We start from the raw sequence: 555,133 nt of genomic DNA, 5'->3' as shown, positions 1-555,133 counted from the left end.
GTAAAACAGTCCTTTGCTTTTTCTACTTGTATTAATTCAGATAGACTGGGTTACATGACATTTATAAATAATCTCCAAATTTCAGTGACTTAAAGTAACAAGGGCTTCCATGATGGCTCAGCGGGTAAAGAATCTGCTTGCAATACAGGAGACATAAGAGTTGCTGGTTTGATCCCTGAGTCAGGAAGATTCCCCGTAGAAGGAAATGGCAGCCCACTCCAGTATTCTTGCCTGGAAAACCCCATGGGCAGAGGAGTCTGGTGGGCTACACACAGTCCATGGGGTCGCAAAGAGTTGGACACAGCTGAGCAACTATGCACGCACATGAAGTAACAAAGGTCTAGTTCTCACACATCAACATCAGCATGTCCATTTGTAGGTTGGCTAGGCAGCTCTGCTCCGTGTCATCCTCAACTGAGGGTCCAAACTGAAGGAACTCTAACCCTCCACTTACAGGAGGGAAAGGGGAGAGGTGGCCACTGTTACACCTAGCAGCTGGAAGTTACTCCTACTCACATTTCATTGGCCAAAATGAGTCTTGCAGCCACACCTACCATAGAATGAGACAGAGAATTTTAGCCCTATAATTTGCTTGGAAGGTCACGGATCATAAATACTTGGGGAAGCTGAATTCTATAACTGCTGTGTAATACGTAATAGTGCACCAAGTCAAGTTTACTAATCATGTTCAAATAATCTACATCCTTACTTCTGTATCTGGTCACTTCTTGTGGTTTTTGTCAATCTTAGCTACATATTTTTTGAAGTTACCTCATAAAATGTATGATGTACAAGTTTTATAATCAAGATTTATAGTCACTATTTTCTTTATGAATTGAACTTTTTATTATTTGCTATATCCTTCTTTAGCTGTAGTAATGCTTTTGGCCTGAAAATATGTTTTGTCTTACATTAATATGTACTATTAATATAATTTTGTTTAATATTTGTACTTTGTCCACCCTTTCAACATTTTTTAAATTAATATTTTAGATGTGTTTCTTATAAACAATATATAGATTTTTAAAATCCAGTTCAGTATTCTTTGGCTTATAATTGAAGTATTTTTTCATTCATATTTAATGTAATTATTGATATATTTGGGTCCATATCTACATCTTGTTAAAGGCTTTCACTTGTCCCACATGCTTTATATTCTTTTTATTCTTCTTTTTTGCCTTTGGAGTGGTTAAATATTATATTTTTCACTCTGTTACCTTGCAAGCTATATACTTTTTTACTATTCTTTTTAAAGTTATCATGGCAATCACAATGTTATCTTGGATTTATCAAAGTCTAATGTTAATTAATGGGGCTTCCCAGGCTCAGTGGTAAAGAATTCACCTGCCAATACAGGAGACAAGTGTTCATTCCTGGGGTCGGGATGACCTCCTGGGAAGGCAATGAATGGCAACCCACTCAAGGATACTTCCCTGGGAAGTCCCATGGACAGGGGAGCTTGGCATGCTGCAGTCCATGGGGTTGTAAAAGAGTCGGATGTGTCTTAGCAACTAACCATCAACAATAACAATGTTAATTAACATTTCAGTCTTCTTCCATAGTAATACAAGGACTTTGGAACATTTTCGTTCCATTTGTCCCTCCCTCCTTACTACGTGTATTTGTTATATATATGTTATATATTTTAACTTTTTAAATCCCCAATGGACATTGCCATGTTGTTTTGTAGAGTCTACTTCATTTGGATTTCCTCAGATTAACCTTTGCATTGTTCTTCATTTCTTCCTGCATCTATATCTATCATATTAAATCATTTTCCTTCTGCTTAAAGATGCTTTAGTATCTGCAGCTATTAAAGAATCCTGAAAATGTCTTAACCTTTCTTATTAGAGGCTACTTTCACTGGGCATGGAATTCTAGGTTGGCATTTATTTTCTTTCAGCACTTGAAGGATACTTAAATTCTGTTAATTTCTAGCTTCCATTGTTTCTGTCAAGAAGTAAGCTAACAGTCTATTCCATTTTCTCAAGTAGTGATAGCTCCTTTTAACATTTTTTTTTTGGTCTTTGGTTTTCATATATTTTACTATGATGTACCTTGGTCGTGTTGTTATTTAATCGCTAAGTTGCGAATGACTTTTTTGTGACCCCATGGACTGTAGCCCACCAGGCTCCTCTGTCCATGGGATTTTCCAGGCAAGAACACTGGAGTGGGTTGCCATTTCCTTCTCCAGGGAATCTTCCTGTACCAGGGATTGAACCCCCATCTCCTGCATTGGCAGGATGCTTAGGTGTAGTTTTCTTTTTATTTGTCCTGCTTGGGGTTCCCAGGGATTCTGGAAACTGTGGCTTGCTTTTAGTCAATTTTGGCAGTTTCTCAAATATCTTCTCTTCAAATTATTGCTATTGCCCTATTCTCTCTCATCTCTTTCTAGAACTTCAGTCTTCACTTTATCTTCCTTATCTGTTATTGTCTCCACAGTATTTTCCATCATTGTGTCTATGTTTCATCCTGATGTTTTCTTCTAACTGACTTCCCAGTTCATCAGTTCCCCCTGTGACTATGCCTAATCTGCTTTGAAGCCATCCACTGAGCTCTTCACTTTTGTTATTATATTTTTCAACTCTAAATTTCTACTTGGTTATTTTTCAAATCAAGATTACCCCCCATGCACACACACCTTTAAGTTTACAGTTCTCTGCTGTATTTTTACATCTCCAAAGTCTGTGTCCAGTAACTCCAAAAGTGGACTTCTCTGGGATTGTTTCTATTGTAGTTGTTTCTGTTGGATCTCATTCATGTTGTCTTCTTTCCTTAGGTATCTGGGTATTTTCATGCTCAAATTATATGTGAAAAATTGCTAGTAGAAGTAACATGTGACATTATGGTGTTATCTTCTTCCAGAGAGTACTTAACATTTGCTTCTGCTAGACACCTGGGGATATTAGCAATTTGGGATAGTCTTAATCCAACTTAAAGAATTAAACTCATTGAAAGCTGGGTTGAGGCTCTACAAAATCTGTGGTTATTTCTGATTTGCCTAGTCTTAAGGTGTAGTTCTTCAGGGTCTTTGCCTAAAATGGGAAGTTACAGTGCCCTCTCTTCTTTGGTGGGCACTGGATTCCACCTTTTGTCCCATTCAACATGCAAAATTGCCTAGGTACTGCTTGACTTTTCAGTTTCTTAGCTATTTCTTCCTGAAGCAGTAAATGTCCCAAGGGGGAAGAACCCCTAGTTTTTGGGCTTGTCTCCTTGAACGGCTGCTGCTGCTGCTGCTAAGTTGCTTCAGTCGTATCCGACTCTGTGCGACCCCATAGACAGCAGCCCACCGGGCTCCCCATCCCTGGGATTCTCCAGGCAAGAACACTGGAGTGGGCTGCCATTTCCTTCTCCTATGCGTGAAAGTGAAAAGGGAAAGTGAAGTTGCTCAGTTGTGTCCGACTCTTAGCGACCCCATGGACTGCAGCCTACCAGGCTCCTCTGTCCATGGGATTTTCCAGACGAGAGTACTGGAGTGGGGTGCCATTGCCTGCTCTGCCTTGAACAGCTATCTTTTCCCAAAACTTGGTTTGGCGATTCTTCATTATCTTATTGTCTTTGATGCCTTCAGGCTGATTTCATTCTTGTTTGGTCCAGACTTTCTAATTGTCCTCAGGAAGAGAGGAGAGCCCAGTGATGTAGTCTTCTGTGATCAGCTGGCAGGAAATGTAGATTCAAGAAGTTGTCTCTGTGTATGTACATGTACGCACACTATGTGAGTGGTGAGCACTAAGGTCAACCAGAGAGCAGGGACCTATTTTTGTTTTAGGGAATGAAAGTCTCATGTTGCCAGATTTTCCAGTTTTTTGCTTTCCAAGAGAAGTAGGAAATGCAGACTTTTTAAATGTGAAATTCCAATTTTCAATGGTGGTTAAAAAATTAACTCTCAATGAGCCAAACAAGACCCATCTGGGGTCCAAACCCAGCCCATAGGACACCAGTTTGAAATAGCTAGACTATAGTCTGTGTTGATGGGAGAAATGGGGTGAAGGGTGGCTCTCCTGCACCATTAAACACTAGCTTCCAGTAGTCCAGGCTGCCTTGGATAAACTTGTGAAAGTCACTCAGTCATGTCCGACTCTTTGTGACCCCATGGACTAGCCAGAATACTGGAGTGGGTAGCCTTTCCTTTCTTCAGGGAATGTTCCCAATACAGGGGTTGAACCCAGGTCTCCGGCATTGCAGGTGGATTCTTTGCCAGCTAAGCCACAAGGGAAGCCCAAGAATACTGGAGTAGGTAGCCTATCCCTTCTTCAGTGAGTTTTTCTGACCCAGGAATCGAACCAGGGTCTCCTGCATTGCAGGCAGATTCTTTAACAACTGAGCTATCAGGGAAGCCCATAAGTTAATCAAAGTGAAAGTTGCTCAGTTGTGTCCAACTCTTGGTGACTCTATGGACTATACAGTCCATGGAATTCTCCAGACCGGAATACTGGAGTGGGGAGCCTTGCCCTTCTCCAGAGGGTTCTTTCTAATCCAGGGATTGAACCCAGGTCTCCCACATTGCAGGCGGATTCTTTACCAGCTGAGCCACGAAGGAAGCCCAGATAAACTTGAGGCCCTCATATAAAAAATAGCTTTAAGACCACTTTATGTCTCTACTGAAATCTCTTAAAAATGCCAAGGGGAGGATGGGTTCCAATCATAATATAAACAACATTTCTGAACAATCTCCCATCTCTCTCCCAAATTCTCCTCATAGCAACCTAGCAGCTACTCCATTTCCCCTTAATTTATCTCTTAATTCCTCCCAATTCAGGCAATTCCTGGCTCCTATCTCTCATCCCCCTTCTCACCTTCTGATCTATTCTGCTTTCTCCAATAGGTGATTTCCTGTCTTTTCTTCATCCAACCCACAGCATCACAAAGTTCAGAACCCCTCCCCTATTTTCCTACAATCTGCACTAGAAAGTCTCCAAAACTTAGCTGGCTAAGACTAAATCCTCCTTCATGGGAAGTGGGGGTGGCAAGAAACGGTGCTGTAAATACTCTAAAATACATATGTTTTGCTATCCCATCAGCTGTGCCATCTGGGCTGGGGTGAATCAAGGACAAGATGTCATTTGCAGAGGAGGCAGAGCCCATATCCTGGATGCTTTGGCAGCAAGGTGACTTTTCAGATGGCTGCCATCTCCTCGTCACTTACCCTCTGTTGAAAGGACAGGGCCCCCACCCAAGCCACCACCCCTCCCATAAATGGGGAGGGAGAAGTTAGAAGGAAGAGAAGTCAAACATGGACTTTTTTCTGATGTGTCTAATAATAGAAAGTTGGCAAAGCATGTCACAGAATACAAAGTATTTGATAAAAATAGCATATGTTGAGCTTGGGACTCAAGCTAGAGATGCATGGAAATGAAATTTGTTCCTTCCTTGAGTGTTCCCATGCCAGTGTAACAATTCTGTCTCTCTCATTAATGAGGGTTCAAATGCTGTTTTCTGTGGCCAAGCAGCTTCCTTTCCCAGGGTCTGATGGTGGAGGAGGTGCTGGCTCGATTAAAGAAAGCATGAGACTGAGAGGGTCACGGGCCATGGGCGTGGCTCCACCACCCGCAGACCCACCTTGACTTTGACATGCAGTGTCAGGTCTACCTTCCACCAGCGTGAGAGTTTTCTAAACAAGCTCGGAGCCTGAACAGTAGTAATCTTACTCCCCTAGAGGAAGGCACTGCCCAGGCGGCCCTCAGTAAAGCCAAGTCCGTAAAGGCTGCTGTTTTCCTTCCCCTCAATCACCTTCTGGAGAAGAAAATGGCAACCCACTCCAGTGTTCTTGCCTGGAGAATTCCAGGGACAGAGGAGCCTGGTGGGCTGCCGTCTACGGGGTTGCACAGAGTCGGACACAACTGAAGCGACTTAGCAGCAGCAGCAGCTTCTCAAGGTGTCTGGGACTCAGATTCCACTCTTGCTCCTGAGGACCCCACAAGGCTATCCCTCTCAGTCAGGTTGGAACTCAAGGCTTGCCCTTTCTCAAAGCACATCCCACAGCCCAGAGAATTACTTCCCCTTGGACTGTTGCCTCTCACCAGCTCTTCCAGATCCATCTCCTCAACATCCTGCTCTTGGCTGAGCTTCCTTTACTGAGAAGCAAAGCTGAGCCAATCTAATAATAAGAACAAGGGATCAAGTGGCCCCTTTTAAATTGCTTTTTTAAATTGTGGGTAAGATACACATGACATAAAACTACCAGCTTATTTGTAAGTGTACAGTTCCATTTACACTGTTGTGCAACCATACCATCATCCGCCTCCAGAACTCTTTTCCTCTTCTCAAACTGAAACTCTGTACCCAGTAGACAACACTGCCACATGTCCCCCTCCCAACCCCAGCCTCTGACAACTGCCGTTCTATTTTCTGTCTCTATGAATTTAACTACTCCAGATACCATTATGGGTGGAATCATACAGTATTCATCCTTTTGTGACTGGCTTATTTCACCTAGCGTAGTGTCCTCAAGGTTCATCCATATTGTGGCATGTGTCAGAATGATGTTCCTTTTTCAAAAGGGCTGAATAGTATTCCATAGCATGAACATACTACCTTCTGTTGATCTGTTCATCCATCGATGGACACTTGGGTTGCTTCCACCTTTTGGCCATTGTGAATAACGCAGCAATGAATGTGGATGCTTTTTTCCTGACTGTTTTGACCCATTTGTTTTTTAACAAGACTTTTTAGGAAAGTTATCCAAATGGTGCATTATTTCAGGACTCTGAGGCTAACCCTTGAGAGCTGTTTTAGACAGACTTGATGTTTCTTGCGGGAAAAAAAAAAACAAAACAACAACTATGTCACATGCATATAAGGCTGCCTGGGGATATGTATTCTGGTTTCATATGTTGTGTGGTTTCCTCACTGATAGGGTTAAGAAATTACGTCCAGTGAGGGGAACATGTTTCTGACTATAGACGCATAACTTCTCAGGCCACTTGGCCCTGGCACTCTTGACAGTGGCTGATTGGCAGACAGTGACGGTGGGAGGTGATAGGGTAATACAGGTGCGAGAAGGCTTTGACATCAGCAAACATGTATCCTGACATGGGCTTCAAACACCTCCCTTGTTCTGACTCTTTCGAGTCCTTGCTGATTCACATCCACCCCCTCCCCAAGCTTTTAATTTTCCACCGTCAGCATTGCAACATGCTCATGTTTAACAAAACTACAAAGCAAATCATCCCTCACCTTGCCCCCACCCTGAGCCCCATCACATTTCCTCTGTCACCCTCTCTCCCTGTCTTCTCCAAGAGACCTGCTTCACTCTCACTTCCACATCCCCACCTCCATCCACTCCTAAACCCATCACACTCTGGTGCCCATACTCTCCTAGCTCTGGGTCCTGATATATGGCCTGCTGGGCCTCCTGGTTTGAACTCCCGATAGACCTGAGTCTCAGCCCCCTGTTCAAGGCGAGAGCACTGCATCTTGAGTGGTCCTGGCATCTTGCTTCAGAGGCAGTCCTTAGAACACCAAGAATTTTGTATTTTATTATTTTTTGAAATTTAAAATCTTTTATACAGTTTTTAAAAGTTACACTCTGTTTACAGCTATTACAAAATATTGACTGTTTGGATAGATCACATCTATGTCCAAATTCTTTCTTTTAAAAAATGGTTTTAAAATTTGTAATGCAATTTGTAAAGGTTATTTCCCATTCACAGTTATTGCAAAATACTGGCTATATATCCCATGTTGTGCAATACCTGCTTGAGCCTATCTTACAGCCTATAGTTTTGTACCACCTATAACTCCACGCTTATACTGCCCCTCTACTCCCCACTGGTAACCACTAGTTTGTTCTCTATACCCCTGAGTCTGCTTCTTTTTGTTATATTCACTAGTTTGTTGTATAGTGATATTATACAGCATCTGTCTTTCTCTGTCTGACTTATTTCACTTAGCATAATGCCCTCCAAGTCCATCCATGTTGCTGCAGATGACAAAATTTCATTTTTATAACTATATATAAAGTATATATTTAATGCTATGTAATAGTATTCCACTGTATATATGAATCACATCTTCTTTATCCATTCATCTGTTTTTTCATTTTTATTAAATGAGTTTATTTATTTACTTGGCTGCACCGGATCTTACTTGCGGCATGTGGGATCTAGTTCCCTGACCAGGGATGGAACCCGAGTCCCCTGCATTGGGAGTTCAGAGTCTTAGCCACTGGACCACCTGAGAAATCCCCCATTCATCTATTGATGGACACTTACATTGCTTCCATATCTTGGCAAATGAAATAATACTGCTATTTATTTCTCTTCCCCATCAAGAGAAGAGCTAAGACATACATAAAATAGATAGCTAGTGGAAAGTTTCTGTATAACACAGGAAGCTCAACCTGGTGTTCTGTGACAAACCAGAAGGGTGGGATGGGGGTGGGGGGTGGGAGGAAGGTGCGAGAGGGAGTGGACATGAGTATACTTACGGCTGATCCACGTTACACAGCAGAAACCAACACTACATTGTAAAGCAGTTATCCTCCAATTTAAAACATTTTAAAAATTGAAAAGAAAAAAGAGAAGAGGTAAGGGATATAATCTAGACCCACACTCTTACAAACTCAGAAATAAAGTCAATACTTGCAAATCACCTTTCAGACAGTGGAGCATGGTGATGAGGAGATCACCTTTATCATCAAACTTTGATACAATTCCCGCCTCTGTCAGTTGCTAGCTGGGACACCTTGGGCAAGCTTCTTATAACCGTCTGTCTCTTCTCCTCATTTCTGGATGGCAATTGTAATTGCACCTACCTTGTAGAACTATTAGGAAAAATAATAAAAGGTGTGTTGAGTGCTGAGCACAGCATATGGCTTGTAGGAAGATATTTCAAAAGGATGAGCTCTTATTACAAATTTTTATTGGTGTAAGTTGATGTTAGTACTTATATCTGTCTTGATATTCATGCCTGTAAAATTTGAATGAACAAATCTGGTAAGACTAAGGGATTTACTGCAGAATTCTCTAGGGAGTGATTTTTTCCAAAGAGATCAGATCAGAAGCATTTACTGAAGACGGCATGAGAACTGCAAGGGGAAGCATTGTCTGGGGGCCACTGAAAGGCACAGTCACTGAGGGAGGGTGAGCATTCCTGGATGTGAGGGGATAAACCAACAGACAGGGAGTGTGAAGAAATGTGTGCCTCACTGATTAGTGACACTTAAGATGGTCTCCGTGATGCAGATACAAACACAGACCGTGGGGAAACAGCCAATGGAAAAGCTGTAGGAACTAAAACTAGATGATAGCTAACAGGCTGGCCACCAGATGAGGAGTCTACTGTTTGATGAATTTCACAAAACTGCAACCCTTGTTTTAAAGTAAGTAGAGATATTTCAAGAAGAGATTGCAGGGTCCATGAATAGGTACACGGGTCTGATAAAATGGCTGAAGCATAGGCCGAAACTAAAAGACATTGAGGTGAAATTGACACATATGTTCCACACGTGGAGGCTGGAGGGTGGCTGTGTGAGGTGCAAGTCTAGTCCAGGGTGATTCTGCACAGCCCTAGAGCACCTGACCTGTGGCTGGTGGGCACTGAGGTGCTATGAGTGTAAAACATGCACAGCTCTCAAGGTGGAATAAAAAAAATGTCAAATATACCAACAATGTAAAAAAAAATATTAGTTGCATGTTAAAATGGTAACAGTTTAGACATAAATGTTGGGCAAAATAGAAGATTGTGTTCAGTCGCCAAGTCATGTCTGACTCTTCACAGCCCCATGGACTGCAGCAGGCCAGGTTTCCCTGTCCCTCACCGTCTCCTGGGGTTTGCCCACATTCATGTCTATTAAATCAGTGATGCCACACAACCATTTCATCCTCTGTTGCCCTCTTCTTCTGCCTTCAATCTTTCCCTGCATCAGGGACTTTTCCAGTGAATCAGCGATTTGCATCAGGTGGCCAAAGTTTTTGAATGTTGAGTTTTAAGCCAGCTTTTTCACTCTCCTCTTTCACTTTCATCAAGAGGCTCTTCAGTTCCTCTTCGCTTTCTGCCATACGAGTGGTGTCATCTGCACGTCTAAGGGTATTGATATTTCTCCTGGAAATTTTGATTCCATCTTGTGCTTCATCCAGCCTGGCATTTTGCTTGATGTACTCTGCATATAAGTTAAATAAGCAGGATGACAGTATACAGCCTTGACATGCTCCTTTCCCAATTTGGAACCAGTCCATTGTTCCATGTCCAGTTCTAACTGTTGCTTCTTGACCTGCATACAGATTTCTCAGGAGGCAGGTAAGATGGTCTGGTATTCCCATCTCTTTAAGAATTTTCCACAGTTTGTTGTGATCCACACAGTCAAAAGCTTTGGTGTAGTCAATAAAGCAGAAATAGATGTTTAAAACTCAACATTCAAAATACTAAGATCATGGCATCTGGTCCCATCACTTCATGGCAAATAGATGGGGAAACAATGGAAACCATGACAGACTTTATTTTCTTGGGCTCCAAAATCACTGCAGACTGTGACTGCAGCCATGAAATTAAAAGACGCTTGCTCCTTGGAAGAAAAGCCATGACCAACCTAGATAGCATATTAAAAAACAGAGACATTACTTTGCCAACAAAGGTCTATCTAGTCAAAGCTATGGTTTTTCCAGTAGTCATGTATGGATGTGAGAGTTGGACCATAAAGAAAGCTGAGTGGCAAAGAATTGATGCTTTTGAACTATAGTATTGGAGTAGACTCTTGAGAGTCCCTTGAACTGCAAGGAAATCAAACTAGTCAATCCTAAAGGAAATAAGTCCTGAATATTCATTGGAAGGACTGATGCTGAAGCTGAAGCTCCAATACTTTGGCCACCTGATGCAAAGAACTGACTCATTAGAAAAGACCATGATGCTGGGAAAGATTGAGGGCAAGAGAAGGAGGGGACAACGGAGGATGAGATGGTTGGATGGCATCACCGACTCAATGGACATGAGTGTGAGCAAGCTCTGGGAGTTAGTGACGGACAGGGAGGCCTGGCATGCTCCAGTCCATGGGGTTGCAAAGAGTCAGACACAACTGAGTGACTGAACTGAATTGGCCAAAGTGTTGGAGCTTCAGCTTCAGCATCAGTCCTTCCAATGAATTTTCAGGGTTAATTTCCTTTAAGATTGACTGGTTTGATCCCTTGCTGTCCAGGGACTCTCAAGAGTCTTCTCCAGCACTACAGTTCAAAAGCATCAGTTCTTTGGCACTCAGCCTTCTTTATCGTCCGATTCTCACATAGAAGATATGAAAATTAGTTTGACTGTTTTTTCTGTTTTAATGTGACTTCTAGAAAATGTAAAATTATATATATGGCTTGTATTTGTGACTTGCTTTATATTGCTATGGGACTGTGCTGGTTGGCTCAGCCCCACACTCCCCTGTCCCAGCCAAATCTAACTGGTATTAACCATGACCTTGGGCAAGTTATTTAATCCATGGAAGCTCCATTTTCCTCATTAGTAAGAAAGTGGTTGTAGGAGTTAAAGAGGGTAATTAAAAAGCATTAGTAGAGTGCCTTGCCTAGAGTAGGTAGTCAACGAATGTAAGCTGTTATTTTTTGTTGTTAGTTAAACCCATCGAACTGAAAATTTACTGTAGGTCAGTAGCATCTTGTATTAAAGGCAACACTATGGGACACTGTCACAGTCTACCAAGTGAGAGAGGAAAATCTACCCACCTTTTAGAGCAGCGGTTCTCAGGTGCTAATGCCTGAGAGGGGTGCTACTGGCATCTAGTCAGTAGAGGACAGGGATGCTGCTAAACATCCTACAACATACGGAATAGCTCCCACCCCCCAAAACACACACACAGAAAACTATCAGGTCAGAATATCAGTAGGGCCCAAGGTGAGAAACCCTAAGTTAGAGGCTTTTGATTGCTTGCAACTTACACTGATTGATGGTCAGATTCTAGCGTATGTATGATGTAAAGAGAAACTACAAATGCCATCCAGTTGCATGCCTCCCAGCCAGCAGCATCTTCGTCATCCAGGAAGTTATTAGAAATGCAGATTCTCAGGCTCCATCTCAGTCCCGTTGAATCAGAATCCCTGGAGGTGGAGCCCAAAAATCTATGGTTTAACAAGCCCTCTAGCAGATGCTAATATACTATAAAGGCTGGGAAGCCTGCTCAGCTGACATTTTCCTGGTTACCATTTCCTGCACATCCCAGGCCTGAGCAGCAGGTGGCAGCAAAGCCTATAAAGATGTTGTAATTCCTGCAAGAAGTTTGTGCTTTTGCCAAATCAGGAGGTAACAGAGTTGGGCGCCAGAGTGTTTTCACACTAGATCACAGTTAATAATGCCAGCTTTCTCATTTCAGGGAAGTCAGAGGGGAAATGGTTCATAGTCATCCTAAGGTCCCTTCTTGGTCACACAGTGTTTCCAGGGCTTTGAAATTGTCCAGTTCTAACGTCTGTTACCGGAGAAGACAATGGCACCCCACTCCAGTACTCTTGCCTGGAAAATTCCATGGATGGAGGAGCCTGGTAGGCTGCAGTCCATGGGGTCACTAAGAGTCGGGCAGGACTGAACAACTTCACTTTCACTTTTCACTTTCATGCATTGGAGAAGGAAATGGCAGCCCACTCCAGTGTTCTTGCCTGGAGAATCCCAGGGATGGGGGAACCTCGTGGGCTGCCGTCTACGGGATCGCACAGAGTCGGACACAACTGAAGCGACTTAGCAGTAGCAGCAGCAACGTCTGTTACAAAGGCATCTTCTCCAACAGAGAATTTAGTGAGTAATCCAGTGTGGACTATTCTCCTAAAATACTTCTCACCCTGTAAAATCCCAAAGCCAAGAGAATAAATCATTTCTGCTGTCCTCAGAAAGGACAAGAATTGTCCTCAGAATGCCAAGTATTCAACTCATCACCCATCTGAATGGACCCTTGGCCCTTCCTCATGGGCCAGATCTAGTGAATGATGAGCATCTCAAGTTTCCAGGGATCTTTTGTCTGGCAGAAAAAAACTAAATTTGTTTAACAAACTTTATTAAGGGTAACAGTGTCAGACTTTATTTTTCTGGGCTCCAAAATCACTGCAGATGGTGATTTCAGCCATGAAATTAAAAGATGCTTACTCCTTGGAAGGAAAGTTATGACCAACCTAGATCGCATATTCAAAAGCAGAGACATTACTTTGCCAACAAAGGTCCGTCTAGTCAAGGCTATGGTTTTTCCAGTGGTCATGTATGGATGTGAGAGTTGGACTGTGAAGAAAGCTGAGTGCCAAAGAATTGATGCTTTTGAACTATGGTGTTGGAGAAGACTCTTGAGAGTCCCTTGGACTGCAAGGAGATCCAACCAGTCCATTCTAAAGGAGATCAGTCCTGGGTGTTCTTTGGAAGGAATGATGCTAAAGCTGAAACTCCAGTACTTTGGCCACCTCATGTGAAGAGTTGACTCATTGGAAAAGACTGATGCTGGGAGGGACTAGGGGCAGGAGGAAAAGGGGATGACAGAGGATGAGATGGCTGGATGGCATCACCGACTCGATGGACGTGAGTTTGAGTGAACTCCAGGAGTTGGTGATGGACAGGGAGGCCTGGCGTGCTGCGATTCATGGGGTCACAAAGAATCAGACATGGCTGAGCGACTGAACTGAACTGAACTGAAAAGTGAGCAGATTTCAGTTCAGGTAATTTTCCATTTGTGCCACAAGGGGGCACCCTCTAATGTCGTAGGCATTTATGGTCTGGTTGAAGGCCCTGAAAACGAAAGGTTGAGTGACCTGCTAGGCAGGGAAGAGTGGAGCAGGGAGCAGTTACTTTTCTTCCATCAAGTAGCTGAATGATGTGGCTTCAGAGTTAGACTTCAGTCCTGGACTCTGGGCTTCCCTGGTGACTCAGACCGTAAAGAATCTGCCTGCAATGCTGGAGACCTGAGTTTGATCCCTGGGCTGGGAAAATGCCCTGGAGAAGGGAATGGCTACCCACTCCAGTACTCTTGCCTGGAGAATTCCATGAACAGAGGAGCCGAGCCGGCTGCAGTTCATGGGGTCGCAAAGAGTCAGATGAGACTTAGCAACTAACACCACACAACCTTGGACTCTAGAGCTAGGTTTCTCAAAAGTGTGATCCCTGGTCCAACTACCTGGGAAGTAGTTGGAAAAACAACTTCTTGGCCCCATCTCAGATAGCTGTATCCGATACCCTGGAGGCGGGGCAGCCATTTCTTTTAATAAGCAGCTCCCACTCTCCCCCAAGGTGATTGCTCTGCAGGCTCTAGCTTGAGCACCACTGCTCGCCAGTCCAAAGCATCTCTCTGGTTATTGGCTGGGAGGCAAAACCACCTTGCTATATGATCTCATCACACTTCTGCCAGGAAGTGAGATCTAAGAGCCCACTTCTTGATGCCTAACATCTTCTTCAGGTCACTTACCTGAGAACACCTGAAGATACTGACGTCTGTCACTCTGCATGAACCTGTGGAATCTCTGGCTCTGGGAGATACAATGGAGTGCTAAGTTGGACGTCTGTCCTCATGGAGCTTCCACTCTTCCTGTAGAAGATAGAATTGCCATAGAAAACCAAAGATGGAGGGAGTCCCGAAGGGTGTGGTTCTGGCTACAGGGGGAAGCAGCATGGAAGTTCCCTGTATGCCAAATTCCCTTCCTGCCCTTGGACTTCCAGTCTTTCCCAATGCTGCTGCAGCCCCTCCCTTTCTCCTTCCTGTGCAACTGACCCCCCTGGGTTAGCCCTGATTGTCTCTTCCTTTTCTCCTAATCTCCCATAGCTCTTGTCTTATTTCTCCCACCCCATTCTGGTTTTGTTTAAAATCACAGAAGTCCAGGGCTAGGTCCAGCAGGGATGGGGACCCCAGAGGGGCAGGGGGAAAGGAGAGAACAGAGTGGACAAAGGCAGGTTTCCTTGTGGGGTAAAGCCCAAGAACCTCTGACTGCACTGGAATCCTGGTTGCTCCTGCCCATCACGCCATGCAAGTCTGGGGGATTGAGAGCACCCCAGGCTGCAGAGAGTGGGAGAAGTGGCTGAACCTGAGCTTAGCTTTGGCAGGTGAGCAAAAGGGAGGGAGGGGCCATGCCAGCCCCATAGCAGGGAGGAGCTGAGGTGTGATGGGGAGTCATGTGAAGTAAGACTGGATGGGTCTCCAGACTGAGAAGATGACAAAGTTTGACTTCAATGATGGAGGTACTAGAGAGCTATACTAGATTTTTGAACAGAGGAGAACTGTGCATAACAATAAACTATATTGGTATTGAGAAGGCGTCATATATAACAGGGGTTGCAAACTCAAATACCTATAATGTGAAGCAGGCCAAGTAAGAAGCAGTGGGCATGGGAGGTGCTGGGGAAGCTAGAGAGCTGATGTCTGCCAAAATGAGCAGTTAGTATACAAATCCAGACAATTACTGCCATGGAGAGGTAGAAGCCCATAGCAGCCAACTCTTCTAGCTTCTCAAGAGAAGTCAGAACTCTGGATTTTTTCCTTAATATGAAGTTTCTTCATTATTAAATATGGCTAATTAAAAATTTAAAAATCTGGACCTCTGGTTGGCCAGTTCTCACATGCATTTTTTTGTCTGACCTGGGGGTTTGTATCATAGTCTCAAAATACTATACTGTTTCTTTCTCCCTCAGTCTTTCATTATCAAATCCATACATTATGAACAAAACATAAATACAACATTCATCTATAAGTGGGATTATCTCATTGATCCTCCCACAATCCTGTAAGATGTGTTAGTCCCACTTGTGGATGGGACTCAGCATCAGAGAGGTACAGTCACTGGCTCTGCATCACATAGTTACCAACTTGGGAGCCAGGATTTCAGGTGGTCAGATTCCTGAGTCATACATTTATCCTATGTGTTATGGCCCTTCCTGTATAGTTCTGTTAGCATATTTGTGTCCTGTTTTTCTCTCTTCCAACCATGAGTGATATTCATGAGGTTATATTTACCATCTTGTATTAAAATGCCAGTTCTGCTTTTTCTATTGCTCATACCCTTGGTATATAAAGCATGTGAGTCAGTTCTGCTCTATTTGACAGACATTTATTGGAAACCAATCATGTGCCATGTAGAGAGGTGGACACCAGTCCAACCTCATGAAGTCATTTTAATAGGGGATTCTGAAAACTAGAAGCGCCACCTGTCATGGGATATCGTGTTGGGATAAAGGCATCTCCAGTATGCAGCAAGATCACACTGTGGAGTTGTGAATATGGGGAAGGGGTGGGTTGGGGGTGTCTTCCTGAGGTAAAGGTTGTAGGGCTGAGTGTCAGAGAACTCTGAACGACACCAGGGTTCAAGAGACCAAACAGTGGGAGAGCCGCAGAGTGGAGGGAAGATCAGGAGAGTGCTGACAAGGCATCAGGGGGAGTGAGGAGAATCTACCTGGGAGGGCTAATAGATGAGAAGGAGGGCCAGTGTCAGAGTGTGTAAGGTGGATAGGTGGAGGGGACACCGCATAAGAATAAAGGTTTGTAGTATGAATAGATCAGTGAATCCATGGAAAGGTATGAAGAGGACATTGCCTCAGCTCAGCCTGACACACAGGAAGGGCTGACTGCCTGGGAGTCTGTTCTGTATCTCCTTTATTAAAAAAAAAATTTATTTACTTATATGTTTATTTGACCATGCCGGGTTTCAGTTGCAACACTCGGAATCTTCGATCTTTGTTTTGGCATGTAGAATCTTTAGTTGCAACATGTGGGATTTAGTTCCCTGACCAGGCCCAGGCCCCCTGCAATGGGGGTTCAGAGTCTAAGCCACTGGACCACCTGGGAAGTCCCTGCTCTATGTCTTATTGTTTGTGGCATCTTAGACAGTCACCTCTTTGATCCTCAATTTCCTCATCTGTAAAATGGGATCTCTCACTCATATGGTTTGATGAGAATTGCATGAGATGGACGTGCCAACCCTAGACCAGTGCCTGGCCCAGGGCAATCACTTAGACAGTGAGTTGTGATCATCATAGTTGGCGCTTGGTAAATGTTGAATGAATGAGAGAGAACAATGGCTTAGGCAGCCCCAGTGATACTCACTAGAGGTGGGAGATTAGGAGAGGAGCTAAGCTTAAGACTAGCCCCATGGTTCCATTGTCTTTGACTGGAAAATGGGAGTTACATTCATTTGAATGAGACTTCAACTTTATCATAAACTACAAATGAAGCCATCTGGTCTCCCTGAGAAGCATCCCACCTGGACAGGCAAGTCTGACCACAAGTTCTGCAGTTGAATTGGGTGCTGAGGCTGCTGATTTTCCCCAGTGCGCTTGTCTGCATGCAGGCGTATCTAGCATTCCTGAAGATTACATCATTCCCTCCAGGTGTGGCTAGCCCTGCTGACAGAGCATGTTCTCCCGGGCAGTTGCAACAACCTGGCACCTGGCATGGAAGAGCCCAACTAGTGCTCATATGCAGCTGTTCAGGATGTGTGCCAGCCTCGTTGACTCCGGATGATGGGTGGATACAGCAATCACCACTGCCTCCCTTGCTCCTGAAAACAGTGGAGCGGCCAGTCTCCCAGTCAGGTGGGTGACTCTAAGTGGCGGCTTTCACCCCGGGGATTTCCACGAGACCCAGGAAAAGAGAGAAAAGCTCTGTAAAATGGTTACACTCGTACTTTCCATTTCTGTAATCATTTTTGTTAAAGATCTCAACGACTGGGGCACATCGGAATTTTTCTTCAGAGAGTCTATGCTGACAAGTATTGTACCGTGATTTTCAGGTGGTTCTGGCCCCAACACCAGAGGACAGGATCTCAAAGATGAAGTCTGTCTGCTTTTTTCTGAACGAAGTACTTCCTGTGGCAGTGGACCCCCAACTTAGAGTGAGCTGGATTCCTCTGTGGAGAAGAACAGACATAGCGCCATAAGTTCTGATTGGTAGGTGAGTAGCCAGATCCAGACACTGGGATCACTAACCAGGTCCTTAGGAGGTGTTTCTCACAGTGTGGTCCATAGGCTGCCTACATTGTCTCCTGGGTACTTGTTGAAGAACCTGTACAGGTTCCTTGTTCCCACCCCAGACTCACTAAATAGACTGGGTATGATGGCTTCCTATGGTTAAAGGTGACTTTAACCACAGATCTCTCAGCAATTTGAACACATTACATTGAAAACTGCTGCATAAAAGATGCTAATGTACCAGGACACTCAGGAAGCCACTGCTTTACAGCAGTTCAGTTTGAATTTCTGTCCAATAGACCCCAATTTTTTTCCTGACTCAACTAGACTTCCCTCAGCAACTGAGGGGAAGTGTTGATCAACAGAGCACAAAGAAGCAGAGAAAGAAAAGTGATATAATCTGAGGCCACATTGAGTCTAAGGCCAAGAAATCACGATGGAAAAACACCACAGCTTCTGGCCTGGCCTGTGACAAAGCTTTGGGGGGCGAAGGGGAGTATGTGAGAACCATCAGAAAACTGTCCACATCACCCAATTCTATTTTTTTTTAAAGAAAGAAGTAGTCTTGTATTTTACTTTATTTTTATTTTTTAATTTTATTGGAGTATAGTTGATTTACAGTGTTGTGTTAGCTTCAGGTGTACAACAAAGTGATTCAGTATACATATATTCGTTCTTTTTTAGATTCTTTTCTCATATAGGTTACCACAGAACACTCAGTAGAGTTCCTTGTGCTATACAGTAGATCCTTGTTGGTGATCTGTCTTATATAAAGTAGAGTGTGTACATTCATCCCAAGTTCCTGATTTATCCCTTACCCCCTCATTTCCCCTTTGGTAACTATATGGTTGTTTTCAATATCTGTTAAATCTGTTTCTGTTTGTAAATAAGTTCATTTGTATCACTTTTAAAAATTAGATTCCACATATGAGTGATATATTTGTCTTCTCTGACTTCACTTAATATGGTAAACTCTAGGTCCATCCATGTTGCTACAAATGGCATTATTTCTTTCTTTTTAATGGCTGAGTAATATTCCAGTGTATATATGTACCACATCATCTTTATCCATTCCTATGTCAGTGAACATTTAGATTGCTTCCATGTCTTGGCTATTGTAAACAGTGCTGCTATGAATGTTGGGGTGCATGTATCTTTGCGGATTATGGCTTTCTCTGGTTATACGCCCAGAAATGGGATTGCTAGACCATCAGATCAGATCAGTCGCTCAGTCGTGTCCGACTCCATGAATCACAGCACGCCAGGCCTCCCTGTCCAACACCAACTCCCAGAGTTCACTGAGACTCACATCCATATGGTAGCCCTATTTTTAGTTTTTTAAGGAACTTCCATACTATTCTCCATAGTGGTTTTACCAATTTACATTCCCACCAACAGTGTAGAAGGGTTCCCTTTTCTCCACACCCTCTCCAGCACTTATCGTTTATGAACTTTTTTGATGATGGCCATTCTAACTGGTGTGAACACCACTCAATTCTTTGATGAAAGGGCTCATGGTAGTTTGCAACCTCCTCTGGGAGAAGAAGCTGCTGCTGCTTTCAGACCTGACTGGCTTTTACCTCTGCCACAGGCTGGGGGCAGGACTGTGTGAACAGAGCAATTGGGAACTTGGATACCAGAGGTCAGAGCACTGTCCCTGGTCTTAGCTTGCAAGATCCAACCCCCAGGGAACAGAGGGGCACAGGCCAAGTGTCTGTGCAGGGGTTGGGGAACCTTTATCCTTTTGTTCCCTGAACCTGTGGTCCGTGTGAGGCCTATGAATGTGACAGCCAGTGCGGGGTGTTCTCTAGGAACCCAGTCGGCCAGACAGTGTTCACTCTGTCCCCATGTTTCCTGGCACCTAGACACTTAACTCAGAAATTGCCCTTGTGCCCTGTGGGGGTGGGCAGATTTAAGGGCTCTCCTTTCAACTTTAGCCTGACATCTCATAAGCTGAAAAGATGCACTTTTCTATCCCAAAGTGCAGTTTTTCTGCACTCTTTGACCATCAGGCCTTCAAAAGAGTCTCTTTTCTTCTGCTGAAGCTGATGGTCCCTGGGAGAATTCACTGAACTTCAGAAGAATTCCCCCAGAAATTCCTGTGACCAGGGAACCCCATGTCCAGCGATTTGGAATGGGACCACTCCAGTGTCCTTTCCCACTCCCAACACAGCCAGAGATCAAACAGCCATCCCAGAAGGCCAGAAACTGGAGAAATATTTTAAATGTGTTCTCAAATTCATTGTGTTACACTCAATGCCATTTCTGAAACTAAGGCAGCTTGCCAATGCACACAGTATATTTCAGTAAAAGAAATAAAAGCAAAGGGAAAACAGGATGGGAAACAGACAAAACCAGGTTCTTGCATATATGCTTGAGTGCGACTTAGCAGCAGCAGCAGCAGCAGCAGCCCTTAGTAAAGACAGCACACAGATGGGTTCTGAGCTTTCTAACAAGAAAAGTGATCAGTCCTAAAGGTTACTCAAATATCCTTAATTCCTTCACCCTTTCTTTTGTTAAAAGATCCCCTGGAGGAGGGCATGGCAACCCACTCCAGTATTCTTGCCTGGAGAATCCCTATGGACCGAGGAGCCTGGCAGGCTACAGTCCATGGATCGCAAAGAGTTGGACACGACTGAGCGACTAAGCACAGCGCACAGCACAGCCTTTACTGAACTTCTCTATGCCGGGCACTGTCGCTGGCACTGAAGATAGAGCCATATGAACAAAATTAAGCCCCAGTCTTCAAGGAGCTTACTTGCCAGTTGAGATAACTAAACAATATCCAAGGAAACAATGAAACATATGATAATATATCAGGTGCTGCTGCTGCTGCTAAGTAGCTTCAGTCGTGTCTGACTCTGTGCGACCCCACAGATGGCAGCCCACCAGGCTCCGCCGTCCCTGGGATTCTCCAGGCAAGGTCCTCTTAAGGAGTGATGTTTGAGGGTAACCTGAAGAGTGAGGAAGAGAGTCACGCAGATGTTGGGGGAGAAGGTCTGGGGCAGAGAGGGCAGTGTATGCAAAGGCCATGGAAGGACACTGGTATGTCTGAGGAACTTCTGAGCCATCAGTGGGGCTGGAGCACAGTGAGGGGGAGGAGCAGGACTTGCAGGACGCCCTGGGGAGTCGTGCGGCCCGGCAGCCCTGGGAGGTGATGAAGGCAGGAGGAGAATGGGACGTTCCAGGCCACGTGAGGACTGAGACTCTTACTCTGAGTGAAGTGGGCAGCAAACGAGAGTGTTGAGCAGAGAACTGATATGATTCTAAAAGATCTCTTGGGCTACTGTATAAAAAATGGGTGGCAGAGGGATGTTTTGCTAGGTGGCTAGCAAATAATAATAAAATACCACATACTAGGTATACTGCCATAATAAAATACCACAGACTAGGTGGCTTAGAAAAGAAATGCAAAAAAGCCAAATGGCTGTCTGGGGAGGCCTTACAAATAGCTGTGAAAAGAAGAGAAGCAAAAAGCAAAGGAGAAAAGGAAAGATACAAGCATCTGAATGCAGAGTTCCAAAGAATAACAAGGAGAAATAAGAAAGCCTTCCTCAGTGATCAATTGAAAGAAATAGAGGAAAACAACAGAATGCGAAAGACTAGAGATCTCCTCAAGAAAATTAGAGATACCAAGGGAACATTTCATGCAAAAATGGGCTCGATAAAGGACAGAAATGGTATAGACCTAACAGAAGCAGAAGATATTAAGAAGAGGTGGCAAGAATACACAGAAGAACTATACAAAAAAGATCTTCATGACCAAGATAATCACGATGGTGTGATCACTTACCTAGAGCCAGACATCCTGGAATGTGAAGTCAAGTGGGCCTTAGAAAGCATCACTGTGAACAAAGCTAGTGGAGGTGATGGAATTCCAGTTGAGCTATTTCAAATCCTGAAAGATGATGCTGTGAAAGTGCTGCACTCAATATGCCAGCAAATTTGGAAAACTCAGCAGCGGCCACAGGACTGGAAAAGGTCAGCTTTCATTCCAATCCCAAAGAAGGGCAATGCCAAAGAATGCTCAAACTACCACACAATTGCACTCATCTTACACGCTAGTAAAGTAATGCTCAAAATTCTCCAAGCCAGGCTTCAGCAATATGTGAACCGTGAACTTCCAGATGTTCAAGCTGGTTTTAGAAAAAGCAGAGGAACCAGAGATCAAATTGCCAACATCCGCTGGATCATGGAAAAAGCAAGAGAGTTCCAGAAAAACATCTATTTCTGCTTTATTGACTGTGCCAAAGCCTTTGACTGTGTGGATCACAATAAACTGTGGAAAATTCTGAAAGAGATGGGAATAGCAGACCACCTGACCTGCCTCTTGAGAAACCTATATGCAGGTCAGGAAGCAACAGTTAGAACTGGACATGGAACAACAGACTGGTTCCAAATAGGAAAAGGAGTACGTCAAGGCTGTATATTGTCACCCTGCTTATTTAACTTATATGCAGAGTACATCATGAGAAATGCTGGGCTGGAGGAAGCACAAGCTGGAATCAAGATTGCTGGGAGAAAAATCAATCACCTCAGATATGTAGATGACAGCACCCTTATGGCAGAAAGTGCAGAGGAACTAAAAAAGGCTCTTGATGAAAGTGAAAGAGGAGAGTGAAAAAGTTGGCTTAAAGCTCAACATTCAGAAAAGTAAGATCATGGCATCTGGTCCCATCACTTTATGGGAAATAGATGGGGAAACAGTGGGAACAGTGTCAGACTTTATTTTTTTGGGCTCCCAAATCACTGCAGATGGTGATTGCAGCCATGAAATTAAAAGATTCTTACTCCTTGGAAGGAAAGTTATAACCAACCTAGATAGCATATTCAAAAGCAGAGACATTACTTTGCCAACAAAGGTCCGTCTAGTCAAGGCTATGGTTTTTCCAGTGGTCATGTATGGATGTGAGAGTTGGACTGTGAAGAAAGCTGAGCGCCGAAGAATTGATGGTTTTGAACTGTGGTGTTGGAGAAGACCCTTGCAAGTCCCTTGGACTGCAAGGAGATCCAACCAGTCCATTCTAAAGGAGATCAGTCCTGGGTGTTCTTTGGAAGGACTGATGCTAAAGCTGAAACTCCAATACTTTGGCCACTTCATGCAAAGAGTTGACTCATTGAAAAAGACTCTGATGCTGGGAGGGATTGGAAGCAGGAGGAGAAGGGGACGACAGAGGATGAGATGACTGGATGGCATCACTGACTCAATGGACGTGAGTTTGAGTGAACTCTGGGAGTTGGTGATGGACAAGGAGGCCTGGTGTGCTGTGATTCATGGGATCACAAAGAGTTGGACACGACTGAGCGACTAAAGTGAACTGAGGTGGCTTAAGCCAGTGGTTCCCCAACTTTTTTGGCATCAGGGACCAGTCTCGTGGAAGACAATTGTTCTGTTGACCAGGATGGGGAAGGGGAGCGGGGAGGGAGGGGAATGGTTAGTCTCGGAATGATTCAAGTGCATCACATTTATTGTGTGCTCTATTTTTATTACATCAGCCCTCACCTGATGGATCATCAGACATTAGATCCTGGAGGTTGGGGACCCCTAACTTAAGCAACAGAAATGTATTTCTCCAGTTCTGGAGGCTGGAAGTCCAAGATCAAGATGTTGGCAGGTGTAATTTCTTCAGAGACCTCCCTCCTTGGGGTGCAGACCGCCTTCTCCATGCATCCTCATGTGATTTTCCTCTGTTCTTGTGTATCCCTGGTGTCTCTCTGTGGGTCCCCATTTCCTTCTCTTGTAAGGACATGGCTCAGATTGGATTAGGGCCCACCCTCATGTACTCATTTGAACTTAATCATCTCTTTCAGGGGCCTATCTCCAAATATATCCCAATTCTGAGGTACTAGGGGGTTAGAGCTTTAACACATGAATTTGGAGGGAACACAGTTCAGCTCATACTGGAACAAGGGTAGAATTGGGAAGACTACTTAAGGGGCTAGCAAGAGATGATGGTACCTTGGACTAGAGTGATAGGTGTGAAAGTGGAGTAGTCAGATTCTACAAGCATCTTAAAGGTAGAATAGGGTTCATTGATGTATTGAATGGAGGGTATAAAGAAGGACAAGAGACAAGAGTCACAGATGGCTCCAAATTTTTTGGCCTGGGCAACTGGAAGCAAGAGGTTGGCATTTACTGAGTTGGAGAAAACTCTAGGAGGCACAGATTTGGGGAGATGCTGAGACTTCAGTTTGGGATATGTTAAGTTTGAGGTTCCTACTAAGTATCCAGGCAGAAATGTCAAGTACTGAGTAGGACACACCAGTCTGGAGTTTAGGGGAGAGGTGAAGGTTTCTCTGGTTTAGGGGAGACACATGAGGTTCTATGGTTTCTTTCTTTTTTATATTAATAACAGCTTTATTGAGAGCTAATTCACATACTGTAAAATTCACCTTTCTAAAGTGTGTGGTTTGGAAGATTTTAATATATTCACATGATTGTGTAACCATCAGCACTATCTAATTTCAGGAAATTTCATCACCCCCAAAAGAAACCCCATACCCATTAGCAGTCACTCCTCTGTCCCCTCGAGCTCTTGGCAATCAGTGATCTACTTCCTCTCTCTAGAGATTTGCCTGTTCTGGACATTTCATAAAAATGGAATCATATAATATGTGGCCTGTTGTTTCTGGCTTCTTTCACTGAATGTAATGTTTTCACAGTACATCCATCAGAGTCAGTACTTGATTATTATGGCTTAATAATATTCTTGTGTATGGATATGCCATAATTTGTTTATCCCTTTATCAATTAATGGATAGTTGGGTTGTTTCCACTTTTTAGCTATTATAAATAATGCTACTATGAGCATTCATGTACAAGTTTTTGTGTGAACACATGTTTTCAGTTCTCTTGAGTATTTACTTAGAAGTAGAATGCCAGGTCATAGGGTAACTCTATGTTTAATTAAAACTGTTTTCTAAAGCAGCTAAACCGTTTAACCATTTTACATTCCTACCAACAATGTATGAGGATTCCCATGTCTCCAGATAGTAACCCTTGTTGTTGTCTGTCTTTTTGATTACAGCCATCCTAGTGGGCATGTAGTGGTATCTCCTTGAGTTTTGATTTGCATTTCCCAGAAGATTAATGATGTTGAGCTTTTGTAATGTGCTTATTGACCACTTGTGTATCATCTTCAAAAAAATATCTATTCAAATTTCCTGCCAATTTTTAACTGGGTTATTTGTCCTTTTATTTTTGGGTTTTGAGAGTTCCTTGTATAATCTGGATAGAACTCTGTCTCTGAAATATGATTTATAAATATTATTCTCTATTCTGTGGGTTGTCTTTTCCTTTCTTGATGGTGTTCTTCGAAGGATAAAGTTTTTACTTTTGATGAACTAGCATATACATTTGAGAGTCATCACCTTATAGTTGCTATTTTAAGCCACAAGACTCCATGATATCCTCCAGAGAGTTAGTTTAATAAGGAATGGAAGTATCCAAGGACTTGCCCATCATTCACAGGTCCAAGATGTGAGAAGACACCAGCAGAGGAGACTAAGAAGGATGCCGCTTCTACTTTCTCTCTTCTCTCAGTTTTGGAGTGTTCATTACTTTCCAAGGTGACAAGAGAAAATTTAGAATCATTGTTCATTAATTGGGCAGTGCCTCAATTCTCGCCTTCAAGGCCATGCAAACCCCAGGGGCCTCTCCCATTCCAATGAGTCTTTTTCATTCATGACACTTATCAGATGATCTGATGGGCTGAGTTGATAAATCTCTATATATCCTTACCTCTTATCACTTTTGCTTTCACACAAAATGGGTGTCCACGTGCATCACTTGCAGCTACACCTATTGAGAAGACTTTCTATCTCCATCTCATCCATTAAAGGCCACCCTTGAATATGGCTGTATTGCAGCCACCATCAGGCAATGGCACCCCACTCCAGTACTCTTGCCTGGAAAATCCCATGGATGCAGGAGCCTGGTAGGCTGCAGTCCATGGGGTTGCTAGGAGTTGGACACGACTGAGCGACTTCACTTTCACTTTTCACTTTTATGCGTTGGAGAAGGACATGGCAACCCACTCCAGTGTTCTTTCCTGGAGAATCCCAGGGACGGGGGCGCCTGGTGGGCTTCCGTCTATGGGGTCGCACAGAGTCGGACACGACTGAAGCGACTTAGTAGCAGCAGCAGCAGCAGCAGCATCCATTTTTGCCTTGCACCTGGCAGCAAGGCCAACTCATCTGTAAAGCCAGCAAGGGCTTCTTCCTCTGCTTATAGCTGGTCTTAAGGACCCCAGCATGGCACTGGTGCAAGCTGGGGAAGGGATGTTTATGCAACTGCAGTAAGTGACCTGGGAGTCTGGACTGTCCATCCATACAACCTGGTCCCACACACACCATTTCCAACTCAACACTGCACTGCTGCTGGGCCCACCCAACTCTGTGACTCGGTGGGTCTGACAGACACCAGCTCATAATAGGCAGTTATAGACTGTCTCTACTGGTACCAAGCAACAGAGCATGAGCTGTTTCTCCAAAGGTGTGTGCTTGTCTGCTATAGATTGCTTGACCCTGCTTTAGGATCCTAGATTCTTGATTCATCATGATTCTTCCACTGGGTCTGTCAGCAATTTTCCTTTTATTTTAGAGGGGATGTTCTGGTATACATCTGACCACTGGACACTTAAACACTTCACAGTGGCTTTGGCTGGTCATTGAATCTTCACGGCATTCATGTCCTACCCTGTGTAGTGTACCTGTCTTACTAAGGTCTCCACTGTTCTGCTCATCCTGCTCTTGCTCTTTTCTGACCAGCCTGATGCCGTCAGTGTAATGGTCCATGGAGTGCCAGGTGGTTCAGATCTCTGTGGACTGTACTATTACAGAAGGGGAGAGAGTTAGAAGAGCAGAGAAACAAAACTAAATAAATGTCCGTTTCACAATAACGTGAACTGTTTCTCATTTTGTTTGCTAACCAAAATAGAAAAGGCATTTACCAAATCAAGAGCCACATACCATGTACTTTAGGCCTTATAAATCTTCCAGATCAAAAACACCCCATCCAGCACAGCAGCTGCAATCAGGGCCACTAATTGATTGAATTGTAATCGTCTTCAGTCCTTCTCCAGAGCCATTTGCTCTCTGCTGGATTCTAACTGACAAATTAAGTGATGATACAAGAGGAACCACCATCCTTGTCCTTTAAGCTTTTCATGGTGATATTAATTTTTTCCATCACTCCAGGATATAGTATTTTTATTTACATTCTTGGCCAGGAAGGAGGGGGCACCTTCCGAGGTTTCCATTTGACCTTCTCCACTACGATAGCGCCTATGCCAAAGGCCAAGGACCCAATGCAGGTATTATACCAACTGCTGAACTTATCAATCCCAATTTTACACTCAGGGATGGTGGAAATGATCACCCGGTGGTTTCACAAGCCACCATGAGCCAGATGTTAGCCATGACTTCATTTATAACCTGATCCCTACAAGCCCCTGCTCCCAGGCGGACCCTGATGCTGATTCGTGTCTAGCTATCAGTGTCACCTCAAATCTGCCCAAGGGTCTCTTCAGTATCGGGACATTCCCATTTTCTTAGTGTTCAGTAACCCGAGTAATGCTCTAGTGCATACTTGCCATGGAGTGGCTGGGTCATTTCTGGTAAGGACCCATCTGCCTCTTAAATCAGCAGATTCTGGATCTGAAAGTGGACTTGATCCAGAAACTGAGTGAGGGGCCACGACTCTTTCTGGGAAGGAATCCTGCTCCACCAGCAGTCTCCACAGCCCCCTGCAGGTCAGTCTCCCTTGGCTGCCCCTCCACACTTGACAGTTGTTACTGTGAAGGCCAGCAGAGCTGGCTTCTGATGATTGACATCTGGCTTATGTTGCTTGAGAATGAGGAGTCATCCCTATGGATACTAGCAAGCCTAGCTCTGTGACCAGCCCTCTGGCCTGCAGAGGAAAGCTGCCACTAAACTTCTTATCAACACGTAAGTTAATAAGGTCCCGATGGTCTTGGTTAATAATATGTCCCCTGGACTCTCTCATGGAACAGGGTCCTGTGATCCCCGGGCCGCATGTAATGGATTTACTCCAGCATTCAGCTTCTTCATTCTTCCCTTGCCTGTCTTTGAGAGAAAATCAGGTATTTCCTCTTTGTCCTTCATGGCTCATCACTGTCTAGGATTCTAAGAGCTATTGGATTTCTTGTCTATTACTATAGAACAAATCCCCTAAAACCTGGTGGTTTCAAGCAACAAACATACATTATTTCACAGCTCTTGTGGGTCAGGTCGGAAGTGGTTTAGCTTAGGGACTGTCATAAGATTGCAGTCAGGGCATCAGCCAGGTACACATCATCTGAAGCCGTGGCTGGACTGGAGGGGTGGCTTCTGAGAAGGCGCGCTCACCTGGCTGGCAGCTGGTCCTGGCTGGGATGCCTTGGTTCTCTTCCGTGTGGCCTTGCATCCTCCAGGACTTCTCTTCTCCATGTGGCTTCTCTAGTCTGGATTTCTTTACATGGTGGCTGGACTGTGAGAGAAAAAGAAAGTGTGCATTCAAAAAAAGAAAAAGAACCCCAGAAACAGAGAGAGAGAACCTGAAGGAGAGAGAGACAGAGCCCAAAACTTAAGCAAGCCTAATCATGGAAGTGCCATCACATCACTTCTGCTGTGTTCTTCTTTGTAGAAGTAAGTCATAAGTCCAGCCTACAGTCAGTGGGAATGGATTACACATGGGCATGAGGACCATCTTGGACACTGCCTACATGACTACCATAGCAGCAAATTGGCCCTGGACCCTGGGATCCTGGACAGGGTATTAACTTCCATGTATCAGGAAAATCCCTCCAAGTCAAAGTGTTTTGAGTAGTGTATTCTTACCCTTTGATCAAGAACCCTCAAAGCGAATCCCTGAGGTCTTCAGCTCCTGCTGATACATGTTTAGCTAATTCTTATAGCTCTCATTGAATGGCCCCTTTCCTCCCTTGTCAGGCCTAGCACATGCTGGAATTTAATCCTCACTAGTGGAAAGTGAGAGCAGTTCTCGAGAGGGCTTGTCAGGGGAGAAACCTGTGCAGGACCATCCTGCAGGGGCAAGTGCTCTTAATAGAAAGAGGTGGGCTACCTCTATGGAGGCATTCCAGGGAAGCAGTGTTGCCATGGATATGAGGAAGCCTGGAGCATCTGTCCAGATGTCCCCATCCCCCATTTCAGGGACGAGATTTTCCAGCCAGGGTTTGACACAGCACAATAGCTGGTCTAGGCTGAGTTTTTTTTTTTTTTAATTTTATTTTATTTTTAAACTTTACAATACTGATTGGTTCTGCCATATATAGAAATGAATCTGCCACAGGCATACACGTGTTCCCCATCCTGAACCCTCCTCCCTCCTCATACCCATACCATCCCTCTGGGTCGTCCCAGTGCACCAGCCCCAAGCATCCAGTATCGTGCATCGAACCTGGACTGGCGACTCGTTTCATATATGATATTATACATATTTCAATGCCATTCTCCCAAATCATCTCACCCTCTCCCTCTCCCACAGAGTCCAAAAGACTGTTCTATACATCAGTGTCTCTTTTGCTGTCTCGTATACAGGGTTATTGTTACCATCTTTCTAAATGCCATATATATGCGTTAGTATACTGTATTGGTGTTTTTCTTTCTGGCTTACTTCTCTCTGTATAATAGGCTCCAGTTTCATCCACCTCATTAGAACTGATTCTAATGTATTCTTTTTAATGGCTGAGTAATACTCCATTGTGTATATGTACCACAGCTTTCTTATCCATTCATCTGCTGATGGACATCTAGGTTGCTTCCATGTCCTGGCTATTATAAACAGTGCTGCGATGAACATTGGGGTACACGTGTCTCAATTCTGGTTTCCTCAGTGTGTATGCCCAGCAGTGGGCTGAGTTTTTTAATGCCTCTGGAACTCTGAAACTCAAACGATCAAGTCCTCTTCAGGTCATCAGCTCTGTTAGCTTTTCTACTGTGGGAAATAAGGGCCTTTTTGTAAACTACCAAATAAACCCTGTAGCTGTCACACTTAGCCTTTTAACTGTTTGTTTAACTATTTGTTAATGACCTTCGGTTCTTCCTCCCTGGCTGGGCTTCAGGACAGCTTAGCAATAACCAGCTAACTCTGAGCTCTTTGTAGACATCATCCCAAACCTGTTCCTCACCCCCAGTATCATTCAAATTCCTCAACCTGACAGGCCACTGGATGCCTCCCCAGGCCACCACCAATGAAACATCAGCCATTAGGCTGCCAGCTCCTGCCAAGGATTCTCTATGCCCCCATTCCACTCAGGATGATGTCCTCAGTCTTCCTGGTGGTAAACAAGGCAGGTCCCAAGCCTCACCTTTCTGCCTGCCTTCTCCAACTGTTCCTGTGCTAGTTTGGATTCTCTGAGAAGCAGATGCCACGATGTGACAAAGTGTGAGAGATTATTTGTGCAAAAGGGAGGGAGCAGGATTGGACAGGGAGAGTCTTCAGACTGTTCTGCTGTTCTGATAGCTGTTTAAGGAAACCTTGGGAAGGATGATTGAGAAAAAGACTCAGACCACAATGTGGTTCAAAGAAAGCTTCAGTCAGACAATGGAGAGTGCTTCAGCTGGAGTTAGAGGAGTCATGCGCTCAGACCTCATCATTCTCAGTCATTGCTGGGAGCAGCTCTGGAAAGTACCTGGGCACCAACCCCAAAGGATTCAGAGGGGCTGTCAGTCAGCTACACACTCCACCCCTTCCCTAGCTTCTGGAAGCAGCAGGAGGACTGAGCAGCCTTGTTTTGCTTGTTTTAATTTTTATTGAAATATAGCTAACTTACAGTGTTTTTTAGTTTCAGGTATACAGCAAAGTGAGTCAATTATATATAAGAAGAGAATTGAAAAGCAAAGGAGAAAAGGAAAGATATAAGCATCTGAATGCAGAATTCCAAAGAATAGCAAGAAGAGATAAGAAAGCCTTCTTCAGCGATCAATGCAAAGAAATAGAGGAAAACAACAGAATGGGAAAGACTAGAGATCTCTTCAAGAAAATTAGAGATACCAAGGAAACATTTCATGCAAAGATGGGCTCGATAAAGGACAGAAATGGTATGGACCTAACAGAAGCAGAAGATATTAAAAAGAGATGGCAAGAATACACAGAAGAACTGTACAAAAAAGATCTTCACCACCCAGATAATCACGATGATGTGATCACTGACCTAGAGCCAGACATCCTGGAATGTGAAGTCAAGTGGGCCTTAGAAAGCATCACTATGAACAAAGCTAGTGGAATTCCAGTTGAGCTATTTCAAATCCTGAAAGATGATGCTGTGAAAGTGCTGCACTCAATATGCCAGCAAATTTGGAAAACTCAGCAGTGGCCACAGGACTGGAAAAGGTCAGTTTTCATTTCAATCCCAAAGAAAGGCAATGCCAAAGAGTGCTGAAACTACCGCACAATTGCATTCATCTCACACGCTAGTAAAGTAATGCTCAAAATTCTCCAAGCCAGGCTTCAGCAATACGTGAACTGTGAACTTCCTGATGTTCAAGCTGGTTTTAGAAAAGGCAGAGGAACCAGAGATCAAATTGCCAACATCCACTGGATCATGGAAAAAGCAAGAGAGTTCCAGAAAAGCATCTATTTCTGCTTTATCGACTATGCCAAAGCCTTTGACTGTGTGGATCACAATAAACTGTGGAAAATTCTGAAAGAGATGGGAATAGCAGACCACCTGACCTGCCTCTTGAGAAACCTATATGCAGGTCAGGAAGCAACAGTTAGAACTGGACATGGAACAACAGACTGGTTCCAAATAGGAAAAGGAGTATGTCAAGGCTGTATATTGTCACCCTGCTTATTTAACTTATATGCAGAGTACATCATGAGAAATGCTGGACTAGAAGAAACACAAGCTGGAATCAAGATTGCCGGGAGAAATATCAATAACCTCAGATATGCAGATGACACCACCCTTATGGCAGAAAGTGAAGAGGAACTCAAAAGCCTCTTGATGAAAGTGAAAGTGGAGAGTGAAAAAGTTGGCTTAAAGCTCAACATTCAGAAAAGTAAGATCATGGCATCTGGTCCCATCACTTCATGGGAAATAGACGGGGAAACAGTGGAAACAGTGTCAGACTTTATTTTTTTGGGCTCCAAAATTACTGCAGCTGGTGACTGCAGCCATGAAATTAAAAGACACTTACTCCTTGGAAGGAAAGTTATGACCAACCTAGATAGCATATTCAAAAGCAGAGACATTACTTTGCCAACAAAGGTCCATCTAGTCAAGGCTGTGGTTTTTCCAGTGGTCATGTATGTATGTGAGAATTGGACCGTGAAGAAGGCTGAGCGCCGAAGAATTGATGCTTTTAAACTGTGGTGTTGGAGAAGACTCTTGAGAGTCCCTTGGACTGCAAGGACATCCAACCAGTCCATTCTGAAGGAGATCAGCCCTGGGATTTCTTTGGAAGGAATGATGCTAAAGCTGAAACTCCAGTACTTTGGCCACCTCATGTGAAGAGTTGACTCATTGGAAAAGATTCTGATGCTGGGAGGGATTGAGGGCAGGAGGAGAAGGGGATGACAGAGGATGAGATGGCTGGATGGCATCACTGACTCGATGGACGTGAGTCTGGATGAACTCTGGGAGTTGGTGATGGACAGGGAGGCCTGGCGTGCTTCGATTCATGGGGTCGCAAAGAGTCAGACACTACTGAGGGACTGAACTGAACTGAACTGAACTGATGTACATATGTACACTTTTTTAGATTCTTTTCTCATATAGGCCATTACTGAGTAGTGAGTAGAGTAGCCTGTGCTGTGCGGTAGGATACTGAACAGACTTTTGATAGCCTCCAGTCTGCAAGTGTGCTGACTATTGAGAACTCCAGTTTACACAGCTTGTTAACTGACCTGGTGAGAAGATGTAATGACCCTGAACCTCTAAGTTTCTGAATTTGAGGCCACTTCTCTTCTAGAAGCGCAGGGCCTCCTGGACTGCCCCCACCTCCCCTCACTGGCCCTGGGAGCATACCTGGTCTCAGGGGTAAAAAGACTGGTTGTGTGTGGAATTGTGGAGAGTCAGGCAGAGGCAGTGGGGCACATTTGGCATCCTTGGAGAGTCTTCTCTAGGATTTACTGGTCAGGACCAGAAAAGCTGGGATAGAGAAGCCATCTCAACAGCCGAGTGGGTTCCTCGGGCTGTAGCCAGAGACTTGCGTTGTGATGTGATGGGTCCCAGCTGTTTGCTGCCCTGCCTTTGTGGCTGAACTTCCACCATTGGAGTCATTCCTTTGTCCAAAACATCATCTTCTCCAGGCTCCTCTTTTTAAATGATATTCTGTATCCTCATCCCCATCCTTCTCTCACTTCCCAAGAAGGAAGTGATTAAGTCTCAAATGCTCCCATATGAACTCATTTTCCTGGGCGTTTCCTCAGTCCAGGAAAAACCCTGGCAGTAGGGCTGCCCTGGAGGTACAGTGAGGGATGTGGTTAGGGCAGCAGATGGGAAGCCCCCCCCCCTTTTTTTCTTTTAAAGACATGCTGCATAATAGATTAGGATCACTTTGCTGATCCTTTCTAGGCAGGTCAAGTGATCATATTTTTTTCTATGTGGTATTTGCCCACTTCACCTATCTGCAAGTATTCTAGGAAGAGATCTTTGTGTTTTTGAGGCAAGAAAACAGCCTTTAATATCATGCAGTGGGCGGGTGAGGAAAAGCTAAGATCAGGCAGTGCTTCTGTTGCCTTGGGTGCCTCCAGCAGGTGGTGAGGGAGAAGAGGACTCAGCTGCCTCACTCCATCTCACAGTGTTTGTGTTGTAGCCTCTGCAGGGTGAACATTATTCCAGCTCAACGCTCTAGAGGAAAGCGATCCCTGCCCCCTTCCCTTACCCCACAGCCATGTGGGACTGAACACCTCGTTCTAGCCTGGAGAGCAGATGCGGGGATTGTTCTCAGCCACAGAAGGGCAGGCAGCCCTTGGTTGCTTCTGTAAGTAAGACAAAGAGCTGATGCGAAAAGGCCTAGCCCAGGGGTTGGCTTTTGGGCAGGTGAAGGTGGTAAGGGGGCTGACCTCAAAGTGGAGCCACGTCTGCATGGCGAGAAGCAGGGAGCCTCATTCTCTGCCGCACACTCCGGAGGGACCTGAAGCTGGCTGCCAAGCAGCTCTTGGCTTCTAAATCTGTTGAATAGATACATAGATAGGTAACCGATTGATAGATACATGATGGATTAAATAGATAATAGAAAATTATAGATAATACTGGTGATAGATAATGATGACTAGATAATGATGGTAGATAAATAGATAAATAATGGATAACATTGGGACATGTTATAATAATGGAGAACATTATTTATCTATTTATCTACCATCATTATCTAGTCATCATTATCTATCACCAGTATTATCCATAAATAATGGATAACACGGAGAAGGCAATGGCACCACTCCAGTACTCTTGCCTGGAAAATCCCATGGACGGAGGAGCCTGGAAGGCTGCGGTCCATGGGGTTGCTGAGGGTTGGACACGACTGAGCGACTTCACTTTCACTTTTCACTTTCATGCATTGGAGAAGGAAATGGCAACCCAGTCCAGTGTTCTTGCCTGGAGAATCCCAGGGACGGGGGAGCCTGGTGGGCTGCTGTCTGCGGGGTCGCACAGAGTCGGACACGACTGAAGTGACTTAGCAATAGCAATAGCAATGGATAACAATAACACCTCTCTCATAGCCTTGTTTTGAGGTTTAAGGGGAGTAAGGGACAAAAAGTGCCCAGGCCAGGCCTGGCATTCTAAAATCTTAATAAATGAAGGTTGCTGTAAATGTGGGTGTTTCATTAGTCAATACTGGAGCAGTGCATGGAGTGTTTTCCAGAACTCAGATGCATCTGAAATGTCCCAATACTTTCTTATTTTTTGAAAAATCAAATGAAGTCCAACTCTAAACCATCAGGTTTTCAGGAAACTCGGTCTCAGTTGTTATTCTGGGTTTCACAGCATGCCCAGACATGGGGGAGATGCCTGTAGGCGGCTAAGGGGACTGATGCACCTGAAGTCTGCTGACCCTGCACTTGTAGGCCTCTAGGGCACAGGATTTCCAAGCCAGGCTCCATGCCTGTCTTCCCGAGCCCCCATGAAGCTTTCCCCCTATGCTATCCTGCAATTCTTAGGTCTCCACGTGACCCCAGGGAATGTCTCCAAGGCTTCATCACTCACCAAGCTGCAGTCCTGCTCCTCCTCTCCCCATCAAAGCCAAGCCCCTTGCCCTCCTGGCCCTCTGAGTCCCCTACTATCTGCTCTTCAATTTAGTAAGATCTTCATAAAAGAGGAGGACAGGATGACTTCAGACAACTTCTGCTTATAACTCCACATCACATATTCCCCGTGGCAGGGAGGTGGGGACGGGGGAGGGTTTAAAAGGGTGAAATGCACATTTACTTAGTTATTCAAGAAATCCTGTCTCTGTCAGGTACCACTCTAGTCCCTGAGACTGATTTATGAACAAGTTCCCTCTCTGCAGAGGCTCACATTCTAGTGTGGGGAGGAGGAGTCTGATGATAAGCACATAAACAAACATAGCTGGTGATTTTGCCTGGTGGTGGTAATCTGCTAGAAAGCAATAGAATAGAGAATTGAGCAGGAGAATTAACATTTGGTTGGGTCATTGTGAAAGGCCTCTCTGGGAAGGTGATTTCTGAACTGAGCCTCACTTGCAAAGATGTGGTAGGAGCGATCCAGACAGAGGGAACAGCGCTGCAGTGGAAACGTGCTTGGCCTGCTCGGGAATCATGAGCAAGATGATGGTGCAGAAACAGTGGGAGGCCAGATGGTGACCTTTCAGGCCATGGCAGGAGAGTGGATTTAATTTGAAGTCCACTGGGAAGCCCTTAGAGCAGATTTGAAGCAGACCAGTAACATAATCTGATTTATGATTTTAAAAGATAACTTTGGCTGCTGGGCAGAGAACAGTTTATATGGGGGTATAAGTGGGAACAGAAATCATAAAGAGACTGCCTCTGTGGTGCTGGGGAGATGAAGACTCCTGCAATAAAGCAGTGCAAACAGCGTTCTCTGGCCACTGGGGTGGCCTCAGTGTTTTGATATTACAGCTGAAGCAGCCTGGCCTTCTTTCCCCCTTCCAATAGACATTTTAATTCTACTTCTTCTTATTTCCCTTTTTATTTAGGAACAAACGCAAACAGTTTCCTACCAAGTTTTTTGTTTTAATTTTTGGCCAAACTGTATAGCATGCAAGATCCTATTTCCTCAACTGGGGATCAAACCCATGTCCCTTGCATTGGAAGGCAGTCTTAACCATTGGACAGCTGGACAAGTTATCCCTCCTGCCAAGTTATTTTAATTTTTAAATTGTAATCTATTTATTTTTGGCTGCTCTCAGTCTTTGTTGCTGCATGTGGGCTTTCTCTAGTTGTGGCGAGTGGGTGCTATTTTGTAGTTGCAGCTGACTGTCTTAGCATGTGGGATCTTGCTGCTAGACCCGGGATCAAACCCGCATCCCCTTTATTGGCAGGCAGATTCTTAACCACTGGACCACCAGGGAAGTCTAAGTTATTTTAAATGTTATCCTCTGTCACAGACAGATAAACTTGTGCTGATGGGTCGGCATGTATTCTTACACTGGGCTCTTTCTCTCCTCCATCTTCTGTTCCTGCTTGGTATTTCAGAGCCTTACTCATTCATTCCCCTCTTCTCTCTTCTTTTATTTTCTTACAAGGTATGGATTTGGTCAAATCTTGCCCCATTTCTGTGTCAATCCTCATTGTACTGTTAAAATATAAATGGAGTCATATTAAAATTTTTAAGTTTATTTGAGCAAAAATTGATGCAGAGCAGGCAGAGCCCATCCAGAAGTGGTTAGGAGTGCTCCTTTGACAGGGAGTAGGGAAAGACTTACATAGAGAAAATGTGGAAGCAAGGAAAAGAAGTTCTTTGATTGGATGTAGCTTAAAGGGTAGTTGACTGTGATTGGTTGTCCTTAGGTTTTGATTTTGTAAGCTTGAGGCACTTTCAGGCTTAGATTTTGGTTTGCATTCATATGCCGCTACATCATGGCATTAGAACCATCTCATTTTAGTGACTTCCTTGTTTAATTAATTTAACAGTATGCTTTGATGTTCTATAGAGGGGCAGGACTTCAAAGGTAGTAATAAAGATCGTTACTACAATAAGAATCAGTCCTACTTAGTTGTAATCATACATTACTTAAGCACTTGCTGTATGTCAGGCTGCGTGCGAGCTAAGTCACTTCAGCTATGTTCTACTCTTTGCGACCCTATGAACTGTAGCCTGTCAGGCTCCTCTGTCCATGGGATTCTCCAGGCAGGAATACTGGAGTGGGTTGCCATGCCCTTCTCCAAGGCATCTTCCTGACCCAAGGATCAAACCTGAGCCTCCTGCACTGCAGGCAGATTCTTTACCATCTGAGTCACCAGAGAAGCCCCGGCAGGTTGCAGTCCATAGGGTAGCACACGTGTGTCAGGCACCAAGCTAAAAATTTATTTCATTTAATTTCTCACGGCAACTTGTGAAGTGGTTGTATTATCCCCATTTTACAGAAAAAGAAAAGCTCTGGAAAGCTAAGCACATTTCCCCAGGTCTCATGCCAGAGTATGTAGCAGGGCCAGCAATCAGACTCAGGCTGTCTGATGCCAAAGTGCCCTCTTGATTAACCCTCTCACTCCTTCCTGCCTCGTGGTTGGTTGTTTTATGCTTGGCTAACGAACCTAGTTTGAAATTAGAAGAATGTGGAGCTATGTGAGCATACACTATAGTTCCTTTCCCTGCACCGAAGTGAAATAAACAACATGCAAATTCAAATTCTAATGCAAATTAGCATCTATTTGGTTTTCAGGTCAACTATTCAAGCATTTTCTGTACCAAGTCAGTGGCTCTCTGGGTCAGACTAGGGCTTGATTGAATGTGATGTTGCTGTCAGTCCAGATTTGTGCTTCCACATGTGTGCAGGTCCCTAGAGGCTGCAGAGCACTTAGATGCAGCCCAGCAGCGGCTCCTGCCCACTCTACCTTCCCCCCAAGAGCATGGAGCTGGTACAGCTGCCGAGCCTGTCCTAGCCTAATGACTGTCTTCATTTTCGTGCCTGGCCATTGTTAATGACATTTGGCCGTGACACACACACGAACACACACTAAATAGAATTAAGATGTACTGGAAAATGTGACTTCTGTATAGGAAGTTAAAAAAATCAAAAACTTGCCATCTGGATTTTGATTTTAAGTCTTCTTACACAGTAAGTCTGCCTCTCAAGATGGCACATTTTGGGGTCTGCTTGGCAGCATCATTGCAGCTTACTTCCCCTCCATCCTTCCTGCTCCCAGCTGCTGAGTCCAGCTCTATAGCTTGTGGGGTAGGAGATAGGTCAGTGTACACAGAATCCAAGGCTGTGCCCTCCTTGTTCTCTGACTGTGACCATGGATGGGCCATGATTCTTCTCTGTCTCTTTGCTCAGGCTTCCATGAAGGCTTCTTTCCTCTTCTTTGAAATCTTAATGAAACCATCCTCTAGCTAAATCTGGCCCTCATTCTCTGCATAGACAGCCCTTTAATTGTTTCATGTGTTTTATGAAGGCTGACACAGCTTCCCCAAGGAAGACGAGTAAGGAGAGGGTAAACATAAATTCTCACTAAAGGCTAACCACTGCTATTACCACTGGTAAAATCCCTGATTCAGTGTCCATGCTTTCTAAGTCTCTTATATTCTAGAAGAATGCTGGATACAGAATAGATATTTATTAAATAGTAACATAGCTGCATGTTTCTGTGCCACTGCCTGTAAAATACTCATCAATGTTTCCCAAAGTTCAGTCATTTACTTATTACTTTTGCATATTTTTGTACCATCTGTATAATTTTTTTTTTTTTTACTATTCTTCTTTAAATCCATGGATCACTTTTGTTTTACCTGATTTAAATTACAATTTATTTATTATATTATCTTCACAAATGGAAAATCAGCATCTTATGCATTAAGTAAAAGAGAACTTTAAACCTAATTTATTACTATTAAAGAAGAAATTTGAACTTCCCTGGTAGTGCAGTAGATAAGAATCCGCCTGCCAGTACAGGGGATATGGATTCCATCCCTGGTCTGGGAGGATTCCACATGCCATGGAGAAGCTAAGCCTGTGTACCACAACTCCTGAGCCTGTGTACTGCAACTACCGAAGCCTGTGAGCTTAGATCCTGTACTCCATAACAGGAGAAACCACTGCAATGGGAAACCCATGCACTGCAATGAAGAGTAGCACCCACTCACGGCAACTAGAGAAAGCCTTACTGCTTTCTTGTTCTCTGCTGCTGCTGCTAAGTCGCTTCAGTCATGCCAAGATCTGCACCTCTATGCTTGAGAGCCCCTCTGTCTCTGCCCTGTTCTGTGGGCTGTCAGGAAATTACATCCCTGAGAGTAGCCTCTACCAGTGACTGAAGGGAATTGGTGTACAACTACCCTAGCTCTTTTCCCCTCTGATGGGATACTTCTGAGGCATGCATTTTGTACTATTTCCCAGAGTTTCTCTGGAGGGTTAAGTTCTAGTCACTTGCTGTAGTTGCTACCCAACACCTCTTGTTGGCTGCCTTCCTTCCCTCTATCACCTTTACCTGCATCTCTGCACCTTCCACATGAGCTGCTGCTGCTAAGTCGCTTCAGTCGTGTCCAACTCTGTGTGACCCCATAGATGGCAGCCCACCAGGCTCCCCATCCCTGGGATTCTCCAGGCAAGAACACTGGAGTGGGTTGCCATTTCCTTCTCCAATGCGTGAAAGTGAAGTTGCGCAGTCGTGTCTGACTCTTCGTGACCCCATGGACTGCAGCTACCAGGCTCCTCCGCCCATGGGATTTTCCAGGCAAGAGTACTGGAGTGGGGTGCCATTGCCTTCTCCCCCACATGAGCTAGTTTCTCTCAAATCCAGGTCTTTTTCTAGGTGGACCCAAACTATGTCAAGGGCTGCTTGCAAATCAGGAGTTGATGGTCAAGTTTGCACTCCCCAGTTGGCATTTGCATGTGTGCTCCGCATGACTATGCACTGTCTACGAAAATTTATTAAATCATGAAAGTGAAGAAGTGTGACCACAACTTTGACAAATATTTATCCAGGTAACATGTTTCTAACCAAAGTAACAATTTGAAAATATTTCCCAGGAAAAGAAGTTTAACTACATCGACCCGTTTGAGAAGACCCTAATTCTGGGAAAGATTGAAGGCAGGAGGTGAAGGGGACGACAGAGGATGAGATGGTTGGATGGCATCACTGACTCAATGGACATGGGTTTGGGTGTACTCCAAGAGTTGGTGATGGACAGGGAGGCCTGGCATGCTGCGGTTCAAGGGGTCGCAAAGAGTCGGACGCAACTGAGTGATTGAACTGAACTGAACACAGTTTCTAATAGCAATGGCACTTTACAATAACACAAGTAAACATGAGACAAAAGTTTTATCTGGATAATGTCCTTCCATGAGGAAAGTCAGTATCTAAATGCCTGGGTGTTATTCAGCAGAGAAATTGGTTATAACTGCAAATAATTACTTAGAGAGAATAGTTGAATGAGGTGTTCATTAAATAGTAGAATCATCACAATAGTGACTATGGTTAATAATTTCAGAACTCTCATAATTTTATCACTTGTGCTTTCTTTTAATGGAACCCTCTATATAAAAGCTGTGCCAATGTATCCTGCAAAAACTTACTCCAGGTGATGAAATAACAAGACATCTTGGAATACAAGGTTATTCTGCTTTGTTGATCTAGATGTTCAGCTGATATTCCACTTTGGTCTTCGGAGATACCAACATTACTGCAACCCCTTTGAAGGACTCCTATGTGCTTTCTTGACATTCAGCTATTGGTGGGGCTGATTAGCAATGGAGTACAATGGTCACCCCCAAATCTAGTTGTCCAGTTTTCTAGGTGCTGAGAATATAGCAGTGAGCAATGCAGAATGAGTCCCGCTCTTCCTGGAGCTTATAGACTATTAATCAAACAAATAATTATAAGGTTTAAGTGCTACGAAGAAAGAGGACAATAGAGAGAAATCAAGGAAGTAGTTATTTACTCCTGTGAGGATTATCAATGGAGGTTGTAGTCACCTAGAAGTAATAGAAGTCAAATGAACAGTAGCTTAAGCAATTTAGGGTTGGCGCCTTCCCTTTGGGGGATGAGAAGTCTGGATGTAAGTAGACAAGGATTGGTATGGCATCTCTTCAGTGTCATCAGGGTGTTGGTGAGAGTTGCTTAGTCATGTCTGACTCTTTGTGACCCCATGGACTATACAGTCCATGGAATTCTCCAGGCCAGAATACTGGAGTAGGTAGCTTTTCCCTTCTCCAAGGGATCTTCCCAGCCCAGGGATCGAACCCAGGTCTCCCTCAGATGTTAGGTTCCTTCTAATTTTCTGCCATCATCAGAGTATGGTCCTTGACCTCATCCCTAATAGAAGGATGCTGGAGTGCCATTCATCATGACAGAGGTCCAGTTGCAGGCAAAGAGGAAGTGTCAAATATAAACAGGGTTAGCTTGCTTGCTGGTTGAATTGGCTTCCCTTTTAGGGAAATCTTCTGAAAGTACAGTCTTAACAGGTTCTGTTCATACCTCATTGGCTTGAACCATGTCATGTGACTACTCTTAGTTGCAAAGGAGGCTGGGAAATGTAGTGTTTTATTGGGAACTTTACCACCAACAAAATCAGAAGGATGCAGTTAAGAAGGAAGAAGGAAGAATGGATCCTGGATAGGCAGCTAGCAATCGCTGCTACAGAATAAAGGTTGGAGTAAGCTCTGTTGAGGAGTTCACTTCAATTCAGTTCACTCACTCAGTTGTGTCTGACTCTTTACCACTCCATGGACTGCAGCATGCCACACCTTCCTGTCCATTGCCAACTCCCAGAGTTTACTCAAACTCATGTCCATTGAGTTGGTGATGCCATCCAACCATCTCATCCTCTGTTGTCCCCTTCTCCTCCTGCCTTCAATCTTTCCCAGCATCAGGGTCTTTTCAAATGAGTCAGTTCTTCCTATCAGGTGGCCAAAGTATTGGAGTTTCAGCTTCAGCATCAGTCCTTCCAATGAACACCCAGGACTGATCTCCTTTAGGATGGACTGGTTTGATCTCCTTGCAGTCCATGGGACTCTCAAGAGTCTTCTCCAACACCACAGATCAAAACCATCAATTCTTTGGCACTCAGTTTTCCTTGTAGTCCAACTCTCACATCCATACATGACCACTGGAAAAACCATAGCTTTGGCTAGATGGACCTTTGTTGGCCAAGTAATGTCTCTGCTTTTGAATATGCTATCTAGGTTGGTCATACCTTTTCTTCCAAGGAGCAAGCGTCTTTTAATTTTATGGCTGCAGTCACCATCTGCAGTGACTTTGGAGTCCCAAAAAATAAAGTCTCACACTATTTCCACTGTTGCCCCATCTATTTGCCATGAAGTGATGGGACCAGATGCCATGATCTTCGTTTTCTGAATGTTGAGTTTCAAGCTAACTTTTTCACTCTCCACTTTCACTTTCATCAAGAGGCTCTTTAGTTCTTCTTCGCTTTCTGCCATAAGGGTGGTGTCATCTGCATATCTGAGGTTATTGATATTTCTCCCAGCAATCTTGATTCCAGCTTGTGCATCATCCAGTCCAGCGTTTCTCATGAGGTATGCTGCATATAAGTTAAATAAGCACAGTGACAGTATACAGCCTTGATGTATTCCTTTCCCTATTTGGAACCAGTCTGTTGTTCCATGTCCAGTTCTAACAGTTGCTTCCTGACCTGCATACAGATTTCTTAAGAGGCAGGTCAGGTGGTCTGGTATTCCCATCTTGTTTTTCCACAGTTTGTTGTGGTCCACACAGTCAATATGATCAACGTAGACAGCATATTAAAAAGCAGAGACATTACTTTGTCAGCAAAGGTCCATCTAGTCAAGGCTATGGTTTTTCCATTGGTCATGTATGTGAGAGTTGGACTATAAGGAAAGCTGAGCACAGAAGAATTGATGCTTTTGAACTGCAGTGTTGGAGAAGACTCTTGAGAGTCCCTTGGACTGTGAGGAGATCAAACCAGTCCACCCTAAAGGAGATCAGTCCTGGGTGTTCATTGGAAGGACTGATGTTGAAGCTGAAACTCCAATACTTTGGGCACCTGATGCGAAGAGCTGACTCATTGGAAAAGACCATGATGCTGGGAAAGATTGAGGGCAGGAGGAGAAGGGGATGATAGAGGATGACATGGTTGGATGGCATCACCAACTCAATGGACATGGGTTTGGTTGGACTCCGGGAGTTGGTGATGGACAGAGAGGCCTGGTATGCTGCAGTTCATGGGGTTGCAAAGAGTCTGACATGACTGAACGACTGAACTGAACTGAACTGAACTGAACACAGTCAAAGGCTTTGGCATAGTCAATAAAGCAGAAGTAGATGTTTTTCTGGAACTCCCTTGCTTTTTTGATGATCCAATGGATGTTGGCAATTTGATCTCTGGTTCCTCTGCCTTTTCTAAATCCAGCTTGAACATCTGGAAGTTCATGGTTCAAGTATTGTTGAAGCCAGGCTTGGAGAATTTTAAGCATTAGTTTACTAGTGTGTGAGATGAGTACAATTGTGTGATAGTTTGAGCATTCTTTGGCATTGCCTTTCTTTGGGATTGAAATGAAAACTGACCTTTTCCAGTCCTGTGGCCACTGCTGAGTTTTCCAAATTTGCTGGCATATTGAGTGCAGCACTTTCACAGCATCATCTTTCAGGATTTGAAATAGCTCAACTGGAATTCCATCACCTCCACTAGCTTTGTTCATAGTGATGCTTTCTAAGGCCCACTTGACTTCACATTCCAGGATGTCTGGCTGTAGGTGAGTGATCACACCATCGTGATTATCTGGGCCGTGAAGATCTTTTTTGTACAGTTCTTCCGTGTATTCTTGCCACCTCTTCTTAATATCTTCTGCTTCTGTTAGGTCCATACCATTTCTGTCCTTTATCGAGCCCATCTTTGCATGAAATATTCCCTTGGTATCTCTAATTTTCTTGAAGAGATCTTTAGACTTTCCCATTTTATTGTTTTCCTCTATTTCTTTGCACTGATCGCCGAGGAAGGCTTTTTTTCACTTCTTTTCACAGCTATTTGTAAGGCCTCCTCAGACAATCATTTTGTCTTTTTGCATTTCTTTTCCTTGGGGATGGTCTTGATCCCTGCCTCCTGTACAGTGTCAGGAACCTCCATTCATAGTTCATCAGGCGCTCTGTCTATCAGATCTAGGCCCTTAAATCTATTTCTCACTTCCACTGTATAATCATAAGGGATTTGATTTAGGTCATACCTGAATGGTCTAGTGGTTTTCCCCACTTTCTTCAATTTAAGTCTGAATTTGCCAATAAGAAGTTCATGGTCTGTGCCACAAGCAGCTCCCGGTCTTGTTTTTGCTGACTGTTGAGGAAGTAACATACTAACAGCAGTGGGAGAGGCATTGCAGGGAGAGAGACCAGTAATATAGGAGAGAGAAAGAAGGGGTGGGGGAAAGAGCGAGCTTTCCAGATTTAGCATCTCATCATGAGCAAGGTGAGAGCATTCCAGCGCTCTTCAGACTTCCCAATGAAAGCCATGAGGAGTGCAGTCAGAATATAAAAGTATGCCGAGCAGGAATATTCAGTGACTGCTCTTCGAAATAGAGTATTATACATCATCACTCCTCCATGACTCATGCCTTCCCAAATAATTTCAATTTTGAGCACTTAGTACTTTTTCCACCAAAAGTATGAAGTGGTGATCTTTCTTCCTGCCAAACTTCTTGTCAGCTTTGTTGTGGACGTAGGAAAAAAAGAAATCCTGTTTCCTGTCCTTTGTTTCCTGGCTGCAGCCTCTGGTTTTGCCCACTTCTTAGTCTCACAGTGTCTATTTCCTCCTCGGGCTCTCAAACAAACTCTTCCACAGTTACTAGTTAGTCACACAGAATTATCAAAGTAGAGAACAACTTCTGTGCCTTTGTGAAGTTTGTTTTCTCTTTTTCCCCTCCCCTTGGATCTTTTTGTTTTGTTTTTTCCTTAGGTTACTTTCCCAGACTCCTCTCTGCAAAGCCAGGAAGAAACCAAGCAGGTGTTGAGGGCCTGGTTCTCCTGGGGAATATACTGGAACAACGTTGATTCCAAACCAGAAATGATGTAATCAAGTCACTGGCAACAAACGAAGACAAGGAAAACTCCAGGGTTTTCTGTTTTGAGTGTGGGAATTGAGATCTAATAGTATGGCCAGGAGTGGGGAGTAAAGGGTTCCTCATCTAAGAGAATAGCTGCTGGGTTTGTGAAGTTCTCCCATTTCTAGGCTGGCTGACTTCCAACCAGTTATTTGATTGCTCTAAAGTTTGTTTTTCTTTTGCATTTGTACAATAGAAAAGGAGATAATAGTTCCTATCTAATCAAGTTGTTGTGAGGATTAAATAGGCAAACGAATGTAAAGTGCTTGTTGAGTGCCACATTGAAAGTAGTCAACAAATGATTATCATTATTAATAGTGAGATTAGGTCATGTGTGTTTTTAAATTAAAATAATAGTATTGATTCCAGCAATGAGAAGAAAATATATGGAAGATTACTGATTCCTTCATGGAGAGGCTGGCTTGGGAATAGATGACATATATAATGTTGGCATCAACCCTCAGCCCTTTCTCTATTATAAACTCCTTGGAGTTATATCCGTGCTGGGCATGGATGATGTATCTGAATGTGTTCCCAGTTTGGGGTCAGTCAGCTACCCAACTTCCCTGAGCAGTGCATATGGATAAGAGAAACAACCTGCTCTGGGTTCTCTCCAGGATGTCAGTGGCCTAGTCTGTATGTAGATGAAATTCCAGCTGGGTATACAGATTTAGGAACTGTGTTTCTTACTCTCATGATGGCACAGAAATCTCTTTGATCACTTTTGGAAAGGTCTCTTTGAATCTTTCCACTAGTCTGTTAAAACTGTTCTGACATTGATTGTGATTTAGAGCTTCATTTCTCCATCCCACCAAACCAGTAGCTTCTGGAAATTAATTATTGACCAAAATGAGAGAATTTAAGCATGGCACCACGACTGTGCCTATGTCACCTGCATTCAGATTTTTGCTGTATCAGTTGGGATAAGCTAGATTATGCTCTAAAATTTAGTGGTCCTAAAATCTTTTTGGCTTAAAACAATAAAAATGTTATTTTATACACACTATACATCCAGAGCAATCTCAGCTGACCCTGGTAGGGAGAAGGGGGACATATAAAATCATGTTCTGGTTCTTAAAGACTACTGCCTACATTTCCATAGCTCAAAAAGCCACAGTCCTTGTAGCCACACCTAACTTCAGCAAAAAAATTCTCTCATCCTTGTATTAGGATTTTCCCCATTTAAATGAGCCTACCTGTAGCCAGTGTGATCTGGTGGGTTTCTTGATCCTTTGAAATCAAGGAAACTGGCTTGAAACTGTCAAGGACTGACTAAAGATCTAATGAAAATGAGACAGGATAGGGGTTTTGAAATGCCTGTTAAGAGTCTCTTCTGAGAAAGTAGTAATGTTTCATCTGCATACTGTGTTCAAAATTAAACCTGTTTCATGCCTCACATCTGAACCTTGAAATAGAAATAGAACGTATGGACCATAAAACAGTCAAGTTTTGTGTAATATCAATAGTTATTTTCCTTGAGAAATGATCAAAACCATCTTTGTAAGAGTAATAGATTTAGTTTATTGAACCTTTTCCAAGGGAGAGTTTAGTAAGAAGTACTATGATAAATAAGTCCATGTAGCTTCATTCCCTTATTTCCAATTAATTCTGCTCATAATTTGGAAGTAGAGAAAGTAATATACATGCTTTAAGGATGACTTCAGATCACACTTGCCACTCAGAACCCTGAGAACACACTGGACTTCTGGACTGTTTTGAATAAAATGTGTAAGTGGAGCCAGCTGAGATATCACTATTCCTAAGTCATCAGTTTACTGCCTACCTGTCACGTGCCTGGCACTGGACTAATTATTCTATACACATTATCATGTTTTGCCATTTTTTCAACAACAGACAAGACTGCTGAAGCTTTGGGAGTTTACACTGTTCTGCCCAAGGTCACTCAGCTGGTACAGGGCCCAGCCAAAGGCCTGAATCCAAAGGCCAAACTGAATTAATAGCAGAGAATGAATGAGACTCTACCGAGGGAACCCTGTAGACTTGGTGTAAAATTTGGTTGCTTATTTATGTCCCTATTTGACTGTTTTCCACATTTGAGGAACTGAGGCACAAAAGGATATACAATAATAGGTCTTATATCAACCAAAGATTAGCTTTAGTTCTGAAAGTAATAATAAAATAACATTATGCTCCCAGTCCTCAACAGAAAGCAAAATAGCTGGATTTGAGGGTTTTGTGAGCTAACCAGCACTGGAAAAAGTATGATTGATACTTCAGCTTTTAGTTTATACTTCCCCTATCAGATTTTTGCCAACTTTCCTGGTGGCTCAGTGGTAAAGAATCTGCCTACCAATGCAGGAGATGGTGGGTTCTGTCCATGGGTCGGGAAGATCTTCTGGAGAAGGAAATGACAACCCGCTCTAGTATTCTTGCCTGGGAAATCCCATGGATATAGGAGCCTGGCAGGCTATAGTCCGTGAGGTCACAAAAGAGTCAGATACAACTTAGCGACTAAACAACAACAGTCAGATTTTTAAAAGCTTCAATTCCTCATAAGCTCAAGCCAAAGCATGACTGTGCATAAAAGATGGAAGGAAAAGAGCTTCCAAATGTCACAAGTTCAGAATCATCTGATGCTGTCTAAAGGCTTAACCAAACTTTCACATTGGCTGAGTTTTCTAGCAAGTGAAAGTGGAAGTAAAGTCATTCAGTCATATCCAATTCTTTACGACCCCGTGGCCTGTAGCCTACTAGGCTTCTCCATCCATGGGATTTTCCAGGCAAGAGTACTAGAGTGGGTTGCCATTTCCTCCTCCAAGGGATCTTCCCAACCCAGGGATCGAACCCAGGTCTCTGGCACTGCAGACAGATGCTTTACCTTCTGAGCCACCAGAGAATTTTCTAGGGGTACTTGAAATTTCTGTTTCCTGAGAAAGGAAACCCTCTGCTGGTCCCTAGGTCTGAGGATCCTACAAAATAGTTTTTAGTTTCCCAAGCATTTTTTGAGCATTTCCTTCATACTAGACATGTATGGTGATGGAAATTTTCCACCGTGGTGGAAAAAACATAATTCATGTTCTCTAGTAATTTATACAGAGAAGGCGATGGCACCCCACTCCAGTACTCTTGCCTGGAAAACCCCATGGATGGAGGAGCCTGGTAGGCTGCAGTCCATGGGGTCGTGAAGAGTTGGACACGACTGAGCGACTTCACTTTCACTTTTCACTTTCATGCATTGGAGAAGGAAATGGCAACCCACTCCAGTGTTCTTGCCTGGAGAATCCCAGGGACGGGGGAGCCTGGTGGGCTGCTGTCTATGGGGTTGCACAGAGTCGGACACGACTGAAGCGACTTAGCAGCAGCAGCAGCAGCAGCAGTAATTTATAATCAGGGAACAGAACATGACATGGACAGTGAGTTCAATTGCCACTCTATCTGAAAGGCTGTGACACACTTAATATTCTTTCCAGTGATACTTTGGACTAAGCAGGCACCTTCCATTTAAGGCAATAGCGCACAGTGGGAGGAAGGGTTGGAGACAGATGGGGACATAGTGATAGTAAATGATTAAGTGATTCTATTGCCCATTAGTCCCATTACTTAACCTCACTAAATTCTGTTTTCCCCTCTGTAAATGGGGATAATAATATGACTTTGAAGGACCATTATAAGGATTAAATAAGGTAATGCATATAAAGCATCCAACATTATGCCTGGTTTACACAATTACTCAATGACTGTTAGCTAGAATCATAATAATGAAGATGTCAGCAAAAGACAAGAGACAGTAGTAATTGTAACAATGAGATGGGGTGGAACGAAAATAGAGGCTAAAGAGAGGAAAGAGTTCAACCACTAAAGCTCTTTCCTCTGCAGTAGTCACGCCTTAAAATGCATATTAGAATGCAATTTCCAACATTCTTTTAAGTAGTTAAAGTATAGGCCTTTTCTTAAATTTGTGTGTAAAGGTTAAGATACAGCTGAAGGGGAAATGATTTAAACTGAAACCAAGATCTTCCTTTTTCCCTTGTCTTTTCCTTCCCTGAGGTCCAGAACAATGAACCTCCTTTAGATAAAAGAGTGTGTACCCAAAGCCTGTTTCCATTTAGGATATTTCAGCAGAACAGTTAATCTTTTATTCTATTGAGGAATTTTCACTGTCTGTTATTATTGGAACAAAGATGTCTTTGTTAAAATAAACTCTTGGCTTCCCAAAGAATTGTCACCTTAGTTAAAAGAGCATTATTTGTGATGGTTTTATAGGAATGGAAGCTATGACATCATCATCATATGGAACACTATCAAAGATCTTGATTCTAAGAAACAGGAGTCCTTGGGGGCAAGCAACAGAACCAATTCTGGCTCATTTAACCCCTCCCATACTTCACCCCCTCCACCCCTCCCCCCAAAAAGAAGACTTCTGCTCATAGATCCCAAGGAAAAGGCAGTAAACCAGATTTTTTCCTCTTTTTTCCATTTATTTATTTAGTTGTGTCAGGTCTTAGTTGCAGCATGTGGGATCTTCATGTGGCATGGGGGATTTTTTTTTTTTTTTCTGTTTTTTGGTTGTGGCATGGGGGATCTAGTTTCCCAACCAGAAATTGAACCCCTGGGCCCCCTGTATTGGGAGTGTGGCGTCTTAACTACTGGACCACCAGAGAAGTCCCCAAACCAGGTTTCTGAAAGCATGGGAACCAAGATAGCTCAGGGAGCAAGGTCCCTGATCACCTGTACCAGATGAATCAACTTCGTTTTTTTCTGTCTCTGCTTCATTTGTCCCACAATTGTATTTCCTGGGAGAGAAAGTCTGGTTGGCCAAACTTGGGTCTTATGCCTACAAGTCCGCAGGGGGGACGTCAGAGCTCCTTGATTGATATTCCTATCAAGCCCACCTGCAGTGGGAGAGTGGGAGAGGAGTCCTGCCACCTCCAGGGGGTGTAGATAATAGAAAGGCAATAAGAATTTCATGATTGAGAGAGCTGCTGGGGAGGAGAAGTAATGGAAGAATCACCACCACGGTACTTTGTGGGGGAAATTGAGTCACTGAATGAAAGCAGTTTTCCTGAGGGTCACAGTGAACAGCAGAAATGAAACGTTCTGACTCCTAAGAGCCAAATGCGGAGTTCTCCCTTATTCTGTCCAGCTTGCTAAAGCAGTGGTAGAGACCTGGCAGTGCATCAGGATTACTTACCTGTGGAACTTGTTAAAAATAGAGGAGCTGGGTTTGGCATGGGGCTGGTACCTCTGTATTTTTAATAAGCTTCTCATCTGATGCTGTTTACAGCTAACTTGGAGGCCCATTACACCAAATCTCCACAGGCTCCAATATAGAAAAAGAACATTATAGAATGAAAAATGAAAGAATGTGATTTTAGGAAAGAGATTCAGGTTTGGTAATAAAGTTTTTGAGGTCCAGTTAGTGTTAGCTATCTCCGTGGTTTGGGGTTTGGAGAAGGTGAGGACAGGGAGAATTCTTCCTTGTTTATGACGAGCCTGGGCCAAGTAGATTAGGAGGTTAGGCCATTGTCCCAGAAAGCACTTGCAATTGAGCACTGTGGAGAGGGGCTGGGGCCCCTCTGGGGCTGTCCTGACCATCTATAGTGTGAAGGGGGAGGATCAGATTATATGGATAGATTACCCAAGGGCTAAGATCTGGAGTGTAGAAAGGGTTGGGCAAAAAGGCCTGAGCTGACACAGAGAGGAAAAGGATCTGTTACCTTTATCTTTCTGTTTCATCACAACTGATGACAGGCCACACCAAGTCTCTTAACCAGCTTGGAGCATGGAGGAGAAGGGGGAATGCTGTTCTTCTGCTGGGAAGCTGCATGCCTCCACTTCTCACCTGGCTACTCCCATCCATCCTTCAGACCCTTGCTTAAATATCATCCTCCTTCCTGGCCCCCAAATCTAACGAGGCCCCCAGCTGTTCTCTCTTGTAGATGCCTGTTCTTTCCCAGGGCCAGTTTCTTGGGCATGCAGCTTGAGCAAATCACAGGGCCCTGTACTTAGGAGGACTAAGCTTGGTTGGTTGGATGCTCTGCTGTTGTCATCTTGCAATTCTTCATAATTTTTGAACAAAGGGCTCTCCATTATCATTTTGACTAAGTTCTGATGATCATATAGCTGGTCCTGTTCGTTCCCTTCCTTAAACTTAGCATCATTTAATTTCAATAGCTCTAGCATCTAATTCTATGCCTATCACTATAGTATAGATTTGATAAACATTAGGTTTAATCATTTGAAATTATTATTTGACTATGTTTGGCTTATTAAAAAACATTCATGTGATTCAACTTAAAATATTCTGAGTGACTGCATAAATGAATGACGGAAAGAAGACAGATGCCTTGAACACAGTGAGTTGCTCACCCAGTATCCGCCTTCTTCCTTCCTACCTACCTTCCACCAGTTTTGATTGTGTCCATCTCCTCCCCAGTGATTCAGAGAAGGAGACTCCATCCCTAATTCCAGGGTAAATCCTGATCAGTCTATGTCTTCTTTCTTCTAAGAATAATCTTTCTTTTTTCTCTGGACATTGTCAGGTTTGGAGGAGACCTGCTGTAGCCATCTGCCAGTCTAACAACAACAACAACAACAACAACTCAAAGCAGAGAGCAGACGTCAAGAGATTTCAGGAAAGCAGTATCAGGATATGTTGTGGATAGCCTGTAATCTACCCCTGAACTTCATATTATGTGAGATAATAAGATTTGTGTGCTGTTCATTTTGATCGTCTATTGTTATGAAACAGTTATCCCAAAATGGAATGGCTTGCAACAGCATCCATTTTATTATATTTCACAATTTTGTGGGCCAGGGAGCCAAGCAGAACTCAACAAGGAGTCACTCAGTGCTGTTCAGCTGACTGATGGCCCGGACTGAAGAGTCCAGGATGGCTTCCTCGTGCTCGGCATCTTGGTGGTGATGGCTTGAAGGCTTTTTGTTCGTTTTTTCATTAATTAGTTCTTGGCTGTGCCGGGCCTTTGCTGCTACATGTGCACTGTCTCTAGTTGCAGTGGGTGGGCTTGCTTTCTGGTTGCATGCGGCGGCTTCTCTCGTTGTAAAGCACCAGCTCTGGGCACATGGGCTTAGTTGTTGTGGCACACGGTAGTTGCTCCTTGGCAGGTGGGATCTTTCTGGACCAGGGATCGAAACTGTATCCCCTGCATTGGCAGGCCAGTTCTTAACCTCTGGATCACCAGGGATGTCCCATGGCTTGAAATTTAAGTTCAACTGACACCTTCAGCCAGAACATGTCCATGTGGGCTCTCCAGCGTGGCCATCCAAGGCAGTCAGGCTTTTCACAAGAAGCACAGGGCTCTCAAAGCGCTGTAAGAGGCAGAAAGCAGGAGATTCCAGTCTCTTTAGGCCCAAGACTGGACTGGCACAGAATCATTTCTATCATGTACTATGGATCAAAGCAGGCACAAAAGCCACCCAGATTCAAATAGAGATGACATAGATTCTATCGCCTGAGGGGAAGAGTCCTGAACATCACATAAATCAACTGAAAACAGGTTTTCTGTTATTTACAGTCAAAGGGGTCAGAAATAATTAAAGAAATTCAAGGTTCTTTCAAGCCTGGGAAGATATTTCTTCCTGTTCCTACGATATAGAGGTCAGTAAACTTTTTTGTTAAGGGCCAGATAGTAAATATTTTTAAGTTTTACTGGTCACACAATCTCTTTTGCAACTATTTGGCTTTGCCAATGACACATGAAACCAGCCATGGGAAATATTTAAACAACTGATATGTGTTCCAAAAATTTTTATTTGTGATCACCAAAATTTGAATTTCATATAATTTTCATGCATCATGAAACATTTTTTCCCAACTATTTAAAAATGTAAAAGCAATTCTTAGCTTTTGGAATGTACAAATAAAGAAGGCAGGGCAGATTTGATCCCCAGACCACATTTTACCTACCCCAGCTGTAATGTAGCAAGCTTGCTCCAGGCTCAGGGCCTTTGCATGTGCTGAATTTCTGTCTGGAATACTCCTCTCCAAGGTCTTCATGTGATTTGTACCTTCACTTCATTTAGGTTTTAACTCAGATATTACCGCCTCAGAACAGCCTTCTCTGATCATTCTATCTGAAATAGTTCCCTAGCTATTTATATTAGCCCCTTATATTTTCTTGATAGCACTTCTCACTGTCTGATAGGCATCAGATAGCACTGTCTGATGTTTTGTTCCTTTATGTCATATGTTTATTTGCTGCCTCTTTTTGACCTTCAACAGAGTAGGAGTTAAATGAAGCCTGTCCTGTTCTCTTTTGTATACACCTTACCTAGTACAGTGCCTGGCACGTAATGGATACTCAATAAATATTCATTGAATTTGTATCGAATGGTTCCAGTGCAGTTCTCTGGGGCTTGACAAGAACATAGATGCCTACTGAATTCATATGTACTGAATGAGAGGAAGATAATTAAAGCAGAAGGAGATCACCTTATCATCTGCGCTCAGAGAAGCATTGGTCCCTCTGTTATTCCCTGTGTTTCAGGAAAATGCCAAAGGAAAAACTCCTATCTTCTTGTATAATTCTGAAATAAATTGTTTTCCTTTCTTGGCAGGTGTTTCCAAATAGATACCTTGCCTGTTTAGAGGCAGGAAAAAAGGAAACCAAACCACCTTATTTGAGGACAGAGAGTGTCATCTTGGTAGTTTTGAAATAGTGTTTGGAAGCTAGATTCTTCTAGACTACTAAGGTATGATTTCCCAGAAATTCCTAAGATCCCTGAAGGAAAATGGCAAAGGTCTTTGACGTCACGACAACAATCGAGATGACCGAGTTGGGAATAACATCAGGGTAAACTTGTCATCTGGAGAGAGAAGGAAAAAAGCAGTAGGTGTAACATTTGGGATAAGAAGATTTGAGCTTGAACAAAGTGTACGGGGTGGTGTTGGGTGGTGGCCAGAGCCCAGCCATTTGGCAGTGGGCTTTGCAAGCCTGGGGACAGAAGTGGCTTCCATCCAGTCCTGCCTTTACTTATTAAAACAAACAATTGCCAGAGTAGAAGGAGCCTGCTGTAGGTGAATACAGAAAACAGGAAGTATCCATGGGAAGCAGTGAGGGCTCCAATCTAGTGGATCTTAGAACTTAGGACTTTCCGAGTTCAGTGAGTTCAGGTGATGAATAGAGCTTTAGGGCACAAAGTAGAAATGGAGAGTGAGGCTGATGCAGAAGGTGACAAGAGGCTGATCTGAGAATGCTGAACACAGTGTGGGCTGTGTTCATAGGATGACTTGCCAAAGGAAGTAACTTTGGCTTTAGGCAGTTGACTCCATTTTCAGGGGATGAAGCAGAAAGAAGAGAGATGTAGACTTTTTGGTTGCAAATGGTGGGAAAGCTAACAAAATGTTGCCAGAGTTTAAAAAGGGAATTTATTGATTCACGTAATTGATAAGTATGGCCTTAGGTATGCCCAGATCTAGGATTTAATTTTTTTAAAAGATTATTTATTTTTGGCTGCATCGGGTCTCTGTTGCTGCACAAGGGCTTTCTATACTTGGAGTGAGCGAGGGCTACTCTTTGCTGTAGTGTGTGGGCTTTTCACAGTGGTGGCTTCTCTTGTTGCAGAGCATGGGCTCTAGGCATGCAGGCTGAAGTAGTTGCAGTGCACGGGCCTAGTTGCCCTATGGCATGTGGAATCTTCTGGAGCAGGAATCAAACCCATGTTCCCTGCATTGGCAGGTAAATTCTTAACCATTGGGCCACCACCAATAATGTCTTTGGTAACTTTTGGTCTTTCTTCATCTCTCAATTCCTCTTTCCTTTGTATTGGCCCTCCCCATGATCAGCTCTTAGTATATACCCATCCAGCTTTAAGTTCAGTAAAGAGTTTATTTGGCCTAATTTTTCTAGCAAGTCCAAGGATCCTATCTCATTGCTTTTGATTGGTCACGTGCCCATCCTTTGAACCCAGGGATTGCAATGTTTTATTGATCAACTCTGGGTTACATTCCCTCTCCTTGAAGTTTGGTGCAGTCAGCTCCAACCAGATTACTTGGACTAGATATGAGGAAGAAGTGGGTTTCCTAAGAAAAACTGAGATACCATCATCATAACTCAGTATGGATGCTGGGTAGGCAAAACAAAATAAAATGAAAATAAAAACCAGATGACAGACATCTGCAACCAATAATCCACACACTCACATAAAATTGAATTGGAAGCTACCATCTATCATCAGCTCATGAATATATTATTAACTAAATGCTATCAGCAGGTCTTAGATATTCAGTTGTTCTCATACTGACAGAATTTTATCCTCTGGTTTAAATCAACATTAGGGAGTTAGACAAAAAAGATCTTCATGACCCACATAATCACGATGGTATGATCACTCACCTAGAGCCAGACATCCTGGAGTGTGAAGTTGAGCATTTCTTAGGAAGCATCACTACAAACAAAGCTAGTGGAGGTGATGGAATTCCAGTTGAGCTATTTCAAATCCTGAAAGATGATGCTGTGAAAGTGCTGCACTCAATATGCCAGCAAATTTGGAAAACTCAGCAGTAGCCACAGGACTGGAAAAGGTCAGTTTTCATTCCAATCTCAAAGAAAGGCAATGCCAAAGAATGCTCAAACTACCGCACAATTGCACTCATCTCACATGCTAGTAAAGTAATGCTCAAAATTCTCCAAGCCAGGCGTCAGCAATATGTGAACTGTAAACTTCCAGATGTTCAAGCTGGATTTAGAAAAGGCAGAGGAACCAGAGATCAGATTGCCAACATCTGCTGGATCATGGAAAAAGCAAAAGAGTTCCAGAAAAACATCTATTTCTGCTTTATTGACTATGCCAAAGCCTTTGACTGTGCGGATCACAACAAACTGTAGAAAATTCTTAAAGAGATGGGAATACCAGACCACCTGATCTGCTTCTTGAGAAATCTGTATGCAGGTCAGGAAGCAACAGTTAGAACTGGACATGGAGCAACAGGCTGGTTCCAAATTGGGAAAGGAGTACATCAAGGCTGTATATTGTCACCCTGCTTATTTAACTTATATGCAGAGTACGTCATGAGAAATGCTGGGCTGGAAGAAGCACAAGCTGGAATCAAGAAATATCAGTCGGGAGAAATATCAGTCACCTCAGATATGCAGATGACACCACCCTTATGGCAGAAAGTGAAAAAGAACTAAAGAGCCTCTTGATGAAAGTGAATGAGGAGAGTGAAAAAGTTGGCTTAAAGCTCAACATTCAGAAAACGAAGATCATGGCATCTGGTCCCATCACTTCATGGAAAATAGATGGGGAAACAGTGGTAACAGTGTCAGACTTTATTTTTTTGGGCTCGCAAATCACTGCAGATGGTTATTGCAGCCATGAAATTAAAAGACGCTTGCTCCTTGGAAGGAAAGTTATGACCAACCTAGACAGTATATAAAAAAGCAGAGACATTACTTTGCCTACAAAGGTCTGCCTAGTCAAAGCTATGGTTTTTCCAGTGGTCATGTATGGATGTGAGAGTTGGACTATAAAGAAAGCTGAGTGCAGAAGAATTGATGCTTTTGAACTGTGGTGTTGGAGAAGACTCTTGAGAGTCCCTTGGACTGCAAGGAGATCCAACCAGTCCATCCTAAAGGAAATCAGTCCTGGGTGTTCATTGGAAGGACTGATGCTGAAGCTGAAACTCCAATACTTTGGTCACTTGATGTGAAGAACTGACTCATTTGAAAAGACCATGATGCTGGGAAAGATTGAAGGCAGGAGAAGGGGACGACAGAGGATGAGATGGTTGGATGGCATCATTGACTCAATGGACATGAGTTTGAGTAAACTCAGGGAGTTGGTGATGGACAAGGAGGGCCTGGCCTGCTGCAGTCCATGGGGTCACAAAGAGTTGGTCACAACTGAGTGACTGAAGGAGTTAACACCAAGGACAGAACTGAGGGAGTTAATACCAAGGACAGAAACTAATCATCATAAATGGAGAAAAACATTATCCAAAGTGATTTAAAGCAAAAGCACAGAATAACATAAACTTGGTAATTAAATTTGGTGATTGGAAATGCAACTACTGCCCAGTAGCCCTTGGATTACAAGGTGACAAAACTCTAGAAGACAAGAAATGCTCATTCTTATTTAGATGTGTCTCAAGACATGTTTCACCTTCAACTTAGAAATAATTAATGAAGTCCTTCTAATACTTGATAAAGTGTGTACTTGGGTCCTATGTCTACCTCACTTTATGTTCATGACACCATACCCTTCTAGTCCTCCACATTTCTGACTTTTCCATTTCTGTATCCTTTATCCAGGCCTGAACCATTGGTATTTTCTAGAGCTTCATCATTGACTCCCAGATCTGCTCTTCTTACAAACTCTTGCAGAGTAGCTCTTCATTCATGCTTTTCAACAGATGCCCAAGGACAGCATCCTTTGCGCCAGGTACAGTACCAACCATCCTTGAAGGTTAACTCCTGATCATCCCACAAGCTATGACACCCAACTCTCCGAAGTCCAGACCTCTCCTTTCAGATTCAAACTTGGACATTCACATGGTAGGTACTTTATAAAGAATTCTTGATCCATGAATAAATGAACGAATGCTTTTCCCTTAATGTTGCAAGTTCAACATACGTCACAATGAAATCTTCTTCCTGCCTGATCCTGTTACTACTTGTACTTGGTAATTCCCTCAGGGATAGAAACCTCAGGTTTATGCTGCCACCTCCTTCTTGGCTCCTTCACACTCAGTTCAGTTCAGTTGCTCAGTTGTGTCCAGCTCTTTGCAACCCCATGAATCGCAGCATGCCAGGTCTCCCTGTCCATCACCAACTCCTGGAGTTCACTCAAACTCATGTCCATTGAGTTGGTGATGCCATCCAACCATTTCATCCTCTGTCGTCCCCTTCTCCTCTTGCCCTCAATCTTTCCCAGCATCATGGTCTTTTCCAATGACTCAGCTCTTCACATCAGGTGGCCAAAGTATTGGAGTTTCAGCTTCAACATCAGTCCTTCCAATGAACACCCAGGACTGATCTCCTTTAGAATGGACTGGTTGGATCTCCTTGCAGTCCAAGGGACTCTCAAGAGTCTTCTCCAATGCCACAGTTCAAAAGCATCAATTCTTCTGCACTCAGCTTTCTTTATAGTCCAACTCTTACATCCATACATGACCACTGGAAAAACCATAGCTTTGACTAGATGGACCTTTGTAGGCAAAGTAATGTCTCTGCTTTTTAATATGCTGTCTAGGTTGGTCATAACTTTCCTGCCAAGGAGTAAGCGTCTTTTAATTTCAAGGCTGCAATCACCATCTGCAGTGATTTTGGACTCTTTGATTTTGGATTCCTTTGCAATAAGTTTTACTAATTTTAACTCAATATTTCTTCTGTTTGTCTCCTTCCCCTTCATCTCCACTCCTCCTGTCCTAATTCAGACTTGTAGCACCTTCTACTTGGATGCTTCCATAGCCTCCCTACTCATCTGTCTGCCTCTAAATGTGTCCATATAGCATCACACTCCCCTCTTCAGCGACTCTCTGTTGCTTATAAACAAAGCTCATACTCCTTAAAATGCCAAATAAAGTTCCCTGTGTCCTGCTCTTTGCCTCTCTTTCCAGTCTTATCTTGAACATGGTTTGGCTCAAATGTTGATTATTTCTTGCACACCAGCACCCAGATTCATGGCGTTGCTCATGCTCTACTTCCTGTCTGGAATATGACCTACCCTGTACTCCCATTTCTGCACATCATTTATGCTTCCAGTGAGATATCATATCCTCTGGAAAACATTGTCAACCCTCTGTAGACGGATCTGGGTGCCCTCTAGCTGGCTTCCATAGCACAGTGGCCATCCCACCATCATTACATGATTAACATCAGATCCTCTTACTTCAACCTGGACTCCTGTGTGAGTTCCTTGAAGATATGGGCATGTCTTGTTCATCCTTGATTCCTCAGTGCCTACCCACTACCTGAAACACAGTGGGATTTCATGTCTGCTGAAGGACTATATTTTAAGTGGAGCAGGTATATTAGCCTTGGTACTTTTATAGTGTGAAAAAAGCACTCCCTAAAATACTAAAAGCTAGAGGATATGCTATCCAAGACCGAGATCAAGGGTTATCAGTAGAAATTTGGAGGTAATCTAATTTGCATTTTCTGGCCCAAAAGATTAACTCCAGGCAAATACTAAAGACCCTAAAATATTAATATTTATGCTGATTTGATACCATGGGATTTGCTGCTGCTGCTAAGTCGCTTCAGTCATGTCTGACTCTGTGTGACCCCACAGATGGCAGCCCACCAGGCTCCCCCGTCCCTGGGATTCTCCAGGCAAGAACACTGGAGTGGGTTGCCATTCCCTTCTCCAATGCATGAAAGTGAAAAGTGAAAGTGAAGTCACTCAGTCGTGTCCGACTCTTAGCGACCCCGTGGATTGCAGCCTACCAGGCTCCTCCATCCATGGGATTTTCCAGGCAAGAGTACTGGAGTGGGGTGCCATCACCTTCTCCGACCATGGGATCAGGGAATGGCAAATTTTAAAAATCAGATATTTCTCTAACTTAAACAGTTTATTTACTTATAGTCAGATATTTTAAACCTTTTCCTGAATTTTCAGACTAATACTTTCTAAATTAATCTGAAATCCATTCAGATTATCAACCAGTTGTAGCAGAGTGAATTGTGGGGAAAAGATGGAAATAAGATGAGAAGAGGTATTCTGGGTCAGATCATGCTTTTGCTTTTACTTTGGTAAGATGGAAAACTGTTGGAGAGTTTTGATTAGAGGAGATTATTGATGAAATTTTATGCTCTGATAGGATCACTCTGGCTGCTTGGAGGAGGCTTTAACTATAAATAGGCAGCATGGGCAAAGCCAAGAGACTAGTTTTAGAACTGTTGTCATTCTAGGCAAAAGATAATGGTGACTTGGAGCAGGGTGGTAGCCAGGAGGCAGAAAAGTAGGCAGATTATAGGTGTATATCAAAGACTCAGCCAAAAGAATTTGCCGGTAATTGGACGTGGATTGTAGAGAGGGGAAAAAATGGGTAATTCCAAGGATTTGGGGTTGAACAACTGCAAGAATGGATTTGCTATTAGGAGGAGCAGGTTTAGGGGAAAAAATCAGTTCAGTTCTGGTCCCTTTTTCTGTTTGTGTCTGTTAGATGTACAAGAGGGGAATACTGAACAGCTGAGTTGTGGGTACCTGTCTGGAGTTCAGAAGGGAGATCAAAGGGAGGATAGATATTTGAAGGTTTTAGCCTACAAATGGTATTTGCAGACATAAGGCAGGTAGGGGTCATCTAGGAAGTGTGTAAGGTATAGAGGTTTGAGGACCAACTTAGAACTGTCTGGTGTTCAGAAGTTGGGAAAATGAGGAGGAATCAGCAAAGGAGGCCAAGGTGGAGAGACCAGTGAGAAAGGAGATCCAAGAGGCAGTGAGTGGGTGGTGACCCAGGGGTCAAGTGAAGAAAGATTATTGTGCCTCAAATAAAAAACAATCTACCAAATTCTAATTTACCCTAAGTCTCAGTGGATAGTGTTTTTCTGTATGTGTACATGTGTGTGTCTGTGTGTGTACGTATAATTTTTTGGCTTGAGGTCACTCAGCTACTATATATTTCCTTTGTTCCCCACCCCCCCAACCCCCCACAGGGATTCTGAGTCCCATGTAGTTCTGGACTTCATTACTGAGTCTATGTGGTCATGAATTTTACTAGTTCTCTTTTCCTCTTGTGGTAATTGCAAGATCAGTTCACCTTCGTTTCTACACTTCTAAGGAAAATCTAAAGCCCTGAGCACCTGCTGGGGCTTCCCATTTATAAAATCATTCATTCATTCACCAAATAGTTACTGGGAATTTACAATGCACAGGCACTGTTCTAGGCCCTGGATTTACACCTGTGAACCACTGAGTCCCAGCACTGTCTATGCCAACAAAGAGCTTACATTCTAGCAGAGGGGGAGGAGTGGAAGAGAGGGAGATGATGTGTGTGGGGTCAACAAATAAACAAAATAGCTCCAAATTGTTATGTCTACACTGAAGGAAACAATCAGGAGTCTGATATGTAGAATAATAGTGCAGACTAAGTTTGGGGACTATTTTCCACTAGGACAGCAGGGAAGCTTCTCTAAACTCGAAGATCCTGATGGTTCCAAAGTAACCAGCAGATCTATTTCTTTTTAGAATCCTGAATTGAACTTGAGGCTCTTGTTAGAACAAGGGAGGAAGTCTACCTCCAGTTCCATCTTCATGCAAGCATCTGCCCTCAACAGTTTACAGGAGTAGGCTGAAAATCAGTTCTTTTACAATTTTATCTAACGTCTGCCAGAAGAAACAGAAGATTATAAAAATGAGACTTACCAAAGTTCATCTTCCAACAAAGAGGTTAGTAATCATTTAATTTTTATTTATTTGTTAATTTTGTTTTCCCCCTCACCATTTAATTTTTAATATTTATCTATTTATTTGGCTATACCAGGTGTTATTTGAGGCATGTGGGATCTAGCGTCCTGATCAGAGATTGAACCCTGGCCTTGGGAGTGCAAAGTCTTAGCCACTGGACCACCAGGGAAGTCCCTGATGCTGCTGCTGCTAAGTTGCTTCAGTCGTGTTCGACTCTGTGCGACCCCAGAGATGGCAGCCCACCAGGCTCCCCCATCCCTGGGATTCTCCAGGCAAGAACACTGGAGTGGGTTGCCATTTCCTTCTCCAACGCATGAAAGTGAAAAGTGAAAGGGAAGTCGCTCAGTCATGTCCGACTCTTAGCAACCCCAGGGACTGCAGCCTACTACGCTGCTCCGTCCATGGGATTTTCGTAGTTACCATTTAATTTAGCTAAAAATTTTTGGGGAACACTTAATACAGTGCAGAAACTGGTCTAAGTAAGCTTTTAATATGCATCCTAACATTTAATCTTCACAAAATTCCTTGAGGTTGATACTATTATTATCCCCATTTTACACTTAAAACTCTTGAGGCTTGGATGAACTACTTCACTGTCTAAGGTCACACAGTCAGCAAGTGACTTCAGTTAAAACCCATGTCTGTCCAGTGTTCAAGGTTTTGCTTTTGGCATAACTTTGAAAAAGATGATTTGAAGACATTCTTAACTAGATTTTAAGTACTACAATCCTTATCTTCATAAAATTTTGTTAGATAAGAAAGAAAATTACACACTTTGAGGTGCTAGGATTTCTCCATAGTGGAATAAACTTTGGGATGTTTCAGTGACCAGCTTGTTTTCAGTGGTGTCAAGCAAATTCCATCCTAAAGTGAAAGTGTGTCAGTTGGTATTTCAAGTTTGAAAAAGCCTGACATTGTCTTTCAGGAATGCTATGAATAGAAATTGAAGGGGACTATCTGAACTAATAAAGATAAAAATATTTTTGGTAGGACATCAAATATTTAGGTCTTATTTCTTACTCAGCTCATTTAAAACCCACAAATTGAGTACTTTTAAGCAGGTATGGTAAATTGTGAGGTTTTTAAAGTTCACATAATAGAAATTCAAGTTATAATTTATTGAGCATTCATTGTGTGCCCCTTCAGTGTGCTTTGTATATTATTTCGTTTGTTCTTAACTCTACTTTTATGAGATGTTAATTATCAGTGCTATTTAAAAGATGAAGACATTGGGTCTCAGTTAAGTAACAGATTCAAATTTATGTGTCAAAGCCAGCATTAAAATCTAGGGATGGAAACCCCATGTTTCTTTTTTGTAAGATCTTATTTCTTATTCAGGTTTCAGAAGGTATCTTTTCTTATTAGGCTATTTTCGTTCTTTAAATAAGTGATCTTTGGGAAGTATCTTTATCCTCTAGTATTCAGTTTCCTTGCCTTTAAAGCAGTGTGATTGCACTGGATGTTTTCCATAATCTCTTTTCGTTCTAAAGCTCCATGGTTCTGTGACTCCATAAATAGCTCAGTTCAAAGATAATTCAATGGTGTTCAATGGGACTTCTGATTTTATTTTTTCAATTAAAAAAAATTGGAAACAGTAGGAAATTAAATCTTTTAAATCAATTTAGTAGATCTGTCTGCTATTTTCTCTTTTATACACATGGATATATTATTTGACCCTTTCATCCTTGTCATTTATAATACTTTATCAGTAACAATAGCCCTAAAAAATAGATTCCAATTGCTTTCGCCAACTTATAGCTAGGGAAACAGGTTATTCCAGTGCTTCAGTTTGGGTTTTCTGAGGTCGTGGTCACTCAGTGATGAGGAAGGATTGGGACCTGCGTCTCTGAAGTTTCTAGCTTTACTCTGTGTTTAGCCACTCATTCTTCCATTTGATTAGTCCAGAGGTCAGTATCCTATGGCTGGTGGGGCATAAGATTTCCAAATTTTAATTTGCCAAAGGATGTTTAAAAAGACTACAGCTACTATCTTTGCTTATCATTTAAAAAAATGAGTATACCAATACCAAATATATGGGAAGGACATATCTCAAAAAGCACTTATTTAAATGGAATACATGTAGCTTCATAAAAAATTCATTACACATTCACTTTTTTTTTTTCATTTCATGACAGAACACAGAAAACTTCTTTCTCGGCAGGCCCAAGTCATCAGGCCAGCTTTGGAAAGCAGAGGGGTTGTTCACACTGTCACTTTTTTAGACAAAACAACCTTTAAAAAATGTCTAGTTTGTACATGGAAAAATGCTAGTATTTTAATTTAAGAGTATTACAGCCACAAGTTTTATAAGTAAAATTTTTCTATACATGAGTTTTGGGTAATAAGAATATAACAATGGGAAATTCTGGAAAAGAAATACAAAGGGAAGTAAGGAAGAATATGAAAGAAATCTGCCATCATCCACTGTTGCAGAAAGAACAGATATTATATACTTTTTGCCCTGTGCTGAGTATTGGTTTTTCCTACTGACTTCTCCGTAGAAAAAAGTGATGGAATAATTTTCTCTCTTGAAATATTGCCCTCCTCTGCCCCAACAGTGCCATCTTCAGTAGACCCAGGAACCCACTAAAAACCACAACATCACCTCAGACCCAGAGTCATCTAACAGAATGTGAATTCCTGTGGAAGAAAAGTCCATCCATTAATAAGGTTTTAAAGTTGGATATAATAGCTTTCTGATTGCTTTAGAAAGTTTATTTGTTCCTCATGACAAAATTTCTATTTTGCAATCACTGAAATGGCAACCAAAAGACCAGCAATTACCCCTTTCTCCTTAGGCTCCTCTTCCGTTGTTTATGATATTGTTCACTTTCTGAATGTATTTCCTAGAGCACTATGTGGGATGTAACACTGGGGGAAAAAAACAGGATTCTGCGTTCCAAGAAATATGGGAAATACTGGGTTAGGCAAAATCTCACAGTATTATTTACTTCAGGGCTTCTCAGGACCTCTAATGTGCTGAGGTCCATTTAAAGTATACACATATGTGGGAAGATACAGAGGCAAGAAGGATAGCAAATGTGTGGGGCTACTTCAGTTTAAGTTATTTTTCATAAGTAAGCTGATTCGTTTTGTCATTTTAGCAGCAACAATGGTAAGAAATAGGCCAATTACTTTTATTGACCCGAAAAACCCTGAGGCTGTAGTGAAATTGTATTTTGACAGTTTTCTGGTATCATCTCAGCTTTTAAATAAGTTTCTTTTTATTAATGGATTATTGTTTTTCTTAAATATTGTTTATTATTTAATATTCAATCCTGCCCTGTAAATCAGATATTATTTTTACCATAAATGCTTAAGAAAACATTCTTGTAAACTTGACCAAAGAGGTGAAATATTTATATTCTCAGACCTATTAAACACTGATAACGGATACAGAAGATGATTCAAAGAAAAGGAAGATATCCCATAGTCTTAGATTAGAGGAATTAACATTGTTAAAATGGTCATACTACCCAAAGCAATCTACAGGTCTAATGTAATCCCTGTACATTTACCCATGACGTTTTACATAGAACTAGAACAAAGAATCCTAAAATTTATATGGAACTGTAAAAGACCCAGAATTGCCTAAGCAATTCTGAAGGAAAAATACCAAGCTGAAGGCATAACACTCTCAGACTTCAGACAATACTATAAAGCTATTGTAATCAAAACCATCTGGTATTGACTCTAAAACAAATACATGAATTAGTGAAACAGAGCAGACAGCCAGAAATAAACCCAACCCACACACCTGGGGTCAGTTAATCTTCAAGAAAGGAGGCAAGAATTTACAGTAGGAAAAAGTCTCTTCAGCAGATGATGTTGGGAAAGCTGGACAGCTGCATGTGAATCAATGAAGTTAGAACATATCTTCATACTATACTCAAAAATAAACTCAAAATGACTTAAAGACTTAAATATAAGACATAATAAAACTCCTGGAAGAGAACATAGGCAAAACATTCTCTGATATAAATTGTACAAGGTCAGTCTTTCAAGGCAATAGAAATAAAAGCAAAAATTAAAATATAATTAAATATATAAGCTTTTGCACAGCAAAGGAAACTATAAACAAAATGAAAATACAACGTATGAGCTAGGAGAAAGCATTTACAAATTATGCAACTGAAAGGGCTTAATTTCTAAAATATACAAACAGCTTATACAACTCAATAATTATAACAACAACAACAAAACAACCCAATCAAAAAAGTGGGTGGGTAGAAGACTTAAATAGACATTTCCCCAAAGAACACATACAGATGGCCAACGGGTACATGAAAAGATGCTCAACATCAGGGATTATTAGAGAAATGCAAATCAAGACTGCAGTGAGGTACCACCTCACATCATTCAGAATGTCCATCATCAAGAAGTCTACAAATAACAAATGCTGGAGATGGTGTGGCAAAAAGGAGCCCTCCTGCATTGTTGGTAGGAATGTAGATTGGTGCAGCTGGTGCAGCAACTATGGAAAACAGTATGAAGGTTCCTCAAAAAATGAAAAATAGAGTTGCTAAATGATCTAGCAATCCTATTCCTGAGCATATATCCAGAAAAATTCTAATTTGAGAAGATATTTGGACTTCAGTGTTTATAGCAGCACTATGAACAGTAGCTAAGACATGGAAGGAACCTGTATGTTTATCAACAGATGAATGAATAAAGAAGATGTATATATACACAATGGAATACTACTTAGCCATAAAAAGAACAAAATAATGCCATTTGCAGGAACATGGATGGATGCAGAATTTATCATACTAAGTGAAGTAAGTCATAAAGAAAAAGACAAATACCATATGATATCACTTATATGTGGAATTTAAAATATGACAGAAATGGGGACTTCCTTGGTCTAGTGGTTGAGAATCTACCTTCCAATGCAGGGGACTTGGGTTCTATCCCAGATCAGGGAACTAAGATCCCTCATGCCATTGGGCAACTAAACCTGCATGCCACAGTGAGGAGCCCACGCATACCACAAGGAAGACCCCGCACAGCCAAAACAGAAACATACTCACAGACACAGAAGTAAACTTACAGTTACCAAAGGAGAAATGGTCTAAGGGGGAATATATTGGGAGTTTGGAATTAGCACATCCAAACTATTCACATAAAATAGTTAAAACAAGAAGGTCCTGATGTATAGCAAAGGGAACTAATATTCAATATTCTGTAATAAAGCATAATGGAAAAGAAAAATTCTTAAAACTAATAATTTTCCTTTTTGGAAGCTACGTAAGAATCATGTATTAATGCAGATGACCAAAATTCAGGCAGAAGTGAAACACAAGGTTTTGTGATTAGTGCATTTTATCAATTAGAGTTGTGTTTGGCTTTGAGTAGCAACAAACCCCATTAACGGGACTTAAACAGGTTATGTCCCAAAAAATGCTCAAACTACTGCACAATTGCACTCATCTCACACGCTAGTAAAGTAATGCTCAAAATTCTCCAAACCAGGCTTCAGCAGTACGTGAACCATGAACTTCCAGATGTTCAAGCTGGATTTAGAAAAGGCAGAGGAACCAGAGATCAAATTGCCAACATCCGCTGGATCATTGAAAAAGCAAGAGAGTTCCAGAAAAACATCTATTTCTGCTTTATTGACTGTGCCCTTTGACTGTGTGGACCACAATAAACTGTGGAAAATTCTGAAAGAGATGGGAATAGCAGACCACCTGACCTGCCTCTTGAGAAACCTATATGCAGGTCAGGAAGCAACAGTTAGAACTGGACATGGAACAACAGACTGGTTCCAAATAGGAAAAGGAGTACGTCAAGGCTGTATATTGTCACCCTGCTTATTTAACTTATATGCAGAGTACATCATGAGAAATGCTGGGCTGGAAGAAGCATAAGCTGGAATCAAGATTGCTAGGAGAAATATCAATAACCTCAGATATGCAGATGACACGTATGGCAGAAAATGAAGAGGAACTAAAAAGCCTCTGGATGAAAGTGAAAGAGTAGAGTGAAAAAATTGGCTTAAAGCTCAACATTCAGAAAACGAAGACCATGGCATCTGGTCCCATCACTTCATGGGAAATAGATGGGGAAACAGTGGAAACAGTGTCAGACTTTATTTTTCTGGGCTCCAAAATCACTGCAGATGGTGACTGCAGCCATGAAATTAAAAGACTCTTACTCCTTGGAAGGAAAGTTATGACCAACCTGGATAGCATATTGAAAAGCAGAGACATTACTTTGCCAACGAAGGTCCGTCTAGTCAAGGCTATGGTTTTTCCAGTGGTCATGTATGGATGTGAGAGTTGGACTGTGAAGAAAGCTGAGCGCCGAAGAATTGATGCTTTTGAACTGTGGTGTTGGAGAAGACTCTTGAGAGTCCCTTGGACTGCAAGGAGATCCAACCAGTCCATTCTAAAGGAGATTAGCCCTGGGTGTTTTTGGAAGGACTGATGCTAAAGCTGAAACTCCAGTACTTTGGCCACCTCATGCGAAGAGTTGACTCATTGGAAAAGACTCTGATGCTGGGAGGGACTGGGGGCAGGAGGAGAAGGGGACAACAGAGGATGAGATGGTTGGATGGCATCACCGACTCGATGGATGTGAGTTTGAGTGAACTCCGGGAGTTGGTGATGGACAGGGAGGCCTGGCATGCTGCGATTCATGGGGTTGCAAAGAGTTGGACATGACTGAGCGACTGAACTGAACTGAAGGTTTGTAAAGATTTCACAGATGAGAAAGCACTTGAATAAAGGCTGAATAATGTGTGGAAATTTGCAAAGATCAGAAAATAGAAGGCATTCCATGTGAGGAATAAAAAGAAATTGATTATACTAAATATTACCTTGGACTGCAAGAGATCCAACGAGTCATTCCTAAAGGAAATCAGCCCTGAATATTCATTGAAAGTACTGATGCTGAAGCTGAAGCTCCAATACTTTGGCCACCTGATGCAAAGAACTGACTCATTGAAAAAGACCCCGTTGCTGACTGAGAAAGACTGGAGGCAGGAGGAGAAGGGGACGATAGAGGATGAGATGGTTGGATTGCATCACCAACTCAATGGACATGAGTTTGAGCAAGCTCCAGGAGCTGGTGATGGACAGAGAAACCTGGAGTGCTGCAGTCCATGGAATCGCAAAAAGTCAGACAAAACTGAGCGACTGAGCTAAACTGAAATATTACCTGTCATAAGGAAAGTGGAAATTAATAATAAAACTACACTGAGATAACACTATATACTTATTAGACCGTCTAAAACTCAAAAATCTGAATCTATAAAATTCTAAAGAGAATGCGGATCCACAGGAACTCTCATTTATAGCTGGTGGGAATGCAAAGTGGTACAGCCACTTTGGGAGAAATTTTGGCAGTTTTTTTACAGAGCAACATATGGTCTTACTATATAATTGTGCTCTTAGGCATTCACTCACCTGATTTGAAAGCCTACGTCCTCACAAAAATCAGCATGAGTGTTTATAGCAGCTTTACTCATAATCTTCCCACACTGGAAGCAATAAAGATGCCCTTCAATAGGTGAATGAATAAAGAAATGTGGTACATTCAGACAATGAATTATTATTGAGCAATAAAAAGCAATGCGCTCTCAAACTACACAAAGACATGGGAATATCTTAAATGCATATTTCTAAATGAAACTATCTAATCTGGAAAAGGCTACATACGACATGATTCTATTCATATGACATTTTGAAAAGGCAAAGCTACTTCATGCAAAGAGTTGACTCATTGGAAAAGACTCTGATGCTGGGAGGGATTGGGGGCAGGAGGAGAAGGGGACGACAGAGGATGAGATGGCTGGATGGCATCACCGAATAGATGGATGTGAATTTGATTGAACTCTGGGAGTTGGTGATGGACAGGTAGGCCTGGCGTGCTGCAATTCATGGGGTCGCAAAGAGTGGGACACGACTGAGTGACTGAACTGAACTGAACTGAACTGAAACAGGTTATTTTTTTTCCCCTTCAAGTGATGAGTAGTTGAGAGGAAGGCACTTTGGGGATAAGAGTTATGGCTCTGTGGCATCTGGCTTTCACTATCTTCCCATCCATCAGTCCCTAGCTTGTGGTATTCCTCTTCATTGTTGCAAGATAGCTGCTCCTCCTTCATGCTTTGTACCCACATTCTAGGCAAAAAGAAGAGGAAGGAAGGTGGGCAAAAGATGTGTGTCAGTTGTTTCCTTATTTTAAAACAAAAACAAAACCCTTTTCCAAACCCTACACAGTAGATTTCTAGTTATATCTCAATGGCCAGTAAAGTGGCCATGGTCATGAGTAGCACTGTGAAAGTCAGAGGAAGTGAAATCTTTAGCTGGGCACTTGAGGTTCTGCTAGTAATATAGCCTAAGATTGGAGCTATACTGCCAGTTAGAATCTCAGCTCTGTAGCTTAGTGCTTGTCTCACAGTAGCTGATTCCTTTTCGGTTTCCTCTTGTATAAAATGGAGATAAGATAATAATCTCATTATTACGAGATTAAGTTTTGTAAAGAGTTTAGAAGAGTATTTGATAAATAGTAAATGTTATATAAGTACTTTTTCATTAAATGAGTCAGGAAGATGGGGGAATGGACTTTGGGTAGAAAAGTAGCAGGCACTGAATAAACAAATTATAAAAAATGGAAATAAAAATATTGCTAACATATATAGCAGACTTATGTAGTACAAGGAATGAGTTTTATTAATTTCTTGCGTGAGAGAATGTTAATTAAGTGCTGTTACCTCCCTTAACAGGGCTTCTCAGCTGGCATAATGGTAACAAATCCATTTGCCAATGCAGGAGATGCAAAAGACAGGAGTTCCATCTCTGGGTTGGGAAGATCCCCAGGAGGAGGAAGTGGCAACTCGCTCCAGTATTCTTGCCTGTAAAATTCCATGGACAGAGGAGCCTGACAGGCTGCAGTCTGTGGGGTCGCAAAGACATAGCTAAGTGCAAGCGCACGCATGCGCACATACAAACACGTGCACACGCACACACACACATGCATACACACATACCACATACTTCCCTTAAAGAACTGCAAGCCAGTGGTTTTATCAAAATATATTACTCTTTTTTTCTTTTGGAGGAAAATGAGAATCTTACGTCTGTTTCAGTCAGTTGCTTCTACACAAATTACAGGGCCTGGGACTTAAAGCCAAAACAAATTAGAGGCTTTTGTATAGTGATTGATGTATCGGGGACATACTAGCAAAGGGAAAACACATAGACTTCAGAATGAGACCTCCTCTTTCATTCATGTGTGATTTTTATTCCATTTTTAGGTATTTGGCTATTATTATTTTGTATGGAGATAGTTGGGCTTCCCTGGTGGCTCAGATGGTAAAGAATCCATCTGCAATGCAGTAAACCCCAGTTCAATCTCTGGTTTGGAAAGATCCCCTGGAGAAGGAAATGGCAACCAGCTCCAGTATTCTTGCCTAGAGAATTTGATGGACAGAGGAGCCTGGCAGGTTACAGTCCATGGAGTCGAAAAGAATCAGACAAAATTGAGTAACTAACACTTTCACTTTTTGTGGAGATAGTTATTGAAGGCAGACAGATTTGAATTATAAGCATTGTTCCATCACTAACTATGTGACCTTAGGCACCTTACATCTTCAAGCTTTAGCTGCCTTATCTATAAAGTAGGGAGGGTTACAGTACCTATTTCCCAGAATTCTACTAAAGGTTAAGTGAAGAAGTACCAAAAAAAAAAAAATTCTTAGCATGAATCCTACTTCTCAACAAAAACAATAAACGTCATTGTTAATGTTACCACCACCATCATCATTTTTTTAAAACTAACTTTGTTGAGGTGTAATTTATATAGACAAAAGTGCACTCATGGATTTTCACAAATGTTAATGCCTTTGTGCCACAGTCGAGAAATAGATTTTCTGTTATCCCCAAATCATTGTTTTAAAATGGGATAACTGATGTCTTATCCAGTAGGAACAAAAGGTGAAGTCATGTGTAAGGAAATATATGGTATCAACTATAAAAAAAACTTGAATGAATGCTAAATAGAATTACAAAACTCAGGGAATGTAGCAGAAGGAGCACTCGCTTTGAGGGGTGGGTGGGGGACTGGTCAGGTGTACTGCATGTTATAGTGTCTGCCTATTCAACAGCAAATCTCTCTTCTGTTAACAGCACTTTGCTTGTCCTTTGGGGGAGCAACTCCTTCCAAGGCTTTATGTGTTGGGAATGGGACTGTTTTACCTCTGGCTTTAGTCTTGTATTTCTGTTAGATTTTTTGGTAAAACAAACAAAACTTTCTTACTGCTAATACTGCTTGACATAAGTTTGGAGAAGTAGAGAGAACCTCTGAAAATGAAGGCATCACAGAGGAAGGTCAGCTGGAGTGATGGAGAGAGAGATCTTATGCCGATATCATCAGCTAAACTGCTAGAAGCTGTCCTGAAGCTGTACTACCCTGGTCCTGTTATGTGAGGACCAGTGAACTTTTATCATAGACCAGCTGTGTTCTCTAGCTTGTGTTCAGGAATCATGGGTGAGTGGCCCTTGCCCACCTCTGATTGTGTGGGCTTGGAGATAACATTTGTGAGAGTGCTTTCCTGTTTTCTACAAAGGGGAAGTAATTGTATTGCAGATTTAAACTTAATTGGACAATTGAAGTCAGAAATTATATGGATTTAAAATATATTGATATCAAAAGTAGAACTGTTTGGACTAACTGGCTAATTTGAAGGAATTCAGATATTCATCTAAAATGTTTAGGCTAGATCATTTTGCCTAAATAATTTCTGTATTTCACCTGAAACTGATTTCTGGGCTTTAACTGTTCTATTTGCATTTATGGCCACAGCCTATGTTGTTACAGGAGTCACTGTTTCTTCCTTATTAAATAAGTGCCTCTCCCATTGGCATTGTTCATCTTTAAAGTGCCCATTGTTCTTCTAGGTGCTGGGGCTGTATAGTGAATAACACAGAAACTGTATTTCATGAAGATTACATTCTAGAAATAGAGAGACAGCTGCATCTTCCAGGGGCCAGTTACTGTACTCAGTACTACTGCATTCTGATTCTCTTCTTCTGATAATATTATCAAAAGTGTGAGAGGTCTTTGTGGAAATTCTGGATAAAATTCATAAGAAATTTACATGCTATCCCTATACTTATACAAATGTATTAAGGTATACATTGTGTATGTGCCAGACACATTTCATAGCTAGGTAACCTGGTTCAAGTTACAACTCCAGGCCTCAATTTCTCACCTGAAAAATGGGGATTATCCTAGTACTAATGTTACCTTGTGGGGACTAAATGCATGTAAATAATTTAGCATAGTGTCAGGCACAAATTAAGAGCTTAACAAATGATAGATAATATTTATTATTGGAAAAGACTCTGAAGCTGGGAGAGATTGGGGGCAGAAGGAGAAGGGGACGACAGAGGATGAGATGGCTGGATGGCATCACTGACTCGATGGACGTGAGTCTCAGTGAACTCTGGGAGTTGGTGAGGGACAGGGAGGCCTGGCGTGCTGTGATTCATGGGGTTGTGAAGGGTCGGACACGACTGAGCGACTCATCTGATCTGATCTGAATACATATATATTGCTTTATACACATTTGCCCAATATTCCTCAAAAGAATAAATAATTGTGCACCTCATTTTGTTTCATTCATTTAACATTTATTGACTCTTTACTACGTGCAAGGCCCACAATGGCAGATTGTTGTTGTTTTTTTTTTTTTCAGAGACAGCTGCATTAGTATCTCCCTTTCTTGTCGATTTCCCATCTGGAGGTACAGTCTAATTGTTGTTGTAGTTTAGTCCCTAACTTGTTGCTGACTCTTTTGTGACCCCATGGTCTGTAGCCCACCAGGCTCCTATCTCCATGGGATTTCCCAGGCAAGAATACTAGAGTGGGTTGCCATTTCCTTCTTCAGAGGATCTTTCCCATCCAGGAATTGAACCCACATCTCCTGCACTGCATTGGAAGAAGTGTTTGACTTCTAAGGCTAGGTCATAAAAGGTGATTCAGCTTTCCTCTTGTAAGCTCGAATGTTGACACTGGGGTCCTCAGGACCCTGTGAGAAAACTCAACCAGATCACATCCAGAGACCACACAGTGACGCCCAAGCCCATCTGAAGATAGGAAGATGCTCCCATTACCATCTCACTGCAAACACATGCAAGACCCCAAGTCAGGATTACCCAGTCAAGTTCAGTTCAGTTCAGTTCAGTTCAGTCACTTAGTCATGTCCGACTCATTGCGACCTCATGGACTGCAGGCAGCATGCCAGGCCTCCCTGTCCACCACCAGCTCCTGGAGTCCACCCAAAGTCATTGAGTTGGTGATGCCATCCAACCATCTTATCCTCTGTTGTCCCCTTCTTCTCCGGCCCTCAATCTTTCTCAGCATCAGGGTCATTTCAAATGAGTCAGCTCTTTGCATCAGGTGGCCAAAGTATTGGAGCTTCAGCTTCAGCATCAGTCCTTCCAATGAACACTCAGGACTGATCTCCTTTAGGATGGACTGGTTGGATCTCCTTGCAGTCCAAGGGACTCTCAAGAGTCTTCTCCAGTACCACAGTTCAAAAGCATCAATTCTTCAGCACTCAGCTTTCTTTATAGTCCAACTCTCATATCCATACACGACTACTGGAAAAACCATAGCCTTGACTAGACAGACCTTTGTTGGCAAAGTAATGTCTCTGCTTTTTAATATGCTTTCTAGGTTGGTCATAACTTTCCTTCCAAGGAGTAAGCGTCTTTTAATTTCATGGCTGCAGTGACCATCTACAGTGATTTTGGAGCCCCCCAAAATAAAGCCTTTCACTGTTTCCACTGTTTCCCCATCTATTTGCCATGACGTGATGTGACTGGATACCATGATCTTAGTTTTCTGAATGTTGAGTTTTAAGCCAACTTTTTCACTTTCCTCTTTCACTTTCATCAAGAGGCTCTTTAGTTCTTCTTCACTTTCTGCAATAAGGGTGGTGTCATCTGCATATCTGAGGTTATTGATATTTCTCCTGGCAATCTTGATTAACCCAGTCAAGCTCTTCCCCAAATTCCTGATCCACAGAGATTAGGAGAGAAAATACAATGATCTTAGTTGCTTTAATCTATTAAGTTTTGGTGTGATTTTTTATGTATTACTCAAGAGCCAGAACACCTACTTTTAAGTGCTCAAGGTATAGCATTAAGCAGTTTTAGTTTCATGGAATTCCATTCCACATCTTTCTCTTTCTTGGCAACTGAGGAACAACTATTTTCAGAGTTTTAATTATCCATCTGATAACTGTTTGGGCCTGCTATCAAGTCTAAATTTGTAGCTACAACTGGCAAACAGATTACATTCATTCATTCATTTATGCATTTAATAAATCAATACCTCCACGTAGATGACTTCTCTAGCTCCTGAGTTAGCATCGCCTTCCCAACGTTCCCAACTTACTATGCAGCATTGCTATTGCTTGTCGCTTTTCTATCCCACTAACCAGTAGCAGACAGGTTCATTCTGTGTTATTCATCCTTGCATCTCTAGTATCTAGTCTAGTGCCTGCGCATAGCAGAGCTATGTAAAAACAAAAACAAAGACAACCAAACAAACAACCTTGGAAGAAAAGTTATGACCAATCTAGACAGCATATTGAAAAGCAGAGACATTACTTTGCCAACAAAGGTCTGTCTAGTTAAGGCTATGGTTTTTCCAGTGGTCATGTATGAATATGAGAGTTGGACTGTGAAGAAAGCTGAGCGCCGAAGAATTGGTGCTTTTGAACTGTGGTGTTGGAGAAGACTCTTGAGAGTCCCTTGGACTGCAAGGACATCCAACCAGTCCATCCTAAAGGAGATCAGCCCTTGGTGTTCTTTGGAAGGAATGATGCTAAAGCTGAAACTCCAGTACTTTGGCCACCTCATGCGAAGAGTTGACTCATTGGAAAAGACTCTGATGCTGGGAGGGACTGGGGGCAGGAGGAGAAGGGGATGACAGAGGATGAGATGGCTGGATGGCATCACCAACCCGATGGACGTGAGTTTGAGTGAACTCCAGGAGATGGTGATGGACAGGGAGGACTGGTGTGCTGCCTGCAGTCCATGGGGTCGCAAAGAGTTGGACACGACTGAGCGACTGAACTGAACTGAACTGAACTGAAACAAACAAAAACAAAAAAAAACCACACACACACACACACACACACACACACACACACACACACAAAATCACCTAACTGGAGAGCTCCTCCTTCCTAGACATACGAATAATTTATTCAAAGACAGTCCCTATCCTCTAGCACTTCACAGTTCAGCACTGGACACTGTGGGATCCAGCCTGACAGGTGCAGTTAGTGAGCTGCCTGGATTGAGTACTGTGGTGGAACCCAAGGGCAATAGGGCAACACATTGCAGGAAAGTGGAGAAGGACACGGGAACGGATCCATTCATTGATTCCACAAATACTTATCAATCGCCGTAGCACATATAGCACAAGGTAAGTGCTCAATATCTCTTACTAGATGCCAGCCGCTGTTCTAGGCGTTAGGGATGCCGCAGCGCACAAGAAAGCGGCGGTGGCTCATTTCCAACTCTTGAAGCTCACAGTGTTGCAGAGGACTACAGGCAGTGGACGTAATTATGTAAAATTGTGTGAGGTGCCCAGCAGGAAAACAGGCGGCTGAAATTCTTGAAAGGATGTTAGATCCTTCTGTTGGGGGCAGCCGTGGGCGGGTTTTGAGCAGGAGTGGCCGTAAGGGGGCCGGACTGTAGGGGGCGGGAAGACTGCAGGCCTGAAGAGCTGGTAATTTTAAGATGTAAGAATGTTTTGCTTGAGTGGAAGAAGGAGCTTGTATCTAGGGGCGACGTGGTCGCTTGGTACGCTCGCGGTTCTCCTGGGGCGTGCGCGAGTGCTAAGTCGCTTCAGTCGTGTCCGACTGGGGAATGCATTTTGAGTGTAAGCACGATTGCCTCAGCCTTAGGGGAACTGCAGCCCTAAATTCCTAGATTTTTCATGTTCGGCACATCTAGGCTCTTCCGCTTCCCAGATATGCAGACGCACCGTCTCCGGCTCGGATCCCGGCCGCTGCGCGGGCCCATGCGGCAGCGATCATCGTTCCCTCCCGGCTCCGACTGTGCGACCCAGAGCAGACGGGAGGGGGCGGAGCTTGTGCTGCGGACCTAGGCGGTGGCGTGGGCCACGCCCCCGACCTAGACCCCGCCTCTGGACCCCGTTGATTGGGTTATGGTCGCGGAAGGGCCGGGCATCCTCGGAAGGCCCGTGGGTAGGGCTGAGGCGGGGTTCTGATTGGCTCGGCTGGGATTAGGTCATTGCTAGCAGGTTCGGCCGGCCCGGACGCCGGCTGGGCGGCCGAGGCTGCTGTGAGAGGGCGCTCGAAGCTGCAGAAGAGCGAACTGGCGAAGGAGGCGGGGAGGCGGCTGCTGCACTCGCTCGACTGCTCGTTCCCTTGCCTTCGCCGCTGTGGGTCCGCCGCTGCTCTTCCTGCTCCGCGGCCTCTCGGTTACACGCCGTTGGAGCAGCCGCTCTTCGTTCGCGTCCAGGCTCTGTTCAGGAGTCGTGCGCGCCCGCGGACACCGCGCTGAGAGCGAGCCGGCGCCACACCTGTGGAGCCGGCGGGCGTCGGGGGTGCCGGCCAGGGTCTCGCCGCGTGCGTGCTCCGGACTGCGGGCCGCCGGAGCCCCGGGGGAGGCGCGCCCCCCGGCTGGGCGCCGCGGACACCATGGGGCTGCCCGCGCTCGAATTCAGTGACTGCTGCCTCGACAGCCCTCACTTCCGAGAGACGCTGAAGTCGCACGAAGCGGAGCTGGACAAGACCAACAAATTCATCAAGGAGCTCATCAAGGACGGGAAGTCACTCATCAGCGCGCTCAAGAGTGAGTGCTCCGGAGCCTGGCGGGGACGGTGCCCGGGGGCGGGAGGGGCCGTCGGGTGGCGTTCAGACCTAGGGGTCCCGCGCCCGGCTGGATTTCTGCCCCCGGGCGCTGAGGGACGGGCGTAGACCCTTGTCGCGAGGCGGAAAGGATACGTAAAACGGGCGAGCTAGCAACAAGACAGTGAAGGAAGAGACCCATCACCCGGCCGTTTGCGTTCCGGGGTGACTGGGAGGTGACCGAGCGAGAGTAGCGCCCTGGGGCGCCGCGGGTGGGTGTGCGCGGCACACACAGGTGTCTCAGGAGTGGGACTGGAGTGCCTGGAGCACCGTAGCATATTGGGAAACCCCTTCGCGTCCACGACTCCGGCTTCCTTGGGGGAGAGTTGCCCACCCCTGAGTGCCCAGCCGTGGGAATGGAGCGTGCCCCGCCAAGGGGGCGCTGCCTCCCCTCAGGAAAAGGCGGGTTGTGTCTGCTTCGCTCCCTTTACGCTGCTCAAGCCTGCTCAGGGCCGCCGGGGTCTCCGAGAGGTCTCCTTCCCTTCCCAGAGAAGGGCTGGGTAGGGTGGTTGGTCAGGTCGCGATTCTTTGGAGTAGTGGCAGCTTGTAACCCACCAGATCTAGAATCAGGGCCACGTACGTGTGCAGGTTCTGATTCTTGTGTTTAGCAGAAGGTGATAGGGGTGGGAGTACAGAATCAGAGTGTTCCTTTACTCTAAACTGTGGGCGAGGGTTTAAAAATAGAACGAACATATCCTCTCCCTCTCCCGCTCCCTCACTCTCCTTTTTTACCTCTACCAATATCCTTGAAAACTCAAAGGTTTGGGAAGGAATGTCCTCGATCTTCGCTCAGAAAGAAGTTTAAACTTATCCTTAGAGATTTTCGAACCTTTTGTAAAACCATTTTTGCAAATTTTCCTTTGGCAGGGGAGAAATGAAATTTACATTCTGTGTATGATTTCCCTTGTCATTTGCAGAGCCAGAGAGTGTCTCCTTCTGGCCAAACGAGTGCTCTAGGGAAGGATGCCTTGGATTGCTGAGCTCCTTTTTTTGGGTGCCTTTTCTGTTTACCCGTTTAAGAATAATTTGGTCCATTTTTATTTTTAAGAATCAGAAATAACATAAAGGCAGATAGTGGAATTGTCTTTCACTTGACTTTTCCTTTCTCTTTGCTGCATTTCTTAATAGGTGATATCTTTCAACTAGGAAAGCTTGTCTTGGCAGAGTGCAGCCGTGGGTCTGAGAATTGTCACCAAGTCTCTTTAAAGGAGACTTAAAGTCAAATGCCTGAGATGTCATTTTGTGAGCCTGTTGCTTCTAAAGATGAAGAAGACAGTGGAGCCCCAGAGCAGCAAGTGGTAGTCTTTTGAGGTGAAATAAAAGTAGAACTTTGGTGTGCTGAGGCTCTTCAGAGGCAGGGTCTCTGTTGGAGGCTGTGACCTGAAGCAAATGAATAGACTCTTCTTTTGTTGATTACCAGGGCCATCCTTTGAATATGTGACCCCTAGTTTGGAGTAAGTTAGGGGCTCACTTACAGGTTGGGCCCACACATTTTGTTTGAATCTCAGACTGGCTTTAATTGGGCCTTTGCTTTATTCAGCAAACATCTGGAGTGCCTGCTGTGTGCTCGATATTACCCTGGGCACTGAGGTTGCATTAGTGACTGTTCTGTTGTCCCTGTGGCTGTGGAGACTTACTGCATACTAGGCACTGCTTCACCCACATATTATCTCACGTATTATAACTCGTCTTACAAATGAAAAAGCAGGCTTGAAAGAATCACTAGCTGAGAGTCTCACTGCTCTAAGAGCAGGGCTGTTTTTGAGCCCCCGCAGGGTCTGAACCAGAGATGAAGTTCCTGTTGATATTGAGCTCTTAATTCTGCCTCATTCCTCTTGCCCAGAATGGAGCCCCTGGTCCAAGAGTGTTGGAATTTGGACTTGAATTTTGTATCTTAGCCTTGAGTCGGAGGAGAATGCCTTTATGTGACTGGCAGTTTATCTGCTTGCCACTATTTTTAAGGTGTGTGTGGGGGGAGGAATTTAAGAATTCTTTGGGTAGGAAGAAACAGTACAGGTGATAAAATTAAAGAGTTTTTTAAATTGTCTAATGAATGGACCAGCTCTATAACTTGGGGGAGAGCTAGGTGTTCTAAACTCTTAATATCCAGCTCTGTTACTAACTATACTCGTCTACTCTTACTAGTGCTTGAACAGGTGCCACATGCCCTCTTAAAGAGGGTGGAGGTGATGATTATTTCCTGAACTTCAGGCATTGTGTTATCATTAGGTCCTTCTTGCATGGTATATTACTATGCTGTTGCTGCTGCTAAGTCGCTTCAGTCGTGTCCGACTCTGTGCGACCCCATAGACGGCAGCCCACCAGGCTCCCCCATCCCTGGGATTCTCCAGGCAAGAACACTGGAGTGGGTTGCCATTTCCTTCTCCAATGCATGAAAGTGAAAAGTGAAAGTGAAGTCACTTAGTCGTGTCTGACTCTTCGCGACCCCATGGACTGCAGCCTACCAGGCTCCTCCGTCCATGGGATTTTCTAGGCAAGAGTACTGGAGTGGGGTGCCATCGCCTTCTCCGATATTACTATGCTAGTATATGTGTATTCATTTTTTGGATCATCTTTATCACTTCTGCAAAATGTAAAGCGTTTTAAATATATATATATGTAAAAATACATAATTGTGTAAGTAACGTTGGTTTAGATGATTTATAGGCTCTTCCATCTCTAAAATTTTATGGCTTTATTTTATAATTAATATGCACAGATCTTTGGGTTTAGATTTCCTTTGTGTGTTAATCTGAGGCAATAATACTGGCCTCCAGGGATTGCTGAAGTTCAGCTAGATCATTGCTCTTTATGAATGAGGAAACTGAAGATCAGAGAGATCAGTAACCTGCCCAAGGCATCACAGCAGTTAAGTGTACTTAAACATAAGTTATCTGATTCCAGAGCCTGTGCACTTAACTATGAAGTAGAAATGTTGTGTAGGTCTGTAGTCTATTGAATAAAGAATCTGGTGAACAAACGAACTCCTAGAAGTCTTTCCCTGGAGCTCAAACCTCTGGGCTGGACACAAGGCAGCTAAGCAATAAAATAATTTGGGGCCTGCATTTCAAAAAGTCCTGCCTTTGGAGAAAGTTCTTGTTTGATGTGGTGACTCCCAGTCAATTTTTTCTGTGCTAATTTGTCTAGACATTTTCTGTGAGCACTCTTTCCTTGACCTGATTAATCTGTCTCAGTCTAGAGGATTCTATATACTTTGGTCCTTTTTTCTTTCTGGAGAGATAATAGAGACTGGCGATGATGTTCAGACACTTGTAGAATTAAGAGTTTTAGGATTTTCTGTGTTTGGTTCTTGACCTCATCACTTATTGGGCAAATCACTAAGCCTGAGCTCCTCCTGTGTAAGATGGGAAGAGCCACGCTGACCTCCTAGGGCTGTTGTGAGCACGAAATGAAACAGTGCATATAAAGAAAGCACTTAGCTTGGGGCCTGGTGTGTAGTGCTGCTTAGTTAATGGTAGCTATTATTATCTTCCAGAATGTCAAGATTCAGAGCAAGAGTCACTAAGAGCAGAATTGTCTACACAAGTGCACTGAACTTCATTTCTGTCTGTCTCTTGTCTCAAACCAAATGTGATTTCATAGAACTGAAAGTGAATTAGGCTTTTGGTTTTGAGAGGTGGTTTTCAGGAACTGTTTTCTTTCCACCTTCAGAGTTGGTTTATGGACTTGTTCCTGGGGATATGCCTCTTTCAATTTGACTTCTTTCTAAGATAGAGTGAATTCTCTTACTTTAATAGTCTTAGGTGGGAGGGGTGGGGCAGGAATTCACATTTTAGAATATCAGCTTTATTGAGATATAATCTGTTCACCCTCTTAAAGCATCTAGTTCAGTGGTTCTTAGTATCCACAGAGCTATGCAGCTGTCACCACGATCAGTCTTAGAATATTTTCATCACCTCCAAAAGAAATTCCATTCCCATAAACAGTCATCCCCCACCATTTTCTCCCAAGTCCTCCCTTCCCATTCTCCTGCCCTCCAGGCCCTTGTCAAGCACTGATGTATTTTTTGTCTCTTGATTTTCCTATTCTGGATATCAGAAGTGTAATTTTAATAGTTTTCGCTTAGATGGTGGTGGGCAACTTGAGCCACTGAGTTCTTGATTGGAATTTCAGGTGGGAAACTTTGAACCATAAGCTGCTCTCCTACAGTGGGGTTTAAGCAGGGGTGAGGTCCCAGAGACTGAACTGTGTCCTAGGGGAAAACCCAGTTTTCTCATGAGATGGAAAGATGGATTCATTCTAGTTCCTGGCACTTTCAAGGATACAGAAAGTGAAAATGTTAGTAGCTCAGTTGTGTCTGACTCTGTGACCCCATGGACTAGCCTACCAGGCTCCTCTGTCCATGGAATTCTCCAGGCAAGAATACTGGAGCTGGTTGCCATTTCCTTCTCCAGGAGGTTGTCCCAATCCAGGGATTGAACCCGAGTCTCCTGCATTGCAGGTGGAGTTTTTATCATCCAAGCCACCAGGGAAGAGACTACCAAAACTAAAACAAGGATCCACCCCCTTCTGTCAGTCAGCTTTCAGTCAAGTTGGGGCAGAGAGTGTGATACTGAATAAAGCCTTTCTCTGGGGTTGGTATCTTGTTGGGTGACACTTTTTTTTTTTTTTTTTAAGTAAAGTGAAATGAGTGTATCTGTGTTTCTCCAGTTCAGCCTGTAGTTTTCGTGAGACTTTTTGGGTATGATATGCCTTTATCACTGCATTCTCAGAGGTTAGTAATTCTGACCTGCATCACGTTTCCAAGGCAATCACAGTGAATTTTAACAGAAATAAATTAATAAGAATGCCAGTAAAAAACACAGCAGTAAATTTTAGCTGCTGTGTATTTGTCTGTCAATATCAAATCTTAAATTCAAGGCACATTTATCTTTTAACAGAAATAAGAGTTGTAGAAATCTGTCATCATAACTGTATATGAACAAAGCAAAATGCTGTATTTTGGACCTTGAACCAAGTGGAGAGATGGATAAAAAGTCTGATATACTTAAGTGAGGTCATACTTAAAAGGTTTTTTGCTAAGGCATGAAGAAAGAACATTTAGATAGTGCATTCAGTTCAGTTCAGTCGTTCAGTTGTGTCCAACTCTTTGTGACCCCATGAATTGCAGCACGCCAGGCCTCCCTGTCTATCACCAACTCCCAGAGTACACTCAAACTCACGTCCATCGAGTCGGTGATGCCATCCAGCCATCCTCTGTAGTCCCCTTCTCCTCCTGCCCCCAATCCCTCCCAGCATCAGAGTCTTTTCCAGTGAGTCAGCTCTTCGCATGAGGTGGCCAAAGTACTGGAGTTTCAGCTTTAGCATCATTCCTTCCAAAGAACACCCAGGACTGATCTCCTTTAGGATGGACTGGTTGGATGTCCTTGCAGTCCAAGGGACTCTCAAGAGTCTTCTCCAACACCACAGTTCAAGAGCATCAATTTGTCCGTGCTCAGCTTTCTTCACAGTCCAACTCTCACATCCATACATGACCACTGGAAAAACCATAGCCTTGACTAGACGGACCTTTGTTGGCAAAGTAATGTCTCTGCTTTTGAATATGCTATCTAGGTTCCAAATAGGAAAAGGAGTACGTCAAGGCTGTATATTGTCACCCTGCTTATTTAACTTATTTGCAGAGTCCATCATGAGAAACTCTGGGCTGGAAGAAGCACAAGCTGGAATCAAGATTGCCGGGAGAAATATCAATAACCTCAGATATGCAGATGGCACCACCCTTATGGCAGAAAGTGAAGAGGAACTAAAAAGCCTCTTGATGAAAGTGAAAGAGTAGAGTGAAAAAGTTGGCTTAAAACTCAACATTCAGAAAACGAAGATCATGGCATCTGGTCCCATCACTTCATGGGAAATAGATGGGGAAACAGTGGAAACAGTGTCAGACTTTATTTTTGGGGGGCTCCAAAATCACTGCAGATGGTGACTGCAGCCATGAAATTAAAAGACGCTTACTCCTTGGAAGAAAAGTTATGACCAACCTAGACAGCATATTAAAAAGCAGAGACATTACTTTGCCAACAAAAAAGATAGTGCATTACTTAAGGGGGTAAAAAAAAGAATGAGATTTAAATAGTTTTGATAATATTAGCTAGAGGGCATTCATGAGGCTTAGTGGGGCCCTGACCTCATATTGTGGGCAGAAAAAAAGTAAAAATTATCTCATATCTACATTCTTAAATAATGCAACCTGTCATTAATTGCCATAGTCTATACTTCCAGTCTGATAGATGTGTTCTAGAAGAAGCATGAAAAGAAAGTGAAAGTGAAAGTTGCTCAGTTGTGTCCAACTCTTTGCGTACTCCAGGCCAGAATACTGGAGTGGGTAGCCATTCCCTTCTCTAGGGGATCTTCCCAGCCCAGGGATTGAATCCAGGTCTCTCGCATTGCAGGTGGATTCTTTACCAGCTAAGCCACAAGAGATGCCCAGAAGAAGCATATATGTCTTCAGTGTATTGAAAATTGTTTCTAATCCTCCGTTGGTAACTGCTCTTCTGCATTTCACAATGATCTGGATTCTGAACATTAGTAATACTAGTGGGCATTCTCTTTATAGAAGTCCTTCCACAGGATGCCTTCAAGAATACATTGGATGGCTCTGGCCCCTTTATGTAGATGGGGAGCATATCTCAGCATTAAGTTCATTTAAGAAGTGAACTCTGCATAATTAACTTGGAACTGGTAATGTGCAGGCTGAGGAGACCCAGACCTGGGGCACATCCAGGCCTCTGTTATCAGGCAGACTTGATGTTCAGTCAAGCTCTAGCACATACACTCTGTTAAGACCTTGGGAGCATTGTCAGTTTTCTCAACAAACAAGCAAACAGAAAACCTGGAACCTTGCCAGCAGCTCTTGTTCTCGAAACACTCACCAAGGGCCCAGCCCTATGCTAAGTGCACACATTGTCTCATGAGTCTGTAACCCTGTCCTGCGAGGTGAGTACCCTTATTCACCTGCATTTTGCAGTTAGGGTAACTTGTCTCAGATTACAGAGCTAGGAAGTCGTGCAGGCAAGTTTTGAACTTGGCAACGGACTGCAGGGCTTCTCTTAAACATGACCCATCAGTGCTTCAGTAAACACTTTGGCAGTGAAGATACAAATTCTTCAGAGAGCTAGACGCTAGACAGGAGAAATGTGCAGCAGGTGTTAGATTAAGTGAGAATATTGGACCCATTGTTTTTTAGCCTCTGAGTCCTGGTTGCAAAGAATAGCCAATATTTGTATTGTGCTGTGAAGTTTTGTGTTCTCATCATCGTAGGATTAAAGAACCATTGTAGGCTAGTGAGGCACAAGTAAGGGTGCCTGACTATTTCTTGGGTTTTTGAAGCAGTAGACTTGCTCTTTGGGGGTAGCACTGATTACCAGTGAGTCTCTTTCTTCTTTTTAATGTTATTTAGAAAATGCATACTTTTCTAACATTTCTTTTTTTCAGTTGAAATATTAAAAAATTGAGATATAATTGACACAGAACATTTTTTAGTGTTAGGTGTACAATGTCATGATTCGCTATTTGTATATATTATGAAATGATCGCCACAATATGTCTAGTTAACATCCATCACCATACATCTATTACGAATTTTTTTTTCTTGTGATGAGAACTTTTAAGACCTATTCTCTTAGCAGCTTTCAAATTATAGTACTATTAACTATAGTCACCATGCTATGCATCACATTCCACAACTTATTTATTTTGTGAATGAAAGTTATTCTCTTTTAACTGGGTAGTAGAGAGTTGAACATGGAGGCCAAAAACCTGTTCCTGGGTCTGATTTGTTAAGATAAATAGTTTGTCCTCTTTGCTCATTAAAACGAGAGTGGAAAAAAATTCATCAAGAGTGGTGTGCTTAAAACACATCACCCTTTTGTACTTCTTTAGGATTTGATGTAGGTTTTTGCAGTAGTGAGATGAGTCCTTCGTTAATAGTATAAACTCCCAAAGGCTCTTCAGTGCCAACCTGCTTTGTTTAGGACTAATATTATTTTTTACTTAACAAATCCTAAAGGATCAAACTCATATGGAGTTAGGTAACAAAAAGTTTTTTTCTCAGCTCTTTTGCTTTGCTTTAGCACCTTTCGAATAAAAGAAGAAAAACCATTTCCTAATTATTTGTAAATGGTGGTAATTTGCAATACTGACATTTGGAATATTACTCATACAAATATAAACATCTGCAAATTATATCCAAACAAGATTTTGTAGTTTTTATATAACACTGGCTTTGAAAAAAGTCCTTCCACTTTAATCCAGTTATTCAGTTCTGGATTGGACTGAATAAATTGCATCTATAATCTGTACAAAATTTCCCACGTGGCCCAGTGTAAAGAATCTGCCTTCAATGCAGGAGACATAGGTTTGATCCCTGGGTCAGGAAGATACTCTGGAGAAGGAAATGGCAACCCACTCCAGTATTCTTGCCTGGGAAATCTCATGGACAGAGGGCTGTATTCACTGGGATCGCAAAAGAGTTAGACACCACTTAACGACTAAACAACAATAATCTATAGCACTCAGCCCACTGATTTGAGGCTTAAGTTCCCCCTTCCCTCCTTTAAAAAAATATGATTAATAGACTTTATTTTTTAGAGCAGTTTCAGGTTTACAGAAATATTGAGTGGAAAGTATAGAAAGTTCCCATATAGCCTCTCACACCCATTTCTCTCAGTACATTTGTTACAATAATGACATAGTGTTATAACTCAAGTCCATAGTTTACATAAGGGTTCATTCTTTGTGTTGTATATTCTGTGGGTTTTGAGAAATGTATTGACCTTAACAGTATCATGCAGAATAGTTTCAGCCTGTGAAATACATGTCTTTGTATGGACATATGTTTTCATTTCTTATTTAATTTCCCACCTAGGAGTAGAATTACTAGGTTGTATAGATAAACTTAAGTTTAATTTTGTAAAAGCCTGCCAAACTCTATTCTGCACCAGAGGCATCCTTTTAAATTCCCCTCGGCATCATCCAAGGGTTCCAGTCTCTCCACATTATCACCAATACCTGCTATTGTCTGTCTTTTTTATTGTAGCCATCCCAGTGGGTGGGAAGTGGTACCTCTTGGTTTTAATTTGCATTTCTGTGATACTTACAATGTCCAGCATCTTTTCATAAGCTCATTGGCCACTGGTGCATTTTCTTTGCTGAAGTGTCTGTTCAGATCTTTTAGATGGGCACTGTTTACATCTCGGATTGTTTTTTAATCCTTTTGTGCATACATGCTCAGTTTCCAAGTTGTATCTGACTGTGACCCTGTGGACCATAGCCCGCCAGGCTCCTCCGTCCATGGGATTTCCTAGGCAAGAATACTGGGGTGAGTTGCCATTTCCTTCTCCAGGGGATCTTCCTGACCCTGGGATCAAACCTGCATCTCCTGCATTGCATTCTTTAACACTGAGGCACCTGGGAAGCCCTTAATTCTTTTACTTTTTCTGTAAAACTTTTGATGAGTAAGTGAACACCATTGGGTTTACTTTATTTGCCCTCATTTGGGGACTTTTTGCTTCTACTTGCTTCAACCTCAGATGTACTTGACTGATCAGTTTCACATCCCAGGGCTTGAAAGGTGATTCTGACAAGGCTATGGTTCAGATTTCTGCTCTAGTTAGGCCAGTCAGCGTCCCTCTGGGGAGAGGCCCCAGGCTGAACTTCCTAATGCTGGCCAATGTAAGCTAATGATCACAAACCCCATGAATTGACAAAATGAGAATGGGTCAGGGAGAAAGTGTAGTCACCATGGAGCTATTGGGGAGAGCAGTTCATGAAGGTGACTTTGTTACCCGGTCTAGGCCATTGCATTTTTAAAAGTTAGCCAAAGGAGAGATGCCAGTATGAAGCTAAGTGTCATACATTTCTGACTGACTCAAGTTTTAATTTTTAAAATTATAACCCAGTATGTTTTAAATTGTATATCTTAGGCCATCAGAGGAAGGCTTTCATTCAACAAACATGGAGTCTTGCTTTGCTCTTACCATGTCATCCAAGCCCTGGCCTCGAGGAAGGGCTTTTAAGGTTGTGGTAACAGATGCAGAAGTTGTGAGGTGAGAGGAATTATGGGGTGTCCCAGGGCTCGCAGGGAGGCCAGTGTAGCTGGAGCAGAGCGATGGCAGATGAACAGGGAGAGAGGCTGGGAGCCAAGTCCTCGAGATTTTGACTCCCAAAGGGACTTTGAGTTTCATTCTGAGTGTGATGGAAAGTCAGGGGAAGGTTGTGACATCATCCTTCTTGTGCTTTAAGAGATTATGGGGACCACTGTGTAGAGAATAATTTAGTGGGGCAAGAATGGAGGCAAGGGGAGCAGTTAGGAGGCTGTATAATAGGTGAAGTAAGAGGCAGTGGCACCTTGGGCTAGGGGGCAGTGTTGGAGATGTAGGTCAGATTCTGGGTGTTTTTGGAAGTCGAGCCCACGAGATCTACTATTTGATCGGATTTAGGCTTTGAGACTAAAAATCAAGAATGATTCAGATGTTTTTAGCTAGAGCAGTTATGTGAATGATGGTGCTATTTTCTGAAATAAGGATCACTTGGGAAGGATTAGATTTGGGGGAAGATGAACAGTGTAAATGGATGACCTAATCTTATAGTGCAAAGACAAAAAATTATACATTTCATGAATGTACTCATAAAAGAACGGCAGAGTGTGGAAGTATACAGAGTAAAGCATTCCCTTGCCTGAGTTAGCCACCGACGTGCTCTTTTACTCGTCCTTTTTCTGTGCGTATTTGTTGTTTATATAAGTGGGGTTATAGGATATGAATTAGTCAGTGTTTTGCTTTTCTGGTTGATATTATGTCTTAGAGGTCTTCCATGTCAGTACACATATACAGTGTATTCTTTTAACACCTGCAGAGAGCACTGCTATGTGGCGACACCATGGCTGATTTACCCCTTCTCCTGTTGAGGGATATTTGGATTGCCTCAGTTTTCACTATCAGAGAAAGTGGTACAGTGATGATTTGCACACTTTCCTTTCTGTGTGGGTCCTAGTAGTTCCATGGGGGTAGATTCCTTAAAGCGGAATTATTGCCAGCTCCCATCTATTTATTTATTTTTTTTACAAGCTCCTTGACATTGACTCTTTAGGTCCTTGGCATCCCTGTCTAGTTGGTATTTGTCTGGCACTGTTTTAAGTGTGTTGTTAGATTGTTTCTGAAGCTTAACATTTTGCTTTAATTGGAAGCGTCCTTAACAGGACAAGCTCTTCTTTTAGGCGCTGGCATGGATTCTGAAGGAACCAGGGACTAGAAAAGAGAGAGAGATTACAATTAATTGGCTGTGTCCTAATTAATGTTGGACCTGTCTGATATCCTTTCTGAGCTCTAAGTTCTTACAGATAAAATGGGACATGGGATGTGGCTTTGCCCATATCTAATAGGCTGTTCCAACCTCAAGTTTCAGGGAAATCACATTTGTTAGGGTGAGGAAAATAGCCTTGGTGGCCAGAGGAATATTTACAAATTACAGTCATTGGAGTTTACACATTTTGTAGAAACGCAGAGTGGAGAAAGAAAGGAAATAGTAGGGAAAACAGCTTGGCAGTGTGGGCCAGAAGCTGTCACGGCATGTTTATATCTGGCTCATTTCACCTTGGTAGGAAGGCACGGAATGCTGCAGGGGGTGAGCCTGGAGGCTTGGGCAGTGTTACTATAGTTAGAAAGTGGAGATTCCTGGGGCTGGAGGGGGCTGTCTCTGTGTGTGTGTGTTTTCTTTGCCAGATGGATAAAGGGTTGAGGGGCTTGGGAATTCTGGATCAAACCTTGCTAACTGGCTGCCTTCCTTTGGCCAAGCCAGTAGCTATGGTTTGATTCCTGCTGCTGCCACACAGGAAAAGCCAAAATAAACTCCATTTTACATGGTTTGTAAAGACACCATGGGTTGATTTCAGAGCTCATCTGATCTTGCTGTCAAATGTGCTTTTAAGTTTATTCTAGGCTGATTTGAACACTTTGAAAAGATGAAGTGGCTTCTCCTGTAAGACTTTAGGTAGGTTTCCAGGTAGATCGAGTTGAACTTGAGGCTGTTTCTGTGCCACAGAGACTGTCAAGCAGATTGAGCCCAAACCATAACAGATTCCTGAGTGTATCTTGTTATTACACTGGTGGGTCAAGTGTACAAGATGATCATCAGTTGAGCAAGTGAGATGAAATTAAAACAGCATTTTTACTTTAATTCATACCTATGTTTCTTTTTAAAAAGTTTATGTCACTAATACCTGTAAATAGTACACAATTTAGAAGGGACAGGAAGGAATGCAAGCATCCTTAAATGCCTCCTGTCTGCAGATTCCTGGTTCTTCTACTGGAGACAGCATTTCACCCATTCTTGAGTATTTTTCAGATATAATTTATGCATGTGCCAGCAAATACATATTTATATATTTCTCCGGTAGCAAGCCATATGCACTGTTTTGCATATATTTGCATTTTGTACTATTTTAATGGATTTTAAATATTATTCAACTTTGGTACATATAGAGCAAATTCATTTTTAGCATTGCATTGTATGGCACTGTATGGACGTAATTTATTAAATTAGGCTTCCTGGGTGGCTCAACTGGTAAAGACTCTGCCTGCAGTGCAGGAGATGTGGGTTCGATTCCCGGGTCAGGAAGTTCCCCTGGAGAAGGAAATGGCAACCCACTCTGGTATTCTTGCCTGGGAAACCCCATGGACAGTGGAGCCTGGTGGGCTCCAGTCCATGGGGTTGCAAGAGTCAGACATGACTTAGTGACTAAACCACCACCAAATAATAGACATTTAGATAATTTCCAACCTTTTGCTACTATAAGCAATGCTGCTGTGAACCTCCTGGTACCACCTGTCAGGGGCAGATGAGTGAGTAGATCTGTAGGGTGAATTCTGGAAATGGAACTGCTGGGCCAGAGGGTACGTACACTTTTCATTTCAATGGGTATCTCATAGGAGTGCTTCTGAAAAGTTCTGAGTGAACTGAATTTTATAAATCACATTTTTGGAGTCGAAAGGGAATTCATCATTTGGTTTATCATAGAGTGACGCCTGCAATAAAGCAATGCTTCGGGTTTTGTCCATTTCCTACTCCTCAGTTTGTGTGTACTTCATTCTGGGATCAGAAGTGACAACAAAATTGTTCCCTAAAATGAGCCAGAGGTGGACTGGTGATGACTTGCGCGTGGGCCCTGGAGAGCTTGTCTGTGCCTCTGGTGAGGGTGCCGTGGACCGCTGTCTTGGTGCAGTGTGTGCTTTACTTTGGAGGTTTGTCAGGTGTGAAGAAGGGCAGGCTCCCACCTCTGTTGACAGAAGACTTTTATTCTGAGCCAGTAGGCACAGCTTGTCTGTCCGTGAAGCTTTTCTGGGAAGTGGCAAGGGAGCTGGGCATTTTCGTCTGACCTCTCTCTGCTGGCTGCCTCTTCAGCAGAGCTTGGCACTTGCCCTGATGGAGGGCACGTATTGTCTGTGGTCTCTAGTTCAGTGCCTGGGACCACTCACACAGGGGTGGAAGGCTCCTGGTAGTGGGGTTCTGGGATGGGGCAAGCATAGTGACTGCTCTGGTTGCTCGGCATCTTCAGGAGGCCAGGGAAGCACAGACCATCCACAGTAAATGACTCCCTGGAAGGTCAAGAGGATCTCTGGGGAGCTAGCAGAGGACTTGGGGAAAGGCCAGTCCAGGGAGGCAGTGTTCCTAACCATCAGTCTTCTAAAATCACCTAGGTCATTTCTGCGCCACCTTACCACAGTTTATTTATTTTGAAAAAGTCTACTCATTAAAAATTACATTTATTTCAAAAGAGAACATTATAGCATCCTGAAATCATGGGTTTGATGTGGTTAGTAATATTTTTTTCCTAGATTATCTTCAAGTGGTCCTTAATTCATAATCATTACATTGAAAAGTATTGGTGGTTGTATGATCTAAAATAGGGCTATATTTTATCAGTGATCTGAGCTTCCCTCTGCTTCACGCTGTCCTGGAGCAGAAGTGTGTCAGAGAACAGACACTATGTGGCCATTGTGCCGGGAGGGAAGGGAAGGGCAGAGATGTGCTTCTCAGACTCATGTGCTGCTGTCGGGGTAGGTGGTGGTGTGCCAGGGAGTATGCAAAGCCAGTGGCAGGGAGTACACTTCTTGAAAATCTGTTTTACTCAGTGGAATCATTATTTGAATATTCAAACAAACACCCATAAATTATAGAAGAGAAATCAAGATACCATGGCACTTTTCACGGAAGACCTGCTAGTGTGACTGAAGAGGAGAACAGAGGAAGAGGGAGCAGGGGTGTCCCTGGCTGAACTGTGCACCCCCAGAGAAGACCTGCAGTGTACGGTGGGGGACACGGGGCTAAGAGTCCTTGCTGAGTTATTTCCATGGGACCTACAGGTGGAGACACCTACCAGGTGGAGGGAAAAACAGGCCAGGGGCCCCAGAGAGAGAGGGGGTACTGCTGTGGGTTTGGGTCTCACCAGGTGTTATTAAAGGCCCACGCAGTCCATTGAAGTTACTGGGAGTCTGGGACTCACCCCAGAGATTCTAATGTAATTTGTCTGGGTTGCAGCTTGTGCCAGGGGAATTTTAAAAACACCCCAGGTACTGCTAATGTGCAGCACAGTTGGAGAACCATTGGCATGGAGTGAGAGGAGAGCACGGGGGCCGAATTTGTGGGCAGCATCAGCATTCGGCAGAAGAGGTGGGTGGAATAGGGATGGAGAGATTTGTTCTGATTAAGTATGAGGTGTGTCTTCCTGGGCAGTGTGGGTGAGGGCTTGCCTAAAGCCTTTGAATTTTGCCCTTTGAAACCAGAGAAAGAAGTTTAAGTACGAGGGTGACACGTATCCACCATCCGATATTATTGTGAGGAGTAAATGAGATTATCATAGGTATCGTGACTAGCAGGGTGAGCAGGCCTGTGGTAAGTCCTCTGCAGTTGGAATATCACTACTGTCGTTTCTAGATTTGTCTCTGGAAGGAGCCGTTAGAGCAGGTCAAAGAATGATGGGGAATTGGCTCCAAAGGGTACAGGTTCTCCCGCTTCAGAACATCTCAGCATGTGGCTCCACGCCTGGGATCCAGTCATCCCATGAGCCTGGGGAGGCCGGGAAGCTCCTGAAGGGAAACTTCCTGCTCACAGTCACAGGGCACACATTTCCCCACAGTGAGTCCTGTCAGGGCTAAAGTCATTTGGGATCAGAGCCTGTGATTACATTGCATGGTTTTTGTTTAAAAACCTAGAAGAAGCATAATGAGCTGACTGAGCAGTTGTTGCACTGCTGGTGGGGGATCCTGTCTCCGGGAGAGCTGCAGAGGGACTGGCGGATGGCTCTGGAGGACGAGCTGTGCACCAAACCCAGAGGGGGCTGGGTGCCTCCAAGGTGCCTTTGGAGAACTCATTTCTGGCAACAGCTCCTCTTTATCTCTCTTCTGATCTCAGTGGGTTCTCAGCCTCCTAGGAAGGACTGGGTGATGGAGCAGATAACAGCTAGTGCTGTTGGGACCCTGGGATGTTGACCCGTGCAGCTTTCCCCTTGTGATTTGCTTCTTAAGAAATTCTGTAGGCTGCTCTTCCAAAGACAGGGAAGGGGGTTTGCATTTGTATCTGACTGGTTCCTTGAGATGTTGACACAAATCCTGCCCTGGGCCGGTACCCAGCAGAGCATCAGCCTCATGACTCTGACTGTGGGAAGCGTGGAGACCAGGCAGGCCCTGGGGATGGGCACCTTGGCATCTGCAGCCTCGTCCAGCCCCAGCCACACCCAGAGGTGTCTGGCCTGCTGGCCAGGTCTTGGAAGCCACAGATGACTTTGCTTGCTGCCCTCTCCCAGCCCTCTGACCGAAGCTGCCCTGAGCTCAGTGTGCAAGGTTAGCAAACCACCATATTGTCAGCTCTGTGTAGAGCAACAAGATGGTTCTCTCTCTGAAAAGAAATTCTGTTTCTCTCTATATAGCCAGCATGCTTGGAATCAGTTCCCCAGCGGGAAGCTCTGCTCCAGTGCTTAGAAAATTGGAGTGGCACTGAGCTTTTGGCCCCCGTATCTTGTGGGTTCTGTCTTTGGCTTGCTTTCCTGTCCCCTGTCTCTTCTGGCTGGCATCACATCATACTGTGATGAAAGCAGAATCCCAGCAGGGCTTGGGATTTTGCACTTGAGGTGCAGAGTTCAAGCGTGAAGATGGTTATCAGCCGACAAGAACCTATATTTGGCTTGTTTTCACAAGTCTTAGTTTTGAATATTGGGGTCTCATATTCTCCACCTCCCCTCTGATCTGGAGAACTGAGCCCCTTAAAAAGAAGGTTGCAATGTTTTTTGGTGGTTATCTTAAATGAGAGACTTGTGAAATGTTACGGAGGAGAAGGATGACTCATGCTTACTGTGACACGTCAGTCAGATCACTGAGCTCCTCAAATGTGTTGGCATGGAGTTAAGCAATGGTGGGCAGAGACCTTGGAGGTCCTGCCGTAGGGTTTTTTAAAGTAACTTAATGAGATGTAATTCACATACCCCACAGTTCACTCATTTATAAGGTACAGTTCATGACTTTAAGTATGTTCACAGAATTTTTCACCTGTCTCCACAAGTAATTTTAGAATATGTTTGGTCATCATCCTCAAAAGAAATCCTGCACTCCTTCGCCAGCATCCCCATCTCCCCAGCTCTAGTCAGCCACTCAAGATTTTCACCCAGGGCCCAAAGTGTGGTGCTCGCCTGTCTGCTTTGTCCTTAGATCGTTTTAAACTATAGATCTGTTTCCTTTAAGGAAATGGCAACGCACTCCACTATTCTTGCCTAGAGAATCCTGTGGACAGAGGAGCCTAGTGGGCTGCTGTCCATAGAGTCACATGGAGTCGGACATGACTGAAGTGACTTAGCATGCACGCATGCATTGGAGAAGGAAATGGCAACCCACTCCAGTATTCTTGCCTGGAGCTTGGTGGGCTGCTGTCTATGGGGTCATGCAGAGTCGGACACGACTGAAGCGACTTAGGAGCAGCAGCTGTTTCCTTTGGTGCATCCAGATAATTTGCACTTTTCCAGAATGCTGCAGTTTCAGTGCCAAGGTGTTTGGATCTGGAACTCAGTTTTTCTGTATTCTGTTCACGCCCTGACAAATGTGCTAGTGTGGCAGGGACTAATTCACACTCATCCCTGGGTGCATGTACGTCTCTCTTTAGGACTTCTTTTATCCTGTCTTTCTCTGTTTTGATCTTGCTTTGGAGAGGGTAATCTGGTGTAAGTGGGGAGGAATACCCAATATCCAGTAGGTAGATGCCTTGTTTTGAGCAGAAGAGAAGAACATTTATTTCTAGAGTGGGAAAAATTTCAGTGATACACTGATTTGGATAGTCACATTCGGAGGGTTTTAGCTTTATTTTAGGAATGTTGGTAAAGAAGTAAGATTCTTGTGCTGAAATGATGGTGTCTAAGGTCTTAACATGAAAGTCTTTCTTCCCTACAAAAGACCTTGCATTGTTCTAGGAAATGCCAGCCCAGATGTAGATAACACATTTTCTACGTCTATTTGTTTTCTCTTTCTCTCATTTGCTTCTGTCTCTTCTTTTTCTTTTGCTTTTGTTTCCCTCTCTCATTCTTTCCCTGTGCCCTTCCCACATCTTGCCTTGCCAGAGGGCAAAAAAAAGTGACTGATCTCTGACCTCTTGATTTTGAAAAGCAAAACCTTTTATAAATGAGAATGACCTGAAATCAATTTCCAGAGTTGCTAGGGTAATACTTAAAAAGACTTTTAGACTTGAGGTGACTATGGTGACTGCCAGGAAGAAATGTGGGCTCTGAGTTGGCACTGTGTTGTAGACAGCACGGTGTGGGGTCCTATTTCCTGTTAAACTTCCTGTGTTAGGTTCCAGAGGTGAAAACTGCTCAGAACCAGTGAGGGTGTAAAATGTTTGGCCCCTGGTTAGCTGTTCTGATGAGGAGCATATTTTTTTCTTCTCCTGATGGGACTTGATGCAAGCCTCATTTTTTTTTGTCATTGAGATGGGGGTGCTGTTAAGATTATCTTCAACAAAAGTAGGTCAGTGATTTGTATTTCATGAAGATAAATTTGGGGACGCTGAATGAGAGCATGTTATTTGGGTTAGTTGAACAGATCCAGATATAATTATGTATATTTATAATGCTGATTAGAGACCTAGAAACCTATTTAGGATAGGTCAGGAAACGGGGTATGACATCTCAGTCTTTACTAGTATAATCTCTGGAAATAATATATTTTGGGCATAATTAAATGGCACCTGGATCAGATGGGTTATATCTCCCTCCCTCCAGCTGAACAACCCACAAAGTTGTTAAATGGCGTGATACTATGAAAATACAGGACGCCTCTTCAGCCTTCTTCTGAGGTGTATCTCTGTCGCCTTTTTCATCACATAAACTAATTCTTAAAAAAAAAAAATTAAACAATCCAAAAACAAACTTGTATTTTTTCCGATTATACCAGTAACATGCCAATTAGATATAACTTAGAAATTACAGATGAATAAAAGGAAAATGCAAATCACACCAATAGTACTGATTAGAGATACTCATTTTGGTTTTATCATCTTTTCTACTCAGGTTATGATCATCTTTCCTTATGATTATACACTCTCTGAGATTGTTTTTAGTGGTTATGTAGTATTACAGGTATGCTCCGTCAAGACTTACTAATGGCCTACTTTTTCATGTTCATTAACCAATCTAGAATGAATGTTCTTACAGCTATGCCATCATTAGCTCCTTAAGAGTATTTACATAGGTTGCCCCGTTTCTTTTCCTGTCTTTAAGATTCGGTTCTCATCTCTCTGCTTGTTCCCTTCTTTTACTACAGGTTGAGCAGAACCTTGGAGACAGAAAGTGGATGTCTTTTTTGAGTGGCACAGAATGAAGAGTCTCATATATTGAATGCATATGATTTCATTCATTTGAACATAATAACTAGTAACATGTTTACCACTACTTAACTGTTTATTAATATGTCAGAACCTTTTATTATGTATTTTATAAACTATTTCATTGCACCTTCACAGTGGTATTATGAGGTATGTAGTAATATCCCAATTTATAGACTAGAAAACGGAGACATAGAAAGCAAAAATAACTCATCCAAATAAAAAGTGTTAGACTCAGGGTTAGAATTTTGAGCCAATGTGGACTCTTTTGTTCTTAACCAGCGGTGGACAGTTGACTATAATCTTAGCCCAATTCCTTAAATCTTCTGTTTCTTCCTTTGAAGTGAAGTTAAGTGAAAGTCGCTCAGTCATGTCCAACTCTTTGTGACCCCATGGACTATTCAGTCCATGGAATTCTCCAGGCCAGAATACTGGAGTGGGTAGCCATTCCATTCTCCAGGGGATCTTCCCAACCCAGGGATTGAACCCAGGTCTCCCATGTTGCAGGCAGATCTTTACCAGCTGAGCCCCGAGGGAAGCCCTTTCTTCCTTTATAAAGTGAGAATAACAGTGCTTGCTTGAGAACATTGTGAGGATTAAATGAGCTAGTTGTGAACAGCATCTGACCCCACATCACTGCAGCTGTTGCTACTGTAATGACTATTTCACCTTTTGTAAGGTAGGAATAATATAGGTACTTTAAAAGTAGTCTTTGTGCAGTGTCTACATTTGAATCTCTGACTTTCTCACTGGAGATGAATCCATGTGTTGGGGATTATCTCTAAAAGTTAAACTGGGCCTTATACTCTAGTCACTAATGTTTTGATGGCTTGGTTTTATACACGTCTGCTCACAAGATTCTGATGCTGACTTGTCAAAAACCACTCTAAAAGTAACACATCCCATGAGCACCGGTCCCATCCCACCCGCAGCCTCACTACACAGAGGTGAACTTTTCTTGGTGCGGGCAACTGAATTCTAACAGGAAATTCTTCCTTGAGTCTAACCTCAAGTATCTGTTGCAGGACTGGACAAAAGTGGTGTTTTAGATAAGTGTTGGTGTTAAGTGCAGGTCGGTGATCTCTGTCCTCTGGTCATGAATCATCTCCATTTCCAACTCCAGTCATTTCGTTGTGCGTGCCCTCCTGTCTCTCCCTCCCCTCCCCCCAGTCACTCCTGCCTCTCAGCAGCCATGAATACTTGGGCAGTTCTAAGGAAAACAGTGCCAGTTCTCACACGGCATTCTGAGAGCATATCTAGGCTGACTTACCTAGGGATCCAGAACAAGGCACTTTCCAGCCATAGGACCTTTCCATTGCTTAGAACGCCTTTGCTACAGCTCTTCATAGGGTTGGCTTCATCTCATCTTTCGGGACTCAGCCGAACGTTCCCTCAAAGAGTTCTCCCCTGACCATCTAACCCCCTCCTTTATGTCATTACCCTGGTTTATAGGTAATGTGCCTATTCCACCCTTTAAACTCCCCAGTGCATTTTTGTTTTTTTAGTTAATTTATTTAATTGAAGGATAATTGCTTTACAGAATTCTGTTGTTTTCTGTCACACCTCAACATGAATCAGCCATAGGTATACATATATCCCCTCCCTTTTGAACCTCCCTCCCATCTCCCTCTCCATTCCACCCCTCTAGGTTGATACAGAGCCTCTGTTTGAGTTTCCTGAGCCATACAGCAAATTCCTGTTGGCTATCTATTTTTCATATGGTAATGTAAGTTTCCATGTTACTCTCAAAATACATCTCACCCTCTCCTCCCCTCTACCCATTCCATAAGTCTGTTCTCTATGTCTGTTTCTCCATTGCTCCCCTATAAGGAAATTCTTTGGTACCATCTTTCTAGATTCTGTATATATGCATTAGTATATGATATTTATCTTTCTGACTTCACTTCACTCTGTATAATAGGCTCTAGGTTCATCCATCTCATTAGAACTGACTCAGATGCATTCCTTTTTATGGCTGAGTAATATTCCATTGTGTATATATACCACAACTTCTTTATCCATTCATCTGTCAATGTTCTAGCTACTCTAAATAGTGCTGCAGTGAACAATGGGATACACGTGTCTTTTTCAGTTTTGGTTTCCTCAGGGTATGTTCCTAGGAGTGGAATTGCTGACGCGCATGTGGTTTTATTTCTAGTTTTTAAGGAATCTCCATACCTTCTTCCATAGTGGCTGTATCAATTTGCATTCCCACCAACAGTGCAAGAGCGTTCCCTTTTCTCCACACCCTCTCCAGCATTTATTGTTTGTAGACTTTTTGATGATGGCCATTCTGACTGGTGTGAGGTGATATCTCATTGTAGTTTTGATTTGCATTTCTTTAACGATGAGCAATGTTGAGCATCTTTTCCTGTGTTTGTTAGCCATCTGTATGTCTTCTTTGGAGAAATGTCTGTTTAGGTCTTTTTCCCGCTTTTTGATTGGGTTGTTTGTTTTTCTGGTATTGAGTTTTGTGAGCTGCTTGTATATTTTGGAAATTAATCCTTTGTCAGTTGTTTCATTATTATTTTCTCCCATTCCAAGGATTGTCTTTTCACCTTGCTTTTGCTGTGCAAAAGCTTTTAAGTTTAATCAGGTCCCACTTGTTTATTTTTGTTTTTATTTCCATTACTCTAGGAGGTGGGCCATAGAGGATCTTATGTCATCCAGTGTTCTGCCTATGTTTTCGTCTGAGTTTTATAGTTTCTGGTCTTACATTTAGGTCTTTAATCCATTTTCAGTTTATCTTTGTGTATGGTGTTAGAAAGTGTTCTAATTTCATTCTTTTACAGGTAGCTGTCCAGTTTTCTCAGCACCATTTATTGAAGAGGCTGTCTTTGCCCCATTGTATATTCTTGCCTCTTTGTCAAAAATAAGGTACCCATAGGAGCATGGGTTTATTTCTGGGCTTTCTTTCTTGTTCCATTGGTCTATATTTCTGTTTTTGTGCCACTACCATACTGTCTTGATGACTGTAGCTTTGTAGTATAATCTTAAGTCAGGTAGGTTGATTCCTCTAGCTCCATTCTTCTTTCTCAAGACTGCTTTGGCTATTTGGGGGTCTTTTGTGTTTCCATATGAATTGTGAAATTTTTTGTTCTAGTTCTGTGAAAAATGCCATTGGTAATTTGATAGAGATCACATTGAATCTGTATATTGCATTTGGTAGTATAGTTATTTTCACAGTATTCATTCTTCCTACCCAGGAACATGGAATATCTCTCCATCTATTTATGTCATCTTTGATTTCTTTCATTAGTTTTTATAATTTTCTGTGTACAGTTCTTTTGTCTCTTAGGTAAGTTTATTCCTATATATTTAACTCTTTTTGTTGCAATGGTGAATGGGATTGACTCCTTAATTTCTATTTCTGATTTTTCATTGTTAGTATATAGAAATGCAAGCGATTTCTGTGTATTGATTTTGTATCCTGCAACTTTGCTGAATTCACTGATTCAGTTCTGTTCAGTTGCTCAGTCTTGTCTGACTCTTTGTGACCCCATGGACTGCAGCACACCAGGCCTCCCTGTCCATCACCAATTCCCAGAGCTTACTGAAACTCATGTCCATCGAGTTAGTGATGCCATCCAGCCATCTCATCCTCTGTCATCTCCTTCTCCTCCTGCCTTCGATCTTTCCCACCATCAGGGTCTTTTCCAGTGAGTCAGTTCTTCCTATCAGGTGGCCAAGGATTGGAGTTTCAGCTTCAGCATCAGTCCTTCCAGTGAATATTCAGGACTGATTTCCTTTAGGATGGACTGGTTGGATCTTCTTGTAGTCCAAGGGACTCTCAAGAGTCTTCTCCAACAACCACAGTTCAAAAGCATCAGTTATTCTGGGCTCAGCTTTCACTGATTACCTGTAGTAATTTTCTGATACTATGTTTAGGGTTTTCTATGTATAGTATCATGTCATCTGCAAATAGAGCTTTACTTCTTCTTTTCTGATCTGGATTCCTTTTATTTCTTTTTCTTCTCTGATTGCTGTAGCTAGGACTTCCAAAACTATGTTGAATAATAGTGGTGAAAGTGGACACCCTGTGTTGTTCCTGATCTTAGGGGGAATGCTTTCAGTTTTTCACCGTTGAGAATAATGTTTGCTGTAGGCTTATCATATATGGCCTTTACTCTGTTGAGTAAAGGTTCATTCTATGCCCATTTTTTGAAGAGTTTTCATCATAAATGGGTGCTGAATTTTGTCAAAGGCTTTTTCTGCATCTATTGAGATTATCATATGGTTTTTATCTTTGAATTTGTCAATGTGGTGTATCACATTGATTGACTTGGTCCCTGGAATAAACCCAACTTGTTCATGGTGTATGAGCTTTTTGATGTGTTGCTGAATTCTGTTTGCCAAAATTTTGTTGAGGATTTTTGCATCTATGGCAATCAGTGATACTGGCCTGTAGTTTTCTTTTTTTGTATTGTCTTTGTCTGGTTTTGTTGTAAGGGTGATGGTGGCCTTGTAGAGTGAGTTTGGAAGTGTTCCTCTGCAATTTTTGGAAAGAATTTTAGAAGGATAGGCATTAGCTCCCCAGTGCATGTTGAATGACTTATGTCAAGTGTCCCTTCAGAGAGCCCAACTCAACCACTTGACTCTGTGTTCTAAAAGTCACTCTTAAGTGCTTATGGCCTCAGGTGTCCCTTGGTTCTCTTTAGATTTTATTTTATTTAAAGATTCTTTCTTGGACAGATTCAATGTTACTGCTCTGATGGGGTGGCAGTCTAGTCTACCTTTGGGGTAGCACAGGAAATGATGATGGTTTAGAAAAGGCAAGAGTCAGATCAAAGAGCCTTCACCAGCTACCTCCTTGCTGCCCATCCCTTTGCTGTGTTTGCCCTCTTTCTCTTAGATCTTTCTCTACCTCTTTATTTTTATGCTTGCCATATCTTATCTTTATTTCATGTTTATCACGCAGAGGAAAGGGAAGAGAAGTCTGATGTTCTAAAATCCATTAAGTAGCACCAAGCTGGAAGCTCAGATACCCATGGCTGGGCCAGTTGATGTGAGTTGACTCCTTTCATAATCTTCACACCTAGAAGAAAGTGACTTACAACTGACTCTTAAATCGATAAGGCTGTTTGCTTACATTTTTTGTTTTTCTTTAAAAAGAGAGATTTGAATATTAGGGTGTTCTCCTCCATACCTCTCATTTAAAGGTGTTAAGTTTTGGATTTCCCTGGTGGCTCAGTGGTAAAGAAGATCCTTCCAGTGCAGGAGACACCAGTTTGATCCCTGGTCCAGGAAGATCCCACGAGCTGCCGAGCAGCTAACGTCTGTGTGCCACAGCTGCTGAGCCCGCACTAGAGCCTCGGAGCTGCGACTGCTGAGCCGTGTGCTTAGCAGTCTGTGCTTAGAGTCTGTGCTCTGCAGCAGGAGAAACCACTGCAATGAGAAGGCTGTGCCCCACAACGAAAGGAGCCCCTGCTTGCTGTAATGAGACAAAGCCTGCACACAGCAACCAAGAGCCAGAGTAGACATCACTAAATAAATGAATCTTAAATAAAACTGTCAAGTTTTAATGATCATTTTAAAGTAACACAAATGGAAAGGGATCCTTGGTAAGCCTCATAATCAATCATAAAAGGCTTATTTTTCATTTTCCTCTAAAAAGATTTAAAAAATATTTATTTTGTTTGTATTGCAGGCTGTATGTTGCTGACAGTGTTTCCAGCTGGAACCACTGTCCCTCCAAAGGATACACAGCACTCCGCCAAGGCATAATGTCTGTACAAATTTTTTTCCTGAAACCTAGTAGTAATTTTTTTTAAACAAGATTTACTATCAGTTCATTTGGGTAGTTTCATGTGGACAAATGGGTGTTAACAGTGATCAGCCAACTAAAGACAGTGCTTCCCATACAGCCCCTTACTTTTTAGGACTTCTGTCTTGCTAAATAGAATTTAAGCACAAGCGTGAGTTCTTGTCCCTGTCTCTCCTGGGCTCTGTCTTTGTTTTGTGTGGAAAGCTGTTGTCCTTGGTTAGATATTTAATTTAGGAGCGGGAAGAGAGAGAGAAGGAGCAGCGTCACGTCTTTGTGGACACAGACGCCCTGCTTGGAGACATCTAAGCACTGGAGACTCACTGACCCACATTCTTTCCCTACCCCCCTGCAGTGTACTGACCGTGCAGGGATCGGCTGCCACAGTTACTTCTAAAATGTGTTGCCAAATGCAGAAATCTCCGTCCCCACTGACTTCTCAGTTGTTGGGAAGGAACTCATGACCTAGAGTCGCATAGCACAGTGGCCGAGCTTTCAGCACCCAGATCCTTGGAGGTATCCTCAGAGTATACAGGGTCAAGGAAGATTCCAGAAAATCCTGAACCTGAAACGCAAACTGGCCCATTTTTTCCTGAGTGTGCACCATGCCCTCTGCTCCCTGCTGGTTTCTACTGTTCTTCATAAATAGTATTAGAGTTCTTTCCATGTCAGAAGCTGTTCTCTGTTCTTCTGACAAGCTGTTTTTGAAGTATTTTTAATCTATTTTGAGGAGACATCCACAGCTTACATTCATTGAAGGCGAAGGTTCGAGGGCAGTGTGGGAGAACCCCTAAAGACAGCAGGTGCTCTGTGGGCTGGATTTGGCCAGTTTTGTAGAACAGCACGAACCCACCCCTGCCCTGGAGTCACGGGGCATAAACAGGACATGCTGCGTGACCTGGAGGTCTGACATTCGTTCTTCTGCTTGTCCACGGGAATGACCAGGCTGAGGCTGGTTGCCAAGCAACCCTGGACATAATAGAAGCAAGAGAATAGAAGCAAGAGAACTCGCCCACTGACTGTTAAATTCCCTTTGGCTTTTTTCTCTGTTTTCCCTTGGAGGCTTGAGGGATACTGGTTTTGGGTGGGAGGAGATCAAGTACACTAATTTGAAAGACTGATTGTGAGAGTCTTACTGTTTTAATCCCACTGGTCTCAGCTCTGGTCAGATAACTGAGCCTTAAATGAGAACGATCATTCTCAGGGATCCCCACATTCCCGGAGCAGTTGGAAGAAGAGAGGTGAGCTTCCCCTCGTGTCTGCATGGACGTGGTTGGTCTGGACCTTTGCTGACTGTGAAGGCAGCTTTTATTATCACTAGCCTCTCAGTCTGTTTTCAGAAAGTACATGGTGGACATGACGATTCCACTCTGACTGTGCCAGACGGGCCACTTTCTGTTGAGAAGGAGTGAAGACACAGTCCAAGCCGCCTACAACAGAGAGTTGATTGTGATGGGGAACTGGAAAGGCCAGAGATGTTCTGAGTTCTCACCGTACTGGCTCCCGTGGCTCACACAGTGTCTGTGGGCCCAGTTTTTGTATCTCTCCATGCCGCTTTCCTGTAGGTTGGTGCCATTTTCAGACAGCCTCTTTCCTTATGTTGGCAAGAGAACCTGTGGCCAGGAGTTTGAACCAAAGCCCTGAGTGTGGTTCTTTTTGCCTTTTTACTGAATCATGTGCACATCCTTGAGATAATCCTTGAAGCTTGCCTGACCTGAGCCCAGAGTGGAGTCAACAGCATATGAAATACATGTTCTGAGTGTCAGGGAGGAATGGTCTCTCAGAGGAATGTTAAGGTGCTATAAATACAGAAGGAGGGGGGATAGCTGCCTAGCAGCCAAGGCAACCAAATTCCTCCACCCTGGCCTGGTTAGATTGAACAGGGTCATTTAGGGAAGAGAAAGGGTTATGCCTCTCAGATACCTCATGGTTCTTGGCCACATTTGGGTGAGTTAATTTGGGTAAGAGACTTATTTTTAAGTGAGGTAACCTGGAGATTCAGATTTGGGGGAAATGAGACAGTTTAGAAGCCCTGGGGACCACTAGGATTGGGCTGATGGTGAGCAACCTGAGAACAGTGTTTAGTAGCCGAGTAAGCTGGGGGTGGGGTGTCTGGTGGGTAGGAGGGTGAGAGGGGACTGTCCCTGTTGGGATAAATTTAAAAAAATACAAAATGCTGTATGAGAATTTTAATGCAGCAGATCCATGACCCCAAACCACCGATTATCTTGCAGCCCAGCCAATATGAGAATGAGTTCTCCATCTTCCAGAGCCTGTTTCCCCTAATGACACTTACATTTTGGAATACATAATACATCCTGTGGTGTTTGAACCTGCTGGTGGCCAGTGTAGTAGGTTAGACTACCAGGGTCAGCAAACTTTTTCTGTAAAGAGCCAGATAATAAATGTTTTAGGTTTCGTGGGCCATGTAGAGTCTCTGTCACATATTCTTTCTTAGGCTTTTTTTTTTTTTAAAGCAGCCATTTAGTAATGTAAAAACCCATCGTAGCCCAAGGACCACAGTTTGCTGAGTCCCAGTATGGGTTGTGGAATCAGGTGGTCCCGGGTTCCTGTTCTGTCTATGTGGGCATTTTAACGTCTCAGAGACTCAGTTGTCCCAGTTTTCTCATATGTAAAAATGAGTCTGGTAAAAGTACCCACCTCATTGGGTTATTGTGGGGATGGCTCAGAAAGTATTGGCTCCTTGGAATCGTAATGTTGACCCCTTAGAGCACTGCACAGTGTATGTACTCTGAGGGGAAGATGGGGTTGAGGTCTAAGAGTTTTTGTAATTTCCATTCTTCTTCCTCTTATTTTATGCTCACTTTTTCTCTGCTCTGGACAGCTCTACCAGCTTTTGGGAACTTGGTGCCAATCTCAGTTTCATTTCTGGTCTGTTCAGGAAGTGACCCACATTTTAATCCATGTTTGGCAGTAACTGAAATAAATTGGCTTGGTTCATTGTCAGAATGTAGAATGTGTACTTGTTTTCCTTCCAGCCTGAAATTCCCTCCTTATCCACTTTTTCACTACATTCCACTTCATCAGCCCATCAGGACCTCTTCTTAAAGCTGGGAGGAGAATTGTTTTTTTCTGTTTTATCAGAGAGAACGTTAGAATTTTGGATTTTGTTTGTTGAACTTGGTGGATGGATGTCAGCCTGTTACCTGCACTTACTTGTACAGGCAAACTGTGATGGAATGGATAGAAATCACATGACTTTCCAAATCCTTAGTATCCTGCAAGCGCTCACCTTCAAGTCTTTGCTCAGTTGACATTCCTCAGTGAGATCTAAGCTGGCCACCCACTCCCATCCTACTTCTTTGTTCTACTTTTTTCTATAGTGCATTTCTCATTCTAACATACTATATAATTTATTTATTATGGTTTCTACAATGCCAAGTATGTTTGTCTTGGTTCACTTCTGTACTCCCAATGCTTTAAATGGCATCCGGTACATAAATATTTGTTGAATGAATGAATGCCTTGATTCCTATATTGGAATGTTTACATCCTGTTCTCTTTTGCCTAGAAATCCATGAGATGGGTTTGAATATTGACCCTACCACAAATTGCCTGTGTCTTTGAGCAAATCGTTTAATCCCTCAGGACTATAGTTTTCTTATCTTTAAAATAAGGGGTTAGAGTAAATGATTGCTAAAGTTCCTACTAGGTCTTTAGTTCTGTGATTATAATCTCTGGTTAAAAGAGATGATGTACTACTATTAAAATTGCCACAGATATTTCCTAAAAACATCTTGAATTTCATTGGTGGGCAAAGTGGATTTAAATAGACTCAGAAAACATTTTTAGAGGTGCCTTCTGCCTTCCCTAAAACAGTTCTCAAGTATTATAGTCTGGTTGCACTCAAGAGCCTTTGCACTAGCCCTTTTAGGAGAAAGCGCGTATGTCTTGATAGTGCTTTCTGAGCCTCCGTACTCCGGCCCCTGCCTGCTCCTCCAGCTTCACATTATCGTCCTGTCTATACTCTGTGTTTTGGTCCACCTGGATTTATTTTGGTTCCTCCAATGGAAGATGGGTTCAGCCCACCGAGTGTTTCTCTTCTTCTACATGATATCCCTGGTGCCTTCCTCATCCCCCTTTGTCTGGTGCCTAAACATACTTTGAGTCTCAACACACAGTTGGTATGGATTTAGGAGGGATTGGCAGTGGGGTTCCAGTTCTACCAGGAACCTCACTAGTTAAAGTGGAGACCAAAAAAGGCCTGAGTTTGCTCAAGAACCATCACTAGCCTGGGTTGGCTGGAGCATCTATGCAATAAGTATGCCAAGGTTCGGAGGATTAGACTGTAGAAGGGTTGGGTGCCACGGTGAAGAGACTGTCTTCATTTAGTGGGTACTGGGAGGCCAGTGTAAGTTTTTGAGTAGCACAGTGACATAATCAAAGCTTTATGAACTGAATAGCACAGATGAACCTCTGAGAGCATTGAAAACACAATTTCCCTAATCCCTAAAGCATACTTGGAGGGATAAATGCTAGGGTTCCTGTTTTGCAATTGGGAAAAAAGCTGGGACATGTAATGATTAAAGGACTTATTTTAGGCGTCACAGAAAAGCAGTGATTGAGCCATCAAGCGTCTTTATAATTAGATAGCATTGTGATCTGCAAGATTGATGAGTGTTGTAAGTGACTTCGTTCATTTTTCAAAGTGGAGAGCACAGTGAATAGTTGTGCGAGTATTAAGATTATCTCTCAAAGGTGACTGACTCATAGATGCTTCTGGAGGCTTTGGCAGAAGCTTGGATTCTGTCTAGGTGTGTTAACCAGATCCTTTGAGGGTGGGTAAAGGATGCTTCTTTGTATCATAGCTATTGTCACCCTATGTGGTTGTTATATGTGCAGATTTAGCAAAGTCAAGGAGCAGAAATGCCAATTTCCTCTCTTGGCTGGTTTAGGAAGAGTTTTTTTCGCAGCAGGTGTTGTCTGTGATTCCATTTTACATAAGATTTAAGGGAGGTATTGGGTTTTTCACCTTCATTACAGACTGTTTAAAGCTGTGTTTAAAAGACTTCAGTGGTATAAATTAATGATCTTCAAAGACCAGTTCCCACTCTGTACTGGAGCAGTGTTTTTTAACCTTTAATGGGCATCTAAGTTGCCTGGGGTCTTGTTGAAATCAGGTTCTAATAGGGGGCTTGGAGCCATGTCTTTCTCACGAGCTCCCAGTTGATTATTGATGCTTTCGAGTTACAAGGAAAAGGCCTGGATCTCCTTTCAGCTGAACTTTCTTCCTTTACTCTGTGGCCTAGTCTTTCTACTTCTTGGTGTCTCAGATACTTGTCTTCCTTCATTGGTGCTTGTATTTGGCACCAAGACTCATTGTTTAGCTTGTAGCCAGAATGATCTTTGCAAAGTGAAAATCTGAGCATGTCAACATACTGTTGAAGTCCCTTTAGTGGTCCCCAGTGCACCTCCGTATCCTAGTCTGGCCCATTTGCCAGTCTGGTTTCATCTTGCATCATCTTTGTATTTTCCAGCTTCGAGGCCTCTCCTCTGCTCTCTTTGATGCTCACATGCCTCCCATCACAGGGCTTCGGCACACATGGTTCCCTCTGATGCTGCACTCCTCTGCCTCCCTTCCCCTAACTACTACTTCACATCTCAGCTCAAGTGCTACTTCCTCTGAAAACTGCCCCAGGCTTCCCTGTTCAGTGTCTTCCGCCTTGGCCTCTTCTGCCATTGCCAGTCCCCTCTGGTCTCTAGCTGGGGTCCAGAAGCAGGGAAGCCGGGGATTTGGCTGGGGGCTTGCTGGATATTATGTTCCACTAATCCACTCAGTTCAAGTGTCGTGCATCATTTTAGGAAGTTATAGATTGCCCAAGAGCTGCCTTTCAAAAGCTCTCTACCTGGAAGGGTGGTGATGGTGAAAGTGGTCTTTGTTGTGTGAAGGAGGAAGAGGAAGGGCAGTTTCCACTCGAAACCAAATCATGTCATCTAAAGTCTGCTTTCAGCACTTTTATTGGTGTCCACGCACTTGGTGAAATGGTCCTGTGTGTCTCTCTTTCTTCCCCACTGCTTCTCCTTTTTCCTGTTGTTCTTAAAATGACAGAAACTATTCCAGAAAGCAGTTGCCTAGCTCAGGCATATAGGATGTGTGGCTGAGCTGAGAGAAGAATCCAGGTGGGGTTGCTGCTGGGCTTCGTCATCTGCCGGGCTGGGCTGCTGTGCATGTGGAGGTTCTCTTTAAAGCCTAGCAGACCTTTGACAGCTTCCTGGGCCTGCACATAGCGCTGTTGAGGTGAGGCTCTTCCTTCCCAATCTGGAACACATTGAAGGGTTGCCCCGAATGTGTGCTGTGGCAAACCTAACAAACCTCAGTAATGTGGTCAACTTTTCTGCTGTATCACAGCTCTTGCAGCAGTGACTGTTACCACGAGTAACAACTGTGATACTGTGTGTGGTGGTATTTTTTTTTTTTTTTTTTTTGAGGTAAGAGCTGTCATTTGTTATCCCATTAAAAATTTTTTTATTTGTATATACTTTTTAAAAGTTTACTTTCCATTTCCATTTACTGCAAAATATTGGTTATATTCCCTGTGTTGTACGATAACATCCTTGAGCCTATCTTACATCTAAGAGTTCGTATCCCCCACCTCCCCCTACCCTGATGTCGCCCTCCCTCCTCCCCACTGGCAGCCAGTGCTTTGTTCTCTATGTCTGTGAGTCGGCTACTTTTTTGTTATGTTCACTAGTTGGTTGTATTTTTTAGATTCCACATATAAGCAATATCATTCAGTATCTTTCTCTGGCTGACGTATTTTGCTTAGGCTATTGCCCTCCAAGTCCATCCATGTTGCTGCACATGGCAGAATTTCATTCTCTGTTACAGCTCAGTAGTACTCCATTGTACATAATGTGCCACATCTTCTTTATCCATTCATTGTTGATGGACAGCAACTATGGGTTTTTTAGAGGCACATTTTAATTTTCTCCTCCTCTCCCTTTGGAGGTGTGTCCTCTGCATGTTGGATCCTTCTCGTAACTCATTATGCTTTAGACTGAAAAGTACACTTAGATTCTAAGCTCCAGGAGGACAGGCTCTGGGGCTGTATCCTTTGTTGTCTGCACAGTGACTGGCATGTAATAGCCGCTCCACAAATGGTCGTAAGGAGGAAATTATTAATTTGCAGTGTGGTGAGACTCCCCAGCCTCATCCTTCCCATACCGATCTGATCTTTCAGCAGCCCTGCCAGTGATGCTGTGAGGCTGGGAGTGTTTATACCTGTGAATTCCTGCAGAGGCTTTGTTCTGCCAGCTATGGGGAATGACACGAGCCGTGTGGTTGTAATTGGCCTCATGGCTGCTCACTGACCTGCTTGACCTGTTGGCCTGATGCAGTGCGATGAACAGTATTAAATGAATGATCCATCGGAACAGATGTACAGGGGGTAGCTCGTTCTCCTGCTGTCCTTGAATGCAAGCTCTGAGAGGAGCCATGCTTACGTTGCTGTTATCTGGAGTGGTTATCCAGAAAGCATTGGCTGTAGAATAAATAACTATAAAAAACGCAGACTAAGTGGATGAATGATGAATATATTTGTCCTGACTCAAATGTTGGGGTACAGAGCTGGGGAGGACCAGAGAGACACATACATTCCTTATGACTCATTGGAATCTCCTTTCCCTGCCTTTATTTTGGGCTTCTCTTCCATTAAACTACCTTTAGAAGGCCAAGCTTTTTTCTTTTTTCTTGTCTAATCCTGTTATTTGCGCTTCATTAATAGGCCTGGTTGTGGTGGTTGTTCAGCGATCCCCCACTTTCTGCAGTCCTCCGTGGGACCCAGCAGCATGTTTCCAGTGTTCCTGTGTGCTTTGAGTCTCCTAGTCATATGGCCTCTGTCTGTAAGCTGGAGGGTCTTGGCATCAAGGTGGGAGGAAAGCAGGAGTAGATTGAAATGATGTTGGGCTCATGTCTTGTTTAAGTTTAAGCAAGTGTCTAGGGAATTCCCTGGTGGTCCAGTGGTTAGGATTCGGTGCTTTCACTGCAGAGACCTGGGTTCAGTCCCTCGTCAGGAAACTGAGATCTCACAGACCACACAGCACAGCCAAAATAAATTTTTTTTTTTTAAATGTAGTGTCCAAACCTCCCCTTCCTGTGAGGAATATAAGGGCTCAGATGGGCTCCAGGCTGAGTGTGTGTGTGTGTGTGTGTGTGTGTGTATACAGTTCAGTTGTCAGCTCACAGTAGGTGCTATTTCCTATGCTAGAGGCACCTTTAATTGTGTGGTTTAGTTGGTTGGGGCACAGGCTGATAGCTTTTTCTTTCTTTTTAAAATTGTTTTCTGGCTTTGGTTCTTTTCTTTGGTCTTGCGTTGGAGAATTTCCATAAGAACCTTTGCCTCGTGTCTTGCACACCATCCAGTTCTATCTCCTGTCTTTCCAAGTTAACCTTTGTGCTACAAGTACTGTGCTGGGCAATAGCGACAGTCATAACTAACATGCATCGATGACGCCCTGTGTGGCAGACCTTTCTGTACATCCTACACACACCCTCAAAACAACCCTAGAAGTTAGTGATATTATCACCCTTGCCACTGTATTTGTGACAAAGCTGTGAGATCCACTTGGAAAGATATTAGATGCCCTCTTTTGATAAAAACAGACAAAACAAACTAAGCATCCCTTTGAGAGAAAGGACTGTGTGTCTTGCCTGAATCACAGGCATATTTTCTAGACTGCCTGCTAAGGTGTAAGATTTAGTAGAGTTTTTTTTTTTTTTTTCTTTTTTCTTTTTTAGAATTGTTACCAAGGAGATATATTGCCTCTGAAAGGCAAACAAGATGACGAATTCCCCCCGCTTTTGGCTACTCCTGTGCTTGAAGATTGTCACCATACCCAACTGTTTTCCTTATGGAGAATAAGGATGAAAAAGCCTTGTTCTGAACTCTGGTGGTTAGAGTAACCCGCATGTCTCAGGAAACACTGTGCTCTTTAAAAATGAATTAAATCCATGCCATTCATGCTCATTTGTAATGCCAGCCCTTGGTTAGAGTATCCATATAAGCAATTGCCTTTAATCTGGTGAGACTAGAGTGGGCGTGGGTCAGATTCAGTAACCTTGGAGAAAGTGGATAAAAACTGGACTGAAAAGAACATCAAAGAGTATCTGTCCCCTCATAAACCCCTGGCAGCTCTAGAGGCTGTCAGCATTGAGATGAGAAAAACTCTTCTGTGGTACCTTCTGTAAGAATAAAGCATTTGTTTATGACAACTGTCCAGAGAATTTTCTTTTTTACAGTAATGGCTACCATTTTCTCATTGTGGCCCAGTTCCATGATCACTGGCGATGAAGGAGATAAATGGATATGATGAGTTGTCACTTTTCAGATTTCATTTTGATTCTAGTCTTATTTTCGGTGTATCTAACAGAGCTATACGCAGTCAAAATGATTTAACTTGTTTAAGTTTTGGTTACCCTTTGTTTTTTCTGTCCTTAATTTTAGTGGAAAAGGCTCATGAGAATTGAAATTGCTGAGGTCTGGTATAGAATGGAAGAGAGGAAGAACAATTATATTTATCAGTTGAAGTGGTTCTAGAGTGTTTTATGGTTTGAAGTTTATCAGTTTTAATTGATGGAGAAGTAGATATTGGAAAGCATTTTTTTTAACAGCCTTATTGAGATATAATTCACTTACCAGAGCATTGGAAATGTGGAGTTAGCTCAGGGGACACCTGAATAGATTGTAGGCTGAGTCTGGGATTCTGGTGAGAGGCCCCAAGAGGAAATAAATTTTAGGTTCAAATCGGGAGGCCCAAACTTGAGTTTGATTCTACCTCTCCTAAGCCTCAGTTTCCTCACCTGCAGTAATTTTGGAGTCCAGAAAAATAAAGTCAGCCACTGTTTCCACTGTTTCCCCATCTATTTCCCATGAAGTGATGGGACCAGATGCCATGATCTTATTTTTCTGAATGTTGAGTTTTAAGCCAACTTTTTCACTCTCCTCATTCACTTTCATCAAGAGGCTCTTTAGTTCTTCACTTTCTGCCATAAGGGTAGTGTCATCTGCATATCTGAGGTTATTGATATTTCTCTCAGCAATCTTGATTCCAGCTTGTGCTTCTTCCAGCTCAGCATTTCTCATGATGTACTCTGCATATAAGTGAAATAATCAGGGTGACAATATACAGCCTTGACGTACTCCTTTCCTGATTTGGAACCAGTCTGTTGTTCCATGTCCAGTTCTAACTGTTACTCCTGACCTGCATACAGGTTTCTCAAGAGGCAGGTCAGGTGGTCTGGTATTCCCATCTCTCAGAATTTTCCACAGTTTATTGTGATCCACACAGTCAAAGGCTTTGGCATAGTCAATAAAGCAGAAATAGATGTTTTTCTGGAACTCTCTTGCTTTTTCAATGATCCAGCAGATGTTGGCAATTTGATTTCTGGCAGAGTACTTCATGCAAAATGCCAGGCTGGATGAATCACAAGCTGGAATCAAGATTGCCAGGAAACATATCAACAATCTCAGATACACAGATGATACCACTCTAATGGCAGAAAGTGAAGAGGAACTGAAGAGCCTCTTGTTGAGGGTGAAAGAGGAGAGTGAAAAGCTGGCTTAAAACTCAACATTCAGAATATTAAGATCATGGCATCAAAAAACTAACTTCATAGCAAATAGATGAGAAGAAGTGGTAACAGTGACAGATTTTATTGGGCCCCAAAATCACTGCTGATGGTAACTGTAGCCATAAAATTAAAAGATGCTTGCTCCTTGGAAGAAAAGCTATAGCAAACCTAGTCTGCATATTAAAAAGCATAGACATTGCTTTGCCCACAAAGGTGCATCTAGTCAAAGCTATGATTCCTCCAGTAGTCATGGATGGATGTGAGAGTTTGACCATAAAAATACTGAGCATTGAACAATTAATGCTTTTGAACTGTGGTGTTGGAGAAGACTCCTGAGAGTCCTTTGGACAGTAAGGAGATCAAATCAGTCAATCCTAAAGGAAATGAGTCCTGAATGTTGATTGGAAGGACTGATGCTGAAGCTCCAATACTTTGGCCACCTGATGTGAAGAGAGGACTCATTAGAAAAGACCCTGATGCTGGGAAAAATTGGAGGCAGGAGGAGAAGGGGACGACAGAGGATGAGATGGTTGGATGGCATCACTGACTTGATGGACATGAGTTTGAGCAAGCTCCAGGAGTTGATGATGGACAGGGAAGCCTGGTGTGCTACAGTACATGGGGTCGCAAAGAGTCAGGCACAACTGAGCAACTGAACTGATTCTGGTACCAATTTAATCTTGGGTTACCAGATAAAGCATAGGATGCCCATTTAAAGTGGTATTTCAGATAAACAATGAAAATTTTGTAGTGTCAATCAGTCCCTAAATATTTGTTGTTTACCTTAGCTTTAACTGGTTGTCTTATATTTTTATTTGTGAAATCTGACCACTCTAATTTAATCCCAGTTCCCCCTGTTTGGAATCATGGGCTAACTTTATGAGTACTAAAAATGAGGAATTTTGAGTAGACTGTAAGGATAGGATTTTATTTGCTTCTCCCCTGCTGCCCCCATCCTTTGTAGTTGCCAGTAGAAACCTGGCCTTTCCCTAACGGCCACAACATCCACTAAAACACTGGTTGCGTAGCAGCCAAACATCTTTGTTGAGAAATAGGCCAGAAGGAACTGTCTCGGACTGCACTTCCTCTGCTGCATGGTATTGCTGAGCTTGTGGTGAGTAGACATTGGGAATGGCATCGTAACAGTCCTGCAGTGATGTTTGTGGTTCATCTTGGAGGAACCTGGGGGTCTGCAGGCGAACACTGCAGTGGCATCCAGGAAACTGTGCTGTCAGGCTGCAGGAGCTGTTTGGAAGCATTCCCTATGCAGGACTCCAACAGTGAGCATCCTTTGTCTGCAGGTCTAGGGAACACATGAATACAAAAGAAAAATCCCTGTCCTTGATAACTGAGGAATGAGCAGTTTCATAGACAGATAGGAGCAGCACGTACCAGTAATTTCTGTCATTTACTGAGCAATTCCTTGGTGACTTTGCCTCAACGCTGGTCGGTGCTTTCCATGCATTGTCCTAGTAATCCTCATAGCAGCCCTAGGAGCTGGATCCTGTGATCATCTCCATTTTCTATCTGAGGAAATTGAAGCTTCCCATACGGGATGGAGCCTGGAGCCACACTCAGGCTGGTCTGACTTAAAAGCCTCTCTGGTCTTGGGACTTAGTTGGTGGTCCAGTGGTTAAGACTCTGTGCTTCCAGTGCAAGGGGCATGGGTTCAACCACTGGTTGGGGAAGTTCCACATGAAAAAGAAGTCTCTGTTTTCTCTTGTCTCCTGCATCAAAAATTTCATGTACAGGTTGAATCATGTGAAATTACCAATGCTGTACCAACCATTTTTGACCTACAGAAATGACAGTTTCATATAGTTCAACCTAATCCAAAGACTTGACGATAAACGTACACACGCACACACACACACATAACACAATTCATTGTTATATAACTAATATACGTAACTTGTTGAGGCTGACAGGAGTGACTGAAGTGTGTAGACCTGGTTCAAGTTACCAGGGAGGCTTCTGGGAAATTAGTTTTCATTCATTCACTCATTCACTCACCCCCTCACTCTGTGGCTCACTTAGCAGATAGAATCTCACTAAAAAATTCTGCCAAGCATCATATTAAGCATAGAATTGAGCAAGTTTTTAAAAATATATATTATGAAAAATTTCCCTCTTGCACATCTGTAGTTAATCCTGCACTCACCCCTAGGCACCCACTCATCTGTTTTTTGTATGCTGGCTGTTTTTGGACATTTCATAAGAATGGAGTCACGCTCATACAGTATGCGGTCTTTGTGGCTGGTTTCTTCCACTCAGCATCCAGTTTTCAGGTTCTTCCTGTGTTGTAGCATGTCTCACTAGCTCATTCCCTTGTACAGATGGACACCATTTTGTTTTTCCATTCACCAGTTCATAGATACGTGGATCATTCCTGTTGTTTGACTGTTAATTTATATTGCTGCTATGAACATTCTCAACTTTGTGTGGCTTTGTTTTCATTTCTTTCAGGTAGGCTGGGTCATATGGTAAATTTCTCCTTAAGGAACAGATTTTTGAGGAAGGAGAGTGAAAAATGGGTTTACATGAAGGCTCAAAAGTGGAAATGAGGTTTGGATTAGACAGCAAGGCAATGATGACCTGGAGTAAAATGTCAGAACCCAGAAAGGTGAGCTGGACATATTTTAAAATAGGAGAGTTAGGAAGGGCAGATGGAGTTGGCTAGAAAGATCCTGGTGTCCATGGAGGCTAATACTGCTTCTCTTTGCACACTTGGCAGAGTGGGCAAAAGCCTTCTCTTGCCCTTGCTGTTTTTGGACATAGATATTGGAATTCATTTTATAATCTTATTGCAGTGATAGTCCTTTATAGGAGAGTAGTGTCTCCTCCTCAAAATCCCAGTCCCACAGTTTTTGCTGAGAAAAATGCAGACTGTATATTGGGTTTTTCCACAAAGCTAAATTATCTTATTCTGAGAGTGTATCTGTATTATTTTGGAATAGTTAAGACTGTTCTTCTTATATTCAGTGATGGTGATAAAAATTTTTTTAATGGTTGTCCTTCAAATAATGTTGCTGCTGCTGCTGCTAAGTTGCTTCAGTTGTGTCCGACTCTGTGCGACCCCATAGACGGCAGCCCACTAGGCTTCCCCATCCCTGGGATTCTCCAGGCAAGAACACTGGAGTGGATTGCCATTTCCTTCTCCAATGCATGAAAGTGAAAAGTCAAAGAGAAGTCGCTCAGTCATGTCCAACTCTTAGCAACCTCATGGACTGCAGCCCACCAGGCTCCTCCGTCCATGGGATTTTCCAGGCAAGAGTACTGGAGTGGGGTGCCATTGCCTTCTCCTCAAATAATGTTACTGGCACCCAAATGTGTGTTTCCTTGCAGTTCTTGTTTAGTTTAAGTTGGTTGCTGAAATCCCCAAATCTGGGAACAACTTTTCCAGAGAAGGTTTTGGGAAGGAGGCTGTTGGCATCCATGGTGGACCTTGTGTTTTGCCTCCTTCCTGATTTTCTTACATAATTGTGGATTGTGGGCATCTGGAGTGATGCCTGGGTGAGACCAAAATAAAAGATTAGTGAAACCAAGAAAGGACTCTCCCAAGCACGTCACCCGCTTCCTTCCTTAGCCATCTGACTCTGTAAATATACGCAATCGCTTTGGTAGGGTAAGGAAGCCAGGCTAAGCTCAGGTTGGATTTCTTAGGCATGTTTGAGGCTACCCGACAGTTGATTCTCTTCAGGGCAAGAGTTGTTTTCTTTGGATCTTCTGCTGAGGCTGGAGGCTCTGCAGAAGCAGTACTGTGGTGAGGACTCTGGGACAGAACAGCAGCCCGGGGTCCTGAGGGTGAGGGGAGCCCCCAGCCTTTCTCTCCAGTGCCTGTTCTCTTGCCTGGGGTTTGGGAGTGGAATTTTTCTGTAACATGATCCTGAAGTACACATTGCCATTTTTCCCAGCTAACCACAACAATAGTGTTGGTGCTTTGCATGAAATTATAAGAATGAAACGCGCTGATCTGGGCACTGTGCTCAGTGCTCTCAGGCATGGTGTAATTTGACTCGAGCAACAATTGTGTTAAAGAAGCGCAGTTATTCCATTTTTGTGTGAAACAACTTCAGGTCAGGAATGTTTAGTAATCTGTTCATTTAACCTGCCACTGAATGAGAGACACAGAGTCAGGAGTCAAACCTAGCATGTTCTCTTAAAAACCCAAGCTGCTCAGTTCACCACTTTCTATTCGAAATCTCATTTGCAGAGACCAGTCTTACTTTGATCCCCCTTCACTGTGGGGGTCTTGTGTGTGAAAAGGTTGCTGAAGATGGCTGCTGTGGGCCGAGCTTAGCAAGTTCTCCCTGGGGCAGCCCACACAGCTCTGGTGTCTCTGATAACACTCTGTTTGCTGCCCCTTTGTCTATAGACAGCTGTATTGATTCAGCCTTGGGAAGTCTTTGCCCTGGCTGCCCTCCTCACCCCTTTTGTTGATACATCCCCAGAACATTCAAGTTCACACCAAAGTTGCAGCCCTGGCTCCTGTGGCTGAGGACAGGATGTGAGCACCTGCCCTGGTGCTCATGGGTGTCTTCTGGGTCACATGCAAGTGGTTTCCCCCTTGCCTGACCTTGGGAACTAGGGACTTCTTATCAACTGTCTTCATGCAGCTCTTTCAGGCCACAGTTTAAATACTTTGCCAATTCCTAGTGAGGAAGAAGGTGGCTAGAAAATGAGAAATTGCAAAGTTCTATCCATTTCTCTTCTATTTTTAAGAGTGTCGTCATTTAGGAGAACACTAGACTGAACAACAGTTGAATCTCTTTTGCTGTTCTACTTTAGCCCTATAGTTTGAGGTGGTGAAATCCCGTCCATCTCAGTGGTATCAGATTTTGCTTAGTGGTTCTTAAATTATTTCTTCCTTCCCTTTCTGCCCCCTTGCAGCTTAACATTTGCCTTAGTTTTTATGCTCAATAGCCTGTGAGATATGACTGATCTTACTAACTTTTGGTAAAATAGACTGACCAAGGCATGCAGTGGTTGAGTTGTACAGGGTCTGGTGGAATCGGACCTCAGAATTAGGTCTTTGATTGCCAGACCAGCTGCTTTCCTGTCACCACTTTGCAGGACAGACGAGCCATTGACAGTGAGTTCCCAGGACCTAACAGAAACAGAGGCACTTAGCTGGTGGTTACAAGCTGCTTAGAGTATGGTCCATCAGTTTGGGACCAGGGGTGAGCTCCAAGATGAACCAGTCAGCTCCATGAAGAAAGGAAAGCTCTTCTGTCCCTGCAGAGGGTACCCTGGCCACTATTAGCTTCTGGAGGTTTCTGCCCGAGAAAAGAGTTGCTGAGCGGCTTTTCTTAGCATGAATGAGTTGGAACATATGTTTTATCCATATATGGCACATTGCTTATTAAGCTTGTGTCCTTGTACTTGTCTCATTCTCTGGCACTTTGCCCATCAGTTAGTTGCCCTATTATAAGATAAGTGCCTGTATGACCGGGTGTTCCGCTTTTAAGTCAAGAACTTTGACTTTAATCAGAAATTTACAATTTGCTTTTCAGAGGACTTAGTTGAGTGTAATTACATGACATAGCAGTGTTAAATTTTGCAGTCTATCAATAGAAACATTAAAATGAAGTCCTGTAAAATATGCATGTTCAGTGTCCTTTTTGAATGGTCTTATTTGTGTGTTTCATCAGCCTGTGTTAGACATTTTTATAACTCAAGTAATCTATGTTCATCGTAAAATGATTAGAAAACTCAGATAAGCAAAGAGAGAAAGAGCAAAAGGAAAGGAGAAACATATATATACTCTAAATAAAAGTCCCTTGAGAGAAACCAGGATGTGAAGGACTTTGAACTTTTTTTTTATTTTTTTTTTTATTTTTAAACTTTACATAACTGTATTAGTTTTTGAACTTTTTAAAAGGAGGAGTCAAGTCCATTGGTGCAAGTCATCATTCTCAGAATCATTCTTCTCTTCCTTGGTCCAGGGAGCAAGACCTGGAGTTGGAGTGTCTGAGCATGCCCTGGAGAAAGTCAAGGTTGCTTTCGATTTGCTGCATTCTGCTATAATTCCAGATAGTTCAGGGATCAAAGGTTCTGCTATTAATTTACCACCTGCTCAAGGTGGCTGTAAAAAGGGAAAAGTATCCTTTTTGGGGTCTCCTATTTATACAGTTGCTAATTCACAAGCAGAAAGGGGAGAAATAATCTTACATTCACACCTCTTCACTTCCTCTTCCCTTCACTGCCGTGGCCATCCATCCATTCATATATTGATTGATACATAGATTGATTGATAGACTTATCTATTTATTTAATACCTGTTTACCATGTATCTCCTGAGCACCAGGCACTGATTGCCCTCGGCTCTAGAGTCAGACAAGCCCCTGCGCTCGTGGAGCTTACGAACTTGTTGGAACACGTTGGCTTGGAGCAGGTTGTGGTACCATTGCTTCCATTTCAGCTTTCACTTGCATGAACTTGAAGGCATTCTTCTCTCCCCAAGAACTGATTGGACTCCTAGGTCTGACCTGGAGCTCAACTTGTCCTCCCACCTACAGCCGGCATGAAACTTGACCATCCCCAACAGGGAAGGTGAGGAGGAGAAGGCTGCATGTGGCTGGCAGAGTTCTGCTTAAAATGGGACTTTACTTTTGTCTGGGAGGAACAGGGGAGCAGATCACAGAGGGAGGGGTTCCTGGCTTTATCAGAGAGAGAAGGCCTCATTGTGTGTTGTTGTTGGAACAGATCCCAGAGACCTCAGTGCAATTCTTTGGACAGGGCTGAGCTCAGCTACCATGCCATAAAATAATAGCCGAAAGAATCGGTGTGGAATTCAGGAGAGTATCAAAGGGAGCTCTGTGCTGCAGCTCTCCCCAGGCAGAGGGCAGGGCTTCAGCTCCAGGTCAAGCCCTGTTGTGAACTTCATAATATCTTAATGAACATGCCTTTTGTGTTTGTGCTTTCTCTCTCGCTTTTTTTTGTCTTTGTCTCTCTCAGTCTCTGTCTCACGTGTAGTCATTTATTAAATAGGGATTTGGATGGAAATGGAAAAATTTCATCTCTGTAGGTTCTCTTCCTTTTGAGCTGTGGCATGTCTGGGTGAATGCATGAGGTGCAGGGACGGGAACATTTGACACAGAGAACTGAGAATGTTCCAGGAAACCACAGTTCCCAAACTTGAATCACTCATGTACTTCCATTAGGATTTTCTGTCATATCAACGCAACCTGTTCTATTGTTTACGTACTGTGTTTATGTAAATGGGAGTTCTTTTTGAAAGGTCACCCTTTGTTTTAAAAGGGTATTTTATAACTTGGCAGTAAATAAAGCACTAGTATACTTTGGTCAAAATAGAAAGTAACCTTAGCAATCGATCCATCAGCTCTAGTGAGTATTTTTGTGCCATGTGAGATGATTTTGTACTCTGCAAAGTTGTGTGCTCACTACGCTTTGGGAAGTTCTGTAGGAGATTGTACTGGCTGTATTCAACTTATTCCTGACGAGTCAGATGAACCAGTCTCCCTGCTTCCAGTTGCTTTCTCTCCAACTACCTGTCCACTCTCAGGTGAGTTCCTGGATACAACACACGTTGCTGTGTGAGGCCTCAGGGAGTGTCACAGGTATGAGGGAACGGCACATTCCTGACTGCCCCTTTTTCCTATCATCTATAGGCCCTGGCCCCTAGTTTCACTTTGCTCTGTACTCTGGATGCAGATAATACCTCCTTGCTGAGGAGCAGGAGGTGCAGACATTGAAAAGTGCAGTGGACCAAGCTGTTGTCACACCAGGCATTTCCCCCAGCTCTTTAACAAGCATCCTCCATCCTGTGTGGCAGAGCAGAAGCTGAGCGTGGCATCTGGTGCCAACAGCACAGGCTCAAATCCCAGGCCGCTCCTTCTGTAGCATTGACATGTAACCCCTGTTTTTGTTTATTCAGCTGGTAAACACGGTGTGCCTACTATATCCCAGCCACTGTTCTAGGCTCTAGGGATAACATAGTGAACAAACCAGGAAAAACACTAAGGCTTTCGCAGAGTTTATATTCTGGCCTTATTGAATTGAAGTTAATAATAGTTCTCCATGCTGTGGTTGTTTGAGGTTTTAGTGAGCCAGTGTGAGTGTGCTTGCACAGTGCCTGGCTCACTGGCTGCCTTGTAAATAGCAGTGGTTTCATTATGATAATTAGGTGCCCAGCAGTATTCTTGCCTGGAGAATCCCAGGGATGGGGGATCCTGGTGGGCTGCCGTCTATGGGGTCGCACAGAGTCGGACACGACTGAAGCGACGCAGCAGCAGCAGCAGCAGCAGCAGCAGCAGCATACCAGGCTTTGAGCCTGTTGAGCTCAAAGCCTGCCTCAGCTTCAGCAGCACCCAACTGAAATACACTCTCCTTATTTTTTGGCCTTTAAGTAATTCTTGAAGCCCCAGAGCCTCTGGGAAAATTGCCTGGTTTGGAGCCTCCTCACCTAATCGTAGGACTTCATGTATCCTGGTCACCCCCTGAAATAAGCTTAGTCATCGCCTCACTGCCGTGAGGAGCTGGCGTTCTCATGCCCCGGATGGCGTTTCTGGGGCGGGCTCTTTTGCCCTTTGTTAACTGAGAAGGGACCCTTCTCTGCTGCTTTTCCCCCCAGAGCCGCCGCCTCTCTTCCTGTGGTAGGAGGGTTATTGAGGCAGAAGTCCTCACCCTGCAGTGTGCTGTAAGCAACCGTTTAATGCAGTTCTTTGTTACTGCGCACGGGAGAAACCTTCCGTAGCATGGTTGGGCTCAAACAGAGGTATCAGAGGTAGGCCTTGGCACGTGCCCGTGAAGGGATTTGACTACCTTTGAATTTCATTCATTTCCAGAATGCTGTTTATCACCTTTGTAATTAAGCACGCAAATATAGTTTTGTCCTGGGTGCCCAGTCGCAATGGCAAAAGTTTCCACTGACTCGAGCACTCAGTGGTCTGATTGTGATTTGTGTGCCCACAGGGACTGCTTCAGAGGAGAAGCCAGTCTGCCTGTGCCCTGTCAAGAGTGGGCGATGGGCAGTGACTTGGAGTCTGGAGCAACATGAATAGTGTGCATATTAGTTGTCAGGGGCTGCCATTACCCAGTATCACAGACTGAGTGGTTTAACCACAGAAATTAATTTTCTCACAGCTGTCTGAGATCCAGGTCTGCAGGGTCAGTTTCTTCTGAGGCCTCTTTTCTTGACTTGTAGATGGCCGTCTTCTTTCTGTGTCTTGACATGGTCTCCCCTCAGTAATTGTCTGAATTCTGGTGTCTTCTCTTTTCTTGGCTGCACTGTGCATCATGTGGGAGTTTAGTTCCCCTGCCAGGGATTGAACCTGTGCCCCCTGCCTTGGAAGCCCAGAGTCTTAACCACTGGACCACCAGGGAAGTCCTCTAATATCTTTCTATAAGCACCCAGTCATATTGGATGAGGGCCACCTGTACGATCTCATTTTTATATTAATCACATCTTTATAGGCCCTATCTCCAGATATAGTCTCATTTTGAGGTACTAGGAGTTAGGACTTAAAACACAGGAATTTTGAGAGGAGACATGGTTCAGCCCATACCACTGTGGTTCAGGAGTACAGTTATAAAAACATCCCTATTTCCTATGCCTTGAGTTGTTCAGATGAGTGTTTGAGGGTGTTAGGGAGGCTCAGCAGGCCAGCCAGCTTTAGAATTGGGCGTTGGCTTTGTGGTGGCCGCTGTTACTGATTTAATGAGATCTTGCTGGTGACTTAGGCCAGCACCCTCCTCAGAGGTCAGCCAGGCCTCAAGTAGGTGGCTAGTTTTATCCATAACAGGTAGGTAAACTTTGAGAGAGAAGAGTAGAAATAGTTTGGGGACGGATTTGTTGACAGAGGAAGCATGATATTGTCCTTCATAGACAAGACTCAGAACTTTGTGAAGAGTTGGGAAAACTGTGGCAGGAGCTTTCCAGTAATCTGAAACCCCCCTCTCCTTCCTGTTAGATGCTCTGTAAACAGCAACTGCCTACAAGAGGGTTTGGAGGCTGTTGACTTTGGCTGCAGTGTGGCCTGAGAAGATTCATCGGTTTCCAATTCCCGTTCTCTCAGGATATTAAGTATTGCAATGAACTGGAAAACTTTTCTTTATTAAAATTGGAGGAAGAGTTGGGGTGTTTTGAGGGAGACCTACAACAGGAAGGGAGCTGACACTAGAAGTTTCATTGCATTCCTTCAGAAATTATTTCATCTTGTTTCCATTGTCTGTGTTTAGCAGCTTACATGTGTGTGTGTAGGGAGGGGTGGTTAAAAATAAACACAACTGCAGAAGTTCTGACAGTACAGCTGGCCTAAGAGGCAGTGTAGTGTGGTGGCTAAGGGTAAAGCTCTGGTGTCCCGTCAATCCTGGCTCTGCTGTTTGTCACCTGAGTGACCATGAGCCAGTTACTAATTTGAGCCTCAGTTTCCTTCTCTGTAAGATGGGAGTGGTACTAGTACCTGCTTCATGGGATGTTGTGAAGATCAAATGAGAGACTGCATGTTAGCCAGTGGTTAGCTTAGTGATTGACAAGCTATTTATTTCCCCAGTCCAGATCAGATCAGATCAGATCAGTCGCTCAGTCGTGTCCAACTCTTTGCGACCCCATGAATCGCAGCATGCCAGGCCTCCCTGTCCATCACCAACTCCCGAGTTCACTGAGACTCACGTCCATTGAGTCAGTGATGCCATCCAACCATCTCATCTTCTGTCGTCCCCTTCTCCTCTTGCCCCCAATCCCTCCCAGCATCAGAGTCTTTTCCAATGAGTCAACTCTTTGCATGAGGTGGCCAAAGTACTGGAGTTTCAGCTTTAGCATCATTCCTTCCAAAGAAATCCCAGGGCTGATCTCCTTCAGAATGAACTGGTTGGATCTCCTTGCAGTCCAAGGGACTCTCGGGAGTCTTCTCCAACAGCACGGTTCAAAAGCATCAATTCTTCAGCGCTCAGCCTTCTTCACAGTCCAACTCTCACATCCATACGTGACCACAGGAAAAACCATAGCCTTGACCAGATGGACTTTTGTTGGCAAAGTAATGTCTCTGCTTTTGAATATGCTATCTAGGTTGGTCATAACTTTTCTTCCAAGGAGTAAGAGTCTTTTAAGTTCATGGCTGCAATCACCATCTGCAGTGATTTTGGAGCCCAAAAAGATAAAGTCTGACACTGTTTCCACTGTTTCCCCATCTATTTCCTATGAAGTGATGGGACCGGATGCCATGATCTTCGTTTTCTGAATGTTGAGCTTTAAGCCAACTTCTTCACTCTCCACTTTCACCTTCATCAAGAGGCTTTTTAGTTCCTCTTCACTTTCTGCCATAAGGGTGGTGTCATCTGCATATCTGAGGTTATTGATATTTCTGCCGGCAATCTTGATTCCAGCTTGTGTTTCTTCCAGTCCAGCGTTTCTCATGGCTAGCTATTAATTATGAAAAAAAGGGCATTATATAACTTAGAGTCATATGTGATTTTTATCAGGTTTCAGCCTTGGTTACGGAGAAGGCAATGGCACCCCACTCCAGCACTCTTGCCTGGAAAATCCCATGGATGGAGGAGCCTCGTAGGCTGCAGTCCATGGGGTCGCTAAGAGTCGGACACGACTGAGTGACTTCACTTTCGCTTTTTGCTTTCATGCATCGGAGAAGGAAATGGCAGCCCACTCCAGTGTTCTTGCCTGGAGAATCCCAGGGACGGGGAACCCTGTGGGCTGCTGTCTATGGGGTCGCACAGAGTCGAACACGACTGAAGCGACTTAGCAGCAGCAGCAGCCTTGTGTACATTTCCATTTTCAGCTAAGAGAACTTACTTTAATCTTTTTCTGAGAACAGCATTCATGCTTAACGAGGAAATTTCTTTCCTATAAAATTAACTTTGGTGTTCTGCTGTAGAGCTAAGGTGTATTGGTCTTATTGACTTAAAAATTGTATGCTAATTAGGTGAAGGTCATATGTGCATATTCACTCCACAGATTTGCTGAGATTCCCCAGTCACAGTGCATCCTTCCCCTTCTTCCTTCACATTCTCTGATCGAGATGCTCTTGCCCACCACAGGGCCTTTGCATATGCCCTTGCCTAACCGTGGAGCACTTTTGCCACTTCCCCTTCTCACCACTCATCCTTCGGACTCGTCCCAGCCTCACTTCTCTAGCTGGCCTTCCTGGCTCCTCTGTGCGTCTGTATGACCCTGGTTCTTGCCTTCTATAGCACAGAGCCGTTTTTGATTGCACACTCAATTAGGTAAGGACTGGTTAAAATTTGTCTTGTCGCTAACTAGGAATCCCGTGAAGGTAGAAACCTTGCCTGTTTTGGCTTACCACTGTATACTGAGCACCCTGTAGCACCTTGGGACATAGAAATACTGGGTAAATAGGTATAGAATGAATGAATGGATATTGTTTTGGTGAGAAGAGCTGTGTTAGATACAATGGAGAGCTGCAGAGATAATCCTATTCAGTCCCTACTCTTAAAACAGTCTCTCAGAGGAGAACTCAGTGGTGCCATCAGGAGTACACCAGTGATGCTTGAGTTCACAGGAGGGCAGAGTCATTCTCCATAGGAGAAGAAGTGTACACATCTTCTAGAAAAAGAAGCCTGCCCTAGGCCTAGGAGAAAGAGGAGTTGAGCATGAAGAAATGGGAGAAAAAGGCACACTGGATGGAGGGACCTGTGTGCCCAGGCTTGGCAGGCACAGCCTGGCTTCTGAGACTGGAGTCACATGGTTTGGCTGGAGCCTCGAAGGCTGGCGGGGAAGCAGTGGGCAGTATGTTGGAGGGTATGTGAGAGCCAGGTTGTGGCAGGCTCCAGGGCCAGGCAAGGCACTTGGGTTGCCATGGAAGAAAAGAGGAGGTGTCCTAGAAGTTATTGATGATGTGGGCACTGTGTCTCAAGAGGATAGTGTCTATGATCTTGTGCCAGGAGGCAAGCCCATGATAGGGAGGACAAATAGGAGACACTGGCAGAGTGGGAGGAAGAAGGCTTAAGGGGGGTTTGGACAGTGAGGTGAGAGATAACATTGACTGGGTGAATCACTGATTAGTGGCCAGAGACCTAGGTGACTATGGGAGGTTGTAATGATTCTTTAAATGCAGGAATGTGGAGAGCTCCCAGCATGGTGCCCAGCAAGTGCTGGAATTTCAGCAAATGCTAATTCTCTTCCCTGTGTGAGAAATAAGAGCTCAGGCAGAGAAACAGGTGAAAGGGGAGCGAGCAAGATGGAGGTGCCAGCCCAAAGCTCAGGTGATGAATCTGGGCAGATGGCTGGAAAAGCAGGAGTGGAGCTGGCCAGGGAGAGAAGCATATGCCACTGTCGTAGAGTTATTGCTGCAGACAACCAAGGGAGAAGGGGTGTCTTAGTGAGTTCTGGCTGTTGTGACGACAGAGATTGATTTCTCACAGTTCTGGAGGCAAGAAGTCCAAGATGAGAGTGCTGGCATGGTCTGTTTCTCGGAAGGGCCCTCTTCTGGGTTGTAGACTATCGACTTCCCTTTGTGTCATTCCCTGGCAGGGAGCAGAGGTAGGGAACAAGCTCTCTTGTGTTTAAGGGCACTAATTCCGTCATGAGTGTTCCACCCTCATAACCTCCTTGTTACCTAATTACCTCCTGAAGGCCTCATTTCCTAAAACCACCATGTTGGAGAGTAGGGTTCCCATGTGTGAATTTTGGCAAGGACGCAAACATTCAGTCTATAGCAAGGGTTTGGGCAGCACTTTGGGTACCATCTCCCTCTGAGGATAAGAGAAGGGAGCCAGGAAGACTCAGAGATACAATAGGTGAAAACCTGAGGGATTGGTGGTTTGAAAGCCTTGGTTTATAAGATGGGTTTTCCTGCTGTCGACATGACGAAGGCCAAGAGGACTTGAGGTGGTCTGTGGGTGGCACGTGGCTACACAGTCCATGAAATGGGTTGGACGCCATTTCAGCCAGCATCTTTGTCACTTTGGTTCCCTGACCATAGGTTGCAACCCCAAATCCTGGCAGCCATCTGGTAAGTGCCTGCTTCTCACGAGGTGGTGAGGACAGCTTGGCATGACTTCAGCCCTTGGCTTGGTGCCTTGCCCAGAACTGGCATTTCATCCAGTCTTGCCGAATCGCACTGCTCACTCCTCTGGCAGGGGTGGTGAGAAGTGAATGTGTCAGTGCTGTTTTCATAGGAAAACTCGGAGCACAAACATTGAGAAGTTCAGGTGCCTTATTTAAGATTCCCGACCAGATTTGGGGTCTTCTTGGAGTTTGGGGAACCAGTGCTTTAGTTGTAATTGATTTGTGGACTGTGGCAGGTTAGTTGTCTGCTCTGGGCTTCAGGTTTTAGAAACGAGAGATGAATAGCAGGGGTATCTATCCAAGCAGGCTCTGGGCGCGTGATTAAGGTTCTGTTTTCTCTCTTTGACCATGTCGTCCAGTCCCAAACCTGGAAATGTGATGTCTGTCCTGGTATTTATTAGGAGTTCTGACAGCATGGCTCTTGGGCAGGTTTGCATAGACCTGTCTGATCTGGGAGTGTCCCCTTTCACTCCGTGTGGGACCACAGAGGAGACACCAGGTGCCAGTTGCCGCTGCTGTTGTTGTTTTATCATTCTACTTTAACCCTGTGTCTGTGATCTGGGTCCAAGCCAGGCTCCAGTGGGTCTTACTTGGGTCAGCCAAACCACACCCCAGACAGGTGGCACCCCTCTCTTGGCTTCTTTTGCACACCCTTATTTTCTTGGTGCTGTGCCCATAGGTGAGCTGTTGCTGGCTGGGGTCAGGGACTGGCACAGGAGAGCTGCTGGAGGGAAGGTCTTCTGGCGGCTGCACCTTCTGCTGTCACCCAGGTACTAGCTCTGCCTGGGGTCCCTGTGTTGTCCTTTAGTATCGTTTCATAAATCAACATAGCATGATGGGTGAGAGCTCAGACTCTAGAGTTTGGATCCTCTCTTAGCTTTATCACCTTGTGAAAGTCACTCAGTCATGTCTGACTCTTTGCAACCCCATGGACTACGCAGTCCATAGGATTCTCCAGGCCAGAATACTGGAGTGGGTACCCTTTCCCTTCTCCAGGGGATCTTCCCAACCCAGGGATAGAACCCAGGTCTCCCACATTGCAGGCGGATTCTTTACCAGCTGAGCCACAAGGGAAGCCCACCTTGGCAAATACTCAACTTTTCTGAGTCTCAGTTTCCTTGTGTATAAAATTTGGAACATAACATCACCACCTTCCTTGGGCTCTCAGGAAGAATAAATGAGATCATAATTGTAAAGAATCTAGCTCATATGCCAACTCTCAGTAAATGTCAGCTGTATTTGTCATCTTTCTTATTCTCTGTCCACCATCAGTGGGGGGAAGAGCTCTGTGTACCCTTGTATGAGCTCTTTTTTGTGAACCTTTCACCTGGAGTGATGTGGAGGGGACCCCCATGAGAACCCCACTTCCATGTCCCTATGATAGGGTTCCAGCTTTACACTTTCTCTGGGTGTGTCTGGAAGGGCGCCCACCCTGGCTCTGGCTCCTGGCGCCTGGCCTTTCTTCCCCTCCACCTGGTCATCTGAGCCAGGGCTGTGCAGCACACGGAGTCTTAATTGAGTGCTTATTGGGTTGCGAGGAGCAGCTGCCTGTTCAATCCAACTGAAGCCAAGGGGAGAAATTTACTGCTGGGATGCTGGGATGTCCCATGGACCCTGAGGGCAGGAAGTGCAGCTGGCTGGGAACCAGGAATGGGGAAGTCTGGAGCCAAGTGGTGTGAACTTTCCCTCTGGGGCTGCTGATGTGTCTTCTCACTTGTCCACAGACCAGCTTTCTCTGTTCAGTGTGCACACAAGGGAGAAGGAGGCTGCCCCAGCCCAGTTCTCAAACGCTCCTCAGTTTGAATGTCAGCATCAAGAACAGGCTCCTCTGTGCCCCAATTACAAATGCCCAGAAGAGAAACAAATTGGCCCAGCTAGCTCATATGCCCACCTTTGTCCCTGTACTGAGGAGGCAGGGCTGTGGCTGGAGTGGGCATGTGTCACCTCATTGATGGGGGCAGGCAGGTCACAGAAAGGGCATATGGACAAGCCAGTCACCTCCGAATGTGTCATATCTGCAGTTCTCCTCTTGGGAAGGGAAGCCCTTTCTCTTCCTTGGCTGGCTCTGCCAGGCATATGCAGACTGAGGTTTTGAGGTTATCTGGGATTTGCCAGAATAGACAGCCCCTCACGTCAAAGAGCATGAGTGCCTCATAAAATCCCCAGTGGGTTCGGATTTCTGAACAACACTAAGTGTTTCATGAAGAGGGGTAATACTTATGTCTCTTAGGTGACACAGGAGATGGCTTCAGGATATGCAGTAACAAACTTTTTTTGTATTGATAATCATATATTTTATTAGGAAAACTTATAGCTAAAGATCAAACCAACAGATTCAAAGGTATTACACATAATATGTAGATGAAAATAAGTTTGTTTAGAAAGTTTAAATAGTATGGATTTGGAAAAAGAAAGTGTGGAGGTCGTATATGAATGACTCAGGTTGGGAAGCAGTGACTGTTGGTTTACAGAGTTTTTACCCTTGAATCCAAGGGAAGACTTCAGGAGGTCTGTAAATCCCATGAAGCTGTAGGCAAAATTTTGAATGCATTTACTTGTTTGTCTTTTTCCCTGGGGCGTTAAGTCTTAGCTCTGTTTAAAATTTAGTGTGTGCTGGAACTTTCTGAAGGTGATTTATTAAAATGTGCGGTTTCCTTCCTCAGAAATTTTGATGTAGTGGGTTTTAATGGAACCCAGGAATGTGTATTTTCACTAGCATTTAGGTGACTAAAGCGGGTGATTCTTGACCTTGCTTTGAGGAACACTGGAACTTAAAGAGCTCCAGGAGGCTCAAAACTTGAGGATCCAATTTTTATTCACCCCAATGTCCTTAGGATTGTTGTTCAAACTGGTATAACTTTCTTGTTAAGAATTTTTGAGGTCTGTGGACAAAGGGTGTTGAATAAATTCACATCACAAATTATTAAGGGTTTGTTAGCATTGTGGCTCTTTTCTCTCTGAACAGCCATTTCCTATTTGGGTTTGGCCTTGTTAGTTCAAGTTGCTAATAAAAACTAAGACTCATATTGAGCGATGCCAGCCTGGAGCTGGAGGCTTTGGATATGATCTTGAACCTAGTAGTAGAGAAACATGTGCCTGGCCACAGTGGTTGTTAAAGGACCGTCACAGTGTATTTTACTACAATAAAAACAGAAACAGAAAAGACAACCACAGGGTTTGTGAGTGGCAGCAGTAGCCACCAGCATGGTTCTCTGACGGTTGTGTGTATGTATGCAGCAGAAGGGTGGTGGGAGCTGGCCTTTGCCCTGGAGATGCAGCATAACATTTAAGCTCTTCCAATTAGAGAAGACGCTTTCTTTGGGAATGGGTCTTGATCTCTGCATGTTCACAAAGGCCATAAGGAAACGTTTTTAAAGCCCTTTCAGTGTTCTAAACACATTTGTATGCATTGTTTTATTTTTCCCCAGCATGCTATGAAGTGGCATTTTACAGATGAGGAAACTAAGACTTCAGGAATAAGTAGGGAGGACAGTCTTCTGCTCCTGGGTCTAGATCAGAAGTCAAAATCATCTGGGAAGGCAGTGTCATATGATGGTGGGATTCAGGTAGTGTCTGCTCTGCTTGGGACAGACAGATTGCCAGAAAGGAGGGCTCCTTGAGGCAAACTCAGGCTGAAGGTGAGTCACTTGTATCTTGGAGGCAGTTTATGGAGTTTCCTGATAGTCTATCTTTATTTCTTACTTATTATCCATCATCTTTATGGCATTTTAATTGTGTTACCTTTGACCGAGGAAAGAGAGCACAAGCTGCTCACACATGGGCCAAAGAGCTCATTGGGATGCATCCCTCTACCCTGCTGCTGCTGCTGCTGCTAAGTCGCGTCAGTCGTGTCCGACTCTGTGCGACCCCATAGACGGCAGCCCACCAGGCTCCGCTGTCCCTGGGATTCTCCAGGCAAGAACACTGGAGTGGGTTGCCATTTCCTTCTCCAGTGCATGAAAGTGAAAAGTGAAAGTACAGTCGCCCAGTCATGTCCGACTCAGCGACCCCATGGACTGCAGCCCACCAGGCTCCTCTGCCCATGGGATTTTCTAAGCCCAGCTTATCTGGTATTGCAACAGTAACAGGCAGACTCCGAAGGCAGAGGTTCTTGTCTTGGGTTCCATGGACCGTCTTACAGAGGTGGGGAGGCTCTTCAGTGGCCTATGGGAGAATTCTGATACTTGTTGTGTGTGTGCCCCTGGTTGCCGTGGTGGCTCAGATGGTGAGGAATCCACCTGCAAGTCTGGTGTGCTTCAGTCCATGGGTTGCAAAGAGCTGGACACGACTTAGTGACTGAAGAACAACAAAAACAGCGTGCCCTGCCTGCAGGTACACACGTGCATTTTTCTAGGTAGTGGAGTCCTTGGCTTCCTCTCTCCTCTCTGAGCCGTCTGTAACCCTGAACAGATGCCTCACTGCAAGGAGAGTGTTCCCTGCTGAACCCTCCCTGCCTCTCCAGGTGTAGTTTGTGGACCCGTAGCATCCATGGCATCTAGGAATTTGTTTACATATGCAGAATCTTGGGTACCTAGAATTGGAATTGGCAGTTTAACAAGAATCCCAGGTGATTTATAGGAACATGAAAATTTGAGAAGCACTGGCCGGGTAACCCTCTCCATCTGGTGAGGTAATTTCTAATGCCAGCTGTGTGCTGAGAGGAATGTTTATTAAAAAGTCATATTTCCTTAAAATCTTTTTTTAGGAAACAATGTTCCTTTATGCATAATATTTCTCATCTTTGTCCTTTGCTTATTGGTGCTCAGCTGATTGTAAATTGAGTTAGATCTAGATAAGGGGATTTTTGACCTGCATTGGTTAATTCATGTGAACTTTTATGTTGGCCATAATGTGGCATCTGACTCAGCTCTTTGAGGCCAATAAATCAGAGGTGATAAACTATTGATTTGCTGAACAAACTCCATTCCCCATTAGGAATTTCTTCAAAGAGTATCATTTTGGGCTTTAAGGAAATAATTGAATTGACTTTTCAGCTGGTCACGGTTATGCTTGCTCATTTTCTTCTAGAGTTGGCTCGTTCGTCATCTTTCCGTTGTACTTTTGGATGGATTGTCAACAATAAGCCCGTTTAGTCTTACATTTGCCTAGCGAGTTGCCTGATGACTCATACTCACAGTTAATAAGTGCAGCCAGCTGGATGTCCATGCGTCTTTAGTCTTGTGATTGTACGTTTTCTGGTGATACACACCCTGGACTCTGTTCATCTCTGAAGGGGGAGGCAATCTTCATTTCGGTGTGTATCCATCTGGCAGCTCCTCCAGTTCCTGCTGAACTTTAACCCACTGTTGAACATTTACTTTCTGTGGGTGTGTTGGCAAAAGCAGTGCTTGGTTGAATCTTAGTGTAGTTCCTTTGTAAGGAACAGATATCATATGGTATCTGATATGTGTATTTTTGACCAGTGTCACAAATAAAATTCTAAATTATGAAGAGGCATTTGAACTGTTTTATTGTGTTTATGCTTTGTTTTACTCTGGAAACTTGGCCACCATATCAGTTATGTGCGCATCTCCCCATCAGACTGGAGTTGTTGAAGTTTGAGCCCCATGCTACTCACTGCTGTATCTCTAACCTCTGGCACTGTGCCTGGCACTTGCGGGAATAGTCAGTAAATATTTGCTAAATGAGCAAGTGGATTAACTACTTTTATTGCTCTAGTTCATGGGTGAGCCCCCATTTATGGGAATACTGATGATACTGACAAGAGCACCTGTCATTTATTGAGTATTCTTGCTGAGACAGGCCCTGTGCTAAGCAATTCCAGTACCTTCTATCATATAATTCTCTCCACAACCTTACAAGGAGGGTGGTATCAGTATGTCCATTTTACAGCTGAGGGAACTTATAAAGTAACTTGGCTGGCATCACGTGGTTGGTGAAGATAGGACAGGGATGGGACCTTGGGCCGTATGACTTTGAAACTTGTGCTAAGTTGTTCACTTACTAAGTCGTGTCCAACTCTTTGCGACCCTATGGACTGTAGCACACCAGCCTTCCCTGTCCTTCACTATCTCTGGGAGTTTGCTCAAACTCACGTCCACTGAGTTGGTGATGCTATCCAACCATCTCGTCCTCTGTTGCACCCTTCTCCTCCTGCCTTCAATCTTTCCCAGCATCAAGGTCTTTTCCAGTGTGTTGGCTCTTACCATCAGATGGCCAAAGTATTGCAGCTTCAGCAATAGTCCTTCCTGTGAACATTCAGGGTTGATTTCTTTTAGGATTGACTGGTTGGAGCTCCTTGCTGTCCAAGGGACTCACAAGAGTCTTCTCCAGCACCACAATTTGAAAACATCAGTTCTTTGGTGCTCAGCCTTCTTTATTGTTCAACTCTCACATCTGTACGCAACTACTGGGAAAACCATTGCTTTGACTATCTGGACCTTTGTTGTCAAAGTGCTGTCTAGGTTTATTATAGCTTTCCTTCCAAGGAACAAGTGTCTCTGAAGTTCATGGCTGTAGTCACCATCTGCAGCGATTTTGGAGCCCAAGAAAACAAAATCTGTCCCTGCTTCCACTTTCCCCCTTCTATTTGCCATGAAATGGTAGAACTGGATCCTATAATCTTAGTTTTTCTAAATGCTGAGTTGAGTTTTAAGTCAAATTTTTCACTCTCCTCTTTCACTTTCATCAAGAGGCTCTTTAGTTCCTGTCCATTTTCTGCTATTAGAATGGTATCATCCGCGTATCTGAGGTTGTTGATATTTGTCCCAGCAATCCTGATTCTGGCTTGTGACTCATCTAGCCTGGCATATAGGATGATGGACTCTGCATATAAATTAAATAGACAGGGTGACCATATACAGCCCTCTTATACTTGTTTCCCAGTTTTGAACCAGTCATTTGTTCCATGTCCGGTTCTAATGGTTGCTTCTTGACCCATAAATGGGTTTCTCAGGAAATAGGTAAAGTGGTCTGGTACTGCCATCTCTTTAAGAATTTTCCACAGTTTATTTTCATCCACACAGTCAAAGGCTTTAGTAGCCAGTCAATGAAGAAGAAATAGATGTTTTTCTGTGATTCCGTTGCTTTCTCCATGATCCAGCGGATGTTGGCAATTTGATCTTTGGTTCCTCTGCCTCTTTGAAACCCAGCTTGTACATCTGAAAGTTCTCTGTTCATGTACTGTTAAAGCCTAAGTTTGTACATAAGCATTTAACTTTTTAGGTAAGGACACTGACCTGCAGAGAACGATGGGGTATGTGGGGTTGTGGCTTCTGCTTGGCTCCTTTAAAATGGTAAACAGTTACAGACAGAAAATGTTGGCTGTGCAGGTGCTTGGTGGACGTCCCCACTCGGCATGCTACTTACCTTCTTCCCTGCGGAAGTAAAGCTGCAGACTGGTCAGTGCGGCCCCTGTTCTCTCACTGTCCAGCCTGAAACCTGGTTGGAGGGCCTCTGTGACCTTAGACACTGCTCTCTTTGTTTTTGGAGTCCATCATGTCACCCTGCCATTGACCTAGTGTTAGTGGCAAACCAATCTTAAAGCACTGGTCGGAAGCAATATTGTGATTTTTTTTTTTTAAGCCTTCTTAAGACATAGCATTGAGAATCTAGTTTGAAACATTTTTTTAAGATTAACCTAAAAATTTGTGCTCTGCTGTCTTTTAACGTGCATGTCATAATGTGCATGTTGACAAGTATTTGACGGCGGTAATTGCTTGTGACAGCTTATAGCTTGCTGATGGTATTTAAAGGCAGTCTCTCCTTAGATTAACTTCCCCCTCCACTGCAGGGAGCAAAGCGATTTGTCCTTTTGTAAGGTCTGTCATGGCACATTTGTCACTTTTAAAAAGTAGGCATCTTATTTGTCACCCTAAAAAGATCTTTTCTTTCAGTGGTTATAGATAAACAGCCAATACAATGAGTGAGTATTGTGAATAGTTTGTGGACCATTTCCCTTATTTTCCTGTGGTCCTGGGCTGAGTATGACTCATACATTTTGGAACAAGCTCTACGGTTAGTTTCACATCACATTTTTTGGTTGGCTGGTTGCAGAACTCTATAGGTTTGTGTGTGTGTGTGTGTGTGTGTGTGTGTGTGTGTGTGTTTGCAGTTTCCTCTCACTGTGTCTTACGGGTGTGTCCTGGATGTTCCTGCCTTCCAGGTTTCTGGGAGTATGTGTTAGTACTTCTAAAGCAGAGCTCTGTCTGTCTGTTAGTCCTGCCTTAGGCTAAATAGAAATTTAAAAATCCCCAGGGAGTTAGGAATGGAGCAGGAGGCCTAGTCTCTGAGGGTCACCTAGTACCAAACACCTCACCTGGGCTCTCTTTGGCAGGACAGAGCTGGAAAGTGTGTGGGCCCTGAGCCCCTGGCCTCTGCCGTTTACCTGTCGTCCTGCAGGGTTGCAGCCCTAGCATCAGCAGCAGTATAATCTCCAGGGTGGGTGTCCTGGCAAGAGAGCCAGACAGGTGATTTGTTAAATTAGTACCTATGTGCAGCTTCTAGCCTCTGGTGCCAGGCAGCACGGAGCTTGGCAGGATTAAAAGCAGGCTGATTATACAGCCAGCAAAGGTGGGAGGTGAGACTGCTGGCTGTCACCATGCTTAACCGTTGAGACACCCACAGAAAATGGTCCCAGCAGCTCTGTCTCTGTGGGATTTCAGAGCATATGATAGATGAGAGATCCAAGCACAAAGTTTTGACTAGAAAAGAATTTCCTAGGAGGTCTTGCTAATGGGACAGGGCATCAGGAGTGCCACAGTAAGGGCTAGGCTTTATGTATAGGAACAGTGTTTTAGGAGTTAGGGACTGTGCTTAGTCGCTCAGTCATGTCCAACTCCTGCAACCCGTTGAATATAGCCCTCCAGGCTCCTCTGTCCATGGGGATTCTCCAGGCAAGAATACTGGAATGGGTTGCCATGCCCTCCTCCAGGGGATCTTCCCAACCCAGGGACGGAACCCTGGTCTCCTACATTACAGAAGGATTCTTTACAATCTCAGCCACCAGGCAAGCCCAGAGTTAGGGGGGTATCTGGCTTATGTTAAACAAGTATTAATTGAGGGTCTTCTGCTCTCTGCTGCTTTAGGCCGAGAAGAGAGAAAGTGGGCTGGTACCTTTTCCTGGGATAACTAGTAGGAACACAGGCCACTGCTCTTTTTATTCATTTGTATGTATTCCTTGCCTCCTGTGTGTGAGGTCTGTGTTCTACCTTCCTTCTAACAAGAACAAGAGGCTTCTTTTCTCTCTCCTTCAAGCCTGGGAAGTGGGCTTGAATGAAGAGTGGTTCCCTAGTTGTATGATCTTAGGTATACTAGCATGGCCTCCTTCATGGGATAGTTGTGAGAGTTTAAATCCGTGTCATGTGAAATGGGCTGAATGCATCAAAAGCTGAAATCAAGATTGCCAGGAGAAATGCCAACAGCCTTAGATATGCAGATGGTACCAGCCTAATGGCAGAAAGCAAAAGGAACTAAAGGTCTCTTGATGAAGGTGAAAGAGGAGAGTGAAAAAGCTGGCTTAAAACTCAGCGTTAAAATTACTAAGATCATGGCATTCAGTCCCATCACTTCATGGCAAATAGATAGGGAAAAAAATGGAAACAGTGACAGGCTTTATTTTCTTGGGCTCCTAAATCACTGCAGATGGTGACTGCAGCCATGAAATTAAAAGACACTTCTTGAAAGGAAAGCTGTGACAAACCTAGACAGCATATTAAAAAGCAGAGACATCACTTTGCTGACAGAGGTCCAGATAGTCAAAGCTTTGGTTTTTCCAGTAGTCGTGTACAGATTGTGAGAGTTGGACTATAAAGAAGGCTGAGCACCAAAGAATTGATGCTTTTGAACTCTGGTGTCACAGAAGACTCTTGAGAGTCCCTAGGACAGCAGGGAGATCAAACCAGTCAATCCTAACAACCCTTAATGTTCATAGGAAAGACTGTTGCTGAAGCAGAAGCTGCAATACTTTGACCACCTGATGGGAAGAGCTGACAACATTGGAAAAGACCTTGATGATGGGAAAGATTGAGGGCAGGAGGAGAAAAGTGGGTGACAGAGGGTGAGATGGTTGGATGGCAGCACTCACTCAATGGAAATGAGTCTGAGTGAACTCCAGGGGATAATGAAGGACAGAGAAGCCTGGTGTGCTACAGTCCATGGGGTCACAAAGAGTCGGATACGACTGAGTGACTGAACAACAAAGATGCATTTAAAATGCTTGCAGCAGTGCTTTACACACAATGCTAACACACAGTGCAAATTCTGTGATAGTAATAATAATTCTGTTATTATTAGTAGTGCTATTTATCATCATCACTGAACAAAGAGGGAGTAATTCCAGAGGAAAAGGGTTGTCAGTCGCCTCCACCCACTGCCAAAGGTTCTGGAGGTCTCACTTTTTGTCCCTCCTGCTGGAGGTGGATGTGAGGATGTGAATGTGGAATCTGAGAAGGGGGAACCGAAGCCTGGCCCCTTCCCATTGCCCAGACAGGGACGAACGGGCCCAGGTCAACAGCCTCTTCCTGGAGACAGCCTGGAACAGTGTCGGCTTCTTTGATTTAATCTCTTCCCTGTCCCCAGGCCACCAAAAGTTCAAAGAGTTCTTATTTTTCTATTGTAATTCTTTAGAAGGACAGTTAATTCCTTCTGGGACATTCAGGACATTTATTCGTTTTTTTGAAAAGCAAAATTGGCAACACTGACCAAAGAAGGCCTTTCTCTGTAGCAGAGGTTTGAGATCAGAAAGGAGGAAACTTTTCTTGAGCCAGAAAGTATCATTTATAGGTGTCCTTGATGGAATCAGTACTCAGAACACAGTTTTAAAATCTGCTTATGAAAGCGTTGCTTTTCCTCCTGCGTTTCGTCTGGCCTGGGATTTGTGGAATTTTTTTTTTTTTTTAGTTTTAGTTTATTTTTAAACTTTACATAATTGTATTAGTTTTGCCAAATATCAAAATGAATCCGCCACAGGTATACATGTGTTACAGGATGCCTGTGGGTATTCAGTTTCCAGTGGCTGAGCAGAAATGAAGAGGAGGAGGAAGCAGAGTCAGAAGACCTAGGTTTTGGACTTGCTAGTTAGCACACTCCAGTATTCTTGCCTGGAGAATCCCTTGGACAGAGGAGCCTGGTGGGCTACAGTCCACAGGATTGCAAAGACTGAAGCACTTAGCAGGCAGTTAGCACAGGGAAACCTACAGCTGTGCCCTGTGTCTTCATTTGTAAAATTAGAATATCTTTCTAGTTCACAAGGATATTAATGACCAGTGAGACAGTACTGAATTTGGGGATTAGTTTTTGAGGAAGGGTGTAGATATTTTTTCCAGTCGCAGTTCACATACTTGACACGCTGAGGTATTTGTGTTTCCTGTGTCCATTATTGTAGGGGAATGGGGGTTGCTTCATAGGTCCGATTTCCAGATAACTGAAGATGAACTGTACAGATGTCACAGTACGGTAAGCTCCTATCCACACCCTGGATGAGGCACTTTTCCAGAATTAACCCGTTTAATCCTTACAATTCCAGAATATAGGAATTGTCGTATCTACTTGGCAGTGCAGGAACATGCAGTTCGGAGACAGTGAAGTAATTTTTTCAAGGTTTCATGGTTTCATTCAGTCACTGAATAATCATTTATTGGGTTTCTGATGTGTGCCCGGTAACAAGATCATAAGTCATCATAAGCAAAGTCCAGAGGAGTTGCTAGGTGGGTAGTTAGGGCTCAGCCAGGCTTGCCTGGCTCCAGGGCACATGGCTTGTCCCTACACTGTTCTTTCTAACAGAGTTCTAGTGATGGGAGGGACAGGGAGGCCCACCCTGTTGTTGAGGCAAGCCCCCAGGGCATGGGGATTTCTCTGGGTCACCAGCCACAGAGCTGGGCGTTCTGCAGCTCTCAGCAGTGGAGCCCAGGGCAGGACACTGTCCTCTATGCCTGCTTCTACCAAGCCCCTCTACCTCCTCCTATTTCAAATGCCAAGTCCTGAAAAATTTGAAATACCTGATCAAAACCTGGCTTAAATGTTAGGGATTTCCCTCCTTCTAAAGACAGAGGATGCTTAAGCAGAGGCCAGTTTTTTTTTTCACAATGACTCAGGCCTGTCATTATGTGTTTTATTCATGTACCATATAATTTTGCATCTGTGTTTTCAGTTTTTCCTTTTCTTCCCCTCTCTGTGTCATTTGTCACCTCACCTGCAGTTACTGAGATTGTCACTGACTGCCTCTGACTCCCTTTGGATTGATTGTTTCTAACCTGCCATGAATGAGGGCGCTGAGCATCTGGGCTTTTTATTCTATTTGTGTGTGTGTGTGTGTGTGTGTGTGTGTGTGTGTGTGTGTGTGACTGAGTGGAATAAAAAAGCAGGAAGTTGCTGGGTGAGACTTGAAGAATAACAGCCAGGGACTTTGTGACAGCCGCCTCTGGAGTTGGCCTCTGTTGTTGTTTGCATTATGGTCCCCAGCCGTGGTCATGGTCTTGCTATAGTCCTGGCCTCTGATGGAGGGATTGAGAGCTCAGTCTTTGAAGTCAAAGGACTAGGCCCAAATCCTGGCTGCTCTGCATGTGTGGGATCTGAGTCAACTTAACATCTCTAAGCGAAAGTTTTCTTATCCTGGCCCAACAAGCCCTCCATAAATAATGTACTCTGTTATTAATAGTGAGAGTAGAATTTGTCATATTCATGGAGTTCAGGGCAGGATGTCTAGTAATAGTGTCCAGGTAACTGTGTAGATTGTGGGTTAAGAGCATGGGACTTTAGGGCCAGGAAGACCTGGGGTCCAGTCCTCACCTCCCCCCTTCACCAGCTGAGTGACCAATAATAGAAAGTTACATATTGAATATACTGTAGAGGTCACCAGTGTGGGCACTTGAGTTAAGTGGGGCCCATTTCTAGCTCTGCTGACCCAAATCTAGAAGCCGCCTCTAGTTTCTCACCTCCAAAATGAGGATGGTAATGGAGCCTGCCTCTCAGGATCGTTGGGGGTGAGCTTAGTGTGTATGTTCAGTGTTTCACGCTCATGTAAGAGCTCAGTATCAGTTGTTACCAGCTCTGACCCCCCTGGCTTCCAGGAAGTGTTGATACAGTTTTTATTCCTTAAATGTTGTAGTTTATGTTCTCTTTCCCAGCACTGTAGTTAATTTCAACATCACTCTTCCTGGTCTTTGTTCCCTTGGCTTTTCTTGGTCTACCAAGGATTGAAGTAGGCCTGGTGGATGGGTTGTTCTGGGAACAGTTTCACACCCTCTCCTGAGGGAATAGATGGTTTGCTTTGGGAAGTTCTTTCATGGGTAGGCGTTATCTCCATATTGGGTTCTCAGCCTGAAGTCCCTGGGAAGCTCTACCAGGTTGTATGAAATGCTGGAGATACTCTGAAGACAAGTGTCTGTTAAAAATGGGAAGTGTTGTCCTCTTTGACATCTCTGCCGTTTCTTAGGGAAAAAAAATTGGAGTGCACTTTAATGGAAGGATTATTCCTACACCCTGTACTATTCCACTTTTACTGATCTAATTTTTCTTGTCACAGACTTTTCTTGGGGTTATAGAATATGCATCATAAAACACATCATTATGAATTAAGGTTATTTTATTTCCTTTTTGTTTCTTCTAAGACTGACACATAGAACAGGGTCCTTCCTGGACAATTCTGAGTGGTTGGGGAAATGAAAATTAAACATATACATTATCTTTTTCCCAAAGGCTTTTGTTTTGACATGAATTTGCTTTCCTTTTCCTGATGATTAGTTGTAACTGAAATACTGTTGTCTTTGGGTTAGTTTACGAAGAAAGGCTTAGCCCTGCTATGCAGGGGACTGGTTATTGACAGCAGCTGTGAGCCTGGGGATGGTCTGCTTTCACAAGGACTTGTCCTGTGGGGGATTCTCTGTGTTTCTGGGGTTTGGCAGCATCCTCAGCACTCTTTGGTATTGCCCAAATCTGGTCTTTGCCTCCCCTACCAAGACTTCGACTGTTGTGCCTGGTGATTGCAGGTGCCTCTCACCTCCATCAGCCTGACCTTGTCCTCAGCCCAAACCAGCTTGTCTGACTGTGTTGATTTTGACCTACCTAAATGCTTCTGTGCTCAGGTCTTTACTGTTGCTGTTGTTGGAAGTTGGCCACCGTGTTCAAGGGAAAGGCATGGTTTGACTGTGTAGGTTGTAAGTGCTGGTTAGGCATGTGCTTTTGTTGAGTCAGGGAAAGGGTTGGTCCTGAAAGGGAGGGGAGGAGGCTTTGAGGTTACCATACTTTCTGACCTCTGGATTTTCTTGACTGAAACCTGGTAGAAGGGAGAAGAAAGGCCATATACCCTCTTCCTCCCGGCCGAGGACCTGGCCAGGATGGACTGTGTGTCCTGGGTCGCAGCTCCTGTCTCAGAATGATTTCTAATAGTCCCCTTTTTCTCAAAACTGCCTTGTTTTGGATATGGTCACCCTGTGAACGGATCACATCAGGTTCCTCTGAAAACCTTTGTCAATAGGAATGAACATCAGCTTCCTGAGGGGTTTTTCTCCACTAGATGATTATAAGAGTGAGGCTACCTCCTTTTCCACCCACGTCAGCAAGAAAGAATGGTTCTGGAAGTGGTTGTTACAAGTTCCATCCTGATTAGCTTCAAAAAGCTACAGATCTGTGGAGTAGTGGGTGCCTTAGATCCTCACAGTGGGAGAGAGTAAGGGATGACATGATGGGATTGGGGTCTCTGGATTGAAAAAGCAAAACTTCAGCGCTAATTGATGAAACCTGATATGCTCATTGGGGAGAGTATGAATCTTAAAGGAAATGAATGATGAGCTTACCCAGTGTCATCAAGCCCAGTAGGTAAGGGAGAATCCAGAGGGGTGCCAGGGTGTCTGACTCTTTCTGCTGCCTCTTGCTGTGTGCCCTGTGGATCTAGCATTTTCAGTTCATGGCTCTGATATTCCCATCATGCAAGCAGGGGATGCAACTGATTTCAGCCATGAGCTACTTCTCAGTTGGGAATGGCAGAAGCAACTTTCATGCTCAGAGTTTTGTACCATTGTTACCTTGGAGAGATATAGTTGGTAGATGCTTTTGCCCTGATGAGAATAGTAGAAAGGGGCAATTAGGATATTCATCCAGGGTGAACCTCTTTGAGCCTATCTATGTGTCATGTATGGATGTGAGAGTTGGACTGTGAAGAAAGCTGAGTGCCGAAGAATTGATGCTTTTGAACTGTGGTGTTGGAGAAGACTCTTGAGAGTCTCTTGGACTGCAAGGAGATCCAACCAGTCCATTCTGAAGGAGATCAGCCCTGGGATTTCTTTGGAAGGAATGATGCTGAAGCTGAAACTCCAGTACTTTGGCCACCTCATGCGAAGAGATGACTCATTGGAAAAGACTCTGATGCTGGGAGGGATTGTGGGCAGGAGGAGAAGGGTACGACAGAGGATGAGATGGCTGGATGGCATCATTGACTCAATGGACGTGAGTCTGAGTGAACTCCGGGAGTTGGTGATGGACAGGGAGGCCTGGCGTGCTGCGATTCATGGGGTCGCAAAGAGTCGGACACAACTGAGCGACTGAACTGAACTGATGCAAGTCAAGTCATATCCCTAGAATGCTGGCCAAACCTCAGAAACACAGCACATGGGGATGTTATTCATGTTCAGTAAATGTCAAATAGCATACACAGATTTATGGGTTTCTAAATCCAAAGAGGCTTCTATTATTGGGGCTTCTTACAAGCTCTGAATTGCTAACATTTAAAAAAAATCAATTCTAACAAAACCACTCATTACTATCAAGTATGATTTAAGTATCTGGCTGAGAAAAGCAAGCTGATTTTTGGGTCTTTTAATTCACACCATTGAAGACAACTGTGGTGATGATGAAAAATTATTTTGTGGTAGATAATGAGTTGTGGTAGAGGGTAGGAAGAAGTAGTGAAGGATTCTCAAACCTCCTAATTTTCCCATTTGTGTTAAATTTCCACAAGTTGGAAATATTTCCAAAAGTGTATTATACTCTATTTTTCTGTATAATTTTCGAACACATTTTTCATAGCTGTGATGACCTGTAAGACATCACATTGATTTTTTTTTTTCAATCAATGGCCTGCTGAATTCAGAGTTTAATTACTATAGCTGTGCTGCTGCTGCTGCTGCTAAGTCATTTCAGTCATGTCCGACTCTGTGCGACCCCATAGACGGCAGCCCACCAGGCTCCCCCGTCCCTGGGATTCTCCAGGCAAGAACACTGGAGTGGGTTGCCATTTCCTTCTCCAATGCATGAAAGTGAAGAGTGAAAGTGAAGTCGCTCAGTCGTGTCCAACTCTTAGTGACCCCATGGACTGCAGCCTACCAGGCTCCTCCATCCATGGGATTTTCCAGGCAAGAGTACTAGAGTGGGGTGCCATTGCCTTCTGCATGCAAAAAAATCAGCCTTCAGAAATTGTTGCTAATAGTACGAGTTTGCACTGGGACTAATTGACCACATAAGCATGTTTTTCTCCCAAGCAGTTCTTGTGGGAGCCAGAGAAACAGACAGACAGACAGACAGACAGACACACACACACACACACACAAATCCATTTGCCATTACAAACATTTTGATATGTGCTTTAGTCACCCAGCCAGACCATTCCATATTCAGCCCCTCAGTTTGTATCATTTTCCCTGATAGCAGTTTCCAGCTACATGCTTGCTCTCAAATCTCCATAGCCACATCAAAATATGTATGAGACGGTTTTTTTTTTTTTTTAAAGGTATCCTTCTTTCATTAAGTTCTACGCAAAATGTGCTGGATACAGATTATTCATAGCACTTACTTTTAAGGGATGTTTGTGAGGATTAAAGATGATAAATCCATACAAAATTCCTATCATGATGCCTGGCACACACATATGTACTCAGCCTGTTAGTGGCTGCCTCTTTCTTGCTTTTTGTGGCTCCCTGCTCTGCTCTCCTCATCTTTTTGAAACACCTTGTCCTACTGATCACGTAGGAGCCAGATCCAAATGCTCTGTCTCGGCCATTCGATGTTTCTGGCCCCTGCCGATACTGAGCACTCCACCCAACGGGGAGACATTGCTTTTCTGGTTCGTGGCACTGTGTTATCCTAATTCTCCTCCTGCCTCTCTACCTTTCCTCATTTCCTTTCCTTGGTTTTTTGGCCTCTTTCTCTGCTGTCCAAAGAAGATAGTCTCTGAGTTTCTGTGCTCAGTTCACCTTAGCTATCTTATTGACTTCTGTAGATGATGTTCAGGTACCCACCTCTGGCCTGATTTCTCTCCTGGGGTTCCTTGCATCCATTTCTGATGGATTGACTAGCATCTCTGCCTGGATATCTCCTGGCAGCCCATATTCAACATCTCTCATATGCAAACCACCTTACTTCTGCAAAGCATATCCTCCTCCTCCCATCCCTAGGTCTTTGGATGATCAGTTCTCCTCTTCCTATCTCCTCTCTTCCCCTTTGCCACTTTTTCATTCTCTGTGTCTCTTATCTAGTTGGTAACAATTTCATGTGGATCTGACCTGGGTGATACCCCTTGCATCTGATCTTCCCCTTCTCTCCTTACTACGAGCACCACAGCACTCAACTGACTCCTGAAATGGCATCTACCAATACATTCTCACCTCCTGTGTTTCGCATCTAGATCCAGACTTAACTGTCTTCTCATTAATCATTCTAAAGCACAACAGGTTTGGACATATCACACCATATCCAAATTCTTTCTTTCTTTAAAAAATTAAAAAAAAATTATTCATTGTTTAAAAGTTACTTTCTATTTATGGTTACTGCAAAATACTGGCTACATTCCTTGTGTTGTAAGTGCATCCTTGAGCCTGTCTTACACCCAACAGTTTATATCTCCCAGTCCGCCCCCTTCTATTGCCTCCAGTTCTCACACTGGTAGCCACTAGTTTGTTCTCTGTATGTGCGAGTCTGCTTCTTTTTTGTTATATTCACTAGTTTTTTATATTTTTTAGATTCTGCATGTAAGTGGTAGCATATAGTATTTTCTTTTTCTGTCTGACTTATTTCACTTTAGCTTAATGTCCTCCAAATCCATCCATGTTGCTGCAGATGGCAAAATTAGGTTCTTTTTTATGGCTGAGTAGTATGCCATTGTATATATGTAACACATCTTTATCCATTTGTCTGTTGGTTGACACTTAGTTTGCTCTCATGTCTTGGCAGTTGTAAATAGTGCTGCTGTGAACATTAGGGTGTGTGTATCTTCTTGAATTAGTATTTTTGCTTTCTTTTGGGTATATACCCAGGAGTGGCATTCCTCTGGCATATGGTTGTTCTATTTTTAGTTTTTTGAGAAACCTCCATACTGTTTTCCTCAGTGGCTGCACCAATTGACATTCCCACTAACAGCGTATGAGGGTACCCTTTCCAGCACATCTCGGCCAACATTGGTTGTTTGTGTTCTTTTTGATGACAGCCATTCTGACAGGCATGAGATTATAGGTCATTGTGGTCTTGATTTGCATTTCCCCGATGATTGGCGATGCTGAACATCTTTTCATGTACCTCCTAGCCATCAACATGTTCTCTTTGGAAAAATACCTATTTGCTTCTTCTTATCTTTTAATCAAGTTGTTTTTTTAAATGTTGAGCTGTTTATATCTGTTGGATATTAGTCCTTTATTGGTTGTGTCATTTGCAGATCTTTTCTCCCATTCAGTAGGTTATGTTTTCATTTTGTTGATGGTTTCCTTTGCTGTGCAAAATCTTTTAAATTTAATTAGGCCCCATGTGTTTATTTTTTATTTTATTTGCTTTCCTTTAGGAGACAGATCCAAAAAGATATTCCTGCAATTTATATCAAAGAGTGCACCACCCATGTTTCCTCTAGGAGTTTTATAGTATACAGTCTTATAGTTAGGTCTTTAATTCATTTTGAATTTATTTCTGTGTATGATGTTAAAGGGGCTTCCCTGGTGGCTCAGAGGTTAAAGCGTCAGCCTGCAATGTGGGAGACCTTGGTTCGATCCCTGGGTCAGGAAAATCCTCTGGAGAAGGAAATGGCAACCCACTCCAGTATTCTTGCCCGGAGAGTCCCATGGACAGAGGAACCTGGTGGGCTACAGTCCACAGGGTCGCAAAGAGTCGGACACGACTGAGCAACTTCACTTTCAGTTTCCTTTCATGATGTTAAAGAATGTTCTAATTTCTTTCTTTGACATGTGGCTGTCAAGGTTTTCCATTACCACTTGTTGAAGAGAGTCTGTCTTTTCTCCATTGTATATTCTTGCCTGCTTTGTCATGGATTAATTGACCATGAATGTGTGGGTTTATTCTTGATTCTCTACCTTGTTTCATCTGTGTGTCTTTTTGTGCTAGGATCATACTGTTTTGATGACTATAGCTTTGTAGTATAGTCTGAAGGCAAGGAACATAATTCCTCTATCTCTGTTCTTCTTAAGATTGTTTAGGCTGTTTGGGGTCTTTTGTGTTTGCCCATATTCTTTCTTGACTTGCTGTTCTGCATTAAATTAGGAAGACATACCAAAATCTTATACTTCTCTTTGGTGCACCCTATCAGACGTTGTTCTGGTCATAGGCAATAATCTATTTTTGGTATCACTTTAGTGATCCACTGGTGAGGTGAAATGTTATCAGTTTTCATTTACTAATGATATAGACTGAATTGTGCACCCCCACAACTTGTATGTTGATGCTTTTATACCCAATGTGACTATTTGATAGGGCTTATAAGGAGGTAATTGAGTTAAATGAGATCTTAAGGGTGGGGTTGCAGGATTAGTGTCTTTATAAGAAGAGACATGTGTGTGCACATGTGCTTGCTTGCTCTCCCTGCCCCTCAACCCTGTGCACATGCACAGAGAAGATGTCATGTGAGCTCACAGCAAGGAGGTGACTGCCTACAAGGCAGGACTGGAGTCCTCACCAGAACCCAACCATGCGGGCAGCCTGATCTCAAGACATCTAATTTTCAGAATTTTGAGAAATAAATGTCTGTTGTTTAAGCCACCCAGTCTCGAATTCTTTTATGGCAACTCAGACTAAGACCAGAGAAGGCAATGGCACCCCACTCAAGTACTCTTGCCTGGAAAATCCCATGGACAGAGGACCCTGGTAGGCTGCAGTCCATGGGATCGCTAAGAGTCAGACACGACTGAGCGACTTCCCTTTCACTTTTCACTTTCATGCATTGGGGAAGGAAATGGCAACCCACTCCAGTGTTCTTGCCTGGAGAATCCCAGGGACGGGGGAGCCTGGTGGGCTGCCGTCTATGGGGTTGCACAGAGTCGGACACGACTGAAGCAACTTAGCAGCAGCAGTAGCAGCAGACTAAGACAAATAGCGTATACTTATTTTAGATCTTTTGTGAGCCAGGCATGGGATATGTAGGGAAACATGGCCCCTGCTGCCAGGCAGTAGGTAAATCCTCTTGTCATTACTCTGACATCCAGCAGCTTTCAGTCAAAATATATTGAGTGCCCATTAAGGCAAAGACACTATGTTGAGCATTGGGTTTACAAAGAAAATGAAGAACTCAGAGCCTGGAGGAGAAGAAAGAAAGATAAATAGATTATTGTGATTCATTGGGAGTTGACTCTGGTAGAATGTTCAAGGTATGTAAACAGCTGAAGTTATGATTCCAGGCAAGGAATGTAAATAATGGATAAAATCACAAACGGTTACTAAAAGAGAAAGATTATAATGTTAATTACCTTCAGTTCAATGCATTTTTTCATTTTTTTTCCTCTGTTTTGATTATAAAAGTAAGAACTGAAGAACACTTGCACTTTGTAGAAAATCTGAGAAGTACTGAAAGCTGTAAAGAAGTAGGAAGAAAGACACTCATAATCCTACCACAAAGAGAGAACCTCTTTTCTCTCTCTCTCCCCTTTTTTTTTTGGCCACACCATGTGGATTGTAAGACTTTAGTTCCCAGAACAGGGATTGAGCCCTTGGCAGTAAAAGCACTGAGTCCTAACTACTGGACCATCAGGGAATTCCTTCTTTTTTCTTTCTTAATGTCATTTTAAATGTCTTTGTGTTTCTGCTTTAAGGAAATGGCAACCCACTCCAGTGTTCTTGCCTGGAGAATCCCAGGGACGGGGCAGCCTGGTGGGCTGCCATCTATGGGGTCCCACAGAGTCGGACACGACTGAAGCGATTTAGCAGCAGCAGCATTTCCTAATCTAATCTCCTAACTTTAAACATTTAAAGGATTTCCATTCTTAATTTTTTCTATGTTAAAGAATTTGATAATATCAAATGTAAATCTTTGTCTCCAATAAAATTATTTCCTTTGAACAGACTCCTTGAAGAGGAGTTACTTAGTCAAGGGATATAAACATTGTTAAGGGCTTTGGGGTGTCCTAACAACCACAGACATATGTTGAGTTCTTTCTTTGTGAACAAGTCACTCTGCTTGTCTTTAGGATGAGAATGCTGGGGTTGGGGGACAGTGAGATGAGAGAAATGTGGTCTTACGGAGTTTGCGTGATCTATTGCAGGCTGTTTTGTCCATGCCAAAAAGTCCTTGAAATCTGGTCCTGTCTGAAACTTTCATTGAGACATTTAGTCTGTGATTCATTAAATAATATAAGCATTTAATTTTGCCAAGAGATCACTGAAATTTGATCCTTTTCCAAATATCTGTTGAGATGTTTGATCCATGATTCGTTCAATGTTGCAAACATTTAGTTAAATTTTTCTTTAAATTATTTTTATTGTAATTCATGATGAATTTTGGTTTTCACATTTAATCTTTTTTTAAAATTAATGTTTAGTTTTTAATGCAGATTTTTAATGAGTGAATGGCCAAGGTTGCCTTTTTAAAAAAAATATTTCTTCTGTTTTGTTTGTCCTCATGATAAAATTTGTCAAGGTTACTCTTAAGTCAGTGAGCAGTCTTTTAGATATATGTTGACCTGATTACTGGATTTGTATTCATTATATTTGTAAACAATTGCAGTAATAGGGTTTTGCTTTTGTTCATGTTGTTGCATAATTGATGGCTGTATTTGTGTTCGACCACCAAGAACTTGGGTGCTAACTTATTGATTGCTTTGTTGTTCATCTTTTAATATGTCAACACCTTTTCAGATTGAAGAATGTGCACTGCCATCAGCTCTTGAAATCTGCTCTGCCAGCAGTCCACTGTATTGTTCATCCTGTGATCTGTGTTCAGCACTGATGTATAAACATCGCAAGTTGCTGGGGGAGATCTTGGAACTTCTGCCATGTCTTCCATGGGCATGCATTTTCTCCACATAATCTATTAGGTCATCTGAGTTTTCTTTTGCTTTCCTCATAATGCTTACAAGTTTCATTTGCATATTCCAAGGGCAGAAATGGCAGTCCAAACAAGATGCTTGACACTTATGGGTGTTACGTTCTTTTGTCATATGCTCACACATTAAACTCAAAAGGTGTTTTTTTGTCACAGTGACTGTGGAAAATGAAACAAGCATCCTCTCATTTGTGCACTTGTTGCTGCTAAGTTGCTTCAGTCGTATCCGACTCTGTGCGACCCCAGAGACGGCAGCCCACCCGGCTCCCCGTCCCTGGGATTCTCCAGGCAAGAACACTGGAGTAGGTTGCCATTTCCTTCTCCAATAGTAGTCTAATCACCTTTATATTTGCAGTTTTGAAATCCATCATGTACAGTGAAGAGTTATTGATGAGATTTCTTTTCTTTGCAAATACAATACTTTCTTATATGTATATTTATATCTATAAGTGTCTTTTCACCTTTTCACTTAGTGTATGAACCAGTGGCATGGTCTAAACCAGTGAGACACCATGCACAGTAAATAATTCAACTGCATTGGTGCCACCTTTAAGATGCTATTGTGGAATAATGTGGAACCGGTTCTTAAATATTGAATATTGTCATGAGTTTTGTAAATAGGAACTCTGTCGTCATCTTGAGCATAGGCATCATGTATGAAAAATGGTCACTTTATACTCCTCTAGAATTTGACTTCCATGTGGTGAAGCTGGGTTTGGAACTTGAAGTCTACTTTCAGTTCTGTTTACTTGCCTCTTTAATGAGTTTCTTTCTGGTGGTTTTAACAGGATCGCATCATCATGAGTATCATGATGAATTCTTCGAGGTGCCTGTGATGGTGTTGGATTTGGTTCTTCTGTGTGTTGTTTTAACCTGTTTAGGGTTTTCCTTCCTTTCCTTTAACATCAGTCTTGTGCTGTTTTCCTGTCCTGTCTTGACTGATGGCAATGTTATCCGAATCCTGACTTGTATACATCGGGCATTACAGGTTCTCCTTTCTTCATAGTGTCAGTGCCTTTTAGTTCTTTCTCTTTTAAAGAAATGAAAATAGTAATAAAAGCCATTATACTGCAGCACTGGCTTTTCTACTGTGAGTTTACTATTTCTACCATACTCTGGTGGAATTTTCAAAGATGACACATTGCCGAGCAACAGAAAAAGAGTTGTTTATTTCTTCTGTAGCTATATGTCCAGTGGGCACTGGTAGGGGAAACCTAATTAAATGTCTTATGTGTTGAATCCTGGTTTGGCTGGGCTGAATCAGCCAGTAGGTAGGCACTAGCTGAGGGTGTGGTGGTCGCTGCTGATTGACAGTTAAGTATGGGAGTCATATTCATAAAAACGTTTCCAAATGGTGGCAGACATTTTTGTGGATACTGCAATATTACCTTGTAGAGCATTGATTCAAAGGTAATATTGCCCCTTAATCCTGGGCACCGGTATAGTTGTATGGGGCTTAATTAGATGCCTGATACTCTCTTCATGGTGACTCGTACACCAGACCTCTTCTGTGGTAGGAGAGCCACACCCATTCCCCTCCTCCCATACAAGCAAAATAACTTTGTTAAGTGTTTACATTACACTCTCTGCTTGTTTTACACAGCAACTTGACCAAGCTCCTCCTTTCAAACTCTGCCCTTATTGGAGGACTCAGCCACATTCAGCCAAATGCCCAGTGACGTATTAATGCACCATGCATGCACTGCGAGATTCCATCCTCAACTTGTCAGTCATCTTCTGTACATTTCTCTAACTGTAGGACTCTTCCTGGGCATACATAGTTAATATAAATTCTGCTCTTTTGTGGGATTCGAACCCTAACCCATCTACCTAACCCCAGCTAGACTACTGAGGCAAGAATGGTTATTATTGGTGTATAGCCTCAGTACAATTATTGGACCAATAAGACATGGTAATATTTTTTAATATATTAATTCCGTAAACTGAAAGTGTCAGTAAGTGTTATGGGCTATTTGAACTCAGACATTTTCCAAATGTGCATGTTTCTGGCAGGACCCTGAATATCAAGGACCATTTGGCATGGACCAAGTGTACTCATGGATATATTTTTGTTTTTTATATCCTGCCTTTAAAAGATTAGTTTGTTTATTTTTGGTTGCTTTGGTCTTTGTAGCTGTGTGCAGGCTTTTTCTGGTTGCAGAGAGTGGGGGCTGTGCACGGGCTTCTCACTGCGGCGGCTTCTCCTGTTGCGAAGCACAGACTCCAGGTCTGTGGGTTTCAGTAGTTTCAGCATGTGGGCTCAGTAGTTATGGCATACAGGCTTAGTTGTTCTGTGGCATGTGGAATTTTCCTGAATCAGGGGTTGAACCCCTGTCCCTCATGTTGGCAGGTGGATTCTTATCCACTGTACAACCAAGGAAGTTCACTTGTGGATATTTTTGATAGGACCAGATTTCGAGGAACTTTTGGGGTGGACCAAGTGTCTCAGTAGATGTTTTGTACAGGATCAAATGTGTCCTAATCATGTGACCTACCAAGGGAGACATACCTGTGTGTACAGAAGCTCTGAGGACATTTTACTTTGTAAGTGATTTATACAGTGTTTCTGAAATGACATGAAAATTTCAAACCAGGACTTAAATATCTTGACCAGGCATTACAGCGGAGAAGGCAATGGCACCCCACTCCAGTACTCTTGCCTGGAAAATCCCATGGACGGAGGAGCCTGGTAGGCTGCAGTCCATGGGGTTGCTAAGAGTCGGATACGACTGAGCGACTTCACTTTCACTTTTCACTTTCACACATTGGAGAAGGAAATGGCAACCCACTCCAGTGTTCTTGCCTGGAGAATCCCAGGGACAGGGGAGCCTGGTGGGCTGCCGTCTCTGGGGTCGCACAGAGTCGGACACGACTGAAGTGACTTAGCAGCAGCAGCAGCAGGCATTACAGAGTTTCCTGGGATTTCGGGGGATATCTTTAGACTCATAAATGGGTCATGTTTTTGGCAAGAAAGAAACATGCTCATAGTTAACAAGTGAGGCTGAGTTTTTAAAACTGGACTTGTGTGTGTTATATGCTTTTTTGAGGAAATTTTCATCAACAAAAAAAATTTTGAGCATGATTATTTATTTCCTTTAGCCACATACCTTTGTTTCTCAAAGAGATTTTTCCAAGAGAGGCTTATTTTAAACTATTAAAAATGTAAGTTTAGTATATATCTGGAAAAGTCCACAGCTCAGAATTGCAGGGTTTGATAAATTATCACAAAGTGGACGTATCCATGTAATCACTACTCAGGCCAAGAAATAAAATTATCAGCATCCCATAAAGTTCCCTTCCTATCCCATTCCTCCTCTCCTAAGGTAGCTGCTATTCCTGAGTTCCAACAACCTGGATTTTGCCTGTTATTGAGTTAGTTAAATTTAGGATTGTTTTGAAAACTCATTTCAAAAATTAAACTCCAACTAGTCTACCTGTATCACTTATCTCTTGCTGTATAACCAATCACCCCAAACCTTTGAGACTGAAGTTGGCAATAGTTATTAGAATCTCTTCTGGTGACTCAGTGGATTGGCTGGATGCTACTCTTGCCTCTCTGGGCTTGCTCATGCAGATGGATTTCACTGGGACACAGGACCCCTCTCTCTCCCCATGTGGTCTCTCTTCCTCGGCTTCTCCATGGAATGACAGTCTCAGAACAGTGTTCCAAGATGGTAGAGGTGGAAGCTTCAGCTCTTTTTGAGGCCCAGGCTTTGGAATTCACATAGCATCATTTCTACCACATTCTGCTGACCAAAGCAAATCGTAAGGCCAGCCGAGATTCAAGGGAGTGGAGAAATGATGACTGGCAAAGTCACATTGCAGAGAAGCTTACATTAAAGATCTGCGACCATTACCCAATGTGCCATACCACCTGAAAAGTGCTATTCCTACTATGTGGACCAAGATTATTGTTAATAATAGAACTTGACTTAACAGTACTGAGGCTATATTCTACCTGGTCCAGTGTGAGCACTGTCATTTGTCAAAGCAAAGTAGCCTGGGGCAGGTGGAGGGTCAATTTTATCGACCTCTGATCGAAAACAGTTGGGTCAGAAATAGAAAGAAGTACTTTTAGGGATTGACTTTTTTTTTTTTTTTTTTTTTGAACTAAGTTTGTACTGTATCTTTTTCTTTTCCTGATATTTCTTTCATGGTTGGGTGGCTCTGCCTAGCTCATGAAGTGATATAAAGCACATGCTTTACCAGCACACAAACTTATCTGGAATTTAAATGGGTATTCTCAAAGTGCATGGTACTTTGAACCATCAGAGGTGAAATTTGTGGAATGGAAGCCCCTTCTCTTCCCTCTAGGCCATAGAATCCTTGTGTAAGAGAGCATCCAGTAGGCCTTACTCATTTAATTTCTGGGTCCTGAAATCTGTATTAAAGTGAAATTCTCAAGATAGTGATCAAGGCTTTTGCAACTAGAGGCTCTGACTCATCAAAAAGATCTGGTTTATGTGTTACAAAATAGATGCCTAATATGTGATTTTCTTTGAATTGTATTACCCAGATATCTTTGCAGAACTGAGTGAAGGGGTGTTTTGGGTTTGATTTGATAATGATAGTAGCAAGGGTGGGTTCCCTTTATTGAGCGTTTTCTGTGTTTCTGAGGGCACTGAGCTCAGTGCTTTACATTCATTGACTCACAGGGCTTTAGGGGACTAATTGGCAACCTGTGGTTAGCACATGGTACAGAAGAAAAGCCCAGTAATGGCTGGCTAATAACACAGTGAACTAGGCAGTAATAGCTTTCATTTAATTGAGCACTTGCTGTGATCAAGGCTCTATGTTTGTGTTCACTCATACAGTACTCGCAAAACTCAGAAAAGATTTCTTCTGTTATTATAACCATTTTGCAGATGAGGAAAGCCAGGCACAGAGCATTAGATCGCAGACGTAGTTAATGACAGAGCTAGGATTTAAACCCATGTTGTCTGAGTCCAGCGCCTTGGTTGCCATGCCTGCCTCACTCAGGAGTGGAGCCCTTGTATATGTTGATGTGATGTCTGGATTGTTAGAGAGCAAAGGCAGGATTGCTGACCCTTTTCACAGGCCCCACCCTCCTCTGTTGGAGTTCCAGGGCCAGGCACCCTCGGTGGTGGTGCCGCACAGCGGCTCTGAACTGGCTGGGCCAAGTCTCTGTCTCACTCGGTTAATGATCTCTCTAGGGTTTTGACTTCCTCCTGAATCTAGTGTTCATGCTTCCCCTCTGGAGAAAGGTGCTGGCTTCCTTTCCTAGGAAAAGCCCGACAGCCTCTTCCTCTGTAGTGAACCAGTCCTGTAAATCATTTACAACTTTAAAGAAATTTTCCCTTCTTCCAATACTAAAATTCAGTTTAACCTGTAAAGCAAGAGCTAAATGCCCTGACTTGCGTGTGTTATTAGGCTGCCTTTTCTCTTTGCTTTGTTTTGGGCTTCAGATGATACTTAGCCTCCTATGTACCAGCCTGAAGTAATCACCATGGTTTTCATTGTCACCAGTGGGTGTTTTGACACATCTCGAAAGCATTTGTTTTCACAGGAGAAGTTGTCCCTCAGTTGCTTGCAAGAGTGAAGATTGAAAGAGAACTTCAGGGTGCCACGGAGTAGTTTGAAGATGTCTGAAACTGAACAAATATAAATAAGATGTTATGAGTCATTTTTTGCTTACCTCTTTCTCAATTTAGAAAAACTTTGGGTTGGATACCACGCTAGGCATCTCACATACATTAATCCATTTCTTCTTTAAAACAGGTCAGTGATGTCTGTGTTGTTGCGCCCATTTTACAGATGTGGAACCTTCAGGAAGATGGTGTAATTTGCCCCAGGTCAGATAGGAAGTGTCTCTTGCAGTGCTGGGGTCGGGTTTTCTGATTTCAAATCCTGTGCTTTTCCTGGCAACTTACCCTGGGCTGCCTGTCCTTCAAAAAAAAAATAGTGAAAGTAAAAGTGTTACTCATTCATATCCGACTCTTTGAGACCCCATGGACTGTAGCCCGCCAGGCTCCTCTGTCCTTGGAATTCTCTAGGCAAGAATACTGACTGGAGTGGGTAGCCATCCCCTTCTCCAGGGGATCTTCCTGACCCAGGGATCGAAGGATCTCTTGAATTGCGGATGGATTCTTTACTGTCTGAGCCACCAAGGACGCCTGTCCCTCAAGACCCCTTTAAATCTCTCACAGAACAATGTTGGAAACCCAAACAGTTTTTGTTTAAAACCCGTTCTCTGGAACTTGCCATAGTGAATGCTCTTTCTCCTCTTCTGCGCTGGCTTTCCTTTTTCCCTCTGAGTCGCAGGATGAAGCAATGAGGTTTGGAGGCAAGAGGCCTGGGATTAGCTTCCCTTTAAGTTATTTGGCAAGAGAAAACAAAAGAGTGGACATCATGAGAAACTTAACCATTGTATTGCAAAGCACATGAAAGGTACTCTGTTGAAAAGGCCTGTTCTTCCCAGGAGAGGAATTAAGAAAGGGAGGGAAGATCTTCGGGAAATTTGTTTGTTCACCCTCCTGCTGACCGCTCTCAGTACTCTGTCTTCACTTCTCTGCTGTCTCCTTCCACCTCCCTCCTGCTGACCAGCCTCAGTACTTTGTAGTAAAGACATCATTCTGACATGGTAGCTTGTTCTTCCAGCTTCATTTGAGCTTCCTTTTTGGGCTTTGGTTCCCAGCTGCCCCACTTCTCTCCCTCCTTGCCCTGTTCTTGTCCTTTGGTTCTTTGCAGAGCTGAGGAGCTTAGGCATTTACCTTATATCTCAAAGGCACAAACAAAACAAGAAATGCAAAGAAAACAAATTTTGCTGTGAGACGACCAAAGGCATAATGGTGTAAGGACACAGGTGTCGGGTCAGGTTAACCTGGCCTGGAATCAAGGCTGTGCTACTACTGGCCGTGTTACTTCAGACAGTTATTAAACCTCTAGCAGCTGGCTGTGAACAGTAGACATTTTTAAATGGATGAAGCATTTTGGACAATGGTCTTGCACATAGTGGGGACTTAATAAATGTGGGGGCTTAATAAAAGTGGGTACTCTTAGTTCATTTGCTACAAATGCACAGAATCAGGGGGTCTGAGGGACTTGGGTCTAGAAGTCAGGTTGTGGGATTAGGTTTGAAAAGAGGGCACCTTTGGGGTTATCTAATCTGAAGCCTGCCTTTTACCAAGACCCAGAGAAGTTAAGGGTCTGTGTCCCAGCTGTAGAAATAGTTAGGAGCGCAGCTAAGATTAGAATCAGGACTTCTCACTGTGAGCATATACTCTTTCTATGGCATCAGGATTGATTCAGTCCAGATATTTACACCAGCATCTTTAGGGCAGGGTTTGTTGGAGTCACCTGTGGATGGGTGGGGGTATTAAGAAAGCAACTTCCTGGACTCCATCCCAGACTATTAAATCAAAATCTCTGGAGATATAGCCAGGCACCTCAGTTGATGCTTATACATCTTATGAGTTTACAGGTTTATGAGTTGATTATAAATTTGAGGCTCATGGCTCTTGCACTGTAATAAGAGTTGATGTTTACAGAGTTACCCCAAGGGTTATGGCTTCAGTCAGAGGAATATATCGTCATCTAATGATGTTACATTGGTAATAATGATGCTCATGACAGCCACTGCCTATGGACACCCACTGTGGGCCAGGGATGATCTGAGTGCCTTCGGGCACTTAGAACAGTGTCTGACGTATGGTAACCACTTTATAAGTGTTAGTTGTACTAACCTCATTTAATTCTCACAACACCCCTTTGAGGGTTGTTATTGTCTCCATCACAGGTACAATAAACTGATACACAGAGAAGTCAAATAACTTGCCAGGGGTCCCACAGCTGCTGAGTGGTTGAGCTTGTATTTGGACTCGTGTGTGTCTGATGCTGACACCCATGTGGGATCATAAACATGTGCATGTGAAATGTTCTTTCAACAAATATGAGACTTGAAGGATTCTCCAGATGAGAAGAATATCCCTCCAAGTTTGGTTGACTAACGTCTGCCAACACAGATCTAAGAGCGCTCTTACATAGGTAGATAATCCCTATTGTAGCTTATTCAAAACAAAAGAAGTTCCAGAGTGAGGCTTTCCTGAGAGTGAACAAGCGGGTAAAAAGAGCTTGTTCAAAAGGGAATGTTCTTACTTTCCAGTCTCTGTTCGGGGGAATGAAAGGTACAGTGAAGGGGGAAAGCAGCAGCTGGCCGAAGAGCAGCTCCTTCAGATGTAAAGAGCTCAGAGACTGGTGAACTTGGGAAAGCTTTGTGTGCTGTGCAGTTTTGTAATTTTTTTTTTTTCCTGCTTTTTGTTTTGTGACTTTTATTGATCCAGAAATTTTGGGGTTGTATATTTGTGGACTGAACCACTCCCCACCCCCTAGACATGGTGGTGAAAACTACAGATGAGGTACTGTTACTACTGATTTTATATGTGTTGCAGCTTTGGTGGCTGAAAAACACAATACGTCCAAACTCAATGGTTTCAAAGCAACAAGATATATTTTACTCATGGATCTGCATTGTGGACAAGGCTCATCAGGGGCAGCTTGTTTCGGCTCTGCCCATTGTCACTGAGGGCTGAGGCTGGAATCATCTCTCTGGTCCACTCGTGTGGCACCTGGGCTGGGAGGACCAGAAGAGCTGACGGTGGGAGCAGGTGGGAGCAACTGGGCATCTCTTTATGTGGTCTCTCTGTATGGTCTCTCCAGCTCTACAAGGTCACCGTGGGCTCCAAAGTCATGTCAAGAGCAGGAGGGAGTGCACACTGGGCGAATGCCATCTTGGCTCTTGATCTTGCCTCTGAAGCCCTGCAGTATTACTCCCACGTGTTCTTTCAGTTGAGGACATTGCAACGGTCCATTTGGTTCAAGGGAAGGGGAACGTAGGCCCCACTGCTTGATGGAGGAGCGTCTGTGTCTCACTTATTGTAAGAGTAGCATGTGGGATGGGCTGTGTTGGTGGGGCTGCTTTTGGAAAATATAATCTGCCACGTTTGTTGACTCTACTCTTGCTGAATAGGTTCATTCAGGGCCTGGGTAGTTTGTTGAGTCCCTGTATCATCATGATTAGTGTGGTTTATGAATTTGCAGATGTTAAAAAAGCTAAGTTTACACAGTTTTTGGGTGGAACCTGAACTGAGTTTACTCAGAGCCATGTGAATATATGATGGGGAGGGGCTGGCAAAGCCTTACCTCATCATGGAGGAATAATCCATAGATTATTTTTTTTCTTTCAAGAAGGAACAAGCTCTTTGTCTTTGTTCAGAAGCCTAGGCAATCTCACAAAGCATGTAGTTACTGTTAAGTTTCTTTGACAATTGTTTTATGGGGCCTAAAATGTTCTGCAGTCTTGGGAACAAGAGAGATAAGGCTCTACTCTTACGAAACTCAGATTCATGTGGAAAAGATAGATCCATTTCAACAAGTAGATGGATAGAAACTTCAGATAGTTATAAGATTCATAGGTAAAGAAATGAGAGAGCCTGGGGCCAGTGGTAGTCGCCATGATGTTTTGGAGCCTAGTTACTTGGGCAGTGGAGTCATCAGAAAAGTTGTCTGTGGAGTTTCATGTAGCCTTCTTCTCAGGCTCCCCATGCGCGTACTCCCTCCATAACTGAGAGAAAATTATCAAGGGATGGTTAGGGGAAGTGTGGGCTTGCTTATTCACATCCTAGAATAACAGTTGGATTTAGCCACCCCTTTAATATCTGTCCTGCAAGTTTCTTCCCTTCCATTCCCCCTGTAAGAAAAGGTTCAATAGAGGTAATTTAGGAACATAAAAAGAAATGTTACTTTCACACAGCCGATAGCAAACACATGTAATTCATTTATTTTCCCTGAGACTGAAAGTGTGAAAAGTCATAAGAATAAATTTGTGAAAACTGGATCCGTAATAGATTATTTAGGCAAGTTAGTAGTATTAGGATATATCTCTTACCACATGAGGATATACAAGGGCCTCTGTGTGGTTTTCCTCTCGCCATCTTATCCCATCCAGATGGTAAGTATTAGTTGTATGCCTTCTTTGTGTCCATCTCTGGGGTTGAAGGATAACAGCAGTAATCAGGGTCCCTGTGTTCATGGAGGCAAACAAAAAAAGAAAACAACGAGGCAAAGTAACTCTAAGCCAGGAAAGAAACAAATCACAGTTGATAGTGAGGGACTGACTTTAGGTGAGGCTTTAAGGAAGTGTTCTGAGGATGTAATAAGTGGTGTCAGTTTTTGTGGTGTTAAGCCAGTTGCCTAGGCTGGAAGATACACTGGGCCAAATCCAGGACCTCATTGGCACCATGCTTACACTGTAATTGAGGACAGATTGGGTGAGAGCTGCGGGATCCTGTGGTTTCTGCAGTGTATTGATTGAGTCCTTGATGTTTAATATTCTTTGCCCTGGTCTGAGTGGTTCAGGGTAACTCTTCAGTGACATCGGGTGAGGGCGCCTCTGCAGAGCTTCTCTTGCTCTGAGCCCAGCTCTGATGGAAAGTGTTGCTCTACTTGAAGCTTATCCCATGAATGCTAGGGAGCAAGAGTTTTCAAAAGCCTGACTTCATCTTGGCTTCCTGGTTTTGGTTTCCCAGTTTTCCTTAGTATTTTGTTGGAGAGTAGTTGCTAAGTGACAGATTCCTCTGGCTGGAGCAAAGGAGATGGCCAATTGAAGAGGGTGTGAGTCCTGTGAAGGATGACTTCTAGGAACAAAAATCCAGAGAGTGTTTCAGTTTCAGAGGGAGGTCCTGTTGCAGAATTTCCCACGTCCGCTGTGTCTACCTCTTGCCACCTCTCTTATGACCTCTGCTATTGGTTTTGGGATTCATAGACTTTTGCTGGCTTGGTTAGAGCCATGCAAACCTCAAGTCTGGTGGTAATTACCAGAGTGAGGTGGCCTGGTGTGTGAAAGTACATTTACCCTGGTAGAACATTGTAGAACTCTTCAAGGGGGGAACAGACCTTTAAATGGGAACATTTGGTTCAGATTATTTTGATTTGTGTTAATGGGTTGGTTCCAAAGTCATGACTTGCTTTGGGAAATCTAATGGAGAACACTTGTGGGGTGTTATGTGTTTGCTTTTTTTATTTTGTTTTCAAGCGATATGTCTTCTGCATTCTTCTTAGGTCAGGCTTCCCAGGTGGTGCTAGTGGTAAAGAACCTGCCTGCCAATGCAGGAGACTTAAGAGACATGGGTTCGATCCCTGAGTCGTGAAGACCCCCTGGAGGAGGGCATGGCAACGCGCTCCAGTATTCTTTCTTGGAGAATCCCATGGACAGGAGCCTGGCAGGTGATAGACCTGGCAGACGATAGTAGAATCGGACACTACTGAAATGAATTAGCACATATGCACGTTTCTTTGGTCACCTCTCCTTATTCTAGAGACACTTCACTAACATTTCTGGAATCTTTTTCTCTTTGGAGAAGGCATCTTTTCTTGAGATTGTTCTTGGGAAGAAAGGAGTATGGAATGTTCTGGGTATGTTGGTCTATGGGATAAAAGGTTCGTGGTCACATCCTCTTTTCCCTTACCTGTTAATTCCTCACCTCACATGTATTTTGTATTATTTAAACCCCTGTCTTGTGTGCTTATGAGCATAGCTGTTGCTTGGCTTAGTGGGGTTTATCTTGGGTTCAGTACCTAGCATAAAAAGTATTTTGGATTAGGATAGAGTGGAATAAGTAAGTCCCTCACTTTCTGGAAGAACTAGGAGAAAAACATGTCTAGAGGCCTTATGGGTGGAACCCAATATTTTATGTGAAAACAGATAATAGTAAGAGCATGGAAATTAGACATCTCTCTTTGTCACTTACTGGCCCTATGACCTTAGGCTGTTTAACCTTTTTGGTGCCAATTTCCTATCTGTATAATGGTGATTGGAATTTTCTCAAAATTCCATTTTGAGGCTTAGATGAGATAATATATGTAAAAGACAGCACAGAGTGTAATTATTTAATAAATAAATGGCAGCTGTTATTGTAAATAGTTATTTTCTGTGTGGGGACTTCATTGATGGTGCTAGAGATGGTATATTCTGGCTGTGAAGAGTGGGTCCAACTCATAAAAATTATCATTCTTGGAGAATCACATCAGTTAGATGTGTTTTTTGGTAGGGATGAAGGGCCTGTGAGTCAGAGGTCTCCCAAACCTTTATCCTCCTAAAACCTTGTTCACCAAAATTCTGGCTTTTTCATCTGTTTGCATATCTGTCTCAGGTGGCCCTGTCTCACCTTTGAGAACTTGTTATACTTATTTTCTGTTTTTATTTTCTGTATCTAGAGAAGCCTGCCATGGATATTCCCCACCTCCTGTAATTACCCTGGAGGTTTCCAAGGCCTCTCTGCACCTCAGATGATGTCGAATAGTTGGCTCTGGGACCTAGGCTTGCTCCCAAGTCTTGCTGGCTGCCGCCACTGGCTTCCCAAGCAGGCAGCTGCGGGGGAGAGTGTGATCACTTCTGGGAACCACAGTGAGGCCTCTCTCACCAGCATCTGAGCAGAGTTCAGGGATGCAGGGAGGTGGGCTCACTGAAGCAGTCTGGGGTTCATTGACATAAAGATGGCACCTTTGATCACTGGGCTTCCCTGACATCCTAGTTCATAAAGAATCTGTCTGCAATGCGGGAGACCCTGGTTTGATCCCTGGGTTGGGAAGATCTCCTGGAGAAGGGAAAGGCTACCCACTCCAGTATTCTAGCATGGAGAATTCCATGGACTGTATACTCCATGGCGTCGTAAAGAGTTGGACACGACTGAGCGACTTTCACTTTGATCACTAGGACATGTGATTTCCTTAGATTTTACTAATTACAATGATGCCTACCATTCATGAATGCTTACTACATGCCAAATGTGCATGGAATAGTCATTTATAACCCTCATTTTCCCAGCAAGGAAATTGGGGCTTTTGGTACCGATGTAACATACCCAGCTTTCTGTATACTTCCTTATGACGTCTTGTTTCTTTCCTGATGTCTAGAAAATTTCTCAGCGTCAGTGTGTGAAGACAGACAGGATGGGTGTAGTGGAAAGAGTGTTGCACTGTAAGTCACATTTGGACCCCTCCCCGTCCCCCTTCCCCCCTTCCTCCCACCCTTCCTTCTGGTTTGTAAGATTGGGGGCTCGGCCTGGGGGAGGTAACACTCTTGATGTGATGACGAGGATCCTGAGCCCTGGCCTCAGACTTTGTTGGGGTTGCATCCTGACTTGGCCGTTTGCTCATCCAGGGGCCTTGGGAAGTGGTGACCTCCTGTGAGCCTCAGTTTCCTCATTTTGGTATGGTGACTGTCCCCTTCCACTGTCATGGGGACTAAGCGACATGACACATGGTGAAGCACTTTGTGAGTATCATTACATGCGAGCTAGAATTAGAGATCATTTTATGTTATTCTCTTTCTCTCAGACATTCTTGTTTTCCCTTAATGAATTGGTGGTTTTAAAGCCTTTTTCTTGGGGAAGTGTCACAGACTTTGTTGAGAGTCTGATGGATGTTCTGGACTCTTTCCCAAAAAAGGGAATGTTCACCCCAAATCGTATTCAGTTTCAGAGGACTCAGGACCTTCTACAGCTCCTTGTCTATGAACTCCAGAAGGAAACCCTCCCACATGATTGTGACCTCCTTCCTACAGAGACCCTGCCTTATCTTCCCTCTGCACCCCGCTGGCCCTTAGCTGAGGCTGGGGTGCGTGGGGGAGCTCTCCTGAGGACTGTGGGATGGGTTTTCTTTTCTTCCTCCACTCCATTCACTAACATGCAACCTCCTACTTGCTTGGCCCTGGTGTTGCTGCCCAGAATGCACAGCAGGAATGTCTTTCAGGGGTGAGTTGCCCTGGGAACAGGGAAGATCAGTCTTTGTCTTCCTGCCTAGGTTATTTTAGGAATGAGAGGGGGATAAAGGAGGAGGGAGACCCTGGGATCTCAGGAATGACCAAGCTCTGGTGTGTTGATGGCCTGCTCTGTGCCAGGAACTGGCCTAGGTGATTTGCAGTTATTTCTGATCCTCACAAGAACCGTCTTGGGTGGATGCGGGCCTCATCATCTCTTTACAGATGAGGACACTGAGGCTGAGCAAAGTTAACTGAGCAGGACAAGAGGCCGCAGTGGGAGTCAGGACCAGTCTGTCTTGGTCACAGAACGCCTCTGTGCCGTGCTGTTTCCTGAGACAGAGTCATCCTCCGAGGTGAACGGTAGCTTCACACCCTTTGCTGTTGATAAAGGAAATGCTTTTCCTCCTGGGGCCCAGACATCCGCAGATGGCAGCTTTGTTATGCGCTCTAGATGGCCTTTGCAGTGCTGAAGTGCAGATGTGTATTTTTAGAAAAGGAAGAGACTTCTCTGTCTACTGTTTATGTACAGAGATGTATCAGTTTCTGAAGACTAAGGCCAGCTGAAGCAGCCAAATGTCTGCCGTGGTTGATGGCCAAATGCTGGTGGCTGATCTCCTGGCTGGCTCGTATTTGTTGTGATGGCTTGAGGGGCAGGACTGACCCTCTGGTCTCTTTTCTTAATAGGCTAAGTGCTGTGTCCCCACAGGGACCTGTGTCTGCCCCCCTCCCCCCACCCCGCCGAGTCTGCGCTTGTCACTAGCATGGCTCTCAGAGTGTCGGCGGCTGGTTAGGTGACATCCTTCTCTTCCGTTTTCCTATTAGCGTTTTCTCCTTTTTATCTCCCCACCCACTGGCCTTTCCCCCATGTAAGACCAACTGCATTTTAAGTTCTTGTTATTGTCAAAGAGGTATTTATGTACCACACTGAGATTGACCACCTAATTCCTATATAGACTAGTTGCTTAGAGTTCATGGGGCCAAGCTGCTACCCCTAGAAGCCAGGACAGTGCATGGTGATGTCAGGGTCCCTCTTTGTCCCCGTTGTCTGCCCACATTTAGAGCTGACACACACAGAGTGCTCCTTATGTACCAGGCAGTGGCTCCATGGATTATCTGTCCACTCCTCCCATCAGCATTCTGAGGGTAGTTGTGGGATTGTCTGGATTTTCCAGATGGGAAGACTGAGGTTTGGATGGGCCCGTGACCTGCCATACTGGGGTAGTGCCTACACTCAGAGCTGGGAGCTGAGGTGCGTTTGTGAGGCGAGGCTGAATCAGCTCAGATGGGGAGAAACATGGGGTGGGCCACCCTGAGGCCCGTATTCTTGCTCCCAGGAGGCTGTCCTTTGGTGTGGCACAGGTGAGCCAGAATTTCAGGTCCTCTGGAGGATTAGTCTCGTTGACCTTCTTGGTGCTGACAAAGAGGATTTGAATGGGATTTCCCTCCAGTGAGGATTTTGTTTTAGTGAGAGTTGTAGAACTGGACCTGCTGCTCTGGGGAGGCACTGTGTCATTCCTGCCCACCCCACTGCTGTGACCTCCCACACCCTTCCCCTTTATACTCGGAGTGAGCATTGCATCTGAGAGACACTGTGGAGAAAGAGGCTACGTTTTGTGCTGCCCTGTGAGGATCTGTATATAGAATGTTTGGTATCTACTTTAAAAACACTTCCTTCTCTTAATTTCGTTTAGCTGATACTCTTCATTCTTTTCATTTCATTCATTCATTTATGCATTTATCCATTCTCTGCTGATTAGTATGGTTAAAGCATGCACATATGCCAGTAATTCTTCTCCCTTAAAGGATATGACCTTTCTGGGAACAGAAAGACCCAGTACCAGTCAGTGTGCTAAGGACTTTTCCTGTGTTATCTCAGAGGAGCCCTGTGAGGTAGGCAGGGGACTGAAGAAAAGAAGGGCAGCAGAGCCTGGTGATTGAGAGAGGTCCTGGAGGGGAGATTGCCAGAGAGAGAACCTCTGCTCTGTGGCTTGCTGGCTGTGGACATGGGCAAATCACTCAGCCTTTTCGATCATCTGCTTTCTCATCTATGAAATGAGGATGATGGCGCCTGCCTTCATAGGATTTCGAGGATCGAAAGAGACAGTGTTTGTAAATTTCACACCATTTCTCTGGTATGTAGTAAGAACTTCTTAAAAGGTGTCTATTTTCCCTTTTATTATTTGTAGGTATTCCTACAAACAGTGTTTTAGGATCTGTTTTAAAGATCCAGAAACCAAACCCTGGAGAGGCTGTTTCAGCTCAGGTTACAGTGAATACTGCAAAGGACGATAGTATATTAACTGCCATTGAATGCACAGAGTGGGGACTGGCGCTTGGTGTGTGTGAGTGGCAGGAGGTGCTGCAGGCTGGGTGACATGTCATTGGGAGGACTTCATGGAGGAGATGGCATTGGAAGGATGGGTCCATCTGGACGAGGGCAGACCAGGAAGCTAAATACTGTGATGGAGGGAACAGCAGGGATAAAGGCCCAGCCAGGAGGATAGGGTGGCATGTGCGCTTGCACTAGGAACCCTTAGGTTAAGAGGAGAAGCAGGGCTGTGTAAGCCTCAGGAACGTGGGGCCTGGGCTATGGCTCTGTACAGAGTTTAGCCCAGCTGAAAGGCAGTGTCTAGAGGGGTAAAGCTTTAGTTGGTGAAGGGGAGTTGACTTGATGGAAAGGAATTTTGAACTTCAGTTGGAGAAGTTGATTTCTGCCCACAGTGCCTCCTGGGATTGTTTATTTTGCCTGTAGAACGCCATCCCTCTCTCTCAGCCGCCTTCCTTAAACTGTAAGTCACTCTAGACACTAGTTTTGGTTTTACCTGGATTGTGAACAGATACTCCCTGAGCTTTTGGTCAGCATTCTGATAGTAATAGGAGACTATAGGACTGGGTGGCCAGTTCTCTCCCTGGGGTCATTTAAATTTGAGACCACCGGACCTTGAGCCAAGTAAAAACTTGTTTGAAGTAAATATCGTGGGTGACCCTGTGGTTTTCCCAATCATGTTTCCCTCCTTTACTCTCTCGCAGTTTTTCCTTATTTTCCATGGTCAAGTTCTCACCATAGGTAGTTCTCAAGTCTTAGCTCATCAGCCGAGGCAAATGGTTTTCGCTTCCTGTACCATGGGGTTAGAGAATGTTGTGTGCAAATAAATCCCTATTGCGTGTGAAGGGTGGATGCTGTCAAGGTGAGCACTTTGTGAAAGTGAATCTTGCCTGCAGTGCTTGCTTTGCAAGATAAAAGATTGCTTTAGTTTTGAACACCTGTGCCCTGACACTATTTGTTTAGCGTTTTCATCATTGGATTTTCCTGGAGCAAGATTGGAAGCTCTTTAAAACAAGGATCTGCTCTCTCAATATGTGGTCCAGCCTTGGCTGGTGGGAATTACCAGTAGGTTTCTGATCTCTGGGCCAGGCAGCCCTTCCTTCCCTCCTGTTTGGTTTCTTGGCCTTACTGAAAAATGAGTGTCAGAGGATCAATAATTGGTGTACTGTATAGATCCCAGGAGCAATTAGTTGTCTTCGCACTAAATTGATTTTAAACTGGAGGTAGTGATCCAGATCATCTTTTTACCGATTGTCTCTGCTGCGGTATTTATCTCTTTCATGCTAATTCCATTCCCAACTTCAACTTGATCTAAAAAAATGGTTTTATCACCATCTTCTCTGAGCCACAAACAGCACTTTAAAAGGAGGCAAAGGATGTGAATGAAGGTCTGCAGTTTTGAATAATGTTATGAAAGATTGAAACCGTTAAGACAGGAGAACTTTCATCTTAGCTGAAGCAGTTCAAATAGGTTTTCATGATGAGTAGGTGTGGACTCTGTCCACTCTGTAGTTTCCTCACCCTTGAGTGAGACAGGTTCTCATATAAAACAGAAGGAGCAACAACAACCAAACACAACAACCCCCAAATCACAAGACTTCAGAGCAGATGAAGCACTTGCAGCCTTGTCTTTTCTCTTCCCTCCCAAAACACTCACATTGGTGTTGGCTTTTCTTCCAGAAAGATGAATGGTGCTTGGGAAGGAATGTGGGTTCATTTTCAAATATGACTCGCCATGTGGTATCATATGCACTGTGGTTAGAAACACAGTTGATCAGTAGAGAGACTGGTCAGCCTTCTCTCCAGGGAAAACCTACTAATGCTCTTAAAGCTCTCCCTCCCTGTTGCAATCCTCCTCCCTCTCTGGACACATGATCCATTACTTTAGGGCCCAGAGCATCCTCCTTCCCCTCACAGTGCGTCATTAGACTCTCCTCCTTTACTAGTGGCACATTTTCCTTTTCATCTGCAAGCAGGCTGAAAAGTCTTTATTGTCTTTTAAACAAGAGGGAACAAAAAAACCAATCCCAGCAAAACTTCCCTTTGTACCTCTCCCATTTATGTACTATCCTGTGCTGCTGCTGTTTTCATAGCTAGAGTGTTTGAGAGAGTATTTTGTGTTTACTGCCTTTACCACCGAAAGCCCTGAGGTCCAGTTTCTGCCTGTAGTTCTCTTTGGACCTGCTGTCTGTCTCAGAGGTCCCCGGGGCTGCCCACTTACTTAAACCAGTGATTGTTCTTGGCCTTCTTCTTTCTCGAGACTCTTCTCCTTTGCCTTCATTGATGGTGTACTCTCCAAGCATTCTTCACCCCTTCTGAGCATCCCTTCCTAGCTCATCGTTTTTGTCTTGTGGCTCTTCCCAAGGTTCCAGGCCACCTTTGCCTCCCAGACCAGAGGGTTTGTCTCTTTCTGTCATTGTTAATCTCTCCTGTCCCTGGCTTCAGCCATCACCATGTGGACATGATTCCCAGACTTCTGTCCAACAGCCCCTGCCCCTCGCCTGTTCTTCATCTTCCTGAGGGCCAGAGAGCTCAGGAAGTCTGCCTGAGTCATGGCAGGTTGTTCGTAAGGTCTGTATATCTCTAGAGTCCTTGCTTCATAGGCACACTGCCCCTCCCCAACCTTGGAAAGGCAGTTCACTTTGACCAGAAAGGTAGAAATGAAACTGAGCTCTAGCAATAGTTTGGATTTGCTAGTTGTCCTCCCTTCAGAGCTTGATAAAGTTACGATAAGCACTTGTGCTAAAGGGTTCTACAAGTTTTTTGTGAGGAGTTAGGGAATTCTATGTTGAGAAATGTTAATGAAAGAAGAAAGAGTTTTGTGCGTGAGGTGAGCAGTAGGGCTAAGTGTTAGGGAACTATTTACCAGGTAGGGGCTCTGAGCAGCTGGATGTGGTTTGGAAGGGGCAGGTCTCAGATGGGAGTCATTTAGCCTGTGAGGCATTGTGGGTGTCAGTGGGTATTGTCATGAGGACCCCATTGTCCTTTGGAGGCCTGGGACCAGCACAGGCATTGCCAGACTCCTCTTGACCAATGTGTCTGCTGTCCAAGGTAAAAGGCCTTCTAGGGAAAGAAAGTATGACAGGATCTGAATTCTTAAAATCATTCTTGTATCTCTTGTGACATTCAGAGTTGGTTTCTTCATGGAGGCTGTCTTAGGGCAGGTTTATTTTAGTTTTCCCTGAATGACTCTGATGATAGGAGTTGTGCTATTAATACAGATGTCCATGGCTTGTCACAGAGGTTTTTATCATTTGCGCATAAATTCTCACACGTTGATGTATTTTGGCTCCTTGCTGCATATAAACTGCCAGCAGTCATATTGATTTTTACACGATCTGGTTGAATGTCCTGGATGGGGGCTGGTGGAAAGGTTCTTTGATTCAGCGGATTTCTGTGTTCCTCTGCACTCTGTCATTGTTATAACCACGATCTCTCCCAGTAAGTTTGTATCTTACTTGTGTCCTAAAAGAGCAGCAGAACAGAAGAGTTTACCAGCCAGAGCCCTGGGTGTCCCTCTGCCTGCAGCCAGGGAATCGAGCGGTTGCCTTTCTGTGTCCTGTCGAGCGCTTCTTTTGGCACCAGAGAGATGTCAGTCTCTCTCATACAGAGTCTTGCCGCTCTGAAACATGTGAGCCTCCCTTACTTCTCACACTTGCCTTAGTCAAGCTCCAGAGGTGGTGGAAGTACTGATGGGGGAGGGTCAGAGAATGTGCTCAGCAAAATTTGTACTGGAAAAAATTGCTTAGATTGTGAAGTGGCTTTCTGAGGCAGTTGATGGGCAGCTTATCCTTACAGTGCTATAGCGTAGATTTTTAAATTGTGGGATCTAGAGTCGGGCTTTTGGGTTTATATCTCGGTTCCACCACTTAACTGGACATTTTCCTGTTTGTAAACTGGATTTAAACAATAGTACTTACCTTAAAGGATTGGGGGAGAATTGCGTGATATAATACCTTTAAAGCATTTAGGGGCTGGGTGCATAGTAAGCTTTCAATCAGTTGTTGTTTGTCATGACGTTGAAAATTCTTCAGAATAGCCTTACATCCATGTTCTGAGAATGTTTCAAGTCCTTCTTAGTATGTAGACAGCATTCTACTCGGGCATACATTTGTAGGAAGCTACAAGCTCTAGGGGAACTGGGTTATGTATGTTTTTATTTGTGGTATAATGGAGAACACAGAAGACAGTATCTGACCTGTAGTAGGTGTTTAATAAATCCTTGTGGAATGAATGAATGAAGCTGTGAGCCAGTCAAGAAGAGGAATATGGCTGGGTGGGATGTTTGGTGTAGCCAAGTTGTTTTTATTCGTTTGTAGCTACAGGAACCTGCATCATCCTGGAGACCCTGAGAGGTGGGCAGCAAATTTAGGGGGAATGTCTTCTTTTTTAAACAACTTAATTGGCATACAAAAAACTACACATGTTAAATTGTACAATTTGATAAATTCATCTGTATACACCTGTGAAGCCATGGCCACAATGCTAGGGGAATTCTTAATGCTTATCTCAAAAGTCTTGTTCCTGGGTAGCTGATCAGCCACTTCTCTCTTTGCCTTGATGTGGCTCTCTGCCTCACCTAGAGGGAGGGTCTGCTTTCCTCCCCTTTACATCATTCCTTCCCAGCCACCGTCTGCATTTTTATATCCTTGCCAGTGAGCTTTTAGATGATTATTGTGTGTGTTTGTGTCTTTGTTGAGTGTCTATTCCCACCAGGTTGCAAGTTGGGAGCGCGAGGACTATATCAGTTTTGTTCAGTGTTTAATTCTCATTGCCTCCCACAGTCCCCCACAGATGGGAGGTGCTCAGTGGAGAGGTAAAGTATGAATCAGTGAATCATGGTGCTTTGGGGCCTAAATTGAGAGCATAGGAAACAATTGTTCTGAGACTCAGAAAGTTATTCTTATCTTTAGCAGAGGGAAATCAAAGGGAAGAAAGGCCTCCTAGGGTCTGAATGACTTTAGCTTCATTACTGAGTGAGACCAAGGAGAGCCTGGAAATGCAGGGAATTTAACCTGATACAAGCCAGACCCAGAGATGAGGTGCGTGGGGACCTCTTCTGTTGTTCTGAGCCTAGCTGTTTTATGCAGGAGTAAACATTGATGTTGGGGCTCTGTTAGGTTTTGTTTTTTAATTGCAAACTGTTTCTCTACTACAGGTTGCCATAGAAGGGGGCTTTGACTGGATATGCTCTCTGAAACCTCCCCCATCCTTTTCTTCTCCAGCTGTGATATTTCCACTCCACCCCATCCCACCCCTCAATTGTAAATGGCAGTAAATTTTCAGAGTCAGCTCTGATTCCCTCCAAGAAAAGTCTCTCTTAGGTACTTGAAGAACCATAAAAATAATAATTAAGAATGACACAACCAGGTAAGTGGTCTGTGGTGTGCATTTTGGCAAGAGTCAACATTGTAAAGCAGTAAATACTCACTGTGGTGGAGAAGAATGAGCAAAACAGGCTTTTAAAACCCCCATTACAGAGAGAAGAGGAGGGGTGGGGAGCAAGAGAGAGCATATTTGTGCTGGTGAAGCTGATTTTCCACTAAATGTTTATAGAAGATCTAGATACCAGATTCATTTAGAATTATCGTTTCTTTCAGATGCTAGGAGGCAGCTGGGATGCTTTGGGAAGAAATGAGGTGATTCTAGAGATTAAGAAGGCTCTGAAGCCTTTTGTTTGTTAAGTTATATTTTGTAGAGATTTCATCCCAGGGGCTTTGCTCCCTAGATATCTGTCTCTGTCCTTCCATTTGTTCATCATCATTGACTGCCTGTTGTGTATGAGGCTATATCTGTACACTCATCTGTCTTCCTCCATTTGTGTATCTACCTATCGTATTATTGACTGCCTGTTACATACCAGGCACCCTCCCTGCCCTCCTTCCATCCATCTACCCGTTCTCAACCTATTCATCCTCCAGCCATACAGAATTTTGGCAATCCTGTAATGTACCAGGTGCTGTTCTAGGCTCTAGGAACCCAGAGGAAACAGGCCCATGAACAAGATTGTTTTGTTGTTTTTCAGCTTTAAGGTGAGGTTATTAATTACTGACTTAGACCCCATCACCACCATTTGTCATGCTATGAAGACACAGGCTGGGTCTGCTTTTTCCTTTCTTTGTCTCTCAGACTAGTATATCAGGCACATAGATGCTCAATGCATAGGTTTTTGAATGAATAACAAAATAAATGAGTGATCTATGTAGTGTGGGACACACTGTGACAGGAGTATAATCACAGCTGTGAGAAGTCACACAGAAGGCAGAATTACTCACACTGACCCCATTTCTGTGCCGAGTAATGAAGAGCGAGGGCTGGCCGAGCATGCTGCTGAGTTTGCTGTTTGTGCATTGGCTCGTGCACTTGCTGAGCTGCTCCCCTGTAGTGAGCTGTGTGGGAAGGCAGCAGGCTGTGATTGAGTACAGGATTGGCAAGGTCTCTGGCCTCTCAGCTGCCACACTGAGTGAGTGTGGAAAGTGCTTAGAGGGAGAAATCCAGGTGCCCTGGGCACGTGGGGGGAGGGCAGCCTGGGCCAGTGCAGGATGGCAGGCAGAGTGTGTGTAGCTGGCAGGGGTAGCAGGTGCAGTGTGTTGGACAGGGAGAAAGCAGGCCTGTGAGGGCACTGATCAGGAGGAAAGCCAGCACTGCCCAAGTGCAGAGAGCTGCCCTCAGTGAGGCCGGGGCAGGGCCAGCTACGGTATTGGAAGCATTCCTTTTAGTGTTGTTGCAGAACCTCTAGATTTTGGTTGCAATGTGACTTAAAGGCCTTGGCTTTCTAAGAAAGGAGGTGTATTAGCTTCCTGTGGTAACAAATTTCCACAGACTGGGTGGCCTAAAACAACAGAAATTTATTCTCTTGTGGTTCTGGAGACTAGAAATCTGAAATCAGGGCTGTGTTCCTTCTGAAGGCTCAATGGAAGGATTTTCCCTCACCTCTTCCTGACATCAGTGGCTTCTAGCAGTCCTGGGTGGTGGTTGACTTGTGGCTCCATCACTACACTCTTGGCCCCTCCTTCCATGTGTGTGCATGTCTTCTCTGCTTCTAAGGATACTAGTCCTTGGGTTTTGGCCCCATTCTAATCCAGTGTGACCTTATCTCATCTAATAACATCTGCAAAGACTCAGGTTTCCAAATAAGGTCATGCTCTGAGGTTCTGGGTGGACATGAACTTGGGAGACATCATTTAGCCCACTGTAGGAGGGGATACTGAAGTTAGTGTAGGTGTGCTGAGAAGCTTCTTATGGATCTTCTCATTTCTCAGGGCTTTTGGGTTGACAGGCAGGAGACAGGTAGTGAGGAGGGTGGGCCAGGAGTGGCTGGAATTCCAGTCTCTAGGGGGGGCTCCTCGGAGAAGGCAATGTCACCCCACTCCAGTGTTCTTGCCTAGAGAATCCCAGGGATGGAGGAGCCTGGTGGGCTGCCGTCTGTGGGGTCACACAGAGTCGGACACGACTGAAGCGACTTAGCAGCAGCAGCAGCAGGGAGGGCTCCTGGCTCCTGGACCCTTTTCAGCCTAAAGGAAGCTCTGGGACTGTAAGAGGTGGCCCTGCTTATGCAGTCCCTGGCTCACGTTCACTGTGTCCTTCCTGTGATGAGGGGACAGACGTCAGGGTCCCTTACTGGCTGTCCCCAGAGCACCTTGAGAAAGGAGGAAGTGGCCACAAGAATAAAACGGCCAGAATAATTAACAGCCCTAGCCGACAATGACCTGGGGTTTTTCCAGGCTCCCTCTCTTCTCTGGGAACAGTTTCCTGCTTCTTTCTTGGCGGCGTGTTGCCAGGGACTTTCTGGGCCCAGCACGGGACGTCACTTTCCTTTTCTTTCTTGTGTCCCCGCTTTCTCAGGTTCGGTGTCAGTAGCGTCCTGCCGTCCCTTGGCCTTTAAACAAATGACTCAACAATGTCTTCCTATAACAGCAGTTCTTAAACTTACTGTGATTTCCAGATTTGATTGCCAATCTGGAAATTTGATTTCCAGATCTCATTTTCAGATTAGATTCCCAGAATTTCAGATTTAAAAAGTCTGGGGTGATCTGGTTCAGGTGACCTTTCAAAGACAGATCAAGAAACACTGCCCCCGAAGTTATGTTTCTCTGTTTTCCCTCAAGTAGCACCCGGTGTGTTAAAAGGGATGGCTTCTGTATTTACATGACACAGTTTGTCACTAGATTATATTTTTAAAGTCTGACCTAGGTATGCTGTCTAGGTATACAGATGCCAATTCTTTGCCTATCATTTGCTTGTAGGTAAAGTTTGTAGGTAACTCGATTTTAAGATCGAGTTAGTGGTACCTTGAAAACATTGTCGGACTGTTGGACAAGAAAGAGAGTAGGGCCTGCACATCTGGTTTGTGGAGCGGCCGCCCGCCTTTTTTTTACGCAGGTGGGCTCTGTGGCCTAGCGCCCCCGTGCCCACTGTCAGTGATCGCATGCCAAGGCCTGCCAGGGGTCTCCACCGAGGTTTCCACCAGCCCGCAAGCAAGAGTATGGGGGCCATCCCCTTCAGCGGCGCACTCGTGGCCACCCATGACTACAGCCGGCGCTGCCTGGGCTCCACTTCCAGTAACAGCTCCTGTGGAAGTGCCGAGTACCCTGGGGAAGCCATCCCCTACCACCCGAGTCTCCCCAAAGCAGACCCAGGACACTGGTGGGCTAGTTTCTTCTAAGGGAAGTCCACTCTCCCGAGTGGACTCACGGCCATGGTGCTGGAGTCCCCAGAGTACTCAGAGTCTGCCCAGGCTTCCACCGGCACGATCACCTGTGACCTGGCTCAGGAAGCTGCGGGGAAGCAGCAGCCTGGCAGCCAGCCTGGCAAAACCAACTGCAGGCCCCCGTCCTGAGTGACCACCACCAGCTTCCAGGCTTCCTTCCAAAGTGCTAGGCTCATCAGAGTTTTCCTCCTCCCCCAGCGCTGTACCTCCCTCCCCTCCTCTCCCCAAGACCAAGGAGACTGCGGTCAAGGGAAGCAGTTCGGTTTTTTAATATCAAAATAGCAGAACACCAAAAAGGAAGTTGAGAGAATCCTACTCTCTGCTATCTGAGCTACACGAGTGCGCCTTCCTCACACCCCGTAACCCTGTGCCTTGCACCAAGTGGACAATAAACTCCAGGAGTGAGGAAAAAACAAAGAGAGAATGTAGGAAAAGTGTGTCTTCAAGGCTAAGCTAAGCCTAGGAAATGGGGTTCCCATTTGATTTCGTGAGTGTAATGGAGTAAACAAAGGGGTGGCTGATCTCCATTTCAGTGATCTAGCTTCTTCCCTTTCTGTAAAAAGAGGATTGCAGAGTTTGTCACTCTCCTGGCTCAAGTCTTAAAAAGAGTCATGTGAATTCATTTATATATTTAAAAGTGTTATTGGAGGCTTGCTTACTACATACTAGAATTGTGATAGCTGTCCTAGTATCATCGGTGGTACGCATTAAACAGTCATGAAAATCAAAGGAAATTACCTATCATGTAAAGGGATGGGAAAGGAAGTTGTAGGGAGGCGGGAGAGCTACCACCGGGAGAGGGTGAGGGGTGAGAGGAGGCCACTTCCCTAAGGAAGTGACCCTCCAAGCGGAATTTGAAGGATGACAGCAGCAAGATGGAGAGGGTTGGGCAAGGACTGTGGGCTGAGGAAGTGTGCCAGGCTTTGTGGCCAGAGGGGTCCAGGATCTGAGCTGGCCAGAGGGGCTGGAGGACCGAGGGAGGGCCAGGCCAGTAGTGTGTGCCCTTGAGTTGAGTGTCTCCCACCCACTTTCTAGTCAGATTTGTAGTAACTTTGAGATGAAAGGGAAGAATTATAGCTGGGGAGGATGTGGAAGCTGCAGTGACAAGATCAGATCTGCTTTTTGAAAAGATCATCTTGGACAGCTTAGCTGGGAGGGAGCGGGGAGGCCAGCTATGATGCTGCTGGCCTGGGCCCATGCTGCTCAGCGGTGGAGCTCCTTTTCCAGGTGCCAGCTGGAGAAAAGGAGAAAGTTAACACAGGGAGAAGAGCCATCCTGGGTGTGCTTGTGCCTAGGGCTGTCTGTTTTATCTGTGGGCCTCTTGTTCATGAAGCCCAAATAAGTGCTGCTAAAGGTGTATTCAAATGTAAAGCCTTTTTTAAATGGTCTCTCTCATTGTGTCTTGCCTTTTTAAAAAAAAAATTTCTATTCAATGCTATTTAAAAAAAAGAACAATCGAAAATTTGAACTATTGGTATGAATTTTACTATTCATCTTTATGTTGTGCAGTGCCACTTTTAATTGTAAATATGAGATCAATTGATTTGTATATAGAATCACTGAAATTATACAGTTTGAATTATGTATCTTATATGCATATTAATTTTGTTCAGACTCGGACACTGCATGAAATGACTCAACTTTTTTTTTTGTGTAAATAGTTTTTTTTAATTGCAATATAATTGACATATGACATTATATTAGTTTCAAGTATACAGTGTAATAATTCAACATTTTTATATACTGCAAAATGATCATCACAATAAATGTAATTAACTCTGTCACCATGCATAGTTACAAATTTTCTTCTCCCTTGTGTTGAGAGCTTTTTCTAAGATGTACTTTCTTAAATACTTTCAAGTATGCAATACAGTGTTTTTAAGTATAGTAACCACGTTCTACATTAAAACCCATGACTTTATTTTATAAGGGAAGTTTGTACCTTTTGATCACCTTCACCCATTTTGTCTGTCTGCCACCCGCTGCCTCTGGCAGCCACCAATCTGTTCTCTGTACTATGAGGTAGATTTTTTGTTTTTGTTTTTAAAGATTCCACATATAAGTGAAATCACACATTATTTGTCTTTCTCTGACTTATTTCATTTAGCATGATGTTCTCAAGGTCAATCTAAGTTGCCACAAATAGCAAGATTTCATTCTTTTTTATAACTGAATAATACTCCATCTCTCTCTCACACACACATACACTGCACATACATCACATCTTTATTTATCCATTAATGGACGTTTGAGTTATTTTCATGTCTAGGGTATTGTACATAATGTAGAGAACAGAGAGATTAATGTATCTCTTTGCATTGCAGATCTTCCTTGACTTATGATGGGGTTATATCCTGATAAACCCATTGTAAGTTGAAAATGTAAGTAAAAAATGCATATAAGGGGCTTCCATGGTAGTCCAGTGGCTAAGACTCCACGCCTTCAATGCAGGGGGCCCAGGTTCAATCCCTGGTCAGGGAACTAGGTCCTACATGCTGCAACTAAGAGTTTGAATGTCGCAGCTGAAAGATCCCACATGCTGCAATGACGTTCAAAGATCCTACATGCTACAACTAAGACCTGGCACAGCCAAATAAGTAAACAATTTAAAATGCATTAATACATCTAAACTACCAAATATGATAGTTTAGTCTAGCCTACCTAAACATATTCAGAATACTTACATTAGCCCACCATTGAGCAAAATATGCAAACCCTATCTCATGAGGTTTACTGAATATTGAATTGGATGTGAAAGACAGAATGGTTGTCAGTGTATCAGTTGTTTACTTTTGTGATTGAGTGGCCGATTGGGAGCTGTGGTTCCCTACCACTGCCCATCGTCATGTGAGAATATCATATTGCTTACTGCTAGCCTGAAAAAAGATCAAAATTCAAAACTTGAAGTACAGTTCCCTCCGAGAGTGTTGTGCATTTGCACCTTTGTAAGTCAGAGACCGTCTGTAGTGTGTTTTTCTTTCCTTTTTAAAAAAAGTATGTATTTTAATTGGAGATAATTTCTTTACAGTATTGTGGTGGTTTTTGCCGTACATCGACATGAATCACCCCCAGGCGCGCATGTGTTTTCTTAAGATACATCCAGGTGGGGAATTGCTGGATGATTTGAGGACCCTTCCCACCATTTGCATAGTGGTTGCGCCAATTTACTTCCCCACCAGTAGTGCTCAAGTGTTTCCTTTTCTCTGTATCCTTGCCAGCATTTGTTGTTTCTTGTCCTTTTGATAACAGCTATTTTAACAGGTGTGAGATAATCTTTTTGTAGTTTTGACTTGCATTTTCCTGCCGATGAATGATGTTGAGCTTCTTTCTTATGTACCTGTTGGCTATCTGTTTGTCTTCTTTGGAAAATTGTCTATTCTGCTGATCCTTTGCCCATTTTTAAATTGGGTTGTTTGGGTTTTTGCTGTTGACTTATATGCATTCATTATATATTTTGGATATTAGCCCCTCATTGAATATATGATTTGCAAATATTTTCTCCAGTTTGGTAGGTTGCCTTTTCATTTTGTTGATGGTTTCCTTTGCTGTGTAGAAGCTTTTTAGTTTGATACAGTCCTGCTTGTTTATTTTCACTTTTGTTGCCTTTGCTTTTGGTGTGAAGTTCAAAAAATCACCTCAAAGACTAATGTTATGGAGATTACCATCTATGTTTATTCTAGGAGTTTTATGGTTTTGGGTTTTGTATTCAAGTCTTCGAGTCATTTTGAGTTAATTTTTGTGTATGGTGTAAGAGAGTGGGCTAGTTTCATTCTTTTGCATATAGCTGTCCAGTTTTCCAAGCACCATTTACTGAAGAAGCTGTCCTTTCCCCAGCTCATATTTTGTAAATTAATTGACTGTATGTTATGGGTTTATCCTAGGCTGTCTCTTCTGTTTTAGTGATCAGTTTCATGTCAACACCACATTGTTTTGAATGTTATAGCTTTGTAATATAGTTTGAAATCTGAGAGCATGATGCCTCTGTCTTTGTTCTTTCTGAAGATTGCTTTGGTTATTTGGGGTCTTTTTGTTCCATACAAATTTTAGGGTTGTTCTATTTCTGTGAAAAGTACCCTAACAGAGCTGTTTTTGTTATTTCACTTTTTGATACTTGCATATTCTACTAACAGCCTCTCTCTTTGGCTTACTGAGGAATGAAGAAGGATTGAAAGGAAATGTGAGTATGGGTTGCTCCATCCTTTACTGTCCAGTGTTGTCATGGTCAGCATAAGTAGTCCATTTATCCCGGGAAATAACATGAATAAGAACGGCTATTGCAGGGTTCCTTAGTCTTTCATATTTCTAGAATGCTCTTTCTTCCTTTTGCATTTCAGAAGTTCTGGTCTGAAAGGAAAGCGTAGCCTCTCAGGGCTATCAGTATTCCTGCTTATTCAGTTGTAGACATCACAGGCAATACCTTGTATTCACTTTTAGTCTGGCTCAACCCCCACATATTGTGGGTCCACCAGAATCTTTTATTTAAGGGGCATCACACCTTGTGCACATGGGGCCAAAAGGAACCCTGGTGGACCCACAGGACATTCATGTCTTAAGTCTTGCCTCAGCTCATATGCATGTTCCACCATCACACCAGACTTCACTTGTAAAACTCAAGTTCAAAGATGAAAATTTAAGAATCCCAAAATGTGACAGGAGAGCATTAAACAAGGCAGGCCCTTCTGGGTGTGGGTCCTTGAAGGAGGTTGCACACCCCAGAAGCACCTTAGGTACTCTCTCTCCTAGGGCACCTGTGGGCCTGTATCCCAGACTCAGTGGAGTCTGTGTCAGATTTATTATTTGCACGCTCAGAGAAGATTAACTGGGCAGAGCCTGTATTGGCAGCCGCAGCCTTGCCTAGTCCAAGAGTATTTGGCTCCCCAGGCACTAAAGGCAGCTACCACTTCTTTGGGAAGCCAGGTTTTGGATGGGTTTCTAGGCAGTCAACTGACGAACTGGCATTCGTCAGTTCCAGGTGCCATGAGCTGGGTCTGTGCAAATCAGGTGCTGAACAGAGCAGCTTTCCTACTGGATTGTGTGGGCTCCGCAGTAGAAGATGTGATTGAGAACATTTTTGGGAAAAGGCTGTGTTTGGAATTTGTGATTTTTAAATTGAATTGTGGTGTTCCCTCCTCTCATCTCTACTGTCACTTAGATTTCTTCCACTATGAGCTTGGATTTCCTGCTTTGGAGACATTTGTAAATCTTCTGTCAGGAGTCAGAATTTTCGGCTTGCTCCTTGGAGCCCTGCCTTTGTGATCTGGAGAGGTTTGCATTCTTGGTACTGGAATGAGATGTTCCGAAGGCTCAGGTGGTAGGAGTTTTCAAACTCCTGCATGTATAAAAACTTCTGGGGAGCCCAGGTTCTTGGACCTTAGCCCTGAAGTTGAACTCAGGTGGCTGGTGTGGGCTCCCTGGGAGAGTCCGCCACAGATGATGTCCCATCATATTTTTGACAAACAGTAGTCTTTTTGATGTGATGATGTGGGGAGAGGTGGGTACTCTGAGAACTAGATGAAGCCTAATTTTGTATGTGGACTGGGGGACGGATCTGGGGACGGGACAGTTGGGGAAGGAGGCAGGGAATCAGGTTCAGTGGGGAACCTATGAGGCAGAATGGTGCCCACCTGGACCTCCCTGCTTGGTCTGGGAGCACAGCCTCCCCTGAGGGCAGCAAGGAAGTGGTTCATTAAATGGGATAAAAGAAAGTGAAACTAACTTCTGAGAACATTATTAGGTGTGGCTATGTTCAGAATTGCTAGATACATTTTTTTTTTTTTTCCCCTTCAGGAAACGTTAATTTAATCCAGGAGCAACAGGCAGATTTTCCCTTTTAATTGAATGTTTTTGGTGCTGAGGAGCGGCCATCTTGCTTCCTGTGGTGTTAGTGAGGAGGAGAGTGTGAGTTGTGCCGAGGGATTAGGTGGATTCTGTTTAGAGGATAGTAATGTGGGAAGTCAGCCGGGTAGTGGGTGTAAAGGTGGGTGGAAGGAGACCAAGTGGCTTGGCTGTCCTTTCATCTTTACCCCAAAATAAATCAGCCTGGCGTTTTATTTTGTTGCTGCGTGAAACTCTACACTACAAATACCTATCGTTTATTGCCTGTTGCTTAGCCAGGCCTGGTGCTAAGTGCTTCTGAGCATCATTTGTTTCCTCACAGAAATCCCCAGAGGCAGCTTGCTTTCTTCTCAGTTTCATACAGGTGGAAACTCAGTACTGAGACAACGGAGGGGGCTGCAGTGGGCTTTTGAACCCTGCGAGTTCATTCCCTTACCCACTGTTCTCGGCTTGTAAGGCTGATGGAAGGCCTTGTTTTACTCACTGTGCCTTGTCTTGCCTTAACTACTCTTAAACTGTTATAGTTTTTGATGAGAACCACTGGGGATGTAGCAGATTTTGCGTTTCAGTTCCAGGTTTTGCTGCCCAGGACTTTCTGAGTTAATAACAGTTAAATGGACTTCGAACCCTAGTTCTGTAGGCTGGGTTTTTGGTTTGTTGTTGTTTTTTCTTTTTGTCCTTTGCTGGAAAAGATCTGAAGGTTATAGGGAGGTGATGGACCTTGGCTTCCTTTTTCCTACCTTTCAAGTGACGTTCTTGCTTGCCTGAATTTGTTCAGAACAGACATGATTGCCCAAACCCTGGAAGAGGCAGGCCTGAGGGTGTGGGAAGGTGGTGAATTATAAAACTTACATATGCTGTGTTTTCCCTTCCCTTTTCTAACTCCAATCTAAAGACCTTGGAGCCGGAAGGTCTGCATCCCATGATGAGCTGGAAATCCAATACCACCCCTAATTTACTATTCTGCAATTGTCCTCTTTTTTACCTAAGAGCTTTACAAGTCTTCTGCTGAAGCTCTTAGAAGCCTTTTCTGAGGGAGCAGTATTTGTTTTCTTTGATTATATATGTGAAGGAGGCATGGAGAGAAGATAGTTGCTTGCTGATTCCCTGGTAGAAGTGGTGGCACTCAGATCTGCAGCTGTTTAACCGCGTTCCGGATTCACATCTGGGTGATGGCTGTGTCTGTATGGACCTGGGACAGGCAGGGTGGCCCTGCTCCAGTTTCTCATCAACTCAGTTTTTCTGGCTCCCTGTGCCGTCTTCGTTTTATTGGCAAGGCCTCTCTTTTACTTACAAACCTCTTCCAAGAAGGTCTGGCTTTCACTGTAAATTTACGACCATAAATTTTGAGATGGTACACGTCACCCTCTTAATCTAATTGAGCCAGCACATCATTGTGAAGACATCATTTTATTTGGGGGGTATTAGTTGCTATGGTTATTTGCTGAGACCAACAGAATCTGTGTTCTCTCAATTGGATTTTTGGAAACGGCTGTCTGAGAATGACAGAGGTGTACGTCGCTGGAGGAATATCGAGCAAATATCCTCACCATTAAAATGATTTTTTTTTTTAAGGCACAGAAAAAAATACTTTGGGTGGAGTTTTAGAGCTGGAAGGCCTTAGAGATCAAGTGGTTCATTCTCCAGGTTTTGAAATGAGTTTCCTAAGGCCAAGCATGTTAAGTAACTCTCCCTAGGTTCACATCCATGATTGGTGGATGAGCAAGGATTCAGCCCATTTCTGGTTGTTGTTTTAGATTTTGTTCTGTTTCTGTTACAGTTTAAGTCCTCCTAAGTAATCCATTCTTCCAGTATATAGATTTTGAGGTCCTGTATACCTTAAGCACCATCCTGGAAGGATAAAGACACTGTGATCTTTGATCTCAGAGTCTCGGGTGGGAATCACAACCCTTGCCTTGGAGAGTGTAGTGTGTGGACCAGCAGCACCGGCATCACCTGAAAATTTAGAAATGCAGCCTCAGATTCCCAGGCATACTGAACCAGGACCAGCATTTTGAGAAGATCCTCTGGTGTGTATTAAAGTTTGAGAAGCTCTGCTCTAAGTAGGGAGAATGTTCTAGAAATAAAAGCTAAATCTTGAGGCCCAAGCTGGGTTCATTTGCCCCTCTGCCAGTTTGTTCCTCTGCTCCTTCTTGAACCTCATGCAGTGGTGTTGACTTAGGGGACACTCACCCACCCTGCACTCTAGCTCCATTTCATTCTGGCCGCTCCTGGTCTTCTGAGTACTACTCTGACTCACTCTTCCTGCAGATCCTTTGTTTTGATGTGTGTGGTCTCTTCTTCACATCCCCCTCCCACCCTTCTAAAACATGCCTGTTTTAGGGGCAAAGCACAAATGTCAGCTTCTCAGAAAGCTAGGCACTACAAGCCTGTGAACCCCCCAAATCCCATTTATCTTGGATGTCATGTTAGCTTGCTCATTCTTTTATCTGTTTCCTCTGGGGCTGGCCTCCTTCCCCAGGCAGTTGACAAAAAGGGTTTGGTGATACCACTCTTTCCCCAGTACATTTGAAAGGTACCGCTTGAGGTTAATAAACTCAAGAAGAAATCCATACTGCTTTGAGTTATAGTTCAGTTAAAAAAAAAATACTGTTACTTAGTCCAGGATTTTTGCCTTTGCTTTCAGCTCTGAAGTGTGAAAGGAAACTTTTAATTTGTAGATGCATTGGGGTTTTCTAAGCATCTGAGGAAAATCCTTACGATCTCGAATGTGTTTTTCATAGTTCACTAGAATGAGGTTCTTTGATTAGTTTGGTGAATCAGTGAGGCAAAGATTTCTTAATTCTTACTCTAATTAAGATTCTCCTTTTGTTAATTCTCTTACCTTTAACCTGCAAGTAAACTTCCACTCAGTCAGTGCTTGTGAGCATCTAAGTTGCCAGCATCTAATATCTAAGGTCTGCTCTGTGCTTTGCTGTTTCATAACATGTTTTGTTGGAGGAGGAAATGGCAGCCCACTCCAGTGTTCTTGCCTGGAGAATCCCAGGGATGGTGGAGCTTGGTGGGCTGCCGTCTGTGGGGTCGCACAGAGTTGGACACGACTGAAGCGACTTAGCAGCAGCAACATGTTTTCTTCCTTCCTTCCTTCCTTCCTCCCTACTTCCCTCCCCACTTTCTTTCTTCCTCTCTTCCTTTCTCCCTCCCACCTTTCCCATGACAATCCTGTGAGGTACATATTATCCTCATAATTACATGAACATTTAGAAAGGTTGAGTAATTTGTTCATAGTCAGACAGCTAGTAATGGGCAGATCCAGGGTTTGAACCCCTATTTGTGGAGTCCGTGTACTTCACAGTCTTCTGAATTGTCCTTGACTTTGCTCTCTGTGTATGTGTACATTTGTACTTGGATGGCCTGGAAATACCCTTTTTTCCCTTTCACTCGATTAGTTCCTCTCAAAATAGATTTCTTTGTTTTAACTAAGCAAACCATCACTTTTTCCTTGAGTGAGTTTTTCCTGTGCTGACCTGCTGTCTTATAAGATCTTGGGACATTTTAAATGTAATTGTTCTGAATCCGGTACCTCTGTGTTTTGGTTCTGTTTTGTGTCAGGGCTAAGCAATTCAGATTTAGGGCTGGAGTCTTTAGGGGTTGAGTTTTCATCTGTTGACCTAAAACAAATAGGCTGCCAGTTATTTTTCTAGCAAATATGGGATTGTCAGGATCAACAAAGAACTGCAGTATGAGTTCTGCAACCATGGTGAGCCACGTGTGAGTCCCTTGTCCAGGAAGGAGAGACAACTCTTTTAAAGAGGGAAAAAGGAAATTGGGAGGACTGTAGTAAACAAAGAGTCCATTGGAGGAATCGGGTGTTTAAAGTATAGTGGCTTTTCATCCGTTGAGTGGTAACAGTGTCTCATTGGATGAGCTCTTGCCAACTAGAAGAGGAAGTCTTGCTACTTCCTCTTGGACTCTGCTATCATTGTAGGGTGTGAGCGCTCTCCCTTCCAGCCTCCCAACTCTTATTTTAATTGAGGTTTTTGTTTATTAATTTTTACATTTCCTCCTTTTGATTAGGATCCTTCTCTGAAAGCATCATTGTTAAGAGTTAGGTGTTCTTCTTTTAGCAGCTTTTTGTCCCTTGGTGCCAGGAAGGACCTTTTCTGAGTGTAGTGTCCCACGTTGGAGGGAAAATACACAGAAACCTACTGAGATTACATCTAAAAGTAACTCTCAGGTTCTTTTATCTAAAGTCCATATGTTAGTAATATCCTAGTCATTGGAAAGCATCTGAAATATTAGGTCATCATCAAAGGTTTGACAGACAAACTTCTGTAAGCTTGATCCAGGTATCTTAGAAAGGCTGTCTCATCAGATGTCTCCTTCAGTTCCAAGGAATCTTTCCATTCAAGTTACCAAATGATGTGCAGATCTGGTTTGGTTTGCTGCTTTGTTTAGCTGTGTTATGTAAATACAAGAGTCTATTCCCTGTGTTTTGGGTGCAGAAAGGTTGGTTAGTAGTACCTGATAGGATCATTTCCAGTGAAGTTGAAGAGAGTCTTTCTGGAGGTGTCTTTTCCAGTAATGAAATCTCCAGGTTGGAAGGTGTGATGCTTAGGGTATTCATCTCCCAAGAGCGCTCTGTGAAAAGATTTCTCTACCAAAGTGGTTATTTTTGATAGAAGCAATAAGACATTTACATATTGGAGTACTTCTCCTTTTATCATTTGTGAGTCAAAAGAATGATGAGTCAAATGCATTGAACATCTTGTGACTGTCTTAAAGGGTGAAAGTTTGAGTTCCAGAAGGGGTGGATCTGAGATTTAGAAGGATCTATGGCAGTGCTTTTTGCAAAGGTATTTGGAGGGCATCTATCCTCCAGTTTTGCCAGTTGACTCTTTTTCTTATTCTTAATTTTTTGAATTATGAAAGTATGATAACTTATCTATAGGAGACTTGGAAAATACAGAACAAAGTTGCAAATAGTTGCACTAGTTGTTGCAATTATTTTTTTAAAATAGATAAATTAAGATTTTTAGTTGGCGTTTCAATTTCAAACTCTCAAAAATTAATAGAACAAATAGACAGAAAAGTAGAAGGATATAGTAGACCCAAAAAGCACTATGAACCAATTCAACATAATTAAGATTTATTCAGTTTTCACATAACAGCAGAATACAAATTCTATTCAAGTTCTCAAAGACTCTAAACCAGGAGATACTGGAACATACCCAGAGATATAAAACTGACAAAAATTTCATGGTCTAAAGGTATTAAGATGATTAGATAGCATCACTGACTCAATAGACATGAATCTGAGTGAACGAACTCTGGGAGATAGTGAAGAACGGGGAAGCCTGGCATGCTGCAGTCCATGGGGTTTCAAAGAGTCATACACGACTTAGTGACTGAAATGTAGCAACAAAAGGTATTGAAATTATACAGATTCTGTTCTCTTATCACTGTGAAATGATAGAAATGTTAGAAATCAATATCAAAAGATATTTGAAAATAACTCACATATTTTCAAGTCGAATGTGACATTTACCAAAAGAGATCTTTGACTTAGCCATTGAAAGCCTCAATAAAGTTAAAAGACTGAAAAAACACAGAGGGTGATTGCAGAGAAGAAAGCATTTAAATGAGAAATTAATACCAAAGATATTTTAGAAAACCCATGTATTTGGAGGTTAGATGTCCACTTTTAAATGATGAGTGTATCTAAGAAGCCATAATAAGGAAAACTAGAAAATATTTGTAACAAAATAAAAATAAAAAGAGAATTTATCAGAATTTGTTGCATGCAGTTGAAGCTACTCAGTACAATTAAATAAAATGTAGAATCTTAAATAAAGTATAAAAAATAATGGATGCTAGCATAAAATTGAGGAGCCTGGAAGGCTGCAGTCCATGGGGTAGCTGAGGGTCAGATACGACTGAGCAACTTCACTTTGACTTGTCACTTTCTTGCATTGGAGAAGGAAATGGCAACCCACTCCAGTGTTCTTGCCTGGAGAATCCCAGGGAGGGGGGAGCCTGGTGGGCTGCCATCTATGGGGTCGCACAGAGTTGGACACAACTGAAGTGACTTCAGTTCAGTTCAGTTGTTCAGTCGTGTCCGACTCTTTGCGACCCCATGAATTGCAGCACGCCAGACCTCCCTGTCCATCACCATCTCCCGAAGTTCACTCAAATCACGTCCATCGAGTTGGTGATGCCATCTAGACATCTCATCTTCTATCGTCCCCTTTTCCTCCTGCCCCCAATCCCTCCCAGCATCAGAGTCTTTTCCAATGAGTCAACTCTTCGCATGAGGTGGCCAAAGTACTGGAGTTTCAGCTTTAGCATCATTCCTTCCAAAGAACACCCAGGGCTGATCTCCTTCAGAATGGACTGGTTGGATCTCCTTGCAGTCCAAGGGACTCTCAAGAGTCTTCTCCAGCACCACAGTTCAAAAGCATCAATTCTTTGGCACTCAGCTTTCTTCACAGTCCAACTCTCGCATCCATACATGACCACTGGAAAAACCATAGCCTTGACTAGACGGACCTTTGTTGGCAAAGTAATGTCTCTGCTTTTGAATATGCTATCTAGGTTGGTCATAACTTTCCTTCCAAGGAGTAAGTGTCTTTTAATTTCATGGCTGCAGTCACCATCTGCAGTGATTTTGGAGCCCAAAAAGATAAAGTCTGACACTGTTACCACTGTTTCCCCATCTATTTCCCATGAGGTGATGGGACCGGATGCCATGATCTTCGTTTTCTGAATGTTGAGCTTTAAGCCACCTTTTTCACTCTCCTCTTTCACTTTCATCAAGAGGCTTTTTAGTTCCTCTTCACTTTCTGCCACAAGGGTGATGTCATCTGCGTATCTGAGGTTATTGATATTTCTCCCGGCAATCTTGATTCCAGCTTGTGCTTCTTCCAGCCCAGCGTTTCTCATGATGTACTCTGCATATAAGTTAAATAACCAGGGTAACAATATAGTGCCTTGACGTACTCCTTTTCCTATTTGGAACCAGTCTGTTGTTCCATATCCAGTTCTAACTGTTGCTTCCTGAACTGCATACAAAGAATAGCAAGAAGAGATAAGAAAGCCTTCCTCAGCGATCAGTGCAAAGAAATAGAGGAAAACAACAGAATGGGAAAGACTAGAGATCTCTTCAAGAAAATTAGAGATACCAAGGGAATATTTCATGCAAAAATGGGCTCGATAAAGGACAGAAATGGTATGGACCTAACAGAAGCAGAAGATATTAAGAAGAGGTGGCAAGAATACACAGAAGTGACTTAGCATAAAATTCTGTGTAATTTGCACAAAATCTATACTTTAGTTAATAATACTGTATCACATGTTAATTTCCTGTTTGTTTTACAACATAGTATTTCTTTATATGCTCAGAATTAGACGTTTCAAGCCTCATTCAGATTATGTTTTTAAAAATCACTCAAATAATAAGCTTTTTAGACTTTTAGTAGTAATGCCAGATGCCAGAATAAATGGAACTAATACCAAAGTTTTGAGTGAATATGAATTAGAAATCTAGCATTCTATTCATACTTAGTCAAACAAATGGAAACAAAATGTCATAAATTTTTTAGTTCAGCAAAAAATCATGTTTTCTAAAATATAGATTATAAATATTATATATATGTATACCTAAACTTTTTCTACTATATTTGATAAAGGCATGATAAATAATAACAACAAAAAGAGTTGGAGAAATTGGAAAACATAAAATACATGAAATGGGAGCCTTAACTATAAAATAGAAAAAGTGAAACAACTAGATAGAAGTAAAAGATCATCACATAGTCCAGTTGTTTTTAAACATAGATGCTCATTAGAATCGCATCTGAATTTTTGGAGGAAAAAACAATACCTGAGTATTTGTATTAAAAAAAAAAGAAAATTCCAAGATAATTCTACTGTGCATCTGGATTTTAAAAAGTGGTTGCAGATTTTTGTTAGAATTCTATTATTTTCTGTTGACCAATCATGATACAATGGTATTAAAATGAATAAAAGTTACATAATCACAATAACAAAAGATATTTATCAGTTTTCAAAATCAATAGCCAGAAAAAAATAAAAGATAATTACAGTAAGGAGCCATAATGGAAATATGATTAACCTAACAATATAAAATATAAAATAATTGCATACAATATGGGGGGTTAAGTAGAGTGAGGTAATAAGTGGAATTACATACATGCAAATATTTTTATCCACCTAGCCAGTCTGTATCTTTTGATTGGTGCATTTAATCCATTTACGTTTAAATGTAATTATTGATATGTAATGATACTATTAACGTTTTCTTAATTGTTTTGGATTTATTGTAGGTCTTTTCCTTTTCTTGTGTTTCTTACTTAGAGAAGTTCCTTTAGCATTTGCTGGTTTGGTGGTCTGAATTCTCTTAAATTTTGCTTGTCTGGAAAGCTTTTAATTTCTCCATCAAATCTGAATGAGGGTCTTGCTGAGTAGTGTATTTTTGGTTGTAGGTTCTTCCTTTTCGTCACTTTATATATATCATCTCATTCCTTTCTGGCTTGTAGATTTTCCGTTGAGAAACCAGCTGATAACCTGATGGGAGTTCCCTGGTATGTTTTTTGTCATTTTTCCCTTGTTGGTTTTTAATATTTTATCTTTGTCTTTAATTTTTCTCAGTTTGATTATTATGTGTTGGTGTGTTCCTCCTTAGGTTTATCCTGCCGGGAACTCTCTGTGCTTCCTGGACTTGGTTGACCATTCCCTTTCCCTGTTAGGGACATTTTCAGTTATTATCTCTTCAAATATTTTCATGGGTTCTTTCTCTCTTTCTCCTCCTCCTTCTGGGACCTGTATAATGCACATGTTGGTGTGTTTAATGTTGTCCCAGAGGTCTCTTAGGCTATCTTTTTTTTTTTTTTTTTTCATTCTTTTTTCTATATTCTGTTTTGTGGAGTGATTTCAACTGTCTGTCTTCAATGTCACATATCTGTTCTTCTGCCTGAGTTATTCTGCTATCGATTCCTTCCAGTGCATTGTTCATCTCTGTTTCTTCTTTAGTTCTTCTGGGTCTTTGGTAAACATTTCTTGCATCTTCTCCATTCCTTTCCAAGATCCTGGATCATCTTCACTATCAATGTTCTGAATTCTTTTTCTGGAGGATTGCCTGTGTCCACTTCATGTAGTTGTTTTTTTTTTTTTTTTCCCCTGGGGTTTTATCTTGTCCCTTTATCTGGGACATGATTCTCTGTATTTTCATATTGATTAACTTTTCGTGATGTGGTTTTTGTTCTGGTAGCTATGGGATTGTAGTTCTTGCTGCTTTTATCTGCCCTCTGGTGGATGAGGCAAAGAGGCGTATGCAAGCTTCCTGATGGGAGGGGCTGACAGTGGGAGAAACTGGATCTTGCTCTGGTGGGCAATGCTCAGTGAAAACTTCAATCTGATTGTCTGCTGATGGGTGAGGCTACGCTCCCTTCCTGTTAGTTGCTTGACTTGAGGCAGTCCAGCCCCAGAGTCTATGTGCTTTACGTAGGGTTAATGGTGTCCTCCAAGAGGGCTCATGCCTAGGGGTACCTCCCAGGACTGCTGATGCCAGTGCCCCTGTCCCTGTGGCAAGGCACTGCTGACTCATGCCTCCACAGGAGACCCTCCAACACTGGCAGGTAGGTCTGGTTCAGTCTCCTGTAGGATCACTCCTCCTTTTCCCTGGGTCCTGGTGTGCCCTAGACCAGGGTATGTTTGTGCCCTCCAAGAATGGAGTCTCTGTTTTCACCAGTCCTGTAATCAAATCCAGCTGACCTTCAAGGTTATATTCCCTGGGGATTTTTGTCCTTTTGATGGATCTTCAGGCTGTGAAGCCTGACGTGGGCCTCAGAAACTTCATAACAGTGGGAGAACTTCTTTGGTATTATTATTCTCTAGTTTGTGGGTCATCTACCCTGTGGGTGTGGGATTTGGTTTTATCATGATTGCAGCTTCTTCTTTGTCTTTGAATGTGGAGTCTCTTTTCTTTTGGTGGGTTCCAACATCCTCTTGTCAATGGTTGTTCCACAGCTAGTTGCAATTTTGGTGCTCTCTCAAGAGGAGATGAGCACACGTTCTTCCACCATCTTGAACCAACCTTGCCAGTGAGTCTTAATGCCGTTAGTGCATTCAACTAAAATAGAGAATTGAGGGTGGTAAGTTCAGTAAAGTGTTATTAAATTGGCCAGGTAGCACAGATTTGTTGAAGTACTTGACCAATAAAGTAGGTTCCATGATCATTATGAAGACTGAGAGTAGTTCTCCAAGTAGGGACAATCTTTTCCAAAAGACAGAAGAGGCTGTCTGCAAGGGGAGGCTTCATTCAGTCCAACGTGAAAACATACAGTGACCAAAATATATTTATATCAACAAGAGGGAGGAAGTTGTATGAAATCTCTTTGCTATATCTTGAATGACCTGTTAGGCAGTTTCAATATCAGAGAGCGGTATCCAGCTTTCTCTAGGTTGTACTTTGGACAAGTGGGACGAGTGAGGTAGGCACTCTAAGCAGTCTTGTTAATGTTCCCTGCCAATATTGATTCACAAATGCTGCCATTTTATTAGTAGACCAATGGCTGAATGGATGCACAGTGGTGAGGAGTGGGAATTTTAGAGTCTGCAATATGACTGGGTTGTTATTTGGTATGAACTAGCACCTTATCTTTTTAATCAAACAAACAATTGTTGAATTTTTAATCTTGTTTTTCCTTTTTTGAGTCCAGTTATTATGCTTTTGTAGCCAGCTTTTCTAAATTCCTGTTTGGGGAAAAATTTATTTGAACCATGACAGAGGTTTGGCTGTTCTTAATTTCTTTTAGAGCAGCATTTCTTCTAGAAAAGTCAGCGAAGTGATTTCCCTTAGCTTCTAGAAAATCGGGCTTCCCTGGTGGCTCAGACGGTAAAGAATGTGCTTACAATGAGGGAGACCTGGGTTCCATCGATGGGTCGGGAAGATCCCCTGGAGGAGGGCATGACAACTCACTCCAGTACTCTTACCTGGAGAATTCCATGGACAGAGGAGCCTGGTGGCCTACAGTCCATGGGGTCGCAAAGAGTCAGACATGACTGAGCAACTTTCACTTTTCCAGAGAATCAAGCTTAGAATGCTCTGGGATCTTAATAACTATAAAGTGGTGGGTTAAAGTATCACATCCAATAATTCCTGTATACATGGGCCATTTTAAATTTTATTTCTGCTGAAAGTAAGGAAACTGTGTTGCTTCTGCAACATTCCAAAATCATGAGCTGCTCTGAAAGCTTATCTACTGTCAGTATAAATATTGGCAGTTTTGCCCTCAGCTTAAGTATCAGCCTGTGTAGGAGTGTGTAATTCAGCCTGTTGAGCTGAAGTGGCCATAGGTTAAGATGCTGCCTCAATGTATTAAAAGGAGTTGCGATATCATATCCAGTCCAGTATTCATCGTTGTCATCTTTTAAATAAGAACCATCAGTGAACCATGAGAAGTAAACCTTACCCAAAGGAATTTACTGCAGAATATCAGAGTCAGGAGGTGATCTCACAGAGTCAGGAGGTGATCTGCCAGCATCGAGCAGTTGTGAAGGACTTTTTTTGGTGACAGGGGAGAAGAGTAACTAGGTTAAGTGTATTATAATGTAATATTGTAGTTAAGTGAGGAGCAGTTAACAAAAGGACTTCATAGGAGGTAAGGTGACTGAGAAAAGTTGCTGCTACTGCTGCTAAGTCGCTTCAGTCGTGTCCGACTCTGTGCGACCCCATAGATGGAAGCCCACCAGGCTCTCCCGTCCCTGGGATTCTCCAGGCAAGAACAGTGGAGTAGGTTGCCATTGCCTTCTCCAATGCATGAAAGTGAAAAGTGAAAGGGAAGTTGCTCAGTCGTGTCCGACTCTTAGCGACCCCATGGACTACAACCTACCAGGCTCCTCCGTCCATGGGATTTTCCAGGCAAGAATACTGGAGTGGGGTGCCATTGCCTTCTCCGGAGAAAAGTTGAGTGTGATGCAAATTCATCAGGGCTTCTAGTACATGAAGTAGAGAAATTGTTAAAGGAGATCTCACAGTGATACTCTTGTTGGCCTTAACCTAAAGGGCAATGGCAGTTTTGGCTCTAAGTCAAGATTTGTCCCTGTGTCATGGATGGTGCCCAGTTGCTGGCTCTAATACCATATGGTTCGTGGTGGTCCCCATGTTTTTGGGTGAGTACTCCAAGGACATTCCCTTCCATTCATTTATCTATACAAAAAGGAAAAAGGCAATCTGATAATTGGACTGCCCAAGGGCAAATGGGTTAACCAAATTCTCCTTCAGTGTTTTAAAGTCTGTGTGGATGAGTTCTTATAAAATTAAGCCAAGGTGTTAGTTCTTTAGCAAATTACATAGAAGTTTGGCCATAAGAGCGAAATTTGGAATCAGCAGTAGCTAACTAGCCTGAGAAACCCTTGCAGTTGGTGCTTAGTTTTGGGTTTGGGGAAACTTAAGACACTTTGAATCCTATTGGGATCTAGGTGGAACCTTTGTTCTGATATCAGTTACCTTAAATATTGAACCTGGGTTTTGGTAAACTGCAGTTTTTCCTTGTTGACCTTATGTCCCTTTAAGGCTAAATGCTTTAGCAAGTGGATGTTACCTTCCTGTGAGGAGGCTTGAGAAGAATAAAGAAGTAAACCATCAACATATAGCAGCAAAGTAGAACCTCCCAAGAACTTTTTATCATCCAAGTCAGCCTCCATGGTTTGTGAGAAATGAATTTCTGAGGCAATACTCTTAAGGTGAATTCTTTTTTATTTTCAAGTGAAGGCAAAGTGGTGTTGGCTAACTTCAACTGGAATACTAAAGAATGCTCTACATTGATCAATTACAACACAGAATTTACTTGCATGGAAATGAATGTTAGTAATGTATGAGGGTTAAGAACAACAAGGTGTCAAGAGGTAATGTTTCTTACTCAGAGATCCTGGACAAACCTCCATACGCGGCCCTTAGATTTTCTTACTAGCAAAATAAGAGTATTACAAGAAGTAGTGTCGAGGGCAAGGACTTTCAATCTTCTGTTATGGGCTTTGTACCTTGAAGGGCTTCTTATACAGTATTGATTAATTCTGGGGAGAGATTTGAGGGATCTGTTTGAATCTTGATAGGAGGTGCATTATGAATTTTTCCAATATCATCTTGGAGATTTTGCACATAAGGTTGGTAGCTGCTTCAATAGGAACAGATGATCCGTGTTTCCAGACCCTACTCTAGTGTTGTCAGAAATGGAGCAAATAGAAGACCTCAATGGGTCATTTAATTCACCTGGTCGGTTGCTTTGATGACTGCTGTTAAATTCTAGAGTTATTTTCCCCTTTTAGGAGAAAGAAATTTTGCCATGATACTTTTCTAAGAAGTTTAAGCCTATTAAATGGATGGGGCGGAGGAACTGCAGAGAAAAAGGTATTTATCTCTCAAAGAGTCTACACAAAAGTGGATAGACTCAAAACAGGAATCTCTGAGGTTCATCGGAGATCCCCACTATTTAAATTGATTTAGTGTCCTGAGGCAGGGGTTGTTTTGTTATAGTGGGGTTGAGTACCGAGAGTATAGCCCCAGTGTCAGGACTGGAAGAAATTCATCCATAATCTGGAGAAATGTTTCTCCAAGCCGATTAAGAGGGAGGATTGGAAAGAGCCTCCTTGGAGTTCCGCGATTGAGAATTGGGAGGACATTGGAAAGGCTGGTTAGACAGCAGAAGGTACCTGAAACATTAAAGTTTATAATCTCTTTTCCAATGTCTCGGCTCTTTGTGATAATAGAAACTAGGAGGGTTTGGGCTTCATTTTGCGACCTTAATTTGCTGTAGTTGAAGATTAAGAATTATAGCAGTCTTTTAGGTGACTCACCCAGTGTGAGAGAGCTAGTTTGCCAGATTAACTAAATCTGGAGTGGACATAGTTCCTCATTCTATCCTGGTCCTTTTTACTAGAAGGGAAAGGTCTCGGTTCAGCCCATTAGTAAACACAGAGCTAAAAGCTAGGCAAATGGAATCAATATCTGAAGAAAGACCAGAATTTCTTTAAAAAATAACATTGTCAATTGTAATACTTATGAACAGGCTGGCTCATCAGATTTTTGTCTGAATTCCTGAATTTTGTTTCTGTCAACAGACTTTGGAAAAGCCCTAGGGATTGCCTGATGAAGTTGCCTAGTGATTGCCTGAGCCTGTTAATAACAGAAATCAGTGGGCTGGTCTCCCAGTTGTAATCCTAGAGACCTTCAGGATTTTTCCCATTAGCAATTTTTATTCAGTGCTGGTTCTGGCCTTCATTCACAAGCATATGAACTAGCTGATACAAGTCAGAGCAGTAAGGTTGATAAATTTGAATGCTTTATTAAATTTCTCAGCAAATATATGAGGATTTTTGGTTACTTTGGGAAAATAATCTTTGTGGTTTTCAATTCAGCTTTAGTCCTGGGAACATAAGAAATTAAGAGTTTGGCCTCAGGATCCTCAGAAAGGTTGATTTTATAGGCTCAAGTTCTGATAGGTTTAGAGGAAAAGGGAGTGAAGAGTTTTAGGAGAAGTTGGGCCAGAGAATTAGTATGGGAGAATTGAGGGAATAGAGGTGTAGGCAGCATAGAGGGAAAGGAAGGTGACCCTGGAGACAGTGCCTGAGACAGCTCAGGAAGAGGAGCTGGAAGCGTCAGAAGCCACTTTACATTTCTTTAATCATTTGTTTGTCTTAGTTATTTTTAAATCTTATTTTGCAGAAAGGCAATTTGGGCTCCTAATAATGTTTGGAAGCCTCAAAATACCAGTCACAATAGACATTTCATTCAGTTTTTCAAAGTTTTGAGCTATGGTTTTTAGTTTGGTTTTAAGAAAAGTTTGGGATTTTAAAAGTTCCTCATAAAGGCTTTGATGTTTTAAATTGCCTTTTGTTAGGTATGTCCATTTAGTTAGAAACGTGTGAGGAAGGATTGTGTATTTAAACAAAACTGGCTGGAATCCTGGTGTGGGGAATGCCCTCAAAATAGACACATAACTGGGTTCCCATTGCTCAAAAGTTTTTCTCTTGAGCAATGAGTAATTTTCAGATAGCCTGTTGTTCAGTCACTAAGTCGTGTCTGACTCTTTGTGACATCATGAACTGTAGCACGTCAGGCTTCCCTGTCCTTTATCATCTCCATGAGTTTGCTCCAACTCATGTCCATTCAGTCAGTGATGTCATCCAACCGTCTCTTTCTCTGTCATCACCTTCTCCTCTTGCCCCGAATCTTTCCTAAACAGCTCAAATAGCATGCAGGCCTAATACCAGCCAATCCTAAGGGAACAGTCTGGTCCTGGAAGAGCCTGCACAGCACAGCTTTAATGACACAGCCTAATTCTGAAGGAGTCAAGCCAAAGATGTTAACACATGGTTCCACTAGAGCAGTTTAGTCCCCAAGGAGTTACATCAAAGGCTTAACAGCACAGTTCCAGTAGAATAGCTCTTGCTTCAAAAGGAATCAGGCCAACGGCTCAAGTGGCACAGGTCCAGTGAAGCAGCCCTGTTCCAAAAGAAATGAATGGAAGACCAACACAGTTTGAATTGTAACAGCCTAGAAATCAGGCTGAAATGTCAGGCTAGTACTTGAATATATTGATAGAATAAGGCCTATCAGAAACAAGACCTAATAAGAAAGGATGAGGCCTTAAAATAGATTTCAAGTAAAACCTGGAGAACTTCAAAACGTAAAGAGAGCAGAAGCTTGGATTTGGATGGAGAGAGGAGGAAAAACTTAGCCTTAAACCCCAGGGTTGGTGAGAAAAGCAGTGAGCAACAATGGACATTAAGTGGGTACCACATCTGTTTGATCACCAGCCTTGGAGTCATTGGGGTCTTCTCTGGATCCCCACACAAGCCACCAAAATCTTGACATAGATAGGCTGACAATTACTTCTCCAGCAAAAGTGGGTTGATTCGGAATCAACAAAGATTTGCATTTTGGAGTTTACAATCGTGGTGAGCTACACACGAGTCCCAGTACAGCAAGGAGAAGAGAACTTTTTCAAAGAGGGGAAAAGAAAGCTGGGAGGGCTGTAGAAAACAAAGAATCCTATGGAGGAATGGAGAGTTTAAAGTATAGTCGGTTTTCATTGGCTGAGTTGTGACAGTCTCTCGTTGGCTAAGCTTTCGCCAGGCAAGAAGGGGAAGTCTTTTTCTTCTTGAGCTTTGCTAACTTTGTAGGGCACGAGAGCTTGCCCTTCTGGCCTTCTGACTTTATTTTAATTAGAGTTCACTTATTTTTATTAATTTTTGCACATTGTAGATCTGATGCTGAATCACTTAACATAATGATAATTGATTAGCAAATGTTCATTGAGCACCTGCTATGTGATATGCACTGTCATTCAGTTAGTCCTTAATTTCCCATCACTTAAACTCTCAATATTTTTATGAGGTAAAGCTAATTAGCACTTGGAAAATACAGATGTCTTTGTATGAATCATTTGTATATACGGTTGGCCCTTAGACCATGTGGATCCACTTGTATGTGGATATTTTTCAATTGCAAATACTACAGTACTACGTGATCTGTGGTTGCTTGAAATCTGCAGATGTGGAAGAAATGTGAATATGAAGGGAGGACTATGAATATGAAGGGACAACTGTAAGTTATATGTGATTAACCCCCATCTTGTTCAAGCGAAAGCGAAAGTCGCTCAGTCGTGTCGGACTCTTTGCGATGCCATGGACTATACAGTCCATGGAATTCTCCAGGCCAGAATACTAGAGTGGGTACCCTTTCCATTCTCCAGGGGATCTTCCCAACCCAGGGATTGAACCCAGGTCTCCCACATTACAGGCAGATTCTTTACCAGCTGAGCCGCAAGGGAAGCCCAAGAATACTGGTGTGGATAGCCTATCCCTTCTCTAGCAGATCTTCCTGGCCCAGGAATTGAACCCGGGTCTCCTGCATTGCGGGTGGATTCTTTACCAACTGAGTTATCAAAGAAGCCCCATCTTGTTCAAGAGTCAGCTGTTATTATGTATATGGAATGATGATGCTACTGACCCCTCATATTTGGACCTGAACTTGGAGGTTTTAGTAAGGAGCAGAGTTTCTTTGAATTCCTCATGGTCTCGTTATCTCCAGACTGGGTGGCCTGTGCACCAGTGTCCAGTTTGAGAGGTGTTATACCACAGGGAGAAAGCCTCTTGACTGTGGTTGCTTGTTCTTGAGTGAAATGGGATGGAACGTCAGAGTAGAAGTTCCCAAACTAAGTTCTGGGCTAGCCTGTCAGTGAAAGGCTTAATCAGTGTTTAAGTTGATCTAGTTTTTCTTCTGTATAAAAATCTGGTTTCCATTTTCTTGGGGATGAAGTTCAAATTCCTTAGCTTGGCATTCAGTTTCTTGCAGAGTTTGATTCAAAGCTCTCTTCCTAGTCTTATATCCTTCAAGCTGAACTTCCTGCTATTTCTGGGTAGGTCCTCTGCTTTTGCATCTCTTTGCTTCCCCTTCCTACTTCTAGAATACCTTTGCATGTCTCTCTCCCCTGCCTTGCACCTCTTCCCATCTCTAGATATTCAGATAGTACTAAACTTTTAAAGTACACTTCAAATGCCACTTCTTTTTTTTTCCCCCCTGGGAAGCCTCCTCCCATGGCCCCAGCTTAAATAATATCCCTTTTATACTTCTGTGGCTACTTTTTTGCCTTAGCATGCACTGCTTTAATGTATAAATTTGTATACATTAAGTGCATGTATGCATGCTCAGTCTCTCAGTTGTGTCTGACTCTTTGTGACCCCATGGACTATAGCCTGTTAGGCTCCTGTGTCCATGGAATTTTCCAGGCAAGAAGACTGGAACTCATTGCCATTTCCTTCTCCACAGGATCTTCCTGACACAGGGATCCAACCCATGTCTCTTGGGTCTCCTGTGATGGCAGGTGGATTCTGTACCATAGCACTGAGTAGACCCTTCTAAATTGTATTCTCCTCAAGGATATGGAATAGATATGTGCCATCTTTTTATTTCTTTGAGTACATTGCTATCAGATTCTCAAATATTTGAGTAAATTAGGCATTATGGTATAATAGTTAAGAATTTGGGCATCAGAGGAACCAAGTTCTTAGACTACCAGTTATTAACTATGTGGTTGTGACAGGTTATTTAACTCTCTGAATCCATTTACCCATTTGAAAATGGGAGTAATAACACATGCTCAGTACAATGGTTGTAGGGATGAAATGATTTAAATTGCTTAGTAGGTACATGTTACATAGTAAAGTATCCAATAAATAATATATTTAAAGTTGTTTTGATTTACATAAAGGTGAGTTTGGATCTTCCGCATTTTCCTTGAACGATCTTTTCATGTAGATGGAATTAGAAACCTCATCTGGAAAAGGTTGACACACCTTTCTTTGTTCTTTTTGATTTCATGTTAAAAATCAACCCTGAAAATTTCATTAGCTTTAGTGCTCTGGTTGGAAAAACAAATTCTCCAGAGTCAGTGCTGGCTATGGCCTCATTTAAGAAATACAGTTGTAGGGAAAATGGCCCTAGGAAAACATGCAGATATGTACTCAGAATGCAGATTGTGAGCTGTGTTGTGACTGATGTGGGAGGTGGGCATATTATCATCTGGAGAGGTGAGAGGTTTTCCGAGGCTTCTCAGCCATGTTTGAAAGAATGCAGAAGACACTGGTGGTGACTTCAGCCCTCCAGCCTTCCGCTCCATGTCTCAGGCTTGAATGGATGAGACCAAGAGAGGTTCTTGGGATGTATTAGGACAGTTGCTCCCCCATGGAGGATAGGGCCCCTCTCTCTATTGCTGACTGAGCATCCACTGGACACTTCCCTCCTCTCGTGGGTGTCTTCATCAGTGGGACAGGATGAAGATTGGCCCTGTTGTTTCTCTGTGAGTCTTGGCACACCTTCCCTGACATAGTCACTTGCCACCCAGAAGCTATAGGCAAGACTGCACATCACAGAAATTAGTCAAATGTATTTGAACATGGTCTGTTTCCTTTTGCCTATGTCATAATATAGAGTTCAGGCTGTAGAATGGCCTTGAACAAGGAGACATCACTTGCTTTTCTTACAATTTAAGCAATAGAACTCAGTTTAAAATGCCACGTGTGACTTGGGAAATGCCTCTCTCCAAGCACAGTTTTTGGTAGAATGTGTTCTCAGCTTGTCCACATATGGGGAAAGAGAAGAGTCACTGGGAATTCTGCTTTCACCTGTGTTAGCGCCAGGCGTGGGGATGTGCTGGGGCTGAAAAGGGACACCTGGCTGTGACCAACAGTGACCATATTTGTAGCTCATTTTCCTGGTCACTTGGTATAGAGAAGGTTTTGTTTTATGTGCTTGCTGGCATCTCTTTCTTCAGTTCTGTGGGAATCTTCCTTAATGGACAGCGTCAGGACAAGTGGCTATATGTTAATAGTAACCACATTCTTATGTGGTAAGCTCTGACCAGACTTGCATAGTTGGAAAGTTTCACCTAATGTACCTAATCTTTTTTTTTCTTCACTCATCAAGCATAAAATTGGGAATATCATCTTTGATGAGTGTGATGATCTGTGGAGTGGCCAGTTTCTTCTCTCCCTTTGTTCTTTCAGTGACACCCTCTCTCAACCAGTCACTGTGCTAGGTTCTCAGGATACAGTGGTGAACATGAAGGAACACAGTCATCATTCTTACGAAACTTACCATTCTGGGAGACCCTAAGCAGATAAGGTGGCGGCCCAGATCCTGCAAAACCTTTTAGGCCTCGGTGTGCGGGGGTGGGTGGGGGGTCGGGGGGTGGGGGGCTTTGGTCTGTGTCCTTAGAGCTCTGGGAAGCCATTGCAGGGTTCACTGCTGGAGCTGGCATGGTTGGGTGGAGAGCCAATGGAGGGACAAAGTTGGGAGACGAGGAAGGGGCAGTTTCAGTTATCCAGGCAATGGAGGTTTTGGTTTACAGGTTGCTGGTGTTGATGCAGGAGTGTGCAGAACTCAAATGCGCAGGAAGCCAAATGGACAGACTTGAGGAGAGCGATTGCTGCCAAAGATACCACGCAGGTGTCTGTCTCTGAACTTTGTGGCATGCTGAATGGTGGTGCCCTTTGTCTAAGTAGGGACACAGGAAGTGGCCTGTGGTTGGCTCTTTGGGGAGCCGGTAGGAGAGAAGAGAGGATTTCGTTTTGAGAGTGTTGAGCTTTACCTGAGAGTGATGCTTCTGAGGAAAAGCTGCAACCTCTCTGGGGCTCATGTCCTCCTCTCGGCTCTCAATGTTGGTCCTCTTATCTAAAGAATCTGACATTCTACACAAACCAACTTGTGTTTCTTTGGCCAAGCAGATCGATGCAGCAGGTTTTGAGGGCCACCTTGTCCAGCCCTGTCCTACACACTCATTGTGCATTGTAATTCAAAATCACTCATGAATCATTCTAAATGCAGTATGATGGGGTGCAGAGAGTAAGTATAATTGGCTTTCAGAGAAGGGAGAGATTAACCAGGCCTGGGGACTTTGGTGGTGTTGTACACACAAGAACAGCACTTGTAAGCAGCCGAGAGGTTAATCCTGTGGCAAGTGCTTCCCTCGGCCGTTGGGACGAGTTTCTAGGTCCAGGGACAGTGACAGAGTAGCAGAGCATTTTAAGCATAGTTATATCCAGTCTTGCTAACTTTGGAGATCAGATGCACCGATAATAAACATACTGTGAGGTTACTTGAGTTCTTCATTATGTACGCGTGTGTAAGCCCGTGTGTTCATGTGCTCATGTGTGTTGTTTTACCCCAGGAGCAAAAGGAAATGGCTTGTCTTGTGCTATTACTGGTAAAACTTATATAAACTAACTTAAGAAATTAGGATATACCTACCTGTTTCAGTGAAAGAAAGGATTATATTTGGGGAGTATAATCTCTTAATCTCTGGGGAGTTAGTATCCGCTGTGGCATCTCCAGGAAGAGAAGGGCAGTTTCCTTTGGTTCGTGAGTGAGCAGCAGCTTTCGGAGCAGCCTGTCAGGGCCCCGACTTCCAGCTGCGTCCTCGTCCCTTCACTGCCTGGTCTCTTCACTCAGCGGCAGAGCCTACTTACTCTGTAAAGCAGATCCTTGTCCTCCCCAGAGGCTGCCAGTCACGCCTTCCCTCTGCTCTGGCCAGCGTTCTGCCTTTCTAGCAACAGATGTTTCTGAAAAGTAAATATTATTGCCTCTGCTTGGCTCCTTGCTGTGTCTTGCGCTGCCTGAACATGAAACAGTGGGGTTATATGAGCAGGGTGCCACGAAGCTTGGCATGCACCCAGCACCAACACCAGCCTCCCTGCCTTCTCTCCTTGTACTGAAATGTGTGTGTGAGATTCCTGCACTCATCAGAACGAAGGCACCAGAAAGAAGTGTCTGTGCAGCATGTCCAGCGTGATTGCCTACACAAGAGGCCAGCACCCTGTCTGGGTGGCAGTAGCCAAGAAGCAGTGGCTTTCGGGTGTTCTCTTTTTGATGTTGTCTGCATTGTCCCAAGTAACAGAGAGGAGTTGATCTTAATGGGGTGGACCAGTGCAGTGTGCCCCAGGGGCCTCAGTTCAGAGGGCTTGGTAGAGTTGCAGATCCGCGTCTTAGAGGTCATGTGCACTTTGGTCAGTCCCTTCACATCTCCCACTCTCAGTACAGGTAATTGTGCTTCCCTTCCTGTGTCCTGTTACGGGAGGACTAATGTATTAAGGAAGGCTAGCCCAGCCCTGCCTAGAACAGAAGCTGACAGCCTACAGAGCACTTACCCCGTGTGTCTCAGTGGGTCTCCTGGCAGCCCCACAGCTTAGGTGGGTCTCCTCACCCAGAGGATGATGACTTGCATTAGGTGAGATGTTAGAGACTTTATGACTAAACCCAGGGTTAGTTACATAGCCGGTCAGTGATGGAGCTAAAACGTGAATCCAGGAGCGGCGGAGGTTGAGGTGAGGGCCAGGGGCTGGGGAAGGGGTTGACCAGTGTGTAGAACCAGGACCCCATGTAACGCCAGTGGAGAAGGGAGGTTCTCGTAGTTGAGCTGGAAATGCTGTTCCAAAGGCTGGGAGTAGATGCTGAACCGGGAAACAGCAGTGTTCACTGTACCTTTACATGGAGAGTTCTCTCTCAGGCACGTGTCATTCAAGCCCATGGTGAGTTTCTTTTCAGATTCCGATGACTGGGCTTCTCACTCTACCCAGCTGTCCTTCCTGGCCCACAGCCCAGTACTGACTCCATACCAGGACTCATTACCTAATCTCCCATCCAGGGGACCAGCCTCTTTATCAGCTTCGTGGGGCCCACAGCACTTCGCGGGGTGTGCTGTGGTGGGGTGTGCTGTGTGCCACCACACAGGGAAGTTGGGTCACACTCTGGTTGTAAGCTTACAGGCTTGTTTCTGGTTCCATGCGCCTCTCGAGGAAGGCCCCACAAAGGCCCCATTGTGCATCATTAGCCACTGCTCAATCTTCATTGGCAGCACGGGTTTTCAGGTGCCTGTTTGGGAGCTTTCCCAAGCCTGGCTGACTTTTCTCCTTTCTTCTACCTTGTTGAGAAGAGGGTCCAGCTTGAGTCTCACTTGCCCTATTGGAGAGGCACAGGAGGGTTGCTGAGTGGATAGAGAAGCAGTCCTGTTCTTACTCTTTGCTCAGGCCTTTATCTGTGAATCCTGATCAGAGAAACATTCTGGCAAAGCCTAGACTGAGTACCACCTGCCCACATTCCATGCACTGCATGAAGAGCTTTGTCTTCTACTTAGAAACATTATTCTTCCTCATTTTCTTCCTGCCTGACTGTTGGCACCCCTGTCCTCCCCACAGTGTTCTTTCAGATGCATCTGTTTCTTTCTTGACTTGCCAGGGAGTGATGTGTGTTCTTGGGGATATTCTCAGCCTGGGTTGGCCAATCTTAAGAGATGCCCTGAGAGATTTCTCTGCCAGAATCTTTATACTTTTGGCCAAGAACCATTCCATTAAAGTGACTGAATCAGAGACTGCTGGCTGTTGGCTCCTGTGTTCTCCTCTGCTCCGTGCCTTCCTCTTCTGGTGATGAGTAGCGGGCCTTGCACAAGGCATAGGTAGCTTGGGACCCGCGTCATATGAGCTGAGGTTGGGAGGGCAGCCCCGAGCAGGAGCCCCTGGAAACCATGCAGTGGTCTGAGCCTCAGACCCAAGAATAGCAGGACAGCCCACCTGGCTCCATTGCTTGGGGTGAACACTGGATTTGGCGAGCTCACTACTGGGGGCTGAATTTGTATATAGCTCTCCCCACCCCTGCCACACACATATTATTTAGCATGTACTGAGCAGGGTACAGTGCCAAGTACATGGAGAGGAAACAAACCAAGCCAGTAGATGGAAAAAGCATGACCCCTAACCTCAAGGGACAAATTTAGGAACTAAAAAAGAAGTGCTGAGTATCATGGATGCTTTTATTCCAGAAGGCTCTGTTGATCTGTGAAGCTAGAACCCTCCCTCGCCCCTGACTCCCCCTAGTACCTTATGAAAGCCAGACCTCGCTGCCAGTTATGCCTCATATTTCCCTCCTCTGGGAATTTGAACATAATGCCATTTCCCCTTCAGTGAGGGAAACATGTCCGAGGGTAATTTGAATGATTAGCCTAATCTGCAGGAAGGCTGCACATGGAATTAAGTTAAGCACATTTGTGCCGAGCAGCCTTGTCCGTCAGGCCACTTAAAGGTACCTCGGTGGTTTATACCCTTAACAGAAGCTGAGGGTTCTGGAAGGGTCATTGGTTTTTATTACTGTCTTAAATGAAAGCTTGTTTTTAAAATTTGACAAGGGCCTCTGAGAGCTTTCTTTATCGATACCATGTGTGGGGTGCGTTTTTTACCCCAGCTCAGAACATTGCCAGGGCTTTGTTCTCGTGGCAGTGGTGGAACGAGGTCACCCAGGGAACTATCTGGTTCAGGCAGAGCTTTGTCAGGCTGGCGGCTGCTCTCCTCTGAGGGGAGCCCAGAGGGTTCTGAGAACTCAGGCCTGTGTGTCCTTGAGTCAGAAGAGGAGGTTCGGGTGCTCCTGTGCAGTTCCAAGCCCTTTCTGCCAGCTCCCACCTAATGCCTGTTTGTCGTGTGTGTTAGACTGGGGTGCGTATTGTTGAGTCTGACATGAGGGCAGCTTCACTGACCATGTGGAGGGTCAATGACAGAGCAGGGCTGAACAGATCCTAATGTGGGCTGTGACCCTGACATTTTTAGGCAAGTGGATTCCCACCTGTATCAAGTGGAGATGACAGGACTTGCTGTGTAGCTTGAGGAATTAAGAGAGAGAGGGCCAGACTTGTTAAAGCAAATGTAGCAGAAGTACTGACTTGTAAAGCAAATCAGCTATTTCATGTTATAGACAGTTATTTACTGTTTTGAATTGACATTATTTTGTGCTCTGAGATGGACTCAGGAACAGAGTTAGCTGCTTTTTGTACTACAAGGACTGAAAAGTGCAGTAAATATGAAAGCAGATTTATCTCAGTAATTCACATTTTTTACTTTCTTTTTTTTTTTGCTGTTGTTGCTAGATTTGTCTTCAGCGAAGCGGAAGTTTGCAGATTCCTTAAATGAATTTAAATTTCAGTGCATAGGAGACGCAGAAACAGATGATGAAATGTGTATAGGTAAGTCACAACCACATGTAAGAATGTAAAAAGTGCACTGTTCACCACACTTTCATCGTCCTCCCTGGGTCTTTCCCCTGGAACAGCGAGTATGTAAGTGTTATAAATTAAGAAGTCAATATTAAGAGTAGAGCCAACAGAGTGAAGTGAGTATCAGGGGCCTTCGGGCTCTCCTGGGCTTTTCCTCGGAGTCCTGGGATTGCCTCTCTGCCTCTGGCCTGTAGGAGGGCATGGGAAGGTTTGGGGTGGGGCTCCTGTCTCCACCCTCCACTAGCATGCTGCTTCTGGCTGGCTTCATGACATTCTTTCCCTAATTCCAAACGTGGTACCTTAGGATTAGAGCAAAAGCAGAACATGGGGAGATGGGAGAAGAGCTAGATCAGAGGTCCTAATGCAGACATGTTTTCTTGGACACTCATTTTTTAAAACTGAATTACCGTATAAATTGAATTTGTGTCAAGTTTCAGTTTTTCAGCTTCTGGGAGCCTGTGAAGCCGACCTTTCGTTCTGCCCTGGCAGCAGTTGGCTGGGGCTGTGTAGCTGTCCTTGCCTTTGGATGTGGAGAGAAGCTGGGTGTCTGCATCATTCACTGCCCCCCCCCGACTCCCCCCCCCAACACCTACCCCTTGCATTTTCCTTAGCAAATAGACTGAGAGCGGAGGTTCCCATTTATTCCCCCACTGTACTGTGCCTCTCTTCACCATTTCCTGTCCATCTTCTGTGGGCACCACTGAGCACAGAGGATTTGCAATGTCAAGACACCTGTCTTTGCCAGATCCTAGTCTTTACACCTTATTCTTCCATTGGGTGTATTGGTTGAATCCATTAAGTGAGCAGGAGTTGAGCGAGTTACATTGAATTAAGTCACCAAATGCTTATGGAGTCCCTGTTGGCTTACAGAGCATCAGAATCTGGTGATGAGCAGAGGGAATTGGGAGATAGCTGCGAGCAGTGAAAACATATCATTGTTGTAATGCCTGAGTATATGAATGCTTTTCCCAACAATACATGATGTCTCCAATATCCTTAGGGCTATTGTGTGCAATGCTTGTTGCGTTTGGAATAATTTCAGTGAAAGAGACTGTCTACGTCTGACTGCTACGCTGCCAACTGTGTTGCAATAATAAGGGGCTTGAGGATTCAGAGAGGAGGAACCCAAGGCAGAGAGGTGGCTTCCAATGCCAGCGGCGTTGTTTGTTTAACTCTGGTGCAAAGAAAAGGTTGGGTTCTGACGCAGCCCCACAACAAAGGTTGCGGAGGTTGAATCCTGGGCAGGAAATCCTTGAACTCCTGAGAAGAACTCTACCCCATCAGCCTGGGAGCTGGCCAGCATCCCATCAGTCCTGGGTACTCTCAGGAACAGGCAGGCCTTTTCCTTGAAGGAAACCCTTCCCCAGCTTGAGTTCCCAGTGGATTATCCTGCATTTTGGGGTCATCCTTAATGGTTAGTGATGAAAAGACAAGGGGAGCCTTGGGAAGAGTTGTCTTTAGGCCTCTGCACATGCCAAGGGATTTTAGTCCATAACATAATAGCTGTATCTGGAAGGGTTTCCAAGAGCCTTTCACTCTACTTCCACCTCACAACCCCTTTCTCTTTTCCAGCAAGGTCTTTACAGGAGTTTGCCACCGTCCTCAGGAATCTTGAAGATGAACGGATACGAATGGTGAGTATGGCTGGGTTGCCCTTGGTCATGGACAGTGTGATCATTGAGGGACCACAGGGTTTGTTATCAGAAGAATGGGGTTGAGTCCAGGCTCTGCCACTGGAGTGCTCTAGGCTCATGAGCAAACCTCATCTTCTCATCCTTGCTGGGTTTTGAAGCCTTTTGTAAATATTAAAGGTTTACCATGCACAACTTAGAACCACATAGTTACCCTCCTAAAGATTCACTATAAGGTGTGTGTGTATATATGTGTGTGTATACACACACACACACACACACACACACACACATATATATGTATATAAAGTATATGACTTAGGGTGGATCTTTTGAATTACTTAACTTTTAGATGAAATAAATCTTTTGAATGTAACTCAGATCCCTTATTGGCAGAATGGGAATGAAAGTGCCCTGCCCTGCTCTCCTTCTCCTCCCCTTACTAAATTCATCCAAGAGCTCTCTGTTGTTAATTCTAAGGCACTTAACACAGTGCCTATCATGTTGGTAGGCACCCAGTCAATGGGTACTTAGTAAATGATAGGAACTATAAGAAGCTTTTCAAAGAGAGGCAGTATGCAAATTCAGGAATCAAACCCTGATCTCCAGGTTTCTAAGAGATATCTTTTGTATGAGGATTTATTCTGATGTCGTTCAGCATTCACAGATGAGGGATTTTTGCATTCACAAGAAGCTCTTTTGGGCCTCCCTCTTATTCCTAAGATATTAGGAATGAAGCTGCATGCTGGATTTGTCCCCAGGTGGGCTTGTCTCTAGGCCACAGTGCCACAGAGGAGAGTCATCCATGAGCATTTGTTTCTCTTCCCATACTAACAGTCAGTGGTTTCAGGACTAGGTACTGTCTTAGTCTGCTCAGGTTGCCATAACAAATTTCCATAGACTGAGTAGCTTAAACAACAAGCATTTATTTTTCACAGTTGTGGAGACTGGTAGTCCAAGATTAAGTTGCTGGCTGATTTGGTTCCTGGCGAGGGCCCTCTTCCTGGCTTGCAGACTGCCACCTCCTTGCTGTTTCCTCACAGTGCAGAGAAAGGTCGGGGCCGCTCTCCTGCCTCTTCTAACAAGGTCATTAATCCCATAATGAGGAGTCTATCCTCATGACCTAATTATCTCCAAAGGCTCCATCTCTCAAAATCAGTACTACCACATTGTGAGTGTTGATAAACTGAGGCTTGTTAAATTTTTAAGTTTATGTGAACAAAAATTGGTTCAAATTGGGCAGAACCAACCCATAAATGGTTAGGAGCACCCCATCAACAGGACACAGGGCAGAGACTTTTATATAGCAGATGTGGAAGCAAAGGAAGGAAATTATTTGATTGGCTGTAGCTTAAGTGGTTTCCTTATTTGGAAAAGTCTAGTTGTTTGTGATTGGTTTCATTTTCTTAGATTTCAGTTTCTTAACCTTGAGGGACTTAAAGCCTTGGGTTTTAGTTTGCTTATGTAGGCTGCTAAGGCATTAGAGCCACCTCAGGCTAATGGCCTCCTTGTTTAATTTAATAGGGGTTAGGGCTTCAGTGTGTTAATTTTGGAGGGGATGCAATTCAGTTCACAAGCTCTACGAAGACATTATGTAGGCATGCATCTTCTATTTTAACTCTCATGATGACTCTGTGAAGTGGAACCTTTATCATCCCCATTGTCCAGATGAAGATACTGAGATTTACATCTGTAAAGTAATATGACCAAAATCACCCAGTTAATAAGTGGCACAGTCTGGATTCAAACCCAAGTGTGAGTGATATCAAAGAAGCAGGTGTTTCTTTAAAACTTCAACCAGAGCAGAAGTCTGTCACTTTCTGCTCTGTGGAGAGAGACACTGTTTGCCTTGATTGCTCCCTGCTGGGTTCTTGAACCAGAGTCAGGAGGGTGGTGGGTGGAAGCACAGCAAAGCTTGTGTGTTTGTGCATGTGCTAGTGCCTCAGAAAGGGAAGTGATTCTTTTGAGTCTGGTTCTTGGCAGAGTTGTTATTTGGGGGTGGGGGGTGTGGCAAGCAAATCCTGATGAATACTCTGCAGATTGCTATGGTCTGGGCTAAGGGAATAATGACTGGATTATACTTTTCAGCTTGCCTCTGCAATTTTCTTATTAATGTCAGTGAGTCGAGTTTCTGCTGTCTGCGTACGAGTATCTGGCCATCGCAAGCCCCTTCCCTAACCTGCTTCCCTTGTGACAACTTTGTGTTCAGTTCAGCTTAGCCTGGTAAAGCTGTACCTTCCTTGGGAAGCCTTCCTGGCCATCCTTTGTATTTTCTGAATGTCCAGTTCCTACCTCTGATTTGCATGTGGAGTGTCTTGATAGTCATTGCATATATTTGAGTCCTATTGGAAGTATGAGTTCTTGAAGGGTGAAGAAGGGGCTACTGTGTTCCCATATTAGCTTAGTGCTTAGAACTGAGTGGAAATTATATAGTCATAGAATCTTAGATCCATATGGACCTTATTCCTTACTGTGTACAGCCCCTTATTTGACAGACAAAAAAGTGAGGTGTCCTGAAGACTGGTAGCATGCAGTAGCAGGCACTGGGACAAGGACTTGGGTATCCTGATTCCCAGGTGGGAAGTTAGGGCTTTTGTATATTTAGCATCTAGTGAGGGCTGGATTCTCCCCCATGGAGGCCCATTGGAACAACTTGGGGAGTTTAAAAGATACTGATGCGTGGAATGAGGTACAGAGTTTCTGATTTATTGGTCTGGAGCGTGGCCTGGAGACTGGGAATTTTAAAAATTCCTCAGGTGAGCCTAGCTTTCAGTTAACATTGAGAACCACTGGCTTAGGGGCTCTGAGCACGATTGTGAGTTTGAAATTTATACTTGATTTGTGGAAAAGATGAAATAAGTGAGCCAAATGACAGTATAAATCAAGCAAGTTAAACAGTATTGCAACACTCTAGAGTTAAAATATTATAACAGAAATGCTCTCAAAAGTGAGAAAAAGGCAAACGGCAATGAATTTAGAGACCTGCCACCTTCTCCCCTTCACATTGTCTGGTTAGTTCTTTGCTGTCTCCATCTATGGCTTCTGGTATTTACTCTGTTAGTTTCATTGCAATGGATAGGCATGTGATTTAGAAAAATAATGCTTTGTTGCGAAGAGATTCCTGAAATAATTAGTTGAGTGACGAGTGAGCAGTGAATGACTTAAAAGGAGAGATTGTAAAATGTTGTGCTGCCTTAGAAAAGACCATAGAATCTTAGAGCTGGAACAATTCACCCCACTTATTTTGCAGATGAGGAAATTAGAGCCCAGAGAGGTTAAATGTTTTGCCCGTGGTCACACAGTTGGCAGCCAACCAAGAACCAGTTCATTCATTTATTTAATTGTTGAAAAGGTTTGAGTGTTCCTTTGTTTCAGCAGTCTTCTGTGAGTGGCATGATGGTGGACAAGTGAGCATTTATAAGACAGTGGCGTGTATGTGCATATATTGTAATGGTGAAACAGAGAGCTTCAGCTGGTCTACATCTTCTGAAGAAAATGCTTGGGGAGGTGGTGGGAGGTTTCTTTGGATTACTTTGGCGGTAGAGAAAGCCTCCCTAAAGAGGTGATATTTAAGCTGAAAACTGAATTGCAAGAAGTAATGAGTTGTCCGCACAAGAATTTGGAAACAGAACGTCTAAAAGAACAACCAAATGCAGAGTTTCGGAAGTGGGTAAGGTTTGGTCCATTTGAGGTGCAATCAGGTGACAAGGCTTCCCTGATAGCTCAGTTGGTAAACAATCCGCCTGTAATGCAGGAGACCCCAGTTCTATTCCTGGGTTGGGAAGATCCACTGGAGAAGGGATAGTCTACCCATGCCAGTATTCTTGGGCTTCCCTTGTGGCTCAGCTGGTAAAGAGTCTGTCTGCAATGTGGGACACCTGGTTTAAGTCCCTGGGTTGGGACCATCTCCTGGAGAAGGGAAAGGCTACCCACTCTAGTATTCTGGCCTGGAGAATTCCATGGACTGTACAGTCCACCGAGTCGCAAGGAGTCGGATATGACTGAGCGACTTTCACTTTCAGGTGACAGTGTGGTTGGAGGGCGGGACCTGAGGGGGTAAGCACAGGGAGATTAAGTTGAAAGGCAGCCAGGAGGCCCGAGTGTCTTGATCCCAGTCCAGAACTAGTAGGGAGGGCTACATAGAATCAGTTTTGGATGGTTTTTATGTCACCAAAGGTGGGTTTATTTTTTTTGCAGGGAGGGTTAACTTAGATTTAGGGTTGAATATATCTACTTAAATATAACTTGGCTGAATGAGCATTTGCAAGAAGATGTCAGCTGAAGCTTGAAATTTAGACCCTACTCTGTCACCAGTTCCGCTCTGCCTTCAGTGTGGTTGCTTACGTTTTTAAAGGTTCTCATTTTTATTTTTAAAGAATCTGTCTTACTCATGCATAGGAAGAATACTGTATTTTGAACCGATGACTAAATTTTGATTTGGCGTGCTGTTGGTTCAAGTGTTATGAAGAGGTGACACAGGCACCGTGCTAACTCAGATTTTATACTGAGGCGTGGGGGTGTTTTTTGTGCCGAACTGCCCTACTTCTTTACTGATCCTGCGTCTGTGTCCCCCCTCCCCCACACCTCTGCTTTTCCTCTCCAGATTGAGAACGCCAGTGAAGTGCTCATCACTCCCTTGGAGAAGTTTCGAAAGGAGCAGATTGGGGCTGCCAAGGTGAGAATTTTGCAAGCCTTCTTGGATTTCAGGACAGGAGGTCTGGAAACTACAACACCTAGTGTCTGAAATAAGACTGAGAGGTCAACCCCAGATCACTCGTTGCGGTGTTTTGGTATCTAATTGTGTTGTGCTAGTTCATAAATCATCCAGAGGTGGAAGCTGTGCCTCCTTTGCGTGAGTAGTTAACCTGTGTGTTTGGACACCATGGAATTGTATTGTTTGCAGAGGTCAGGACTGAGGCCTAGCACAGGGGTTGCAAATAGGCCCCTGTGGATGTGAGGACCCTCTTCTTAGCCCACTTTTGCTGTGCGTGAAATTGAGCCCTTTGTTGTTAGATCTTTACATTTTTTCAAGAGAAACTGAAAAGTCAAAGTTTTATGTGAAATTTCCCAGCTTTAAAAAATTGGTGGCACATAATTAAAAAATATATATTGCATGCTGTGCAAGTCAAAAAGTGGGATTGCTTCAACCCAGAGGTCAGCATTTGTTACCCCTGACCTGGAAAGACTGTCGCTGAAACTTGGCTGATTCTAACCTGTTACTCATTTTTTTAAAGGTGGATTCTCCTGGGTTTCCCGCCCTGTGATAAATCACTAGACAGCCCCAGCCAGGTTGACCTTCAGTAGAGTGTTAGAGCCCACCTATGGGCAAGATGTTTTCGTTGGAATCAATGAAAGCAAAAGAATTTTCAAGGTTTTCTTCCTGTTTGTAGAGTCTTTTGCCTTGCAGCCCCTTGCGCCACCTGCAGGGGATCTTGGGCAATGTCACCCTCTTGTTGAGACTGGATTTTACTCAGTTGTGAAATGGCCTTGAGAGGTGCCTGCTTGTAGGTAGGAAAAACAGAACCGAAGCATAACTAGGGGTGGTCTCTCCCACCCCCAACTAAGTGCCTCTGCTTTCTGAAAATGAATATGATTAGGGCGTGAAAGAGACGTTCTGGTCAGTCACCGTTATTCAGAGGGATGGATGACCCTAGTTTGAAGGAGGGACCACGGCCAAGATTTTTCTTCCAGTTTTCCAGCACTTCTCATCCAATTTTACAGTTTTCATTTATGAAGAAATTGAAGCTCATTGGTATTGTATCATCATACGTTAAGGAATGTATAATTTAAAGGAAGTCTTATTCTGCTAAGATTTTGTCCAGGCCTTTGAACAGGCCCAGGGACAGATGGGAAAATGCCGAGTGTCCCTCCCTGAGTTCTCACTGGTGCAGACCCCACGAGCACCTTCTCTTTTGTGGCCTTGGGGCCTGTGCCTCCCAGTCCTGCCAATATGGAAGCGGCTCTGGGGGGTCCTAAAGAGCTTTGAGGCAGAGGCAGAGCAGACCCATGTACTGAGTCATCTTTCCAGTAGTCACTCCAACTCCCAAGCACAGACGCCTCTCACTCTGGCCTCTTCCCTTGCTTCAGCTTTGGGGATTACCATGGTTACCATGGAGGAGGAGGGGAAGTCTGAGCGCGCTCCTTTTGGGCTGATGTCAGTGATGGTCATGACAGGAGCAGGTACTTTTCAGAGAGCAATAGATGGTGAGAAACACAAGAATTAAAAAATTTATAGCAAAGAGGCACTCACCAAAAGATGTTTCTCCTCACACACATTCTTCTCTCTCATTCTTGTCAAAGAACAAGGTGATGACACTGGGTTTGATTTCCCATACCTCCCCCTTTGTTTTTTCTTTTTTTTTCAATATACCTGTTCCTCATCCCCACCTCCACACTGTACCTGTATATCACAGAATTATGTACATTTGCAAGAACACAAAGAAACAACAATCCCTCTACTAGGCCACCGAGGGAACAAATTCAGGAATACCTCAGAGCCAGCAAGTTCTCTGTAGCGGCCAAGTGGAAGTTTCCAAACTCTGCCCGTGTGATGCTAAAATTACCCATCCTCCTCCCTACTCTGGTGCCAGTTCAGTTGCTATAACAACCTGTTGCTACTTGAAGAAGCAGAAGTTAGAGTGCTGGGGGTGGTGGCAGGGAGTGAAGGCTATGAATGAGGAGCAATCTTGTGCTGATATGGCTGCTTTGGGGTAGGGAAGATCCTATGGGCTTGGCTTAGCCGTGGCCTTACTTTTAGATACCTGAGTTTGGGGGAGGTGATTTTTCTTACAGCCAAAGCTGGGTTCTCTAGTGAAGCTACAATAGACATCAGAGAGGGGGATTCAGAGTGGGGCTGCTCGAGTCCAAATCCCATTTGTGCTGTTCACATATAAACATGGGGTGGTTACTGACCTTCTTTTTCCTAAACTGAGAAATGGGGATCATGATAGTGCTCATCTTACAGAGTTATTATGAGGAAGAAATCAGTGAACCCCTATGAAGTGCTCAGAATGCTGTCATAAGGTCATTTGGTATTAGCTGTTCTGTTGCATATACACAGTTCATTCATAAGATACGATGAAAGCCTGCTGCATGCCTGGCACTCTGTTCCACATTGCTGTTTGGTGGAGAATGAATGCAGATGTAGTTGCCTTGCCTGTGGCATGCAGGGAGAAAGGCCCGGTACAGAATGGTGTAAATAAGCATATGATCTCGCACATTGTGGTGGGTGCTGTGAAGGGTTTCCTTCCTGGGACGTGGGACGTGGAAAGCCAGTGGTGTTTTGATAGAAGGAGGTAGGTTTAGGTGCCGGACCTCATCATCACTGCCGCTACCCTGGCTGCCACCACCATCAGCAGCACGGAATTCTATCGAGCAGTTTCCAGGTGCTCTGCCAAGCACTGGACATGGCTTATCTCATTTAGTCCTGACAGTCCTACGATGGGGTGGGTGTTCTTAATGCTTTTTTTGTTAGTCTCTGAGCTGAAAGGGAAGAATGGAGGCATTATGTGGTCTAGTCATCCTGAATTTATAGATCAGGGAATTGAGTCCTGGAGGGACAGTGGTTTGTAGGGAGTTGGGAATCATTACCAGGATCCTAACTCTGTCTTGGATCCATTTTGCCAACTACTGTGTACCCTCTGAAAGTCAGTGAATACCGTCTTGGTACCTGAGTGGCTGAGTCTTACTACCTTCCTGTCTAAAGAACATTATCTCAATCTAAGTGGAGTTATGCCCCCAGAGATCTTATTGCTGTTTTCTCAGGACAGGAACTGCTTCCTGTTCCCTTAAGCTCTGGCTGTCCTCTTGAGCATGGAATGTGGAGGCTCAAGTTGCCAGAAAGTCACAGAATGTCAATGACTCATGTTCCCAGGCCTCTTCTCACCTCTGGTCAGCTGGACTGTGCTGGCACAGGGTTCCCTTTTGGGGGTTGCTGACAAGCCTGGTGAAAGGGCTGTGTGAGTGAGTATTAAGTAGAGCTGGAAGCGCAGCTCCAAGTCACTAGACTTCTGTGAAGGAAAAGCATTGAGTCAAGTGTCTTGCCTGTACCTTTCCTTGTTTGAAGGATTAATGTGTCCTCTGGCTTTGTCTCCACTTGCTTCTACATGTTTTTTCATGTATGTAAGACTTTAAAACAAAATTCAGATCTGTAGAAATGGACACATGCCAGCTCAAATGGGTAAATGATGATTCTGCCCATTTTGTGAGGCTTAGAGTCTTGGTGTTGACCAGATAAATGGTGTTCTGATGCCACGGGTGCTTGTCAGCGCTTCAGGTGATGGTTTCTTGGTGTCTCCGTCACGCTTCGGCTCTGGGTGTTCTGCCATCTGCATTTGTCAGTCACCTCCCGCTCACTAGGTGAGCAGATCTTTGATCACACTTCCCCTCCCCAGGGAGGCCTCCCCAGAACACTGTCTGCAAGAATCTCTGGGACTGCACCCTGTTTCCTCACGGACCTGCGGCAGTCTGAAATCATGCTGTTTGTTTCCTGGTTAACTGTGTTTCTCCTTCTGCTTGAACACCCCCACCATGAGGGTGGGGCTGTTTCTGCCTTATATTTCCAGCGCCTGAAGGATCCTTACACGGAGTGTTTGGTCATTACATCATCATTAAATGAAGAGGGGTTTCAGCTTCCTTATCTGGCCACAGATTTTTTCCCCCTCTTATCAGCCTTGGAGTTGCAGGAAAGTATCTCCTGTGGAATCCCCAAAAGTCAAAAGCAGGAGTGATGCACCCAGTTAGTGCATTTGATCCTGTTTATCAGGCCATGGGGAGCTTCCTCCAGTCCCCTTGCCAGCCATCCCCACTGAAATGTGGAGGGAAGAGAAACCACCTACGACAGTAAGTCCAGGTATGGGCTTAGAAGCAGCTTGTCTTGGGCTCAGACTCCAGCTCTGTCACTCTCTGGAACTTTTTACAGAAGTTAACCTCCTGCATCTAAGTTTTCTTATCTGTAAAATAGGGAATAGAAACTCAGTGACTTTGGGAGAGCAGGGATTATTACTTGTAATACAATGTTTACATATATATTTTTTATTTTGAAAGCAACCATATAGGATAATGGACATCTCCCTAATGGAGGAAAACACGACTCATTATCCCATTTCCTATCTCAAGTATTTTCACTGAAGTATCTTCCCACCTAATGTTTGTGTGCAGGTAGACACATTCTTTGTAGGATGCAACAAGTTTGTATCATGCTGTCACTACTTTTCATTACATTGTGAGCATCCCTCCATATGACTAGCTAGCCTTCTAAGTTATGTTTATTGAGTGCCTCATATTTTAATTATCCCAAATTCTATTCTTAGGCAGCAATGTTACTGTTGCTTTTTTCTGGTTATTATAAATGCTGCTGCAGTAAACACATCTGGGAAGATAACATCTTCTTTGTTTTGAATTATTCCTTACCTTGAAGATCCAAATGTGATATTATTGCATCAAGGATGTTTAGGTCTCCAAATTAAACAGTGCTTTTTGAACATGGTTAAAGCTTGATCTACCATTTCAGACTTGTCCCCTTTACGGTGTATGTAGACCTTCCTGTTTGGGGATTAGCTTTACAGATAACTTTCCTTCTTCCTTTGGCTTTGAACATCCTTGTGAGTTATAAGCTAGAGATTTCTATCTTACAACTGAAGTTTTTAGAAGGCGGAGTCCTGACTCTGCCACTGTGAAATACTGGCATTGCCTCGTTTCTGGTATTGTAGTGGCTCCTCTATGGTAGACCCCCAAAACGGTCAGTATATTGATGTGTGGTTGTTTGGTTTCATGGGCATTATCGGAAGAGTAGGAGCTGGGTGGTCGGCCACATTTCTGGGTCTAAGGGAATGATGAACCCGTGAAGATGAACAGAAGGAGTCTGACCTGGGTTGCTTTCATTCCTGGAACATCTTATTTTTCTTTTTTCTTTCTCTTTTCCTCTTTTTTTTTTTTTTGCCAGGAGGCCAAAAAGAAGTATGACAAGGAGACAGAGAAGTATTGTGGCATCTTAGAAAAACACTTGAATTTGTCTTCCAAGAAGAAAGAGTCTCAGCTTCAGGAGGTAAGAGACTTTACTAGTGTCCTGAATAAAGTGTTTTAATGTTTCCGTGGTACTATGGATATGTGCTGGTTACTCTTTGCTGGAATATCCTAGGGTTGCAAGGGACCTCAGAAGCCAGGAGCTTCATTCTGATGCCTCCTTCCATGCTTGCTGCCCACATGGCCTTTGTCCCTTCTCAAGCTGCAGCTCACACTGTGTGCTGTCCTGCCCATGGCACGGAACATGCAGCTGGTCAAGATCACCCTAATCACTAGACTGTGCTTCCTCCTTTCAAACTGAGATCTGTTTTCCTGTTTCTCTTACCTTTGACTTTGATTCTGTATGCCCTTACCTTGCCTTTTGACTTTCTCCTTACATTACTGATTTGAAATGTTAGTATCTGAAACCCTTTGGTCATCCTTCCTTAGTGTGAAATGGAAAAAAAAAAAAAAAAAAATCCAACCACTACTTGACATTAGTCTTTTTTTTTTTTTAAAGCAGTATTTTATTGTCTCTCATATATTTTGTGCAGAGGTTACCTTGTTTCAAAAAAGTAAATTCTTTGATCTGCCCCTATTTGTTTGTTTTTGCATAAGGTCTTTTAAAGAGTGGTTAACTTGGAAAGAAAAGTCAGCGTTGTGACCTTGGAGCTGTGACCATTTGTATTTAGTTCATGGAGATGTGCGTGGTGAGGGGGTATATGTTTTGGAGAGACAGGGTGGTTTGCTAGTGTAACTCCGTGCTTGGCTACATGAATATCCTCTTACTTAACTCTTAAAAACTTGCTTGAACTATCTCAGGTGTGTGCTAAAAGAGACCCCCGTGGCTCCTGAGCTAGCCTGCATTTTTCAGTTTCCTTTCTTTTAGAGCAAATTCCGTGCCAGTACCTCTGTTCACATGAGGGTGATGGGGTTAAAGGCTGAAAGATCAGGATTAGTCACGAGATGGTAGAGGCCACTCCCCTCCCCACTGGGATTTCTTTCATATCCCAGTTAGGAAGTAGTGTGCTCAGAACTCTTTGCTTTGAAGTGAGTGAGTGAATGAGTGAGTAAATAGTTGTCCTAGCACCTTCTGGTATTGGGAGATGCACATGTATGACATTCCCAGAGTGAGGCTGCTTCTCCTCCCATCTGTTCTCGCCATGCTTGGATCCTGATGAGTTGGTCTGGGACAAGTACCACATTTTCTTTTAGGGCCATGCCAATAGCATCTCCTCCTGAGATAGCTGAAGCTCCAATACTTCAGCCACCTGATGGCAAAGAACTGACTCATTGGAAAAGACCCTGATGCTGGGAAAGATTGAAGGCAGGAGAAGGGGATGACAGAGGAGGAGATGGTTGGATGGCATCACTGACTCGATGGACATGAGTTTGAGTAACCTCCGGGAGTTGTTGAGGTAAAGGGATGCCTGGTGTGCTGTAGTCCATGGGTCGCAAAGAGTTGGACATGACTGAGCGACTGAACTGAACTGAGATAGCAGTATGGGGACCAGAACACTGGACTGACAGAGATACCTTCTTTTCAAGCTTACTCTACCACATGGTTGACTGTGTGACCTGGGAAAGTACCTGGTCTCTCTGAGCTCTAGTTCCTTTGTAAAATACTCATAAATCACCTGTCCTGCCTACTTCATGTATGAGATGGTAAATCACAGCTGCTACACAAATGTAAAGTATTATCCCCATAACTGGCCTGTTCCTCCCCCTCCCCTGTTACATTGGATGGCATTCTTCCTGGTGCCTTATGTTTTGGCTGCTGTGATGGAATGCCGTAGACTGGGTGGCTTATAAACAACAGAAATTTGTTTCTCTCAGTTCTGGATATTGGGAAGTCCAGGATCCGGGTGGTGGCAGATTTGGTGTCTGGTGAGGCCTGCTTGCTGGTTCATAGATGGCTGTCTTCTGTGTCCTCGCAAGGCAAAAAGGGTAGGGTGGGTGAGCCTCCTTGGCAACCTGTATAGAAACTCTGCAAAGGGACTTCCCTGGCGGTCCAGTAGTTAAGACTTCGCCTTCCAATGCAGATGGAGAAGGCAATGGCACCCCACTCCAGTACTTTTGCCTGGAGAATCCCATGGATGGAGGAGCCTGGTGGGCTGCAGTCCATGGGGTCGCTAAGAGTTGGACACGACTGAGCGACTTCACTTTCACTTTCCAATGCAGGAGGTGTGGGTTTGATCCCTGGTTGGGGAGCTAAGATCCCACATGCCTCCTGGCCTAAAAAACAAAAAATAAAACAGAAGCAACATTGTAACAATTTAATGAAGACTTTAAAAAAAGGATTCTATGCTCAAGACTCTAAGCTCATAATTACTTCCCACAGGCCCCACCCCAAATGCTATCACACTGGGGATTAGTCACTAATGTAGTGGTGAGGAGGGCAAGCATTCTATCTGAAGTTCTGACTTTGCCAGTATCTATCTTAGTGGATATTTTTGCATTATGGTTTTTTTGTTGTTGTTGTTATAGTCCTTGTCTTTTACCCATTCACACTTCCTAAGTACTTTGAAGGCAAGGATTGGGCTGTAGGTCTTTGTTGAAAGTCCTGGTCTCTTCTCAAGCACTGCTTTCTATACCTTAGCTGAGTTAAATTGAATAAAAATCTCATAATAATAATGATGATAATATTTTTACTAGCAACAGCAACAATAATAGTGGTGAGTGTTTACTGAATACATGTTTATGTACCAGCACTTCACATGGAATCTGCACAACTTCTCACAACCACTCTATGAGGTACAGATGGATTCCCTCTCTCTTACATAGGAGGCAGCTGATGCTCAAAGATGTTAAGCAGCCTGCCCATTGCTAGTCAGCAAGTATTTGAACCCTGGCTCCTGACTCTGGAGACCTTTCCCTTAACCCAGTAAGCTCTTGTCTCTCCATCTTGGAAGGGAAGGATGTTGCTGGGCTGCCTGCCAGCCATTGTTATTTAATGTGAGTGTCAAGCTAATGGAAGCGGGGAGCAGGAGGGACCTTGGTGATTCTCTGGTTAAACCTCTTAGAATTCCGTTTGCAGGAACTGAGGTCCTTGCAGAGGTCAAGTGATTTGCTCAACGTCTTCCAGCTATTTAGTGATGATTTTCCTCCCATTTATTAAAAAATCAACTTTTAGCAATCTTATTAATCTCTTGCTACACATATAATGAAATCTATTTCCTTTGATGATCCAGAATTGTTCCTTGCTTGTAGGCCTGACCTGAATACTTGTAAATTCTAGCCCATCCCCTGTCTCTGGTGGCGGAAATAAAAGGGTAGTGATGTGAAGCGATGCTGCCATCTAGTGGATGACTTTAAAATGTCAGTGTCTTCAGTGGCTCAGAAGCTGGCTTCTAAGGTAGAAATCTTACCACCCCCAGTCTACAGGTGTGGGGAAGAGACCCAGAGAGGACAAGTGGCTGTAGCAGGTCCCACCGGCTAGAAAATGATGGAACTGCGATTCCCACCCAAGCGGTCGCTCTCCTGGTGCTCTCACTGATGCTGGGCTCTACTCTTCTCAGAGGACTTTCCTCCTCTGAGTTAGGCTCAGGCTCCTCCAGCCTGGCCTAACTTGCGGCTTTTCAGAAGGGCCCTTTTTTCTGCTGCAGTCTCACTTGGCAAGCCCAAGCAGGGAGGATGTATTCAGTTTGTGGGGGAAGTCAGGGGAAGTAGATGTGTCCCTAGGTGTAAAGCTGTTGGATTTGCGCTACGAGAAATCAAGAACTGCGGAGACTTACAGGCCTTAGTTGGCGGGAGCCCAGGTGGAAGTGTGCAGACACTTGCTGGCCACCCTGGAGAGGGGGTTAGTACGGCACTTTTTGAACTCTGTCCTCCAAGTAAAGCTCGGTCAGTGCTCAGACGTCAACTCTCCTGCTTGGAGGCTTAGGAAACGCCCACAGGCTTAGCCCTTCATGTTGATTTGTGCAGCACTTAAACTTAGGGAGCTGGGACCCTCTCTGTATTAATATGGAAGTTGCCCTGGGAGGAAGTCACTAGCAGGAGACTTGAATGGATCTTTTGGGTTGTTTCATAGCACCTCGTCCTTTTCCAGAGTTTGTAATTTTTTTTGTTAATTTACATGATTATTTATCTCTTTTCCTCATTAAGCTGTGTACCCCAATGAATGAATGAACAATTTGCCAAGTCCTTAAGATACAAGGTTAGCAATACCATATGTTAGCAATACCTAATGAAGTGAAAGGTCTGTCCCAGGTTTGCTCTGCAGGAGTCTTGACAAAGGAACGCTGAAAGAAATACTCCTTTGGGAGCTTTGTCTTTGTAAAGTATGTTGTCGAATGACACCTGACACCTTTATTTCTAAAGAAAAGAGTGTTTTGTTACCTATTAGCAGGATATCCATTTTTGTTTTTAAAAAATCATTTTTTTCTTATGTCATTGAAATGTACTTTCAGTGTAATTATCTGTTTGGAAAGAGTGGATTGACTTCCGCCACACTGTTGAAAGTGTAAGAGCTTTGTAGTGGTGGTTGAGGCGCTTCTCAGCACAGCTTCTTGCCGCTCCACACAGTCATTTTCTCTCCTGGGTTCTGGATCCCAGATCGCTGGCCTGATTGTACCCAGTTGTGGGTCTTTCCAGGTCTCACGACCTACAAGAGTGGGAGGTGAGGCTTTGCGGGAGCAATGTAATTACTCTGCTTTGCTGTTGTTGTTCGTCCAGGGTTTGGGGGGAGTCGGGGGAAGTAGGTGCGTCCCTGGTGTAAGTGTGTTGGATTTGCACTTCAAGAAATCAAGGACTGCAGGGACTTGACAAATCCAACTGCTAGTGTAAGTGTGTCTGACTGTTTTGCCACCCCGTGGCCTGTAGCTCGCCAGCCTCCTCAGTCCATGGGATTTCTCTGCAAGAATACTGGAGTAGGTTGCCATTTCCTTCTCTAGGGGATTTTCCTGTCTCAGGGATGGAACCCAGGTCTCCTGCATAGGCACGTGGATTCTTTACTGCTGAGCCACCAGGGAAGCCCAATTACGCTGTAAACTAGTAGTTCATCCTTGTCCAAAGAAAGTGTTTGGGATGAGTGAAAATGTTCTGTTCTGAGGTCTCCTGTCCCCTATCAGCTTGTTTTGTTCATTAGGATGGATCGGATGAGGATGGTCCTGCACGTTTTCTTTTTCTCTTTAAAATTCTGTCGTTCATGGAACGTAGGTCTGCCCCATGTGGGAAGGTGGTAGAGTCTAGAGGTGTAAGGATGTACAGCAGTCTTGGAGAAAGAGCAGCCAGGACAGAAGTCCCAGCTCGGTCTTGTACCAACTCTGTCAGGCTCGTTAATGTTAGCCGATTTCATTTACTTCCTGTAAGTTAGGGGGAAGGATGCTATCTTCTTTTTAGGATTATAATGAGGATTAAATAACTACAATTTATGAGGATTGAATACAATAATGATGTACAGCTATGGGCACAGTGCCTGGCCCAAACTTAGCGCTCAGGTAACCATGAACATTATTCTGATTTCTGCTTCATGCTACTGGATTTGTTTTTAAAAACCATCTCCTGAGATCTTTTCTTGGCAAGGGGTGGGAGTGGGGATGGGAAGCTGCTTACTGAATCCTCTCCTCAGATAGTGACCTGCTTTTTCTTTGAAATTGTATCTTGCTTGTAGGCAGACAGCCAAGTGGACCTGGTCCGGCAGCATTTCTATGAAGTATCCCTGGAGTACGTCTTCAAGGTGCAGGAAGTCCAAGAGAGGAAGATGTTTGAGTTCGTGGAGCCTGTAAGTAGATGCTCAGGGTTTTGGCATGTACCCAGACTTTCATCCCTACCCCTCATTCCAGTTACCTAGATGATGAAGTGCTCTAAGTTGTTAATGAAGAGACTGACCAGCCCTGATGCTGTGCCTTCTGCTAGTAACAGTGCTGTCCTCTGGCTACCCTGGATTCTTCCCAGTGCAACCATAGACATGGATGTAGAATGTTCAGCAACGGTTCCCTCATCTATGTTGGGTTGGGTTGGGCTGGTTCATTTCTAAGTCGGAGTAAGGGAGGGAGGGGTTTTCATCTTGCCAAACAATAGTGATGACCCCTTACCTTTTCTCCTTCCTCTGCCTGCCCCCGAACCCCCACCCCCGCCCCCGCTTCCTCTCTCCCGCAAATAACCCAAAGATAGCAGGAACCCGAGGAAACCTTTCTCTTTTTGCCCCCTAAGTTCAAAGCCCCTTCTTATCCCAGGCATGTATTAAAAAGATGGGATAGGAAGCAGTGTCTCACTCTAGGCTTGTTGTAACCAGGAGGCATGGAGATTGCCCTGAAGGGACTGTGATGGGGTTTGGACTTGGGTGGAACATCCCAGTGGGCACGTAGGGCTGCAGTGTGGGAACAAGTCTAGCCGTAGCCTCGGCCACCCCAGTGCGGTTGTGGCTTCGTGGAGACGTGGTACTGCTTTACCCTGCTGTGGCACTAGTGTTCAGAATCCATGGAGACACCAATGAGCACATGGGCCTCAATTTAAGACTTGCAGATCTTGAACTTTTCAGCCAGATGCAGCCTCTAATTTAGACCCAAGCCTTAAGTCTCTTTACAAATAAGATTACCTAAATTTAAGAAAGAGTGGTTTTCTTTAGTAAATAATAAAACTATAAGAAACTGAAAGAAAATGACCTCCCTTTTTGGTCAAGAGTGTTTTGTGCCCCCTTTCTAATTTATAAACTTTGGGGGTGCTTTTTAGGCGTGTAGACTGGCAGGCGATTTTAAGACTCTGTTTGGTCTTGGAATCTGATGCTTCTGTCTTTTATTTTGCTGAAACTGTTTGTTCTTGGGATCTCCTCCCAGCCATGTCATCTGGCAAATTCTTCAAAGTTGTTAATTACCTCAGTCTTACTTGAATATTGGAAATTTTAGAGATATCTTCCTTTCTAGCAGTGATCTCTACCAAGATCTCAAAATCCCCGTCTTTCTGCAGGATCTGTGAGATGGGAAGCCATCTGTCAAAGAAAGCAAGTTTGTTGATTTCTCTGCTTGGGGCCCAGAGGTGTTAAAACCAGCCATTCAATTACAGTCTCATCTCTCATGGTTGGGACAGGAATTCAAATGCTGTCATGAAGAATTAGCCTTTGGCATGCATCTTTACTTGGTTTTGCTAGAATTTCTGTAGAAAAACAGCAGTATGATTCTAATAACCTTTAAGTACAGATTAATTGATGTTATTCTATAAATGCCTGATTTTGATGAGTTACATTTTAATTGACCCATCCCATTTTTTTGGAGGTGTTTTTCCTTGTTTATTTTGATTTCTCCATATAGTAAATCAGGTACTGTATCTGTTAGCTTTTGTTGGGTAACAAATAACCATAAAACCTTATATAACAGTAGATGTTTCTCACACATCTGTGGGGTTCATCCAGTCTAGGCTGGTCTCAGCTGGATGGCTCTGTACATCTATGTGAGCTTTCCTCCTCCTCCCTTTCTTTCTCCTCTTTTTAAAAAGAAATGTGTAAGGATTTAACCTTTCTGTTTCCTGGCATTCTAGTGTAATTTATCAGTGTCTTGAGCCTTTGAGAGGCAGTGTAGCATCATTGTCAAGGGCTCTAGAACCAGATTGCCTGCTTTTAAATCTCAGCTCAGTCATATTCCAGGTGCATGTTCTTGGGAAGTTATTTTGTGAGCTTCAGTTTTCTCATCTGCAAAATAGATTTAACAATCCCATTTATAACAATGTTAGGAAGATTACCTGAGTTTATCCAGGTAAGATGCTTAGAATAGAGCTAACCTAATTGTGTGCTTGTATGCTCAGTCACTTCAGTTGTGTCTGGCTTTTTGTGACCCTGTGGACCATAACCCACCAGGCTCCTCAGTCCATGGGATTCTCCAGGTCAAGAATACTGGAATGGGTTGCTGTGCCCTTTTCCAGGGGATCTTCCTGACCCAGGAATTGAACCTGCATATCCTGCATTGTAGGTGGATTCTTTATGAGCCACCAGGAAAGTGCTAACCTAATTGACACCCAATTATTATATAGTTGCTTATTAGGACCCAGTTAACAGTTTTGCCTTTTTTTTTTTTTTTTTTAATTCTGAGGCAGAGGAATATATCAATTTTGGCCATCCAGGTTCTCCTCAAATGAGTGAATGAGTCAAGTGGCAGTGTTAACAGGGTTTGCTTGGTTTAATACAGTCTTGATAAATCTAAAAGCATTTTTTTCTGAACACATAGAAAATACTGACAACCCAGCTTCTCTGTCTGAGGAGCTAACAGCCTACTTGGGGAAGCAACATGTATAGTAACGAGCTAGCCAGAGTTGCATGTAGGTGAGTGCCAGATTGGACAGTATGGACAGTGGGGTTTAAAAAGTAGAAGACCGTTGTGGATTGCAGATGTTTTTGAGTTCATAAGGTGAGGCACCTGGAAAGCTAATGAAAAAATGTCTCGTCTTGTGTTAGAATTGGCTGAGTGGCCAGTGGTCAAGTGGCCAGTGGCCAAGACTCTGCACTCCCAATGCAGGGCGCCTGAGTGTGATCCCTGGTCAGGGAACTACATCCCACATACCACAACCAAAGATCCTACATACTTCAGCTAAGACTCCACATGTCACAACTAAAATCCAGCACAGCCAAATAAATAAATATTTTTTTAAAAAATGAGTTGGCTGAGAGGTTGGATATAGATATGTAACCTTCACTTTTCCACAGAAGTTCTTGTTTCTGAGCATACTAGTAGACAAGCAGGTGAGTGGCTGGAGCTGTGAGTAGGGAGGAGAGAGTCATATAGCGAAAAAGCTACTGACTGGATTCAGTCAGTTCAGTTTAGTCGCTCAGTCGTGTCCGACTCTTTGCGACCCCGTGAATCGCAGCACGCCAGGCCTCCTGTCCATCACCAACTCCCGGAGTTCACTCAGACTCACGTCCATTGAGTCAGTGATGCCATCCAGCCATCTCATCCTCTGTCGTCCCCTTCTCCTCCTGCCCCCAATCCCTCCCAGCAATCAGAGTCTTTTCCAATGAGTCAACTCTTCGCATGAGGTGGCCAAAGTACTGGAGTTTCAGCTTTAGCATCATTCCTTCCAAAGAAATCCCAGGGCTGATCGCCTTCAGAACTGACTGGATTAGTAGTTCTCAAAGTCCTAGAAATACAAATTCTCAAGCTGTACCCCATACCTGAAATTTGGGAGTGGGATCCAGTCATCTATACTTTTGTAAGCCTTCCAGGTGATTCTGCTGCACATTAAAGTTTAAGCTACTGGCCTAGATTGTACAGAAGAACATAACACTTGATATCAGCTGAAACTCTGTTATGTTCTGTGTAACTAATAAGTGCTTTGCCACATTATGTCATTCAATCATTATTTGAGGGTAGGTCCTGTTTTTGTTTTCAGATAAAGAAATTGAAGCATGTTTATTTACCTCTGCAAGGTCACACCTAGTAAATGGCAGAGCTGTAATGGTCTGACTCTTAATTTCTATTTGAAACAGCATTTGACTATTTGCAGGTGGAAAGGAAACCAACAAAAAATCAATTGAACTAAATTGTTGGGGTGCCTGGTATAAGTGTTCATGTGTTGAGTTGGTTTCAGTCCAGGGAATCTTGCAGCCATTCAGGGAACCTCCATGCACATCAACTATGTTCATTTGTTTCTTAAAAAGTAGCTTCAAGTACCAAGATGTTACCTACCTTTAGAAAAACAAAATGTTAGTATGCCAAGGAAGAAAAGTCAGACTTCTGGGATCTAAACCCTCTATTTTTTTGTGCTCTGGAAACCTTAATTTTATTGTTGAGATACGAAATGTTCTGGAGATTGGGATCATAGATAATGACTTAATGGCTTCCCGAAGGTAAAGCCTTGTTCCGTCTGTTCCCTGAGTTTTCATAATTGGCAGTTACCTTGTGCTGCCGAGAACTCACTCTACACATTTGTCAGGCTCTGAGGCCTCCGAGTTTCGCCTCCTGAGTATTTCTCGGTGCTCTGCCTTTCTGTCCTTTCTCACGGCTCGTGCCCCATTGCAGGTTGTCTTTCTTTCTCTTTGGTCGGTGGCATCCTGTTGCGACCCCATCAGCACAGTGTCTCTTCTGATACATCGGTCTGCATCTGTCTCTCTTGCTGAGTGGCCCCGCCAGCACTCCTGTGCTAAATCAGCTGCATAGATGATCTCAGTCTTTGCCGTGGCCCAGGGTGCTAATAGGTTAAGGATGAGTTACAGGGAGTTACTTGGCTTCCCCAGCCAGCTTTTTATCTCTCTGCCGGCAGCCCTTCTCTTCAGTGTGCATGAATGGTTCTTAGTAGCTGTATTTTTCTGCTAAGGTTTCTGTAACAAAGTACCACAAACTGGGTGCCTCAGAACAGCAGAAGTGTACTGACTCATAGTTCTAGAGGCTATAGACGTCTGAGATCCAGGTCAGCAGGCCCTGCTCCGCCTGAAATCTTTAGAGTACTAATCCCTGCTTTCCTCTTCCTGGCATCTGGTGCTTTCCTGGCGGTGTTTGGCATTCCTTGCTTTATAGACAAGTCACTTCAGTTCCTTATCCTCGCACGTCTTGCTTCTCTGTTACTATGTCCACACTCCACCCCCACCCCCGGTTTTTCAGGACACCAGTCATTTTCGATTAGGGCCTAATGGATTCATTTTCACTTTATTACCACTGTACAGATCCTATTTCTACAGAAAATCGCATTCTGAAATACTCAGGTTCAGACTTCATATCTTTTGGTTATGGAGGGGCAAAATTCAACCCAAAACAGTAGCTCTGTTCTATGAATGGAAACAAATTTATCACAGAGTCCCGAATGATGCAACCATCACTAATAAAGCAGTTAGGTTTTTGTTCTTTTTTTTTTTAATCTATGTAATCAGCTAGGAAATGAAAATAGATTTTTCTTACAATAATTCTCAGAGGAAAACAAGGATAGGGAAGAAGGGAAGGGGGAGAGTGGTAAGGTCTCTGTTTGGCGTTTCCTTTGTTGTGCTGTGGCTGTGTTTCTGGCGTCCAGAGAGGAGCCTGGGTGCACATGCCAGCTTCTCTTACCTAATAACCAGCTGAGGCCACAGCAGCACTTCTCTCTGTGTAAGGAGAAGCATTTCTTTGGAGCGGGCAGATCCTGTCTTCTCTGGAGTCTTTCTGTGGGCCTTGCCCACCCCCTGAGCAGTGAACTTTCATTTCCCATGGGTCTTAGGTTCAGAGCTGCATACAGTGTGTGGGAGGTCAGGGAGGGCAGGAAAGATGCTGTGAGGGGAGAAGGAAGGGAAGTGGTCCAAAGATAACAATATTTAAGGCATCATTTCCTGTAGAAAAATGGACAACCAGGCATGATACCAAAGGAAGTGAAAACCAAAATAAATATTAACAGCCCTCTGCCTTTGGAGTGCTTGTGTGTACATGCAGGTGACATCTTAGTGAGCTGTTTGAGATAATTACCCTGAGTAAGAGAGGCCCTGTTGATTTTAAGTGAAGGATAGCTCAGAGTTAATAGGAGGAATACCCTGAGCATCAGTTGCTTATCTTCTACATTATTCTCCAGTAGAGGGTGACTTAATGCCCTGGAAAAGTTGATGGAGCAGCAGCATTTAAGGACAACAGGGAGGGAAGAGATAAGGAAGGACAGTTGTCCTTGTGAACACTGGCACCAGATTTGGCACGAGAGCCCCTTCTTCTCTATTACTGGAGCTGTTTAGAAGAAAAAGTATGGGCCGTCTTCACAGAAATGGGTTTTACATAGAGGACGTACAGAGACTATGGTCATCTTCAGGAAAAGAATTCATTGTTAGTCCTTGGTGACTCTCTGTGGCTTACCCCTCATTCCTTAATTTAGGTTAGGGATGTATAAATGGTGCCCCTAGATGTGCTTCTAGCCAGAGGACCCCAGCAATGCCTGTTGCTTACCTCCTGTGAAGATGTAAGGGAGCAGATGCTCCAGAGACAATGGCAACAGGAAGTCAAGGGACCATGTTGTTATGAGCTGGGCCTTGTCTGACTTTCCAGTGTAAAGCTCTTTGATAAAGTGGGCTGGACACGTGGTATTGCCTGAAGACAGGTCAGTGTACACCCTGGTGTTTACCATTCCTGCAAAATGTAATGGTCTCCTTTACTTTCATCGTTAAGGCTGCTTCTCAGAAAGGGAGAGTTAGGTGAAACAAAGTGAGATTGTGTTTAATAAGTAAAGGTGTGTTCATTTAAGGACTAGAAGATTAAACACAACAGTATAAAGTGATGCAACTGTGTCTTGATATAACGTGTTTGAGGCAGGTCTGAGGGAACAACTCAAACAATGTGAGTCAGCTTCAAGCAGTTCACGTTAGATTGGGGCTGGTCTCCAAATGTAGTAGAATTGAGCTTGTGATAGAGTTGAGGTCCTGGTTATTCTAAACCGTGTTCAGGCTTTAATTATAATTCTTTCAGCTTGCGATATGGGACCGAGGCAGGACATGTAGAGCTTGGGAAGGGGCCAGGAGGCGTAACAGCAATGAGGTTCCATATGCGCGATGAGAGGAAAGACGGCAGGACGGCTTGGAGAAGTGAAGGCTGGCAGGGGCTCAGGGTGGGGACATTAGTTGTTTTAAGTATATGAAGGGCTATTGCAAGAATCATGGTGAACAGGTATTTTCACTCTTCACTAAAGACAGGACTAAACAAGGAATGCCCTTACCTTCTAGCCCAAGGCACTTTAAATGAGAATTTAGGGAAACCATCTTAACTGAACATGTGGGAACATGGGATTATCTTAATAAAGGGATCCAGAGCGTTGACTTTCGGATAATTAATGGCAAGTGCAAAAACACACTTGAACTGGAATCTAATCTTGATGATTTTCTTTGATTTGACTTTGCCTGTTAGGCTGCAGACTCAGGACACACCAGCTTCCTTTTCTCTCTTCTTTGTTGGTTATCAGTATAACCACACCCTGTTGCATGATAACCTGATGTAATGAATTTAATAGAAGGAGACTGAGTGGGACCCCTCGTCTTCAGTTTCTGAAGAAGTGGTTTTCTTAGGAGGTGATGAGGCTTACAGGATATGAGCTTGGGTGTTGGTGCCAAGGAGACCTGGTTTCAAATTGTAGCTGCTATGTACTGTGTGTTTTGGGACAAGTTACTTAACCTCTCTGAATCTGCTTCCTTATTGTTAAAATGGAGATAACAACCTATGTAATGAATCCTACTGTTAGGACTATTCAGTGAGATGGGGCATATGAAGTCCCAAGTACCTGGCATGTAAGAAGAGCTCAGTAAATGATAGTCATTATTATTACCTTGTCATTATATTATGTTCAGAGCAGGGCTGGGAACTCAGATACAGCTCCATAATACCTCTTGAACCTGCTTATGTGAGGTCTTCCCTTTACAGCTACTGGCATTCCTACAAGGACTCTTCACTTTCTATCACCATGGTTATGAACTGGCCAAGGACTTCAACGACTTCAAGACACAGTTGACTATCAGCATACAGAACGTGAGTGGGCGAGGGGATGGGCTTCCTTTCCCTTGTTAAGGGAAGGAAGAAACAAAATATGGGTCTGGTTGCATAGAGATCGCGTAAATGGATGGGAATGCAGATGGGGAGGATGGGTCTTGCTTGGGTTCAAAGGGCAGCAGAAGGCAGTCATCTCCAGGGTGCTTGGTGGTCCCAGAGCTCATCCTCACCTCCGTTATTTCAAAGCTCCGTTATTTCTGTTCTCGGAAGTGCTGCTGCTGATTATGTTTTAAATCTGTAGCACCAGCATCAGGATTTCCTTTGGCAGTGGAAGTCCCAGCCCCACCCAACCCTGCCCGGCCTCTTGACACACTAGACTGTGTATTCAGAAGTAGGGGGTGGGGAACACATGCTGGCCTCCAGCTCAAAGGATGTGCTCTTATTCAACTCTTGGTGAGGAAATCCAAGTCAGTGCGCCTTACTCCCAGTCTCCTTTCCCAGATTGTAAGCAGCAGGACCTTTGGGTGCACAGAATCTGGCTTAGGCCTCTGATCAGTCTCACTGGGACTAAACCCCTTTCTTCCCTAATGTGATCACAGTAGTCTGCACTTTGTCTTTGTCTCTGGTTGATCCTGTGTCCAAAAAAACCCAAGTGTGTCCGAGTGGGTTGGACTGTATGCTTTTGGAAGCCCAAGCTCTCATTGTTCCCTGTGGCGCCTCTGAGAACAGGAAGTTGCAGGGTCTTGGACAAGCTTTCACGAAGTATGGCCTCCCGTTGGGCTGGGTTTCTCAGAAGACAGGCTCTGAAGCGGAGATTTACACAGAGCAGGTTCCCAGGAGGCAGTGTGGGCAAAAACACCTGTGAGAGAGTTGAGGGCAGCAGGCCCTGCAGAGGGAGAAGTTGAGCTGGAAGGCCTCAGCTGATGCCACAGGCCCCCTGGAGCTGCGATGGTCCCTGGGCTCCCCTGGGTGCTGGTACAGGCTGTTCTGGCGGAGGGGGAACCTTACATGAAGCAGCTGCATTTGAGGAGGAAACTGTCAGCAAACAGCCAGGGTGAGAGCATCTCTGTCCTAGAGGTTGGTGGAGGGCTTGTCCTGCTGTGGGCCCTCTGCCTCCGAGTTGCCGGGACGCTTGCTAGAAACCCATGTTTCTGGGTTGAGAGGTGATGAGTTTATCTTTGGGGGTGAGGACTGGTCAGTTGCATTTCCCGCTGGTTCCCCACGTGATTTTGATGGTCCCTAGAATTTGAGAGTCATTCTTGGATAGGGCTTTCAGGCCAAAGTGTACTTCAGTAAAGTAAACATTTGCCTTATTTTTTGATAGCTGAACATTCCTCACTTGGTTTTAGATCTAGGATTCTGTAGGTTGATACTCTGAAGTGCTGGAGAAACAAAGAGGGTTTCATTTCTTTGATTTGGATAAAATTCCTTTCATCCTAGACAAGAAATCGCTTTGAAGGCACCAGGTCGGAAGTGGAATCCCTGATGAAGAAGATGAAGGAGAATCCCCTTGAGCACAAGACCATCAGTCCTTACACTATGGAAGGGTACCTCTATGTCCAGGAGAAACGTGAGTGCCAGGCCAACCAGCGGCGTGGGTGTACTCATGCCTTTTTTCTCAGGAGCTGGGGGTGTATCCAGTAGTCCCTGACATGGAACATTTTGGTCAAAGCAGAATGACCTTATAGTTCAGCTTTCTAGGGAAAAGATGCTGTCCACAAGGTCTTGTCTATCTCCTAGTGATATATTGTGTTTTCTATGTAACTGGAATCCTGTTGCAACCCGGAATTCATAGGCTCTGCGGTGCCACCTCTCCCCTTGGTGTGACTCTACTCTTGAGGTTCCTGTATACCCGCAGTATAGCTTTACATACCACAGCCTTGGCGTAGAGGCCTTGGAGAGGTCTAACTGGCTGGACTTTATAGTCATATCCTTTGGTAGACCTAATAATAGTTGGTTTTGAGATTTGTTTCAGCAAGGCCTAAACTACCATGACTTTGGCTCTTTCCTTCTTCACTTCAACTCCTGTCATTCCAGAATGTTATGAAAAGTAGAAATAAAAGCTCACTTCACAAGCCAGGGAGAAGGGCCATTGACTTGCCCATAGGACGTCAAGGAAAGAAATGCTAGGTACTGCTAACCTAGGGTTTTCAGTGATGACCAAGATTTATGCTGTGGGCTGTAGCACTCCCAGACTTAATTCATGCATGCAGTACTAGAGATTATAGAAAGGGCATTGTTTACCTTTAATGGATAGTTCTTCTTATAGTCTCCTATCTGGGCATTGTTAATTAGGATTGTCAAATGTCTTCACTCCCAGAAGTTTCCTATGAAACAAAATACTTACAGTGATTATTCTGTGTAGTGATTGCTCAGAAATTTGCTTGGGCATAAAATTGTTCCCTGGTGACAATGGTGTAGTAATGGGATTGGAGGTTGGAGTATCAGTTGTGATGAGAGTTTTATGTCCCTTATTCTTACAGGTATGAGCTTGTTAGGGCTTGTAAGAAGCAGTAGCTACATATACAGCACTTTTGAAATCTTTGTGCCATCACTGGAATTTATTCTCTAAGCCACAAAAACACATGAGAATAGTTGCTGTTTTCATTTCTTCTTGATGCTCCAATATAAACACTCCATTGCTTTTTAAGTGTATTAAGTGATATCCAACACTTGCAATGGGTATTCATACCCTGAAAAATACCTATTAAGTGTCTGCTGAATCTTTTTTCATGTTATCATTATTTTTTAAATCATATCTGCTATGCAACACTGTAAGCATCCAGAACTCATATTGATTGAGGTCTTTGCAGGCTAACAATGCCAATTATGCCTTCTTCCTCTAATAGTACTTTGTTTGAAATAAAGTAATTGGCCAGGTACCAGTAAAATAAGAAACTGTAAGAATTTGTCTTCAGGGCACCTGCCTATTTCCCGAGGGATAATTTTGAGGGACCAACACTTAGATTACGTTTGAGCATTTATAGTTACTTCTGTTCCACATATCTAGTGTCTCTGCATTTTCCTTGTCTGCTTTTCAGATCTTCTTGAGTTCTGCTGAAGTAAAAACTAGGAATTTGAAAATAGGTCAGAACCCCTGTATATCTGTGCACGTGATCACAGCGTAGCTGTGTGGGAAGCGTGAAGTCTTTGCACCAGATGGGGACGGTGACAGGCATTTTGAGGAGCCTTTCTATGTTCTTGTTCAATCATCTTACTCCTGTCAGGGGAGAGAAAGGAAGCTTCAGATGGAAATTGATGATAGGAAAATGAATTAATTTCCCCAGAGAACCTCTACTTCCACTGTATTTTAAGACCCATCAGATGCAGCATTTAGTGGGAAAAAGTCTTCCTTGGTCCTTGGGAAAAGTCCTGGGTTAGTTCCACTTCCAGCGTGTGAGATCAGATTTCTGCCTGTGGTTGTCTAGCTGGTGTGGAGAATATATTGCCCCTAGAAACAGTTTAAGGATAGGTGAGCATTGTGAGTTACATGTTCTGTGTTGTCCAGTACGCAGTGGGCATGTAGAGATGTTTAATGGAGAATATTACTTTGCAGGTCACTTTGGAACTTCCTGGGTGAAGCATTACTGTACATATCAACGGGATTCCAAACAAATCACCATGGTACCATTTGACCAAAAGTCAGGAGGAAAGGGGGTGAGTTCATTTTTAAATTTCATGTTTGATTTACTTGGTTAACATATGATGAGTGTAATGCATGTTTGAAGTAACACCTCCAATGTTCACTGTAATTTTCTTCATTTTTATATAGTAGTTTCAGGGGGGATGGCATCTGAATAAAGGAAATAAATAAGATGATTATTTTTAGTTTTAAGCTGTGTTAGAAGCTGTAATTAAGACAGATTCTTGTATTTCACATATATGCAATATTAAGTGTGTTAATATGTTTAGATACTAGAAATTCTTGGATGACCTCATCCTGTGAAACTGATTTTCATCTCATTCATCTAATACCCAGAGGACTGCCAGTTGGCAGTTTAGATGTTCCAGTTATCTATCTATCATTTCAGTTTTCCAGTTATCTATTCCAGTTATTTATTGTAACAGAACACTAAAAAATGTAGTGACTTTTAAAACAGCACCAATCATTTTAGTTATTTCTTACAGTTTCTGTGGGTAAGGACTTTGGGGAGCATGTGGGTGAGTGGTTTGGGCTTAGAGTTTCTCAAATGGATCCAATCAGTTGGTAACTGGAACTGGATCATAAGGGTTTGAAGCAACTCTGGGCTGATCAGATATCTTACTTTTTCCTGACCTCCTCTTCTCTTCTCTTCCCTCTTTCTCTTTTGCTCTGTATAGTTCCAAGTCCTGTTCTCTGGCTTCTCTATGTGGGCTGGTTTGGGCTTCCTCATAGCATGGCAGCCTCAGGACAGCTAAAGTTTTCAGGAGTGAGTTTTCCAGCAACAAAAGGAGACACTGCATTGCCTTTTAATGATCTAGACTTATGTTGGCCCTGTGTGTTGGTTGAAGCAGTTATGAAAGCCCACCTAAGCTCACCCATTTGCAACGGGAGAGGGCAGACCCTGTCTTGGTGGGAGGAACAGCACAGTCGCATTACACTGAGAGCATGTGGGGTAAAAGACGTCCTTGTGGCCATCATTACAAGAGCCAGGCTGCATCTGTGGGGTGACTGCTGCGAGGAGTGCCTTGCCGTGCCCCAGGGTTCATCTTTCCTCTGGGAGCGCTCCGTCTGTCTACATTGCCTTTTTGGGTCTGTTCTGTCTTTTCTCTCTGGCTGCACATTACATCTTCTTCTTCTCTTTCCTCTCAGTATTCTGTTTATGATGGTCCTCTCTGTGAATTTTTTTAAAAAATTTGTTGTGCTCAGGCATTTTGGCCTTTCTGAATTTGCGGATTGATGTCTTTTAGTTATTTTGGAAAACTCTTTTCAATTATCATTTTGAATTTCCCCCCCTCCCCATTCTTTCTATTATCTCCTTCTGGAGATATTTAAATACTTTTAATAAAAGGTATTTATATTTTTCATTTTTTTGAATCTCTGGACTGTGTTCTGGATAATTTCTCTGGTTCTGTCTTTAGTGTAAAGAATTTTTCAGTTGTGTCTGACCTGTCGATAAGGTAGTCCTCTGTAAGTGTTCCAACCACGGCCTTCTTTGTGCTGCATTTTGCTTGCACATGTGCAGGCACTGCAGTGTAGAGGCAGAGAGCACTGGCTTTGGGGTTAGACTGCCCAGGTCAGTGATGTGCGACGCTATTGTCATTATTGTTAGCTGCTCCCCCAAGCTGCCCCCTTGCTCTCTGCCACTTCCAGTTTCTCTTCCTGACTTTCATTTTCTTAGGCCACAACACTGGAGTTGGTCAGCATCTCTGTCCTTCCTTGTATCAAAGCATAAAAAAAAAGTCAAGTCACTTTTAATGTTTCTTGTTAGGGGTAGAGTTGACTTATAAATAATCGCGGGAAGATAGATATGTGAAATGATCAAACATAGAGAAATTCTAGCGTTAGAAGGAATAGTAACAATCTCTTAATTGGAGTTGCTTATTATCATTAACTGGAAATAGAGTTGGGTCTGCCTTTCTTAGATCAAGTCATAGTTCTTTTCTAATTTCTAGTCCTTCTAGAAATCAACTTCACTGAGTTATTCTCTCACATTCTTTTGGGACTGTTTATCTGGTGCTTTCCTAAACCTGGAGTGAAAGAACTCTCTTGTATTTTCTCTACTCCTTTCTTGCCACACTTAAAAGTAAAGGGCAGAGACCAATTATGGTGAGTGAGTGGAACTCCTTAGACTTTAGTGAGATAAAAGGAAACACTGAGTTGTTAAGACGTTTATATATATTAGTGTATATAAACTTCTTGGGACAGAAAATAGAGGCTGACACAGAGGCTGCTGTATTGGGAGCTTGGTATTATATGAAATCATTTTTCTAGTAATAATTACTTATATTTATATTATATTTTACATTTTTTAAAATATTGTCCTTTCTCTTCCTGTTTGATCCATTTTTCCTCCTTTACAAAAGAGGAAATTGAGGATCAGAGAGAGAAAGTGATTTCTAAGGCCATATGATCAGTGAGTACTAAAGCCAGTACTCACACCCTGATTCTGGGGCTGGCATCTCCTGATTCTGGGGCAAATCAAATAGAATAATACTGTATAAATATAAAATAATAGGTTTTCATGACATCTCTCTGTTTCCTTAGTCTCAGGGTGGAAGAGACATGAAGACTGGCTGTCCAGAGGTGATATCGTCTTAATTTATACAGGAGAAACATGTGATGTCATTGTGTTACGTGTTTATGCAAAGCTCTCTTAGGAGCTGGAGATAAACTTAAATAGGTGATAGGGTGTTTTCTTTTCCTAACATGCTCTTTATCCTTCTCTCCTTTCTTATCCCCTTGCATTTGGGTTATTTTCCTTTGAAAGTACCCGCTTTTCTCTTCATTCCAGTCCAGGAGATGTGAGCAGATTTTCTGCATCCTCTTGGAGACAGGGCTTGTATGTGGTGAAAGACAGTACCCTGAGTTCTACCCCATGAGATGAGGCCCCTCTCTGTGGGAGCCCTGGAATAGCCCAGAGCTGACCCTGTCCCTTCCCTGGCTTGAAACCCTTCATTATGTTCCCATTGCTCACAGGATACAGACCATAATCTGGATGATCAGGTCCCTGTCTTCCTCAGTCCTCTTTCACTCTTGCTCTTGGATTCCAGACACACCAACTTCCTTTCAGTTCCTCCAGGGCTCCATGGACCCTGACTGTGGGGGCCTCTTCACCTGCTGTTCTCCACCCAGATCCGTGTTCTTGGTTTTATCTCCTATGAATCCTTTGGTCTCAGTTCAAGAAAGCCTTTGCTGACCTTTTTGCCCAGGTTACACCCTCTTAATTTAGGCTTTTGGAGCACAACATGCTTCTTTTTTTGTAGTGTTTGTCATGGTTGTAACTCTTCATTTGTTTGTATAAGTGATCGTTATCTCTCTTCCCCATTTTTTAACAGCATGATACTTGAACAGATTGTCTTTATAGATTTTTCCTGGCATGTTGTGGTCATTTTTGGAACAAAGTCTTATATTCCTCTTATTTCTGCTTATATTTGCCAGTTTTGTATAAATCCTCTGTTTTCTCCTATTTCTCAGGGACAGCTCCCCCTAACCCAGAGGATGAAATGGCAACCCACTCCAGTAGTCTTGCCTGGAGAATCCCATAGAAGAGGAGCCTGGCAGGCTACTGTCCATGGGGTCACTAGAGTCGGACACGACTTAGCGACTAAACCACCCTCCCCTTAAACTTTCAAAGTGGGAAGCAGTCCAACACCATTAAATCAGAAATAGAGTTAGATATTAACATGGTCAGAAGTACATATGCTTGTGCATTTATGGTCATACATTTACGCATTGCAGAAGGAGCAGTTCTCAATCTGAGAAGTTAATCTTTGCCATTCAGTAAAAGACAATAGTGTAAGACTTGTGAATATAGACTGTCTCTTCCTAAGTCTTCTGTGTTTTATGTGCTATTTTGATATTAGTGGGTGATTAAGTTTTACCATATGCAGTCACATTTCCTATTATTCAACAGACTAGGCAAGTTTGTTAATTTCCCCCTAGTTTAGGAAGAAACATTGGCAGATACAGGAGAAAAAGGAACCCTAAAAAATTCCTATGTGACAGGAAGAGAAGAAATCAGGGGCAGAAACCTCTATGTTTCTAAGCAGTAAATTAGTGTTGTGCTGTGTGACAAAACTGTTGCATTCCATTTGTACAATGGAATACTACCCAATAGTAGAAAGAAAAAAGCTCCTTTGTTTTGTACCATGGATTTAAAAAATTGCCTGCATTGTTTTAATGTTAATTTTTATTTTTTATTGAGATATAGTTGATTTCCAATACTACCTATGTTTCAGGTATAAAACAGTGATTCACAATTTTTTAAAGTTATACTCCATTTATAGTTATTATAAAATGTTGACTATATTCCCTGTGCTGTACAATATATCCTTGTAACTTATTTATTTTGTACATAGTAATTTGTATCTCTTAATCCCTTACCCCTATCTTGCTACTCCCTCCTTCCCTCTTCCCACTGGTTTGTTCTATATATCTGTGAGTCTGTTTCTTTTCTTTTTTTTTTAAATTTTATTTTTTTTTTAAACTTTACATAATTGTATTAGTTTTGCCAAATATCAAAATGAATCCGCCACAGGTATACATGTGTTCTCCATCCTGAACCCTCCTCCCTCCTCCCTCCCCATACCATCCCTCTGGGTCGTCCCAGTGCACTAGCCCCAAGCATCCAGTATCGTGCATCGAACCTGGACTGGCAACTCGTTTCATACATGATATTTTACATGTTTTTGTTGTATTCAAATGTGTTTCATTTTTTAGCTTTCACAGATTTATTTGTCTTTCTCTGGTTTACTTTATTAAGCATAATACCCTCCAAGTTCATCCATGTGGTTGCAAATGGCAGAGTTTAATTCTCTTTTAACGGCTGAGTAGTATTCTGTTGTATGTGTGTGTGTCTGTGTGTGTGTCATACACACACACCCCACTTCTGTTATTTAAAAAAAAAATATATATATATATATATGGGATTTTTTTGGCTACAGTGGGTCTTTGTTGCTGTACGCAGGCTTTCTCTAGTTATGAAGAGCGGGGACTACCCTCTAGTTGCGGCAGTGGTGGCTTCTCTTGTTTTGGTGCACAGGCTTCTAGGAGTGCAGGCTTCAATAGTTGTGGGCTCAGTAGTTGTGGCTCATGGGCTCTAGAACCCTGGCTTAGTAGTTGTGGTGCTTGGGCTTAGTTGTTCCACAGCATGAGGGGTCTACCCTGACCAGGGACCAAACCAGTGTCCCCTACATTGCAAGGCGGATTCTTAACCACTGAACTGCCAGGGAAGCCCTGTACCACTTCTTTATCCATTCATCTGTTGATGGACACTTAGGTTGCTTTCATATCTTGACAATTGTAAATAATGCTTCTATGAACACTGGGGTATGTGTATCTTTTTGAATTAGTGTTTTGTTTTCTTTTGGATGTACGTACACCCAGGAGTGGGATTGCTGGGTCATATGGTAGTTCTATTTCTAGTTGGTTGAAAAACCTCCATACTGTATTCCACAGTGGCTACACCAATTTACATTCCCACCAACAGTGTACAAGGGTTCCCTTTTCTCTACATCCTCACATCCTCACTAACATTTGTTATTTGTGGTCTTTTTGATAATAGTCATTTTGATAGGAGTAGGATGATATCTCATTGTGATTTTGACTTGTGTTTCTCTGATGTTTAGTGATGTTTAGCAGCTTTTCATGTGTCTATTGGCCATCTGCATTTCCTCTTTGGAAAAATATCTGTTTAAGTCTTCTCCTCAAAAAAAAAAAAAAAGTCTTCCCCTCATTTTTTAATTGAGGTGTTAGCTTTTTTGTTGTTGACTTGTATGTGTTGTTTATATATTTTGAGTATTACCCCCTTGTTGATCATATCATTTGTAAAAAGAAATAAACCCTTGATTTACACAGCGTGAGTGACTAGCAAATGAATTCCGTTGAATGAAAGAAGTCTGGCATAAAAGGGCATTCCATTTGTATAAAGTTACAGAGCATTCAAACTAATTTGTAGTGGCAGAACAGATTCAGTGTTTGCCTGGGAATGGATTGGGTGGAGGGCTGATGGATTACAAAGGGACTCACAAGGAAACTTGTGGGCTGATGGAAATGTTCATTACCTTGATTGTGTTGATGATTTCATGGATGTATGCAGATGTCAAAACTCATAAGTTGTTTACTTAAACATATGCAATATATTATACATTAAAAATTATACTCAAGATCCCCTGGAGAAGGGAATGGCTACCCATTCCAGTATCTTGCCTAGAGAATTCCATGGACAGAGGAGCCTGGAAGGCTACTGTTCATAGGGTCACAATGAGTCAGACTCGACTGAGTGATAGGATGGATAAACATCAAGGTCCTATTGTATATCACAGGGATCTATAGTCAGTATCCTGTGATAAACCATAATGGAAAAGAACTGAAAAAGAATGTGTATGCAAATAACTGAGTGACTTTGCTGTACAGCAGAAATTAACACAACATTGTAAATCAAGTATACTTCAGTAAGAAAGTACATACTTTAAATATGCTGCTGCTGCTAAGTCGCTTCAGTCGTGTCCGACTCTGTGCAACCCCATAGACGGCAGCCCACCAGGCTCCCCCGTCCCTGGGATTCTCCAGGCAAGAACACTGGAGTGGGTTGCCATTTCCTTCGCCAATGCATGAAAGTGAAAAGTGAAAGTGAAGTCGCTCAGTCGTGTCCGACTCTAGCGACACCATGGACTGCAGCCCACCAGGCTCCTCCGTCCATGGGATTTTCCAGGCAAAAGTACTGGAGTGGGGTGCCATTGAAAAAGCTGTTAAAACATATTCATTGCACACCTACTCTGTTTCAGGGACTGTTTGGTCTCTGGGGACCCAAGGGCAAGCAAAAAACAGGCTTAGTACGTGCCCTCAGGGAACTTGCAGCCTAATGAGGAGAGAGACATTATTTGAATCATCCCTTAGGGCAGCAGCAGATCTCAGCTGTGATCAGTGCTATGAGGGAAGGAAGGGGTACATGGTGCTATGTGAGTATGTCTGGTGTATTTGCAGGAATGTTTTCCAGAGAAGTGACCATTGAACCAAGACCATAGAAGCTCAGAATTGGAAGGAGGACCTCAAGGTCGTCTTGTTTCAACTCTTACAAACCTGCAGATTAAACTTATTTAAAACAATACCAACAAGAGTTTAATCTAGCACGTGTTGCTGCTATACCATCATAATCTATCAATACTTGGATGCTGGGCTCCAAGTAAAACATGGCTCACAGATTTTATCTGCATGAGGCTCTGGCCTGAGGAAGTTGGTGACCAACCTCCTGTGGTCCTGAATACTCAGGTCTTAGAAGATGAAATGATCACTCCTGTTTATGTGGCATCTTTGTCCAGGAGAGGAGCATGGCCCGAGTTCTGGCCTCATTTTGACTGTCTGTGTCTTCCCAACAGGGAGAAGATGAATCAGTCACCCTCAAATCCTGCACACGGCGGAAAACAGACTCCATTGAGAAGAGATTTTGCTTTGACGTCGAAGCAGTAGACAGGTGAGCAGCTGCCACACTTTTTCTCAGAAGCAAATATTGCTGAATTTGAATTTCTTACCTTTCCCATCTATTCAGAACATTCTGGTTTTTTACCCCCTCTTTCCCATCTCCATTCCTCCATTTAAAATAGAGGCCAATTGCTCGTTTGTAGGAATCAGTATCTCTACCCCTGTGCTTTACATTTGGCCCTGAGGCCCTGGTTGGTTTTCTTTGAATGTCAGGGCTTCTTTCTTGAGAATGTGTGTTAGGTCTCAGGAGGGTGAATTTATGTTTAAAGAGATCTAATTAGCATAGTTGTATCAGCTATATGAGATTTTTTACTTAGAATTTTTATGAAATGATTCAAAAGGAGTTAGGTAAGGGGAAAAGTAGAAGTTCTACTCAATTCAAAAAGGGGCTTTTAGTTACAGCATTTTGCTTACCATTGTGTGTATGCACCCAAGAAAGAAAACACCCCACTTGTGAAACCAGTCTTTGGAGAGGAAGCTCTGTGTTGTGTTCCTCGAGATTTATAGAATCTCATTAAGTTGTACCATTTCATGATGTTAAGCTCGTTTGACAGCATTCCAGTTCTTTGAGACACTTTACTTGGCAACAGGTTAATTCTTTGAATGAACGCCATGAGTTAAGCTCATTTAAGCTGTCTATTCAAGATCAGCGGTGCTAGCACAAAGATGCTTAGATCTCAGCATGATTCTCTTGTCATGCTGTTTAATTTCACCCCTTTATCAAAAACAAAAGAAAAAGGTACACATTTTGTCAGGCCAGTACTTCTACCTTCCCTGAGACTTTTGCCTGTGGCCACTTCATGACAGCTCTAAAGGATCTGGAACGAGGGTACCACCTGGCATGTTCTGCTCCGTGTGCCGCCAGGGGCTGAAATGCCTTCTTGTGGAGCGATGTGTCCCTGCAGTGTGGCCCCTGAGGCTGATAGCGTGCCCGTGGGTAGAGCATGCCCATGTAGCCTAAATTGGACATTTGTGGAAACCAACCATGTCTCATTAGCAGTCTAGTTACTATACTTTTGGCTCTCAAGTCAGGAAACCCAGATCTAAATTTTGACTTAGTAAAATTTTGCTTAGTAGCCATATGACTTTGAGCAAGTCACTTAATCTTGAGAGGCCTTGATTTCCTTCTCTGGAAAATGAAGATAGTCATAATACCTAGTTCCTGGAATGGTTAGGATTCAAGAAGATAAGGCATATAAAATGCTTGGCAGAGTAGCAAATAATAAATGTTCATCAATGAGTTGTTATTAATTAGCATGTCCCTCATGGTTATCTGACTTGATATTTCAAAAGCTAGCATTTAAATGTAGAGGAATAAATATAATTTGTAAAGAAAAGTGAGTACCCTAGTTGTTTGCTGTGTGTGGGTTGTGAGGGGAAGGGAATGGAGAAGGGCTGTATGGAGGAGTAGGTTGAAATGGGTTAGCAAAGGGGGATTGTGAAAAGTGCACCGCAAACTAAGATTATTCTTGACTTTAAATAAATCCTACGTCTGGATGCTTTGAGCCCTTGTAGGCATCTCTCTTCTCTATTACAAGTTTGGAATTTATAAGAATTCATATTTGTTGATGTCCATGAAAAATGGATTAGTGGATGTGTTTGTGTGGAAATGGAGCCCTGTTGTGTGATCCTGGTCAGCTGAATAGTTCCCAGAGATGGTCATCTATATGTAGGGCTCCTTGAACAAGGGCATGCCCTGCATTGCAGCTCTTGTTATTTTGGAAATGAGGTCAGTGACACTTTCTGAAGCTGAGTCATTTTCTTCTTCAGAAGTTTCCCAGAAGTTGTAAAGAGTTGCTTTTTAGGCAATTAAAACTCACCATGGTTCCTCCATCTCATTTCCACCCTTGCCAACACTTCCTACAACCTTCCCCCTGTGTTAGGCCAGAAAAGCTTTGCACATCTCAATAATAAGCCGAGAGCAAATGTGTCACATTCAACATACTGAGTGTATTTGGGAAGTCCATTTCTTTTAAGTCATTGCCTCTGGTTTCCTTGGCGTGACATGGAGAGGTTTCAGTTGTGGTTCAGAATGAGGCTGCTGAATCTCCTCTTAATAAACAGGAAGGGAGTAGAGGGTTCTGTTGTATTATTTGTGTTTTTAATGTTCAGTGTATTGTGATGCTGTTCTGCCTGGGGAAAGCCTGCCCGATTCAGGGCTGGCCAGTTTTTGGAGTCATCTGAGGGTTGAACCTGGGGAGTACCACTGACATGTGGACTCCTGGTCCACAGCCACGCTGCCTCCACTGGCCCCAGCACCCCAGGAGGCAATATTCCTCTGCCTGAACCATCCAGGGCCAGGAACCAGGCCCCTAGGGACTGCTCTCACAGCTTAGCACCTGTGAAGTTATTCAAACTAGCCAGTCCTAAACAGTTGACCTGGCCCTGCCTTGAGTTTGGTGCAGAAACTCTAACAAAGGTCAGAGTCTGGACTCTCCTCTCCAGCCACTTCTGCCTCCTGGATAATGCTGGTGTTTTCCCACGTGGTCTATGTGGTGTTCTAGGCATCCTGTTTCTAGCACCCTTGAATATAAGAAAATTGGTTTACTGGAGTCCCTTCTGTGTCTCCTCTCGTGGTTGCACTCGAATGGCCATCACCTGAAAGAACACAGAACATCCATGAACCACCTTCTCTGCATTTTCTACACAGGTCGTCATCTTTGGTCTCAAAGATGAGGTTACCATTGGCACTATTTTCTTCAGCATCTTTCTGCATTTTCTCCCACATCCAGGAAGAAACAAGTGAGAGGGAAAGGCATTTGCATGTGCTCAGGAGAGGCATCCCTGAGAACTCTGCATAGAGTCCTGTTCTCTGGAAGACGCCTGCACCCCTCTTTTTCCACCAGTGTGCTTTAGCAAGGCAGGGATGCTGCTAGCTGTCCTGCTGTCTTTGCAACCTTCCACAGACTTCTTGGCTTCTGCCTGCTGAGTTGGAGAAGCAAAGGGGTGAAATGCAAGTTTAGCACCTAGGAAATGTGAAAGTCAGTGAGGGAATGGTTACATTTAACAGCATGAGGTTTTAGAATGTTCCCAGAGTATGTAGCACAGATTAACATTTATGTAGTAGCTATTAATGTTTTATTCTGTGAAGATATTACTACATGCTAAAGTGTGACTTATTTGACTTCGAATATGTGAAGTTGTGGGGTTTGAAGATTGACTACTTTTATCCTTTAGGCTCAGTGCTGATATTTCATGTCATTGTGTAGCTGAAACTGTAGCCTTTAGGAAGTGATGTTCTAGGAGGTCAGTGTTGTGAGTTGAAGATACCAGTGTCGCTTACTATGTGGTGAGAACCACCCACTCTCAACATCCACAGGGGTGCTTGTGAGAACTGCAGCTTCTTGTTCCTGCCCCAGACCTACACAGTCCGCCTTTCTGCAAGAGGGATCCTGAAGTCCACTTTCTGAATAAGGTCTTCTGTTGTCCTCTCTTCTTGCTCACAATTGGTGTATTAAAGAGCAGGCATATCCTAGTACAGTGTTCTCAGAGTGCACCAAAGCATTTTCCTTGTTAAAAACAAGCAACAGTAAAACAAAACAAAACAACTCAGGCTCCTTTACTAAGGAGCTTAATTCTTGGCTTGATGGAGGAGAATATAGCTGGTAGAAAAGATGATCACCAGTCTCTGATATAGAGTACTAGGAATAAAGCAACAGTAAAACCCACAATAAAACCCAGTCTTTTAGTTAACTGTGGAGGAGACCAGCAGTCAGAGAGTACTTTCTGGAAGCTGAACACTTCATGTAATTTAATGTAATCCTCACCCAGCCCAGGGAGACTTGTGCTCCAAGTGTCTCATGTTACTGAGGAGGGATCGGCAGTTTAGAGGGTGAGTCTTACCCAAGGTTCAGGTGGGAGTTGAACTGAGGGCACTTTTGCTGCCTCAGAACTCAGGGTGTTTTAGAAGTGTTTTCGAGTGATGAGCCCAGTGCTGCCTGTACCTGGATCTTGGGGCCGCTGCTGAGCAGTCACCTTGCTGACTGTGAAATCTGAGGAGTGCTTTCTCACTCTCGTTGTTGGCGCTTGGTGTATAAACTAATGGTGGTTGAACAAAAGCAGCACACACACTTCTGTTCCCGTATCTCCTACCCTGTGCTCTTCAGAAAGTCCTCACATGGCTAACAGTTTAATGAGGCACACAGTAGGTGTTCCGTGAATGCTGTGTACACTCTTCTTTTGCCTTTTTTTCCTGACGATTTACATTTCTGTTCGTCTAAGGAGACTGGCATGAGTAAGAAATCCAAGCGCTGGCGCCATTTGTCAGTAGACTGTTTGCATTGCATCCCGTGCATTGCTGCTCAAATTCTGCCGAAAAGGGATTAATCCCTGACACTTCTGTCCTCTAGGAAGAACTGTTGTAACTCTGACCTATGAATGAGTTGGAAATCAAATTGAGGATTAATTCAGAGTTTAGGGATTTAGATTTATACCTCTTGAACTTTTTGTGTCAAAGATCCTCCTTAATACTGTGAATACATTTCAGAAAGCTACTTTTAATTCTAACATCTAAGAATCTGTGTGGCCTTAAATGAGTGTGTGACTTGTAGTAGTTGTGGGTGTTACCACAACTTGCTCTGAAGAAGAATATTTTATTTTCCCAGAAGGTACTTGTTATGGGTTAGGTTGTATACCCCGACAAGTTCATAATGCTGAAATTCTAGTCTCCAGTGTCTGACAACAAAAATTGTTTGGAGATAGGGTATTTGTAGATGTAGTCAAGTTAGAATGAGGTGATTAGATTAGGGTGGGCTCTAATTCAGTCTGACTAGTGTCCTGATAGAAAGGGGTAATTTGGACACAGAGCCAGACATATACACAGGGAGAATGCCGTGTGAACATGAAGGCAGAGATCAGGGTGATGTCTCTTTGAGCCAGGGAATGCCAGAGATTGCCAGCAGACCACCAGCAGCTAGGAGAAAGGCATGGAAAAGCTTCTCCTTTACGTAACTGCAAAAGGAACCCACTTGCTGACACTTTGGTCTCGAGCTTCTAGCCTCTAGACCTGTGAGATAATACATTTCTGTTATTCATGTCACTCACTTTGGGGGTCTTTGTTATAGCAGCCCAAACAAGCCAATACAGTATTTGATAAGAGGGATTCTCGCAAGGAGGCAGCTATGAAAGGCCCCTACAACCTTTTAGATGGGTGGCCCAGTACACATTCCTTGAACAATCCCATTGATAAGGAGCTCCAATTCACAAAGCCACCCTTTTACATACATTATCTTCCTTAGCATTTGAAAAATCATCATTTCTTATACCTTAATAAAAAAGCATTCTTTGGTGCCTTTGTATTACCTTGCTGTAGAACCAAACATTTGAAAGTTTATATGTTACATTGGTTAATATAATAAAAAATAGATTTTTTTCCCTTTAAATTGTGTTAACTCTTTTTGAATGAGTTTAATGTAAAATTCCTGAGTAAAAAATGAGTTTGTCTAAAGGCAGCTGTTAGGGGTAGTTGCATGTGATACTTGGCATTGTCTGTCTTTAGTTAGTTTGAATAATTAACTCTACCATGCAGTATCTTACAGAAATTAATGAGCAGATGTAGGGAAAGTACTTGTTTAAGCTGAAGAATCATGGTGGTAGTCATCTCTCAGCATCTCTGCATTTGTTTATTTTAAAGAGCTATCTCACAAATGTATGTGACACATGGGTATTTTCTCCCAAATGTTTTCCAGGAGGAGCCATAAACCATATGGAAAATAATAGAAACAAAAGACTTCTTTTTGATGCATTGAATCAGTGTAGTCTCTTGAGGAGTGGTGTTTATACTTGGAGGAAAGGAAACAATTAGAATGCTTTATGTTTTCCAGGACTAGCTGACCCCAGCAGAAGTCCATACATTTGAAGATATTGTGTGGAGTGTTGCATGCCCCGTTCCCACCTTTGGTACTTTCCAGAGGTGGGCAGAACAGGAGAACTTATTAGGATCACAGGTTACTGGGCGCTAGGGGTGTCATGGGGCCCAAGACAAGCATAGTCCTTGCCTTCATGGATCTTACTTAGCACTGATTGTAGAATGGCAAACACATTCGTGCAGCTGGAGGTATAAACACACCAGTATATTGAGTGTTCAGCAAACTTGGAGGATTAAAATGCTATGAGGAAGGTGTAACTCACAGGGGGACTTCACCCTTCCAGTCTTAGAGAGAGTGATGGCATAATTAGAAGGCTTTGAATTTTCATTTCCTCTCTTCTTCCCTTCCCCTTCCTCATTTATTAGCCATAACTAACTGCTGGAGACTCTACTGACCATGGAGATAACAAAGTTTAATGAAGCAGTATGAATCTATTGGACTTTCCTTCTTAAGAGTCATCATCTGATTGATTTTTCTTGCAAACCACATTCACAGTCCTCCTTCTTTGAGCTTTCCATGAATAGGTCAAGAGAGACAGCTTTCCTGTGAACAGCCCTAGCCTGGCATGTCACACCCACCGTGAACTCTGTCCTCGCGTCCCACCATGTACTAGGTATTTGCACGTTGTACAGGCTTTCCTTTGTATTGGCTAGTTGTTCAATTAGTTATGTTTTATATAACTCTGTTCAATTCTAACTATCCATCTCAGGTAATTTGCTCCCAGAGGCAGAATAACATTACTTCGTTCAGCTTTTAGTGCAGTACTGTGTGCTTGTCGTTCAATTTTGTTTTTTATCGTAGTGCACTTTCTGAGTTATTTTGTTCTTTCCTTTGGGACTTCGGTGAATTACTATGTAAGAGATTATGGGAACTGAATCATGTTAGTTGATATTTAAACTGAAGCTTGGGCAAGTTTAAACATAATCTCCATTTCTGTATAGGTAGGACAAAAAACCAGAAGAATGGGAAATTGGTTAAAGAAAGAATAGTGACAGCTAGAAAGATTAATGGAAGATCTGAATAATCTACCCCAACCTTCGAATGAGTCACCACCCTTAGTATATTTTTATAGAAGGCTGCATGATGCAGGTAAAAGGTCCAAGCAGCCCTCAGTTGGAATTTGGGATTTGCCTCTTACTGGCTGTGTGAGTCTGGACTGGTGGATTAACCACTTCTGTAAGATGGGGCTAATCATACCTACCTTGCAAGATTATTTTGAAAATGGAATACTGTAATATTCTTCCCTGATGTGGTTCTCTGTTGGAAGAGGTTCTTTCTCTGAAGTTTGCTCTCTATCCTAAAACCTGGGACTTCATTGTTCTTACAGTGTACCTTAGTGTTAGAAGGTATTTCTTTGAGCCTGTTTCATTTTGATGGCACACCTTTTCCCTAGTGTTGTGACCTTTCAAGTCATCTATAAGTTGAGAGTGAATACAGGTGCTTTAAGGGTATATGTGTACAGGAGGAAGAATCTATTTTCAAACTATGTGTGATAATCTATTATTTATATATATTTCCTATACAAGATAAAAGGTTTAAGCCCCTCCTTCCAATTTATGCTCTCGAAAGGAAACCATACGATACTACTTTTAAGTTAAAATAATACTCGTCTAGTTTGGAATGTGGTGTGTGTGCATGCATTTGTTTGTGTGTCTTTGTGATGTTTTGCGAGTGTAAGACTGTGTTTTTCAAAAAGGATCATCTTATGTAACAGACTTTGTTTCAGTGCTCAGCCTCTAGATGGCAGTGTTGTATACATATTATAAGTGTTAGCTGGTCCAGTGGAAAATTAGCTGTCTTTTCTACACTGACATTTAGTAGTCAGTGGTGTGTGTGTGACGTGTGTTTCTGTAGAAGAAACCATCATGTGAATATTACCTCTTAAAGGAAAGGCATTCTAAATGACTCATTCTTTCCCTAGAAATTCCTTCCTTCCCACCCTTCTGTGATGGATCACTTCATACCCACTTTCCTGCAGAAGCAAGCATGCTCAGTGAGTGCAGCCTCTGTTTGAACAGTGCATTTTACCTTACTTTCTGAACTCATGTGCCAGGCTCTTTGCTTCAGGGACAGCTTATTCGAGGCTGGTGATAAAAACAGATGAGTGATTGGGACTGTTCAGTGTGTGCTGAGAACCAGGCATTTCTGCTTTTCCCTTTTGGTGCAGTCTGCCTTTATCTTCTGCAGCAGATGAATCCATTTTTCCTGGTTTCAAACTTCCCCTCCCCTCCCCTTCTCACCCCTTGTTTGAAATAATATTTGATTTTGCCTTCCTGCTGGTTGGTTAGAGTGCCGGTCTCAATGCCGTTGACATTTCGGGGAGGAAATGGCTTTTTCCTTCCTCAGAGGGTGTTCTGCTCTGACTTCCATGATTTGGGTGGGGGTAGAGTGGGGAGAAATATTGTACTTTCTGAATTGCTCTTTGACTGTTTCATAAAATACGCTAGTTGAGAAGTTCTTAGAATCTTTAGACGTCGTGTATTTTTTAAATTGCTGTTTTTTTTTTCTTTTCCTTTTTAAAAAGTTAAATGAGAGCGTATTTGCTGTTTGATTCTGGTTTAAGTAAGAGTGGGATGTGCTGGTTAATGAACTGTGGTGTGAAGTAAGGCAACCGTATTTATTTTATTTCTATTACTTAATCCTGTTTCTCTTCTTCAGTCTACATGGTGAAATTTGGAGTTTTATTGATTGAATATACCAGTTTATTTGCTAATTTCTAAGTATAAAATGAGTTTAGTTTTTAAAAACCAAAATTTTGCTATTATATGAGTCTGAAGAAAGGAGACAGTTCAGTGTGTGAACTCCACTTACCTGTGTGTCTGTTCATCATGAGATAGAATACTAAGAAGGATTGATAAATGACCTAAAAGATTTTTAGAATTAGAATATTTTTTCGTAGGTTGTTATCAAAATAACAAGTGTTTGCATTCCCCCTGAGGGTTATTCTTCCTGGCAATGCTTTCTGCTGGTGGTGTGTGTTGAGATCTGCTTACTCTTCGGTCCGTGGTGCCTGTGGCGTGTAACTGGCACTCAGTCAGTATGTTTCATTAAAGACCATGTAACTTACTGTGCCAAAGATGTCTTTGTCTGGGCTTCCTGATGTTTCATGACTTCATTCTCCTTTAAAGTAAAAATGTAAGGGAATTATCTGAAGCAACTGGCAGTATTCCTCTGTAGACTGTTATCTTTGCTATGGTCCTGATTATTTTAGGACCTCTCCTCCCAGGAGCTCAGTGCCATAGGCTATGGTAGGTTATGATTCATTCACTCATTAGGATCATATCCTTTCTAAATAATTGATTAGAAGCCTGCTTCCGAAAATTTCTCAAGGGCTGTACGTGTATTTGTGTATGTGAGGGTGGGGGTGTGTGTAGAGGAAGTCCTTTCCTCCTTCTCCCGTTTCCTTTCTCCAGACAGAGAGAGAGAGAGAAAGAAGTGCCTTCTCCCCCTTCCCTCCGTTCTCCTGAGGAAACGGTCACCTTGGATCCCAGGGCACAAATACTCCCTGCTTGGGGTGTGGGCAGTACAGTGTTGAGCTTAACGTATGGGCCTTGCTTTAGAGTCAGGCAGACTGGGTTTTCAAGGTGAGGCTTTGCTGTTGCCTACCAGTTGAAGATTGTTCAAGTCATTTCTGAGCCTCAATTTTTTAAAAGAAGTATAATGAAAGTACCTACTTCATTGCGAGGAACCAATGATAATGCTAGCCACATCCTTAGCCCAGTGCTTGGCCCATAGTAAACAATAAACCTTAGCTCCAGTTGGTGGGCCACTGTTTGCAGTGTCTGGTTTCTCTCTCACATCTGTCTTTTCTCACCTGTAGCCCACTGCAGGTTACTCTGGCGTGTGTATTTTTCTCATGTGCAAGCATATGTAATGCACAAGGACCGCCAATGGTTATTTATCTCAGAACATGCAAATTGTGCAGATTCATAAGTTTTTGAATAGTAGATGAATATAGTAGATGAATGTTGCCCTTCTGTGATGGCACTGAGTCCTCATATTGGAAAAAAATGGGCAAGTATCTCCAGTTCCCCTTTGGTTAATGAACTGGAAAGACTCTGCTCAGTTGGACTGTGAGGCACATTGAGAATGCAGACATGCGTCATTGTTAGTCCCAGGGCACGAGATGCATTGTAACATGTGGGGATGCCTTGGGATGGAGCTCAGGTAGGGAGAGGCAGAGAAGGACCAACACAGACCTCAGAATCGCAGGCTGGCAGTCCATAGATGTTCAATTTGGCTTGAATAGTGTTTGGGGCAACATTTTAAAATGGGAAAGATGTGTAAACACTGACCCTGACTTCCCACGTGCCAGCTGTCTATAGAGCTGAACGGCAGATGCCTCGTTTAGGTGGGGCATATGCTTTCTACTTTGCGACAATCTCCACCATGCCCTGATGTCCCCTGCCATGGTGACAGGGGACAGCTGCCATTTTGCCTTGCATTTGTACTGTTGTTTTTCCCATAGAGGGAAACCCCTTTTGTTTCTGTGACTTTATCAGAAAGCAAAAGTGAAAAAGAAAAAATAATGAGCTGCGCATTTTAAGGTAAATGAGACCACACTTATTTGCCTTGGGGCAGGGAAGAATCTTATCCAGTTTTCCTCATTTTGCTTACTTGTCTGGTCTCTGTAGATATTTGACTCTGTAATCTCACATATACACGGAAGAGATGTCATGCTCCAGGATTATTCTGCTTTGTCCATAAGTTTGTGTACTGAAGATCTGCCATATGTTCGGTAACATGAAGATCTGCTGAAACCTTGCATGCTTGTAATTGCCAAGGAACAGTTAAGGATCAGTTTTGCCAGTAGCACTTTAAAAGCAAAGACCACTTCCTTTGGCAGTCATGTGTCTCTCTTTACCTGTGACTGGCAACCTCTTCTCTAGACCTTCATCATTTTCCGCTGTTTTTCTATCTAGGCACAGTGAGGCAGGTTTTGTGCACAGGCTGTGAGAACATGTGTTTCTGTGGATGCCACAGTCCTTTTACTTGGAATTTAACCCTTATATGTGCAGTACTGTGGATAGAACCTGGGGAATGAACTCTTGCCAGCAGAAGATTTATAGTCTTATGAATGAGTAAGCCCTAGATCTTTGGAGGTCAGTGTAGAAAGAAAAGTACTGTTAGATTCTGAGTGTGTTTCAGGGTGGAGTGAGTTAGTAATAGCATCTCCTGGTCCAGTAGGAAGTGGGTGAATTGCCAAGCCACTGAGATCACCGTTGTTGACTCAGATTCAGGAATAAGATTAGAGTAGGAAGGCTGTCCAGCAACCCTGGAATCAGGGCTGGTTGTGATTCTGCTTGCTCCTGGCTGGTGAGAAGGCTGTGACCTGACATGAGTGGTCCCAGGTTCCTGGATGTGCTAATAAATGATGTATTACTTTATGTGGACCCTTTGTGGAGACCAGAGTTGAAAGGAGATAAGGTGGTGGGTAGCAGTTTGCCTTTTGATAGGTGAATAACTATTTTTTGCATTGCCCCAGTAGTGTGAGAGGCAAAGTGCTTAGAAAATTGCACATCCTCATTCATGCGTCTCAAGAGGATCCAGATAGAGCACCAGCCAAGGACTTGTTCAAAGTGAACAGGAGGTACTGTATTTGAAGTAGAATTTTAGGATTGAGCTCTAGAAAGGATTGTAAATCATTTGTTTTCTCCTCTGGTGGGTAGTGGGAACACTCTGTCAGGTTTTCTAGGATTTGCTGAAGACCCCCTATCAATGATCAGACATTAATTCCAAAAGGGGGAAGTAGGCCACTTTGATGTTTTACTCAGGAGGAAAAAGGAAATGGTCATGATCTCAGAGCCTGTATGTCAGCCCTTGGCCTGTGGTAGAGGTGTGATTTTTCAGTGGTGTGTGACAGTGTTTGGGGGGTGGGGATCATGTGTATCAGAAGCACCTGTGACTCTTTCTTTCCCTTTTTAATCTACCCTTCTCCTGCCATAATTTGGACACTACCCAACACTTGTCATCTGTTCCCTCCACTGACCTGCTGCTCATTTGCTCCTGTGATAACAACTACTTTTTGGACCACTTACTTTGTGTCTGACATTTTGAAATGCCTTATACATAGTTTACTTAGCCTTCACAACCACCGCATGAGGTAGGTACTCTTATTGTCTGTTTTTTGAAGAATAACATAGAGTCATTCAATTACTTGTCTGCTAGGAAGCACTAAAGTCAGAATGGCAAGTAAGATTAGTTGACAAGTGGTATATCTTGGGTATTTAAAGACATTTTTTTAATTGAGTTAGAATCAGAATAAAATGCATAAATCTTAAGTCTATATCTTAATGACTGTGCACACACAGACACATCCTCCCACATACCTGTGTGACCACCTAGGTCAAGTTATAGAACACTTCTGTCACTCTGGCAGGTTTTCTTGGGCACCTTCCCAATCGCTGCCCATACTTCTTCTCCAAGACGAAATCTGGTTTCTCTCAGCACAGGACTTTTGCAAGAATTTGAACATTATATAAATGAAATCCCACTGTCGGTAGTCTTTTGCATCTGGCTTCTTTCCCTCATTATTATTTCTATGAGATTTATTCATGTTGTTGTATGTAACAGTAGTTGGTCTTTTTTATTGTTTGTGGTGTTCCATTGTTTTAAATATACAACAGCTTATTGTCTTGTGAATGAATATTTGTCTTCTTGTTGCAAAACCTGGCCATTGTGAATAAACCTGAGTATTCTCAAATGTGTTTTTTGGTAGATATGTGCTCATTTCTCTTGGGTATATATCTAGAGGAAGCACTGCTAGATCATAAGGCATAGGTTTAATTTTAATAGATATTTCCAGAGTGGTTTTATCACTTTGCTCTCCCATCAGCAGTGGATGAGAGTTCCAAGTACTGCATTCTTGCCAGTACTTGTTATTGGTGGTCTTTTGAATGCTTTCCATTCAGAAGGGTGTTTATTTCACTGTGGTCTTAATTGCATTTCCCTGATGTGCCATCATGTTTCCTTCTGTTTCTTATGTTTGTGGCCCTTTGTGTGTCCTGTTTTATGAAGGTCTTTCATCCATTTTGTTCATTGGGTTGTTAGTTCTTTTTTTTCTTATTTGTTGACATTCTTTGCATATTCTGGATGTTTGTCTCATTGGAGATAAAAATTACAAACACCTTCTCTTACTCCCCTAGTAATATCTTTTGACTTTCTTAGTATCTTTTGACAACTGGACGTTCTTGTATTTTGGTGAAGTCCAAATTTATCATTATTTTTTATGATTAGTGCTTTTTGTGTTCTTCTGCAAAATGTAAAACTCATTGCCTTTCCATCTCTTGGATATTTTTAGGCAGAAAAAAATATGGAGACCCACTGCTATAGAATGTAAACCACAGTCACACTGGTCATCATTGGATTCCTGTTTTTGAACTGACTGTTTGCCTAGAGTGGTGTTCTGAGCCCTCATCTTTATAAAGCACTTTAGGTTTCACAGAGCTCTTAATCATTCGACCTCATTTGACCCTAGGCAGGAGCTCACTAAGGCCTTGCAGGAGGGTCTCGTCCCTTCTGATGGCCAATAGAAGCTCTCCGGCGGCTGTAGTACCTCCATGTTTCCCACAGCTTTGTGCTTGAGGGCAAAGCATTAGACTGTGTGGTTTGGTTCCTGGCTCTGTAACTGGGGACAAAGTACTTAACCTATTTGTGCCTTGGTTTTCTCATCTGCTAAATGGGATAATGAGAATATCCCTCCCTCATGATGTAGTTGTGAAGATGAAATGAATTAATTACTATATAGTGCTTAACACACTATCTGGCACACAGAGTTGGGTTATTATTATTATTGTAGTTTTATTATTGTTTGATGGGGGTCACAATTATGTTTTTAATTGATGTATAATTGACTTAAAATATTAATTTTGTTTCAGGTGTACAAGACAGTGATTTTTTTTATAGACTACACACCATACAAAGTTATTATAAAATAATGACTATATTTCTTGTGCCATACATAACATCCCTACAACTTATTTGGCCACTTGTATGTCTTAATTCCCTTCACCTATTTTGTCCCTCCTCTCACTCTTCTCCCCTCTGGTACCTGCTAGTTTGTTCTCTGTATCTGAGGACCACAGTTATTTGCAGAGCTGAAAAGAGCTCTGATCATTTACTCCATTTTCCTTTTATTGTGTCATATTTTCCTTCCCTCATTCCACACTCCTACCTCATGAGTCCTCTGTCTCTTTCCCTCTTTATCTTTCCACTTTTGTTATGAAAAGCCAGATGCATTTCACACATGAACTAAATTGATACCTGAATGAAAGTGTACTGTCTTATCGGGACTGGCATGGAATGTGTAGGGTCATTGAGAGTTTTGCTCAGTTTCTTTTGTTTTGAGGGATGGTGGCTAGCAGGGGCATAGAATATGGAAAGGACGTGACTACTTGATTCCAAAATAAAGTTGACCCATTTACCTGGGTTCTAGGAATTACAGACATAAGAGATTTGTGTAATAGTGGTTTAAATTGTAATAAGGGAAAAGAAAACTTGAAGCCAAGTGAGTGTTTTCTAGATGGCTAGAAAGGATAGTATAATACTGTGATCCAGATGTTAACATACATGAGGCTGAGAGAAAGTTTTCTGAACTTGGGGTGATAGGATTAGTATCAAGTGTGTTAAATCTCTTCAGCTTTCTGTCACCCCATCCCTCCAAAAAAAAAGAACAAAATCACACGTGGAAAAGAATTTATCTTTTGATATTTCTTCGTGAGATAAAAACAAATCCTGTTGACTTTCCTGGTTACTAATGCCAAGTGGCCCACCCTTAATAGCATCTGAGTTTGTTTGAACTTCCTCTTTGTGACTCTGGGTGGAAATTTCACACTGTTTGCCATGAAGTTGATGTGACATCTGCAAGGTCCCTGAGATCTTGGTCTGCTAGGAAGCTATTGTGGTTTCACTGTTTGCTGATGAACACCTAGCAGGAAATGAACTGAGATACTTTGGTGTGTAGAGAGTAGCTTTTCCCCAGTGTGGAGAGTAGGGTGTCTTTGCTCTCCAGTGTGGGGAGAACATGAAGGAAAAATGGGCTGTCTGGGTGGGAAGAGGTGCCTCAGGATCACCCGAGAAGATGGTTAAAATTCAAGTTCTCAGGCACAGCACAGAAGTGCAAGTTCAGTGCGGCAGGGCCGGGCTGGGTACCTCTATGCCAAGGGGATGCCTGATGTCCAGGCACAACAACACTGACAGCAACACTCAAAAAAGAGTTTCAGGCTCAGGGACTGGAGAGTTCCACAGCGGACTGCAGCTTCGTAGACTTTTCATTTCAAAGCTATTAAAGCTTTGTATGTGGCTTTAAACTGAAAGAGTAGAATCAGTCCACCAAGCCCCCAGCCACAGGGCCGCAGCTGCCAGCAGTCTGCAGATACGCAGCAGGTCAGGCACACTAGATGGGCTGACAATGGTGGGAGAAGAAGAAGCAGTTCCCTGGCCTGTGCAGTAAATCACTCTGCCTTTTGAGTCACTGGGTCTAGGTACTAGCACCCAGTGTGACCTACCCAAGAGTGACTTCCCTCTTGGGAATAGCTTCTGTCCCATCGCCTGCCTGTCATCCACCTGCTTACCCCCAGCCACCTGCACACACCCCGCCTCTCCTGCTACTCTCGCCTGGTCTTTTTTCCTCTCCCTGCCCCCACCCTCTCGTTCACCGCCTCCCACACTAACACTCCCTCCCCAGTGCCCCTCATTCCCAGCCTCCCCTAGATATGGTTTTTTTTTTTTTTTTTTTTTTTGGTGTGTAGTAGGTCTTCATTGCTGTGTGGGCTTTTCTCTGTTTGCAGAGAGTGGGGGCTACTCTCTAGTTGCACTGCGTGGGCTTCTCATCGTGGTGGCTTCTCTTGTTACTGAGCATAGTCTCTAGGCACGCAGGCTTCAGTAGTTGTTGTATGTGCGCTCGGTAGTGGCAGCTCACTGGTTCTAGAGCACAGGCTCAGTAGTTGTGGTGCGTGGACTCAGTTGCTGCACATCGTAGGTGATCTTCCCGGACTAGAGATCCAACCCATGTCTCCTGCATTTGTAGGCAGATTCTTTACCTCTCAGCCACCATGCTTCTATGCTTTGAAAACTTTTTTTCTTTGGAGATGTTGAGGAAGGATGAATGAAAACAAATGTGATGTTTAAAATATGTTCAATATAAGTAGACCTAGCATGTTCATTGAAACTGTGGAAATAAGCCAGGAACAGCTAGAACAGCGACTATAAGTGGATTGAATAAATAGGCTTAGGTGTTTGTGGACCCAGACTTGTGCTGTGCAAGGCATCATGGAGTTTGTGTGTGTGTCCACTGTACCTTCTGTGATCCTGAGCAGTGCTGCAGACTTAACTCTTGCTCAGTGGATCTCTGCCTTCCTTTTAGGCTTTCACAGACTTTAAAGATGAGGATTTGAGTCATTAATTCTTAACTTTTTATGGATTGCAGTCTCCTTTAATAATCTGATAGGCAGTTTGAATTATTTGTCCAAAAAAAGGCACAAACATTTGGAGGAGGGAGGGTGGTTCATAGACTCTTTGGGGCCCATCCTTGGACCCTAAGTCAAGAATTCCTGTCTTAATGAGCCTAGAGGGCCTGTAATCCTTTCTCCCAAGTTCCTTTTTGTGGTGCACATCTCTTGTGTGACATCTGTTGGGGTACAGAACAAACATTATTCGATATCATGTGCATGCTTTCTGGAGGGTCTTTGCTCAGTTTGAAAGAGCAAGAATATTTCAGGGAGAGAGTGAAAAGTGCTGATGCACATAAAGAATGCATTTAGTTCCTGCTGTGCTAAAGATTCATTTAAAACTAGTGTGTACATTTAATATAGTCATAAGTATAATGCCCATTAGATATTAGACCAGGATCCCTCCACTTGGATGTTCCATCTCTTTTTATTGAGTCCAATAATTCTCTTCAGTTTTTGTTGTTGGTTAGTCGCTAAATCGTGTCCAACTCTTTTGCAAACCCATGGACTGTAGCCCGCCAGGCTCTTCTGTCCATGGATTTTCCCAGGCAAGAATTCCATTCTCCAGGGAATCTTCCTGACCCAGGGATCGAACCCAAGTCTCCTGCATTGGCAGGTAGATTTATTACCACTAAGCCACCAGGGAGGCCCTATCTTCACTTTAGTACATGTTTATTGTACCCCTACTTGGAGTCAAACACTTTGGTAGCATTTTGGGGGACAGGAACGAATATGATCTCAAAGAATAAACAAGGCTGAAGGGAATCACTTGACTCCTCTGTGTACTTAGCTGTATGTAGAGTCCTTGTGGTGTTTCCTGCCACCTTCCTGGGGGAAGTGGGCTTACTGAGAGGGATTTGGGGTGATGGCTTTGCTTTCTGAGGCTGGAAGGTGGCTCTGAAGAGCTGAGGGTCGCCTCTCTCTGCACGCCATTAACCCTAGTAGCCTTTCACTCAGTTCCGTGGGTGTTTCTTTAAGACACACCTTCATCTGTGGCACTGGGTTTACATGTCCTTGTTTCTCCGTAGGCCCGGGGTTATCACCATGCAGGCATTGTCTGAAGAGGACCGAAGGCTCTGGATGGAAGCCATGGATGGCAGGGAACCTGTAAGTAACAATTCAGGGAAGTAGAGCAAGAATAAAGGTCTCGAGTTGTTTTGCTTCCTTAGTGCAGCAGTTTTTGCTTTTGCTCTAAATAAAACCTTGGGCTCTCGAGACCAGTGTACCAGAGGGGCTTTTTATTTTTATCTTTTTTATTCCTGGACTAATGTTCCTGGATATTGATATTGCTTTTGTGTGGATGCAGTTCTGAAGCTTTGGCCTCTCAGTCTAAGGTATGGGTCCTGCATGACGCCACATCAGACCAGAGACCCCCCTTCACCAAGGCAGTTGTAATGCCCAGAGGACTCGTAGAGGGAGGCACCGTCAGTCTGACTTAGAGATACTCATCGATACCGCCACAAAGTGCAGTGCAGAGCATTACTTCAGATCCATTTTAATAGATTAAATGATGATAAAAGTGTATGCAGATGATGCAGAATCTTGTCATCAGCCTCTGGTTCAGCTTCGCATCGCTATACCTGGTTCACATCCCACTATAACTGATGAGATTACCAGGGTCCACGAAAGGAGTTAAGCCTAAAATGTGATCTGTCCTCCTGTTTCAGAGGCGCTTGTCTCTGCTAGGTGATGTAATCTTGTGGTTTTCCTGCATCTTGTGACATGTAAAACCCACGGAAGAACCTTGGGGAAGTCCCTAGAGTCAGAGTAGTCATCTTAACTTGGGGCCAACGATCTCAGCTCCAGTACTCAGCAAATCTCAAGGTTACAAGAGTCGTTAAGAGTACGGTCTAACCATGTCCCACCAGTAAAAGATAAAAAGAATCCACACTGTCAGAGGGCCAATAACTGGGCCAATAATTATCACATACAAAGGCACTGTCGAAAAAGGGAAATGTGTGCAAGGGACACGAGGCAGGCATAGCGTGCATTGACTGTAGAGCTGTGCATCACACGGGGTGTGCAATACAGATGATTCCAGTTCAGTTGTGTGTCTCTTTCTCAGCCTGCTCTGGTTAGGTGATCTGTATTGATTAATGTCATTTTCTACTGAGATGTTTTGTGTCCAAACATGGAACTCATTATAGTCAACTAAGTATAGACAAATAACTAGTATTTGTATCACATTTAATAATACAGAGCAAGATTTAAAGAACTGTTGAAAGATTTAGGTGCAGTTTGCTAAACCTAGTTAATTAAATAAACATATCTTAGTTCTTCTCCTGGACTAAATGAAATACAGGATATCCCTGATTTTCCCTAAATACTTTGTTACTGATAACTTTTGATAGCTCTCTCAAAAGCAGATACACATTTCTACCTTCAGGGCTTTGGGAGCACAGTAGGTGCTTGATGTCACAGGCTTTTCAAAGCAGCCTTTCCTAAGTAGTCTTCATCTCTGCTGTTATCACCTACCATTAATTGAGCTTCTGTGTGTGTGTGTCTGTAAGGCACAGATTTGACACATGGCATCTCTTAACCTCTTAGTACCTAACAAACTAAATGTTATGATTCCCTTTCACAGATGAGGAAACTGAGGCTTAGAAGAGGTTAAATAACTTACCCCAAGTTGTATAGATAGTAAGTGGCTATTATTAGTAGGGCACAGGCTAGGTTGCTATAACAAAGAGACTTCAAAGTACAAAAGCTTAAATAAAATAGAAGTTTATTTCTCTCATGGAGCTCAGAAGTGAGCAGTCTTTGCCTAACAGGGTCATTTTGCTGAGACAGACTGGGACCTGGGACCTTTTCCTGCAATGCTTGCACCTGGACAAACCTGTCCTCCAACAACAGAATACAAAGAAACTATAAGGGACTAAAAATAACTGAGTGCTCACTTAGTTGGGGCAGATTCTGGACAAAAGATACAAACAGACCAGAAGACCTGACTGCCACTTTTGAAGAACAACTAGCAAAAGCAGGGATTTGGGAGCAAAAGCAGGGTACTGCACATGCCCCCTGCACATACTACCACCTAAGGGGTGAGAGAACCACCTAAGCCACCCCTCCAGCCCAGTCCCTCAACACACCTCTACCCTCACTGCATGTAAGGAGCCATCTCCCACCTCCTCAGGGAGCAAGTAAGGGAAGCTGTTACTTGTTCTCCTTCCCCTGCTAGCTGCCCTGGGGCCCATAAAACCTTGTGTGAATTTCTTGTCTGGCCTCTACTCAATTTCTATTGATTGGGAAAGGCTATGAATCCTGATCAGTATCAGTGCCATCCTCAATCCATGGCTTTCCATGTTGCATTCACTTCCATTTTTCAGCCAGATAATGGAAATGAGAGCATCTGGGATCCGAAAGATGCATACTCCACTTCCACGGCCCCCCAGTTAATTATATGGCCACATTCATCTACAAAGGAGCATGAGAAAAGTAGGCTGAGCATAGGCAGCCATGGCTGCAGCCAGTGCCCAGGGGATCTTAGCACTTCGAGGGGGAAGAAGAGAAACTGTGAGGTGGTGAACAGTTCCCACCACAGTGCAGAGCTAGCATTGGAACCTGTTTCCCCCCTAAATGTCTTTGGTTTTCATTTTTAATAGAGATAAAATGTCAAATTCCTTCTAAGAATCCTTAGTTAATTTTTTCATTGATTTCTGTGACTTTCTTGAATGATTCTTAACTCATAGGGCAGGAAATACCCAGAAAGAAAAATCCTGTTGGGGCATACTATTCTTTGTATGAACGAAAAACCCACTTTGGGGTGGGTAGATATGTGTGTGTGTGTGTTCCCTCCAATAAGCTGGAGTTCTTAGATTGCTTCACGCACTGCACTTTAAGTCTTCCTGCCTCCCTCTCCCACCCTTTGGTGTTTGTTCTCTGTCTGCACATACTTGGTTTTCTTATAAACCACCTTAGTTTCCCCGTAGATTAACATCTGACCTCTGCAGGGAAAGTGTGCCTCTGAGAGACACATCTCCTTGCTCCAAAATGTGCGTAGTAAAACAAGCTTAAGCACAAAATAATTGTTTTCCAAATGTAATATAAATTTATTTCCTCTCAGTAACATATAGCTTGCGTTGAAAACCACACCTCTGTGTGCTTTTAAGTTTCCTGAAGAGACACATAAAGGCAAGCATTTGATGACAGTGTAATTGGCAGGAATATTAGGCCTAATTTTGTCTCCCATTGCTGAGAGCCTCAGGGGAGCATTACAGGAGCTATATACCCAGTAGACAATTAGCAGCTCTGCTTTAATCACCATCTCCCTAACAGTTAGGTCTGTCCCCTTGGGAATTTTGGCTTTGGTAAGGGAGCAGAAACCTTTTTCTCTAGCTGATCTTCGAATATTTCCTTTACTTCAGGGAGATGTTAATGGCAGCACCTATCTTTTGTTTTTATACTTAGAGCTCAGTTCTATAATTGATTACTCAGTGTTGGTTTTGTTTTTTTTTTAATTGAAGGAGTTGGTAATCTTGGTTTCCATCTTTTATTTCTTTCATCATTCAGTAACACCTTTTTTGGTTGGGAAAAAACCCATTATGAACTCCGAGTCAATTTTATTTTTTTTTAACAATGTTTTAGCTTATTGTTAAATAAATTATAGCTTTTAACAACCAGTAACATGCTAGTCTAAAGAAACATTGAATGTCTTTATCTTATTGATGGATATATAATGGAGAAAGAAATTAGAGTTGTGTTTCAGTAATGAGCATTATTAGAGAAGGCAATGGCACCCCACTCCAGTACTCTTGCCTGGAAATCCCATGGATGGAGGAGCCTGGTGGGCTGCAGTCCATGGGGTCACTGAGAGTTGGACACGACTGAGCGACTTTCCTTTCACTTTTCACTTTCATGCATTGGAGAAGGAAATGGCAACCCACTCCAGTGTTCTTGCCTGGAGAATCCCAGTGATGGGGGAGCCTTGTGGGCTGCTGTCTATGGGGTTGCACAGAGTCGGACGCGACTGAAGCGACTTAGCAGCAGCAGCAATGAGCATTATGGTTTTTGATGTATATAATGAATTCTAATTCAAATGAAGGAAAGCCAAACTAAACTTTTCAGAGAAAAATCTGAATTTATTGGCTTATGTAACTGAAAAATATTGGGGTATAATAGTTCTGGCCTGTCTGAATCCAGGGACTTCCATAATATTTGGAGTCAGTTTCTTCTTTTGTACTGGCTTCATTTCCAAGAGGTTCTTTTTATGTAGTGGTGATATGCTTTTTAGCTGTTCCAGGCTTACATCTTATTATCAAGAACAGGAGAGAGGAACCTTTTTCTGTAATGAGCTGCTGCTGCTGCTAAGTCGCTCCAGTCGTGTCCGACTCTGTGCGACCCCAGAGATGGCAGCCCACCAGGCTCACCCGTCCCTGGGATTCTCCAGGCAAGAACACTGGAGTGGGTTGCCATTTCCTTCTCCAATGCATGAAAGTGAAACGTGAAAGTTTAGTCGCTCAGTCGTGCCCTACTCCCAGCGACCCCATGGACTGCAGCCCACCAGGCTCCTCCATCCATGGGCTTCTCCAGGCAAGAGTACTGGAGTGGGGCGCCACTGCCTTCTCCCTGTAATGAGCTAGATGGTATTAATACATATCTCAGGCTTTGGAGGCTGTAGGTGTCACAATTGTAGCTACTCGGTTTTGTTATTGGAGCTCAAAAGCAGCCATAGACAATATGTAAATAAATAAATGCGTGTGGCTATATGTCAATAAGTTTATTTATAAAAACAAGTAGAAGGCCAGATTTCAGTCATGGACTGGAATCCCTGCTCTGTAAGTCTGGTAGAAGGAGAGCTTTGCTTAATAATTCCCAGGAGGTCCCATGTTTGAATTTTAGTGGGCTGAATACTTGGACCAGCGCACGGGACAGGTGAATTGACAGTGCAGCTCACCTTCCCGCTGCATGAGAACTGTAATGGTGAGGGATGGCTGGCTTCCCTTGGGGTCAATCAAAGCACTGTTATGAAGAAGGGTGGGAGACATACATGAAATAGGCAAAAATGACAGTTTATCCAATTCTGATATCTATTAACTTTTCTATTCAGAGAGCTTGTTCTTTGATACTTGGCTGGGAATGAAAACCACAAGTTTACCATAAGCGTCATACTTCAAGTGAAAGACTGGATGCTTTCTTCCTAAGAGTGGGATCAAGGCAAAGATGTCCACTCTCATTACCAGTCTTACTCAGCATGGCACTGGAGTCCTCGCCAGTGCAGTAGGGTAAGAAAAGAAAAGACCCTTAGATATTTTTTAAGAACTCAGTAACTAGCTAGTCAGATAAAATTTTGAAATGATTTTGCTGGATTTTCTTCACTTTCTGTTAAATGTGGGCTGACAATCTATAGAGTCACCATTCCAGCCACATAAGCTTTGATTTTAATAGTCTATGGCCACTGTCTCAGCTTGAGAATAGACTTTGTATATTAAATGGGACACAGAACTTTAGTGCAAGTTGCATAAATATTGCAACCGGGAGAAATTTTAGAGACAGCAAATTTCCTTTTTTCTCGGTTCCTTATAACTAAAGTTCTCTCTCCTGTTCTCTTTGTATATTGCTTGTAAGTATGTTCAGTACATTTAAGCAAGCAGATTAGAATCAGTACAGTCATTACCAACACATACACCTAACCTTCTGCCCAATGGAAAGATGACTCAGCACATAAATGGAATTAATAGGGTAACCCAGAGTCTAAGAACTTGGATCTCTCTGAACTGTGTTCCTGTATATTCCCGTAGTTGTGATTAGTGGTATCTCTGGAAGTGCTTCTCTTACCTCCTTATTTTAGAGGTATTAGTCTTTCTTCCGGAGAAGGCAATGGTACCCCACTCTAGTACTCTTGCCTGGAAAATCCCATGGACGGAGGAGCCTGGTAGGCTCCAGTCCATGGGGTCGCTAAGAGTCGGACACGACTGAGCGACTTCACTTTCACTTTTCACTTTCATGCATTGGAGAAGGCAATGGCAACCCACTCCAGTGTTCTTGCCTGGAGAATCCCAGGGACAGAGGAGCCTAGTGGGCTGCCGTCTATGGGGTCGCACAGAGTCAGATACGACTGAAGCGACTTAGCAGCAGCAGCAGTCTTCCTTCACACCCAAGGATTCTTTAGTAAAATTAAATGTTTCTCCACTTGGAGTCAGTACTTGAATCTCTTTTGAGCCAGAAAGTTCAATAGTTGGCAGATGCCAGAATTATGTGGAGTTAGGAGGAGAAGAAACAGGTGGCAGAGCATCAAAGATTGTGTGTAAATACACATATTAGTTTGAAATCATGAAATTGCCACTTGTGAAAGTCAAAATGGCCAGATATTGGTGATTTCATATGGCTCAAGCTCCTACTTGTGGAACAGAAAGAAGCCCACACCTAGGCCAGTGTCACATGCTTATTTATTTAAGTGGGAACGCTGCTCAAAAGGGCCAGTCAGTGGTTGATCTTGGGTGGATAATCCAGGTCTCCTAGCTTTCAGCTCTGTGATGTTTTATTAAGTACTACAACTCATAAACTGATGAATTATTAGGAAGCCAAATTGAATGGGGGCTTCCCTGATGGCTCAGTGGATTAAGAATCCACTTGCAGTGCAGGAGACACAGGAGACTCAAGTTCAATCCCTGGGTTGGGAAGATACCCTGGAAGAGGAAATGGCAACCCACTCCAGTATTCTTGCCAGAAAAAATTTCATGGACAGAGGAGCCTGGTGGGCTACAGTCCAAAGGGTCACAAAGAGTTGGACATGACTGTGACTAAGCAACTAAGCACAAGCGCATAGTTGAATGGCGTCTACCCTCCCTTCTAAATGGAGCTCCTCTGTTGGGGCTGCTGCTGCGGAAGAAGGAAAAAGTATCAGGGACTAAGGAAAAACCACTTGTCTAGTAAGTGGACAAGTCAGCATGGCTTCCTCCTGCTGACCTCCATGTTAAAGAAATGTTCTATTTTAGTCCTTGTGGACTTTGAGACTGAACGGTCTGTCCTCTTGCCTATCTCTGCTAAGCCCAAGTTCCAGCCCCTGAATTCTTCAGGAACTCATTGGAAGCAGCAATTGCTTTGAATCTTATGTTCTGCACCCAGTATCTGAAAGAGTGAGCTGTGTTTTAAAGGCAAAAGTGAGATTGATGACCATTCAGATGAGATCTCATAATCAGAGGCAGAATGTCATGGTGGTTAAAAATGTGGGCTTGGGCAGCCAGGCTTTAAATCCCTATTCACCACAAATAGCTCTCTAACACTAGGAAATGACCTGGTCTCTCTGAGCATGTTTCTTTACCTACAAGGTGGAGCTATTAATAGTATCGTCCTATAAGATTATTTTATAAGGATCAACATTTATGTGAAGTGCTTAGATAAGGCCTCTATGTGGTGAAGTGCTCATTAAATGTTAATTCATACCATTATCTTTTTGGAGAGGAGGGACAGATACCCAGACACTTGGATTCTCTTTCTAGCTCCTTTTCTAAATTACTCAGCTCATTTGAACACAGAGTTTATTTAGTCACCCTGGCCAGGCTTACCAAAGTGCAGGGCAGGAACTGTTTTCACTAGTATGGAAAATGTGATTTCATTTAGCAGTCAGTCTGAACTCTCAGGCTATGAGTTGGAGGAGCATGCAGTAATGTTTAGCCTTATTTGCTATGATGTGGCCCAGGCCTGGCAGTTTGTAATCCCAGCTGTATGCTCAGCTCAGCTCATTATTCTACTGCTGAAACTTACCTTTTCTTTTCTTAATAAAATAAGTGATCAAAGGAGTATGGATGGTTAAGAAGGTGAGGAGTGGAATTGCTGAGCTCCTGTGTAATGATGCAGGTCTCACTTCTTTATGAGTAGAAGGGTGGTGTGGAAGAATACTTCTGTCCATTTTGTGAAGGCTCTCTTTGTAATGTCACATAGTGTGAACTGATAAATCGTCTGAAAGTGAGGTTCCTAATCTACTTTCCATTTCCCCACCTCAGCCCCCCACTTGGCCCCAAGCTGCTGGGAAACTGGATTAAACCTCCATGTTACTTGTTTTTGTTTCTTTTTGTCTTACTGAGTTAAGAAGCTGGTTGTAAGCTTCATCTTTGAATCATATCAGTGTTTTTATATAGGTAGAATTTATAATAGTGTATATTCTATCATCAGCATGCCCAAGTCTTAAAAGAATTGTAGTACTCGTCATGTCTTTCCTTGTTCTTTTTGGTTAGATGTCCTTTAGAAGAACAATTTCTTATGAAAATCATAGGATATTTGATTGAGGCGCCTGAGCTGTGAGTTGGGAGAAAAGAAGAGATCAGTTAAATTGTTTTATGATGAAGAGCTGATGAAACTGTTCTAAGAAATGGAAATTTTGATAGCCAGAAGATTTTTGGTTTGAACCTTACAATTTAATAACAGACTGGTGGTGCTTACTCAGGTCTTAAAGATTCTTCTTTCAGTGTTTAGCAAACATGTGTACGTTGTCCACCAATTATCTTGATGAGGAATGAGGATACCAATATGAGGAAGGCCCATATTAATAGAAATTTCACTTGTTTGCTGCAGTTTCGCCATTGCCTAGCACAGCAGCTGACCCAGCATAAGTACTCCGTAAATACTTGTTGAAAAACTGGAGTCAAAACTAAGGGGAGGAGTTGAGGATAAACCCCCTTTTCTTCACAAACCATACTGCTTCCGTTACTTGAGACTGTGTGGGTAGATTTTTATTTTTTTTATTTATTTATTTTTTTAAATTTAATTTTATTTTTAAACTTTACATAATTGTATTAGTTTTGCCAAATATCCAAATGAATCCGCCACAGGTATACATGTGTTCCCCATCCTGAACCCTCCTCCCTCCTCCCTCCCCATTCCATCCCTCTGGGTCGTCCCAGTGCACCAGCCCCAAGCATCCAGTATTGTGCATCGAACCTGGACTGGCAACTCGTTTCATACATGATATTTTACATGTTTCAATGCCATTCCCCCAAATCTTCCCACCCTCTCCCTCTCTCACAGAGTCCATAAGACTGTTCTATACATCAGTGTCTTTTTTGCTGTCTCGTACACAGGGTTATTGTTACCATCTTTCTAAATTCCATATATATGCGTTAGTATACTGTATTGGTGTTTTTCTTTCTGGCTTACTTCACTCTGTATAATAGGCTCCAGTTTCATCCACCTCATTAGAACTGATTCAAATGTATTCTTTTTAATGGCTGAGTAATACTCCATTGTGTATATATACCACAGCTTTCTTATCCATTTGTCTGCTGACGGACATCTAGGTTGCTTCCATGTCCTGGCTATTATAAGCAGTGCTGCGATGAACACTGGGGTACACGTGTCTCTTTCCCTTCTGGTTTCCTCAGTGTGTATGCCCAGCAGTGGGATTGCTGGGTCATAAGGCAGTTCTATTTCCAGTTTTTTAAGGAATCTCCACACTGTTCTCCATAGAGGCTGTACTAGTTTGCATTCCCACCAACAGTGTAAGAGGGTTCCCTTTTCTCCACACCCTCTCCAGCATTTATTGCTTGTAGACTTTTGGATCGCAGCCATTCTGACTGGTGTGAAGTGGTACCTCATAGTGGTTTTGATTTGCATTTCTCTGATCATGAGTGATGTTGAGCATCTTTTCATGTGTTTGTTAGCCATCTGTATGTCTTCTTTGGAGAAATGTCTATTTAGTTCTTTGGCCCATTTTTTGATTGGGTCATTTATTTTTCTGGAGTTGAGCTGTAGGAGTTGCTCCTTGATTGTATCCTTCATTTAGATACATATCTACTTACTTTCAACAGAATTTAGCTGAGGGACCAGTTAATCTTTTTTGTGCCAGGAAGACATTTGGCAATCAGGTAAAGCCTTTAAATCCTTTCTCAGAGTAATATTTTTATTTTTTTTTTAATTGGGGTATAGTTGTTTTATGTTATACAACAAAGTGTATCACTATAGCTGTCTGTTGTTCACTTCAGTTCCTCAGTCCTGTCCAACTCTTTGTGACCCCATAGACTGCAGCACGCCAGGCCTCCCTGTCCATCACCAACTCCCAGAGTCCACCCAAACCCATGTCCATTGAGTTGGTGATGCCATCCAGCCATCTCATCCTCTGTCGTCCCCCTCTCCTCCCACCTTCAATCTGACCCAGCATCAGGGTCTTCTCAAATGAGTCAGTTCTTTGCATCAGGTGGCCAAAGTGTTGGAGTTTCAGCTTCAGCATCAGTCCTTCCAATGAATATTCAGGACTTATTTCCTTCAGAATGGACTGGTTGCATCTCCTTGCAGTCCAAGGGACTCTCAAGAGTCTTCTCCAACACCACAGTTCAAAAGCATCAATTCTTTGGCGCTCAGCCTTCTTCACAGTCCAACTCTCACATCCATACATGACCACTGAAAAAACCATAGCCTTGACTAGATGGACCTTTGTTGGCAAAGTAATTTCTCTGCTTTTTAATATGCTATCTAAGTTGGTCATAGGTTTTCTTCCAAGGAGCAAGCGTCTTTTAATTTCATGGCTGCAGTCCCCATCTGCAGTTATTTTGGAGTCCAAGAAAATAAAGTCTGTCACTGTTTCCACTGTTTCCCCATCTATTTGCCATGAAGTGATGGGACTAGATGCCATGATCTTAGTTTTCTGAATGTTGAGTTTTAAGCCAGCTTTTTCACTCTCCTCTTTCATTTTCATCAAGAGATTCTTTAGTTCTTCTTCGCTTTCTTCCATAAGGGTGGTGTCATCTGTATACCTGAGGTTATTGATATTTCTCCTGGAAATCTTGATTCCAGCTTGTGCTTCCTCCAGCCCAGTGTTTCTCATGATGTACTCTGCATGTTAGTTAAATAAGCAGGGTGACAATATACAGCCTTGACGTACTCCTTTCCCGATTTAGAACCACTTTGTTGTTCCATGTCCAGTTCCAACTGTTGCTTCCTGACCTGCATACAGATTTCTCAAGAAGCAGGTCAGGTAGACTGGTATTCCCATCTCTAAGAATTGTCCACAGTTTGTGGTGACCCACACTATCAAAGGCTGTGGCATAGTCGATAAAGCAGAAATAGATGTTTTTCTGGAACTCTCTCACTTTTTCAATAATCCAACAGATGTTGGCAATTTGATCTCTGGTTCCTCTGCCTTTTCTAAAACCAGCTTGAACATCTGGAAGTTCACGGTTCCCATACTGTGAAGCCTGGCTTGGAGAATTTTGAGCATTACTAGCGTGTGAGATGAATGCAATTGTGCGGTGGTTTGAACATTCTTTGGCATTGCCTTTCTTTGGTATTGGAATGAAAACTGACCTTTTCCAGTCCTGTGGCCACTGCTGAGTTTTCCAAATTTGCTGGCATATTGAGTGCAGCACTTTCACAGCATCATCATTTAGGATTTGAAATAGCTCAACTGGAATTCCATCACCTCCACTAGCTTTCTTCATAGTGAGGCTTCCTAAGGCTCACTTGACTTCGCATTCCAGAATGTCTGGCTCTAGGTGAGTGATCATACCATCGTGATTATCTGGGTCATGAAGATATTTTTTGTACAGTTCTTCTGTGTATTCTTTCCACATCTTCTTAATGTCTTCTGCTTCTGTTAGGTCCATACCATTTCTGTCCTTTATTGAGCCCATCTTTGCATGAGATGTTCCCTTGGTATCTCTAATTTTCTTGAAGAGATCTCTAGTCTTTCCCATTCTGTTGTTTTCCTCTATTTCTTTGGCTTTCTTATTTCTCCTTGCTATTCTTTGTAACTTTGCATTCAGATGGGTATATCTTTCCTTTTCTCCTTTGCTTTTCACTTCTCTTCTTTTCACAGCTATTTGTAATGCCTCCTCAGACAGCCATTTTGCTTTTTTGCATTTCTTTTTCTTGGGGATGGTCTTGCTCCGCATCTCCTGGACAGTATCATGAACCTTCGTCCATAGTTCATCAGGCACTCTGTCTTTCAGTTTTAATCCCTTAAATCTATTTCTTACTTCCACTGTATGATCATGATGATTTAGGTCATACCTGAATGGTCTAGTCATTTTCCCTACTTTCTTCAATTTAAGTCTGAATTTGGCAATAAGGAGTTCATGATCTGAGCCACACTCAGCTCCTGGTCTTGTTTTTGCTGTATAGAGCATCTCCGTCTTTGGCTGCAAAGAATATAATCAATCTGATTTCGGTGTTGACCATCTGGTGATGTCCATGTGTAGAGTCTTCTCTTGTGTTGTTGGAAGAGTGTATTTGCTATGACCAGTGCATTCTTTTGGCAAACCCCTATTAGCCTTTACCCTGCTTCATTCTGTACTCCCAAGGCCAAATTTGCTTGTTAGTCCAGGTGTTTCTTGACTTCCTACTTTTGCATTCCAGTCCCCTATAATGAAAAGAACATCTTTTTTTGGTGTTAGTTCTAAAAGGTCTTGTAGGTCTTCATAGAACCATTGAACTTCAGCTTCTTCAGCCTTACTGGTTGGGGTATACACTTGGATTACCGCAATATTGAATAGTTTGCCTTGGAAACGAAGAGATCAGTGTGTCATTTTTGAGATTGCATCCAAGTACTGCATTTCAGACTCTTTGTTGACTATGATGGCTGCTCCATTTCTTCTAAGGGATTCTTGCCCACAGTAGTAGATATAATGGTCATCTGAGTTAAATTCACCCATTCCAGTCCAGTATTCTTACCTGGAGAATCCCATGGACAGAGGAGCCTGGCAGGCTTCAGTCCATGGGGTCGCAAGAGTTGGACATGACTTAGCGACTAAACCACCACCACCTCCCTCTTAGGCCTCCTTCTTCCCATCTTCCCCCCAGTCCTACCTATCTAGATCACTGCAGAGCACCGAGCTGAGCTCCCTGTAATGTACAGCAGATTTCCACTAGCTAGCTGTTTTATACATGGTAGTGCACACATGTCAATCCCAATCTCCTGATTCATCCCACCCCCACCCCACCTCCATGCCCACACATTCACATTGTCTACATCTGTGTCTCTATTCCTTTTCTGCAAATAGGTTTGTCCATACCATTTTTTAAAATCCCATGTATATGTGTTAATATATGATTTTTCTCTTTCTAATTTGCTTCAGTCTGTATGACAGACTCTAGGTCCATTCACATCTCTACAAATAACCCAATTTCATTCTTTTTTATCACTGAGTAATATTCCATTGTATATATTACCACATCTTTCTTAGAGTACTGTTTTTATTTTTATTTATTTATTTATTTATTTTTAAATTTTATTTTATTTTTAAACTTTACATAATTGTATTAGTTTTGCCAAATATCCAAATGAATCCGCCACAGGTATACATGTGTTCCCCATCCTGAACCCTCCTCCCTCCTCCCTCCCCATTCCATCCCTCTGGGTCGTCCCAGTGCACCAGCCCCAAGCATCCAGTATCGTGCATCGAACCTGGACTGGCAACTCGTTTCATACATGATATTTTACATGTTTCAATGCCATTCTCCCAAATCTTCCCACCCTCTCCCTCTCTTTCAGAGTCCATAAGACTGTTCTATACATCAGTGTCTCTTTTGCTGTCTCGTACACAGGGTTATTGCTACCATCTTTCTAAATTCCATATATATGCGTTAGTATACTGTATTGGTGTTTTTCTTTCTGGCTTACTTCACTCTGTATAATAGGCTCCAGTTTCATCCACCTCATTAGAACTGATTCAAATGTATTCTTTTTAATGGCTGAGTAATACTCCATTGTGTATATGTACCACTGCTCTCTTATCCATTCATCTGCTGATGGACATCTAGGTTGCTTCCATGTCCTGGCTATTATAAACAGTGCTGCAATGAACATTGGGGTACACGTGTCTCTTTCCCTTCTGGTTTCCTCAGTGTGTATGCCCAGCAGTGGGATTGCTGGGTCATAAGGCAGTTCTATTTCCAGTTTTTTAAGGAATCTCCACACTGTTCTCCATAGAGGCTGTACTAGTTTGCATTCCCACCAACAGTGTAAGAGGGTTCCCTTTTCTCCACACCCTCTCCAGCATTTATTGCTTGTAGACTTTTGGATCGCAGCCATTCTGACTGGTGTGAAATGGTACCTCATAGTGGTTTTGATTTGCATTTCTCTGATAATGAGTGATGTTGAGCATCTTTTCATGTGTTTGTACTGTTTTTAAACATATAAAATATATGACTTACAAAGGAAAAATATAGAAAAATAGTTATGAAAATATTAAAACCATTTGTGATAAAATATATGCTTCTTTATTACCACTGTAAATAATAAGGTACAAGATAACTCCTATAAATAATATTTCAAGTTACCTGCAATGACAGTAATAATATATGGAAATATTTGTGATTTCTATTGGTGACAAAGTCACAGATACTACTAATGTGGTGCTTGCCCACAGTCATATTTCAAGAAAATGCTAAATTTCAGTTAGAGGCTAAGAAAATAAAGGTTTACTTTTTCCCCTTGCTGGTGAAGTTCATGGACCCTTGTATGCTCTCTTTTTTCCCCCCATTAGTCCATTTCTTGCAAAGATGTTTTGAGAGACTTTCTTTCTGACTTCCAAGCCCCTGTCTCAGCTTTTAGTTGTACATCAGTTAATGTGATTGTTTGATTAATATCAGTCCTCTCGCTCAGATTGCCATCTTCCAGAGGACATGACCATTTTCACTTTTTCAAAAGGTTGTTTTTTTTTAATCTTTTATACATAGTGTCTGACACAGAGTAAGAGTTCAGTATCCACTTGTCAAATAATCAGATGAATGAACCGAGGAAAAACGATAGTGTTGGTTTGGTGTGACTTGTTCTAAATTTATGTAGTTTCCTGGTGATTTCTCACCTACCTTTATAGACTTGTGCAGACCCACTGTTTAAACATTCTCACTTCTTTGTTCACTTTTGGGGTCTACGTAGAACATAAAGGCCCGTTAGATTGTCTTTAGCATTTTCTGCGAAAGATCACTGTCAACTTCCATCTTAACATCACTGCATTTCTAGACTTGAGCCCCTGTTCTAACATGTCCCCCTTTATGCTCCTGCCCTTATTTTTGTCTTTATTATTTTAGCTTAACCTTGGGCAGGGGTATGGGATTGGTTGTGAGAAGGATTTCTTAATGGTTTGAATTTTTCAGAGTCAGCATGTGCTAATTTTGTTGTTAAGTAAAAGTAATAATAGAGACTGTCCCTGTGAGTCACATTTATTCTTTCAGTCGTTTCTCACTCTTCCTTTGTCATTGGCATTAGTTACTTGGGTTGTAGAACCTTCTATCCCTAGATATATTGGAAGGGAGAAACCCCTTTCTGGAGTTAAACATATGGTGTGTGTCTCTCTGGAATTTTCTCTGGGTATTTATTCCTGTACTTGTAAATCTAGAAATAAACTCTTCTGTTTTGTAGGATTTTTCAGTTAGTATAGACTTACTGTGGATTAGTAGACAGTCTTTGACATTTGGTTTGTTTTCAACTTTTGATTATAAACAATGATGTCATGAAATCCTCGTTCAGTACTTTACCGTCTACCTAGTTGAGCATTTTTTCTAGGATGCATACCAAATGGAATCGCCAGTTGAATGGTACATCCACATTTAATATTGTAATGAATTTTGGCATGTTGCTCTCTCCACAGAAAAGTATTAGCTTTTACTTCATCTAGTGACTTGTGAGGATACCCACTTTTTCCACACTGTTGCAAGTACTGCATAGTATGAGTACCTACAGAGGTGTGTATATGCATGTGTGTGTCAGTCTGATGGTAGAAAATTGTTCCATTTGCATTTCTCAAGTTACTAATGAAATTGAAAGTCTCTTCTCATGTTTCTCAGCCATACATATTTCTCTTATTTTTATATAATAATGTATGTGAAATACATAGAGCAGTGTCTAGCTCATGATTCATGCTATAAACTCAGCATTAAAAAAACGAAGATCATGGCATCCGGTCCCATCACTTCATGGCAAATAGAAGGCAGAAAAGTGGAAGCAGTGACAGATTTTATTTTCTTGGGCTCCAGAATCACTTCAGTTGGTAACTGCAGCCATGAAATTAAAAGACACTTGCTCCTTAGAAGGAAAGCTATGACAAACCTAGACAGCATATTAAAAAGAAGAGACATCACTTTGCTGACAAAGGTCTGGATAGTCAAAGCTGTGGTTTTTCCAGTAGTCATGTATGGATGTGAGAGCTGAACCATAAAGAAGGCTGAGCATGGAAGAATTGATGCTTTCAAACTGTGGTGCTGGAGAAGACTCTTGAAAGTCCCTTGGATAGCAAGGATATCAAACTAGTCGGTCCTGAAAGAAATCAATTGTGAATATTCATTGGAAGGACTGATGCTGAAGCTGAAGCTCCAATACTTTGGCCACCTGATGCGAAGAGCTGACTCATTGGAAAAGACCCTGATGCTGGGAAAGATCAAGGGCAAGGAGAGAAGGGGGTGACAGAAGATGAGGTGGTTGGATAGCATCACCAACTCAATGGGCATGAGTTTGACCAAACTCAGGGAGATACAGAAGGACAGGGAAGCCTGGCGTGCTGCAGTCCATGGGGTCACAAAGAGTTAGATACAACTTAGCGACTGACCAATAGCAACAACAACACACATAATTTCATATTTTCTGGAAAATCCTCCATTTTCTGTTCTAGGTTAACTACTGCCTGGCCTCCTCTGCAGAGGTTGTCATAGGTGAGACTGTAAATCTGAAGGTTTCTGTCACCAGTTAGTTGTTCATTTGAGTTAGAATTAAGGTCAAATTAAGAGTTCCCTATTTTGTTTCCGCCATCTACAAGATGATGTTTTTGCAAGTCAAGAATTTATCAGAGGCTTCATTTGAAAAGACCCTGATGCTGGGAAAGATTGAGGGCAGGAGGAGAAGGGGACGACAGAGGGCGAGATGGTTGGATGGCATCACTGACTCAATGGACATGGGTTTGGGTGGACTCTGTCAGTTGGTGATGGACAGGGAGGCCTGGCGTGCTGCAGTTCATGGGGTTGCAAAGGGTCGGACACGACTGAGAGACTGAACCGAACTGATACTTTTGTATGTGTATGTGTGTGGATGTATTAGCTTTTTTTCTTAACTTTTCAGTTTGAAATTGTTTCAGAATTATAAAAATGTCACAGAAATAGTGCAAAGAATTCCAGAGTACCTTTTACCCAGTATCCTGAATGTTACATCTTGTATAACCACAGTATGATTACCAAACCAGGAAATTCACACTGATGCAATATTATTAACTATTTTACAGAACTCAGATTTTGCCAGTTATCCCACACACAAAAAAGTTTTGTTTTCTAATCCAGTATTCTACCTTATCACATCTCCTTGAGTTCAGTTCAGTTCAGTTGCTCAGTCGTGTCCAACTCTTTGTGATCCTATGAACTGCAGCATGCCAGGCCTCCCTGTCCATCACCAACTCCCGGAGTTCACCCAAACCCATGTCCATTGAGTCAGTGATGCCATCCAACCATCTCGCCCTCTGTCGTCCCCTTCTCCTCCTGCCCTTAATCTTTCCCAGCATCAGGGTCTTTTCACATGACTCAGCTCTTTGCATCAGGTGGCCAAAGTATTGGAGTTTCAGCTTTAAAATCAATCCTACCAATGAACACCCAGGACTGATCTCCTTTAGGATGGACTGGTTGGATCTCCTTGCAGTCCAAGGGACTCTCAGTAGTGTTCTCCAACACCACAGTTCAAAAGCATCAATTTTTCAGTGCTCAGCTTTCTTTATAGTCCAACTCTCACAACCATACATGACCACTGGAAAAACCATAGCCTTGACTAGATGGACCTTTGTTGACAAAGTAATGTCTCTGCTTTTTAATATACTGTCTAGGTTGGTCATAACTTTCCTTCCAAGGAGTAAGCATCTTTTAATTTCATGGCTGCAGTCACCCACCATCTGCAGTGATTTTGGAGCCCAGAAAAATAAAATCAGCCACTGTTTCCACTGTTTCCCCATCTATTTGCCATGAAGTGATGGGACTGGATGCCATGATGCCTCTTGAGAAACTGTATGCAGGTCAGGAAGCAGCAGTTAGAACTGGACATGAAACAACAGACTGGTTCCAAATAGGAAAAGGAGCACGTCAAGGCTGTATATTGTCACACTGCTTATTTAACTTATATGCAGAGTACATCATGAGAAACACCAGGCTGGAAGAAGCACAAGCTGGAATCAAGATTGCCAGGAGACATATCAATAACCTCAGATATGCAGATGATACCACCCTTATGGCAGAAAGTGAAGAAGAACTAAAAAGCCTCTTGATGAAAATGAAAGAGGAGAGTGAAAAAGTTGGCTTTAAGCTCAACATTCAGAAAACTAAGATCATGTCATCACACGTCCTTAGTTTCATTTAATCTGGAACTTTAGAGGCTGGGCTTTTTAAAGGAATATTACCATCAGCAGACGTCCATATTGTTGAAATGAGAACATCATCCTCTCTCTTTTCCCATCTTGGTGTGGATTTGAGGACTGTTGTCATTATCCTCTCTCCCTTGAGATAATTTATAACTTTTACTTATATTTCTGTTGTCTTCTGAAGATTCTCTGATATATAGTTCATCTCATGTTTGTAGATTTTCTTATAATACATTTATTTCTTTTGGTCATTTTGTCTTCCACCGTATCTGTTCACATCATATATTCTTCCTTGGGCAATTTACTGTGTTTATTATCTATATTGTAGTTGCTGGTTTAAAGGCACTGAGGCCGTAGCGTGGTCTTAATAGACATTCCATAGTGTGACCTCTGCCTCTAGCAGCAGCATCAATTACTGTTGGTCTTCTCTCAGATATCATGGCAGTGATTCATGAGAGTGGAGATTATGGCTGAAGTAGTTTTAATTTTTTTTTTCTTCTGCAGAAAAGGCAGTCGATAAAAGAGAGATCTTTTTCAAATGACTTTGTTCATTGGAAGAATGATTCAATGGCTTGTAGGTCCATTTCTGCAGCCTTCTCTTATACCCTAAAAGCCAGAAAGTGGTCATATCTCTTTAGTGATAAAAGTCAAGGGTGGTAATGTTAAAAATATATGGCAGAAGACAGCAATTTGAACATTAGGAGGACTGTGAATTAGGTTGTGGTGAGGTGTGGAACAAGATAAGCATTTTTGAGAGATTATCTTTGGGTTTGCTGAATCGGACTGCAGTGTGGTCAAGTTAGGAAGTCTCGTGATACCATTGTGACCGCATTCTTTTTAAATGTGTTCTGCAAAATCCTGGCCCACAATCCTGGAAGAAAACATAAGAACAAATAAAATCTGAAAAGCGAAGCCATTTTTTAATATGGTTTTAAAAATCTTTCACTTTGGTCGTCAGGAAGACAGTGCAGACGTGTGGTCTAGTGGTTACAGCCAAAGACTGAGCAGAAGGAACCAGGCCCTGACCGGCCCCCAGCCAGCTCCCCTGGCTCCCGCATGTTGTGTGATCCTGACCCAATGCCCAGAAAAACGAGTTCTTCCTATCTTTACCTCTATTTTTAAAGGCAAAGAAGAAAAGGAGGTGAGGGGAACGAAAAACTGGGCTAAGATTCCTCAGATTAGAAACATACTCTCTTAAATTAATCATTGCTAATTAGTTTTGTTTTTTTCTATAAATCTTAAGAGAGCTTTACTTTCGCCAGACTAAGGAAATCATCAACATTTTTGGGGTAAATGGACATGGGTTTTTTGGTTTTGTCTTTTTATTTGGGGGAGGCATGCCTAGTGTTGAAATATATTGGAGCAATTTTTAACTTTCCCTCTTGAACTGCTTTGTGGAAATGAATGCCATATTTCTCCTAGTTGTTGGCTATGCCAGACATCTGGATGGATTATGATGCCTGGCTTTGGCAATTTCTCCACTTAGCTCACACCTCTATGTGTTGTCATCTCAGGAAGATGTTGACTTGCTCATGGCTGGGATCTGTCCTTAATGTTATTTACCTATAGTGTTTGGGTTTGGAGTGCATAATAAGCACTCATGACTTACTAAATTAACTTGGGGACAGTGAGTTGAGTTGGCTTCTGTTAGGTACTCTACAGTTCAATTCATTTGTTGAATGTCTTGGGTTCTGGTCACTATTGTGTGTTTGCTTATTTGCTCAGTTGTGTCTGGCTCTTTGGGACACCATGGACTGTAGCCCTCCAGGCTCCTTTGTCCATGGGGATTCTCCAGGCAAGAATACTGGAGTGGGTTGCCATGCCCTTCTCCAGGGGATCTTCCCAACCTAGGGATCGAACCCAGGTCTCCTGCATTGCAGGTGGATTCTTTACCATCTGAGCCACCAGGGAAGCCCATGAATACTGAAGTGGGTAGCCTATCCCTTCTCCAGGGGATCTACCCAACTCAGGAATCAAACTGGGATCTCCTGCATTGCAGGTGGATTCTTTACTGGCGGAGCCACCAGGGAATCCCTCTGGTCACTATTGGGCCATTCTAAATAGAAATCCGTGAAGGCAGGGACCTTGCTGTTCTTCTTCTTCCATACATCTCTAGCCCTAGAACAGCCCCAGGCCAAGATCACTGTAGCATATTGATTGAGAATCCATGTTAAATAAATACTTTTTGAATGAATAAAGGAAAGGATACCCAGAGGTGTGTTTCTGTTTTTAGTCACAGGCTTTGAATTTAATTACATTACTTCCATACGGCTCAGGGTTTCTTCTCTATATTTTAGTCATTGTTGGTATGTGGCCGAAATCAGTGTCCTGAACCAGAGAAAGTCTCAGGTTAGAAGGCTTATTAGAGACCAAAACTATGGAATTGGTTGAGAAGTTTGTAATCCCCTGACTGTTATATGCTGTCTGCAGCACTGACAATGAAGTTAGAATTCATATATGTATATATAATATTAGGGAGCTTGCCTGGTTGGCTCAGTGGTGAAGAATCTCCCTGCCAGTGCAGGAGACACTGGTTCTATCCCTGGTCCAGGAAGATTGCCTGGAGAGGGAAATGGCAACCGACTCCAGTATTCTTGCCTGGAAAACCCCATGGAGGAGCCTGTGGCTATAGACCGCAGGGTTGCAAAGAGTTGGAAACGACTTAGCGACTGAAGGACAGCAATATATAATGTTAGGATATACGTGTGCTTGTGTATGTATCTTCTTGCTGCTGGTTTTCCATGAATTTATGCAAAATGTGCAATTATGGTCACAGGTGTGTTTTTAGTGGTCAGATTGCCATGTTGTAGGAGACTCTGTGACCATCAGTATCCTTGTGGCCATGCTGAAGAAGTAAGAGTGATAGGTAAGGGCTAGATAAGGTAAGTGATAGATAGGTAATTGATAGATAAGGAAGGTCAGCCTTCCATTTCCTGAGATGATTCCTTTACTTTGACCCTTTTTTAGAGTGTAAAAAATATAAACCCTAAGAAAATGTGTGTGTGTGTTGTATACACATATGCATGTGTGCATGCACACACATACCTGCAACAATTAGGTACAGTAGAGAAGCTGGCAGTAGTCATTTATTATAATTTCACAGATGGGTTTCACTCTGTATTCAAGTGGATTCCTGCTGTCCTAGTTCACTTCATTTGTGGTAGGAAAAGGGTTAAATACATGGGCTTTGAAGTCAGCCAACCTGAGTTTGAATTCTGCTTCTACCATGGACCCTTGAGCAGCTTACCTAATATCTCCAAATCTCAATTTACTGAGCTGTAAACTGGGGAGAATATTAGTACCTATAAGACTTGAGGAGATAACACATTGTTTCACATCAGTTCTGTAAAGATTAGCTGTCCTCTTAAATGTGAATTCCAGAGACCTTTAGATTTTATATGTGCCTGTGTATAGATTACGGAGAAGGCAATGGCACCCCACTCCAGTACTCTTGCCTGGAAAATCCCATGGATGGAGGAGCCTGGAAGGCTGCAGTCCATGGGATCGCTGAGGGTTGGACATGACTGAGCAACTTCACTTTCACTTTTCACTTTCCTGCATTGGAGAAGGAAATGGCAACCCACTCCAGTGTTCTTGCCTGGAGAATCCCAGGGACGGGGGAGCCTGGTGGGCTGCCATCTACCAGGTCGCACAGGGTCGGACACGACTGAAGTGACTTAGCAGTGTATAGATTATGCCATTGTCTAGATGCAGGATCTGTCCGGACTCTATACTGACTGCCTTTTGGGTTAGTTATAGTCAGTGGAACTATCAGTTCAGTCGCTCAGTCGTGTCCAACTCTTTGAGACCCCATGGACCGCAGCACGCCAGGCCTCCCTGTCCATCACCAACTCCCTAAGTTTACTCAAACTCATGTCCATTGAGTCGGTGATGCCATCCAACCACTCATCCTCTGCCTCCTCTTCTCCAACCTTCAATTTTTCCCACTATCAGGGTCTTCTCAAATGAGTCAGTTCTTTGCATCAGGTGGCCAAAGTATTGGAGTTTCAGCTTTAGCATCAGTCCTTCCAATGAATATTCAGGACTGATTTCCTTTAGGATGGACTGGATGGATCTCCTTGCAGTCCAAGGGGCTCTCAAGAGTCTTCTCTAACACCACAGTTCAAAAGCATCAATTCTTTGGCGCTCAGCTTTCTTTATAGTCCAGCTCTCACATCCATACATGACTACTGGAAAAACCATAGCCTTGACTAGACAGACCTTTGTTGGCAAAGTAATGTCTCTGATTTTTAATATGCTGTCTAAGTTGGTCATAGGTTTTCTTCCAAGGAGCAAGCATCTTTTAATTTCATGGCTGCAGTCCCCATCTGCAGTGATTTTGGAGCCCAAGAAAATAAATCTGCTGCTGTTTCCACTGTTTCCCCATCTATTTGCCATGAAGTGATGGGACTAGATGCCATGATCTTAGTTTTCTGAATGTTGAGCTTTAAGCCAACTTTTTCACTCTCCTCTTTCACTTTCATCAAGAGGCTTTTTAGTTCTTCTTCACTTTCTGCCGTAAGAGTGGTATCATATGTATACCTGAGGTTATTGATATTTCTCCTGGCAATCTTGATTCCAGCTTGTGCTTCATCCAGCCTGGCATTTCTCATTATGTACTCTGCATATAAGTTAAATAAGCAGTGTGACAATATACAGCCTTGACGTACTACTTTCCCGATTTGGAACTACTCTGTTGTTCCATGTCCAGTTCTAGCTGTTGCTTCTTGACCCATGTACATATGTCTCAGGAGGCAGGTAAGTGGAACTATAATGATTTATAAAATCCCAGGTGGTGCTAGTGGTAAAGAACCCACCTGCCAATACAGGAGACATTAAGAGATGTGGGTTCAATCCCTGGATCCCCTGGAGGAAGGCATGGCAACCCATTCTAGTATTCTTGCCTGGAGAAGCCCTGGACAGAGGAGCCTAGAAGGCTACCATCCATAGGATCATAGTTGACACAACTGAGGTGACTTAGCTTGAATACACGCACACAAAGCATGATATATTTTTTATTTATCTGTATGTTTTGGAGCAGAGTTTGGAATATGATATAAAGCAAGAAAGCAAAAGTAGTAACACTAAAAAACAAACTTTGGGGTTAAAAATTGGAGGGAAATGTGATTCTCAAGTTGTCAGGCCAGTTTTGTTAATTTATGTCCATATGACAACAGTACATTATGCAGGCACAGAAATGACCTGCTGAGTTTTAATTCCCAGATGCTGTTGAAGCATCTTGACAGAATGATGGGGCTACTTAGGATGTACTACTGCCCAGTCTTTGTTGCAAAGGGCTCAGAGGCCTGGTGATTAAAACCTTCCTCTCTGTGAAGAGGCTCAGGACCAGAGCCCTTATCACTCTCACCTTGAACAGAACACGAGCTATTTCTTTGGTATCCATCAGTATTCTTACTGGATTCAGGACTCTTAACAGGTTGTTCTAAACTCCATCCACAATATACTTGACTTGGTCTGTATGCTCATCACAATCCATAGAGAATTGGTGCAAGCAGAAAAAATTAGACACAGCAGGTAAGTTTGAAGGGTAAGGGGGTAGCTGGCACTTGAATCACTTCTACTGATGTGGTGAACAAGGGCTGCTCATTCTGGGAGCTGATGATGGACTAGGGGCGGGATGTGTAACGATGATGTCTGTGAACCCTCTGAAGTGGCATGGAAGATGTCTGTGTATGGGGCTGCTAAGGAAACACACTCAGCATTTCTTAGTCTATCAGAGAGCGCTGTGGTCCACTGCGGCCTGGTCATTTCATGTGGACCTGGTTGTTTCATGAGAATATTTGAGGGAGGGCTCTCTCTCTCTCTCTCTTTTTTCTTTTTGTTGTTGTGTTTTTTTTGGCTGTGCCATGTAGCTTGTGGAATCTTAGTTCCCCACTAGGGATCAAACCTGGGCCCACAGCAGTGGAAGTGCCAAGTGTTAAGCACCAAGGGAAGTCCTAGCTTTCTCCTCTTAGTACCCAGTGAAGGAGATGGCATATTGTTTGGTCTGGGTCCATGAAGGAGACTTGGGAAGGCTTTACAGCTCAGTGTGTTTGTCTGCTGTCTGCTTGCATTTTGAGTTTGCTCAGAGATAAAATATAACCACATTTCTTTTATAGATGAGTTATACAAAGGAAAAACTTTAAAGCGTGAGTGAGTGTGTGTGTGTTTGTGTGAGAGAGAGACAGAGAGGGAGGGTGGGGAAAGCAACAGGCAGAGAGCTGGAGGCAGAGGGAGAAAGGGCACATGCGCATTTGGGGGGAGCTTTCAGTCTCACCATTGGGTTTCTGTGTCATGTTGATTCCAATGATATTTACCTCATTTTGGTTAGTGCTTGTATTTTCCTTTTTTGGCTACCACATTCACAACTAAACTCAAGGTAGTGTGTGATTTTTTTTTTTAATACCTTTAGAAAGTTTTTCTTACAAGAAAAATAGAATCACCATCTCATTTCCTTTTTCCTGAGCAACTCGATTCCTTTCAGTTTCTATTCTTGGTTCAAACAAGAAATCCTTAAAGTGAACCTTTCTTCTTTGCATGTTATTCCTTGTTTGGTTGTGTTATTGTTAGGAGAGTGCTATGTTTCTGGCAATGACAGCCAATCTGAGTCATTGGCCAAGAAAGCAAAGTCAATGATTGTAAGATGTCTGAATCTGCTCTTGTTTCAGTTCAGCTCATCCTAGGCCACGTTATGATAGAGATCTAGTTAGGTAAGAGAAGGCCCTCTCTCAAGTGACATAGAGCACAGAGATGGCAACATGAGTTTCATAAAGAAAAGAAACACTGGTTTGGGAACATGGGCTGGGTCCTGTGTAAGGACAGGGTGAGGAGAGTACATCCCGCGCTGGGACCACGTTGCTCCCTTGCTGACTTTTGGTGAAGCAGTTCTGAGGTGGTAGGTGCTCGGGAAGTGTAAACTCAACTTTCAGAGTGGTCATTGCCTTTGGAAGACCTTTGAGGAAGGCTGGAAATGTAAAGTGAGGAGAGGGGGAAGGCACCAGCTGTGTCCCCTAACCTTTGGGGACTAGCTGTTTGGGGTCCTAACACCTCTGGTATCATTTGGATTCCTAGGGGGGAGAATCACATTGAGATTTGGGCTGGAGTCTAGTCTGATTCCGTAGCTGTGAACTTTGGGCAAGTTAGCTAACTTTCAGGGCTTGATTACCTCATCTGAAGAATAAAGGGAATTGTAAGGATGGTAGGCATGTCAGTCTTCAGGATCTTATCAGTCTTAAGGGGGTCCTTCCATCTCTGAGATATGAATCCAAATCTCTGACTAAAGAAACAGTCAAGATCTGACCACATAGAGTAGCTGAGGGTCCTGCCCCAGGGGGTTCCCCTGCTGCTCTGGCTGGTCATGTAGGAAGTGTTTCTGTGTCTGCTGGATTGGAGATGAACACACCATAAGAGGAATCCTGAGGGTAGGGGAGGTGTATTAGTTTCCTGGGGCTGTCGAAACAAATTAGCACAAACCAGGTAGCTTATAATTATAATAATGTGTTCTGTTGCAGTTCTGGGGGGTTAGAAGTCCTAAATCAAGGTATCAGTAGGGCTGTATTCCCTTTCAATGCCCCGGGGAGAGTGCTTCCTTGCCTCTCACCACTCTGTTAGCTCCATGCACTCCTTGGCTTGTGGCTGCATCACTCTTGTTTCTGCCTCTGTCTCCACATGGCATTCTCTTCTTCTCTGTATTGAGAACTCTTCTGTCTCTTATAAGGACACTTGTCATTGGACCTGGGGCCCGTCAGAGAGCCCAGGATTATCTTTTTATAAGTACGTCTGCTAGGATCCTTTTTCCAAATAAGATCACATTCATGGGTTCAGAGGGTTTAGGACACCATCCAACTCATTAGAGCAGATTAACTTCCTTTCTTGGTTTCTGTGTTTAGAGGTGACATACAGCATCTTCGCTGCCAAGGTTCAGCTATGAGGGAGGCCTTTGCCTGGGGTGCTTTCTTTCATGGGTGTGTTTCTGTCTTGTGTCTTTTCTGTTGTCTGAGTCAGCGGCACTCTAGTCTGTCTTCGTGTTTGTTGGAGGTGGCCTTCTCATTCTCCTGTGGTCTCTCTAGACATTGTGGCTTGGCTGGAAGCAGAGAAAAGCCTTGGTTCCTTAGTGGAGGGAGGGGGTGGAGGTGGACGGGAGAACTGTGGATAGAAAGGAGAAAAAACAAAAATGGATCCTGACCCCGTCCATGAGCCACTCTGTTGATTCAGAGGCAGATACAGATATTTGCTGTGGGTGCTGTGCACTTGGCTGTTACCGTGCTTGTTTTTTTTCCATTAAGATGGTAGCAGCCAAGCAGAGGCTATTGCTTTTATCCCCTTGCCCCAGCCAGTGTACTGAAGCTGTGGTGTGGTGTGGCATGACAGATTGAGCACCCTGCACCACCCAGGATGCCCCTTCTCCACTGTCACTCTCCTTCATTGGCACATGAGAGGGCATAAGCTGATCTTCAACATTTTGAGCCTCTGGGGTTTACCTCAGTGAACATGTATTGGGTATAAAGTACCAGCCACTATGTAGGCCTTGAGAGAGTTAACAAGCCAACAGGTTAAGACACCTGCCCTTGTGCCATAAATAGTTCTCTTTTCCCGTCTCTTGTCGCACTTTTTTCCAGTCCTGAGCACTACAGTAGTTAGTTGTTGTAAACTTAACGACTTTTTATTTTTAAAACCTCCATGCAAGAGAGTCTCTGTGCACCACATGTTTATGGATGTGGTGTTTGTAGCTTCAGAGCCTCATTTCCCATAAGCTGGGAGCTTTCCCCAGCCTGTTTGAAACACCTGCTGATTTCACCAGCTCTGCCCTATTAATTGGCTGGCCTTTCAGGTCCTGACTGTAGAGGACACTGGTCTGTGTCCTGCTAGTTCAGTGTTTCAGGACTTGCCAACGTTAAGGCAGCTTGTCTTGTATGGACAAGACTTTTTTTTTTTTTTTTTTGGTGAGGTGGGACTTAGGGAGTACCAGTTGACAAGAGATCAGCCAAAAGTTTTCCTATAAGATGAGCTGGTATTCCCTCTGCCTGACAGGTGAGCTTCAGCTGTCCATGAGGCTGCAGAGTTGTCTCAGTTTGGTACAGAGATTCCTGCAGAACCTTTGGACCACTGAGGAGCATGATTCTGCCTATCATTGTATAGATGATGCAAGGCCAGCAAGTGTCTAAGCAAAGGGGTTTTTCCAAGGGATTTGCAAACACTGCATGTTTTAGTTCTGCATCCCATCTCTGGGAAAGGGCATCTAGACTTGGGGGTGATTATTGCAGACCATTAGACAGTGGGGCTTCCTAGGTGGCTTAGTGGGTAAAGGATTCACCTGCAGTGCAGGAGACTTGAGAGAAGAGTGTTCAATCTGTGGGTCAGGAAGATCCCCTAGAGAAGGAAATGGCAACCCACTCCAGTATTCCTGCCTGGGAAATCCCATGGACAGAGGAGCCTGGCAGGCTACAGTCCATGGGGTTGCAGAGAGTCATACATGGCTGATCAACTGAGCATGCGTACATGCACTAGAATGTAGTCAAGGAAATCCGCTAATTGCACTCTTCTAGGAGGTAAAAGAATGTTACACCCCATAAATGGGACTTTTTTCTGGGCACTCATTATAATGTTCACCCAATTTAGAGCTCAGATCAGGCTATGCTTTTTTTCTCTACTCCTGTGATCAGAGTCCCTACATTCACTTTCTTGGCTTCTGGTAGAATCCCTTTGTCTTATAATTGAAAACTCCCAAGGTTTCCTCTCTTCTGTGTTAGAATACGTTTTCTATAATAAGTTGGTGAATTATCCTCTGCTCAACCCCAGCCCTTTTGGACTCATTCATTTGGGCCTGTTTTCTCTCCAGCTCTCAGTTTTCTTTCTGTCCTAATGATGCTCAGCTTCCTTGTTAGGCCAGCCTACCTGCTTCCCACTAGGATCTCTACATCCTTCCTCTTAGGAACTTGTCTGGTTCTCTTGCCTAGATGAGTAACTTTTCCCAGTAGCACAGTATCTGGCATAGTCTCCACTCAAGATATGTTGGGATAGAGCTTGACACTTAACCAGTGTCCATCGGTGATAGAACAGCAGTTCAGTTGTGTTTCCGGTGTTTTGATGCCCATCCTGTGTTCTCATGGGGTCACTGAAGTATCCATATTCGACTTTTTCTTTTATTATCTGTTTAGGGACGTGCAATTTGCCTGTTTACTGATGTATTTTATACAGGGCTAATTCCTTTATGGCTTTGGTGACATCGATTCGAAGGTACACTGTCAGTTTAATAATCACTTTTGTTGATCATGAAGGAAACATTAAATATAAACAAAGATTATGAGGTGCATTCCAATTTTGTGGAAAACTGTTTAGAACTGAGGAAATATGATGTATTTATGCTTTCCTGGTGGCTCAGTTGTAAAGAATCTGCCTGCCCTGCAGGAGACATGGGTTCAATCCCTGGGAAGATGGCCTGGTGAAGAAAATGGCAACCCTCTCCAGTATTCTTGCCTGGAGAATCCCATGGACAGAGGAGCCTGGTGGGCCACAGTTCCACAGTCCCTCAGATACAACTTAGCTTTTGGAGGAGGAGGTGTATATGTAAACTCCTGGTGATGTACTGAGATTGATCTGGAGGAAAATTATGTACACAGGAAGGTTTGGAGGGAGGAGGGGCATGAGAGACTGTTTTTAAAATCCAGTGGATACTATGGCCTATGTGAAAAATTTTCCTTCCTTATCGCTTCAGTCCGACTCTGTGCGACCCCATAGATGGCAGCCTACCAGGCTCCCCCATCCCTGGGATTTTCCAGGCAAGAACACTGGAGTGGATTGCCATTTCCTTCTCCAATGCATGAAAGTGAAAAGTGAAAGTGAAGTCTCTCAGTCGTCTCTGACTCTTCATGACCCCATGGACTTCAGCCTACCAGGCTCCTCCACCCATGGGATTTTCCAGGCAAGAGTACTGGAGTGGGTTGCCATTGCCTTCTCCATTGTGAAAAATAAATGTATCCAAATAAGTAAGTTTGGCATAATATTTATGAGCATTTATGTTTATGGACCCTCTGTGTCTGCCCAGGTTCAGATCTCCAGTGTCACACATTGTGGATTAGAATGTCCTGGTTTGACCCTGTTGGGGAAACTTTCCAAGGAATGACTGAAGAAGACATTTTGTGGTGTTTTGTATCAGGAACCTTACTTAGGTTATTAACACTAAAAACTCCATAGGCCTCTACCGGGAAGAGTGAGAGTAGATGATGACCATTTCCAGATGTTAGTGTCCTTGAAACCTGTCTCTCTGGCCAGGACACGTCTCAGGCTGTCCCCGTGCAACATGCAACAGACTCAGAGTGAATCCTCTGCAGCTTGCTGCTTCCTTGGCTTGATTTGCTCGAAATGCCAGAATCCTAACTGTGGTGAGAAGTGGGATCCAGCTAGTCCAGCTATTTCTTTAGAGCAGTCTCTGGAAGGGTTTGTGTACTCAGGACTTTAGAAGACAGCTGAGAATTAGTTGGGAATGCTTAAACCCACACTATGTAATGAAGCCGGGCATGATTTTAGGCCTAACTTTAGGGGTAGGATTATTTGTTTTTCTGTGTTTTCATTATCCCAGTCTCTGAAGTTAGGAGCCTACCTGTGGAAGCAGAGGTTACAGTTCATTGAAAATATCAGCTGATGACAGACGCTAATAAAATTAGTCACAGTTTAACCCATTGTCCTCCTCTCTTCATGTTTTCAGTTATTGTGAGACATCTTGTCTGTGTCCTGGTTTCATCCTAAATGGCAGATAAATATTCAAAAGCAGAGCACAGGGAAATTATAAATCCTTGGAAGTGGTATTGAAGAACTTCTTGAGTTGTGTGCCTGGTCATGGACAAAGGAGAACCTTGGGTGTTAAAACAGCAGCTGATGAGGAGAGAATACGTGAGGACGGCAACTTGATAGATGCTTGAAATGAGAATGAGTTGAATCAGAGGATTAAGAATGGACCTTGGGAAAATTGATGAGGCTCTTAAATGCAATAATGACCATTTTTTTAAATTGTGCAGTTAAAATCAAACTTATGGCATTTATCATAACATCTTGTAGGAAAAATTTTGTTTCTCATCGGCTGTTAGTCTGTTAATATTTTGTGCACAGGTGAACTATGAGGTTCAGCCTTATATAAAGGAGCCCTTATTTTGATTGCTATTTCGTTTTCTAGATAAAGTCCTATTCAGCCCCTTCACCCTCACCTAAGACCCCCATTTGATCATTGAATGTTGGTCTTCTTGTTAGGGATAGTCACCTTGTGTCTTTGATTTTGTACTAATCATCCTGTGATAACAAGTCCCTCTTTCCAATACATGCACACAGTACACAGAGGCAGACAGGTCATCCTTACCAAGGATGGTGTCTTTTCTGATTTGATCTAGATTTCTGTGCAGTCCTGTTCTTACTCCCTGCTGCCCTGTATTGAAAAGTATCTTCTTGTATTGGAGCACGTGCTACTTTCTACAGGAAGCCCTCCAGCACTCTTGTGTGACAATTCAGAGTTCAGCTTGAGGTGCAGAGAATTTAGCGGTTGAGCTGCTTAGGAAACTTGTGCCTGTCTAAACATGGCAAACCTCTCTCTTTCTGTCTCCCTCCCTCCCCCTTCCCACCCACTCCACCCTCTTGCTCTGTCCGCATCCTTTCCCCACAGTAATTCCTCCCACTTTCACACATTATCTTTTCATTCGCACATGCTCAGGTTTCCAATCTGGAAAAGTACTTGAACTGTGACAAAAGCTCCACATAGTTTTTGTAGAGAGATCTTTATTTCATAATGTTTCAGTTCAGAATGACTTGCAACTTTCACATGGCATGAGCACATTGAAACAACAGTGGGGAATGTATGTAAGGGCCCTTCTCTCTGTTTGATTTAAAAAACAAATTAGTAGTGAAAAATCCAAATGGTAGAAATGGGAATTTGAACAGAGGCCCCCAAACATGTATGGTCATTTGTTATTCAGAGAACATTTTTTAGGCTTTAAGGCATGTGTTTAGATAACTATCCTCCCCGCTCCACCGCTAATTTGACACCCAGATCGTGTTTTACATAGGTTTAGGATTATGTTGACTCAGCTTTTACGTGAAGATAAGCTGTGTAGACTGCCTAAATATTTAGTTAACTGTGAGACTGAAAAGCCTCTGAGATGCTGTTATTTCCTGTGATAAAAATAAATGCATCAATCATGTATTTATTATATTTAAAATAAGAAGTATTAGCAGATCTTTGTTCTTCACCCTTCCTTAAATATTACAGCCTGAGACACAGGTATACTAGAACACAGGAAATGATGAGTATCATTTGAAAATAATATACAGAGAAAAATGTGCATGTTTGTTTTTAGTTCTCTTCTTATATAATAAGGAATGACTCATCTCTCAGAATGTCAGAGCCGGAGGAGACCCTAACCGTCAGTTTGATGATTTCCCTCATTTGTAGAAAAGACAGGCTGAGGAGGAGAAGGACTACCTCGCTGAATGCCCAAGTACTTAGTGTCAGAGCCAGGACTAGACCTCAGCGCTGCTGGCTCCTAATTTTATGCACTTAGAGTATCCTGTGCTCTTAGACGGACATTTGTAGGAATGGTATAGTGAGGGCTCATCTATTTATTCATTTTATCATTATTTGGCAGATTGCATACCTGCTCCACCCAGTGTATTAATTTTCTGTTGCTTTGTAACAAATCACCATGAACCGGGCTTAACTGGCATTTGTCAGCTCAGAAATCCAGGTTGGTGTGTCTGGGTTCTCTTCTTCAGCTGAAATCAGAGTGGTGGCTGGCTGGCTGTGTTTTCCTCTGGCTTCAGGGTCCTCTTCCAAACTCATTCCTGTGATGAGCAGAATTCAGTTTCTTGTGTTTGTAGGACTTGAGTCCATAGTCCCCAGCTTGCCATCAGCCGAGGCCCACTTGAGCATCAAGAGGCAGCCCCCATTCCTCATCACATGATCGCCTCCATTTTCAAGCCATCAGCAGCATGTAGAATCCTTCCTGTACTTTGACTCTCTCTTTTCTTTTTGCTACCAGCCTGAGAATACTCTCTGCTTTTAAGGGACTTGTGTGATGAGAGTAAGCCCATTCAGATCATTTCTGTGTCTTAAGGTCAGCTGACTTTGGGACTTTAATTGAGAAAGCTTCTTCAGAGTTGTACCTGGACTAGCATTTGAATAACCACAGGACTGAAGTTTTAGGGACGCTGTCTTTAGAATTCTACCTACCAAATCATTCCCCCACTCCCTCTCCCACAGAGTCCAAAAGACTGTTCCCCTGTGGTGGATGCATTTTGATGTATGGCAAAACCAATACAATATTCTAAAGTAAAAAAAAAAAATTTTTTTTTAAATAGTAAAAAAAAGAAAAAAAAAAAGAGTTCTACCTACCATACCTGCTTTATCTGGTGGCCCCACTTTGGACAAACCTCAACACTTCTATGAATCTTGAAATAAAGACAACTATTTGGGGTTGATCTATGTATTCCAAGGTCCTCGTGATGGTAATAGCTTTTGGGCAGCAATAACTGTCATGAAATCCATGCCCTTGATTGCATAGAAGAGGCAGTGTCTTGCACAGCCTGATGGTCATAGCTGAAATTGTTGCCAATAAGGCAGCTGGAATAGTCTGATGGAGCGAGAGTGACTTTTGGTAGCAGAGGAAGAAGAAAGAAACTGGATTATAAAAGCCCAGTTATCTTGGTCCAAACACCTCTGCTCTTCTCATGGATGACAGTACTAAAGAGTAGTTGATTGAGCCTAGGTCAGCAAGAAAAAGTTAAGTTCCATATCCCCAGTTTAAGAAGAGAAAATCTGTGATCTAATGTGAAGGGAATTCCTGTCAAAAAATGGTTTAACATTTTGATACCTAAAAAGGCTAAGTTTAACTTAATGAGAAAACTAATCTGCTTTTGTGGCTCCCTACTCACTTGAAATAAAACCTAAAACTCCTGGTGTGGCCAGAAAGGCCAGCTTCATTGGCCATCTTTCTGTTCCCCAGTTCACTAATCTCTTTCCCTCCTCATGACCTTTGCACAAGCCTTTCTGCCTATCAGCTTTTCACTTGCTTTTATTATTATTTTTTTACATAGCTCACTCTTTCATCATTTCTCAGCCCAAATTGTACATTCCTAATTTCCTGATTGCCCTATTTATAGCATTACTATCTTGCCTCTTCCTAAGCTCTGGTACCTTCTGTCTCATCACTCTGTCTTCTGTGCAGTCTACTTTTGTTTGTTTATGATTTGTTTCCCACCTTTAGAATTGCAGTCCTTGAAATGGGCCTTCCCAACTCACCTTTGTCTCCCCAGTGTCTAGATTGGAGCCCAGCATGGAGTTGACACACAGTCACTATTTGTTGAATGTTAAACGGGTCCCAAGATATTAAATGTTGCTTTGTCACAAAGGGAAGTCATGGTGTAACACGAGTAGCACTGTCAGCGTGTCCCTGGACCTGTTGGTATTCCTGGTGTTCATTTTGGCAGTCAAGATAAGAAAGGCTTCATTACTAGCCTGAGGTCATGCAGTTAATCAGAGAAACAGCTAACTACGATTGACCTCCCCAACACTTGATGTTTTCCATCCTCCCATATGGAATTGGTCTGTGTTGAAAATACTCAACTTTTAGAGGTCTTCTCTTTCTCAAACAAAAGTCTTTTACTGACAGTCTTCTAATGCCCAGTTTGAATTGTTTCATTTCACCCTCCTTACTCTGTTCATATTTTTTCTGTTTGTAGATTCTCTTCCAGATATGTTGTTTTCATTTTCAGTGTCTGTTAAACAAAAATGATGGCAGATTCATCTCCCAGTGGAAATTACACATCTTTTGAACTCTGGCCAATGTTCCTAACCCTTAGCACTCCTGGCTTTGTTAAAAATATCATTTACCCTTTAAGATACTTGTGCAGTTGGTATCAAGAGTAAATTAATGAGAAACTTCAAATGTTGGTGCGAAGCAGGGGATATGCTGGTGGCAGAAAGTACATAGAAATTATTTCCCAAATAAAACATTCTCTGTGCGTGTCTTCTGCAGATGATGCCAGATACTTCTTTCTCTTCTGAGGCTTCTTTCATTTAGGCATCTCCACATGAATTTTACCCTGGCAAATATGAAACCGTGCTTTTGGGTTTTTGCTTGTTTTGCCTTTATTGCATCCTTTAATGCCCCTCAACTCTCTCCCCTCTGGAGTCTCTTGAGTAAACAGGAATGTACTGTTTGGGTGGGGTTGCTTTTGGCTCTTGTATGTGTAGAAGAATGGGGAGGGGGGGAAGAATAGGAAAAGCCAGGACCCTGTTTGCCAAGTTTCCAGATCATCTGCATTGTTGGGCAGTGATATGATGACTTATATTTGGTATCTTTATAGTTTTAATCTATTCCCAGTTTATGGGCTGCCAGCCAGAAGATCCACAAGAGTTTTCCTTGTTTGACTAACAAGACTGAATGGTGACAGTTTTTCTTTCTCTTTCTTTTCTTAAAAAAAAAAAAAAAAAATCTCTGGTTGATAAAGCTATATATGTACAAAACATTGCTTCTACTTGAGTGGTAAGAGAAACAACAGGAACCCCCAAACCAAGCAAGCCAGATGAACTTGGGGTAGAACAGAGAATAGGCACAACCGTTTACGTAACCATAGAGATGTTTAACTTCTAATGTCTGAATCTCTTGGAAACATAAACTGGGGGCAAAGTAAGTTAAGGGTCAAAAGGATTCCACATAGTCACACATAAAGGGGTCACCTGATGTTTTACTAGAGTGTCTGCCATATTCTTTATAGATTATCAAATAATTAACAAGGGGAAATCCTGAAATCTGAAGGGTTCTATGTCATTAATGACCAAAAAGCAATCAGAAGTCAAGATAAACAAATTATAATGATTTTTTAATTGGACAAAAAGATCAATGAGAAATTAAGAAAAAACAAATCTGAAGTTACAGTGCTTTCATTGGACTCACAGTGTCTAGTTTTAATTGTTTGTTTTAACTGACAGAAATTAGAAATGTTAGATAATTTGTTTCTATGTTGGATTCCTGGCAATTGAAATAAAACATGATATTAAAATAGAACCCTTTCCCCTTAAGGATATAACAGTTATGTTGAGGGTTGAGGGGATGAAGATGTACAAAAGGTGACAAGTATAAAATGTAAATGGGCCTAATGCAGTTTTCTAAACGTCAACCTTTCTCGATATCCTTCTTAATTTTGGTCATATTCCCGTAACACTTGTTCTGTTTGTCTTTTTGATTCTTTTCACTTTCTTTACTTCGCAAAACCATGTAAGCTAGTATCACTTACTGTATAAGGATATCCTAAAGATAAAGAAAATGGAAACACACTTACATTGGTAAGTTCTAACTAGATACATTTCCTTGCTAAAACCTCTTCCTTTATGCCCAGCTTTTCTCTCTGTTAAAAAAAAGAGTATGTTAGCAACTGTTAAATGTTGAAGACATGCCAATACCAGATAGACACTTCTTTTAGATCTATCACAAACCTGAAAAGGGAATAGCAAGGGAATATCTTTCATGTGCTGTGATGCGGTGTGTTTCAAGGATGCAGCCCTGGGTCAGGTGAAGTCATATCTCACACAGGAGCATAGGTGCCACATGTGGGGATGCAGGCTGAGTGCAGGATGACGTTGAGATCCAGACAGGGTGGGTTTTGTTGGTTTTATGTGTGCTTGGGAGTGGAGGCAAGCTTCTGAAAACCATCCAAGGTAAACAGGAGGAGCATGGTGATTTAAAGGGCTTGTAAAAGTGGGTAGTTTAGTTTAATCGTTGGTAGACAGTTTTCATATAGGACTTTTATTTTCTCTCCCAGTCCTTTCCCCCTTATATTTTAGACAGTTTGGTTTCTGCTTTTTAGGGATTTGCTTTGCAGCATTCAGAATGGCAATGACTGTGGCCGGGATGATGGAGAAAAGAGTACAGAAGGGGGTCAGATATTGACACACACTTTCCTTTTTCTCTTGGGGACTCAGAACCAAGTGGAGTCACAAATAGGAAGGCTGTTCCAGTGGCATTCACAGTGTACTGTGGGAGAGGGCATCTGTATGTAGACAGGCAGCTCTCAGGTATCTGTGTGTAGATGACTTCTGGCCTTCTTGCAGTTCTTGGACTGGTGTCCCCTGGCTTCTCAGCAGCATTCAAATTTGTATTGGTCTTTTAATATTTCATAGTACTTTCACATACCTGATCTGTTTTTTCTACATGTCCTCTGTTGGTGTGTGAAGTGTAATTAAGAAGATAAATAATCTATAAAAGTATGTGTAAATATTTGCTCTCTCAATTACAAACAGAAATAACTTGAGTTATCCTCAACTCTGTTTTCTTCTATTAGTGTGGATAATAGTGTTGACTGTAGGCAAAATTGTTAAAACTCTTTAGTTTAATAGCCTGCTGCTAAGCTGCTAAGTTGCTTCAGTCGTGTCCGACTCTGTGTAACCCCATGGACTGCAGCCTACCAGACTCCTCCATCCATGGGATTTTCCAGGCAAGAGTACTGGAGCGGGGTGCCATTGCCTTCTCCAAGTTTAATAGCCTATGGCTGTCAAAAGCCTCACATTCTCTTTTCATAGCTTTGGGTCTAGTAATCCCAGGGCTGGAAAAATCTATTCCAAGTCCATAATTAAAAAGAAGAAAAGGAGTGTATACAGGAAGATCACCTGTCAATGAGTTAACGTTTAAAATGGAAATAATTTATGTTTTCATCAGTAGGAGAGTAAATAAGTAAAGTATGGTGTGACAACCCTTTGAAACTTTATACTGCTCTTAAAACCATAAATATTGAATGCAGAAAAATGCTTTCTCAATAAGTAGAAAAGTAATATGAGAGTTTACGTGTGCTATGATTACAAATGCGTAAATTGACACACATGTACAAAAGCAGAGAGAAGACACGAGAAAATAAAATAGCTGCTGTTAGCGTGGTGAATTTTTTAAAAAAAATTATTCTTCTTAATGTTATTTTAGTGCTACAATATTTTGTCTGTAATAAAATTCAGGAGAAGAAAAAAAAAGATACAACTTGACCACATGTGTATTAAAACAAGTGACACTGAAACAAAGTCAACTCCAGTTGTATAGGGTAGTCAAATAATGGAATCTTTTTTTAAATTAATTTTTATTGTCATATAGTTGATTTGGCACCCCACTCCAGTACTCTTGCCTGGAAAATCCCAGGGACGGGGGAGCCTGGTAGGCTGCAGTCCATGGGGTCACTAAGAGTCGGACACAACTGAGTGACTTCACTTTCACTTTTCACTTTCATGCATTGGAGAAGGAAATGGCAACCCACTCCAGTGTTCTTACCTGGAGAATCCCAGGGACGGGGGAGCCTGGTGGGTTGCCGTCTATGGGGTTGCACAGAGTTGGACACGACTGAAGTGACTTAGCAGATAGTTGATTTACAGTGTTGTATTAGTTTCTGCTGTACAGCAAAGTGAATCAATTATACATATATGTGTATATACTCTTTTTTAGATTCTGTTCTCATATAGGTCATCACAGAGTACTGAGTAGAGTTCCCTGTGCTTAATAGAGCCATTAAACTACATGGTTGTTAGAAGATATATATATAGCATCAATTTAACTTTTTATTGTATGATGGTATTCCCAGTCTCAGATGCCCACCTTGGCTTAGCACTCAGCACAATGATTGGCTTGCTGTTGTTAGTCACTAAAGGATGGGTAGGTGAATGGATGGATGGGTGAGGGAGTGGGAGGATAGTTTTCTAAGAACACTAATTGAAATTAGAGTTTAAGGTTGAAGTGGTAGGGAAGAAGAACATGCCTCAAACATCAATATATTTAAAGACCAATCAATCTAGGCACTTAAATATGTAGAGTGGCAAGGGATGGGAAGGGAAAGGAAATAAAAACAATAACAGAACCAAGAGGATCTACTTGGATAAGCCTTAATGAGCACCACAGAGAGATGGAAAGAATCCAGTTTATTGGACAACAGAGAAACTTCAAGGCTGGAGAAGTAACATACTTGTAGCCATGGAGACAGGAGAAGGTAGTGCATGGATATGGGTCATACTGGCTGGGAGGGAGGTCAACTGATGGGGTTAATGATGAGCAGGAGTTTGCTAAAAGCTCCTGATACCCTTAAAGAGGTGGTCCTTGCTGTTATTAGAGGAATAGATCACAGAAAGGCCAGAAGGGCTTCAGTCAGGCTTGTACTCAGAGATGTTTCAAGCAGGGTGGCATGTTCATGGATAGTGTGTCTGAAGCAGCTTGATCTCCTTATTCTCCAACATCATCATTGCCTTCTCTCCCTTTGTTATCAATTCATCTAATCCTCATAACAGAAGCAGCAGAGATTAAGAAGAGGTGGAAAGAATACACAGAAGAACTATACAAAAATGATCTTCATGACCCAGATAACCACAATGGTGTGGTCAGTCACCACATCCTGGTGTGTGAAGTCAAGTGGGCCTTAGAAAGCATCACTATGAACAAAGCTAGTGGAGGTGATGGAATTCCAGCTGAGCTATTTCAAATCCTAAAAGATGATGCTGTGAAAGTGCTGCACTCAATGTGCCAACATATTGGGAAAACCCAGCAGTGGCCACAGGACTGGAAAAGGTCACTTTTCATTCCAATCCCAAAGAAAGGCAATGCCAAAGAATGCTCAAACTACCACACAATTGCACTCACCTCACATGCTAGCAAAGTAATGCTCAAAATTCTCCAAGCCAGGCTTCAATAGTACGTGAACCGTGAACTTCCAGATGTACAAGCTAGATTAAGAAAAGGCAGAGGAACCAGAGATGAAATTACTAACATTTGTTGGATCATGGAGAAACCAAGAAGATTGTACAAAAACATCTACTTCTGTTTCATTGACTATGTTAAAGCCTTTGACTATGCAGATCACCACAAACTGTGGAAAATTCTTAAAGAGATGAGAGGGCTTGTCTCCTGAGAAACCTGTATGTGGGTCAAGAAGCAGCAGTTAGAATTGGACATGAAAGAACTGACTGGTTCAGAATTGTTGTATATTGTCATTTAACTTCCGTACAGAGTGCATCATACGAAATGCCAAGCTGGATGATTCACAAGCTGAAATTAAGATTGCTGGGAGAAATACCAACAATCTTGAATATCACCTGATACGCAGATGATACCACTCTAATGGCAGAAAGTTAAGAGGAACAAAAGAGTCTCTTGGTGAGGGTGAAGAGGAGAGTGAAAAAGCTGGCATGAAACTGAACATTCAGAAGACTCCTGAGAGTCCCTTGGACTGCAAGGAGATCAAACCAGTCAATCCTGAAAGAAATCTACCCTGAATATTCACTGGAAGGACTGATGCTGAAGCTGAAAACTCCAGTACTTTGGCCACCAGATGTGAAGAGCCGGCTCATTCAGAAACACCTTTATGCTGGGAAAGACTGAAGGCAGGGGGGACAGCAGAGGATGAGATGATTGGAAGGCATCACCTACTCAGTGGATTTGAATTTGAGCAAATCCCAAGAGATAATGGAGGACAGAGGAGTCTGGTGTGCTGCAGTCCGTGGGGTCACAAAGAGTTTGAGGCAACTTAGCAACTGAACAACCACAAGCCTCATAACAACTCTGTGAGGTCAGTCTTATTAGCCTTAGTTTACAATTTGGTGATCTGAGGCACAGAGAGATTAATTTACCTAAAGTCACATAGCGCATAAGTGACAAAAGTAAAATTTGAGCCCAGATCATCTGGTATGACAGCCAGTTCTCTTATATATTGTTAGATGGGACCATAAAATTTTAATACACAATTTTTAACACTCTTAAAAATCCCAATGATATGATGATGAAAGTGGTATGTAGATGATAATAATTACCCAAATCCCCACCTTTTAGAGATGACTGCAAGTAACATTTTAGTGATTATTAAGATACTTACACTCATAGATATGATACAAATATATTTCTCTAATGAAAATTGGAATTGCACTTCACCCACTGTTTTGTAGCTGTATCTTACATGCGGGAGATTATCTATGTGAATGTATATTAACTGGCAGCACTGTGTTTTGTGTGCTCTTTTGGATCGTGTGCTTTTTGAATGGCTGTCACAGAGCTCTTACCTTGTTAATGAATTTAGATGTAGAGCTCTTAGGTTTGCAGTTGTCTCTCCACTTCCCAGTGGAGCTCTGGCAGATAATAGATGTTCAGTAAATCTTTGTTTAATGAATCATGTTGATTGCATTGTCTTAATGCAGAATGTTTAACTGGTCTTCTTTCTAACGACCATATACTTTGTTTCCTGTTTTTCACTATAATAAATGACACTGTTCCCTCATTTCAGGTGGGCCAGTGTTTTGTTTTTTTTTTTTCTAGTTTTATTTTATTTATTTATTTTTTTTAAATTTTATTTTTAAACTTTACATAATTGTATTAGTTTTGCCAAATATCAAAATGAATCCGCCACAGGTTTTCAAGCAACCTTTATAAGGTTAGCAGGCTCTTGGGCAGGGTGAGGATCTAACTCTTTTCCAACTCTGTTCAGATGGGCATTTGCAAGCTGCCACTCATCATTCCCATTAGAAACAGTGAATCTTGAGAAATAATTTCCTCTTCTACCAGAGGCCATATTTAAACAAACACATAAATAAACCTTGACTTTTTGCTGGCCTCTTCCTTGGAGATTCTATCTTTTATGGGCAAAAGAGCTCCAGTTCAATTATTTCCTGTTTTTTCTGTGAGTTATGGGCATTTTCTCCTAACTGAATTAGCAAAGGAAGAGAAACAAAACACCCGAAAAGCCACTTGTACCCTTTAGAGCAGTGGTTCTCCACCTCTGTGGCATCACAGACCCCAGTTGTATATCATCTCTGAAGATTGCAGGCGGGTGTTCAGATCAGGACCGCCCCAAGGGTGAGGCTTAGATTGAGAAGCGGGGGTTTGAGAACCAGGGGTCCCAGGGTAGCTATTCCTACCCTGCTTTCCTTGCCTTCCTGCTGTGGTCTCGCAGCTCTTTTCATGTGATGGTGTTTCAGTGACACTGCTTTGGAAACTTTGTGACTTTTGTTGTTGATGATGATAGTTTGAGATTGGGGGTACATATAGAGTTAATAAATGACTCTTTTGTAGCGAAAGGAAGAATAGTCTTTCTTTTTAAAAGAATTCTTCCCTTTTGCTCTTGTATAGCGAAAAGGAAGAATGCAGCATTTTGTTTTCCCTCAGTGTGTTTGAACAACCCCAATCAGATCCCTTTTGTGCAATTTGTTACTCACATTAAGCTAATGAGCTGGGTGCATATGCACCTTTTCTTGAAATAGGATAGTGTTTGTAGGAAAATCCCCCCTGAGCCCAGGGCTACTGTACATATCTGCTCAGGCCTTCTGCTAATTGTGGGCAGCTGCTGCTGCTAAGTCACTTTAGTCTTGTCCAACTCTGTGTGACCCCACAGACAGCAGCCCACCAGGCTCCCCCGTCCCTGGGATTCTCCAGGCAAGAACACTGGAGTGGGTTGCCATTTCCTTCTCCAAAGCATGAAAGTGAAAAGTAAAAGTGAAGTCACTCAGTCATGTCCGACCCTCAGCGACCCCATGGACTGCAGCCTTCCAGGCTTCTCTGTCCATGGGATTTTCCAGGCAGGAGTACTGGAGAGGAAGACAGTAAAACATAGTTTCTGCCCTTCATGGACTAACAGTCTTGCGGAGGAAGTTGGGCATGAGTAGAAATCAGTAGAGCCAAGCTGTATTTGTTAGCTTGTCTGCTTCCAAATACCAGAAACTGGCCCATGGCAGAAAAGAGAAGTTTTAGGCATATGTATTTCTGAAAATTTCAGAACTTGGTCTGGTCTGTATCCAGACCAGAGTGGACTTGGTCTGTTTCCATTTTCCTCTCTGTTGACTTTTTTTTTTATTGTAATTAGAGGCTAATTATTTTACAATATTATATTGGTTTTGCCATACATCAACATGAATCTGCCATGGGTGTACATGTGCTCCCCATCCTGAACCCCTCTCCCACCTCCCTCCCCGTACCATCCCTCTGGGTCATCTCAGTGCACCAGCCCCGAGCATCCTGTATCCTGCATCGACCCTGGACTGGCAATTCGTTTATTATATGATATTATACATGTTTCAATGCTATTCTCCCAAATCATCCCACCCTCTCCATCTCCCACAGAGTCCAAAAGACTGTTCTATACATCTGTGTCTCTTTTGCTCTCTTGCATACAGGGTTATCGTTACCATCTTTCTAAATTCCATATATATGCGTTAGTATACTGTATTGGTGTTTTTCTTTCTGGCTTACTTCACTCTCTATAATAGGCTTCAGTTTCATCCACCTCATTAGAACTGATTCAAATGTATTCTTTTTAATGGCTGAGTAATACTCCATTGTGTATATGTACCACAGCTTTCTTATCCATTCGTCTGCTGATGGACATCTAGGTTGCTTCCATGTCCTGGCTATTATAAACAGTGCTGCGATGAACATTGGGGTACATGTGTCTCTTTCAATTCTGGTTTCCTCAGTGTGTATGCCCAGTAGTGGGATTGCTGGGTCATAAGGTGGAATCTCCACGCTGTTCTCCATAGTGGCTGTACTAGTTTGCATTCCCACCAACAGTGTAAGAGGGTTCCCTTTTCTCCACACCCTCTCCAGCATTTGTTGCTTGTAGACTTTGGATCGCAGCCATTCTGACTGGTGTGAAATGGTACCTCATTGTGGTTTTGATTTGCATTTCTCTGATAATGAGTGATGTTGAACATCTTTTCATGTGTTTGTAAGCCATCTGTATGTCTTCTTTGGAGAAATGTCTATTTAGTTCTTTGGCCCATTTTTTGATTGGGTCATTTATTTTTCTGGAATTGAGCTGAAGCAATCCCTATCAAGCTACCAATGGTATTTTTCACAGAGTTAGAACAAATAATTTCACAATTTATATGGAAATACAAAAAACCTCGAATAGCCAAAGCAATCTTGAGAAAGAAGAATGGAACTGGAGGAATCAACCTGCCTGACTTCAGGCTCTACTACAAAGCCACAGTCATCAAGACAGTATGGTACTGGCACAAAGACAGAAATATAGATCAATGGAACAAAATAGAAAGCCCAGAGATAAGTCCACGCACCTATGGACACCTTATCTTTGACAAAGGAGGCAAGAATATACAATGGAGAAAAGACAATCTCTTTAACAAGTGGTGCTGGGAAAACTGGTCAACCACTTGTAAAAGAATGAAACTAGAACACTTTCTAACACCATACACAAAAATAAACTCAAAATGGATTAAAGATCTAAATGTAAGACCAGAAACCATAAAACTCCTAGAGGAGAACATAGGCAAAACACTCTCTGACATAAATCACAGCAGGATCCTCTATGACCCACCTCCCAGAATACTGGAAATAAAAGCAAAAATAAACAAATGGGACCCAATAAAAATTAAAAGCTTCTGCTTTTTTTCTTAGGATGCATCTCTGCATGTATGGCCTAACAGCCATCCCATCTTGGTGGGCCCAGTCTTGCATCATCCTTATCACCAGCAACCCTAAAGAGAAGACCTGATATTCGCCCCCTCAGGTTGTGATAAAGGTCCTGGAGTTGGGTCACATGTTAAACGCTCAGCCAATCACAGAAAGGAAGGATAGAATATATTGATTGACTGGATCATGTTGGTGAAAAGGTAGGGAACCATCTGACTGACATTTGAGGACACTGGGGTGCTGTTACCAGAAATGGGAGTGATGTGGGGCAAGTCAGAACAAGGACCTCCACAGTAGTCTACACAAAAGTTGCTGTAAGTTATGGGCGGGCAAGGGAGGAAAGGCTTTCTGGGGAGGGTGTTGGTGTTTAACCAAGTCTGGAATGAATGAATGAATGAATGTGCAAATAGGGAATGAAAGAATAAATTAAAGACTAAATTAGCTAATTCTCAAGATAAGAATTCTCTTATATGAAACTGTGTTATTCTGTTAGTTTAAATTCAAATTTCAGCCCCACTTCGGTGAAATTCAAGATTCTCTGTGTTTTTCAGGTGACATTGAAAGTTTGAATGAATTTGAGAACCAAATTATTTTTTTTAAGAGATACACATAAGTTTAATACTTGGTGTGGTGGTCTGTGTGTTTGATACATATTCTGAATGGAAGGAAGAGAGCCTGAGTTAAAACTGTTTCTCTTTGGCACCTGGCATTTCTTTGCAAGGGACTGTGTTAGGAACTATAGTGTAAACTCTTGATTACTTAGTAGGGTAGAATAACTGTGGTTAAATAAGATGAAAACAGCATTTTTATGAAGAAAATGAAATGACAGAGAAAGGAAAACATCTATAAAGTTTCCAATTTGCCTGGAACTTGGCCACAGTCAGTAAGTGTCACATGCCATTTTTTGCATCATGGAGACACCTTTCACACTCTTTCTGGTTAGCTGTATCCTTGTCTCATTGCAGCCCTGGATTAGCTACTGTCTCCTAGGCTGAGGCATTCCCAGGGTATAAATAATGACTGTACCTTGGGTAGCTTGAACAGATTTAATCATATCTCTAAGCAAAAATCTATTTCTTCTGGTAGATAGAGCCAGAGTACTCTTTTCTGTGCCAGCTCATTTTTCAAAACTGAGACTGTGGTTTCGTAAGTTACTAACACCTTTTGAGCCCTAATTTTGTATCATTCTTCCCTCCAAGAGTGTCACATGTGTTCTCTCATGGTCCTTGACTGTGCCGAGTCAGTACAGGTACTGTTCACATGTTGCATTTGAGGAAATTGCAGCTTAGAGAAGCTGTATCTTGCAATCTCTTAAGTTCAGCACCAGGCTGATCTGGGGGAATCTGGGGGGCCTGTCTGATGACTGACATTTGAGACAAATAGACGTGTGTGTCATGTCTTGGAGAGACATTTGAGAGGACTGGCATTAAGCGGGTTAACTTAATTCCCTGATTATGTGATACCTGAGGTTTAAGATACTAAGCAGTGATACACGGTGGTGAGGTCACTTGATAGAGAAGAAGAACATGTGAGAAGCAGTGAGAGCCACTGGCTGGCTGATCCTTAAGTCATTGAGAGGCCTGGTCTCTCTTAGCCTCTGCTGCCAGATCCTTCTAAGAGGGTGGTTTGCTCAGAGACGAACTGTGGTCCATAGGCTCCCTTCGAACACTGGAGGAAAAGAAAACTCCATAGGGGCCTTAGAGACAACAAGGGACTGCTTTAAAAGATTGTTACCAATTTGGGCCTTTTTTTTTTTAAGAGAAAGGCTTGATCCCAAATCTTTATATGGTACACTTTTAAATTTTTTCTATAATTTTTTAAAAATGATAAATATTTATATATATTGAATATCAAGCTTTCCAAGTAAGTTTTCATTTATCCCATTTTATACCATAGTTTAGTAAGTTTTCATTGTCACTAAAATTGATTTTGGATTGTTATTGAGTAGTATTTTGAACCTTTTGGTGCAGCTGGTTAACTGGGAATTAATGGAGGATGAGAACAGACCCTCACAGCTCAGACTGGCTTAGAGCGAATGCTAGGGATGCAGACTGGGATGTTTACTGCAGCTTGTTTGAAAGAGCCACTGAATATATTAGATGGACAGATAGACGGGCGGGTGGATGGGTAGATAGACAGACAGGAAGACAAAAAGGAATTGCTCACACATCTTACTAGCATGGGACTGGTTTATTCCATTACAGTGGGTCTATACCGCAGGTTACTGTGCAGTGCTTTTGAGCTGATGCAGGCCTGCCTGTGCTAATGGGAAAAGCAGTGTGACAGTGGTGATGTCCAGAACTTTCTGAGTAATATGATCTCATTTGAATAAATAAAAATATGTGCACATGCCTCTCCTAGTATATAAATAATTTCTTTTCCAGGGATGATACTCAAAAATGTAAAGGTTATGTCTTTTGGGAGAGTGTTTAGAGGATATAACTTTTCATTTTTAATTTTTCTGTTTAGTTTGGTTTTACCCATGCACCAGTATTACTTTTGTGTTAAAAAATAAAAAAGAAAACGCCCGTTGGTTATGAATGAGTACAAGTGAACTTCCCCTTTGAACTCCTTAATGAAAACCATCAGTGTGTTGTGAAGGAGCGAAGTCTGTCACTGACACTGGGACCCAGGACATTTCTCTTCTTTTCTCTCCTTCCTCCCAGGCTTTATAGAACTGCTTATTTATACCTTGGATGTTCAAAAGTAGGTCAACGACAAAACTGAAAAAGCCTCTCCTTCGTTTTTTGTGTGGTGGTGGGGAGAGAGCTGGCAGAGGATGTGAAGTTTGCTTCCTTGACCTTCTTTGGCTTTTTGCATTTGTTGCTGACTTCTAATCCCTTCCCTCTCCTTTTCCACATACAGTTTGAAGCGATTATTTAGACAAGGCAGTACTTGTAACTTGTACTTGTAACTTTTACTGTCTGTATTTTTGTTTTATTTTCTATTTCATCAGTTATGTCGAATTTTGTATGTAGTATTTTATTCTTACCCCAATCGCTTCTGGCATAGTTTAGGGTGGGGGTCTGGTTTTGGGACTCCCCTACTGTCTGCCTCCTTTCTTATGTCTGTACTTCAGTGGTTGCTTTTTTAATATCAGGATAGTTCAGTGTCTCTGACCCAAATAACCAGTGGAGCTTTTCTTGGATTCCTTCCTTGCGGTATCTGAAATGGTGTAACCAAGAACCCTGGGGCGGGCAGGCCTCTGATTCTGTTCTCTGTGTCAGTCGTCTGTTCGCCTGACTTCGTAGTCTTGGCACATTAATGCCTACAAACGCCTTGTTAATGTTGGAGAATTGGAAGAAGAGCCCTTTTACCTTGGCTTTTCTTAGAAATGGATTATTTCACATGGAATGATTACTTAGTATTTTGTTTTTAAATACTAACTATATATACTGGTTTAATGTTTGTGAAGTATTTTTTTAAACATTAGCTCGTTTAACTTATTGGTAGCTATAACTGCACTCATCCACTGTGGGTGAGGAGGCAGGGCCGCCTCTAGAATCAGGCCTCATGATGCAGGTCCCAGGCCTGTGCTTGCCTCTCCAGCTCCACGCCGTCTTACCCGTGAGGACTACTGACATATTTGCCAGGCGTATCTTCAGGGAAGCTGGTATATGTTTTTGGAAATAGGTTTTTCTCAGCTATTTAGAATTCCTAATGTACTCCCCTTTTGTTCCGTTCTCCCCTCTCTCTTCTGTCCCTTTCTGAGACCTTCTGTTCCGTTTCACTTGCCAACCTTCTCCCAGACACTATCTGAACTCTCACACTACATTTCACCCCCATGACTTTTTCCACTAGTTCAGTTGTGACTTGTTTTTCCTATAAGATGCAGCACCAAACTTGCCTCCTCCCAGAAGTCCTGCCTGACCTGCTACAGCCAGCCTCATTGTCTCCAAATCTCCATTAGCCCTTTGCACATAGCTGTGAAAGCTCACGTCTGATGGACTGGTGGGTGGTGGTGGGGCCGGATTCGTGATGAAGGCGGTGGCACACGATGTCAGGAAATGCCGTGTCTTGCCCACTGATGCATTAACTGCATGGCCTTGGAGAAGTTCCTTACCCTCTCAGCCTGGGATTATGCAGCCCTCATGAAAGGGGGCAGTGTAGACTCTAGATGGATAGTTTTTCACATTATGTTTCAGGAACATCTGAGATTCTGTGGGTTTTGGGGTGGAAAGATTTTTCTCTTAGCTTCTCCTAGAGCTGCCTTGCTTTTAAGTTTCACATTTGACTGATCCATTGTTGGATTCATGGTTTTTTGATAAAAAGAATTCTGTACTAAGAGGTTGAAAACCACCAGATTAGATGATCCTAATATGATTCCTGTCTCTTACCACAATTAATTCCTACTCATGAAATACTTTTCATTTGACTTGGCTTTGCTTTAGATGTTTTCCATGTGCATAACCCACACCCCATACCCCCGCCTCCCAGTGTAAAGCTTCATTATCCCAGATACCTAAGATGCGTAGTAAAGGACTGTGTAGGCTGAAACAACACCAGTCTTTGTGTTGTGGGTGACTTGGATAGTAGTAAAGGAAAGCATAATAACATTAATTGAGGTGCGTGCATTTATCTTAGATAAATGCTTAAACTGTAAGTATCTTCATTGTGGCCTCTGAACACAAGCAGCTGCTTTGCAGGTGCTCAGCTGAAGGAGCCACCAAGTGGTAACAAGCCTCTCAGCGGAACTGACTGACTTCAGTACAGTGCAGCTTAAACAAAGCAGAGTGCATTGTGCTATGTGCACAGCTTAAGGGCTTGGCAGGAGAGATCCCAGTCTTTCTGGGTTTTGCCTTAACCATTAGCTTTAGAATCTTATAACCTGATAAAATATGATGTCACCATATTCTGTTTCATTTCACTGACAGTTCTTACCCATGAAGGAGTTTACAGATTTTTATTGTATGGTGATAATTTCACAATACTGCTTTACCCTTTAAAAGCATTTTTGAAAAATCTGCCTGAAATAGGAATATGAAAATATTTAAAAAGCACCTCCTTTAAGGAAGTTGTACGTTTATAAAGAAAATAAGTGAACTGATGTCATACTAGTGGTCCATGCAGAGTGGCTTCTGCTTCTGAGGAGCAGGGGCTTTTGACTGAGGAAAGGACAGATCCTTTTGGTCTGTGCTTTTGGTGATCCTGAAGGTAGCCCAAGGATAAGTTGTCTATCATTCCAGGATGTTTGACCCAGTCATCATCATCACTATATTTTCATATCATCACCATGAAGTTTTTAATATCCATATGTAACAGATATATCCCTTCAACATACATTCAGCCAAGGAATAAAAGCACACCCGATAAGACTGAAAAAATGCAAGATTCATAAGATATCCTGCCAGGAAAAGATATTTTTGACATGCCAGAGATATAAATTGAGACCTTACTAAACTAGATTGGATAGACAGTTCTGTAGAGACATCTGGTTCCTTGTAGGTGGAATTTCAGGTCTTAAAACAAGACATGTCAACTTAGGTAGTGTGTGAACTACAGAGATTTATAGAGTCTGAACCTGTCGGCCCCTGCCTTGCTTTGCTTAGCATTGCTTGGGGCTTCCCAGGTTGTGGTAGTGGTAAAGAACCTGCCTGCCAATGCAAGAGACGTGAGATGCGAGATCGATCTTGGGTTGGCAGCATCCCCTGGAGGAGGAAATGGCAGTCCACTTCAGTATTCTTGCCTGGAGACTCCTATGGACGGAGGAGCCTGGAGGGATGCAGTCTATGGGGTACAAAGAGTTGGACATGACTGAGTGACTTAGCATCTTCTCAGATAGGTGCTTCCGATTATGTCACAGAGAGGCCTCTGTACACCAGCAGCTCCTGGTTATCCTCTACCAACTCAGCACCCTCAGCACAGAAGAGTCGGAATTCAAGCAGAAGTCCCAGGGATGACTGTTTCATTAGTTTGAACTGCTTCCATTCCCTGAAGTGGTCACTATGATGGATGGGCCAGATCTGAGTCCTAATACAGCCTTGGGGTTGGCTCCCCCTGACCACATAGACAGAGATGAGGGAAGGGGTAGTTCCCTGGAGGAAAATTGAGGAGTTTTAACAGTAGAAAGGGGACTAGATTCTGGGCAGACCAAGCAACAGATTGATGGTCTGCATTGTTGTTGTTCAGTCACTATGTCGTGTCCAACTCTTGCAACCACATGGACTGCAGCACACCAGGCTCCTCTGTTCTTCACTGTCTCCCAAAGTTTGCTCAAACTTATGTCCATTGAGTCAGTGGTGCCATCCAACCATCTCACCCTCTTTCATCCCCTTCTCCTTTTGCCTTCAGTCTTTGTCAGCATCTTTTCCAGTGTTTCATCTCTTTACATCAGATGGCCAAATTATTGGAGCTTCAGCTTCAGCATCAGTCCTTCCAATGAATATTCAGGGTTGATTTCCTTTAGGATTAACTGGTTTGATCTCCTTGCTGTCCAAGGGACTCTCAAGAGTCTTATAAAAAAAAAAAAAGAATCTTCTCCAGCACCACAGTTTGAAGGCATCAGTTCTTTGGTACTCAGCCTTCTTAATGGTCCAACTCTCACATCTTTATATAACTACTGAAAAATGCATAGCTTTGACCACATGGACCTTTCTTGGTCCATGTCTCTGCTTTTTAATATGTTATCTAGGTTTGTCATAGCTTCCTTCCAAGGAGCAAATGTCTTTTAATTTCATGGCTGTAGTCACCACCTGCAGTGATTTTGGAGCCCAGAAAAATAAAATCTGTCACTACTTCCACTTTTTCCCTTTCTATTTGCCATGAAGTGATGGGACCAGATGCCACCCATGATCTTAGTTTTTTGAAAGCTGAGTTTCAAGTCAACTTTTTCACTTCCCTCTTTCACCCTCATCAAGAGCCTCATTAGTTCCTCTTCACTTTCTGCCATTAGAGTGGTATCATCTGTATGTCTGAGGGTATATTTCCCCTGGCATTCTTGATTCCATCTTGTGATATGAGCAATTAAAAGGGATTGTATAGATATGCTTCAGAGAGGGCTCTTGGAGGTGATAGGTAAAGAAAGCTCTATAAAAGTAACACCTGAGCCCTGGGTTCATTCTTGAGCCTCTGGTTTTGCTTGGTTCATGATGTATGCCTTTTATTTTGTGGCACTGTTCAGCCAGTTAGGGGGTTTTCAGACAGATGAATAACCCTTCGTTGTTCATCAGTTAACACAGTCATCAATTAACCTGATGTTGCAAAGAAAGAATCCTCTTTTGATTTCTTTGTTTCAGAAGCACATAGAAGGTAGGCAAATTTTCTGTCGGGTTGACTTGACTAGAGGTCATGGGGCTGCCACAGGTCAGTCCAAGTGTTCTTTTTTCCCCCAGTATATGATGCTAATCTGTGGATATTAACCTCAGGTCTTTGTGCTGAACTCTGCAGTGTCCTGGGTAAGGAGCTGACGTTTGTGAGCTTGACTTTCTCCACTTGGCATGGTCTAATGTAGTTGTGTACAAAAGTCCCTACCCATCTCCTGGTTGAGAAAGAAAATGGAAGGTGGTAGGGAAAGGAAGCAGAAACAGCTCACACTTGACCCCCCAGAGACAGATCTGCTATCCTCCCCTGACCACAAAAATTCACTGAGGAAGTTGGTGAGTCAGAGATGCACTAGGCTGGACGTCTTTAGCATAGTTCAGCAAGCCTCTGATATCCTGTGTTTTTCTGTTTTTACCATTACTGCTTCCCTTCCAGGGTAAATTCACCAGCACAAAAAAACATGAGTGGTACCTTAAAAGGTTTCCTCAGGCCCACAGCCAGGTGATTGATGGATCACCCACAGAGGCACAGGAAGGTGATCCTCTTGACCATTCTGACTTTATTTTCAGTGACTGACATCTTGACAACATTTTCCATTTCATTCCTGGGCTCTTGCAGACCTTCCCATGAATGACCGTATTTAGTCTTAAATTTTTCCATTTTGCGTTAATTGCAGTGGGGTCAGGTTTTGTCTTGTTAGGTGTTAACTGTATTCAGAGGGGCTATGTGGCACACCCGAGGCTCAAGGTCATCCGTGGTGGTACATCAATGGATGCCTTTGCTCTCAATAGGAGTGCTGCCTCAAATTTGTTTCCCCATTTCTTTCCTTCTCTTTCTTTTCAACTATGAGGAGGTATGAGATAATGTCTGAGAAATCCTTGGTTCCCTTCGGAGGAAGGTGCTCTCTCCACTTACTTGTGTCTCTGTCTGCTGGCCAGGGTTAGCCAGTGGCCACTCCCAACCTTGATCTAGGCTATTCAAACTCAAAGTTGAAACACTAGTAGAGAGTGATGAAGTGTGTGGTCTGATTTTAGACAACCTGGGGTTGAATTCAGGCCTTATCATGTATTATTTGAATTATCTTGTGTCCCAGATTCCAATCTGTTAAAGTGAGGATAATTTTAACCCTAACCTCATAGAGTTCTTTGTACCGTTAGATGAGCTAATGCATCAGAATTCCCTGGCACAGTACTTGCCATGAGTGCATCCCCTATAAGTATTATGATCTTATTGTTGGAGCTCTATGTTAAGAAGGGAGTTTGCCATTTTTGTGTGGGTTGAAATTTGGGAGAAAATACATAGAGGCATATTGAGTGGTATAATGGCTAGCCTGTCTGACCAGTCAGCTTTCTCAAATCAAAATGTTTACCAAGTTTCTTTATTTTTTTTTAAAAGAGTTAAAGCATTGCAGATCAAAGTTCTCCAGTAAAGCAATGCTATGTTAAAAGAAAAGGGAGGGGAGACTGTAAAAGCCAAAAATGACTTTTATCATCTAAGCAAATGTAATGTGTGAGCCAGGGTTGGACGCTGGTTTGAACAAAACAGATATAACAGTTTTTGAGGCAGTTCTGGAAATTCCAGTGTGGATTATCGGATGATATTAAAAAATTATCATTAATTTTGTTAGATATCATAATAGATGGTTATTATTTATGCAAAAAAGTAAAAGTTGAGGGGATTTATGAGTTTTTCTTAATGTTTCCTTTTTTTTTCTCCCCTTAATAAATAATATGCCACTTTAGCAATTTCTTCTAGATGCTCTTTCTTTCTTCTCTCCCCACCTCTTGACTCAACTTGAGTTCTGAAGTCCCAGCTGCCGTCTGGGTTTTGCTCCATCCTGCTTCAGTCTGTGTCTCCAGCCAGAGTGAGTCTGCTCAGAAAGCATATTCTTTCCTGCAGGAACCACGGTGCATCTGGAAGGCACTGGGGTCTTCCTTTTGACTCAATGTCTTCACTTATATGTGCCATGTAACTGTGCCTCGAGGACCAGGAATGCCAGTGACAGGCTGCCCTGTCATGCCCCACAGAAGAAAATAGCAGGAACAGATTTAAAGCTTTAGGAAGATTTAAACATTTCTTTCATACACAATTGAAAAGAAAAGGAAAATTCAGGGACTGAGTCTCCAAATTTGTATTCAGATTGCATTATTTATATTGGGGTCAAAGAAGGTATTTGTATGAGAATTAAGGGAAACCCCCACCCCTACTGTGAGCCCACTCCCAGGAGCTAATCCTTTGTGAAGTTCACTTTCTGCAGTCCCTGTTTTAGGCATATCAGAGGATAAGGAAGGGTGTGGGAGGTTGGCAGAGTCCTGTCTGCCTAACCAGTAAGTAGCTAGAAACTCGGGAGTCAGGTATTCTGGAGAGGAATATCAACTGGGGGATCATGCTCTATTGTTACTTTCAAGCCAAATATATAAGTATTTCACCACCCAGATTAAGATACAGAACATGTCCACCGCCCCAAAAGACTTCCCAGTGCACCCGGTCAGTTCCTCCCTCCGTCCCCCACCCTGTAGGGAACCACTATCCTGCCTCCACCACCTTCGGTTAGTTTCCCTGTTGAGCTTCATGTAAGTGGAACCATCTGGCATACACTCTCTTTTGCGGCCTCTTTCCCTCAGTGTATGTCTGTGAAGTGTGCACACGCTTGCAGTACTGTGTGTGTCAGCTTCTCAGTCGTGTCCGGCTCCTTGCGACCCCGTGGACTGTAGCTCACCAGGCTTCCCTGTCCATGGGAGTCTCCAGGCAAGAATGCTGGAGTGGGTTGCCCTTTCCTTCTCCTGGGGATCTTCCCGACCCAGGATCGTACCCAGGTCTCCTGAGCTGCAGGCAGATCCTTTACCGTCTGAGCTGTTGGGAAGCCTGCACGTAGTAGTAGTTTGTTCTTTTGGTTGATGTAAAGCGTTTTGTCATGGGGAATATATCACAAGTTTTTCATTCTTTTGTTGATGAATGGAGGGTTGTTTCTAAACTTAAGCTTTTATCAATAAAGTCTCTAGGAATATTCTCTTACATATCTTCTGATGGCCATAAACACTCATTTTTCTGAAGTATATCCCTAGCAGTAGGACTGCTGAATCATAGGATAGATGGCTGTTTACCTTAGTAGATATTGCCAAATAGTCTTGAAAAGGACTGAACCCATTTCCATTTCTACCATCAAAGTATGAAGGTTCTATACATCAGTGTCTCTTTTGCAGGTTTGACGCACGATACTGGATGCATGGGGCTGGTGCACTGGGACGACCCAGAGGGATGGAATGGGGAGGGAGGAGGGAGGAGGGTTCAGGATGGGGAACACATGTATACCTGTGGTGGATTCATTTTGATATTTGGCAAAACTAATACAGTTATGTAAAGTCTAAAAATAAAATAAAATTTAAAAAATAAAAAAATAAAAAAAAAAAAAGAAGAGAGTAAAGGAAAAGAAAAGCAAACAAGTAGAAAACACAGAATAAGCTGGAAAATAAAATTTTTATTTTTTATTTTTATTTATTTTTTTTAATTTTATTTTATTTTTAAACTTTACATAACTGTATTAGATTTGCCAAATATCAAAATGAATCCGCCACAGGTATACATGTGTTCCCCATCCCGAACCCTCCTCCCTCCTCCCTCCCCATTCCATCCCTCTGGGTCGTCCCAGTGCACCAGCCCCAAGCATCCAGTATCGTGCATCGAACCTGGACTGGCAACTCATTTCATACATGATATTTTACATGTTTCAATGCCATTCTCCCAAATCTTCCCACCCTCTCCCTCTCCCACAGAGTCCATAAGACTGTTCTATACATCAGTGTCTCTTTTGCTGTCTCGTACACAGGGTTATTGTTACCATCTTTCTAAATTCCATATATATGCGTTAGTATACTGTATTGGTGTTTTTCTTTCTGGCTTACTTCACTCTGTATAATAGGCTCCAGTTTCATCCACCTCATTAGAACTGATTCAAATGTATTCTTTTTAATGGCTGAATAATACTCCATTGTGTATATGTACCACTGCTTTCTTATCCATTCATCTGCTGATGGACATCTAGGTTGCTTCCATGTCCTGGCTATTATAAACAGTGCTGCGATGAACATTGGGGTACTCGTGTCTCTTTCCCTTCTGGTTTCCTCAGTGTGTATGCCCAGCAGTGGGATTGCTGGATCATAAGGCATGTCTATTTCCAGTTTTTTAAGGAATCTCCACACTGTTCTCCATAGTGGTTGTACTAGTTTGCATTCCCACCAACAGTGTAAGAGGGTTCCCTTTTCTCCACACCCTCTCCAGCATTTATTGCTTGTAGACTTTTGGATCGCAGCCATTCTGACTGATGTGAAATGGTACCTCATAGTGGTTTTGATTTGCATTTCTCTGATAATGAGTGATGTTGAGCATCTTTTCATGTGTTTGTTAGCCATCTGTATGTCTTCTTTGGAGAAATGTCTATTTAGTTCTTTGGCCCATTTTTTGATATCCTCGAGATTAGTTGTTTGTCAGTTGCTTCATTTGCTATTATCTTCTCCCATTCTGAAGGCTGTCTTTTCACCTTGCTAATAGTTTCCTTTGATGTGCAGAAGCTTTTAAGGTTAATTAGGTCCCATTTGTTTATTTTTGCTTTTATTTCCAATATTCTGGGAGGTGGGTCATAGAGGATCCTGCTGTGATGTATGTCAGAGAGTGTTTTGGAAAATAAAATTTTTAAAAAAGTCAGAAAATAAATAAAACAGAACTGTAATGACAGTGAAATCAGAAATGATAATAAATGTAAACAAAGTAGACTACAGAGCTTATTACATTGGATTGAAAAAATTTAGCTATATAGTATATATAAGAGAAATGCCTGAAACATAAAGACACATTAAGACTGAAAGAGATAATTTAAAAAAATACTTAAATTCAGTCAAAGCAAAATATATTTGAGTCTTTAGCTTCAAAATTAAGCTAAGAACTCCTTTATTTCTATTTTTAAGAGGAAATTCTTACATTTAATCATATTTTTCTCCCTAAGAGAATGGTTTATATAATTTTCTTCCCCAAAGTTGGATTGCCAGTGTATTAAAATGTTAATTCTAAAAAAAAAAAAAAAAAAAAAAAGTATGAAGGTTCTAGTTTTTCCACGTCCTCATCTACACTTGTAATTGTCCAACTTTCTAATTGTAGCCAATTTGGTGTGTGTATAGTAGTATCTCATTGGGTGTATCTGTTTTCATTTCCTTGATGAGTAATGATGTGGAGACCGTTTGGATGTCTACTTTTGTGAAATGGCTGTACTGTCTTTTGGCCATTTTTTTTTTCTTCAGTGCACACTTGTCTTTTCTATAAAGGCAAATATGAATGTCAGTAGTTACCGTGAAGAGAAAAATGCAGGTGGACAGGTTGTATGTGGAGGCAGCATCACCTGGTTAGTGATAAAAGGTGCCGTTGTTGGTTCTGACACCGTGTATTCTGACACCATGAATTCCAGCTCCAGCCTCACTAACTTGCTAGTTGGGTGGTTAAGTAGCTTTCTCAACCTCTTTCCTCACTATGAAATGTGGGTTATAGCAGTACCTATCTCAGCAGTGGGTTAGCAAGATGAGATATGTGTCACTTATGGAGTGATGCCTGACACATAGTGGTCATTAAATGTTATAAATGAATAGCCATGTCAGTGGTGATGAGGGGGAGGCAGGGGGACTCCTTTGGGAGCTCAGGGTATTATAAGTGTGTGAACATTTGGTCATTTTTAGCACCACTAGTCAAGCAACCCTTTTCTCCCACGCCGTCTGTCTGGTCAGGATCTGACTGTCCCGCTGTCCCTTCCTGCTAGGGCCTGTCTCAGCCATTTAGTGGCAGGGCCTTGAGCCATCACCCTGATTCTGTGGACAGTTCAGCTCTTGAATTTCTCTTTCCAGCTCTGACCCAAGCTTTTTTATTTTTCTTCCTCTTTAAGTAAGGTGGATAATGCATTTATTAAGCACCTAATTCCTAGACACTGTACCAGGGTATTTCTAGGGAATCATAACCCCAAAGTCCTGATTCCAGCGCTTAGTAAACTTACCATCCAGTTAAATAGTGAAAATAAGTAGTGACTCCATCGTTTCAATGTTTCTTACATGCCAGACACATCTAGATGTGTTCATGTATTAGCACATTTCTACAGAGGTATGTACTGTAATTATCTCTGTTATCAATATTGGAAAATGCTACCCAACATTACATAGCCAGTAAGTGTCAGAAGCAACAGCTGAACTTAGATGCAAGTCCATTCCCCTATTGCCTCTTAACTTGGGCCAAACTGACAAAGCATCAACTACCCCAAATCACAAATTCAGTCTAAATGTTCTGCTCGTCTTTCTCTACTGGTGTGTGCATCTCCCAAAAGTGGAGAGGCCTTGAGCTACCCCTTGAGATTTTGATCAAGTCTGTTTATTTGGCTGTGCCTGGTCTTAGTTCCAGCATGCAGGATTTTTAGTTGCAGCACGTGGGATCTAGTTCTTTGACCAGGGACTGAATCTGGGCCCCCTGCGTTGGAGTGTAGAGACTTAGTCACTGGACCACAGGAAAGTCCCTGTAAAGTCTGTGTTTTTGGATAGGGTGCACGTTAATGTTTGGCAAGCTCTTTGAAGTGCTGAGTGTGCTCCTGATAACTATTATTATTATAAGCAGTGGGTTGGCTGCTCTTTTCCAGGGCAGAATTATGTTCAGTTGAGTGGTCTTTCTGTGTGCGTGCGTGCTTAGCTGCTCAGTCATATTCAATTCTTTGCGACCCCAGAGACTGTAGCCTGCCAGGTTCCTTTGTCCAGGGAGTTCTCTAGGTAAGAATGCTGGAGTGGGTAGCCATTCCTTTCCCCAGGGGATTTTCTTGATTCAGGGATTGAACCTGAGTCTCCTGCGTTGCAGGCAGATTCTTAACTGTCTGAGCCATCTGGGAAGCCTTGGTCTTTCTGTATACTTTTTACTTAAAAGAACGGATTGCTTCCTCCTCCTCAGCTCCCTCCTCACTTCTCCAGTGCTATGGGCCGGAGTTAAACTGGAGTTGCCTTTGTCCATGATGGGGAAAAGCTACTTGAGTCACACATGGTGTCAGCACACCCCTACTGGCTCAGAGCTAGTTCAGCACTTCCCCCTCCTTCTTTTTATTTATTTTTTACTTTTTTAATTTATTTTTTAATTGGAGGAATATTACTTTACAGTGTTGTGTTGGTTTCTGCCATACAACAACACAAAACAGCATAATTATACATACATCACCTCCCTTCTCTCCCCAACATCACCGCTCTAGGTCATCCCAGAGCACCAGGATTAATCTCCAAAGTGTATAAGCAGCTCATACACCGCCCCCCCCTTCTTTTTAAACTTCAGAAGTTACTGGCTAAGGGAAGGTTTACCATTTCCCTGTCTTCTGTTACAGGTATACATCTGCCTGTATTTTGCTCTGTAGCCTGTTAATACATAAAGGGGACGCTTGGAGGCTCTTGTATTAGCCCACTCGGAAGCCTTTTCTCCAGTCCATTTGACCTGAGGCTCCTTTTTTGTTGTTGTTGCATGTAAGCTAGCTCAATCCAGTTCACCTTATGTTGCTTTCAAAGGCTAAAGCAGCTCTGTGACCAAGTATTTAGCAGGCCTTTCAGACATGGTGGTGTGACAGCTCCCTGTCAGTCCATTTCCTGCCTTACACACTTGTCCCCTTCCCCCAAGCCAAAGGTGGAAACCCAGCACGTTACATAAGCTGTTGGAGCAGTGCAGATGGCTGGCTGTTAGCCCAGGGGACTCAGCCAGCAGTTTGGGAATGCCTGCACTGGCAGTAAGAGGTGGGTTCGTTTTTAATGAGAACAATTATTTCGTTCAGGTCTGTGAGTTAGAAGAATGGAGCAGAGTCAGAACAGGATCCCCTAAATTTGGCTACTGCCTCCCCCTGGGGCAGGAGAGAGTTTGTCTCCTGGGGGAAGGGGTCCGTCTCTACTATTTAGACTTTACAGGGAAACTCTGCTGTTTAAACAGTAAACAGAGGGGCACAGCAGGGCAGGAGTAATGGTTATACAGCCTGGCAGCCCTGTGGAATCCTTTGGGGAGTAGAATGAAGGAATCTGAAAAGGAAGGAAGAAGCAATTTCACTTCAGGGTCTGTCAGTTCCAGCCTTGCCGTTTTGTGTGCTTGTGTCTGAGCTTACCCTTTGTTGTATAGGAACACCTAGGGATGTTACAGGTTCAGTTCCAGATCACCTCTATAAAGCAAGTATCACAGTAAAGCAAGTCACCTGAATTTTTTGGTTTCCCAGTGCAGACCAAAGTTACATGTACCCTAAACTGTAGGCTATTGTATGTAGCAGCATTATGTCAAAAAAACAACAATGTACATACTTTAATTTAAAAATATTGCTAAAAAAATAGCAACATGTCGACAGTAGTATCATCAGAGATCACAGATCACCATAACAAGTATAATAATAATGAAACAGTTTGCATGTGAGAATCACCAAAATGTGACATGGAGACACAGAGTGAACAAATGCTTTTGGAAACATGGTGCTGATAGACTTGCTTGATGCAGTGTTGCTACAGACCTTCGGTTTGTTAAAAAATGCACTAGCTGGGAAGTGCAATAAAGCGAAACATAATATAATGAGGTAGGCCTGCATGCCATTTTTCTTGGAAGGTTTTGAAAAGTCATCATTCCTTCAGCTTTGAGGTGCAGCATGTCTGCAGTTGACTAACCTGGCTTTAAATCTCAAGCTCTGTTTATTGAGCCTGATGTTTTAAGGAAGAAGATATACCCAGAGGCTTCCAAGAGACTGTGGGATCATCTTTGCTGGTGGCCAGGTGTGGGCTCGCAGGGAGGCCGTCTCTGGTCCTCCTCGTCTGCGTTGCCTTGTTGTGACCCAGAAGCAGTTGTTCAAGGTGCCTGCTCACTTACAGCACCTCATACAGGCCTTGTATCAGAACTATTTTGTCCAGGTGGCCTGAGCACTGCCTGGGACTGCCATGCCTCCCAGAGCAGCCCTACAGACCTTGCCCAGCTCCCTCTCTGCTCTCACCCTAGACTGCAGCCTTTTGGCAGGTGGGGTAGAGCTAGGATGGGTCACCTGACTGCCCGCTACCCAAGTTCATCTGAAACAGAAAAAGTTGTGTTCGTCCTTGATGTCTGAGGCTGATCCTCCTTGCTGCTCAATGGTAAATCAGGCTCAAAGATACTAATCCTTTGTTTCTATTGTTTTGAAAATGGTCAAATATGGAAAATAATCAAAAGCATAAGGGGGAAATATCACTCGTCTCTCTCACAGAGAATAAGGGCTAATTTTTGACATTTGTGCTTTCAACCTTTTTTTCTATTATAAACAAAATGGATCGCTTTACACGTATTGTATTATCGATAGGATTTTCATTTAATTTATTATATTTTTATCATATGTACTAGTTTAGTCATGAGTTTTAGTGTTAACAGCTGAAAATCCACCAAACAGTGGCTTAAAAGAAATGCGAGATGTTTAGGCATTAAGACATAGGGTGGGCAGTGTGGGACAGACAGATAGGTGGTCTGAGAAGCCTTCAGGGACCCAGATTTTTTTCCATATTTCTGCTCCTCTATCATTAGGGTGTAAGCTTTTGTCTTCCTTGTCACCTCATAATTGCAAGATGATTGCTGCATCTCCTTGCCTTGTATCTGGGCATCAGGCAGGCAGAAGGACGGAAGAAGGAAAGAGGAGTTAATATGTGTGAGAGGAACAGAAGGTTCCCAGAAATCCTCAGTTTTCATCTACTTGTGTCTCATTGGCTGGATCTGACTCACATTCCTGCCTCAAAGAATGGTGTTGATTTCAGCTGAATGATGTTTTGCTTCTACATAGTCAGGGGGTCAGTTCTTAAGGAAGACAAAGGAAGATGGACATTCTATAGACAACTAGCAGTGCCCATCACACCTTATTTCTAGGTATTATTTCTCAGCCAGAAGTTCTTGGGTGACTTACAAACGCCTTTGATGATTATAAGAAAATCATGTGTATTCACCTCAGAAAAATGTATAAATGAATAACATTTCACATATAGTATCAGGGAGTTTTATATATTCACTAAAATCCCTCTTTGGGCTACTGTCTATGATTCTCTCCTTAGCATAGATTCATAGACGTACCATACTTGATAAACACATGGATCCATTTTTGAAACTTGTTCTTCAATGAAGACTGTCAATTTATACTTTTGTAATTCACATATTGAAGTATCTATTTCCCTGAGCCCACATCTATACTGATACCATCTTAAATTTTTTAGAATTTTTTTCAAAAGATAAACAATAATATCATTGTTATAATTTCACTGTATTTTCTGTCAAGTTTAAATATTCTCCGTGTTTACTGAATACTTGTTCTCTTTTTGTGAATAGTTTATCCTTTGTCCCATTTGTTTTTCTGTTTACCTTTTACTTATTGATTATAAGAGCTCTTTATATATTAAGGCCTCAGGCTATTTTATGTATTTTATCATTGCTTGAATGCATCCCATTCTAAGGTAAATCTCTTCTGGAGATTTGACTTGGCATCAAAACAGAGTAAAATGGAGATCTGCCTTCATTTTTTTTCCTTCAATTTATTATTATTATTATCTCACAAGCCTTTATTTCTGAACTGATGTGAAATGCTCCAAGACAGTTTAAGAAAGGCAGCAGTGATTTTTAAGCAGATGGAATATGTAAAGTTTAGTTGCCATAGAAGAAACCAGATAAGCTGCCATGCTTTAAGTCACCCTGTTTTTTTCCCACGGCTGATGCACTTGCAGGAGTGAGAAGGTTATGTTCTGTGCCTGGGCCTGCTGCTCACTGCTTAACCTTGGTGTGAGCAAAACTGTAAGTGAGCAGTTTGATACTTAAACTGCTGATGGACAGATGGCAGTTTGCTCTTCCCAGGTTTGAAAGGTTCTCTAAATACTAAACTCTTTTGTAATTTCCTGACTTCTTTCAGTGATTTGATTGGCCCTTTCTAAGTTAATGTAAACTGAGTCTAGGATGTGCATTAACAGCATTTTCAGTGGCTTTGATTCGTAAGGTCATTCATCAAATGTTTTTGAATGCCAGCTATGTACAAGGCCCTCTGGGATCTACAAAGATAAATCTATTGCCTCGTCTTTATTTCAGAGTGAAAGTGATGTATGTGAGGTGTAAACACAGGTCTTTGAAATAGAAGAGATGATTTTAGACAAGGGAGTTGAGGACAGCTTAGGAGAGTAGGCGCATATAAGTAGGGCTTTGGGGGCTATACATAGGCAGAGATGGATAGAAAGCCTTTTCTTTGCCAGAAATACAGGAACAAGGTTTCTTAGACAGAATAACCTGTGGCACGCATAGGAAATAGCCAGCCACTGAGTGTAGCTTGGACATGAGGTTAGGGAAGAGAAAGTAGGAAGTAAGAAATGCTGGGGCCAGCTTGCCAGAGGCCTGAGATAGAAATCTGGACATTGTTCTGTCAGGGAGTGATTTGACCACAAAGGTTTTGAAGCAGAAGTGATTTCAGAGCTTTGGCCACATGAAGGATGTATTGGCAAGGGGAAGGGCAAAAGTCAAACCAGTTGGAACCAGTTTGAAGACCTTACAAGTAGGAGGTACTAACTCCTCAAAAGTAGTCTTGGGACTGAAAAGGAAGGAATAGATATGATCATCACTCTGAAAATAAAGTATAGTTACTGTCACCTGACGAGATGTGGGAATAAAGACAGGAGTTTTAGGTTTTAGATCCAAGTTACTGAGATTAAAGTGATGCCATTAACCAAGACAGTGGTTATTAACTACTGTGTGTGCTGGGCACTGTGCCAGCTGCTTCCCTGCTGATGTCTCATCCCTCAGTTTGGGTGGAATAATCTCTATATTGCAGATGGGAGATTTGAGCCATAGAGAGGTATCACAGCTAGAAAGGAGCAGAGTTGCTGTGTGAAAATAGGTCTGTGTATTCTTTTTCCTATTAAATGACCTTGTGTCAGCCAACTGAAAACAAGTTCTCATTTAGCTGCCTATTCACAGGTTTTAAGGTGTTACTCCTCTCATTGTCTCAAGAAACCTTTCTTGGTGGTGAGAGGAGAAATGGATGCTGGGTTTGAGGTTCAGGGAAATTCCCAAGTGGAGATGACCGACGTGTAGTAAGAAATAGAGATGTGCTCGTCACAAAGCAGGGGTGAGGTTGAGATCGCATGTTTAGAGGTAGGGAGCCATCTGCATAGAGTCATTTATTGAAGCTGCAGAAATGGATGAAATTTCCAGGTGTTGTGTGTGGAAGGAGAGTGTGATAGAGAGAGCTAAGGAAGGAGCTTTGGGAATTTTTAGAGTAAGCCAAGGAATTCTCAAAGTATACTGCTGGTGGAGTGTAAATTGGAAAATCCATCCAAAAACTAGTAAGGCTGAACATGCACATACCCTCCAGTGACCTGTGTTGAAATGACTCGGCCCTGCTGTTGTGGCGCAAAAGCAATCACGGACCATCTGTGATTGAGCAGAGCTGTTTTCAGAAAATCTTTACTTACATAGGACCAACTGGATGTGGCCCACCGGCTGTGGTTTGCTGATTTTGTTGCCAAGAAAACATACATGAGTACAAAAGGAGACACGTAAAAGGTTGTTCATTGCAGTGTGGTTTGTAATGGTGAAAAATTGAGAATAACCTATATTGTTATGGACATATATACAATGGACTAGTAATAGCATACTTTATTGTGGATTAAATGAATGAACTTGATCTGTATGTATTAATGTGGATAAATCTTATGAATGTAATGGTAAGTGAAGAAGCAATTTGCAAGATCAGATATATGTATATATGGTATAAACTATGTACATTTTAAAAACATAAGTGTTGTCTATAAACATGTGCATATGTAGTAGAAGTATTAAAACATGGAATGTTCATACCATCTTTGGGGTACAAGGAGAAAGGGATAGAGATAAGGCTAAGGGACAGTTTCTTTGAGATCTCAGAAACAAATTTAGAAAACTGCTAATATCTATAAAATCTGCATCATGACTTAAATAATTTTTTTGTACTTTTATGCTCAAAATATTTTATGTGTATGTATGTGTATGTACATACAATTGATCCCTGTTATTTACAGATTCTGTATTTGTGAATTCACCTACTTGCTGAAATTTCCTTGTACCTCTAAATCAATGTTTGTGGTGCTTTCACAGTCATTTGTACTTGTGTGCAGAGCAGAGAGAAACTTCAGTTGCTCAATACACATGTTCCCAGCTGAGGGTGGACAAGGTGACCCTCTGGCTGCTTTCAGTCATCATGCCATAAATAAGTATTCTTTTTGCTATTTAGTACATTTAATATTTTAGTATATTTTGTGTTTTTGTGCTCTTTGCTGTTGATTTCACTGTTTAAAATGGCCCTCTGCACAGTACTGAAGGTGCTGACTACTGCTGTGAGCACAGGAAGGCTGTGGTGAGCCTTATTGAGCAAACAAGTGTTAGGTGAGCTTCGTTCAGGCGTCAGTTACAGAGCTGTACCGTGAGTTCGGAGGTAATGAATTAGTGGCATATATTAGATAAGGTATCTTGAAACAGAAACACATAAACAGGGTTATATACTGATCAGTTGATGAAAATATTGTCACCAGAGGCTTGTAGGAATTTAACCCTGTGTTTTCTCTATGATCACTGGTTTGGTGTTTGTGGTGATTTTAAAAAACATAATTACTGTGAATAATGAGAATCGACTATGTGTAAATATATATGTATCAGTATGTTTTCTATTTATGATTACTTTGTATTTGTGATGATTTTATACTCAAAATACTTCCCTCCCCCGCCTCCAAATTAAAGAAGATTAGCACAGGGTAGAAGAACCTACAGTGTTGCCTGCGGAGCAGGGCTGGAAGGGTTCAGAAGAGATGAATTTTTAAAGGACACAGGCTATCAAGTGCCTACTAACCATATCAAGTGCTGTAGGAAAGGGCCCAGAAGCAGCCTTTGGTTTGTGTGTTTACCTGCCATGCTCTCAAATTCAGATCAGAAGTAATGCATGTCCTAATCTCTTCTGTCCACCACTCTGGGGAGGGGACCAAGTGAGCTTAGCCCTCCCAGTTGACTTTGGCAGCTGGCTGTGCTCATAACTAGCTCCATGGCTCTGTGTGCAGCATGCTTTGGCTTTTTCTGCAGAAGAAGCAAGAGAATCTTAGGTCGGGCACTTTGTGCTTTTGATGTGAACACTAGTAACAACTTTTTTCTTCCTGGTCAATTTTAAACCATATTGTTCAGTGAGCTGGCCTTTGATCAGCAACCTTCCAACCCTGCCTCCTTTTCCTTTTCAGTCCTTAGTCCCCATTCCTCTAAACTTCCAGGGCCTCATTCTTAATTGTCAGCAAATCCCAATTTAGCAGGTTGCTGATAAGATATAAGGTGCTACCCTTCTGTTGTAATGGGAAATCCTTAAAGTGAGTGGAGTGTTGACATGAGCCCTTCAGGCCAAAGAAGTTTACTTTTGATGGTGGTGTGTTAAAAATGTGGAGCAGTAAAAGTAAGGGAGTTGAATTTTTTTTAAGCAGCTGTTTCCAGCCCCTCTTTGATGGACTAGGAAATTAAGTCCAGAGAGAGGGAGAGGCTGGATCAGGGTCACACAGGAAGTCAGTGGCTGGTCAAGACCACTCTACTTGTCAGCTTCAGGCTCCCTGACTATTCAGATCACAGCTGTGTGGTTAGCCGTATACCCTGAATATTAGTCTTGAGCATGTATATAGATCTTTACAAACTTCAGCATTCTTATGCCCTGTCTTGAGCTGGAGGTACAGAGTATTTATTAGTTTTCCAACAATGTGCAGACTCCCTAAAGTGATGTGGATCAATTCTACGTGATAGCTTTCTGGGGGTGGGGAAAGGGGATTGAAGTGTGTTACGGCTCCTTGTCCTAAATTTGTATTTTAAACCAGCGAGTTCCAAATCTAGGCTGTGACTCAGAAGCAGCTGTAAATTATGTTTACAAACTAGGGAAATTAATTCAAGATGAAACATAAACATAAAAACGAAAACTATAAACCTTCCAAAAGAAAGCACAGGACAAAATCTTTGCAATCTGAGTTTAGCATTGGTTTCTTAATGAGATACAGAAAGCAATAGCCCTACCCAAAAATGAAAATTTTGACTTAATTAAAATTATAAACATGTGCTTATCAAAAAGCACCATTGAGGAAGTCAATTGGCAAGCCACAGTAGGGGAGAAGATATTTGCAAAACATGCATCTGACAAAGGACTTATGTCCAGAATGTAGAGACAGCTCATAAAACTCAATAATAAAAAGAACAGTTCATTTAAAAGATGGACAAAAGACTTGAAGAAACACCTCATAAATGAGGGTTAAGACTGTCTAGTAAGCATAAGAAAAAAATACTCAACATCACTAGTCATCAGGGAAATGAATCTTAAAACCATGATGAGATACTACTACATAGCCACCAAAATGGCTAAAATTAAAAGACTGACAATACCACATGTTGGTGAGTATGTGGAGCACTTAGAACTCTCATACATTATTGGTGGGATTGTAAATGAACATTTGGTAAAAGATCTCGGCAGTGTCTTATTTAACAACAAATAAAAAGCCTGCCTCATAATCCAGCAGTTCCACCCTGAGATCTTTGCACAAGACAAAATGAAGAGGTAGGTCTTCAAAAAGATTTACACAAAGACATTCAGAGCAACTTCATTTATAATAGCCTAAGGGGAGAACAGTCTAGATGTTGATAAACAGGAGAGTCAATCAACAGTAATATAGTCAAATAATGAAATATCACTCGACAGTGAAAAAGTCAGAGTATTAATTCAGGCCACAATGTGAATGAATCTCGAAAATTTTATGTTGAGTGAAATCGGCAGCCATAGAGAGTATGATCAGTATGATGCCATTGGTATGATGTTCTTGAACAGGCAAAGCTAATGGTGCGAGCAAATGAAAACACAGCACAGTGGTTGTGCATGGGGGTGTGTGTTTTGTGTCTGTGTTTTGAGGGTAAAATGGAGAGACCTGAGAGAACTGTCTGAAGTGATGGTAAAGTCTCTACCTTGATATGGGTTCAGGACACCTTCATGCATGACTTTGTCACAACTCCCTTAAGAATTGTGCATTTCACTGTAGGTAACTTTTGCTTTAAAAGACTGATAATGTTGAACCTTAGTGAGTGATGAGCTTACCAAAGTGTTTAGAAGGGAAGACCTGATATCTGTAACTTACTTTAAAATTTATGAAAGAAGTAAGCTGTGTTGGTGGATGAGAGAGATGGTTAGATATGTGATAAGGCAGATGTAACAATAACCTGAGGAATGGAGGTCATTTTCCAAGGTCCCACCCTTACCCTTTACCACCATTGCTGTGCGGAAAGCGCTATGGAATCTCGATAAACCTCCTCCCTTTCACACTGTGTGGAGTTGAGGAAGGGCTCAACTTAGTAACTTTTAGCCTCTGTAGAACCAGAAAGAATTCTATTGGGTTGGCCAAAATGTTCATTTTGATTTTTCCATAAGCTCTTACAGAAAACTCTGAATGAACATTTTGGCCAACCCAATAGAATCTACTTTTCTTTGCAAACCGCATTGCATTCATTGGAAATTGTCAGAAAATACAGAGATTCCTCATGTCATAGAGTTAGGGTCCCCTGTCTACCAGCTTCAGAGCAAGGAAGTGGCTATTCCCAGAACTCCTTGCTGCATATCCATGGGTTGGCATCAGGATTATTCCTATAAATTTAGGAGAGGTCCTGCATCTAAGGGAGCTTGGTTTCGAGTCAGTCATCTGTCTGGAAATGCGGTACTCCAACCTCGCAGTTGTCTGAGGCAAAGCAGTCACCTGTGTCTATGTCAGATAAATTCACCTCCGGCCTCACAAAGATGCATTGTGCAGAATTAATGAGCTCAGTATAAAAGCCACTTGCTTAAGTCCTCTGAAGGACAGAGGGCTGGAAGGTGAAAGGAGTGGATTCTGTCCAGCGTCTCACCCTCTGGCTCTCCTTCCTCCTGCACTGCTCTGGCAGCAGGACCTCATACGCTCCCACTTGAGGATCATGTATACGGGACCAAGGAGTTTCTCATTTGCAGTTTTCCAAAGTACAAAAGAACAAGGGTCCCTCTTCTGCTTTTGGTGCTGTGTCACTATTTCCAAAGACAGAGAGAAAGAGAGGAGCTAGGAGAGAGAGGAACACAGAAAGACCTCCTCTGTTTAAAAAGCGCGGTCTTTGGAGAATGGGGAGATGATCCCCCCTCTCCTCACAGAGACACCAGGCTGATGGACTAATGGGTTTACACTCTTTTAAGTGTTACATGAGCATGAGGCCAGGAAATTTTAAAGCCAGAAGACTCCTCACATTATGAACCGGCCACGTCCTACATACCTGTCAGCTCACACGCCATCTGTTTAACTGTCGTGCATTTGATATCAAGTGAGCTTGTGTGCTTTGTGTTACCTTTAAATTTTTCCTGAAACATTTTTCTGACTTGTACATTAGATTCCTTTTTTCCTCTTTTGTGTCCAGTTTTTGTTCACATTGGCTGTGACTCCAATCTTGGTTTGAAAGCTAGGGAAGTTGCTTATAGGGGTTTTCAGGATTTCTGAATATGAAATGCAAGGAAATTGCATAATGTTGCAGAGTTTCCTCTTCTTGTTGCTTGCTTGTAACCCCAAATATAGTAGTTCCTTCTCGAAGCTTAAAGGAATTTGGCAGATCTTACCCACTGATGGTCTATTGTGGTCTCGAGAGTCAGTGTCACCCTGATTTGAGGTTGAATTTTTTTCTTGAGGTCAAGCAACAAAGCTTCCTGAACTATAACTATGACAACAGTGTTTATATAACATGCAAATCAAAGTTCTGTGGCGGAGGGGAACCACCCACCTACAACACTCAGTGTTAATAGTCCCAGAAACATTTTGCTCATGAAGCTGGTTAAAGTAGTTAGCTTACCCCTCCACTGGATATCTGGGTGGACCCTGCCACCTATATACTCCAGGAGGAGCTGTTTCACCTTTTCCTTTGAAATTCTGTTGGCTTCATTTGTGATTTCTGACAGGGAACGGTAGTAAATGCCAGCAACACTCAAAAGTGGGAAGTGCTGCTTTAAGAATAATCTGCTCATCAAGGTCATTATGACCGGCTCCTGACCCACTGAGGAAGACTCAGACAAGAGAATGTGAATCCCATGTTTTAAGCTCCTGTCCCTCAGTCAGGGGTGATTTCTTGGACTGTATATATGCCCAGCCCTGTGTTAGAAGCTGGGTGATCCCCCATGAAAGTGTAAGGCAAAAGTAGCCACTGGGGAGTTATTTGGAGATGAGAAATAATGAAAAATGCTAAGTTGTATCCTGAAGCATTAAATTCTATAGAGTAGTCTGTTGGAGCAGTGAGAAGTCAGAGAGAGGATATAGGAGGGAGGTCTGCAGCCGTTAAGTAAGGTAGGAACTCTTCACGAAGGTAGAAGAAAGGGAAATGACATTTTTGAGCACTTTCAGGCACCGTGAAACTACTTCTAATTCTCCCATTACTCCCACAGATATTATTACTTAGCTGTACTTTAAGGAAAAAACAGGCTCAAATGTTAAATAACCATCTGAAGGCCCACAGCCAGAAAGGCCCATGGAACCAAGACTTTATGCCAAGTCTCCAGGGCACACAGCCCATTCTGTCCACCACTCCACTTTGCCTCAACCACCTCCATTCCCCCTTGTTCTAGATTTCATCCAGTTCTTGTACAGGTGAAAGGATGGGCTAACAATAATGAACGAGGCTGACTGTATCAGCCCAGGAATGCCCAGGGTTGCCTTCTGGATGAAACGGGGCTTAGTCTTATGTATGGGAATGACATTCAGCAAGCCTCCCTACTTCAGTGGACCAAGAAGAGCTCCTGCTGCTGCTAAGTCACTTCAGTCGTGTCCAACTCTGTGCAACCCCATAGACAGCAACCCACCAGGCTCCCCTGTCCCTGGGATTCTCCAGGCAAGAACACTGGAGTGGCTTGCCATTTCCTTCTCCAATGCATGAAAGTAAAAAGTGAATGTGAAGTCGTTCAGTCGTGTCCGACCCTTAGCGACCCCATGGACTGCAGCCTTCCAGGCTCCTCCGTCCATGGGATTTTCCAGGCAAGAGTACTGGAGTGGGGTGCCATTGCCTTCTCCAGAAGAGGTCCTAACTGCCGGTTATTTTCGTCCAATTGAGATCTACTTTCCTGGAACTCCACCCTGACTTTCATCTCCATTCAGAGCAGTAAGTCTTCCCCTTCTTGGACATAATAGGTCCTTCAAGTATTTGAAGGACCAGTATTGTGATGTTTTGAAGTTTGTTCTCCAGCCAGAGCTGTGGTTTAGGGCAACGCATTTTCCAGGAGCAGTGTGTCAGATAGATTAGAGCAGAGAGAGAGGAGTCAGCAAGACCAGGGAGAAGGCCAGTGTTGAGATACAAATGAGAAGACACAGCCTGACATCGAGCAGTGAAAGAGAAGTGGGGATGAGGGATAGACTCAGGATGCAGGACAGTGATAAATCCTGGCACTGGCTGGATATGTGAAGTAGAAGGAAAGAGAAGGAAGGGGGAAAATCAAGGATGAATGAGATTACTTTGCCTCTCTACTGTGTTGCATACTTTTCTTTGTTCTTCATTCAAGAGTTCTCTATAAAGCTTAATTAGGCTTTTCTCTCATTAGCCTTTTTTTTTTTTTTTTTTTTTTTTTGCCAGAACTCTTGGCTGCAAGCAATAGAAACGCAATTAAAAAAAAAAAATCTTGCTGGTTCACTCGTGGAGAGAGCAGGGATGACACTGAGCTACATCTCAGTAGGTCAGACAGTGCCCTTAAAGTCTGGCCTCCCTTCACATCGTCACTCTACTTTCCTTTGGCCTGTACTCAGTCTTTGTGTCTGTGGTGGCAGAGTCAGCTCCAGAAGCTCCAAGCATGTGTCCTGTTCTAACAAGGCCTCATTCCTTCTGGTGTAATAAAAAAGTTTAAACACAAATTCTATCGACTGCATTTGGCCTGGGGAGAATCACACGCACACTGAGATACCAGGTCTGGATCCTCCGGCCACACCCAAAGATGGAATTAGGCTCAGCCCCCCACCCCCACTTCCTGCCCCAAACAGCAAGGACTTGGTGGTGGGGTGGCTCCCAAGGAAAATGAGGGCAGAATCCCTGGGCATAGAAAGCATGGGTACTGAGCAGAGGAAACAGGAGCAGATGTTCTGAGTACTTTGCTTCCCCCCTGGTGTTCCTGAGGAACTGCACAAGAGATACGCCCTTTTGGAACCTTTAGTTCAAGCAGCAGACGATGCTTGAATTAATGGAACAAAAAGTGTGTCTTTCTATTCATCATCATTGTCGTAGTCATGTTGAAGAGCAGGTGGTCACTTTTAGTCTGAGCAAGTCTACAGGAGTCAAAGACTATTCATCTGACTTTGGGAGCACGGCTATTTAGTCACTCGTGCTGGGCCATTTTCCAGGAGAGTGCCTTCCTCCTAAGGTGCCTGTGTTGCATGGGGGAGGGAGCCTCAGCACCCTGAACTACAATAGCGCCTTCCTGGTCACGCCATGGACTAGCATTGGCAGCGTTTGTGGTCAATTGTTGGGTGTAGAGCTAGTATTCATCAGTGTGCTACAGAAAATGAATGACTCTGTGAAGGGTTTTGACAGCCTGAAGTTCAGCCAAGTAAGATAAGTCTGCCTTATATTGTCTCGTAATAAGACCTGAATTGTGTATTTCTCTTTCTTTCTAAGGTAAAGATTCATAGTGGATTTGCCAGGTGTTGAGAAGAATGAGGCATACTCACCTGGCAGTGATAGATCTGGCTTACTTTCTGTCTGGTTGATCCATCAGTGCATTGTCATTGCTTCAACTTGGAGACAGTTAAAAAATCTACATCTCTTTTATTCCTCTACTCACAAACATTCATCCAGTCAATATTGAGTGGCCTACTGTATTCCCGTTACTAAACCTCTTTGCATGTAAGAGGGCAAGAGCAGGGTCTTCATGTTTGTTTAGAAACAGGTCACGGGGAAGAGCCCTCAGACACATGTTTATTGGTTCACTTTTGAAAGAGCCTCCCTAAAACAGCAGATGCAGTACTCGTGGCAGTGGAAAGGGCAAGCCAGAGGAAGCACTGCCAGGTGAGAATTAGAAAAGCAGCAGCAGCCATTCTACTTCCTTCTCTGGCCACCTTCTGTCACTCGGACTGTGCTGACAAGAGGCATGTTTCTAGTGGGAGAAGGAGGAACAAATAGTAGCTCCCCAGCTCTGGCACCTTGAGTTGAGACATATCCTCACTTACTCCAAGCTCTTTAAACTGATTTTATCCCCATAGGCTTAAGATTCAAACAATTCATTTTTTTCCATTATACTTTATTTCAGGGCATTTATATAGCTCCCTGTGCTATACAGTGTCGGACCTTGTTGTTTTTCCTTTATGTATAGCAGTTTGTATCTGCTAATCCCAAACTCTCAGTTTCTCCCCCTCACCCCCTTTCCCCTTTGGTAACTGTATGTTTGCTCTCTGTATCTTGAATCTGTTTCTCTTTTGTAAAGAAGTTAATTTGTGTCATATTTTAGGTTCCAGGCATATGTGATATCACATGCAATTTGTCTTTCTCTTTATGAATTACTTCACTTAGTATGATAATCTCTAAATGGATCTAGATGTTGCTGCAAATACCATTATTTCATTCTTTTTTATGGCTGAGTAATATTCCATTGTAAATAGGTACCACATCTTATCCACTCACCTGTCAGTGGACATTAGATTGCTTCCATGTCTTGGCTATTGTAAATAGTGCTGTTATGAACTTGCGGTGCATATATCTTTTCAAATTAGAGTTTTCTCTAGATATATGCCCAGGAATGGGATTGCTAGATCATATAGCAGCTCTATTTTTTAGTTGCTGAAGAAACCTCCATGCTCTTTTCCATAGTGGCCGCACCAGTTTACATTCTTACCAACATATAGAAGGGTTCCCTTTTCTCCACACCCTTCCCAGCATTTGTTATTTGTAGATGTTTTAAAATGATGGCCCTTCTGACTTGTGTGAGGTGGTAATGCACTGTGGTTTTGATTTGTGTTTCTCTAATAACTAGCAGTGACGAGCATCTTTTCACGTGCCTTGTGTTGTTCAGTCCCTCAGTTGTTTTCGACTCTTTGTGACCCCATGAACTGCAGCACACCAGGCCTCCCTGTCCTTCACCATCTCCAGGAGCTTGCTCAAACTCACATCCATTGAGTTGGTGATGCCATCCAATCATCTCATCCTCTGTCGTCCCCTTCTCTTGCCTTCAATCTTTCCCAACATCACGGTCTTTTCTGATTGAGTCAGCTCTTGGCATCAGGTGGCCAAAGTATGTCTTCTTTGGAAAAATGTCTATTTCTCTTCTTTTCTAAATATCTTCTGCCCATTTTTCAGTTGGGTTGGTTTTTTATTGTAGTTGTTATGGAATTGTATGAGCTGTCTGTATATTTTGTAAAATAAGCCCTTGTCAGTTATGAATATCTTCTCCCATAGGTTGTCTTTCCATTTTGTTAATGGTTTCCTTAGTTGTGCAAGCTTATAAGTTTGGCAAACTGACTCAATGGGTATGAATTTGAGCAAATGCAAGGAGATGGTGAAGGACAGGGAAGCCTGGCGTGCTGCAGTCCATAGGGTTGCAAAGAATCAGACGTGACTTAGTGACTGAATAACAAATAAGTTTGATTAAGTCCCATTTGTTTATTTATTTATTTTTGCTTTTATTTCTTTTGCCTTGGAAGGCTGACCTATGAAAACATTTATATGAAAAGAGAAGGTCTCCTGGATGCAAAAATTCATGTCCATTATTGGTTGGTGGTGCACAAATGAGGGGTGTCTTACTAGTAACTTCTCGTGGGTATTACTGAAAGTCCCTATGTTAAGCCTGTTTAAATTCAAATGTGGTGCTCTGCTCACAGGTCTGTCTACCTCACCATCCTGGGCACCGCTGCTAGTTCTCTCTGTGCTGTTAGCTTTTGTGAAGGATGTGTTTTGAGCATCGCAAAGTGTCTCCAGCTGGTTGTGGTTTTCAGTTACTGCCATACTTGTATTAATTGGAAGTTTATAGAATCACTGTTATGTTTAAATTGGGTGGAAATTCTGTTCTTACATAATGGTTGTGTTGTTGCCATTTTAATTACTCCTTAGCTTCTTTTGAGTTCTTTGTTGATTGCCAAACTTTTTTTTTCCATTGGACTGGGTGGAGGAGTCCTATGAAGTTGTGATTGAATACAAATCTAGACTAGAAAGCTCTCCCACTTGTTGGCTTTTGTAACTTTTGGAAACTTATTTATCTACATGATGGTATAAAGTGGAGGAAGTAGTAGTACCCCATAAGCTTGAGGATGAAATAAAATAATTCATGTAAATGCTGTGTGTGGTGTCTGGCACATAATTGGTGGTGAAAAAGTGTGGTGAGTAGTTACTTTTATGTTTGACTGATGTTTTAAAAAACATTGACAACTATTGCTCGGCAAGTTGACTTTAGATGGTCTCCTTTCCTTTAGCCCTTTAATTAGCTTCATTTGGTTAAATTGCATGGCTAATGAGGCCGCTGTCACTGTATCCTTCAAACCACAGACCTGTGCTTAGCCATTTATCCCATAGAGGATAAGTCTGAAGAGAAGGAAAGGGGAGGGTGGTGATGGCGATGAAAGACCATCTTTACAGAATGCTCTCTACGGGCTGTAGAATTTGTATTCTACCCTCTATGTTAAATGTTTTCTATCTGTTGTCTTATTTAATTTTCACAATGACCCTAAGAGACAGGGAATATTAATGTCCCTCTTTTAGACTAGGTAAGACTGAGGTTTAGAGATGTGAAGTGACTGAACTCTATAGCTGGTAACTCGTAGAGCTGGGCTTTGAACCTAAGCAGCATATGAGCATAAATCTGTCACCCCTGACAGTTTAAAAGAGCAAACCCTAGTGATGGTGGATCCATTGTGTCACAAGAGAGGAGGGACAAAAATTGTCTCTGATGGTGTAGAGGCAGCTTGGGCAATGTTTGGGAGTATGGGCAGGTAGTTCTGTTTTGTATTTCTCCACATGGACATGTAAGAGGAACCGCCTGGTGGGAGGCGTTTAGATGTTCCAAGCTACTTGGAAGAGACCTGAGAAGGACAAAGCTTAAATGTGAATTCACATGCAGCTGAGATAGGAACAGCAGTTTTAAGTGAATTTGTCCATGAAGCTATTTCTCCAGCACTTTCTTTTTGTGCAGATTTTGATCCAAAATGTGATGTGGCCAAGTGTTAATGCAGCTGTGTGTCAGAGGGAAAAGTGAGATTGCTTTGTCTAATTCTTGCTTTACTTATGCCTTTAATTTATAAGTTAAAAAAATTTCTGTGCTTTTCTTGGTAAGGCCTGGATAATGGTGATAAAGGACAGCTATGAAAAAATTCTGGGAACCCAAATAACTCTGCTCTCTTAATTCTCTAGGGACACGTAAATTGAATTGGCTCATCAGTGAACAGAACTGATTGCCAAATCACGTCTTAATGCAATAGGAGCATATGAAGGCTTTCCTCACCCTCCTTTGATTTAATTAAATTGTATTCCCATTGTAGCTTCTGGGTGAGGTCTCACAGAATTGCAGTATCCTGTGATTTGTATCAAAGACCTACTTTCCTGCCCTGGTGTTTATCTTCAGAATTGAGCCCTGTGGTTCAAAGAATATGAAGTGTTACTTCTGGGTTAGATGTCAGCTGGTCACATGGGTTAGTGGTGAATGCTTCAGGCTGGAATCAAAAGGCAATTCCCAATTTCATTTTCTGACTCCTGGCAAATTCTTTATGCCAGTGACTCACCTTCCCTAGCTGCCCATGACATCTTATCACCTTCATCATCATCATCATCATCATCATCATCATGATGTCTTATGTATCACGTGGTTAGTTATTAAGACTTTGGGCTTTGGAAACAGACTGTAGGAGTTCTGTCTGGATTCTGCCCAATTCCAGCTGCCTAACCTTGAGCAAATGACCTAACCTCTCTAATGCCTCAGTTTTCTCATCTATATGTCAGGAATAATTAGGTTGGTGTGAGGACTAAACAAGATAATGCATTTTAGAGTGCTCAGAGTGGTGTCTGACACGTGATAAGTCTTTTGTCATCATCCTTTGTATTAAGTCCATTATTGCTATTGTAACTATTTTATAATGAGTCTCAGGTGGACCCTCATAACATAAAGTAAATCTGTAGTTTGTATTCTCTAGAAGTGTACACTTGAAAACAAATATTCAGTGGTATGGATATTTAACAAATCCTCATGTACAGGGAGAAGGCAATGGCACCCCACTCCAGTACTCTTGCCTGGAAAATCCCATGGACGGAGGAGCCTGGTGGGCTGCAGTGCATGGGGTCGCGAAGAGTCAGACATGACTGAGCGACTTCACTTTCACTTTCCACTTTCATGCATTGAAGAAGGAAATGGCAACCCACTCCAGTGTTCTTGCCTGGAGAATCCCAGGGACGGCGGAGCCTGGTGGGCTGCCATCTCTGGGGTCGCACAGAGTTGGACACGACTGAAGCGACTTAGCAGCAGCAGCAGCAGCAGCATGTACAGAGTTCAGCTGAAGCTAGTGCATCCCTGAGTGAAAGTGCTATAGAAAGCCAGAGGGCCAAAAGAGGCTTGACTATGGGGGCCAGGCTTTAGAGCACTCTGGCTAAGCAGGATGGATGGACTTTAGCTTAAGTTGGGTTGTGTTCATGTGTTGTGATTCATTCTTCCTTGGAGTCATAACTCAGGAATTGTTGAGTGACTCATGTCACTTTGAATTGGTCCTGGAGAGTTGAATTCTATCCTTTTAAGACATAGTCTCTTAGAGATTTACTTGAAGGCATACGAACCTGGGATAACTCTACTTATCAATCCTATGGCAGAAGCCACTGCCAAAGGGACCTTTTAGTTGGGGAAATTGCCCTTGTCTCTGAACCTCAGTCTGGCACTAGTGGGCAACTGTGAGATCTCACGGTTTTCCCAGAACAGACTGAGCATTTCTGAAGGGGTGAATTGCATGCCCTTTGCTTCTGCCGGAATGGAAGGTACTTATAAACCATAGGCTACTAGTACAGCTTGGTAGTTGTGTGCATTTGCCACTGCCTAGGAAAGTAAAGGACAATTGGAACCTCCCTCCAGCAGCAAGATAGACCAGTACACCACCTTCCAGCTCTCTGTCCTTGGATAAACTGTGTAACCTCTCTGGCCTCCAGTTACACATCCATAAGATGCAAACAACACCAGTGGCTAATCCACAAGGTGGTTAAAAAGATTTGATGATGTCATGAATGGCACTTGGTAAGTGCCAGTGAACAAAGCCATTTCCACTTAGCGCTGTTCCCATACCACCATCCAGCCTGTGTGATGATGAGGCTGCTTCCCTACCCGGGCCTTCCTTGTCGGGCCATGTAGTCATGCCATTCTGGCAGGCATGGTTTGTTAACTTAATTTCAAACTCATTCTCTTTGGTTCATTTACCCAAACCATACAGAGATTAATGGCCTGTCCTCAGAGTACCAGGCGGCACATGTTCCTGGCACCTTTGGCTCATTGATCGCGCCTCTGCGGTTTGGGGAATACCTCAGTGTTCTAGGCAGGGGCCTCCTGAGCCCTAGGAGACATTTAAAGGAAAGTAATTTGGTGCAAATTCACCTCCTAATTAAGGAGGGCTGAAAGCCCTGTTTTGTTTTGCTATTCCTTCTGGCCAGTTAGAAACAGGAGCAGGATTCTCTGGAATAGAATGTGTGAATTTATTGGGAGGAATGAAGTGAACAGGGATGGCCAGAAAAAGTACTTGCCCAAGTATCGTCTCTTCCCCTGTGTTTGCCTTAGCTACCTGTCCAGTTGTAGTGCATGCCATTGACTGTGGGTCGCTGGTCTGACCTGTACCCATTTGGCTCTGCAGGATTGTGTTTCTGCTTCTCTATTTGCCCCATTCTTATCTCCTCTGGTCTGAGGCCTTTTCATTCATCAGACAGTGGTGCTTGAAATATAGAAACCCCTTTTATCCTCATCTTTCTGACCTTCAGTATGTGCCTGTGTATCTTTGTACAAAAATCTTTGAGAAATGAATAATAATCGTAAAATGGGAGATTTGTCAGATTATCTGTTTGACCATTCAAAGACCTTCTTGGCTGACTCCTTCAGGTTATAGATGGGGCACCTGAGATGCAGAGAGGGTGAGAGACTTACCCAGTGACACAAGGCAACTGGGGGCCATGTTGGAATTATTGTTTAGCTCTTGACCAGCAGTATCAGTAAGTATCAGTCTCACCGATACTTACTAGCAGATAAGAAGCCCCCTTAGGATATCATGGCTCTCTTTTCAGAGTTGCTTGGCTCTGTTTCTCTAAGGGTTAAATAAGTGGTTCTCAACCAACAGTGACCATTACAATCACTGGGAATATTTTTTTCTTTTGTGTGTTATCACCAACTTCATCCTATGTCTTTTCATATCTATAGGATCATAAGCACCAAAGAAAGATTTTGGAGCTATGATTTTTTTTCCCCTAAATCAGAGGTTTTATCATCTTACTTAATAATGTCAGCATATCAGGGATTGGCAAACCCTGCCCTGCAGGCCAAATCCAACTGGCTACCTGTTTTTATAGCCCATGAACTCAACATGGTATTTACAAGTGAACATTTGCCATTGACTCAGTGATAGGAAACACTTTGAAATCTATTTAAGCTAAATGCTATCCTCCCTCTATAAAAATTCTGTTTTTCTCATTAGTCTTATCTGTATTTCAGAAAGTTATACTGCTGAGAAAAGATACTCCCAGTGGTTGTGATGGCCACTCTTACAGTTGAGAACCAGCTGTATAACCCCTGGAAGAACCAAGCCAAGCATCTCCCAAAAGACAGCCATGAAACAATGATTGATTTTCACCTGCTAGGAATATTATACCTGTATTTTCAAAACTTACTCTATTTGAATTTTGTCAGGAAAAAATTGTGAAAATTTGTGGTCTCTCTTGTTTTTCAAGTCCCTGTATAATCATTGGTTTGGTTTTTACTCTTAGCTCACAAAGCCTAGAATGTTTACCATCTAGTCCTTTACAAGAAAAAGCTTGCCAACTCTTCCAGTGTGTCATTGTCTGTTTTATGTTGGGACGCATTCCCTTTTATGATTTGTATAAATCACTTAAGGATATTTTGTCGTAAAAGTAGTATGTTCTCCTTATAACATTTAAATTTGCAGTAAAAAGTTACTGGTCCCATTCCCCAGTGTTAACACTTAACAGTTTGTAATGTATCTTTGTCCAGACTTTGCCATGCACTAGCTGTGAGACCTTAGTTAACCTCTCTAGCCTCAAATTCTCCATCTGTGTATCAGTGATATTAACAGTTCTTACCCAACAGAATTGTTGCATAGATAATTTGAGATAATTCATGTGAATTGCTTAGCGCAGTTGCCTGCTGTGCAGTTAATGCTTAATGATTTGTAACTAATTAATTTTTTTCTCCCTTTTAGTTTATATACACATATTAGTTTTTTTTTTTTAAAGGAAGTATATGACTTTTTTTTTTTTAACAGTATAGCTCCAGAGGTGATTCTCTGAACAGGGGAAGTAAATATTGCTAAGTCTGCTGCTGCTAAGTCGCTTCAGTCGTGTCCGACTCTGTGCGACCCCATAGACAGCAGCCCACCAGGCTCCCCCGTCCCTGGGATTCTCCAGGCAGGAACACTGGAGTGGGTTGCCATTTCCTTCTCCAATGCATGAAAGTGAAAAGTGAAAGGAAAGTCGCTCAGTCGTGTCCGACTCTTAGTGACCCCATGGACTGCAGCCCACCAGACTCCTCCGTCCATGGGATTTTCCAGGCAAGAGTACTGGAGTGGGGTGCTATCGCTTCTCCTGAAGTAAATATTAGGAAGTGAGTAATAATAAAAGAAATTTCCATTTGGGGGCCAGAAATTGCCTTCCATTTTCTAGCACACAGTAGGCAAAAGGAGAAGGTAATGGTTTTGTATAGTGAACCTGTTGGGTGGTATAAAATGCACACAAGTAAATGTTATTTCTGTTTTCCAGGTCTACAACTCAAACAAAGACAGCCAGAGCGAAGGGAGTAAGTATGTTGCTTAGATACTTTTCCTACAGCTGGGTGTGGGCCTGGGCCTGGTGAAGTTGCCATTCTGGGGAAGAACCACCAGGAGGTGCTGTGGGCACATTGGGTTGGCCCCATTCCCCCAGTGCAGTCTGAGCTGCTTCTGCCCAAATATACCATGTCAGGAGGGTCAATGAGCCTGAGGGGCATGGCTGTGATGACATCTTGCAGTGTATAACCCTTCACACTGTGCAAAGAATTTTTATGTATATTATCTCAGTTAATCCTGTGTTGTCTTAAGAATGTAGCTCCAGTCACCACTTAAAAGTCACTTAATCCAGTAATACCCAGCTCCCCCAGCACCCTGTCCTGTTGGAAGCCAGAATTGACTTTGCCTCCCACACAGTCTCACTCAGAGGCCTGAAGAGGCAAGAACCATCTTAGTGATCACTTAGTAACTAACTCTGTGTTCCTTGTTGCTGCTCTGGAGAGTTATGAGTGGAGACGGTGAACTCTGTAATAATATTCTGTTTTGATGGGAGTGACCCTGGGTAGCCTCTGTAGCATTATACAGCACATTTCCCCTGCCACTGGCTCTGAGTACTCTGGTTAATTGTGGTTTCCAAGGGTACCTGTAACCTTGTAAAGATGATGGGATTAAAATGGAACTGCTTTTGCTAAGTGTTTAGGCTGATTATCTACTTGGTGCATAGGGGAAAAAACACATCCCTTCCACGTTGCTACCAGAGTACAAAGGAAATTCTGTCCCCTTGCCTCAGATTTGCTTTTGTAAAATCCATTTGGAAAAAGATTCCAAGGTAGCCCTCCCATGAATTCTAGTATTGTCAGAAAAGTCAGTAAAACAGTGCCTCTTCTTGTGGACAAAAGGATGAGCCATTTTATGTATGTGTGAAATCCATTATGGAGCAGAGATTTTCCTTCTTTCATTCTTTCCAAAATACAGATTTTTATCAGAAGTTTTAAATAAAATATTAAGTAATTTGGAATGGTTGCTGTTGGTAAGTTCAGAGGCTTTAGGGGAGGAAAACTATTTTTTGTTGTTTCTTTTTTCCCCTCAGGAATTGAACAAGGGAAAATTTTTTTCAAGTAAATATTCAAAGAAACAGGTCATTTTTTCCCCCTCTGTATCAGATGGGATTGCTTTAGAATATCTGAAATCAACTCTGGCTAACTTGTCCTAAAATAGCCATAGCAAAAACAATATTAAAAATAATGAAGGAATATAGAAGTCCTCAGGGTAATTCAAAGTAAGGTAGGAAGAGCTGAAGAACCAAGGCTTGAAAGCCGGACAGTTCTGGAGACCTGAGAACCAACGGGAAAGGGTCCTCTGGATGATACTTGTAGGATCATAAAGCCCATAGAATTTTTCAGTCCTTGCCTCATTCTTCTGAAGGTCCAGATTCCCAGGAAAGATAGCATCAAGATGGTCTTGCTTTGGCCCACCCAGAGGATAGCAACGCACCTTGATAGATGGTTTCAAAAGTGCTCATAAAATGAGAGCATTGTGGTTTACCTGCAGGGAGATCAGCGAACCCCCGGGAAAGGAGAGGGTAGATGCCACGCAGGCTGAAATAGGAGATGCCCACCCCACGGCCCAGCCTACAACCCATGTCTGTTATAAAGGACCCAGAACTGTGGGGGTTGAGACACATATAAATGGAGAACCACCCCTGCTCCCGCCCCCAGACCAGAAGCTGGCCTTTGACCTACAAACCTGCTTGTCTCTCCTTGAGATAAGTGCCAATAGATATGAAAGATGACCAGGATTCTGCTGGTGGGCATGCCAGCTGGTTGTACCATTCTGTAAGGCCTTTAGGACATAGGTACCGGAAGCCTTTAAAAAGTAAACATCCTTTGATTGATGTGTACACACTGTTGTATTTAAAATGGGCAACCAACAAGAACCTACTATATAGCACAGGGAACTCTGCTTAATATTATATAACAACCTAAATGGTAAAAGAATTTGGAAAAGAATTCAAACATCTCCTGCATTTGCAAGTGGGTTCTTTATCAGTAGCACCACCTAGGAAGCCCAAAGAATATATGCTGAAAAAGACTGGACGCATGTATATGTATAACTTAACCCTTTACTGTAAACCTCAGCACTGTACTATGCAGTATACTCCCCAGGGACACAGTTTACTGTACAAACTAACACGGCATTGTTAATTGACCATGTGCTGTGCTGTGCTTAGTCACTCAGTCGTGTCTGACTCTTTGCGACCCCATGAAGTGTAGCCTGCCAGGCTCCTCTGTCCATGGAAATTCTCCAGGCAAGAATGCTGGAGTGGGTTGCCATGCCCTCCTCCAGTGGATCTTCTTAACCCAGGGGTCGAACCCAGGTCTCCCACATTGCAGGCAGATTCTTTACCATTTGAGCCACCAGAGAAGCTCTGCTGCTGCTGCTGCTGCTGCTAAGTCACTTCAGTCGTGTCCGACTCTGTGTGACCGCATAGACGGCAGCCTACCAGGCTCCCCGTCCCTGGGATTCTCCAGGCAAGAATACTGGAGTGGGTTGCCATTTCCTTCTCCAGTGCATGAAAGTGAAAAGTGAAAGGGAAGTCGCTCAGTCGTGTCCAACTCTTAGCGACCCCATAGACTGCAGCCCACCAGGCTTCTCCATCCATGGGATTTTCCAGGCAAGAGTACTGGAGTGGGGTGCCATTGCCTTCTCCGAGAGAAGCCCTATACCCCAATATAAAATAAGTTAAAAAGAAAAAGAAAAACTCCCCAAGTATTAATAATCAAAAAAAAAAAAAAGGTAAATATCGTTTGACCTAGTGATTTGTCCTAAAGAATAGATTGGAGCACAAAGATGTTTCTGTAATAAAAAAAAAAAAGTTCACCAGAGCATTGATAATAATAGGTGAAGAACTAGAGACAATCCAAATGTTCAGTAGAAAGTTTATTAAAAGTATCATAGAATACTATGTAGCCTTTAAAAAGAATGAGAGACCATATATAAAATAGATAGCCAACGGGAATTTGCTGTATGGCTCAGGAAACTCAAACAGGGTCTCTGTATCAACCTAGAGGGGTGAAGGGTGGAATGAGGAGGGAGATGGGAGGGAGGTTCAGAAGGGAGGGGATATATGTATACCTATGACTGATTCATGTTGAAGTTTGACAGAAAACAGCAAAATTCTATAAAGCAATTACCATTCAATAAAAAAATAAAATTTAAAAAAAGCACTTAACACCAAAAGAAAAAGAAAAAGAATGAGAGAGATCTTGATACATTTGCAGAAGCAGTGTCCCCCATATACTGTTCATTGAGCTTTTGAAAATTCAGATCATGGAATGGTGCATTTATTAAAATTATTTGACTTGTCTAGATATATTGATAGAAAAAAAGTCTGGAAATACATTTGTCAGCAAGCTGTTACTCAGGATAGAGGATGCTGCTGCTGCATCTGAAGTTGCTTCAGTCGTGTCCGACTCTGTGCGACCCCATAAACTGTAGCCCACCAGGCTCCCCGTCCCTGGGATTCTCCAGGCAAGAACACTGGAGTGGGTTGCCATTTCCTTCTCCAGTTCATGAAAGTGAAAAGTGAAAGTGAAGTCGCTCAGTCGTGTCCGACTCTTAGTGACCCTCTGGACTGCAGCCTACCAGGCTCTTCCATCCATGGGATTTTCCAGGCAAGAGTACTGGAGTGGGGTGCCATTGCCTTCTGTGCAGGATAGAGGATAGATTACTACAAGACGCTGACCTTCTACTTTAAATATTCTTTAGACTTTCAATTGTCAACAGAGGGTATGTGTTTTATAATAATAGCTATTAATAGGTAGCATTTATCAGCTGCTTACAGTTTTTCACCGTGTTTTATGCACATTAGCTCATTTAATGCTCACAGTGCTGGGTGAGGTAGGTGCTCTTGACCTACTTTGTAGATTAGGAAGTTGAGGTTGGTAAACTCGGGAGATGTAATTTAATCTGAGTGCTGTCTGACTCTAACTTCTTTGCTGTTAACCACAAAAGATTTTCTACCTCCCTAGGAAAAGGGCAATGCAGAAAGTTCCATTTTGGGAAACAGACACTTGAACATTTTGCTTTTGGCATCCTGTTACCCACAGGGCACAGAGAGTTGGCTGCCTCGAGTCTCCGATGATTCTTCAGTTGCTTACCTTTTCATTTAGGAAGTGGGAGAGAAAACGATGTTAAACATATTGACCACTTTTCTAGGAACACTTTTCACAGAAACTGTTTTTCTAGGGTATTGCTATCCTAAGAGATGTTCTGTTCATTAATTTCCAAGCTGGCAAAACCAGAGGAGTGTTCTGGACTGGTGCTTTCTCCCGTCCTTTGACATTAGGATCCCCTCTTCCCGTCACACAGGCCTTGGCTTCGCCTCGCCTCGCCTGCTCTCCAGAGTGCTGTCCCTTTCTTATTCCTCCTGGCAGTAATTTGCAGCTTCACTGCACACCCACTATAGCACTCATCACCACAGGAAGCACTATTGCCCAGGGTCTGGTTGTTCTGCAAGTGTTTATAGGACCATCAAAACTTTTTTAAAGGAAAAAAGTCAGTCCGACAGGAGTTTAAGAGCTGGACATCGTGCTTTTCACCTCTGATAGCCAACTTCCAAATGTCTAGTATTTTCCTTTATAGAATATATTTTGGTGGGAGTTTGAGTGCCAACATTTTAATCACAGAACCAGAATGTTTGAAGAGACAGGTAGCAAAAGGGAATTCCTTTGGGGACAGTGCTGAATTTGTTGCTTTTTCTCTTGAAGTTTCTCTCAGGCCTTACTGTGTCTGTAGGGTATAAGACAGGGCCATACATAATGTCTGGCAGCTGCTGGTACTTTCCAGGTGGCCCAGTGCCAGGGAGAAGTTGCCAGCAGACAAATATATGCACTTTTCTTTGCAGAGCCTTTCCCCCCTCCTCTTTCTTCTCTATTTGGATCTCAGGTACAGAGAGAATGATTTAATCATTCTCCCAGATTTGCCGTGCGTGATCATCCCAGACCCCTCCCTCCCTCCCTCCCTTCCTTCCCTCCTCCCTTCCCTCCTTCGTGTGTTCATTCACTCATTCCCTTGGCATTCTTTTCCCACCTCCTATTCCTGTCCTCCCTCACACTGTTCTAATGTATATCTTTAAAGTGTATTCTTGGACAGTCAGTCTCTTACCCACCTGTGTTTTCAGTTACACAAGCGTTTGTTGTGTTCTGCTTCCTGCCCTGCTCCTCCAGTGTTGTGTTGGGAGCCGCTCATATTCCTCTGTGTGCTTACAGTGGCTTCTGTCTGCTGCATGCTCCACAGTGTGTAGCACTGGGCAGAGATGCCCTCCCACTCTTCATCACCATTACCGTACCACAGTGGACATCTTCGTACAGGTCCCCTTGTGTGAGAATCTCCTTGGGGTGTACCCTCCCGGAGAGTTGCTGGTCAGTCAGAGGGGGTGTGTGTGTGTGTACTTGGTTTGAAGGAAGGCTCTCACCTTTGTGACCTAGAGTAAGTAGCCTGTTCACAGTTCCCCCAGCCCAGCGTGACCATCTCCTCATTCCTGTCAGCTATTGCCATTATATTCAGCTTTGTAATTTTTTACCAGTCTAGTAGATATAAAATGGTAGCTCATTGTTGTCTTAATTTGTACTTCTCTGATAATTGATGAGTTTACTGGGTATCCTCTTCTGCTTTTTGCCTATTTGTGTCCTTTGCCCATTTTTCTATTGCAGTTACCATTTTTTATTGATGATTTATAAAATTCCTTCTATAGTCTAGATATTAATTCCTTGTTGTAGATTTTAAATATATCTTCCTATTTTGCCATCTGACATTTGATACTATGTTTGATATCTTTCTTTGAGTGTAAAGCTTTACTTTTTATAAATTTGACTTTTTTTTTTCTTCTGGTTTGTGATTTTCAAGTTGTGTTTTGAAAAAGGCCTTCCTGACCCATGTTGCAAAGATGTGCACCTACACCTACATTTTCTTTTATTGGCTTCATGATTTTGTCTTTCACACTTCGGTTTCTCCAGTGGATATCTATCTTTGTATATGGTGTTTCATAAGGATTCAATTTTGTTTTAAAAAGCCAGTTTTCCCAACAACATGTGTGAAGCTATCTATTCTCTCCCTCTTTTACTTGTGATACCAGCTTTCTTGTGTATTAGGTTTGCATATCTGAGCTCTATCTCTGAGCTCTTTATTTCCTTGGTCTGGTCTGTCTGCTCTTGTGCTAATACCTCTCTGGTTTTAATATGATGACTTTGAGGCAAGTCTTAATATCTGGTAGTTTAAGTTTCCTCTCTTTGCTTTTCAACGGTTGACTTAGCTGATTGTGGACCTTTATCCTTCTACATAAATTATAGCATAAGTTTGATAATTTCCTCAAAAATTTGAAATTTTCATTTGGGATTGCATTGAAGTGTACAGGTTAATTGGCAGAAAATTGACACTTAAAATATTAATAATGGTTTAGTCTTAAATGTTGTTTCTCATAGTATGCTTTACAAATAACAAATACTTTTTTAAATTGAAAATTTTTTTATTGAACGATAGTTGATTTACAGTACTATGTTAATTTCAGGTGTATAGCAAAGTGATTCAGTTTTATATATATGTATAAAACTGATATATATATATATGTAATACATATGTATGTATATACACACACACATAGTCTTTTTCAGATTCTTTAGGTTATAACTAAATACTGAATGTAGTTCCCTGTGCTATACAGTAAATTCTTGTTGTTGATCTAGCCTGTATATAGTAGTATCCGTTAATCCCATACTCCTCTAATTTATCCCTTCTCCAGCTTTCCCCTTTGGTAACCATAATTTTGTTTTCTATGTCTGTGAGTCTGTTTCTGTTTCGTAAATAAGTTCATTTGTATTATTTTTTAGATTCCATATGTAAGTGATATCATATAATATTCGTCTTTCTCTGGTTTACTTCACTTAGTGTGGTATTCTCTAGGTCTATTCATGTTGCTGCAAATGGCAGTATTTTTTAAATGGCTGAGTAATAGTCCATTGTATATATGTACCACATCGTCTTTATCCATTCCTCTGTCAGTGGATATTCAGGTTGCTTCCATGTCTTGGCTGTTGTAAACAGTGCTGCTGTGGACATTGAGGTACATGTATCTTTCTGAATTGGAGTTTTTGTCTTTCCTGGATAATCCTCAGAAGTGGAATTTCTGGATCATATGATAACTCTCTTTTTAGTTTTATAAGGAACCTCCACAGTATTCTCTGTAGTGGCTGCACCAATTTTCATTCCCACCAACACTGTAGGAAGGTTCCCTTTTCTCCACACCCTCTCCAGCATTTATTATTTGTAGAGTTTTTGATGATGGCCATTCTGACTGGTGTGAGGTGATACCTCATTGTAGTTTTGATTTGTATTTCTCTAATAATTAGTGATGTAGAGCATATTTTCATATACATCTTAGCCATCTGTATCTCTTCTTTGGAGAAATTATGTCTTCTTTGGAGAAATGTCTATTTAGGTCTTCTGTCCCTCCTCCCTCCCCTCCCCCAGCCCCCGCCTTTTTTTTGCTGTTGGGTTATATGAGCTGTTTGTGTATTTTGGAAATTTAGCCCTTGTAGGTCACATCATTGGCAAATATTTTCTTCTAGTCCATAGGTTGTCTTTTTGTTTTGTTTATCATTTCCTTGCTGTACAGAAGCTTGTGCATTTGATTAGGTCCTATTCATTTATTTTTGCTTTCGTTTCTTTTTTCTTGGGAGACTGACCTAAGAGATTATTGCTACAATTTATGTCAAAGAATGTTTTGCCTATGTTCTCTTCTAAGAGTTTTATGGTGTCATGTCTTTATATTTAAGTCTTTAAGTAATTTTATTTCTGTGTATGATGTGAAGGAGAGTTCTAACTGCATTGATTTACATGCAGCTGAAAAAATCGACACTTTTATAGTGCTAAGTCACATCCTTCAAGAGCTTTGAATGTCTTTCCATTTATTCACACCTCTGTTAGCATTTTAGTTTTCTGCCTAGAAGTCTTATGTATTCTTGGTTAAGTTAAGCCCTACATACTAAATTCAAATCCCAATCTGCTCTTTTTTGCCAGTGGTATGGGCCGCTCAACCATGGATCCTGCTGCCATCAGGAACCTTACCTGGGTTTGGTCCTAGAATGTGAAGAATATGCAGCAGTGACACTGAGTTTTCTCTCATTAGTCACATTTGTAACCAGTAGTGAAGGGAAGGAAAAAACAGGAGTAAGAATAGCAGAGAAGAAGGAAGTCCTGTTTGTTGCTCCCTATGCTTCTTTACTGAGGAGGTGATTGTACCAGTGTCAGTCATCTAGACAGCAAATGACTGTCACTGATTTTCCCCTTTGTTATTACAAAGAACAAGAGTCTTCCCTAAGCAGCAATGTTGCTAGCTTAATGCATATCTCCTGAGTCTGCATGTCCCGTCGCATCTTACGTATGGTACAGTTGTGAGATTTACTCCCCAAAGGCTCTGTGAGAGCTGGTTCATTCTCCTTTGAAGTGAGCCCAGGTCAGAAGCAGGAGGAGGCGCCAGGAAGGAACCTGTTCTCAGCCCCTTCCTGTTGTCCTGTCGTCCCACTGGAGGGACAGTTGGAAAGCTGCGAACTTGTCAGAGAGAGTACACAGTCCAGTGCAAGAGATCTAGGGAAAGGCAGGCTGTTCTAGTGTGAGTTCGTCTTTACCAGCTTTGAAGTTTTAAACAATAAATGTCACTGCCTACTTAGCTGTGGAAAGATTAGCTTGTTTGTGGAAATGATGCTCTCCCGCTGCTTTGCCAGCTGTTTGGAACCCGACACACTGAGATAGAAAGGGCTGTCTCCTCATCTTGGCTTCTAGTGACGGGTCCCTTAGTGTATTAACTCAGATCCCCTGGGCCAGTCGGGTGGTTTCAAAGGAGTATGCCTGAGATGCCCTAGGTGTGCCTTCTTGTGCACTTCTGACCCCACCTGGCTTTTCAGAGGGACACTGCTGCCATTTTCTTGCTTCCTCCTCTTGTTGAATATGTTCCTGTGCTTTAACCTGAACCTTTCACTAGACTTACTATCTGTGCTTTTACAGATACATTAATGTGCAGGCAAGTGCCCACAGCCAGTTGGAATGGACTTCCAGCTAGGCTAGAAAGACTTTAAAAAGTACCCTCCCTTCTCCCCAGAAGAAGGAAATATAGTTCTTCCTCTTTTATTTCCTTGTTTTAATCCCTTCATTCCTTCCAGTTTGTTTTTAACCTAATACTTTAACAAGAATCCTTTTTATCTGCATAATGCTTAAGAACCCACTTCAGGTTGCCAACTTGTCATTCACACTAGAGGTGCAGGGGAGAGCAGTGACTGGAGAAAGTTTGCAAAGTTGGAATTAGGATCTGTAGGGTGTGGACACTGAATCTCTGAACCTCATTCCAAAGGTTTGACAGATTTGTTTTTTTGCTTATTATGAAAATAATATGAACTCATTGTGGAACATTAAGGAAATATAGCAAGGATTTTCAAAAATTCAATAAGAATCATCTATAATTTCACCTCTAGAGATACTTCTTCCTTGCTTTTTCTTTTTTCATGATGTCTTATGTTTATTTTGCCAATGTCAGTATGTGTTTCTACTTAATTGACATTATACTGAACATACTTGTTGGTAGTCTGCTTTTAAAAATTCACAAGCATTTTCTCAGATGATGAAAGTTGTTTATAAATATTATTTGTAACGGTTGTTGCATGCTCTGTCATAAGAGTGCATCCTGATTTGTTGAACTGTTTCCTGTCATTGGTCTTGAATGTCCTTTCCAGAGTTCTGCTTTTGTGAATGACATCAGGGTGAGCATCCTTGGACATCAGTCTTGGTACACATTTCACGTAACTTCACGTGGGCCAGTCCTAATGGGTGAACTGGGAGAGCTGTTTCCTGGTGAATACAATTCCTGGTGAACTGGGAGGGTACTGTGTGAATGATGCAGATTATCCCACAGGCACGCTGGCCATGAAACCGTGGGTCAGTGCTGGGCCTCTCTAAGCTTCTCTTTCCCTGTCTGTAAAATGAGGATAAATCACAACCCTACCTCATAACCTTGCTGTGAGCATAAAAGCCCAGCACAATATCTGGCCTATTAGTGAATAAGTACCTAATTACTGTGGTTATTATCCTTGTTGTTATCTGGTCATACCAATTACTCTCCCATATGAGGCAGAAAGAAGTCACTGGGTTAGGGGAACCACTTCTGAGCGGAGCAGGGGAAGAGAACAAAGAGCAGAAGCCAACACCCCTGCTGTTGGGGGCTGGAGGCCAGCCTGTGTTAATTCACTGAACCCTCTGGATCCTCATGATTGCATTTCTCAAAGTGGGGGATGTACACTGCTGGCGACAGCCCAGATCGTTTTGTATAGGACCAGACAAATGTTTTCAATTGCCTTGTAAATTTATATATTTATTTAGTGTGTATTGACTGGGGACTGGCCCACAAGTAAACGTAACTTCTCCCTGCCCCATCCAGTTTTCTAAATGTTACTGCTTAGCACAAGGGTCAGGTTTTTCAGGAAAGGAACAGATTTTTGGATTTGTGGTGCTATTTAACTCTGCTCTGGTGGTCTGAAAGCAGCCATAGACAATATGGAAACGAAGGGGGTGGTGTTATTTACAAAACAGGCAACGGTGAGTTTAGCCCATTAACTACAAGTTTGTTAACTCGGCGTGATACAAAGATAGGCTTTTAAATATTCATCTCTTCAAGACAGCATGGGGTTATGGCAGGGAGCATGAATGTGGTGTGTGGATGGGTACCATTTGCAGAAATGCTTTTCACAGCAAGCGAGTTACAAGTGAGCAAACAGGCTTAAAGATGGAAAGGTACCAGAGCTGAGTCTGCCCGATTGCCAAGATCATTTCCCCTACCATTCTTGATGTGCGTGAGATCTTTGCTCTGCCCTGCCATCTGTCATTATGTGGGCAACCCAGTGGGACTGGAAAGAGTTTCATCATCAACTTCCAATACCTAACCCACCCAGCAGTTTGCCATTGAGGGGCTATCCCTTGTTCCTTCTTAGTGAGCCTCCTCCAGAGCCATCTGCGGCTCCTCACACGTCACATAGGATGCTGGGAGAATCAGAGTCACACATTTCAGTGACTCAAGCTTCCCAGGTGCAGAGCTGTAACATGACCCATTAGTCTCCCACGGGCATTGACAACACAACTACAGCTGCTTTATGTGTTGTTTCTGTTACATACACTCGTTCTCTTGGCTGTTATTCAGATTAGACTCCATAATGGTGCTGGGTCAAAGCACTTCTTGTTTCATGAGGAAAAGATTGAGGACAAAGAGAGAGATGGGGGGGCATCATTACCTTTCTCTGTTTGCCCGTTGCCCTGCCTCTGGTTTCTGCATTCCCTTCATCTCTCTGCCTCAGCTTCCATTGATCGTAAAACAGAAAAAGAGATTGAGTCTTGAAGCTCGCAGGGGAAGAAGGTCTGATGGGACCACATGGGTCACTGTTTTTAAAATGTTCTGAAGTCTTCAGCCATCACTAAAGAGCTAGCAGTCTCACGAAAGCAGCGAAAGACAGGAAGGCAGCTTTTCTTTTTTCTTTTGCTTCCGATCACCTTTGGCCTTTTGCTTTGAGAACACCCCCAGTTGAGAGGCTGGAAAAGACAGCCGCGAGTAGCCAGGATCCCTGTGGGATCAGAGCCATCCAGCGGCTGCCAAATCTCCACTGGTTGGTGGCTTATAAATAGAACATTTCCCCTCTTAAACCTGAGAAGGATGGACGCATTAGTGGGTATGGTGGCCTGGCCTCCTATGTGCTGGCCCACGAGGGAGTCAGCTGAGTACACCTTCCCCTCCAGCTTTCTCTCTACGCCTGCCAGCCAGAGTTGATAGAAGACAGGCGTGCATTCCCTTCCCGCTGCCCCCAGCCCCTCTTGGCCCTTCTTCTTTCCCTTTTTCCTCCATGGCAGCTTTTTGTCACCACTACTTTCTTCTCCTGAGCCACGGTAGGACAAGATGGTCCCCTGCTCTCTCACTGAAGTGCTGACCCCCAGGCTGCTTTTCCTTACGAGTTGTGAACACGGCGCAGCTGGTTGCTGTGACCTGTGTAGAGTGGCAACAGCCCGGCATGAGCGCTGGGGGCTAGCAGGAAAGGAGGGAGAAGGAATGGATTGTTTGCTCCGAGATGCTATTCTCTGGGTTCCCAGCCCTTTGGTTTGGTGACACCCCACCCCCCCAAGGACATGGCTGACCGGGTACTCCTGAGACTTGCCTATACAGTCAGAAGACTCCCGGCTTGTCCTCAAATCTGTCCTCTCCTCAGCCAGCTTTAGACTGACAAATGCAGCCAGCGCGTGACTTTGCTGTGGCCCCTCCTTCCCCTCAGCCATGTTGCCGCCTGGCAGGTGCCCACCACCCCTTGGCATCCCAGTTTGGGCTTCAACCAAGGAACAGCGAGCAGGTCCCTGGCAACATCCTTAACTCTTAAAGCCCAGGGCAAGGGGCTGTGGAGACAGAGACTGATTTTCCTCACTGGCACCAAGCGCAGGCTCTTGACCAATGATATCATTGGTGATAAACATTATCATTAGCACATACTGTTCCCCAGGCAATGTGCTTAGTGTCTGACCTACATTGTATTATTTGGTCTTTGTAAGAACCCTGTGAGGCAGATGTAGTATTGACCCCATTTACAGATGAGAAAACTGAGGCTTCATCCTAAGTGCAAACTTGTGGTCACTCAAGATCATTCCTTCCCACCCTGATCAGCGTTCAGAGTGTGCACCTCTCATTCAGCATGTGAGATTTAGTGAAAGCTGTCAAGTACTATTGCCCACAGTGGGGGGAGTTTTGAGTAGTGGTTGGGAATGTTGGTTCTGGAGTATTATTACACATGTGTTTGGAATCCCAGTCTCATGGCTTATTGAATTTGTGACTGTGGGAAATAAATTTATCCAGACCTCAGTTTCTTTATCTGTAAAATGAGGATAGTCTTACTGTCTACGTCATTGGTTTCTTTGAGAGTATCAAATGAGAATAAACTGGAAATTCTTTAATCAGTGGTGCTTGGTATGCTAAGAAGTCATTAAATGTTGCTCTCTGCTGTTATTATCAATAACATCATCATTAGCTGAAACCAGAGGCTATTTATATAAAGCCTGACACTGGATAGTTTCTTTCAGAGTTCTTCAGAGTACCTTCACATGCATTGCTTTTTTTGATTTCTACCATGCTTGATCTTCAAGATGAGAAAAAGGGTCCGAGAGGTGATATATTCCCACATCATACAATATCATGGTGACTCCAGGTACAAATCTTAGGCCTCAGATTCTGAATGGCATCTCCTTCCCTGCCTTCTACTGCCCTGGAGTTTGATGTGTCTGAAAAATAGCTAAACCGTTTCTAGGGCAGATAAGGAGAGGACACGTAGTTAGAGGCAAGGAAGGGATCTAGCTGGACAGAGGAGATTGGTTTTCTGCTTGAAACACGTCCACCTTCGGAAAGCTGGCACTGATCTCTTTTGGTTGAGAAATCAGTGCACAGCCACCCCTCGAGGTAGAAAGGAATTGAGGCCACTGGACTGTAAGTCATTCTTGGGATGTTCAGAGTCCCAGTTAGGAGACAAATGGTTCTGATTAAGATGGTTCACATTACCAAGGCGTACGTGCAGCCTTGCTTCTTCACAGCTGTCCTGATCAGGAATTTTAAGGTAGACAAGGAGGTTGCAGATGTCAAAACCCACAAGGAAACTGTCCTTCCTCCCTCCTTCCACCCCACGCTGGTCTGCAGTTCTCAGCTGTACTGTGCAGGAACTCACCTGCTGCCGCTTCGGCTGCCTCTGGCTGAGAACTGGAACATCTGAGACTGGCAGGTTTATTCCAAGCCAGGCAGGGTTTTCATCTCTTCCTCTGCTACCTGTTTTACTCCCCGTCCTTCTCGGCTAATTTTTCTTAATGTGGGTCTCCAGAAACCATGAGAAAAGAAGATAGGTTCCTGGGTATGTGTTTGGCTAGGGAAGAAAATCCTGATTGGTGGTATTCATGCATAGAGATCAGGGGTGAATGAGATCCCTATCAGTGCTGTCTGTTCTGTGCTTCCCCAGCAGACCCCTGTACTCTGGAAGGTACCAGGGTTCGGTCAGCTGCTCCCCATTGAGGTTCCTGGAGTGTAGGAACTTCTTTACCTATTGATTTCTTGGTGTCTCTGCTGGTGAAAATGTAGGTTGTATTTGTTGCTTCCTTCAGGACATGTGTATTGAAGCTACGGGAGTGAGCAAGGCAGATAAAGTCCCTGAATGAGAGCAGGGACCCCAAACAGTAAGCCAGCAAACAAAGGGAGGCTTCCAAGTGGAGAGAAGGGCTATGAGGAAGTAAGAACAAAGGCATAGGGAGTTACAGGGGAAGGGTGGCTATTTTATATTTAATTTATTTTTTACTGCAGTATAGTTGATTTTACTGTGTTGTGTTAATTACTATTGTACAGTAGAGTGGCTCAGTTATACACCGATACACATTCTTTTTCGTATTCTTTTCCGTTATGGTTTAATCGCAGGACATTGAATATAGTTCCCTGTGCTGTACAGCAGGACCTTGTTGTGTATCCATCCTATATGTAACGGTTTGCATCCACTAACCCCAAACTCCCTGTCCATCCCTCTCTTGATGGGTGGCTGTTTTAGATACCAGGGACAGAGGAGGCCTCCTTGAAGAAATGACATTTAAGCAGAAACCTGAACAAACCTAGGGAGGGCAGCATGTCAGGAACTGGCAGAGAAACAAGCATGTACAGAGGCCCCTGCAGCGGAGAAGCTGAACTAGCCATGTTCAAGGAGTATCAGGAAGGACCCTTGTGACTGGATTGGCAGAGACCAGAGGGAGAGTGTCCAGGTGGACTGAGCCATGTGAGGCTGTGGTCAGGCGGTAGGATTGCGTTCTAAGTGTCATGAGAAGTCCCTGGTGAGTTGTGATCAGGCGAGTGACATGAGCCAATGTCTATTTTTAAAAGATGACTCTGACCGCCGGCAGAGAATACACTGTAGGGGGCAAAAGGAGAAACAGTTGAGAGGCTATGGGAACAGTCCAGGCAAAAGATGATGGTAGCTTGGATCAAAGTGTTAGTAACAGAGAAGTAGCTGGATTCTAGGTTTAAGTTATTGCTGATGGGACTGGCTAACGGATTGGATGTGGGGTGTGAGAGATGGCAAGGACTCAAGGATGACTGTTGAAATAGGACAGCTTGCTGATGGAAGCTGGCACCTCCCGTCTTGTCCTTTCAGCCAGGTTGAAGGTGGTGCCTGGGCTGGTGCAGATTAGGACAGGGGCTCCCAAATGTGTGTCACCTACATTATTTAACATGGGTATATACCCCCTGTAATACTATTTATGTACTATTTTTTAAAATCAATTCGCTCTTCTTAAACTACATTTATTTTAAAAATGCATCAATAAATTTCTAGTACTTATTAAAGTAAGTGTGTAACAATTGGAAATATTTATTTGTGAACTACTTGGAATCATTTCATATACCCCGATGGCACAAGCCAACATTACACTTTGAGGTACACAGCACTGGTGAATCTTTATTATTGGATGAGGAATGTGGAATAGGTATCACCCATTAACTAATAGTCAATAATCATTGGTAGTGGTCTTTAGTGATAATAATTTTAGTCACTTGGTATACAGTACAGTGTTATCTATCCCACATGTGATTCTCATACCTGCTGAAGCATATCCTTTGGGAGGCACCCAGAATCTGCATTGAGCAAGCATGCCCCTGAGTCTGGCCCCTAGGTTTGGGAGCTACTTCTGGAGTAGAAAGGGCAGAATCCAGAAAATAGGGCTCCAGCCCTGGTCCTTCTCTGACTGGCTGTGTGAACTTCAGCAGAGGAACAGGGGATAGAAGAGAATAGCCTCTGGAGCTAGACCAAGTTAGAGTCATGGTTCCACCGCTCATGAACACTGCAAGCCTACAGGAGCCCCTTAACCTCTTTGGATCCAAGGTTTCCATCTGCAGAGCAGGGCTGGAGATAATGATAATGGTGATGATATGGTGCAGTTAAGTGCCTACTCCAGAGCAACTATGTGCAAAGTGTTACTACTGCCATCATCATTGTTGGTACCACTTAACATCGTGAGCCTGGCTTTTCTCATCATAACAACTTAACAGATATATTGGAAAAGTCAAATAAACTATAAGCTATTAATTTATTCTATAAATAGTACTGTATTACCCTTCATTATACTTACTAGTGTGGAGACACAGCAAGACGTTTTTAGTAAGAATAGTAGCAGTATGTACCCCCATGAGATTACAGTAAGGTTAACATGCACTTGGGTGTGAAGAGTATTTCATCAACTGTAAATTTGATTCAAGTATTAGAATGTAGTTCAGTTCAGTTGCTCAGTCGTGTCCGACTCTTTGTGATCCCATGAATCACAGCACGCCAGGCCTCCCTGTCCATCACCGACTCCCAGAGTCCACCCAAACCCGTTACCATCAAGTCGGTGATGCCATCCAACCATCTCATCCTCTGTCGTCCCCTTCTCCTCCTGCCCTCCATCTTTCCCAGCATCAGGGTCTTTTCAGATGAGTCAGCTCTTCTCATCAGGTGGCCAAAGTATTGGAGTTTCAGCTTCAACATCAGTCCTTCCAATGAACACCGAGGACTGATCTCCTATAGGATGGACTGGTTGGATCTCCTTGCAATCCAAGGGACTCTCAAGAGTCTTCTCCAACACCACAGTTCAAAAGCATCAATCCTTTGGCTCTCAGCTTTCTGTATAGTCCAATTCTCACATCCATACATGACCACTGGAATAACCATAGCCTTGACTAGACGGACCTTTGTTGACAAAGTAATGTTTCTGCTTTTTAATATGCTGTCTAGGTTGGTCATAACTTTCTTTCCAAGGAATAAGCGTCTTTTAATTTCATGGCTGCAGTCACCATCTACAGTGATTTTGGAGCCCAGAAAAATAAAGTCAGCCACTGTTTCCACTCTATTTCTGTTTCCCCTTCTATCTGTCATGAAGTGATGGGACCAGATGCCATGATCTTTGTTTTCTGAATGTTGAGGTTTGAGTCAACTTTTTCACTCTCCTCTTTCACTTTCATCAAGAGGCTCTTTAGTTCTTCTTCACTTTCTGCTGTAAGATGCCGTGGTATCATCTGCATATCTGAAGTTATTGATATTTCTCCTGGCAATCTTGATTCCAGCTTGTGCTTCTTCCAGCCCAGCGTTTCTCATGATGTACTCTGCATATAAGTTAAATAAGCAGGGTGACAATATACAGCCTTGATGTACTCCTTTTCCTATTTGGAACCAGTCTGTTGTTGCATGTCCAGTTCTAACTGTTGCTTCCTGACCTGCATACAGGTTTCTCAGGAGGCAGGTCAGGTGGTCTGGTATGCCCATCTCTTTCAGAATACTTACTATATCCTAATAATCATAGTACTGGTAATGACCATTTACTGAATACTAGCCAAATCTCAGTTGCTGTCCATTTCATTTGACCTTTGTAGCATTAAGGTGAGTTGCCACACCACACAGGTGAGGAAGGTGAAGCTTCTTGCCTAAGAGTATGGCCAGAGGTGGCAGAGACAGGCGTCCAAGCCAGATCTGTCCGGCCTTAAAATTCATTGTTCTCTTTCCAGTACATGCAGCTTCTGTTGGTGTTACTTCAGTTAATATTAAAGTTCATTCACATTCCCTGAGTACCTACCAGCAAGGGAACAGAATAGAGGGCAGTTGGCAGTGAAGTGAAATGGGTCACAGGTTTGGGGAGCTGATCTGGGATTAAAACTGGCTCTGGGTAATTGCCCAAGTAGAGAACTCACACCTTTCCTGGACCCCACTGGAAGCTTCACAGCCAGGAAGCCCTGGCAACTCTGGGGCTTCACATTCTGAGGAAAAGGATGTGAGCCCCTCTGAGTGTGTGAGCCAACTGGAAATCTCTTCTCCAGATGGGATTTTGTATTCAATTGAGTGTGGGTGTTTTTCTTCATGGCTTTTAATGGTGCTGAAATTGATTAAATTCAGAAGGAGCGAGGCAGGCCAGGCTTTAAAGAGCAAATCACATAGGGAAAGTGAGTAAATTTCTGTGGTGAGAACGTGCCCCAGGAACTGTCCATAAAATGGTGGGCTAGTCTCAGCAACTCCAGACAACTTCCTGTATCCATCAGCATTAGAAACACAGCAGGGACTTCCTTTACCTCAGTTCTCGTTTTTATTTCCAGAAAATTCCATTTCTCCCATAAAAAAGAAAAAAAAAAACTTGAAAGGTATTTTTTTTTTTTTTGAATCAAAGAAAAGTTGAATAAAGAAAAAAATCTGTTGAACACCAGCTTTAGGAAACTGTTGATTCCATCTAATTCATGTTGAGCCTAATTCAGGTAAGTCGGTTCCTCTCTTTTTGAGGAGAGGTCTGAGGTCTGTTAGAATTCCTGGGAGGCATGTCTGGGGTAACTTTGGGACATATCTCAAAGTGTCGGGTTTTTTTAAGAGTATATGTCCATCAGTCAGCCTATGCTGTGAAAAGGTCCCTTCTATTCAGAACTGGTGATATGGCCACTTCTTACCTAGTTTCTGGGTGCTTTGAATACTAAGGATTTGGAGATGGGCAGCACCTAGTCAGTGATTTTTATAAGAGGGACTTTGGAACCTCAAGAGTGAGTGGTACAAAATTCTGGAGGTGAATGCTCTTGTTTTCTAGAGCTTTCTCTACCCTCAGGCCTGTCTGACTGTTTTTTTTTTTTTTAATGATTTTATTTATTTATTTTTATTTTTGGCTGCACTGGGTCTTCACTGCTTTTCTTGAGCTTTCTCCAGTTGCAGCGAGTGGGGACTGCTTCTTCACTGTGGTTTGCAGGCTCCTCATTATGGTGGCTTCTCACTGTAGAGCACAGGCTCTAGAGTGAAGGCTCAGTAGTTGCAGCACACAGGCTTAGTTTCTCCACAGCATGTGGGATCTTCCTGGACCAGGACTTGAACCCATGTCTCCTGCATTGGCAGGTGGATTCCTATCTACTGTACCACCAGGGAAGTCCTGTCTGACTGTTTAGATGGCCTAGTTAGTATGTGAAAGCAAAGGATTTCTATTAATAAAAGTGTCCAGGAAACCTAAACTTGATTTTTGTCTCCTCTATTCTATGTCTTGGCTTGCATAGTTTTTGTTTTTCCCTTCTCTGGGACTGATTCTTAAGGCTGTACTGCTTGGTAATACCTGTTTATATTGATACAGGAAGGAAGGAAGTGGTTAGATTAAGCCATTCATTTCTTTATTTAACCTTTTATCCTCACAGAAGATGGAAAAGTGGAGGACCAGAAGCTTAGATAACCTATCTGCTTTCATAGGTTTACATCAGTTGACGTTTGAAAGGTCACTTTGACTCTGCCACACTATCCTTCTGCCGCTCTTCCTACCATTCAGTCACCACTTTACAGATCCATGTATCCAGAATGAAAAGTTACACCAAATGAAAAGTTACATGCTTCTACTTCATTTCCAGCATTATGGTGGACAGTGGATGACAGAGATTTAGTAGTAATAAGTCAGTAAAGTTATATATGGACCATTCTTTTGCAGGATTGTACAAATAAATGTAGGCTTGTACTCATGCTGCATACTCTGATGGAGAGGTTAAGGAAGGCATCAACCTAGGTGGAGGGGTCAGAGAGGCTTTTTTATAGGAGATGATACTTGAAGGGGAAGACCTGAGAATTTGGAGTCACATGGGCCAAAGGGCTCCCAGAAGTGAAACACAGCTTGTGCAAAGGCTGAGGAGAAAGTGCGGTTAATTGGATTCTCTGAGAGGAAGCCAGTGTGTTTGGGATGCTGAGACCTGGGGGAGGGCCATGAGACAAAGCTGGAGCCAGACCATGCAGAGCTGTGTGGGTCATGTTAGGGGCCAGGGTTATGCTTCCAAGAGCAGTTGGGTGCCATTGAATGATTTTAGGCAGAAAGGTGATGTGGTCTGGTTTTGTCAAGGTCATGGGGGCTGCAGGGTTGACGGGAAGGATTGAGGGCAGATAGGAGGGAGCCAGAGGAGGTGTGAGCCAAGGAGACCAGTTGGGAGGGCCTTGCAGCTGTCCTGGTAACAGATGAGGGGTCCAGGACCAGGGTGGTGTGGTGAAGGCAGAGAGTACTAGATAAAATTAAGATGGCATTAGGTGGAAAAACTGAGGTGAATAATTTGGATGTGGGAGATAAGAAAGAAGGGAAGTGTTAAGGGTTAAGTTCATGATTTTATTGTAGCTTTCACTCTTTACCATCACGTACATGCTTCTTCTTCTTCTTCTTTTTTTTTTTAAAGGCCAAGGAAAGCTTCATATGAGGTAACATGAAGTACCAAAAGCTGCAGAACAGGGCATTGAACGTTATGCTAAAATCTATGTGTATACCTGACCCACCAGCCTCCTTCTTTTAAACAATTTGACTGATCTTTAAAGTATATTGCTGTTTTAAGCCCATTGTAGTAAAGCAGTCAGTTCCTGGATCTAACTTGTTTCCCTTTTCTCAGAGTTCATACCCTGGGCATGGTAAGCAGAGACCAAATAGTCTGCTAGACATCCTCCTCCCGCTTTGGCCCTAAGAATCTCCGGGTTGACTGAGAGTCAAGCTGCCTGTCCCATGTCCTTCTGTTCCCCATAAAACTTCGAGAAAATAGCTTTGTGTGACCCTGGCCCTTAACTTCCTCTAAAAACAGACAAATAATGCTTCAAAAGTTGATGTGACAGTTAAGAGGATGACCCTTTACTAACTTGGCAGGTCAGCCTGGGTGTTTGTGTGAGCTCTGTGAATATTCATTATCTGACAACTGTTTGGCCTGCCCTTTGTGTAAACCTGGGCAGAGCTGAACTCATGGCTGAGAGAGGAAGGCAAACCAGTCCGGGCCTTAGCTGCCAGACGGTGAGTGTCTGGCCCAGGAGGTACCGCCCCTGCAACAACTCATTGCCAGTCAAATTAAGGGAATAATGCAAGCCTAGTAGATATTTAATGAGAGATTATTTCTGGAGATTATAAGGATACAGCAATTGCAAATATCCCTGACCTTTTCTGAGCCTGGGCTCAGTAAAAGAGCTGAATCACCTGCTTGAAGGGATTAAGGACAGCCGCTTCCATCTGGCGGGCTGCTCAGACTTTTTCTGTTATTAGCAAACTCTGCTCAGTGGTGATGGTGTTCTAAACCTAATAGTGGGAACTGGATTTTCCAAATAGGAGATCTCAATTAACTTAGCTTATGTATCTGCTGGACAGTGATCAGGACTAATGATCTGATTATGGATTCTCTGTAGTCCCTGTCACATCAGTGGTACTCAGTACATGTTAAATAGGAAAGAAATTGTTCATCATCAGTAACCTAATCACAATGTCAGCAGGAAACTCAGACTGGTGAAAATAGAATTCAAACCTGTATATTTGTGTGTGTGTGTGTGTGTGTGTGCGCGCGCGCGCGCGTGCGCATGTGTGTGTGCAAACCAGAGATAGAAAGATACAGGGAAGTGCCAGGGTAGGGGGTAGTGTAATAATTTACACCGGTTACAGTTTAGAGATTTACAACAGTGATAGTTGAAGTGTTTTTCATGAGTTCCTTGTTAGGACTGTTGTTTGATATTAATTCCATTTCTTTACACAGTTTTGTTTATGGAACTGTAGTAATTATCATCAGTATGCAGCTTGAACACATTAGAGGCTTATAGTGTTACCTTGAACTCTTAGCATTTGACTTGGTAATATATGAATTTGTTATATGCATTTGAACTTAGACAACTAATAAATACGAATACTGTTATATGTGTAATGCCTTTATGTGTAACATCTATGTAAGATTTATTTCATGAAAAAGGTTTTGCTGGTATAAAATGAATTGCAGAACCTCTAATTTTGGGAAAACCAAAGAAGGAATATTTACTCGGAGATTTTGGGTGAGGGGCATTTTTCTTTGCCATTTTCCAAAAGGCATAATTGTAATTAGTGTGGGTTAGTGGAATTTAGTTTTTTTCTGAATATACTTGGGGGATAGCATTGTATTCTTTTCCATTAGCTATTACCTACTTAGAGAAGGAGCCAACTTCCCACAGTTCCATGGGAAAAGGTCAAGGACTGACTTGTCTCTGCAGGGTTATATCTAGCTCTGTCCATATTTCTTCCCGTAGTTGGGCTAGTGGCTTTATGAGCATGTATCTTCCGGCCACCGGGGTCATCACTGTCAGCTGCCACGTTATTTCTAATTTTAACCATGTTCTTGGGGTAGGGAAGCAAAGTAGTCTTTGTCCAGAACAGAAGTTCCTCAATGCCTAGAACACGACCATGTTCACAAACCTAACCTTAAAATTTCCGAATTTGGAATCCATCTCAGCAACTCCCCAGAGCACTGTCCACAACTTCTGTTCTTTTTCTCCCAAACTTCCTTAACTATCATCCCTGTGCAAGAATCCTCCTAACCACCTCTCAAAAGAAGAACCGAAAGGCTTCAACTGACTATTGAATCATGTTATGGACATTTAGGAAGCATCCTTAGGTATAGAAAATAATTCCCCCTCTGACAAATACTTGCCAGTAGGCTCTATTCTGACTACTGTATAAAGGAATGAACATTCTCCCCTGCACATGAAAAGGTGCCCAGCACCACTAGTCATTAGGGAAATGCAAGTAAAAACTGCAGTGAGATACCATTTCATATCCAGAATGGCAGTAATTAAGAAGACAATAACAAATGTTGGTAAGGCCCTGGAGAACTTGGAACTTTCATATGTCACTGGTGGGAATGTGAAGTGGTTCAGCACTTTTAGAAAGCAGTTTGGCATTTCTTCAAAAAGTTAAGCATAGAGTTACCATATAACCTAGCACTTCTAACCTTGGGCACGTAATGGACAGAAATGAAAATATATGTTCACACAAAGATTTGTACACCAGTGTGTTCCTAGTAGCATTATTCATTATAGTCAAAAAGCAGAAATAATAACTGATGAATGGATAAATGACATGTGGTATATCTAGGCAATGAAATGTTATTTAGTCATAAAATGGAGTAAAGTGTATTGATGCTGCATTGTAGAAAAATCGGGTAAGCATTATACTAAGTGAAAGAAACTAAATACGAAGGACCACAAATTATATTATTGCTTGTACATGAAATGTCCAGAATAGGCAAATCTATAGAAACAGAAGATAGATTTCTGGTTTCTAGGAGCTGAGGGAAGAGAGAAATAGAGAGGTACTGTTAATGTGTATAAGGTTTTTCGTGGGAGTATTGAAAATGTTATGTAGAGAATGGTGATTGGTTCATGACTTTGAAATATACTAGAAATTGAATTGTAAAACTTGCAAATGAATTGTAAGTTTTAAATGAGTGAACACTACAGTATGTGAATTATATCTTAGTGAGTTATCATTTTAAAAAAAATCTTGCTTTGATTCCAGTAGATATTTAGACTATGTATTATAGTTTGTCATAAAATTTGAGAAAACTCAATGGTATGAGTTGAGCTTCATTTGGAAGAATGATCCTTTTCTGAGTCAGAAAGCTATATAAACACAACATGCAGAGTAAACACTCGGTTCATACTGGAAGAAACAAGGGCTTGAATTAGTAGACTGTAGCTTTAAGAGAATAAGAACAATGATTTGTATAGCACGTGCTCTCCAGGAAGAAAAACATCATTTCCCCCCCTTCTCTGGTACTTTATTTACTATCCTAGAGATAGTAAGTATGTTTAATAATAAGTACCACAAAATGATATGTACACATGTAAGAGCTAAAGCTGGTTCTCTTTGGGAAGAGAAGTTTGGGGGAATTACTGTTCCTTTTTGGTTTGATTTGGGGAATTTTCAGTGATTTTTAAAGGATTTTTTTTTCTTCATTGGACCTATATTCAACCATATACATTAAAAATTGGAGAGATTCCATTTGGATGAGATCCAAGATGAGTTCAAGTTCTGCTCAGTTCTCATATTTTACAAGTGTATTTCTTGCCCTGGGATGACAAAAAATCATTTATAAATATTCACTTTCCTTCTTCCTACCATTCCCTTCTCCACTCAGATCACTGGTTTGTATAAAATCTTGTCCTAATATCCTAAGGAGGTCAAAGATTCTTAAAGATTACCACGCACATCTTATCATTGGGTAATCAGAGCATGGGAATGAATTTTGTTGGGTTTTCAGCCCTGTTGCCAGGTTGGCAGTTGGTTCTGCATTGTGGAAAAGTTGGTGCTGCTTGTCATTTATTTTCTGAGTGACAAGAGGGTGTTTTGGAGCAAATGGAGAACCTGTCACCACCTGCTGGTTTACCGCATAGAGGGTGGGTCTTCCACATTAGTGCTTTTCCCTTAGATACCTTCTTTGTCCTTGGCTGTTTTAATTTTTCCCCTGGTCAGTTTTCCTTTTTTTTCCTTTTTCTAGTCATCTGAGCAGACTTTTATTCTTCCTTTTAACTCAGAGTCACTTTTTTTTTTTTCAATTTTTATTTTTCAGAGTCACTTTTAAGGCAGTTAAAGTTGTACTGGCTCTGGAATGAGTCTCCCACATATTAGCTTTGCAGCTTTGGTCAAGATAGTTAGCTTTGCCAAGTCTGTTTCTTCTTGTGTAATTTGGGGCTCATGATAGTACCAACCTAGAGGACTTGCTGGGATTAAACAAGGTGAGCTCTGTGAAGCTCAATGTCACTTACTGACATTTATTGAGCATTTAATTTATGCTTTTTGAAGGAGACCAGCACACAGTTAGTCCTAACGCTCCTGACAATAGCAAAACAAGTTAAAGTTTGCCTGGTTACTCCTTCAGTAAAGTACTCATCACTCTGTGCTGCGTTTCTTCTGCTGTTAATAGACGATAACCTTGCAGAGAGTTACCATGAGAATTAAATGAGATAATATGTACAAAGCACTTTGAACTGTACCTGGCATATGGTAAGCTCTCCATGAATGCTAGCAGTTTTAAATCTTGAATCATTCCTGTACTTTCAGTGGAAAAAAAGAAAAGAATCCTTAGCAACACCATGGGACTGAGTCATGCTGGGTTGGTCAAGTCCTGTTCCGGGGTTGGTATGTGTGTGGCCAGCAACTTGACTGCCTTCTTCTTCCTCTTTCAGCTGCACAGTTGGACAGCATTGGCTTCAGCATCATCAAGAAATGCATCCATGCTGTGGAAACCAGAGGTAAAATAGTTTAGCAGATGGCATTGTTCTTGGCGAAGGTCACACATCTGGTGAGGTGGCAGACCTGCGACCTGCTGTTTCCCAATCTCTAGTGACTCATTAACTCTCCAAATGCCACTGGCAGTGTGTTTCCACAGCTTGTGTTGTTCTGAAGCACAAGGGCTCTCAGCTGATTTGATTCATTTGGTGCCATTAACCTTTTCAGCTAATCAGAAGACTGTTTTAAATACATGCGTATCAAATACATAGCATTATAAGGAATCTAGTTACTGATGTGTGTTAGTCACTCAGTCATGTCTGACTCTTTGTGGACCTGTGGACTGTAGCCCACCAGGCTCCTCTGTCCAATGAATTCTCCAGGCAAGAATACTGGAGTGGCTAGCCATTCCCCTCTCCAGCAGATCTTCCCAACCCAGGTATCAAACCCAGGTCTCCTGCATTGCAGGCAAATTCTTTACCATCTGAGCCACCAGGGAAGCTACTAAAGTTACTGAAATTCAGTTAAAATACTAAAAACCATGGTTGTGATATAATAAATATATGTGATTCTTTGTTTACACATCAGGTTCCGGCAGTGGGTCTGATAGCTAGCATAATTCAGAAATAGTGATATTTCAAGATGTCAGTGACAGTTGTAACATGTTAGGAAAATGTCTTTGGTTTGCAACCAAGTCGCATGTACTGCTAAAGCTGTGATTTGTTGCTTATATTGTAATGGAAGAAAATGTTTAATTTCAGTTATAGGTTAGTGGAAATAAAGTTGTGATTGTTTTCCTAAGTTGATAGACACCCTGAATTCTCTAGTGAGCCTCTTGGGGTTGTGGACCCCAGATTAGGAATTCTGCCCAGGGCACTATCTAGGTAGGGAGAAAGGGTCAGGCCCCTGGTTTCCTGCAGTGGTGCTGAAGTCACACATTGACCTTTCCTGGGTCCATAGGGCAGCACTTTGAGGTCACAGAAGCTGGTTCGTCAGTGGTCCCTGTCCCAGAGGAGATAGCTGCAAAAGAGATTCCTCCATTCTGGCAGTTTCAAGCTTTGAGTACGTTGTCTGTTATATTCCCGAGGAAAGCTGATTGTTGTCTTTCCACTGGATTTGATTTGAACCATTGTCAAAGATGGGAATCTTATTGACTTTCCAACCTCTCAACCCTCCAGCCCTTTTGCTGAGGAAGTTCTGTCTTCTAAAACAGGATCCTTGACTCTTAGAAGTTTAGAAATACAAGCATTTTATTAAAGGCTATGAAGCATTGAGTAGAGGGGGAGGAAAAAAAAAAAACAACTAACCATATAAACTTCTACTCCTGTGCATGTAGTCCAAATCTATTCTTTCCAAAGTAATCAGTATAATGTGTGCTATTTTTTTTTAAGTTTGCTTATTTCTGCTATACCTTCCTTTAATAAAGAGTTGCAAAGATGTGTAAAACATAGTCAGAGAATATAAAATAGAAGAAGGTGAGATTTCTAGAAATTGATCTTGAGGAAATAAGGTCATGGGCCAGGTTGAGCCATAAAGATGTTTATACAGTAGTGTTAAGGTAAGAAACAAAACAAAAAACAGAAATTGGCCAAATGTCTCAAAAATTGGTTAAACCAAGAATGTGCTACATCCATGCAGTAAAACACTCTGAATCACTAAAAATGCAGTAGAAATATATTTATTGAAACCTAAGTTTTTTATTAATGTATATTACGTGAAAAATGCAAGTTATGAACCAGCAACCAGCCTGTCCACTCTGAACCCAGTCTGGGGACGGCAAGGAGAGGAAGGATCATGCCTGCATGGGCAACTTGTGTTGTGAGTGGCAGTTTCTGCTGTCCTTTGCTGTCTTCCTTGGATTTGTCTATTTTCCATAACTGCACTTTTGACACATTTAAAGTGTGTTACTAAGGTAATTTTTCAATAGCGTTTTGATTTGCTTGTCATTTTAAAGGAATGAGAAATAAGAGGTACAGGGTTCAGTTCAGTTCAGTCGCTCAGTCATGTCTGACTCTTTGTGACCCCATGGACTGCAGCACGCCAGGATTAACAAGGGTAAAAGTATAAAAATGGAGCCAAAAGTGAGCTCCCCTCCCCTCCATGATGAAGTTCAAGTTCCTGCAGAGGTGGGCCAGCCTCTTTGTCTCTCAGTTTTCGGCCGCCAAAACTGAGAACAACATCTCCTAATCATTTAAACTCCTTCATAGTCTGTGTGATGACTGCAAACCCACAGCGCAAGAGGGTGACTTTTTCTGATGTAAAATCAGAAAATATATGCAGTGATTAGCAGAGGAAAAAGAGAGTCACCAATTGGTTTGATCTTTTAGCCTCCATCTCCTCATCCCCACCCCCTCTAAAATGAGAATGAATGTGGTATATTTTAACATCTAAAGAAGTTTTAACACAAAGAGGACACAAGGACAGTGTGAGTTAAATGCCATTTTCGCATAAATGCTTGGGAGCAAGTGGGTTATGTCCCTACTGTGGTGCATGTATGCACACACCACCACCATTGGTGGTGACCGGAGGTGAGTGAACAGACCTCTCATACGTGCTGAGGTTTGCCAATCATCCACTAGGAGCTGGAAGTGTGTGAAGCTCTAGGAAAGCACGGAGACAAAAGGAGTGGAGACACTGCAGAAAGGATAAGCCCTTCAAGCCACCACATCACTGAATAATGGTTCTGCTACTCCATAACCTGAGGCCCATCCCTCAGGAGACCCAGGGTCTCCTAGCCCATGAACCATGCAGGATGATGTACATGCTTTTATAGTCCATTTGAGCTGTAAAATCTTACCATTCTGGACTACTTCCTTTTGTTTATTAGTTACATTTCTATAAAGGCCTTGTTAAAAACACTGCAGAGTCAGCCTTTTCCCAAGTTTCTTCCAGGAAATTTTGTTTTGGTCCCAAAGTAATGGCCCTGATGAATACTCTATTCATTCTGTCCTATATTGTAGACTTACCTAGGTACTGGGGATCTAGTGGTGAAGAAGATAGACTCACTGTACTTAAAGTTTACGTGATAATTGTGGGGGGAAAGCAAACAAGAAGTTGAATAATAAAGATGATTTCAGATACTGTTGACTACTATAAAGAAAAGAAAACTGGTTAAGGCAGTGGAGAATAGTATTGGTCATGGGATGTTTTTGATCGAAGAAATTGCATGTAAGCTGAGACCTCAGTGGTGAAAAGATCTGGGAGAAGAATGCTCCAGGTAGAGGGAATCCTGTGCAGAGGTTGTGGTTTGGGGGCATGAGCTTTGCATGTTGGAGTTACAGGAAGGCACACATGGCTGGAGGAGCATAAAGGTGTTTGATAAAGCAGTCAGAGGCGGGCTGTGCTCAACTGCGTAGGGCCTTACAGGCCATGGTCAATTTTGATTGTGATCCAAATGCAGTGGGAAGTCATTGGAAGATTTTAAGAAAAGAGATGATTTGAACTGACTGACCCTTTGAAAAGCTCCTTTTGGGTACTAAGTGGAGGATGGCCATCAGGGGAATAAGCAGCAGCAGGAGACCAGTTAGTTGAGAAATGTCAGATATAATGGGCTTGGGACCAGCAGGAAAAAAGTCATTTCACCATGTCATTCCACTTGGTCTGGATGTAAAGGATGCAGTGGTGATCTAATCCTTGCAGTTAAATGAACAAAGTACTGAGGCTGGGTGTTTTGGTTCTTTGTTTGGGTGTTTGAAGGTGAACCCCTTCTAGTCTATTTGCATATTTCCTTGGGTTCAATAAAGGTGGTCAACTTTTTTCTTTATAAAGAAATTTGCACCACAGATGAATGACTTGTCTAATTTCTCAGCCTTAGCTGATAACATTGTTCAAAATATAAAATGCCCCAACACCTCAGTGTTTGCATTCTGTATGCAAAAATAGATTATAAAGTGTTTATCCTTGTCTGTAGTGTGAACTTATTTTATCGTTTCATTTTTGTCTTTTTAAATGAAAAAACTGGTTAAATATGACATATGGAGGCGTGTATATTTCACATCTTTCAAAACTCTTCAGATGCCACCTTGGTTTTGTGCCCCTGTGATGACTGAACTAACATGAGGGCTGAAGTGTGCAGCACACCCATGAAATCCTAGACAGCTGTACCAAATCCCACTCCTTCGCTAAGAGCAGAGCTGAGTGACAGGGAATTTTAATTAGAGAAGCTTTTAGAAGTCCTGAGAAAATGAAAAAAAATGCATTTGGCTGGGTTGGCCTGACTGGTGTTCTGACGTGCCTCTAATTAAATCTTCACTGTTTCTCTTCTCAGGGATCAATGAGCAAGGGCTCTACCGAATTGTGGGGGTCAATTCCAGAGTGCAGAAGCTGCTAAGCGTCTTGATGGGTGAGTGCAGGGGCTCTGCCAGGCAGTTCCCAAGGGTTGAAGGGGGAGCCTCCTGAGAAGGAATTCGAGTGTCCAAGAGGTAATTCCCAGATATCAACTGTCCTACTCACCAGCGGTCATGGCCTCAGGCATTACTGGAGGAGATACTGAGTGGAACTAGACCAAACGAAAAATGGCAGGTTCACAGTGGCACACCCTCTCTGTCTGTAGAGTTGGTTGCCACCAGTCCAAGTGGTGCTCCACTGCGCATGCGACGACCACACCCTACTCTGTCTTTAATAGCTCGTGACACTCCCTTTGTCCTCTTTGAAGACCAGCATTTCATGGGGCACACCCATTTTCCCCAAGAAAGCTCATCCTTCTATCCTGCAGAGAACTTCAGATCTCATGTTCCCAGTGACTGAGAAGGTGTCATCCTGTGACTTCCAGATAAATGTATAGAAGCAGAGAAGTCTTCTGATCCTCTTTGCTTCTAGACTTCCACCTAGTCTCTGTCATTTGAGCAGCAGAACCTCCTTTGCAGCTGGCTGGTATAAATATAAAACCACTATCTCTAAATGTGCAGCATTTGAATCAAAAAGCCCTGAGCCAATGAGCCAAATTTGCCTAGGCTGCAGATTTCCTGTATTTTTAGATATGAATGCAGGCAGCCTCGGTGAGTCACATGGCTCTAAATGGCAAACGGATCAGATTTCACAGATTGGTGGCTCTTACTCCTCCCCATAGAAGTCCAGCCATGCACTGTTAGAGATAGACTTGCTCAGGGTCCACGCTCAGTGTTTTGGGCTGGGACACTTCTCTTTGTTAGTACTTGTCATTTCATTTTGCCATCCCAGTTTCTGAAAATAATTTTTATGTGTAAAGAAAACTCTTCTTTCATATTGATCAGGAAAATTCTCTTTTTTTCTCAACTCTTTTAAGCAAAACTTTAACGTATGATAGTTGCCGTGAGATCTTTTGTTGGAAACTATGATTGTTTGTGAGGTACTCTTGCACTGAGAATCTAATTTTTGGTTCAGATTTGAGATATAGCTAGTGTTTTTGTGTTTTTTTTTTTTTAAACTAGACTTTTTATTTTGAGATAATTGTAGATTCACATGCAGTTACAAGACATAAAATAGAGCAATCCTGGGTACTTTAACCCACTTTAATAGTAGATTATAATACAGTATCACAGCCAAGATACTGATGTGATCAAGATACAGAACAGGTCAGTCACTGCAAGCATCCATTTTATGGCTGCCCTCATCTGCCTCACCTCCCACCTCACCCCCATCGTTAACTCCTGGCAACCACTAATCTGTTCTCTGTTTCTGTGATTGTTGTCATTTGTTGTCATTTCGAAGAAGGTGTTAGTCACTCAGCCGTATCCAACTCTTTGCATTCCCATGGACCGTAGCCTGCCAGGCTCCTCTGTCCATGGGATTCTCCAGGCAAGAATACTGGAGTGGGTAGCCATTCCCTTCTCCAGCGGATCTTCCAGACCCAGGCCTCCTGCATCACCGGAAGATTCTTTACTGTCTGAGCCACCAGGGAGGCCCAAAAAATAAGAATGAAGGTGTCATTTCAAGGATTTTATTTAAATGGAATCATATACTGTTTGACCTTTGGGATTGGGTTTTTTCCAGTCAGCAAAATTCCTTTGAGATTTGTTCAAGTTGTCTTGTGTATCAAGAGTTCTTTTCTTTTGCTGAGTAATATTCCATGGTGTAGATGCACCTGAGTTTGTTAGCCAATCATCCAGTGAAGGATGACTGGATTGTTTCTACTCTGGGGGCAAACAAAACAGCTGTAAACACTGTACAGGTTTTTGTACAGTGTATAAAATGGCAAAGTAATGAAGATTAACTTGTTTCTGTAGGATAAATGCCCAAGAGTGCAGTTGCTGGATTGTACAGTAATATGGTTGATTTTTGAAAAGTTCTAATGTAAGAAAGAATGAAGAGTCTAACAGGTATCTATCCTTAGTCTTTCATTTCCAGTCAGAGCTACATACGTTTGTGGAGTGTCTGCTCTCTGCAAGAGATGGTCAGGTGCTAGAGGTGAAACTTTGTAGAGTCATTCCTTGTTCACAGACTATCCAGTTAGGGGGCAGTTATGCTTGCTTATGAAAGTTGTTATGTAAGATATGGTGCTGGTGCCCAGTGGGAGCTGGGTCTGAAGGTCTGAGTATTGGAGGGAGAACAGAAGTATAATTCAGGTTCAGGAAATGTTACAAACCAAGAGTATTGATTTCATTATTATTATTTTAATATCTGAAAATACTTAAGACTGGAATAGGAGAATTAAAGCTGGAAATCTGAGATAGCCCCTTTGATTGAAGAACTCGAATATTGTTCTGAGTTCAGGGGTTTTTTTTTTCTCTGTAGGAAGTAAGATGCTATTAAATTTTCAAAGTAGTGAGTTGTTTGTGTGAGTACTCTTTTTACACAAAAGTGTCAAGAAGACAATTCAGAATAGGCATTTATTTGCTCACATTACTGGTGAGTCCAAGATGGCAGAAGCATGGCATGGTCTGGTGGCTCCACATTTGTTGCAGCCTTTCCCATTTCTTTTTTCTGGTGTCTGATTATCTGTGAGCCCTTGTCTTCCTACATTCTCTGCTGTATTCTCTGCAGGAAGGTTCATAGATAAACCAGCCTCAGTGGTCCTTGGAACTTGCATCAGTGAGTGGAGAGTGTCTCTCTTGATCTTCTTGACAGAAGGTCCCATGGATGGACTTTGACTGATCCATATGGGGCCATCTGTGTGATTCATTTCACAGTCTTCAGGCCAGTTGCATGACCTACAGCAGATAGATCCCAATGGTCTGGATCCTTTGCTTGTCTCTGATCCCACACCACCTCTGGGAGGTTGGTGGGTGTGCAGGGGTAGGGTGGGAAGGGGGTTGGTCCATAGAATCTTGGGGACTGAGCAGGATTATTAATAGAATGATGGGAGAGTGCCTACTGGAATAATACTTCTGGGTGATTTTTTTTAAAAGTATATGGTCAACATAGATGTAACTTGATCAGATGCTAGTTTTAGGCGAATAATGCTGGCAGCAATGTGGAGCATGCATGTGATCTTGGAAACACATGAAGGAATAAGACAGTTGGGATAGATTAGGCAGAGCATGCACGATCAACTGCTGAACCAGAGAGCTGCTCTGAGGTCAGGAAGAAAGCACAGCCTCAAAAGGACTGGAGAAAGAGAATCAACAGGACCTTGTAACCAACTAAATACACGGGAGTCAAAGGGGCAGAGAGATTTCAGAGGCAGCAGATGATTGTGTAAGATGACACTAATGAAAAGAAATTTGACATTTTAGACGGGGTTGCTAATTTAAAAGAGAACCAACCATCTTAGCTCACGTGTGCTAAGCAAAGAGTGGTATGAAAAGATCTTGTTTTTATCACTTCACTTAGTGACCTTTGAACAAGATATTTGTCCTGCTCGCTTTGTCAGTTTTCCTAGGGGCAGACAAAATAATCATGAACATCTGAGAAATGTCATGAGAAACTAATAACCAACAGCTGAAAGTCACAAGGCCAGCTGTCTCTGCCAGGAGGACATTACAGATAGACTGGATTCCAGACTGAGGTTCAACTAGAGCTGAGAGGTGACCACAGTCAAGATCTAATCAAAAGTGTTGAGAAGGATATCTGGGATTCTCACTGTCAATTAAGTTGAACAGTTTGGCTCTTGGAACTGAGGGATCACCCATTAGGCCAGAGAAATTCCAGACCTGAAGGCAGAGCCGTGTCTCTCTTCATCTTCATCAGTTCTTCATACTTGTACTAGACTGGGTTAGCCAAGAATGTAAAAAAATATAACTCATACTCCAAAACCTCTCCCTGACACGGCTGGGCTGAGTATGAACCATTCAGTCACTATTCCTTCATTCTGTATTCAATGGATGCTGTGTTATGTACCAGGTACTAAGATTTGGATTATTGGTCAGAGTCTCTCAAAGTGGAAGAGTGCATTTTTATTATTGAAAATGAGAGTTAGAATTAAGCAAAACCAGAAGTTTCGTTTGATTGCTTCAAGTTGGGGGATGTTAGGTGGGAGGAGGAATAGAAGAGCCAGACTTTGAAAACACTGTATTTTGCAGAATCGCGTTTCTTAAGAATGCCTGCCAGAATTTCTCATAGCATATGCTTTGTGGCCTTCTGTTAGTGTCATCCCAAGAGTTGCCCTTGATCCGTGTCTTTGAAGAGTGTCAAGAGGAAGAAGATTTACAGCTGCTTAGAAATAGAGTGGCTTCCGTGTGTGTACTGTTTGGTTTTTTTCTCCCCCTGAATGTTAAGTGAAGGTAAATCTTTCTAAAGTTAGATTCAGCATTTAAAAAATATGGATAGCTCTGTCTATGCATGTTCAGTATATGTCTGTCTCTTCATGTACAGATTTTAAATACTTTTTTCTGATTAAAAGTCATAGTAGCAAAGAAGAAATAAAAGTCTTTCAGACTATAGATAATCTTTATTGACTATTTTATCATATTACTGTCACCTTTTAAATGTAGTGTTCCATCATATAACAAAAAATGCTTAGAAATCACATGGTGCATATATGTTGCTTTTTAGCAATCTTCTTTCACATATCAGTATAATGTCTATTTTCTGTTACATTCTTCTAAAGTGTAGTGGGGTTTTTTTTGGTCACCTATTGTATAGATGTACTATAATATTTTAATTAGCCTCCTCTTCTCAGATCTGTAGATTACTTTCAGTTCTTCATGATTCTAGAAAGTGCTCAGGTGAACATCCCCACAGAAGCAGGATAGCATAGGTTATGAGCACGCCTTTTGGAGTTGAGCAAGTTATAATTAAACTGCTTGTCCATTTGACTTTGCACAAATTATTTAAGCCCATCTAGTCTTCTGTCTCATTATCTGTAATAATAGCCTCTGCCTCTGTAATAAAGAGAGGATTAAAGAAAAGATGCATGTGGGTTGCTGAGTCCAAAGTCTCTATATGTTAGTCAATAAATGCTAGCTGTTGTTATTTTAGATTTTATATGCATGTTTAATTATTTCCTTAGAGTTTAAGACGTTGAATTTCTGGGTCAAGGTATGTACATGTTTTTAAGGCCTTTAATTGATATTCCCAAACTTGCTTTCAGAGTATCCTTTACCACACACCATTCTCTGTTACTTTTTTGCATATAAATTATAAGTATTTAAAAAAATATTCTGGGTGAGATTGGCCTCTTTTTTCTAGGTTTCTTGCTGATATTTATTCTTTCATGAATTGCCTATTTGTGTTGTCAGCCAGTTTTCTATTGATGTATTCATCTTTTAATTTTAAGACATTCTTATATATGGAAGCTATATTACCAGTATTTTCTTTCAGATTATAATTTATTTTGAACTTTATATGGGTACTTTTGTTTTTGTTTTGTTTTATGAATATTTATAATATTTTTATGAAGTCCTAGTCTTTTTCATAGATGGATTGTGCCTAAAAGACCTTCCCCATTCTAGGACTGCAAAAACTTTGTTTTCCTTAAAATCCATCTGAAATATATCCATGAAAAATGAAAACTAACCCTCCTTTTCCTCAAATACTTACACAATTGACAAGTAACCATATGTCAATGAGGAGGAAAATTTTCCCTTTCTGTTATTTTATTTTTAAAAGATGCTTTTTTTTGATGTGAACCTTGTTTGAAGTCTTTATTATATTTGTTATAATATTGCTTCTGTTTGATATGTGTTTTGGTTTTTTTGGCTGAGAGGCATGTGAGATCTTAGGTCCCTGACCAGGAATCAGACCCACACACCCTTAATCACTTAAGTCTTAACCACTGGACTGCCAAGGAAGTCCCTCCATTGCTTTAAATATCACCATTTAGTCCTTCTCTTATACATATTGGGGTCCAGTGAAGGAGTTTTCACACATGGTTTTCTAAAGAAAAGCAAATTCTCTTTCTGTTTGTTATTCTTCAATTCTTAATATTTTAAAAACATAAATTATCTTCATTTTTCATCTTTCTAATGTTTTCTGTCTTGATTCTTTGCATCATAAGCAAACATTCTAAAATTTGCACCCCATATCCATGCCATTTGTTTTAATTTCTTTGGGGCTGGTTTTTTTTTTTTTTTTTTTTGCTATTTATAATGCACATTTTAATTTGGTAATTGAATTATCAGTGTTTTTACTGACTTATTTTAGCTCTTTTCATTTCTACCTTTCTGCCTTCTACATTTCACCTTTATTATTTCAATGTGTCTTTTTTTGCTTTGATGTCTTATTTCACAGCATCCATATTTTTCTGAATTTTATTTATAATGCAGAACAGATGCTTTCTGAAATGTTTTTGAGTGCTTTGGTTTCTGTGTTTTATGTGAACAAGTATTTTATCAGCTTTTTAATCTTCTTTTTAAATCCACCTGAACACAGAATGGTTATAAACCTTTGCAATTGAATTCATTGTGAGTAGACTCTCCTTATTCTGCTGCTGTTTTCATGATTCCTATTAGAACCATCCTGTCACATGAAATTAGAGCACTATTATACATGATTCCATCCACGTTTCTGGTACTCTGAAATTTTTCATTTAGTGTGGACCTACCTGTACTCATGAAAAGGTTTCTCCTGGTTCTGGTTGGTCGTGGTTGTGAATGAAGTGGAGTTACTTCCTGGTTAATCTGAAGTATGCTGTGGTTATTCATTTGTCATTCTCATATTTGTTCTAGAACTTTCCCCTCCTGAATTCACTTCCCTTTGTATAAGCAGACACACCTCCACTTCTGTCACAGTCTCATCTCACTGCCTGGATTGCAGTCTCGACACTGAGCTGTGCTGTGGTGGGATGGGTGCAGCGCAGCGTGGCCCCCCTCCCTGGGGTAGCGTGGGCTGTACCTCAGAGCGGGCGGAAAGCAGTCACCCGTCACATAGTTCCCCAATGTGGGTCTTCTTCTGGGCTTCTCCTGAACTCTGCCTGGTGGATGATCCTCTAGGGACAAGTAGAATGTTGATTGTGAGCCTTACTTTCTGTGCTGTTGAAACTTCCCGTCCCTGTGTATGTGTGTGTGTGTGTGTGTGTGTGTGTCTGTCTGTCTGTCTGTCAGTGTGTCTTTATAGTTTCTCACAGTGAGATTGAGGGAATGCAAGTTTAGTGTTGCTCTTTTTTTTCTTCTTATCCTGTAACTTTATCCTGTTTTGTCTTTTGGGTGTTTTTTTTTTTTAACTAATATTTAAGGTTAGTGCTACAGAGAACACATGGAAGGTTTGAATTGCTATGCTTTAAAGCACCAGGTCACAGTAGCGTGCCTCACTCTCCGAACTCTGATCCAACCATGAACCATCCTTCTGACTCCTCTGGGGCCTTTTTTCTGTGCCTTTCCTTTCTCACACCCTTCACAGAGTATCATAAATAAAAGCAAGCAAAGCTTCTTTCTGAAGAAATGCTGAAGTAATAGATATGCTTATGACAACTTCTAAGATGTAAAGGCTTGCAGAAACAGCCCCAAATCTTTGAAGACTAGCAGAGAAGAAGCCCTGACATTGTGCACTTCCAATTTTACTTACCAGTAAAGGAGAGCAGACAAATGCTGACCAGAACCGGAAGCTAGTATACTGTTTGGATGGAGGATTGACCCATCTGAGAGCTAGTAAGGGCACTATTCACCACAGTCCCAAGTTCCTAGAGAATGGAGGCCACAGATGGACACTCCCCTTCTTCTCTGCTCTGCCCACCGTCACCTTTGCTTACAGGGATGCTTCAGGCAGGTTCTCCTAAGACAGAGACATGAGACAGCAATAGCATTTGGGTCTTAAAACAGATGTGGCTATAGATATTCTGGATTCTTAAGCACTAGATATGGAAAATGATTAAAGTTTTTAAGAGGTACAGCTTTTATAATCAGAAAATAATTTGATAAACAGATTTGCTTATCAAGTTGCTAAGTATCGAATCTAGTCTTGAAAGAATTGCCTATAGGATAAACAGAAAAAAATCTTAATTCTTTAGACTTAAAGGATAGTATTCTTAACGAAGATAGTATATTTACATAAATGTCTTTCTCAAAGATGTAATGGAGAATGAATATTGTGAAAGACTCAAGATTTTATAAAAAGACAAAAAACAAAATACAACTAATGTTTATATGCAGGAAATTCAAGACTGTATGATAAGGAATGACATATAGATCAGTGGAACAGGCAAGAGAATCCAGAGATAGGGTCCACATATATATGGTCATTTAATTTGGATAAAGATGTCAAAGTAGTTTAGTGCGGGAAACGACAGTCCTTTCAATGAATGGTACTAATGTAATTGAACATCTATATGAGGAAAAATAAATTCAACCCTTATCTTAAACTATGTACAGAAATTGACTCAAAATAGGCAAATGATCCTAAACCTAAGAGATAAAACTGTTAAACTTCAAGATTTAGGAGAGGATCCATCTTTGCTGTCTTGTTTTAGAAAAGATTTCTTAGCTAGAACACAAAAAGCGGGAACCAGGAAAGAAAAATCTGATTAACTGAACCTTATCCTTTTTTTTTTTAATCTGCTCTTTTAAAATATATTAGGAAAAAGAAAAGACAAGTTACAGATCAAGGGAAAATATTTGTAAAATATATATCTGAATAATGATTTATAGCCTGAATGTATTAAAAATAGCTTGCAATTCAGTTTTTAAAATGGACACAAGATTTAAACAAATAGTTCACCAGAGAAAATATATACATGACCAAAAAGCACATAAAAAGATGACCAACATCATTAGTCATTAAGAAAAATCAAATTTTAAAAATGAGTTATTTCTACATACCTAATAGAGCTAAAATTTCAAAATTAAACACATGGTTGTATCATGTGTTGACAAATATATGCAGCAACTAGAGTTCTCCTGTTGGCTCCTGCGAATGCAAAATAGCCCAACTGTTTTGGAAACCATTTGATAGGTTTGATAAAGTTGAACATATTTACCATATGACCTACTCCTACATATTTTTACCCAGTTCTACCCCTGAGTATTTACTCAGGAGACAAAAAAGTAGTTCATAAGACCCATTGCAAGTATTTATAGCAGCTTTATTCATAACAGTCAAAAATTGAAAACAGCACAAATTCCATCAACTAGGCAGTGGATATGCCCATAAAATTGAAAACTACTCAGTAATAAAAGGATTGAACTACTTGTATATGCAGGAACATGATGAATTTCATGAGTATTATGCCATGGAAAGGGGTTGCCAGGGGCTGGAGATGGAGGGAGGGGAGTGACTGTGGAGAAAGAGGCACAAGAGAGTTTGGAGAGGGTGTGAGGAAAATGACTTATATCTTGATCGTGGCAGGGGTTACATGACTATATATATTTGTCAAAAATCATGGAACTGTATACTTTAAAAAGGTGAGTTATACTTCAGTAAATTTGACTTTAAAACACACATGCAAGAGAGGATTTTCAATTTTCCTGCTCAGACAGAAATGCAAATTAAAGTAGATGACCTGTTTTTCTTTAACCTATCAGAGTGACTAAGATCAAATTGTTTGATTCTTCATTGTTGTCAAGGAATTAAGGGAGTCACACTCATTCTTAAATGTAATGGTATAACCTCTGAGAGGTAGTTGAACAGTATCTTTCAAAATTAAAAATGCACTTTCTTTTTGACTCAGAAATTCCACTTAGAGGAATTTTTTTCTGTAGGTAAGATAATCTACAAGGGAACAGTGGTTTATATCATTGTTTACCATAGCAAAATCTAGGGAACAACCTGAATCTCTTTGAATGGGGGTGTTAAGTATGGTACAGTGAAGTACTGTGAGTTAGATACATTTGTCTACTAATAGGAAACTATTTCTTAAGATATTATGAAATGAAAATAGCAGTGCACAGAATGGCGTCTAGAGTGTGCTTCCATTTGTGGTTTTAGAAAGCTGTACATAGTCACTTAACTGCTTGTTCATGTACACACTGCTAGAGATCACATACACATGCACAAAGCTGGTATTTTGTTTTTAATTAATTAATTTATTTTAATTGGAAGATAATTTCTTTATAATATTGTGCTGTTTTTTTGCCATACATCGACATGAATCACCCACGGGTGCACATGTGTCCCCCCAACCTGAACCGCCCTCCCACCTCCCTCCCCATCCCATCCCTCTGTGTTGTCCCAGAGCACCGACTTTGAGTGCCCTGCTTCATACATTGAACTTACACTGGTCATCTATTTTACATATGGTAATATACATGTTTCAGTGCTGTTCTCTCAAATCATCCCACCTTCGCCTTCTCCCACATAGTCCAAAAGTCTGTTCTTTACATTTGTGTCTTTTTTGCTGCCTTGCATGTAGGATCGTCATTACCCTGTCTAAATTCCATATATATGCGTTAATATACTGTATTGGCAGAGAAGGCAGTGGCACCCCACTCCAGTACTCTTGCCTGGAAAATCCATGGACAGAGGAGCCTGGTGGGCTGCAGTCCATGGGGTTGCTAAGAGTCGGACACGACTGAGCGACTTCACTTTCATGCATTGGAGCGGCTTCACTTTCTCTTTCATGCATTGGAAAAGGAAATGGCAACCCACTCCAGTATTCTTGCCTGGAGAATCCCAGGGACGGCGGAGCCTGGTGGGCTGCCGTCTATGGGGTTGCACAGAGTTGGACACGACTGAAGTGACTTAGCATTAGACTTAGCATACTGTGTTGGTGACAAAACTGGTATTGAGTCACCTCTAGCACGGGAAGTTTTACTTTTGATGTATATGTATTTGTTTTGTGTGATTTTTTTTTTTTTTTTTTACCCCATGCGTGTATTACCTTCACAGTTAAAGAGAAAATATTTTAATATGCATACATTGTAATGTAGCATTAGGAAATTAGTCATGTATTGGTGACTTTCCTAATCCCTTCAAAACCCAGAAGATCCCTAGTGACTTTGTCAACAGCACAACAGTGGATCACTGGATCTTCTGTGATCCAGTATGACATTTCTAAGACCATTCCCCCCTTGTAACCATCACTTCCAACCCATATCTCCTACTTTTCTGAATTCATGCAGGGAGTAGGTTGAAGAGGAAATGCCTCTACCTATGTGATGCCTGTCTGTACATTGGACTGCTCCTCTAGCTTAGGTCAGTGTTACTAAGTCCACAATCGTCAAGCGACCTGGTGGAAAGAAATGTGCTGAGTTATGAAGGAAATTGTCAGTTATGTCTCTGTATCATATGCAGGTGCTGCCAGAAAGCTTCTGTAAGTGAGGGGCGCTCTGGTAGGGAGGGGTGTCAGTTCTTTCTGAAAATGGGGTAGTTTGGGAGGCTGTATTCAATTTAGTTTGGACATTAAATGAATTAAAATGAACATACTCAAGTTATGAACTTTGCCTCATCAGTGCTATAAAAAGCCCTTTAGCCTGGCTGTAATTTGACTCTCCTCTCTGTAATGTTACACAATATTCCTATGGTTACAGAGCCCGAATAAGTGGAAGCTAATCATTAGTTTGCTAAATGTGGTTCATGGAACAGTTCACAACTCCCAGACCTGCCAACTGCTGCTTATTTAGTGTCATGTTCACTCTTCTTGGGTAGAAGTTGGTTTGTTACTCAGAAAAATGTACAGTAACATTTGTCTTGCATCCAAGAACCATGCACTGTGGCAGCTTTCCATGTGTCTTGGGGATGGGGAGGGAGGAAGGTCATGGTAAGCGAAGTTGTTTGGTACCTACACTTCCACAGGAAAAAACTAACTGTTAAGGGAGTGTGAGATGGCAAAGCCAGAAAAGAATTAATGTTATGCCATTCGGAGCCAAACATTTACCGAACCAGGGCCCTGTCAGGAGAACACACTGAGAGCAGTAGATACCAACTGGATTTGTGCCCTTACTTGGGGATTAGGGCCTAAATCCTTAAGCCACTCATGATTTTTGACCTCTTCTTACTAGGATGAAAGTAAATGGAAAATGTGTCATGCCCACCTGTGGACTCATTTCCAGCTGCAAGGCTGTGGGTCCTGCAGGAGGATCCTCTTTTCTTCTGAGACTGTCCAGAAAGAGAGAGTCTGGTTGCTGTCTCCATTTACCTGCTACAGCATTTAGACCTCTTTGGATTGTAAAGAACAGAGAACCTGACCTTAACTGGCTTAAGCAAAAAGGACTTTTTTGGCTTATTTGATTAAAAAGGCATGGTGATCTACAGGGGCTCTCAAACCATGTCATCCGGACTCTCAGCCTCTCCCCGTGGCTTTGTCTGTCAGACTGTACTCTCAGGCTCCACATGGTGGCATTCAGAGCAGCAGTATCGTCCCCCAGGTGCACAGCGAGTGCCTTTTCTTCTTTCCTAGAGAAGTCCTGGACTTCATGCTGACTGGCCTGGCTTAGGTCTTGGACCATTCTTGAACCAGTCCCCGAGTTCAGAGACATCTCATCCTCTCCCCACCCCCCAGCCTGGAAGACTGGGGCCTCACCTGAGCATGGGGAGTAGGTGTAAGAAAAGGGTAGCAGCCCAGCTAAAAATGAACTGAACTGCTGTGCAGAAAGAAATGGCAATGGGAGCTGGGAGGCAAATCACTAGAAGTTGGATTGTCCATTCAATGCACTGAGAGACTGTGCTTCTGACTTCTTGCCAGCGAGAATCCAGGTTTCTGCTGGTTTATGAAACAGTTCATGTTTCCCAGCCTCTGCCTCTCTTGCCTGCCCGTGTGTTGCTCAGAAAGACTACAAGAATTATCTCTTCTTTTACAGTATACATTTATCTGAAATACACACATTTGTTTGAAAGTATACACAGAAGAAATGAAGAAATGATCAGGAGTTGATATAATTATGGTTTTTTGTTTTTTTTTTTGCATATCTTGGTTTAGAGCAATTTAAAATATATAAGTAATGGAATCAAGTCATAGTTTAAAAAAAAGAACACAATTCTGCCACTCTCCAACCACGCTTTTCTTTTTATAATATTTCCTTTCAGCTTTCATTCATTCGAGTTTCTCACAAAACTTTAAACCTTTTTTTTTGCTTGACTTTGCATGATAATTCAGGCATTTTCCATTTTGCAATGTAGTTATCATTTTCATGTAAATGTAGCATGCTATCCCATCAGGAATAGACCACGATTAATTTAATCATTCTATCATTGACTGTTTAGGTTGTTCTTTTAAAATGTATTCTGGTGTTATCAAGAGTAGTGTAGGTTGGACGTTTTGAATGTATGTAACTTTCTCATGTCTTATCTTATTTCCTGAGGATGGGTTGTGAGAAGTGGGATTACTGTTTCAAAGTGTATAAACATTTTTAGGACTTGATATATATTGCCAAATTTCTTCTCACATCTCTTGCATTAATTCATCTGCGTCCAGCAGTTTCTGAGAGGATCAGTTTCACTGCATTTTTGCCAACAGTAGATATTTGGATTTTTAAACAGTTTTATAATACCGTCAGGAAAAACTAGCTGTCATTTTTGTTTTTACTTTGGATTTCCTTGTTTAGTAGGGAGGTTGAATGCTTTTATGTATGGTTGTCTTTTAGCTATGTTTTCCGCTCTGTTTTACCCATTGTCTTTTCTTCTCTTTAGACCCCAAAACAGCTTCTGAAACAGAAATGGATATCTGTGCCGAGTGGGAGATAAAGACCATCACTAGCGCTTTGAAGACCTACCTAAGGTAGGGACTTTCCATTTGCAGGGCTTGGTGCCAGCTTGTTATCATGCAATCAAGAAGAAAGCAGTTTTATTTTCAGCCTCCAGAGGACTGTTGGGTGGGAGTTTGAGATGTGGAAACAGCTTATGTGTGGGTGCAATTAGCTCAGCTGGTCAAACCAATTATAAATCATCCAGAGTTGATGGATTGCCATTGTGCAATGGTGCCATGAGTGATTTAGGAAGCTTTGCTCTTTTTGAGAAGCTACTCTGATGATCAGCCTTTAACAGAACCTCAAATATGGTATTTCCTGTAATGCTTGGGTAATCAGCTAAGAAAACAAGGAATCATGTATCCCATTGTGTTGAGAATGCATGATTACATACCCTGTGTATTCTGAGAGTTCTGCACCTTGCATGGATACAGTGTATTGCTAATGTTGCTCCTTAAAAATGAGAACTTTAATGGTACTCCTTTTTAACTCCTTCTGCTTAGATTGGAAAATATGACTTTGTTGGCAAGAAGACTGCTTTTCTTGCAGTAATACATGTGTTACTCCTGCTGCCTCCTACCCTTCCCTTGGTTATTAAGGGAGTGGGTGATTGACTAGCTGCTCACATCTCAGTTTCCAAGTGGACTGAAAGGCATGCTAGATGTGAAGCATAGGGATGCTATAGTTCCCCACTGTGGTCCCTCTTGAACAGGAAAGTGGGGGTCTAGTCATAAACAAAGAGGAGAACTATAATAGTGAATTACATAAGCATTTGTACAAGTTTGTTAAGATTTTCTTGGCTCGAAAGCCACAGAAAAGGAATTCGTGATGCCAGTTTTATTGGCTGTTGGGGAATTGCTGGGAGGCTCTTGGTATCAAGAGTAAGATGTCATGTAAGTGATGACTAAGAGTTGAATCAGGGGATCCAATGAGAATAAAATGAAATCTGAACCAAGGACCATAGATAATCTGTTGAGAAGCTTATTGTTTGGACTATCAGTAAAAATACTCAAGTTTACAGTTAAACATATTCATATACCAAATACTACCATAATAGATTACATAAAGCCTAGATGCTAGAGGTTTATATTTAGTACTTATCTGTGCATCTTGATACTGATTAGCTAATAGTATGTATAAAATATATATATTTTTTATGATAGCAGGTAAAATTTGATTATGTCATGCCTAATATTAAGGGTTCTAACCCTTTGGCATGCTGGAGCAATACTCCATAGTGAATTTGCTATAAAAACCCCTACAAAAGTCTCTCATAGTGTTTCCAGATGAAGTGATTAATAACAAGCTGCCAGGAAGACAAGAGTTTAAGAGCTGATGATTGCAAATATTGGGTTAGTTGCCTGTATTTCAGGCACATCTTAAAATGCTCTTGTTGTGGGTGAGTCATTGACTGAAAAGGAAATCTCTCAGTTTGTGCTAGACTTCTGCATTAGCACTTTTCTGGTTTGTGACTGTGAAACGTAAGTTTTGTCTGTTCCCTTAAAAAAGGAGAAAGAATGAACATTTCAGGTGAAATCTCAGGACCCTTTCAAAGGGGAAACTAAGTTGAACTAAACAGTTGCTTTTCTTTGCCCATGATCTTTGTCTTTGAGAAATGTAACACAGTCCACCATCTGGAGGCCACTCGGTAGTGGGAATAGGATTGCTTTTGTTAAACTGACTAGTGTATATCCTTTTATTCCAGAATGCTTCCAGGACCACTCATGATGTACCAGTTTCAAAGAAGTTTCATTAAAGCAGCAAGTAAGTTTTCTATTTGCCACAATTTTAAGGGAAAGGGAATAGATTTGTCTATTTCAAAGAAAAGTATCCCCAAATAAGTATTACCTAACCCCTTGTATTCTGTGTGTAAACTACCCACATTCACACTCATAAGATTGTCACAGAATGAAAGCAAAACCCAGTCGGGTTTTGCTAAGGACCTTGTGAGCGTACTGAGTTTACAGTAGAGGGGAAAAGCTTCAGAAGTGAGTAGTTGGGGGGTAGTGGTACAGGGAAGGGGTGAGGTGAAAAAAGCAAATTTGACTTTCTAGTTTTGATTATTGGAGTTCTAACTCCTGGGGCCTTTGCCGGCCCTGGAGGTAACATTTTTCGGGATGACTCAGACTTTGCCCATTACCTAAATTGAGCACGGGATGTTTCCCTGAATCCGACACCATTTATGTAACTTCTCAGTTCTCTTTTCCATCATGGTTTATATAACTTCTCAGTCCTCTTTTCCATCATGGCTGGCATTTACAGCTTCTGGTCAGTCTTCAGCTATATCATGCAAGCCTGGGCGTTATATTACTGGTATTAAAATACATAGGGATTAGGTGCAAGCTACCCTAAGCATACCGGAATCTTTCTACGTGGGGCAGGCCTCCTGTAAGGGGAAGTAAGATTCTCTATCAGATTTAAATCTGGCACAAATCCCCACTGTGCTGTTGTGTCCATAGTATGTGCTTTTCCCTGCTTCCTTTAAGCCATCTGAGTTTGTTTACACTGGTAGCTGCTACTGGCCTCGTTAAAGAATACCTTGTGTCCTGGTGGCCTTATCCATGCAGAGTGGCCCCCATAAAACAGGAGAAAGACCTGGAAGAAGGCTGAAAGTAAAGATGGTGTTTATGTGATTTCTTTCTCAGAGAAATTCCAAACCCATAGCAACCATTCTTTAATTAAAACTCACCTCAGAGCTATAAATAGGTGTGGTGAGTGCCATCAATCTGTTTCCCAGAGACATGAAGCCACATACCCAAGTGCAACCATTAGAATGTGACAGATCACGATTTAGGTTACAGGTTGGCAGAAACATTTCCTTATTTTACCTGCCATTCCTTTCTTCTCCCTGGCTGGTTGTTTCATGTGACTTGGAAATAACTGGACATTTCCTTTGATGTCTTTGATGCAGTCTTGAGATGTTATTTTGATATTTGAGACCCTGGCAGTATTGTTCAGGTACAATTTGTTCATCACTTAATGAGTGTATAAAGTTCCTTCCTTCCTTGAAACAAAGTTGCCATTCTAGGGAGCCAGCCACTCTCAAATTTATTCCCACTCCTGAGTGAGGAGGTTCCATTTCCTTATGTCATCGTCTTGGCTTGATTTTTTGGACAGTCTTATTTTTTCATGAACTTTGTCATGGAAAGCATTATTAAAAGCACTTCTAGATCCAGTCAGTCTAGTCATGAGTACACAGAACAGGGTCTTATCTGTGAGAAATCTTCTCTCTCTTGTGCCCCACCTTTATTTTCCACTGATTTTTGTCTTGCAAACTGATTTAGCTGTAACTCTGACCCAGTGTTACCTCCCTCCTTCCTTTGCAGAGCTGGAGAACCAGGAGTCTCGAGTCTCTGAAATCCACAGCCTTGTTCATCGGCTCCCAGAGAAAAACCGGCAGATGTTACAGCTGCTAATGAACCACTTGGCAAAGTAGGTTTACGACTGATTGCCCGTCTTTCTTCAGCCCTGGAAAGTTATTATCTTAGCACAAAAACTGATTTTGGTTCTGCTTATATTTCCCTTTCTCACTGTTGCATCAGGGATGCTGAAGGCATAGGAAAGAAATGTGTGAAATGTTAACTCCAGTGGGTCACAGCAGCACACCCTGGGTGGGCTTTGCAGGGTAGGCTGAGGAGGCTCCCATATGGCCAGGCCTTTGGGCAGAGTTTGCAGGACACTTTGTGCTCTTGTGATGATCGAAGTCAAGAAGTGTATCGTCCATGTTACCAGATCACAAAGCAGAGTTTTCAGCAGTTACATGTTCTTGTGATGATTGAGGGCAAACAGGAATATGTTACAAGTTTAGAGACCTTGGATTTGAAATAAAGAGGCCTGAATTCTAAAGTTGATTCTGTTCTTAACAAGCCACTTAACTAGCCCTGGACAAGCCACTGACCTCTCAATTCCTTAGTTTCTTCATCTGTCAAATATGGGTAGTAGTCTCCATCTTCTCTATAATGTCATTGAATTTAAAAGTTACATATATTAACACCCTTGAAGTAGTATAAAAAATAGAGGAATTGGCAAATGCCCATTTGCCTTCTGAGGAAGTCAGTGGGGACTTGATTTTCCTGCTAGGAATACTTATAGTCTTGGAACCGTTTGAAATTCTTGTGTGTTTACTGTTGCTTGACCTGTTTTGGATTGGCCTTGCTGATACCCCTTGTTCTATCAGCCACTGCATATGTGTATGTTCCAACCTTCTCTTGACTTTGATGGATGTTCTTGACTGGAGACTACAGTCTAAGAAAAGACAGACTCTAACAGTTAACCTGAATTGATAAATTCGACATTCTGTGGAACTGATACATTGTAAATCCAGCCCTTATGCATGCATTGTTCTGCCATTAAGTCATGTCTCTGGGGTAAATACTTTGCTGAGGGAGATTATGATGGCTTGTTTTCATATTTCTACTAGTGAAAGTGGAAACTGAAAATCACCCAGTCATGTCCAACTCTTTGCAACCCCATGGACTGTATAGTCCATGGAATTCTCCAGGCCACATACTGGAGTGGGTAGCCATTCCCTTCTTCAGGGGATCTTCCCAACCCAGGGATTGGACCCAGGACATTCTCACTGCAGATGGATTCTTTTCCAGCTGAGCCACCAGGAAAACCTAAGAATACTGGAGTGGGTAGCCTATCCCTTCTCCAGCTGATCTTCCTGACCCAGTAATCGAACTGGGGTCTCCTGCATTGCAGGTGGATTCTTTACTAGCTGAGCTACCAGGAAGCTCTATATTTCTACTGAGCACTTGACTTTGGAGAGAGAGTATAGATGTTACCATAAAATTTATTCAGATGTTAATGATGAATAAACAAGAGTGGTTTGCATGCTGCTGAGAAGCAGTCAGGCAGAGTCAAGGGTTGCTGTATTCTATTTTGAGCCACATTTTTTTTCTTGCCATACCACGTCAAACTTGTATGTTCAAAAACAATTAAGCATAACTGAGAACAGGGGAATGCCCCTCCAACCCTGATGTCAAAGAATCCTGATGAAGTGTGTTGAAAATAATGAGAACTGGGCTTTAAAAAGTAATTCCAGATCCTCTGAGATGACGTGTGGTGCCTGTTCCACATAACCCAGTCAAGCATTTGCGAAACAGAAAAGCTAGTTTAGATGTTAGTTATACACTTGAATGGACTGCACCAGAACAGAGAAAGTTCTAGGTACAACCTCTGGCCAAGTATGTGTGCTGTTGCTCATTCGTGACTGCTTTATGGCCACTGGGTGTTAGAAGGCCTCCATACCTGCTGGGAGCAGCTGGAGAAAGGATAGGAAGCAGCTGAAAGAAGTTAGGCATTTCAAGCTGTGCAGTTGTGATGAGAGTTTAATTGGACTGAGAGAGACCAAGAGTCAGTGGTGATCCAGCAGAGCCAGAACTGAATCTTCCCATTTTTAAAATGCCCTGAGGATTGTTAGAGATCCTCAAAGAAAAATAAATAGAAATTAGAAAAATCCAAAACCCTCAAGGTGGGTATTGAATCATTGAGGTTATTCATCTCTGGTGGATGCTTCACTTTGTCCCTCTGGTTCCACTCTCTTCTCTTCCCACCCCATGAAGTTCAGTCTTTGTTCCTAAGCCAAGGAGAAGTACAGCTGGAATGTGTATGTTAAAGTTGTAACATTGACTTTCTGCCTTCTAACAAATTTAAACCAATTTTGTTGCTGGAGTTATTTATTTTATAGCATTTCTGGAGCATTTTGTATTATCTTTGACACTTAACAACAATGTTTTTTTGGTCCTGTGAGGTTCTATGGCAGTTCTTTGTCATATAATCATTAAGAAATCTACATATAGACCTGCCCTCATGGTTGTAAGTGGGAGTTGGTTAGAGCTGGTGGTAGGACACACAGACTCCTGTTCTCAGTGTGCTGTGTTCTTGGTCTCTGGCGGCTCTAGATTTAAAATCTCTTGTGGAGATGAGTAGATGGTGTTACTCATCTGCCTGCCAATGCAGGGGACATAAGAGACGTGGGTTCGATCCCTGGGCTGGGAAGATACTCTGGGGAAGGGCATGGCAGCCCACTCTGGTGTTCTTACCTGGAGATTCCCGTGGACAGAGGAGCGTAGTGGGCTATAGTCCATAGGTTGCAAAATGTTGCATACGACTGAAGTGACTTAGCCTGCATGCATGCTGAATCCAATAAGGAGTATTTATTTAGGTTTGAAAAAAGTCTTTTGGCACCCAGAGGAGGTCTAAGATTCCACATAAACTCTCTATTCTCACTTACGACACTGTCCTATTTTAAAATATAACAAGAAGGGAAAGTTAACTTGGGACAAGAGGTTTGTCTGTCTCATTCCTATTTTCTCAGGTTCAAACTTATCCGAGGATATGCCTGAGCTATTGTTCCTCTGGTCCACTTACTTAACAGTCAGCTTCCTTTCTAAGTTTTAGTTTCAGGGTTGGTTCTGCTGGAAAACCTGGTGTTTACTTCTCTCATTATCTACTCTGTTTGCCCTGTATGTCCCAGGTGTCTGTTTCAAAGGGAAGATATTTTGTGTACTTTTTAAAGCACTCTTGAAACACTTTTTAAAATTGATTTCCTTTAGCTGTGGAGGAAGAGTTAAGACATTTTGTATTTAATCCCAACTAGAAATGCATTAGGGGGGGAAAAGTCTTAGAAGGAAGAAAAGAAACTCCAAACCTCATGCAAATGATTACCAGGGTTCATCCAATCACAGATCTCTTGGGTCAGTTTCAGACCTCAGAGGGAATCTAAAAATTATAGGCAGCTCTGCACATATTTTTGTTGTTCCAGCTTAAATCTACTGTAAAAATTAGATGTTTTCTATTTGGAACGTGGACTAAAGCCTACAGTCTGGAGTCATGTGCTTCAAAGCACAGTTACACTCACCTGGGGAGCATGTTTACATGGACAGTGCTGGGCCCCACCCTTAGTCTTTTAAATTGGACTCTGCCTGGGAATCTGCATTTCTGATTTACTTCCCGGTAAACCAGATGCAATCTTTTGAGAATCACTGGGCTCGAGAATGGCCATATGAAGGGGTTTTCTAGGAGGGATAAATGATTTTGGGAGGAATGGATTGGAATTTAGGAGGCTATTAGAAATAAGGAAGAAGAAACTCAGAGCAACAAGTTCAAAAAGTAGATTTTACTTGCATAATGTAATTACTAAAAAAAAAAAAAAATCAGTTTTGATTTCCCGTGTCTCTACAATTCTCCTTTCACTAAATTGAGTGTTCAGCAAATGATTTTGTTCTAAAATCACCCACAAAGAATTTTTAATGATAAAGAAAATTGCCCCCAACTGGCTGTGGGACCTTGTGGAAATCTTTTAACCTCTTTAAGCCTGGTTTCCTGACTTCCCCTTCCAATCATGTGAGTCTCTGTTTTCATCAGGTAGGAAGAGGGCAAAAAAAAAAAAAAAAAAAAAAAAAAAATCCCCAGTCTTATAAATGTAGAAGGAAATAAGAGTAGATGAGTAATAAAGACTAATTTCATGGTCGTTCCCTGATGTTTACATATTATTATGATTCCAAGTATGTTGTATATCCCCACACATGGCATTCACAGTGGCTCACTGCAACTTTATTACAGTGTTTATGCTGCATGGGAGGATTCCAAAGCGCTCTCCTTCCATCCGGAGTGGCTATTAACAATACCTTTTCACAGCTGGTTTTCCCAAAACACTTCCTGAGACATAAATCTTAGTCTTTTTTCTGTTTTGAAGCAACTATTCCTTCGTTCCTAGGGTGTTTTCAGGGAGCCCTTTTCTTGCTTCTCCAAAGAAGTACTATATCATTTGAGATGCTTTGGGCCACAAGAAATAGAAAATCCAGTTTACAGTGGCTTATACAATACAAGGGAATCTATTGTCTCATTACACAAAATAAGTCCAGAGGGTTGGTTAATTTCTTGGCTCATGAAGTGCTTGCATTATTTCCGTGGCCCTGCTCACAGTCAACTTCACTGTGTTGGCTAGCCCCTCTCGAGATCATTAAGATGTTACATTGCATTTCTGCATATGAGTATGAGTGGTTGTCCAGAGGCAGAAGGGCATTGCAGTTGACCTCTGAACAACATGAGTTTGAACTGTGTGGGTTCATTGATATATGAATTTCTTTTTTTACTAAATATGCACTATTTATATGCATAGTGCAATATGGTTGAATGCATGGAATATTGTGGGGCAGATGCTTGGCATACAAGTGAGACTTCGTCAATATATGTAGACTCCATTGCCACAAGTTATCAAGGGTTGCCCATCTAGTGTGAATACCTCCAGGCATTCCTGCAAGTTATGAAGGATTTTTTTACATTTCCTTAATCTACATGCAGAGTGAGTTGGGTTCCTGTAAAGATGCCTGTGGTTATAAAGAAAATCATTGCTAGGCCTTAGCACCGAGGAGGTTGGACCCTGGTAGTTCACTAGCATTTCTGAAGTTCTCAAGGTTAAAATGTAAAGAAGTGGATACTTGACGTTAGCATATATCTTACAGATACTCTGCTATTCCTTGTTCTTTCACCCCAAATCTAGAAGATTTAGCTTCTTGAAGAGCTGTTGAACACATGAGCAGTGCTTCCCATTTCCTTGCCATCAAGGCTAGTCCAAACAAAATAGGCGTGGAATTTTATAAAGCACATTTAAAAGAAAACAGTACTTTTGAGATGATGGCTTTCTAAGATGAAAAACTCCTGTGAGCTTCTCTGGCAGCCTTTCCTCAGCCATACACCCTGGCTTCAGACTACCTTCTTCTCTCTAGTAACCACTAGACACCCACTGCTGCCGGCACAGAATTGCTTGGCTGCTGGGCCACGGGTGGTGTGGCCTGAGAACCCCACAGAGCCACGTTGGCCATATTCTCCAGGCCTATTTGGCTTCTGCTTCACTGACTGCTATCCCGAACGGATCGTTCCAGTGATTTTAACCCCTCACTATCTTGTGAATCCATCCAGTTTCCTCCATGTCCATTACTGCCAGCCTAGGTCAAGCTGTCGTCATCTCTTCCCTAGACTGCTTCCCAGCTTGCTCTGGCTGGTGGAGCTCTGGCTCCCTGCCAGGCCACAGAATGCATGCTCTGTGGCTGGGGAAACTTGGAACACTGCAGATCCTAACATGTGATTCCCCTGCTTAAAAAAGACTTCAAAGGCAGCTTTCCCCCTGCTCTTAAGACAGAACTCTGGATATGGCCTCCCAAGGCCTTGTCTGGACTGGGACTTTCAGACTTTGCAGCCTCATCTTCATCGCTTGTGATCACATTGCATCTCTACTGCCTGGCGCACAGTGAACATGCATGAGTATTTGTTGGGTAGAAGCATGAAGCACCTCTTACCCATCTCAACCTTCTCCTTCCCTGTCCTGTGTTAGGAAAGGTCCCTCCCCAGCTTCTGCCAGCCAGTCTCCCTTTTTCTTTAGCCTCAGCTCCCATGCTGCTGCCTATAAGAATTGTTTCTGCCTCAAGTACCCTCGTGCTGTCCTGAACTCCCATAGCCTCTGCTTATTCCTCTTTTAATGTGTATCACATTCACCCTGGGGGACAGTTTACAGGGTGTGCAGCTTCTCACTCCTACTGGGTCATAAGCTGTCAGGGGACAGGAAGTCTGTCTTCCTCTATCTTTGTGTCTTACCTAGAAGTTGCAAACAAGGGCCTCCAGCCAGAGCAGCCCACACATGTGCTCTATTTGGTATTGTTGTCCCACGCATTGCTGTTTTTAAAATTTGGACAGGTTTCCAGCATTTTTAACAGGGGTCATTTTACTTGGAAAACTTTAATCTTCTTGTGAGCAATTGGCTGGAACTGAGTGAGAGCTACACCCTGTCCCCCTGGGCATGCCTTCTTCAGTTTGCCTAGTTCAAAGACTGAAGGCAAAAGGAGAAGCTGGTGGCAGAGGCTGAGATGGTTAAATAGCATCCCTGACCCAACGGACGTGAATTTGAATCAACTCTGGGAGATAGTGGAGGACAGAAGAGCCTGGCATGCTGCTACAGTTCCAGCTGTGTCCAACTCTTTGATTGCAAAGAGTTCCAACTTTGCAATCAAAGAGTTGGACAGAACTTAGCAACCGAATAACAACAACAGTAGTCCCTATTGTGCCTGGCCTATTTCTTTCCTGCCCCTACCTGCCTGACCCTGGGTAGACGCTTGGATGTTCAGCCCTTGGCCTGACTGTCTGCTCATCCCAAAAGAGGACCTTGATATTTGGTGATCCCATAATGAACAAGCAGAAATGGGCTGGGAAAATTGTTTCCTTGACCAGCTCTGTTTTAATCCTGAAAGATTTATTGTTTTTGATAGATTGGAGGTTCCTGGAAGAAGTAAGAGATACTGCTTCCAGGCCTGTTTATGTGTATGGGGCAGGGAAGAGAGTGCGTTTTTTTAAGACTAAGAATGGAATTCTCAAAGGACCTTCTCTAGCTATTTTTGGTGGAGCCAAAGGAAAATCTATTTAAAGGGCTACTACAAAGAGGACAAGCACATATTTTGAAGCAAACAGGCGTTAGCACTTTAGCACTTTAAATTAATGGAAATGCAGGTGACATCAGAACTCAAGCCTTACTCAGCCTACTTGCCAGACCGTCACTTACTTTCAATCCAGGAATTTCTCTCTTTTGTGACCTTCCAGCCTTCAGGGTTGGAGAAGGAAAGATACAAGTTCAAATTTTTGCTTTAAAAAAAATATATCAACAAAATTTCTGAATTCAAGGAACTGAATCTTTCACATCATAAGAAATACCCATTCTGAAAGGGGAAATGCTTGGCTTCAAGCTGTTAATGCTCAGTAGTCTTAGAGCTTCTTTGATTTAGTTCTCTTGTTTCTTTTGATTTGTTCCACTTCTGTTTGGGTTAATTTTTTCAGAGACTTTCCTGGTTTTTGATACACCTCTGATGCTTCCTCTTCTGAACCCCTGGAGTCACCTATGGAGTTCCTTTTCAAATTCAGGGAGGAGTAAAGGAGAGGATGCTGTCTTCCTCTCAGTGGCTGCCCCCTATTATTTCAGGATCTTACAGAAGTGAGAGTATCATCAAGCGTGAACACAACTTTATTTCTTTTTTGTCAGCCCTTACCAGAGCCAGATTTCTTCCCATCCTTCCTTCTTCTTATTTTCTCCCATCATTCCTTTTCTGATTTTGAGTTCTCCTCTCTCTTTCTCTTGATGAGTCTAGCTAAAGGTTTGTCTTTTCTATTTACCTTTTTAAAAGCCAGCTCTTAGTTTCATCGATCTTTTTTCTTTGTGTTTTTAGTCTCCCTTTCATTTATCTCGGCTCTTATGAGCCAGATTTCTTCTGTGTTGGCCTCAGGGGTGGTTTCATTAAAGGTCTCTCTGGCTCAGCGTCAGTGACTGATTCACTCGCACTGTTTTGTGCATTGAAGCCCTCTCTCACCGCATCCTCTTTGCATTGCACAGTGAACATTATCTTTGATACTTATTTTCTTACACTGACTGGTTTTTCAACGAGCTCATGACTGTTGTGGCTCAAACAGGGCAGCTGCAGTGAGGCAACTGGCAGACTTTGGGGTAATTGTAGTTCGTCTATAGGAGCTTGAGCACAGTGGTGAAGAGAGAGCATTCTGGAGCCAGACTACCTAGTTTTACCCATCTCTTCTGAAACCTTGTGTGACTTACTTCACTGATTTATGCCCAAGTTTTCTCATCTGAATAAGGATACATGATAATTGTATCAGAAACATTTAAATTAGCATATCAGATTCTTCTGGCTTCTCCTGTGCATATTTCAGCCAGCACTGTGGGGACTGGTTGTGTAGCCTTCAACTCACTTCATGCAGGTACAGCTTGATAGCTTATAGCCTCATGCCCGTACTGTGTGCCCCTGCCTCTTACCTGCTAGCCCAGGGAGACATGACGCAAGCTGCCATCCACATGCATATGGCCTGGAAGCAAAGGAGTATTAAAAAAAAGAAACAAACCTCCAAGGGGAAACCGTTGACTAACCGAAGGTTAGAGCTGGTTGTCCTGAATAGCAGTCATTAGGTAGCTTCTTGGGAGATGATCCCAAGAGATGAGCAGCTATTGGTCCTTGAACCAAGAAGGGATTAACTTCTCTGCCTTGTTCCTCCCAAGAAGCCCCCTAGTAGCATTGAATCATCTACGCCTTCACCTCAGGCTCTTTTTTCTGGGAAAACTAAAGACAAGAATAGCATGTATCCTCTTAGAGTCTTTGTGAGAATTTAGTTAACTCATCCACCTAAACCTCTTAAAAGAGCATCTGGCAAGTAGTATATCCATCGTCCATGTAGACTTTTAGAGTCTATTTGAGAAATCAGGGGATGGAGGAAGAAGGGTCATGGAGCTATACCTTAAGGTGAGGGAAGGTGGTGAAATTATTCTAATGATTATATCCAAGCAAGTCTTACTGATGGGATGGGGCTTTCTCCACAGTTCTGTTCTTGGCAAGCAAAATCCTTAGAGCTGAATGCTGCAAAGTAGCACACACGTCTCTGATCCACTTGGGAGATTTGCATGTGTATATGTGTTTCCTTTTACTTGGCTTTTGTGTTCTCGGCAGTTTGTGTATGTTTGGCCCAAAGGACTGAGCATCTCTCTCACTCTTCCTAGCAGAGGGTGAGCCAGTGAGGGGTCAGCCAGGAGAAAGCTGTTGCTGTCTGCTCTCAGGTCACACTTTACACCAAGCCTTACTGTGTTTCCTGAGCGTGTCTGGAGCTTTCCATGATTCAGGTGTCCTGTGGGCAGCGCACCTGTGTGAAAGAGCAAGCTGTGTGGCGCTGATCTCCACGGGAGGTTATAGACTCCTCACCCTCAGTCTCTTGCTTCTTGGGGTTGCAAGGCTGATTTCATCTCAGAAGCAGCTGTCTTTGCTGCAGTTTAATAACTCTTAATTTCCTGGAGGGGGAACGACACGTTATATCATGAGGACTCATCTTAGTCTGCACGGTCTGGAAATTCCCAGTCTTCTATGTGATCTTCAAAATGTTTCTGTTTGTGAGAGAGTCTGACTTATCTTCTTTCTTAGCGTGACTGCCTCTCAGATGCCATTCCCAGATTAAAGTCTCATCCAGTGTGAGAATGGTTCTCTCTGCCTCCAGTTTCCCCCTCTATGCAGTCTTCACGTGGGTTTCCCTCCCTGAGTCTCTGAAATCTGTAATGAAGTATTAATCTGAGCTCTAAGGACAGTTGTATATGTGTTTGTCTTCATTCTGTCTTGGTAGACACTTTGACGGTTTAACTCAAAAGAGGGTTTGAAGAAACATTAAGGCGACTTGAATTTCAGTATCAGTCCTTCCTGCTTTCTCCCATGTATTGAAATGCTGTTCTTTAAGCAGTTTAGCATTCTGATTTAGTGCTACCAGTTAGGTATCATAAGTATAAATCAATATGTCTTGGTTCTTTCAGTAAGAGGTAGAGGAACCCATCATATTTGGCTGGTTGGTCCATTGCAAGCGACTCTTATGCACCTGGAGATGCATAGTCTGATAGAACAGAATCAGTTTCATTAAACTCAGACTTTCAGTGAGAAAATGGGGTAACCTTAAGGTCTCAAGGAAGAACTGGTGTATTAGATCTTTGCTTGTAAACAACAGAAGTCAACTGTCGCTAGTTTTTAAAAAGAAGGAAATTTACTGGCAGTCTTCTGGGAGTAACCGAAAACAGAGTTGAGCTATCAGATGTTGGAACGCAACCTCAAGGGCAGTTACGTGCCTTGCATCCTACTCCATGTCCCTGTGCCATTTTACTCTTCTCTAGGTGGTTCTCTCAGATCATGCTTCCTGTTTCATTGACAGATTAGGTACGACAGGAGGATGTCTACAGTCCATGACGCCTGTGGCCATGTTTCTAACTTTCCCTCCAATGTGTGCTAGAGGAACGCTCGGTGCTCCTTCCTAAAGGTAGTTCCATCACTGGGGCAGAAGAGCTGATCCGCAATTGCATCCAGAAGGGTTTGGCTCCAGTCGTTTTCCCCTCTGTCTCCTTGGCTGCTCCTTTTCAGTCTCGTTTTCTGTACCGCAGGATTCGTGCTGTCCTTTAATCCTTAGAACTGCTCTGCCTGCTCTCCCGCCTCTCTCTCTACAGTGAGGTCTTGCCCTGGAATCGCAGCCTCCAGCTCCAGTGAACACTGCTGATTTTTTTTCCGTAGCATGTATCACCGTCTAATACACTATGTGTTTGACTTATTTATTGTTTTCTTCTCGCTGAAGTGTAAACAGTTTGAGGTTGAAAATTTGTCTGTCACGACACTGCCTGCAGCAGAGCTTTGTGTATTTGTCGAATAATGAATGAACTAAAGGGTAGAAAATGTCCAGGGAGCTCATGCTGGCCCTGGAGCACTACTTTTTGAATGTCTCACCTCTGACCACCTTTTCTTCTTATGGTTCCACTACAGGTTAATGTTTCTAATAAAGAGAGTGCAGTGACCTCCCTTGTGTAATGCACTCAACTTCTGTGGTGAGGCGGTAGCCGGGTACTCAGCTAACATTCTTGTTAGAACCGCGTGTCATGGGAGAGGGCAGTCTAGGGAAAAACTAGAGGCTATCAGTCAAAGGTTGCCAGGCAAGTGAAAATATTAGGTAGTCACAAGAGTTGTGTTTGCTGAAACACAATTCTTATAAATGCCCGGATAACTCTATTATGCATTGTTTTGTAGTTGGTGGGACCATCGTAATGATAAATAGAAAAAAAACAAACATTGCTTTCAGAAATTTCTCTAATACCTGGTTGCACGGCTCAGTTCCCCAGAATGCTTGATTCTGTTTTTAATGTGCTGGCTCTTGACAGGAGTCTGTGGTCTCCCTTCAGAGCATGTTTTCATACACACCCTGGGCCCAGAATCACCTTCAGGGGTGGTTGAAGGAGTGAAGGTGTGAGCTTGGTTAACCAAGTCCCAGAACTAGACACACTTGAACATATTTCCTTAGGTCACCAAGCAAATGGGGGTTTCCCATTTCAAACCTGCCTCTTAGTCTAGCAGGCTAGTTGGGTTTTCTTTTTCTCACTATTGAAAGATAACCTTAACATTTTGCTGCTTTAAGAGCCACACTTTCCTTCTCACTTGAATTACCACCTAAACTGCTTGGCATGTCACATGGACAGGTTTTTCTCCCAGCATTGTTGCATGTCTCACACAGTCTATCTCCCTGGCCATACCAGATGGTTAAAGAGGAAGAGAACACGGGTAAAACCATAGGTTTACTGAAGTATAATTGACTTAAAAATACCATATTGGTTCCATGTGTATAACATAGTGGTTTACTATTTTTATATATTACTAAATGATCACCACACTAAGTCAACTTACCGTCTGTCACCAAAAGTTACTGTAATGTTCTTGACTATATTGCCTATACTGTACATTATGCCCTCGTGACTTATTTTATTGCTAGAATTACATCCTCTTTAATCCCCTTCACCTGTTTTACACCCCCCACCCCCACCCCTCCCCTCTGGTGACCACTGGTTTGTTCTGTTTTCATGCATGTCCCTATTTTGTTGTTTGTTTGTTTGTTTTTTAGATTCTGAATGTAAGTGAAATCAAAAGTATTTGTCTTTCTCTGTCTGACTTACTTCACTTAGCATAATACCCTCTAGGTCAATCCATGTTGTCACAAATGGAAAAATTTCATTATTTTTTATGTTGAGTAAAATTTCAGTGTTTGTGTATCACACCTTCTTTATCCATTCATGCATCATTGGACACTTAGGTTACGTCCATATCTTGTCTATTGTAGATAATGCTGCAGTCAACATTGATGTGCATATGTCTTTACAAATTACTGTTTTTGTTGTCATCAGATAAATACCCAGAAATAGAATTGCTGTATCACATGGTAGTTCTGTCTTTTTTGAGAAACCGTCATAGTGGTTGTACCACCAACAGTGCACAAAGGTTCCCTTCTCTCTCCATCCTCACCAACACTTATGTTTTGTCTTTTTGATAATAGCCATTCTCATATATGTGAGGTGATATATATCATTGTGGTTTTGATTTGCATTTCTGTGATGATTAGTGATGTTGACTATCTTTCCATGTGCCTTTTGGATATCTATATATCTTCTTTGGCAAAATGTCTATTCTGATTTTTTGCCCATATTTTAATCAGATTTTTTGGTTTTTGATAATGAGTCATATGAATTCTCTATATATTTTGATATTAATCTCTTATCAGATGTAACATTTGCAAATATCTTTTGCTGTTTAGTAGGTTGCCTGTTCAATTTGTTAATAGTTTTCTTTGTTATTAAAAAGCTTTTTATTTTGATGTAGTCTCATTTGTTTGTTTTTGTTACCATTGCTTAAAGAGATGGATCCAAAACAGTATTGCTAAGACTGCTGCCAAAAAGCTTTACTGCCTATGGTTTCTTCTAGGAGTTTTATGGTTTCAGGTCTTACATTTAAGTCTTTAATCCATTTTGAGGTGTTTTTTTGTTTGTTGTTTTGTTTTTGTATATGGTCTATGAAAGTGGTCTAGTTTTATTCTTTTGCATGTAGCTGTCCAGTTTTCCTAGCATCATTCATTGAAGAGACTGTCTTTCCCCCATTGTATATTCTTGCCACTTTTGTTGTAGACTAATTGACCATATAAATGTGGGTTTACTTCCGGGCTCTCTATTCTGTTCCGTTGAGTTATACGTCTGCTTTTGTTCCAGTAACATACTGTTTTGATTACTGTAGCTTTGTAATTTGGAGAAGGCAATGGCACCCCACTCCAGTACTCTTGCCTGGAAAATCCCATGGACGGAGGAGCCTGGTAGACTGCAGTCCATGGGGTCGCTAGGAGTCAGACACGACTGAGCGACTTCACTTTCACTTTCCACTTTCATGCATTGGAGAGGGAAATGGCAACCCACTCCAGTGTTCTTGCCTAGAGAATCCCAGGGATGGGGGAGCCTGATGGGCTGCTGTCTATGGGGTCGCACAGAGTCGGACACGACTGAAGCGACTTAGCGGTAGCAGCAGCAGCAGCTTTGTAATTTAGTTTGAAACCAGGGAGTGTGATATCTCCAGCTTTCTTTTTCAAAATTGCTTTGGCCAACTGGGGTCTTTTGTGAATCCATGCAGATTTTTAAGATTATGTGTTCTAGTTCAGTGGAAAATGCCAGGAATATCTTGGTAGAGATTGCCATGAGTAGGTAAGCTTTTTGGCTAGTATGGACACTTCAACAATTTTAATTCTTCTAATCTCTGAGCATGGACTATCTTTCCACCTATTTGTGTCATCTTTAATTTCTCTCATCAATGTCATACTTTTTAGAGTGCAGATCTTTCACCGTCTTGGTTAAATTTATTCTTCAGTATTTTATTCTTTTGATGCAATTATAAGTGGAGTTTTTTTCTTCATTTCTGATACATCATTATTAGCATATAGAAACACTATATAGTATAGTCTATAGTATATAGACTTCTATATACTTCTATTGTATCATGCAACTATACTGAATTCACTTATTAATTCTAAAGTTTTCTTGGTGGAGTCTTTAGGGTTTTTATATAGTATCATGTTATCTGAAATATTACATTGAGTAAAACTGGGGAGAGTGGGCATCCTTGTCTTATTCCTGATATTACTGGGATGATCTTATGATTTTAATCTTTCATTTTTGTTCATGTCATATATCATGTTGATTGATTTCTGGATGTTAAATCATCCTTTCATGCTTGGGATAAATCCAGCTTGATCGTGGTGTATGATCCTTTTTTAATGTATTGAATTCAATTTGCTAGTTTTTACTTGAGAATTTTTGCATCTACATGTGTCAGGGATATTGGCTTGAAATTCATTTTTAGTAGTGTCTTAGTCTGGTTTTAGTATCAGGGGAATGCTGGCCTTGTAGAAAGAGTTCAGAAGCCTTCTTTCATCTCAGTTGTTTGGAATAGTTTGAGAATGTTTGGTTGAGTTTACCTGTAAAGCTATTTGATTCTGGACTTTGGTTTTGTGGGTGTTTTTGGCTTGCCTGGAGAATCCCAGGGACGGGGGAGCCTGGTCTATGGGGTCGCACAGAGTCGGACACGACTGAAGCGACTTAGCAGCAGCAGCAGCAATGATTGGTCTTTTCATTTTTCTATTTCTTCCTGATTCAGTCCTGGGAGATAGAATGTTTCTAGGAATTTATCCATTTCTTCTAGGTTGTCTGATTTGTTGGCACATAGTTGTTTGTAGTAATCTTATTATTCTTTGGTATCAGTTTTAATTTCTCTTTGATTTCTGATTTTCTTTATTTGGTCCTCCCCAGTGAGTCTGGCTAACAGTTTATTATTTTTAAAAACTCTTTTCAAAACCCATCTCCTTTATTGATCTTTTCTATTGCTTGACAATTAGCAGCTTTTATGATGAAGCTGACTTGGACACAGCCTGACTGAGATAAACAGGTCAGCCCAGTTGGCCTCATTCATGCCAACATGTATTAATTGATTGAGCACCTGTGCTAACAAGGCACTAACTTATCCAAGATGCTGATGATTTATTTCTTTTAGGAGGTGGTAGGAGAGAGTGTTGGCACAATAGGTAAAAGTCATTTTATTCATGATCTTGAGCAAGTGTGCCAGACCTCAGGTATACAAGGCCTCCATCTACAAAATAAAGAGGATTATTTTTGCATTAAAAAAAGCACATACATACATACACACAATGTAGTTAAGGAAAACAGGATAGCCAGCAGTATCTTAACTGTTGTTATCTCTAGGTGCTTGTGTTTTCTTCTCTTGCCTTCTTTATTTTTATAAAATGGCCATGTGTGCTATTTGCAAAGTTATAACTACTTTTAATGAATGAAGCAGACTCTGATTCTGAGCCTCTTTTAATTTTGAAGACATCTATGATATTATGCACAAGACTTTGTAAAACAGGACTGGACAATCAATCTTTGGGTATTCTGATGCAGAATCCCTCTTCTCAGCTTTTGCTTCCCATCTTTTGACCACTTATCTTGCTCATTTGGATTTCTACCTGAGAATGGGGATCAGAGAGAAAGCAGAATATACATTAGAATATACCTTAGCAATGCTTGAGATAGGGGTAAAACTCTAACCCAAGAAGCTTTGGTCTTTTCCCCTAACTAGTATTACTAATGACTTTTAACTATATCAGTTTTTTCCCTGATTTCCTTAGGCATTAGTTCATTGTATATGAGCTTTATTGTTATGATAGAACTTGTTTAAATTTTTTTTTAAAAGAACAGCAACAAAAAACTGCGTTGTTTTTATTTTTGGATTGTGTCCTTTGTCCCATTTTTAGGTACTATGAAGGTCCACTGGGTTTTTATTCAACATAGACCCCTTTCTTCTCTTCTTAGATTCAGTCTACTTCAGCTTGTCTGGTATCTTGAGCTTCTTCCTCCTGCCTGTCTGCCCAGATCTGCTAGAGCTGGAGTGGAAAAACCCTGCTGCTAATATTTATACAGCTCACAAGCTCAGAATGCTTGTGTACAGTTGTCAATAGTTGCAAATAATCAAAAGAAGAACAATAGTTCATGACAGGTGAAGCTTGTATGAAATTCAGATTTCAGTGTCCGTGAAGTTTTATTGGGACAAAGGCACTTTTCTTTATTTATGTATTATCTATGGCAGCCCTCCAAGTTTACACTGGCTGGTTGAGAAGTTGCAAGAAAAACTGTATGGCCCTCAAAGCCTGAAATATTTACTGTCTGGTCATTTAGAGACAAGTCTGCCAACTCCGTGCTGGAAACTCTCTCTTCTTTGGATGTCTTCAAGTTTAGGACTTGTTCGGTTATGCTAACTCATTCAAAGGAATATTTATCAAGTGCCTGCAGCTTGCCAGGTACTGTGCTAGATCCCGGTATCAAAGAGAGCATGATCCCTTTCCTGTTGGGAGGAATTGATAGCCTGGGTGGGGGGCATGGATGTGACTATAGGTGAACTACAGCGTAGATCTGTGTGCTAATCTCAAGTATGAGTTAAGGGCTATGGGAACCCTGAAGGGGTACCTCGACTCTGCTTGGGAAAGCAGAGAGGATATCATCATTAGATAATGGATTACAAAGTCTTGATAGTTTAAAACTATGTTGTTCTACATTGGTGACTTTTTAAAAAAAATTTTATTTTATATTGGAGCATAGTGGTAAAGAATCTGCCTGCAATGCGGAAGACCTGGGTTTGATCCCTGGTTAGGAAGATCACCTGGAGCAGGGAATGGCTGCCCAATCCAGTATTCTGGCCTGGAGAATTCCATGGACAGAGGTGCCTGGCAGGCTAGAGTCCATGGGGTTGCAGAGAATCGGACTCGACTGAGCAACTTTCACTTTCATTTTCAGTTGGTTAACAATGTTGTGTTTAGTTTCAGGTATACAGCACAATGATTCAGTTATACATATATGTATTCTTTTTCAAATTCTTTAATTAAAACACTGGAATTGTTCCACTGAAGTTAATTGTTACCTAGAATACGAGTTTTATAAGTTTAGCAAGTGTGCCTTTAACATTTCAGCTGTACATTATACAGTGTAATTATTGTTCTATTATAGGATCAACATTTTATAGAGCTTTGTAAATAAACATTATATAAAGTGACTTTATCATCATCAAGATATAGAATTTTCTTTTAAGAGCCACTGTTAGCTATTCACTTTTGGGCAAAGGGAAATAGACTTTTACATTAAAATTGCAAGTTTCATTTACTTTACGTTTCTTTTTAAATGCTTCTCAATACATTTTAAAATGGATGGGGGAGCCATTTCCTTCTCCAGGTGATTTTCCTAACCGGCGATCAAACCCAGGTCTCCCACATTGCAGGCAGATTCTTTACTGTCTGAGCTACCACTATGCTCCAATATAAAATAAAATTTTTTTTAAAAGTTACCAATGTAAAAGGCTTAACTCTACTGTACTCAGGATATATATATAAATGAGATATAAATTCATTTTTACATATAAATGATATATACATTCATTTATATATATAAATGATAATTCATTTATATATAAAAAAGACATAAATTTATTGAGAGAGATATATATATATATAAATGAAAATGAAAAGGAGATTATTAGGCTCCATTTAAGATTTCCTGATTCAGAATGTTGAGGGCTGGGATAAGCAGGATATGGAGTTCTATTTTTAATAAGCTCCCAAGTTTTTCATCTACACTAAAGTCTGGGAATATTATTAAGGATAGTATGGATTAAAGATGCATTTATAAAAGTTATTCTTAACTTCATTTTTAAAAACTCTTTTTCTCTTTGCTATCACCTGCTATCAGCCTTTGACATACACAGAGCTTTTTCGGGATCCTTAAGACAATGTGAAGGAATTCTTCTGATTTCCTAAAACGTGCCCTCTCTCCTTCTTCTCTTCCTTTTTTTTTTTTTTTTTTTTTGGAAAACAGAATTAGGGCAAAAACGTGTATTTGGAATGCATATTTTGTATGTTTTGCTGTAATTTTTCATGTCTGTATATACACAAATATATGTATTTATTGACAGTTAACATTTTTATTTGACCTCTCTCTTCTTCATGTTAACATTGAAATCCTCTTTGGGGTTCTCCGCAATTCCATTTGTTACCGCATATGGCCATCTGGTGTGTGTGTCCATAAAGGCTCTCAGCGTGCACTCACATTTTTCAACATGTTTTTCTACTGAGTTTTATCTCTTTGAGATAAATGCTAATTCATTCTCTAAATGCTGTGTAAAAATGGCACATACTATTAATCTCTTTCTCCTACTAATAGACACTTAGAATTGTGTCTCATTTTTTTACCATTGTAAGCAGTGCTACAGTGAACATCTTTGCAGACACCTTTCTGTATACATGTGAATTTTGGCATGATGTATACCAGCACTAGAATTCCAGGCATATATGCAACTTCACTGTTTTTAGATAACACCAAATCATTTTCCACAGTGATTGAATTTGTTTAGCTGCCTCATGGTTTTCATTTGGAACAGTGGGTCCATATAGATGCAGAATGCTACAGGTGGCACATCTTGGGTCCCAGGCAGTGCTCTGACTTCTTTGAATGCATTCAGTGTATGGGAGCTGATATGTTACCATTAACCTGAACTGTAAAAGATTTAAGCAGAGGTTAACTAGGCTACAGAGTTGGAGTGGAGGCCTAGAGTATCAGGGAAGAAAAAAGAACCAATGAATCAAAGGGGCAAATCTCTTCATAGGCTTATAGACCAACTGATGTTGAATCACCCAGAGATCTGATGTAGCACCACCCCAGCACCTGCCCTTACCATTGTCCTCACTGGGACCTTTGCAAGTCCTGCTTATTCTATAAGCAAACTATAGAAATGATCCCTAAAAGTGTAGTCTTAAGAGTGAAAGTGTTAGACGCTCAGTTGTGTCTGACTCTTTGCGACCTTATAGACTGTAGCTTGCCAGGCTCCTCTGTCCATGGAATTCTCCAGGCAAGAAGACTGGAGTAGGTTGCCATTCCCTTTTCCGAGGGATCTTCCCGACCCAGGGGTTGAACCCCAGTCTCCTGCATTGCAGGCAGATTCTTTACCATCTGAGCCACAAATATAAAGGCTTTTAACCTGTGCCACAATCTCCATAAAATAACCCTAGCACCCCAGGGGCCCAAGCAGCTACAAGCCATAACAACCTCACTGCAGGTGAGTGGGCTCCAGGGGCTCATGGCTTAAAATATGGGGAGCCATCTTTTCTGCTTGCAATAGCAATAAGGCCCTGCCAACTTCTTTGTGGAAGTCTTTTTTGAGGATGAGTTCAAAATTTCTAACTGGGGTGAGGAATTTGTAATAGCAAACTGTTCAGATTTTGGGTATGGTTAGCCATTTGGACCACCCAGAAGGGTGTAAGGCCAGGACCCCTCACAGTTCTTTGGCTTCTCCAGTGATGAGAGAGGAGCTCTGGTTATTGGCCCTTGGCTCTTGTCTTCTGGGGTACAGATTGAGAACACCTCTCCTTCCCCAGTGCTGATTGCCAGCAATATCCTTAGACCCCTGAGTCCTGAGAGGGGGCTCACCTTCGCTGCCAGCCTTTAAAGGCCAATTAGTGTCTGTATGCCTTGTTTATTCCACAACCATTAAAGTGAACCAACGCATTCCTACTCTGTCTCCTACTTCTTGTGAATGAACAGGAAGTGAAAGGAAGGAAGCAAGGAAGCTGATGAAGAGGGAAAGAAAAGTCTTAACAGAAGCTTGGTTCATGTATTATCCAGACAATAATATTATGGTGACTCAATAAAAAAATGTTAATCAGCAGGTAAAGTAAGCAAGGACACCAAGATGATGTATATAACAGGTTTGGGAGCAGGATGAGGGAAGAGAGACACCTGAGGTGTACAATTTAAGGAGATGATGACCCTTTACATTGCTGAAGGGAGTGCTTCTTTAAATTTAAGTAACTGCTAAAGATGATTCAATTTTTTAAGTTAAAATATATGTGAGTGAGTGAGTGTGTGTATGTGTGTGTGTGTGTGTGTGTGTGTGTATGAAAGGAAAAGGGCCTAAAACATGCACCAAATGGTTAGTAACAATGACTAGATTTTCACAGTAGTTATAATGGGGGAGATTTTATTTCTCAAAAATGTGACAAAATTATGGATAATCATGACTTCCACTTTTTCCTTTATTATTTTTCAAATAACAAATGTTAAAAGGGAAAACTAAAATATTTTCAAATAAAGTTGTTTTTGTTTTTTTTATATTTTAGTGGGAAGAGAGGTTTTATTTTCAGTTGTATTGTTATCTGCTCTTTGCAGTGCGTGGGCTTCTCATTGCAGCGCTTTCTATTGTTGTGGAGCACAGACGCTAGATGTGTGGACTTCGGTCGTTGTGGTGCATGGGCCTAGTTGCTCCACAGCATGTGGAATCTTCCTGGGCCAGGGATCGAACCCGTGTCCCCTACATTGGCAGGTGGACATTGTTTATCCACTGGGCTACCAGGGAAGTCCTAAAAGTTTTAATCCTAGCCTTTTAAAATAAATTTGGAAGTACCATGAGATGTTCCTTCTTAGGTTGGTTTCAGGACCTCACCTCCTGAAATTGTGCACTGCACCTGCCTCTCTTGTCTTACCCTAGTCCTGGCGCTGGCTGGATTTAAATTCCCCTTTGGGGCTTTTTGTCAGCCTCCACACCATAGTTCTTCCCTCAGCTATAGGCCGTGATGGAGACTAGATATTGGTTCAGTGTGTCCTTAGTTGGCCATCTCAGACTCCATCTGGAATTATATTGCAGTGAATGGGAATGGGGATTTCAGACCCAGAATTTCAGTATAGAGAGACCTTTTCAGGAGTGGATGTGTTGCGGCTTAGTGTGGATAATTGAAAATTGTGCCCCCCTCCTGCCTTCTATTAACATCAGTAGTTGAAAGCTGTGTGGCAAAATAGGAACAGGTGGGTTTGATTTGCTTAGGAACTGAAAAGCCTCATTAGAGACTTCTGCAGCATCAAAATTCTTTGGACTTCTTGAGTACTTTGTCCCTGGCTAGCTGGTGAAACAGGTGGTGGTGGTAGAGCCATTTAAGCAAACTAGTGGTAATAGGATAAGCAAAATTTATCCTGCCTTTTTGTTTCAAGGAACCAACCCGCCAGTCATGCACATCATCTCCTCACCATGCCCTGAAAACTTGGACCCCAAAGGCAGTTTCCAGCTGAAGTGGGCAAGAATAACATTGGCCATGGAGAAGGTCCTGGGATTATCAAATTATCTTATGACAGTTTTAACTTTTTCTTTGGTTTCTCATAACCAGTCCTGCAAAAGACCTTTCCCTCCTTCAGCTTACGCTCTGTGGGGAGTACTGAGAAGCTTAGCCCCATCTAAGTGCCAAGTCAACCTGACAGGAGTAAATCTATATTTACTATATAGTAAATATATGGGAGTAATATATAGTAAATATATAGAAGTAAATCTGTATTTATAGACAGGAGGATCTATATAGTTGGATAATAGACAAGTTATCCAACTGTAGCACAAGGGTGAGCCTGTGAAATTAAAAAAATGTTTTTTTATCCTGACTCACTGTGAAATAAGCACCTTCTCCTTTTGGGACTGCCATAGCAGAAACCCACCTCTCACCCTCTCTTTTCCTTTCTCTTTCCACCTTACATGCCCGTAAGCACCTTTGCTTTGCACCCTTCACCTTAGCCATTGTTCTTTGCACTTAGCCTGGTAGTACAACAGATGGGGAGATCATCCAGGAAGCTCAGTTTGCTGCTTCAGAGTTAACTGTGCTGTGCAGCTAACTTGATTATCACATTTAACTGAAAACACCTGCAGGGACTGTCAGAGTATGCTGCTGCTGCTGCTGCTAAGTAGCTTCAGTCGTGTCCGACTCTGTGCGACCCCATAGAGCCAGCCTCTAAGTGTGGGCCCCATACATACCCTTTTCACTGTCAGATTGAATTAAATGAATGTGTTCGTAAGTGTACATGCCTAGGTCGGGCTGTGGAGCAAGTCCTTGCATCACTTTGGTGGCTCCTTGCGGTAGAGCTCAGATGCCCTGAGAGCCTGTCTTACTTTTGGACTCATGCCTACAATGGAGGAGACCTGGATTTGATTCCCAGGTTGGGCAGATCCCCTGGAGAAGGAAATGGCAACCCACTCCAGTGTTCTTGCCTGGAGAATCCCATGGACAGAGGAGCCTTGCAGGCTACAGTCCATGGGGTTTCAAGAGTTAGACATGACTGAAGCAACTTCACCACCACCTTATAGTCTTAGCAAGGTAGTGTTTGTGGGAACTGACGCAATGGTGCAGCCTGTCTGGGGAAAATAAGCTTGTTGGATGCAGGCTCTGCAAGGCCTGGGTGGGGTCTCAAGATGGGGGTGAGATACAGAATTCCCCTGATGGTCAAAACTTGGGCTCATATTGCCTCACACTGTATTATCCCCTTTTGAATGACCAAGCCAGCTGTCACCCAGTTTCAGAACATCTGGATGGGGAAGTTCTAACGTGAAGCCCCAGGATCACAGCATAGCTCTGGATAACGGGGACCTTTGAACTACTCCGTCATGAGTTCAGATGGCCATTCCACTAAGGGAGTTCCAGTTTGGTGCTCATGCTCAGCTGCTCAGTTATGTCCGACTATTTGGGACCCCACAGACTGTAGCCCGCCAGGCTCCTCTGTCTATGGGGTTTCCCAGGCAAGAATACTGGAGTAGATTGCCATGTCCTTCTCCAGGGGATCTTCCCAACCCAGGAATCAAACCTGCATCTTTTGCGTCTCCTGCATTGACACAGATTCTTGACCACTGAGCCATATGGGAAGTCCTGCCTGTTAGGTACACCTACTCACTATTATGTCCTGTGAACACAGCAGTGAGTTTTTTTTTTTCTTTTATTTTTTAACTTTATAGTATTGTATTGGTTTTGCCATATATCAACATGAATCCGCCACAGGTATACACGTGTTCCCCATCCTGAACCCTCCTCCCTCCTTCCTCCCCGTACCATCCCTCTGGGTTGTCCCAGTGCACCAGCCCCAAGCATCCAGTATCGTGCATCGAACCTGGACTGGCGACTCATTTCATATATAATATTATACATGTTTCAATGCCATTCTCCCAAATCATCCCACCCTCTCCCTCTCCCACAGAGTCCAAAAGACTGTTCTATACATCATTGTCTCTTTTGCTGTCTCATATACAGGGTTATTGTAAAGTATGGTATAAAAATATAGACTAAATATAATTTTAGAAAGTGCTAAGTGCTCACAAGGAAGTGAATGCTATTAGAATGGTGGAAATGGGCAAGGAACTATTAGATCCAGATGGTCAGCGGAGGTGACATGTAAGTCACTACATGAATGATGTGGGAGAGCAAAGCCATGTGAAGAATTGGAGGGAGATTCTTCCAGGCAGAGGGAATGGTAAGTACAAATGCCCTTAGAAGGGAACTTGCTTGACGTGGAAGCATACGCGGTTTATTCAGAGAGTCATGTCGGTGCGTCACGAGCTGAATTTGGACAACTAAGCGAGGAACAGACTAGGTATGGCTTGGGGGGAGCCATGGGAAGAAGCTTGAATTTCATTCTAATTGTAATAGGAAGTCACTGGATGATTCTGAAGAGTGACATGATCTGTTTTTGTTGTTGTTGTTTTCTCCAGTGTTGCTCTCTTGGTCTCTAGAAAATGAGACAAAATGGGGTAAGAGTAGAGTCAGGGAAATCAATTGGAAGGCTAGCACAGTAATCCTGAACTGGGATGGTGGTGGTGGAAGTGTTCCAATTTGGGATCTATCAATACTTTAAAGATAGGGCCAACAGGATTAATTTATGAGCTAGATGTGGCTTGTGAGAAGAATCAAGGATAACTCCTGGATTTTGACCTTCTGCAGGGAAGAAGGGGGTCTGGTTTTGTTATATAAGTGTGGTGGGGTGGGCAGGGATCAGGAATGAACATATCCAGGTTTCTGTATAGCATTCTCAGCATACAGATGCTTTCTCTTTCATACATATCAGCATGGGGCTGATGAGATTACTCAGGAGATCAGTAGAGAAAGAGCGGTCCCACAACAGAGTCCCGGGCATGGCAGCAGTTAGAAGTGGGGAAAGAAAGATCTAGCAACAGAAACTGGAAGGAGAAGCCTGTAATCAGATCAGAAGCTCCTGGATGTGTCCTAGTTAGGACTCACACCTTACACAATGAACCAAAATGGAACTCAGGAAGACTAAGCCTACCTTTTGGGAAATAGGTAGATTACTTGGAAATAGATTACTTGGCTTATTTAAGGTGATTGTGTAACTGGTTTACCATTGATGTATTTGGAAACGGCACGTTGTTTAAGTGTGAAGCCCTGGAATCAGACAGACCTGAGTTCAAATTCCAGTTACACCACTTACAGCTGGGGGCCTCCTACAGTTATCTGGGTCTCTATGTCCTGATTTATGAAAGGCGGGGGGCGGCGGGGGGGACAGTAGGACCTACCTCAGAGTCATGTTGTGAAGATTAAGTGAGTCGATGCATGGAAAGTGCATCATCAAAGTTGATGCATGCAGAGTGCATGTCTGGCATGGAGTCAGCACTCAAAAATGACAGCGTTTACCTCATTAACCTCTGTTAAGGTCTTTTGCTGCGAATGTTTAACGCTTTCTGGGATACTGTCTTTTCTTTCTTTTTCTTTTTTTAATTTTATTTTAATTTTAAACTTTACAAAATTGTTTTAGTTTTGCTTGCTTTTTGGTATCTGTTGCTGGCTCTCAGCTTGTGATTATGCCTCAGTTGCTTCAGCACTGACACTTGCCCTGACACTCAAGACAATAATGATGTCACCCTGGAAGGGTTTGGAGAAATTCCTTCAGGGTGACTGAGCTGTAATCTCTCTGGATTGTCACGGCAATATGGAGCTGTATTGACCCTTCCCATCCATGGAGAAAAGCTCTTATCACTCTTTGTGCCTACTCAAAGTTAAGAGGGATCAGAATTCATGCTCAAGAATGTACGAACATTAAAATTGCTTTGCATTTGTTGAAGATCTTTGACTATTCAGTATCTGCTATCATTGCAAAGATATCAAAAAGCAGTTACTGGAAATTTTAGTTTACAGAAGAGAACATGGAAATTCAAAGAGTCACATATTTTGCCCAAAGCTACATTGCTACCAAGTTTCAAAGTCAGGATTTGTACCCCTGATCCTACCTGAGTCCCAAGCCTGTTTAATTTCCTCACTACATTCTACCTCCACATAAGCGCTAATTACGGATATGAAGCCAAAATGATAGCAATACGGATTATAGCTCACTTTAAGTCGATCTTTCCTTCTGATGTATTTTATTTCCTTTTCAATTTCGTAACATAAGATTATTCCTTTTCAGATCATAAAAAGTCTTAAGTGATTTAGTTTTTCCCGTGGTGGCTATTTAAATGATCTATAGAAGTTCTATAGAACTTCATGAGTTTTGATGAGTTTAAAAAATGGAAGGAAAGGTTGATGTTGCTTTGAGGGGGTGGTATTCATAACTAAATATTTTTTTGCGTTCCTCGAGATAAAAGGTCATTACTGTTCCTTACTGTTGAGCGTAAATTTTCCACACCAGTGGTTATACTTAAGAAGAATCTCAGTAGAGTATATTCATCAGTTGAGAGCAATCTTTAATGCATCTTGAGTTTTTTTCTTTTTTTGTCCCCTAGACCCAGGTTGCATTGTTTCCTAGATGTGGTCTCATTTAAATTATTAGTAATCTAAGCTATGGGCGGTAGCCACCTTCCTGAGGAAGCTGGTCTACTGTTTAGAAATATATCTGAAGTTCTCACTTCATTTTCACCCCAAGTGTATACTCTAATAGCTGATCCAATTCTACTGTAACCAAATTTACCTTAGTTTCTCATTTCTCCCCTTCTTTCCACTCAAATGTTTTTGGTGGAGTGGGAGATCAAGTCTTATTTGCCTGAATATTCCCAGAATTTAGTTTGTTGGCCACATTGTAGGTGCTCAGTAAAAATTTTTTGAATTGAGCGGAATCTCACTTTTTATGTCCTCTTAACTTCTTTGCGTCTTAACTCAAATTCAGTATGTCTTTATCCTGTCTTGTATCTTGGAGCTCATCTCTCTCATACGAAGTACTTGAGATATTTCATTTGCAGAGGGCCAATTTTAAATCATTACACATAAAAATGATAGCATGGTTTTAGAGCAGATAATAGTCTCCAAGATAAGACACTTTAGCACTGTCCACGTTTACTTTATTGAAGATACCTTGGCAGGATCCATCCATCCATGTTGTTGACCTTTATGTAGTGCTACCAGCCCAGTCCATCCAAATGCATCCATACTATAATTGAGGGGGAAGTTAACAGTCTGAGAAAGATTTTACTTTTAATGACCTGACTGTAGGTGACTGATTAATTTCCAAGGAGATTTGGGATCACAACGACAGTCACAGTATATTCCCTGTTGCTTAATCCCATGTTAAAAAAATTTTAAGGTTTCTTTATCGTATGCTACTAAAATAGAAAAAGAAAAGAAAACGAAAATGAAGCAGATTTGGCTGTCTGTGTCCTGCCATGGGCTCTGGATTCTCAGCTCGCTGCTATGATTGATTTGTGATGGCTCATGCAAGTGAATTTGGAATGCACGGAAAAGCTGCTCGCTCCTTTTTGCTCCCTTAAGTGGAATGCATGGAGTGCTGATGGGAAATCTGGCAGGAGAGCAGGGGAAGGAATACGACCCGAGTTTCCACAGATTTGGAGGGAGGCATGTTTGTAACCAAAAGGGAACCCTACCCTTTTCACTGCCCTACTTAAAGCCACAGTCTGCACTCCCCAGGGTGGCATGAGAAGGCAAGCTTCCTCTGGAAACTGCTTCCCCTCTAGCCTCGCCCTGACCACTCCATTGCAAAGACCTGAGCCATCAGCTGCTTGTGGTGCCCACAGACTTATGCAGCTCTCTACCTTTGCTTATGTCCTCATCTCCACCAGATGCTTTCTGCACAGGTAAAGCTTGCTGTCCCCCAGCCCAACCCTGTGCATTGTGCATGCTGTGGTCACAGCCTCTAAAACACTTAATTCACCAATTTTTCTTACTCTCTGTTATAGGACAAGCTGCTTGATGACAGGCCCAGTGTCTGCCTCATCATTGGTCCCACTCTGCCTGGCCTGCTGTAGGTGCTTCACAGAGCAGCCTCTGGTGGGAGAAAGTGAGGGAGGCCTTCACTAGCTAGTCCCATATACACACATGATGACAAGCTGCAGCAGAGTTCACTCCCTTAGTGATAAGGAATCAGATGGCGTTAGGGTTGAGCCAAGAGCCAAAGAGTTACTAGAAGTTAGTTGGGTAAAAACAAAGGACATGAAGGAAGAGGCTCCCAGATGATAGCATGTGAGCAGTGTAGTTAGCGTACCAAGAGGAAGAGACCAAGGTCGAGATTAGCTTAGGAAGAGCAGGCAGGGGTGATAAAATAATTGTGTGTAATGAAGGATTTTTAAGTGAAATCTTTAGTCTGAGCTTCATAATTAGACAGGCAGCACTGAAAGCCAGATCCTGTTCAGGCGGTCCTAGACTTTGAGTTTGGGGGTGACAGATGCAGAGTGCGCCAAAGCATTTGTTCAGCTAGACCAAGTGTTCATCCCTTCCAGTTGGAGTTGAGAGAGTGCCAAAAGTTAGCTGAGGAGCCCCAGCCCTTATGTAGCTGGTAAGGACAATGTAGGAAGCAGACCTCTTAGCCAAAAGAATGCCCTAAAATTCAGGTTGGATGGAAACTATCTTGGTTGTTGAGATTCTCTCTTATTTTTTAAAATCATATTATAACCTTTTTAATGTTTAAATAGTTTTGGCTGCACCGGTCCCTTTTACACAAGGAAACTTTCAACCTCTTAGAGCTGATAGATTGTTCATCAAGGATTTTCACAAAGAAGCAAGAGTCTTCATTCCAGTCTTTGATTGTCAGAGCTGACTCTGGGGTTCCAGACAGTGGCAACGCAGCTTCCACTGACCAGACATGAGGTTGTTGATCTTTGTTGGAAGAATCTTTTTCTTTCCAGACTATCTGGAAAAAATAATTGTACATCTGGGTATAGCCATTCAAAGAACTAGAAGACTTCCAGCCTCCTCTGGTATTGCTAAAATGACACAAACCCCCTATCTATCATTATTTAGAATTTTGACTTTGGAGGAAATGAACCTAGGCCTCCATTTTTATTTTTTGTTTATTATACTGCAATTTTTGCCAGTATACCTAAATCCACACCTGTGACCTTAGTGTAGAGCTCCACAATGAGAAAATTCTGCCCTTGAGTTGTCTTCACCTTGGACATTACTTAAGGGTTTATTAGCTGGAGATTGAGCCAATCTTCCTTGTTTTAATCAAGGTATTTCCTGCCCTTCCCAGCACTCAGGCTGCTGCTGAGATGCTTCCAGTGTAAATTCTCTTCTGTAGTCTACATCCACACTGGGAGTCTTCCTCCTTCCTGGGGGTCTTCATACGACTTGTTTTAGTCAGTACAGAGGGGACTGCTGGGCATAATTGGTTTCTTCCATGCTCAGACATCCATGAATACCTGGAGCCACAAAGCTGTGGGTCATGTTCTCTCTCTTTTTCTCTGTCTCTCCATCTCTCAAATATGTGTTGACTGCATCTCTTTGGTACAGCTCCTGCAGTACAGCCTTTAGAGTTTGTCCTGCTGGGTCATGTTCCATTCAGTTTCCCAAGGACTAGATACAGTGTTCACCAGGATCAATGGCATTGTGACCCACGTTTGATATCAGAGGGCCCAAATACACAGAGAACAAAGATTTACGCAGAATTAAGAACGCAGTCACTCATTCTTAAGAGTTCAGACCTTGCTAGTAATGAGGGGCCTCCGAAGCATCAAGAAGTTAATATGATCTCTTACACACGTTCAAATTAAGGCTTTGCAAAGCTGCCCTATTATTTCACTGTGGGGAACCAGAGCTGTTGCCACTTGTGCTATAAGAGCTTGGTTCTTTCATTGGAATTAAAGGAATTTGCCCTTTGGCAACTATAAAAGGATGAGAATCTAACTGTTGGGTTTGTTTTAAAATCAGTTTAGTGCCGGAAGGCCTGTCTGATGGAGTTCAAGAGGTAGCATTCTAATCCTTCTGTTTACTCACGCCCAGGTTCAGTGTCTGCCAGCCCCTGAGAGCTCCCGTACCATCCTTCCCAGGCTCTTTCTGTTCCAGCCACTATAGCTTTCTTTTAGTTCTTCAAACACACCCTCCTCTGACCATAGGGCCTGGGACTGTTACCTCTTCAAGAGTATTCTTCCTTCATAGAATGAACGCCTGTACGTTCTTTAGAACAGTGAGTCCTTCTAAAGCGGGAATGACTTAGGAAGCTTATTAAAATGCAGATTCTCTTCCAGCAGTTCTTGGAAGATCTGGCATTTCTGACAAGTTCCCAGGTGAAGTTGGTGCAGCTGGTCCTCTGGAACTCTTCTTTCCATCTTCAGTTTAGTGAAGTCTTCTGTTTTTCATGCTTCTGAGCTTATAACCTTTTCTTCATAGAGGACTCTCAACTACTGTACCGTTTCTTTAATGTGGGCCATTGTCTGATGAAGGTTTATCATCTACTAAAGTACGAACCCTGCAAGAGTGCAGAGTTCAGGGACCACCTGTTGGTTTGTTCACCTCTTCGTTCCCAGGACCTATCACAGTATGGCATATAGGGTGCATTGTGTCGTCCTGGCTTTTGACAGAATGGTTAAATTTATTAGTCTGAGATGCATAAGATTATAAAACCCAGGATGCATGATTTTACCCATGCATGATTTTTTAAATGTACGTTGGTCATTTGAAAAAATATTGATTAAAATCTTCCAGTGTGGGCATATTTCATCATACAATATATTTTTTAAAAATAGTATTTATTAGTATCACTACCGATAGCATTTTTCAGGTAGTCCTTAAGTATTGGGAACCTGTCAGACTCATGGTGGCAAATCCAAATTTTCTAAAATTATACTTACTGCTTGAAAGAATGAATTGTATCATTATACCAAATACTGTCAGTTGTTTTCCTTGAAGTGACAGACTCAACTTGGTTCATTTCTGAGAAAAATGTCTGCCAAATACCAAAGTCTGAGTAACCACAGTCTCTCAGTTGTTCTTTCAAGCCAAAATGGTGTTTCATGAGAAAAGAGGTTAGTTTAGTTGCAGCTCAAATAATTGCACAACGGCTCTCCCTCACGTCAGTTCTGGTATGTAATAGAAGTACTTCGTGCCTGTTTCCTATTCGTTACAATCTAAAAAATACTTGTTTGGGGGAGAATGGGTGTATGTATATGTATGGCTGAGTCCCTTCACTGTCCACCTGAAACTGTCACAACATTGTTAATCAACTGTACCCCAATACAAGAGAGAAAGTTAAATATATATATAAAATTTTAAAAATGTGTGCTAAGGAAACAGTCAGGATTTAATCAAATTCATAGTTGTTACTACTTTCTCTAGGGTATTTTTTGTTTGTTTTTTTCTTTAACATGTGAGTCTGTGGTGGTGAAGAGTACAGTGATTACTGGTACAGCTTGGTGCCACTGCTAGATTAGTGCTAAGGCATGAGCGTTTTTACATACACTTGTGATTGCATCTCATGGAAGCCTTGAAAAGGTCCTGGAAATCCTTCAGGAGTCCATGGACCACACTTTGAAAACCCCTGTTAACAGCTTAAAGCAAAATCACCTTCTATTAAATATGATTATTCCTGCCTCTTCCTTTAAGAAGAACAAGGAAAGAATTTGAAGAAATTTCCTTGTATATTAAAGCAAATTTACTTACTTCTATAGAAGTAATACCCTGAGAATTTGAGGAATTCTTTGATTGAAAATCTCATGGACAGAGAAGCCTGGTGGGCTGCAGTCCATGGGGTCACAAAGAGTTGGGCATGACTGAGCGACTAACACTTACGATTGATAGTAAAGAATCCATCTGGCAATGCAACATACCCAGGTTCGATCCCTGGGTCAGGGAAGATCCCCTAGAAAAGGAAATGGCAACCATCTCCAGTATTCTTGCCTGGAGAATTCCGTGGACAGAGGAGCCTGACGGGCTACAGTCCATAGGGTCACAAAGAGTGGGACACGACTGAGTGACTAACACTTTCGCTTTTACTATGATTGCAGGACTTATCTGAAAATTCCCCTGTGTTGCCTATTAACGTCTAGTATTTTTTGATTCAGATATCTTCAGTATATCTTGTTTGATGACAGTTTAAGTGGGGCATTTTTTTTTTTTAGATTACAAAAATCTGGAGATTTTTGAAAATTGATTTTTGTAGAATTTCAATTTTTAAAAAGTAGCTCAAACTCAGGTTCCTAACTTCTCAGAATTCTACACTATACCTTTTTACTTATTGAAAAGAGCTGGTTGCAGCTCTTTCTTGTTTTCTGTTTTTGAGAGCCTGTCTAATTAAATAATTTGAAATTCAAAGTTTAGAATTCTCATGTTAAATTCCCTTTTAGACTCTTCCTGTTCTGCAGATGTGCTTGGTATATTTCACCATAAGTTGAAGTGTTACAGTACAAACCATATAGACTTCCTTGGTCTTTGCATTGGGTAGCATACCTGTTACTTTTTAAATAATTATATTACCTTTAGTGGTGAGTTCAACTTTAACATAAAATCAGTTCATGGGAATAATCAGTAGGAGATTAAGTTGTGTGTAAGATAAATGTGAAACACAGATCGAATTATCTACCTTCAAATTATTTTCTTGTTATTAAAAGTTAGTGTGGTTTTAATTTGCATTAGCTGGAATATTTTGTCTTGAAAAGAAATGGACAACTCCTTGTGGTATTAACACCAGTGGGTAGATGTTATAGGAAAATAATATCACTTCATTACATTATGAAGACAAAAGAACATGAGCTTGTAAAGCAATTTTCCTCCTATTAAAAAACAAATTAAAAAAACAGAGAGCATAGGATTTGAATCATAGCTCAGTTCCTTCTTGGCCTGGTGACCTTGAATAGATTATTCAGTTTCTCTGGGCCTCAGTTTCCTCATCTGTCAAAGTGCAACAATCACCCCTCCCTCATGGGAATTGAATTTAACCATACAACATATATAAAGAAGTTAACGCTTTGCCTTACATGTGATAGATTCCCAATAGAATTAGTGTACAGTTTTCAAAAAAGTTTAAAAATATTTTTTAAAAAGTATAGAAAGAGCACATGTCAAAAATTTATGAGGCTCCTAACTTATTTATATAGTTGATGAAAGAAAAAAGTACTGAAAATAAGATCAGTGAGATTCATAACTGGTAACTGGTTAATGTTTAGTAGGACAATAAAAATCTTAATTTATGAGATTATTTTGTCTCCTGGACAGAAATTATTTGCCTATCAGACAAAAATATATGCAAACTTACCCATTTTAACACAAGTTGAAATCTATCTTCCCAGAGACTGAATCCTCATCAGTAGTAAGTACAAAGTCAAGCAAAAATTACTTTTCCCTAGAAAATTAATAAGAGCCTGCTGACATTGTAACTGTCCGAGGAAGGTAGGACAGTTAGGCACTGGGAAGTTAGAGGAATGTCAGGTAATCAGTGCCAGTTACCTTGGATTTTAAAATTTTCTGTGGATGGAGATGAGACCTGGGGGCTGCTTGAGGATAGGAGGAGTTAAAACTGAGACTCCTGCCTTAATCTTGGATCCTGGACAGCTTCACTTTCATCGAAAATGTGGCCTGGATTTTATTTTTAATCTACTTTGTAGCACAGGAGTACAGGCTTCCCTGGTGGCTTAGAGGTTAAAGTGTTTGCCTCCAATGCAGGAGACGTGGGTTTGATCCCTGGGTTGGGAAGATCCCCTGGAGAAGGAAATGGTAACCCACTCCAGTATTCTTGCCTGGAGAATCCCATGGATGGAGAAGCCTGGTAAGCTACAGTCCATGGGGTCGCAAAGAGTCAGACACGACTGAGCGACTTCACTCACTCACTCATTCACTCACTCACTTGTAGCACAGGAGTACAGTAGGGAATTTACTTCACTATCTCAGCCTGGGATCTGTAAGGAAATTTATGACCTCATTCAAGTTTATTTTACCAACATCACTCAGTGATACTTCTTAAGTATGTACTTCATCTAAAGTACTTAGTATTTCCATAAATAAAGCTCCTCTACAGATAAGTTCAGAATCATAAACACACAGGAAGAATAATCTGTTATCAACTAGAGTCACTGGGAGTAATGTACAGGAGTATCAGAATTTTAAAAATGCTGATAATAAAACAGTAACAGAAAAATCCCACAGAGACTGTAAAATAAATATGTTTAAAAACATAAAGCAAAGTGGTTATCTGAGGAAGCCTTACAAACATCTGAGAAAAGAAGATAAGCATAAGGCAAAGGAGAAAGGGAAAGAAGATATACCCAATTGAAGGTACAGTTCCAAAGAATAGCAAGGAGAGATAAGAAAGTCTTCTTAAGTGAACAATGCAAAGAAATAGAGGAAAACAATAGAATGTGAAAGACTAGAGATCTCTAAAAGAAAATTGGAGATACCAAAGGAACATTTCATGCAAAGATGGACATAATAGCAGAATTATACATAATAGCAGAATTATGCACAATAGCAGAAACAGCAAGGGATTAAGAAGAGATGGCAAGAATTCAGAGAAGAACTAGACAAAAAAGGTCTTAATGATGGTGTGGTCACTCACCTAGAGCCATCCATCCTGGCGTGTGAAGTGGGCCTTAGGAAGCATTACTGCTAGCAGCTAGTGGAGGTGTTTGAATTTCAGCTAAGCTATTTCAAATCCTAAAAGATGATGCTGTGAAAATGCTGCACTCAATATGCCAGCAAATTTGGAAAACTCAGTAATGCCCACAGGACTGGAAAAGGTCTGTTTTTATTCCAATCCCAAAGAAGGACAATGCCAAAGAATGTTCAAACTACCGTACAATTGCACTTATTTCTCATGCTTGCAAGATAATGGTCAAAATCCTTCAAACTAGGCTTCAGTAATATTTGAACCAAGAACTTCCAGATGCACAGGCTAGATTTAGAAAAGGCAGAGGAACCAGAGATCAAATTGCCAACATCTGTTAGATCATAGAAAAAGTAAGGGAATTCCAGAAAATCATCTACTTCTGCTTCACTGACTACGCTAAAACCTTTGTGTAGATCACGACAAACTGTGAAAACTTTTTGAAGAGATGGAAATGCCAGACTACCTTACCTGTCTCCTGAGCAACGTATACAGGTCAAGAAGCAACAGTAAGAACCAGACATGGAACAACAGACTGGTTCCAAATTGGGAAAGGAGTGCATCAAGCCTATATATTGTCACTCTGCTTATTTAACTTCTATGCAGAGTACATCATGCAAAATGCCAGGCTGGATGAATCACAAACTGGAATCAAGATTGCTGGGAGAAATATCAGCAACCTTAGATAGGCAGATGACACACTCTCATGACAGAAAGCAAAGAGAAACTGAAGAGTCTCTTGATGAGGGTGAAAGAGGAGAGTAAAAAAGCTGGCTTAAAACTCAACATTCAAAAAACGAAGACCATGACATCCAGTCCCATCACTTCATGGCAAATAGGAGGGGAAAAAGTGGAAACAGTACCAAATTTTATTTTCTTGGGCTCCAAAATCACTGCAGATGGTGACTGCAGCCATGGAATTAAAAGACGCTTACTCCTTAGAAGGAAAGCTATGACAAACCTAGATGGTGTATTAAAAAACAAAGATCACTTTGCTGACAAAGGTTCATATAGTCAAAGCTATGGTTTTTTCAGTAGTCACATACAGATGTGAGAGTTGAACCATAAAGAAAGTTGAATGCTGAAGAATTGATGCTTTTGAACTGTGGTGTTTGAGAAGACTCTTGAGAGTCTTTTGGACAGCAAGGAGATCAAACCAGTCCCTCGTTAAGGAAATCAACTCTGAATATTCATTGAAAGGACCGGTGCTGAAGCTGAAGCTCCAATACTTTGGTCCCCTGATGTGAAGAGCCAACTCTTTGGAAAAGACCCTGATGCTGGGAAAGATTGAGGGGAGGAAGAGAAGGGGGCGACAAGATGTGATGGTTGGATGGCATCACCGACTCAATGGACATGAGTTTGAGCAAACTCTGGGAGATAGTGAAGGACAGGGAAGCCTGGTGTGTTGCAGTCCATGGGGTCGCAAAGAGCTGGACATGACTGAGCAACTGAACAACAACCAAAAACGTAAAGAAAGGACTAAACCCAGAAGGGTAGGCAGCATTGGAAGAATCAATAGAACTTATAGAAGTTTAAAAAATCATTAAAATTAAAAACTCCAAATAAATACCAAATTAAACAAAGCTGAGGAGAGAATTAATGAACTGGAATATATATTTTAGAAGATTGCTAGACTGCAGTTCAGAGAGATAATGAAACAGAAAATATTTGAAGAGACATGGAAGGCAGAATGAAAATATGTCTCTAAGATGTGCTAGAAGGTGAGACTAAAGAGAATAGGAAGAGGTAATATTTGATGAGTTTAGGGCTGAGAATTTTCTTAAATTGAGAGATATGAAGCATCAGATTCAGTAATCACACATCCAACGGATAGAATAAAACTAAGTCCACACAAGCCGATATCTTAGTGAAGCTGCAGAACACTCTAGAAATAGAGAATCTCTAATGATCTCTTCAATATAAAGAGATCCCACTTCTCTTAATATCTTCAATATAAAGAGCTCTTATAAAGAAAAGCCCACACAGCCATGACCCACATGGCATTAGAAAGTAGTGAATGAACTTTCTGTCTTTAGCCTTGTACTTGGCAACATAAGTCCTGGTACAGCATGAGCAAGTTCAGTGATGCCAACTTTCTTCTTCTTGAACTTCTCTGTTGTTTAAGTGCTTTTTAGACTGATAACCATTAGGCGTGGCATTTTATAGCTGGACATTATTTGTTCTACTTATTATCATCTATTTTATGAAATCATCTTCATAATTTTAGGCTTAATCACCTCCAGTGGTCTGAGTGTGGAGGGTTAGCATTCTTACTCCTATCTTTAGATATCCCAGGCACCGAACTAGAGCAGTTACTGCTTGGCAGTCGCCTTATAGGGACTTCTCTGGCTTTATGAGCAGGAGAAGAAACCTCAACATCTTTGGTGCTGTCTGGACTTAACTAAGCTTCTCCTTTGCTGCTGCTTTTTCCACGTGGATCAATACATCTCTCTCTGTTTTCCGGACTTAAATAGAGGTCTGAAGCTTTTCCTCACTTGGGAAGCATCCCTGGGAGGGAGTCACATGTCAGATCAGCTCCCTCATGGACAATAACCTCAGAGTTAGGAGAGAATGGGAGTGAGTGCTGACAGGAGGGATGCCTTTTTGGAGATAAGGACAATACAGAAAGTTGCTCCACTCATGGTACAACTGTTCTTATTGCTTTCTCATTATTTTTTTCATTCTGCATTCCATGGTGGGTACCAATAAGTCCCATAATACAGGGTTGTGACTGATATATCACCTTGGATTTCTCTCCAGGGGTCTAGTCCTTAAATGTGTCTTTGGTTGGGCTTCCAGACAGCTCTCACTCCTTCTTTTGGTTTCTGTTAACAAAGAAACAGCCCTCCGGGGGACTCTTTCTCATCAGCCATTACCATTACTGACTTTTCTTCCTCTCTTTTCCTCAGCAAACGACCAGACAGTGCTTTGGTGTCTGTCAGATCTAATGATCTTCAGAGAATGTCTTTCTTTAATTACTTTTCATTCTTTCTTTTTTTCCTCTACCTAACCCAAACACATATGCACTGTTCCTTTGAACAGTTATTTTGTACCTTCCCTCTTTGTGGAAACTGGATTATTAATTTTTTGTTATTGCTGTAATTGAAATGCCCACATTTCAATTTCTGCTGTGAGCACTACTCAAAATTTAACTGGACAAGACAGAGAGAGAAACAGGAGGTGAGGTGAAACATAAAAGCTTTTTATTTTCATAATGGCTTGGAGCATGCCCTCCCTGAGAGTGGGGAAAGCAGGTACCATGGCAACAGGTTTTAGTCTCTGGGAGGGCTTCAGTGGCATTGGTAGTACAGGAGTCTGGAGGGTGGGGAGCAGAAATCAGGAGCAGCAGTAGCCTTTCCAACAGGAGCTTAAGGTTGCAGGCTCACTTCTAGTGATTACTGCCATGTTTCATAATTGAGTGTGTCTGTTATATATACATGGCCAGGTTGTTCATGGAGCTGGAAGCCAGCGGAACTAGGAGACAAGGGCACGGACCTTGAAGCTCCTCTCTGTCCCCTCTAGTAGGTGCCTGGGTGGGGGCACTCCTGTGCTCTTGGCACATGCCAGATCCCTTCCAAACTGTCATCCACTCTTCCCCCACCACCTTCCTGCATCTCAGGCTCAGGGCTCCTGCCTAGTGAAGTCCAATTTGCTTGATCAGGAATTACCAGAGTGTGGATCTTTCCTGTCAGGGCCTTATAGAAATGCCACCCAGCTGTTTCAAGAGGTTTCCTTCACCAAAGACCTCTATGTTGAACCCCAAACATGCCAAAGCTGTGTGAGTTGTTTTTTTTTTTTAACTCTTCCCTAGAATAAGTTCTTATCATAGGATTTTTTTTTCTCTCCCGACTCAAAATGCTGACCCTCATAAAATGTGCACAACCATGCTTAGTTCTGCTAATAGCTGACTTCCTATTGGACCTTAAACTGGAAGATCTGAAACATCAGGTTCAGTAGTCACAGCAAATTCCAAAAGGAGAAATAAAACTAACTCCACACAAATGCACGTCCTAGAGAAGCTGTAGAATGCTCTAGATGGAAAGAAAAATCTATAAAGAAGAACCTTTGTATGATAAATAAGAGCCCAACAGCCATGCTGCTGCTAAGTCGCTTCAGTCGTGTCCAACTCTGTGCGACCTCAGCCCACAGTTAAAAGTTTATTTTCAGGACTTTGTGCCCTGGTTACACTCCATGCCGTTTTTATCACCCACCCAGGGTCCATGGAGACAGGCTGTCTCCATACACAGCTCACAGAAAGGCTGATTTCATACCAAGACTTGCTTCATTATAACGCAGTCTCTGCATGTACCCATCAATCCTGCCTCCTCGAGGCTTCTGTTTAAATTTGTTCTCTGCGTCCTCCTTCTCCTCATCCCACTTGGCACAGCACCAGATAGTCTTCAGAACCCTTTTCACCTCTCTTTGTTGCTCTGTCCTTACAAGCTCCCTGTGAAGTAGATTCGAGAGGGACGGTGGTCCTTTTTTGGCCTCTTTGGCAGCCACATCATTTATATGCTGCCTCCCAAGTGCCCTGGTACCCATTGGCATGGGTGCAATATATTGAAATCAGCAGGGCTGATATTCTGAAGCTTGAGTTCCTTCAAGTCCCTTGACCACCAGCCTGAGAATAGCCCACAGATGTTGAGTGCTTGTCCTGCCAGGTACTGGGTGTACATTGATGAATAAGGCTTGCATTGATGAACGGGGCACACACTGATGAACACTTCCCTCCTGTAGACCCAGTTGTTCTCCTGCACCAAATGCTGGGCCAGGGAAATTCTCCCTTTCCTGGCCTCATAGAGAGGAATTTGATGTTAAGTTTTTTTCCTTGCCCATTAAATTGCATGAACAATAGATGAATTATAATTACAGGGATGCTTTAATAGATGTAGAATTGTGTTTATTTTTAAAAATATAATAAGGTGCCATCCTTGCCTGGTGTATCTTATTATTTTACCTGAGACTTTTGGTCTGCTCTGTAGAAGACTAATTGTTTTATCTGGACCCTTAGCAAAGTTGTTGAGTCAATAAACAATTGGAAAAAATTCAGTACTGTAACTAATCAAAGAAATGCAATTTAAAATGAGATATGTACAATATCATTTACTACTTATTAAAAATTTCAAAGTAGTATTGCCTTAGGGCTCAGAGAACTAAAACATTCTAGGTGGGGGTGTAAATGGATAGAAGTCTCCTAGATGACAGTTTGCTAGTATATATTAAAAGTATTTATACGCTTTAATCCAGAAATCCCACTTCTGTGAATTTATTCTAGAGAAAGAAAGATGTGCCAGTATTGAAAACAATTGGGTTATCCAATAAAAGAGGATTTCTTAAATAAATTATGGAATATCCATACAGTGAGTGAGTGAGTGAAGTCGCTCAGTTGTGTCTGACTCTTTGCGACCCCATGGACTGTAGCCTACCAGGCTTCTCCGTCCATGGAATTTCCCAGGCAAGAATACTGGAGTGGGTTGCCATTTCCTACTCCAGGAGATCTTCCTGACCCAGGGATCAAACCCGGGTCTCCGCATTGTAGGCAGACGCTTTACCATCTGCGCCACCAGGGAAGTCCAGATCCTTACAGTAGAATACTATAAACCTTAAATATGTAGAATAGGACAGTGAATGATATGTGAAAAATTCATAGTAGAGCAATAGAAACAGGTTATAAAATTGTGTACACACAGTATGATTCTGGCTTGTATTAAGATACATTAAGATGCATGTCTGTATCCATGTATGTTTGTGTGCCTGGGAAAAGCATAGGGCATAACATGTAAATCTTAAAAAATGGGGTAAAACTTAGTTATTTCTGCTCAGTGGAATTATGAGTGATTTTTATTTTCTTTGTATTTTGCTGTCTTTTTCATTATACCACAATGGATGCTTTTCACTTACAATACCAAAAAAAAAAAACAACCCCAAAAAACAGGCAGGGGAGGGAGTTAAGTCTTAGTTTTTTTTCCCCCCTGATGATAACACCAAGAGAAAGAAAAAGGATAGCTATTTTTAAATGGTCACTACACCTTAAAGACCTGGCGTGCTGCGATTCACGGGGTCGCAAAGAGTTGGACACAACTGAGCGACTGAACTGAACTGAATGACATTTACTGATTCTGTGTTAAGGGAGATAGAAACATTTTATTCACAGAGTGTGTAAATTTCACATTCTGTGTCTGTGCTGAGGGTGGGAGAGTCATATGTGGGGATGTGCATGTTTAAGGGAGTGTACATCCGGGTAGGGTTGTGTATGCATGCACGTGGGTGTGTGTGTGTTTGTGTGTATGTAGCCAGATGTTATAACCTCGCAGGACCACCATCCTTGCAGGAGGCTCTTAGATCTGCATATCCAAAGATACCGCCTGTGCTGAGCTGACCACTGTGGTTCACACCCCTGACTCTTTGGCAACAAGCTCACTCATTTGATGCCCAAGGTGCTCCTACAGGCATCCTGCCTTCACTGGGTCAGGAGTCTAAAGAACTTACAGTTACACTGAGGCTTCAGGAGACAGCCACATCTAGAACTGTGCTCTGACTTCTTGAAGCCTCTTGCTATTTTTTTTTTAAGCACCAATACCAATTCATACGCTCTCCTACCTTCTGTGGAATCCTACCTTCCAGAGTAGCAGGACACCCTGAACCTTGCTACTTCCCCACCTCGAGTTTTCCACACATACTTGATCTTTCTAATGGGTTTCTCCTTTGTTTATTTCCTGCCCCTGTTTAATGATCACTTAGCTTTTTACGTAGCCCAACCACATGCTGGCACCTGTCACCAGGATTTTCTCCTTCCATGTGATTTTCTCCTTCCATATAAAATTCTGGAAGGTGGCCTTCTGTTTGCAAGACTGAGCAGTAGATCTGCTAGTGACTTGTTTTCAGGAAGAGCCGCTTCCGAACTGGGTTGGGGCCACAGAGGTGGATGGGGTGGGGTGAGCTGCCAAAGCCTCAGGGCGTTCCCATCATTGTGTGGGAAACCATAGGATTGGCAAAGATCCCAGGGCTTCCACTTGGGTTAAACAGCTGTTGACAAAGACTTCGGAATTCCTGCAGAAAAGGAACCAGACTCATTTAGCATATAACTTTTAAAGAGGTCTCAGGCGGGCTCTGATGTTTGTGGTTGAAGATAGTTCTTACTTGCCTGTGCGTTTGTACATGTACTTTGTAGTCTCCTCATCTGTAGACTTACAGACTGCACTCTGATGAACAGGCTCAGCTCACCCATCTTCTCTTTAGGGAGGCCTTCCCTAGTCTACTTAGATTGGTGCTCCTCACTGTTTTTTATCACATGCTCCTGTTGCATATCTTCTCGTCACTTTCACAGTCAGATATTCTTACTAATGTACTATGTACTGTCTTTCCAATTGGAATAGAATGCCATTATGTCAAAAACAGGGATCTTGCAATTCTGGTTCCCTGCTTCAGTGCTTAGAAGGAGTTGTGGGCTGTCCTAGTTGTTGAATCACACGTCGTTAGGTGTAAGAGGCTGCAGGAGTCCAGGGGAGTTGGAGCTGAGAGTGAGAGCAGAACCGCATGACCTGAGGTTAGATGGATAGGCAGGGTCTAATCACATGGGCCATGGTGAGGGGTTTGGCGTTACCTGAGTACCTGATGTTCATTACGTTGATTCATCTTTGCGGTTTACACACATCCAGGTTGGTCTGCTGAAGTCACTTCCTGATGGCATTTCTCCTGGGGCTTGGGTGCCACTGTTTCCTCAGAGTGTTTCTTTAGCCTGTGCCACATTCTCTTCTCATCTTCACTGCCAGCAGCTTGGCTTTCTTCACCCACCTTTTCCAACAAGCTGGGCAGAACAGGATGACAAGAGCTAAGGTGTTAGGCTTTGAAGCTTGTACAGTTGGAAGCATTCCAGAAGCTTGTCATTAAACACCTTGACTTCCTCATCAAAAAGTACTGGCTTTGGGCTTTATGAATGACACTCACCAAGAGCCTGAAGGGTGGGGGATTGGGGCCCAGATCTCAACTGCACTGTTTGAGTCATTTGCATCTTTTTTCGCAGGTATTATTTGCTGTTCTCTGTCTAATGATATTGTTAGTTTTCACACATTGGATCTGTAATTCCTGTTTGTCGACACTGTACTTTGTTTTATAATTTGCTTCCAGAGTAGCAGAATTTAGTTTGGTGCTGCCTATGAGGATAAACCAGGTTTTGCCTGGCATGTGTTGAAGTAAGAACTCTCCTGGCATAATTCCCTGATGAATCTATTTTTGTGATTAAGGCAATAAATGAAACAGAAGGATTTGTGTATTCACTCATATTCTAACATGTACCGCTATATATAAACACATTTTATAGGTATAGATAAATAAGATGAGCTGCTGTTTCACTTCAGCTTGGACTACATTGATATTTTAGGAGATGGCAGTTTAGGTGTAGCAAGGAGCTAGATGTTGGTATAGAGTTTCAGGAACGGGGAGATGTATTAAGATGTAATTCACTCAGATTTTTTTCTAATTTTTATGAGTTGTGAAACATATGTTGTTGAATTTTTTTTTAAAGAATTTTATTCTTTAGCATCAGAAATGTAAACCTGTATAAAAATGTTGATGTTCTACTCATGTGATTCTTCATGGAGGTTAGAGATCTGGGGTTTCATTTTTCATTGATCATAATAACTGATCTCCAGAACTTTTCCAGGGGGTGTCAGCTCTTGTATATGAAGAGGCATGAATTTTTCAGGACACCATGAAATAATCATTTTCCCTGTCAATTGCCTATCCACATGTAGTTCATAAGTTCGTTGATAGCACATGTAGGTTTATACATTTCAGTCATTTTGGTACGCTGGCCCAGTGCACCAGTAATCCAGCTTTTCCAGCCTAAGTCTCATTTATTTCAGGTTCATGGGAAGGAATGTAATTTTCTGCCTGTATCCTTTTTGAGGTGAAAATACACTCCTTTTCAAAGCTATGCCATTCAGATGGGCTATTTCTGTTGTTTAAAAAATCTTCATGAAAAGAAATAGATTACCCAGTGCATAAGTGTGTGTCCATATTTGCATGTATGCATACCTGTTTCTCTCTCTCTCACTCACTCGCTTGCTCTCAATTTGTCAGTTTCTCTCTCAGTAACATTGCCCATACTCCCATCAGTGGATTTGAAATCTTGATTGTACCTCACGAAAGGATTATGGTCAGTTTATAGATGCAGCAACAAACCAAAGTGAGAACCCCTGACTGTTCAGTCTTGGAGCCGTTGTTCTTATTGGAGCTCAGCCACATGGAAAAGGGCCAATCCCTTAACCTTTGATGTAGTTCCTTTTATCCCTGACTTTTCATCTGTGAAATAGATCTAGTCATACAGATCTGTTATTTTAATTAATTAAAGGTTGTTAAGATGGTTCAGTTCAATGGGCTTTATGAATGTTTACATGCCATGTTTAATATTGGTGCTCTTTGTGGGTGACTATTAGCTAGGTAGCAGGTAACTAGCACCTAGAGACTGTTATGTACTCTAGGCTTCCAGCTTATTGGCTAAACATTCTGATCTTTCATGGGCTTGCCTGTAGAGAAGTTGGTAAAAGACTTAGCGTAATGACTAAGGGAAAACTGTGGAATAGCTTCAGAGACCTACCATGTTAACAGACGTAGATACAAAGTACAGCGCTGACACATTTCAGTCAGTCAGATAAATATGAAAAGTAGCATGTTCTGGTGTTCGCCTGTCGTGAACTCATCCTCTCATGGGGCTTTATTATGCTAGCTTGTGAAGCTCTTATATCTCATGGAACAGAGGCATTTAAGTCTTAGTAGTTGAGACCTTTCTGAGTCTACAGAGAAGCATAACTGATTATGTTATCCTTCTGATCAGAATTTTCTCCTGGATTACATTTAAAAAAAAAAAAATAAGAATTTTCTCCTGGAGTATCATCTCGTTGAGTGGGGGATGGTGGGGGGGGGGGGTGCTGGGGAGCCACAGTGGCCTGCAAAGTCCTCAAGGTTTCCTGCCCTCAAGTCCGTGACCTGACTTCTGATAGCTTCTTTTTTGCTGGCTGTGTGGCAGGGACACTGGCTTTCACTGGTGCTGCCAGCTGCCTGCATCTGCTCTCTGTTTCCTTGGAGCACTTTTCCCAGAGACCTACATGGCTTGCTTCTTTCCCTCTTTCAGGCTGCTAGCACATGCCTCCCTCCCCGTGGCTCCTTCCCTCACCACCATGCCTCAAACTGCAGACAGCCCCCCGGTGCTGTCTTTCTACTGTAGATTTTATTTGATGATTGTCTGTTTGACCACAAAAGAATATATGCTTTTAAAGCAGGGAATTTATGGGTTGGATCATCCGTCTTCTTCATGGCCTTATCCCTAGCACTTAAAGCACTCCCTTGTGCATGATAGGCAGTGGAAGGTGCTAAGGCAGTTTCTCCAGGGCCTGCCTTTTTGGACAGTGCTCACCTAAAGGTGGCAGGTGAACCACTGAAGGAAACATCACCACCAGCAGAAACTGATCTGTTCACAGTGCTTGGTGGCATCAGGTTGGCACACACAGGAGCATCTAATATGCCTCCTCTGTGCTCTAGCATCTCTCTCCAGACTGGAGAACATAAGCCTCAAAATAAGTCAGTCAGTGATAATGTGAAAGGACTTTAAAAACTGTAAAATGCTTTGAAAATGACAATAACACTGAACTTGAGAATGGATTATTATATAATTTGAAATAGTTAAGTAATTTTCCAGGAAGCAGGGTTCCCTGGGCCAGCTTCTCTGCAGGTCTTTCTGTATGACAGTGCTATGCTTCCTCATCTGGGCCTGTGGACTGGGTCCAAGAATACAGCTGCAGGCCAGAGCCTGATCTAGCCAGGGGGGCCAGAGAGGGGAAGCCCATCCATTAACCCCTAGACTGAAGGGATGTGCCTTCCATCTGCACAAAACTATTCGGGTACCAAGTAGCTTAGACCATACAGGGCAAGTAGAATGCAGGTTAGCCTATTGTTAGACTCTAAATGACAGTGACTAATTGGGAAAACTAGACAGCTTAGCAGAAAAAGTATAATTCTTGTTGTTAATGAAACTTGGCCTATTCTGGAGGGGGCCAGTAATTCCCATGACCCAGATTAGTTTTCTCCCAGAAGAAAAGCCTAGGGATTTTATACTGTTGGTAGGCAGAGATGAACCTAATATTCTTGTTTGCTTTCAAAACATCCTTTTAAAAATAATCTGGTTCTCCTTTTACTCACATTCTCTTTAAGGTTAGGCTATGTAGAAATGAAGAGAGGCAAGTGAGATAAAAATGACAGACCATATACTGTATATATTATATCTCATACACACATACACAACCACATTGCACTGTACCAGAGAGCATTTAGTAGCAGTAAGTCTGGACTGCAGACTGCCTGGCATCAAATTCCCACCTTATGAATTATTCAGTATGTGGTGGTGGTGTTTAGTTGCTGAGTCGTGTCCTACTCTTTTGTGACCCCATGGACTATGACCCATCAGGCTTCTCTGTCCATGGGGTTTCCCAGGCAAGAATACTGGAGTGGGTTGCCATTTCCTTCTCCAGGGGATCTTCCTGACCCAGGGATCAAATCTATGTCTCCTGTACTGGAAGGCGGGTGCTTTACCACTGAGCCACCAGTGTGTGGTAGCCCCCAGTATGTGACCCTGGACAAATTTCTGGATTTTCTGAGCCTTAGCTTCTTCGTGTGGGGGCAGTAATGGAACTTACCTCATAGGGTTATTGTAAAGATAAAATGAGTTAATCAATGGAGTACTTAATACTTGTCTCACAGTAAGTGCTTGGTCAGTGTCAGTAGCTGTTATTGTTGATGATGATCTTAATAATCTAAGGCAGGTAGGAAATAATGAAATTGCAGAAAGGGATAAGAAAAGGAAAAGTGAGATTTTTTTTTTTTCCACAGGAGACACTGTCCTAGAAGGTTTAAGTGTATTGAAAAGAGCCTGATATAACATTGTGAACTTATGCTGTATTTTATAGTGCATATTAGAGCAGTCATGTAATAACGGTAATTATACCCTACGAGTATTTTAGGGCCTTCGTACCTTCCAGATGAGCACTGTGGCCAAGGAGAGCCACTGGTTTGTTACATGCTGTCAGTGTCGCAGTAAGCTGCTCTGGCCACTCCCCTGACTGCTGTCCCCCCTTGGCAAAGGTAGCAAGACATTAGTAGATTACATGACAGTTTAAACCAGGCATTTAGGGAGTTGGTGATGGACAGGGAGGCCTGGCGTGCTGCGGTTCATGGGGTCGCAAAGAGTCAGACATGACTGAGCGACTGAATTGAATTAGTGCAACTGAGCCTTGATAACCTCAAAGGAAGGTGACCTCCTAAAGCATGCATGTGTTCCTTTTTCCCCCAACACCTAATACAGGCAAACTCTGTGCTAAGCCCTGGCGATGGAGCAATAAGGGAGGATAATGCCATCCCAGTTTTCTTGGAACTTCTAGTAAGTGGAGGAGACAGACAATGATAATTCCATGAATAATGACATAATTCACTAAGTGCTAGGAAGGAGAATTGCAGAATTAAGAGTTGTTATGAGGTATCTGACCTGGCTTGGGGTATCCAGGAAAGACCTCTTTGGGAAAAGAGAGTGATGAGTTAGGAGAGAGCCAGATCAAGAGGGACCGCAGAGCTTCCCTGATCGGGGGATAGGCATTAGAAAGGAAGGCACCTAGGCCTAACTAGAGTTTTAGCCCAGAGATCCATGAGCTAAGGGAGAGATGATGGAGGAAGGTCTAGATCAGGCAGGATCTTGAAGACCAAGGGTTTTCAACTTGAAATTTAAAACAGAAACCTTTGGTGGATTTTAAATAGGTAGTGGAATTGGATTGGAGGAGACCAGAGTAGGAATAGAGTTGGTTGCACGCTCAGATTTTGGAACAGTCTCCGCTTTAGACTGCAAGCTATATGCCCAAAGGTACAGTGACTTTTTAAAATTCACCCGAATCCCTTTTCCTTTTCTCTAAAGAATTTTCAGCACCAAATGGGCCTCTGTTATTAGGCATTAAAGTTGATGTATATGAAAAGTGAAAGTTAGTCAGTTGTGTCCAATTCTTTGCAACCCCATAGACTATACAGTCCATGGAATTCTCTAGGCCAGAATACCGGAGTGGGCAGCCTTCCCTTCTCCAGTGGATCTTCCTGACCCAGGAATCAAACCTGGGTCTCCTGCATTGCAGGCAGATTCTTTACCAACTGAGCTATCAGGGAAGCCCTGATGTGTATCGTATTGGTCAATACTTACCATCTTAGCAGTGATGCTTACCCATCTGAAATATAGTTTAAACATTTCACTTAAAGTAGAGAAGACATTGTTGCTATTCACAGAACTTTGAGGCTGTTGGATGAAAGCAGAGCAGCCTGCAGGGATGCACATAGGGCCATAATTGTCTTGGGGGTGGAGAGGGGCTGCTTTGGAAACCATCCATTTAGCCATTCCTCCTTTTTTCCTTTTAATTCATTCTTCTCTCTCAAAGTGTTCACTCTTTTGACCTGACTCTGCCAGCCAACTACAAATGGAATGCTATTATATATGAGGGGTATTTTGCCAATTTCATGCTTTTGTCAAGCATGAAGCCATTTTCACTGCAAGAAGGGAGTAGAAACGGTGTTTAGTCCAATAGCACTGTCATAGGCTCTTCTCCTTTTTCTTCCTCTCTCTTGATTTTTTTCCCCTTCTCCCAGTTTAGTAATTTGGGTGGTGAATCAAGGGAGAAGCTTTTATTTTTTTTTCTCTATTGTAACCATTGCTTTTTCCCCCACAGGCTCAAGCCTCAATATATTCATTTGTGGTTGGATTTTCTGAGTGGGAAAAAGAAGAGTGTCTTTTAGCCTAGCTGAACTGACCCTTACTTGTGTGGGTGCAGCAGAGTGCTGAAGTGAAGATTATGGGCTCTGCAGCCACCTTGAGTTCCTTTCCTGGCTCTGTCCTTCATTAGAGTGTGACCTCAAGCAAATTACTTAACTTTTCAGTGCTTCAGTTTCCTCATCTGTAAAATGACAGTGATAGTCTTACCTACTTGTCTCAAGGCTTTCTCTTGAAGATTACACATAAACACTTAGTGTTTCAAAGTTTCAAATCTGGCTTCTCACTGGATAGCCATTCCCAGAAAGATGTTAAATATGGTTGGTGAACATGACCCCAGTCAGTACATGGAAAAATTTATTTTAAACTCTCATCCTGGTGCCAGCCATTAGTACAGCCCAGCAAAGCTGTATTTATGGCTCTGATGGGTTTCCTTGGCAGAGGCCTCCTGAGCACCATCCAGACTGGTCCCGTCTCACTGAGTTCAGGTGGTATCCAGGCAACACACACACACAGTCTGACTTAGAAAACTCATGGCCAGTGGTGGTGGGGATTCCCCTCACCATTTCCCCACTCCATACTAAAGATGAATTTGAAGCTGGTGGAAGGAACCACACTGACAACCCTTGAAACTTAACTTGCCTTGGGTGACCACAAAAAATGTATAGTTCTAGCAACTTCATTTCTAGCTAATCCTTCTTGGCCCCGGGGCTTGGAGCTTCTCTAACCCTGAGAGGATGGTAGAGAAATAAGTGATATTTACTGCAGCTTGGGTGCCCACTCACACAATGACTTTCCTAATTGGTAACCTCAGGCCTTCCCAGTCCCTGCCTGTGTGCTGCGGGGACTCACTCCAAGACCCAGACCCAGCTCACAGTCCTGAGACACTCAGGAGAAGGGAAGCAGTTGGTGTAGAAACGTTCCATGGACTGGTTGTGAACATAATCACTTAGAGGAGAGAGTTCTGTGTGGCCTCCTGTCAGAGGGGTGTCTAGAGCTGGCCTTGCAGACAGGTGAGCTTTGGATGGTTAAGGGAGGACTTTCCAGGCAGGCCTAACCCTTGGAAGCAAATGAGTGTGGTGAGTTTTGCTATAGTTTCCAATGAGGCTCTCAACCTGTCACGCCCAGAGTTACTTATAGGGAAATAATAGAAATTAAGTAACAATCTATTTTGATTTTATCTGTAGATTTGAAGTATATCATAATTTTTTTTAAAGTAGAAATGAAAAGAACAAAGAATAACCAGAAGAAAAAATTAGCCCTTGAAATACAGGTGGAAGAGACAGGTTCCTTGCCCCAGGTAGAAGCAGGCCACTAGAGATTCCTGAACGTGACACCTGGTGACACCAACTTACAGTGTGACTTTAAATTGGCACTTGCTGCTGCTTCCACATTGTTATCACCACTGTCTTGACTGCCCCAGTGGACAATACCAGCTGTTATTTATTAAGCCATTATTTCCATCCAAGAGATCAATTCACCTAGTTTTACTTTATCGGCCTTAAACAAAGAGTTGGACATGACTTAGTGACTGAACAACAAACTTTATGAAGCAGATATTATTGCTCATGTTTTACATGTGAAGAAAGGGATTTAGAGAAGCCAAGTGACCTGCCTGCTCTCATCCTGCTGGGAATCTCTGTCTGACTCCACCCCCTGTACTATACTGTCTCCCTTAGCCTTTATTTCTCTGTATTTATAAATTGGACATAATATTTGTACTCTTTACCTGTAGAAGGAAGCTTTTCAAACTGTAAGTCATGACACATTAGTGAATTGTGAAATTGATTTAGTAGATAGAAAAATGAATAGAATCAAAACAGAATTTATCACACTATTTCTGAAACTTGTGTTTCTGATATGCATGTGTGTATGTGTGTATACCTCTCTCTATGTGTATATAAATATGTATGTATGTGCTAGTGAAATGTTACATGGGAAAATCTATTTCCTACCATGGGTCCTTGTCAAGGTTTGAGAGCTACTGTTCTAGACATATTATATGAAATTCAAGCAAACATAAAAACATGGTGCAGAGCTCCTTGTAAACTCTAAGACACCTTATCAGTCTAAGTTATCATTTCTTAACACTGGAAGCTGAAGCAAACAAGCAAAGCATGGCTGATAGTGTTGCTGTGCTGGAACCTCCACCCAGGTCAACACATTGTGTCCTGTGGAGCCAGGTTGCAGCTTTGATACTCCATGACCCAGCACTGCAGGCCTCAAGATGAAACCTGTTTGCAAACCTAGCAACAGGCTTAGGTATTGTTGGTACATCAGGACCAATCTGTAGTTATAAAGTACTACTCAGCACTTCCACAGCTCTGGCTCTCATTTAAACGCTGGAAAAACAGATGTGATCCTTAAGACAGCATGGGCGTCTCTGCATTTCTGGCCCCAAAATAGTTGGCTCCTATTTCTCTCCTCCTAATACTCCCCCATTACCATCTTCATCTGGAAGTAATCTTCTGCCTCTCAAAGGATGTCAGACCAATCCAGAGCCCTCATCCATTTTCCCTGGAAGCAAAGGTAGCAAGAGGCCCCTTTGCCATGGCCGTGTTCCTTGGAACGTGCTCTTTCCTCATTAACCATAATTCCTGAGGGAACTACAGGGAACATGGGGTGTCAACCCCCACCAACTGCCCTGAAGTCATGTCCCTTGGGAGATGCCCTGTTTCTCAGCTGTTGTGGCAAACTCTTATGGGTCACAAAAGGAAGCAGGCCTTTCCCAGGTTAAAATCACATGTGGAACTGTTTCTCTTCTGCCTGCAAATGAAGTCTGTAGAACTGGCAGTAATGTAAGAAGGCTCACAGAGGAGTCCCTGTGGCCCTAGGCAAGGCCTATCAAAGACTTCCTTGGTGGAATGTGCAGTCATGCACAGGAGAATTTTGTGTGTGGATTTAAGTCAAGACTCAACATGACATTCTGGGCTGTGAGGAAGAGCTCAAGCACCTCAGTTACCAGCCCAGAAAGCAAGTTCTCCATGTTTTATAGACCTCACTAATGAATGAGTCCCGTGGCCTCAACTGGACCAGGCTCCCCAGCACTCTGCCAGCCTGCCTCCCACACACAGGTAAATGCATCAAGCTGTAATGGATGGCTGGTGCTAGCAAGAGGCTGAGGTCTGTGCCTTTCTTTCTGGGATGCAGAGTGATCTCCAGCTATTAATAATTCATTCTTGAGTAATGAACATAGCTATACTAAGTTGTGAGCAGTAATAATCAAGGCATAGATAATTTGTTGCTTCAGTGTGCCAGAAGATAATGGTAGTTAGTCGTAAAAGGTGCAGCCTTTTTCCCCCAAAAGTTTATGATTTACATCAGTGTGTTGTAAGTTCTAAAATAAAACGGATCGTTAAAAAGGAAATGAATTATGTTAGGTAGCCTCAAGCTTATTATGCTTATTCACAGTTACCATACCTTTTTTCCAAATGCCTTTGGGTCACTGGGGTCTGCAAATCAGAGTAACTATTGCTCATTAATTAAATCTAAGGAGTGGAACACAGTTCCAGACTTTGAAAAGTTGAGGTACATTCCCCCAAAATCATCAGTAATAATTTGAGGTTTTCCAAGTAAGTAGCTGGGTTGTGAATAATTGTTTAATGTTTACTCAGAAACTCCCATCATCTTTTAACACCACAGTGAACATTTGTTGTGTTTCTCCTGAGCCAGGCACTGCTCTCAGCACTGGTGTTACCAACTAAAATAAAAACAGTCTCTACCCTAAGGCAACAGTTGAGACGCTAATAACTTGTAATAAATCCAGGGCCAACACGCCTGCCTTCATCGAGCAGTGGAGGGTTGGGAAGAGACTAGTCAGAGACTTTGGAAAGAAAGGGCACCATTGGAACTGTGCCTTGCAAATCAGCAGTTTGCCAAGCAAAGGAAGGAAGGGTAAGAGGACATTGCAGGGCAAGGATTGACAAAGGCAGATAGATATGAAAGTAGACAGAAGATGGGTAGTGAATGATTAATAGAATCATCATCACTGCATTTCCCACGTTATATCCATTTAAACTTCATAGCAACCTCATGAAGTAGATTAGAAATGAAACTCGCCCTATTTTTAAAAGATGAGGAATCCAAAGCTTAAACATTAAGGCCCTTTACCAAGGACCAGATCTGGGAGGAGGCAGAAGGCTTAGAACTGAGTTGGAGAAAGCTGTGCTAGGTTATAGGAGTTTGACATTAGAAACAATGGAGCCCATCAACGGTTTATAGTCACCATTATCAGAACATTCCAACCGTGGAAGCATTCCTGAACATACCTTGTGTCATACACATGCACTGTGTCACTGTGTTCTCTCCCAGCGACCAAGTGAGGCGTGAAGCCATTGTAGTTTTCAACAGAGGACTGACTTGAGCGGCGCTGAATTGGCAGACAGAAGCTGGTGGGGGCAGGCGGGACGTAGCTGAACCCAGAGAGTCTAGTCTGGGAGCCCTGTTAAGACGCAGTTGCTTTAGTCAGATGCCCTGTTGAGAAGCGTGATGGTGCAAGTGATCATTATCCAAACCCTATATTTTTATATTGGTCTACAATTTACAAGTGCTTTCATATATAAATAGCTTGTTGATTCATATACACAAGGGACTTTTGTGACAAGAGGGTAAGTCTACAGACTTGGCTCATTTGGCAGGGGAAATATAAGAGCATGGAATTCACTTCCTGCACAAAGGAGCTGATGTTGAAAGTAGTGGTGTTACAAGCAACTTGTAAATATGCAGACATGGTGATTCTAGCTGAGACTCAGAACCAAATCTTTCCCCCTTCGCCAGGTAAAACCTTGACTATCTGCTTTAACACTTTCAGACTAGAAACCTGATACAGTTCTAGGTAGAATGGAAAACTATAAGTAATATCAGGAAATTCATCTAGATCTCAGGAAATGAAAATAGTCTTATGTGGACCAGAAACAGGACAAGGCATCAGTGGCAGAATCTCCTTGCTACAGGTGTTGCTTAGCAATAAAAAAGCAAATTCCCTTCTTTATTGGGCTGTTCCACAGTCAGGCTTCACAGACGTACCCATCTCTTTCAGAGGAGGAGTTTTTTTTATGAAATTAGACTTTTAGCTGTAGAAAATGAAAGAAAAATACGTTTCTGGTGATAAAATCAGTTAATATAGTATTCAGTAAAGGCTCAGTTTCAAAACCAGTACTTAAAGTCAAATCTCTTTTTTCTCCTACAAAATAGAAGTATCCAGGAGAAACAGTGCAAACATTTATAGAATTGTATGGGAAAAAAAAATCTGTATAAATAGCACTAAATGCTAGGGAGGTATGTCTGTGCAAACTGCCACCACTGTCCAATTTCTCTCTAGTTTCTAGTAATGAATAGTTTCCTTTTTCCAACAGGTGATTTAGGGAAGCCCCTAATATTTTCTTAACAATACTGAATGACCTTAACTTTTAACTTAACTCGTTGTCAATAGATAACTTTGTATGTTATTATACGTGGGGCTAGCAAATGAATAATGAAGTTTTATGACTAGGTCATGGTGACCTGGGTGTGGATTTCAGATATATGTTTTGGTTAGTTGATTATACAAAAATATGCATATGTGTTTAGAAGCTTACTCAGACCCGATACTCCTGGCCCTGCGTGTTTCTTGGATTTTGAGTATAAGTGATAATATAAACAGCTATATACATGGATGTAAGTAGTGCATTTTTATTTCTGTTCATGCCACATGTCTGGCTTAATACAAGCCACGTGTCTGATGTGATGGGACTTAAATACTTTGAGCCTAAAGTGCTGAATTTCCTGACTGAGATCTACTCATTTAAAAAATTAGATCTATTTTGGGCTGTGTTTGCAAATGTATTAAAGCTGTCAGGAGTTTTTATATTTGCACTGGAGAAAATGCTAATGATCACAGTGGTTTAAGCAGCAGCCAAGGATAAAAGTTGTAACTAAGAGGGATTACCATAACCTGGATTTGCAGAACAAGGATTCAAATGTGCAAAGGTTCATATTTTTGAAGGCAAGCCGTTTTGGTTGGTTGGTTGGTTATTGGTTTCTTTTCGGCAAAATGGGAATTGTAAAGAGTGTCATATCATGAAATAGCAAAATAGCCTAACACTGGAGATTTCTGAAACTTTGGTAGATGAAACTCTGAGTAAAAAAGTCTCTCTTTGGACTCCAGACTCCTAGGTCTGGCTCCCACCAGACGAGGTGTCTGAAGGTGAGACGGGTGTAGGAAGTCCGTTGTCTGTCATTTACTGTTTCTCTCATTTGTGCCATTTCTTTTGCTTCCTCTCAGTGTTGCTAGCAACCACAAGCAGAATTTGATGACAGTGGCAAACCTCGGCGTGGTGTTTGGACCCACCCTGCTGCGTCCTCAGGAAGAAACTGTAGCAGCCATAATGGATATCAAGTTTCAGAACATAGTCATTGAGATCCTAATAGAAAATCATGAAAAGGTAATATATTGTTTGTCATTGCAAGTGGAGAATTTACCTGGGGAGAGCTGAGTGAGAACTGGCCTACAGGGTTGGCTCAGGTTTGCGTTGCTGGTGGCTCTTGCCCTGCGGTGGTGCTGACGAAGCTGCTGATGGTGGTGCTGATGCTGGTGGTGATAGTCATCTTGGGATGGCAGACAACGGTGGCGGTTGTGGCGGTGGTAGCAGTGGGCAGCATAGTGAGCGTTTCTTTTGTAATAGGAACTGTGCTAAGCACTTTATATATGTTGTCCTTTTAACCTCACAACTATCTGATGAAGGAGGTACTACTTGGAGCCTCATTTTGAGAATGCCTTTTAGACATTTTTTTACTTTTTTTTCTTTTCTATGAATTTTTGAGTTTTTAAATATTAGGGATAGTAAATGATTTTCATGTGCATTGCAAATATTTTTCCTAATATAGTTTCCTTATATTTGTATAAATGCTGTATTGTTTTACACTGTGTATGTGGGTGGGTGCATGCTTAGTTTTCTTCCTTTAGGGCACTTAAGTTTCTAGTCTGTCTTAAGAGGGTTGCCCTCACCCCTGCCTAATGATGTATGTCAACACAGCTGCCCTTAAAACCTGGGCTAAGGGGGCAGAAAGCAGCATGCACCCATCGGTCCCACCTCAGTTTCTGGTAGCAAATCCCTATGAATCTTCTCAGCGTCTGCAAGGCCCCCTAGGGCACCATTTGACAGTCCAAGGTGCTGAGATATAACGAAATCCTAAATAAAACCTTTACCTAGAATGGTGAATTAATTGTGCTAGATTACCTGCCAAATGAATCTAGCGTCTGACCACTAACCACCTGCACTAATAACACAAGACCAAAAGTCATCACAGCTCTTGTCTGGGTTTACAGAGGAACCTCCTCATTTGTTTTCTTGCTTCCACCATTGGCCTGTCTGTTCTGATGTCAGCCCCCAGAATGAGATGTTTTTAGTGTTAGATCACATCATTCAGTTGTCTGCTAAGAACTGTCCAGTGTCTTCACATTTCAGAGTGAAACTCAGAGCCCTTATAGGAGCCTGTAATGTCCTCCACGGTCTCTGCTCTCCCCTCTGCTACTGCCTCATGTCATCTCCTACAGCCATCTCCTCCAGCTCCTGCCTACAGCCACTTTGACCGCCTCACGGTTCCTTGCCCACGGCACACACTCACACCTCAAGGCCTCTGCGACTGCTGTTTGTGGTGCCTGGAACACTCTTCCTCCTTTAAGCCTGAGTGAGGCCCACCCATATCTCTCCATGTGAAACTGTGGACAGCCCCACCTCCAGCACTCCCCCTGCCCCTGAGGGTGCTTTCTCTCTCTTTGCAGCACTTAGCACTTTCTAGTATGCTGTATATAATTTACTTGTTGATTACATCTGTTACCTTTCTGACCTCTTCTAGAACATATGTAACATGAAAGCAGACAAATTTGGGCTATTTTGTTCCCATAGTTCTTCAGTACATGCTTAGTACATGCGTGTTGGGTGAATGATGGTAGCTGGCCTCCAGACTGGCTCCCGGTGACCTTTGTTTCCTGGTATTCAGCCCCTTGTGTGTTCTCTTCCAACTGTGAATAAGGAATCAACACTGATCCCAGTGTGATCAGTAGGAAGTGATAATGAGAAACTGTGACAGTAACAGACTTGACTTTGGAGACCAGTCCTGAGACTTGGTAGCATTTGCTGTGGTCTGGATTTTCTCACTCTGGGGGAAGCAAGCCACATGTTGTGAGGATGGTCACACAGCCCAGTGGGGAGAAAATGAGGCTGCCTGCCAACAACCAGACCAGCATGCCAGCCATGTGAGTCTGTTATTTTGGAAGTGACTTCTCCAGCCCTGGTCATGCTTTCAGATGATGTGGCCCCAACCAATACCTGTAGTGCAGCCTCATAAGAGACCACTGAGCTAAGCCTCTCCTGAATTCCTGACCCATTGAAAGTGGGAGAGATATTAAATATTTTAAGCCACTAAGTTGGGGGGAGGGGTAAGTTATTACACAGCATTAGTAACTACTAAAGAACCTCTGAATATAGACTTTCACAGAGTAATTGAGGTATCCTGGAAAATTGTGTAGACAACATAGCCTTTTTCTTAAATGGTTAATAAAGAGATCTGAGGTCAGATAATTTACTTGAAGAAATTATCTTCTCTCTGTCTCAACCTTTGGACTTTGTCCAGCCACTTCCTTCATATATAGTAAGTCAGGTATAGATGATTATGTTCTGTATGATTAAAATGAAATTGTAAAAAGGAAATATAATTGAATATCATGTTTCTAAACAAGTTAATAGCATGATTTCTAAAAGCAAACCGCTTGGATGTAAATCTGTTACCTCTTGTCAGCTGTGTGACCATGAACAGATTACTCAACCTCTCTATGCTCATAAAAATACTTTCAGTACAGTGTGACTTCTGTGACAAATAACCCCCCCAAAAGTGACTCAGGACAATAGTAGTCTCTGTCTTCCTCACATACCAGTTCACTGTGGGTATTCTGTTGGTTGGATCCTACACAGTGATTCAGCAATCCAGGTTCCTTCTCTCTTGTAGTTCTGCCTTCTGCTCTGCAGATTTTTGCAATCAGCCATTTGGTGAGGGAAATGAGAGGGCATGGAAGATTGGGTAAGATTATGTGGGCCAAACCTAGAAGGTGCTTTCCTTATTCTCTTCCACTTTCCATTGGCCAGAACTCAGTCATGTGGCTACCTCTAACTGCAAGGAAGACTGGGAAAGCCCCTAACCATGCAGAGCAAAGGGAAAGAAGTTTGATGACCAATCAGCCAGTGGGCCACATCCCTTTAGTTGGTTTGTTGTGGGGGTGAGATAAACTGATTTATTAAAGGTCTTAGCCAAGAATCTAACAAGGAATGTCACTAACTGTAAACTATTCTTTTCAGCAGTCTGAACAGATTTCTCTGAAGATAGAGCATAAATACATCTACGAGTATCCCATGTGCCCCCTTGCTCAAAATAATACTTTTTAAACATAATATTTTCTCAAATAAATAACATTAAATATTGAGACAGAGCTCTAAGGAGTAAGTACTTTGGTTATGTTTCATGTCTGAGCTTATAGCAGGCAGCGTCTAGTAGGTTTTGAACTGTAATAATTTTTGGTGTCTTTGGGCCTTCAAAGCCAGGAAACATTAAAAAGTAACATGATAGGAAAAAGATTGGATACTGCTAATAGCATTATTGAGACTTGTGTCAACAAGCGCCATCCCACTTGAGCACCAAATTCAGAAATAGAAATGAAATATGAAATGCAGGGTCAGGCCTGCAAGTATATGGGCAGGAACTGGTGCGAATACTCATCCGATTTTTTGGATTATAAATTATGTTCCTCTCTACTGTGTATCTGGTGAGGCATATATTAAAAGAGCGTTGCAGTGCTTTATTACATGTTATTTTTCATTAGTTTCTGCCAGAGAGTGGGATGAATCACAGTGAGATTTATGTTCCTGTGGGAGCCGGTGCAGGAGTGTCAGTGGAAACATTCTTGGGATGAAGACTCCAGTGGAGTGTGTGTCTCCAGTCCTGAGGGAGCTCTCGTGCCACTTTGATAGAGGTTTTTAACCTGGGGTCTGTGATGGGCCAAAGCTATGTGCAAGACCTGTGTTTGTACATGATTTGGGGGAGAAAGTCTTTAACATTCATCAGGCTTGCCTTTCTGATAAAAACAACTTAGACTAAGGCAGCTTGACTCCTTTTCAAATGTTGCTTCAGGCCTGGTATGGTATAAAGTCAGCAGATGCTGTGTTAGTCTCCTTTGGAAGCCTGTGATGTTCACCTCACGGGAACTCATGCTCTGAGAGCCCTTAGCTTTAGAGACAATGCTTTGGATGAATTTATTGCCAAGGGAATTCAGTTTTATTCATCAACAGACCTTGTTTATGTCCTCAGATAAATATTGTTATCTTTCTTTAAAATTCACAATATGGAGACGTTCAGTTCAGTTCAGTTCAGTCACTCAGTCGTGTCCGACTCTTTGCGACCCCATGAATCACAGCACGCCAGGCCTCCCTGTCCATCACCAACTCCCGGAGTTCACCTAGACTCACGTCCATCGAGTCAGTGATGCCATCCAGCCATCTCATCCTCTGTCGTCCCCTTCTCCTCCTGCCCCCAATCCCTCCCAGCATCAGAGTCTTTTCCAGTGAGTCAACTCTTCACATGAGGTGGCCAAAGTACTGGAGTTTCAGCTTTAGCATCATTCCTTCCATTAACAGTATTTAATGAGCATTCTTTGGTGGTGGTGGTTTAGTCGCTAAGTTGTGTCAATCTCTTGCGACCCCACTGACTGTAGCCTGCCAGGCTCCTTTGTCTATGAGATTCTCTAGGCAAGACTACTGGAGTGGGTTGCCATTAAGGATCCTTCTCCAGGGGATCTTCCTGACCCAGGGATTGAACCCGGGTCTCCTGCATTGCAGGCAGATTCTCTACCAACTGAGCTATGAGGGAAGCCCTTAGGCTTGGCTATACTTTTCTAGAAACATAAACACACACATAAATCTCTTGAGTGACCACTTTTCTAACTTTGTTATCAGAGTTGCATAAAATCCTGAGATACCAGATGAAGAAGTGCTGTCTAACAGCATCATTTCAATCTGTCCCCCAACAGGCATTTGATAGCATATGTCCTCTTGCTTGAAACAAGCCGTCATACAGGTCTTAAGTGTATGTCCCTCCAGTTAGTGGTATAATACCCTCTCCCATGTTGTTATGGGCATTTTATATAGGACGTGTAGTTTGTGCCTTGGAATAAAATTGAGAGGGGCCCAGGAATAAGTATTGGAAGACAGCACAGAGAGAGGGTATAGAAACCCAGGCATGTAGCCTTTTTGGAGCCACTTGGTGGGGGGAACCATAAGATGTGTCTTTCGGTTATTGCTTCGTAACAGATCATCTGCAGACCTAGTGACATAAAATAGCAATAATTTTTTTGCTCACAACTCTGTGTACCAGAACTGTGGGGAGGGCTCACCTGTGTTCTATATAATATCTGCTGGAGTGGTTTTAGTGCAGCTGGTAGATCCAAGATGGCCTTATTCCACATGTCTGGGACCTTGGTGCCACCTGTTGCTGGGACACCTTGGTCCTCCTCCACTTGTCCTCTTTCTCCACCTGCTCTCTCATCGTTTAGTAGTCTAGGCCAAACTTTCAAAAGGACAAACACAGAAGCCGCAAGGCCTCAGAAGTTCTAGGCCTAGAATAGAATAGACAAAGTGTCACTTCGACTGGATTCTGTTGGTCAAAGCAACAAGTCCAGCCAGACTGAAGGGGCAGGAAAGAGACCCCCCCACCATGGGAAGAGCAGTGTGCCCACAGATGTGGGAGGAGTTGTGGGCTGCTGTCTGTGCAGACCATCTCCCAGAATGCCTCAGTCCCCATCACTGGCAGGTTCGCATGTAGCTTCGTTTTCTTATTAGTGCTGCAACTCCTCAGCATGTGTATGGAAAATGCTCTTCTGCTTCTCCTCAGTATTGCCATTTTTACGTGGCCAGGGAGCATCCAACATTTGGTAATAGTGGCAGGTTCAGTCCTCACATACCCTTTGTGAGCCTCGGTATGGAGTACTGACTCATTAATGTCTAAAATGGAAAACAGCTTTGTCTTTAAAATTGACATTTAGAAGAGAGGGAGAATTTTCTCCTGATGAGAAAACTCAGTTTCTTTTTCCTTATTAAACATATTTTTTCGTGCATAGGGCCTTGCCTCTTACTGTCCACCCACCCCACCCCCCCGCTTCCCACTCTCTTGTTGTTTACTGAGGATTAACACTAGACGTTCAGACAAAGGGTTAAAAATTAAAATGAACTCCTGGACTCTTTTATGTTATCTCTGGCACATCTGCACAGCCTCAAGACAGCACCTATTTGTCTAGAAACATCCCCTGCTTAGCATCATTGTCTCATCTCGAGAACTTAACCTGTTCCTTGTTTGTGGGAGCCTTCATGATGTGTTTCTCACAGACATGGTTTGGTCAGATTAAGTTCACTAACTACATACCTTGTTGTGATGCTCCAGAAACTTTGTTGTTCACCTCCTGCACAGCCCTGGGTAGGGGAGCAATGTTTGGAACAATTTGTACCAAATAGATATCCCACAGTAAGTGAAGGCAGAGAGAAAAAAGCCAGAAGATACAGATTATGCATGGGTGTTCACAGTACTTGTTCTTTTTCCATGCTGGTAATACATACTGATTTATTTGCTCAGTTAAAGGTAATGGGTCTTTTTAATGTACATAGTCTAGCAGTAATAAGAATAGTGATATTAATAGCTAACTTTTACTTACAGCTTATTGTTCACAAGACATTGTGGTAAGCAGCCTTATATTTATCATATCATTTACTTTCCATATCAACATTATAAGGCCAATATTGTTAGCTCTCTTTTATAAATTTTGAACCTGAAGTCCAGAGAGTTGAAGAAACAGCTTGTTAGGAGAGGAACTAAGGTTGAATTTAGGACTCCTTTCACAATCCAAGCTACTAAAATCTATTCTTGTTAATCTCTAATGATGTCATTTATTGAACATCTACTGTTAACCAAAGATAAATGAAACAAGATCTTTTTTCCAATGGCTTTCTTGTTTTCTCAGGATATAACTTACCATAATACAGTTTGCTAAGTGACATTCAATAAAATGACTAAATTATATGGTACCACTGAGGAGAAATAATTTCATTCAGCTTGTACTGGACTCTGACAGATAGGTAGAGGTTTTCTAGGCAGAGTAACAGTGGAGACAGTGGGGACAGCCTTCCAGAAGAACATTAATCAATTATCAACATTAATCAACTCGTATGTATTACAACAACACGGTTGTGAAAGAATCTTGGCTTGTATGTTAGCAAGTGGTCGGAGATGATGCCAGACAGTTGGATTGAGCCCCTCTGTGAGGGGTCTTGAAAGCTATGGGAAAAAGGTTGACGTTTGCTCCAGAAAAATGGGAACTCTCAGGGATTCCAAGTAGAGGTGTAAAATGATTGTATCAGCACTTGAGAAAGACATCCCTGAAGCAGAACCAGATTGTACTTTGGTTGCTGATATCAAAATCACTCATTAGATAAATAACAAAACCATAGAGTTGATCATACTGTTGTAAACTTGGGGCTATATATTTTTAAAGTCTTACTCAGAGACTGTAAGCTTTAACCTATAGCCTTTACTTTATTATAGGCTAGGGTAGGATCCTAATGGCTTTTATTTGAGTTGTCTTGCCAGACTTCCCAAAGGGAAGTACTAGCTCATGGCATCATTTCCCATCAACAGCTGCATACCCTGTACTCAGCATGGTTTATATGAAAGCTAAAGAACAGACTTGAGAGTCTGGCTCTTTTTGTGGTCAGATTTCAGAGTTGAAAGTTCAGAGGGCAAAGACTTTGGCTGTTTCCATGCTTATTTGAGGTACTAATTATTTTAAGTTAAACAGCTCATACCTTGTCACCTTAAGACATCGATCAGGCCCATACTTGGGGTTATAGTGGAAGTTACCAGTATTTATATGCGTCTGGTTAAGATTTCAAAATACTGAATGCTGTCATTGTCCAAGATACCTGAAAGCCCAGAAATTCCGCAATTTCTTACAAAGTTTTTTTTCCATTTCTCTTTTTAAAGGTTACCTTGCCAGTGACTTTGAAAAATTTAAATGTCTAGAAAGAATAACCTTTTCAAGAAACAAACTGCCACCTTTTCAGAGTTTTGGTTAGACATGAAATCTCAGGTTATGTGTATGTCTTCATCTTCCTGTTACTTTCTGACACATATTTAGTGGGATGGGACTGGCTTGTTCTTGAGCAGTCCATGGTGTTTCTTTTGGCCATAACACTCAAAAAGGTTCCTGCACATGAAGCTGGACGTGGGTGTGCACAGGTGCCCTGGCACCTTGTGCTTTTATCAGTACTGCCCCTTTTAATGCCTATTGATGTTTTACAAAGTAAGTTACCGTGATTCTTTTTCCAGTCCATCAATTGGCTTTGGAAGAGGTAGGAGAGTTGAGCTTTGACTTGTTAATTCCCAGAAGTGCCCAAAGATCAGTGCCCCTTTTTCATACCTGTTAACTTTTAATCTTATGGTCAAGGGAAAGAGTAAGCAAATATGGATGGCCTCACTTAACACCTAGTGTAAAAGCAGCAGGTCCTAAACAACCTTGCATTTCCATTAAAATGATAGTGTTTCTTTCAACATTGTCTTGATTTGAGTTGATTTGGGCCACCAAATTGCCTTGATCTGCTTTTAACAAAATATTGGTGGCTTTGAAATCTATTGCGTTCATTGTTGGGGTTTGTACACAAAATGTAGATCAATTAATAGAATACAATTGATTTGAATAGTTTCTGTCAACTGACCAGTGTTGGGCAATTGTATTTCATTTTCTTGGTATTTCAAGCAGCTGTTGATATGCAGAATGGATGATGATGATGGTGATGATGAAGAATATCTAGACACTTTTATTCCATGGAGATAACCCCTGTCCCTATGGCCTGCTTGGGAAGCTAATCTTATGTCTCATGGTCATGGCTTTTTTCATTTGCTCATTAATTTTTTGTTATTGTTGTTGTTGTTACCTTTCCTTACATTGGTCCCTGAGGACATTCTTTTTGCATGCATGCTTAGTCATGTCTGATTCTTTGTGACCCAGCGACCCAATGGTCTGTCACCTGCCAGGTTCCTCTGTCCATGGGATTTCCCAAGCAAGAACACTAAAGTGGGTGCCATTTCTTACTCTAGGGGATCTTCCTGACCCAGGGATCAAACCTGCATCTCCTGTGTCTTCTGCATTGGCAGGTGGATTCTTTACCACTGCGCCACCTTCTTTTTGGTTCTATCCAGTTAGGTTTAGAAATAAGCTGGAAGTACTTATATGCTGGGCCAGAATGGTTCTGTCACAGACCTTTTTTCTATTTGTTGTGTCTAATGCCATGTAAACTGTTCTTCCTTAGTTTCATTGGTTGTGGATCTGAACATGTGTATTCCCGCCCCCCACCCTACCAGTAAAGCCCCAGAAAAACCAAGCATATTTGAACTGTGAAGCTTCTTTAATAGTTCTCAAGTAATGATGGAGCTTTGGTATGTTACACTCTATTCCTCTCTGTCAGCAAAGATAATAGGAAATAGAATCATTTTGGAGATAAGGAAAATCACAGCCTCCCATGGGTTACCCAGGCCAGCTATATAAATGTCCAGTTACTAAATGAAATTGGTTCCTTTTGAAGGACTTTTAATAAAACTCCACAAACTACTTTCCAAATTGTTGTTCTCTGGGCCAAAATGCTGATATCAACAGGACATTGGACTTCCAACTGTCCTTAAAAAACCTTTCTGTGCCTGTAGCCTCTGAATTTGGCTTCTTAACTGTTATATTAAATGAGCCCTGCTAAGACTTGCCTGGCTTTCCAGAAGAAAGGCACTGGATTTATGGCTTGCCGTGCCCTGAGCAATCCGGCTCTACAGCCTGTTGTTAGAAAGAGTGGGCAGTGTGTAAGCTGGTATGTGTAGGCCTAGTCCTCCACCTCCAAAGCAGACACTCTTCAGATTAAATAAGCCCATAACTTGTTCTTTTTTATTGCTTGAAACCCTGATGCACCGTGTCTCAGAAAAGTGCTTAGTCTCCTCTCTCTAGAAGCCTTTCTCTTTTGCCTTGTAATCCCAGGCCTCTGTCGTTGATTTATTGTCTCAACTACTTTTCAGTTACAGACCAGAAACTCTTCATCATTACCTAATTTTCCTCCCATAAAAATCACAGCACATAATAAAGAGTAGACCACACACATTATGCAGAGGCTTCTAATCCTTGTAAATTGCAGAAGCATGTAACAGGTGGAATCAGAAAAGGTATAAAAATGTATATGTGACGTGGCTAAGAATAAATCCCACAAGTATCAACGGTCTCCAGTGTTGAGATGGGCCCAAGGGAGGGTCGGGGGGTGGGCAGTGAAATTTGAATTTTGTAGACAAGGGGGAAAGAACAGCAAATTCTAACATTGCTGTAAGCATTTGAGATTGATGTTTTGCAAAGAACAGTAATTAAATTTGCACTTAAAAATTAAATCCTCTGCAGATAATTCATTGTTGAGTCTCCAGTTATTTTCTGTCTTATATTTTTTTTATTGGATGCAATCATGGCTTTTGGGCACTGAGTGTCAAACTGTGTTAGGTGCTTCTGTCCTCACCTCAGTCCCAGGAGTTTTTATAGATGCAGCAGCTGAAGGTCAGAGTTGTATAACTTGTCCAAAGTCACAGAGCTAGTGAGTGACTAAAATCAGATCCATCAGACTTCAGAACTATAATCTTTGCATTTTGTCTTTTGTCTCTCAAATTAATAACAGATATAAAGGCCACAGGTGATTAAGACCCAGACAGTCCAGCTAAGCTGTCTTAAGTCCTAGTCCAACTCTACTCATCCATATGACCTTGAACAAATCAGTTCGTCTCAATGAGTCTCACCTATAATGACAGTGCTTAACTTGACATCTGCTTCTGTCGTGTCCAACTCTTTGCGACCCCATGGACTGTAGCCTGCCAGGCTCCTCTGTCCATGGGATTTTCCAGGCAAGAGTACTGGAGTAGGTTGCCATCTCCTCCTTCAGGGGATCTTCCCGACCCAGGGACTGAACCCACGTCTCCTGTGTCTCCTGCATTGGCAGGTGGGTTCTTTACCAGTAGCGCCACCTGGGAAGCCCCAAGGATAATGGTAAATCCTGAGAGAAATTGAAAATGCTAGTTGCTCAGTTGTGTCCAACTCTCTGCCACCCCACAGACTATAGCCCACCAGGCTCCTCCGTCCATGAAATTCTCCAGGCAAGAATACTGAAGTGGGTAGCCATTCCCTTCTACGGGGTGTCTTCCCTACCCAGGGATTGAACCCTGGTCTCCTGCATTGCAGGCAAATTTTTTACTGTCTGAGCCACCAGGGAAGCCCAAGTCCTGAGATAATCCATGTGAATAACAGCATGATAAACACTCAACAAACTTTGAATATTTCTATTGTCCTTTACACTAACTCTACCTCCTGCCCACTCTTTATCAGGTTCTGTGCTCAGCATTTAATATGCATTAACTTTTCAGTATCTCTGCAGGATAGGTGTTAGATTCCCATTTACGGAAGGAAAACAGCTCAGAGGGGTTAAGGCTTTTGCCCAAGTTGAACCCAAGTCTGTATGGCTCCAATGCCTATTTGCTTTCTCCCCATAAAATGATGGTAAATTCCTTTCCTATATATTTTTTTGGGGGGATGATGTTTAGGTTATTTTTTAAATTAATTTTTATTGGAGTCTAGTTGATTTACATTGTTGTTTCTTCTCAGTTATGCATATATCCACCCTTTTTTAGATTCTTTTCCCATATACCTCATTATAGAGTATTGAGTAACATTCCCTGTGCAATACAGTAGGTTCTTATTAGTTATCTATTTTCTGTATAGTAATATGCATATGCATGTGTCAGTCTCAGTCTCTCCATTCATCCCTACCCCACATTACCATTGGTAACCATAGTTTATATTATGTATCTGTGACTGTTTCTGTTTTGTAAATAAGTTCATTTGTATAATACCACTTTTTTAGATTCCACATATAAGTTGCATCTGTGACATGGCAATGATGCCACTGTCGGTGTTGGTGATGTTAGTCCTGCCCGCTGAGCAGCCAGACCAGGACTTAGCCCAGCTCTGTGTGAGTGCAGAGGCCAAGCCATCCCTGACCATTCTGCCACACAGCTGAAGGGGAAACAGTAGCTTGGTATTTACAGGTCTGCTCATTCCACTTGTAGGAATCTTGAAATTAGGGATACTTGGGAGAGTTATTTAGAATCATATTTTTATTTTATGGTCTTCCCCCTGTTAGCTTCCAGAAGGCTTAGAGCCTTCCTAATAACTTTTATTTCTAAGGCATTCCTAAGTCAGAATTCTTTTGTAAATTTGAACAGAATTAATGGGACACTTGGGGTATGGAATAAACCTTGCCCCTCCTCCCTGCTTTTGTGTTAATTTGGAAAGTCTCTGTGAGATGAGTAGATTGTTCAGCTACCTGGTAGAGCCCCATAAATCCATTGCTCAGAGATTACGTGAGCTCATACTTCCATTGTTCGGCAGAGATGTTGATTCTACTCATCAGAATGAAGGAAACTGCACAGGGTTCTTTTGAAGTCATCCCTTCCAAACAGATTAAGATTGGAATAACAGCAAAAGTGTGAATCATTCGAATTCTCATTAGAATTCCAGCTCACTTTTAGCACACAGGCATCTCTTGGCCTGGCTGAGAAGTTGGCTCAACAGTGAGCAGCCTTTAAACAACTTGTATGTATTCGAGTTTCAGAGTTAAAGGAACAACAGTAGTTTGGGGAATGATTGCCCAGACTCCACAGTGAAAGTTTGTATCTTCTGTTCTGAATTGGTCAGATTTGCAGAAGTGCCCTCGAGCCTTGGAAAAAAACGTGTAATAATAATGATGATAGTCCTATGTCTGGTGCTCCACATTTCGTAGCAGGCCCACTTGCACATGTGTCCATTTGATCCTGAAAATAGCCCTGTCCAAGTTCCTCAAAAGCCTGGGCCTGGCTTGCACTGAGGCCCATAGAGCTAGACTTCAGAACTATAGCTCTGGCCCATGGAGAAAATCTCCATCTTCTAGAACTGATTCTAGTACGCTCCAATAGCTTTCCTTTTAGAGAGAACAGCCAATAAGCAGAATGTAATTCCCATGTCTCCTCCTATTTATCAGTGTATAAACACAGTTTTGGAGGCAGTTTTCCACTCCTCTGTTTAAATCCATAGTTCTTCCTTATGACTCACTCTTCTTTGTTTCTCTAGCATCTAGTACAGTTTTTAGGAAAGAGGAAATGCTCACTTTTCTGGTGACAGTTGAAATGGAAATGCTGCATATGCATTATCGTTTTTATTGTGGTTGTGCGAGGATCCCATTCTCAGTAGCTCATTAGGAAAAGAAAGACAAAATTTGGAAGCCAGACATAGGAGGTGGGGGCCTATCACTTAGTTTGAATTCACTTTCAGGTATTTTTTGCTTGGAATTGCGGAACATGCTGTACTTAAGGCCAGAGGCAGAAGGGTGTTAAGAGACATCATTATTTGTTGAAATCTGTACTTGTGGGTTTGGGCACCGGCTTTGGTAGTGTAGGTTGGCTGGAGAAGATGAGCTGAATGCGGAGAACTGCTGTGGAGGTGGGGAGGGGAGTTGTTGGAAACTGCAGGTCTAGGGTTCCATCCAAGCCCCTCTCCTGCTGGGCCATGTGGTTCAGGAAATCTCTCCTTGTGGAATGGTCATCCTGCTTGGCTACACCGAGTTGACATAGCACAGTGACTGGCATATGCAAACACTGATATATAAGAGCAAGTGCCAGTGTTATTGGTGCACAGGGTATCACCTAGGAGCAGCCCTGGCTGGATTGGTGGGGCGCAGAACGAAGTGGGAGAAAGCTTCTTAGGTCTGTGCTTAGGTCTTAGCACTGTGGTCCTTGAGCTCAGCAACAACCATAGTTTCTCTTTTCTTTCCTCGAAGATCCTCAGAAGGAGCCTGGTTACGTGTGTAGCACGGGTACTTATTTTTGGGGTTCAAGCTCCCCTGGAAGCTAGGGGGTTTTTGTTGTTTTTTGCTTTAAGTTTCCTTCTTTCCTTACATCCTCACCTGAGATGAACTCAGCTATGTAGTGATTCATTTTATTTTGTGGAAAATTCAGTCCCTTGGGGAAAATATGATAATACTGTTTTCAGACAGCTGTGTTTGGAAGGGAGACTGACTGAACCAGCTGGCTGGCATTATTGGAACCCAAAGACCTGCCAGCTCATGGAGAGCAGCTGTTTTGGCTGAAATTCTTATCATTCTTATGACTTAGCTTCCTATATCTCAGCTTCTGACTTCTGCTTTTTAATGCATGCACGAAAGAGAGAAAACTGTGGGAAAGATTCTCATGTGTCTAGAGCCACCCATAGGTGAGGGGCATGGGGGTGCCACCACTTTCCTCTCATCACTTGTGATTATTGGGAAACAGAAGATCCAGAAGACTCCAGAGTATGAGATGATAATGAATGGGTCAATAAATGTTGATATCTTAATAGAGTGGGTATATTATGCCGCCAAGAAGAATAAGGTTTGAAGATTTTTTTAATGAAGGGGGAAATGTTATAATACAATGTTAGAAGAAACATATAGGATACAAAACTGTAAAAAGAATAGGATTCCAATTATGGAGAAGTGTATTTTAACATTAAGTGAGATAACTCATACAAAGCACTTGAGGTGGTGCCTGAAGTGGTTGATACTCAGTTAATCACAGCTACTAGATGCAGACTGTCTAAACCACAGGAAACATATTGGCCTCAAGCACTGCTGTACCCAGAGTGCTGGTAGAAAGGAGATGCTCAAAAGATCTTTCCAGGCTGAATGAATTAGTGTTGTTGTTATTATATGCACTTAAAAAGAAGTCTAGAAAATCTAGGGACACAGGTTTTCTATGTTATCAACTGTAATTATATTTGTAATTGTGGCAGTTTAGCCTCTCTGCCTTAGTCCTTCATTATAAATGATGAGAACAGTACCTGATGCTCAGGGTCACTCAGAACTGAGTGGGCTACGTGGAAAACACATGCAGCGACTGGTCCTTAGGGAGCCAACGTTGCAGGGTGGTGATTGTAATCATGGTGAGCACCATGTAAGTGGTAGCTGTTATAATAATTCTGTCATACTTGGATCTGTAGGAAAAAAGACAAGCATTGTCATGAATTTTATCTGTCATTTTCTTCTCACCTTTTTTTTTTAAAACCATGGACCTGTTTTGTTTTGTTTTGTTTTGCAATGAAAGCTTAAAACAAAAAAGCTCATGTGAAAATAAAATTCAAATGCTAACAGTGGTTATCTCTAGATAGTGGAATTGGGAGAGTTTTTCTGTTTTCTTCTTGAAGCTTTTCTACATTTTCCAAACAGTTTGTAGTATGTATGTTACTTCTGTCATCAAGAGTTGGGGAAAACAGCCTTTTTTTTTTTTCAGCTCAAAGATAACACAAAGCTGCTGAAGTATAAAAGATGGTCCAGCTAGAGATGATTGAGGATAAGAAAATGATGCCCTGTTCTGGGCTTCTTTGGTGTCATTTAAATGCATGTTTGACATCTTTAGAAAATTGTGAAGCAGTTTTTAAGAACTGGGAAATAGACCCATGGACAGTGAAGAACAGGAAAGTGATTTTGATTAATCAGTTCTAGATAAAGGTGATCAAAAAAAATTTTAAGTCCTTTTCACAGACAGTGGCTACTTTTGTTGTTTTGGGAGAGAACAACAGAAAGAAGATCCATGCAAATGATAACAGAGGGGGTGGGAAGTGGAAGTGGATGGTTCCTGACCCTTGGGGTGTACTTCCAAAGGAGACTGTTTCCTGCCAGCTCCTAGAGATGCTTACAACAGAGTCCTGAACAGATGCTGATGGTCTTTTTCTATCTTTTTCTTGCTGATTCTTAGACCCCACTAGACTTTTTAATCACACAGGTCTGGACTTGTGCTTTCTTCTGGGTTCACATTAGTGTGTAACCTTTTTATGAAACTATTTTGCAGATATTTAACACCGTGCCAGATGCGCCCCTCACCAATGCCCAACTGCACCTGTCTCGGAAGAAGAGCAGCGACTCCAAACCCCCGTCCTGCAGCGAGAGGCCCTTGACGCTCTTCCACACCGTGCAGTCGACAGAGAAACGTGAGTCACTGCCTGGGGTGCCCTGGGGACACCTTGGCCGCATCCCCGCTGCCCAGAGAACTCACCTCTGCCTTTGTGTGTGAGCTGCTGCCTTTTGTGTCCTTGAGGACAGTGTATTGACCATCATGCCCTCCCAGGTTCTGTGGCTGAGTAACCTCAACAGGACAGGAAGCAGGGGTGCTGAGGATGAAAGGCAAGGAGCCGCACTGTCCAGGATCCACTTTCCAGATCTCCTGTGGGCAGATAGCTGAGCCTCTTTTCCTCCAGTCACACAGTCAAAGCTTAGCTCAGGCACTGCTTCTTCAGCCCCTCTTTGGTTATTGGCTCCGCTAGAACCAGTTTTCCTTCCTTTTCTCAGGTTGTAATTCTATGCTTATTAGCACAAGTCACGCGTACTACTGGAATGGGGCTTTCTCTGTTCGGGGACCTTGTTTGGCTTGCTTCTACTTCCCCTCCACTTCTCCCAGGCCTGGCGCACAGTAGATACTTACTAAGTGTGTGGAATTAATTAATAGATTAATAAGAGAGCACTACCCTTCTTGCTCCAAATAGCAGAGGGTTCTCACCATGACTGTATCAAATCTTGTTTCCACTTCTGGATTTCTGTGTACTTTGTAGCGATTGGGTTACTGGGCTCTCAGATCTCCAGTGTGGCTTCTCTTCAGTTCCTGTAATGAGGGAGTTCAGTGGTGGAGGATGGGGGTTGAAGGCCCCAGCACTGCCCATGGGCAGGCAGATCTGGGCTCCTGTACCAGTGACAGCATTTGGGCAAGCCTCCTACTTTCTCTCAGCTTCAGTTTACTTGTGTGTACAGTAGGGTTAATAGGACCTAACTCAGAGTAAAGTGATGGGAATTCAGCAAACTTAGGCCATTAAGCAGCTAGCACAGGACGTGGCAAGGGTGATCAGCTGAAAGCTGCTGCCATCATCATTAGTTCCTGTTTAATCACATGCAGGAACCAAGGAGGATAAAAACGTGACCTTGTCTGTAAGGAGCTCAGGACTGAGTAACAGAAGCAGGCAGGTGAATAGCTGACAGTAGTCGGCAGATGGCTGCTCTCACAGAGACGTGTGTCTTTGGGGAGGCAGGAGAACGTGATGGTTGACAGTGCCCGTGGGCTCAGCGGCCTGGGTGAGAGCCTGCTCGACGCTCCCTGGCTGTGCCACGTGGGCCCACTCTCTGCTACTGCGGGGCCTCAGACTCCTCTTCTGCAAGACAGGGATAATGGTTTTCTACCTCACAGGTTTGTTGTGAGGATTAAAGCACTTCAGATGGTGCTCCATAAATGCTGGGGGTGTGAAAGTGATATGATTATTATATAATTATTATATATTTTTATTTAATATATTAATATGTAGTCTGTATGTTTTTTATATATTTATACAAATATGATATGTCTGTTATGTATTATGTGATAATAACAATATTCTCTATGAGTTACAATAAAATCAGAAAAAATTGATCCTCTTGGCTTTGAGGAGGGAAGACATTCCATATCTGGATTGGCATCTTTCTCTTTGTTACCAAAAATGTTTTCTATCCCTTTGCCTTCGTGTCATTATTCCTGAGAATAAATCTTCCCCACCTTGGAGGATCACTACTTTTAAAGAGATTGCTGTATCCCATAATGTGGCCACACCTTGGTGCATCCACTTGGGTTGTTTCAGATACCTTGCTTTTATGAATAAAGCCACTATATCATCCTTATAGCTGAATCTGTTCATATTCATGATTATTTCCTTAAGATAAAGTCCTGGAAGAATCCCTGGGTCAGCAGATAAGTACAGCTTCAGGGCTTTGACCCCATACTGCCATTGGCTTCCCTTCAGACGGTAGCCTGTGTTCCCCTTAAGTATCTGGCTAGGGTCGTTCTCACTGTGGTCTGTCCCAGAGAATACTTGCAACAGGCCTGGCCTCACCCTCATCTGCCACGAACGCAGCATCTGGCTGTGGGATGAGAAGCTTCTCATGTTTCCAGGACAGCCACGGTCACCTAAGGTTTTGTGCTAAGCAGTGTATGTTTGCAGCTCAGGACAGATCAGATGATGTTAGTAAATTCCTCTAAGCTTGAAAAAGTGCCAGGTTGATGCTTAGATGGAAACAGAGGCAGCTATGGATTAAAGCATATTCTAAGAGCATGTAAGAAAGAAGGTGGCGATTAGGAGAAAATCAATTAGATCTCTTCTCAAGATTAATTCTGTCACACGAGGCAGCGAGTGAAAGTTAAGGATGTGTGAAGGCAGACGTGCCTAAGCTGCAGATCAAGCTGTCCCTATCTGAACACAGTGGACAGGAGGCGGTGAGACGGGAAGACAGCGAAGCAGTAGATCTACCCTGGGAGCAGGAGGAAACCCTCCCTGGAAACAGGGCTGAATGCTCGTGTGTGAGGATACTTGCAGGATGCTCAGCTTTCCTCTTTTCCTTGGGAGAAACATTGTTGTTGAAAAGTATATAGGGGTGTATGTATAATATACATTTTAGAGTTTGTTTTGGAACCCCCAGCTCCCCGGGAAATTAGAACAGTACTCAGGCTGGCCTGGAAAGCACCGTAGGAGAAGTGGGTGAGGAAGCCTGGCCAGGAGCTGAAAGGTTCTGCCAGCACTCACTCCTCCTAGGTTGCAGTGCAGCCGCTCACCAGTCACATGAGCAGATGACAGGGCACTATTGCCACACACCAAACCCTCCCCTTTGTCTGATCTGTGGACAAAGATGGAAGACTTTATCAAAGCACATCGCTGTTTACTCTTTGGGATCAAAGTACAGGTGAAGACTCTGTAGGTAATCTGTGAAAAAAAAAATCTTATATTTCCATACAGTGATGTTTTTCAGTTTAAGGCCTCTATCCATGCCTAGCTCAGTACTTCCCAAACTTGCAACATTTACATTAAGCCTTCATCTACTCTTTGAGCCACAACCATATAACTTTTCCACAGTTGTTTGTTTGATACATTTCTTTAAACCAGTTTTTAAGAACCTCACTTCTAAAAAAAAAAGAACCTCACTTCTTTACATTGCCTCATCCTATTCAGTAAAATTTCTAAAATATCAGTTTTGTTATCTTACCGTATTAGTCTTTAATATACATGAAAACGTTCAGTTCAGTTGCTCAGTCGTGTCCGACTCTTTGCGACCCCGTGGACTACAGCACGCCAGGCCTCCCTGTCCATCACCAACTCCTGGAGTTTACTCAAAACTCATGTCCATTGAGTCATTGATGCCATCCAACCATCTCATCCTCTGTTGTTCCCTTCTCCTCCCACCTTCAGTCTTTCCCAGCATCAGGGTCTTTTCCAATGAGTCAGTTCTTCACATCAGGTGGCCAAAGTATTGGAGTTTCAGCTTCAGCATTAGTCGTTCCAATGACTACTCAGGACTGATTTCCTTTAGAATGGACTGGTTGGATCTCCTTGCTGTCCCAGGGACTCTCAAGAGTCTTCTCCAACACTACAATTCAAAAGCATCCATTCTTCAGTGCTCAGCTTTCTTTATGGTCTAGCTCTCACATCGAAACATGACTACTGGAAAAACCATAGCATAGATGGACCTTTGTTGGCAAAGTAATGTCTCTGCTTTTTAATATGCTGTCTAGGTTGGTCATAACTTTTCTTCCAAGGAGCAAGCATCAACTCTCTCACTGTTTCCATTGTTTCCCCATCTATTTGCCATGAAATGATGGGACTGGATGCCATGATCTTAGTTTTCTGAATGTTGAGTTTTAAGGCACTTTTTTCACTTTCCTCTTTCACTTTCATCAAGAGACTCTTTAGTTCTTCTTCACTTTCTGCCATAAAGGTGGTGTCATCGGCATATCTGAGGTTATTGATAATTCTCCCCACAATCTTGATTCCAGCTTGTGCTTCATCTAGCCTAGCATTTCTCATGATGTATTCCGCATATAAGTTAAATAAGCAGGTTGACAATATACAGCCTTGGCATACTCCTTTCCCTATTTGGAACCAGTCTGTTAAATACATGGATTTTTAAATATTAAAACATAAGTAACTGTTAAGCTAAAGAATGTTCATCCACATCAAACCTTAGAATTGTCATATGTCCCAACTTTGGAACACGTACCACAGTTTGGAGTCCACAGATCTTGCTCTAAATTTTTGACTGAGATCCTTCCTCTTAACATACGCAAACTCAAGATTCTTCTGTCCAGTCGACTGGAATCAGGTTCAGATGTTGCCTGTTGGTTTTTATATCATTGTGGACACTCACCCATCATCTGTCAGTTTCATGTTGAAAACCTTGGGTGCATTGTGACACCTCTCCAGGTTTGACGTGACCTTACCTTTCTTCAGATTCTTGTTACAGGGATGACGTCTGTGAGGACACACAAACACACCCCACACGGTACCTCCATGTGCCTCCCTTGTGCCTTCAAACGTCATATGTTATTGCCAGAGCTTCATTTCTCTATGTCTGTGTGCCTGCTCTTGTTTATGTTTTTTCTCAATCTCATTGGCACACTTGCAGTTTAATATTTCCTATGGTTGTGAGTCAGCCTTCTCTTCAGCCCCCAGTTGACAAGCTTGATGAGCCCAAAATTCACAGAGTAGGTGCTTTCCATGGGCACATGTTTTCCCCTCACCTCACTGCAGTGTCCCCAGCCTGTGCAGAAGTTGGAGCCCATTTTTTCCTCTTAGATGTGAATCTGTGCCAACACTCTGGTCTCAGATTGTCATGAAAGTATCTGACCTGTTGATGTTCACAGATGCGTGTCTTATTTTCCAGAAGGAGTGGTTCCTTCCATGAGGGTAGACCAGTTGTGTGTCTGGGCACCTCTGTTAAGACTCCTCTGCTTTAATCTGAGAGTAGTTACTGGAGTCTTCTCCAGGTGGCTTTTTCCTTTTCCCAGTGTTACTTCATCTCATCCTTATAATTGCTCATCACCTCGTGAGGAAGGTTCTCATCATCCACATTTTACAAACAAGTAAACTGGGGCTCTAGGGCATCGGCAGAGGAGGAATCTGGACCCAGGCCACGTCCCTTCCCCCTACCATGTTGTCTCCAGAAGGGTGCCTCTGTCACTTCTCGAGCCACAAAAGTGAAAACCTTTCTAGACTGAGTTAAAGAAGCAAGAAAAACTATCTGTCCAGTGCCCAGCGTTGCCACGGAAGCAGCTGGACCATTTTGAATGGGTTCCTCACTACGCGCGGTGACAGGCAGCAGCCACACCACGGCCACTCCCCTCCCTCACCCCCATCTCACGGCAACTCTGCAGTGAGCTGTGTGCGTTCAGCAGTCGCTTAATATGCTGGGCTGAGGCAATCACTCTTGTTTGTGATCACCTCAGAGGAGATGAAAGGAGGTTTTTCATCTGTGCTGCCAGATGAATGGTAGCAAAGGAGATTACTGTTTAATCTCCAAGTTTCCATGCAGATACATTATACAGCAGAGACTAGACTGGTGTATCTAGGTGAAAGGTACTGACACACAAGCTGTACTTTTTTCACAACTGTAGAAGGTAGAGCCAGAGGATTAGAGGGAACCAAGCACACAGGTCTTATACTTTTTAAGATTTCTTCCAAGAGGTTGCAAGGTAACATTTATCATTTTGTCCCAGCTTTTTAGTACCTACAAAGACATGCCTCTTTTTATTGCACTTCACTTTATTGTGCTTCAAAGATACTGCGTTTCCACAGATTAAAGGTTTGTGGCAACCCCGTGGTGTCAGATAATGATTAGCATTTTTTAGCAATAAAGTTTTTTTTTTAAATTAAGGTATGTACATTGTTGTTTAAGACATAGTGTTATTATATACTTAATAGACAACAATGTAGTATGAACATAACTTTTATATGCACTGGGAAACCAAAATATTCATGTGACTTGCTTTGTTGCAATATTGGCTTTGTTGCAGTGGTCTGGAACCACAGCCACAGTGTCTCAGGTCCTCAAATACGTTTCTTGGAAGTGTGGTTCTTCAGCTTGGGTTGATCATGTGAGGAGCTTGTTGAAAATACAGACGCCTGGTCTCCTCCCCAGTACATTTTGAATCAGGTAATGGCTGGAGCTCAGGCCTCTGTCATTTCAAAAGTGCCCTGGTGATGCTAATGCCAGCAAGGATTAGAGAAGCACTGGCTTGAGGAAGGGAGGGATGGTCTAGATTGCCTGTCTTCTGTCATTAGCAGAGTATCTCTAGATTTTCCTTCAGGGTTTGGGGCGGCCTGGTGGTGGTTGAAAGCTGGGGCTCTGCAGTTGCCACACTTTTCTTCAATGCCATCTCTACCTGCTACCAGCTCTGCAACCTGGAGCTCATTACTTTTTATTTATGAACCTCCATTTGCTCATCGGTAAAATCGATCACTAATAATAACTTCCTTGGAGGGTAATTGCCATGATTAAGTGAGCCAGTGCCTGTAACATACTTGACAGCAAGCCTCGTACATAGTAAGCACCTAATAAATGTTAGCTCCGATTATGATGATTACCGTCAGGAGTCCTACTTTATGTTTGACTAAGAAAATATCCCCTCTCTGGAGCCTGCAGATTCCGAAGGAGAGGCCCATACGTGAGAGTAATGCAGGGTTGCCCTGACCCAGAGAGAGCCCGTTGAATGCTAGAGTGCCAGTGCATCAGCAGTCAAGGTTGTGCAGCCTTGGTGGGTCTGGGAATGGATTCTTGGGCTTTGTTTTACACGGATCTTATTAAATAGCTGCTGAGATTATAGCTTTGATTAATTCACTTAGTTCAGTTAATTCATCCTGGACCCTTTCCAGGACAGGCCCAGGGAGAGGTTGAGAATTCAGCTCATGTACTTCGCACGTGTGTCTCCCCTGCTGAAAAATAACTGGGACTCTGTACCATTCAGAGGTTTATGTAATGCGTCTCTCGGAGCTGTCGAACCTGTGGCATGTGTCTTTTCTCAGGTAGCCTCTGCAGATCCTGGGCGCGCTAGACACACCTGTTTGTTTTGGCAGACAGTATGTTTATCCACAGGAATTCCTATTGTCACACAGACTGTAAGGTTTAATGTGGCTCTTGTCTTAATTGTGTGTGGTTACCATGTGTGACTGAGACCTGCATAGTTGATGTGGCCCTTAGAAAGTGATGCCGTGGAAAGCGGGAAAAAATTAAAAATTAAAAAGAACATATTCCAGGCTGCTATCTCTGGCATTATCACTATATGAGCAAAAAAGATATCACAGCATTAGGCATTATGTTATCCTATTTTGTTAAAAGAAAAAAAAAATTTTATATAAGTACCTATTTCTGTGTATAGAAAAACAACTGGACTTTTATGCACCAGAATATATCTGGAGTATTTGTATGCCGTTCTGTGCTTTTAAACTAGAGAGAAATACATATTTATTATTTATTAACTAATTTTTAAGTTATTAAAAACACTCTAATCATACATTTCATTTTACTCTTTCAGCCTATTTTGCAATGAGTTGTGGTATAAAAATAAGTAACTGTATCAGTTTCTTCTTTTCCTATAAGTAGTGGGAAAGAAGAAACTGTATTGTCAGCAATACATCAGCAAGTCTGTGTGTGGGCTTTCTCAGTTATCGGGGAACCATAGATTGGAGGGAGTGTCCCTCCTCAAAAGTAAGTTCTCAGGGAGGAAAGAAGGCTATGTTGTGAGTAGCAAAGTGTCTCTTTAACTATGAACATTCAAGTCCCTGTTCAGCCTTTAATTAGAAGCGCATTCCTAAAATGTGGCTTTTGAAATGTTGTTTCAGGAGCAGGCTTCCCTGTTGTACCATGGCATCTCATTCCTGTGAGTCTCTTCAATCTGGGATCAGCCACAATGACTTCCCCATTCTCTCATGAAACCCATTTTCACTGGCATTCTTTCCCTTTGCAAAGCAGAGGGTTATTATGGCACCATGGGGAGAGTATGTCAGCCAGTCTATAGGGGACCAAGATCGATTGGTGGTTTTGCTGAAGACAACTTGCCAGAAGTTGTGATCGCATGTCCTGTGTCTGTGGTCCAAGCAACATTGACATTTTTCACTTGTCACCTCCCTGTTTAATACAACATTGCCCAAACTATATTTTAAGATTATTTTTTCAAACATTGTCCTAATTGTTTTCATGTGCTCAAACATGGTGCCCAAACTGTTTCCTAAGATTATTTTTATCATAGGGACTGAGACTGGGTCAGCAAGCTTGTAATCAAACCAGCTCAGATTTTAGTGGGGCTTGGCATGCCACCCTTATCAGGAGCAAAAGCTACAGGGGAGAAAAATTGCTTCGGAAAGTCTTGATTCCAAGCTTTCTGTGTACTTGGGTGTTTCCCAGAGATGGCAAACTCCAAAATTGCTGTGCACTCATCATTTTTTATTACAAAATTCATTAAGCTGCCTTGCTATTATCGTCCTATCTTGTCAAGATGATACATTACAGGCTTCATTGCAAAACTTTAACAAGTGGGAGAAAGTACACCTCTCGCTCCAACACAGCCCAGGAAAGCCTCTGGGCGTTTGCTTCTGCCTTAGTATTTTTGGTGTAACACCCTGGGTCTTTGCAGAACCTCCATCTGGTGACTCCCTTTTCTCCCAGTTTGATCATGTGCAGAGACAGTTCCCTCCTTTGGGCTCTGTGAGGCATCATGAGCTGCTGTTACAGATCAGTTGTCTTCCCTCTTCTTTTTGACAGCTAGTCCAAGACCTCATGGGAAGCTAAAATACCAGCCTGTATGGTGACATACTGTTGTGCATGGTGGGAAAGCTCCCTTTAAGTGTTATTGGAGGTCTGTGTTTCCTGTTTACCCTTCAGCTCTGAGTATTCAGTGGGCCAGACGTGTTCAGGCCTGCCAAGCCAGGCGAATTTGTCTGGGTTCTGCATGTGCGTTCCTTGTCTCACCTCTGGGTTCTGGGATCAGCAGAGACCCTGCCTCTTGTATGTGGTGCGCTTGTCATCAGAGAGAGCAGGAGTCACTTGATAAATATGGAAAGTGAAGGAGCTTAGCTCCCAAATTTCCATGGCAACCCCCAAAAGAAGTACAATATCACCAAAATTATTCTGTGGCTTGCTTTTTTTAGTTGCAGTGATTTGGTTGCATACTCATGTTTTTCCGCTCCTGATTTGTACAGAAAACAGAAACTCTGCCCACTGTAACCAGTACTTTGGTTTCAAGGACATTAGTGGTCCCTGCCTGAAGCACCTGAAAAACTAAGTCACACAAAACTGCCTGCTTGTGTGCTAGCAGAACACATCCTGGTAGTTAGGGTTGCCTTATTTATGTTTATTATTTATGTCATGACCGTTGTAGAGCCTTGATCTCTACTGTGCATGGCCTGGGCACCAGGAGTGTGTGAACGAACCTTGACCTCGCTGGCCACTGTCATGGCTGCTTGATGTAATCTGTGTGGACAGACGTGGCCCTGCCCTTGAGTAGCGTGCATTTTTAAGGCACAGATCCACATCTAGTTTGTCACTCCTCAGGGAGCACGTGTAAATGAAAGCATCCAACACGTTACCTGCGCACATTTGCAGTTGTTTGAGCTTTTATTTTACCATTTCTTTGTTTCTGGGCTCTTCTTGCCTGTGAGTAATAAGAGAAGAGATTCTTGTTGACAAATAAGCAAGCGTTCTCACTGCCTTCAACCAGGTCAGGAAAATTCCTGCGTTGTGGGGATTCTTTCTGTTTTGGTCATTTGATCTTGTTGATTTGACTCATAACTGGTTGCTGTTTTCCTTTTTTCAGCCCCACTAGCCTGTAATTTTTTTTTTTTCCAGCAATATAATTGCCATCAGTCCTTCTTATACCTTCTGATATAGATGCCAGAGCTCATTTGACTCATCAGTGACTCAAAAAAGTCCAAAAAGTCCAGCTTTGGTATTTAAATGATTTGGTTAAATTTTTTTTTTTTTTAATATTTTAGGCTACTTGTTCTCATGTTTTTCTGTCAGAAGCAAGTGTCCATTTGCCCACTTGACAGAAGTCCTCCTGTTTTGAGGGACATTACTGAATCATTTGCTCTTTTTCTTCTTAATTCATTGAAGCTGCAAATTAGAATTTGTTGTGGTACAGTTTTCCTTAACCGCTAAACATTTGATTTGCTGTTGATTTTACTCCCCACTCAGTCTCTGCAATAATCACTCACCTTCCTGCTCATCCTCAGAAAGGATTGTTAGCATTTCAGCTTAGACGTCTGTCCTCTTAGAAGCTCTCAGTCTTATTATGCAAGGTCTCCTGTCAAAGAAAATTGTAGTGTTCCTGTAGTCAGAGAGTGCCGGGTTTTTCAGGTCTCCATATCATGTGACCCATGGGGGATGTCAGTAAAGAGTCTGCCTCTTGGGATGCATATTTGTCTATCTTGGCTGCAAAACTGTGAAATATTATGATTAAGTTTTTGGTATTTTCTTCTTGGAAAAAGAATCCCTTTCCCTGATTTTTTGCTTTTGTTGTTTTATTATAGGTCCACCACATGTGACAGGTCCTAGATACCTAAATATAAGTCAAAATGTAATCTCAAAAAGAATTTATTGTTTTAAGAAAGAATTTATGTTCTCCAGTAAATGAATCCCACCTCAAGCTCAGTTAGGGTAGAGCCACCTATTTTATTCTATTAACTGCTAGTCCGAGGAAGGTTGAGTCTTCATTATCCATCCATACCCTCATTCTCTTATGGGTTTATGGGAGTTTGGGATTAACACACAGTACTGTACGTAAAGTAGATCAACAAAGACTTACTGTATAGTACAGGGAACTCTACTCAGTACTCTGTAATAACCTATATGGGAAAAGAATCTGAAAAAAGAATAGATATATGTATAACTGAATCACTTTGTCATACACCTGAAACTAACAATGTTGTAAATCAGCTATACCCAAAAATAAAATTTTTAAAAAATAAAAAAATTTTCAAAGACCAAAATTATCATTGTTCCACATGCTGTAGCCTTCCTCGTTAGCTCATGGGAGAGACCCAGTCTATAATACTGTAGTGGGAGCTAGGTTCTTAAAACTTGTACCTAAATCCATTTTTTAGAAACAAATCTTTTTTATGAGCATTAGGATTCTGATAAAATATTTTATAAAGCAAAGCATCTTTCTGTGACTTTTTTCTGTTGTGATTTTAAAATGTTGTCTGTCCCGTGCCCAATCTTAGGTTGTTTGTAGTCTACTGAGAAAGGTAGACATATGAACCAGTCAGTACTCTAATGTTCATCTGCTTAAACTACCAGTGAATTAGTGTCAGTGACTGCTGTCTGGGAGCTGGGTTCGGTACTCAGGAGGAGCTCAATAATATTTATTGAATAAATGAAAATTTAAAAATGTTTCATTTCAAATACTCTGTTTTCTGATGAATAGTAAGACAGGAAAAAATGTCCTGATAATATTTTAGAAAAGCTAATATTCTTTTAGCAAGGCATTATTTTAATTCATAGAATTATACCCCTCTCATGGACAAGTTGGAGAAGGCAATGGCACCCCACTCCAGTACTCTTGCCTGGAAAATCCCATGGGCAGAGGAGCCTGGTAGGCTGTAGTCCATGGGGTCACAAAGAGTCAGACACGACTGAGCGACTTCACTTTCACTTTTCACATTCATGCAATGGAGAAGGAAATGGCAACCCGCTCCAGTGTTCTTGCCTGGAGAATCCCAGGGACGGGGGAGCCTGGTGGGCTGCCGTCTATGGGGTTGCACAGAGTTGGACACGACTGAAGCGACTTAGCATCAGCAGTAGCAGCATGGACAGGTAAATATAATCACAGAGAAATATGATCTATAGTTATTCTCTTCTCTTTCCTATGAATTCAGATAATTATGTCCTACATACTTAGCCTCAAACCAGAGTTAATAAAACTCTTCATCTCTCCTCTCATGAAGCAGAACACACATCCTTTGAGCCCCAAAGAAGTGTCATCCTTACTCCCTGTGGAATGGAGGTAGTCTTGGGCTCCTCATACTGTTTCAGGAGTCTTGATGTGAGGATTTTGTGCAAAGGAAAATTTTACTTACTTATGAACTGATTCATACTGATAAATGGCATATCCATTCTCTCAATGATCCCCTAATTATGTAATTTTGGAGTTGTTTTTCTTCCTGGTAGCAAGCTCCCATTTGCAGGCCCTATTAGTCCTCCCACATCTTGGCTCGATGTAACTCTTGATTTCTCTTTCTTTGTTGTTTCTCTTTGGAACTCAAGCTTTTGAAATATGAATTGTTCTAAACCTCAGGAATCAACTTAATAATCTGTTTTTTTTCAAAATCTAGTTAGAGTTCAAGGATATCCCATAAGCTTCATGGGTTTTTTGGACTCAGAATTCTGAGAGGCTTCAACATGACCTTGAGAATTTGCCAAGATGCTGCTAGGTATTTTTGATGTGTATGTGTGTTTGTATCCTTATGTATTTGTGTAACTAATGTGAATATTACTCTAACATCATTTCATATGCTTATTTTTATATACATGAGTAGTGCAAAGGAAGAGCATTTTTTATCATAACACCCCCCCACACTCTATTTTGCCTAAAGAGACCTGAGTTCAAATGTTGACCTCTAAACTACCATGTAAGTGAGCCTAGTCTTTCTTCTTAGGGATATGGAATACCTCTGGCTCATTTCAGAAAGATCCAGTGAGGATTAACCCAGATATGATATTTCTTTATACATGAATTGATTGCCCAAAACATCAGTTGATTCCAATATGGTGTATCTGTAAGGAATGTGGAACAAGAAAGACATTCCATGTCTCTGATGTTTTGCTCCTACAGGAGTGCCCATGCCATTTGTCTAAATCATCCAAAAAGTTTTCTTCAGCACATGGTTCCAAGTTTTTAAAGATGGGAAGAAACAGAAAGTTCTTTTCTTTGAGCAATGTTATGAAGTTTACAAAACACATTCTTGCATATGATCCCACTTGATCCTCATGACAGCTCCCCAAGCTGTGCAAGGCATTTTCCATGCTCCCCATTGTATAGCTGCATTAACCAAGAAAGAGAGAGCCAAGGAATATTGCCTGACTCTACATACCCAATCAGGAGTATGGTCTTGAAGGGAACTCAGGGTTTCTCCCCTCTGACTTGGTAATATTCTCCAAGCACTAATATGACTGCTTGGAACATAGACTCCGATTTGTATATGTAGACTACTCTGTAGTCCTTACGGATCTATTAGTCAAAAAACTAACTGGAAGCTCAGCATCAAATACTTGGAGCTAGAGGCAACCCAGAAGGGTCTGGCTGGGGAGTGATCAGGGGGTTAGACTGCAGAGCCATAAGGAAGTGGATGGCTAAAGAGTAAATATTTTATAGTGTGGTACCGTAGGGTCAGAGGTAGGACATGGCTTAGGCAAGTAAGGCAGTGTTAGGGGCAGGAGTTTTAGAATAAAGGGTGAATGTTACAGAAGCCAAAAGGATATTGATTCACTGCAAAGGGGCTTTGAAGGTTCTCTCTGTTCTGACCATCTGCCAGTCCAAAGAAGACACAACTTATGGTGTGGTGGTTGAGCCACTCTCAGGAAAAGGTTTGTCATGTGAAAGAGAAGATATGTCCTGTCAAGCAGAGGAATGAATTTTGCTCTAAAGTTTCACATCGACTGTTACTCTCAGGTGCTTCCTTTCCTAGTTGTAATTCCTATTTTTTAAAAAAAATTCATTTATTTATTTTTGGCTGTGCTGGGGCTTTGTCTAGGTCTTTGTTGCTGTTCGTGGGCTTTCTCTCGTTGCAGCGATCCAGGGCTGCTCTGTAGCTGTGGTGTGCAGGTTTCTCATTGTGGTGGCTTCTCTTGTTGCAAAACACAGGCTCTAGGCACACTGGCTTCAGTGGTCGCGGCGTGTGGGCTCAGTAGTTGCAGCTCTCAGGCTTTAGAGCACAGGCTCAGTAGTTGTGGCACACAGGCCCAGCTGCCCCCGGCATGTAGAATTGTCCTAGACTAGGGATCAAACCCATGTCCCCTACATTGGCAGGCAGTTTCCCAACCACAGAATTTACGGGGAAGTCCTCCCACTTGTGATTCTTATTTGTCCTGTAATTCTTCCCTATGTCCTTTTCCTAGTTTCATCAGCACCAGAGAGCTGCATGTAATCTCATTATTTATAAACTTTTGGATAGGTAGGAACAGACTATCCCAATGGAATCGAATGGAATAATATTAATATGGGGTTTGTGGGTTTTTGTGCCCCCAGAGGAACAAAGAAACAGCCTCATCAACTCCAGTTTGGAATCTGTCGTCTCTTCAAATGCGAACAGCATCCTCAATTCCAGCAGCAGCTTACAGCCCAACATGAACTCCAGTGACCCAGACCTGGATGTGCTCAAACCCACCCGGCCCAACTCACTGTAAGTATGACGTCCGGCTGCCGGCCACAGGCGGCCCTTGTCAGCCATTCTACCCAGAATGTGCTCTCTGGCCCCGCCTGACTTTGAGTATTGTCCCATGAGCCTAATGTAAACCTTCTCCCTCAACTTGGAAGCTTGGCTAAGTTTATTTCACATGTTTTAAGCATCATCATCTCAAAGGGGAATCACGATTCTTAACATACTGCTTCTTGGCCTTGGTGATGTTTGATCTACCATCCTGCTAAGATGGCTTTGGTGATGGCTCCTTGCCTGTGCTGGCTGCTGGGGCATGAAAAACTATTTCTTTTGGTTTTACAAACATCCGGGCACTGTAGTAGCTCAGTAGATCCGTAGCTACATTTGTCTCACTCATTTGTGTTGTCACAGTTTCCCTTCTCCCCAACTTTGTTGAGTATGTTCAGTGCTATTTGTCTCCACTGCCAGAGAGAATAGCTCCAGGAGCCTTTTGAGTCTTTAGCTCCTCAAACCTTAGCATGACCATGATCACAGAGCAGATGCTCTAAAAGAGAAGAACCTCTGTTGCTTCATTCTTTGGTGTTGAGCCCCCCACAGCTGAGACTTTTGAGACTGGTTGTTCAATCCTCCACGGAAACTAGATCTATTCTGCTTGGGCCAGAAAGTTCTCTTTTGTGGTTGCATCCCACATTACTTAGCTTGCTTCTTCAGACCACCCCATAAATCTTGTCCACTAGAGCCTTTGCAGAAAAAATGTGAGGCCATAACCAGAAAAACTGGACCCTCTGGCCACAGTTGTGTGAAACTCAGGAAGAGCAGGGTTGACTTTGCCTTTCTCTGGTGAAAATAGTTTGAGGTTCAGCCACAAATTGCCTTCAGGGCAGTCGTTTCTCTTGGTGAGACACCAGCATGTCAGAGCCTTTTCCTACCCTTCTCCTCGCTGTGGTTGCATGATTGCACCCTGCCATTCTATCTCGCTAACATATTTACAGACCCAAAAAATGGGTCTAACATTTTTTTTCCTTAGAAGAGACTAAGGGATACTAAGGGTTGGAATGAAAAATGACTCTAAAATGGTTAAGAGGTGTTTAGAAAATGCAGCCACAGTGTAAGATGAAACTGTACATTGAGAAAATCAGGTCTCTTTTTAATTGTTGACAGCTTTAAATCCTACCTTGATATTCAAGAAGTTTACTTACTTACCTATTATGAGGTAGACGATGTGTTTGTATACCAGGAAGTATCCTCAAATGTTCAAACTAATGTAACTTGTTCAGCTTGTGGGCAGTGAGTCCCTTCTTGTTCTCCACGGCCAATGGAGCCTCCCTCCCTTGTTGGATGGCTCCCTCAGGGACTCCCAAGGCTGCTTTCCTGGACTTTAAGGCGATTCTGGTTCCTTTTCTTCCATTTCGTTTAAGCCTCTGAGGTTTAAGCTGCTGAGGTTATCTGTTGCTCAGCATGAGCATGGTTGCTCAACACTCCCTGATTTTCACCAGCAGCACCAACTAGTGGTCTTTAAGCTCTGTTTTCAGCAGCTGGTGTCTGGGAGCCCCTAAGGCTTTGTTGAGTATAGTGTGTCCAGAGAATTACGTGGAAATGAGGGGTTATGTCTTTTAAACAGGTCATGGATGAGGAGGCTTATGATTTTTTATTTTTTGATGTCTAGATGTGATTTTTTTTTGAGAACCCAATTATTTGTCATATGCTATGAAATGTACAAAAATCATACTTTAAGTAAGCTAGATTTGTTTTATGTAAAACACTGGCTGTCACTTCACCTGCTTCATGCCATCCACGGGACACATGCCTACCTACTATAGGTCTGGGGGCTTTCCCAGGGAAGGGAGTATGAGGCCAGGAACAGTCTCCTTGTTTGGTGGAGCATGGGAGGCTGGAATGTGGGTATGTTTCTTGCTGGGCTGTTGTCTTCCATTCGAGGGAATAGCTCAGTGATGCCTGGGAATCCTGAGCTCCGGGGAGGCTGCTCTTGAGGTAGAAGCAGTGCTGACATGGAGTTTGCCTCAGCCCTGATGAGGGCCGTGTCAGTGGCTCCACACTGCAACTGGTCCACCACCCATTTCTGAAACCCAGGGCCGGGAGAGCTTGTCACCCAGTTTGGGCCTGCCTGGTTTTTTCTGCCTGGGATTGGCCTGGATGGACCGCACACAGACAGACTCGAGGTCACCCCGGCAAATGCAAGCCGCAGCATTTCCCTGAGGCTGTGAATTCTGAGAGGTCTGAAGCACCTTCTGCTGTGGTGCCTGGGCTCTGTCCCAACCAGTCCAGACCACTTGGGTCTCAGCCCTGGACCCTTTCATTCTTTCCATCCTGCTCACTTTGAGATGCACCAAACTCCTTGAATGGGAAACACTTAATGATGCAGATGAGGACACAAGGCCAAATCAAGGGGTGGGGGATTACCACTACATTGAGTATAAATTAGGCATAATCTGGGGAACCAGTCACCAGAAAACTGTCTTTTTTTATTTCATTCATTTGTTTTTCACTGTTTTCATAATGACTGGGATGATCCTTCTGACCACATAACAATCATAATGAAAGAAACACATTTGTGACTCGGCATCTTTGGTGCTTCAGAGGCCATATTTTGCTGTCTCATTGGTAAATCTTTCCTAATTCTCCTAGGGGATGAGTGCCCTCTTGTTTGTGTGGACATAATGCTAAAGCTGGCATCAGAATCAGAGATGCTACCATTTCAGCCTTGCTAGGGCAAGACTTCAGGGATCCTGTCTTTGGGAGGTCCTCAGCCATCTCTCCTAAAGGTCAAAGAGCACTTTAGCTTGTCTAAAATGGTCGGTGGAGATCACTGACCAAATTTGTGCTCAGATCTCTGCTGAGCTTCCTGTGGTAAAGGAGAAGGAGAGAATTCCTGGGCCTCCCCAGAAGTTTATACTCTGGTTGAGGAGGAAAGACGGTGGTAAACGACAGTGCTAAATGGGACTTAGAGCTCAGAAGTGTATATAGAGTTCAGCAACTCTTAAGTGGGTATTTAGGTACACAAGCCAGTCTAGAGTTGGGAAAGGTGGAGTAGATGAAATGCGAGGTGGGCACTAGGAAAGATGATACGAATGGATGGAAGAGCATTTCAGATAAGGGGATGAGGGAGGCAGAGGTGATCCAGGATGGAGGAAAACTTTCTACGGAAATGTGTATTGGAGGAAGGGGAACTTAGTTGTCATCTCAGCATGACCACCAAAAAAAAAAATTGAACCAACCTTTTAAGATCAGGTCACTTCACAACAAAATCCAGATTTCATGCTGGCTGGAACCACTAGACATATACACACACACAAATGAATTTAGCCATAGACGTTACAACTTTCACAAAAATTAACTCAAAATGGATCATAGACCTAAGTGTAAAATGCACTAGAACACAACATAGGAGAAAAACTAGGCGTCTTTGGGTTTGGCAGTGACTGTTTAAATATTGCACCAAAAGCATAATCCATGAAAGAAAAAATTGGTAAGTTGGACTTCATTTAGGCTAAAAGCTTCTGCTCTGCAAAAGACATTATTAAGAAAATGAAAAGCCAAGCCACAGACTAGGAGAAAACATTTGCAAAATGCATATCTGATAAAGGACCAGTATGCTCAATATTAAAACAAGGATATATCATTCCACACCTGTTAGAACGGCTAGCCTCCAAATCACTGACATCAAATGCTGATGAGGATAAGGAGCAACAGAAGTCTCATGCATTGCTGGTGGGAATGCAAACTGAGAAAGCCACTTTAAAAGGCAAGCTGATAGCTTCTTATAAAACTAAACGTAGATTTATCACACAACATGATCAAGTGACCACACTCCTCGGTGTTTACTCAAATAAGTTGAAAACTTACGTTCACAACAAAATCCTGCCCACAAATATAAATAGCAGCTTTATTCATAATTGCCAAGTTGGAAGCAGCCAAGTCATTTTCAGCAGGTGAATGGATAACCAAACGATGATACATCCAAACAATGGAATATTATTTGATGTTGAGAGGAAATGAGCTATCAAGTCATGAAAAGACATGGATGAACCATACACGTCTAAAGCCACTCTGAAAAGACTATAGTATGGTATGATACCAACTACATGACATTTTGGAAAACAGAAAACTACAAAATCAGTAAAAAGATTAGAGGGCAGGAAGGACACAGGGGTTTTTTAAGACAGTGATAGTTGACTATAGGATACTCCAAAAGTAGACATAGGACATTATGCCTTTTCAGAACTCATAAAACTCATAGAACAGAAAGAGTGTATCCTAATGTAAACTGTGGACTTTAGTTGATAGTTAATAACAGTGGTAATAATAATGTATCAAAACTGGTTCATCAGTAGCTATAAATATACCACAGTAATGAAAGGTGTTAATAATAGAGGAAACTTAGGGAAAGGGGAGAGTTATATGAAAACTCTAAGTTATTTTGAGCAATTTTTTATAAGCTTAAAACTGCTCTAAAAAATAGGCTATTAATAGATTTTTAAAAATCTGCATTTCCAGCTTCTTCTGAAAAGTTAAAAGATTTGGCCACTTTAAATCCATATGTTTTCTGGTAACAGGTGAAACTCTTTAGTCCCTAGCTTCTTATGGTCCCAGTCCTTTCTGTCTCAGAGGCCTATGATAAATATGGCCCAAGAGTCTTTGCAGCTCCTCCCCTTAAGAGGTGGAGCTCTTGAACTTAGGCTGGCCTTTACCCTCTGACTTGATTTGACCATCATATGACTTCCACGCCAGGCCACAAGGCCCAGCAGCTTCCTGTCTCATCCTCTTGGAACCCGGTCACCATGTAAAAAAACCCAGTCCAGCCTCCTAGAGGATGAAGGACTATTGGAGAGAGAAGGCCTACTCTCCCAGCTAAGCCCAGAACCCAGGCCACCAGTCAGCCAGTGCAGCCGCAAGAGTGAGTCCAGGAAAGAGCAACAGAAATGCTGCCCAATTAACTCGCAGATTCATGAGGAGTAATGCATTGTAGTTGTTTTAAGCTACTGAATTTGGGCCAGTTTTTTCAGCAAAGGTTAACTGACATAAGTCAGAGTCATGAGCAATGGCCTTGGGATGGAGCTGGGCTGCCTAGGTCAGTAGGAGGGGATGGAAGGTTCTCACCCTGCCGCAGTGGCATATGAAGATGAGATTCCCATTTACAGAACTTATTTGAAAGAAAATAACTCATAAATGAAATTCTAAGAAGTTAAACAAAACCAAACCCATAGCTGATGGCAGAGGCAAAAAGAAAGATAGTTCCATCACTGATATGGAAAGCAGGGAGACCTAGGCTTTAATCCTGGCACCAACATCGACTGGCCAATGCCTGTCCTTGGCCCCAAATGTGTCCCTGAACGCACCCATCCCCCTACTCCCAATGGTAGACAGAATGGGGTGAACTGTCCTAAGAACAGAGGTCATTCGCTGGGTGCTTACAAAGGACAGCAGAAATTCATCTCTTTCCTTCCTAGTGACCAAGAGAACTGGCCTCATGCCTCCGCTTTTTTGGACGATAGTGATTTTTAAAGAGGAAGTAAACAAATGCTGAGAAAGAAGTCAGGGGACATCCCACTAGGGACTGAAGATACTGCAGTAATTCCCCCAAATTAAAACTGACCAAAGAAATGCTTTTTTTCAGACCACTGGGGTAGGGATAGAGAGAAGGACAGGGGATGATTCCAGTAATGGGACAACCTAACCTGAGAGTTCTCCCTGCTTAAGTGGTCCCCACCCATAAAAACTAACTCACTGCCCAGTAGCCCCATAAATAAAACTGATTTTTCTTGTCCTTTCCTCTTAACACACACACACACATGCATGTCCAAGTTATTTCTGGTGACCTAAAAGATGTGTGCATGCCAAATGCCTTCAATTTCTGCCAGAGTCAACCTCTCCAGTTTTAGTGGCCAGTGAGAGGCAAGAGAACAGTGCCTGGAATTCAGAGGATAAACACGGCCTGCTTCCAGGCCGAGTTGTTTCTCTGAGGCACTGTTGGCTCCTACTGAATTTGCTTCAGCTGCTCTCACATGAAACCTGGGAAAAGCTCACTAAGAGAGATACCTCTAAAAGCTTACTTCTGTTTTACTTATTCAGTCAACATTCACTGCACAAATACTGTTTGAACATTGACTGTGGGCCAGGTGTTGTTCTGAGTCCTAAAGATAGGGTGATAAGAAATTGCGTTGTTTCTGCTGTCATGGAGTTTATGTTCTAGAAAGCTAATATCAGAATCTCAGATAGCAAATGTTGAAAAGTTCTGTGGAGAAAATTAACATAGAGAAAAGCAGGTATGGATTTGGAGGGGAAGGAGGCAAGTTACTTTAATACTTTCTGCCTCAGTTTCTTCATCTGTAAAATAGGGTATTCATACCCTCCATGAAAAGGTTTTGTGATGTTTAAGCGAGATCATCTTTTGTTGTGTCTTTTATGTGTTCGGCACTATGAATGGCAATTATCAGTAACTCATCAGGGGTCCTCTTCTACTCTGTCCTTCCTGTCCCTTTATTCCCTCATCTCTGGCCTGTGATATTCAGGTGCAGAGAGATGTCCCAGGCTGTTCTGACCATTCTCCACACTGGCCTCCTGTCTCGATGGCCTGGAGCTGTCAGGTCAGTCTTTGAGTTACTAGTGAAAGAAGGAACTTCTACTGTAGAGGCAGATACTGCCCCACCTTAAACCTAGACCCACCGGGGTAGACAGGCCTGTTCCTAAAACATAGGAAACCTCCACACCCCACCGGGTACGTGATAAGCTGCATGCCTCACTGTTATTTATTGGGTCCAGATAAATCACTGAGTGAATAAGAGGCATTAGACAAGTGATAACTAATGGCATATTTTTAAAAGTAATATTACCATCTAAATGCTATTTTAGAGTTTAGAGCCAAAAGAGTTACACCCAAACAGGCAGCTCTGAGTTTGCTCCAGTGATCTTTATTTGTCATTCTTTGGAATGCAGGGATTTGAAAGAGGAAGTTTTCCTCTGTGGTTAAATCAGCTTTCTGTGGGAAGAGGATCTTTCCTGTTAGATTGAGGGTATTTTTTCTCACCTGCCTCCAAGCATAAAAGATCTCTTCAGACAGTTTTGCCTGAAAATTTGGCGGTGTTCCCCACCTTGCAAAATAGCTTGAAAGCAAAATGATTTTCACAAGGAATCCTTTTCCTTTTCTTCTTACTCCTCACCACCTCCACGGTAGTTCCCGCCTGCTCAATCGTGGCCATCTCTTGGACAAGCCCTGAACCATCCCTTTTACATCTCAGGCTCCTGCGGCCACCATGGCCACAGCTTTTCCAAGGCTAGGTTGGATGCCTAGCCAGGTTCGGTTTGGTACCAGACTAGGTTCCCTTGGCATTTTCAGAGATTGTCACCGATGTCACCCACATTCTTGTTTTCTGAGAGGCTTCCTGTCAGCTTTTCCCATTGCCCAGCCAAGATCTCACTTGGTTGAGGGTGGTGATCCTGCCTGGTGATCCATCCGGTTTTTATTGGATAAATGCGTTTGGTTATTAGCGGTTTTTTTTTTTTTTTTTTCCACAGAAAAATTTGCTCAAGGCAGGCCTCACTCTTCATGACCCACAGGATTTCTTTCCCAAGCACCAGGGCTGTCTGTGGGCTTGGATATCTCCAGCCGGTCGGCAGAGGGGGTATGGGAGGAGACGGGGACCAAACACCGTTCAGTGCTTAGCCGGCGTCCCTGACAGAGTGGAAATCAAAAAAGGAACAGTGTTTTCCTTCACACGGATTGTTTTCTTCCCCCCTTTACAAGCTAAAATCATGGAAAGGGCCTGCATTTTCTTCTATAAACTAAGTAATCTTACTAAATAGTCTTAAATAATTCCCCCCATTTGCCATGACATGGTAGATGCTGAAACCTTGGAGTTTAATTAAATATATGAATGAACAAGTTTTATTCTGGAGTTAGCTGTATTTTGTCTATGTAAGTAGGTGTTAAGCATTTTAAACCTCCACTTTTTGGTAGTGCCTTTAGGGAGGAAGTAAGCTTAAGATTTTGCATGGCTTTCAGCACTATTATGCCTGTAAGTGGACTTGGAAGGAACACTAAGTGGCTGTTTTTCTCGATTTGGATTAAGAACTGGGATTGTCTCTCTCCTCCCTATGTATATAATTTGGAGGAATCTTACTGGGAGATCCAGATCCTAAATTAAGTAAATTAAAAGCATATTGGAGTTCAGGAACTACTTTTAAATCTTTTCAGTCAGTCTGGAAAGCAGATGCTTGCTTAGCTAGGAACACATTCCTAGTTGGAAACAGCCTTGAGGTCTTATTTTTAATGTCTCTCTGAGTTAAGAATCTAGAAAAGCTTGTGCTGTAGGCTGCTTTGGTCTCTGCATGCTGCTCTTTCTGGGCAGGGTCTTAGCGCAGTACGGCGGTTCCCAGAACGCGCTCCTGCGGCCACCATCATTGGTACCACCTGGGAGCTTGTTAGACATACATGTTCTCAGGCCCCACCCAGACTTACAGGCTAGACAACTCTGGAGGAGGGGCCCAGCAATCGTGGTTTAACAAGCCCGGCAGGTCGTTTCAACACGTGGTCCTCAAGTCTGAGAACCACAGTCACAGTGCCTTAGGCTGATGGACTTCCACAAGAATAAAATCTGGATGGACATCAATGTAAAGCTCTCAGGGCCAAGCCTGTGTCATCGCTGGCACTTTGACTGTCCCTGCAGCGATGACAGTAGTGGAGCTTCAGAGTGCCTGCCCTTGGCCCTCAGGGGAGTCCAGTGAGCTCACCAGCGCTTTCCTTTAAAGCTCCTCAAGGAAGCCAGCCAGCTACTTGGCAAATGCTTGCCTTTTGGTCATAAATCGTGACAGGATGGGTTCATCAATTAATCAAGCCAACAGATATTCTTACTGTGCATCTACTGTGTATGTAACCCAAGAAAATCAAGACCCTTGCAGTGGGTCTTGACAGAAAAAGAGATCTCAGGGTAAGTGATACTGAAAGTGTTGGGTCAGCATCAGCATGTAGGAAAGATGTGAGACTTGTAGATCACCATTCACCAGACCGATGCAGGAATGGGAGACAAGTGCAAAGAGTGGAATGGGGCGAAGTTCAACAGATTCTTAACAAGAGGACTTCTGTGCCTTTAATATGTCCATTGTGAATCTCCCGAGGGGCATGTCTTAGGCTGCATTTCCTAAATGTGTGTGACCATAGAAGATGGTTTTACAGTGCTTCTCTTCAGCCTCTTAAAACAGGATTCCATAGTTTAAGGAAATGCTATTCTGAAACACTATTTTTGAGGGGGGAAATATGTTTCTCATAGTGGATGGTTATCATTATGGCAGAGATCCTGCAAACGAATAGTGATTTCATTTATATAGAGATGTGTGGCTGCACATAGGTACCTGAAGACTGAAATGGGCTCTGTCATAACATAAGCGGCTCTGTCACGCACAAAGCATCATTGAGCCTTGGGATCTGGTGTTAAGGGAAAGCCAATGTGGCCTGGGCAGTGAAACCTTAGCTCTGCTATATCCTAGCTGTGTAAACTTGGGCAAGTTACTTGCCCTCTCTGAGTTAGACTTCTTCCTTGAAACGGTTAGTAATACTAGTGAAAGTGACAGTTGCTCAGTTGTGTCTGACTCTGCGACCCCTTTTAAAACAGAATATATAATGGAAAAACTTTAACTTCTGACCTTTATGGACATACATTAGAGTTACTCCATCATAATCAGCGGTTGCTCTGGAAACTCAGACTCACAGCATAAGGCACCTGTGTTCCTCACTACCCATCCCCACCTTCTGGATAGTAAGATCACATGCTTCCTGTAATGAAAAGGAATAATTTAGTACTTTTATCATTCTTTTCAGCTTCTCTTGTAAAAGGTAGAAGTGACACCGTTTGTGATTAGACACACTGCAAATAAATGTTTTATGTAGTTTCTGGTGACTATAGCAGTGACATAGAGAGAAATCATCTTGGGTTTTGAGAAAATTGGGAAGCCCTGTTCAGTTTATTTTGCTTACCACCGTACTCAAAACCTTTGACGATTTAAGCAGGTGAAACATGCAGGATAGAATTTGAGGACAGCGGCACCCGAGAGATAGAATGGGAGAAGGAGGTTGGCAAGGCTGTTGTCATGTCACATCAGACATCACTGACAGAAATGATTATAGCCCATGAACTTCAGCATTTAGACTTGAAGAGTACTGCTTGAAGGTTGGGAAATCCAAAGCTGAAGCATGAGAGTGATTTCTGATCTTCAAGTGTGTTGGCTTCAACCCTGTCTTGGAGGAAATCTATACCCTCCCCTCCCCTCCCTTCCACACACTGTGCACCTCATGATGGGAGCGACACGCAGCTCTCTGCCCCCTCTGGGGGAGAAGCAGCCCCCGCCTCTCACACACACACCCCTCCTCTTTACCATTCTTCTCTTGACCCTTTGTGTGAAAGTGGAATTAGGGGACTTATTCCCTGAGCCATCCATGGCGGTACTTGTGATGTGTGGTTGTCACACTGAAAATAAACTGGCAGAAGATCAAGAAGTAGAGTCATAGGTATTCCAAACACAGTGAACCAGTAGAGACAAGGTCCACATGTTAGTGACCGACACAGACAAGGTGATCATTTCAGACAGCTGTTAGACCCAGCACTATCCCAAGTGAAGACTGCAATTTAAATAATTATTAGCAGAGGAATATCACTGACTGCTCTTATTTGAGCTTCTACCCTTTCTTAAATCTCAGCATAACAGAGACTTTGCTCCAGCTTATGTGTCCATATGGTTATATGGCACCACCAGTTGAGTGTTTGCCGGCGAAGCCTACCTGCACAGTGTGAGCGGCCAGAACCACCAGATCTGAGGGACAGTCTCTTCCCCATCAGCCCACAGACACATAATAAACACCTTCTGTTCAGTCAATAGTAAAGAGACTTATCAATACTCTCTGCTCAAATCTCTCAGAGTCCACATGAGGGAAAACCAGAGCTTTGGACATAAGGGGAACATTACTGCCAATGAGAGACAGATTCTAAGCAGTAAATAAGTGAGTGATCTGGTCATTCATTCAGAAATATTTGTGGTTGAATGAAGTGCCTTTGCAGTTTATGTTGTACGGACAGGGTTTCCAATAATCTCCCTCCTGCATCTTCTAGATCTGCTTTAGATTTGTAATTTCCTTGTCTGCCTTGGTCCAGTTTACTGAGAGTGGAGTAGGGAGGAGTTCTGGTTTAATGATCCAACGTTTTTATCCTGTTAGCCAGGAGACTTTCTGCCTCTCAGACTCTGCCAATTTTCAAGCTTTGGGTTTATAAAAGAAAAGATGGTACAGTTTCCAATTCTTTTTTTTTTTTTACAAAGGTCTATGGATCTAACATCTTAGATGACCTAAAATTTAAAATTTGCACCATAAGAATGATATATAGAGAAAAAATATTGAAAGAAATACAAAATTGGAATTTGACCATTTGAATATGTTGTGGTTAAATTTTTTTTCCCCATCCCTAACTGACTTTCTCATTGAAGTGAAGTGAAGTCACTCAGTTGTATCTGACTCTTTGTGACCCCATGGACTTAGCCTGCCAGGCTCCTCTGTCCATGGGATTTTCCAGGCAAGAATACTGGAGTGGGTTGCCATTTCCTTCTCCAGGGGATCTTCCCAACCCAGGGATCGAACCCGGGTCTCCTGCATTGTAAGGCAGATGCTTTTACAGACGTTCTCATTAGGATAGTTGTACTTTTTTTCTTGCCAAAAAGCTAGGAGTTCAGTAATACTTGTTGTAAAAATCAGTAACAATTTCTTATGTAAAGTCCTACACCAAATGTCCTATTAAATTGAAAATTAATTCATATTTTGAAGGTTTATTTTGTGACCTTACATGGAAAAGGAAAGTTCTTGAGAATTAGTAGTACTTTAATCTCTGGATTAGAGTAGCCAGGAAAAATAAGTAAGAAGACCTTGCTGTGAGTCAAGAGAAGTTTTGCTAGTAAAATTTCATGCAACATCCAAATCTCTGTGTAGGGGTGAGGGCTATTTTTTCTGTCTTTGTCTATTAGCAAATTCTAAGTTAAATTTCCTCTGCTTCACAAGCCAATTATTAATTATACCTTTAATTTCAGTACGAGTCAATTAGGTAATATGACCAAAAGTAAATACCCAGCTTCATCATTGCAAAGAAAGAAGCTCTTCTTAGAGTATTTTTCTTTGCAAACTCAGATGATTTTTCCAGGCTCTTTTTCTGCTTCAAGAAATGTCAGCTCCTGGAGTTATCCTTTTCAAGGTACAGTTTAGTAACCAATTCCAGTGGCAATACAAAGGGAGGCTTAATAGAACTTGAGCTGAGTTGATATTTTGAATAGGGCTTGCTCAGAATCAGGCCATAGAGAGCTCTGTTAACCATGATCTGAATGCTCCTGGCCAAAACACAGTCCAAGCCAGCATTCTGCCTTACACTTCACTCTTGGTGTGCCTCGTACAAGCAGTTCACCAAGTAACCCACTGAACTTGGCATAGCTCAGGAAGCATTGGACTTCTGTATTAAAAATATTCAGCGGAAACCTAAGTCACTCCTCTAGAATATGAATATGTAATCAGTATGTTCAGTTCAGTTCAGTCACTCAGTTGTGTCCGACTCTTGGTAACCCCATGGACTGTAGCACACCAGGCTTTCCTGTCCGTCACCAACTCCTGGAGCCTACTCAAACTCATGTCCATTGAGTTGGTGATGCCATCCAACTGTCTCATCCTGTCATCCCCTTCTCCCCCCACCTTCAATCTTTCCCAGCATCAGGGTCTTTTCAAATGAGTCAGTTCTTCACATCAGGTAGCCAAAGTATTGGAGTTTCAGCTTTAGCATCAGTCCTCCCAATGAATATTCAGGACTGATCTCCTTTAGGATGGACTGGTTGGATCTCCTTGCAGTCCAAGGGACTCTCAAGAGTCTTCTCCAACACCACAGTTCAAAAGCATCAATTCTTCGGCACTCTGTTTTCTTTATGGTCCAACTCTCACATCCATACATAACTACTGGAAAAACCATAGCTTTGACTAGACGAACCTTGTTGGCAAAGTAATGTCTCTGCTTTTTAATATGCTGTCTAGATTGGTCATAGCGCTTCTTTCAAGGAGCAAGCATCTTTTAATTTCATGGCTAAAGTCATTATCTGCAGTGATTTTGGAGCCCAAGAAATCAGTATGTGGGGCCCCCCAAAATAGAAGAGTGGTGTGATGTCCAGCAGAACCTTAGATGTGTGTTGCTACAGCCTCATGCTTAGCTTTACTCCAGGTTCACTGAGAAATATAAGAATCTGTAGTAAAGAAGAGAAAGAACATGTTATCTTTACTCAGGTGAGCTGACCTGTATTTCACCACCTCTCAAGATGTTCCCTTTTCAATGGAGAGCATGTGATTCTTTCAGAACTCTTTCCCATGCATCACTGTGGGCCTGCCTGTGCTCCACGTGGAAGCTGAGGGTCTAGAGTGCGTGTTTGTGCACAGCTGGAGGTGGAGTCCGGACTCCCAAGGGCCAGGCTTTGATTTTGTTGAATGGGGCATCTGGATGCAGAGTTTTAGAGGGTGGGGAGAGACAAGAGAGGAGAGATGCGGGTGTTGTCAGTTGGGTGGGGCGCTTTGGGGGAGCAGAACTATCTCAAGGGAAATGTTAGGAGTCTCTCATAAGTGGTGTGTGATATGAATCCTCTTCATGTCGCTTCACGAAGTCCACAGTACAAGTCAGGTTTTCATTATTCAGGCTGTCACAGTGTTAAGAGTGTAGGCTCTCAAATAGATTTGAGTTCATGTCCCAACTTTACTGCTTATCAGCTGTGTTGCCATGAAGTTACTAGACATCTGCAAAACTTGCCTGTTTAATAGAAATAATAATACTCTCTACCTCCTAAGGTTGTGAGGATTAAATGAATTAGTTCGTGTAAAGCACTTAGTAAGGCTCTTATCATGTAATAAGTGCTCAGCAGAAGTTACCTGCCCTGCTGAGTGGCATAGTTGTTACTTTAAAAATAACTGAGGACATAAAATGTCTCAGTTGGTTGTACTGAGGTCCTGAGCCCTGCTTCTTGGTAGGCATGGGGTGAAGAGGGATCCCGCAAGTCTGAGTTAGAGAGCAGCACAGCCCCTCCCCCAGACCAGTCGCAGGGCGCATGTGGCTGTGAGCCCCAGAGTGCCTGAGTAATCGGGAGAGCCCATACCTTCACCTGGTTTCTAACCTGGTTGGACACCCTTGGGTCATTGAGGGGAGTGAGGAATATGATAGGGAGAAACAGAAGCCAGGAACCAAGGCAAGGTTGGAAAGAGCTGGGACTACAGAGAGGTGAAGCCACCCAGAGGATGGCCAGGACCAAAAGGAAGCTGAATAGGGGCTTTTACTCCACGTTACCACCTGCAGCTGCCAGACGTGTTGACCCTCATTGTGTCCAACTGTTTCTGCTTGATGCTCACACCTGGCTTACTCTTCTTGTCATTTTGTGTGTGCATCTTTTTCCCCTTTATGGCTTCTGCACTCATAGCTTTGGATTTCCATGACTTCAGTGCTACCTCATAGCTTCTCTCTTTACAGAGTTTCATCTTCTGCTTCTATCTAATTCTCTGCTTCCCATCCTGACTTCCTGAGAGTAAAACTGAGTAAGTCCAGCTTTCTGCTATACCCTGTCCTTGGCTGGTGATCACTATGGAGTGGAGACCCTCAGGCAGGTGCCTGTACCACTTAGTCATCTAAGGCCAGAGGAACTGGGCTATGAAACTCCTCAGCAGAAACAGAGGGGAGAACAGTTTCTGAAGTTGCCCTGTCCAACATTTATACCTTATTTTGCACACAATTCTAACAAACTGGGCTTGAAGATTTCTCATCATCTAGCATTTTGGAATGTAATGGTCCACTCTGTTCATTCACAGAACAGAAATTAATAATTACTGGTAAGGCCAGGCACAGAGTACTTAGGAGAAAAAAATACATGAAGATGGTAATAGTACAGAGGTCTGCATAAAGAGCGAGACACCCCTCGTCCCCAGCGGGCCCTTGGGCCACAACTGTGTGACAGCACAAGACACTAGTTGACGTTTATGATCCTGATTTCTTAATAAAGTAAACTCTGCTTGAGATATTCTGGTTTCGAAAGCAGAAAAATACATGTGCTGCATCTTAGAAAGGTGTCCACTGGTTATAATAAAAACATGGGTGCTTAAATAATTAAATTTGATATTTTTATAGAGTTACTTGGTGGGAAATCTTGACACATGATCAAACCAGACCCACCCTAATATTTTCATGTTTTTGGTTTTTTTTGAACTGTCACTTAAAACTTAAAAAATTTTCAGTTAGAGTCTGATTTTCCCACCCCCGCCCCAGAATGCTGAGAAGCCATGTTTCCTGCACAAGGAGAAAGTCCAGTTGCTATCATTCCAGTGTGCAGAGAGAAAGAGAAGATAGTGGGAGCAGCACTATAGAGGTGGCTTCTTGTACCCTTTTCATTCCTCTAGCTCGAGGTGTTTCAGTCTTCTGCAGCCAAAATATTCCTTAGTCATTCAGCAGTGTTTACTGAATGTCCTCAATATGTAAGCACATTACATTAAAGATGAGTTAGTTGGAGATAGTGCCCTTAAAACAAGAGTCTGCATAAATATAAAATACATTAGTATATATAAATATATATATACATACATATTTAAAAATGGGTGAAGGTGGTCAACAGGCACAAACTTATTAAGTCCCAGGGATATAAAGTACAGTATGGTGACTTCAAAGAAGTTAAAAGAAAAAATAAGAAAATATAGTCCTTCTATATAATCATACATATTAATATATAAAATATGCCATAACTGTAAACCAAGACCAAAAAGTCTGGATGCTACAGGATGAAGTGCTGCTGAATTCCCCAAGAGGATGATCAAGGAAGGGTTTGTGATCAAATTGACACTTGAACCTGAGTCTTGAGAGATCTGTCAGGTTTAGGCAGAAAGGACTGGGATGTTCTGGGCAAGAGGGACAGTAGGGAAAGGCTCAGAGGCAGAAATGTAATCCAGGCACATGTGGGGAGCAGCTCATAATTGACTCTGTCTGAACATATGCTTTTCATCTACAGTATTATAGTTGTTTTGCTTCTTATGTCAATATGATTTTTTACTTCTTTAGGCGCTAAAGCTGGGAAAGCCTAGTAAATGTTGTCTTCCCATTCCAGAATTCTATGCTAGCTGGATCCCAGTGGAGCATCATCTACTGATTAATCTTGTGTAATTGACTTGCCTGAGACGTTCCCTACTTTCATCACAGTTTTGCTTCACAGTCAAATAGACCTCACCATCTGGAAGTCTTTTTTTTTTTTTTAGGCCAAATTCTCTTTCACAAAGGGCCTATTTCCATTTCTAAGTGTCACATAAAGCCCTACAACGTTCTGCTGCTCCTTCTTTGCTTTGAGTTTTCTGTTGTAAAAAGTAAGCAAAACGGTCTGAAAATAAGTTATATTCTTCTTGTCTGTGCTACAATCCAGCACCAAACACATCAGACAAATTCTGACACCTTTAGCTTTCAGCAGGGGCTGCTTACCTTGTTGAAAGAGATGAGTTCTGAGCTCAGAATGGGGAAAGCAGCCTGGAGACAATCGGGACAGGCTAAACTCTTAGTGGGCTTAATAAGGAGAGAGTATAAATAGGGATCACATAGCCTTACAGAAAATTCCTGCTTATTTTTACTCCTTAGGCAGAGATGCTATGTTTATCCTTCAGTTACTGTGCTAAACTCACTAAAGTAAGCCTGGTATTTATTTTCATTTGGATCAGTAACATCCATTCTCTTTCTCAAATCCTATGTGAATGATGGAAACTGCATCCCAGCTGTTCACCTCTAGCTGACACATTGTAACAAGGCACCATGTACTGAAGAAGTTACTGTGCAGCCTTTGCTTTTGGGATCTTTGCTTTTCTATCAATCCAGGGTCTTTCTGAGTTCTCCTTAAGAGGTGACTATTCCCGTCCTCACATGTTTCTGGTACTTGAGCACTAAGATAAACTTCCCTAATTTGACATCTTTTCAGTGAACAGGCATTCATTATATTGAAGACCCTATGTGTCAACTTAGGCAAATCCACCAATCAGAATTCTTGATTCAAGTAAAAAAAACTCAGCCCACCTCTCATAGGCTGATATGGAACCTACTGGTTCACCTACATAATTGATAAGCAAGGAACCTCTGCTTCACACATGCGCGGATCCAGGCACTCAGATGTGGCTGTTGGGACCCAGCTCCTGCCATCTCTCAGCTCAGTTTCCCTCTGTGTTGACTCTTCTTATAGATAAGCACTTTCCTTTTGATTGTAAGATGGTTGCCACCAGCTGGGCTGACTTCCTTAAAAGCCCAACTTCAGGAAAAAAGAGAGAACCTCCCTTCCTTAAAAGTTTGAATGAGGCATTTGAATCAGGCATTGACTGGTGCCTGATTTCTTGTGGTCCACACTGCATCGCCAGTCCAGTCCCTTATCCAGTATCTGTGACCTGAGTGTGGGATGCTCTGCTGGGCTGGGCCTGTGTCTCCTGCTCCTCCTTGCCTGGCTGGAAGGAGGAGGATCGACACTCCAAGCAAAGGACTGTGAGTATTGGGGGTGGGGTGGGGTGCTGTCCCCAGAGGAGAGGTGACCCAGACCACAAGTGTCTACTCTGCAGGCCTTTCTGACATGGATTTGGTGAAGGATTTGGTGTCTTTAGATGCCAGGAGGCAAATCTATACTGCTTTTTGTTGTTGTCCCCAATAGTTCCTCACATGTCCTCTGAAAATGTCGCTTTTTGAGTCCAAATGGTTGTTGTAGAATGTCTTATTTTAGTCCTAGTTAACTGACTGGCTCCTTCCAGAAGAACATAGTTTATAGTTTTAAAAAATGAAGAAAATATCATCTTCTTACTTAGCTCTCGACAAAATTGATTCACTTAAAAAACAAATTTCTGGGAAAAGGTTTCATTATCAGAGCCCATTACAGATCATTAGAGGACACGAGGCAAACACCGGTGTGCCTGGGCCCGGTATCCATTAGTTTTAATGACAGTGTTGGGAGGAGTGCATCTGAGCATGTGAGTAATTGGAGGGAAAGGCACCTCAAAGCGCTGGCCCCTTCTCTTCTGTGAGAGCCTTGAACACATGGGGACAGTGTATCCTCTGGCTCAGCGGCTCTGGGAGCTCCTCAGGCCAGGCCCCTGGGTGGTGGCATCTTCTGGTGGCTTGCCAGAAATGGCCGGGCAGCCAGCAGCCAACTCACTGAGCTATGCACCAGTCTCCAGCTTGTGGTGACGTTGTCCAAAGCCTACGAGTGTGGATAAGAACTGAATCTTCTGCCAGGATCACATTGAGCTGCTGGAAAATTCCACCTTAGTTTGATCGTCCAGGGCCTGATTCATATTCCTGAGAACAAATTTTGCTCTCAAAGATTGAAAATATAATGATGCGAAGTGAAGTCTCCATATAATTTAGGATGATGGTGGTGGTGGTGATGGTAGCTAATGCTCAGTAAACATGGCTGTACCAGGTTCTTGACATGTATTTACTTATATTATAACGTAATACATGAGGGATTGTTATCACCCCAATTTTACATGTGAGGAAAGAGCACAGAGAGATTGCCTAACTTACCTGAGGGTAGAGGTGGAATTTGAACCTGGGCAGTCAGATTCTAGTATCCCCCCACCCTCAATCTCTATGCTTAAAACGCTCTTCCGGAGGTGATTGGGTGAGGACAGGCTTCCAAGATTGGGCACGCAAAGCAGCCCCACCACGCTCTCCCTCTCTCGCCTCCATTCCCTGTATGATTGAAGTTCAAGGGCTGGGCAAGTTTGCGAAGTTAAGAGGGACGTAAAAGAATAAGTAGCAGTGAATGAATGCCTGAAAAAAGAGCTCAGGCCAAAGTTTAAGAGAAGGAGGGAGAGAGAGGAGTATAGGAAGGAGATGGGATAAACTGTAACAAAGGACAGAGAATATAAAAGACGAAAATGGGGGATTCCAGGGAGTTCGGAGAAGGGGGTAGATGTTTAGCGGCCATCTGCTACTGCCAGGCACTAGTCTTGAGATTTTACATGATCTAACCTTCCTTACAACCTGGCGAAGTAAACAACCACTTTTTACAGATGGGGAAACTGAGTTTCAGGTGGATGAAGTGACATCCACAAGGTCACTGTGGTGGTCACAAGAGCTGGCGGGAAGCAGAGCCAGGATATTAAAAAGAGGCCTGTGTGAGCCTCAGGCCCGCAGGTCTTCCGTCTTCTTGAGGATCAGTCATGGGCACAGGAGAGAGACTAATCGTTTCTGGCGGTGGTTTGTAGCCTGGATGTGAGCCACAGTTCGGATCTGGAGCTCTGACAGATACTGGGAGATAAGGCTGATACAGCCCATCCTTGGCTGGAAGGCACTGGCTGTTTTCTCCCATTTGCAAGGAAGGGAGAGGAAGGGAATGCAGTTTCAGAGCACGCCTCCTTTCTTCCAAAGTTTCTAACTTTCTAGGGCGAACTCTTTAGACCGCAAGTATGCTGGCAGAAGTGCTCGTCTCTCCTTAAGCATTCCATAAACCTCCAATCTCAGGTAAGCAGTGATTTTTCATAGTCATGAGATTTCCTTACATTAGCTCATTTCTGCCCTTTAAAGACAACAATAAAAGCTCTCCTTCAGAAGCTGACCATCTGTTGTCAGTTACACTTTCCTCCAATTGAAGAGGACGCAGCAGGGTGTTTGCAGTTCAGTCCATCTCTGGTGTCGACACCATCCCGGAACCTACTGATCGCAGTTCCGGTATGCTCTTAAGTTTGTGATTCAGGGATTGAACTTCCTCTCCAGTTTTTCCCCTTCCCTCCCATTTCTTGCTTGGAAGGTATAATGACGCCCCTAAAGAATGGAGAGATTTCGGTACACTTATCAAAGGAGGGCTTTACGACTTGGGCATCATATCCATTTCAGAAATCTTTGTAGCAGCCGTTACATAAGTTGGCTCCTATTGCCAGCTAAAACCAGCTTTTCACGACTCGTAAGCCTTCACTGAGTGCGGGCATTTGTTTTTTATTTCAGGTCTTTGTGTGCCAACAAGTTCGTATGATGTCTGTGCATTTAGAGCACAGTTGGGTGACAGTGCAGGCAGATGTGTTCCATGTGTCAGGTGTTTGGTGACACGTATCCTCCAAGCATTGGTGAGAAACAAAACAGGAGGCTCATTACTCCTTCCCAAAATACATACACAGTAGAGTAAACTTAGACTGAAGAATGGCGGCGTAACCAAGGCTGAATGAAGAAGGGGGTTATTCACCCTCCGAGTACCCTCGGGTATCTAGCAGCCATGATGAAGAAGGGAAAAATATGACAGAATGTATAATTCAGCTTTCTCTTCAAAGAAAGCATACGTGTTCATTGAGTTGCAAGTTTTGATATTAATTTGGCGTATGAATCTCTGCATTAATGATTTTGAATAGGACAGTAGACTACATCTTGGCTAGCAGTTTTATCCAGCGTATAAGTCATGCAGCTGTTTCTCTCACTGGTTCTGACTGACTGTAGAGTAAAAGCTAAGCTGAAGTACTGAAAGGCCCTTTGTATTTTGGCGTCGAGAGGAGATCAACCTTGACAAAGCATGTGGTTTTTTGGTTGCAGAGATGATGGGAAGGCAGGAGCTCTTTTAGAAGAAGGCTGTCCTGTGTCAGCCCTGCTTTGACAGGTGACTCTAAATTAAAGTTTTAAAAGTATAAACACCTGTAGTGCAGATACCTGTGTTGATTAAAAGAACATACCAGAGGCACAGATTATGTTTTATTGAGGAAATGAAGCAGGCTGATAGAAATCCTTGTCACCATGGGGTTCGTTTGAATTCAGCAAGCCAAGTAGCTATGGTGTGCTAATACTGTGCTGGGTGCCTGGAATTTAGGATTCCGTTCCTGAGAAGACCCGCTCCCAGGTCCCTTCCAGGTGGCCTGGCAGTGCTGTGAGGGAGGTAGGCTCAGGACACCGTGGGGTCCAGAGGAATCCTGGATTCCTGTGGGCTGCATCTTGGGAAGTGAAGTTACCCATGTGAAGACAGGAGACCTTGTAGGTCATCGAAAATGCTCCGACACATAAAAGGAGGCAAAGATACTGAATGTTCAAGAAATGGCAAGCCATTCTGCAGTTTGTGCAAGAAACATGGGGCCTGGGAGAAAGAGGAGTCAGAAGACTGCAGCATCACCCCAGGGCCAAAACTCACAACAGATGTATTTTTAAGATGGGGCCAAGATGTTTTTCCAAAAAAAAGGAAGTGGCTTTGGATTGTTTTGTTAATAGTAATTACCATTTTCTTGATTTTTTATTAACTTCAGGCACTTTGCTTAGCAATTGACCTGTGTGTTATTTTACTTAATCCTCACAATCAACCTCTGAGGTAGGTATTGTTTTCCCATTTTATAGAGAGGAAACTGAGCTGTGGAAAAGTTAAATAACTTGCTCAGAGTCCAGGCATTTCAGCTCCAGAAACTTCTCACCAACTTGTTTGGGAGTTTGGGATTTTTTTTTTTTTTTTTTGTCTAAGGCTTGTATAAGTCCAAAATTAGAGCCCCCATAGGATGAGATTCCTGCAAGACACTGTGTGGAAGGGAGGGAGGACCTTGACCTAGATTCTGCACTAGGCTTCCTAAACTAAGAGGTTTTACCTTACAGAGAATTTTTGTTTGGTGGAGGCGGCTTGGATGCTGAGTCTGTTCTGCCTGACAGGATGAATTGGGTTCTGGCAAAGCTAAATACCTCCTCCTCCCAGGATTCAGCTCCTGCTCAAGGGTAACACCAAAACGTCCTCAGCTTTGGAAACTAGCCGTTAGCTCTAGAAGAGAGGAGAGGGTTCATTTTCCTGTGTGTAGCACCAGGGAGGCTGTCATCCGTCTCTTCTGAACATTCTCTCCATGTTGTTTAGGCAGCATTGTGTTTTAAAAGAAAAAATGGCAGTAAGTAGGACAAAATGTCAGTATTTAAACAGTGCCTTTCCTGTCCTATTCCAGCTCTGAGATTCTGTCCCATTAGAAGGCAAAAGATGGGAAACAACCTGTATGTTTTTTGGTAAAGGTGTAGCTGGGTAAGATCCACGTCTGCAGTGAAATATTATAGGGCCACTGAAAAGAAGAAAGGGGCAAGGCTTTAGGGACTGTTGGAGCTAGCAGTCTACAGGATATATTAAAGAAAACAAGCAGTGTTCAGAACAATGTAAAAACTTCCTACTATTTGTTTTTTTGAAGAAGGGGGAGTCACACACAGGTGCCCATGCAGGCACATCCACACACATAAGCTTGTATGTTCATGTTCAAATCTCCAGAAGGAAATACAAGGAACTCATAACGATGGTTACTTCTGAAGAGGGGGTCAGTGGGAAGACAGACTTACTATTCCCTATTTGTGCTTTAATATTGATACCCTTTTATAATGTTCAGAAATTTTATCAACTGAGGTACTATCCATTCAGAGCAATAAATTAATATAAAAATTAAAGGGAGAAACCTCCCCCTTCTCCAAACAAGTTTTAGGATATTCATGTTTTATTTATAGATACAGAGGTAGACCTCTAGCCCCTGGCTATGAATTATCCATCATAAGAGTATTTTAAATCTGTAGTTTATAACCAGGCAACCTTGGAGCAATATAGGATTACCTAGGATCACAGGTAATTGGAGCCTTTATCTAAATACTGGCTGATACACTACATCTGAGTTTCTACACAAGTGAGCAATGAAGTACTATATTGAACTCTTAAGCCTCATACCTGTCAGGGACTGATAAGTGCCCCTGGGCAGGTTCTTTGATATGTGTCCAAGTCCATTATCAGAGATAAGCAAGCTTAAATGTAAACCTGTGATTTAACTACATTTCAAATTTGATACAGAGCTACAGGAAGAATGCCAGAGAACCCATGTGCTCGGAATACATCTGTTCCTCCAACTCTTTAAAAAGATTTTCCTTTCCTATGTAAAAGGAGCCCCAGAGTCTCTCTCCTGTTTATGGCTGTTTAGGTGACATAAGAGCTAGCTCTTACTTTCTAGTGCTTCACAAGTGACCTCAGTGGTATTATTTTAACCAGGAGAAGTTCAGGCCTCTAGGGTCGCGCTTACAGCTGGCAGAATTTATAAACAGAGGGATTGATAAACACCATGAGAGGTAACCCATGGGACGCATTAAGCAAGATGCTTAGGGACTGTGGTGTTCTGGTGACACTAAGGGAAAACCTGTTTGCTGTCATCTTGTCATGAAGAAAGGGTGTCTGCCATACTGCAGCTTTGCATGATAGTTTTCTTTTGAAAATATGTGTTTTCAGAAATGTTTTAGGAGAACAGCTTTTTTTTTTTCTTTTACCAATTTTTTAGTGTTTATTAGAAGAGGCTGAAAAAATTATACACTTCCTCTTATGAAGGATTATGGACACCAAAAGGTAGAGGATTCCTAGTACATACCTGATCCTGCAATTCTGTATACTTTCTAGTATACTTGATGTACTTTGTTTTTTGCAAAAGCAGGCTTAGGTTTTTTTTCTGATTCTTAGGTTTGGGAGAGAACTGGCATAAGGAATTTTTTTTTTTTTAACCAACTTTGACTTTTTTCCCCTCTCTTTTTAAATTTCTCATCTGAAATATGACCTGTAAAAGAAAACAGAATCATCTTTATGAGATATGTGTCATCTCTAAGCCAAAGATTGGCTATCCATTTGTCCCTTAAGAAAAATGAAAAGTCATGGCATCTGTGTAGTGAGATGTCTGCTGCTTAGTCAATCACAAATAATCTGATTATCAACATATCAGGCCATCAAGTCTACTTGTATATTTATAAACATAAGCTTACTTCTTAAATGGTGGGCTTTCATCCTATGGGACTTTTCCTTTAAAGTGAATTTCACCTGGGAAATTACTTCTGCTGGCAAGGGAGCTCTTTAGGCAAGAGAGTGACTTCCAAACTCTGTAAACTGTGGACGTCTCCAACACACGTTTAGTCCTTCTGCCAGTTCGTCTTTCTGGGAATGTCACCTCTATGCTTACATACATTAAACTAGAAGCTCTTTTGCCGTTGGATATATAGAGAGTGAGTCTAAAACTGAGAAATTAAATTGAATTAGCCCTAGGGTAACTTGGAGCATGATTTTAAATGCTAATATTAAAAAGCACTTAGAAAGACTGTTAATTTTGGAGCCTGAGGAGGGAAATCCTTTAGATGAGCGTTTAACATAAACCTAACTAGCAGGTCATTAGGCAGAAGCATAGAAATGGCATGGGAACTTAAAATACCATAATGTAGATTTCTGCCGTTAAAAATGAAAAAAGGCGTCTAAGTATTTTATCATCCTTATGCAATTTTCAGCTCATAATCATGAAATCCACAAAGGCCTTTAGGGTCCAATAAGCAAAAGATATAGTACATTGCAAGGAAGCTTGACAGGGGGTAACTAGTTTCCTGGAGAGCAAAAATATTAGTTACGTTGAATCAGGCTACAGTATCAATTTGCTTTGGTTCTGACATTTATCTGCCATTACTTTGAGCAAAAATTGGACCTCTGTATTCTGTCTAAGGACCATATAGCTCAATTCATGTTCATAGTCCAGGTATAAATTTAGTAGCTTCACCCCTCTTTCACAGTCCTGGTTTAAGTGACAGATGATACTATCACTCTAGTTGGATACAGCATAGCATTAATCATAACACCTCTTCACATTATCACCCAGTGTCTTTCTCACTAAACTGATTGCCTTTGGACCAGGAACCCTCTTACTTGTCTTTGTACCTTCAGCCTATCAGAGCACTGCTTGGCTGACATTTTGCCACGAAGTGGGTGTTGAATGAAAGAATTGGCATATCAGACGGCATCACAAGCCTGTAGGGTTTGGGTCCATGAAATATATGTGAAATCACCAACCATAATGTTACCCAATGTGGGCAAGCCTTATCAAATGCCAAGATGCTCTGTCACAGTTGATGACCAGGCTGAGAGCCTGCCCATGACAGCGTGTAGAGAGTCGACATATACATGCATTTTATGTGCACATGGACTCATAGCTATCTTGAAAACAAGGTGCCATCAGCAGACTACAAGTTCAGAAAACTTCCTAGGAGGTTTAGAATCTGGCTGGCGCTGTTAGAGTAGTACTAAAAAATACACTGATAGGGTTTCCCGCTTTTCAGAGCCTGTTTCCTTTGATGTTTGCATTGACTCCAATCACAGCACTCCGCACACTGTATCTAGTTGCCCATTTACTCCTCTGACTCTTGCACTAAACTGTACCATACCTCACACCCGTGCCCGTTTCTGGTTCGTGGCTGTGTCCCTGACACTTGGCAGTGCTGTTAGTAGGTATTTGATAAATTAGGACTGAGCGGCTGAGGAATGAGGGCAGCTAGCGCCTACATTTTGTGAATTAGAGTAGTTGAGGCTGAGAGGGCTGGGTGGCCTATTCACATGGGTGTGGCAGTCTTCAGCTGGAAGTCTACCCTCCAAGCCTGGACCTTCTGATTCCAAGTTTTGTGCCTTTCCTGTGGAATCAGCACCAGAAAAAAAAAAAAAAAAAAACAGCATCATGCTTATTGTGTGGGGTTAACAACTTTGTGAGTAATGGGGAAAGGCAGGAGATGGCAGTTCCCCCTGTCTGGCGTCCCCCACCCCACCTGCGCTTGCTGACATCTGCTGGCCCTCACAGGATCCACTGCGAGCTCCCTGGAGAGCCTTCCCTGACGCCTTTGCCCTTGACTGCACAGATTTCCCAAGCTGTCTAAGTAGCCAGGGCCAATTTCTGTCATTAGATTTCTGTCATTAACACAAGTACAGCTGCCAGCATCCTTCCAGGGCTCCAGTGGTGCCAGTGAGCTGAGTGAGATGCTCACATTTTCTCACTATCAGCCCCCTTTGTGTCCCTAGTGGCTCAGCAGTAGAGAATCTGCCTGCAGTGCAGGAGACGTGGATTTGATCTTTGGGTTGGGAAGATCCCCCTGGCGAAGGAAATGGCAGCCCACTCCAGTATTCTTGCCTGGAAAGTCCCATGGACAGAGGAGCCTGGCAGGCTACAGTCCATGGGGTCGCAAAAGAGTTGGACCCAATGACTAAACAACAACAAGCCAGGAGGCAGCCTGCTATGACCTCATTTTTCATATGGGGGAACTGAAGCTCAGAAAGATTATCTCCCCTGCACTAGGTCACACAGTGTGCATAGGGCAGACCAAGAAATGCATCCTATGACTCCTGGATGCTGAGCCCACCACACCCCCCTTAACTAACTGCAGAATAATCTGTTTAGATACAAAGTTTCCTCACTTCGTATCTAGGCTGGACCTTACTGCTTTTCAGCCTCCAATCTTTCCCAGCATCATGGAGGTGTTTAGTAAATAGTTGTTGGGTAGATAAGCAGGTGAGGCAGCAAGGAGAGAGCTGTGTGACCCCAAGTGTGAGCAGTAGTCGTGTCAGCTTCTCAGACCAGACCATGACCACATGTGATGCTTTCTCATCTTCTGGTGATGCTCCCTCCCCTGCACACTGCCCTTGCGACTCAGAACAGACAGAGAGCTGTGATTGGAGTCAGGTTTCCTGGCATCGCCTCCGCTCTACCTGGGGCAAAGCTCACAGGAGGGAGGCAGGGTCCTTACCTCCAGGCTGTAAGGTGGCCACTCCAAAAGGATTCAGAGGGAGACATCTTGAGGTTTCTTCAGCTTTTCTTGCCTCAGGCAATTTGCCCCCAAATGGCCCTTTTATTTCCCATTTTTTAAAATCTGGAGTTACTTCCAGTGTTTGGAAAATTCACATTTGATTTGTTAATGTGGGGAAAGTTCTGTGCTGAATTTTTTTCATCCCTATTCTTGAGACTAAATATAGGCATCTCTCCTGTTTCCACTTCCTCCCCCGACTCCACCCTCCCCTCTCAGCCTGGGCTTTGTCCCCAGCTACCCTGCTGACACTGCTTCTCACCAGGTCACCAGCGTCTGCCCTGTCAAACCTCCAGGATCCTTCTCAGCCCCCGCCTTGCTTCATTGCTGGCAGTATGGGACGTGGTCAATGGACCCCTCTGTTTAAAGTCCTCTCTTGGCTTGTCTTGGGTGGCACCACACTCTCTTGATTTTCTTGCTCGCTCTCTGCCTGTCTCTTCTGAGGGGTTCTTTTCTCTTAAAAATGATTTCTTCTTAACTCTTCAGTGGAGCACATCGTTTTCTGTGGTTCCAGTTGCCACCAGCATGCTGAAGACTCTCTATATCCCGATCTTCTGCCTGTTCCCATGTGTCTGCCTTAGACCCATGTGTCCAATTGTCTGCCAAGCCCCAGCACCAGCCGACTTCATGCTCGAATGCTTCCTCTCATCCTGCGTTTCCTGTTTACGTGTATTTTACCACTCTCCATCGGGTGCCTGGAAACCTGGCCAGCTTCCTTTACTTCTTTTACTGACTTCTCATCAATCATGTGTGCTGTGCTTAGTTGCTCAGTTGCATCTGACTTTTTGCGACCCCATGGACTGTAGCCCACCAGGCTCTTCTATCCATGGGGATTCTGTAGGCGAGAATACTGGAGTGGGCTGCCATGCCCTCCTCCAGGGGTTCTTCCCAACCCAGGGATCAAACCCAGGTCTCGCGTTACAGGCAGATTCTTTACTGACTGAGCCATCAGCGAGGCATCAGTTATCTAGGCCTGTCATTTCTGGCTCTCTCATACCAGCCCATTTGTCTCTGTCCCTCCTGCTTCCACCCTAGCCCTAGACCTTCTGGTGTTCTTTACCCTTGACTGGTCCCTCCACCTCATGCTCTATACTGCAACCCTTGGGATGTCCCAACCTGAACTCCCCTGCTTCTTTATAGTCTTGATACCCTTCCCCCACCGTTGATACCATAAACTCCAGAATCCTTATTAACTGAGAGGCCCTGGGTGATACACCCCTGCTTGACCCTGTTTAAACCCTGCACTTGGGCCAACTGAACATGTTTCACTTCCTCAACCTTGCCCTGTGCCTTTTTACCTCTGGAGAATGTTGTGTTATTCTCTTTCAGAGGTCGTTTCCTTCGGAAAACCTTCCATGATTCTCCCTGTTCACCCCTATTCTCTCTCCTAGACTGTGTAGAGAATCCCTGCGTATTAGAGAAGCACGTACCCACCCCCACATAGGGTGTAATCACAGTGTGTTGTCCTTGCCTGGTTATTTGTCTCATACTCTGTGGGCCAATGATGGCTTCTCCATCATATTTCCTCAGCACCCAGCATGGTGCCTAGAACTTAGTAATACAGATTTGTTTTTTATAGGAATGAGTAAGCACATAAAATACATTGAAAAAGATTTCTGAGCAATCAGTTTTGCAGAAAGTAGAACTTGCGCCCCACCCCTCCTTCCCCCTACTTGGGAAATGGCACTCACCTTTGAGATTTTTCAGTGGGGGTTATTTTTTTTTTAATTCTATAAGTACATTGAATGTTTAGCAATGCTTCAGATTCAGGAAATTGTTTAGAACTCTCCAGTGCCTTCTAGTTGAACACAGAATAAAATCTCAACTGTCTATCCTGGCCTGTGTGACCCTTACCTGACCTCTCCTGCCTCACTTCATGTGACCATCTCCCTTGTTTGCCATGCTCCTATGCTTACTCTGTTCCTCATACAAAACACACTTCATTCTTGCCTCAGGACCTTAGCAACACCTGTTCCTGCTGCCTTAGAAGGATCTTCCCTGATCCTCACACACCCCACCCATCACTGTCTACCATCACTGTCTCCTTGTTTTATTTTCTTTATAACACTTTTCCTCTGAAATCTTATCTGGCCTCCTCACTGACTCGCTTGTTGTCCATCTCTCCTCAAGACACTCTAAACCCCATGAGAGTAAGCATCATACTATATTATATATCACATAATATCCCTAGCAGTCCTGGCTCACCATACATGCTTCATAAGTATTTGTTGAATGAAACCATTTTGGTTTTGGGGAAAAAAAAAAACCCAAAACTTGTTTGTTCATGAGTTAAGAATTCCTTTATCCAGAGGTAGTCATTAACGCAGAAGATGTACAAGATAATTTCTCACCTGCCTGAAGTACTTGATCAAATTATCCACATAGCAACTGAATTTTTGTAGACTCATCACCTGTTGTATCAGGCCAGAATGTCCTAAAGTTTCCTAGAAATAGAGACAAATTCTTTGCTCTCTGGATGGTGGCCTGGCCATGCCAGTTCTTAAGTAAATAGTCACTCTGTCTTTAGCCACTCCATTCTCAAATTCAGATCCTTTGTAAGTAGTTGTTTCCAGAAATCATGTCAAAGAAACTATTTTTGCAAGGTATGGCCCTCAGTTAATCATAGTGCACCCGATCCTTTAGAACACAGGTCCTTTGGAAAGTTGATGCTACCACTTGCTGAAAGCATGTTCCTCTAGTTTTGAGTCCATCTGAACACAACATATCGGCAACGGGAAGGCTAGTTTAAAGTTATTCTCCTTACACCCCTTGCAGTTTCAAAGTGGCGCATGAGCCTGTTTCTTTTCCTGGATATGGCCTATCACGGAATTTGGGCTATTCCTTGTGGCAACATAACCTCTCAAGTAAACACAGCACTTGGTCCTGTACTTCTGGAGATGAGGGCAGGAGGTGAGTTGGGGGTAGGCCCAGAGTGAAAAACGTCCTGGAAGATTTTCTGTGATTTTCCAGAACACCAAATTCATGTGTCTGTGCTCCTTATCTGCCGGTGGTTTCTGGTGGGGAATTGAGCTAATGAGTGCAGAGCTCTCTGTGACCTGCCTTGTAATGAGCCCTAAGTAAATATTAACTATTTCTACTTTTCACTCATCTCGCTGCTATTCTGGAAGGACATATGACCCTAGGCTTTGGGGCGAAACCACCAGGAGTTTGCCCCCCACCCTGAGCAATTGCAAAACACACCAACAGTCTGTCATCTTCTGAGGAGCAGCTTGCAGAATGAGTTGGCTCTAGGCAACTCATTTCTTGAGCTCGTCTCTGCCCACACATACCACATTTTACCCAGAAAGCAACAGCTGTACCCCAGTGGAAATTCCCCCAGGGCGCTCACTGCCTCTGCTAATGGGCAGAGCACACCAGGGGAATGGCTTCCCTCTCCCGCTCCCAGTGTCCAGCACAGGCACCCAGATACCAGTGGAAGCCCTGAGGCTCCACAGCAATAACCCTGCCCCTTGCAGACATCAAAACAAGCCTTTCTTTGTGGTCTCTATAAGCAGGCAGAGATTCTGGGGAGATGGTAGAAGGCAATTGGGGAAGGACTCCATTTTCTTAGTTTCAATAGAATTTTGGATAACTTGTAGTTCTTGAAGACTGTTTTGTTCTGTCTCTTTTCCCCAAGGAAGCCACACCATTTGACATTACCTTTGCCCCTGGTCCAGTAAGGGGGTAAGGCATTCAGATTCTGAAAGTTTCACGGAGGGAAAGGGGTTAAGGGAAAACAGCATATGTGTGCACACACTGATGGCCTGAATATTACATTATCTGTTTCAACAAATAAACGTTAGACCAGATCAGTCTATCAAATACAGAGACAACATTGATCTTTCAGGAGCAATTTGCCAGCTCCAAAATGCCAGCTGTCCCTTCTTGCCCGTTGGGAGTAGGAGAATGCTTCTTTTTCACTAGCTGAAATACTCATTATGAATATTTGAGCCTTCAACCCAGATTATTATTTTTTTTATCACATATCCTTTTATCTCCCCTTTAAAAAAAGGACATGAGGAACATTCCCTCTTAAGGACATGGCACCTGCCGGAGTATCTCCGGTGTCAGTCGCAGCTGAGGTGTGATGGGGGTAACTGGGCTTGTTTGCTCTCAGTGTGTGTGTCCCTACTATGTATAAGCTCATTCATTCCCTTGCTGTAATTCAGTGTTCAGACTCAGCTTGCTGATTGATGGACTGGAGGAAGCCAGTGATTCTCAATTCAGGAGAAGAAGCTAAGGCAGAACAAACCTCCCCTCCCTTCTCTCACCACCCCCTTATTCTGAAACAGTGCAGTGGTTCAGGGCCAGCTCCTCTTAGAGCTCTCATTTACTGTGGAATAACGATTTGAACCTAGATGCGATCTACCCCATTTTTGTCTCAGTGGTTTGATGGGCTTGTTTGACAGAAGCAACAAAATTCATATACCCAAGAAAGGAATAAGGGGAGGTCTGTGTGTGAGGTCAGAATGGCCCTCTGTGGGTGGGATTCTGAAGCAGCATGACCTTTGCTGGGAATAGTATGGAAATAGGTGTCAGAAGTCTCCAGATGGACTAGCCCTTTGACTCAGTCATTGCAGTCCTACTATTTATCATGAGGAAATAATCACAGGTATTTGCCAAGGTGGAGGAACTTTCATCGCAGTATTACTTATCATAACAAATAATTTAAATGTCCAACAATGGTGATGATTTGGTAACTATCACACAGCCATGGCCTACAGTGCAGCTATTAAAAATCTTGCTGCTGATAAACTTTATTGGCATGAGAATATTTTTATAATAAACCACTTTGTTAAAAAAAAAAAGGCAGAATAAAAAAGTACATAGGTTATAGTGCCATTTTAATGGGCAAAACAAATACATATGAATGCGTATATGTACCTGCACAGGTTCTGAACCAGTCAACGATATGTGGTACCTTTCGTCAGGTTGGTTTTGTTTCATTGTTTTTAGTTGTTTTTTAATTGAAGGATAATTGCCTTAGAGTATTGTGTTGGTTTCCGCCAAACATCGACATGAATCAGCCATAGATATACCTATGTGCCCTCCTCTTGAGCCTCCTTCCTACCTCCCTCCCCATCCCTCCCCTCTAGGTTGTTACAGAGCCTTGGTTTGAGTTACCTGAGTCATACAGCAAATTCCCCTTGGCTATCTGTTTTACAATGGTAATGTGACTTTCCATATTACTCTCTCCATACATCCCAGCCTCTCCTGCCTCCTCTCCCTCTGTGCCATAAGTCTCTTCTCTATGTCTTTGTCCATTGCTGTCCTGCAAATAATTTCATCAGTGCCATCTTTCTAGATTCTATATATATATACGTTATTATGCAGTATTTGTTTTTGTCTTTCTGACTTACTTCACTTTGTATAATAGGCTCTAGGTTCATCCACCTCATAACTGACTCAGATGTGTTCCTTTTTAGGCTGAGTAGTATTCTATTGTATATATGCACCACAGCTTCTTTATACATTCACCTGTAAATAGACATCTAGGTTGCTTCCATATCCTAGCTATAGTAAATAGTGCTGCAATGAACATTGGGGTACATGTGTCTTTTTCAATTTTGGTTTCCTCAGGGTATATGCCTAGTGGTGGGATTGCTGGGTCATATGGTGGTTTTATTCCTAATTTTTTAAAGGAATCTCCATACTGTCTTCCATAGTGGTTGTATTTACATTTCCACCAACAGTGCAAGAGGGTTCCTTTTTCTCCACACCCTCTCCAACATTTATTGTTTATAGACTTTTTGATGATGGCCATTCTGACTGATGTGGGGTGATACCTCATTGTAGTTTTGATTTGCATTTCTCTAATAATGAGCAAAAATTGTTGAGCATACTTGCTTGTGTTTATTAGTCATCTGTATGTCTTCTCTGGAGAAATGTCCTTTTAGGTTTTTCCCCTCATTTTGATTGGGTTGTTTGTTTTTCTGGTATTGACTTGTATGAGCTGCTTGTATATTTTGGAAATTAATCCTTTGTCAGTTGTTTCATTTGCTAAGTTTTTTGTTTTATTGAAGTATAATTGACTTGTAACATTGTATTGATTTCAAGTGTAAAATATAATGATTTTATATTAATATCGATTGCAAAATAACCACCATAATAAGTCTAGTTAACATATATAGTTACAAATTTTATTCTTGTGGTGAGAACTTTTAGGCTCTATTCTCTTGGTAATTTTCAAATATGCAATAAATTATTCTTAGCTATAGTTGCCATACTGTATATTGTGCCCCGTGACTTATTTTTTATTTTATAGCTGGAAGTCTGTGCGTTTGGCTGCTCTCACAGCCATTTCCCTCCCTGCTTTGCCTCCGACAACCGCCAGTCTGTTCTCTTGGTCTCTGAGCTCAGTGGGTTTGTTGTTGTTGTTTTCAGTTTAGATTCTTACATATAAATGAGATGATATGGTATTTGTCTTTCTCTTACTTACTTTACTTAAGATAATGCCCTCAAGATCCATCCATGTTGTCACAAATGGCACCATTTCTTTCTTTTTCGTGGACAAATAATGTTTGTGTGTGTGTGTGTTTATGTACCACAACTTCTATATTTGTTCATTTGTTAATGGAAAGTTGTTTCCATATCTTGGCTGTTATAAATAATGGTGCAACAGACACATGGGTCCAGCTATCTTTTCAAGTTAGTGTTTTCATTTTCTTCAAAGTGGAATTCCTAGATCATTTGGTAGTTTTATTTTTAATTTGGGGAGGTTTTATTTAGTTTGAAGTTTTGCCTATTTATTGTTTCTTTCATTTCTACATTGAGTACAAATTGCTTTTATAGCTAGAAACAGAAATGATGGTTTTCTTTTTGTATTTAAAAAATAAATATGTGTTAAAAATATATATTTGGGGGACATGCTCCCCTCTTTTTTTAAAACCAAAACAAGAGGGTGGGGAGAAGGAGAGAAAGTGAGCTGGCTTTGGGTATTTGAATTAAGCAAAGCCCTGGCATCCTTCTTCCTGGTCCTGGTTAGCTTTAGTTTGGAAAAGGCATATGTAACTGCCCAGAACCTTAGGTCATCTACTCCTTTCCTTAATTCTGCTGTTTTGTCAAGCTCAAAAAGTATTAATACTTGCTGTTGTGTCAAGGGCACTTTCCAGGTGCCTGAGATGGCGCCTGGCCCTTTATAGACATAGAGTCATACAGTCCTTACCGAGACCCTTTGGGATAACAAAAGGGTCTGATATTCAAATGAGAGTGATTTTCAAATGATTTTCAAATGGAAGTGAGGTGGAGTGGTAGGGATTCCCACCCTCACACCACCTGCCCCCACAGCCCTTACTCTTCCCTCTCAGCCTTGCATTTCCTGTGGGAAATTTCTCAATGATTCTTCCCTAGACCGTTCTTAAAAGACCTTCCCTATTTAAAGGCCCAGCATTTAGTCTGTTGGCAGAGATAAGGACAGGGAGAGGGGAAGTTAGATGTTGAGAAGCCCACGGTTGAGAAGGAAAAGATGAAAAGGAAGCTGCTGCAGTGGCCCCCATGCCACCCCCAAGAAACTAAGCCTTTCATTGAGTCCTAACGTCCGAGGGTCTGGCTCAGCCTACCTTGGCCACTTAATGATGGTGACCCTGGCTGCCCAACTTGCAGAAAGATTATAAGAATGAGCAGCACCATCTCCGGGAGCTTTTGTGTGGTGCTGCTCTTTAAAGCTTGTAGTCATCCTTGGGGGAAGGCCTACCCCAAGAAAGAAGTACTGCCCACGACTCTGTCCCTCCACCTGCCCTCTCTGTGTGGGCTTCTCAGGAAGCTGTCAGCTGTTCACCCAGGAATTCAGATTCTCTCCCTGGATACCCTGAGAATGAGTGTAGATAGGTGGACAGTGCTTGTCCTCCTCTCTTCCCCAGGCCCACTCTCCTCAGCATCACCAGCTCTTCTTTGAGAATCAATGGAAAAATAGACACCTCCTGCCACCCTGCCCTGAAGAAGAGTCTGGGGCTTAATTAAGGTCCATGGATGTGTCAGAGCTCGGCATTGACACCTCTTCTTGAACATGAACTTCTGGGCTTTAAGCGTTGGTTATTTGATCCCTGTGTCCCTGGTAACACAACCCAAGTGCCTGTGAACTTGTCTCTGTGTGTTTTCCACCGGGGGCTTTGCTGTGCAGACACACGTGATGGGGCTATGCTAAGAGGACAAACGATCCTGGGGTGAAAGCCCTGGAACTGGAGGCAGATTACTTCTTCTCGCCTTTTGGTTAGGAACTGGTGCAGTTTGCTCTTCATTTTCCCTTCTGTTTGGATCAGTGCCTTCAGATTTATCGATGGTACAGTGCTGAGTCCTTAAGTCTACTTTTCACTTTGAAATAGAGGAACCACTTTTTCAGGAGAAGTCAAGCATATCCTAATCATCATAATTGTTGTTGCTCAGTCACTAAATCATGTTCAAGTCTTTGCAACCCCATGAACTGTAACCCACCAGGCTTCCCTGTACTTCACTATCTCTCCCGGAGTTTACTTAAACTCATGTCCATTGAGTTGGTGATGCCATCCAACCATCTCATCCTCTGTCTTCCCCTTTTTCTCTGGTCCTCAGTATTTCCCAGCACCAGGGTCTTTTCCACTGAGTCGGCTCTTCGCATCAGGTGGCCAAAGTATTGGAACTTCGGCATCAGTCCTTCCAATGAATATTCAGGGTTGATTTCCTTTAGGATTGACTGGTCTGGTCAAAGCTACCATTTAGTGTATGTTTACTGCGTACCAAGCTTCAGTATGCTAAGTGTGTTATATATATGATCCCCTTTAATTCTCACCAATCCTCTCATATAGAGTTATTAATTATCCACATTTTAAGCAGGAGAGGAAAATGAGGAGCACAGAGGTTCAATTGCCCATGGTCACACTGTGAATTAAGTGGCAGAACCAGGATTCAAAGCTTATTGGAGCTCTGACTCCAGACGCTTACACTTACCGGTTAATTCACCATCCTTAATAGTGTTTTTATTTAGAAGTCCGTTTATCAAACGGATAACCTATGGAAGTATTGAGAAGCTTCCAAGCCGTTTTTCTTTCATTTTCTGTGTAATGTTATTTGTAAGATCTTGGAACTGGGATTTACCTGCTTCAACAGGTTCTAGGGCGCTCCAGGCAAATTCCCTGTAATTCAGCTCGCTGTGTTTGCATCAGCCATCTCCTAGCCCTTCTGTGCACCAGGTCCATGTAGGAAGTGTGCTGGGGGCTCTGTGAGGAGCTGGGGGAGGTTGGAGGGGAGCAGTAGGCGGAGGGGGGGGCGGGGGGAGCGGTAGGCACAGGCATTCAGAAGAGGCTGTTCTACAGCCGGGCTGTCTCACTTCAGTCCCAGCACCACTGTTCTCTGGCTCTTAGAAAATAACTCAACCTCTCCAACCTTCCCTGTACCTCTCTGCAAAGTCAGGGCAGCAAGCCAGTCTCTTGGGTTATTGGGACAGTCAGGGACCAAAAGTGTTCAGCCTGGAGTCTGGCGGGTTGTAAGCAGTCTACACCAGTGGCAGTTGTTTCTTTCGAAGCAAGGCTGTGTATGCTGTTGCTGCATCTTGTTTCAGCAGAGAGCGACAAAGGGGCTTTTTTTGCCCTTTCCAGTGATTCTCCTTTTCCAGCTGCAAGGCTGACCACATAGCCCCCCTAATTTGAAACCCCAAAATGAAAAATAGAAACACTCCAACTCAAGGGAAACTTTCCCAAACTCGTCCAGCTTAAACTTATCCCTCTCTTTCCAGAACCCTTTCAGTTCTTTTGACCAAATCACAGATTAGCACTGACATTTTATTAATACCTTGTTTAAGAAGTTTATATTTAACTATACATGACATGTCAGGAAGCAACACTTAGAACTGGACATGCAACAACAGCCTGGTTCCAAATAGGAAAAGGAGTATGTCAAGGCTGTATATTGTCACCCTGCTTATTTAACTTATATGCAGAGTACATCATGAGAAACGCTGGGCTGGAAGAAGCAGAAGCTGGAATCAGGATTGCTGGGAGAAATATCAATAACCTCAGATATGCAGATGAGCCCACCCTTATGGCAGAAAATGAAGAGGAACTAAAAAGCCTCCTGATGAAAGTGAAAGAGGAGAGTGAAAAAGTTGACTTAAAGCTCAACATTCAGAAAACGAAGATCATGGCATCTGGTCCCATCACTTCATGGGAAATAGATGGGGAAACAGTGGAAACAGTGTCAGACTTTATTTTTGGGGGGCTCCAAAATCACTGTAGATGGTGGTTGCAGCCATGAAATTAAAAGATGCTTACTCCTTGGAAGGAAAGTTATGACCAACCTAGACAGGATATTCAAAAGCAGAGACATTACTTTGCCAACAAAGGTCCATCTAGTCAAGGCTATGGTGTTTCCAGTGGTCATGTATGGATGTGAGAGTTGGACTGTGAAGAAAGCTGAGCACCAAAGAATTGATGCTTTTGAACTGTGGTGTTGGAGAACATTCTTGAGAGTCCCTTGGACTGCAAGGAGATCCAACCAGTCCATCCTGAAGGAGACCAGTCCTGGGTGTTCATTGGATGGACTGATGCTGAGGCTGAAACTCCAGTACTTTGGCAACCTCATGCAAAGAGTTGACTCATTGGAAAAGACCCTGATGCTGGGAGGGATTGGGTGCAGGAGGAGAAAGGGAAGACAGAGGATGAGATGGCTGGATGGCATCACCGCCTCGAAGCACATGAGTTTGAGTGAACTCCGGGAGTTGGTGATGGACAGGGAGGCCTGGCGTGCTGTGATTCATGGGGTCACAAAGAGTAGGACACGACTGAGCGACTGAACTGAACTGAACTGAATACATGACATATTTGCCATGTCAAAAATAATAATAAATTCCATGAGAATAAATCAAAAATTTTATAGGAACAAAATAATTCCTGGGAGGATGAGAAAAAGGATAAGTCTATGCAGAATACCATTTTGTCCCTATAAACCTCGGTAACAATAAGGAGGGGAGCTGGCAGAGGTATAGTGTAGACCTTAGGGGATGATGTTACAGAGAGCTTACCACGAATACCTTTGTAGGTGAATTAACATGAATATAGTGACAAAAAGTGAGTAGAACTTCAGAGGTGTTATACTTCAGGTAGTGAAAGAGAGATCCCAAAAATGGAGGTATAATAACTAGGGTGTCTAACTTTGTGCTTGGTCCTGTAGAGACCTGGGATATATGGCAGTTCCCACCAGGGAAGACACATCTCCAGGCTGATTGTTGGTTGTTTTGGGATTTATGTCTTCTGAAAAGGAACAAGCAACATACTTTCTTTAGGGTACATAGAGACTTCATTGAAAAGGCACATGTTTATTTCCCCCAACAGAATGACTTTTCAGCTTTACCAGGAAACTATTTCTTGCAGAAAAATTATGTCTTGCTGTTACTAGTCACTACTGGGCTTCCCTTGTGGTTCGGCTGGTAAAGAATCCACCTGCAATGCAGGAGACCTGGGTTCGATCCCTGGGTTGGGCAGATCCCCTGGAGAAGGGAAAGGCTACCCAGTCCAGTATTCTGGCCTGGAGAATTCCATGGACTGTGTAGTCCATGGGGTCGCAAAGAGTCGGACACGACTGAGCGACTTTTTCACTTTCACTGGGATTTCTGCTACAGCCAGGCCATTAGATTTACTACTAATCTTCTTTCAGTAGTTCTTCCCTGCAGAATGGGACCGTTTCCATTAAGTTCACACGGCGTTCCAGGGAAAGGCTCTCTGATTAAGCAAAGAGACTGTGAGGGGGCTTAAGGGGAATTGGAATTTGTTTTTTTTTTTAATCCCAAATGGTTAAAATAAAAAGATGCCCTGATCTTTAAGAGAAGGAACCTTGAACATTCTCCTGGGTGGATGTCTCAGCTGTGATGTTACTCCTGAAAGAAGCAGCCCCATCCTTGGAATCCAAACCCCCCAACCACTCTTTCCCAATTGGCACTTGTCTTCACACTCTTTGTTATTTTCTTCATAGCTCTTGAAGAAATGATGTGCTGTTTACTTGTTTGTCTGTTAACACACACACACATGAGAATAGTGTTCCTAAACAATTTTAATCACTTAATCAAAATATTGTCATTAAAAAAATATTTGGGGTAAGTACCTCCAATATGTATTTGTTGGTTTTATTTATTTATTTATAAAGTATTTACCTATCTTACTAATTGTTTTACACACATCAGAAAGCATATATAAAATAAAAATCTTATAAGGATCAGATGAAGAATGCAAGTGGAAATTTTGATGTTTTCCTCCACCCATCCTGTGCTCTCATACCCTGCCTTGACCTTCTCTGTGAGTGAACATAAGGTGCCTGAGAGCAGAAACCTTTCTCCCCTGTTTTCTGCTGTGTTCCCAGTGCCTGCAAAAGTACCTGCCATGTAGTAAGTGTGGAGGAAGTATTTGTTTAGTAAATATTTATTATTGGGTAACAAACAAGATTAAGTCACAATTTACTCTACCAGGCTTTGAATAGCTGTGGTTTTACTGCATCTGTGCAGGACACGGTGGTAAAAACCCTGGGTTTTAGAGTCAGAATGCCCTCCTGATACAACATGTGCTGAATAAGGGATTTACTGTAATGATTCAAATCCTTCACCAAAGAGGTAATTACAACTTCCTGATAAGAGCAGAGCTCAGGCAGGCAGACAGGTGGTTTCGAGTTTCCCTTATAACAGATGGCACAAATGGACCAGCTTGAGGCTTTTTGAGGAAATTTGCTCATAAACAGCCTTAAATATATATATATATTTATGTTTTCCAACACATGCTTTCTAAATAAAGTGAAAAGGCTGCAGAAGATTGAGGACAAGAGCACATATTATGAAGGATGCTGTGAGGAACAGGCCTCTTTTGGTTTGCCTGAGTGGCAGGGGCAGTGAGCCTGGGATGCAAGACAGGGACTCTGTGCCCCATGGAGACTCATGTGCTGAGAAGCTGCCAGAGTGCCCACTGTGGTGAGCCTCCCCATCCAGGCACCCTTAAATGTTTGTTTGTTTGTTTGTTTCCTCTAGCACCATGAACTATATTATTGCCTTCTCCTGTAAGTTGAAATATCTTTTTTTTTTTCTTTTTAAGGAAAATCTCTGTTGGTTCATCTCAAGATTTTTTTTTTTTTTTTAAACACCAGGCAGATGGCATAGTGGCCAAGATTTAGGGCTAGTTTCAAATCCCAGCTCATCCACTCATTAGCTAATTGACTTTAGGCAAAGATCCTTCAGTTTTATGAACTTCTGTTTCATCATCTGAAAAATGAGAATAATAGTACCTGTCCCTGTGGTTGTTTGGAAAAATCAAATAAGGTCATGCCTCCCAAAGCTTGACAGAATTACTGGTATATACTAAGTATTCAATTAAAGTTAGTATTTGTTACCATCTTCTTTCACCTTCCTTTTGGCTCACTATAAACATCTGCAGGTGAAATAATCCAGACACAAAAGATCATACATTGTGGGACTCAGTTTTTTATATAATGTTGGAAAAGGCAAATGTCTAGAGATCAAAAGTAGATCAGGTTGCCTATGGCTGGTTACAGGAGCAGGGCTTGGCTGCAAATGGCAGGAGGGACCATTGGGGACTGATAGAAACATTATAAAACTGAATTATGGGTGATTATTACACAACTCTCTCCATGTTGTACATTTACAATAGATAAATTTCATAGTATGTGAATAATCCCTCAATAAAACTACCTTTAAAAATACTGCTCTCCCAGGAATGCAAAACACAGTAAGTAAATGTTGACTTGATGATGACGATAGTATAGACAAGTAATAATCAAAATTAAGAGAAGAAAAATATTAAATGACCATCACCACCTTGCCTGAAATAGATGTACACATTTTGTATTAGCTGATTTTGCTCTTTGGGGTTATTAAGTAGGTCTTGGGAAAATATATGTTGCATTTCTGCAAAAGCAAATGAAAAGATTGGTGACTGAGAACAGAAATATTCAAAATATGAGCCTTGTCAAGGCACTGAGGTGCTTGAAGGTTTTAAATGGTGCCTGGACAACTTTTTCTTCTTCATTTTAACAATCAGATCAGATCAGATCAGTCGCTCAGTCGTGTCCGACTCTTTAGGCTTTATTATTTAGAGTGGATTAACATAGTTGTTCATGGTTTATTAAGAAGAACAATGTAGAGAAAAATGTTAAAATATTTTATATTTATATTATATTTTGTTCAGTCACTATGTTGTATCTGACTCTTTGCAACCCCATGGACTGCAGCATGCCAGGGAAGTCTATGTCCTGAAAAACGATCTCCTGGAGTTGGCTCAAACTCATGTCCCTTGAATCGACAATGCCATCCAGTCGTCTCATCCTCTGTCATCCCCTTCTCCTCATGCCCTCAATCTTTCCCATATATAATATATAATATTATGTATGCTACATTATATATTAGAACATATACTATGGTGAAAAGATAGGAGGCTGGGTGACAGATGACTGAGTTTAGGCAGCACTACACAGTCGTCAGAAGGAAAAACACCACAAGTGAGCAACCAGAATAACAGAGACACAGGAATCCTTCAAGTCTAGACCAACATGCCTGTTTCCCTCCCCTCCAGGAACAAAATGTCCGAAATACCTGCTATGTGGTACTTGTTGGGCATAACCACCCTAGACAAGCAAACAAGCAGCTGTACATAGAGCTGTCATGACAACACTGAAGTGAGAGCTGTTCTTTTTGTGATATTCTGATGTCTGGCTTCCTTGGCTACCAAAAGTCTTACCCTGCACTTCTGATGGATCCACAAACCTTTACTAGTTGCTTTGATCCTGTGGAGTTTTTTGGGTTTTTTTGTTGCTGTTTTCAGCCTTTTAGATATTATCAATTCCAAAGAAACTGACTAAGCACTCACAGTACAAGAGCTACCAGAAGAGTAGCATAACTGCAGTGCAAAGTGGGGTCAAGACCAAAGAGAAATAGCCCTTAAGGATTCAAAAGAGAAAGACCTCCCTTTGCTCAGATAACAGAGAAGTCTCAGGTGGGAGTTCAGATTTATATGGGCTTTGAATGGTAGATGGGCAGTAGTTAGTGGCAAGGGGAGAGACCGTCCAGGGGAGAAAAATCATCAGCAAGAACATGGCAATAGAAAGCTTAGAGCATGCCCATGGCACAAGTAAACCAGTTTGACTGGAACAGGGGTTGGAGAACCCATGGTCCAAATGGTCCAAATCCAACCAGTTACCTTGTTTTTCTTTGTTTGTTCTTATTTTTACTTTATGGCTCATGAAGTAAGAATGGTTTTTACATTGTCAAACTGCTACATTTAGAACGTTTATGTAACTATGTAATACCCGTAATTTTGCCTCTTGTTCCACAAAGTCTAAAAAATATTTACTATATGACCCTTAAGAAAGTTTGCTGACTTGGAGCAAGTAATGACTCCAAAGAAGAGCACTGAGGATGTCTTTTGAAAGACATTCAAATGACAGGAACCCAAGTAGCTTAGGGAAAAAGTGGAAATCATAAGCTTACAATTTTGGAAAATCTCAGAGTGAATCTAACTTCAAGCACAATTGAATCCAGGAGCCCAAATTATTATTTTAGTTGGCTCCTTTTCCCTCTTGTAAAAAACAAAACAAAAAACTTCATTTGCAGAAAGATGTTTGCCATGTAATAGAAAAAAGGGCTCTCTGGTCATGCTTAGCCAATACATTTAGGTTTTGCATTCATGAAGAACAGCATTCATATATTAGACCCCATGAATGAGCTGTAGTCAGTTACCTGTCCATTCTTCACTCACTGTAGCCAGAAGGAAGGGGGTCCTCTGATTGACTAGCCTGGATCACATGCCTGCCCCTGCAGTAGCATCGGTAGGACCCTGGACCCTCCTGTATTGCTTGAGGTCTAGAAGAACTTCTCCAAATGAACCAGAAGAAAAGGAGATGGAAAACTGGTGGACACAAGTGAGTTGTAGTTACACATTCCACTCTAGTAGGGCAAGCAATGTATTCTACATGCAGTAGGTATTGGAGAGTTAATGAGTGGGAAACAGTGTTCATGGAACAGCATTCAACAAGTTGTTATTAAGCTATGTGTTTAGGAGGTTTGTTTGGTTAGGATAGATTAGATAGGGTGGATTGAAATGGTAAAAGATAAAGAAACCAGGCTAGGGATTTTATAATAGTCAAGGTGGGAAGGCTTTGGTCTTCACCCTAGAAGCAGTGGGGAATCATTGAGTGTTTTATGTAAAGAAATGATATGATCAGACTTGCATTTTGAAATGATCACTAGAAATGGTTCTTTTGGGTTAAACATCTATATTGAAAATCTTTTTTTTTTTTTAATTGAAAATCTTGTTGACATTGTTAGTTGGCTTCAGTTCACTTCAGTTCAGTTGCTCAGTCGTGTCCGACTCTTTGCGACCCCATGAATCGCAGCATGCCAGGCCTCCCTGTCCATCACCATCTCCCAGAGTTCACTCACATTCACGTCCATCGAGTCGGTGATGCCATCCAGCCATCTCATCCTCTGTTGTCCCCTTTTCCTGTTGGCTTAGTCACTCGTAAACTGTTCAGGGTAAATTTGGATCTACCTCAGATCTGAAAAAATAGAAATTTCAATTTTGTGAGATTAGAATTAATGGTATTTTGCTGTGTCTGTTTTCATTGACTTCTCAGTAGGTGTTTGGTTTTGGAGTATAAGAACTAGAGAATATAAAAATCATTTTCCTTCAGTTTGTTTTTGTTCACAGATGTTAAACCTCTTTTTTACCACTGGAAAGGGTGACTTTGCTGGAAAATCATTTAAAGTTTTTTCCAGTCAAGTCAATAAGCTCCCCAGAAGCAAATGAACAAGGGGTGAAAATCACCATGAAGCCCAGTGAGATTGCATTTCTTCATTGCAGCCCGAGCCAGCCATTGTGGAAAGTGAGAGTGGTCGAAGGGAGAAAGTGGGTTTTGTGCATGGTCACATCTGTGAAGCAGGGCCAGGGGTGGAAAATATAAATGGAGTAGGAAGACATTTGAGGAGGTTAAAATCAGATCAGAGACAATTTTCCACATGTTTAGGCTAAAGAATAAACACTAGAATTTTAGGGAAGCCAGCTATTTGCTTAGGGGGGGACAAGCAATGTCCAGTGGCCTTCACATTAAAGTCCATGTCTCCTTATCTTTCTGTTTCATGCGCCTTTCATGGTATCCGGACCAAGCATTGTACCATGTAGTTTAATTTAATTGTCCTGGATATTATCTTCAACAGAAGTGCTTTTTCTGTTGCTGAGAATTGTGAACATAGCAAAATATTTTAGACTTCTTTTTCAAGGAATCCTCTTTCCCCAGGGTTACTGTTAAGCTGAAGTATCTTGGGCCACCTCTGCTAATTTTAGATATTCCTTTGTTTTCATCAGTGGACATTTAGATTCTTATTAAGTCCTTTTACCTCCTTTTCCTCTCCCTAGTCCAAACAGGAAATATTCCCTGAAAGCAGACTGTATAGAAAGGGATACCAGATGGCCAATGACTTGAGGCAGTGTTGTTAACTTGTTGTCCAGCCAACTCAGAATGTGACATTGGAGATGTCCCCCTCCTGGGGGAAAGGAAGACACCGTTGATTTACTGTAATAACTTTACCTAAAAAAAAGGTCTCTAGAGCAGTCAACACAATTTCTCAGTGAGGACAGAGGATGGAAAATTTAGTCCTTGCATATGGAGGGGCACTCAGTAAATATTTGTTGCTTGTATTTGACTGAAAAAGAAGAGAAACAGTCAAAACAGTTGGGAACTGCCAACTGTATTATGCAACCTAAACCACGGATTGATGTAACAAAGACAAAATTGTCATTTTGCCCCTTTTAAGCATCCCTTCTCTAGAGAATAAAAGTAGCCATTTGTATGATTAGGGAGAGCATTTCTTCTATTAACATGTATTAACTTTTTGGTTTTAAATGTAACATATTAATTGTAGAAAATATGGAAAACATTTTAAAAGCACAAAGAATAAAAATCACCCATAGAATGCTATTAATATGCTTACTGTCCTTAGGTATGTCTTAAGATAGATGTATACATATTTTTTATTATATAGAAGAGTACATGAGACATATACAGCTTCACAAATTGATCTTCAGCAGCTGCCCCCCAGGTAAGAAGTACAATGTTGCTGGGACCCCAGAGGAACCCACAACTCTCACTTTCTCCTTCCCTCTAACAATCCTTTCCCTCTCTGTGGATAACTACTAGTCTGATGTTTATTGTAATCCATTCCTTGTTTTTATTTATATTTTAGCTCTTCAATACAAATTCTGGGGGGCTTCCCTGTTGGCTCAGACAGTAAAGAATCCACTTATAATGCAGGAGACCCGGGTTTGATCCCTGGTTCAGGAAGATCCCCTGGAAAAGGGAATGGCAATTGTTATTTGCAATAGTAAGGTCCCATGAAGTTACTGCAAACACTGGATTAGCAAATATCTAACTATTGCTCCTACAGGAAATACAGGATTAGGTTCCTACAGCCTCTGTTTACAATGTTTTTGTCAACTTATTAATTCATAACCTTGTTTTACATGGATTCCTATTTAAAGACACTTCGTTTAATATTACTATTGATTCATTAACCTTCAGCTCAGGACCAGCAGGGCTGTAAGTTATGCCTGAATAAAGCTTATTAAGCACATGTTTTCTTTGTGAGGCATATCCCAGCCTTCTTACACATAGAGACATTGAAGAGCTGGAACAGAAGGCAGAGCATCCCTTTATTCAACCTCAGCTGGGAATGTGCATCTTGGGTGACTAAAGTTTTTCATCACTCCATATGTATCCACAAATGACTATGAAAGCACCTTGAGTATTGATTCTGGACTTAAAAATAAATTTTAGCAAATAGGGGAATTCACGACTGCAGATCCACAAATGACTGACTTATTTAGTGCATCCCTAAAATGCAACATTTTGTTTTATTATTTTGAGTCTGGCTTCTTTTGCTCAATAGTTTTAAAAGTCATTCCTGTGTAATAGCTGTATTTTATTCATTTATTTTCACTATAGTAGAATGAACAATTGTATTAATATACTAAAACTACTTCTGCATTCTACTTTTGCTCAACTTCTAGTTTGTTTTGGGGCTTCCCCAGTGAGTGGCTCAGCAGTAAAGTATCTGCCTGCAATACCCGAGATGTGAGTTTGATCCCTGGGTTGGGAAGATCCCCTGGAGGAGGGCATAGCAACCCACTCCAGTATTCTTGCTGGGAATATCTCATGAACAGAGGAGCCTCAGGGGTGGAGGGTAGGGACCAGGGACCGCAGTCCATGGGGTTACAGAGTTGGACACGACTGAAGCAGCTGAGCACATTAGCTTGTCTCCAGTTTTTGTCTTTTACAGATAAACTGCTCAACATATACTCATACATGTCTTTTGGTATATACATATGCACTGTGCTCTAGGGTACACATCTGGGAATGAACTGCTGAGTCACAGAGTGTGATAAATTATTCATTTTTGCTAAGTAATACCAACCTGTTGTCTAAAGAGTAGAGTAGTTTACAGCCATCCTCCAACAACGTATAAGAATTCCAGTTATTCCACTTCTTGTAAACACTTGGTATTTTCAGCACTTTGATGTTAGCTGTCTTAGTTGTTCTGGTAGGTGAGCAGGATCATCCCCTGTGGTTTTAATCTATGCTTCCTGCATTACAGAAAGTGTGAGCACCTTTCTTTTGAAATTTCTCTTCTGAAATCCCTGCCCAGATGTCTTGCCCATTTTCAACTTGGTTGTCTGCTTTTTCTTACTGATCATGATCAGTAGGAGTTCTCTGTATAGTCTGGTATGTGCTCTTTTTTAATGTATTTATATATTGTAGACCATCTTTTGCTGTCTTTTAACTTTGTCTTTTGATACATAAAAGTTCTTATTTTAATATAGTCACATATATCGATACTTTGCTTTATGGTTAGTGCCTTTTATGCCCTATTGGATAAGTTTCAATCCCAAGTTCCCAGAATTATTCCCTGTTTTATTGTTTGGCATTTAGACCTATAATCTGCTAGACAACCATCTGTTAGGTATGATATGTGGAATTGGTTGTATCATTTTTTCCGTATAGATATTTGATTATCCTAGTGCCTAGTGGAAGAGTGCTTTCCATTAGTATTATAAAGTAATATAGGATCATGATTTAAAAGCTCAAAACAGTATAAACAAATGTAAAATTTTAAAAAGTGAATGTCCAGTCCATGCCTGTGGACTCAGTCCCCATTCTTAATCCCCTGAGGCAGTTACAGTTTCTTGCCTGTAAACTTTAAGAATAGTTTAAAGAACCCTAGCATGAGAATGGTGGCTTTAAAGCAAACTTAAGTTGTGCCTCAGGACAGGAGAAGATTGAATCTAGTGTCACTGTCACTTTTCTGTTTGTTACAGTGAATGCATTTGTCTTTGCAGTATCTTCATTATATAGAGAATGACGGTTGTAATTGCTCTCAGTTTAAGATAGTAAGGAGATACTTGGATTTCTCTGCAACCACTTCAGTCTTATGAAATAGCAAATGTTACCTTATAGATCCTTTGAAGTGCTCCCAAAATGTTTCTGACTTTCCTTAAAAATAGCTTCATAAATTGTGAGGTTATTTAGTTGAAAGGAAGTAAATACATTTTAAGAACCAGTTCTGATGTAGCTAAAATGTGATTTTGAAAAAGACTGACGGGCTTTACATTTCCTCTAAAGTCAGGAATAAGACAATGGTGCCCACTTTCACCATTACTATTCAACATAGTTTTGGAAGTTTTGGCCACAGCAATCAGAGCAGAAAAAGAAATAAAAGGAATCCAAATTGGAAAAGAAGAAGGAAAACTCACTATTTGCAGATGACATGATCCTCTACATAGAAAACCCTAAAGACTCCACCAAAAAATTACTAGAACTAATCAATGACTATAGTAAAGTTGCAGGATATAAAAACACCCAGAAATCCCTTGCATTCTTATACACTAATAATGAGAAAACAAAAAGAGAAATTAAGGAAACAATTCCATTCACCATTGCAATGGAAAGAATAAAATACTTAGGAATATATCTACCTAAAGAAACTAAAGACCTATATATAGAAAACTATAAAACACTGGTGAAAGAAATCAAAGAGGACACTAACAGATGGAGAAATATACCATGTTCATGGATTGGAAGAATCAATATAGTGAAAATGAGTATACTACCCAAAGCAATTTATAGATTCAATGCAATCCCTATCAAGCTACCAACAGTATTCTTCACAGAGCTAGAACAAATAATTTCACAATTTGTATGGAAATACAAAAAACCTCGAATAGCCAAAGCGATCTTGAGAAAGAAGAATGGAACTGGAGGAATCAACCTACCTGACTTCAGGCTCTACTACAAAGCCACAGTTATCAAGACAGTATGGTACTGGCACAAAGACAGAAATATAGATCAATGGAACAAAATAGAAAGCCCAGAGATAAGTCCACGCACATATGGACACTTATCTTTGACAAAGGAGGCAAGAATGTACAATGGATTAAAGACAATCTCTTTAACAAGTGGTGCTGGGAAATCTGGTCAACCACTTGTAAAAGAATGAAACTAGAACACTTTCTAACACCATACACAAAAATAAACTCAAAATGGATTAAAGATCTAAATGTAAGACCAGAAACTATAAAACTCCTAGAGGAGAACATAGGCAAAACACTCTCTGACATACATCACAGCAGGATCCTCTATGACCCACCTCCCAGAATAATGGAAATAAAAGCAAAAATAAACAAGTGGGACCTAATTAACCTTAAAAGCTTCTGCACATCAAAGGAAACTATTAGCAAGGTGAAAAGACAGCCTTCAGAATGGGAGAAAATAATAGCAAATGAAGCAACTGACAAACAACTAATCTCAAGAATATACAAGCAACTCCTACAGCTCAACTCCAGAAAAATAAATGACCCAATCAAAAAATGGGCCAAAGAACTAAATAGACATTTCTCCAAAGAAGACATACAGATGGCTAACAAACACATGAAAAGATGCTCAACATCACTCATTATCAGAGAAATGCAAATCAAAACCACTATGAGGTACCACTTCACACCAGTCAGAATGGCTGCGATCCAAAAGTCTACAAGTAATAAATGCTGGAGAGGGTGTGGAGAAAAGGGAACCCTCTTCCACTGTTGGTGGGAATGCAAACTAGTACAGCCACTATGGAGAACAGTGTGGAGATTCCTTAAAAAACTGGAAATAGAACCGCCTTATGATCCAGCAATCCCACTGCTGGGCATACACACTGAGGAAACCAGAAGGGAAAGAGACACGTGTACCCCAATGTTCATCGCAGCACTGTTTATAATAGCCAGGACATGGAAGCAACCTAGATGTCCATCAGCAGATGAATGGATAAGAAAGCAGTGGTACATATACACAATGGAGTATTACTCAGCCATTAAAAAGAATACATTTGAATCAGTTCTAATGAGGTGGATGAAACTGGAGCCTATTATACAGAGTGAAGTAAGCCAGAAAGAAAAACACCAATACAGTATACTAACGCATATATATGGAATTTAGAAAGATGGTAACAATTACCCTGTGTACGAGACAGCAAAAGAGACACTGAGGTATAGAACAGTCTTATGGACTCTGTGGGAGAGGGAGAGGGTGGGAAGATTTGGAAGAATGGCATTGAAACATGTAAAATATCATGTATGAAACGAGTTGCCAGTCCAGGTTCGATGCACGATACTGGATGCTTGGGGCTGGTGCACTGGGACGACCCAGAGGGATGGTATGGGGAGGGAGGAGGGAGGAGGGTTCAGGGTGGGGAACACATGTATACCTGTGGCGGATTCATTTTGATATTTGGCAAAACTAATACAATTATGTAAAGTTTAAAAAAAAAAAAAAAAGACTGAGGGGCTTTAACAGGAAAGAATACTCCCCTTGGTAAGTACTGTGCAGCGTAGAGCACACTGTTCCGTTTCCCCTGCTGGTCCTTTTTCTCTTGAGGGCTTTCCCCTGCATGGAGTAATTGAACTGAGATCACTGTCTTTTTACTTATATTTTACCACTGCATCTTTACTTACAATCCAGAGTTTTGCCCTCTACCTCATACTTCTTTATTATTCTATGTGAGAAGGTTCAAATGATTGGCTTCAGAGAGCCTTAAGGATAACAGATTCCCTATTCTAAGATTTTGGATTTTATTTAATCGCAGAATTATATGTCTTTCCAAAAATACTCCTTCTGAATTTGACACTTGTTTGGAACTTTTAAAAATAATTTTTTAAGCTAGAAAACAGAGCTGCTGCCCTGTAGACTAGTCAAGCTATTTTAAAAGCAAATTATTTAAAAACCATTTTGAAAGCAATTGCATATAATTGCTAAGGCCTTAAGGGGATTTCACCAGCCAGTCTCATTAATCAGGATTCTGTTATTGTCTAAATAAAAATATGTATTAAATTATATTAGATGAAGGGAAAAAAATCTGTAAATACTGTGCATACTTGTAAGAGTCAGAAAAGAATACAGAACAATGCATCTTGGGGGCTTGTGGTTTTCCACTTGTAAAGTCGTTTAGCACATACTGAACATTCAGGACGTAGACAAGATACATGTAAAGAATATGTTCAAATTTCCAACAAATAGAAATTGGTTTTTGTGTCGTCTGGGGCTTCCCAGGTGGTGGCTCAGTGGTAGAGAATCCGCTCACGGGAGGAGGTGATGCAGTGCAGGAGACACAGGAAACATGGGTCCGATCTCTGGGGTGGAAACACCCCCTGGAGGAGAAATGGCAACCCACTCCAGTATTCTTGCCTGGAGAATCCCATGGACATGGGAACCTGGAGGTCTACAGTCCATGGGGTTGCAAAGAGTCAGGCGCAACTGAGCGTCTGAGCACTTTATATCATTTACTCTGATTCACCAGTAACCAGTTTACTGGCGTTCCTTTTGACCTTGTTCTCCAACTGAAGTTTGATTTTCCTTCTGTTTTTATGGCACTTTAACTGAGGACATAAAGAGATATTTTCCAAGGAAGAAAAATTCCCTAATTTGGGATTAGATTAGATGGGAGTTTACAAGTTTTCATGGGTTTTTCCCTTGTCTCTCATTATAGGAGGAAAGAGAAAGAAATTCAGGCCTCCTGCCTTGAGTCTAATAGCACCATCTGCTCCAAGCCTAATGGGGAAGGGGGACTGCGGGAGCAGCAGTCCAGGCCTGAGATCCCTTCTGCTCCAAGCCTAATGGGGAGGGGAACTGCAGGAGCAGTCAGTCCAGGCCTGAGATCCATGACCCAGAACCTGGCCTATAGGTCACAGACTACTGCCTGGCAGAGAGATGTCAGTGTCGGTTTTATGACCTCTCCCTAGTACGCTGCCAACAAGGCACTCTTTGGCTCCCCTGTGTACCTCATCCCTCCAAGTCAGTCTTGTCTTTGAGGATCCTACACTAAACCAACCACCCACCATTCCCCGTCTCTCTTAGGTGAGCCATACCATATGGCCAGGGGTCCAGCACCCCCCAGGCTGCGGTAGTCTGGCTCTATCCATCTGCCTGTCTCCTTTCCCACTCGTCCTTCTTGGCAGAATGCCCTTTAGAAAATTAAACTTTGCTTCCAGATAGAAACAACACAGGAGAGGAATTATATTCATTTTTCTGGAAATGCTAGGAAAGAGAAGAGGCCAAGGTAACTTTGTGGACTGGGTGGGGTTGGTGGGGAAATCCACCTGATTCTTCAAATTGGTAATTCTCTGTGCTGGAGGGAGCCATGGTGAGAGGGAAGGGGCAACCCCCATACGCTATTGGGGGGAATGCAATTCAGTCTAAACTTTCTGCAAAGCTGTTTCCTAGGATGTATCAGGACCCTTAGAAAAGGCTCCTAGCCTTTGACCCATTAATTTAACTTCCAGGAATTTATACTAAAGAAACAACTGGAGACAAGCAGTGGTCTGCTACAAGAATGTGAATTGCAGCACTATTTCTTATGGCTGAGGGGGGATAATAGTTCAAATGTACACAATAAGAAAAGAGTTACATAAATCAGGCCATACCATACAGTAGACTCCCCTGTAGGTCTGAGAATACTCTGGGGGGTTGTAGAAAGGCCTTCAGGGGGTCATCTGCTAAGACTGTGGTTTTGAAATTATTTTTCTATCCTAACATCAGTTGCTTTTTAGCCTCATTAATGACGAAAGAGTTTTATGATTTGGGGAATATATCAAAGGTTACTTAATGACAACAGAAAATGCTTACATGAAAAAAAGCATGCTACTATGTATGTAGTATTATCCACAACTCTCCCCCGCCCCAAGAAAAGTGAAGAAATTTGCCAAGTGATTATCAGTGGAATAAATTATGTATGATTTTACTGCTTTTCTTTTGATATTTTTTCATTTCTTCATCATCTATAATTTTGCATATCAGAATTGAAGATCAGCTTTCTTATTAATGGTCAGCTAGCTGCTTATCTTGTACCAGCTCAGGATTTTCCACTCCTGTGCTTTGGAGCCACGAGAGGGTCTGCCACATCTGTGATCAAACTGGGAGCCTGCTGGGGCAGCCCTGTCCACAGCCTAGTAGGCATACCCTGGCTGGTGCATCAGATGCCCCATCAGTCAAGTGAGTCACCACAGAAGGGTGTCAAGCTGATGATATTGCCACACAACTGTACTTGAACTCTCAGCCACATCCCAGCATGATGCCAGGCCTTTGAGCCTTATCTTCCTAAACCATTATTTCTTCCCTGTCCAGTGAATGTCACAGGGACTGGCTGGGCTGTGTGACTCCTTTTGAGGACACCATGGATCAGCAAACTAAAGCTGATACAAGTCTCCAGTTGAATCAAAACCAGACCAGCAAATGTTCCTTAAAGTTTAAGCTGTTGTTGGCTGTACTTGGGCCTTGATGTGGGGGCCTGGCAGGACCCCAAGAATATTTAGGGTGAAAAATGTGCTAGGGCATTTAGCTGGACGCTGAGGTTGTGAAGAGGCCTTCATGGATCAAGTGCTAAGAGTGTAGTTATAAAATTATTTTCTTCTAACCTAACATCAATTATTTGTTATCTGTGGCCTCATTGATGGGAATAGACTTTGAGAATTCAATATTGGAGATTTCAGAGCCAGTAATACCAAAGCTGGCCAGTTTTGGTCTGTTTTGTCTTAGATTTTTTACCATTGCTGTTGTCACTTTAAGTAACCTATAGCCAGACACTTCTGTGGCCAGAGGTTAAGATTATACAAATAGTCTTTGGCCATTATCGTCATCCCTGTGCATCTTATTTTCCACCTGTATGTTCTCTGGGTTGCATCAAAACTGATATATAATATGCTCTATATTTCTTGGAGGAACGTTCATATGTTTACGTCATTCTGTTGCTACAAGCATCAACCATTGTGGTATATAAGAGTGTTCAGTAGTATTGTTGACATTTGGTTTTGTTAATGTGACTGGAGCACAAGCAAAGTATAATTTCAATCAGTTTAGAAATCACAGAAGTACTGTGGAGTGTACATTTTATTGTTTTGCTAAAATGTAGTGGTAATAAGTTCTAAATTGGAGTTATTTTATAGCAAATAAATGTTATTGCTATAACTAAAATGCAAGCCGACAAATGAAAATCTGCTAGTTGTTAAAAAGCACAGTTAATAATACTACGGCAGTAGACATGGAGACTGAAGAGTAACTTCTTAGGATCATTGTGAATGTCCTGCATCGCAACCATTGTTGTTGCTGTTCAGTCGCCCAGTCGTGTCCGACTCTTTGTGACCCCATGAGCTACAGCACTTCAAGCCTCCCTGTCCGTCACCATGTCCTAGAGTTCGCCCAAGTTCATGTTCATTGCATCGGTGATGCCATCCAGCAATCTCATTCTCTGATGCCGTCTTCTCCTTCTGCCCTCAATCTTTCCCAGTTTCAGGGACTTTTCCAGTGAGTCATCTGTTCGCATCAGATGACCAAAATACTGGAGCTTCACCATCAGTCCTTCCAGTGAATATTCAAGGTTGATCTCGCTTAAGATCAACCATAACCCCAGATAATTTCAGCCATGTACTAGGTCACCAAGAACCACTTAGATATCCAGGGTTGTGTTCATAGACTATGTTCCCAGCTATGCCTTTAGCCAAAGGAATGATTCTTGGTACAGTTGAGGTAGGAAGCTGAAAGGATTTCCTGCTTATTGTTGTTTAGTCGCCAAATCATGTCCGGCTCTTTTGTGACCCCATGGACTGTAGCCTGCCAGGCTCCTCTATCCATGGGATTTCCCAGGCAAGCGTACAGGAGTGTGTTGCCATTTCCTTCTCCAGGGTATCTTCCTGACCCAGGGATTGAACCTGCATCTCCTGCATTGGCAAGTGGATTCTTTACCACTGAGCCACCAGGGAAGCCCTTCCTATTTATAGAAGCCACTGAAATAAATAAATAAATAAAGTCTTAAGAACTTTTAAATTATCCTCTGCTGCCTACTAACCAAAGGAACAGACTAGTTCAGGCCTCTGGGCCTGGGTTGCTCTCATAAACCTCCAGACTGTCCCTGGTTGGAACCTGAGTTCCCAGGCTGGGCTGCAGTTGGAATAGCCAGGCCTTGCTCACTGGGTCATTACCTTGTGGGAGGAGGACTAGGGAATGCAGGGCCTCTCTTAGCAGCTGCTCTGTGGATTAACTAAGGACTGACTACCCAGTGGAAATAAGGCAGCACTTCCTCCCAGGACCCAAGACAGAATCAAGTGTGGGAACAGGTATTAACCTAATCATAGAATAACTGATCCCTTAACTAATGAAGTTACTTACTATCTTATATTATAGTTGTTTTTAAATTTGTCTCATCTCATGAAATACACTGTATGCTCAGCAAGTCAGAGACCTTGGTAAATGCTGAATTGTATTCCGTTTATTGTCTTGATCACACTGTGTGTCCAGTAAGTTAGTCATTGCTGGAATAATTCAGAAGAGAAGAGCCATACTCTTCAAATGTAATCTCTTCTATTATATGAATTCCATCTGCTGTATGAATCTACCAGACGGAAGACTGGAGGCAGGATTGAGTATTTTGTTGGGATTTACAATGTGTTGAGTCTATTTGGGTCTGTCTGTTGCTGCATTCGCATTTTCCCTTGCAAATGTGGTAGGCATCTGAAGGAAACTCATAAATCAGTGGTTCAGAAGGTTTCTAGTGGATCTGTAAAGAAGTTTGGCATAGCCTAGAGGACCAAAGCAAGTCCTGCTACCCAGAAGCAACGCACTGTGGCAGGGAGAGCCCCGTGCTTGGAGCCAGCAGATTGGGGTCGGAACCTCGGCCCTGACACTGCAGCCTGAGTATCTTCAGGGAAGCCTCAAATTGGCCCAAGTTCCCATATCTATGAAATGGGAATTATAATAACGCCTCGTGGCTAGATAGTTGGGTTAAAGGAGATTCATTAATTTAGTGAATAATTATGTACTGAAAACCTCTTAGGCACTATTTTAGAAGTTAGAGGTAGAGCAGTAAACAAAACAAACAAAAATCCCTGCTCATAGAATTTATATTCTAGAAATACAGTACCCATAGTGGCATTTACTAAATGTTTCATTCAGTTAGTCTGAGGATATTCAACGAACTCACGCAATGGGATTTTACTGTACACTTCTGTAGGAATTTATGTTACAACTGTAGATAATTAAGGCCATTATTGAGTCTCTTATCTGAGTTGAAGATATCTCATTAAGTAGGACGTTTATGTGTTCTTGCTAAATTCTGGAATGTTTAGACAGTGTGTTCCCTGGAATTGGATTCGTGCAGTGCTTGGGTCAGAAAGGCCAGCTGCCGTCCAGGGCTGCAGGTGGTGTGGCTGGGTGGTTTCTGCGTTGTTTTGGTGTTTGTGCTATCTATGACTTAATGCAGTTTTACAGAGTTGCTAGATGTTTGTTTGTATAATTTGTAAAATAAGTCAAAAGGCTAGCATGACTACTTAAAAGCCACCAATCATGTTTTAGTGAGTGATTTCAACCTTTTCTGTCCAGTTTTTTGATCAGCCACCCATCAAAGAACAGATTGACAGATTTAAGCTTTCAGTTCATTTTTACATTGCCTTCCATCTGGGACTTTTTCTTTGAGCATCAAAATGCCCAAAATCCTTGAAAAGAGAAAGAATAAGCCTGGAAAGCAAACCTCCGAGGGACAGCTGGGTGCTGCACACAGTTGTGTGCCCTCTCCTGGGAGGTGTGTGGGCAGACCCATCCTCCACCCGTGATCACTTTCCACAGTTCTTCTCTGGGTCTCCAATGGCACACAGCCCATTTAGTTAAAAATGTAAACAGGAAATCATTTTCTGGTGGACTGGCCTGTGTGGCCCAAAAAAAAAAAAAAAAAAAAGGTCATTTTTGCTGAGACACAACTTTCGAAACGCATAGTGGTGGAAGCTGGAGGCTGGTTATAAGCTAGCCCTGCCCAGATGGAGGTCAGTGATAGGATGTGGGTGTGGGAACCCATGGATGTGGGTTCAGGGCATTTTTCACTGATGGCCAAAGGCACAACGGACACGACTGCGGAAGCTCCCATCACCTAGAAAGCAGTTGTTCTGCGGGGCAAAGAGACATGTTGATACTCCGAGGAATTCCAGAGCGGGCATTACTTGGAAGACACGGGGGTCTGGTCTGGAGAAACGTGCCTTGGCACTGAAGACGCGGTCTGGGTTCAGTGCCCCTCCAGTCTCTCCAGCTCCCTGTCGCTCGGCCTCCCCTGACCCTCCTGTGCTCCCGCTGTGGTTTCCCTGTGTGCTGACGAGTTTTTTGGTGGTTATGTCTTGCAGCCCCCCGAATCCAAGCCCAACTTCACCCCTCTCGCCATCTTGGCCCATGTTCTCGGCGCCATCCAGCCCTATGCCCACTTCATCCACGTCCAGCGACTCATCCCCCATCAGGTCTGTTGCAGGGTTTGTTTGCTTTTTTGTTGCTGCCGTTGTTCTCTCATCGGCTTGGTCCTCTCTTCATGCAGTGTTCAGCCTCCTCGTCAACTTTGTTCCCTGCCATCCAAACCTGCACTTGCTTTTTGACAGGCCAGAAGAAGCAGTTCGTGAAGACTCCAGGTAAAATTACGGATGATGATCACTCTGTTCCTGCTTATCCAAAGCTGGTCAGGGATTCCAGCCTCAGAGACCAAAGCTGGGAGGGACCATTTGCATGAACCAGCATGGCATTTTTCATGCCCTTCTGAACCCTTCCTCCAGTTCCTGAATTTATCTGTGGTGCCTAGAGTTTGAGGAGAGAGTGCTTCTTGAAAGGGCTCCTGTTTACATTGCTCTCTGAATCAGGAGGCTCTCTGTGCTTCAGCATAACATAATTTCAAGGGGAACAGTGCTGAGACACGTGCCGGCCTTTTCTTCCCTCATTTTTATCAGGTAGCATCAGGCAACATTTATTTGTGGAGTTGGGTTTTTGGCCATGAATATTGATACCTAGATGGTAAGACCCAGACCAGTCAGGAGAGAGACAAATATAATACAGAATAAATTGTTCCTTACCTTCCATGCAGTCCCAGGAACCCTCATGCTCCCAGCCTGTGTCTGTCTCCAGGTGTCATGAACCCTTAGCTCTTATGGGAACAGGTAACACCTCTTTCTGAGGGTTGACCTAATTGCTCCCTCCAAGGCCCAGGCTGTAGTTTTTCCCTGCTTTGATGACACACAGACTTAATTATTTGCATTTGAGTTCTTTGGAAAAAAGAAGCTGTTTAAATGCTACAAAACAATTCATGAGGATGCTGTAGAGTCCCTCCGCTGCATATGTCCCCAGCATGTGTGTGTCCTGCACAGATAGTCTCTGCTTTCAGACAGCCAAAACACAGAGCCCAGTTACAAGCTTCGTCAGAACCTCAGCCCATGGCAGTGTTTTCTCATCCATCTTTTACTCATAGCTGGTTTTCTCCAAGGGGTAAGCCCAGCAGAGAGGCTTAAATAATCAATAAAGCTGTGTCTCACTTAAAAAAAAAAAAAAAAGAAACACCATGCTATTTATACCTGTGTACATACATACATGTGTGCTCCCCAGGTGGCACAGTGGTAAAAGTCTGCCTGCCAGTGTGAGAGATGCAGGTTCAATTCCTGGGTCAGGAAGGTCCCCTGCAGAAGGAAATGGCAACCCACTCCAGTATTCTTGCCTGGAAAATTCCATGGACAGAGGAGTCTGGCGGTCTACAGTCCATGGGATGGCAAAGAGTTGGACACAACTGAGTGCATGCACACATACACACACACACCTACACATATTACTTTATTCTCCTCCAGGCACTTCCATACCTATCATTTCATTGTATCTTCATGTGAGAATGAGAGAAGAAATGGCCGGAACCCTATTACAAAGAAAGAAAACTAAGGCACAGAGAAGTGGCTTGTACATAGTCACATGACCCCTGAGGTCCAATCCAGAGCTCAGGGCTTCTTGCCCTCAACCAGCACTCTTTCTTCCAAATACATGGGTAGCCCCAAACTTGAGTTTTCGTGCTTCCCAGCCCGATAGCCTGGCCTGCTTTTCTAGGGTTTATGTCTAGCTTTTTCCTTGAAAATGGGAAAAAGCTTTTCCCTATATCCTTTTATCCTCACCCTGGGAATAAGGTAAAAATTCAGATTATACTTTTCTTGACACTCAGATTATCTCCTAATTATTTCTTAGGTACATTCTGGGAGATGTTAACTGTCTAGGACACCAGATATATGGCTTGAATTGTTCTGGTTAGATCATTGATTGCCCCATGAAGACCTGAACCAGAGCCAAAATGTTGCTCCTTCATTTTGATCAAAAGAAAGTAAAATCTTCAGAACATTGGCCCTTGAATAGAATGGGTTGGGGGGCCTCAGGACAGTAGAATCATTCAGCTAAAAAAAACCGAAATGTGCTCTGCTTTGACGGTTTTCATTTTTCTATATCTCTAAGCTTTGGGGCCCTACTGCCTGTCCAGTATCTCCACCTCTCCACTCCTGTCACCCAGAAACTTCCAGGTTTTACTCTTTTAGCTATTCCTTTTCCAAATATTTCCAGATTGGCAGAGGACAGTGGCGGCAGAATCTGCACAACCCACATGTCTGGGTTCATGGTTACTCAGGACCGTTCACTCTGGCCGTTGTTGTAATGGCGCCATTTGGATGATGCTGTTGCACAAGCCTGCAGGACGCTGCCGTTTTGAAATAGGCAAGACAGAGTAGGACTTACAATTGGCTATCACTGAGCTGACCATGTGTGCCAAAGTGAGCATGGATGGGGATAGCTGGGGAGCCAGCGAACAGAGGGCAAAAATCCCGTAATTGCTGTTGCAATATCAGCCAAGAGGTGGGGGCATATACCCATTATTCAGGTCCAGTGAACCATCTCCCCAAATCCACTTCCAGAACATGAAGTTCCAGATTTCCTTCCCTAGACAGAGATTTTAAAAATAAAAACTTAATTAGACCTAATTAATGGGCCCATGAACTTCTATATAAACATCTTCTCTGGAAGAGGTTTGGTCCCCCCTCTTCAAAGCATTGCTTTGCTTGTTAGTTCAAGCTCAGGAATGGAGATGCCTTTCACAGCACAGCAGAGAAAGGGGACTGGAGGAGTGTTCCCTTTCCTTTCACTTGTACCCCTAGAAAAGCTCCCCACCCCAAATTCCTAACTTGGAATCACACAAGGGCTCCTGGAAATTAGGCCAAAATGATCAGACTGTTGCATCTCACCAGTCTAGCTGAGCCCGCCTCCCTGGACAGTGCAGATAGTGGGTTGTCATTTTGCAGAGCTTGCAAGGGCAGTTGAGGGAAACTCCTCTGAGTGCTTTCCTGGCCCTGTGCCATGCTCAGAGGCGAAAATTAAAAATGAACTAACAGAAGGTTCCAAGCTTATTTGTGCCCTTGAAGGCCCCACTGAGGTCTGAAGGGCACCATCACAGAAGAGTCACAGGCACCCCAGGCTCTCTGTGTCCAGGGTAGAGGTGCTCTGCAGAGAACAGGGAGCAGAAGAACCAAAGCGGAGATCTTTTATTTCTTTAATCAGAGCCAAAGCCTACAAATAAAACCTGTGTGCCAACAGGATCTGTTTTGGTAGAAACCCTACCTAATGCAAACCGCCCAGGGCTTTTGATAAGGAGAGAGTGTGACATGGGACTCTTTGGGACTCAGTGGGACTCAGGCTAGCAAATTCTTACAAAGAGAAAACTTTCCCCTGCGTAGGGCTGCCAGATTTAGCAAATAAAATGAAGATTCTGTATATCCAGTTATATTTGAATTGTAAACCACAAATTTTTTTTTAAGTATATCCTGTGCAATATTTGGGACATACACTAAAATAGTATTCCTCGTTGATCTGAACTTCAGATTTAACTAGCTGCCTTGCGTCTTATTTGCCATCCCTCGTCCTGGGGGGCAGGAGTAGTTCCTTTGAGAAGCAGCCCTTGTATCATTTCTCCCATTCTTGGCGCGTGTGCCGTGGAGGTAGGAGGAAGCCCTCTTGTAGACTGTCAGTCACCTCTTAATTTAAAACAAAAGCAAGATTCTCTCCTGACCTTTGTTCTTATATTTAATATGCTGCTTTATTGAATGTTATCGTTATTAAATCCCCCAAACCAGATATTAGTGGAAAATTTACTCCTCTTGAAAGACAGTCTTGGGCATCTGAGGTATTCCCCCTGTTTCCTTCCTGCCAGACACCCTAGTTGATTTCCCTGGCTTGTCCCTGTTTTGTCCCATTCCTTGTATTTGAGGAGGTTAATAAGTAACCTCTATGAAAACCCAGCCAGAGAAGCCTTGCCTCAGATGATTTGTGCCTCACCTTTTATCTCCCCGTCCCTGGTCCCCATCCTCTCCCTCCACCTGCTCTGCCCTGTCCTCCAGGGACAATGACCCTGGCTCGTGGCCACTGCATTCTCCTTCCACGTTCATGTCATTGCAGGCTTCACTTGCCTGTCCGTACAGAATTTTGATTAACACTTTTTACAAGCAGATGCTCTCTGTTCCCCATTCCATCAAAAGCAAACAACAACAAAATAAAACAATAAAACTTCAATCCCACATTGGTTGTTTGGCCCTTGGTGGTCAACATGTAGACTTGGTTTCGTTAGATTCACAGACTCTGCCCCTTGTCCTGAACTTAATCCTAACACTAATGATAATTATGTAGGAGGAGCTGGTTTGCAGCTGGAGCTGATACATTCTAAAGGCTCTTCTCCTTTCACTCCCAGCAAACCCACTTCATGTTCTCCCACTTGCCCAGTTTTCTCCCACCCAGTTATTATTTCCTGGTTACTAGAAGACCAGAGAAAACACCAGTAAACTGCACCTCAGCAACAAATTCTGAATAGCCATTTATCCGCACAACAGACCCATTACGTCACCTTTCCTTCAATTTTCATGGAACCAAGACTAAAAGTTTTAAATGCCTGTCCATGGTATAGGTTTCCAAACATCCGTGATGCCTCTTTCCCAGAGGGAAGCTGGACTTGGTGACTCCAAGAGGAACAGTTCTATAGTGATTGAAAGCGCCCTGCTCCTTCTAATTATGTCCGATTTACCTGAGACCATTCCTCTAGTAAGGAATGGAGGTTTAGCCTCCGTGGGTCCTTGAAATGGAGGTTTAGCCTCCGTGAGTCCTTGAGGCCACTCAAAATGGAGGTTTAGCCTCCTTGGGTCCTTGAGGCCCTCCATTAGCCAAATAAAGGTAAAGCAAATAATGCATATCTCTTGAATAATCGTCTAACCCAGAGGACTACTTGCTCTTTGGCTACTCTACCCTGGAGCCCCTAAATATGCTTCCTCAGATAGCTTAGAAGAAGAGAGAGGTTGCTTTCAGCAAATGAAGAGCCAGCCTTTGACTGCTAAACATCCATTTTCTTATGACCTTTGAGAAGTCATAGATCCGTTGGAACTGGTTAGCTATCAAAACAAAAATTGATTTAGCAGTGCTCGCAACTTGTACTCTAGAACATGGGCTCACAATCTGTAGCCATTGGGTCAGATCCAGCCTGCCTCCCGTGTTTGATAAGTATAAAGTTTTGCTGGAGCATAGCCACACTCTTCCATGTACATCTTGTCTGTGGCTGCTTTCATGCTACAATGCAGAGTTGAGTAAAAGCAGCAGAGACCATATGGCCCACGAAGCCTAAAATGTTTACTGTCTAGCCATTTACAGAAGGAGTTTGCCAACCCCTGCTCTAGAAGAATGGTTCTTAGCCCTCGTTGCTCATGAGAGTCACTTGGCGAGCTTTATAAAAATACTGATGCTGATATCTGCACGTCAGGGTGGAACCCACACATCTGCATTTTTTGAACTGATTCTGCTTCACGAGTGTCAGCACTCCTTGAATGAGAAAGGCACAAAAAACTGCCACAGTGTCCCTACTCTCTTCTTCATCCCCACATACGTGTACACACGTATGCTCGTGTACACACACACACACACACTCATGCCCACACCTTGTCTGCTCCCCGCCCTGCCCTGCCCTGCCCTGGGGGTCCGGGAGTTCCAACTGTGGAATCCTGCTCCACCAGCCCCATGAGAAAGAAGTAACATCTGCAACAGCTAATGTCAGCCCTGGGCCTGGAGCCCAGACCCATCTTTGCTTGAATTTCTCCTTTTCAACTCCTTGAGCATTGCGGCTTTTAGCAGGGTCTGCTGGGAGTGTCCTCAAGAGCAACTTGGAAGCTCTTTCCTGCCTTCACTTCCCTACTCCCCAGCTAGTCCTGCTCCCCATACGGGGCCCAGCCTTCCCTCCCAACTGTTCAGCTCTTGTGACTCCCGGGTCAAGTTTTGACTTGGCACAAGATGACCCGACAAGAAGAGTGGTTTTCCTGGGTCACGGCTATTCTCTGCCTATTTCTCGTTTTTACTCTGGTGACCTTTGTGACTTTCCTACCTCCTGTTTTGCCATCTGGCTGCCTTGTCAGGCTCTTCCCACAAGAGAGGGCTAGGCCGCTTGCAGGGAAGGGGAGGAAGAGAGACGAAATATCTTGCAGAAGGTTTTTTAAAAATGCTCATTAAACTGTTTTCCCCCAGCACACCATTCCGGAAGGCAAAAGCCTTGTATGCCTGCAAAGCAGAACACGACTCCGAGCTCTCATTCACAGCAGGGACGGTCTTCGATAATGGTGAGTTTTTCAAATAAATAACTGGAGTTGTCAAAGTTGCTTTCTACCTAAGGTAAATTTCCATAGAACAGGTAAGACTGAAAAGGACTGTGGTGGGGTGGGGGGGGTGGGGGGGAGGGGGTGTCTTTTCCCACAGTGGGAGAGCAGTGGCAGAACTCAAGGAGTCATTGTCAAGAGAGGACGAGTGGAGTCACCTCACGGTGACAGGGCAGTGTCATGGAGATGTCATGGGCATTGAATGCGATGGTCCATGCACAGGCTTTGAGTGTCAGGGGGCTGGACAGAGCAGGGAGACAGAGCAGTGGAGAACAGGAACCCTTTAAGGGGGCAGAAGCTCTGGGTGGGGGGCTACGGCCGCAGGGTCTATGCCTGTCTTCTGGGGTTCCAGGGGATTCACGTAGGCTTGGGGCGTCAGGTGAGCTCAGGGCAAAAAAGCTGTGCTGCATCCCTTATCATCCTTCCCCTGTTGCCGGGAGCAGGAAGTTGACCCCAGAGTCAAACCACCCTGCCAAGCGCCAGCTGTCCTGCACGGGCACTCCTGCAGGAAAATGGATTCAGGCCCCTGCCCCAAGGGCCTCGGGCTTGCTTGATGCAACATTTCCTGGTTCCATTTGTTTGTATTCCTCCCTCAAAAAAAAGGGGAATATTTTTAAAAATGAAAATTGATGGAGTTGATGTCCCAATGTGTCATAACTTATTATTGGCCTTGAGAGAAAAATCAGGATTCTGGGGAAAGGCCCAAGTTTCTGTTGTGGCTGAGATGTCCCCAGATGTAGTTCTCCTTGGGGGTTAATCCCTCTAGATGCCTGGGTGAAAGGGTCTGTTTGTTTTGCTCAAAGGAGGAAGCAAAAACCAGCTGCCTGGTTTCAGGAACTGGACATGCTCTGGGCCTCCCTCCTTGACCTCAGGTGGGGCAGGGGCAGAGTTCCCCGGCAGGGGTGAGTGAACACTGCCCCATGCTCCTGCCCCATCCAGGCCACACAGCGCTGCCTAGAGCTGGACCACACCTCCCACCACCTGCCAAAGACCTGGAAACGTGGGACTGCCAGGGCTCCCGTGCAGCACTGGACAGCCTGAACCACTGTAGCACAATCCCTGGCTTGACCACTTGATTCTGTGTGGCCTCAAGCAGTGACTTAACCTCTCTGTGCCTCAGTCCTCTCTGTCATAGAAAGAGAACAGATGGATGTGAGAGAAGATTGAGATAGTGTGCATGACATGTTTAAAGTGGTACTCAACACACACTAAGCTCTCAGCGTCTTGCTGTTGTTATGATCATCATCATTTCACTACGTCTGTTTTAGAAAAAGACCCTGATGCTTTTATCATTCACAATGACAGTTTTCCTTCTCAGCTGCTAATACAGTCCCCAGCTCTGGCTTGCTCAGCTGGGCAGTAGGTACTGCACCTCAACACCCCGGATCCTGGCTCTCTGTAAGGGCCTTGAGGTCCCAGCCAGAGCAGAGATGGGCTCCTGGGGACCAGCCTTGAGTGTATCCATATGCAAGGGGGCTTCGCCACTGTGTGGCCAGCCCCTGCCTTCAGCACGGCAGAGATAATAATCAGGCTTGAGTAGGTAAAATGGGAAACAGGTCACAGAGCACCTGGGGAATTCCCAGGTCACATTTGGTGGCCCTTGATCTGAGCCTGCAGGGCTGGGGGTGAGCCCACAGCACCTCATGTATGGTTCTCAAAGTCCCCAGGGCACTGTCCTTAAATCTTTGCTCTATTAAGTTTCATTTGAGTTCTTTAAAAATCAAGGTGTACATACAGCAAGCCAAGCCACCTCTCCTGTCAGCAGCTGGAGCTTTTAGATCCTGGCACACATGAAGATGGAGTGAGTCCACTGAAGGTTGTCTAAAGCCATGTCCTTGGCGAGTGTCCCTTGTGAATAGGCCCATGTGCGGGGGCATCACAGCCCAGCCAGGACATGACACAGTTTTCATGGCAGACAAATCAGTGGGCTGCTTGCATGGGCTCTGCTGCTATGCTGTCAGCAGGGAAGGGGCTTCTGTACATACATGAGCAAGCTTTGAGAGGTCCCCTCATCTGGCAGTAAATCCAGAGCTTAAAGGTCTGCCTTCTAAACCACAGTTCACTACTGTACCCCGATGGACAAGGGGCTGCTGTGTTCCTATCAGCTATTCACTCTGACAACACAGAAGACCCCTGATCCCAGGGCAAAGTGGGTTTAAGCTCACAAAAGGTTTGTGTAAGCGTGTGTGTCTTGTTTGGGACTCCTCTTCCTGAGTTCAGCCTTCTTCCACTTTTTTTTAGACAACTTTATTGAGGTAGTCTAGTCAAGGCTATGGTTTTTCCAGTGGTCATGTATGGATGTGAGAGTTGGACTGTGAAGAAAGCTGAGCACTGAAGAATTGATGCTTTTGAACTGTGGTGTTGGAGAAGACTCTTGAGAGTCCCTTGGACTGCAAGGAGATCCAACCAGTCCATTCTAAAGGAGATCAGTCCTGGGTGTTCTTTGGAAGGAATGATGCTAAAGCTAAAACTCCAATACTTTGGCCACCTCATGCAAAGAGTTGACTCATTGGAAAAGACCCTGATGCTGGGAGGGATTGGGGGCAGGAGGAGAAGGGGATGACAGAGGATGAGATGGCTGGATGGCATCACCGACTTGATGGATATAAGTTTTGAGTGAACTCTGGGAGTTGGTGATGGACAGGGAGGCCTGGCGTGCTGCAATTCATGGGGTCACAAAGAGTCGGACACGACTGAGCGACTGAACTGAACTGATTGAGGTAGCCATATACCATGTAATTTACCCATTTAAAATGTACATTTCAGTGGGTTTTAGTATATTTAGAGTTGTGCAACCATCATCATTATCTCATTCCACAATATCTTCATCACCCCCAAAGAAACCCTGCTCCCTTTAGCAGTCATGCCCCATTTATCCCAAGCCTGCTCCATCCCACCTAGATATCTGCTCATCTGCTTTCTGGCACTATAAATTTGCCTGCTCTGGATGTTTCGTGTAAATGGAATTATACAATACAGGGTCTTTGTAACTGACTTCTTTCACTTTGCATTATAGTTTCAACATCATCCATGTTGTAGTATGCCTCAGAACTCCATTCCTTTTTGTGGATATACCACATTTTGTTTATCCATTTATCCATTGATTGAAATTTTGATTATTTCTACTTTTTGGCTCTTTTTATGAGTAATGCTGCTATACCATGGCATGGGCCTGCTGGGTCACGTGGTAACGCTACGTTTAACTGTTGAAGGAACTGCCCAGCTGATTTCCAGCAGGGTTATACAATTTGGCATTCCCTCCTTCTTTAGTTTTTAAGTCTCCTTTTTGAAGTAGTTTAACTAGCCAACTGAAAAAAGAAATGATACTTGATTTTTAACTGCCAAGTCCTTCCCTTCCCAGCAGATTCTGTGACTGCTCTTGCCCCTCAACTTAGTAATCGTCTTAACCCCACAAGGGCCATTGATAACAAGAGAGAGGCAGAGTACTTACCGGGCCTCCCTGTGGTCTCTGGGGATCACAACAGCATTACTGACACTAGTTTCTTTTTAACCAGCAACGCCAGTGACCTTTCCAATTCCCTGAAAGGCAGAAGGCCACATTAAGCCTTAAAGACAACACCTCTCAGTGTTTACTGAGCTGCAGTCAAAGAAGGATCTGACAAAATGTCGATCTAGTTTTTAATCTAGTTGGTTGGTAATGTTTTATGACTTCCAATTTTTAGAAAATGCTATTTAGACCCTACTTGCTCCATCCCTTTGCCTCTTTAGGAAAAAAGTGGACATTAAAGAAAAGAACTATTCAGAGAGATTTTTTCCTTGTTCTCTCGCTCAGCAATTTGTTGCTGAAGATCCTAGGTAAGGCCTTAGCAGCGTGAGTTGTATGCTCTGTAGCTGTCAGATTAAATCATCAGATCAATCAGAAGGAAGTTTTCTAATGACAGAGTTAGAGTAAGTGAGTGAGTGTGTGTGTGTGTCTTGTTTTTCTCAGGATCAAGAAGAAGAAAAGAGGAGGAAGAGGGAGGGGCTCCTTGAGGGGAAAGTCGGTTGTTCCTAATGATTAATCTCCAAGCTTCTGGATTCCAGGGGCCCCCTGTGAATCTGGCGAGGATGCTCAGTCAGCTCTTGGACTTTGTGCAGTGGGTAATGGCTGCTCAATACTCAGAAATAACTCCAGTGTCAGCGCTGGCCAATCTTACTAGGAAACTGTGCTTTCACCAAGAGCACCTCAGACAGTAACTGGAAAGAGAAATAACTGGTGTTCCCAGGAACATTAGTCATCTAGAAGCAGTGCGATTACTGATACCTGGAAAATTCATATGGCATTCACTAAAATTGGGTTCTTGGGAAGCTCTTTATCCAAATGTGAGATGGGCCAGATCCTTCCTTCCTGGGGTACAGGGTGCAGTGGTGAGTGCAGGCAGGGCCGCCCCAGATTTCCTCTGCTGATAAAGGGCATCTCAGGCAGTGGGGTTCCCAGCGAATTTCTCAGTGGAGTCTTAGCCTCCCCAGCCTCTCCATGTCTCCCTCGGGCGTTTCTACCAGCTGCCTAACTGGTCTTACTGCATCTACTCCTGCCCCACAGCCCAGGTGCTACACAGCAGCCAGATGATCGTTTAAAAATGGAAGTCACATCATGTTGTTCTCTTGCTTCTGGTAGCCTCGTGTCATTCTTAGAATTATCGATGAGGTCCTTCAGGTCCCGCCCCTGCCTTCTGGCCCCCTCTTCCCCTCCCTTGATTCATAGCAGCCTCTGAGTCCTTTATGTTCTTAAATAGGGTCGGCAAACTATGACCTGCCAGTGAAATCCAGCCCACCGACTGTTTTTGTAAACAAGTCTTCCCTGGAACACAGCCACCCACGCCTTGTGTTTATATATTATCTATGGCACAACAGTGACAGACTTGAGTGGTTACACACTGATGATCTGGCTTTTTAAGAAAAACTTACACGGCACTGTTCTGAAATCACAACAAGCTTCTCCCCGTCCTGGGCCCTCTCACTTGGCATTACCCACTGCGTGGCCATCCACTTTGGATTATTTAGGTTTTGACTCTTCAAACTCTTGGCCACCCACCCATATCCCGATCTTAGTCTCGTTTTCCCCTCATCAGTTTACCTAAAATTACATGCTTGCTTACTGTAGATGGCCCCTCCCGTACAGCAGTCTCTCTTCTGGTTCTGTACTGTGTGCAGAATGTGGCACGTAGTAGATGCTGAAGTAACATTTGTTAAACGAGTCCACTCATTCAACCACACAAGGGTCTGCACTCCTCCAGCCAGTGCTGCTTCCCCTTGGGGAGCCTGCTCTCAGGATCTCAGGCACACAGTTGCTCCTTGTCCATCGTGAGTGAAGGAGCCAGGAGAGCGTGAGTTGCCAGAGCAGGGGTGTATGATGTGAATGTGGACCGAGCTGAGAGAGAGTAGTTGGCAGTAAGCACACCCATGTCAGCAGCAGCTTTTATTTGTTATGATGCCTGCTGGGCTGGAGAGCTGCCCAGGCAGCTCACTGCAACACCTTGTGTGTTTACATAGCACAGGGGACACTGGTACAGTTCAGAAGGTTGGATGTTGGTGTGATTGAACTCAACAAGTACTTACAAGCATCTTTAGTGTCCAGGGAGCATTAGGCTAGGCCAAAGTGGTAGTACTTCAGGCCTCAGAGCCTGGGGTCAGATGTCCTGAGTTCAGATCCATCTCCATCATCTGCCAGCTCTGTAACTGGGACTAGAAGTTTAACTTCTCTGAGTCTTTGTTTCTCATTAGTAACATGAGAATAACAGCAGGAGCAACTCTATAGTCATAGTAAAGATGAAAAGAGGTCCTGCAGGGGAAGCACTTAACAGAGGTCCACCAGTTAGTCTTATTCTTATTCTCCATCATTCTTATTCTCAAGGATCATCTCTGGTTGGATAGGGATGTGATATAGTGGTAAAGGGCTTGGTTTCTGGGATCAAACAAATTGGGTTCAAATCCTGGTTCTAACATGGTGCCCCTGCATGAATTAGTTTACCTCTCTGAGCCTTAATTTTTTCTCAGCTATAAAGTAGGGGTAATAGTAGTACAAGGTAGGATCCTTAAGATTAGATGAGTCCGTCTCTGAGTCCTTGGCTATTTCCCAGTCACCATTAGTAGGTGTTAGCTTCTTTCATTGTAGTTCCCCGGAGGAGAGTGAAGTATGTCGAGTGATAGAATACAAACTAAAATGCACTGAAAAACTAGTTAGGGAAAACAAGCTTAACACATTTGAATAGCATTAATAAGACCTACGAATAATATGCGGTATGTATGATGAGCATTCCAGGAGCCTGGGGAAGGGAGGGAGCAGGTAGATGGCATTCCATGAGGATATTTATGGAGGAGGTGGGGCTTCAGCTGAGCCTTGAAGTTCGAGGAAGGGAAACAAAAGATGACAGAAAGCTGGGGGTTCTGGGGCTGCCTCTTTTCTTCGTCAGTTCTACCACTTCGTTGCAGGGGCATTTTGGCACAGAGAAGTCATAACTTTCTGTGAATGAGTTAAAATGCAGATCCCTGGGCTCCCTCCTCGAGATTCTGCTATAACCCATGTGCCACGAGGCCTAGGAATCTGCGGTTTCCATAACTGTGCAGGTGGCTCTGTTGCACCTGGTCTGGTACCATGCCTCAGTGAAGCCCAACTTGCTGACTCCGCTGTGTCAGCAGTCTGACCCAAAGGCTGTGTCATCCTCTGCCATCCCCCATGGCATTTCTCTCGTTCTTTAGTTTGGAGTGCCTCCTTTGTCCCCTCTGATTCTTCCCTTATTCTGCAAATTCCATTTCTAATGTTTGCACACATTACCATCTCTGCACCTGAGCTGTGTTTGAACACAGGAACGGAGAAAGTCTGAAAGAGATGGACTCAGTGCCTCCAGTAGAATAGCAACTCAGCGAGGAGCTTTGCTATTAAATAGAAGGTGTCTTTTTCAGGTTTTTAATTTGTGTGTTGATTTATTCTTTCTAGGTCTTTAGTTTATGGGAGTGAGTTTGATTTGTTTGATTTGGGTTCTGAACATTTGAAATTTCCCCCAGCTTAGGTCGTTGTTGAGACCAGGTTGTTGAGACTCAAGTTTGACCAGGAAAGTCCTGCTGACCAGTCCAAATTACTGGTCAAATGATGCAGGCTCCCCTACTGACTCACCCATGCTGAGCATTTACTGTGCTTTCTCCATGTTGGCTCCTGAACCTCCAAAAGAGTCCACTGAGGGGAAGAGAGTTTTGTTTTGTTTTTTTTAATCACCACTTGATAGGTTGAAGAAACTGAAGTAATCTTGACAATGTTAGCTGGATAGATGGGCAGGAGGCTGGGGTGTTTGGGTGCCAGCGTTTCAGTGGTGGGCTGAGAGAGCTTGGTCATTGGAGAGACTGCATTGCATTTAAGCTATGTTGTATTCTTCCATGGAACTTCTCTCCCAGACTCCTCCTTGTGTGGTATCATGAATCCAAAGTACCCTTGCTACTTGGATCTATTCCTAGAGAAACAAAAGCATGCAAACATGTTGGAGGCCAGCTCATAGGTGTTTGACTTTGTCTTTTCCTACAGAAGCCTTCAAAATCTAGCCAAGGTTGACACTAATCTTCGGTAAGCCTCAGTGGCGATCCTGTTGCTGCTTCTCCATTTAGTCTCTTTGGTCTCTGTTCTTCCTTCTTTCCCTACAGACCAAAACTAGAGTTGTATTGTAGTGTTGACGGTGGAAATGCTTTTCTAAAATGAACTCAGGAAGTCATTCAATTAGCCTAGGAAGGGAATGGAGGGAATTCATTCTCTCCAAACACTCTTGGAAAGATTGGTGTTTTCCTAAAATGTTAGGAGCAAATGTCCTGCCTCACCCAAGAGTGGTTTGTATATTCCCAGTTCACAAACATGAACAGCCCCCTCTCCCAAGTCCATGATCCCTTCTTTCTCCTTTCCTGCTGTTGACTGCTTTGCGGACTCAGCTGGATTGTATGTGTAATTTTTACAATGTCACAGTGGTTTCCATGGAGATGGATTGTCATATTACAGAACATTGGGTATGTAGTCTTTGGATATGGAAATATCAAAGAGGTAGAAATTTTCTAAATTGCAATAGAGAGGGAGAGGACAGCTCTCAGACTTGTATATAGGAAAGAGGAAAACTGTAGAGAACAGGAGAGAAAACTAAGGAAGGGTATGGTTGGAAATGAGAGAGGGCCATTCAAAGACTATAAGGTACTTTTTAAAAATGCAGAGGGAATTTGCAAGGAAATTGGAAGCAGAGGGTCAGGATTTGAAGGGAAGTAAAATGATTAGGAGCTAGATATCTTTAAGGACTAGTTCTCAGCAGTCCTCCATGGGTACTTTGGTCCATAGTCAGCACTGGGTGGGTAGATGAGCACATAGATGGATGGATACCTAGGGAAAAATAGAGAGGGCATATCATGACTGTGACCTCTAGCCTAAAAAATTGAAATGTTACTTCTTTAAAGTTAAAATCAGGAACTTCGCAAAGTCCATGAAACTCCTAAAATTGTAAGTAGAATTTAAGTGTCTGTGTCTTTTCTCCTTTTAATTATGGAGAAAGTTCAGAATGACCTTCACCAGGTCCCCCCAGTGGGTGAAAAACCTCTGGTTTAAACAAGTCCAAGAATTATGTTCCTTAACAGGCAACGGCACTCATCTGTAAGCTTCCTCCACACCAGCGCAGTCCATATCCCCCGCTCCTTTACCCTGTGTGTAACGTCATCTTCTCTTTCTCCTTTCTTTCTGTACAGTGCATCCGTCCCAGGAGCCTGGCTGGTTGGAGGGGACTCTGAATGGAAAGACGGGCCTCATACCCGAGAACTATGTGGAGTTCCTCTAACCAGGAGCCCTGGCAGAACTGCTGAGCTTTCCACTGTATCCATGACAACTGCTGATTCCAGTGTTGTGGACCATTGCTCTTTGCCGCTGAGAAATACAGGGTGACTGACTCTGCTGCTACCTGTCAGCACGAACGTTTTCCTAAACTCTGGTGTCACACATCCCCGTGATCATCTCAGCTGACATGCGGTGATACTGCAAGAAACAGAAGGAAATCGGCAGAGGAGGCCATTTGGTTTTGATTACCACGAGAAAGGCTTACAGAGCCATGTCTCTTATTTAGCACCCTACATGGGGTGTGCTCATTTTGTTTTCACAGTCATCTAAAACCCAACCTTCTGAAAAAGGAAGTGAGATACAAGTAGTCCCCAAGAGCGTGCAGTGTAGCCAGCTCTGACAGGGCTGGGCAGTGGCCTGAGATCCAGGCTGGGTCCACTGCTTTTGTTTACAGTAGACACTCACTCTACCCCATCTCTGAATACTTGAGTCCCGCAGTGCTCCAGGCTGCTGGGTCTGTTTGTTTGCATGAAGGATGGAGAGGGGTCACGGCACTGGTTACACAAGATCCAATCTCACCATCTCTCAAGCAGCCATTGGCCCAGCATCAGTAGAATTCTGTCCAGTCCTCTCATGCAAGAGAACACACACTCCAGGGCCCCCCTCCCAAGCTGGGAACTTCTCTGCCACCGAGGGCTGCCATCACCTCATAACCATGGCGACCCAGCCTACTCTAAACCAAACCAAAAAGTAACACAAAATCTTTGCATGACATATTTTTTTGCCTCCTCCCCGCTTCAGTCATTTTTTGAATGGTTTTCCAACAACCTGGTCAAGTTCTGTGCTTCCCTGATGGCTCAGCTGGTAAAGAATCCGCCTGCAATGCAGGAGACCTGGGTTTGATCCCTGGGTTGAGAAGATCCCCTGGAGAAGGGGAAGGCTACCCACTCCAGTATTCTGGCCTGGAGAATTCCATGGGGTTGCAAAGAGTCAGACATGACTGACTGACTTTTAATTAACAAGGTCTACTTGGGGGCAGATGGAATAGCAGCTGAGAACTGTTCCCTTTCTGATGAATTTCAGCAGCACCAGGATATATTTGGAGCAAACTCTAGTAACCTCTTGAGATTAAATTACATACAGGCTTAATATTTCTGTTCTTGCATGCAACTCGTGTCTGTTTTCTAGAGGGCAACATGCTGCCTCCTAAAGAGGGACACCCTCTATCTCTCTCGTTCCCTCCCATTCACCTGTCCCTCCCCCTGCCCTTGCCTGCCTCTAGCCTGCCACTGACCAGCTCCCCTGGCCATGCCCTGGGTTGCTCAGCACTGGTGCCCTGGAGGTTTTCAGGCATGACTCCTGAGCTAATAACCCCATGGCCTCCAGTTTAAAAGGACATACATGTTCACTGCCACTCAGAAAAAGGGAATTGTTTCTCAGGCTTTTGGGGCGTGAGACTAATATCATAAGCCATTGTGATTTAGGAGGATGCCACAAGGTTGGGGCATGGAAGGTGGGATGGGTACCTTCTGAGAAAGAGGATTTCCTGGACCAGAAGGGGCTGGGTCTTGTGGAAGACCACCTTGGATGGGGAAGTTTGGCCTGGACATTTCAACTCCACTTGGCTTCCAAAGAAGAGAGTCCCAGTATTTTCCACACTTGAATGTCCCTGCAAGAGTGATTCTGGGCAGACCAACTCCAAAGTGAGGGACTGTCAAGCTCCCTGAGAGCCCTTCAGGAATGGCAGCCTTGTTCCAGAGTGTGTCCTGCTTCCGGAATGCCTCTTGAGGGAACTTTAAAGAAGAAAAGAAAAACTTGAATTGTGTTGAATTACTGTATCTTTTACATTTTTTTGAAAAGATAAATTTGTAAATAGAGTGATTTGAAATACTATATGGCAAAGTTTTATATTTGATATTCTTTAAGCTAGTTGCTTCGCACATTTAAGCTTTGATTGCTGAACAAGTGTGTATATGAGGCGGAGAAGGGGACACATGGTCAGAGAGAGCCAAGGTCAGCCCCTCTCTTGCCTTGAGGAAGAAGATATTTCCACATATTCTTGCTGGTTCTTGGTGGTGGACGTGGCACATTAATGGTGTTCAGTCTTCTTTATCCAGATGTGGTTTTTTAGGCATTTCTTGGGCTTTGGATTTGGAGATGGAAAGAGCATCTTCAGGCAATTAACTTTTCCAAGAACTCCTACCCAGTAGTAAGATGAAGCTCAGGATTTAAACAGGTGAGGCCAAGGGTTAGATTTTTTTTTTTTTTCATTTTTCTTCTCAGGTGTATTTCTTGGTACCCCAAAGTACCAGGACAGAAGATGGGATTATTGTGTGCTCATTGTATCTTATTCTTCTGGCACATCTTATAAGGCTTTATAACCAAGTCCAAGCTAAAATTTGCAAATATTTTGTGTGTCTAGGTTCTAAGAAAAACTGGCTTAGGATATTTAGTTCTTGATATGCTGCTGCTTCCTTTTTCCCTAAACATGTTTATTCATCTCAGATTTCCTCTGGCTCCAAAATAAGGGAAAAACTCCAAAGAGGGATGGAGATTGTGCTATTATAGCTTTCTAGATGGCTTTAAAGGTAATAGGAGTTTGTTGTGATTCATTCCATCAGCTCAGGGATGACACAGCTATTACCCAACCCAGAGCACGCGAGACACTACCAGTGGATGAGGAAATAAGAATTAAGATTGGAGAAGACTGAGATAGGACTCAGGGAAGCTATTATTGAAAACCCAAGAAGAAAAGGCACATAGGGGCAGCATACATGTACTCCTTGCAGACTTTGAACAGCTTGGGGACCTGTTCACAGGGGCCAGAGGGGACCAGCACACTCTGTACCACTGTGCTTTCTAACTAGAGTGCAACATAATGCTTTTAATACATTTGACATTTTAGATCACCTGCCCCATCAGAACCTTAACTGGAGCTACTGTGGGGGTGGCCAGAAGGTCCAGACCCTGGCTTTCAGAGTTCCTTACTGAAGCGTACCTGTAAACATTTGGCCCCACCTTGACCACTTTGGAAGCATGTCCCTCCCTCCTCAGTTGGCCCTGATTTGAAGCTGAGGGAAATTGGACTGGCGCCAATGGGAATTTTAGGTAGAGCCCTTCCTAGTTTCTCTGGGCAATGCTGGGCCCTGACAGATGGCTGCTCTGCTTCCCTTTCCCTGGCCAGGCTCCCCTCCTCCCCACCAGCTACAGAACTGGAGACACTGTTCAGAATATGAGCCAACGAAAAAGAAGGAACTTACAGACTGAAAATGGGTTTTGCCCTCCACTACCTTTGCTCCCCACTTCTGACTCTTGTCTTCTGGAAAAAGGAATGTTAGGGCAGATTAGGGGAGTGAACTGGGTATCAGAGTGGACTACTATGGAGCAAAATCTCTGAGCTTTCCCAGGAGTCTCATGTTGCTTTTGGAAGGCCCTGGGATCAGGTTGGCAGACATAGCCTGAGTCTTCTGCGGGCATCAAGATCAGTCTCTTGCTCCTCCTCCAGGTACTCCCAGAATTCCATGGCTACAGAATACCATGTCTTGAGAAGACAATTAGTTTCACATTCTTCCCCCAACTCCGCAGGAAAATAAAGTCTTGACTTGCTCAAGACTGATGATATTCTCTTCTCTTTTCAAATCTGAACATAGAGGCACGGATCCTGTATAGCACTGCCAGCCATGGTGTCCCAGGATTGGAGCCAGTTTTTAGCTTGGTTTTTCAGTATTTCTACAGACGATATGTATTTCCTTATGCCAGACCAAACTGGGTTTTGTGTTTTTTCCCAGCATAATTCCAGTTCATGTCCTCTTGCTGAGTCCTTTTTGGATAGAGAGGCAGAGAGAAAGAGAGGAAATGGAACAGTCAGGTATTGGCCAACTGGCGTTAGCAACTCAAAGTCATGCTAGTGACAGTGGCATTTCAGGTTTGCCAAGACTGCAGTTACGAATGCCATGCCTGTAGCTCACATGGAGGTCCTTCTGCCGTGAGAGTTTGTGTCTCTTGAAAGTAGCAACCCCAGTGACACCAAAAACTATTTTGACTGTATAGATTCTAAAAACATCCATGATTGAGGAGTAGTGAGACTGAAATAATCCACTGAAGTAACATGATCAACTACTCATGACTGTCTATTGGCACATTTCATCGTTGGCTCTTGTTTCCAAAAGAAGCAAGTCTGGACCACTCGGCTCCATAGACACGGAACTCCTGGGCCCAACAGCGGCTGTTACGGCACTCGCAGTCCCCCAGCATCGAATGTCTTATGAGCGAGCACGTTGCCCAAGTAGGTAGCCAGCGCTGAGGGAACGCAGCAGCCTCTTGACTGCCTGACTTGGACAGGAATGGCCTGGGTGTTCTTCTAGGGAGTTATCTGTCATATCTGGCAAACTTGACAGTGATTATTTACCTTGACAACCCTGCCCCCCTCTTTTAAGTCACCTGGGTGTCCTCTCACACACCCTGTGTCAGCACTTAAAAAATGTATCTTGTCGTGCTTCAGATGTGTTTGACAGTCAGGCTGGTGTGCTGGGTGCAGAATCACTTTTCTGTAAGTGTAGCCTCCCAATGACAACAGCCATGGAATAATGGACCTTGCACAAACCTGAGCATACCTGAGACCAGACTCCACCAAGTCATAATTAGTTTTTTCCTTCTACTGCCTACAGTACCTATCTAACTAAGGAACTTCCTCGAGCAGAGGGAGGCTGCGTAGAGAATCCACACATCATCCAGAGCCAGCCCTGGCTAAAATGTGGCCTCCTAATGGAAGGACTTGTATTCTTAGAAGAAAAAGGATGGGGTGTAGAGTAGTGCGAGTAGCAGAAAGGGATAAACCATGCTGAAGAACTGTGGATTTTTTTAAAGAAAGATAAATGTAGTTCTTAATAGGGGCGGAATCTATCACATGAAAAGGTCACAACTAATATTTTACAAAAGTTTTACAGGACACTACAAGATGAAAACATCTTTCAAGGCAGAATGCCTTAGCAAGCAAGGCTAAGGACCTTAGCACAGTCCTGGACCCATGTAAGTATAGCAATTACTATTAAATCAGAATTCTGCTGAGTGTAGTCAGTGAGAACCAGGAGTAGTGATAAAGTGTCAGAATTACCTGGGCAGTCCTGGAGGGGTCAAGACATTCAGCACCTTTCCACATCAACCATTTCTATAGAACTGTCCAAACAGACCCTGCATGCAGCTTCTTTGGGTATCCAGATGCCAGGGTCAACCTTGTACCTGTGAAAAGAGGTTCATCTGGTGATTCTTAAGTGTATATGTATTAGTATGTGTTTGTGTGTGTGTGTGTGTGTGTGTGTGTGTGTACAGCTCACATTTACGTATATAACGAAACAGACTCTCTTTTAGAAACCCACATAAGCTGGCAGTTGCTGAGCCTTGACAGCCTTTAAGATTTAAAGGTTGAGAATTACAGAAACAAGAGAGGCTGTTGATAGACGATCAGAATGATCAAAGATGTAAATTAAGTGCCATTTTGAAATTTTGTTCATATTTATCAGATGGTTACTATCTACAGCTATATTCCTTATTAACTTATTAAGAGTCATGTTGGAAAAAAAAGATCAAACTCATAAACAGTAAGTCATTCATACTAGGATAGTGTTCACAAGCACTCTAAAAGACATTTTGTCCATCACTTTGAAGAAAATATTTGCATGTTTAGTTCATAATTTAGGCTACCTTTGGGTATATTATAAAGTGCTGTGTGATATAATATCAATAAAGTACTTAAAAATGGCACTTTAATGTTTTTTTAAAAACCATAAATGCACTGTTTTAAACTTCAGTTCAGTATTGAATATTGACTGGTGTGTAGAATCCTATTTCTTAATTAAAAAGTAACTTGTGACTAGAATAGAACTTTCCCCCTGTTATTCATAAAACAATTTTGCCATGTTTGGGCTTTAGAACAACAACAACAAAAAAAAACTGTGCTTTCGTGTCACTAAGCATATCTATAAAGAAAATATAGTTTCTGTTGAGTGGCCTCTGAAACTTGGCTTTCTTACATTTGGTTGGTTTATGTGACAATCTTTGTGAAATGAGTGGAAGTATGATTTTTGAATTAAATGACTTTTCCATTTGGTGGTATGTTTGTCTCTTGAATTTCTGACAAAGTTTTGTTTTGACGTGATGCATATTTTTATATTTGTTTCAAATAAGCGAAGACCATGATCAGAAGTTACAAGTGTGGTCTCCTGTGGTCCCTGGCAACAACCGCTGTGCTGATTTCTGATGTGCTCTGGGTAGCTCTGGTTTCCTTTAGGGAGAGGTCCACTGCTCGTGAACTACAATTAAGCTGCAAAGAGTCACATTCCAATGACTGTTTCTGAATTTATCTCCTGGGAAACATATTTTATTCTTCCTAAATTCAATTGTCAAATCAACCATTTTCTGGAACTTCCATTAACAGTCTGGAATAACCAAAGAGCCAGAGTGCAGACAGTCCTATCCCCAAGCTGGGTGTGTCTCCCAGGGTTGTATTAATAAATCAGTTACTTGTGACATGTTGTCCCAGGCCAGCTCATGTTATTGAGTTGTCTCATTCATCACATCCCCTCCAGGTACATCCTGAGTTGCAGCCTGGGAGCCAGGTTCACAGTGCACTCCCAGCTTCTGCTATGAGAGCAGAGGAGCCAGAAAGAGAGGGCAAGGGAGCCAGGACTTTGGGGATGGAGGGCAAGGCTTCTGATTCCAGAAGCTTGCCCTGGGAAAGCAGAAGGTGAGTGAGTAGGTGCTGGGTTCTGAGGGATGCCTATTTAAATATGTGGGTCACGTGTGAACTGTTTATCCTGTCCTTGTTTGCCCCTTAGTAAGGGCTGGTTTGCCACAGGAACAACACAGATCCATTGCACCTTCTTCCTTCACTGAGCTCATACCCTGCCCTGGAAAACTGGCCCAGCATCTGAAGCATCATACATGGGTGGGGTCACAGGGTACCTGGGTGAGACCTTCTGAGCGGCACATGTAGACAACTGTTGCCAACATATGGAGAATGAAATGAATGTACGGATTTATATCATATCTATGTCCTTGGTTTTCCCACCAGACTCTCTTCACTTCCACTTTCACATCTCTTTAATGGGAAAGATTTTTTTCGTTTTCTTGTTGCTTTTAACTGCCCACTCAGATCAGAGCTCAAATTGTGTCATGTCTTGGGGTTGGTTTGGTGTTTTCACTTATTATTTCCAGCCATATGGTTGATCCTAAGAGTGCCTTGATTAGACATGGACTTGACTGACACTTGAAATCATGTAAATGAAAGATTTTCTTAGATCTCAAACACATTTGCACTTTGGGGAATTAAATCAGGGTTTCCATTCCTTCTTTTCTCGATTCTGTCTCAACCTCCACTCATACCGTGTGTCTCTCTTACCCAAATGTGTCAGTGTCTTTGGCTCGCCCTGCTTTTAATAGCACTGTGCTAAGCTACAACTCATTAACTGTGCCAGGCAAGTCAGGATTGCCTGAGTTCAGCCTGCACAGCAGCCAAGGGAGCCTCTAACCAACACAGCTCCTGCTCAGGGCGGGTCAGGCTCATCACCTGGGAGAGTGAGCAGCCATGCCCAGCCAGGCTGCATCTTTCAGAAAGTCATCCTGTGTTACCTGGCCATTGTCAGCCAGTGGGGACCAAAGCAGGATGGTTTTTGGTTGAAAGGATCAAACTCGACTCACTGTATCCCACAGCACTTGGTAACTCCTGTCACACTGTGTATTGTAAAGTGTCTTGTGTCATTGACTCCAGGAGGCCTTCCCCAGCCTCTGTTCTCTAAAACCCAGATAGCCAATAGGCCTTCCCGAGGCCAACCAGCAAATCAGTCAAGACTTGAATTCATAGGTCCTTTCTCTAAGCACCAAATCACATTTGATGACTTCTTGTTCTTCTATGCATCCTAAAACTAAAAGGTTTTTTTTTTGGTTTTTTTTTTTTTGTTTTTTTTAGCACTATAGCTGTATGTTCTTTTGCATTTGGGGGAGTAGATTATTGAAAATACTTTATTATTAGCTTTATTCCGTGTTTTCTGAACCTTCATCTGTTAAAAAATTTGGGAAAGTAATGCCTGCCTTGCCAGTGTTAGATGAAGGGATGACAGTGAAGGGGAACCAGCCTTCTTTTCTACTTTTCCTCCTAATCACACCATTTTGCCCTTTCAAAGTACTTTTTACCTAGTTAACTCATTATTTGTCATCAGATGTTTGGCATTGTATGTCACCCTCTTAATACCCCCACCAGGACAGGACCAGGCACCTGGCATGTGGCAGATGCTGGATGGCCCTTGGGGGTGCTGACCTAGTAGTAGGAGGCAGGAGAGCACTGCTGTGGACTCTGATCCCTCCTTCATGTCTTCTCTACACTTCTGGTTGAAAGAAAGAAATTGGATCATTAGACATGGGTGTTTGAACTCACAGTAATGTTGTGGTCCTTGGCAAGCTACTCCACTCACTTGTGTTCCAGCATTCAGGCTTGTGGGAGAGACTTCTCGGTCTCCTTTCAGACACACGCAGCCACATTCTTTCCCAGCCTCCTTGCTAGTGCTTAACACAGGAAACCATCTGGATGACCAGCTGACCAAGAGCCAAGACCCTTCTCAGTCATCTGAACTACTTATGGGTGGTATTATGAACTTCAGATCAGACTGGAGACCTGTCTTCAAGCAAACCCACATCAGAATCACCCCTAAAATAAGAAGTCTTCCTTTTTCAAGACCCTTAGAGGAAATTCCACACAGTCCCATGGGAACTTGGCCTGGTATCTAACACTCTCACCAAGGGAATTCTATGTCCAACTGAAGTTTCCCAGGACGCAGCTTCGGTCCATTTCCTTTCTGTATTTCCTTAGAGAGGAGCCATCATCTTTTTAGAGCAGTCACCCTCCATTTTCATGCTCCCATTCAACAAACACTTGACAATGACCTCTTACGTGCCAGGAGCTATTTAGGCCAGGAAGTATAAATCATGATCTCTATCCCCAGGGAACACAACAGTTGGCCTTGCTGATGACTAATGTACAAGAAACAGAGTTTACCATGTGCTATTACTACACTTGCTGTGTGTGGCAGGTAGTCTTGGGCCCCAGGGAAGATTGATTCTTTCTCTTTGAGAAACAGATACCAGAGACATCTTCACAAAGAAGTGACACTGGAGATGATCTTGAAAGATGGATAGAAGTTTGCTACTTAGGCAAATGGAAAAGTGTCCCAAGCACAAGGACAGCAAGGACTAAGGCAGGAAAGGGAGAGAAAGAAAGACAAAGCAACAGAGGGGTGGGATCACTATGATTGTAACATGAGGAGATAAGGGCTTTCTGAGAGTGGTACTCCTACTCCCTTAACCTTTAGGCTTCTGTCTTCTCAATAAGTGACAATATCGGCTGACATTTACCACTGTCTTACTAGGTACTAGACACTACTATACATGTACTGACTCACTGAATCCTCAGTATATGTGAATGAAATACTATACATACTAGGAGGACATCAAGGTTGTATATTGTCACCCTGCTTATTTAACTTATATGCAGAGTACATCATGAGAAATACTTGGCTAGATGAAGCACAAGCTGGAATCAAGATTGCTGGGAGAAACATCAATAACCTCAGATATGCAGATGACACCACCCTTAGGGCAGAAAGCAAGAACTAAAGAGCCTCTTGATGGAAGTGAAAGAGGAGAGTGAAAAAGTTGACTTAAAGCTCAACATTCAGAAAACGAAGATCATGGCATCTGGTCCCATCACTTCATGCAAGTAGATGGGGAAACAGTGAGAGATTTTATTTTGGGGGGCTCCAAAATCACTGCAGATGGTGACTACAGCCATGAAATTAAGAGACGTTTACTCCTTGGAAGGGAAGTTATGACCAACCTAGACAGCATATTAAAAAGCAGAGACATTACTTTGCCAACAAAGGTCTGCCTAGTCAAGGCTATGGTTTTTCCAGTGGTCTTGTATTGATGTGAGAGTTGGACTATAAAGAAAGCTGAGCGCTGAAGAATTGATGCTTTTGAACTGTGGTGTTGGAGAAGACTCTTGAGAGTCCCTTGGACTGCAAAGAGATCCAACCAGTCCATCCTAAAGGAAATTAGTCCTGAATATTCATTGGAAGGACTGATGTTGAAGCTGAAACTCCAATACTTTGGCCACCTGATGCGAAGAACTGACTCATTTGAAAAGACTCTGATGCTAGGAAAGAGTGAAGGTAGGAGGAGAAGGGGACGACACAGGATGAGATGGTTAGATGGCATCACCAACTCAACGGACATGAGTTTGAGTGGACTCCGGGAGTTGGTGATTGACAGGGAGGCCTGGCATGCTGCAGTCCATGGGGTCGCAAAGAGTCGGACATGACTGAGCAACTGAACTGAACTGAACTGAACTAGTATAATTTTATAGATGAGGAAACTGAGCATCAGGGAGATCACACAGGCTAGGAAGTGGTGAAACTGAAAATCCAACATGGGTCTGCTTTTAGAGCCCATATGATCTTAATTTTTAAAAATTTCTTTATAGATACATGTGATTTTACATAAATACATACACTTTTTTAATGGGGTGGATGATTTTCCTTCCACCTTTGACTTGGTTCTTCAATTCTCCATATCAGCCCCCTCCCTCCTTATAACTATGTCAACCACCTCTTTATGCCCTTTGCAATAGGGAGCCCTTCAGAAAGTACAGCTTGGTTTTTCAATGGCTGGAGTAAGAACAGGATGTTTTGGTGTTAAAACCTTTCCTCCAAGGAGCCCTATGCTCACTCATCTTAGGTGAACTGCTCCCCTCCCCACTTGTGGAGCCCTGTGCAGACACTACGGGTTCTCTGGGAAGCCCTGGGGACTCCAGCTTCAGTCTTTGGCTGGTCCCGGCATCCTTGAGGACACAGCAAGGAAGCAGTCCCTGCAGAGGGCTCAGCCATATTTTTCTGGCTAAGAATAAATAATGTGCAAATTAAAAAAATTTTAACAATTTGAAAATAGCCCCTTTTCCCACCCTGATCCAGCTGCTGACTACAGACCTTCAGGTTCTTCTGAGACTGCCAGGGAAATCCCAGGAACATGTGTCTTCTTGTGGGAGAACCAGTGTTTCTAGCCTGCTCTATTAATGCACCAAAATAGAGAGTTTGGGGCATTTTAACCCCCTCTTAAGCTTCACGAGATTTTAAAAATTCAGAAAGAGGAAAGAGCATGAGAACTAAAAGCAGACAATGGGTGAGTGCTTTTAGGAGATGGAAAATATCTGAGTTCCACTAAATCTGCTTATTGAGTAAGACTCTCACCCAAGTCTCCTCCAGGGAGTGGGGCTGACCTGTTACATGTCAAGATGACAGTGACCTAGTCAGTTTCATTTAGGGAGCACTTCCATTATACTAATTGCTGTACATGCATCATCTCATTTAATCCTCAAATCAATCCTATCAAATAAGTGCTGTTGGTACCCTCTCTTGCAGGAGAGGCAGCCAAATATTAGATTGGGTAACCTGTTCAAAGTCACTGAGTTAATGAGTAACAGAGCAGAGATTCAACCTCAAAAGGCAGACACCTACACTACCCCAACCCTGGGGAAGGTTTCAGGAGCTTCAGCCCTCAAATGTACTTCAGTCTTCTCACCCTGAGGGCTTTCTTGTTGTTTTTGCCTCCTTGGCAGCCAGTACCCCTTCTAATGCTAACAGCAGCTTAGTTTTTCTTTGGGGAGTCCCCCACTCAGGTTCCATGGGTTTGGGTGGGCTGGCATCCATCCTTGATCCAGTGGTGAACCTGTGGCCCTTGTTGGGCCTGTGAGATCATCACATCCACCCAGCCAGGTGACTGGTTGGCTCAGGAACAAGTCCAGGACCTAGTGAGATCCACAATCCCTGGACTTTGTCCTGGGACAAGGCCTCCAGGTCATAGCAGGGGAATTCATTGTATCAGGGAAGCTCAGTAAATGTTGTCCCCTCCCCTGCCCCATCCTCAAATGACTCCTTCCGTGAGCTCTGTCTGCCGCTTCTCTTTATTTGAAAGCCCTCATACTTTTGTTGAGTATTTATAAAGATTTTAGTAGTGCACCTCTTAGAAAAATTGCTTCAGAAGACAAGCAGAAGATTTTAAATATTCATAGCAATATAAAATGAACAAGACTACTCTAGTGTGATCACTCCTGGAATAAGTTCACCAAAAGAGAAGCCTTGATGCCTGAGCTCAGCAAGTATATCTTTTTTTGTTGTTTTTTTCAATTCTGACATTTGTTCTCCGTTTTGGACCAGAAGCAGCCATGCTCCACATAAGAATAGGAAGAAATTGTGTCATTCAGAGTCCTCTGTCCATACTCTTCCATCCCCAGTTGATTCAAGTCATCACTTGATGATTTGACTCATCCTGGGGATGCATCAGTGTTGAGACATTTCACCCTGAAATTCTCATCGAGGACCCCCCCAGTCAGATGTAATAAGGAATGCCCATAAATCATGCCTAATCATGATACAGAATTGCATTCCATCAAGTGCTCCTTGGTTAAGAAAGATGTTCACACACCCCAGAGGCCACACCCAGACCTGTTCAACCATCCCACAGATGTGAGTCTGAGAAACTCCAGTGTCTTGGAGTTCAGACCTTCACCTTCATATGGGTGGGGCTACATACTTCGAGACCCTGAAAGGGGGAGGGTATATCTAATCAGGCTCTGATAGGATAGCCTGCTGCTACTCTTCCCAGTGACATGTTCATGGTTTTCTTTTCTCAAGGACTTTCAGATCAAGTGAAAACCTTCACAGGCAAGGAAAGCACTCCAGGCCCACAAAAAAATAATGCTCTCACTTAGTATAGCACTTTAAAAATTTCCAGGTTTTTTTCCTTCAAATTTTGACCATGGCACACCCCTGATCAAAAAACCTTCAAAAACTCTCATGGCCTGAAAAAAACAGCATGGCACTTCAAAGGGTGCTTCCTAGTTATGGCTCTAGCATCTTTTCTTCAATGTTCCTTTATGTATCCTGTGCTCCAGAGGGTCCCCGTCTTCATCATTCTATGACGGTCTGAACCAACATTCATTCATTTCTTTGTCAGTATTTATTGGGCACCTTCACTGTCCACATTCAAGTTTGGGGTGCAGACTCCCATTTGTGCCGCCCCCCCCCCCAACCCCGCCAGGTTCACTCAGGCTCAAATGCTCTTCGTCTTTTCTACCCCAAGGGAGATAGCTGTTTAGCAGCCATTACCCCTTATTCTGGTAACAGGGCCTCAGTTTTTCTTTAGAACCCAGCCCTCCCCTAATCTCAGGTCCCAGGATTTGGGGTAGACAGACACCAACCCTGCATCCAGTGATGAACCTGTGACCCTAGACAGACCTATGAGATCATCCAAGCCACCAAGCCCAAGTGATGTGTTGATCCAGGAATGGGCCCACGACTCAGTGAAGTCTGAGAACCAATTTCTGTATTGGACTGTTATGATGAGAGATTTTTTTCTTTCTGGATTTGAAACCATGAGAACTGTTAGTGGCCCTCTTGTCTCTTTGTCAGGGAAAATCTGCCAAAGAAATGGGAAGCCTCGAAGTGATACCAAGACAGATGATACCAATGTTCCCTGTTCACAATAGTCAAAAGAAATGGAAACAACCTAAATATCCATTGACAGAAGAACAGATAAGAAGATGTGGCAGATGTATAGAATGGAATACTACCCACCCATAAAAAGGAATGAAATGATGTGATCTGTAGCAATATGGATTCAACTGGAGATTATCATACTAAGTAAGGAAGTCAGAAAGGAAATACCATATGATATCACTTACACGTGGAATCTAAAATATGACACAAACGGACCTATCTTGTGAAACAGAAACAGACTCATAACATAGAGAACAGACTTGTGATTGCCAAGGGGACGAGGACGGGGGAGGAATTGGGCGTTTGGGATTAGTAGATGCAAGCTGTTATGTACAGAATGGGCAGACAACAAGGTCCTACTGTAAGGCACAGGGAAGTATATTCAATATCCTATGGTATTATATTATTTTCCATTGTGTTCCATTAATACAAACCATAGTGGAAGCGAATATTAACAAAAGAATGTGCATATATGTATAACTGGATCACCTTGCTGTATAGCAGAAATTAACACAAAAAATTGTAAATCAACTCTACTTCAATAAATAAAATTTTAAAAGAATACTAGTGGTCCATGTCAGAATCCAGATGCACCTGAAATCTGTTACATAAGCCAATAAACTCATTTTGTTTCAGTTTTTTTTTTTTAATTCTTTCACTTACAACTTAAGTCCTGAGCTCTAGATAAACCTTCATAGTGTTTCTATCCTTTCTCCCCCACTTTATTGTCTGATCCTTTCCCAGGAGGAAAGAGCACAGGATTTGTAGTCAGAAAATCTGACATGAAGTCTGGTTCTGCCATTGCCTAACAGCTGGAACTTGAGGTAACTACTTATTTTTTCTGCATATCCATGTTTTCATCTGTAAGGTGGACCTAAGAATGCTTCTAATGCTGTTTCAATGAAATTGCATGATACTTATTCATGTACTTTATAAAATTTGCCATCCTCAGAAATCAACAATATAGTATTACACTATGGATTTCTTCAACACCTTGCGAAAAGCTGGCAGTTTCTAGGTGTCGTCACATTGTTTCGTATTCATTAGCATGTCCAGTCTATCAGACTTGGGAGGCCCTAGGGCTATGTGGGCTCTGCCCATTGCCCCTGTAAAGGACAATCCTGCATATCATGTGTTTCTCCCCACTTGCATCTCTAGTCATAGCCAAAAGGAACATACCTGGGCAGACACCGAAGCTAAAGACTGTCAGAATGCAGTGTCCTGTGACACATGCCTTGGTGTAAACACATGATGTAGATTAGTTTTCAGTCCTATAAATTTGATTTCCAAAGGAAGTCACCCTTAGAGTTGAGAACACTAGATGAGAACTCCTGATGTTGAGCTATGACTGGTGACCATGTGCTGGGTACAAATTTAAAGACACAAGGAAGTCTTCAGAGGAGGAGAATGGAGCAAAGAGTAATCTCTTTGGAAGCAGAGGAAAGAAAAACCACCTCAATCCTGGCAGCAGTGTATTTTTCTTGAGCTCCCGCATGTACCTGATGCCTTGCTCTAAAATCCTAAATGAGCCTACATTCTTACAACACATTGTTATGCTTGGTCCAGTTTGAGTAGCTTCTGTTCCTTGCAACCAGAAGAGCCCCCCCTTAAAACCATGATGGGCCCCAGCTGGCAATGGGAAAACCAGAGGTTCTGGCAGCTGAAAGAATGGCCCCAGGTCATATAGAGATACAGAGTAAACAGCCACTGGGCTTTTTACTGAGTCTAGAACTCTTGGACTAGGGAACTCATTCTGTGGTTTCTTCATACCAGGAGAGAGGATGGTGTGTGCATCTTGTACCCACCTCCCTTTCCAGCCAGTTAGGAAGGATGGGTTTAGAAACTGGCATGAGTTGGGCTCATTCCTTCCACTTGATCTCTTTTTACTGTTAACTTTACGCATTGGTCTTAAAACATACACACTCAGTGGTATTGTTGCAGGGAGATCCAAACAGAAACAGCTACTTTCTACTTCTTCTGGCCATTGGAGATAGGCAGAAGTGTTGGTATTACTTACCTCTTTCCATTGGTACAACCCAGGTTGGTTTTCCATTAAAGGCAAAACTGAGTGCTCTGAAGTCTGAAAAATCCCAGGCCTTCTGCCACATTGCTGTTCTCAGATGCTAGGAAGAAAGGTAGAAATCTTGAGAGCAGACAGATTTCCTCCCCTCTGAGACCACTGCTGACCATCCATTACTGCCCAGTTCATCCTCTTCACTACGGAGAACAGTGTGCTCCTCCATCGTCCCTCCCTGCACAAGGCCCAGTTTAAGCCTATGAATCTCTTAGTCTTAGGATTGTTGTGTCCTGGACCCAGCTCACAAGAGCCATTTGTTAAATATACAGAAATCTTGTGAGCTGGTTATTAAATTGCTGATAGCTTAAAATTGGCTGTGATGGGAGTGTTGACAGTGACGAAGTAACCAAATGCTACCAGCCAGCCCCTCCCACAGAGAGCTGGTTGTTAAGCCTTGACCGGCACACCACTGTGTGTTTGACGACAGGTGATGTCTGCACTTGGCTCCATTTACAGCCTGGACTGGTTTCAGCCTGATAGAGGGGGACGGGTGTAGAGGTGGGGTTAGGTAGAGCTGAGAGAAGCTACAAGTACCCCACTTGGAGTTGTCA

General features: G+C 42.7%; 1 protein-coding gene and 1 long non-coding RNA gene across 7 annotated transcripts; both read left to right on the top strand.

The window, feature by feature from the left end:
• The first annotated feature begins 49,569 nt into the window (after positions 1 to 49,569).
• LOC123466152 lies at positions 49,570 to 61,492 on the top strand. 2 transcript variants are annotated; one of them, XR_006641401.1, is made up of 4 exons: positions 49,570 to 54,686; positions 57,261 to 57,503; positions 61,138 to 61,338; positions 61,433 to 61,492. It is a non-coding gene; the product is annotated as an uncharacterized LOC123466152 (long non-coding RNA). The 2 variants fall into 2 exon arrangements; XR_006641400.1 differs by lacking the exon at positions 61,433 to 61,492 and having other exon boundaries at positions 49,570 to 51,683; positions 53,566 to 54,686; positions 61,138 to 61,426.
• A 15,125-nt stretch (positions 61,493 to 76,617) lies between these two features.
• ARHGAP26 (Rho GTPase activating protein 26) lies at positions 76,618 to 545,018 on the top strand. 5 transcript variants are annotated; one of them, XM_045166569.1, is made up of 24 exons: positions 76,621 to 77,198; positions 203,786 to 203,881; positions 205,484 to 205,545; positions 210,146 to 210,217; positions 215,486 to 215,587; positions 221,156 to 221,266; positions 228,822 to 228,926; positions 230,328 to 230,457; positions 232,444 to 232,544; positions 239,907 to 240,001; positions 257,353 to 257,431; positions 337,260 to 337,296; positions 362,329 to 362,394; positions 366,639 to 366,713; positions 380,225 to 380,312; positions 381,986 to 382,044; positions 383,607 to 383,712; positions 437,368 to 437,527; positions 453,102 to 453,240; positions 467,334 to 467,487; positions 523,784 to 523,894; positions 524,030 to 524,059; positions 529,989 to 530,080; positions 538,823 to 545,018. In XM_045166569.1, the coding sequence occupies exons 1-24, from the start codon at positions 77,045 to 77,047 to the stop codon at positions 538,909 to 538,911; spliced, it is 2,313 nt and encodes a 770-aa protein (XP_045022504.1). In that variant the 5' UTR covers positions 76,621 to 77,044; the 3' UTR covers positions 538,912 to 545,018. The 5 variants fall into 5 exon arrangements, with proteins under 5 accessions (XP_045022503.1, XP_045022507.1, XP_045022504.1 ...); XM_045166568.1 differs by having other exon boundaries at positions 76,618 to 77,198; positions 523,784 to 524,059; XM_045166570.1 differs by lacking the exon at positions 524,030 to 524,059 and having other exon boundaries at positions 76,625 to 77,198.
• The last annotated feature ends 10,115 nt before the right edge of the window (positions 545,019 to 555,133 follow it).

The sequence above is a fragment of the Bubalus bubalis genome, chromosome 9, assembly GCF_019923935.1.
Source record: "Bubalus bubalis isolate 160015118507 breed Murrah chromosome 9, NDDB_SH_1, whole genome shotgun sequence".
In the NCBI taxonomy this organism is placed as follows: Eukaryota; Metazoa; Chordata; class Mammalia; order Artiodactyla; family Bovidae; genus Bubalus; species Bubalus bubalis.
The sequence above is the reverse complement of the archived record's forward strand: the minus strand, read 5'-3'. Positions and strand labels throughout refer to the sequence as shown.

What these genes read in the sequence shown, in the direction of transcription:
- ARHGAP26 (XM_045166568.1), top strand. Translation starts at nt 77,045, where the DNA reads ATGGGGCTGCCCGCGCTCGAATTCAGTGACTGCTGCCTCGACAGCCCT. An exon ending in GACGTCGAAGCAGTAGACAG is followed by an intron (nt 240,002 to 257,352) that starts GTGAGCAGCTGC and finishes GTTTCTCCGTAG; the next exon opens with GCCCGGGGTTATCACCATGC. An exon ending in CGTGCAGTCGACAGAGAAAC is followed by an intron (nt 453,241 to 467,333) that starts GTGAGTCACTGC and finishes TTGTGCCCCCAG; the next exon opens with AGGAACAAAGAAACAGCCTC.